Genomic DNA, 576,716 nt, shown 5'->3' on the forward strand with positions numbered 1-576,716 from the left:
TCTGTATTTCTCTTCAGGTCGCATTTCTAAACCGATTTCCATGAATTACTTTGGATAGGTTCGATATAAAGTTATGAAAATTCCTTTTCCGTGCGGGTTTTTTAAATTCTGATATACATAAAAAGTATCCATAAAAAATGAAGAGCAATTAAACATTATTTAGAGGTCGCTATAAATGAAACAATACTGCTATACAAAATAGTATGACAATAAATTGACCCATCAATAATTCTGCTTTGGAAATGTCTTTAAGGGCTCTTTATACGTTTTATTTATTATTTATAAGTAGGTATGCTAAAAAAATGCCGATCGTTTTTTTTTTTGTTTTAGGTAACTTTGCATTTTTTTATTTGTATGAGGATATTGCAAATCACAATATCATAGCGCAGACCACTTAATCATTCGCAAATGAGTTCAAATTTGGCACATAGATTACTATTCCATAAAGGGAGCCATGTGAAGATAAAATCTATTCCACTTTTTTCTGCATACAAAGTTGGACCATCCTATTCGATAATTATGTTTTTTTGTCAATTTAGTTTGTATAAATTCTTCTAAACAGCGGAGCCATACATTTATTCAGTTTTAAGGGCTCCTCTACACGATGGCTCAGCGTAGGCCAGTCTAAGGGACGCAGCTATGCGGTGAAATGAGATAGCAATATCACTTGCTCCCTCTAACGCAGTGGTTCCTAACCTTTTCAGTTCTGCCACCCCTATGACTATCTAGAGAACCCGATTTTACCCCTACTCCCAATAAATATCAATATTCTTTCTTACAGGTCTAATTTCTGTTATATTTAATTAAGCTTATTACCCCCGTAAATTACCAGATTTACCAGTACGGGGGTAATTACCCCCAAGTTAGGAATCGCTGCTCTAACGCATAAATGCGTCCCTAGGACTGGCCTACGCTGGGCCATCTTGTAGAGGAGCCATAAGCTATGCTCGCGAGGTCTACAGCTCACAGAGCTACTAGTTGAAGACCTATCCATAGATACCCCACACGTATATATGGGTTAATAAACGATTTCTGATTTCTGATATTTATGAGCTTAAATAATAGTTGGCGGACCTCACTCGGTATAGTCATTATTCATATTATTAGCAAACTCTTACCGATAAATTTGCTGAAATAGGCCTCGAATTCAATTTCGCTAAAAGTGAATTATTCTTTCCAGATGCGTATAGTCAAAGTCTTTGACTCAAAGAGATCAAAATCACCAAAAATTTATTACCTTTACCGACCGCTTGCGCCAAATTAATGCCCATATGGCTTACACTCTAATAAAATATTGTCTTTTTGTACCAGAATTTACGTATGCCCTTCGTTGCAGTCACCTTTGGTTGTATCCCGAACTTTTGGAAAAACTCGACAATGTTATAAAGACCACCCTTGCATCCATCATCGACAGAAATTTGGACAACAACCAGTGGTCCCAGGCCTCCCTTCCTATCAGGCACGGAGGTATTGGGATCCGCAAAAAATCGATCATATCTCTTCCGGCATTTCTTCCATCAATCCATAGCACTCAAAGTTTAGTTGCCAAAATCCTAAAAAACCCTAATGATCTCAAAATTTCTTTTGCTACAGATGCCATAGAGCTTTGGAGAGTAATCTGTCCCAGCTCTGACCTACCTACGACCGCCCGCTCGTAACGACAATGGGACAAGCCGCTCTGCGTGCTGGTACGGGACCACCTGTACGAAACGTTTACCAGCCCCGCGGAGCGTGTTCGCTTCCTTGCTTGTTCTGAGTGGGAGTCGGGGGCGTGGTTACATACCTGTACCCTCCAAAAATCTAGGCACTCTTCTTAGCAATGAAACATTTAGACTCTCGATGGCACTCCGACTCGGTGCGGTCTGTGTTGCCCCGCACAAATGTCACTGTGGTGCCAATGTTACTGGTAGGGGCCTCCATGGTCTGTCCTGCAGCAGGAGCGCAGACCGCATCCCACGCCATGCCAGTATCAACGACATCCTGCGCCGGGCCTTTACCATTGCCGGGGCACCAGCCGTCCTAGAGCCCACAGGCTTAAACAGGGACGATGGCAAGCGGCCCGACGGCATGACTCTGGTTCCTTGGAAGCTGGGACCTTAGTTTGGGACGCCATATGTGTGGATACCCTTGCGCCGTCCCACCTTCCAGGGATCTCGACCAAGGCCAGAACAGCCGCCGAAGCAGCCCAGCGCCTCAAATGGCGCAAATATGCATCCATTGATTCTGGTTGCATGTTTGGGGTGGAGATCCTCGGGCCCTGGGGACCCGGAGCCCATAGTATATTTAGGGAGCTAGCGATGCGCCTCATTGATGCTATAGGTGACCAGAGGGCTGGTTCTTTCCTTGCCCAGCGAATTGGCATCGCCATACAGCGCGGTAATGCTACCAGCCTTCTGGGCACCCTACCATCGGGAGACGAGCTGGACCCCATTTTTTATTTGTAAATATATGTATATAGATATGTTTCTTTACTTAAGTTATATTCTTTTATACCTTAACAATAGGTTTTTATGTTGATTACGACTTTTAAAGGAAACTAACATTAACACTCATCAATAAGTAGTCATGAATTGGAACAAGTGGAAAAGTAAAAAGCACTAGTTCGAGAAATCCAACTTTCCTTAATATTATTTAAAATAAACCCATTATAAACCGCGATCATTTTGAATGAATGACATAAATTGACAACAGACTTAAGCTTTTTTTTAAATCATAGACAATTAGTGATACAACATGGAAATATCTGTCAACAATATTTGGCTTGCCAGACTCTAATATTTCCCATTTCTATTGCCATAGACAAACTATCATTGTCCGATAATGCATGTATCCAGCTTATTCCAACATTGAACCATGAACATCCAACAATTGCCGATGTTAAAAATGCGCGTGAATGGTTGCTTTACCGACAGTGCTGCCACCATCGGCAAAACCAGGAAACAAAAAAATCGACGTCAAACATGTCAGACACATAATGGCGGAGGTTGTGTTGTTTTTTACAGCCAGTCAGCCCCGGTAATGATTTTTCGTCAAATTACGCTATCAAACTCAAAGTATGCGCGGTTAATGATAGAGTTTTATTCAAACGTTGTCTATTGACTTTATAGCGTCGAGGTATTTAATATACTATAATGAAATTAAGTTTGGTGCTGTCGCGTTGGTTTTATTGAATTAGAGTGGTGGGTTGTGTTTGGGACGGTGCGGCGGTGCCATGGGGGCCCAGCAAGCGAAGGAGCGCGGGACCTCGAGCGGGGCTTCGATGCGTTCCGCGAGATGCAAGCCCCGCGTGCCCAAGGACCCCCGCATTCTTGGCTCGAACATTTTCACTGAACACAGCGGTGAGTCACGAACATCCCTTAGAAAAAAAGACATTTTTTTTATATGCCTGAAAAGCTATAATAACTATTAATTATAATGTTAGTATATAATTATATATGGTATTTGAATCGAAAGATTGACACGACAAAATGTGTAAAAAAAAAACACGGCTTCGTGTGTCTATCGCAACTACCCTTTTATCTCGTATATCTAGAGATAAACTATGCAAAAGATAATCATTTCAGTATCAGTACTATTCATTTGTGTAAAATTAGCATAAAACTAAACTTAGACATGTATTTATTTCCTTGTACATACGAATTTGTTAATATTTATAGAACAGAACCTTTATCTTTGAAGCAAAATAAGCCCTTTTAACTATTTATAATGCACTCTCAAAAGTATTTTTCTTATATATTCACATGTTTATTCATAAACAATACAGGTGTTGTGTATGAAAGATCCCTTCAATCTAAATTATTTAAAAATTAATTAAAAGTTAAGATAATATAAAACAAAAAGATTACACTGAAGCTGAAGCAAGTAAATTTTTTTTTAAAATTAGTCTATAAAAAACATCAAAAACTTCATCTATGGTGTTACAATAACCTCTCAATAAAAATCTTTTTAATTCCCTATGAAACAGAGAATGATCCATAATGATTTTCAGTTCAAGTTATTAGAATAATTTGTTTGAAATGAAGTTATACATACTCAGGATTATATAGACAACATTGTTTCCGTCACATATAATTTATATGTCCTTCAGTAGTCAATAGATTTCTCTCTCTCTCTTTAGCCCTTCTCCACCATTCGGGTGTAGGCCTCCTTCATTTTATGCCATGGTTCTGTGCAACCTGGAGCCACTTCTTCCCCACAGTACTTTTGATGTTGTCATCCCAATGCATCTGGGATCTACTTCTCCCAATAGTTTTATCTGACAGCAACAAAAATCACCTGTTATAGGAATCTCAAGGAGCCCAAAATGTGACGCAGATTAAGTAATAGTACTACATACAGAACATTTACAGTACAACAAAACCCATGTTTAGGTACACCGAACATGCCTGAAGCCCATCACAGATGGGGTGATAATATACCAAAACATATCTTATAGCTAGGCATCATAAAATACCTTGCGAAATATTGCTCTGTTCGTTAGCTAGTGCAACCATTGTGCCTACACTGCGTGAAAAAATTGAGGTAGCGCTGCTGTAACACGAAGTCTAGCAAAGTTTTCAGGTTGCTAACTGCCTCTTTTAGTGTGTACTGAGTCCCTAGGTATTTGCTCCTGTATACTTCTACCTGTTTGCAGTCTAAGAGAATGTATTTTGTTGTTTCCTCTTCTTCCATGCACACTCTGCACATGGGGCTATCTGTTAAATATAGCTCTGTATATTATGAATATTATGATATATTTTTGGTATATTAGACAGACAGCGATATATATTTTGGCATTGTTGGTGTGTGGTCTTACTTATACAATAATGATAGTTTATTTTCCAAGTAGGCATATTACAATGCGCTTATAAACAAATAAAGCTATTAGATATCTGTTGGCATCATACAGTACATTAATATATGTATATTATCACTCTCTCTGTGATGGGCTTAAAATGTTGCAGATTGGACCTTATTATAAATACTTGTGTTGTCAGCATTATTGTCATTGTTTCTGCAATTAGGTGCTATGCAGTGTTGACTTGTTTTAGGCATATTTTTGCAACTTTTTGACACCAATTTTGGTGCAGTGATTTACCCCAGTCAAGGAAGTTTGAGTGTCATGAAGAGCTGCAATTGAACTATCAGAGAGCCACATATGGCTTGCGAAGTGCTTTTCCACAACCCCTTCTTTAACCTACCTGAAAAAATCCTAATTATTTATACCTATTTTGAACTTACAACTTCCAAAGCCAATTCTTCTTTTCCTTGCCATATCCTCATGGCCGAGGGACATGACAACTGTGGACACTCTTGACCAGAGCTCTCCAAGCCCTTATTGGGCCCAGTGCATGCTAGCCTGCAATGTGGCTTTTGTCTCTGACATTATTCTGTCTGCCCATCATGCATATAAGCCTATTATGGTTTATAAATCCTGTTAAACTTTGTACCAGCTGCAGTAGTGTGTCAGAGCCACTGTATCAAAATTGCCAAGATGGTAATTTTAGTTTATCAAAATGGGATGAGAGACCTTGTTTATTTTAATAGGCAGGACCGGGCTAAGCTAGCACAGATCATGGAAGTGTTATCATAAATATCAAACTTCTATGAAATGATGAGTTAGGATACTTAAAATTATGACACGGTGCGCTTGGCCAGACTATAAAATGTTTATTCTGGTACCTCTATGCTTTGTTACTAGCCAAGTTAGTGTTGAGCTAGCGCAGACTGATTGTGCATCGGCTAAAGATTGTGGCACTATAGCTTGAAACGACGCCGCCATACCTTTGGCCTTTGATGTATTAGATGGCGCCACTTTTTGATATTTAAAAAATTTAACACATGCCAGTGAAATAATAAGGATCTCAAAGGCAAATGTGTCGAAACTTGGCAGTAAATTTACTGTAGCTACAAAGTTTTCAGTGAGAATCCACCTCTATTTCAAATTATCTTTGCCTTCACTAAGACTCCACTGTCCATCTGTCTGTCTGTCAGTTGAATTGAAGTGAAGTGAATGACAGACAGTTGAAATTTTCACAGATGTATTTTTGTTGCCGCTATAACAATGAATTTTAAAATAAAAAATAAGTTATATTTGTACGGAGCCTTCTTTGGGTGAGGACCGACTCGCACTTGTCCGGTTTTTATTTACTGATCAAAACACAAAATTGTTCAAATGGTAGTATCACAGACATATAGAGCACCTGAGACGATCAAGGTCACCACACATAAACTACACAGAATAGCAGATTTGCGCTAAGGCCTGGTATACCCACACCTAGCGAGGCCAGATATTATAGGGGTTGCAGTCTATTCGTATATGTGTAATGTTGTTTCCAAGTAAAAAGTCGCACTTTGTCACTTACCATATGGAAGCTTTGATAACATATTCATATGTGACCACGGCCGGCGAAACGTCCCACTTTGTTGCCAAATCTCATCCTTATGGCAAGCGATAAAGTGGGTCGTTTTGCCGGCCGCGGTCACATATAAAGATACAAGCAAATCTCGTCTTAATGTGCAAGCAACAAAGGGGACCTTTGACTGGATTTCGAGACATGATGGGTGCTGAGAAAGGGTCAAGTATTTCCTAAAGGGCCCTGGGCCTAAGGCAGCCAAGACTGCAAATCGCTGACGGTATAACGGTATGGTAGCGGTATAAAATTAGGATACCGATACATTATACCGGTAGACCGCGCGGCTCCGATATAAAGTATCGCTACCGTTTTAAAATAACGGTACCGATATTTTTTCCGGTATATGCCTTAACCGTTATTATAGCCAAACTGATAGTATTCAATAAAATCAAAAGGGCTTATGGGCTTACACTTACATAGACAGCTTCATCCAGTAAGAACCAAATTGGCGCAAGGCGCGGGCGGGCCTTTATGAAAACGGTTAAGGTACCCTAAAAAATAACGGTAATAAAACGGTAAAAATAACTATTATTTTAGTTTATTTTTCGGTTATTTTTTTAGGTTATTTTTCGGTAGGGAAATAAATTTACTCTGCTATGTAAATGGTTAGGATTAAACCGGTATGACGTCATACCGTTATTAAAGGTAGCGTTATTTTTCAGTTATGCAGTGCCTATTTAATATGATATTTCTACAACCATATCATAGTCAATGATAATAACTTCTCAAGTAAGTGGTTAACTATTTAGTTAACAGTTATTTCAGCAATCTGTCAGTACTCTTTACTAACCAGTATTTCATCCTGTGCCTATCAGCCAGCCATAAACTATAGCTCAACGAAAACCAGCTCTACGAGGGTGCGGAGTGAGGGTCGACAACGCGCATGTAACTCCTCTGGAGTTGCAGGTTTACATAGCCTACGGAGACTGCTTATGCGGGTTTAAGTACCCACAACACAAGCCTTATTGAGCTTATTGTGGGACTTAGTCAATTTGTGAAACCATGTTCTATAATATTTATTATTATATATTATATATGTCGTTGTCTAAGTACCTATAACACCTGTGCTGTACCTAAGGACTTACTAGTTGTTTGTTGAAAATGTACAGTCAGCGATAAAAGTTTATATGAATTTTTTTTGTCAAAGAAACTTGTTCCTCCACTGGTTTATGATCCTAATTTATATTAGTACAGCTTCGTTACTATTATCTGCAGCCATGCGAATGAACAGCGAATGTCATATACTAATTGCAATGTACAGTCGAGTTCATAATTATGTATAATTTTTTTTTCCTTATTTCAATGGATTAAGGTTAAGAACTGTATACATATTTATGAACTCGACTGTAATATAGTTTGTGTATGTTTAAAGTTTAAGCTTGTCCGGCACTAACTTAAGAGGGACATATGTATACCACGTGACCGAACATACGAAGAGAGTAAACGTTTTTTCCACTTCCAAATATTTTTTAGTATGTTATTGACACAAAGAAAAACTAGGTTTAAAGGTTTTCCTTTTTTTTCAAAATTTTGCAAAACAAAAAAAATATATAAATTAATTTTTCCAAAAGAGCGAAACCTATAAACCTATAATATATTATGCTGAGATTATCGACATCAAAATCAAAGTGATTTGTTAAGATTTAGTTAGTGCAAATAGTTTTGTTACAAAGAAAAATGGAGTTACAAAGAAAAATTACCGTTATTTCGTTAGATCCATAAAGCTATTCTTCCCTCTTAATGTTTTTAACCCCCAATGCAAAAATAGGGTTGTTATACGTTAAAACAAGTCCTTTCGGTAGCTCTTAGCTAATAGCATGCGCGTAGGCAGGGACAGGCAGGAGGGGGCAGCTGCCCCCCCCTAGAGCTCAAAAGAGCCTCCCTAGTTCACAGGCTGGCTACGCCCTTGGCTAATGGCTATGTTTGATAGAATTCGATCCAGTGGTTTGAAGAGTATCTGCTCTTTTCCTAAATGATGCAAGGCATTTTAGCAGTAAAATGGATTTTATAGGCATATAGCGTAGGGTTTTATTTATGTTTTTAATTTAATATTTATACTCAGTTTACTATAAATAAACTCATAAATGAATATTGTACGATATCGCCTTTACTAGATTTTGGCTCATTCGCCGAAAAGGTAAAGCAAGACATAATTTTATTACACGTTTTTGTTTATGTATAAATAATGCAAGATAAAGTGTAGAGTACCTTACCTATATCTAGAGATACTTTTTTTAATCTCTCACGTAGTGCGTGAGTTCGGTAGGGATAAGGTGGTCGGCTTTTTATTATTTGTCGCCATGCCTGTCACGTTCTAACAAGTATGTAAGTGCGAAAGTGACGGGCATAGTGACAGGCGATAAAAATAGAACCATGCTGCCACTGCAGATCGCAGCTCGCTAAACAGTGAGCGGACAGCCGTGCGTGCCCGAGATCGGGTATATCATTGTTATTTTTTAGGAATTTTATACAAAATAAAAAACCGGCCAAGAGCATGTCGGGCCACGCTTAGTGTAGGGTTCCGTAGTTACTCTTCCGTCACAACAAGCTAAACTGGAGCTTAAAGTATAGTTAATTGTTAACCAAGGGATGAAACGGTACCTTTCACCCGAGTTAAACAAATAGGCAAATTTGCATAATCAATTAAAGTAAGTCTTTTTACTATGAAGGGAAAACCTTTTGCGATAACTCAAAAAAAGCTAAACTGATCATGTCCGCTATAGTTTTCATTTAATGTCTTTCTTAAGCTCTTCTTCCACGATTTTTTTCATATTTTTTGGACCTATGGTTCAAAAGTTAGAGGGGGGGGGGGACACATTTTTTTTTTCTTTCGGAGCGATTATCTCCTAATATATTCACTTTATCAAAAAATGTTTCTTGAAAACCCCTATTAGTTTTGAAAGACCTTTCCAACGATAACCCACACTCTAGGGTTGAAGCGAAAAAAAAATTTCACCCCCACTTTACGTGTAGGGGAGGTACCCTAAAAAAAATTAAATTTTTAGATTTTATTGTACGACTTTGTCGGCTTTATTGATCTATATATCCATGCCAAATTTCAGCTTTCTAGCACTAACGACCACGGAGCAAAGCCTCGGACAGACAGACAGACAGACAGACAGACGGACATGGCGAAACTATAAGGGTTCCTAGTTGACTACGGAACCCTAAAAAGGAATCGATCAGAAATAAAATAATACATTCTATTTTCATATTTTTAGCTTTTGTGCAAAAATTGGTTACAACCTTTTAATGGTGCGTTTTAGACCTATAATTTTAAAACACTGCTAGCAGAACACACACGGCACTTTATATAATTATGAAATGCAACAAAAAGTGTGGAGCAATCAAGGCAGAGCTCATAATACTAATGTTTGGCTGTGAGCCAAACTTAAGGGCGTCCGCTGGCTGGCGCGGGTACACGGAGCGGGGAGCGGGGAAAAATAGTATGAGCAACGCCAACCGGCGCGGATGCTTGCGACGGATTTTACCTACAATGGCACCCGCATGTGTGCGCCCGCGAAGTGCACCCGCCCACGCGCCGCTGATGCCTTACTAAGGCGCTGCGTACGTGCAAAAATACCTGAAGGTTTCCCCGTTTTATAAAAATTCGTGCTAGGAAGTAAATAAGCCGGTTTTCATGATTATTGTTGATTGTTAAGTAATGCAAAAGGATAGTAAAAAAAGCCAAAGGATATGGTTATCCGTTAATTTTGTTTTTCATAGTGACTGCTATTATTAGCGGATAAGCTGCAGGAAAGTCGCCTCCGATGGTATGGCCATATAAGCCGTAGACCAGTAGACTACGTCGTAAATAGATGCCTCATCCTCACCGTCCATGGCCCTAGATCACGCGGCCGCGGTAGGCCTAAGAAGCGCTGGCTGGACGTCGTGACAGCGGACATGGAAGAGAACAATCTCCCACCTGAGGATGCCGAGGACCGGGCAAAGTGGAGAAGATTAAGTAGGAAAGCAGACCCTGGCGCTAGGCCGGGAAAACGCAAGGTTGAAGAAGAAGAAGTGATTGCTATTTGTTGCCCGCTGCCCAGTGAAACGAAAGCCTTTGGCCATACTTGTGTTATCACGAAAAATATAATAATCTCATTTCTAAACTTAAGTATGGCATCGTTCTACAGTGAGCTGTTATATTTGTAATTTCGTCCACTATTAAGGGGATCCCTACGCCAATGACCTTCGATCTGAATCCCTTAGTTTTCTAATGTTTTTTGTAGCTTATCATATTAACGGCAACGGCTGTATGGAATATAGTATACCATATTTACTTCAAAGTTCACTGTCTTCGAGATATTTGGGATCAAAGTTGAACAATTTTAGGCCTTTAAAACTGGTTTACTGGCCATAACTTTTGGGTTAATTAGTTTAAAATGAAAATCTCTGACCAGTTTTTAGAGACGTCAAAAACGAACCCAAATAGATTTCTTACACGTAAAAAAAATCCTTCACGGCAATCAAGTAACGAAGAAAGTGTTTTTTTAGACAATGTTAAAAAAAAATATAAGTGTTCATTTCTTTCAAAATCCGGCTGACCAGAATGGAGATAAAATATTGAAGAACCGATAGCCGTTTGTCTTATAATTATATCTATAGTGCAAATGTAGGAGTAACGACTCAAAACTAGTCAAAAATCGTGAGATGATTTTGGCCAGTTCTGTCCCCCTCCCCCCTGTTTAATATTTTTTACGTGAGAACCTAAAGGAAACATTATTAATCATTTGATTTGTTATTTTTCCAAAATGATTAGTACTTACTGACAAAGGCAAAGCCCGACCAGAAATATAAGATCATTGTCAAGAGGGCGCTGTTATTCTCATGTGTAGGGTGACAGTTCAGTTTAGTATGGCAAATTTAGTTCCAATGAAATTCCGCAATATCGCGTGTGATCATATATTAGGGGGCGTCCATTAATCGCGTCATAGGTTTTTGGCTTGTTTTAGACCCCCCCCCTCCCCCATGGTGATCTTTGGTGATATTTTCAGGACCCCCCCCCCCCATCCAATATGACGTGTATTTTTTTCGATAACTAAAGAACAGTTTTCTAACAAATGAACCTAAGTACACGTGTTTTGACAGTTTGGTTAATTGAAGGGCGGAAAACTATTATTTTTATTTTATTGACTATAATACAGTATAGCACAGATGAAAAAAAAAATACACGTGATACGTGTCCATACCCCCCCGTCCCCTGTGGTGATCATTGGTGATTTTTTGCTGACCCCCTCCCCCCCCTATACAATATGACGCGATTAATGGACGCCCCCTTACTGGTCTGGCTTTACTCATTTTTATTTTTTATTAATATCAACTTTCGTTTTTTTTTTATCGGCACCCGCGTATTTTCGAAGCACATAATTTTTGTGATCTTGCGTAAGAACTAATAAGATTTCCTCCCCTCCCCTTGTAAGAAATAATAAAATATCATCTTACGTAATACATCAATCACACCTAACAATTCCTAAACCTTATTTCAATGAACATAATGTCCATCGATGACCAGAGGGCCTACCGCGAACCACGTTCGACGTGTTGGCTCTCTGTCGCACTTGTAAACTCGTACGTAAGTGTGACAGGGAGGCAACACGTCGAACATGGTTCGAGTTGTTAATAATTATTATTCCGAGGCTGGTATTATTATTGCGTGGATGAATCATTTCAGTGGCAGACGATTATTATTATAATTAGTACGTATCACTAACTACATCAGCATGTTTCCTCTGTTTCCTACCTATACGCGGCTCGATTTACGCATTGTACAGTCGCCGTCAGAACTATCCGAGCGGCCAGGCTGTTCGCAAATATCTGAACAAAGCCTCTATTATCGAGACTAGAGATGCAACGACTAGTGGCTTGGCCGAATACCGAATATCCGGCTAGAAGTTTTTTTTTTTTTTTTTTACCTAAAATGAAGTAAATTCGAACGTGTGCGCAGTAGCTGTAGGCAGTCTTTGATAGAAATTGCGCTTATTCTGCACGCAGTGCGTATTGAATTACGGACATTGCGGTGCGTTAGTTTTCGTCGCGTGGGTATTTTTTTTCTATTTTATATTATTTTTATCATGTCTTTGTGTACTATCTATGAATATAAAGGTAGTCTGAAAGATTACACTGATCTTAATAAGTGATTATATATAGTTAATTACTTTTATTACCCCTCCTTTACCGTTATTTACGTGTTAACGTACTATTCGGTATCCGGTCGAATACTGTGACACTATTCGGTATTCGGCCGAATAGTGAAATTGTGGCCGAATAGGTCAGATACCGAATAGTGGCTGAATATCCGATGCATCTTTAATCCAGACGCTAAAGTGCATGTTCTGATATTTATGAGCACTTTAGTATATTAGTCCGTGGACTAAACGCACGCCCAGTTCGCGACCTTATACATCTGAGGCCCTACCGTGAACGCTGGAGCTTGCAAACAGCAGTCATCTTTCTCTGTCACTCTAATGACGGCTTAATTGGAGTAAAAGAGAAAGATCCCCGCAATTTGCGAACTTCGTTGTTCGCGGTAGGCTCTCCGATGGCGACTGTACATGTACAGTTACCGCAATAAAGATTGTTGTTAGGGTGAAGCAACTTTTTTTGCCATTCGTTTCCACTCTTACAAGAGGGTCACTATCAAATTGACCTTATCGTTATACGACCATTTTAGCTAGATGACAAAATTTTAATATCTACAGTCAGCATATAGTCAATTCAGCTGCGACGACATGAAAGTAGAATACTCTGTCAGCAAAAAGACAGTTTAACTGGATGGTTAGAATGAATAAGTAGCCAAACGTCTGAAAATATAAATACTTCTTATGATTAGAATATCTTTTTTTTTATACTATGTCGGTGGCAAACAAGCATACGGTCCGCCTGATGGTAAGCAGTATCCGTAGCCTATGTACGCCTGCAACTTCAGAGGAGTTACATGCGCGTTGCCGACCCTAACCCCCTCCCGCCCCTCGTTGAGCTCTGGCAACCTTACTCACCGGCAGGAACACAACACTATGAGTAGGGTCTAGTGTTATTTGGCTGCGATTTTCTGTAAGGTGGAGGTATTTCCCCAGTTGGGCTCTGCTACTCTGCTCTAGATCTGGAATGTCATCCGCTGTGCTGTGCCCTACCACACAGAGCGAGATGACATTCACAATGCCCATACCTCTCTTGTGGACGCAGTTTAAGGACGTACCCGGATCTAATGAGCCGAAAGTGAAATTAGTTAATTGACATAAACACAGAACGAGTTAATAGCAAAACGTCATGAAATATAAATAGTCTATATATGAATTCCCAATTCGTCGAAAGTAAAATTATTTGATTGACATGAACACAGAACGAGTTAGTAGCAAAACGTCTGGAAATTTAATGTGTCATCATTTATAAATATGTAACAAAGCTAGGCTTATAAGTTATACTATTAATGACACTTTTCTTTGTTAGTAACGCATACCGCCTAAAAACATTGGTTTATCCCATCACACTCAAAAATAAATTTCAAGCAATTCCTTTACTGCTAACTTGTGTTAACCTGTATTTGGATTTTTTTTACTAATAGGGTTGTTTCCATCTACAAATCTTAGGGCAGAATTGTATCCCAATAAATTCTTTTGGATTATAAGAACATGTTAAACCTGTAATGACCATATTTTTGTAAATATTGAATTTAAAATATCATTTGGCACACGTCACGTGACTAAACTCGAAACGTCATTGAAGATTCTGATGACGTCACAACTCTCGGATTGACACTGTTGACAGTTAGGCGATTAAATAACAAATGACTAATGTCAGTTGACAGTTCGTATCTTCTACGTGCGTATGTAGTTATGTGTCAAACCGTAAACTGTGACGTCACACAATTTTCAAAGAGCGTTTTGGGCGCGAAAGCATCTGTCAAAATATATTTTGTTAATTTAACATATTTAACGCCGTTTTTAGAATAAAAGTTGAATTTTAGGGCAACTTTTAGTTAATATAGAACGTAATACAAGCGTTTTCAAAAAATTGGAAACAACCCTATTATTCCAAATTGTATAATATTGTTTTATACAGTCTATATAGTTTTAATTCTCAAGAACATTTGAAAACCAGACGTTTTGCTGATGGGTCGCTTGGCGTTTATTCCATTTAGCAATAAAAATATTACACAATGCAGACTTTTTACTTCTCGACTGTTTAGCGTTCATGTCTGTTTAGTAATTAACAGGGACCGGAAACCGGTATTTTTTGTATGGGAACGAAAACGGTATTTTTTCGTTCTTTGTTAATTACTTCATTTCTAATTAGGCAATCTAATAATACGAAGTAGTTATCTGAAAACACAACTGAGTCCTACATTTAGAGTATAAAATAAACCGAAATATATGGTTTTTTCTATGTTTTTGCAAAAAACCGGTTCGGATCCCTGGTAATTAAGACGTTCTAAGATACACATGTCTGTTAAGTAATTAAGACGTTCTAAGATACAAACGTGTTGCTACCGGACCATTTACGTTAGGGTCGGCAACGCGCATGTAACCGTCTGGCGGTCCGTATGCTTGTTTGCCACCGACGTAGTATAAAAAAAATAGTATTGAAGGGAGAACACGACATACAAAAAACGAAATAAAAAAATCGCCCCCCAGAGCCTAGGTTATTCGATAACGGTCCATTTGCGTATGTAAATACATTATAGATCGTGTCATTCACGAAGACGCATGCCTTGACTCGTATTGTCATGAAAAGGTTAGATTTGACGAATATGCGCGTCATCGTTAATGACAGGAACCAGGGAGCGGAACCGGTTTTTTGCAAAAACATCGAAATAACCATATATTTCGGTTTATTTTATACTCTAAATGTAGGACTCAGTTGTGTTTTCAGATAACGACTTCGTATTATTAGATTGCCTAATTAGAAATGAAGTAATTAACAAAGAACGAAAAAATACCGTTTTCGTTCCCATACAAAAAATACCGGTTTCCGATCCCTTACGACCACCATACAAACCTTACAGTAGTTAAAATAAGTCCATAAACATTACGTGCATTTATTAACTTGCTTAACAACTGTTTTCTAATAACATCATAATGACGTGAAAGTTACAAATTCGCAGCTTGGCCTAATTAAGGAATCTGCATATCCTTAATGAATTAATGATGCATAATGAAGGTGATATGAATATAGTGAAATAGCATAAAACCTGTTATACCTTAAGGTGTAGTAAGTTCATGTTCTTTTCTCACGGGGCGTAAGGGTACCTCCACCTTACAGAAAACAGCAGCCAAATAACACTAGACCCTACTCATAGTGTTGTGTTCCTGCCGGTAAGGTTGCCAGAGCTCAACGAGGGGGGGCGGGTTTAGGGTCGGCAACGCGCATGTAACTCCTCTGGAGTTGCAGGCGTACATAGGCTACGGAAACTGCTTACCATCAGGCGGGCCGTATGCTTGTTTGCCACCGACGTAGTATAAAAAAAAAAAGCGAGGTGTGCCGGATGTGCGAAGTGCGTGCTCGAGAGCTATAATTTTTTGTGTGTGTTTCAAAAATAGTATTATTATGCAATCGTGATATGATAGAGAGCTTTTCAGTCGTGTGCCGTGTTTAGGCAACGAAGCGTGCTGAGTTACCTAAGTGAGGTACGAGATTGGAAAGCCTGATTATATCACTATTGTATACAATACTTTTTCTACAAGTCATCTATAATAATACTTTTTTTACCATAAAACATAAAAATATATAATAAAATCCCAAATGAAATTAAAGAAATAAATAATTTTAGTAACTTTAAAAATTCATTAAAAACTTATCTAGTAAAAAAACGTACTACACATTAAATGATTTTTTTAACGATAATACGGACGAATAACGTCACCGGCACAAATAAGACATACAAATATATATAATATATCATACACCAGCCCTTTCTAATTGGCTTATGCCCATGATGCATGTTATTTCATAAGTTAGTTTTAAGAATATTGCTATACCCTTACAGGGTTCATGTGGAACTGTATTAAATAGTTTTAAAGAACTGTACACTAACATGAGTGCAATAAACAATTCTGATTCTGAAACCTATTAATTAATGAGAATTGCTAAATATCTCAGTAGACAAAAATCTGGACATAAACACGCTACTCCCGCCCCGCGCCCTTTTAGTCTTTTCTATGGGAGCGCGGCGGCACGTGATTGGTCAATTTTTTTACAGTTCACTACAGCGTATCGAAATGAATCTTATGGTTGAGTGGCAGCCCATACATGAAAAGTACGTGTGAAGTGTAAATTTATGGCAGCCGTATTGTGATAAACAACTCCTTTTTGTAAATCCGTTTTCTGAACCTACTGCACCTTAAGATACAGCCGCCGCCATGCAATACAGATTACGCTCTCATATTAGAGCGAGTAAAAGTTTTACAATACAAAACTTTTACTCGTTCAAACAATTCATGTAAAGCAAATAACACTAGTTCTGTGAGCTGGAAGACCTCGCGAAAATCTTAAATGAAATTTAAAATAATATTTTGGCAAAAATTTCACTTTTGGTACAAGCTTTTATCCCTGACTGTACTTTCCTTTAGGCAACTAATACTGATGAGTTCTAAAAACCCCAAACACAATTATGTTGCGTTGTTATATCACAGAGTTCTTATGGCCACCTCCTGTCTCCATCATCAGATCAGCTCGATGGTACCATAATATTGCATTGTCACCTTTACATATGTATGCAAATATTGCAAATTTTCTGACTCGACTAGAAAGGATCGAGACCGATTAAGAGCGCTTAAGATGAACTAGTTCCTTTCGGTCCGTGGTGGGATTTCATTCCTTTTAGTTCTTCGGTCCTGACCGACTCAAGCCTAAATTTTAAGCTTCATCGGAAACTGGGAATTGTGTCAAATTTAACTTGCAAGATTTGACCCGTACAATATAATACATAGTTGCATTGCAAGTTATATAAAAGCTTGTAAAATAAAAAATAATTACTTTGACTTGTTGTCACATCGAACTAAAAATATTCTTAAATGCCATAGACCCTACCGAAAATTAAATAAAAAAAGTGCCGGAAATTATCGTAAAGTCCTTTACGATAATTTGCGGCAATTAAAACATTTTCCTAAAAACGATACGACGGAAAAATTCTATCTAAAAATCGGTTAACAAATGCGACCTGAAGAGAGATGAGGACATACACGTACAAAAGCATTTTGCCCAAGTTGAAACCGATACCTTCGCTAAAGCTCGGTAAATTAGTTCTGAAAATTGACTTGATTGTGCGAGTAATAAACAGAATCTTTTGTAATACAAGTGTCCTGACGCGAGTTTTGTATTAAGAAAAAACTTTACACTGATGATTTGTTCACAACATGACAACCGTTCCACTGCTTTACAAAAAACGTGTAGAATTTAAAACTCAGAAGGAAGTGGTCCATTTACACACAATACTTGACGGCTCACAAAAGGGTTGTGTCAAAGACTCGCTGCACGCGAATATGTTGTGCTCTCTGTCACACCTAACCGCCGTAGGTAAGTGTAACAGAGAGAATACTACGTATTCGCGTGCAGCGATTGCTTGATTTTACTATAGTTACCATCAACTCGTTTCTGCTAATGTGCACCTAATTCGTTACGTCAAGGTTGAATTTGGCGTGTACTTTGTTTGGATTAAAGACCTTTTGGTGGATTTTGTGTTTGAATGACATGAGAATCCAACGGCTGGTAGTTTTAGCTTCTATGCTTTATATCACGTTGTGTGTGAGTACTAGACTCCGGGTGCTAAGTTTCACGCCAAATGCTACGTCAAGTGTGACTCCGTACAGTGTCATTGAAGTCGGTGCACGTGCAAACTTAGCATATATTTCTTACTTGCTTGTAGTACACAGCTAAACGGGTATTTTATAATTGCGTAATCTACAATTCTTTGTAATAGTTTTCTTAGTAACGTATTTTTTTTTCTTTTTCGGCAACTGGTTGCGAAACTACAAAGGTGAAAGATAACAGTTCTTAACAAGAACAGTCATTCGTCTTTGGCAACTGGTTGTCTAACAAGAACATTCAATACTTTTCGGCAACTGGTTACCAAACTCAGTTGCCATCGCGGCCGGAGGGGGAAACTTTAGGCCTATTTATAGTAAATTTTTGTAAGATATATATTTGTCTTTCTGATGTAATTTCTTATCTTTTAATTATTTATATAAGAATTCACAGAATCTTGGGGACCCTTTACACCTCTAAGGATAATTTAATGATCGTTTTTATAATTATATTTGATGTATGACACTTTGAGACTTTTACATCTCTAAAAAAAATTTGTACTTATTTGTTGTTTATATTTTTTTCATCATGGTTAATTTGTGTAATTCGACATTTGGAGACTGTGTACGGTCACGTCTGAGAATAACGATACGAAAAAAGTGCCAAAAATATGTATACACGACTTTATGGCCCATATATTAACATAGTGTATACATATTTTTGGCACAATTTCGTACCGATATTTTCAGACGTGACCGTACATATCGAATAAAGTGTCGATTTTTTTATTAATTCCATATTTATAACTAACGCAGTCTCCAGGGCTCCAACTGCATATGTACCATCTATGTTTTGAATAATAAAAATTTATTTATTTATAATTATATTTTGTAATGTTTGTTATTTTTATTTTTTATTGCTTGTAGAAATTTGACATGTAGATGTGGCCCATTTGCTGAATAAAATTTCGATGTTTCATGTAAAAGGCTGTTTGTTTTCTAAATAAATAAATAAAATCTGATCACGACTTATGAATCACCCTATACAAGTGTTAGTATGTGCGGGAGCGAGTACTGACCAAATTAGCAACAATGGACTTGTCATGCAAAACGTGCTCATACAGTCGCCGGGGGACGGCAATGTTTATTGCCGGCGGGGATTTGTTACAAGGACTGTTGAAGTGATATTCCAACAGAGGTGAAATAGTATGGAGATGAAATGGTGGAGCCGGGAGATGACAGAACGAGATGCTCTTATCGAAGTAGGAGTAGCAGAGAGAGCGTTATTATTGTTTGTCCTTGTTACAGTCTCACACCGCAGAGGGGCATACATTGTATGTAAAATTTGAGCGCCAGGGGAGGCAGCTGCCCCCCCTCACTCCTGTACCTGCCTACACAATTTCCTCGATAAATTATGCTATGTTCTTCCCTGGAACTTAAACTATCTCCATACTTCTTTTTCTTCCTCGCGTTACCCCGGCATTTTGCCACGGCCCATTGGAGCCTGGGGTCCGCTTGGCAACTAATCCTGAGAATCGGCGTAGGCACTAGTTTTTACCCTTCCAACCCAGAGGGGAAACTAGGCCTTATTAGGATTAGTCCGGTTTCCTCACGATGTTTTCCTTCACTGAAATGCGACTGGTAAATATCAAATGATATGTCGTACATAAGTTCCGAAAAACTCATTGGTACTGCTGGGGTTTGAACCCGCGACCTCCGGATTGCAAGTCGCATGCTCTTACCGCTAGGCCATCAGCGCTCTCTGAACTATCTCCATACGTTTTTTTTTCTAAATCGGTTATGCTAAGCGGTTTAAGACTCAAGAGGTGACAGAGAGACAGACAAGGTTACCTTTGCGATTATAATATTAGTAGGGATTTTAGTAGATACAAATATTGTATCACTACACCTTATAAAACAAAGTCCCTCGGCGCATCTGTCTGTATGTATGTTCGCGATAATCTCAAAAATGACTGAACGGATTTTCATGCGGTTTTCACCAATCAATAGAGTGATTCTTGAGGAAGGTTTAGGTGTATAAATTGTTTGCCTAACCCGTCCTTAGTTACATTTCAGGACAGAATAAGGATAAACAAAAACAGAATGAAATATAATTAATAATCAAACGAACTTACCTGTGAAGTTTGATTACAATTATGCGAGTATCCAAATCCAAGACAACAAATATAATTTACTAGCAGCAGTACACGTTATCGTGCAGTCCAAGTCACACATTTTAGAGATTATAGTATTTAAAAAACAAGTTCGCGCTGTCCCTCTCACTCGCTACGCTGCGTTCCTGCTTCGACATCGCTCCTCCAGTACTCATTACATGTTTCTGTGTTAGTCCGAGTCACACGTATTTTCGCCAAAATAGTGTTCCTCTAAATATACATAAATATAAATACTGAACGGATTTTCATGCGGTTTTCACCAATCAATAGAGTGATTCTTGAGGAAGGTTTAGGTGTATAAATTGTTTGCCTAACCCGTCCTTAGTTACATTTCAGGACAGAATAAGGATAAACAAAAACAGAATGAAATATAATTTGCCTAAAATATATTGACTTGGATATATATAGCCATTTTTCCGCTAGTGACGTCGCTTATCTATATAGAAATGACGAAATTCCTAATTAAGTAACAGTTCATTGAAAGAAGGTTGGCAAAACTATACATGCCCTAAGTTCGCCTATAGTACAAAACTTCGCCTTAAGCAAATAGTATCCGTATCAGTTTACAATTTGGAAAAAAAAATCGTAGTCTATTAATTAAAAGTTTTTGGTAAAAAATCATTTTTGGGTAAATGAAAGCTTCTTAGTTCGTCGGGCTGCGTAGTGTAACGTGACCAGTGGGGCGACACTCCTCCTTTCGGCTTTTCTCGGCTCAGCATTGCTCCGAGCATTTATTAGGGTTGGCACAACTTGACGTCCGTGCTGCACGACCGCACATAAGATAATGACTTGAATTTTGACAACCCTAAATATCCGAAAGGGATAGTGCCATACATTAGAAAGGGACAGCATAATTCGACCCTGAATCGCTGTCAAACTTCGGTTTTAACCTTTTTTTTTTCGGTTCGGTGGTAATTTTTTCGATTTTTTATTTTGGTGGTATTTTTTATACGTGTGATGAGCATGGATCTTTGTTCCTGAGTCATGGGTGTGTTCTATGTATTTAAGTATTTATTGATTTTATATATTATATATATCGTTGTCTAAGTACCCTCAACACAAGCCTTATTGAGCTTACTGTGGGACTTAGTCAATTTGTGTAATATATAATGTCCTATAATATATTTTTTTATATTATTTTGTTTTTCCATTGCAATTCTGTTTGTTTTTTACCTATGACGACGCCAAAAGGGTTATGTTTTTTTTAAAGTTATTGTTTTGACCACATACCGGAATTAATGTGGCATTTTTGAACTGTCATGGACCCAGTTCAAAAATGCCACAATAAATCCGTATACATTGTATGGATATCGGTATATCGGAAGTCGATAAATGAAAAGACCCCAATGATAATTAAAACTGCCACGAGAATTCCGGCCTCTGCTTTTGGCCAATGAATAATGATGTTATGACGAGTGCTTTGATGCCTAATTAATAAATTATGTACATTCAAGGTATTAAATATCGATACGGACAAAATGCCAAAAATATGTATACACGACCTTATTGCCTGTATAGGTATTAAGGTATAATGTGCGGTTTCACTTAACAAGCCGTTCGGGGCCGGCGACAAATCGAACGACTATGCCCAAATGATCAAATAAAGGCGCATTTAAAACACTATAAACGGGTGCGGCGACAAGCGTGTACCTCAGTAAGCCGATTCCCCCCTTTGTTGGCGGCTTAGCTCAGTGTTTGCTCAACTAAGAGCTAGTTGTAGACAGACTGGAACTTTTAACGTACAGTTAGCGGCCCATTTATTAAGTGGATGAAATCGATCCTTTCTTTCTTTATATTGGGCCATTACCTATGAAATTGGCGTTTTTGTTCATAAGTATTAGTCATGCCATAGTTTATTTATTTTAATAGTAACTTCGAAGTATTTTTTAATTTCATTAGTGCGCTACGTAACAACGATTTTACATACAATTATTTGCTACTTTTATTGTTTTATGTATTCAGAATACCGCCCTGAAAACAACTCTTTTCATGTGCTGCCGGCTCGAGTATTTAAATGACTTATATTTTATATATTTTGAAAATTTGTTTGGTTTGAAAATGCCATCACAAAATAATCCGCAAAATTCATTGTATGAAAAATCGAATTTCGTTGAAGTTCCTAATATATCATAATAAAATTGTGCTCGTCACTCTCATCAGGTCCTTCAGATGATGAATATGATGATTATACCTAAACTAGCAATTTAAAGTAAAATTCTATTGCTATGGTGCGCAGGGTAATTATATATCGTAGTGTACACTTGAAAATAAATGAAAATTAGACATGTATTCGTAACTTCTCGATTCGATTTTTAAATCGACCTAACTTTAACACCTGTCCACCAAGGTGTGCAAGGCTATCCACTAGACGCCTATAGGCGTACTCTCATTATTCTTTATATTGTGTCTGGCTTAGTGTTCAGCATAGTGTTAACCTTTATGGCTCCTCTACACGATGGGCCATCATACTGGCCCGTTAAAATGGGCCAGCGTGTAGAGATAAGTGGTGTCGGATGGCTTATAGCGCGGCGGGATGGCGATGGAATGGCCAGCGATGCGATCTACACGTGGCCCACTCCATAGTACGTGCTCTCAACCATCGCGTGGCCATCTCACTGGTCCAGCGCTAGGCTATCTCGCTGGGCCAGCGTTGGGCCATCGTGTAGAGGAGCCATTAAAGATTTTGGTTGAAGTTTTCTCATGGTATTTGTCCTTGTGGTTAATACTAAAATTCTGCGTTGCTCGTCTCTAGTTGTAAATGTAATTTTAATGAGTTTTTGTGATCTGTACCTACAACTACATGCTTACTTGAATGTGGGCTTTAGCTATACACAGTCTGGTTTTAATCGTGACAAGTTTACGACAAACTGTACAAGTAAGTCTGTTCTACCATTTATAAGGAGCTTCCACACGGTATTAACTGAACTAGGAGCTCATTGAACACTGTTCGACGTTTAAATGCAATGTAAGGCCCTCAGCACACGGAGCGTAAGCGTAAGAGACGCGTAAACGTATCTTAATATGCGCGTAGAACGAGAGCGCTACGAGCACGTACAACTTCAAACAAGTCCGCACTCGAAGCGTCGTCGTAGCGTAGCGTATGAGATTTCTGTCGTCATTAGGACAGGCATAATAAACGCGTAAAAACATAAAACTTCTGACATAATCAAACAATAAAAAATCTCTATCTGACGAGAATGTAAGATCGTCGATACATGCGGCGAAGACATCTGACGCCAGCCACTACATGATTTTAACTAATTAGATTTCATTTATAAAACGATTACGCGACGCCTATATACGCGACGCTTGGTGCCCAGAACTCTACGCGTCTCGTACTCGTAACGTTTTGACGATACGCTTATGCTTACGCTCCGTGTGTTGAGGGCCTAACATAACCTAATATTTTTTTGTTGTTTTTATTTTAATTCAGATATAAACCAGAGTCGGCTCCAGCTGCGACGTCGTTCGTTATTCGATATCCAGTAACGTGCGATTTTTTTCGAAAAAGGTGGTAACACGTTTAAAAATAGCGACGTCAGAAGCGCAGAACGATTTCGCTCCTATCCCGGTATGGCAGTACGCAGCGAAATTGATGCTCGTTCGCGGCGATATCGTTGCGTACTCGCGGCGAACACGTTGCGCACTCGCGGCGTACTCGCTCGCAAATCAGCGGTGTGCCCGCGCCCTTTGTGTAATCAACTTATAAATCCTATGTGCGTTGAATCTCTTCAGCTGTGGTTATTTCCAATCAGTTTAATAGCAGGTTGCAGTGAAGTGTATTTATTTTAATTACTTTCTTCCTACGCTTTCCGGTGAAATTAACTGGATTTCTACCCTTTACTGTTATTGTATTTTATAGTTCGTGTCATCCATGATATTACGAGTCCAGGCGCGCGTCTTCGTAAATGACACGTCCTATACTCGTATATTAGACGGTAATTGTGTAGTGATAAAATAAATATCTGCAAAATAAAACATCAGAGCATGTGTTTTAGTACATACTATTACATACATCATAAATGCGAAAATGAGTCTTAATGTCTCTCTGTTACCTTTCAGGATTAACCTCGTAAAGCCCAATGTGCATTACAATGTACCAGGGATCGGAACCGGTTTTTTGCAAAAACATCGAAATAACCGTATATTTCGGTTTATTTTATACTCTAAATGTAGGACTCAGTTGTGTTTTCAGATAACGACTTCGTATTATTAGATTGCCTAATTAGAAATGAAATAATTAACCTACCCTAGCATCTTTTGAGCGTCGGCGTCCAAACAGCGCTATGGAAAATGGCGTCACTGCGCCGTTGCGCCAACGTTGCGTCTAGCAGCAGCCATAGCGTTGACTTGACGCCGACACTCGGGAGATGCTCGTGTGGGGTGTAAACAAAATTATAATACAGAACCTCCTAATATGAAATTGAAGTCGGTTAAAAATTACATAATTGTACAGATCGTGTCATTCACGAAGACGCGTGACTCGTAATGTCATGTTATTAGAGGTTAGATTTGACAAATCTGCGCGTAATCGTGGATGGCACGAACTATATTTTTTCTTAATAATGTTGATGATACTGCGATGATGTCAAAGTCATTGTTAAAAGCAAAACAAAACAGTAATAATACACATATCAACGTGTCACCTTGATTGGTTCATATTCAATCAACACTTGTCTTTGTGTGTTTACGTATGCACAATATGCACATGAACCTATTTTGTTCTTTGTGTGCATTTAACACAGATATATATCTGAATAGATCACGTAAGCGCGTTGATATGCCAAAAATCATGCTGTGTAAACATCGTCGAAGACGCTAGGCAACAACAAAGCTCCACTTTTAGCCTTATATTTCGTGTATTTGAGTTGTGTATTCTTAATATTATCCTTCATCGTATCCTTATCCTTAACTTATTAATCCGTTTATAAGGCATAAGGCTGGCAGAAAAGATGCAAAATTGAACAATATCACTTTGAAATAAAGTTAAATATCAGGTGGAAAATATATTCTCTTTTATAAAGACTTAAACGTGGTCAACGTAAGCGCCGTATTTACCGAATAATAGGGTGGAAATCGATTGTCCGACCGAAGTTTCGGTCTCGGCATAAAAATCATGTTGAGGTACGTGAAACATCCAAACAAATATGTTGATTTTCGGCCATGCTAAAACTGGCTTTCCATCACAGACGGTTCGTTATGCTTCAAGTGCAATAAGGTCCTTATTATCTGAAATTCCAACAGATATTCTGATAGAAAGGTCCTTATTGCACATGATGCATAAGAACCCTTCTCTGATGGGAAGAGTACATTTTCGGTAGTGTCCGGCCTAAGTTTCAGTTTCGCCAGGGTTTGACATAAAAATCGTGTTTCGGCCGATGGCTCAGTTTCGGCCACTATTAAAGATCTGTCCAAACCATGTAACGCTTTACCCGTCGTGCGGCGTCAACAGGAGAAATGATAAGATAATTATACTTCTTGATAACTATCGCGATGATCGTTATATAATTATTGGGAAATAACATATTTATCTAACAGGCAGTTTTCTCCGGAAATTGAGTTTATTATCAAATCGATAAGTATCACTAAAATTATCAAAATACATAATTATTTATTATATTATCCTTTCAATCTTTGCCTGGATCAATTAATTTTAAGTTGTAAATATGTGACGCGCTCTTATTGCGGTACAAATAGGAACGTGTCAGATATTTTTGCGACTCTCTTTATCTTCGGAAGCGGGGTAATTTTGAAAATGGATAGTATCTACTAAACTAGAATCACTTTCCTTATACAGTAGCAACAATAATCAAAGAAGCCTTGGTAAGCGCTGCAGTAGCGTGTTTCCAAAGTATGAAGTGTTTCTGATTCAATAAATATTTGTCATTTTCTAAATTATCCTGCTATCGAAATTACCCCGACGTCCTACTAAATAAGCACCTATTAATCCTACGTGCCACAGATAGCCCCCTCTGCAGGGCATGGAGGCGGAAGTGACAGCCGCCCACATTATTCTCGAATGCTCAGGGTTGGCAGAGTGCCGGGCACTACACCTCGGTTCGTCGGGGTCTCTCCCAGAAGTCGATGGCGACCCAAGGGTCTGCTAGCCTTCTTGGGTTGGCAATAGTGCCGACAACTCACCGCGCAAATGGCGCAATTGTATGACGTCGAGTTGCGGAACTCAGCCCGCGAGTACCTATACCATACCCCAAGGCACCTTACTCAGAATTACGAGTTTTTTCGATTTTGATGAAACGCACACAGGATCACGCCTCATCGGCTTTGCAGAAATTGTCACTACCACTACCGACTATACTCGTATCTCTCGCGTCCAATGATAGTCTCTATGACAGTTAATTTTTGACCCTTGACGCAAACAGAGGGATGTTATGTTTGATGCCAATGTCTGTCTGTCTGTGGAAACCTAGCTCGTTCTCGATGCGGTTTTTTTTACGTGAAAGCGAGATTTTTTGCGGTGGTTCTTTACTATGTTTGATGGAAATCTATCCATCAGTTTGAAGAGTATCAGCTCTTTTCCAAAACAATGTAATGTATTATTATATGAAGTAGCTGTAATGTAAAGTGGCTGTGACACGTTTCTTGACCGTGTTTTGATGTTTAGCGCATTCATTTATTTAGAAATACATTTAATAATAAAAAACGGTAAAAACATATTTCTACAAATATTTAGGGATTGAAAACAAGTTGACATTTAAAAGTGGCTTTGTGGCTTATTTGTTGAATATAGGCTACAGTGACTGCTTACCATCAGCTTATGCTTGTTTGCCATCGTCGTGGTATAAATAAAAGGTATATAATTACATGTCCGGATAAAAGTGACGTTTAGTTATATGTCTGTGTTGCACCCATATTGACCTATTCGGTTGCATGTATGTCCATCATCGTATCAAAGTCAAGTGCAGCGTGCATCCTGCGACGTTCCCCCGTTTAATGGATGCCCTAGCCATTACATTGTGTTAGGTAAAATGTTGTAGGGGGAGTTCGGGACTCTTGCCCGGGTACTGGGGGGGCTGGTTAAGGTTTTATAGTTGACTTTACTTTTCTTTCCCCATGCAACTAATCATCCAGACGATTTTAAGAACTCCAATTATGTTGTCATAATATTGCATTGTTATCCCATTTAGATATGTATACAAAATTTCAGCTCAATCGGAAATCGGGAAGTGGGCGCTACTAATTAACTAAATAACAGGGCAAGTTAAATAAAAGCTTGTAAAAATATCAAAAAAGTGCTATAATGGCGGATTCCTTCATACGATACAACAAGAGATTCATCCTCAAAGACGTATTTATGTATTTAATAAGAAGATAAGATTATTTGGAGAAAGTTATTAATGGCTCCACTGATCATGTTCTATGAAGTGTGTATTTTTGAATTTACCGCACACATTGCCGTGGGTTATGGTGATTCAAAACGATTCTGAAAGATTTTTTTAAATCCCAGCTTAACTACCAGAGCGTAATTAATTAATAAAAAATATTTCGAGCGGCAAATTAATCGCATATCGTTATCAGTTGTGACGTCACGTCAGTAAATGCGACGTTTTGAGTTAAAACAAAGTAATATAATTATGATCACGTGCCATGTTGCGGGATTTCATTGGAACTAACTTTTTCATACTAAACTGAACTGTCACCATATACATGAGAAAAAAAGCGCCCTCTTGACAATGATCATACTCGTATATTTCTGGTCGGGCTTTAGTGATGCAATGCTTGTTGAATTCTTTTGCATAATAAAAGTAGTTTTTTTTTAACAAAATGTATAAAAGTGTGTTCATTAGGGCTTCAACTATGTAGCCTTAGATTATGCGGTCGTATCGAAAATATATGCTGTTATAGATCTGTAGCTACACGGCAATGCACCAAAGTTACTAACTATTATAAAAACATGGCGTCCGACGGCGCAACTTTTTCTGTTTCGCGCCTATCTAGCTTCCTACCTAGCTTCAACTTGACACACTTCCAACCCGCGACTTACAGTAACCATGTACAGTCAGAAGCAATGGTTTACATGTTGATATTGTTGCTGTTATTATATATAGATCCGTAGGTACACGACCAAAGTTACAAACTGTTATAAAAACATGGCGTCCGACGGCGCAACTTTTTCTGTTTCGCGCCTATCTAGCTTCCTACCTAGCTTCAACTTGACACACTTCCAACCCGCGACTTACAGTAACCATGTACAGTCAGAAGCAATGGTTTACATGTTGATATTGTTGCTGTTATTATATATAGATCCGTAGGTACACGACCAAAGTTACAAACTGTTATAAAAACATGGCATCCGACGGCGCAACTTTTTCTGTTTCTCACCTATCTAACTTCTTACCTAGTTCCAACTTGACACAGTTCCATGCCGCGGCTTACAGTAAATATGTACAGTCAGAAGCAATGGTTTACATGTTAATACTGTTGCTGTTATTATATATACATCCGTAGGTACACGACCAAAGTTACAAACTGTTATAAAAACATGGCGTCCGACGGCGCAACTTTTTCTGTTTCGCGGTTATCTAGCTTCCTATCTACCTCTAAGTTGACACAGTTTCATACCGCGGCTTGCAGTAACTTCGTACAGTCAGAGGCAAAGGTTTACATGTTAATATTGTTGCTGTTATTAAATATATATCGTAGCTATACGACCAAAGTTGCAAATTGTTATAAAAACAAAACACCCGACGGCGTAACTTTTTCTGTTTCGCGCCTATGTAGCTTCCTACCTAGCTTAAACTTGACACAGTTTCATACCGCAGCTTGCAGTAACTACGTTCAGCCAGTAGCAATATTTAACACGGAGAAGCGTGCAATAATAGCTGACATGCTGGCCGTACACAGAACTGGGTTAGTTTAGACGTAAGTCAAAGTATACAGTATAACAGTAAAGTAATTGTTTGATGAGAAAAATGCCAAACTTAGAAAAAATAATCAAAGCTATTACTATTACACAAAGAAAATAGACCGGGTATAAGTATTGTTTATAAAGTTTGGACTCACTATAATTTCAGTGTATTACAATTTCTATCATCGAAAACTAGTACTGGGCATATGTATACTTTACTTGAATGTTCATGTAAAATTTCATGTTTGGTTCAATTTCACCTTTAATAGTTATGGCGGCGGCTAGGTTCGTGTATCCCTTAACTGTGTGGACGATGATACACATTCAATTAGCCATTGTATACCTTATGTCTCAGTAATAAGGTTTACGATTGGTTATATAAATGTGTCCACACGTGAGACAAAAAACGATCTGTGGCGACGCGGGTGGTCCCGCCCCCATTCCTTTATAATTTGCTTTTTAACACACATTTTTGATAGAATACGGTAATAAAGTTAAATAACTTCGCTTTTTATGTATGTCCGATGTAATCCTTCTCATCGATTTGGGTGACGGCGCCTCCAGGAAATTATTGATTTTGCCTGTTGTGAGCTCTAATGTGGCTGGCCAGGCCGAACCTCTTAAATACCCTTTTGCAGGCGTTTGGTGTGTTTGATGTGATGCGTTGGTACGTTGACGCGTAGGAGGGCTTCGGTTCCTCTTTGCTTTGTTGGCGTTTGGCATCCAAGGCATTGAGGCGATTTCGCTCAAGATTTAACGTAGTTCGACGACCTGTCTGGGCTAGTGGGTATTGACCCTGCATATGAAGCCGATGGTCACGGGTTAAAAATCCTGGTAAGGGCATTTATTCGTGTGATGAGCATGGATATTTGTTCCTGAGTCATGGATGTTTTCTTTCTAATTAAACGCAGATGCTGACCGCCGTGCTTTTGCTTGCTTTCCACCAATTCAGAGTAGAGGTTTTGGGCAAGCGGCGGTCATCCATACGGAGGACATGCCCACCCAACCTTAGCTGTCGCTCGCTGCATTAGCAGAACCTCCATACCCTAGAGCCCGGAACGACGCAGGACCTCGGAATTTGGAACTCGGTCTTGCCATTTGATTCTGAGTATATATCTTAGACATCTAAGGTGTCCAGCTTTTTTTATATCGGATTTGTACAGGACAACATGTCCGATATTGAGATATGGAAGGGCATGCTTACTAAAGCGCCGAAAAAAATAGGGTAGGTATGGATAAGTTGAGTAGGTTTCGTGCCTTGTCACAGTGATAATAGAATAGTATGAGGTCTGTAGCGACTTAATATCATTTCCGATGCCACGCAGTACATTTAACAATAATTTTCTTTGCTATGCTTGCATCTAACCTCATTGAGCAAAAAAATAAATATAAACTTTACTTTTGCAAGCTTCAGCGTCCAGTTCCAACAACCTTTCTTTTTCCCATTTTCCCCGACAAGATTTTCCTTTGCCTTCAGAACTCCTTTATAAGATCCAGTCTCGTTATAACTGAAATTAAAACCACTATTCTTAGAGATTTATAGTGTTAACCGCTGCATCGCATTGCCCGTCTGCTTAAGAGGGAAGTATAGCAAGTAGATATGTAACGAATATTCGGCCACTATTCGACCGAATACTGAATAGTGGCATAGTATTCGGCCGAATACCGAATAGTACGTTAACACGTAGATAACGGTAAACGAGGGATAAAAAGAGGAACAAACTGCAAGTAGGCAATCAATTATTAAGATCAGTATAATCTTTCAGACTACCTTTAAATTCATAGAAAAGTACATAATAACCTACAAAAACATGAGAAAGATAATACAAAATATTTATTTACACACACGACGATAACTAACGCACCGCAATTCAGTACGCATTATGTGCAGAATAAGCTCAATTTCTATCAAAGACTGCCTACAGTGAGAAACAAGTTGCAACTTGCACAGCGCACGCACGCTCGTGTTCGAATTTACTCCATTTTAGGTAAAACTACTAGCCTAATATTCGGCTATTGGGCCCATGGCTCCGCCGAATATTCGGTATTCGTTATTCGGCCAAGCCACTATTAGTTGCATCTCTAATAGCAAGTGATCGTCCATAAAAAAAGACGTTATAAGTATCTTATTGATTTTTCAAAATTTGCAAAGTTAGTTTTTTTAAAGCGACACCTATAAACCTAGAATATATTGCGCTTGTCATATAATTAGCATGTGGAGGGTAAAATAAAAACCAGTCTCAAAGCAGCGCTCGTCTTTAACTTACGTTCCCTGTGCCCTTGCATACTGAACATGGCGCAGCCGGTTTTTAAAATTTACTAATTCATAGTCAATAGTGTTATTCGAAGTAGAAGTGATAAGATATAACTGTAATAAAAACGTAAAAGTGAAAGTGCTATGCAATATAAAAGCTAAAATAATTACCAAGTACAATGGAAGCCATTTTGCAACCACCGCCGCCGTTTATATTTGAAAATAATCTTGTAAATGTGACATCTGGTAATTTAAGTAAAGAGTGGGACAAATGGAAAAAGAGTTTTAAAATTTACTATGCAGCGTGTGAAATCGGCAAGAAAGATGTGATAGTGCAGATAAATATTTTGCTTCACGTCATTGGTGATCGGTGCAGAGACGTGTACGATCAATTTACGGATAAAACAAAATGTGATACGGTAGACAAAGTGTTGGAGAAATTTGATTGTTTTTTTTTTCCAAAGAAGAATTTAACGATCGAACGTCACAGATTTTTTACACGCGATCAGAGTGAATTCGAGTCCGTGGAACAGTACGTGTTCGAATTAAATAAAATGGCAGTGAAATGTGAATTCAAAGACCTGTGCCAAGACTTAGTGCGAGATAGATTGATATGTGGAATAAGAGATGGATCGCTACGGGAACGCTTGTTAAGGGAACCTGATTTGACTTTAACGAAGGCTGTAGAGATAGGTAATTTGGCAGAATTATCCCGAGCACAAGCTGTGACCTTGAAATCGGAGAGCACTGAGCATCACCACGTTCAAGAAATTTCGAATGAAAATCAGGGTACTAACTCACAAGTGAAGGAGATTGATGCCATACGAAAAGACCGCCGTTTTTCTCGAGGGCAGCGGTCAAGGTCATCGCGCGCGCGATCGGGCGGACAATGGTCGCGCCCATGTCCGTCGCGGCAGCAAGAGTATCATCAGGACTCGCGTGGTGCTAGAGGTAGCCTACCTACTTCACACTACCGTGAGGAGAGAAAGTGGCACAATACGCCGATGTATCGTGGTTGTCTACAATGTGGTGGAGTTCATCCGAAGTTTAAATGCCCGGCATATGGACAGCAATGTTTAAGTTGTAAGAAATTGAATCACTACTCGAGAATGTGTGGAATCTATGAGGTGCGCGAGGACTCTTCCGATCAGGTAAATAAACAAAAGGGTGTAAAGAATGATGATTTTCTAGAGAGTTTACAAATTTGTGGTACAAACATAACTTTCAAGCTAGACACCGGTGCTGACGTAAATGTACTTCCTGTAAGTAGGTTAAAAGAATTAAACATTCGTGAGTCTGATTTGACTAAAACGTCCCTAAAATTGGAAGCTTATTCAAGGGGTCAGTTAAAAGTGGTAGGTAAATGTTATCTAAAAGTCACGCATAAATCTAATGTATATATTTTACGATTTGTTGTCGTTGACACAGATTCGGTGCCGATACTAGGTAAGTATTCATGTCGGGAGCTTAAATTGGTTAAGAGAGTATACACGATAGAAAAGAAAAGTGAAATTTTAGATGAATATCCAGACGTCTTTGTTGGTGTGGGTTGTTTGCCAGGAAACTACAAAATTAGACTAAAAGATGACGTCAAACCAGTAGTCCATTCACCTAGGAAATTACCGGTAGCATTAAAAGATAAAATCAAAAATAAGTTGGAAGAAATGCAGGAACAGGGCATTATTGCCAAGGTTGAGCGCCCCACGGATTGGGTGAACAGCATGACGGTGGTAAAAAAGCCTAATGGCGACCTGCGGATATGTTTGGATCCCCAGGACCTTAACAAGGCTATTCGGCGTGAGCATTTTAAGTTGCCAACCTTAGAAGAAATAACTTCTAGTTTATCAGGAGCTAAGTACCTTAGTACCTTAGACGCAAAACACGGATTCTGGCAAGTGGCACTACATGAGTCGAGTACGGATTTATGTACATTTAATACGGCTTTCGGCAGGTTCAAGTTTCTCAGAATGCCGTATGGCATCTCGTCTGCATCAGAGGTATTTCATAGGAAACTATATGAGCATTTTGAGGACATCGAGGGGGTAATTCTTTTTGTCGATGATTTATTAGTATACGCAAACTCAAAAGAAGTTCATGATCAGAGACTTAGGGCAGTACTCGAGAGGTGCAGGGAAATAAATATTAAGTTAAATCGCCAGAAGTGTAAAATTGGATTAAACGAATTAAAATATCTAGGGCATAAAATCACCCATGCTGGGATAAAGCCAGATGATAGTCATATATTAGCTATAAAAAACCTCCCGAGGCCACAAAATACAAAAGACGTCGAACGATTTTTAGGACTAGTTACATATGTAGGTAGATTTGTTCCAAACCTATCAGAGAAAACATTCCTTTTACGAGATTTATTAAAAAAATCTGTAGAATGGCATTGGGATTATCAACACCAAGAATGTTTCGATAAAATAAAGGAATGTTTGACTAATCCACCGGTACTACAATATTACAGTCTAGATAAGCCGGTAGTTATCTCGGTAGATGCGAGTAAACACGGGTTAGGTTGCTGTTTACTTCAAAATGACCTACCAGTCTCGTATGCTTCAAAGTCCCTGTCAAAGGCCGAACAATCGTATGCTCAGATCGAGAAGGAGTTATATGCGTGTGTTTATGCGTGTGAAAGGTTTTATAGCTATATATACGGGCGAAGTGACGTTACGATAGAAACAGATCACAAACCGTTAATTAGCATCGTAAATAAACCGTTAGCAAACGCACCTGCGCGATTACAACGAATGTTATTGAGACTTCAACCATATACCTTTAAACTTGTTTACAAGCCGGGCAAGTACTTATTCATCGCTGACGCACTATCCCGTGCAGTTGCACCGGGCGCGAGCGAGAACTCCGTTCCACGCGACTATCTCGAGGCGCAGGCGCAGGTGTGTGCGCTTACCACGTCAAATCCACTCACAGATTCACATTTTTTAGAAATACAAAAATATACTAAGCAGGATGAAGAGTTACAGCAACTAATTAAAGTTATTAAGTCTGGATGGCCGACACATAAAAATAAAATAAATGCGTTATTAAATCCCTATTGGGATGTGCGGGATGAACTCACCCTTGCCTTTGGAATAGTTTGGAAAGGAAACCGCGTTGTGATTCCTAAATGTATGCGTACAGAGATGCTCCAAAAAGTCCATATAGGCCATTTAGGTATAGAAAAATGTCGATTAAGAGCTCGTGAAATTATGTACTGGCCCAATTTAAATTCCCAATTATTAGACTATTTGTCGCGTTGCCAGGCATGCCTCACTTATAGAAAGAAAAATAGTAAGGAGCCCCTCATACCACACGAAGTGCCCAAGCGGGCGTGGAGCAAAGTAGGTGTAGATGTCTTTCACTATGGCGGGAAATCGTTTTTATTACTAATAGATTATTACAGCAAATTTGCAGAGGTAGTAAAACTAAAATGCTTAAGAACCGAATATGTCATCAATAAAATAAAAACTATTTTTAAAAGGCACGGTATTCCCGAAATACTTATGAGTGATAATGGCCCAGAGTTTAACTCGAATAGCTTTAAACAGTTTTCCAAAGAGTGGTCATTTCAGCATGTGACGTCATCACCTGGGTTTTCTCAGTCGAACGGTCAAGTCGAGCGATTCGTACAGGTGTTCAAAAACATGATGCGTAAAACTACGTTTGATAACACAGATTTGAACCTAGCTTTACTGGAATACGCAAACACTCCCATTTCATCTAGTCTTCCATCCCCGGCGGAATTACTTTACAACAGGAAATTAAGAAGTATAGTTCCATGTTCACCTATTTTATTAAGGTCAAGAGTACAGAAAGATGTTGTCAAAAACTTGAAGGCCCGCCAATACAACCAGAAAATTTATTATGATAAGGGAGCTCGACAATTATCAGAGTTATACATAGGTCAAAAAGTGAAGGCTAGACATAATGATTCTTGGAAGGCTGGCACGATACTGAAAAAGCTGAGTTTTAGGTCTTACATTGTTAAATTACAGTCAGGGACAGAGGTAAGACGAAACAGAAAACACATAATTGTCGATTCACAGTTTAGGGTTGATAATGAATTGCCGCGCGCAAATTATGATGACATAATTATAGGTAATGATAACGCACAGCTGATCAGTGCGCCTACGTGTTCCCTTGCCCCCGCGCAGTCCCCGCCGCACTCGCTCAGCACCGGTTCTAACGTTCGCAATGTTCCCATAAACAATACTTACTGTACTACTCGTTCCGGCAGGGAAGTACGACCTCCTGATCGGTGGGGATTCCCAGCCACATCATGAAGGGTGAACTACATGCAGTGAATCTAATCCCGGCGCAATTTGTCAATGAACAATGAATTCAAGTTTAGATTGTTTTAACAGTCAAGTATAGGAAATCAATTGCATGTCTTTGTAATGTTTAACTTATGTATCTTAAATTGAATTTTTAATATAGTTAAGTACGTAAATTTTAACATATGTATATAATTTATTTTTACCAATGTCAGAATCTTACCTGGAAATGAATTGAAATGCATTTTTTATTGTAATTTTTTTTACCACTTTAATGATTCTACCTGCCAATGAATTGTAATGTATTTTTATTATTTACACCAATGATGTTTTATATATATATATATATATTTTTTAATAGTAAGGAGATTACAGATAAAACTTATTGCATGTTCAGAAACGAATGTATTAATAGTCAATAAGTAAATAATTTATGTCAACTTATATTTTATGTTACGCGTAAAATTTTACTCAGTCATAATTTATATTTAAGCGATTGTTACGTGTAATGGTCTGTATTTTTTTTTCTTCTCTTTTTCTGTTTTTGAAAAAGGGAATTGTCATATAATTAATAATCAAACGAACTTACCTGTGAAGTTTGATTACAATTATGCGAGTATCCAAATCCAAGACAACAAATATAATTTACTAGCAGCAGTACACGTTATCGTGCAGTCCAAGTCACACATTTTAGAGATTATAGTATTTAAAAAACAAGTTCGCGCTGTCCCTCTCACTCGCTACGCTGCGTTCCTGCTTCGACATCGCTCCTCCAGTACTCATTATTTCAGAGTTATTTTTGTGTTATTAACAGAGACTATTTTATTTTCATTTTTGGGGATGGGGGGCGGGTCTTTGTTGTCTTGGATTTGGATACTCGCATAATTGTAATCAAACTTCACAGGTAAGTTCGTTTGATTATTAATTATACTTCGTATCCAAATCCAAGACAACAAATATAATTTACTAGCAGATGTTCAGAGCTTTGTATTTAAATTCAAATCCTGAATGCGAAAATAAAATAAAATATCGATATCAAATCAGTATGTTACGAACATACTGATATTATTGATTTTGACTAAAGAGAACAACGTACCACCTAGAAGTTATTAATTTATATCCAATTTAAATAATTATTTATGTATCCACATAGTATAAATGTAAAATGTATGTATAGCATAATAAAATTAAGGAGTGAAATTGCTCTTGGTATTTCATTTCGTTAATATTAAAAAAGTATAAAACTTTCTTTGATTTCACTGTAGTATATTGATAAAGTTGTATATATCTTAATATTCACAAGGTACAACTATTTTTATGTCATTTACAAGCCAGGACGCCATTAAGTGTAAATGTGTTTTCAAGCTTTAGTTGGCTCTAAATAAGTTTTAGATGGGCATTTTCTGTCTGTAACCATATAAACAAACCATTTTGTATAATTTAGAATTTACCAACCATTCTCTGGATGTAATTACAACGGAGACAAACAAGCATACGGCCTGCCTGATGGTAAACAATCACCGTAGCCTATGAATGCCCGCTACTGCAGAGGTATATTACATGCGCGTTACTGACCCTAAAATATAATCTAATTTTATGTTACGACACTTTAAAGTTAATTTTGAATACAGCAATCAATACTTTCCTCGGTAAATAGCCTTTGAGTGAGATAGATAAAGGAGAATTTTTTTTTTTTTTCATTGTAAAGCTACCATAAATATCAAGGCTATATGTAAGTACTTTAAAACTAAGTCTGGACAATTACTAGTAGAGTATCCTGTAGGTATTAAGTATTTGAAACTTATCACTTTGAAAATATAGATGAACTAATTTTAGTTATTACCACAGATCAAGAAATAGTAATATGATATTATTTATAACTAAATAGCTAATCTCATCTGCTTATGCGTATCTGAACGATGATGGCTACTACGCTAACAAGTGGCAAGGAACTTAGGTAGATTATGTGTTGAGTTATGATATATTTGTGAACAAAATATCTGGCATGACTTGTAACTTGTACTTCATTTTAAGGAGTAACATTTTTTAACGTTACCTACAATAAAACTGTACAGTGTGCATTGCGACGAAAAATGAAAACTATTTAAGCTTTCTTTTACAGCAAGACAATATGACAACCCGAGCATTTACATTTCAGACAATAATAATGTTATTGTTAAAGGATTTCAACCCTTTATTGCGATTATTAATCTAGCTACTTAGCGCAAGCGACTGCAACACGTGGCAGCATAACTCTAGTTGCATGGTTGCACAATTTACAGCACTTATTTCGCGTCGCGGGATAGTGCATCAACGGCGGTTCACCTCTTGTTTGATGCGGCGATGTTCCCCTGAAGTTTGGAGCTGAGAATCCGTAAGTAAATTGTACCGGATTTATTACATTAGGCTCGTTGATATGGTATATTCTTGACAGCATATCAAAGCTGACGTTTGAAGTTATTAGGAGTATATAACAGCGTGATATGAGTACGAATCATAAATTTGGGTTAAAGGGTTTACAGATATATTTTTTCCTATATGTTGTTTACATACAGCATTTCTTTGTCTGTAAGGGCAATGACATTGCGTACATTTTGTTTAAGGTATTTTAGGCCGCATTAACACCTATTAAATTACCTCAGCGTAACAAGAACCTCCTATATATTTCATTATTTTTACAAGTCCTGTAAACTTTAGCTCAACCTTAAATATTTTTGCTCTTTAGTCCCTTATATTTACATGCGTAAAGTTACTTCCAATACTATTAAAGTCTTCAATCATTACATTGGCATCAACACTGTTATAGTAGAGCAACGTTATATATCTTTGACGATATCATTTTGAGATATGTATAATGACCGACTGTAGACCGAAGAGCGAAGTGACCGAAGAGCGTAGCGACCGAAGTGCGAAGCGACCGAAGAGCGAAGCGACCAAAAGGAGCAAAGCAACCGAAGAACCAAATGACCGAAGCATTATAACCTCGACACTTAAAATGAAGCACATATAGCCTCGACGCTGCGGAAATGGAGGCCTCGATACGATTATTGTGGAATTGTATAGTACATATAACTTAAAGTGCGGCATATATCTTCGTCACTGCGACAGCTGCGACAGCGGACCCCTTGACACAATTATTGTGGAGTAATGATAGCATCCTCACTATGACGTGGGGCAAACTTAGCCTCAACACTACGACAGCAGAGCCCTCGACACAATGATTGTGGAGTAATGATAGCCTCCTCACTATTAAAGTAGGGTACATATAGCCTCGACGCTGTGAAAGCGGAGCCCTCGACACAATATTGTGGAGTAATGATAGCCTCTTCACTATTAAAGTGGGGCAAATATGGCTTCAACGCTGTGAAAGCGGCGCCCTCGACACAATGACTGTGGAGTAATGATAGCCTCTTCACTATTAAAGTGGGGCAAATATAGCTTCGACGCTGTGAAAGCGGAGCACTCGACACAATGGTTGTGGAGTAATGATAGCCTCATCACTATTAAAGTGGGGCAAATATAGCTTCAACGCTGTTAAAGCGGAGCCCTCGACACAGTGATTGTGGAGTAATGATAGCCTCATCACTATTAAAGTGGGGCAAATATAGCTTCGACGCTGTTAAAGCGGAGCCCTCGACACAATGGTTGTGGAGTAATGATAGCCTCATCACTATTAAAGTGGGGCAAATATAGCTTCAACGCTGTTAAAGCGGAGCCCTCGACACAGTGATTGTGGAGTAATGATAGCCTCATCTCTATTAAAGTGGGGCAAATATAGCTTCAACGCTGTTAAAGCGGAGCCCTCGACACAGTGATTGTGGAGTAATGATAGCCTCATCACTATTAAAGTGGGGCAAATATAGCTTCGACGCTGTTAAAGCGGAGCCCTCGACACAATGGTTGTGGAGTAATGAAAGCCACATCACTATTAAAGTGGGGCAAATATAGCTTCAACGCTGTTAAAGCGGAGCCCTCGACACAATGATTGTGGAGAAATGATAGCCTCTTCACTATTAAAGTGGGGCAAATATAGCTTCGACGCTGTTAAAGCGGAGCCCTCGACACAATGATTGTGGAGTAATGATAGCCTCATCACTATTAAAGTGGGGCAAATATAGCTTCGACGCTGTTAAAGCGGAGCCCTCGACACAATGATTGTGGAGTAATGATAGCCTCATCACTATTAAAGTGGGGCAAATATAGCTTCAACGCTGTTAAAGCGGAGCCCTCGACACAATGATTGTGGAGTAATGATAGCCTCATCACTATTAAAGTGGGGCAAATATAGCTTCGACGCTGTGAAAGCGGAGCCCTCGACACAATGGTTGTGGAGTAATGATAGCCTCTTCACTATTAAAGTGGGGCAAATATAGTACCATGTCGACATCTCATTTATAAGAAAATATTTATTTAATATGCGTTTTAATTTTGAACTATTAATTAATGTGCATTATAAAATTACATTAAAACTTTAATCAACACAGTTAATACCGATTTTCTGTTTGATGAATATCTTGTTGCACAGTAAACCTAAGCTTCTAAGTACTCACGGAAAGGAGAATTATTATTAGACGGAGTCCACAATATTACACAAATCAAGTATATCTTTCCATAATATATTTCATTTTAAAATTATATTATATTATGTTAATCAAAGCTGTCTAATAATAACAAAGCGGGTAACTAACTGATGATCAAATTTAGGAGGCGACCACATCGATTGGACCCAAGACTCGACGATACCGCGATGTCCGATTAAAGCCTACTACCTAATCCGTCATGATCCATACGATAGATTCACTATGGCCCTCATATGGGGCATGGGGCGCACGGTATCGGAGCACGCATAGCACGTCCTGTTTGTATACGTCGATTAATGGCATTAAACACTTTAAACTGTCAGTCAGACTAAATAGTCTTCCAATGTCTTATAGATTGTGTATTGATTGACATTACTCCTGTATATTTATACCTATAGGTATCCTCATAAGACGCTCATTAAACTTGTTGGTACTGTGTATGTACATTTGCATAAAGACGCGTTTTGTTATCATTCATAGGCACTTATTACCAATCGGCAAGGATTACCATTGTTATCTGTTTTATTGTATGGTAGGGTAGATCGGACATGGTAAAAGCCGCTTTCGTGAAACAATTACCTAGTATATATTAACTTTATTCAGATATGGTTTGTATATTTAAATCTGTACGCGAAAGCATCTCGTAAAAAAAAAAAAAAATTGTGAGTGAACATTGCATTTTATGCGATCATAAAATGAAATCTAAATAATATTATATTAGTAAATAATACTATAATAGTACGTATTACAATTATTTAAAGTTCAAATTGTAATCTATTTGTAGCCCCATACTTATTTTTTCCGTAATTTATTTATTCAAAAAAGAAGGTAGTTGTAGTAAGTGATTTCGTATGAACGTAAAAATTACTTACTTGATTTCTTAGGTAATAAGTTTATTACGCTAAACGAATATACCTACAATTTCAAATTGAAAGTTTAACTGCCATGTAAGTATGGCAAACGAGACTAGACTTGCCGAGCTGAATAAACATCAATTTTTCGTTCGAGGGTACGGCGGTCGGCAGTTCAAATAATGTTTTGATTCTATACTTCTTATTCAGCGCACAATAAACATTAATCGAAACACAATTAGATACACATATTTAGAGGAACACTATTTTGGCGAAAATACGTGTGACTCGGACTAACACAAAAACATGTAATGAGTACTGGAGGAGCGATGTCGAAGCAGGAACGCAGCGTAGCGAGTGAGAGGGACAGCGCGAACTTGTTTTTTAAATACTATAATCTCTAAAATGTGTGACTTGGACTGCACGATAACGTGTACTGCTGCTAGTAAATTATATTTGTTGTCTTGGATTTGGATACGAAGTATAATTAGCATGTGGAGGGTAAAATAAAAACCAGTCTCAAAGCAGCGCTCGTCTTTAACTTACGTTCCCTGTGCCCTTGCATACTGAACAGCGCTGAAGCGATCGACATCAAAATTGAAGTGATTTGTTATGATTTAGTTAATGGAAAACGTTTTCTCCCGAAATGGAATTTCATAGAAAAAGTACCGTTATTTCGTTAGATTCAAAAAGCTATACTTCCCTCTTAGAGTCAACAATCTATGTTACACTCTTATAAGTAAAACGACATTCTGAAATAACATAAAACTTAATACATTTTGAACAAGCATAAATTTAAAAGTAGAAAAATTACTGCCTTGGATGAGACTTGAATACCGGCCTCTGGATCGATACTCCAGCGCTTTACCAACTGAGCCAGCCTTTTTTCGGGCTGTTGAATATTTCAATTTGTTATCTTTACAGAAAACATATTTCCCACCATCACCTTGAATGTTAAATTGGCGACGGTGGCAAGGACTCACTAGATTTTGCAGCTAAAAAGTTTACAGTACTCAGCTAAAGCCAGGATCTTAAGCCCTAAATTGTGTTCCAATGTTTACTCTTACTGTAACTATCTCTTGGTCGTAGTGTTGGTTAAGACTCGAGTCCTTTGAGTCCTCTGCTTTGAAACTCGACTGAGTTTTTCAGACTCACATTTAGTCTTAATTCGAGTTCTTTTCAACTTGTTAGAGATACTTTTGTAGAGACTTGAGTCCTTTTCAGAGAACACTCAATTTTTTTGTTTGCAAAATTTCGAACGCCTTTAACTTTTTGAACGCCAAGAGCCACTAAAGTGGTCGTGTGCTGTCGTGCCTACCACGCCAACGACCACTAAAGAGGTCATGGCAGACGCTGTCAAAGCAATTTTACTGTTGACGGATAAGGTTTAAATTCGTTTCTCAATAGTTGACATATTGGCGTGTATGCCACATTTTGATGCGAGGGAGAAAGCGTTGAAAAGGTTAAGTAATCTTCGTGGATTAGGCACACAATACAATAACGCATAATTTCTTTACTTTTATTTAGGTAAAACTTTTGAAACTTTTGGCGGAGTCTCTATTCGAGTCTTTTTGTTGAGAGGAGAGTTGCTCTTAAAAAAGACTCAATAAAGGACTCGCCTCGGGACTTAAAAGACTCAGAAATTACTTAAACGCCGAGTCTCGTAAAAACGAGTCGAGTTCTTTAAACCAGACTCGAAAGACTCGAGGTCCTACCAACACCAATGCTCAACACTCGTTTGGTTGGCAGGCCGTGTAATGTTTCAGGGCTCATTCAAAATTCGCTCAAGACCCACAATGGGTCGCGACTTAAAGTTGGGGTAATGCTGCATTAAATAAATAAATAAATATTATACGACATTATTACACAAATTGACGAAGTCCCACAGTAAGCTCAATAAGGCATGTGTTGTGGATACTTAGACGGATAGAACACCCATGACTCAGGAACAAATATCCATGCTCTATCACACAAATAAATTCCCTAGGCCTACTAGGCCAGACAGTAACATTATTTTCCATAATGTCAATATCCAAGGAGGAAAATGGGGGCTATACGTTTGTACGGAGAAACGGTCGTCCCCTTACATCTTACGCCTTTAAATAGTGGGTCATTATTGACACGGCGCGACCAAGGGCTTGCCGCTTAAATTATGAATTGATTACACTTCTTGACGTCATTCTCTGGTGGTACTGCAACGATCGATACTGGAAATGCAATGGGATATTGATAATAGTACAGAATACGTGACAAGACGAAAACGAACGAACTAGAATAACTGATACAGTGTGTATTTTTGATATAACAGCAAACTTAAACTAGACGTAGATACTATAGAAGTAGCAAAAGTAGAAAGGAACTCTGAGTTAAAGAACCAGCTGACTACGTGGTCAGTGTGAAACAGTGCCAATAACTACAGTGTGTTATGGAATGTGGACAGATTTGATTACTGTGCTGTAGACTATGAATCCAACTAGAGGCGGTATTAGCGACCTGGAAAGTGAACTGAATGAAGCTAATTTATTAGTAAGTGATCTCCGGAGTTAATTTGAGATGAAAGAAGATGTACATATCAAAATCTTTTTGAAGAAATGTCAGTTGATTCCTGCCATTATTATTTTGCAAGTAAAAAGAAATTGAGGAAATACATTAAATGAAATAAATTTATAAGGCGCACTCAGAAACAGAAACAAACAAAAGTGTGCAATTCAATATGAAAATTGTAAAGAATCAGTGTGTGGGCAAACTGGATCGGTGTCATGGAAAAATGCAGGACAATATTGATTAATATGAGACTGAACAATTTAGATTTAAGTCCGAAATAAAGATATTAAAATGGTCACTCGAAACCTTAAGCGACAACTATGATCATATATTAAAAGAAAACTGACAGCATGTCAACTCTGCAACACGACAGTCTCTTGACTTGAAACATGTAATTCATACACTTTGTTATTTTTTAATTCATTGAAACTTGGAGAGCCTTTACATCTCCAAACTTAATGTATTAACTGTGGAGACTGTACGTCTCTGTAATATTGTATAATATACTTGATTTTTTGGATACATACTAAATAGTTAGGTACAGGGATCGGAACCGGTTTTTTGCAAAAACATCGAAATAACCATATATTTCGGTTTATTTTATACTCTAAATGTAGGACTCAGTTGTGTTTTCAGATAACGACTTCGTATTATTAGATTGCCTAATTAGAAATGAAGTAATTAACAAAGAACGAAAAAATACCGTTTTCGTTCCCATACAAAAAATACCGGTGTCCGATCCCTGGTTAGGTATTCTATAGCATTAATTTATGAGACTGCTTAACAGTCTACACGCGATTTATTTAGTATGAATTTCATTTTGTCACTTGAAGATACATTACACCCCCAAATCTTATTAGTATTAGAACTCTGACATTGGGGACCTTCACATCACCAAATTTAATGTATTAAAAAAATGAGACTGACAAGGAATAGCGCTTTCTCTGCTACTTCTACTAAAAGATAGGTAATGCTATCCCGTTCGGTCATTTTCCCCCCACCGCTCTTGCCTGATCCAGTTATACGAGTACTAGATTCATGGAATTGAACGAATTTCAATGGAAAACCCAAAACGCATTGACAGGTACTGTCAGATGCATTCCGTTTTCAAAGTGCACGTTCCTATTTCGAAACTTTTTATGCGGCTCTTAACCTTTTTTATAGTACAATACGTTTTAGAATTTTTGATATTTCCCGTCCATGTTGTACGGAATTCTGTGTGCTGGTGCTAGCGAAATATGTAGTCATTCGTTCCTTTAACGTCTTCGCAGGAGCAAATAATAAAATAAATTTGTCGACCTAATTTTAGAAAAGATATGCCAACTACAGTAAAAATCACGAGTTTCCGGATCTCCAAGAGCCGCAAACGATGACGTTTGATGATTTGTCACATCTAACATTTAATAATACGAGTCAAAGCAGGCATTGTATAAACACTACTCAATCTGTAAACAGGCCTTAAGACAAATACACGCTCGTAAGGGCCTTATCATATAGTAATTAATTATTATGTCCGAAATGGAGTTAATTAGAATACCGGTGTCTTTGACAAAGTTACTAAATTGAAACTCAAAAATGCATCTTTGAATTTTTTTTGAAGTGAAAACTTCTTTAGCAGCGCTGTGATGGGGAAAAATGTTAAACTCGCGTCAGGTCACGTGACCGTCAGAATGAAAATTCGTAAGACGGACACGTGACATCATGGTGACGTGCAAAATGAATGTCATCGAAGCCTGGTTACTTTTGAAAAATAGTATCTCATTCAAGTATGACATTTTAGTTTCTTCATAATCAAAGTGCTGTCATAAATAACGGTTAAAGAGGTTTAATCTTTGTTAGTTGTGTTGTATGATACAATGTAAGATACGACTTGTATCTTTGTGTTGTTGGGTGTCCATGATTGTAGATACTCAAATTTTTCCTTACCAAAAAGTTAAATAACAGAAAAGAAGCGTGATTGTTTTACGATTACCGATTCATTAACATTTACTGATTGTGTAGGCTGTAGTCCTGCTCACGTCTCATGAATTACTCTGTATATGTTATATATTAACACTAAAATTTTAAAATATCTTCCACAATAAAATTTATTTACGTAGGTATGATAAAAAATATGTCCTTTTATAAAACTGCTACCCAATTTCTCCGAAATATCAAAAACCCGATTTTTTTTAATACTACGTAGGTGACAATCAAGCATATGGCCCGCCTGTTGCTAAGCAGTGGACGACTGCAACTCCAGAGGAGTTACATGCGCTTTGCCGACCCTAACACTCCTCACCCTCGTCGAGCTCTGTTATAATAGTCATCTTTACTTTTAAATTTAAATTCGATTTTTTTTTATAACAAGGTTAATTTCCGCTGGCCCAGTCTCCTTTCTCTCTCTTACGCAATAATGACATAACATCTGGAGAGGTGACATCGGAACATTCACTTTGTAGCGGAGAATCTCTCAAATTAACGTTTATTGGCTTTTTATTAGTTTTGACATGATTATTGGTTGTTAAAATTAATGAATATAAGTATAGCGACACTCTTAAGGTGCGGTAGATTTAGCAACAGTTATTGACCGAAGTGATAGCGAAGATCTCCGTTTTAATTCGGGCATTTGGGGGTCATCCATTAATTACATCACACGTTTAGGGGGAGGGAGGGGGTCAAGATAATGTGACATGTTGTGACAAGGGGGAGGGGGGAGTCACAAACTTTGTGACGTCACTTTAACGTCACCAGTAATCGATTTTTTTTTTAGATTTTTTTCTTCGTTGTAAAGTTATGTAACGAGTTTTTGGAACGATTATTCATTATATTCGTTTAATTTTCTTTCGTAATCTGTTTTGTGTTATAAAATTACTTATATTTCTTTTATCAAAAGTATTTTGATGAAATATAATACCTAATTCGAAAAATGTGACGTCACAAGTGGGCGCCAATTTTTCGTAAGGCGGAGGTGCCCTCCCACACAAAGCGAGATGACATTCACAATGCCCATACCTCTTTTGGGTTAATCGAAGTTATGTTCTCTGGGTAGAATTACTATTGAAACAATAAATAACTTGGGCAAAATGCTTTCGTATGTCCGGATGTTCTCCTCTACAGTACCCCTAGTGTAAATATTTTCGACAGCGAAACGTGACGTACGCGTTTGCGTTTAGTCTCATTTTGTATTGGATTTAGAAAGAGCGCGCCAAGCGGGACGTTTTGGAAACTCAAAATCCTATACAAAATGAGACTTAACGCAAACGCGTTCGTCACGTTATGATGTCGATCAAATTTACACTAGGGGTACAGGTCGCAATTCTCAACCGATTCGCGTGAAATTATTTGACCAGCGACTGTCACTATGCCTGTCACTTTCGCACTTACATACTTGTAAGAACGTGACAGGCATAGTGATAAAAATGCGACCTTGCTACGGCCGCAGATTTTTAATTAAATAGATTTTGTTTTTAGAAATTTTTCATTATTCGGAAATTGGCTTAAAGCACCAATATTATAATAATAAATAATAAATAAATATTATAGGACATTATTACACAAATTGACTAAGTCCCACAGTAAGCTCAATAAGGCTTGTGTTGAGGGTACTTAGACAACGATATATATAATATATAAATATTTATAAATACTTAAATACATAGAATACACCCATGACTCAGGAACAAATATCCATGCTCATCACACGAATAAATGCCCTTACCAGGATTTGAACCCGGGACCATCGGTTTCGTAGGCAGGGTCACTACCCACTAGGCCAAACTGGTCGTCAAAATACCGTAATTATACCTTAAAGGTCTAGGGCGCTTAAGACCATTGTGTGTCCACTGTGGTAACGACACAATGAACGAAATATTTTAACCTCGTCCTGTCCAACGTGCTAAATTAAGAACATTTGTGTCGTTTCCAAGCAAAAGGTCCCACTTTGTCGCTTGCCATATGACAGGGGTATTCGTTTAAACATACCAAATCTTGTCCTCATGGTAAGCGACAAAGTGGGACCTTTCACTAGACTTTAACACATTATTTTTGTACGATTCCCAGGCCCACGGTTTCCAAAAATTGAACAAAAGTGTTCTTAATTTAGAATTTGGTAGGTCTTTAAAATGCTTAGGTAGGGTGAGGTTGGATCGTTTTTTATATTTAGTCACATTTTTAAAGTTTAATAGTTAATTAAAGCTTTTTAAATAAATATAAATCCATCTTATGCCAAAAAAATATCTTACTTTGGAAAAGAGCTAATACTGTTCAAACTGCTGGATCGATTTTAAGCAAACATAGCATGGAACCACGCACCGCAAGGAAACTCGCTGTCACTTTTAAAAAACGCATCGAAATCGGTCCATCTGTTTGGGAGCTACGATGCCACAGACAGATAGACCACCTTTGCTGCGTCGGGGATTAAAAATTAGAACTACAAAAGACTGTTTTTACCAATTCTGTATACTTAACGGCCACCCCACACTAGCGTCTTTTGAGCGTCGGCGTCTAGTTAGCGCTATGGAAAATGGCGTCGCAGCGCAGTTGCGCCAACGTTGCGTCGAGCAGCAGCCAAAGAGTTGGCTACACGGTGACGCTCGGGAGACGCTAGTGTGGGGAAGTAAGGATGGGCAATATTAGATTGTATCCCAATTTACTAATTGGGATACAATTAGTTGACCAATTAGTCGACGATCTCGAAACCTGTCTAGAGCTACGTCAGCTCTCGAACGATCCTTCATCGGTCATCCTGTTGCATCCTAATTAACCTAGCCAGCACACAGAATCGACACTGAATATGCATTTTGGAAGGCTGTATCGTTGAGTACATACGATGAGCTGCGTAAAAATAGTATATAAAAGTAAAAAATATACATAATAGGGTATTTTCCTACAGTCAAAACGATTAGCCAGTATGGAATTTAGCTATGAAAATTGCAAAGTTACATCCCGGGCAAGTCACCTACTTTTTTTTATTTCATCCGATTTATTAAATATATTTTTTTCTAATAATTACTTATCTGGTGCTTTATTTCGTCCATGGTGAGAAAGAATTTATTTTAAACACAGGAAACAGCTTTATTAGAAAATTACCTATCTTCACCTCACGAACGCAACTTTGGCTTATCAATTTATTATTATGAAAATTCTATTAGTTGAATAAGCCTATGAATCCCATGATACAATTTATAGTGGTATTTTATGATTTAATTTTAGTTGCGAAGTTATGTTGTAAATGCAATTTAGGGTGAGTACGTATTTTTGCCAACCCTTATTTCCAATAAATGTTACACAAATTGCCTAAGTCCCACTGTCAAGAAGGCTTGTGTTGTGAATAGTCAGACAACGATATATATAATATACAAATACTGAAATACATAAAAAAACATCCATGACTCAGGAACAATTATCTGTGGTCATCACACAAATACATGCCCTTACCGGGATTCGAACCCAGGACCATTGGCTTCATAGGCAGAGTCTGCTACTAATAAATAAAAAATAAATAAATAAATATTATAGGACATTTATTACACAAATTGACTAAGTCCCGCAGTAGGCTCAATAAGGCTTGTGTTGAGGGTACTTAGACAACGATATATATAATATATAAATATTTATAAATACTTAAATACATAGAAAACACCCATGACTCAGGAACAAATATTCATGCTCATCACACGAATAAATGCCCTTACCAGGATTTGAACCCGGGACCATCAGCTTCGTAGGCAGGGTCACTACCCACTAGGCCAAGCCGGTCGTCAGACTAATGATACATTGATATCACGGCTTGGTTAGTTTCCAATGCGCTCTGTGACGCTCAAAGGCAGACTAACACGCCCCATGCGTATTGGTTTCAGTCCCTTTATTCCTTTTCCTGTTACTAATACTCGTTGAAATGGAAACGGGCTCGGTCACAGTCCGGGCACGCACACAGTACAACATAGCAGTGTTGGCTGAACGTTACGTGTCAAACGATCTTGATTTTCCTGAGGATCAAATGTCTATACAGGACTCAGGGCATTTAAGCAACACAAACGTCAGAAATGAGAGTTAAAGTCTGACGCTCGCAATCGACGATTGAAACGCCTCTAACAAAATGATATTATATAAGTCTGTCCTAAATGTATAGAAGATCAAGGAAAGTGCCATTTTAAATATAAATAAATAAATAAATAAATATTATAGGACATTATTACACAAATTGACTAAGTCCCACAGTAAGCTCAATAAGGCTTGTGTTGAGGGTTGAGGGTACTTAGACAACGATATAATATATAAATATTTATACATACTTAAATACATAGAAAACACCAATGACTCAAGAACAAATATCCATGCTCATCACACGAATAAATGCCCTTACCAGGATTTGAACCCGGGACCATCAGCTTCGTAGGCAGGGTCACTACCCACTTAGCCAAACCGGCCGTAAGAAGAATTTTGACCCTGAAATATTGCGTTTATGTGTATAGCTGTCGTACAATTAATTTTTCAATAAAATGTAAGGAATCGAATGGTACCATTTTCTTTTCTATTTTTGAGAGATAAAAAAAAATCATTTTTTAATTTTCACCTTTTTATAATGGATGGCTCATTTTCTATTCATTTAACTAAATTTTGTTATAATATTCAGCATGTGTGAAGTACCCAATTGAAAATATTGACAATTACCCAATAAAAATTGAACCGTAAACTGTAACCGTCCGTTACGAATAACGATTCAATTTGTAATGGGTAATTTTCAATTCTAGTTACCTTTCGGCCAACACTGCAAGATAGACTTGTGCGCCGATGGCAAAATCATCAACGGTGGCGTGACCAGTGTGACATAATTTTTGATACTGCTTTTGGGGACGTGATGGCACTCTATCTAAATTATAGCCTTCTGAATGTTTAATGGCATCCCAGATACCGCTAGAGTGACGGAAGTCCTAAAAGACCTGTTCGCCCTCGGAATACCCAACTGGCGCGAAGTGGCGCAGGATAGGGCAGAGTGGCCCTCTCTTGTGTCAGAGGCCAGGATCCTGTTTGGGTCACTGAGACAGTGAAGTAAGTAGTAAGTGAATATTTACTGGACGATTCAAAACATCACTGTCAATCCGTAGTGACTGTCAGCTGTTTGTGTGTTTCATTCATTTATCGTTCCATCACATTCCTTATCCTGTTTCCCCTAAGCGCTCCACTCTGCGGTCGTGATTCGTAGCCTGACCGGTTTATGACCGTACGGTCGCACGCGCTTGGCCATTGGCCAGTGTCCCGCGCCTTAGTGACAAACCAACGTCATCTGTTTGTGTTTCCAAAACAAGTGTGCATTCGAGATCAACAGGAGCATTCCACGGGCTGTTCCATACGGATGCATTTTATTTCCAGTGCTGCGACTTTTTTTTATCGGCCTTTAAAGCAGGCGATAATTTTTCTGTGCATATTTTTGACCATTAGTCACAGAAAAGGAAACTCTTGTACCTGCAAATCTTCAGGAAATTCGCGTTTGTGCGCCACCGGTAGACAATTTCATGGGATGCTAAAATACAGATGTAATTCAACCGTGAATTTCAAAAATTGTGGGTTACCCCGGGTGTGCTGTATAGAGCAGCTACAACTGTTCTCGATAAAATACATAATTAGCCAGGGGTCGGACAAAAAGTGCGGATGACGTCAAACCACTTATAGGATGATTTCAAATAGTATTTTTGATTTTCATAAACAATTATCACTTATCATTTATCAACCTCTTTATTAAACGATATCGCCACTTGAAATGAGTAAGTACGTTTTTGACTGACACATTGTCAATCAGATGAACAATAAATTGACTTCGTTATTGTTTAGCTATTGTATCTTCACGATTATATTTAGCTAAAATTTATATTTACTAATGTATAAGAAAACGCTCTAAAATGTCATCTTTACTCGAATATTGTGGCAATCCCACAGACTTGTTCGAACTAATTTCAAATAATTATACCTTATGGTAACAAGTTTCGTGAAATTTATTTTATTCACTACATCACCCTATATCTGTATTATTAATTCCATGGATTTATTTACGATTATTTTGTTACTTCATTAATACTACTTTGTTACTACATGTCACACGGAAGTTTAAATACAAACTCAAACATCATCCTGTGTGCAAGATTACGTCATTTTTACGTCATCCGCACTTTTTGTCCGACCCCTGATAATTACACATAATATATACAAGGTGGCCAAAAAATATGTGCATTTCCGTTACCAGGGAGGTTTTGGGCTTATACTGAGCAACTTTGACTATGGGACCAACTCCGAAATCGCGAAAAAAATTCTGGCTGTTTCATACATTTTAGCTGGTCCATTTCTTATGGGAGGGTAAAATTTTTTTTCGCGATTTCGGTTATCGTCCCATAGTAAAAGTTGCTCAGTATAATCGCAAAACCTCCCTGGAAACGGGAATGCATATATTTGTATAATAAAACACATGTCTAGGCGTTTCAATCGTCGAGTGCGAGCGTCAGACTTTAACTCTCATTTCTGACCTTTGTGTTGCTTAAATGCCATAAGTCCTATATAGACATTTGATCCTCAGGAAAATCAAGATCGTTTGACATTATTTACAAAAAATTGTCAAGTAGCCAATTCCCGTGGGGTCATTTGTGAGCCCTAGTCATACTTTTATAGTTATTCTAGTTCTTTGGATCGTTGGTGTCAAGTTGACCAGTATTTTAACTTAAATATGTCGATTTGATATTCAATATCCTTAGTTTTTATAAAATCCGAATCAGTTGAACAGCTAAAGCATCTTTTGTACTTACCTACTGCTAATTACCTTACTCAGTTTTCGGGCATTGACAAATAACTACGCATTGTCATACAAATATAGATCTAGTTCTCGACATGACACACTTTTACTTACTAAAACAAAAAGACAGTCTCCATATCACTCTTAAACTCACATACGTCATTTTACACTGAAATGTTCACGTGAACGTCTATATAAATTTGAGTCTTATTTAAACAGCAATAAGTTTGAAAATTCCTTACACAGACTAACGGTCGCCATCAGATATATAGGAGCGGCCAAGGTGCTCACAAATATCTGAACGCGCCTCTATTATCTAAGCGTTCGAGTGCGTGTTCCGATATTTTTGAGTAGCTCGGCAGCTCCGATATATCTGATGGCGACTGTACAAATGTGACAGCTAAAATGTGTACGACGAATATTAACCTTAGTATTATACGTATAGGTATCAAATTGATGTGAAGGGTGATGATGTGATCTAAATCGGGACATGGCGCTTTTTTCGTCCTCTCCCGCAGATGTTGGGTATAAAGATATGATTAATTGATTACTCACACGGTTCATATAAAAAAAAAACTAATTAGCAGGGTCCGTACATTTCATGCCACTGACGTAAAAATGACGTAATATCACATACAGGCAGATTTTATATAACACTACAAATTTTGATAGCTAACACAAACTGAAGGTTTGCCAAAGAGCCATGGAGCGCAACATGCTTGGGGTGAAAAGGATTGACCGGATCCAAAACACTACGTTGCGCACCAAAACAGGCATCGTCGACGTGGGGTCAAGGCCGCCAGCCTGAAGTGGGACTGGGCAGGCCATGTACGACGTATGCACCCACAGAGGATGGGCTCAACGTAAACGCCGGCATGGTCGGCCTAAGAGGAGATGGCAGGACGACCTGGACTCATTCCTCAGCAACTGGACGGATGCTGCAGTTCATAGGAAAGATTGGAAGTCTAGGGGGGAGGCCTTTGCCCAGCAGTGGGACACTTTATAGGCTCGTTAAAAAAAAGACATATTGACGCGACAAAAAACTTGTTACACTGTTAAAAATCAAAAATACGAGAATGTATCATTGAATAAACTAACAATCTATTATTTTGTTGCGTGACCGTAAGATGAAAGTTTGATGTTTCTGTACTGATTGTCAAGTATCTATATCAGTTAAGAGGTTGACAAATGATTAATTATTGCAAAAATACTAATTGGAATCATACTTTATGTATCGTGACGTCATTTTTCCGTCAGCGGCATGAAATGTACGGGCCCTGCTAATTAGTGTAATACTGACAACTTTCATACAGTACCTATAGGTTTCTCATTATATATTAATTGAACTAGAATCACTCGACGTTTAACAACTTGGCGTATTGAAAGTCAGCCCTTTGCAAAACGACTTCACTCAGTCAAAAATGAAAATAAACCGTCAACCGGGACATATTTCATGCTAAAAGGGGGGTTGCGTCAAGGGGAAAAGGGGGGGGAGGTAGCGTACGTAAAGCACCATACCCAACGATATATAACATATGTTTCAAGCTGGATATAATTTATTTGTCTTCAATCATTATGCTCATGAAGCATTCAGACCCTTCTCAGATAGAAAGTCCCTTAGGCCACGTTCACACGGCGACTATTCGATTCGATATTTTCTCGCATACGGTTTCATCGTATACGGGACGGCCATTCACACGGTGCGAGGTCCACTCGGTTTTTTCACGTATGCGGTCTCCCCGTATACGTGACAGCCGTTCACACGGCGTCTATTATCTGCCACCACATCATCAGTCGTTGAGTGCACGCCGACATGGATCCCCGTATTCCAATTCTTTTATATTGGTATTTGAGGAGGAGGTATCGATGCCCGAGAAAATATTGGGTTCATCCTTTATTAAAAACGGGATTGCACCGAGAAAGAAGATTTGCAGCTTTTTTTGCCGGCCTGAGCATCGCGTTCGATAAAATCGTTCCGACAATCTCGCGTTCCCGGTGCCAAGACCCTACGGTATACGGTAAAAAAAATTACTCGAATACGAGATTTTCTCGTATAGACGCCATGTGATCGATTTTCAGAGTTGCCATACAAATTTTGCTGCCACTACGATATTCGATAAAATCTCGTAGACGATAAACGGGAAAAATGACGCCGTATGAACGTAGCCTAGGCTAGGTTCACACGGCGTTAATTTTTCCCGTATACCGTATACGGGATTTTATCGAATACCGCAGTGACAGCAAAATTTGTATGGCTTCTTTCAAAATCGTTCACACGGCTAGACGGCTTTCCCGCATAGACGCCGTGTGAACGATTTTGAAAGAAGCCATACAAATTTTGCTGTCACTGCGGTATTCGATAAAATCCCGTATACGGTATACGGGAAAAATTAACGCCGTGTGAACCTAGCCTATAGTTTAGATATAGTCTATCCTATCGCATGATGGACACATCAGTAAACGCGACAATAGGTATTGATCGCGAATTACATACAATATGTACAGGTGCGGATTGAGTGGCGCACTAATTACATATTAATTTGATTGACTATGTGTTTACGAGCAATATCCACGTATATAGTAAACACCTCCATGACGGGAATGGCACCACGTAATTGCTTTACGTTCAGATATGCACTGTTACATATCTACAGGGGCCGGACAAAAAGTGCGGATGACGTAAAAATGACGTAATCTTGCACACAGGATGATGTTTGAGTTTGTATTTAAACTTCCTTGTGACATGTAGTAACAAAATAGTATTAATGAAGTAACAAAATAATCGTAAATAAATCCATGGAACTAATAATACAGGTGGTAGGGTGATGTAGTGAATAAAATAAATTTCACGAAACTTGTTACCATAAGGTATAATTATTTGAAATTAGTTAGAACAAGTCTGTGAGATTGCCACAATATTCGAGTAAAGATGACATTTTAGAGCGTTTTCTTATACATTAGTAAATATAAATTTTAGCTAAATATAATCGTGAAGATACAATAGCTAAACAATAACGAAGTCAATTTATTGTTCATCTGATTGACAATGTGTCAGTCAAAAACGTACTTACTCATTTCAAGTGGCGATATCGTTTAATAAAGAGGTTGATAAATGATAAGTGATAATTGTTTATGAAAATCAAAAATACTATTTGAAATCATCCTATAAGTGGTTTGACGTCATCCGCACTTTTTGTCCGACCCCTGCATATCTATATCTGGTACAGTCGAGGTATTAAATATCGACGCGGACTAAGTGCCAAAAATATGTACACACTACTTTAATGTACAGGCAATAAGGTCGTGTATACATATTTTTGGCACTTTACCCGTGTCGATATTTAATACCTTGACTGTACTAGTTTTCGGTGCTAAAACTTGTAACACAAAGAAATTATTGATGGTCTCATCGGAAGATCATCGCTGGAAGCCACCAGCAACATGCTGAGATGAGGCCATTTCGTGGCACTTTATACTTCCTTTGTTTTTGTTATATCATGTAATTTAATGTGTCTTGTTTGTGTTTACGAATAAAACTTATTCTATTCTATTCTAAAATCTTGTACCAAAAAAAAAAATGCCAAAACTTATTCAATTTCATGCCCCTAATATGTATGTGGACGATATCTCTATAAAAAAAACAGGTCTGTCATGGCACAAGAATCGAGATACAATAGATACATTGTTTTAGCTTATTATGTATTTGTTTTAAAGCCTGTTGTGTCATTAGTCGTAACAATTATAGTTTTTAGTCATTGTTGATTTGTTGATATTACTCACTGACTTCCATTTTTACGATAGAATCGTCTGTTATAATCATAAACAAATAATAGGGACAATACAAATCAAAATATCACAATAAGGCGGAAGAACACAGGGTGAGGTATTTTTAGAATATGAGGGCACTTGGGCAGTATTTTTAATGTAAAACTCATTTACACTACGTGGTTTCTATGAATTCGTGACATAATTAAAAAAGTTATAATTCCCTAGGGAGTCCTTCAGTACACCTGCTTGAAATAAGATCTTTTTCGAGCAAGTGTGATGAAAATATTATGAACGACTATTAAATTATGCAAATCAAATATTTTTAAACATAAATAGAATATTAATTATATTTAGTATTTTAAAAGAAAAATTCATTCATACCTACTTCTTTCGTTTGAATTATTGATATAATAAAAAAAGGCTATATTTTTTTTGTCACAATCCATAACTTCCTGTGGGAACAATATAGGCCTTTGTCCTTAAGTACACCTGCATGAAATAAAATCATTTTCGAACAAGTGTCAGTAATCCAAAAACAACCTCAATACCTACTATAATTATATTTAATGTTATGTGGCCCTAGTGAATAAGGGTACATAGTCTCGGGCAGCGCAGGTGTAAAAGGGTGTAAGCTCCACGTAACACTTATGGCCTTTTATAACTAAGCGGCGCGAGACTTGTACCCTTTTTCAATAGGGCCTATACACGAGATTATATAATTTAAACGGAATAACGGAAACACAATAGATTACCCGTTGAACGAAATCGTAGGATGTGCGCTTCGCGAGGCCGTTGGTTTTAAATGGCATTTAATATCATCAGTACCTGGGCGACCGAGCGTTGCTCGGTTATAACTATTTATTGTAATATGGTGGTGTATAGGTGATAATCTTAACTACATTTTTTTACTAAATTAAACTTCACACACAGTCACCGGGCAAGATTCGAACCCGTAACACTCGTTTCTAGCCGTCCGCGTCTTAACCCGCTGGGCCAGACGGACAGTGGCCGGCAACACAAAATTAGCGACCATATTCTGCGTCGAAAGAAAAACGCGTGAAAACTCGAAAACACGCGTTTTCCCAAACATAAGACTAATCTAGATCGATTGTATACCCCCAAAAACCCCCATATACCAAATTTCAGCGAAATCGTTAGAGCCGTTTCCGAGATCACAGAAATATATATACAAGAATTGCTCGTTTAAAGGTATAAGATTAGATGAGTAAATACAGCTCGCTCACAAATCAAATCAACGAAATCAGTGCCTTTAGCAACGAAACCTTTCTCCCGATTATTGTGCCTAATAGCGAAATTTGAGTCAATATTTTTTCTACAAGGTTTTATCGCTGAATGTAGTTTTCTTTCCGTCGTGACAATTCTAACAAATCAAAACAATTCGGTTGCGTTGGTGCTTTATTACAGTTCCTATGGTCACCTCAGGTGTCCATCTTATCAACTCCGTGGTATTATGCATGTAACACCTCTGGAGTTGCAGGCGTCCATAGGCTACGGTGACTGCTACCTTCAGGCGGGCCGTATACTTGCTTGCCACCATCGTGGTATAAAAAAAATATTGCATTGCCACCCGACTTACATATTTATGCGAGGTTTCAGCTCAATCGAATTATGGGAAGTTGGTCTAATTTAGCCCGCATACAACATACAAACATTGTAAGTTAAATATAAGCTTGTAATAAGTTTTTGGCAAAAATAAAACATTTTTGATACAAGCTTTTATCGCATCGGTACAATTCTAAAAACCCCAAACACAATCAGGTTGAGTTGTTCTATCACAGAGTTCCCATAGCCACCTCCTGTCCCTATCATCAGATCAGCTCGATGGTACCATAATATTGAATTGTCATCCGACTTACATATGTATGCAAAATTTCCGCTCAATCGGAAACCGGGAAGGTCAAATTTAGCTTCCAAGATCTAACCCACACTACATACCTATATACATACTAACAGGGCAAGTTAAATAAAAGCTTGTAAAAATATGGATACAGTCATATAATGGCTTAACTTTGTCAGGCCGGCGTCAGTGAAGTAGGTTTGTAGGATTTATTATTCTGATGTAAATCGCATTGCAGTGATAGAAAGAGGTCACTCGCAGATAAATTTAACCCGATACCGATCCAAGTGGGACGATCAATGCTTGTACCAAGTGAAGTAGAGAGTGCCTACATTTTGTTCTAAAGGTTTTAGTTTTGCTCTAGTTTCGGCCGAAACCGAAACTTTGGTCGGACATTACTGAAAATCCGAAAACACAGTTTCGGCCGAATGTTTCTGCAGTTTTTTGGCTAAACTGAACTTTCGGCTGAAATATAAAAATAGCTAGAATATGCAAATACGTCTTTCGGATACGTCTGGCAGGTGTCGCGGGTCGGACACAAATATTGTCTACTTTTAAGGTCCGACCAGCTCGAGAGGAATTGTACTGATGATGTTCAAAATTGTACAGAAAATTGTAGACCATTCGGATAGTGCTTATGAACTATTCTGAACCGATTTTCTCTGGTATTCCAGAAGCCCTGCTCCAGAGCCGGCCGCTGCCTCACATCCCGGACCTACCGGACGGCGAGACCGCACCTGCCACCCCGCAGCCCCTCGACACCGCCAACAGGTATGACTGAGACGGAGCGATGCTAATAGCGATTGCGAGAGAGTCCGCTGCAGCATATCTCCGACCGGGAAGAGGGACATTTCTATATACTCGTACCTATCTGACGCTATAGACGTCCTAAGCATCCGGTGCAGCGTCTATGTTTAACAATGCAAGTGCTCCTAGGACACGGCGTTTAAATCCCCTGGACGCTCGACGCCCCGCCGGATGCGCCGCTGGACGCTCACCACTGAGGCTGTAAACCCAATTAGGCTACAGGCTAGACGCAAGCGGCAAATCAAGGCCATTTCATACATTGCGCTCGACTGTCCGCGTCTAAAAGCGCCGCTTGCGTCCAGTCCGCGGCCTTATTTATTTATTCAGTTTATTCTAAACGTTGTAGAACTTGTATACCAAAAGTTGTTTAGTTTGAAGAGTATACCCGAGCTTTGCTTTATCCAGCAACCTTTCATGTCTTCGCTAACCTCAAAAATATTCCGACGAATTGAGAACCTCCTCCATTTTTGAAGTCTATTAAAAATTCCAAAATCCAGTATTTAAAGCAGTAGGAACATAAAAAGCACAGACCAGTGTGAGTAGACACCGCATATAGCGAGAGCTGGATTGTATTAAAGCGAAGAATTCGTTACGAGCTCCTATTATAATAAATTGAAAAATTGCTTGAAGTAAAGGCGCGCTGTAGTTGCATAATTCGCATAGCGTTCGCAAATTGAAAAATTGCATTAGGTAATACATGATGGAAGCTAGGTTTTAGAATATTAATATATTTATTTATTTAATCTTTATTGCACAATACATGCAGGTACAAATGGCGGACTTAATGCCTTAAGGCATTCTCTACCAGTCAACCAATAATATAATATCGAAGATTTTACTCTCGTAGCTATGACTAAGCAATGTTTATTTATTTAATCTTTATTGCACAAAAGAAAACCTTATAGTACAAAAGGCGGACTTAATACCATGAGGCATTCTCTACCAGTCATATTATGTATATTCTCTATTTTGACGAGTGTGGGTAAGTAGAATACAATATTTGTGATGTGCAAAATTCTGCAATCGCGAATTTTAAATTCATTTGCCACAATAAGGAGCCACATTGTCACATGTGACAGAGGAAAACAGGTGAGAATCGAGTTCAATGGGCGCTCGACACCATTAATCCTTACGTCAGCTCTTGTGCACATATTATGATAACCTTGCAACCAGTCTTAAGTTCCATATAGCTTAGGATTGCTGGAGCCGTGGTGTGAAACAAAATTATTCACACCACGGAGTTCTTTCCTCCACCACTTTTTGCTACCCCAAACAAAACCACATCACGTTGCAGATGCCCTTAACATTTTTTTTTTTTACCGAGTTTAATGTTTCAACGTGTCCTTTCAGATGGACATCCAAAGAGAATCTCCTCGCTCACCACGAGGAGGACGATCCGCAGCTGTTCGTCGCCCTCTACGACTTCCAAGCTGGCGGGGAGAACCAGCTCAGCCTGAAGAAAGGTAATTCTTGCTACTGGTCCACATTGACAGGGAAAGGGAACTTCTATAGGACCATTAGCCGTTGCCGTCTATCTTCCAGGGTTAAAAAATCAGCTCAGCCTGAAAGGTAACTGTGGTGAACCCCTGTCACATCTAATAATCTACATACAAAGAAGACCTATTGAAAGCTTTCACGGTGGGGAGAACCAGCGTATCCCGAAGAAAGGTAACCGTAACAAGTATAACTTTCCCTTAAAGATGGATCTCGAAGGAGAATATCCTGCCTTACCACGAGGAGGACGATCAGAAGCTGTTCGTCACTCTGTACGAATTCCAACTGCGGATCTTCTGCCCGCACTGACACGGAACGGGGAACTATAGGACCACTAGCCGCTCCCCTCTGGCGTCCAATGTAAAAAGGTCAGCCAAGTCAAGAAATCACATAAAAAGACAAGCTGTTCACTCCGTATAGGCGCAAGAATCACATCCCCAAGAGTAAGCTGCACGTCTCCTGCTCATAGATTCTCATCTAAGGAGGATCAGTACCAGTACATGACCAAGACTAACAGTTCACCCTCAACTTCCAAACTGAAGTGGAAAACCAACACAGCCTGAAATCAGGTACGACTGGTATTATCAGTTACTAATGGTATCGATCCTTGAAGCGATTTAAGCCATGACTGACAGCAGACAACCACCCCAGGTATATGTAACTTATAATTTGCATCTAACTACGTTGATTATGGTAATCGCATGATTGGCTGTGCGTTAATGTGGATGATCATATTGAGGATTTATCAACACTAGGTTATGTATTTCCACTGTTGGGTTCTTGTTCAAGAGGGATTTGATCCTATCCAAATGCAAATTTGGGATTTCATAAACTCCTATGATTTTATTATTATTCACTTCATGATGTTTTTTTTCGAAGATGATATTTCGTTCGTAAGCTGCGTGAAGCTGATAGGCAAGAGCCAATTCAGCACACTACTGTAGAGCTGATTAGACAAGACCATTAATGACGCATTAATTCTGGAATAGACTTCCTTTTCTCTGTTATACAGTCATTTTCCTTGTGTAACTAGTTGCCTATACGATAAAAAATTAAAAATGCTTGTGTGAAAATTGTTCCCAAACAAAAGGAATATAAACCTTTCAACTGCTTATTGCATATTTTAAAGGCAATCAGTACCCCTAGTGTAAATGTATTCGATACCGTGACGTGACGTACGCGTTTGCGTTAAGTGGGATTTAGAAACAGCGCGCCAAGTGGGACGTTTTGGTAACTCAAAATCCCATACAGAATGTGACTTGTAACGCAAACGCGTACGTCACGTTTCGCTATGGATTAAATTTACACTAGGGGTACAGAGCGAAATTTCTTTATGACACTTGGCAACTAATGGCATGGCAATAGTTTAAGTATTGGTGGCAATCTTGCGAAAATATGAACTTTTAAAGATTTTATTTGTGTATAATGTGTACATGTTCTTCAATAGGATGCATTAATTCGATAAAAAGAATACAATTTCCAAATTAAAATTTGCTATAAAAGTTTTGCATGGGGCAGACAATTTATTTAGATTTCTTAGTTGGTCTCATACTAAAAGTCGTTTTCAGTGTGACCGGCGTATTCTGTATAATCTAACAAATAGGGTTTTATTTCGAGTTTTTATTCAACTAATCTTATGTATGTACAAACAGCAACACTCGTAATTGTCCATCGGTAGATCTTATGCCTTTTGTAATAAGGTCCACCGATGGACAGTTAACAGTGTGCGCGATGGTATGATCAAGTAAACAGACTAAAACAACCTTGCCCTGTGGCCTATTGTTCTTCCTTAACGCCAAGCGAAAAGTAAAAATTGAATCAGAGTGCGAATCAAAATTAACGTGATAATTTCCTATCATTATTGGAATGAAGTTCCTTATCGGACGGTACGGACAACCCATACGATTGAGAAAGAGAATGAAGATGACAGACACGGACACAAACACGGACTCGAACACGAAGAACATAAACATGAGCATGAACATGACAATGGTTTCCTCATATGTGTCGTGAAAAGAAGTGTGTCATATGCTAGCAAAATTATTTTCACATTGGGCGTTAACACTCCGTCCGTTACGACCCTACCGAGTGTTCCATGACACCCTTTTAATTTTCGATTGGCGTTAACGATCACCGATTACACTCCCTGATTCGACAAACAAATTTAGTTACCCGTAAGGCCAATGATTGTTACAGAAAACGATCTATCTAGTGTGTGACAATGTACGGTCAAGGATTGTGATTTCTGTGTTACTTCTAGTAAGCATCTAATAGATAGTGGCAGCAAAATTGGTGAAACATATCGTAACTCACCTTTTTACCATAGAAAGGAGTTTTCAGAAAATAATGTACCCTATTAGCGTAGTTAGTAGTTTTGTGACGACAATTAAGCATGAAATCTTTATGGGAATCAAGTTTTTGCCTTTTTTTACATTGTAATATCGCTTATAGTGTACGAAATGAACATCAAAACCAAGTTTTTATTGAAATTTAATGATTAATTATCGTCTCAAAACTGACAGTGAAAGCTTTTCGAATTGGGTACACTATTTTCTCAAAACTCAAAGAAATAAGAATGTGTTCCGATGTATTTGGCGAATTTGGCAAGTCATTATTGATTGTGTGTGTGTGTAGCCACTGTGGCAGGGTACTAAGTTGCACAGAAATCAAATTACTTGACTGTATATTTATTTGTATGGTACAAATACTGTGTGATTAATTATTCTTTTTTCAATTAATGCATCCTAAAGACGGGGAGAAATCCCTTGGAAGGACGAGGCTGCTCGCCCTCAAAAAAGGTAAAAACTACCCCCCAAAATCCCACATTTAGATTTCACCCCTAAAATTAAATAGCACGAAATAATCAAAACATTATAAACTGAAATAGATGTACTTTACTAAATAAAAAGTGGACCGGGAAACAAATCAAAATATTTTGATTTGTTCCTAAGAGAAACCCCACTCTAGCGTGTCCCGAGCGTCGGCGTCTAGCCAAGTCTATGGCTGCTGCTCGACGCAACGTCGGCGCAACTGCGCAGCGACGCCATTTTCCATAGCGCTGATTAGACGCCGACTGTCAAAAGACGCGTCATAGGGTGGCCCGAAGTTGCTTTATATATTTTTTTATTAAATATGCCATCATCTACACTGTTATCTGAGAATTGTTAAACCTTATTGAAAAGAGAAGGTCCACAGATGGTGTTAAGAGCAGTTTTTATTTTGACTTTATACGTTTTAATGAAGGGCAATGCAATGAAAATAAGGAATAAGCGGTTTTGACTTATTTACAATATTAGTGGCGGTAATTGCTATAACTGCTTGCTTGTAATCTTTTGAAGACTCATTACCTTTCGCTGCCTTAACTTGCCTTTATTTATGATTGTATAATATATAATGTATGTATGTATATATGTATTTATTTTATTAGTATGTAGGTATGTATTATATTGTTTGCGTCTTCATTTTGTTGAATTATATGTATATCGGCACTACCCGTTCAATGTTGTAAGTTCATAGTTTCCTGCTACCCAAAGGTTGTCTGGAAGAGATCGCTTCTTAGCGATAAGACCGCCTGTTGTTACCTAACTTTTACGTGTTTTTTCATTTCCTGTCTATTTTTAAATGTATGGTGCACAATAAAGAATATTTACTTACTTACTTACTGCTCCAAATTTTAGCTGTCTCCAACAAAGGGTCTCTAAGAAAACTGCATTTAACCAATTTGAAAGACCGAAGTGATGCCATAAGTGTTCCGCGAACAAAGTTTTGTACGGAACACTAAAAACCATATGGAAACTAGACTATATTTCCGAGGGCAGACTCTAAGAAAAACCCTTAAAAGTTCAAAGTTGACTCATCAAGAAAACATGTATAATTTTCATTTATTTTCAATTGTATATTGACATTTGAAACAAATACGCGGCTGACTTGTGAAAAATTATACTTTACCAAAGGGTGTAAAAATCAGTGTCACATTAATAAAATAGGTACAATAGTTTATTTGTTTGAATTACTACTTTATTAGAACGTTATTTTATCACCTGCAATTAGTTTTCCGACAAGCCTGTACTTCAGCTAATACCCTTCAAACTTAGGGTATTTTTCAGTGATACGCAAATTTTTCACTGTCATCCTACGAGTACGTTTGGTAAAACACGTAATGTTGCAGGTTGGCAATACCAATACCCATGAATTATATATTTTAAGAAAGACACAAGATCCAGCTTTAATTTTATGTAAGATTCGACCATGTAAACAAGAAAAAGAAATAACTAGGGATCAAAATATCCTCGAACAGGTCGCGTATTTTTTTGCATGTTTTTTTATAACATTTTTCTGAATATTACATAGAATTGTGCAAAGCTGAGACAGCAAATTAAGTTTAATTATAATGTAAGTAATTCAACATTAAATAAGCTTTCAACCCATAATGAATAATAAGGGACGTGAACCTATAGCTTTTTTTATCAGTCAAAACCTTTTTGACAGAACTTATGACCCACATTATGAACTTATGATTAAGTAACAATACTACGATACACCAGCGGTACCTGGGGCGCCCGATCGGTCGACGGTCGGTTGGTCGCCCCAACTACGCCTCCTTGACTGCCCGATCCTCCCCCATTCCGAGTAGGTGACCGAGCCAGCGAAGTCTGTGGTTTAGTTACGCCGATGATATTGGGCTCAGCCACCTCTCGGCATTTTTCCGAATCCTCCAGGAGCCGTCGTCACTTCGGACAGGTCTCAGGATCTTCCTGAGCACTTTTCTTTCCGCTATCAGAAGCTGACTTTCTTCTTTTTGAGTTAGAGTTCAGGCCTCACAGCCGTACATAACAATAGGCTGACGGTTTTATAGATTCTTAATTTCGTACTCTTACTTGGTGTGATGTCGTGGTGGCGGACCTGCGTCGGCAGAATGCCAATTCATGGCAGGAAACCGCGCTGGATCGGGACAGGTGGCGTTCTCTCGTTTCGGAGGCCAAGATTCTTTTTTGGATCGCTGAGCCAAAGCAATTAGTTTTAGTAACGATACTTGTAGTGTGTAATCAGTTGGCCTTTTGTCAAGCTATAGAGTAACGTAATATTTTGATAACGTTTCAAAACATGGCCACCCAGTAGGTTGCGTTTGTTATTATTTATACTTTCAATAATAACATGATCTATAACAATCCAAGCGCTGAACTCAGGCAATTAATGAGCTCACCCAGCAGTTATTAAAAGAAAGCATTTATTAACAGAATAAGTATAATGTTCACGGTGTTTTTTTTTAAACTCTGTTTACTCCGGGTTATGGCTAAGTACATTTAAGGAAACTGAATGACATAGTTAATTAATAGCGTTTCTATAACACTGACATTGTATTTATATCGACCAAATAATTGAAACCTATGACATTACGAATATTGATCGTCCGAGATAGTACTTGCGTTTAGTAGCAAATGTATAAACTCGTACTAAACACTAATCAATATGCGAACAGACCTTAAGCCATGTGTACACGCCCATAGGGGCCTTATCAGGTAAAAATAAATCATCAATTATCTCCAAAATGGAGTTAATTAGAATACCGGCTTCTTTGAGAAAGTTACATCATTTAAGCTCAGGAATGCACCCTTGAAATTAACGGACTTTAAAAAAACAAAGTTAAAGATAGTTTATTATTCAAGTAGGCATATTACAATGCGCTTATGAACGTTAAACAAAGCTACACCGGCTCTAACCCCACACCTCTGACCTGAGAAGATTTAAATCCTCCCTCAATTGGAGGAGGGTATCCCAATATGGACAGGCACTGTGTATACGAGTATTTCATACAGAGTGGCCACTCTCCACCCCGGCTAGAATATAAAACTTTAAGCTGACTTTGCGCTGACTTAAATATAACAAAGTCAGGTAGTGTCAAGTTATTTCCTTCGAAATTTGATGTTAATGACATTGCCCCACTTCTCCTTTGTAAACTGCAAGCAGAGATAGCTTGGTCGGACTCAGGCATTACTGAAACGTTACTGAATCTTAGTTCGGTGGGCCACGATTCGTAATTCGAATTTGTAAATTTCAAGTATAAAAATAAAATGTTTGGTAATATATTAACATTCCTTTATTTTTACCTTAGTTTTACCAGAAATTGAAATAACGAATCATAGATAAATCTAAAACTCTGTCTAAATTTAAGTGGGACAGGGCTGGTCATGTCTGCCACATGACTTGTGGGCCAAGATAACCACAGAGTGGGTGCCCCGTGAGTCAAACCTCTTCGGCGATGGCGGGATAACTTTGATTCCTTTTTGAGAGGCTGGCAAGACTTACTTACTTAATTACTTACTCCGTTGGCTCAGCGACCAAAAATGAGACTTGGCCTCCGAGACAAGACAGCGCCACTTTTCTCGGTCCTGTGCGACCTCTCGCCAAGGCTGGCAAGATGTAGCTCAAAACCGGGACGAGTGGAAGAAGAGGGGGGAGGCCTAGTGGGACACAATAGGCTCGCGATAAAAATAATAATACCTCTGTCTGGCTGTCTGATAAGATTCAAAAATTCAAAGAATTTATTTGCATAGAACACAGTTATGAGAAGGTGTTACGAAATAAAAGAACTCCGTGCATTCTGCAAGAAATCTGCATGCAGGCAGGCAAATATTGTGAAAAACAGGCAATAATTACTTAAGCATAACATAATATGAAAAGGTTTTTTTTTTATACTACGTCGGTGGCAAACAAGCATACGGCCTGCCTGATCGTAAGCAGTCTCCGTAGCCTATGTACACCTGAAACTCCAGAGGAGTTACATGCGCGTTGCCGACCCTAACCCCACCCCCCTCGTTGAGCTCTGGCAACCTTACTCACCGGCAGGAACACAACACTATGAGTAGGGTCAAGTGTTATTTGGCTGCGGTTTTCTGTAAGGTGGAGGTACTTCCCCAGTTGGGCTCTGCTCTAGATCTGGAATGACATCTGCTGTGCTGTGCCCTAATACAAAATTTAATACAAAAGGTAATGTAATACAAAATTTGCAAAGTCATGTCAAAATATAAAAATCGAGGATCAATACAATACAATACAATACAAATATCCTTTATTGCTCACCAATATGAAAGAACAATGACATACAAATGAAAACATACGACTTAGACTATGGTAGACAACGGGCGGTCTTATCGCTAAAGAGCGATCTCTTCCAGACAACCTTAGGGTAGTGGAGACAAGGTAAAAAAAAACAAGTAATGTCAGTAGGCGATGCAGTGAATGATAGAAGTTGAGAAATAATAATACCAAATTATACACATATATAAATAGCAAATCAATATAAACTAAAAATGGATTAAACAATGTCAAGGATATATAAGATAAAAATTTAGAATTTAACAATAGGTACCCTTATTAATGTCAGTAAAAAATATAAATTGAAAATAAAAACAAAATGTTAGTTCCGATCCAGATATTTTTCTACGCCATAGAAACAGTCTTCTAGAAGCCAGTTAGTCAATTTTTTCTTAAAACTATTTCCGTTAAGTAATTAAACCGTTAAACCGATTTGAAAGAAATAGTACATGATTGTGTTGCCATGCTTCGACTTCTTTTTAATGTGATGACCTGATGACACTCCGACGATTACAGAACCAAAGTGACGCATACTTAAATTAATGTCCACATTAAAAAATGGATAGATATAATCCGTTATGTTTGGTACAAACAATATCCATTCGCAAAACGAATGGCGCCTTTGAAATTCATTGGAGCGTAGCTATCACAGATCAGGGGGCTTTGGACTGTTACCGATGGTAGGCGCGCGGGCGAGTCGTGGAGTCAGAACAAAATGTATTAATTGTATTAGCGCCGCTTGCACCATTCCACTAACCCGATGTTAACCGGTTAAACTGGGAGTTACCATGGTTACCTGTTGAATTTAACCCCGGGTTACTGGGATGGTGCAAGCGGTGGTTAGGGACATATTCTCTAAAGCAAGGTTAGACTAGCAAGAACTTGCTAGTCTAATACTATACTAATAATACTAATACTATAGGACATTATTACACAAATTGACTAAGTCCCACAGTAAGCTCAATAAGGCTTGTGTTGAGGGTACTTAGACAACGATATATATAATATATAAATATTTATAAATACTTAAATACATAGAAAACACCCATGACTCAGGAACAAATATTCATGCCCATCACACTTATTCGTGTGCCCTTACCAGGATTTGAACCCGAGACCATCGGCTTCATAGGCAGGGTCAGTACCCACTAGGCCATACGGGTCGTCAAGGGTAGTCTAAGCCTCGCTTAAGGAAATCGTGCCGCAGAGTTTCACAGTTTTATTAGATGCCCAATATGCCCATGGCGTATGAAGCCGATAGGAACAAATATCTGTGATCATCACACAAATAAATGCCCTTACCGGGATTCGAACCCGGGACCATCGGCTTCATAAGCAGGTCCACTACCTACTAGGCCACACCGGTAGACGTGAATCAATGAGTAAACGGACCCAATGTGAAGGCTATCCATACTTAACCGTATGCCACACTTACCGTATTGACCTTACCACACTGTAACCTCGTAATATCCCATGGTTATTTCTACATCTATCTTCTTCTTCTTCTTCTGCCTCGCCTTTTTCCCGTTACGCGGGGTCGGCTTTCCCAATCATGCGACGCCATTTGCTCCTTACTTGGGTGTCTTGTTCGTGGAGTCCCAACACCTTCATATCCTTTCGGACATTCGTCATCCAAGTTGTTTGGGGCCTTCCACTTCCCCTCTTTTTTGTAGCGATGGAAAGGCACTTTTTAAACACGTGATCGTCTGGTCTTCTCATTACGTGGCCGTACCATCTTAGTTTAGCCTCGGAAATTTTATGGGTTATTGGAGCCACTTTGAAACTCCCCCTTATATGCTCGTTGCGCACTTTGTCTCCAAGAGTAACCCCGCCCGACCACCGCAGCATACGCATCTCCGTTGTATGTACCTTCTGCTCGGTTATTTCTACATCTATGATTTTCGAATTTAAACTGCCGTGAGACATACTAACATTGAAGCAAGCAAGCAGAGCAGTGCGCGAAGCACGCTCGTCGTGAACGTTGCACGCACTGTTAGTGCTCGAGAAAGGAGACCTAGGCTCTCCGAAACATGTCGCGCGAATGACTAAAAACACGCGAGTGTAAACCGTAAAATTTTTGATCTTGATCTGAATCTGTACTTGTAGAATGTGAAGAGGTTTGAGATGGTGATCAGAACTTCAATACGTTGAGGTGATTGTTCTGTTCGCACATCATAATTGGAATTACATAGGGCATTCATAATTGTTGTATTTAAAGTGTGGGTTGGCGTATTATTGTACTAAACGCATGGGAAACAAAGCTATTGAATGCTCAGTCATCCATTTTGTGGTTCCGCCACTGGCGAAAACATCGAGATATGCATTGAATGAGCTTATGAAATTGGTTAAACATTAAATAAGATTATTTACCTACCAATGTACCTATTGTACCTTTTGTGAGGCTACTCTATATAAAATATTTGAATAATATAACTTTTGAGTTATAATATATGTGACGTGTAAACTGTATTGTATGTTTATAATAAAAATCTGCAATCTGAAATAACATTTTTTTTACTGTACATATGGTGGTAATACTTTTCTGCACTAGTGCGAAAATAATCCAAAAATTAAAGGGCAATATGTACTGTAAAACGTTGTACGATACATATGTGAATAGTTTTTTTTTTTCTAATTTTCTATTTATCGCATTTGTATCGTAATGTACTATTACAGTACATATGGTGCTAATAGGTAATAGGGTTGTTTCCATCTACAAATCTTAGGGCAGAATTATATCCCAATAAATTCTTTTGGATTATAACATGTTAAATTACTTTAAGGGGACCTATAATGACCATATTTTTGTAAATATTGAATTTAAAATATCTTTTGGCACACGTCACGTGACCAAACTCGAAACGTCATTGAAGATTGTGATGACGTCACAACTCTCGGATTGACACTGTTGACAGTTAGGCGATAAACAACAAATGACAAATGTCAGTTGACAGTTCGTATCTTTTACGTGTGTAATGTAGTTATGTGTCAAACCGTAAACTGTGACGTCACACAATTTTCAAAGAGCGTTTTGGGCGCGAAAGCATCTGTCAAAATATATTTTGTTAATTTAACATATTTAAAGCCGTTTTAGTATAAAAGTTGAATTTTACGGCAACTTTTAGTTAATTTAGAACGTAATACAAGCGTTTCAAAAGACACGTATCGATCTTCACTTGGCATTGCTTGGTTATTATGTTTGGTAATTTTGTGAAACTTTCCACCCTTGTATCACAAAATTCATCGATAACCATTTGTTCCGCAGGCGAACAAGTGCGCATAATGAGCTACAACGCCTCGGGCGAGTGGTGCGAGGCGCACACGCTGAGCGGCGCGCTGGGCTGGGTGCCGAGCAACTACGTGACGCCGGTGAACTCGCTCGAGAAGCACTCGTGGTACCACGGGCCCATCTCACGGAACGCCGCCGAGTATCTGCTCTCGTCGGGGATCAATGGCAGTTTCCTGGTGAGTGTTACATAATGAGCTACAATGCCTTCAGCGAGTGGTGCGAGGCGCACACGCTGTGCGGCGCGCTGGGTTGGGTGCCGAGCAACTACGTGACGCCGGTCAACTCGTTCGAGAAGCATTCGTGGTACCACGGCCCGATATCACGGAACGCCGCCGATTATCTGCTTTCGTCGGGGATCAATGGCAGTTTCCTGGTGAGTGTTAGTTACATAATGAGCTACAACGCGTCGGGCGAGTGGTGCGAGGCCTACACGCAGAGCGGCGCGCTGGGCTGGGTGCCGCGCAACTATCGTGACGCCGGTCAACTCGCTTGAGAAGTACTTGTGGTACCACGGGCCCATCACGCGGAACGCCGTCGAGTATCTGCTCTCGTCAGGGTTCAACGGCAGCTTCCTGGTGAGTGTTACACAATGAGCTACAACGCCTCGGGCGAGTGGTGCGAGGCCCACACGCTGAGCGGCGCGCTGGGCTGGGTGCCGAGCTACTACGTGACGCCGGTCAACTCGTTCGAGAAGCACTGGCCCATCTCACGGAACGCCGCCGAGTATCTGCTCTCATCGGGGATGAACGGGGGTTTTGTCTGAGAAGATTGGCTGCATATTACATACTCGTTGATCCAGCCATTTCAGCTTCCTCTGCTCGTACACATGTATTACTAACTCTGGCGCAGCAACCCAAAGTGTGTCTTGGCCTCCAACACCGCCACTCGCCACTGATCCCGTCCTGTGCAGTTTCTCGCCAGTCTTCAACCTGGAGCTCGCGCAGATCCGTGTCCACCGCATCCACCCATCGATATCAACGCCCATACCACGTTGAATACACCGGTTCTCGTCCGGTACATATTTATGCTTCGTGGATTATACTGATAAAATGCGTTGTTTTAGGTCCGCGAGTCGGAGTCTAGTCCGGGCCAGAGGAGCATATCGCTGCGGTACGAGGGCCGAGTGTATCACTACAGAATCAACGAGGATTCTGACGGAAAGGTACAGTATTTAACAGTTACATAGAAAAATCTTGATTCATTAGTAACGTCGAATAAAATTTGCTCGATTGCCAAAAAAATAATTAGAAATCTTGAGGAGTTTTTTAGGGATTTCAGCGATTCGAATCCTGATCTGATCAGATCTGATCCTTGTTGTTTTGTCCTGTCAGCCAAGAGACAAAAGTATCCAAAAGTCTGTTTGTTAGAAGACATTTTGAACCACATTCTACTAACATGCTTAGTAATAGATGGGGGCTAATGGAAGGTGCTTATTCCATTCTGTCATATATCTTTCCCTTATTTCCAGGTGTACGTGACATCGGAGTCCAAATTCGGCACACTAGCCGAACTAGTCCACCACCACTCCGTCCTCGGAGACGGACTTATCACCCAACTGCTCTACCCGGCACCCAAGCGGAACAAGCCCACCGTGTTTCCTCTCGCCCCGCCCGACCAGTGGGAGATCGACCGCACCGATATCGTGATGAAGCACAAACTAGGTAAAATCAACCTTATGTATTGGGAATAAAGTTCACAACTGTTATACCCGGCGGAACGAGCCTAGTGTCCCCCTCGCCTCGTTCGACTAGTGGGTGATCCGCAACGACGTGATGAAGCACAAGCTAGGTAATAAACAACCTTATGTACTAGCAATAAGGTCTGCTTCTATAGTATTTTATGCAACAGTTGTATAAGAAGGGTCAAAAAAGGCGAGTGGCGTGAGTTACAATGTGAGCTGGAGCCGAAGGCGTAGAATACGCCACGAGCATTTTTGACCTACTTATACAACGTCGCATACTATACTTTTCCTACAAATCAACAAAAATAAATCTTAATTTAGGTAAACAAAGCAAAAGTATATACCTAGCTAAGATACGCGAGCATACCTTATTACGCGCCCGGCCCGCCGCGGCCCGGCCGGTCCGCGACACATTCTCGTAACTCATGAGGCCCTGGTACTTGCTCTTTGCTAAATTCAAGTTTTGGACAGTTTTCTCTCGATTTTGGCCACAGTAGCCTATGGAGACTAACAAGCAACGCTAAGCGGTCTTCGTAGTCTATGGGTGTTGCTATATTACGGGTGTCACATGCGTGTTTCTGACTTATGAAGTAATTGTTTTTACTATGCAACCAAATGAATATTTTGTAAGTTAGCAGCAATGCACTTAGTTTATAGTATTTTATGCATCAGTTGTATAAGAAGGGTCAAAAAAGGCGAGTGGCGTGAGTTACAATGTGAGCCGGAGCCGAAGGCGTAGGCGAACATTGTAAAGGAATACGCCACGAGAATTTTTTGACCTACTTATACAACGTTGCATACAATATTTTTCCTACGAGTCAACAAAAATAAATCTTAATTTAGGTAAACAAATTACAGCAAAAGTATATAGCCAAGACGCGCGAGCATACCTTGTTACGCGCCCGGCCCGCCCCGGGCCGCGGCCGGCCGGTCGGCGACACCTCCTCGTAACTCATGAGGCCCTGGTACTTGCTACTTGCTAAATTAATTTTTTGGACAGTTTTTTCTCAATTTTGGCCACCGTAGCCTACGGAGATTAACAAGCAACGCTAAGCGTAGTCTATGGGTGTTGCTATATTACGGGTGTCACATGCGTGTTTCTGACTTATGAAGTAATTATTTTTACTATGCAACCAAATGAATATTTTGTAAGTTGGCATCAATGCACTTAGTTTAAAACTGTATTCGTTTTGGTTTTGTTAGGTTGGTAGCCATTAATCGCAGTAACATTATAGCTTATAAAAGCACAAGAGCTTTTATGAGGAATAGACAATATAGACTTTTCTTGAAACCTTTTATGTATGTTCTTATATTCGTGTTAATGAATGCATAAATGACAGATAACAGTAGAGGAGTAGGAAAAAACTGTATTAGTTTTGATTTTGTTAGGTTGGTAGCCATTAATCGCAGTAATGTTATAGCGATTTAAAGCACAAGTGCTATTATGAGGAATAGACAATATAGACTTTTCTTGAAACCTTTTATGTATGTTCTTATATTCGTGTTAATGAATGCATAAATGACAGATAACAGTAGAGGAGTAGGAAAAACCATTAACAAGCCCTTTTCCCTCGCCCCGCCCGACTATTAGGAGATCTGCATTAACATCGTAATGAAATACAAGCTATTTAATAACAAAAATGCGGTAAAATGCAGTTTCTTTGGACAATTTTATTTTTTTAGATCAATTTCTAAAGATTTTTTTTTGTTTATATTACAATTCTGGTTTTAGGAGGTGGGCAGTATGGCGACGTATACGAGGCTGGTTGGAAGAAGTTTAACATAACGGTGAGTGTCTCATCTCCTCTTCTTACATGCTTTTCCTCATAGTCCAATAATATGAAGTGTACCACTAATTTCTTAGTCACCTGTGACTTCCCTTTATAAACACATGCATGAACCACGTATAAACGTATTGTTAGTTGATATAGCTATTGAAACATCATTATTAATTGACAATCATTGATAAATACGCTTTGGACCCGGGTACGTCCTTAAACTGCGTCCAAAAGAGAGGTATGGGCATTGTGAATGTCATCTCGCTTTGTGTGGTAGGGCACAGCACAGCGGATGTCATTCCAGATCTAGAGCAGAGCCCAACTGGGGAAGTACCTCCAGCTTACAGAAAACCGCAGCCAAATAACACTAGACCCTACCCATAGTGTTGTGTTCCTGCCGGTGAGTAAGGTTGCCAGAGCTCAACGAGGGTGAGGAGTGTTAGGGCCGGCAACGCGCATGTAACTCCTTCGTAGTTGCAAGCGTACATAGGCTACGGAGCCTGCTTAGACGTAGTATAATAAAAAATCAGTTATAGAAGAACACTCCAAAAAGTGAGGGACTTTTTATATCCCATAACTTTGTGAACTGCCAACTGTGAACTTATCATTCTTTCCAGGTCGCCGTGAAAACTCTAAAAGACGACACGATGGCCCTTAAAGACTTCCTCGAAGAGGCTGCAATTATGAAAGAAATGCGACACCGGAACCTAGTCAAACTCCTCGGCGTGTGCACAAGAGAACCACCCTTCTACATCATCACCGAGTTCATGTCTCGGGGGAATCTGCTGGATTACTTGAGGAACGGCAACCGGCAGCAGATCGACGCGGTGGTGCTCATGTACATGGCCACGCAGATCGCCGAGGGCATGAGCTATTTGGAGAGCAGGAGCTTCATACACAGGTGAGTCATTGGTAGTACTCCACCATAACTGTGTTCAGGGAGTGCTAAATTACTTGAGGAATCGCAACCGGCAGCAGAACGACGCAGTGGTGCTCATGCATATGGCTAGTCAGATCGTCGAGGGTATGAGCTTTTTGGAGAGCAAGAGCTTCATACACAGGTGAGTCATTGGTAGTACTCCACCATAACTGTGTTCAGGGAGTGCTAAATTACTTGAGGAATCGCAACCGGCAGCAGAACGACGCAGTGGTGCTCATGCATATGGCTAGTCAGATCGTCGAGGGTATGAGCTTTTTGGAGAGCAAGAGCTTCATACACAGGTGAGTCATTGGTAGTACTCCACCATGAATGTGTTGCGGGAGTGCTAAATTACTTGAGGAACGGCAACCGGCAGCAGATCGACGCAGTGGTACTCATGCACATGGCTAGTCATTACGTCGAGGGTATGAGCTTTTTGGAGAGCAAGAGCTTCATACTCAGGTGAGTCATTGGTAGTACTCCACCATGAATGTGTTGCGGGAGTGCTAAATTACTTGAGGAACGGCAACCGGCAGCAGATCGACGCAGTGGTACTCATGCACATGGCTAGTCATTACGTCGAGGGTATGAGCTTTTTGGAGAGCAAGAGCTTCATACTCAGGTGAGTCATTGGTAGTACTCCACCATGAATGTGTTGCGGGAGTGCTAAATTACTTGAGGAACGGCAACCGGCAGCAGATCGACGCAGTGGTACTCATGCACATGGCTAGTCATTACGTCGAGGGTATGAGCTTTTTGGAGAGCAAGAGCTTCATACTCAGGTGAGTCATTGGTAGTACTCCACCATGAATGTGTTGCGGGAGTGCTAAATTACTTGAGGAATCGCAACCGGCAGTAGAAAGACGCGGTGGTGCTCATATATGCTGATCAGTTCGCCGAGGGCATGAGCTATTTGGAGAGCAGGATCTTCATACATAGGTGCGTTTAATTGTAAAATTTGGGCTCGTTCTTACTGACAATGTATCATTTTTATTTCCCAGCGCTTTCTTCAAAAAGTAAACTCAAGGAAGCGATGGGAAACGTTGTTGCAAAGGGAATCATTTAAAAAATCCCTGCAAATTTAAAGGGAAATAAGTTAACTAAAAAATTAAGATCGAAATTCTCTGATTGTAATATGTGCTAAAATTCCTGCCCCTAAGAAAATCGTACCTACAAGTTAAACTTGTTCACTGGATAGTAAAGCGATAGCTGTTTTGTGGTTTTCAAACTCACAGTTTTCGCCATCGATATTGGCAACCAACTAGCTGTAACATTCGAAGCATGAAATTGTCTCAGAATTTACACATTTATTATATAATATTTTTTTAGATGCATCGTGCATCATGTCCAAGGGTGAACATTTTAATTATATCAAAAGAAACCGACCCAAATTTGTTCAGTATTTCGGGAGGCAAGCTAACCATCTCCTTGTTCACAGGGACCTCGCAGCCCGCAACTGCCTAGTAGGCGAAAGCCACCTGGTCAAAGTGGCCGACTTCGGCCTCGCCCGTCTCATGCGAGACGACACTTACACCGCCCACGCCGGCGCCAAGTTCCCCATCAAATGGACGGCGCCAGAAGGCCTGGCTTATAATACGTTCAGCACCAAATCTGATGTCTGGGCCTTCGGGATTCTACTGTGGGAGATAGCCACTTATGGAATGTCGCCATACCCCGGAGTGGACTTGGCGGATGTCTATCATATGCTTGAGAAGGTAAGTTCCTATCACCCATGAAACGGGCCGCATTTTGATATTCAATATATATTTATATCAGTACCCCTAGTGTAAATTTAGTCGATAGCGAAACGTGACGTACGCGTTTGCGTTAAGTCTCATTTTGTATGGGTTTTTGAACAGCGCGCCAAGCGGGACGTTTTGGAAAGTCAAAAATCTCATACAAAATGACACTTAACGCAAACGCGTACGTCACGTTTCGCTGTCGAAAATATTTACACTAGGGGTACTGACCAAATTACAGTCCGTACTTGTTAGTTAAGGACAGTAAAAGCTACTTCTATGCTAATGCTTCTAAGCTAAAGTTAGTTTATCCTAATTCTATCTTAATAATAGCTTATTTAGAGCCTAAATGGTCGCGCACTGTGCGGTTTAAGAGGAATTTCCTCCCGCGGACGCTCCGGCTGTGGAATGAGCTCCCTGTCGAGGTTTTCCCGAGGGTATACAGTATGAGGTTCTTCAAAAAAGGAGTGTACAGGTTTTTAACGGGTCGACAACGCGCGTGTAACACATCTGGAGTTGCAGGCGTCCATAGGCTACGGTGACTGCTTACCATCAGGCGGGCACTATGCTTGATTGCCACCGACGTGGTATTAAAAAAAAATTAATATCGTGGTGCATTGGAGCATGCAACGACGCCCAATGTCGTTTAAAAGGGTTATCCAGTCTCTCCTATTGCCGCCAAGAAACTGTTGGCGCTGCCTCGCACCCGACACATCTTGGAAGCTACTCTAGTTTGCGCATTATTACATCAAAATCATCCATGAAGGCATCAGAAAACGACAGATCAGAATCGTTTGGTGTGACATCTAGTAAGCATCGTTAAAATTGGGCCGTATCTTGTTTTTTTTTACACCATAATTTGGTAGGTAGATGGACGTATTTCAGCGTTTTGTTAGTTTACTAGCCCTACTTCTGAAAAGTCTATCGCTATCGCTGTAAAGTACTATAAACGAAGTCACTCCGTAATGACATAATAAAACTCGTCTCGAACCTAAAAATGAATCGCGAACGTTCACTATGAAACAGGTCAATACCAGCACAACGAGCACGGAAAAACTCAGAATGTAGGTATCGTTATGGGGGTTTTCGTTGAGATTCAAGATGGTAAAGACGTCTTGAGAATATTTTTGTGTGTTTTGCTAATTAATGATTCAGATTCAGATTTATTTAATACAAAACATACGATTGCATTACAAATTACATTCTTAACAATTTATATAAATAAATAAATATTATAGGACATTATTACACAAATTGACTAAGTCCCACAGTAAGCTCAATAAGGCTTGTATTGAGGGTACTTAGACAACGATATATATAATATATATAAATATTTATAAATACTTAAATACATAGAAAACACCCATGACTCAGGAACAAATATCCATGCTCATCACACGAATAAATGCCCTTACCAGGATTTGAACCCAGGACCACCGGCTTCATAGGCAGGGTCACTACCCACTAGGCCAGACTGGTCGTCGATGTATATTAATGTCGTTTAAAGTAGTAATATTCATAGCTTATTATGCAGTGAATTATCGTGGAAGTGCAGTGTGTGCAGCTAATGAAAAACTTTTAACCATATTTTAATCAACAGCCGGCAATCCATCGTGGCTTTTCGTAAAGTCCAGCTATCTCTTTACTAAAAGCAACTACCGAACAACGCCATGCTCTACGAGCACACTTAAAACTTACAACGAAACTTGACATTGGCAAAATCATCATATAGTTGATGGAGGACATATTTTAAAAGAAGGTATAGTTATGCCGGCCGAATACTCGGCCGATGGTCAGGTCGAATATCCGGTATCCAGCCAAACATCTCTACTTCAAATACATAATATAATTGGAACACTTACTCAAAGTCGACTTCGTCGATTCATTCAATAAGGTATAAGCAAATGGTAAGGTATAGGTAGGGTATGGTAAGGTATAGGGTAGGTTTTAAGGTATTTATCTATGGGCCCATAGTTGCATGAAAATAAAGATTTCTCATTCATTCATTCATTCAATAAACTGGCTGTAGCTAGTGACAAAGTTTGTAAACGAAGCACTATTTCCGTCAAACGTGCTGCCATTAGGTTACCTAGATTAGTGAACAATGTCCTAGTTCTGGTGCTTATAATCTATTTTGATAAAAAAATACATAATTAGGGAGACCTTTCAGCTCGTGCCACTCATTTATTACGTAAGACGATTTATTTGGGGGTAGGTACATGTCGGATTTTTTCATACAAGTTGTGGGAGGGGTTTTCATAGTTCTTACGTAAGATCACATAGATGCGAAAATTTTCAAATTTCTATGAAATTATGACGTTTAAAATAATACTTCTTTTGGACCCGGGTACGTCCTTAAACTACGTCCAAAAGAGAGGTATGGACATTGTGAATGTCATCTCGCTTTGTGTGGTAGGGCACAGCACAGCGGATGTCATTCCAGATCTAGAGCAGAGCCCTACTGGGGAAGTACCTCCACCTTACAGAAAACCGCAGCCAAATAACACTAGACCCTACTCATAGTGTTGTTTTCCTGCCGGTGAGTAAGGTTGCCAGAGCTCAACGAGGGTGAGGAGTGCTAGGGTCGGCCACACGCATGTAACTTCTTCGGAGTTGCAAGCGCACATAGGCTACGGAGACTGCTTACCATCAGTCAGGCCGTATGCTTGTTTGCCACCGACGTAGTATACAAAAATACTTCCACACTATGCTATCAAACACGGTGCAGAGTTGGCTTAGACTGACTCCAGTACCTTTGTTTCATTGTTTTGAAAATGTAATTTTTTGAAAAATAAATACTAAAACAAACTACACTTTGTATTAATTTTTTCCTTTACAATTTTAGGGTCAGCCTATTCTTATTATTGAGGAGGGGGGGGGGGGGGTCAAAAACTGACAAAAATCGTTTTACGAGTACGTAATAAATGAACTGCACCTAACAAAGCGAAGGCGTAAAAAGAAAACGAAAGGTGTTATGCTCAGAGATAACTTTATTTCAGTTAAAGAGCAAATTTAGACACGACATAAATTTACAGTATATATACAATAAATTTGTTAGTACTATTTGGTTTAAAGGTTTTTGACTCTAAATTCCGGGCGACAGTGCTGTGACACACCACAACTCGAATGTAGGAAATTTTGACATGATAGTTACCTATTAATACAGTATCTATTTATATTAGAGATTAAAATATGTTAAGCGTATTTTTAATACTATTACCTCACATCGCCTGTCATGCCTCTCGTTCTGATTTAAATACCTAAATAATGTAATAAACATTACTCGCCCAGTCATTCTAAAGTCATAAAAAATGTGTTGCTCGAGTCGAATTCTTGCTGAATTATTATTGAAAATATTCGCAAGTATGTAGGTTACTTTGGGCACTCGTAACTATTCACAGCGTTGACCTTGGGGCTGTAAACGGACGACTCTGCTCCTAATTTTGATTCTAAGTGTTTTTATAAGTAAATTTAATTTTGCCTGTTGAGCTACGAATCACATTGATCAAATTTTGAATTTAGTAGTAATAAATAAATAAACGTGTATTCACGTTTCATCCCTTATAACTATTTACAATATACTTCTGCCAAACCACAGAGTGCCAAAGCACAGATATTATAGATTTACATGATATACTAACAAATAGAAGCACATTTATGTTTGTTACACAGCAAACACCGAGGCCTAGTGACCGAGATCCTCGAAAATACCTCCGAGGCCGAAAACTCTTGTCCTCGTTTTTGCACATTACACATGCAGAGCGCCAGACCGAATTCTTACTGAATTATTATACTTTTACATTATATCCTAACAAATAGAAGCACATAGATGCTTGTTACACAGCGAACACCGAGGCCTAGTAACCGTGATTCTAGAGAATATCTCCGAGGCCGAAAGCTCTTTGCCCAGTTTATTGCACATTGAGTGCGAGACCGAGTACTTGCTGAAGTCTTTCGCGGGGACGCATGTTCGGGCCCGGACTGGGCCGATTTCTGCGCCGGTTTCCACTGGAAAATACATATAAAATAAACTGTAACTCTTAAAATGCCTTCTTTATCTTCTTTTTTTATATCTCATATATTAAAAGACAGTTTATTTGAGCAATTATTTTGGTTTTTGTACTAAAATATAGTGTGTGACTGAACTTCCGTTCCGTGTCTTAGACATGAGTAGTTCACGAATGAAAGATTCAAACGAAGTACATACTTCAGAGGATGTCACTCTTTCATTCACTAGTTCAGTTCGGATGCATTTAGTTCTTTACTTCAGCAGTTCAGTTTAAAAATATTTTCATTTACTTACTCATTCGCTTACAAAGTGACAAGGACGCCATTTAAACCTTCGATTCATAAATTCCTTTGTTTGAGTGATTCATATTAAATGAATGCGAATGAGTGAAATGTAACCAGTACTGTTGATTTAGATGGATCTGTTGAGCTACTGAATTAGTGAACGTGAACTAAAAGAGTGAAGTACTTTACTACGTACGAAAGAAAGATGCATAATATCAATGCATAAACTGTAACCGCGCGCGTAACTTGTCTTCTTTGGCGGTCAAGGGTTTTAACATCTTGAATAATGGACGGCTACAATTTTAAAAATTAATGTTTTTTCATAGTTAACTTACCTAATTTAGCTGATTCTGCAGTGATGACCAGGCATAGAAACGCCATACCAGGTATGTAGCAATCGATGTTAGGTACCTGAAAACGATTAGTTGAAGCTATATAACAGACAACGAGTTTTACTTGGTGCGCGGGGTCCGAGGAACCCGCGGTGTGCGTAGTATTGTTGAAATGTCGTTGGTGTTGTTGTTTTTGTTGAGAAGAAGTATGTTTTCCAATGGGTCTCGAGGTGGAGTTTGACTTTTGGTAGCAAAAAATGGCCCGCGTGCGAGTACTGTACTCCCGTAGCTCGGCCTTCGGCCTCGCGTGCTTGGGCGATCCTATGAATGTCCTATAATATGACTTGATTCAGCCCTACAGTAAGCTCAAGAACGCTTGTGTTTTGGGCACTCAGAGAACGATATATATATGTACATTTAAATACATAGGAAACACCCATGCCTCAATAACAAATATCTGTGTTCATCACACAAATAAATGCCTTTACCGACATTTGAACCCGGGAATATCGGTTTCATAGGCAGGGTTCAGTCACTCGGCGAGACAGGTTGTTGAATAATCTGAAAAGAACGGCGATAGAGAAGGGAGGGGAAGGTGTTAGCGCGGGAAGGAGTTAGGGGGAGGGCGAGGGCGATACAGAGGGAAGGGAAGGTGTGAGAGAAAGGGAGGGGTAAGGATAAGGGAAGATGACGACGAAGAGGAGCAGGGGAGGGAGAGAGAGAGAGAGAGAGAGAGAGAGAGAGAGAGAGAGAGAGAGAGAGAGAGAGAGGGGGGGGGGAGAGGAGAGGAGAGAGAGAGGAGAGGAGAGAGAGGAGAGAGAGAGGAGAGGAGAGAGAGGAGAGAGAGGAGAGAGAGAGAGCGCAACTAACCGTAATGTTGGCATTATCAGGATGATCAGGGTCCCAGCAGCCTTTGTGGTCATATGACAGGCAGTTGTAGCATTGAAGCCCCTTTACTGTGGCCGGTATGAGCTTGGTGCCCTTCTTGGTTGCCAAAGGTTTCTTGTGGCGCTCCTTTTTAGCTGTAAATTAATAATGCGAGGTTTACATTCTAATACCACTTATGTTCTCAGTAAGATATGTTTAAGGAAATATCTTACCCCCTTATTCATAAACGTCTACTAAAGTTGTCATGCCGCTAATAATCGTTTGTCCCTTTCCGACGTATTGGTGTGATGGAAAGGGACAAACGACAATAAGAGTCAAGACACGCGACTTCTTGAATGATACTATCTATAAAGGTTTAAAGAAACAAGTGTTCAATACAATACGTCTAAGTCTCACATTAATAATACAATTATAAAATAGTACATTACGATACAAGTGCGAAAAATAGGAAATTCGAAACGAGTGGCGATAAATTAAAACACGACCGAAGGGAGTGTTTTAAATCGACACGAGTTGCGAATTACCTATTCGCACATGTATCGTACAACGTTTTACAGTACATATGGCCCTTTAAATGTTCGACACAGTAACGTAATATGCTACTTCTCGCACTAGTGCTATAAAGTAGCCCCATATGTACTGTAAATAATAATAAGATGCAGAACGCGGTAATTTTGGACACGGTGCGTATAGCGTCAGTTCCTCTGCAGCCCTGACCACCGGCAGTTTGGGCCCTGCCCCGGAGCTGGCGGCACCAAGTGTTTTTGTATTTTACTTTTATATTCATATTATATTTATATAATTATTCAGAAACCAAACAGTTATATAAACACATTAAAAAGGCAATACAAATGATTTACTGTAACAAAACAACAAAAATTCATAGTTATAAATAATGTTAACTGAAATTAGTACATATTTGTACAAGTATATCTAATGCATAGATCTTATGTATCAGATGGAAAATGAACTGCATACAACATAAATATATAAGTTTTAGACTATGACTACTATATTTCTCATAAATGCATTTCTGTTGTAAAATAAATCTTATACCTTTAAACGAGCAATTCTTGTATATATATATGTATATATATTTCTGTGATCTCGGAAACGGCTCTAACGATTTCGCTGAAATTTGGTATATGGGGGTTTTTGGGGGTATACAATCTATCTAGATTAGTCTTATGTTTGGGAAAACGCGTGTTTTCGAGTTTTCATGGGTTTTTTTCGACGCAGAATATGGTCGCTAATTTCGTGTTGCCGACTACTGTCCGTCTGGTCCAGCGGGTTAAGACGCGGACTGCTAAACGAGTGTTACGGGTTCGAATCTCGCCCGGTGATTAACTTTTGTTTTTTTTTACATGTTCAATCTTATATATAATTTTTTAATTTTTATTGTTTTAGACAAGTTTAATTTAGTAAAAAAATGTAGTTAAGATTATCACCTATCCTCGTGGCGCCCAAGGCTTTTTGGCTCTTCTTTAACTATGACCCGACCGTCCTTCTTATAGGACATAATAGTTATAGTCCTATCCGCCCAAGATTTCGAGTTGAAATTTTTATGTGTTAGAGTTACCGGTTTGAAGTGAAACTTTCGGGGTATAATTATGATTATATTAGCATGTGTTTTTCAATTCAATTATTTGTCTACCTTTTGTTCTTTACAAAGGCCACTGGGCCACAATTACTAGATTAGAAGGAATTATTAAGTGATGTAAAATTAATAATAATCTAATATCCCATTCATTAATAACTTTTTTAGGATTAATATGTTTATTTCAGTTATTTTTCAATTAAATAACAGTTATTTTTCAATTAAATGACCAGCTATTGTCTGCGTTGTCTCCATGATCTATTGTAAAATCTGCATCCGCTTCTCCGTCATCTTCAAACTCCGAATTGTCCAGGTTACCATCGCCCATAAAGGCTTGGATTTCTTCATCCCGCAAACCTGTGATTAAAACACCTTACGTATAGGTGATCAATGCAATCCTGAACCTCTGGCTAACAATACTGGGTTAGAAAAGTGCTAGATAAGTGTATCTAAACAGACTAGACACGAAAACTTAGTAGTGTAAAGAGTATTAAATTATTAGTGAAAAAGTAGCATTTTCATATTAGTAATATTTCATAAACCAGCATAACATTTACAAACTAAAAACATTAAGATATGTATTTTTAGTACTAGCTTCGACCCAACCGACTTCACAAAGTACATATTATTTCAAACCAAGATTTCGAAGAATTTAAGCTATAAAAATGCGAAATAATTATCTCCATTTAAGAATTACCCATTCATTAGCAACTTTTTGCATAAAAACATACTCGACAGTCACGGATTATCATAATAAAATGCGATTTACTTACCACGTGTTCGTGAGCCAGTCATACCGCCGTCCATTTATCAAAAAAATGACATCTGTCAATTGTGACAGCTAATGGTAGCATACCGGAAACTGTTCCCTAATATGTCGTTCAGAAATCGGAATAAATTATTTCTTTGACCCGCGAAATTTCAAAAATCTAGACAGAGTTTGTTAATATGACCTTCTGAAAGGCGCATGAGCGGTAATTGAAAGTTACTTGAAAAAAGTTCTGGGCTGGAGTCGCCATGTTTATTTTGGTTTATCAAAAGGCGCGTGGGCGCCACGAGGCTATAGTTATAAACAAGCAAAGCTCGGTCGCCCAGGTACTACTACTTAAAAGTAAGTAAGACTTTCTATATGACATTTGCATAAAATAGTATAAAAGGGTGTATCAACTTTATCTCATTATTATTCTATCCCTTTTAACGAACAATACGAGTGTATATTGCTACGATTTATTATGTATATAATATGTTATGATAAAAAAAAAATATATATTATAGGAAATTATTGCACAAATTGACTAAGTCCCACAGTAAGCTCAATAAGGCTTGTGTTGAGGGTACTTAGACTTAGATTGTTAACAAAGGGATGAAAGGCACTCATTTCAGAGCTGAGGTAGTTTAATAGTCCGAGGCTGAAATGCCTTTCACCCGAGTTAAACACTCTACTTTTCATTTCAAATACGAGGAAAGGAAAATACATGTTTATTTAAAATATGACTAAGTATATTTTTTATAGCATTTCTGAAGGGTTCTTTCAATTAAATTAATTTTTACTTTACTGGTTTAACGATACTTAGTAAATAAGTTTAGATATAAATAAATAAATAAATATTATAGGACATTATTACACAAATTGATTAAGTCCCACAGTAAGCTCAATAAGGCTTGTGTTGAGGGTACTTAGACAACGATACATAATATATAAATATTTATAAATACTTAAATACATAGAAAACACCCATGACTCAGGAACAAATATCCATGCTCATCACACGAATAAATGCCCTAACCAGGATTTGAACCCGGGACCATCAGCTTCGTAGGCAGGGTCACTACCCACTAGGCCAAACCGGTCGTCAAAATATAGTTATTGTAATTATCTGAATAAATAAAAATAAAATAAATAATAATATTTATGCAAAGGGTAGTTAAATATCAGAGTTTAAATTGTATAACAAATCCATTTAGCCACTCACATGCTTCATATTTTTCAGTGACTTCTATTATTATAATACAATAAGGGTGACAGGTGGTAGCTACAGCTACCAAAACAAAAGAATGTGAGTGGTAAAAGCCAAATTTCCATTGCTTATCGTAGAATAATGAAAAAAAATCGTACTTGGAAAACAAAATGCTGTGCAGAAACGTATCAAATCGTACGCTCAATTTTAGAACAACCTTATTGCTCTGAAGCATGAGATATGAATAAAATTGAATCAACTCACCGAAAACGGAGACAGTGAATAGCACGTATACCAGGCCCTTTGCGAGGAACATGACACGGCCGCGCTCCGCCTAACAATTATTGGACGCTCCGCGTGTGTTACTCGCGTTTATATGCACTCGGTCTGTTTTCCCTGGGCGTTACAGGGTGATCGTACAGTTTAGAGCAGACTATATTACATATATGGACTATTAATACTGGGACCAAACAAAAAAATAATCTCTGTCTTTTTAGATTTTTCCTTTATGGTGCAATAAAGTGTATTTACTTAAAATAAATAAAAAAGCTTTATTTAGTTCCACACATAACAATATACAGGCAGTAAAAAGAAAAATATACATTTAACATAAGTAGAAAATAAAAATTAAGTAGTTAAGAAAAAATATACGAACTAAAATGAAATCATAGGTGTGTGGACCCCTTTGGGTAAAAGCCTCCCCTAAAGTGTTCCATGTATCTCTGTCTGTGGCTGTATTGAGCCACCTTTGCCCTGCTGTCGCTACTATCTCGTCCGCCCACCTTTTCGAACGCCTGATTCTTTTACTGATATATATGTTAAATTTGTTAAATATCGAAAAGTCGCCACTTTTCGATATTACCGGGCACAACCTAAAGGTTAAGGCGCCATCGCTCGAAACGATGCTGCCATACCTCTGGCCTTTGATCTATTAGATGGTGCCACTTTTTTATATTTAACAAATTTAACACATTTCGGTAAAAGAATAAGGATCAAAGTCAAATGGCGTTATAAAAGTTTTAATCATGTGTCGAAAGACGGCAGTGAACTTACTGTGACTACAAAGTTTTCTTTGACAATCCACCTCTATTTCAAGTTCTCTTTTGTATGAAGTTACTATAAATATGAAGCATCCTGTACGCTGCAGTTTACAGTGCAAGTATTTTGTTGCAATATTACGGGATGCTGGAAATGTAAACATTACTTGTTTACTGTTAACATGAAAATAACTGTTACAGTATATTATAGCTTACTTACAATATACACCGTGGGCTGGTAAAACCCAACGTTTTAAAATTTAGTCTTGTTTTAGAGATACGTAATGAGTGACAATTGGGTACTGGACACATGTTGAATATTATAATAAAATTTAGCTAAATGGATAGAAAATGAGCCATCCATTATAAAAAAAGTAGAATTTAAAAAGACATTTTGAAATTATAAAAATGGCTTCAAAAGAAGGCTTCAAAGTCTCAAAAAATATCTATTTTTAAGTTTCATAAAGAAAAAAGAAAATGGTCCCATTCGATTCCTTGCATTTTATTGATAAATAAATTATACAAAAACTATATACATAAACGCAATATTTCAGGGTCTATATAGCATTTTTATTGATCTTCCATACATTTAGGACAGGCTAATGTAATGAGATGTCACATTACAATATCATTTTGTTAGAGGCGTTTCAATCGTTGAGTGCGAGCGTCAAACTTTAACTCTCATTTCTGACCTTTGTGTTGCTTAAATGCCACGAGTCCATATAGACATTTGATTCTGAGAAAAATCAAGATCAATACATTATTTACAAAAAAACTGTCAAATAACCAATTCTTGTGTTTTTTTTTTCTGTAATAACTTTGTGAAAAACGCCTTTTTGTTGAGACGCTGCCACTATATTACTTGGTTTAGACATACCTACTGACAGATATTAATGGTTTTAAGAAAACTCGCAATTTCAAATCTGCCAATCAATTAAAATAACTTTACTTATTCCATGAAAAACAATAGAACGTGTCAAGTGCAGAAAACGCAAAAAAAAAAACTTTTTCGGCTTGAAGATTAATTTTTTTGGTCTAATTTGAACAGAACGCATATAACATTTTTGCTCCTGATGACCTCAGGAATGCGTGGTTAAAATCTGTCGGTTTTACCAGCCCACGGTGTAGAATCTGAAATAAATATGGCTTTAGATGTTGCTCTTATTTGTATTTTAAAAAGTAATCTTCCACAAAAAAACTCATTATTATTTCACGTATCGGATATAGTTATAATATAAAAGAATATCCCTATAGGGGAAAATTAAATATATATCTAAATATACGAATATATGATATACGAATAAGGCCGTAGATACCATCACGCTCCGCGATTGTTGAGTTATTTAGGGTCCTAGCTAAATTGGTTGTTCATACTTACGCTATGTATCTCCAATTTAGCTTGAACCCTAAATGGCATAACAATCCCGCGGCATGACTGCACATTGTGAACATCGATCTTCTTTCTTTAATAACAATTGAAAAAAAGGTACAACTTCAGTTTAATGTTAGATTTTCACATACGGTACGGAGAAAAAACATATCCTTTTACAATCACATTGGTAATGTAAACTAGACATAGACGAAGGCAAAATATTGATAGGTCTTAAAACTGTTTCTCATACTTGTGTGAGCTTCGCACACCTGTTTCCTGAGAAAACTATAGTTGGAACACTATGGTACAGAAGTTTTTTTTTTCTGAGGTTGTGCAATAAAGAGGATTTGTATTGTATTCTACAGAAGATCTTAGCTAATGGTTTGGTTACTTTCGTTGGTAGATTGCTCCGTATTGTTAATGTAATTGATTGATGAAATAAAAACTAAAAACTTAAAGTTAAATAAAAAATACTTTAGGCAAATAGTTACTATACCTAGGATTATCGGCATTTTGTTAATAGTTTTGGGTGGTCTAGCCAAAAAATAGGTAAATACGGACACTATTTTAACATTTTAAAATACGTTTGTAGCTTACGACCTAATTTTAATTCGCAGTTATCGAAACCCCGGGGGTGTGACTATTACACAGGTGCAGTGTTGAAGAAATCATTGGATATGTATCCTATTTTTATGATTCTGGATTATAAGTTTAATTGTCGTCTTCCAGGGCTACCGTATGGAGTGTCCCCCCGGCTGCCCGCCGGCCGTGTACGAGCTCATGCGTCGCTGCTGGCAGTGGAACGCCCCCGACCGCCCCACCTTCCACAAGATCCACCACGACCTGGAGCACATGTTCCAGGACAACAGCATCACCGAGGGTGAGTGTCCCCCGCTGTCATTGTTACCGCATGAAGTGTCCCCCCAGCTGCCTGTCTACGAGCTCATGCGCCACTGCTGGCAGTGGAACGCCCCCGACCGCCCCACCTTCCACAATATGCACCACGACCTGGAGCACATGTTCCAGGACAACAGCATCACCGAGGGTGAGTGTCCCCCGGTGTCATTGTTACCGCATGAAGTGTCCCTCCAGCTGCCTGTCTACGAGCTCATGCGCCACTGCTGGCAGTGGAACGCCCCCGACCGCCCCACCTTCCACAAGATCCACCACGACCTGGAGCACATGTTCCAGGACAACAGCATCACCGAGGGTGAGTGTCCCCCGCTGTCATTGTTACCGCATGAAGTGTCCCCCCAATTGCCTGTGTACGAGCTCATGCGCGATTGCTGGCAGTGGAACGCCCACGAACGCCTAACCTTCCACAAGATCACACCTGGAGCACAAGTTCCAGGTCAACAGCATCACCGAGGGTAAGTGTTCTCCACTATCACCACTCGTCAGTGTCCCCACTGTCCCCATGTAGCATATGTCCCCTAGTTATCCCTTGAATATGATTTTTTGCAGTCATCTTCATTTTGTCAATTGTGAAATTTAATTTACCTAGAGCTGTGCTCATAGCAAATACATAGACTCGAAGTGTGATAAGAATTCGTGGCTTCATAATTATTTAAGTTAATATTTTTTGACCCTTTAAATCCGGTTTAGTTTTAAACGACGTTTCACCAGAAATAAGGGGCTATTTCAATAAGTAATCTGTAATATTTAAATAATATTAAAAACATATAAGAAACGATCCCGATAGGTTCAGAAAATATGTACTAGAATATAATTTCGGTGTTCCTCATATTTTTTTCAGATTTAGATTACTCGGAAAGTCCATCAGGAACCAGTCCGTCAAGGTCGGCAAAACATTATTGTTTGTATAATCGCAAGCCGACGAGTTATTTCCGGATTTCAGGCTCCTAGCTTTGTCTAAAGAACGTGGAATTAGACTCTGTTTACCTTCGTGTTTTATAAACGGCCACCGCTGGAAACCGAATAACATAACAATCAAAATCAAAAAAAGGTTTCATATCAAAATGTTTTGTAACAGTTTTGAATGATTCACGGTTAGTTTCACTAGACTTAAATCGACCGGGATATAAACCGTGATTACCTTTTATATTGTTTTGAGCTCCCGATATTTCGACGCAGTTACATGCATCTTGTTCACGGGTAACTGGAGATAGCGGGTGGGTGTCAAAGTGTAGACCGCGCTTGGTCTACCCTCTTTCGTGCGCGTCGGCTGCGTTCGCTTTCAAGGTTACTGGTCGCGATGGATATCGGAGCTCATTAAAAAAATACCCTTATATATAAAAGGTAATTATGGTTTATATCCCGGTCGATTAAAGTCTAGTGAAAATGTTTTGAACCGTGCTTTAGCTGAATGAAGGCCCCGTCCCGTGGGTTCAAGTTCGCTTCGCTAACTCAGTATACTACTACTGGCCTTAGCGTCTATTTCAGACGATCTATAGTGTAATGTCCGCAAAACATCTTTTTTGGTGACTGAAAAGACCGATGCGAGAGCGGCATACTCTGCCACAGAGCTGGCAAGGGAAGTTCGCGACGGACTGTGACGTTTCGCTACGGTGCCTTTTTTCCCTTTTGTCTGCTAGCGCCGCAAACCAGGCCTCGTCGCAGAACTTGCGACCATCTCCAACGCACTTGCGCCACTCCGCTCGCTTCTCCGCAAGCTTCTCCCAATTTCGGTGCTCGATCTTAAAAGCTGCCATATCCCTCTTGGCGCAGTCTTTAAAGCGAAGCAATGGCCTCCCAACATCTCTTTTTGCATTCGCTACCGCACCTAGAAGAACACGGCGTGGCAGTCGAGAAGGTTCCATCCTGTACACATGCCCCAGCCAACGCAGTCGCCTCTGTTTGAGAAGCGCGGTCAGGCTGGGCAGCTGTGCGATTTCTAGAACCTTTTGGTTTGTCACCCTGTCCTGCCATCATCATGGCAGGACAGGGTTACTCAGTATAGGCGTGAGCGATACGGCTGTGCGTGCCCGGGATCGATGATATCACGTTGTTGATAAGTTATTTTTAGCAATTCTGGTTACAAATTGGAAAAATAAATGTATACACTTAGATATTTTTGATTATTCCATTTTGTTTCCATTAGTGTGACATTATCTCGATTCTTATCGCGCAAGAAACGTATGATCGATGATAGCAAACTCAGCCGCCAAAAACATTTCCGCCGCCAAAAGCTCTGTCTTCTCACTGAGCCCCAGCGACGAGTAATTTTGTAGTGTTCCTATAGTGGACATTTATGATTCTTTTGTTTATTAATTTGAACCAGAGTCTTAAGACCTATTTATATTGTCTAACAAAATTAAGAGTATTATTATTTTTACGCACGTTTTGTGACTTAATTATGTATATATTAGGTTATAATTAAAAATCTATTTTTTCGATTCGCAGAGGTGGAAAAGCAACTGCAAGAGGGCGGAGCCTCCACGGGCACTCCACAGATGTCCCTAAAGAAGACCGGCGGTGATGCGGCACGCGTTCAGATGCGGCGGCCTACCAACCGGCGTGGCAAACAAGCACCAACTCCACCTAAGCGGACCAGGTAACTGTTAGGGAGCAAAGATAACAAAAAAAAACTCCAGGGGGGCGTCGCCCCATTGTGTCTCCACAGATATTTCATAAGACGGGTGGCGACGCGGTGCGCGTCCAGAAGCGGCGACCTACCAACCGGCGTGGCAAAGAAGCACCAACTCCACAGAGGACCAGGTAACTGTTAGGGAGCAAAGATAACAAAGAAGCAACTCCAAGGGGGCGTCGCCCCTTTGGGACTCTACAGATATTTCATAAGACTGGTGGCGACGCGGTGCGCGTCCAGAAGCGGCGACCTACCAACCGGCGTGGCAAACAAGCACCAACTCCACCTAAGAGGACCAGGTAACAGAGAGACCAATGATCTTTAACGACACAACACAGATCAGGGAGACCCGAAGGTTTGGTCGTGCGGGGCTTTAGTTATTGAGTTTATAGATAACAGATTTTATACTTACGACATGACGGTCGTGTTTTTCTACATCTCAGAGTGATAATGACCCTATCTCTTTCAATCATATGGTGTTAAAAAGTGACACTTATTTTATTACGTGGATAAAGCCATCCATGATAGGTACGCCTACAGGAACATCCGTACCAAGTTAAACATAAGATATTATGAAAATTTTAAAGAGATAGGTGTACAGGGGACATGCTTAAATTGTTTATTTATTATTTATTTTATTTTATTCGGAAAACCAACAGCTTAAGTTAACTAAAACTAGGTTAACATAAATATGTATCATGGAAGCCAATTACAGGTTCCGCATGACGCTTACCCGGTACAGTCACGTCTTAAAACATCGACACGATGAAGTGCCAAATATATGTATACACGACTTTATGGCCCATGTATTAGGGTAGTGTATGCATAGTTTTTGCTACTTTGTCCGTATCAATATTTTCAGACGTGACCGTACACGTCATACGGAACACTGTTTACTGCCGTACGTAAATCCAAGTATACCTTACGTTCATTAAGAAATCTAAGACAATGTCGTGCTTCGAATTGACAGGTAAACGGGATGGCGCTGTACAGCTCCATACATTTTGTGGTAAATTTTATTATCAAAAGATGACGTTTGACAATTCATTGACCGCAAACATAAGGCGTAGTACGAGTATACCGTTATCTGTTTTGGATGTCGAACTAAGGAAAGGAAAAAACGGAACCCTTATAGGATCACTTTGTTGTCCGTCTGTCTGTCTGTCAAGACCTTTTTAGTCAACCAACCAACAAAAAATCAACCAACAAAAAAAAAACCCTCACAATCAAAAGATACAGCCGTTGATGCCGCAAATTTCCGCAAATTTTCGACACTCGCAAGGGAATCAAAACCGGCAGGGTACTTCCCGTGAACTCAGAATCTTGAAATTTGGTACGAATCAACGTCTTAAGTATAGCAGAAATAAAGGAAAAATTGCGAAAACCGTAAATTTATGTACGGAACCCTCGGTGCGCGAGTCCGACTCGCACTTGGCCGGTTTTTTTTCTTGGACTTTACCTCTCTGTAAAACTAAGTTACATATTCGTATTTCCACTAAAATGCAGTGTCAGCTGTTATTACTAAATAATATGAAATACTCGTACTACGCCTTATGTTTACGGTCAATGAATTGTCAAAAGCGGTGGTGGCCGAGTGGATATGACGTTCGACTTTCAATCCGGAGGTCGCGGGTTCAAATCCTGGCTCGTACCAATGAGTTTTTCGGAACTTATGTACGAAATATCATTTGATATTTACCACCAGCTTGTAGGTGAAGGAAAACATCGTGAGGAAACCTGCATACATCTGCGAAAGAAATTCAAAGGTGTATGTGAAGTCCCCAATCCGCATTGGGCTAGCGTGGGGACTATAGCCCGAGCCTTCTCGCGCATGAGAGGAGGCCTGTGCCCAGCAGTGGGACGTATATAGGCTGAATTATTATATTTTTTATTTTTATTATATAATATGAAATAACTATATTTTTGCGTTTCCAGTTTACTTTCGTCGTGCAGCTCGTTTCGCGAGTCGCAATACAACACCGAGGAGCAGCAGGACGACGGGCTGGCGTCGCTCAACGGTACGTACAACGCGTACGCTGCGATAACGCGGCGTATACGCCACGAGCTGCACAGTCGGCGTATGGAAATGTTGAGCATATCGTGTTATTTCTGGTTGATTTAACAGGTATTATGTATATTTTTTTACAGTACTTATGGTGCTACTTTTCCCCACTAGTGCGTAAATTAGCACATTATGTAACTATGTTGAAAATTTAAAGGGTCATATGTACTGTAAAACGTTGTACGATACATGTGCGAATAGGTAATTCGCAACTCGTGTCGATTTGCCACTCGTTCCGGATTTCCTATTTTTCGCACTTGTATCGTAATGTACTATTTAAAGGTTGCTGACAATTAATATTTTTTTTTCTACTTTGTTACCAAATTTAAAGAAGTTAATATCATTATTATTTAAATAACTGTGATGACCGGTCTGGCCTAGTGGGTAGTGACCCTGCCTATGAAACCGATGGTCCTGGGTTCGAATCCCGGTAAGGGCGTTTATTTGTGTGATGAGCATAGATTGTTCCTGAATCATGGATGTTTTCAATGTATTTAAGTATTTTAATATTATATACACCGTGGGCCAATTAAACCCGACAGATTTCAAAGGTGTATTCTTGACCGCATTTAGAGACTAATGTCATACAATGTTTTCTGAAATCGGTCTTGTTTTAGAGATAATGACAATTTCTGTGAAAATTTGTTTCTTTCATAACTTAGTCAAAAACGCCTATTTAGCTGTGACGCTGCCACTATGTGACTTGGTTTAGACATACCTACTGACAGATATTAAAGTTTTAAAGTAAACTCGCAATTTTCGTCTGTAAATAAAAAAAAACTTTTCTTATTCGTTGTAATGATTTTTTTTCACCAAGGTGTAAAAATAAATAACGTGACGTGTGCAGAAAACGCAAAAGAAATATTTTTTTCGGCAAAAAAAAATTTTTTTTTTGGCGAATTTGGCCAAAACTCATATAAAATTTTTTGCTCTTTATGACCTCAGGAATGCGTGGTTAAAATCTGTCGGGTTTAATTGGCCCACGGTGTATATCGTTAACTGAGTACCCACAACACAAGCCTGGCTTAGCGTGGAACTTAGTCAATTTGTGTAAAAATTTCCCGTTATATTTATTCACTATGATGGAAATTACTATATTCTCTCTTTTCTCTTCTTCCTAGCGTTGTCCCGGCACATTGCCACGGCTCATGGGAACCTGGGGTCCGCTTGACAACTAATCCCAAGATTTGGCGTAGGCACTAATTTTTACGAAAGCGACTGCCATCTGACCTTCCAACCCAGAGGGTAAAACTAGGCCTTGTTGGGATTAGTCCGGTTTCCTCACGATGTTTTCCTTCACCGAAAAGCGACTGGTAAATATCAAATGATATTTCGTACATAAGTTCCGAAAAACTCATTGGTACGAGCCGGGGTTTGAACCCGCGACCTCCGGATTGAAAGTCGCAGGCTCTTACCGCTAGGCCACCAGCCCCATCGAAATTACTATATTCTATTTTTTTTTTAATAAAAATGGTAACATAATAGGAAAGTTAGGAATTTCTTGGATTGTCTGTAAATTTTACGAATATATTTGGAGCGCGTTCATATGAAATAATAAAAGCCCAACATTTTAGTACGCCGTAGTGCCAGTAGATCGCAGCACCGATGATCAAAAATTAAAACCACGTCAAAAAGTGCTGATGCAGCCAACGAGCTGGTGTCCCGGTATTATAGTAAGTGGTGGTCGAAATGGGCGTGCAAAATTAATGATGCTAGTATATATATAATATGCACTACGTAATTAATGTATATAATCGTGTATATATAGTTTCGTTTATATGTTTGGAACGATATTGCCTGTATTTTAATTTAATCTTGAAAATGTACAGATTGCAAACATTTCGGGAAGTAACCGATTTCAACCCAAATATAGGTAAAAAACTTAAGTAAGTCACCTGTTGTATGTAGTTGTGACGTATGTATTGTCTATTCGAACACGTCACAACTACATACAACAGGTGGCTTACTTAGTTTTTTTACCTATACAGCTACATTATAATACCATTATTTTTTAGCGAGCTATTAGAAATCATAATCATTATAGCAGCACATCCATTCCGATCACTCGTAATTTTATTTATAGTACATATGGCGCTACTTTACCGCACTAGTGCGAAAATTTGCATATTACGTTACTGTGTCGAACATTTAATGGGCCATATGTACTGTAAAACGTTGTACGATACATGTGCGAATAGGTAATTCGCAACTCGTGTCGATTTTAAACACTCCCTTCGGTCGTGTTTTAATATATCGCCACTCGTTTCGAATTTCCTATTTTTCACACTTGTATCGTAATGTACTATTATAGTACATATGGCGCTACTTTACCGCACATGTGCGAACAGGCAATTCGCTACTCGTGTCGATTTAAAACACTCTCTTTGGTCGTGTTTTAACTTATCTCCACTCGTTGCGAATTTCCTATTTTTCGCACTAGTATCGTAATGTACTATTGCAGTACATCTGGTGCTACTTTACTTCACTAGTGCCATAATTAGCACATTACGTCGAAAATTTTAAGGGACCATATGTACTGTAAAACGTTGCACCATACATGTGCGAATAGGTAATTACCTATTTTCGCACTTGTATCGTAAATGTACTATTACCATCAAGCACGTTTCAAATGATTACTATTCTTCGAAAATTAATTAACAAATTAGAATTACCATTTAGAAATATATCACTGAAATGTGCTTTCGAAGCATAGTTATATGCCACGCACAGTCCAAACTATGTTAAAACATCCTTTAGCTTTTGATGAAATCGTTTATTTTCAACTCTAAGGGCTCCTCTACACGATGGCCCAGCGTGGGCCAGTCCAAGGGACGCATTTATGCGTTAGAGGGAGCAAGTGATATTGCTATCTCATTTCACCGCATAGCTGCGTCCCTTGGACTGGCCTACGTTGGACCATCGTGTAGAGGCGTCATGATATTTGCCGGTGATTCAGAAGTACTTTCAAAACTAGAAGGATTTTAAACGGCTCGATTCGGACTGCACCTATAATTATTTTTACAGTACATATGGGGCTACTTTATAGCACTAGTGCGAGAAGTAGCATATTATGTTACTGTGTCGAACATTTAAAGGGCCATATGTACTGTAAAACGTTGTACGATACATGTGCGAATAGGTAATTCGCACTTTCCTATTTTTCGCACTTGTATCGTAATGTACTATTCGGCAAAGAATGCTTATATGTACATTCGAGAGCAATGCAAACGGGTCATTTTTATATAAACAACTCCAATACAAAGCCACTCGTTTTCATTTGTCTTTAAGTGTATTTTGGCTGCGTTCATTTCACGTTGTCTCTTTCTCTTTCAGTATGTAAAAGAAAAGAAAAAGACTCGTTGTCTCTTTCTCTTTCAGTATGTAAAAGAAAAGAAAAAGACTCGTTGTCTCTTTCTCTTTCAGTATGTAAAAGAAAAGAAAAAGACTCGTCTCTTTCTCTTTCAGTATGTAAAAGAAAAGAAAAAGACTCGTTGTCTCTTTCTCTTTCAGTATGTAAAAGAAAAGAAAAAGACTCGTTGTCTCTTTCTATTTCAGTATGTAAAAGAAAAGAAAAAGACTCGTTGTCTCTTTCTATTTCAGTATGTAAAAGAAAAGAAAAAGACTCGTTGTCTCTTTCTCTTTCAGTATGTAAAAGAAAAGAAAAAGACTCGTTGTCTCTTTCTCTTTCAGTATGTAAAAGAAAGAGACTTCCGTAAACGCGGCAATAGGGAGTGTTACTGCAATCTTCTGCCGCCAGAGTGCAGCACTAGCACAGACCGTAAACCATATAGTAACTTATACTATGCCGTACACAGTTTTGAACATGTTTTCACAGATCCGTTACTAATAAATGGGTGAATCAACTGTTTTTGTGGTGTTATCCTGTCCCATTGTCCAAAGGGACATTACCGGTACATCTTCTTCTTCCTCGCGTTATCCCGGCATTTTGCCACGGCTCATGGGAGCCTGGGGTCCGCTTGCGAGAAAGCGACTGCCATCTGCCCTTCCAACCCAGAGGGTAAACTAGGCCTTGTTGGGATTAGTCCGGTTTCCTCACGATGTTTTCCTTCACCGAAAAGCGACTGGTAAATATCAAATGATATTTCGTACATGAGTTCCGAAAAACTCATTGGTACGAGCCGGGGTTTGAACCCGCGACCTCCGGATTGCAAGTCGCACGCTCTTACGGCTAGGCCACCAGACATTACCGGTACATTTCGTTCGAAAAAAATGTTGTATGTCGATTTAATTATGACGAACTCACTGGCGTATATTTTTTTTAAATAATTTATTTGATAAAACGCGACGTGATAATCTCTTAATATACAAATTAAGTTCTTTACATGTTCGGCTGGAATTTCAGCATTCAAATATTGATCACAAAAATAAATAACAAAATATAAAAGAGGCAGTACAAAAAAATATTGGGGAAAAAAAAGTGGGTAGTGACCCTGCCTATGAAGCCGATGGTCCCAAATGATGGGTTCAAATCCTTGGGCATGAGCACGAATATTTTTAAATATTTATATTATATATGTATATATATATCGTTGTACCTTCAACACAAGTCTTATTGAGCTTACTGTGGGACTTAGTCAATTTGTATAATAATGTCCTATAATATTTATTTATTTAATTAAGCAGCGTCTAACGTAAGTTAAAAGCGCCAACGCAAACCAAAGCGGTGTACGCGTTTGCAACGAGATCGCTCACGTAGAACACTTCCATAGGTATCAAAGGATTGATTCACCCGCGGCCCTTCGCGTTCGCGATGTGTTCGATCACGTAAAAATCAGAATTTCAAGTATGGTTGTCCAAGGGAAAAAACTCCGTAACCATGGCAACGATTGACACTAAGAGAGACCCCACGCTGGCGTCTTTTGAGTATCGACGACTTGCGCTATGGAAAATGACGTCGCTGCGCAGTTGCGCCGACGCTGCGTCGAGCAGCAGCCATAGACTTGGCTAGACGCCGACGCTCGGCGCTCGAGAGACGCAAGTGTGTTGTGGCTCTGAAATGTTGATCCACCCAAATACGACATTAATGCATTTTGTTTACTGTTTGTGCTAGTGGCGCCCCCTACGCAGTTCTGCGTAATATTTCCTATTATACTACTTATGATTTAATTTTAATATGAACCGTTCGTTTCTTACTTCCATTTTGTTTTGTCAAAATTATTCTCCGCTTCCGCGATTGGCTTCTGTGTATATGTTACTTTAGATTTTTTGTTAACGCCTCCCATAAACATGTTTCGCAATACACGGTGTTTATTAACTTCGTTAATTTCGGGGTACATTTAAGGAAATTGAATGGGGTACAAAAAAAAAAATCTTTTTTTTTTTTTCGTAAAAAATAAGTAAATGCTGCATATAGCGTTGTTGTAACATTGTCATGCTATTTAATTTAACCAAACAGTTGAAATCTTTAACATATAAATATAATTTCGAACAACTGAATCGACATAAAAATCTATTTAATCATAGAATCTGCTCACAACATTTCACGAGTCGGTTAAGAATTGCGACCGGTAGAGGACATGCGGACATTCCGGACACGCGAAAGCAAAATTCCCGAGTTAAAACGAAGACGTCAATAAATGCGCAATAGTTTTCTTCATAAATGTTAAATTATACGATTTTTTTAATGAAATGGCTAGTTTATGGGATGGTTTGCATCGTATTCGGCTTGATAACGAATGCTACGATGCTTGTTTTTTATTTAATATTATTTAATATATTCTTTACGTGTCCATGTTTCAAATGTGACGGACAGACCGACATTGTGTTGTGCTAAAATGGATTTTCGGAAGGAAATGAAGTTTTTACAATTTACACTTCACATACGGACATGTTATTTATAATACAATAAATGTAAGTATTGATAATGATATATGCATCCATTATTACCCGAGTGCGAAAAGGTTTGTTTGATAAATTATTCACACAACTGGCTAATTTTTGCTAGTTAAAATGACGTCATTTAAAAAAAGGTCTCTTAAATTGGCTAATAGTAAACTTAGTAACTTAAATGTAAATTGCCGAGTTTCTACCTGGTCCCATATTGGGATACCCTCCTACAATTTAGGAGGGATTTAAATCTTCTCGGGTCAGAGATGTAGCGTTAAAGCCGGAGTAGGTTTATTTGAGGTTGACGAAAATGTCCCAGAATTTTTATCGCTTAAAGAAACGCTTAAGTAGCAAATGTGTAAACAGACCCAAATGTGAACCCATATTAACCTTATAAAAAAAAATTATAACTAAAAAATGTGTACGAAACGCCTTCTTTACGATCTTTGATCCACAGTCCCTGACCGCGCCTTGAATATTATCTCTGATATCTGACTTTCGCAATCGGGTGTATTTGTATGTATTACTTTTTAAATAGTATGTTTGTTTGTTTGCCCGCCCTCAGGTGTATAGCGATAGGGTCACATTTGTAAGTACATCGCGTAGAACATTATGTATCTATATGTAACTATATATACGAAGCCCTTTAATTAGAAATTAAAATTCATTTAAGTGGTATGCGGATTGAAACGAATTCATTTTGTATACTCGTTTGTTGCAAAAGTTGTTGTTGTGAGCTAAAAAGTTTTAAACAAAAAAAATATTTTTGGTACAAGCTTTTATAGCTGACTGTACTTTTCTTTCCACAGGCAACTAATACTCATCGAGGCACTCTAAAAACCCCAAACACAATTAGGTTGCGTTGTTTTATCACGGAGTTCCTATGGCCACCTCCTGTCTCCATCATCAGATCATCTCGATGGTACCATAATATTGCATTGTCACCCGACTTACATATGTATGCAAATTTTCAGCTTCATCGGAAACCGGGAAGTGGGTCAAATTTAACTTGCAAGATTTAATAAAAAAAAAGCTTGTAATAAAAGCTTGTAAAATGAAATGTTTCAAGGGATCTATTTCTGGCATTCATTCCATAATATCATATTTTTACAAGCTTTTGTTTAACTTGCCCTGTTAGTATGTTGGTTCGTTGGTGTGTGTTGGCCGATTGAGATGAAAATTTGCTCACATATGTAAATCGGGTGACAGTGCAATATTATGATACCATCGAGCTGACCTGATGAGGGAGACAGGGAGGAGAGGGAGTATTTGGGGTTTTTAGGAATGTCTCGATGAGTTTTTGTTGCCTGTGGTAAGAAAAGTACAGTCAGCGATAAAAACTTGTAATAAAAATGTTTTTTTTTTTTTTGCCAAAAACTTATATTGGGATGGAAAGAGGTTGAGATTTTGAGTAGAAATAACAAAAATTCCTACATTTGAGAAAAGTGAAGTATTTTTTGTATAGATTCTGAATTTTTCTCCGAGCAAAATATTCTTCTTACGAGTCAAATGAAATATCTCTACTACCTATGCTCCAGCTATTGTCATATAGTATTACTCGTATTCCAAAGGTTCTATGGGGTAGAATAGAATAAGATTTTTTTTACCAACATAGGTATATGGAAAACAGTTATAATGTTAGATAACACAAAATTAGTAGTATATTAACTTTTGCGACAATCGGGTATGCGTGTTTTTTTTTTTAAATCATAGTCTAATGTAGTGCGCTATGTCTCAGAAAGCTAAATTAACTTAAAAACGGTGTATAAATGTAAGCAAAATTAATACAAAAATTAGTTCATGCTCCACTTGTGCGAAATTACTAATATATTTTCTTGTATATTTACTAATTATCTATCGCTTTGTATATTTATTATTTTTAAAAAACATCGAAATATTAAAATTACTAAAAGGTAACAATTATAAAATACCGTACGGGTAAGGGCGGATTCGTACTACGTCCGATCCGAATCCGATCCGAACCCGTGAAAATATGGTCCGTAGTAACCGTAGAACTATTTATATGGTAAGTTACGCACTAGATCCGAAAGAAATCGGATGACGGAGATCGGATCTAGTGCGTAACTTACCATAGAAATAGTTCTAAGGCTAGTACGGACCATATTTTCCTAAATTATTGCAAACATTATTTAATAATTAAAATCCTACTCATAAATTAACTACCAATAGTTTTCTGACACACTGCCTTGTGAATGCTGTTTGTTTATGCATTAATCTTGTTGTTCTACTTATTAACCTTTTGAGAGCCGTATATTAATTTTGCCATGCGTCTGTACATTTAGGACCCGTTTCGCAATGTCCAAGTACAGTCCTGAATAAGCTACTTGCCACTTATCTGACGAATAAAGTCATCGTTGCCGTTTCACGATCTTCAAATAAGCTTAACTGGTAGATAGTGCTAAGTGTTGCATGAAGTTTTAATATGGCATTCAAAATGTTAAAACACTATCCGTTAGATTTAGAAACTTTATAAAGAATGTTTTTGTTCATTTCTATGACATTAAAGACTAAAAAAATAAAAAAAAGACCGAGTAAATAAAAAGGAACTCTAAAAGTTACCATTTGCTAGCAGTGTTGGCGGACTTTAATTAGAATTGACCGGTAACCATTACAAATTGAACCGTAAACTAACCGTCCGTTATGGTTTACGATTACGGCTCGGCCAACTCTGTACCCCTAGTGTAAATAAATTCGATTTCCAAACGTGACGTACGCGTTTGCGTTTAGTCTCATTTTGTATTGAATTTCGAAAGAGCGCGCCAAGCGGGACGTTTTGGAAACTCAAAATCCTATACATAATGACACTTAACGCAAACGCGTTCGTCACGTTATGATGTCGATCAAAGTTACACTAGGGGTACTGTTTGCTGTTTGTTACTGCTGTTTTTAGAGTATTTATTATATTTTTATTGAATGATGTTTGTTTTCTGAAGTGTCTTAAAAGTGATTATTGACTAACAAAGCAGGAAATACTAACAAGGAAAGGTACCCAACTGTCCGGTTCCGATTTTATATATGTTATATTTATATATGTTATAGAGTAGTCTAAAATAACGGACACCTATTTTTTTATACTGCCCAAACTCAATCTATTGGGAGAAATTGTCGTCCAAATTATTAAAAAAATACTAAATCTTCTAACTCCTGTAGAAAGTGATGCTCAAGCAACTTGCAAGTTAATGGCTTGTTTGAGTATATGTTTGAGAGCAGGAAAAAATAATGAGCACGTGTTTTGTTATATCTGCTTAAACTTAAGTTTTTCTAAAAAAAACACCCGTCCTTATGTGTAACTTTAGCGATAAGATATTATAAAACTTCGATTTTTTTAGGAAAAAATGAGTTTCAGCCGATATAACAAAACACATGCTCATTATTTTTTCTTGCTCTCAAACATATACTCAAACCAGCCATTAACTAGCAAGTTGCTTGAGCATCACTTTCTATAGGAGTTAGAAGATCTAGTTTTCTTTTTGTTCTTTGGAGGACAATATCTCCCAATAGGTGAAGTTTGGGCAGCTAAAAAAAAATACGTGTCTGTTATTTTAGACTACTCTATAACATATATAAATATAAATCAAATCGGAACCGGACAGTTAGGTACGAGTACCTTTCCTTGTAAGAAGCATAAAAGATGAATAAAAGTGATTCTTTCTAAAGTATCGGCGTATGTTCATTTAAATATATTATAAATTTTTAACTAAATATAAAACGAAGGTTAAACTTGCATTGTGTAGAGGTAATACAATATAGTTCATGTCATCCACGATGACGCGCAATCGTTGCGTTGCGACAATTTCACGATCTATAACGTTATTGTCGTCCTAATCATTATCCTTTCTTGGTCCGAGTATTAAAAATACGTTTGAATGTTGTCACCGGCCTTTGGCTTTGGCTTAAAGGTCTCGTCCAGGCCAATCAGGCCATCAAAAAAAAAAGAGAGCGACACACCGACAGAAGAAAAAATAGGCAAAGTGAGCATCTTCATAACAATACATGGTGAAGTGCCCTTTACAGCATACGACGCTATATATGGCCGATATGATATTAAACTCTATTGACAGCTATTAAAGTTCAAATTTGAACAAATATTTTTTATTACATGCAGTAAGTGATAAATAAATATCATTACATATGTAGTGAATAATCGTTTCCCATCGTATTTTCTCTGGATCGTTCGTATTTGTTATGCTACCTCAGTCAACCTCAGTACATTTTGTACTGAGACTGACTGAAAATAGCATAACACGTTCGTACGTTTCCGTAAAGAAACGATGGGAAAGGATTATTCACTACATTAGTAGTTTGTCTGCGGAGTGTTACCACGCCTAGGTATTTGTTTTTTTTTTCATTGGGATGAAATTCGGTATAAAACTTGGGCATAAATTAAATTTGTTTATTTTTGTTTTACCTAATTTTCCAGGCTATACTAACATAAAATACGATTAATTGAAGTTCAATAGAAACAAAAAAGTAAACAAAGCGATTTGCCTTTATTTCTCCCTAACTTTAAACATTTAAAGAACAAACATAGGACACCGAAGGCCCACTGTCCTACCTATAGGACTTATTAATATCGATGAAAATTAAATCATTTTCTATTGGAACAGAGTTGCATTTGGTTTGTTCCGTTAAATTTTCAAACAAAGCAAAATCAACTCTGTTTCCTACGCTGTAGATTTGAATTACACTGACAAATTTTGTATGGCTGCGCCTTGGGACGGTATGCTTGAACCATGCATTTTCTATAGACCTTCACTTTATATAATATTATTTTAAATAGACATAGAAATTAAACCTTGTTTTTATATTTCAGTCATATATTTTTCGAAGTTAGAACGTCCGTACATCCTGTCATCGTGGTACAGTCAGATATATCGGAGCGGCCGAGGTACTCAAAAATATCTCAACACGCACGCTAACGCCTTGACAATAGAGGCGTGTTCAGATATTTGTGAGCACGTCGGCAAGATGCAAGATGATTGGGTGGTATAATTGGCAAAACGAAATGTTTTCTTTCGGAAATATAAAAACAGCTTAATAATGTAACTGGGTGAATCAACTTTTTTTGTTTTGTTATCCTGTCCCGTTGTCCAAGGGACAACAGTGGCACAGTTTGTTTGAAGATACGTTGTATACCGTTCTATTAACATGCTTAGTAGGGGGCCCATTATGGACATTGGTTATAACGACGACAAAAACGCAAGTTTAATACATTTAAGTACCATAAAATCAGTATTTCAATGAACTTTTGTCCCCTGGACAACTAATCGTAACCATGGCAACGAGTGACGCTAAAAAGTTGATTCTCCCAACTAGTGATAATAAAATGCTTATTAATTTTGCTGTTTGGTCCCATTTTTCGGTTCTAGTTTTGACCGTGTGATGTGTTTTTACGTAGTTTAAGTTCCTTGGTTTAAACAGATTTCTGAATAGTGTTGTGAAAACAACATGTAACATGTATTGGGTGTTATTTTAAACCTTTCAAATACGGAAGGTGGAGGTAAGGAAATAAATCTCCATATACCAAAAAGTGTCATCAAAAAACCTTAAATAGGTGGCGCTACAATACCTAGAGTACTTGAACAAAAAAATCAAATCATAGACAGCGCACTTCACTCCGTCAATAACGCCTAGGATCTTAGCTACTCTAGCGCTACCCTGGAGATATTAGGAACTATTATTTATAGCTGACAGCTGGACACTTTTGCAACAGTTCTGTCATAAGAGATTTCTCTCCTCTTAAATCCACACTCCATACTTTCAAAGTCCTTTACATGTGACAAAAATGAATCAATTGATTCAGGGCTATGAAGGAGTTACAGTAGGTTTAGGACCTTTTAACTGTTCAATAATTCCCTAACAATTAAATGGCATATGTCGTAAATATATGTCGATTTTGAAAAGACGTATCACATTATATAAAGAAAGTCATAGATTAAAAGTTTGGCGGACTTACCTCAGTTTCTTGCGACAGTTTTTAGTCTGTGGCATTCTTTATTTTATTTTAGTAACTACGTAAACTAAATACTTAAAAATCGATTTATTTATTTAATCTTTATTGCACAATACATGAAGGTACAAATGGCGGACTTAATGCTTTAAGGCATTCTCCACCAGTCAACCAATGGGTTAAACCAGAAAGAAAATTAAAAAAAAATGTGCATTTTACTTACGTAGTTACTTCACTGCTTAAATGTAAAATGATTTGATACTCGATCTATATTTAACTTAGATTTAGAATATAGATTCCACTTCCCTTAAACTAATAAGCGTAACTTTTTCCTTAAAATATCCGTATGTGCTTCTTGTAGGACATAATTTCAGTATGTGATATATTGTGTTCAGGGGGGGCGCGGGCTCGGGAAGCGTCCTCCCGTAACTTTTTCCTTAAAAAATCCGTGTGTGCTTCTTGTAGAACATAATTTCAGTATGTGATATATTGTGTTCAGGGGGGGCGCGGGCTCGGGAAGCGTCCTCCCGTAACTTTTTCCTTAAAAAATCCGTGTGTGCTTCTTGTAGAACATAATTTCAGTATGTGATATATTGTGTTCAGGGGGGGCGCGGGCTCGGGAAGCGTCCTCCGAGGGGTCGCTCGCGGAAGCGACCCCCGACACTGACGAGAGCGGGGGCGCGGCGGCGGGGGGCGAGCACAGGCACCGCGCCAAGCGCCGGCACAACCAGCCCGAACAGAAGGTCAGTGTGCTGTGTGTAGGACATGGGGTCCCCATTTTCCTTTCTAGATATTGACATTATTCAAAATATTTTTATGTAATTTGATGTATATTAACCAAGTTTGTTACGTATGTCTGTGTTCTTGACTCTGTCAGCGGCCACGTAGCTAAGATATAGATACAGCGACGATAGGTGGACAAAGAGAGCAGTAGAGTGGACCGGTCATAGAGGCACTAGAACAAAGGCCCGACCACGCGCTAGGTGGGCCGACGAAATAGAGAAGGTAGCTGGAAAAGAATGTTGTTAAAATACCCCCACTCTGACGGGAATAAATAAATACTGGCAACATATTTTTGTATACGTGTGTGCGTTCCTGAGCGTAAGACACGAGCGTCCCACGCACACGTCGATCGTGTTTTGGCCATTGAGGTATAGTACTAGAGTCGGCATCTTCAACAAAATGATTCCACACCTCATTGAAGTGCCGGCACTTCATTTCGTTTAGTACGTCTCCGATTGACACATGTAACGAAAAAAAAAAATTGAAAATGCCTTTACGCGCTATGAAAATGTATTCTAATAATATCTAGAAACATAGTAAAAGCAATATAATAACAATCCACTGCGAAAAATGTTTTGTTTTAAGCTTATTTAGATTATTTTGAAACGTCACTTTAAACACTCGCAGTGGTACGCCATTTTCTTTGGCGCATAGATTATATTTCGCAGATGTAACATGGAGGTATTATACTAATGATAATCTACCTTATTGTTTGTAGAATATATGCACAAAAATGATAAATTAATTGTTATCTTGTAATTTTTTGAAGTGTTTTTATTACATTTAAAGAATATATTATGTTATAAGCGCGATTTGATCAAAATTGTTACGAGTACGAGAATTAAACACAAAAGGTTTTAAGACTATTTTTTATAAATTTTAATATCGGCAGTGTCTCAAAAGAAAAATCATTACACTTTAATGGAAATACATAAATTTTGGCTAGATTCTTTACAGTACGTATTTAGGTAGAAAATTAAAAGTTGTCATAACAGTTTCGCTTCTGACTTGCTATTATTCTTAAGCTTAGTGACATATGTCAAACGCCGAAAATGGCTGACACAAGTTGTTCTCGATAGCGTGTCTAGTACGTAGTACATTTATGTCACTGGTTTTGGCTTCACTTTTGTCAGATTAGCCGTATAGGGACTGTTGGTCTCTGTATATCATGTCTATGAACAAACCGATAAAAATCAAACATAGTGGCATAGCTATGGTTGATATGGAACAAATTGTGTCAAAACATTTTCAATAATGTTAATGACCGGAGTATGAAAAGGCGGTTTTGGCGTGCCTCTACTTTCGTCTTAAGTGAATAAATAGTTTTAAGTGTTCATACTAGACTGAGTAGGCATCGGCTCAATAAGTTCGCGCAAAATGTAATTGGGTCAATCAACTTTTTTTGTTTTGTTATCCTGTCCCGTTGTCCAAGGGACAACAGTGGCACAGTTTGTTTGAAGAGACGTTGTATGCCGTTCTATTAACATGCTTAGTAGGGGGCTCATTATGGACATTGGTTATAACGACCACAAAAACGCAAGTTTGATACATTTAAGTACCATAAAATCAGTATTTCAATGAACTTTTGTCCCCTGGACAACTAATCGTAACCATGGCAACGAATGACGCTAAAAAGTTGATTCTCCCAATTGATATTTGTAAAGGACGTGGCGATTTAATTGTTGCTCGGCATTGTTCATGATTAAAGCAAGTTTCCTTTTTTTCTAGTAGGTTTTTTTATACATATATAGATTTATGACAAGAGTTTTGTTGTGGAAGTTGGCAATGAATTGTTTAACTACTACTTAACACAAAATACAACAACATAATACATTGACGTTACAGCAAGGCGTCCAAGTAGCGGCCCTAGAGGTCCAGAACGTGAAGCGGGCCATCAACCGCTACGGGACCCTGCCCAAGGGCGCCCGCATCGGCGCCTACCTCGAGTCCCTACGACAGTCAGGAGGCGCCGCGTCCGTCACCCGAGAACCCGAGGAAGCCCGATCCTTGTCCCCTCGCACCCGAGCCCAACCACACATGATCCGCTCCAACTCCTCAGGAGGAGTCACCGCCCCTGCCCCTGCATCCCCACGCTCAAACAGAGCCCCATTACGATCTTTTAATAGCCCTGCGAAACCCCGCCCCCGTCTAGCAGAACTAGAATTCCCTCCACCCCCACCAGATCTTCCACCACCCCCAGAAGAAACACAACTCCCTCCACCCCCACCACCCGACGCCGAAGACGACCAAGAAGAAGAAAAAAGCCACAAGCAAACGATGAAGGAAATGCTTGAGCTCAAACTAGTAGCTGAAATCAAAGAAAGAGCTGATAAAAAGAAGCATAAACTCAAAGACTCACCACCTCCTAATGATTTAGTCATGCAGACTTCTTTCGGAGATCCAGTGACCAGACTAGTCTCAGAGCTTTCTGAAAGCTTAAACATGGAAGCGTTAAAGAAATCTGATAAAAAAGAGCAACCCAAAGATAAAGAGACGGTATCTCCTATAGACCTCAAAGCGGGCTTAAGGAAAACCTCATACAACAACGTTCAGAAGACTGATGAGAAGCCGACGGACTTCAAATCGCAACTCAAAAAGGTCGACAAGAAAGTCGCCGCCAAAGAGGAGGAAACGCGATCGATTATAGACTTTAAATCTCGCTTACGGAAGGTCGATAGTTCAACGCCAGCTACGAACGGAACGAAAAATTCCCCCGACCAGGATTCAAAAAAGAGTGATGAACGCAAATCGGACTCGGGCTCTTTAGAGACAGAGGAAGAGGATAAAAGAAGGAGCACAGGGAGCATTAGTAGCTTGAAGAAATTGTGGGAGAATAAGGAGTCTGATGAGAGATTGAGTCCAAAGTTGAAGCCGAGGGGAGATGACAGCGAGGAGACTTCTCCTGAAGAACGCACCAGCCATATAGGTAAGATACTTGTTCACATTATGCCTCTGAACTGAAACAAGTACCTAAATAAAACGTGTTAATCTTTAATAAAAGCCTCCTTCTCCTAGATATTGCCACTTTAGAATTACATCCGACATTTTGAGGTCGGCATTCTCGTCGTGGTCTCGATGAAAGACTCCGAGTCTACGAGTCGAGTCGGTCTTATACCGAGACTACGAGGCCAATTTTGCTAAATACACAATTTGCGTCTCCAGGCAGGAGCGGTAGCGTCTGCAAGAGGGACGAGAAACCTGCAGTCCCGAGCAAGCCGGCAGTAAAGTGCCGCCCCCTAAAGGGTGGTATCTACGCCACCCCCATCAGCAGCGAGGAGGCGGAGGAGGACGCGCTCGCCAGGCTCCGGTCGTCCTTGGAGAGCTGCACTAATGATGTGAGTACTGGGTACCGCCCACAGGTAGGTCCTATCAGTGAGAAGGTGCAGAAGGACGTTCAAGAGCCACACTCAGAGAGGAGATGGAGGACGCATTCGTCAGGCTGCGGTCCTAACTGGAGAGCCTCTCCTACCCCCTCCTCCTATTCAGTGAGAAGGTGGAGAACCCGCGAGAGCTGCGCCAACTGATAAGGGAGTACCATCCCAGGGACGAGGCGGAGGAGGACGCGCTCGTCAGGTTTTTTTTTTTTATACTACGTCGGTGGCAAACAAGCATACGGCCCGCTTGATGGTAAGCAGTATCCGTAGCCTATGTACGCCTATGTATGCAGGTTGCGAGAAATGCTGGAATTCCTATTTAACTTGTTTTTATATCGGAATAATTAAATATTTTCGGTGTGACGCACCGGTCTCAATAATGATTATGTACTTCATCTAGTACATTTGGCAGTTAGGTTCAAATTGTATTCGTTCTCTTGTTAAGGACCACTCTGTTACGCTTGTAATTCTGTTTTTTTTTTTATCAAATAAAAAAAGACGAGTGCTATTGCATGTCTTTTTAGCTGAAGATTACATTTACCATGAGAAAAATTAAAAACAACGTTCATCTCATACAAAAAGATTTCACTCCGTCACATTTATTGGGGACAAAAACAAAGACAACGAAAATAATTTTGACCCTTAATAACTGTCACGCGTGATCTCAACCCTAAAAAGATCCAAAAATTACGTGAACTTAAAATACCATAAAACCTCTCGACGACCGGTCTGGCCTAGTGGGTAGTGACCCTGCCTATGAAGCCGATGGTCCCGGGTTCAAATCCTGGTAAGGGCATTTATTCGTGTGATGAGCATGGATATTTGTTCCTGAGTCATGGATGTTTTCTATGTATTTAAGTATTTATAAATATGTATATATTATATATATCGTTGTCTAAGTACCCGCAACACAAGCCTTATTGAGCTTACCGTGGGACTTAGTCAATTTGTGTAAGAATGTCGTATAATATTTATCTATTTATAAAAACCGGGTTGTAAAAGTGACCCAGACCGTAACCATGACAACTAGCAAGTTTGTTCATCCATAAACGTGTCCGCAGGTCCGTCGCGGCTGCACGGGCGGCGGGCGCGGCTCCCTCTGGCGCCTAACGACGTCCGAGCGGCTCGCGAGCCTCGGGGCGGCCTGCACCGCGGCCGCGGTCGCAGCCCCGCCGCAGCTGCGGGTGCAGCTGCGCGCCGCCGCCGCCAGGTGAGACAGCAGTACAGTAGACGGAGACGGCACGGGCGGCTACCTCTGATTACGTCCGAGCTCGCGAGCCTCGGGGTCGCAGCTGCAGGTCAGACGACATGAATTCGGAGCATTCTTTACAAAAAAATAGTTATTTACGATACAAGTGCGAAAAATAGGAAATTCGTAACGAGTGGCGATAAATTAAAACACGACCGAAGGGAGTGTTTTAAATCGACACGAGTTGCGAATTACCTATTCGCACATGTATCGTACAACGTTTTGCAGTACATATGACCCTTTCAATTTTCGAGATGGTTACATAATGTGCTAATTTGCGCACTAGTGCGGAAAAGTAACACCATATGTACTGTAAATTCTCTTTTTGGACGTTCGAAAAAAATTATACTACCCAGTTTTTTACGATTAAACAGGTAAGTCAGTATCTTTTAGTTTACTTATGTAAAGGGCCTTATACAGTGGAGTTCGTAAACATGTATTTTTTTTACCTTGTTGCAATGGATTATGTGAATCAACTCGACTGTACAAGAAATATACAATAAATACTACGCTTTCAAACTTAATAAATAATAATAATAACTTAATAAGTACTACAAATAGGACCATGGGCTGTGGAAGGTTACATTACTTTTATATTATTGATTGCGGCCGATCGTAAATGTCCTGTGTAATGTTTTGACAGTAGTGACATCCAATAGATAGGTAGAGGTTCGTTAGGTTACTTCAGAAGGGCAAACTGTCCAGAAAAAGGTGCCCCTCGTAGCGGGGCTTCGTCGACTCGGGGAACGAGACATTTCACGATTCACGATATGCCTAGGAATTTCATGATCCGGCTGATTTTATGATCGGCCGCTAACATTATAAATATATATGTTTTCAGATTGGAGAGCGAGGCGCGAGCCCTAGCGTCGCCCGCGCCGCCCGCGCATCACCTCGCCGAGGGCGTTGAGAAAGCCCTACGGGAGCTGCACGATATCGTTACTAGGTAAACATACAATAATCTTCTACATTCATTTTTAAAGACATATATAAGCGTCCTGCTCCATACTTAAAACGTCTATTAAAATATTACTTTTTCTTAGTCGGAATACGATACGAATAATCGTTGAACTATTCACCGAGTACATAAGGGTGCTCTACGTCCTATGGGTAGAACAAATACAGCCTACCTGCTCCTAACAGTTTTAAAACGCCAATTAAATTTATTTTACTTTTTTTTTGTCTGAATACGATACCAAAAAATCATTGAAATAATTATCGTACATTCGGGAGCCCTACGTCCTATGGGTAGAACAAATGTAGGCACTAGGTTAAAAGATGTAAAATTTTAAGATAAAATTGTACTGCCCAGTTTTTCATCCGAAGAACGCACTCTACAGCTCCATAATGTTTTGTGGAACTGAAATAATTATGTACCTAACTTAAACTTTTGAGAGCAAAAATACCGCATAATGTATGGTATACATCACCATCTACATTAACTATTAAATTTAAGCTTGATTTTGTCTTAGCCTTTATACATCTCGTATAATCAATGATTTTTTTTGCTTTTTTGACTACCCATTCTTAACTTAAAGAACTATTGATTTGGTTTAGTTTTTTTTCTAGGAAAATTATCAATGCTATCTTAAAATAAAATTGGTCCTCTACTTATAATTTGTATTGATTATCCTATTTAGCGATGGTCCCCGTTTTTCTCAGCTGTCGTATGTCCGCACGTTCTTCTCTACAGGTCGCAATATTAAACCGATTTGAATGAAATTTTGTGAACAGATTCATTGATTTAATATAACTTTTTTGTCGATCCAATTTTTGGAATTTTTTTAAATGCCGAAATGGGCATAAAGAACTTAAGCGCCATAGAATATTGTAAGTTCACTGTGGTAACGACTAACGAAATATTTTTCATTTTAACATTTTTTAAGTTTAAGCGAGGTCTACAGCTCACACGGCGACTAGTTTTAAATTTAATAATGGGGGGGGGGGGAGCTATAATTTTTTTTTACTTTACTAATTTAATACGTTTTACGCTACAGGTAAACATCCTACGCTCCACTACGCCTTGGAATCTTCGAGCACTGAGATTTAACCCTTAGTGTAATTATACTCTTTCAGACTATACCGATATAGTTTAATACTATGTAAGAACTATTCCAGCTATTTATATACATCATCTTACACAAAATTTTACCTTATGAACGCCAGGTGGTCAAGTGTTTGAGACGCCATTAAAAACACACCAAGATTTCAAGATTGTGTTGGTATGAACTGGAGTCTTTAAATCTACTCAGTTTTCAGTTTTAGGGCGTCCGCTAGCTGGTGCGGTTGCACGTAGCGGGTGACCGGGTTCACGGAAAATGGTATGAGCGTTGCTAACTGGCGCGGACGCGGCGGATTTTTCTACAATGCCACCCGCGATGTGCATCCGCATACGCTAGCGGACGCCCTTAGCAAGAGTATTTTAGGCCGATTTTTTATTTATTTGCCTATTTTATTCGTTATTTTTCGATAGAATTACCTATTCTGTACAAAATGAGCGCAATTTCACCGACTGTTAAAAAGAACAAAACATTATTCTGAGTTACGAAAACGTACGATATTTCGTAACTCAACGAAAAATTACATATATTTTTTAAGGACTAGTTTTGTGTTCGCATTTATTCCGTCCGGAAGGAGGAACGAAGGATTCCGTTATCAGTAGGGCTAAGATGGTCTGTTTTTTGTCATTTGTCACCATGCCTGTCACGTTCTAACAAGTATGTAAGTGCAAAAGTGACACATGACATGACAAGTGATCAAAATGCGACCGTGGTACACCGCAAAGTGCAAACATAGAAATAATTTCTGATTATAAATCACACTCCAAAGCTTATGTTTCGTTTCTAATAAGATTAGATTAACTACCCATGGCTATACAAATGATAAATCCAAAATTCGCCACTGGAAATTGAACCTATAGTGCAGGGAATAGAGTTTGAAAATTGATCGAAACAAAACAATTGCAAACTCTGTTCCAATTTAAAATGACTTAAATTTCATCGAACCGAATAAGTACTATAGATAGGCCCTTAGGCCTCGAGAGTTTAATATTATCTTTCGGAATTTGTTCTTCATAAAGAACTCAGGGTATTCCTGAATTTGTGTCTTGGCCATTACCAACCAAAAGGGTACTTATTATCGGTTGTCGGTAAAGCTTCAATTTTAAATGGAACGGACAATGTGGTACCTTTTAGTTGAAAACGTCACCGTTGAGTCTAAAAAGTGGACTGTAAAGACTCGGTTCTACCAACACTACATATTTTATATAAGTGCTTTAACATTTGTGAAATGGTATCTAACATAATGGTGCGTATACATCAGCGTGAAAAAGGTTAAGGCATAGGAATGTTTTGCATTATACTTGTTTAGATTTCGGCCTGTATTTAAATTTGATCTCAAATATAAAAATAAAAGGAAGACATTACACTTAACGTCTCATTGCCCACTAATAGTCCTTTGAATTTGAAATCAATAGTGAAGGAAATATGATTGTTTTTTTTTGTTTTGATATCGAACGAAACAAAAGAAATTCAATGTTTTCGAAATTGAAATTGGTTCAAGTTGCATTGAAGTAATTAATTCTATAGGTAGGACAGTGGGCCTTACGAATTTAATATCATTTAATATCATGCATAAATAATAATTTAATTATTGTTATTTGTGACGCATTTTGTGTCATTGCGTATAATACAAGTATGATTGGAATTTGTGTTATTTTATATTTAAAAAAAAAACAGGTATTATATACTAGTATTCCTTCACTGAAAAAAGTATTCATATCATTGTTCATTATATTTATTTATATTATTGTGTGAAACAAAACATTTCTACAGACGCATTCCTACAGTTATCGAGCAAAGACTGAAACTGACATTTACATTCTGTCTAAGTTGTGACAATAGCAATAAGGCTGACTTTCCATTGAGGCGGGCCGGAATCAACCAATAGTGGTAATCCAGCGTGTCTCATCTCAGCCTCAGTGGAGAGTCATCCTAAGGTGCCAGGTATGTCGGTAAATGTGCTCGTAGAAAAAAGTTTAGAGCCCGTTTACACATTTTATTTCTAGTGCAAGATCATACATTTGCTAATAAACGCAATGCCAAAATCATGAACGCGCACTAAAACAATGTGTATACAGGTCATTTTTATTTTTATTTCGATTTTTTTCGTCAGTATTTGATAAAATTTGGAGTTCCTTATGCTGTACAATATAAGCGCTATTTCACCGTATGTTTAACTGTTTAAGTACGGTGATATTGCGTTTTCTAGGGAAAACTTTTTCTGAGTGACGATAAGGTATGGAATTTTCGTAACTCAACGACGACAATACATGGGCAAGCTATTTAAAGTTATACAGATTTTCTTTTGTGTTGGAATTGGGAATTTTCATGTTATTTCTACTCAGGAACACAAGCTTTTTCTATTTTTACTAAGAAAGTGTCCTCAATATGTTTTGGCGATCGAAAGAAAAAAAAATGCAGGATAAATTTTCATACATTAGTTAATCAATTATCACATTATCTTTCGTAAAATATTTTTTCATTTTCATTTTCAAAATACGATATTAATCCATGAAGTTGTACCTAAAGTGGAGGGCGCTCACACTTTTTTTGCCATACGAAATTGAACCTTATCCCCGAGCTAGAAAGGTGTTGGTACCAAACTAGAGAAAATGTACTAAAAGGTATACATTCGTGACATTCACACATTGAATCCTTCCGCCATTGCAGTGTCACAGCTGGTCGTCAGTTGCGCGGCCTCTGTCAAATTGTTCCTCTATGGCGGACACTTGTGTTTTCGTATTAGGGTCGAAAAAGCTTGGGATTCAGAGTGGAAATAATATAAAAATTCTAATATCTAAAATGCGTTACAAAATATAAAATACAACTTTATTATTACTTTTTTTTCGTGACAATTTGTAATTTCGTATTTATGCCGTCCAGTAGGGCTAAGATGGTCGGCTCTTTATCATTTGCCACTATGCCTGTCACGTTCTATTAAATATGTAAGTGCGAAAGTGACAAGCATAGTGACAAGTGATATAAGTGGAACCATGCCACCGCTGAGCTCTTCCAACCAGCCAAATTTTATCCAAATCTAACGAAAAAAAATCGATAGAAATAAGTAGTTTTCTTCCATATTCGTGCGAGAGTGACAGTTGCCAACATGCCAATCGTTCGCCACGGAGCGTAAACGATTGGCATGTTGGCTACACGGGCTGTTGTTATTGTCATGGCAGATGGCGTGTCTACGATTATTCTGTTTCGATGCACTTGCGAGATAGTACAAAATGTTACAAACAAGTTAGTGTCTATAGTGTTTACATTAAGACAATGCTGCGTAGATGCTCATCAAAATTAAGTCATTCACTGTATTTACATCTAACATGGGCAACGGAAAAGAGTGTAGTGTTATTTTTTATCGAAAAAACGGAAAATATTGAGTTAATTTAATAATTATAGCTTCACATCTAAGTGAAAGGCCTGGGTGGACGCTCGAGTTGGGCGTGCAGCGGGGCGTGCGGCGTGCATATTAAACAAATGCAAACGTATTGGAGCGGCCTTAGTGCACGCTGCTCACATCACTCGTGAGCCCGACGCCACGCTGCACGCCTCGCCGAACGCTCCGCTACGAGCGTCCACTCAGGCCTGACACTCATAGAAGGGTCATTCTCAAGCCGCAATAAAAAAAATTGTAACATACAGTAGGCGCTCGGTATTCCGGCAATTAGTGACTCAGGTGACAAGCTCTATAATCCGACAGTTTACACAGCCGAACGCCGGATTACAAAGGTTGCATTGAATAAGTAATTTATTTTCTATATATATATATTTTCTATATACAACTTTTATTTCCCATACAAATCCAATAATAAATAAAATAAATATTGTACATCCGGTATGTATCTTTACCAACCACGTTGACTTTTTTTTATTAAATTTTTTTAGTTGAATCAACTCAAAATTTTCCATGTTTATGAAAATAAGCAAACAATGCACGCTTTTCTGGATCGTTATGAAAGAAACATTAGATTAAGTTTAAGTCCGTTTTATATGAATTTGAAGTGTTTGGGTATATTTTTCCAAGTATACTGAAATACTATACAATAAAACTTAGAAAACTTGTTTAACTTACAACAATTATATTATCGTGACCAAAAAAACGAGAATATCAGCTTAATTTTAATATTTATTTACTAAAAAATTGACCAACTTTGATTATTATTTTTTATTTAAACAATGATATTATATAACTATAGATAGGTTGTACTCACACATAAGGAGCATATAAAATACTTCCATATTTATTTCATTCCGTCATTAAATGTACCGTACATTTTAAACTTATATTAGGTTCGCCTTACCTTAATCTAAATTATATAATGTGTCTTTCGGTGTACGCGAGCTCGTCAGCACGTGCACAATTCTTGCTTGCCCAGGCGTGACTAAAGGCAACTTGTACAAGGTAAGCGCTTCCATTTTGGAACGCCTGTAACCTATCTGGAGTTATAATGTCATTGTATTTAAATAAATTATTTAGGCTTTTCACAAAATAAAAATTGTTGGTGTCACTTGAAAAATACTTATAAAACGGGCTTATACGGGATCTGATACTGGTACTGAAAAGGTCTATTCATTTATAAATTAACGAATGGACAGTAATATTTTACCTCAAGTTTAAACAGGTGAAAAAAAAAATTAGGACGTCCGCTCGCTGGCGCGGGTTGCACGGAGCGGGTGAGCCGCGTTCGACGGATTTTACTTACAATGGCACCCGCGTGCGTGCGCCCGCGAAGTGCACCCGCACCAGCTAGCGGACGCCCTTAAAATGACGATAAGAAAATAAATATATCATGTAGTAACTATAAAATTGGTGCCTTATTAATAAGTGAATAGACCTCAGTATCATTCATAATATTAAATATCGTCTGCATATAAAATAATTGCAACAGTTCCCAGTTCATCAATAGAATTATGTAAAAATATAATATGATTTGATAAAAAGGGAAATAATTTACCGATGCAGATGATTTTTAATTAAATATATCGTTCATTTTTCAGAGTACAAGTATTATGACGATCATGTCGGCCATATATCGCTATCTCTTTCATGCATCGCGAAACGTAGTAGGTAAAATATGTTGATCCACAGTCTGTCAGGTTAGGTCAAGAATGGGGAAAAATGTTTTTTTTTTTTTTACGAGTATTTTTCACAAAAAGTTACCAAGTGAGAAATAAATTAAATTGAAACGAAATTATAATAATCATGATATGTAAAATACACCATAATTATTTTACGTGTATTTTTGCATAAAATATATCAGTCTATTATGACATGGTTTTTATAATATTTTATTTAGTATTATCAATTTCACATATAAGTTGCCCGATATATAATGTCAGGTTTTTTTTAAAGCGTATTGCGTAGTAATCATATTATTCATTTACGGACAGAGTGGATCGACTTAAATTCTAAGTTACCTTTTGTGAAATCCGACATAGCTTAGCTCCACCCTGTACATATCGATTTTGAAAACACCAACATTTATATCCCTACTGTTATTTGGAAAGACTATTACTAAAATATTGCTTATTTTGCATTAGGATTTAATTTTGTTTTTGACGCTTGACGCCACGTCTAACGTAGCTAAATATTTGTCGACGCTTCTAGCGTCAGTAATGTCACTATCGAGCGATTTCGCTTTTCCTTCAGGGCGTTCAAGTCATTGCGTTAGGGTTAAAGCGTACCTACGTATTTTTGAAACAAAAGTTTATTTTTAAATTGCATCACTATTTCGATTAAAATATCTCGCATAAAATACTATTTTAGGTAATCATCATTATCATTATATCAACACCGAAAAAATATGACATTGAATTACCACTTTTCTTGTAATGCGTAGGAACATTATAAAAGGATCCGTAATGATGTGTGAGATACGTTTTTCCGCTATGATGTAAATGTACACTCGCGATTTTAAGGCCAAATGTGCCCAGGACCTTCTTTAAAGCGAAATTTGTCACCGTCTATTTTCATTATTTTCACAAATTTTTAAATCAAACTGAAAATACCATTAACGGCCTGCGCGTATCTCGTCTTAATTAATCAGCGTTTACAAGCCCCTAAGGGCCACTTGCGCCATCCAGGGTTAGTTACTAACTCTGGAATAACCCGTTAAACCCGGAGTTATCAGTACAATTTAACCCTGTGTGTTAACGGTTAAATCCGAATTCGTGGCTAACCTGGGATGATGCAAGTAGCCCTAATACATATATACAGAAGTATGTATATGTACATTCGCCCATAGGCTGCTGTTTAATATATAATAAGGCGGCTATAATAAGGCTTGTTTGTCGTGGTATAAAAAAAAAAATCTACAATTTACCTTTCATAGGTAAGTGTGTGGTGGTCAAAAATCTTCCGGTCAAGCTTCGGTTGTGCTGTTAATACCTAGCATAAAAAACGTTCTCGAATAAAATTCAAAATGGTGACTAATAGTAAAAAAGAGGTTAAAATCAAAATACAACATGCAACTTCACGTGTTCCTAAAAAAAAGTTCAAAATAGTCTTTCTAAATGAGACCAGAAGTGTTCAGAATCGATATAAGTGTATGTAAGGGTTTTATAAGGTATTATTAAGACTGAACATGAATTCGCCAATGAAATACGATCGTTGGTTCGTGTAACTGGGATCAGGCGGGGTAAGGATGGCAAAAATATCTTAGCATTAACGCCTTCATAAATATCTTGAGGCCCGAATACAGTCAGTGTCGAGGTATTTTTGAGTGCAGTTACAAAGTATTTTAAAGAAATTTTTCCACCAACTACCAGTGACGTGCTATGATGATTACTATTTTGTAATATACGTTTGGTCTGGATATAGAAAGTTACACAAATCTGCGTTTTAAGTTGGTAAAGGTTTTTATTCAAAATGATACTATACTAATGTCATACAGTATACAGTTAATATGTACAAAAACTAATAAATATTTACTTTAGTACTATAAAGAACGTGTCAGAACCTAAAGGGCAGTACAGGAGACTCGTATTTAAAAGCGTGGTGCGTCAACATCAATGACTGACTGTACAGTCACGTCTGAAATTATCGATACGGACAAAGTACCAAAATTATGTGTACACCACCTTAGGATATGGGCAATAAGCTCGTGTATATATATTTTTGGCACGTTGTCCGTATCGATATTTTCAGACGTGACTGTAATATCTCAGGTGCTCATAGTATCATTTTAAGTTGAAAGTAGATACTTGTCATGGTTGCAGGCATCTTGGGATCTTTTCGCTTTAACTGAGAGTTACTGAGGCGAAGTGATTCAAATCAAAGTTAAATATGACAAGGTCCCAATTGTCCACGGTAATAGAAACCGGATTGTGAGATTGGCGGAAAGCCTAAATAAAATAGATCAAAAAATAAGAAATTAATATAAATAAGTGAAATTTTTATTATTAAGTTACTATTAAATTAATCCACATGATTTCCGACCGTATTGCGTAGTTTATAGAGTTTGTTTTTCAGTGCCAAATAGTATGTTTAAACAGATAATTTAGTGGAGCTGCTCATTTCAACTGGAGGTATTACTAGACAATTAAATATGAATATTCCTATGAAAATCCTGGCGTAGCTATTGATTTTGCCATGGTATCTGGTTGACGCTAATCGCAGCAAACGGCGTCAAATTGTAAGGGAAAACAAATAGCTATCTCGTTGTCGCCGTACGTAGCGTGCAGCGTTAGCCAGAGACTAAGGCATACGTCTAGGAATTCTGTTAAGTGATGGGAAAATTCCTAATTACGATCATTTCGGATTAGGCTATTAATCTAGGAATATTCTTACTAACACTAACGATATCTTCAGTTTTTCTTCACACGACTGTATCGCGAAAACGTCAAAGTATTTATTACATATTGTGTGTACTTTGCAGTTTGTAAGCGACAATTTAAATACTCGGCACTCGTCCTAATGGACACGTATAAATATATAGTTAGTTGTAGATATATTAGTTTTACATATATCGGAATTGAATCATGCCCGATTATTATTTAAATATAATGTATATAATGTTTGGTATAAAATGAATGGTATTTAATGCATGTTCCCGTTGGGCATGATTGTATGTACATTCGACCGTATATCCTATCCGTTGGTTGGTCTTCCTATTTACTTCCAACTTCTACTTAATTACTAAGTCACGGTATAGCCTTTGCTTTAAATCCTGGCACTACCACAATTGTGTACCGGACGGAGTAAGACCTCGGCCGCGAGAAACGCTTGAGCGTATACAAAAGTATGAGCGTCGAGCGTAATCGCTCAGAGCGTTTTCATTTCGTAGCCCTCGGGCTGAGGTTAGGCAAATTGCTGTTGCATCAAATCCAATTTTACGTGTATCATATGACAGTTGCAGTTGATGCAATATGCATTTGCGATTTGCAGTCGAAGATAAAAATGTATTCACTATCATCTTTCCAAAAGTATCGTGATAATGTATTTTGAAGTTGTATTTCCTATAACAACGTATTCCAATGTCGTTATTCCAAATTGTTTTTGGTGATTGTGAAAAATGTGTTCCTTTTACTTGTCTCTACAAAATTTCTAATATAACAAAAAAAGGTTTCCGCTTGTGCACGAAAGATTTAGATCAGTTTTTTTTCTGATCCGTGTAAAATGTATGGGTCAAAATAATTTTCGGGATCTTGATTGTGACCACTCTGTCACGCTTGTATATTTGTCTTATCAAATAAATAAAAATAGTCGAGTGCTATTGCATGTCCTTCTAGCTGTAGATTATATTTTACACGGGAAAATTAAAAACTAAATTTCATCCCATACAAAAAGCTCCACACCGTCATATTTGTTGGGGACATAAGACAACGAACAACAAGCTTTTATTTAACTTGCCCTGCTAGTATGTTAGTTAGTGTGGGTGGAAGCTAAATTTGACCCACTTCCCGATTTCCGATTGAGCTGAAAGTTTGCATACAGTCGGGTGACAATGCTATAATATAGTACCATCGAGCTGATCTGATGATGGAGACATGATGCCATAGGAAATCTGTGATGAAACAGGTCCACCTAATGGTGCTTGGGGTGTTTAGAATTGTCTCGATGAGTATGTGGTAAACAGGCCAGTCAGCGATAAAAGCTTGTACCAAAAGTACTTTTGCCAAAAACTTATTGTATTATTTCAAATTTTAGAAACAACATGAAATATTGTAGGTAACGTTTCGAAGTAAAGGGTACACGTTTTTTTCTGAAACCCGCCATATTCCCAATTATTTGGATCTCGCGTCAGCTCCTCAAAATTGTTTGATCACTAACACAACCTCCCGCCATTGAAAATCTAGCAACCGTTAAACTACACCCAAGAGCCATTGAAACGGATCACTATGTACAAACATTTCCTTACGCAGTGATCAGTGTTCATATTGAATTGTGAAATAACCTTACTCACTGTTTACAGAAAAACTAGTTTTGTACCAAACTGACGCTTGGCTTTTCTTTCACCTATGGGCTGACGTAAAAGTTAAATGTTATGTAAGCGCTTGGCCGTTTCAACTCTGATTTCTATCAAATAAACTATCTATTTCAATTGAGACAAAACTATTATTAATATGCTTAAAAGTCCTATTATTTAAATTCTAAATTCCCTCGAGAAGTTTCAGGGAGAGCCACCACACTGTACACAATGGTTACATACGAAATGGTTTTGCTGTCAGTTTGAATGTGCAGTCGCAATCACATATATCGGAGCGGCCAAGGTGCTCACAAAGATCCGAACACGCCTCTATTGTCAAGGCGTCAGACATTTTTGAGCACCTCTATCGCTCCGATGTATCTGATGGCGACTGCAAGTGCGTATTAATTCAGTATAGTAATTATAGTATTAAGACATTAACATATGTCGAGGCCACGAACCAGAGTTGAAGCGGAAGCGATATTTTGGACTGTTCAGCATTTAAGACTGTATCGGAATTTTAGTTGAGGCCTACGCTTTGGTCAGTCATGTCTGAAAACATCGACACGATCGAAGTGCCAAAATATATGTATACACGACCTTATGGCCCATATTATATTAGGGTAGTGTATACATATTTTTGGCACTTTGTCCGTATCGATATTTTCGGACGTGACCGTTGTATCTTTTAGTGAGTACTGTGATAAGGCAACTAACTCATTGGACTTGTGCTCAATATGATTTCATTATTTTCCACGTGTGTAATCTATATCTAGGCTAAAGAATACTATACGAACCACTTATGTATGAAAAATGTTATTTAAGTATAACTGATGTATGCTAGTCTTTAAAATAAATACCTAAATTTGGTTATAAGAATAAATATATACGTAAGTTCCCTTATTATAGAGTAATTTCGAAATATTTTAGTAACTTAAATTAGGTTTTGTATTTACCGGTAGAGGGCGGTCGTAGCCTATAAACGACTCGCTCGGTGTAGCGGCGCCACTGTGCTCACTCCCGCTCCCATGTGTTGCTATCTCTTTCGCCCCTACTATGAATTTGTAAGTGTGAAAGAGAAGTGTGTATGACTGACCGACTGACTACCATCAAAATAATTACTAGAAAAAAATTGCTCGATCATTAAACATTGTGCAACGATTTTTCGAGTAGATTTTAGTGTAATTTAATATATTTTGGAATTTTTATTTATTTATAGAAATAGAAATAAACCATTAAAAATTCGCAATAAAAAACAATTGCTTTAATGGATAAATTAAATCCTTTTTTTTTTGATTGCGTGCTCTTCTTTACTTAAGATTTTTTATTGAAAAAAAATAAAAAAATCTACTTATAAAAAAATAATTACATTTACTCTTATCTGCAATTTGAACATCTCCTACATTGACCTGCTTCTGCCTTGGCATCAGAGATGACCCTACTTGCTGCGTATAGCGTCACTTTGTACGTTAAGACAACGTATAGACCATGACGCATGTAGCGTCAAGCGTCAATAATAGACAAAGACGTTCCTGTAGAGCCAATTGGCGCAGTGGCGCCGCCCCGCGGCGCACTCTGAAAACAGCTCAGAAGGCGCGGGGTGCTCAAAAGAGAAACGAATTTAGATACAAACTACAGGGGAAAAGTTGGGGCGCTTTAGACAAACTAAATCTGTATGGAAAAAAACTGTGGGTATAAATTATAGAAAAATATTTAAGTGCAATGGTTTTTGCGGTGGGTTCTATTTACTCCAAACCCCTAAACAGTAATGTGTTTTTAATCTTTGTTTCATTATTATAATCTAGAAAAGTAAGTGACAAAATGGTTGTTTATTATTGTGACTATTACCTAAAACACGCTCTTAGCAAATACGCTGCACGATGACGCTGGCAACGTCTACTGCGACCCAATTGTAAAAAACAAATGTATGGCAATCCAATGACCGGCTTCCGCGTCGAGCGAATTCGTTACTGTTACGGCAAAACAGCGTATCTAGATAGGAAATATGTAACAAGATACAGATACTGAATAATCCCTTTATGTTTTTCCGGAAACGTTCGTATTTATCATGCTACTTCAGTCAACCTCAGTACTTTATTTAGTGAGACAAACTGAAATAGCATGACCCGTTCGTACGTTTTCGTGAAAATACGATGAGAAAGGATTATTCACTACATCTGTACGCTGTTTTACCGTAACAGGGCAGTAGAGCGTGTTAGAAAATATACTAATTTTGAATTTCGAACACCGATTTGTTTGTCTAAATCATCTTAGCTATAAATGAGCTCAAGTAAGGGTCGGACTGCGTTCAGAGTGGGCGGATAGTTCTGTATGTCTAGTTATCCGATACCTTCGTGGCTATATCTCCGAGGCGATGGGCTTGCATGGTCGCTGCTTCGACAAACCGCGGCCGTCTGTCGATTCCTAATGTAGGAACACACAGGCCGATATATATTTTGTCGTTTTTTAACGGATTTCCCTATTCTGTACAATGTAAGTGCAACTTTACAGCATGTCCTATAAAATGTTCCTCTTGAGTTACGAAAACTAATAACATTTTCGGTATCGTACCAAAACTTTAAAAAAATATAAACAAAAGTGACTCGGGCGTTCGTCCAATGACATAATTCCACAGATACGAAATGTTGGCAGAATGCGTGTTGATTTTTTTGTTTACATTGTTTTAAGATCCACATGGAATTATTATTAGTGTCGCTTACGAATGCTATTCTTGTAATACTCTTGAAAATAATTAATTATTATACGAAAAAATTGTGTAGCATTCGTAAGTGATTCTAAGATTCTCCTATAGACACTATTGTTAAAAAAATGTTAAATTTGGGCGCATTCCAATTTGTTCTACAAATTGTGTATGGGATAAATAAATAGGATTGAATTTGGGTGAAGTGTAATTTCTATAGAACTCGTAATTCGAATGCATACATGTACAAAAGGTACCGTGCCTTGAGAAATGTTCTTTATTTTTTGTAAATGCTTTTAGACGGTGCGGTGTACTTACGTAATTGACATACTTACGGACCAGAGAACTTACCGCGAACTTCCTTCGTCGATTGAGGTAGATAACGAAATTTCTACTTTCACGGTAAGCCCTCAGATTGCGGACTGGACGCAAATGACGCGCGGCGCGTCCAGCGGCAAATAAGGACACTCATACATTGCACTGGACCAAATATATGAACGGCCTGGAATTGCCGCTCGCCGCGCGCCGCTTGTGTCCAGTCCGCAGCCTCGGTTTTGCTTGGAAGAAACAATGTCCGTTTGAATTTTACGTAAATACGCCGCAAGGACGACGGACGGCGCGGTCGCTTTGCCAAGTGCCCTAATCGCTTAATTTCAACTATTTACTGTAAGTAGAAACCCAAAGAAACAGTACGTACAGATGTCAAAATGTAATGGAAATAAAATGTTTTCTTAATGAATGATGGATTTTATTTGCAATTTTTCGCAATCGAGATTCGCAATTAACACGGTATAGTTATTTACGATACAAGTGCGGAAAGCAGGAAATTCGCAACGAGTGGTGATAAATTTAAACAGGACCTAAAGATGTGTGTGTGTGTTTTACATCGACACGAGTTGCGAATTACCTATTCGCACGTGTATTGTACGTTTCTTTACGGTACATAAGGCCCTTTAAATTTTCGATATAGTGCGGGAAAGTAGCACCATATGTACTGTAAAAGATATTTTCTCAAATTTGCTATGAAATGATGACATGACTTACGTCAAATTAGGACTTACGCGCGTAAGGTGCCCGAGTAGGTCGCCACAAAACAAATTGGCTACAATTATTTTGTTTTAATTGCAAGTTTGAGAAAAGCACTATACAAATCTCGGCGAGAAACGGGGTTGCCGGCCGCGCATCTCTATCCGGCCTCTCTACGCTCAGCCGTCTATATCATTCATCCCACTTGGCCTGCAACCCTACGTTTCCCGGCCTCTATAGTAATGTTCTATTCCTTTCCAAGGCACCTCACTACAAAATTATTCTAATGGGGTCCACTGATTACCAATTCGCCGGAAGATATCGGTCTGTCAGTTATCAGATATCGTCCGGCGAACTGGTAATCAGTGAGCCCCTTTAAAACCTTCCTGACAGCTACAGACAGCGACATCTACACATGTAAGTATACATTACTTTTATTGTTCATGAACGTGATGAGACTTCAAGAAACCTGGATGCCCAGCCCAGAATGCAAACGTTGATAAAAACGCCAATCGGAAGATGAATAATGTATGGAAATAGTCATATAACTTTTTGTAGCATCTGTCATCCCGATATATCGTCGCTATTCTTACTGAAACTCGTATCTGATATACGTGTCTAATATATAGATACGAGGTTGAGTAAGTGACAATCCATATATAAAGGGACCTTATGGCGGTCGGCGCTTACGCCGCGTAGTACCGCATTAGTATTGGCGCGACGCTAATAATGGCGTAAGCGCCACCGCCATAAGGTCTCTCTCTTTCGCCGTTGAAGCAATCCGTCTCTGGAATTCCCTCCCTCTCTTTATTCGACAAGCCACAAGCAAACCCGTTTTCAAACGACTACTCCGCAAGCATCTTCTGTCAGAAGAACTTAAATAAGGTTCACCATCATGTATATGTACATAATTATATGTACTAGTCTATCTTTTATACATTATATAAGTAGTAGTATTTAACTATTTATATATTTTTAATATTATTTGACTTCACGTTTAATTTTTTCCTTATTATTTGTTATTATTTTTTCCTGCACCAACATACACAAATGTCTCTGTTTGACCCAATGTTTGACTGGTAGAGAATGCCTTTTGGCATTAAGTTCGCCATTTGTACATTTTTCTTTATGTGTGCAATAAAGTTTAAATAAATAAATAAATAAGGTCCCTTTTGATTTGGATTGTCACATATTTTTTTTCTTATTGTTTGGGGTTTGTCACGGCTATTCCCCCTGATGTTGGTAAGCTAAAAAGAGGCGCCATTACTCCCACCAGCTCCTATTTCCCCACTGTTCCTATCTAATGATGTTATACAACGTGTCTCTACCCTCTGGACACAGATGAAAAGGACATGTCGATTAGTGTATTTCTAATCTAACCTATGTAAAAAGCATAGATAAATAAGAATAGAGTGCTCACTCCATACATCAGTTTTGGTACCAAAATGCTGTTATATTCGCAGTCGACATCTAGCATCGAGTAGCGGAACTCTCAGTACTGCTACTCGATAAGAGATATCGCGGCAAACAATAAGTCCAATAGGAAACGTGCATGAACTGTAGGAGGCAGCACATGAGCCGTCAGATTTTTGGCGCGAGGCGTTTATGTTTATTGTTCCGATGTAGCCCACAAGATGGCAGAACCTACTATGCTCAAGAAAACACGTGACGTGTAAATGTACATGTATATAATTCCGATTCCGACCACAAGATGGCAGACCCTCCAACGCGCACGGTCCCTATAACCAGGGTAACCGGAACTCTTTTTTCAACTCCTACACATACTCTGGTTATAATATTAGCTGAAAATCGTTGAGCATTAGACTTTTTGCTGACGTGACGTGGAAAGTTCTTAAGGCTAGAAGCTAACGGGAGCTTACTTATTACTCAACCACAGAATAATAGAAGTTACAAGTGTCTACATGCGAAGGTTGAAGGCCGAGCTGGAAAAAAATTAAATCTAATTACTGAATCAAAATTTTACGAGAATTGGTTGAGAAATGCGACCTGCAGAGAATATCTGGATTCTGGAGTAACCCGCAAATACAAAGGCATTTTTCCCAAGTTGTAATGAAGATCTTCGCTAACGCTCGGTCATACAGCTCGGATATCTATTTTTACGAACGGCGGAACGGTAGAATAACTTGAACCACTTTAAATGCTTACGTTCAAAAGTGCTTGTGGAACGGATTAAATTACTCAAAGATAACAAGGGGTTCTTATTCCCAATACCTCGAGCAAGTGAGTCGAAAGTTTTTACGAACCAGAGGGCTATCGTATTAGGCGTAACGTAAGTTACAATGTGTCTACATGCGAAGGTTGAAGGCCGAGCTGGAACTTTTCCAAAAAACGAAACGAAAAAAATTTAATCTAATTACCGAATCAAAATTTTACGAGAATCGGTTGAGAAATGCGACCTGCAGAGAATATCTGGATTCTGGAGTAACCCGCAAATACAAAGGCATTTTTCCCAAGTTGAAATGAAGATCTTCGCTAACGCTCGGTCATACCGCTCGGATATCTATTTTTACGAACGGCGGAACGGTAGAATAACTTGAACCACTTTAAATGCTTACGTTCAAAAGTGCTTGTGGAACGGATTAAATTACTCAAAGATAACAAGGGGTTCTTATTCCCAATACGTCGAGTAAGTGAGTCGAAAGTTTTTACGAACCAGAGGGCTATCGTATTAGGCGTGACGCCTACTCGTGAAATAGCACTTTCAAAGTTAGAAGTAAGTTCGCATCCGTACTTCCGTAGAGTATTTTCATATAACATATGTTTATCAAATATCACGCGAGATGGCGCTGTAACGGGAGCGGGGATTTCTACATCGCGCTATTGAAATGTTTATACGGATTGTATATAAGGGTTTGGGATATTTTTTGCGATTACTTTCAGTTTATATAGTTGTTTCAGCGTCATAGTTATTATTTGCTAACAAAAAAATTGTAAACTTCTCTCCCATCTGTTATCTAAAACTTCTATCTCTCTTTCTTCTTACTTTCTTCCTACTTGGCAGTGTCGCGGCCCCTCGGGCCCCGTCAGTGACCCCACTCACACCACAAGCTGTTACTGGCCCCAGGCGCGGCCAAACAGTATAACCATGTAAAAAAAATTGCGATTATTTATTTATTTTCATATTAATTTCTCCACCGAATTTTTGACCGAATTAGGAGTGTATACAGTGTTGTTTACGTGTTCATGCGACCAGCATCCGGGTTTCGCGATACAAACGGCTGACATTTTTTTTTCACAATAACTAATCTGACAATTTTCTTTTTACGTGGTTATATAGGGACCGTGCGCGTTGGAGGGTCTGCCATCTTGTGGTCTGAATCGGAACCATAAACAGGCACATTCACACGTCAAGTGTTTTCTTATGCATAGTAGGTTCTGCCATCTTGTGGGCTACATCGGAACAATAAACATCACATTTACGCTTCGCGCCAAAAATCTGACAGCTCCTGTGCTGCCTCCTACAGTTCATGCACGCTCCCTATAGTTCCTCAACCACAACAGCGGCAAATGGCGTCCACAAGGGGTTAATTACACATCGCCCTTAACCACTTCAAGAGTTATAACGTTGGACTCGCTTGCTCGGTACTTTGCAATATCGCACCTTTATCACCGATGTACCGCGCTCCGGAGCCCTATCGACGAAGTTTGCGGTATCGACACCGCTATTACCGATACCGATATTATCGATGCCGGCTACGGTATTGCGGATTATTCATGGCTGGGCAATTAGGTTTAAACGGTCTTTTATAAGCAGTTTCAGTGTTATTTAAATTTAAAGTTATCAGCGCGTTAAAGCTGGAGGCTTCTTATCATTCGCGCGTGCATTTCGCTATCGTATCATTTGGATGTCAAAATGTAAGTTGGAATTGGCCTCCTCATTTAACACTTAACCCATTCAGCGCTTTACCTCTACGAAGCATTTTCGCTACATACCGGGAAATGTTATCGTACGACGTTGCGCTATGACCGTAGCTCAGCGGTGAATTTGTTAAATTAAGTTTTCTACCAGTGTGGATTACGAGGCGGGTGCGCATTCCAACTTAAACTTAAACAGAAGCTAACAATGAAAATAAATATTGTAAGGACATTATTACACCAATAGACTAAGCTCAATTGGGTCGAAATTCTTTTCGTTGCCTTATTTCTGATCACGCGTGTATCTATGTCTTCTATAAAATAAATAAAAAAAGTCGAGTGCTATTGTATGTCTTTCAAGCTGTAGATTTCTTTCAAGACGCACAAACGAACCGCTTAAGAGGCTGTCAATACCTAAAGCGCGCACACTGTCTATTTGTATCGGAGTAAATGAGATAGCACTGTCGCATGTTACTGGGCCTGGGCAAGGGAATAAGAAAAATATTTAAATAAAAAAAGTGCATTATTAGTGTAATATTTTACTCAACAGCGGTTTAGATATAAACGTTTTGTAATCGTGATTTTAATTGCAGACCCATAAGTCAAAACAATAAAGACATAGAACTGTTTAATTGTGATTTTAAGACCAATCTTTGCAATTATTTTCTATCGAGCCGATTTCGTTCAATCATGTATCGAGTACAACCACGGTTTTTGAAATATAATTAATATGAACATATATTTTTTTACTTGACTAAAACAAATAGTCTTTCTTAAAAAACTGTTTAAGTAACATCAATTTCAAGGACATTGGGTGTTGACAGCCTCTTAACCAGCCAACCGCTAGTGCGTAAGAGGCCTTACCGCTAGGGCACCAGCGCTCCATATAAGCTATATTTACGCACACATGTTTAGTGAATCACCTGTTGAAGTAAAACATTCCTACTTCATACTCATGATTTCTAGGTAAGTACTTTTGTATCGAACATTAAATATTTTAGTAGTAACAACTGGGAATAAAAATTCCCAGTTACCATTAAAGTCAGCTGGTGTTTTTTTCTCCCTTGTTACTGGGGACAGGCGGGAAAAAAATCGTAATTGTTACCACTGGTAACAACTTGGCGGTAACTAGTGGGAATAACCCCATTATTTGCGCGGCTAATTGTGCGCGCGCGATTCTGAATTGTAATGGGGCTGGGGATTTGGGGACGCGGCGCGAGCTATGAGCGGGTGGCGTTTTTTGCCCATTGTACCCACGTACCCACGAAGCTCTTAGCTCTTTCTTCGCTTCTAAATCTTGCGTTTATAATGCGTTCTTCAGTAACTTTCTGACTGTGTCTGAGTCCGTTTCATTACTTTTCGGCCAATCATAATGTCAATAGTTTCTATAGAATAGCAGATTTTTTTACAATTTTAGAATTAATCCCTTAGTAAAAATTGATCAGTAAAAAAACAAATAATTTTATTTTGCTTGAACAACTTGAACTTAAAGCTTATTTTTATTGTACAACAGATGGTCCGACAATATTATAAGTAACACATATTTAACCAGCATCCGACATATTATTATCTGGCATGCTAAAACTAAGTTTAAAGAATACTTGTCAGGCCTTTATTATAACATTAAATTACCTACAGATGACATGTACCTGACATGTCACATGACATACCTTTTGTGACATGGGTATGACATGAATATACGAGTAAGCACGGTAATACACCTATAACTCATGAATCTGGTTCCGTAGGAACTTGCGGATGTTCCAGGGAAGTTCGCTGTGCCTGGGATGAAATGTTTATTAGTTTTTTAGGGTGCCGTAGATCAAAAATAAAAAACTAAACCCTTATATAGTATCACTCGTGAGTCTGTCTGTCCATTTGTCACAGGATCACAGCTGACAAACTATTATATCTAAGATTTTCACCTGGCTGACGGGTCAGAATATGAACAAGAAATAGGTACATAGTTAATTTACCCTTATGATAGTTTAGACCCTGGCGGTGGCCTAGCGGCAACAGCGTGCAACTTGCAATCCGGAGGTCGCGGGTTCAAACCCCGGCTCGTACCAATGAGTTTTTGAAACTTATTGTACGAAATATCATTTAATATTCTCCAATCGCTTTTCGGCGAGGGAAAACATCGTGAGGAAACCGGACTAATCCCAATAACGCCTAGTTTACTGGGTTGGAAGGTCAGATGGCATTCGCTTTCGTAAAAGCTAGTGCTTACGGCAGTTCTTGGGATTCTAAGCGGTCTCATTCTCCCACGAGCCGTGGCAAAATTCCCGTACAACGCGAGGAAGATGGCCCTTATGATAGTTTTCCCTACCCGCTTTCCGCTCGTCCGTTGCACCGGTGTTATTTGCTCGTCTTATAAATCTGTTTGCAAGCCTTTTTGGCCTTTCGCCAATTATTGTAAGAAAAGATTTGTTTTAGCTCCTGAAATAAAAGCATAGTCAGCCTTATATAAAAGACATAAGATTCAAAATTGAGTAGTTCGTACAAGGTTGTACATAAAGTAAAAGCACAAATCATAATTAAAGTAGAGATGACATGTCTAAAGGTCTGATGAAGTGCAAATTTTTACCCGACCACGGCTAAGCAAGAGGAGGGTTATGGTTTTTGTTAATATGGAAATCAGCGTCGACCGGCAAATCCGTCTCTATCAACTCTTTACCTTATCGACCAGCATGTGTGTACTATTTATACATGTTCCGTATAACTTTTAAAGTACTCATTATAATTTAACATTGGGTTGCATATGCGGTACGGGGTTAAAAAGTACGGTACCTTTTTAGGTGCATAAAAATGTAAAAAATGAGCGCTGTCTCGCCAACAAACCGCATAAGCAGTTGGCCATTGAAAAAAAAAATGAAAAAAATTGATAGATTTGAGACCGGTGTAAAGTTAGCGGCCAAAAGTTGGCGGCCAAATGTTGGCGCCAATCGGCCGCCAACTTCACACCGGTAAATTTGAGGTGTCATTCGAATCTTCTGTTTGTCCGCTGGTTATAATAAAAAAATATAAACGGACGACCCACAAAAATACCCACAGTAAGCTCAAGAAGGCTTGTGTTGTGGGTACTCAGACAACATAATATACAAATACTTACATACATAGAAAATACCCGTGACTCAGGAACAAATATCAGTACTCATCACACAAATAAATCATCACATATCACACGAATGCTACAGATGTAAACAGAAAGATCTCGTAATTGCACACTATTTTACAACAAAAATGCATAAAGTAATGTCAGAGATGCATAAGAAATAGTTTTTTACGATATATGTGCAGAAAATAGGAAATTTGCAAAGGGTGGTGATACATTGAAACACGACCGAAGTGAGTGTTTTAAATCGACACGAGTTGCGAATTACCTTTTCGCACGCGTATTGTACAATGTTTTACAGTACATATATATGGCTCTTTAAAGTTTCGACATATGCATGGAAAGTGCTCATTCCCGCACAGGTGCGGGAAAGTAGCACCATATGTACTGTAATTTTTTTTTATTAATATTTTTTTAATATTTTTATTGAATACTTTAAAACATTACATAAATAAGAGGACGAAGGGCGTAGCGTTCCCATAAACTCATCTTCATCTTCCTCGCGTTGTCACGCATTTTGCCACGGCTCATGGTAGCCTGGGGCCCGCATGGCAAAAATTGGCTTAGATTAGACACTAGTTTTTAGGGTTCCGTACCCAAAGGGTAAAACGGGACCCTATTACTAAGACTCCGCTGTCCGTCCGTCCGTCTGTCACCAGGCTGTATCTCATGAACCGTGATAGCTAGAAAGTTGAAATTTTCACAGATGATGTATTTCTGTTGCTGCTATAACAACAAATACTAAAAAGTACGGAACCCTCGGTGGGCGAGTCCAACTCGCACTTGTCTGGTATTTTACGAAAGAGACTACCATCTGACCTTCCAGCCCGGAAGGTAAACTAGGCCTTATTAGGTTTAGTCCGGTTGCCTCACGAAGTTTTCCTTCACCGAACAGCGACTGGTATATATCAAATGAAATTTCGTACGAGTACATAAGTTCCGTAAAACCCGGACCCGTGGTGGTCGTGGTGGACCCGGGTACGTCCTTAAACTACGTCCAAAAGAGAGGTATGGGCATTGTGAATGTCATCTCGCTTTGTGTGGTAGGGCACAGCACAGCGGATATCATTCCAGATCTAGAGCGGACCCCAACTGAGGAAGTACCTCCACCTTACAGAAAACCGCAGCCAAATAACACTAGACCCTACTCATAGTGTTGTTTTCCTGCCGGTGAGTAAGGTTGCCAGAGCTCAACGAGGGGGGAATGCTAGAGTCGACAACGCGCATGTGACTCCTCTGTACATAGGCTACGGAGACTGCTTACGATCAGGCGAGCCGTATGCTTGTTTGCCACCGACGTAGTATAAAAAAAAAATACTCATCGGTACGAACCGAGGTTTGAACCCGCGACCTTCAGATTGCAAGTCGACGTCCAATAAACTATGTTTTGTAATTAGCCGTTGACATGCCTGACATTCTATATCAGTATACATGAATTACGTATAGGTATATAGTCCTCCTCATCGTTTTCGATGACGGCGACCCCAAATAAACACATTATGGACGTTGTCTAGCATGAGCCCTAATGTGGCTGGCCAGGCCGAACTTGCTCTTAAATACTCTATTGCACGCGTGACAACGCAACACAACGCGCGTGACGTATAGGTAAAAAACTTAAGTAAGTCACCTGTTGTATGTAGTTGTGACGTGTTCGAATAGACAATACATGTTTAAAAGACACACACAAACAAAACAAATGTCTATTCGAACATCACGTCACAACTACATACAACAGGTGACTTATTTTTACCTTTACCTATACCTACACACATTATTGCCTTATGTAGGAGTATGAGTAAGATTGTACAGTCACGTCTGAAAACATCGACACGATCGAAGTGCCAAAAATATGTATACACGACTTTATGGCCCTGGCCCATATATTAGGGTAGTGTGACCGTACCGAAAGTATAGCGACTAACGACACTATCTCGACCAAATTAAATCTTGTCAGGATTATAGACAGGCCGATTCGAACGTACACTGAGATCTGAATGACATTTGAATCGTGTTATTGTGCATTTCGCTCGCACTTCCGTACACGTATTGGCGCGGGCGGGACGCACGATAACTAAATGACATGATTTAAAGATGATTCTTATGTCAGTGTACGTTCGAATTGGCCTGTGAAATTCAGTTACGTCAATCGATCTGTCAATCACGTCTACTCCACAAATTTGACAGGTAACAGGTGACACTAGAAATGCCGCCGCGAAATGCTGAGTTGACAAGTATACAGCGTGAGGCTTGTAATGCGGACGAATTATTTAAAAAACAAATAAAGTTTCTACGATGCTTAATTTTTATATGCTTGGAAATTGAGGCAGTTATCTTTTTTATAGTTTTTTTTATTAATTTGTTGGATTTTATTCATATAGTTCCATTCAAACCAACTGAAAAGGTTTCCGACTGAACTACTTGATAAAGGATAACCGAAGATTATTCGAACTAGGTATTTTTATTTCTGTTAGTTTTAGTAGGTAGTTTTATTTTATGAGGAACCATATTTTTTTTATTTCTTATTAACACATAAGTTAACAGTGTAACACCGAAACACTTACATGATATATAAGTACTTATTAAAATTCAAAATTGGAAATACATATATCAATAAAAATAGCAGTAATAAATAAAACCAAGCTAATTCTGTTTACATTTGTTTTGCATTTAAACTTTGTTATTACTGCAATAAAGTTAATTTCCATTTCATTATATATGTTATGTTAAGAAAATATTTGTTATTCGTTTTTTCGTTTTTTGGCAATGTAGCCTAGAAGACGAATATTTTTTTCACTATCTTTTTCAACTTTTATACGCCAAATATCGCTAAATCGCTGCACTGATAATTTACATATAAATAAGAAAAAATACGTAAACAAAAATCACTTGACATATATTTTTAATAGCGTATAATGTACCTACTTTGCTCTCCATTGTTCTCCAAAAATGTCTATATATAAAAACTATATCATTGCTACTGATATATTATATTCTACTTTAAATTGGCATATATATCAACATACTTACCTCAATATAACTGTAAAATTTCTCCTTGTAAGTTATGAGTCTCTCCTGCACCAACATATATGTCTCTGTTTGACTCAATAGCGTAGAGAATGCCTTTTGGGATTAAGAGTGCCGTATGTATAATTTTCTTGGTTTGTGTAATATGGTTTAAATAAAATATTGATTTAAATGTAAATATTATGTTGAATTTTGTAGCGAAATAGGCATATTTTACGGTACCTGAATATTCTACAGTTTAAATTTTCTTCCATCACAGGCAACACATTGTATAATTATCTCCTAAGTAATCTCTTAACGGATCACTCTCAACTGCCTGTCGTGTTGGGATTGAAATGGAATGATCCTTTACTATTAAGAGTAAATTCCTTTACTTTCTATTAACGTTCAAATCGAATTTTAGGTACTTTTCATTTCGTATAAAACGCTTATCAGTTTTTTATGAAATTATTTTATAGGTAAGGTAAGGTGGGGTAAGACCGGGGCAAAAAAGAACATTTGTATGGAATCCTCATACGGTTAGTCTTGGCACGACCAAAATAAACTATGTTCACCTTACCCCACCGTAATTTTAGGAATCAAGGATAAGCTAATATCCTTAATTCCTAAAATTACAGTTTAACTCAGTGGTGGGCAAACTTTCTTTATGGTGGGGACGAAAGTTTAATAAACAGAGCAGGGTCAGAATTGCATCTAAAATGCATTTTTATTATTTCGCGGGCCATATGTAAGTCGGGTGACAATGCAATATTATAGTACCATGATACCATAGAGCTGATCTGATGATGGAGACAGGAGGTGGCCAACCTGAACTGTGTTTGGAGTTTTTCGAATTGTCTCCATCAGAATTGCCTGTGGAAAGAAAAGTACCTTTAGTGATAAAAGCTTGTACCAAAAATTAAATTTTTACCAAAAACTTATTCTTCAATAAATGACATCTATTTCAGTTTATAAGCTTGGTTTCTATCGACTTAAGTCTTGGAGGTTTTCTTACTTCCTAAGTGAAGTAGGAAATAGGAAAAAATCTTCGTCCGTATTTATTTCGGCGTAATACTGGAATTTGGAGCGATACCCGCGGCGCGTAAAATCGACTGAGTCTGGCAGTCGATTGATCGCATCGCAAAATGCGACGCAGTACTCGATAACGTAGCAGTATTGGCAAATGGTTTTATTTTATTATGGCAAAATACATTTGAGGAGTGTCTTTTCAAAAGTATATTTGCAATTTGCTTTTTTACTACACTACAGTTCTACTACACACACACACACACACACACACACACAGTACACTATACACACACTACACTACACACACACACACACACACACACACACACACACACACACACACACACACACACACACACACACACACACACACACACACACACACACACACACACACACACACACACTACAGATTTACTACAGTTCTGCTTATAACATAAAATTACGCATTTTCATTAGGATTAAAGTTCTAAAACGTCTCTTCTTGTTCTCTAAAAAAGGTTAATATTGAAATTAGGATCAAAAAGGCAAGGCTTATTCCTTTTACATAGACAGTGTTCCTTGGCCAATATTGTTATTTTACTTTGATTTAATTAATTTTGATACACTGAGTTAATTTTGATTTCTGAATAAAAAGTTATCCTATGGAAGGTGGAGGCAAGGAACATCTCCATATATCAAAAAGTGTGTTGGTTAAGACTAAAGTTCTTTGAGTCATCTGCTTTAAGACTCGACTTAGTTTTTCAGACTGTTATAATTAAGACGAAACTCGAGTTCTTTTCAACTTATTAGAGACCCGAGTCTTTTGACTTGAGACCCTTTCCGAGAACTTTTAATTTTAAAACAAATAATTTCGAAATGAGTTGTCTTTAGGTAAAATTCATGGATCAATAACACAAATCATACAATAACGCCTATTTTCTTAACTGTTGTTTAGGTTAAACCTATAAAATGTTGACCGAGTCTTTATTCGGAGACTCGAGTCCTTTTGAGTTGCACTAGAAAAAGACTCAATACAGAACTCGACTCGAAGGTTTTTTAAGCTTAGAGTTTCGTAAAAACAAGTCGATTTCTTCAATTTAGACTCAAAAGACTCGAGTTCCTACCAACACTAGTTTAAAACGTCAGGCCAAATAATAAAAGTGAGTACATACGATAAAGTACCGTTTCAGATTTGAGTGAGAATCGTGTTAGTTTAAATCAACATACAGTCATACTACCTTCACCATGACTTTTACGCGGCCTTAATCGCTAGCGACAGCATCAACTCTAATGCAGTTAGTGGGAAGAGACTGATCCTCTCGGGCGTTCTCGTGTCCGTTCGGCTCAGCGTTGCTTCGAGCAATTATTAGGGTTGACACAACTTGACGTTCCTTTGCGTGCACAACCACAGATAAGATAAATGCTTGATACTGACAACCCTAAATAGGCGAAAAGGATAGTGCCATACATTAGAAAGGGACATCATGATTCTTCCTTGAACTGCTATGGGTCGAAGTGGCCCCCGAAAATTAGAAGATTAGATTAGGTTAGATACTGTTCTAAAATGGCGGCTGCGGCAGCCTCGATTCGTCAATGTCGCTAGCTGATTAGCCATCGGCTGCAAATACAATTAAAGTACTAACCAAGCTGGCACGCTAAACAATCCAAACAGACCCGATTACTGCGCCGCTACTGATTACACGGTGTATATTTCACATGCCTTGTATTGTGTGCGTCTAGAGGGAACGTAAAGCCACCTGTCTAGCTTAGCGGGTAGTGAATCTGCCTATGAAGCCGATGGTCCCGGGTTCGTATCCCGGTAAGGGCATTTATTTGTATGATGAAAATATAAGTATGTACCTATTTTTTTTTACGTATGTATATCGTCGCCCATAATTATTAGGGGTATTTTAGGGCCTTTGAGTGCCACGTCGTGCAAGAATGATCTATTGTGACCAGAGATATGTCAAACGCTTCGCTTGACAGACAGATGAAATGTGCGAAAGGGAAGCCATCACGTATATGAACATGCCATGAGTGCGAAAGAGGCAGACTACATATGAGAAAACGTGACCATTTTTGAGTTAGAAGTCGGCCGGTTATATTATAATAACTGATTAAGTAAAAACAACATAATATTACATAATTTTAAACGTCAATCATATTATCGTCGACAACCCTAGTTCGCTGTCGTGTGTCATTTGACGTCATCGCACCAAGAATGCTAGAAAAAGTACGATCACTGAATTTATATCCCTATAAATCCTATAATTTTAAAATACAATTTAATTTCGGAATTTCGAAGAAACCTTTGGAGCAAATTGGTCACATTTCACGGTACCTAATAATGAAAATTAAATTTACAAACTAATTAGAAATGTAAGCATCAACCTTCGCAGAAGGTACAAATTTCAATAACGAAATTACACCCAAAAACAAGAAGATTAAACGTATTATACATAAAACAAAGCCTGACACGGCATGTTCGCTAATTACTTAAACAACCTCCAATCTTACTTCCACGGCTTATTGAAAAATAAACATTATTCTGTAAGAAACAAGGTTGCTTTTATAAAGACACGTTTAAGTAGGTAGGAGGTTGTAGGGTAAATTAGGCTAAGTTTTTCAATTTCCTCGGGAAATTGTCTTTTAAGTTGAAGCTAATGGCTTTTGTACTGGCTGCGTTGCTACCAGAGGTAGACTCGTTGGTGTAGTCTAGAATTTCTGAAAAGAGCAAAGCGGGCTTTTATTGCCGAAAAACGTTTTTAAAACCCATAGACGGGTGGTCGGATCAAAAACCAGATGTAACGAAAAGTGTTATGGCGCGGTGGCTTATATCTCTGTAACTATAATACCTATATATATGGTTTTGATTTCTAGAGGAAAGTAGCCATTACTCGGAATTGATTTGCAGTTGAAGTAGCGCGCTTATTTTGCGCTACCAACGACGGATTTGGAGCTAAAATGACCCCTATTTGCAGTTTCCAGTCCGCAGCCTCAAACTTTATACCTTGCTTTTTTACTTTATACCTTAATTTGTTACTCTATATCTTGCTTTTTATACTTTATAGCCTGCTTTTTTTACTTTATACCTTACTTTTTTACTTTATACCTTACTTTTTTTACTTTATACCTTACTTTTTTACCGTATACCTTACTTTTTTTACTTTGTACCTTACTTTTTTTACTTTATACCTTGCCTTTTTTTACTTTATACCTTACTTATTTTATTTTCCCTTGCCTTTTCTAATTGGCTCGGGATTAGCAATGTGCAAGTTGCAAAACATTCTCAAAATTTCTGGAAATTTTCATGAGAAAATGCTCATCCAAGTTTCCACTTATAAAATTCCCGTTCGTATAAGGGATTTATTCAATTACCTTAACTAAACTGAGGGCTTACCGCGATCCACGTTCGACGTGTTGCCTCCCGGTCATACTTACTTACGAATTTACAAGTGCGACAGAGAGGCAACACGTCGAACGTGGTTCGCGGTAGGACCTCTGTTGACCACTGTTTCATTTAACATTTACGTCACTATGGCGTCAATTTCAAGCGTCATAGATAATGTCTGACGACCGGTTTGGCCTAGTGGGTAGTGACCCTGCCTATGAAGCCGATGGTCCCGGGTTCAAATCCTGGTAATTCGTGTGATGAGCATGGATATTTGTTCCTGAGTAATGGGTGTTTTCTATGTATTTATGTATTTATAAATATTTATATATTATACTATCGTTGTCTAAGTACCCTCAACACAAGCCTTATTGAGGTTACTGTGGGACTTGGTCAATTTGTGTAATGTGTGTTTTTGTGTATAAAAAAAAATCGAAACTAACTGTAGGCAATAAGAATGCAGCAAAAAATATCAAGACACTATATATTGGCACATTGCTACTGAATAATAAATAACGGACTCAGCGAAGAATCTCGACCAACACCTTGAGAGACTCGCTCAGTGGTTGGATCAAGGGTCAGATGCAGAAGGCGGTGATCTTGGACACGGAGCGGATAGTCCGACGGTTCCTCTTTCTGCGGCCCTGACCAACGGTGTTTTTATATTTTACTTTTATATTCATATTGTAAAAAACCTAAACAAAGACCCAAAATAAATAAAGGAATATAAATAAAACGACAACAATGTGTTCAATATACAGGAAAGTGTTTATTCAAACAGTGTTACAATATAAAATATCAAACGGTCCGCCGGGCCCATCGCTAAATACGTAAGTACAGAATAAAATATATGTGCGGGGAGCCATGGGCCGAGCGGACACACAAACGCACTTGTGCACGTAAATGTACTTTGCTCCAGAATTTGTTCCAAAATTCGAAAATTGGTGATTTAAAGTCATCATCTACATTTAAAGGTTTCGGTGTAATTTGAAAGTATGAATAAATATAGCGGAATTACCCAGTGTGGAGCAAAGTAGGCATTTAATGGTAGCTATTGGTTAGTGGGGAACGGATTTTTGCAAACGGCACACTGGTAATCGAAAAAAGACAGTTAATGCTCGTTTTTTACGTTGATTAGCATTGAACTATTATTACTACGTAAAACCGGCAAAGATGACCAGTACCCCTAGTGTAACTTTGATCGACATCATAACGTGACGAACGCGTTTGCGTTAAGTCTCATTTTGTATAGGATTTTGAGGTTCCAAAACGTCCCGCTTGGCGCGCTCTTCCTAAATCCAATACAAAATGAGACTAAACGCAAACGCGTACGTCAAGTTTCAAAATCGAATTTAGTTACACTAGGGGTACAGTATTTTGATTTTGCGCCATGAGTTGTTGTTTTGACACAAACCATAGAAGCGGAGCGTGAATCTCACGACTTAAACGCTTAAGCGCCTTGAATTTTACGGCGCTTACGACATTTTGGTCGCGTGGTTCAGGTTTCGATTGCGATTTCATGGTTTGGTATGACTTCTCTAAAGTAATAATACCTCAATGTTGATTAGGTATTTAAATTTATTAATACGAAATACATTTCTGCAAATTAATTTTCTGTTCTACATAGAAACAAGAAAGTAAAGAATAAGTGAATTCTTCCACTTTTCCTTTATTTCTCTGTAAATAATTAAATATTACGATCCCCGTTAATTAAATGTAAACATTGGATCCGCTTCGCAGAATCAACGTCTATGTTAAGCCAAGTTGGACTTTAGGTCGACAGCGGAAGATTCAAATTTGAATGTAGTAAAATTAGACCGTACAGAGTGAACGAATAATAGTAGTTGAACCTGTAAGATTGAATAAAAAAAGTAGTGTGTTCGGCGAAAATTTTTAGAATTGATGTTGAATTTTAAGAGTTTTTAAATACAACAACATAAAATATGAAATATCGTAACACACACTACTTTTTTTGTAAATTAAAAATCATTGACAATGATAGATATTTTTCACAATGCGTTTGTGTCAAAAAATATTTAAAAACAAACACTTAATAACGCTACACGATAAAGTTTCAAAAATTGTTCAGTCATAATTTCTAAGAAATAGTTTTTCCACAGTATATTATATAATAATAATATATTTATTCTCATTAATATAAGTTTCACAGCTCAATTTCGAGTGGCTCTCGTACGTCGTGGCTGGTTATTGTCTTCAGACAAAATTTGATTAAAAAAAATAGTGGTTCCAGAATATATACTTACTGAGAAGTCTTTACTACTCACACACATTTATTATTATATTTATTATATTAAGGTTCGTTTCACAATGTCTCAGTAAAGTTCTGAATAAGCTACTTGCCACTTATCTGTCGAATAAAGTCATCGTTGACGTTTCACAATCTTCAAATAAGCTTAACTGGTAGATAAAGTGCTGTTTTCAGGAAGTTTTGCAGCAGACATGCTAAGCTAACTTTGCTGACTGTACATACCAATTAATAAATAATCGAAAATGTAATGAAAACGCCTGTTTATATATATTTAGTTCAACAGTCGGCTTTTCTCTGCAAGGATATAATCTGGAGTGATTTAAAACAATTGAATTTCCATATGTTGGCATTTAAATTATCTTCACAATTTATTTTGTTAAAAAAAATTGAATAATTGTAGTTATTAGATCTAAGTAAAAGAGTAATCCAACTCTTATTAACCGGAGTCACTTCAACGGGGTAACTTTGGATAATGAAAATATTGTGTTGCTGTTTCTCCGTACAAACGTAGTCCCCATTTGCCTCTGGATATTGACACTATGGAAAATATTTTTACATTATTTGATGCATATTAACTATAGCTATGCCCTTATTTGAGACTTTTTCGATTTTATGATTATTGTAAAAATTAGGAGCGAATAACAGATTTCATACTAATTTTTAAATACTGCTATCTCTTATAATAATTAAAAATTCGAAAAAGCTAACGTAGGGTCATAGCTGTAGTTGATATACAACAAATTGTCTCAAAATATTTTCAATAATGTTAATATACAGAGAGGAAAATGAGAACTATTTTTGTATGAAAAGGCGATTTGGCATGGAACCTCCACTTTCGTCTTAAGCGATCGCTCGCTTAACTTGTGTCGATTCAAGTGAACTTTCTTTGATACCTTTCTGTAGCTGAATTGCCACAATTTGTGTTAAATCTATTGTGTTATTTTATATTGTGTCGTAGTTAATCATAAATTGGCAAACAGTGCTTGGGAAGCATTAATTTGATCAGACGGCAGAAATAAGAGACTTATTTTAGTTACCTATAATATCTATATTATAGGGAACGCCGTCTATAAGGGAAGAACGTCTACAAGCTCTTTCGTCGCTTTTAACTCTCGCGCTCTCCTTACAGAAGGTCGGTAGAGAAAGAGTGAAGCTATTTCTTTCTTACAGTGTCAAATACTATAGTTCTTGCCATATGACGGTCTTTCCAGCAATTCATTTTATCCGATGTTCTCTAAATTGACCTTAATAAAATATATACAAAAAAATCCATAATTCAACTATGCAATTTTATGGCTTCTCTACACGATGGCTCAGCGCTTTAGCGTTTAGAGCACGCACTGGGTCACGTGTAGATGCGTACGCACCGTCGCTGGCCCACTACCTTTGATGGGCGGACGAAAAACACCGTGGCCATCCTATCTTCAACCCGCCGCGCCATAAGCCATCCGACACCACTACCCTCTCTACACGCTGGCCTATCTTAGTGGGCCAGTATGATGGGCCATCGTATTGAGGAGCCATTAGGTCAATTAATAGAACAAAGTAACTTATTGTTTATTTGCATTCCATTTGAGTACATAAAAATAACACATTAAAATCAAAATATCATCAAATGTTTACTGCCGTCCGTACCAAACATTTCGTACTTTATTACTATTCGAATGCAACCCAAGTACTTATTAAAGTTCATCAGCATTATTTGGAGTATTGCGATGCTAATACAATTTTGTAACTTTAGCTTCACTTATTTTCAAAAGAAGTACCTAGTGCAAAGAAGTAACTTTCATATTAAGTCAAATTTATCGACTTTGCGTATTTTCATGTGGTTTACATGTCATGGTCTTAGATGCAAATTTTAACTGTTACGTTCACTCAAATCGGCCAATTAACTCAAAATGGATTAAATCAGCTCACATTGGTGCATTAAAATCCTTTAAAGTCTAGTTGCCCCCATTTTAAAAGTCACCCCTTTGACAGTTTCTAGAAACTACTCTCGACGCCAATTTTACATGAACTATCACGAGTGCATTAATACGTTAAAAAAAAAAAAACAAATTTATTTTCATAAAACTTTGGCACAGATCAACACGAGTACGAGATAAAGATTAAAACTATGAAAATTATTCACTTACTAAATATATAAACACTAAAGTGAGGACATTGTTTCATAGTTTCAGTTATAGTTTTCCAAGTTTTAATTTTAGAGTAACGTATTAATCGTTTTTTAATCAATATAAGGTAAATGTGGTGAAAACCGTCTATAAGGGAACGTCGTCTACCAGTTCTTCCGTCGCTTTTAATTTTGCGTTTTTTCACATACACTACTTAAGTCAGAAGGAGTGAATCTTTCTTTCTGTCTGAGCAAAATACGTATCGGAAGACGAGAGTGTTTGGCATATGACGATCCTACCTGCAATCAATTTTATATGCCGGTCTTTTCCACATTAACCTTAGAAATAATATAAGTAAATATAAAATATATACTATAAAAACTTAATTAACCCATTCAGTGCTGCTGCTGATATCGCGTTTTCAGTATTGATTGACTTAAGATAGTATAATATGCGTCAAAACATGTTTTACAAAAAATACTAAACTTGATTATACTTAGCTAAGTGACAACTTATTTATAAAATAACTCTAAATAATAATAACATATTGATAGAGCAAATTTGACATAACATTGTTGAAATTCTAAATTTGCAGTTACCATGATCCAAGTATTTTTTATATATGTAGTTACAATAGCCACCAAAACAAACTTTTCGTAACTGAAGTCGAAAAGCCACTAAGTTCATTGAATATAACAGTAATTAATATGTCACATTTATGACCATTGTACAAAAACACTCAGCAATATAACACTACTGAATAGGTATATATGAAGGGAAGATTCGCCATTTAAGAAGACTACCAGAAACTATAGAAAATCATAACCAATTTAATACCAGCTTACTTTAACTTCAGCTTCCCAAAACCCTTTCAGATGTGGCGTTAGAGTAAGGATTTGATCCTGACAGCTACCTATTCGTATCTCACTGCCAAGGAATAAAACGATAATATCTTTACCACGAGTTTGACACTGACATATTCGCTAGCGACTGCGTAAATTAACTTACAATGCATCTCACTTTTACATTGGTGCAAGCGAGCACTGCGTATGAGTTGACGCAGTCGCTAGTGTTTAAGGCCGCCTAAAACTCATATTGCTATACTGACAAAATGGTTATAGGGTAGATGCGCTTTCAAGGGCTCGGAAATCGTTTAATTTTTCAAAACGTTTGCTTACGTGCATTCATCCGGGAATGAAAAGGATCTTGTTTCCGTTTGCGGAAACCTGAACCTTACCTTTAAATAATTGTTTTATTGAGATACTAGTTTATGCCTAATGCCAAATTGGTTAGTCTTTCGTTTTTGAGGAATGACATTAATCAGTTAAACTGAAAATAATGGAGACATAACGAAGTATCTCTTTCACGTATGAAGACGAGATTAACCGAGAATCTCCAAGAGCCGAGAGTTACCGGTATTATTATACGGTTTAAATGAACGAAGTAATATAACGGTTATCAAACGATATTATTAGGTTTTTCAATACCGGTTTCATGCCTTGGCGCTTTCCCTAGAATATAAGAAGACGGATACTATGCATTGCTACCGTATATCCATTGGTTAAAGTTTAATTTACACACGATTCCAACCTTTCTGTCGAAACTTGACAGCTTTAGACGCTATTATCCCAATTGACGCTATTACCCCATTGCACAAAAAAACATTAGTTTGGATTTTCTTCCTTACTCTAACGCTCGCTCGGGTGAGTAGCTAATTTAACTTCATTTTTAAATATCGTTTAAATTTTATTTGCTACCTACCCTTATATCGAACCTTTCGTTTCTTACCCACAGTTTTTATTTGAATGAAACATTGGTTGACCCGAATTTTAATTTAGTTTTTATTTTAATTTACTTTGGGACTGGCAATTTTGACAAATGAGACAGCGTTTTTGGTTTATCTGACAACTTTGGAAATTGTCAGTCAAAAAATTATGAGAATGGAAATAAAATGTAGGTAGTAAGGTTTCTGTAAAAATACTATCTTGCTAAGTGTGCGTAAATAACCACCAGGGTCCTATTTCTCGAATGATATTAGACTAATATTATTAGTCCAAGTCATATGGGTTACCATGGCAACACTAATACCGTTCGAGAAATGGGCCCCTGCTGAAATAAAAAATATTTCTGAATTAATTCATTTCAATTTTAATATTTACAATATCTAAGTTGCCAAGCCCCAATATATTTATTTTAAACTATCTACCATAGGTTCTTCCGTCATCAACAAAAAATGGAAGACCTTATTATATTTAACACAAGAAACTGAGCAAAGGTAATATATTAATATTACATATATATTTGGTGATATGTAGATACGAGGGGCCGTGATAGACACAGGCGCATAGATATCGAGGCAACTTTAACGCATTTTGAAACAAATTATATAAAAAAATACCTATAGTTATTGGCAATAGTAACATAGTAACAGTATATATTAATTGACCACTCCTAACAAATCAGAGAGAAAAATGCCAATATTAGTCTTATTGTTAAGAGCGGCCACTTACTATGTAGTGGCCAATATCTATAACAGTCACGCTAGTCTGTTTTTGTTTTTACTGTGTAGCCCATAGAAACATAGAAAGCTCATTTGTTTCTTGAAAATGTGTAATGTGTGTGTGTGTATGTGTAATGTGTTGTTTGTTGTAAATGTGTAAATGTGTGAACTTCATAGTTTAATAAATACAGACTATTTGTGACAATTCAAATCAAAAGGGACCTTATGGCGGTCGGCGCTTAAGCGTTAGCGTCGCGCCAATACTAATGCGACGTAAGCGCCGACCGCCATAAGGTCCCTTTTGATTTTGATTGTCACATTTTATTTATTTTTAATATTAAAGAATCTTTATGGTATACGTTCTGGACTCACATTCCAAAAGCAAAAACTGACATTCGTTCGTAATGATGGAGATTTGAACCTTGTTTTTCTCGTAAAATACTTATGTTCGGTATTTAGTTCTCTGTTTTAATTATTCTTATTTGTCCTGTTGTCTTGTTTATTTAAATCCTCGCATCTATACGCCCTTGGCCCTTACACAAAGGTGACATTGTCATGTGCTAGACGACAAGGGATAGAAGTTCCTTGCAAAAGTGATTAGGTAGTGATAAATTGTCCTGACAACTATTATTGTAGTCATGACAATTTTGACAACTGTCAAGTTTGTCAAAAGGCCGTGTCTTCTGGAAACAGTGCGCACGGAAGAGAACAACTATCATGCATCTACAACACTGATTACATATATCTAACGGTTATGTTATATACTGAATATTCTAGCCCGGTTAAATATAAAGAAAAAGCCACATTTGACCAACCCTTTGTCGGCCTCGTGACAATTATTGAGACATTTTAAATATTCTATTACAGTTTTATTTAAAAAAAGGTTTTATGAATTTTGTGAAAAAGAGGCAGTTTTTTCAACTTTTTTTTATGGTACTGTGAGATTAATATCCTTGAAAATAAATCTACGAATAAATAATATTCGGTTTTGTAATTATTTGTATTTTATAACTGTTTGTAAAGAGTAGTGTTCATGATCTAGGATTTCGTTTTTGTAATATGTTTTATAATTTTTCATCGGATATCAAAAAATCGAATCATGAAAGTAAAATGTAATCTATTTATTAAAAACGATTTAAAAATTTTACGAATATATATTCGTTACTTTCGCTTCAATTTAAAGTTTAACACAAAGCCTAGTAGACATTCCGCGACAATGACGCCACCTGGGGTATAAGACGTGTTAGATATTGACAGTTGACAGATGATAAATACTCAAAAAATTTGGATGTGGTTAAGCGAAAAGAAAGAATCCTCTGACATTTTCCATTTAAATGACTTTTCTTTTTCCAAAAGTTCCAATTCTATTGACAGAATGTCGAAAGGATCCTTTTCCCTAAATTTTATTTGGGCCCACGAAAATTCACACTCCACACCGAGTAATATAACTTTTAGTTCCCTCTAGGGCAAGCTGATTTTGTACAGTCGCCATCATATATATCGGAGCTGCCAACATGCTCTTAAAATCTGAACACGCACTCTTAACGCCTAGTGCCCGTGCCGATCGCCCTGATAGATCCGCTAGCTAGCGCGGTTGCACGGAGTCGGTGAACGGGTTAGCAAAAACTAGTATGAGCGTTGCGTACTGGCGCGGACGCGTGCTGTACCTACAATGGCATCCGCGTGCGTTCGCCCGCTCCATGCACCCGCGCCGGTTAGCGGACGCCCTACCAGTACCAGTGGCACATTTCTATTCTATCAATATCAGCCGATAATTCCGTCAAAACGGCCGTTTGAACGCAAACTGCCCGAAATGCTGGAAGTGAGGTTCTAAGGTAAACAATTCAAAATGGATAATTGTTAATTAACAGAGGGAATCAATTTCGCGCGGATTGCTTAATTGCTATCGCCATCGGGTTTGTTTACCCAGTTTTATAGAAGGACGTATGCGCCGTGGAAGCCACAGATGTTAAATACTACCCGTCAAATATCGCAGTGCGATCGAAACAGGAATTAGGTATGTCAAAAACTACACGACTGTTCAAATATCTCAAGGTGCAGTGAATTCAGGTCGTTTTCCGAACGCAGCTCGTTAAGTACTGAGGGCCTGCCGCGAACGACGTTTGACGTGTGACGCACTTGTAACTTCGCACTTAAATGTGACAGGGAGGCAACATGTCGAACGTGGTTCGCGGTAGGCCCTCTGAGCGGAGAGACGTGCGTGCCTGGGATCGTGGATATCATTGTTATTGTTATTTTTAAGAAGAAAAATAATTGATAAGTTTTAGCGATGTAACGGTATGTTATATACCTCTACTTTTTATCTTATTTATTTATTTACTTTTAATCTTTATTCTAATAAATGAGAAGTCACTATGACAATACAAAAATACAACGAAATTCCGGCCTCTGTCTACTATAATCAATTTTCTTCGAGGCTTTTTTTAAATATTTTATTTTACTCAATATCGTGCGCTATTCATTCATTCATTCAATACAGTTTTTGCGATTAGTTTGTGGTATTTATAGCTGTGTGTGTAATTCACCTCGACTATCCTGCCGATACATATATTAATAGTATATCCGTAAAGTCATAATAATCTTTCGCAATTGTTTGAAGCCGTTTGAATATTCGTTTGATATTCCAAATTTGAAATGCGGCAGATTGATATCGTGAATAATTAAGTACTGAAATTGAGGTGTAATTATAAATACTGGTATTAACTGTGGAACGATTAATTAATGGTTTGTATATGAAATTAGAAGCCAGCTAAATTAAATAGGTATTTAGTTAAAATAATGTGTACTAAGGGTAAGGGCGTCCGCTAGCTGGCGCGGTTGCACGGAACGGGTGAGCGTGTCTACCAAAATTGTATGAGCGTTGCTAACTGGCGCGGACGCGCGAGATTTTACCTACATTGGCACCCGCGTAGCAATTTAACGATAGATATTTAAAAAAAGGGGGCCGCTACGTACTGTATTTTGTATTTAAGTACGTTTTGAATACATCATAATAGTTTTTTAAGTTGCTGGATTCGTCAATCTAGGCGTCCAAAGTTAAAACGGCCGTTTTTATTTGTTTTGAGTTCATAGATCGACGAATCCAGCAACATAGAAACTAGTTTGATGTATTCAAAAGGAACTTAAATACAAAATACAGTACGTAGCGGCCCCTTTTATAAATATCTTTCGTTCAATTTAAAAAATAAAATTAATTTCCAGTGGCGCTAGTGAATACGTTGATGGGCTCTTAAACACTTTTCTTTAGGAATGACTGATTTCCGGTTCCTGAATCATCATTCAAACCTTTTCCTTGAACGATGCAAATTATTACATTGAGTGCTGGGAACCCACTCGGCAGGTTCACTTTCCTCTACAAAGCGGGAAAACGCTGGGATCGGATACGAGTGTAGCGCTACGAAAACGTTGGCAGTGAATGTGTTATGCGCAGCTCTAACGGCGCGATTCGAAGAATGTGATACGAGAACGATAAGTTGTGGTTTAGATAAGTTCTCATTTAGATATAGTTTGTTTAGTATATCGTATAATCGACAGAAGCAGCTCGATTCGGGCAACCAATGTCACTTTGACGTTAGAAATATCATAGCTAGATCTTATTGGGATCACAGCAGAATCGAAATAAATGTCAATTTTGACATGTCGATGTCGTCTAGTTATCGATTTAAAGATCTTAAACGTGTCTTAATCATTCTTCGAATTGGGCCGTAAGTTTGTTTTTGTTGAAAGCGAACTTTAAGTTCTCAATACCGGTAAACGGGGGCTATATAGACTTGCGGGAAACATTGAGCAGCGCTTGCTCGGCACGACAAATCATAGTGTGAACGGGTGAATTGTCATCCATGATGACGCGCGGAGATGTCAAATCTAACCTTTAACAACATGGTAATACGAGTCAAGGCACACGCCTTCGTGAATGAGACGATCTATATTTTACGATAACCTTTACACGGAATATCCCTGGCTAGGGATATATTTGAACTTTCGTGGGACATCTTCGTACTATTTGTCAGCTGTTTACTGTCAGGTAACCATGGGCGTAGGCGGGTACAGCTCAAATTTTACATACAATGCCCCTCTCTGGCGTCTTACCCCCCCTCCCTAGGGCCTTTGACGATGTCGACTTGCCCCCCCTGTGCCTCATAGCCACCAGGGTGGCACCAAAGCATGCCTAGCCAAGATGGCAATGGTTAATAGAAAATGCCATACGTATCTTAAATAAATGGAAATAGTCGCGAGACTTTTCGTGGTACCCCGCCGATACGTTTTTTCTTTAAGTTTGGAGTGTTCATGTACGATTTTCATCATGGCTAAGCCCCCAGTTCTTCTAGAGACAAACGGCCCGATTCGAAGAAGATACGATAACGATAAGTTCTGGTTTTGATAGTTCTCATTTAGATATCGTTTGTATGTCGTATAATTGACAGAAGCAGCACGATTCGGGCAATCAATGTCACTTTGAAGTTAGAAATATCGTAGATAGATCTTGTCGATTTTGACATATCGTTTAGTTATTGATCTTTTAAAGATCTTAAACGTGTCTTAATCATTCTTCGAATCGCAGCGAAAGATGTACTCGGCGTAAAAGTGGTTATTACAATCTGGCTATAACTATGTTTGGTCTATTGTTGGGTTTTAGAACTGTCAGCTGTGCGGGAGGCCTAGAGGCCTACAAATTTTCGGAATAAAATAAGTGAATAATCTTACTAACGGTGTTTTTTAGACACAATTTTTTGTAGTCTTAGAGTTTCTGTTTCTCGGGAGGCATGTAGACCTACGCTTACTTGGTGTAAAAGTGATCATACAAACTATCAGAAATTGTGATAAAGCTATTGTTGCAGTTCTTGGGTTGTTGAGAGGCCTAGAGGCCTACACAAATCCGGTGTAAAAATAATTAAATAATCTGAGAGAAATGTTTTTTTAGAGCTATTGTTGCATCTGAAGTTGTTTGCTTGGGAGGCCTAGAGGCCTACACGTACTCGGTGTAGAAGGCGTTGCTGGTGCAGTTGCCGTTGTCGTTGGGCGAGTCGGGGTGTTCCTCGGGTTCCGCGCCGTTTGTGCGGAGCTCGTCGCGGACCTGGTAACACAGTTCCGAGTTAAATAAATGTATTTGATAAAATAAATGAGTTTTCCATTAGAGCAGGGGTTTCCAAACTTTTTTACTCGAAGGCCATTTTGCACCGCAAACACTAACGTTTAGTTGCTGTTAAGAACGGTTCTACTCTCAATGAATGCCGAACCCCTGGAGTCTGGGATCCATTTGGCAACCTCCCGCGGGCCGTAACGTGGGCTGTCGTATAGGGTGTCCGCGGGCCGGATTGTAACGTCTCGCGGGCCGGGGTTTGAAGACCCCTGCATTAGAGAGTAAATATCAAATGATATTTCTTACATAAGTTCCGAAAAACTCATTAGTTCGAGCCGGGGTTTGAACCCGCGACCTCCGTGTTGCAAGTCCCACGCTCTTAAGGGGCCCACTAATTTTCTCCAGGAGCCAAGTGGTTTTAGGTTTGTCTTCACAAAGAGCGATTAGGACCAAATACGCTTACCTTCTCAACCTGGCGCATGACCCTCAGCATGTTAAGGCCGGCCAGGTTCTTCAGTTCCTGGACACTCCACTGCCCGCTGCGCAGCAGTTCCGCGAACAGCTCCGGGTACTTCGACACGTCTTCGAGGCCTCGGGGGACCCTGGGGACAAAGACCGGTTAAGCAAGTATGTAATATACCCCTAACTACTTTGACGACCGGTTTGGCCTAGTGGGTAGTGACCCTGCCTACGAAGCTGATGGCCCCGGGTTCAAATCCTGGTAAGGGCATGTATTCGTGTGATGAGCGTGGATATTTGTTCCCGAGTCATGGGTGTTTTCTATGTATTTAAGTATTTATATATTATATATATCGTTGTCTAAGTACCCTCAACACAAGCCTTATTGAGCTTACTGTGGAACTTAGTCAATTTGTGTAATAATGTCCTATAATATTTATTTATTATTATTTAACTAGGTTAAAAAGGGCGCACCGTACTAGTGAAGGATTGACTGTGAAATGAAACAACAAGTCACAAACAAAGCCAATATATTTTATTTTTCTTACAACATGAAACCAGAGTCGACCGGACACACCTATCCCTTATATACAATCCCAATAAAAAAAATCATTAGCGCGATGTAGAAATTGCCGCTCCCGATACAGCGCCATCTCACGTAATATTTGGTTAAAATCTTTGTATGAATGTTACTCTATGGAAGTACGGACGCGAACAGCAAGAACGGTGCCCAGCCTAAGCGTTTTCACATTGTCCGATGGCGGCCGATCGTAATATCTGCCCGATCGTAAAGCTCTGTGTAAAGTTTTGACGGTGGTCAAATTAAACCAATAGATAGGTACAATAGGTTTCAGATGCCCGAAGGACAAACTGTACAGAAATAGAAGCCCCGTCGACTCAGGGAACGAGACAATGATCTTCACGTTTCACGATATGCCTAGATTTCATGATCTGGCGGATATTACGATTGATCGTCGACATATATATGTTAAACATCATGCGTGGCATTACAACATTGTACAATCTGCGCACAGTACAGTTCAGTAGCTCACAATATGGCGACACGTGTAAACGTTTAAAAGAACACAGTTTCATGTTACTTATAGTTTGCTTATCCACTGGTTTGCTTAGCACATTCTCACAAACAAAAAAGATGCAAAACTCAATAACAATGAACGAGCCAGGTTTGATAACAAAAATAAGTCCAATAATCCAAAAATGCCATAATCAAATAACGGCAGCTTCCAAAGCCTTCGCGATCGCTTAGACGTAAAAAAAACTAGATAAATTGATCCTCACTGAGTAATTAAAAATGGAAGCACGCTCGGACGCCCATTCATGTCGTTGGACTAACAGCAACTATTAGGTGACCATAAGTGAATCCTATGTCCATGGAATAAGGCTTATGATTAGTTAGTTAAGCCTTTATAAGGCAGAACATATATTGTACTTTATTTCATGGTGATAGAGGTCAACTTTGTATAATTTCTGACATGTTGTTCCTATAAAGGGTTCGGAGTTGTCCGCTTGACTCCGATTGGTGTCTGGAGTTTCGGTGCGATTTTGAATTTGGAGTTCTATTTGCAAATTGGAAACGGCTTTAGGAGCTCAGCTTTGTTCGTTTACTTTTTTGCAGGGATGTAACTTTGTGTACGGGTGTAGTCAGACCAAATTAACTCTGCATTCTATTTTTTACTGCAGGTTTTTGCGATTTCAAAGAAGTTTGAGATATTAATTTCGTAATGCGTTTTAACTTACACTAGCTACTAAAACATGATAAGCACAGAATAGGCCTCAATATTTAGCCCTTGACTTTTTTATTTTTATTATTTATAGCCTGGAGTATGCAAAGATACAACTACATATGTTACCGCCCCTGCTCTTTTTCTTAGAATGTCCTCATTAATGTCAAATTTCTATGAAAATATGACGTTTATAATTAATTAATCACACTCCCTCACATTGTCACAATAGGTGCAAGGTTAACGGACTACAACACCGCAAATAACCTGTCACTGTGTGCGTGCGTGCGTGCGTGTGTGTGTGTGTGCGTGTGTGTGTGCGTGTGCGTGTACGCGTGTGTGTGTGTGTGTGTGTGCGCGTGCGTGTGTGTGTGTGTGTGTGTGTGTGCGTGCGTGCGTGTGTGTGTGCGTGCGTGCGTGTGTGTGTGTGGTCCTGGGTTCAAATTCTGGTAAGGGCATTTTTTTATGATGAGTATAGATATTTGTTCTTGAGTTATAGGTGTTCTCTATGTATTTAATTTATATAATAATATTATATATGTCGTTATCTAAGTACCCCCAACAGGATCTTTATTGAGCTTACTGCGGGACTTGAAGAATGTCCTACAATATACACGGTGTAACATGAGGAGACCGAAAGATTTTGACAGTGTATTACTGATCACATTTAGAGACTAAAATGTCATATAAACTTTTCTGGTTTTCACCTAGTTACAGAGTTAATAGCAATAAAAAAAAATCATCTTTTGATAGTAACTTAGTGCAAAACGACTTTTTGATGGCGATGATGGCATTATTGAGCGTAGTCTAAATATTCTTATTGATAGATGTCAAAAAGTTTTTGCAAAAACTAGGTTTTACAGAAAAAAATCGTAAAAATTCATTTTCAGTGGCAGTTTTACCATTAACTTTTTATGTACACGTAAAAATTTAATCAAATATTTAAAAAAACAAACATATGTTTTTGGCGAAATTTACTTAAACTCATATAACATTTTTTCGTGGTTAAAATCTTTCGGTTTCCTCATGTTACACCGTGTTTATATTTTTATTTTATTTTTTTATGACCGCCTTCCCTAAATTATATATCTCATCTTCTCCACATCGGTTACTGGTTACTGAACCCGAAAACCGGAATTTTATAAGCTTCCCAGTACAAATAAAACCTAAAAGTCCTCACACAATCGATAAACTCGGAAGCGAATACATTAAACTCGCTCAAAACCCACAACGGAAACCTAAAACAGTAAAAACCTAAAAAAAATACCGAAACCGCGAACTCCTAAAAGCGTTTTTCAACTTTTTAATCTGCGCTCGATAAGTCGGAGGAAAGCTCGTTTTGGTATTAAGGACCCTTGGGTTCTTCTCTCTCTCTCACTGAGCGTGAGAGCGAGATGGCTTGTGCGTGCCATCGCGGATATCATGTTTTCGAATTTTAAATTAAAAAGAGTTAACCAAAACTACTTAATTGATGTGTTCTATCAATAAAAAAGTTGTGTATTTTTAAAAGCAATTTTCATATGTTTAGCTTTTGTGCAAAAATTGTTACAAAATTAGGTCCGTTTAAACCTATGTTCGTGTTTTTTTTTCATCGAGGGATATCAAGAAATCAGAAATGTAAATATTTATTTTCCTTTTTTATTGTGGTACCACATTACAATCCATAAATTATAAAAAGATTTTACAAAAAAAAAGTAAACCGACTTCAAAAAGGATAAAATCCTTTTTAAGTATATGCGTTACCAACTGATATGTTTGAAGTCGGTGCCAAGCCAAATAGTAACGATACCGGTTAAATAAAAAAATTGCCACAACCGAATACATAACCTCCTCCTTCTATGAAATTTAAGCCGGTCAAAAATCAAACGATGATCATTGATCAACTCTGATCAACGTGGGACTCGAATACATCTTTGGATTGCCGGTCCGGGAGTTATCAGTTATCAGACATCTGTATGTACAATTCGAAAAATCAGGTTTTCAAATGGATGAAGTTACTAAAGATAGACCTCAAGATTGTTAATAAAATTGTTGGCAGCCGTATTGTGATTGCGATACGATTTTTCAAAAAACCGCTGGCTGTACCTACTGCACCTTAAGACTTACCGGCAAGCTCGGCTGAATTTCACCTTCCCATACAAACGGAGTTTAGTTCTCATTCTAAAACTACGTGTTGAACTGTTATGAAATTTTGCACATACAATGACATGAGGTATATCTAGGACTGAAATTAGTTTAACGCTCCACTTTATAAAACAAACGACATAGAGCAAAAGCAATTTTTGTATGAAAAATTATATATTTTTAAGTATGGGTTCTGAGGCTACATAAACTAATTTAATAAGTTTTCTTCTTCTTCCTCGCGTTGTCCCGGCATTTTGCCACGGCTCATGGGAGCCTGGGGTCCGCTTGACAACTAATCCCAAGATTTGGCGTAGGCACTAATTTTTACGAAAGCGACTGCCATCTGCCCTTCCAACCCAGAGGGTAAACTAGGCCTTGTTGGGATTAGTCCGGTTTCCTCACGATGTTTTCCTTCACCGAAAAGCGGCTGGTAAATATCAAATGATATTTCGTACATAAGTTCCGAAAAACTCATTGGTACGAGCCGGGGTTTGAACCCGCGACCTCCGGATTGCAAGTCGCACGCTCTTACCGCTAGGCCACCAGCGCTTCTTGTTTTATACTAATTTGTTATTTTACTTATTAAACTAATTTAATAAGTAAAATAACAATATACATAATGGATATACACAGATGATTACTATAACTAGCTTATATCTAAAATAGGCCCTTGAGGCATTGTACCAAGGATGCTGGTGGCATTTCCTCGTTGTATCGCAATACTGATACGTAGTGCGAGGAAGCCGCCAGCTCTTCGGTCACCAGGTACGTCAACCAGGCGATTCGCGTTTTCTCCAAAAAACTTGTGCGCGGGGACTCATGGACCTAAAGTTTCAACGCCAAATGGTACAAAATGGTACTCTCTACCGATGCTCTTATATTTACTACGTTTCAAAAGTAAAATAAATAATAAATATATATTTTAGGGTACATTCTTTCACAAATTGACTAAGTCCCACGGCAATAAGAACGCTTGTGTTGTGGGTACTCAGACGATATATATGATATACAGATACTTAAATACATAGAAAACATCCATGACTCAACCCTAGATATATACCGTATCCTATTGTAAGTACAAAGTTTCAGAGCAATCGAGCTAGTATATCTAAAACATGATCTTTGGCACGACTGATTTTACTCCACAATTGCAATTAGTGTAAATACCAACTCTTATTTTTTAGATTAGTAGAGATATCATCCACAGCGCAGGCTTCGTCAAAAGCATAGATACAAAACAGAATCCGCAACAAACTTCGTCCAATCTACATAAGTGAAAATCCGCCACAGGCTTCGTCATTAATGTAGGTACAACATAAAATCCGCAACAAGCTTTGTCCAAAAACCTAAAACTACCTACGATTCCCCGTTAATCCCCGAGACGACACGTACCCGGCGCAAAAGTTCCAAATATATCTAGCTAGTCGTTTTGAAATGAGAGCGGAACTACGTTTGTATGGAGAACAGAGTTCGCTGCGGGCCCTTAAACTATGCTGTATTTTCATGTTTGCAACCATTTTGCAACATGTTTTGCAAATACACATTCAGCTAGAAACTGTAACTGTATTTGGTTCGCTCAGTTCGCTCGCCGAAAGTTTTGCACCAATGCATGACAATTCCACCTTACATTGGGACATTTACGTGATTTCAGTCGTGTATTTCGCTCGTACATGTCCGTACATGTATTGGCGCGAGCGAAACGCACCAGTCGTGTATTTGGCTCGTACATGTCCGTACATGTATTGGCGCGAGCGAAACGCACTGGCGACTGACATGATTTAGATATTATTTTGGTTGTTTGTTCCTATTGTATGATCTGTGACGATTAGTGTAAGGTCTGAGTGGACGCTCGAGTTGAGCGTGCAGCGGGGCGTGCGGCATATTAAACAAATGCAAGCGTACCTATAGAAGCGGCCTTAGTGCACGCTGCTCACATCACTTGTGAGCCCGACGCCACGCTGCACGCCCCGCCGAACGCTCCGCTTCGAGCGTCCACTCAAAGCTTACACTTATTATGGCTATACGAATATTTCATATGTCTGGCTGTTCTCCCTTACAGCTCAAATTTTTCAACGCGTCTTATGAAATTTCGTATGCAAGTACGATAGTTAAATCTTTATTACTCGATATAGTTTTTTCACGGTTTTTGAAGTGTCAGGGCCACTAGTTTAGGCACAAAAGGCTTGTGTAAGCTTTCTATATTCTCTAACTATCTACTCTATGTCTAAGTGTCTCTCACAGGTCCCGAGAGCCCGACGGTCGCTCAAAGACTCGGCGTCATAGATTACACTTCAATAGACATCGCAGACAGAGCATTTTTCGATGCTTTCATCTTTAGCTAGGCTAAGAAAAGGCAAGGTACTGTAAAAGGATACGGTCTAACTGAGGTGGGGAATGTAAACACTCCAGGTAGATTTCTGATAATATTTATATACTTCTTCAAACTAATAACAGAAATATCGACTAACGTAGATGCTTGCCTCTTTCAGAATGAATCGCCTGCAGATCTTTATTCCTTCAGCAGGGCGATAGTTCTGAATTCAAATAATCGTTGCCAGTTATCTAACACGAGACTGTGAAGGTTTCCAACCTTCACAGTACTATTCCAATGTACAGTCACGATCAGATATATTGGAGCGGCCAAGGTGCTCACAAATATCTGAACACGCCTCTATAGTGAAGCCCCCTATAAGCCGCTGCAAAATATTACAACAATAATACCAAATTACATTCAGCCAAAAGAGAGGGAGGAAACGTTTTCAAAAATGACATTTCTTACTAATAATTATTATTATACAGTTGACGATTTTTTAAATGGGTTCGATGTTTTTACCAGTTTGAAAAAAAAAATGTTTTTTTTTTTAGGTATTTATATACATTTATTACATATATTTTTTAATGTCTAGGATAGGAGTGTGTTCATGTGTGTGTGTGTGTGTGTGTGTGTGTGTGTGTGTGTGTGTGTGTGTGTGTGTGTGTGTGTGTGTGTAAGCGTGCGTGCGCTTGGGAATACACTCTTTACAGTTGGAGTAGTCGCTCCGTCTCATGTACTCGTGTACATTTATGTACCTACTATGTTAATTAACTACATTATATATTTATTAATTTAATATTGAATAGCAATAGTCCTAGTTTTGTAATTGCCATACCCGTTCCGGCTACATGAGATACTATGTCATGTATAATATACATACGGTTCATATGAGGCCAATGCCGTCATGAGATGAAGTAGGTACACATAACCGATCTTGTTGAACAATTTATGTATTCACGCAAATTTTGTTTAAACTTAACCTAAGTTTATTATAGTCAGTACCTAAAATAAAGCACAAAGTACTTATAATAATAATTGAGAGCGCACTATTCTATGTATTTAAGTATTTATAAATATTTATATATTATATATATCGTTGTCTAAGTACCCTCAACACAAGCCTTATTGAGGTTACTGTGGGACTTCGTCAATTTGTGTAATAAAGTCCTTATAATATTTATTCGCCAATAAACTGTCTAGTTTGGCGAAGCTTGTGTACCTATGTATATAGTCATAAGTATTTTATGAAATAAATTAAAAAAAAATTGTTTTACCGTCTCGTAATTAACATGGTGCAATAAAGAATGACATTAAACGAAATGACGTTAGAGTGCGTGTTCAGATATTTTTGAGCTCTTCAGCCGCTCCGCTATATCTGATGACGATTGTACTTTAAGAGCCCCTTCTCAGATTTGAGATTTCTAAGAATCCGTGCGCTCCTAGAATTAGTGCGATAAGGACAACTGCGTAAAAATCTCAGAAATCGAGGTTTCGTTCTCGACATTTTCCTTCTCCAAAACTAAACCAATCATTACGAAATTTTGGGAACGGAATGAGAAAAAAAAAATCTGTGTCTCCTTTTTTATTTTTGCGTTTATTGTTGCCGATTGCGTCTGTTTACAGCGCATTTATTTGACAGTTTTAGCGCTGTTTGAAGTAACCTAGTTCTAATAAAAACAAAAATATTTAAAAAAGCAAAACGTACAGACACAGATACTGGTAATATTGAACTCATCTAATAAAAAAAATCTAGGGCCAAAATCCAGAGAGAAAAAAATTCGAGATTTTCAACGTTTTTATGGGGCAATAAGCCCCAATATATATTTAAGTCTATATTTTAAGTCTTGCGTAGCTAAATTATAACGCTCCATCTGGCGTGAGGTAATCTGACGGTGTGTTGATTAGATTGACGTCAATCAAAGGACGTTTCGTTGAGAGAAACGTTTTATACAGTAATGGAAGGATGGTCAAAGGGAAAACATCTTTATTTTTTACAGAAATGGAACTTTTGAAATTTTGATAGAAAGGTAAAATTCCAGGAAATCTAAAACAAGGAATGGCACGTAAGCACACAAAGGCCGGGCCTTACTGGCACCAAGAATGGTGCTGGTTCAGTGGTGTCATTCACGAATTCGAGCCAATCGTGCAGTCTAACGCAACTAGTTGCGATCAATCGCGCGCGTGATGCGAACTCATCAACCAATCCCGTCGTGGCGATAGACTGCACGATTGGCTCAGATTAGTGTGCGTGACACCGCTGTCCCCATTCTTATTGACCGTGCCCGTCCTTAGATATATGTCAATGTTGAGAGTAGTTTCGTGAGAGAACGGCCTTATCCGTTTTTTTTAACTTAATGCATGTTATTTATAAGATGTTAAGCTTTGAAAATATGTGTTCCGCCGAGTTTCTTGCCGATTCTATATTGGGATACCCTACAATTTAGGAGGGATTTAAATCTTCTCGAGTCAGAGGTGTAGGGTTAGAGCCGGCGTAGCTTTATTTTACGTTCATAAGCGCATTGTAATATGCCTAATTGAAAAATAGTCTTTATATTTATCTTTATGGCGACGACTACCAGAGAGCTAAGCATCGTAGCATTTTTATCGCCTGTCACCATGCCTGTCACGTTCTAACAAGTATGTAAGTGCGAAAGTGACAGGCATATTGACCGGTGATAAAAAATAAACCTTGCTGCCACCAACAGCGGTGGCATCATGGTTCCATTTTTATCACTTGTCACTATGCCCGTCACTTTCGCGCTTACATACTTGTTAGAACGTGACAGACATGGTGACAAATGATAAAGAGCCGACCATCTTAGCCCTACAGGACGAGGTTGCTGTGGCTTTTAGGAAAGATTGTAACAAAATGGCGGGCTATCCGTCATTTACGTGCCCAATTCACGTCCACCTTATATTTAACACCCCATCGATCATATAGCTCGGCCAACATCAGATTGGGGAATAAAGACGACTGTGATATAATACAGCCATCCATCAATTTATTCGACTGTGCTAAGATTCATTGTAAGCGTCGCTTGTACATTGTAGGTTGTCAAAGAAAACTTTGTAGCCACAGTAAAGTTACTGCCATCTTTCGACACATGATTAAAACTTTTAGAACGCCATTTGACTTTGATCCTTATTCTTTCACTGATATGTGTTAAATTTGTTAAGTATCAAAAAGTAGCGCTATGTTACTGGGCATAGGCCTAAGGTTATGGTGTAGTTTTATTTTTGTATGGTCTGTATTTAGATTAATTGTAATTTTAAGTTTTTAAAAATTATATTGAGATCCCATGTCACCCAACCCAAGCTGTTATAAAAAAAAAAATATTATATATTATATCGTTGTCTAAGTACCCTCAACACCAGCCTTATTGAGCTTACTGTAGGACTTAGTTTGTGTAATAATGTCCTATAATAATATTTATTTATTTAAATGTTTTCTATGACCACAGTGGGTCAGGTCGAAGCGGTGAACTCTAAACTCTAATACTTATACTTCATGTGAATAAAGAACGTTTCCATCAGATAATAATCATTATCATAATAATAATCATTAATCAGGATCATTAGGACTCTTCTCTAAAGAAAAGCCACAAATGTGCTCAACATGCTCCGCTCTACCCTGTGTATTTATACCCAACTCCGACGCACTAACAATAAACATCATCTACGTAAATCGTCGACAACCCGTCCGGATATAATTTAATTGGAAGCTCTCCTGAAACTAGCTCTATATAACTTTCCTTTGATCACAGATCGCTTTGCTATTATACTCTGTATCATTAGGTATTTAAATAAAAATAAACAAAATCTAACCTCAAATGGCTTCTTAAGCCAGATGAGGGTAGATGAAAACATTACATGATCAAATAATGTAGGTTAAAGTCAGGTCGTTCAGTGACAGATCTAGGCGGTTTTGCATTTGGTTGGTTAACCAATAAATGTTATAACTACCCGAAAATTTACAAATTTATTTAAATACCTAAAGATACATAGACCAAGAATTGAGAAAGAAGATTCCAAGGTCTTATTGGGATTAGTCTGGTTTTCTCTCGATGTTTTCCTTCACCGAAAAGCGACTGGTAAATATCAAATGATATGTCGTACATAAGGTCCGAAGAAATCATTGGTACGAGCCGGGGTTTGAAACCGCGACCTCCGACTTGCAAGTCGCACGCTCTTATCGCTAGGCCAAGCTACTTAAGCAAGAGAGAGGTAGTACAGAAATTTACTGAGTCCCACATTAATCTCAAGGCTTGTCCTTGGTGAGGCCGTTGTTGGTTCATGCCTCTATACATCTCGCTTCGAATGATGGTACAGTCAGCATCAAAAGTAGCGGATGTAACAACGCACCAAAAGTATCTGATATTCCGGATAACTTTTCCAAATATAGATACATTTCTAAAATTCGCGTTAAAAAGTATATCTTTTAAAGTCTTAGTTGTTTTATATTAAAGCCATCAATTTTTGTTAAGCTGTTACAGAATGGTAGATACTTATGAAGCGTTGTTTGATCCGCTACTTTTGATGCTGACTGTACCTATGATAGTTACTACAAGTCCCTTTTGGTTGGCCTTAATTATAAAAATAATTGAATAAATGTTTTTATTTTTATTTTACGTACATGCTAAACGTCATACACGTACACCCGCAAATCGACTGGACAGTTCCATTGCGCATTTGTGACCGCATCTTCAATACAAAGTTTGGTTTTGCGAGCCTCATTATACGTATAAAAATTGTTAATAGAGTCGCCATTGCTGGATACGGCAAGAAAGATTGAAATAAGGTTATGATATACAGGGTGACCTTAGCCATTGGACAAACCCTGAAATCCCACGTAGGGTTACTATCTCAGGAATGCTCTGACGTTAATATTTTTTTAATTAGAACAAACGATACAAAAAATATTGTTTTCGAACAAAAGTTATTTACAATAATCGACAACAAAAAGAAACACTGTGTTAATCTTGACAGTGTTTTTGTCAATTTTTTCGAAATATTTGATAATAATGTCATGTTTCTAAAGTCAGAAGCATATTAGTGTCATTAATAAAAAAGATAATCAAAAAGGTCGAAGAAGGTTCCATACTATTCTTTGAGGATATTACTTTAGGAGCTACTAACACAAACAGGCTGCTCCAAAGTAAATAATGGTAATTTGTTAATTTCTTCGAAACCGCTACACCGGTTGTTATGATGCTTTGTACACTGGTTATAAATACCCTAATGCATATGTACATTTCGGCTTTGTCCGATGGCTATTAGGGACACATTGTGGTTTTCATATAGGTATAATAACTGTGTGAGCATGTGGGGAGCCAAGTAGCCACATTTTATGGTACGGGTGTAAATTTCGAATTATTTTCACATCAGCTCTGGCTTACCTGTTAACGCCGTCATAATCTCCCCCGATGCCGACATAGTCCGCGCCGATGACGCGCTTTATGAAGTGGAAGTGCTCTGTGGACAAAATAATACAAGCGTCAAAAACTTTCGAGAAACTGGCGTCGTCTCTGTGAACACAAAGTTAACAACACATTTACCGTTGATCTACGCTCGCAGCGCTACGTCGTAGCCGATGACACGGATTTTCCGGTATGTAGCGGAAATGCTTTGTAGAGGAAAAACGAAAAGGTGTCGTGATTAGCGCTGAATGGGTTAAGAGGAAAGGGGACGACTAGTTCTCCACGAAACGTAGTCCCCATTTTTCTCTCTGATTTTTTTTACAAATCCCTTTCGTTTGATTGTTTTCATTATTATAATAGTTAGGAGCGAAAATCATTTTTTTTAAAGTGAATACTAAAAAAATCTAAATTAACAAACGAAAAGCGACATAACTGTGATGGATATACCAACCTCTTTTCGACGGCCTGGCCTGCATATGAAGCCGATGGTCCCAAGTTCGAATCCCGGTAAGGGTATTTATTTGTGTGATGAACACAGGTATGTTCTTGAGTCATGTATGTTTTCTTTGTATACAGGGTGATTCAGGAGACGTGAGCAGGATCAAGCTTGAGCATTCAGTAAGTTATAAGCAACTGTTTCGTACCAGTATTTGTGAGATTAACGTTCTTTTATTTTTTACTGTTCAAAAAAAATTATTTAATTTATTTACGCCATGTATGGTCACCCTCTTTGTTTTATCCATAACAAGTGACAAATTGAATGTCATCGGAGTCTGGTTACTTTTGAAAAATCGTATCTCTCAAGTGTGACATTTTGTTTTCTTCATAATCAAACTGCTGTCATAACGGTTAAAGAGGTTTCTTAATTAAGTGTTGTAGGGTGTCCATGATTGTAGATTATCAAATTTGTCCTTCCCAAAAAGTTAAATAACAGAAATAAAGCGAGATTGTTTTACTTAAATATGATGATGAACGGTTCATTATCATTTACTGATTGTGTATGCTTAGTCCTGCTCACGTCTCATGAATCACCCTGTATAAGTATTTATCTATATACATATGTATATCGTCGCTTAGTACCCATAGTACAAGCTTTGCTTAGTTTTTGACCAGGTTCTGTGTGAGATTGCCCCCAAATGTTTATCAATTTGTGTCAAAATCCAAAGAGTAAAATGGGGACTACGTTTGTATATGATGGCAGTTTCAGGGCGGTCGTCCCCTTTAATCTTAGAAATTAAAAAATCCCTACAGGCGACCAAGGGTCGGCCACAACCGCGGAACTGTCCTCGGCGAGGGCGCCCTTTGGCGTCGAAACTCTGGGACCGTGGGGGCCCAGCGCGAAATTCTTATTCCAACGAATTTCCAAGCGCCTTGTGACTCTGGTGACCAGAGGGCTGGCAGCTACTTCGGCCAGAAACTAAGTCTGGCCATCCAAAGAGGTAACGCTGCTAGTCTTCTGGGCACCATACCACATGATAGCGACCTGGGCATGTTTTATTTATAAGTTTAATAAATCAATATTATAGGACATTATTACACAAATTGACTAAGTTCTAAGCTCAATAAGGCTTGTGTTGAGGGTACTTAGACAACGATATATATAATTTATATATACTTAAATACATAAAAAGCACCCATGACTCAGGAACAAATATCCATGCTCATTACACGAATACATGCCCTTACCAGGATTTGAACCCGGGACCATCAGCTTCGTAGGCAGTAGGGTCACTACCCACTAGGCCAAACCGGTCGTCAAATTTAAGTTATAAAATACATGTAGTTTAGTTTTAATAATCCCTCGAAATATTAATTTCTACAAATTGCAACACTCATTCATTCATAAACTGTTGCTACAACAATCCGAACTAGAATCCGTTCCATTTCATTGCAGCGGAGTTTTGTAAACTATCATGCATATGCATTATGCATTTCAGCTGCATCGGACGAAGTTGATCTTCAGTGACTTATGTAACACCAAAACATAGTTTACAATTAGCTACAGTCAAGGCATTAAATACACGGACAAAGTGCTAAAAATATGTATACGCTGCCTTAGAGTATAGGCAATAAGGTCGTGTATACATATTTTTGGCAGTTTGTCCGTGTCGATATTTAACACCTTGACTGTACATGCATGAAGAATATTTTCCATTTCTGATGCCCTGAAACTGGGTCGTTGTTGTTCTAAGTGTGCAGAACATGTTACGTTTCTGCACTACAGCATTTTACTATCCCAGTAGGTGTTTTCTTTTATATTACTATAAGCAATTTAAATTTGATTGATTGTAATCTCAATTGTGTTATTTACAATAACAATATACATATATATAGAGGATATATACAGAGGATTACATTTCCTCGTTGTATCACAATACTGATACGTTGTGCGACGAAGACGCCAGCTGTTCGGTCTCCAGTCACGTTAAGATGCTTCGCGATTTCTGTAAAAAACTTGTGCGCGCTGGGACCCCATGGACCTAAAGTTTCAACGCAAAATGGTACAGAATGGTACTCTCCTCGGTAGAGAGTTCCTCTTATATTTATTACGTTTGAAAATTTCGGCGCAATACATATAAGGATGCCAGACTTGCAGTAAGTGGGCGCATTGTGGCTGTGCAGGAGTGGAAGGTATCATGTCCATATCTGGCCGATTTGTGAATATGACGACGTTTAAATATTATATACCCCATCTTAAGCAAGGGGTATCCTGTCTTGCCCTATACTATAGGTGGGCTAAGATGGGAAGATTGAGTTTTTTTTTTAAAGTTGATATTTCTATGACAAGAATTATATTTTTTTGTTTTGACTTATTATAATTAAAAGAAGAAAGGCTGATTATTTTCTGTATAAAAGTTCATACATTATGCAATTAAAAACGGAGGGTTTTATTTATGAAATGCCTTAAAGTCCCCATCTTACCCCACCATCCGCTACATTAGTCCGTTGGAGGTGGGACGGTGCCAGTGTATCAATTTTCGCGCTTTACCGGCTTGGGTTATACTAGGTATGTCCAGGTAAACTTAAGTTTACCTGGGAATTTGGCATACGGGCCCGAAAATGTTATGAAAAATTATGTGTTCGGCATCCGTACACACTTTGGTCTACCCAACCCTGGCTAGATAATTTCGCCTGTGCAAGTTAACAATATAATATTTATATATCTAGCCAATTTAAATAATTTAATCCTGCCTCTGTATAGTGTAAATTCTAAACTAAGTTTCACGTTATCTTCACCGCAAATCAGAACTAATATTAATACCAAGGTCTCCAATTTCAACTATTCCACGAACTCACCGATTCGGAATGCTCAAGCCCTTTCATGCAAAACTGTCCCTTTGTAAACGTATTTAAGGCTTATAATCCCCTTGGATTTGAAGGATGAATGTTTGAGGCACATTCCGTGGCATTTAACTGAGAATTTCCAAGGGATTCTCCTTTAACAAGGGTAGGGGTGCCACACGAACGTATTACGCAGGGACATGTCCCCGTATGAAGCATAGTGTCCCTGTGTCCCAGCCATTGACTTTTTTGACACCAATGACGGATATATCCGCATCATAGGTCCAATGCAGAAGACAGATTATTTCAGTTTTGCACTTCGGTGACATGGCGTCCGAGTGACAGCTTTTTTGTTCGACACGGCGTCGAAAAGGTTAAGAGGATTGTCCAGCCCTTCTGTAGGGCTAAGATGATCGACTCTTTATCATTTGTCACCATACCTGTCACGTTCTAACAAGTATGTAAGTGCGAAAGTGACAGCCATAGTGACAAGCGATAGAAATGGAACCATGTGGCCACTGCTGGTGTGAAAGTAATTCGCCAACTAAGAACCTTTTACTTTACGTCTTTGATTCATGACTGGTGTTTGAGAAGCCCTCACACGCGTGCAAACGTTATACCATCTACGAATGTTCATGCAAATGTCATTGTCTCGGTCACGAATAAGTACGCGGTTTTCTTTTTTTTTTAACTACTTTAATTTTCACATTCCTGAGCTTAAATTACTTCCTCAAATACACCAGTAGGGCTAAGATGGTCGGCTCTTTATCATTTGTCACCATGCCTTTCACGTTCTAACAAGTATATAAGCGCTGAAGTGACAGGCATAGTGACAAGTGATAAAAATGGAACCATGATGCCACCGCTGTAGGGTTAAGATGGTCGGCTCTTTATCATTTGTCATCATGCCTTTCACGTTCTAACAAGTATATAAGCGCGAAAGTGACGGGCATAGTGACAGGCGATAAAAATGAAACCATGATGCCACCGCTGTAGGGCTAAGATGGTCGGCTCTTTATCATTTGTCATCATGCCTGTCACGTTCTAACAAGTATGTAAGTGCGAAAGTGACGGGCATAGTGACAAGTGATAAAAATGAAACCATGATGCCACCGCTGTAGGGCTAAGATGGTCGGCTCTTTATCATTTGTCATCATGCCTGTCACGTTCTAACAAGTATGTAAGTGCGAAAGTGACGGGCATAGTGACAAGTGATAAAAATGAAACCATGCTGCCGCTGCTGCGTTCTAATTAACTTCATTTCGGAGATAATCAAAAATTTATTTTTATCTAATAAGGCCCCTATTAACGTGTACACTTGCCATAGGCATTCTTTACATCTTGATTTACCCCCTTATTCATAAAACTTTACGAACCTGATTTAGTTAAATTATGTTTTATCCCTTTCTTACAAATACACAAGTCAAAATGATAGATAAGGACAAACGATTCATAGCTAATTCAGGCCAGTATAGGTAAAAAACTTAAGTAAGTCACCTGTTGTATGTAGTTGTGACTTGTGACGTGTTCGAATAGACATTTGTTTTGTTTGTGTGTGTCTTTTAAACATGTATTGTCTAATCGAACACGTCACAACTACATACAACAGTACCCCTAGTGTAATTTTAGTCGATAGCGAAACGTGACGTACGCGTTTGCGTTAAGTCTCATTTTGTATGGGTTTTTGAACAGCGCGCCAAGCGGGACGTTTTGGAAAATCAAAAATCTCATACAAAATGACACTTAACGCAAACGCATACGTCACGTTTCGCTGTCGAAAATATTTACACTAGGGGTACAGGTCTTACTTAAGTTTTTTACCTATATCGCGTTTATGAATAAGGCCATTAGTGTTTAGTATGAATTAAGCATTTGCTAGTAAACGCAAGGACTATCTCGGACGATCGATGTTCGAAATGATATTGATATGTCAATGTTTTCAACTATTTGGTTGAGTCAATAGCATGCCCTTGTTACAACGCTATTATTCAGCACTTAATCACTTTTAACGAAAAATAAAATACTGATATATTTTCTTAATTAAATATGCAATTCAGTTTCTTTAAATATACTTAGCCATACCTCGACGTAAAAAAAAACCGTGCATGTAAAAACTCGAATAAACGAAACCAATCGAGTGTGAGTCGGTCTTAAGAAAAAAAAACAACTTGTTATTTTTCTGTTTTTTTTTGTTATCATTCATTTTTTTCTTCAAATGTCCCGGTCGACGTCCCCATTGTCATGGCAACCCTAAACTAGGGGCTTAAAGTTTTGAGATACTTGGGTGGACATTATTTTGTCGAAATTAAGATATTTAATTGGCAGTTAGTACGGTACCTCTAGTGTAAAATTATTCGATAGAGAAACGCGACGTACGCGTTTGCGTTGTCTCATTATGTATGGGATTTTGATTTTCCAAAACGTTCCGCTTGGCGCGCTGTTTTTAAATCCTATACTAAATGAGACTTAACGCAAACGCGTACATCACGCTACGCCATCGAATAAATGTACACTAGGAGTACAGATAAAGTAGAGAGTAGTAATATGTACGATATATCATTTGATATTTACCAGTCGCTTTTCGGTGAAGGAAAACATCGTGACGAAACCGGACTAATCCCAATAAGGTCTAGTTTCCCCTCTGGGTTGAAAGGTCAGATGGCAGTCGCTTTCGTAAAAGCTAGTGCCTACGCCAATTCTCGGGATTAGTTGTGAAGCGGACCCCAGGCTTCCATGAGCCGTGGCAAAATGCCGGGACAAACTCTAGGAGTAGGCTGTCGTTATAATCAGAATTGTTATTCGAAAGGAATAGGTACATTAACTGGTGCTTAGCAAACATGCCAATCGTTAACGCTCCGCAGCGGACGAAACGCAACTGTCTCTGTCGCACTAATATGGAAGAGTGGTAACGAGAGATGACTACGCTATGGAGCGTTAACGATTGGCATGTCGGCTACGCACCTTTAAGGCCTAGCCAAGATGACAATCGTTGATAGAAAACGCCGATCGAAACTTAAAGAATGTCTCGAAATAGTTTTTCGTAGCATATATCTGTCATGTTGATACATTTTTTACGTTTTGCATTTGCCGATGTACGCTCACAGCCTTTAATTGATCACGTTTCAAGCTATTTTGGGTGACAATACTAACGCTATGATATCTCCGATGTATAGTAAATCCTATAAGGCTCATCAATTTAAAGTCCGTGACTGTACGCGCCCAAGAAGGCTCAATAATTTAAAGTCCGTGACTGTACGGGCCCTACAAGGCTTAACAATTTAATGTCACTGACTGTACGGGCCCAACAAGGCTCAAAAATTTAAAGTCCGTGACTGTAAGGGCCCTACAAGGCAGAACAATTTAAAGTCAGTGACTGTACGGGCCCAACAGGGCTTAACAATTTAAAGTCCGTGGCTGTACGGGCCCTACAAGGCTCAACAATTTAAAGTCAGTGACTGTACGGGCCCTACAAGGCTCAATAATTTAAAGTCCGTGACTGTACGGGCCCTACAAGGCTCAACAATTTAAAGTACGTGACTGTACGGGCCCTACAAGGCTCAACAATTTAAAGTCCGTGACTGTACGGGCCATACAAGGCTCAACAATTTAAAGTCAGTGACTGTACGGGCCCTACAAGGCTCAATAATTTAGAGTCCGTGACTGTACAGGCCCTACAAAGCTCAACAATTTAAAGTACGTGACTGTACGGGCCCTACAAGGCTCAACAATTTAAAGTCCGTGACTGTAAGGGCATGGATTTTAATTGTTGAGTCATTTAGGGTTAACGTTCATTTGGTTGCTAATACTAAATTTAGTTTTTTCTTCGCAAGTGTGATGAAAAACATTGTGTGTAAATCCGGGGGTAAGAAATTAAGAATATTGCAAACTCGAGTCTTTAATATACTTCAGCCTGCGGCTGTCGTGCATGAACTCTTACAGTCACGAAATATGTGCCGAAAGTCGTGTATACATATTTTTTGCATTTTTTCGTATCGATATTTTCAGACGTGACCGTACAAAGTACTATGTAAGTTTATACTTAGTCATGTTTTTTTAACAAATGTACATATATTACTTTCCTCGTATTCGAAATGAAAAGAGTAATATTTAATTCGGGTGAAATGCACCATTTTATCCCTTGGTTAACAATCTATTTTGTGAACTCGATTATACTAAGAGCTTCATCTAAATATTCTGTGGCTAACTTTGGTAGATCAAATGGAATTTAATTAACAATCAGGGTGGGTGTGCAAGTTTGTTCGCCAACCAGAAGCCGTCGTATATGGCTGACATTTCACCGGATCTTGTTGAGCGAGCCCAAGGCAGGCAAGTTGAGTAAGTGTAAACTCTGAGTGGACGCTCGAAGCGGAGCGTTCGGCGGGGCGTGCAGCGTGGCGTCGGGCTCACAAGTGATGTGAGCAGCGTGCACTAAGGCCTCTCCTATACGTTTGCATTTGTTTAATATGCACGCCGCACGCCCAACTCGAGCGTCCACTCGGGCCTTACACTAAGCCAACGTGAGCTTTGATCCATAATAACTACTGTATAATGGGCCTACTTTGCACGCTTCGTATTTGGGTCAAAAAAAATCTTCGTTATCTTGTTTGTGACCGAGTGGTCATAAATTTTATTGATAACCAACATTGCCAGACCATATCCGCCAGAAGTAACTTTTACCAAACGTTTTAAAGCTGACAAAAAATATTGTAACTTTACTTATATTCTCACTCTTAATTTCTATATAAGTATGATACTCGGGGAAGTTACAATATTTATTTTGACAACTTTAAAGCGTCTGGTGAAGGTTACCGCCAGCGGAGATGGTCTGGCAAGGTTGATTATCAATTTTTAACAATATTTTCTAAAACATGCATCACAATCAGCCATGAGAATTTAAGAAACGTAATTATTGCTGAATAAATGTTTGATATTTGATATTATTTTTACCTACCTTTAGCACCTTGTACCGGACAAATGGCCGTCGTGCCAATATAGCAAATATGCAGACATTAAAAGTACCTAAGTAAGTAGAAAATAAGTAAGGTGTGGCGGCTCTGGTGGGATCTTGGACTATTATAAATTGAACTGTAAACCGTAAAGGACAGGTAATTGCATTAACGTTTCGGCTAACACTGATTGACAGCGTCGAACTTGACATCATTGGCCACAGCATCTTGACAGATGATTGAGTTGAGGAGCCATCCATTATATAAAAGTGGAATTTAAAAAGACATATTGAGATTTAAGATCAATACAATGGCTCCAAAGTCTCTAAAAAAAATGTTTTTACATCACAATATAATTTTGTTTCGATCGTCGAGTGCAAGCGTCAGACTTTAACTCTAATTTCTGACCTTTGTGTTGCATAAATACCATGATTATATATAGACATTTGATCCTCAGTAAAATCAAAATCGATTGAGAAAAACTATCAAGTAGCCAATTGGCAGGAAATGGCGCAGGATCGGGTAATGTGGCGTGCAAGGCTCGGAACCGGTTTTTAAAATACCGGTAATTACCGGTTTATTTCGGTTTTACTCCGCACTTTTATAAGAACGCGAACGTTTTAAGAACTTTATTCTAACCTAAAAAAACCGGTTTATTCGACGACCGACGCAACGGCCGGTCGACCTGGTGGTGTGCCACGTAAACATAGACACCGACATAGGAAGAAACCGGTTTTTATTATTCTAAACCGGTTAATTTGACAAGAACTGTTCTCATCAAAACCGGTTATAACGGTTTTTCGAGCGAAACCGAAATTAAAAGGTTTTGAAGTACATAATAACGGTTTGGAAATTTAACCGGTTTCCGAGCCTTGGTGGCGTGATTTCGATTTCCAGGCTAAGACCCTTTTTGGGTCGCTGAGTCATGTTAGTTACTTATCATTCCACGCAGACAAAGACGCGGATAGTAGCTAGTAGTTCTAAAGACGTTATGTCGTAAAACCCGCCAAATTTTATCGCTCCAGCTCATACCATCTTTAATATCTAGACAGTTTAAAATATCCTCTAACAAAGGGCTTTTATCTACGAGGAAACCATTGTAAAACGGTACTTTAAATTTCAACCTTGTATCATACAGTATACAGTTTATTTTCCTCTAAAAATAATTTTGAAATAAACTCATGTTAAGTTTTAGAGTATATTAGCCATCAGATATATCGGAGCGACCAAGGTGCTCACAAATATCTGAACACGCCTCTATTGTCACGGCGTTAGAGTGTGTGTACATATATTTTGAGTGACTCGGCCGCTCCGATATATCTGATGGCGACTGTACAATTTCCTTTGGCAATACACGATGCATTAAGTTGGTTGTTAAAGCAACCTTATGTGAATAGTCTTAGAGTCTATAATCGGATGGATGTAGTAGAGTTTGATATATTAGGGAACGCGTGATAGTGTCTGGACTGTCTGGTTCCGTTCACTAATAGGGCTTATGTATTTACTCTTGTATCATAGTTTAGTTAATACAGTGGAGCTATGGTCCGACTACACCTGCGCGGCGGTCAGAGACTTGCGTGTGCAGTACAACAACGCGTGGCGGGCGCTGTTCCGCCTGCCGCGCTGGTGCAGCGCGAGCGCCATGTTCGCGGAAGGGCGCGCGCCGGGCTGGGACGCGCTGCTGCGCGCGAGAGGCGCCACCTCCAGAAAGGCAATATACGGCTTCTCCAACACGCTACTGTCGGCGGTGAGAGAGTGGGACGCCAGCCCGCTGCACGAGCGCTGGAGGGGCTACCACAAGCCTATCGTGACGGGCTCAGGGTGACCCGGGACGCAGGCCCTTATTAGAATTTTAATGTAATATAATATATTGTTATGTAATGTAATTATGTGGAAAAGTATAATGTATATGGAAAATTTGTGTATTAAATTTCATTCATTCATTCATTCATTCATTCATAGTCAAATAGTTTATCCATGCCATTTTGTACCTAGTCACAGTGACAATTAATATGAAATTCGCTTGGGAGCTCACTGTCACTGTGACAAAGTGCGAGATGGTGCTGAAATAAAATTCTTTGACTGGACCTGTTAGAGCTTGTGCACAAATCACGCGAGGTATTTTCGGCTACTTTTTGACACCCCACATTGACCTAAATTTTTTGTAAATTTTAAGAATAATGACCATTTGAATGAATAATGACAGTTTTCCATCAACATCGCCCATTGTGCCAATTCACATTATTTTCACAAGTCAAATTCGCGTCCTATTTTTAACCGACTTCAAAAAAGGAGGTTCTCAATTCGACTATTTTTTTTTGTTATGTATGTTACTCGATATCTCCGAGAATCGTGAACCGATTTTCAAAATTTTTTTTATTTTATCGAACGCGTATAACCCCGAGATGGTCCCGTTGGCACCAAGTCGGGGTCTGATGATGGGATCTTGGAGAAATCGAGGGAACTCTTCAAATGTTATAGGTACATGTATGGCGCTTTTGGTAATATTTGAAGTCGGTTTAATTTTTTGTTAAAAAGTTTTATTATTATCACTATACTAAACGCAAACCATACCACCGTAGTTATATCACTATCACTCTCACTCTTGCCATGACCACGTAAGCGTGAATGAGAAGTTGTAAGCCCGAAGAAAATACGGAAGCATCCATGTGAAAAGAAAGAACCTAGCTTAGTGGTGGTTGCAGAAAACATAAATACGTCAAATACGGCGTTGTCTGAACAAAGGACTTCCTTTGGCAGAGTATATCTTTGTGTTGATAACTAATGGAGTTTAGGTTCTAAGTCAAGATTGGTGTCATTTTCAACTAAATCAAAGATGGAGTTAGACGTACATTTCATCTAAATCGATTCAGCAATTCAAATACATACTTCCACCTCCCTTTTCACTTGGAAGTAGGGTTTCCATCCGTCTGGGTTTCCCTGGATTTGTCCTAGTTTAGAGGGCATCCGGGGAGCGTCCGGGGGGGGGGGGGGGCTTCATTTGTAGTCCGGGTTTAAAATTGTTTAAGTCTTAGGGCGCCCGCGACACATGCACAACCTGTTTAAAAAACCAGTTGATATGTCCGGGTTCTGGACTCTAAAATCCGGGGTTTTCACGCGTCTTGTCCTGGTTTCCAAAATTTAGAGATGGCAACCCTACTTGTAAGACATAATTTTTATGATAAAAACCATCCTATGTTCTTTCTTGGCAATGAAACTATCTCTATACCAAATTTCATCTAAATAGGTTCAGCGGTTAATGATTCCCCATACAAACTTCCACCTACCTTTTCACACGCTTAAGGGATGGTTTTTGAGGTAAAAACTAGGTATCCTATCTTAGTTCCCGAGACTAAAACTATCTCTATACAAAATTTTAGGCAAATTGATTTAGAGAGTTAAGCGTAAAGAGGAATTGGAAAAAAATATGTTTTCATATTTTATATGTTTTTGCTTGAAGCGCTGGTGGCCTAGCGGGAAGCGCTGGTGGCCTAGCGGTAAGAGCGTGCGACTTGCAATCCGGAGGTCGCGGGTTCAAACCCCGGCTCGTACCAATGAGTTTTTCGGAACTTATGTACGAAATATCATTTGATATTTACCAGTCGCTTTTCGGTGAAGGAAAACATCGTGAGGAAACCGGACTAATCCCAACAAGGCCTAGTTTACCCTCTGGGTTGGAAGGGCAGATGGCAGTCGCTTTCGTAAAAACTAGTGCCTACGCCAAATCTTGGGATTAGTTGTCAAGCGGACCCTGAGCCGTGGCAAAATGCCGGGACAACGCGAGGAAGAAGAAGATATGTTTTTGCTTCAGAATCTTGGCAATATTCCTTATATGAATTCGACATAGGATATCTTAAATGAATTCGGCATTCCCGTTTTATAGAAAAACGATACCAAACTTGCCCTAGTAGTTCATTTTTTTTTTAATAGCTGTACAGCATAACAGATACTAAATCACTGCAAAACTACAAACAAATTGAAACAAAAATAGGTTAAGGTCTATGGCTCCACTTCTTAAATTCATCCTTGGGTTCTAAGGACCAATCCTGTCAAAGGAAATATTTTGTTCACGACACGCCGTATTTCATGAGCTGCACCGACGACTATTGAAAAGCATCAAAAGACAACGTTAAAAGGACTTCTTTGTAATGCTTCGTCAGGGATCCTTTTTGGGAACCTCACTTTTCAAACGGCTTTCTAAAACCTCAAATATGCTCTTTTCTTTGAGCATTTTCGTAACTAAAGCGGCTTAAATATTTTTAGTATTCAACTTAAATTAAGGGTACCTTTTACCGGGTAAAAAGGGAATATCTAGGTTTAAAAACGTGTGTGCAGTGTTGTAACACTGTTGGAACGGAGTATATTATTAGTGATAAACGTAGTATATTATTGATTAACAAATATAAAAAAGACAAACAAATGATTATCGAAACTGCTCACGATATTTTACAAATCATATTGTACATGCAGAAATGTACAAAAAAAAAATACAAAAAGTAATGTCTCTATAAACGCTCGGGATCGAGCCCGGATCGTCGCTGTCACCATCTGTACCCCTAGTGTAACTTTGATCGACATCATAACGTGACGAACGCGTTTGCGTTAAGTCTCATTTTGTATAGGATTTTGAGGTTCCAAAACGTCCCGCTTGGCGCGCTCTTCCTAAATCCAATACAAAATGAGACTAAACGCAAACGCGTACGTCAAGTTTCAAAATCGAATTTAGTTACACTAGGGGTACTGTTTATAAGCGGCTGATTACCAACTGCGCCACTATAGGCGTAAGTTGGTGAACTTAGGCTACTTATTCTCGAGAAAGAATTTAAACAAAAGAGGCCGTCGACGAAAAATCTTACACTTTTTTTCGCCTAGCCACCAGTCGCCAACCGTCCGTTCCTAAAAATAGTAAGTACATTATGATACAAGTGTGCTACGTTGATCATTACCCACCAGGCAATATTATAAGCAATACGAAAGCCGATGTGTGTTAATTACCAATGCACACGTGCTACATACGACGCTTTTCAATACACTTTTTTTAATATATATAATATTATTATAGGACATTATTACACAAATTGACTAAGTCCCACAGTAAGCTCAATAAGGCTTGTGTTGAGGGTACTTAGACAACGATATATATAATATATAAATACTTAAATAGATAGAAAACACCCATCACTCAGGAACAAATATCCATGCTCATCACACGAATAAATGCCCTTACCAGGATTTGAACCCGGGACCATCAGCTTCGTAGGCAGGGTCACTACCCACTAGGCCAAACAGGTCGTCGTTGCAAGGAATAAAACAAAATTTAATCATTAATCAAATTTTAATTGTTGAAACAGTAAAAGTATAATTCCAAAAAATGTGTCAATCGGATTATCATACATTACCGTAAGTTCGGTAATTTGAAATAGAGGTGTATTGTCAAAGAAAACTTTTTAGCGACTTAAATTTACTGCCATATTCGACACATAATTAAAACTTTAGAACGCCATTTGACTTTGATCCTTATTCTTTCACTGATATGTGTTTAATTTGTTAAATATCAAAAAGTGGCGCCATCTTACCGGGCACTACCTAAACGTTATGGCGCCATCGTTCGAATCGATGCTGCTATATCTTTGGCCTTTGATCTATTAGATGGCGCCACATCAAGAACTAAAGATCTGGTCACAAAATTTCACGAGAATCGGTTAAGAATTGGGACCTGTAGAGGAGAATATCCGGACATACAGCAAAATGCCCGAGTTAAAAAGGCAACCTTCGCAAACGCTTAAAAAAATTACAGACAAGACATCCTAAATCGGTTAAAACTTTCTTTGTCTGTATGAAAAAAAAAATTAGAACTCTGTTAAAAACCCAACATCTACTTACAGGCTAAATCGAAAGTAGGTACGCTGACATCAGAATCATGTTAAAGCCCGACCAGAAATATATGATCATTGTCAAGAGGGCGCTGTTATTCTCATGTATAGGGTGACAGTTCAGTTTAGTATAAAAAAAATAGTTCCATTGAAATTCCGCAATATGTCGAGTGATCATAATATATTACTGGTCAAGCTTTATTTAGTTATCGTCCATTTCGCTCATACAGTCGCCAAGCGGTGTTCTAAAGTATCTAAACACACTAACGGCTTGACAATAGAGGCGTGTTCAGATATTTGTAAGCACCTTGACTGCTCGGATATATCTAACAGCGATTGTACTCCGAGCGGGCACGATAACTAAATTACATAATTCAAATTTCATTCTGATATCAGTGTGTTAGAATTGACCTGGTAAACTAAAGTGGTGAAATTCTGATCATTATTTTAAAGGTTACAATTTAAAAACCCCGACATTGAGCCCGAACAAACCACAATAAAGTGATGAATTGCTTCCCATTACGCACGGACTACCACTCATGGAGTCTGTACGAAATAGTACATTACTATAGAGGCCGGGAAACGAAGGGTTGCAGGCCAAGTAGATATAGACGTATAAGTATATTACTATAGAGGCCGGCCACGCCGTTTCTCGCCGAGATTTGTATAGTGCATTTCTCAAACTTGCAATTAAAACAAATAATTATAGTCAATTTGTTTTGTGGCGACCTACTCGGCTCGCCACTCTAGCAGCGGTGCCTTACGCGCGTAAGTCACGCGCCTGCGCGATGCGCCACCGCCGTTGCTTAGCAACGAATATGCACAACAGATCACCGTACCAAGCTAACTGAAAAATATTATTTGTTGATGGTTGAATGCCAAGACGTTATGTCACAATTTGACGTTAAAAAACAAAAAAGGTTGCTTTACAGTCCTAGGTGTGTAAGGCAGTATGAAATTCCTTTACATATCATCTTCACTCATCGCACCGGATATGTAGTATTTCCGGACCTAATTTGACGCAGGTCATGTCATCATTTCATAGCAAGTTTGAGAAAAGTATGTTACCACAGGCATACGCGGCCGGCAACCCCGTTTCTCGCTAAGGTTGTATGAAATTCCTTTACATATCATCTTTAGTCATCGGAACGTATACGTCGTATTTCCGGACCTAATTAGAAGTAAGCCATGTCAACATTTCATTGCAAGTTTGAGAAAAAATATTACGTTTATGAATTACCGATATTTCCACAGTTGCATTGTTAAAACCTCGTTTTAATTGTATATATTTATAATGTAAATGACCATGAAGCCAATTAAATTATGTTGTTTTGTTGACATTCGTCCGTGCGTCTCGCTTGGCCCAATACATGTTAGTTCCTCGGTTCGCTGGTCTGGATCGCTATCAAATAACAAGAGTGATCGTTATGTATATCGTCTTGAACATGATCAGGGAGTAAGTAGTGAATATGTTGGTAGCAATTGAGTCTTTTGAGTCTAAATTGAAGAACTCGACTCGTTTTACGACACTCGGAGCTTAAAAAACTTCTGAGTCTTTTAAGTTTCTTTTAAGCGCAACTCAAAAGGACTCGAGTCTCCGGATAAAGACTCAGTCAACAATTTTATAGGTTTTATCTAAACAACAGTGAATTAAATAGGCGTTATTGTATGATTTATGTTATGTACATCCATGAATTTTACATAAAGACAACGCATTTCGAAGTTATTTGTAAAAATATACAAGTTCTCCGAAAAGGGGTCACGTCTCTACAAAAGACTCGAGTCTCGAATAAGTTGAAAAGAACTAAAGTTTCATCTGAATTATGAGTCCGAAAAACTGAGTCGAGTCTTAAAGCAGAGGACTTAAAGGACTCGAGTCTTAACCAACACTAATGAAACACCTTAAGTGTAGCAGATTCAACGTTATATTCTCTTAAAACCTGCCTATTATACACGTTAGGTGGCGCTGACACAAGCAATATGCATTTATGTCACAGTAAACCATAGTGTCACTGCTAAAACCCGAAAGTGACTAAAATTGCCACTATTTAGATATAATTTTGATGTCAAATAATCTGTCAAAATAATTTACGCAATCACTTATTATTTCTAAATGATTTTGGTCGCGTTTTTGATATTCGCCTGTCGAATATCAAAAACGCTGTCGAAAAATCTGTACATTGTAGATCTGTGCTATTCCCTAAGCGTTATTATAGATCGTGTCTTTCACAAAGACGCTCATCTTGACTCATATTGTCATGTTATTAAAAATTAGATTTCAAATCTGCGCGTCATCGTGGATGACACGAACTATATCGTCTTTGGTTGCTCCAGAAAATTCACTCGTAACCAAAATACTCCATCTACTAGTTAAGTGATCTATAACATTACGCTACGTGTATGAGAGCGGGAATGCATTTTCACTGTTTAATTTTTTAAGCTCGTTCGCTTGAAGCCCTTTCCCGCGCTAATATGAGGTACGTGCTTTATTTAAGGTAAGGACACGTTTTACGGTCAGCGGAGGACCGCCTATGCTTTAATTTACTTGTGATGTATAAATAAGGCAAACTGTGGTTGGTAACAGTTTTTCGCGTGTTAATAAGGAATATTAGTTTTTGCATGTTTATCCCAGTTTTTTCGTCCTTTCTTTGAATATTATTCTGGTGTCAGTGTACGTCCAAATTCGCCTGTAAGTTGTTGCTTTTGGGGAAAACAGTACGCACTTCTTTTCCCATTTTTATGTAGGTACATAAGTCATCTCGTTTGCGTCCTATTTATCGATGTTATTATACATAGGTCCAGTAGAAGAGTAATAACATGAAAAGTCCAGTTGGTGAAATATTCACACATGATTCACTCATACACAAAATACATTTTTAGGACGACTCCCAACTTTCATTTCGGGTTATTGTTCCTAAATGGATTTTTGCGTCATTACTTATAACCGCCGAAACAGCAATTTTAATGCCTTTTATTGAGTGGACCCGGGTATGTCCTTAAACTACGTCCAAAAGAGAGGTATGGGCAATGTGAATGTCATCTCGCTTTGTGTGGTAGGGCACAGCACAGCGGATGTCATTCCAGATCTAGAGCAGAGCCCAACTGGGGAAGTACCTCCACCTTACAGAAAACCGCAGCCAAATAACACTAGACCCTACTCATAGTGTTGTGTTCCTGCCGGTGAGTAAGGTTGCCAGAGCTCAACGAGGGGGGTGGGGTTAGGGTCGGCAACGCGCATGTAACTCCTTTGGAGTTGCAGGCGTACATAGGCTACGGAGACTGCTTACCATCAGGCAGGCCGCATGCTTGTTTGCCAGTTGTAGTATAAAAAAAAAGTAACAGTTACATAAAATCTTTTAGAAGTTTATGTGACTGTTACACAATAAACAGATTTAAAATACGCGTGTGAATAAAACGACTCACGAGTGTTTTAATGTCTAATCATGTACAGTTACATGCACTGTTTTATCTACACTCTTTTATAAGCTCTGTATAATGTGTCGAGGAACCGCATGTTACCGCCATTACGGCATTACATCACTCTGTTTGCGATTGATATTTCATTTCGTATAAGAATTTCGTCTCGTGGTAAGAATAAGGTTATCCGTTCGCTTATGAACGAGCACAGCCTGCACATCTATGACGGCACTTCGTTAAAACTTCAGAATTAACAGAATTAAGGAGACGAGACGTGCCGTGATTTCGGCCCCGGAGTTACTTGCATGCCAGCTACTGGCGCTAGCTGCTCTGCACTTTGTCAAATCCAGTTAGCCATGATTTAGCGTACAAAGCATTGTATACGACAGTGTTTTAAACAATTTCTTCGTTTCACCCTTCGAGGAATACCGGGAAGGGAGTCGGCATTCGCACTATTTCCCCTCTGCCACAGCACATGCCCAACTGGGCATAGCGCGGTGCGTGTTGTGACTCGTCCGTACACAAAAAGAGATTGAGGTGTGCAAGATTTGTCTTTGACGTGTGTCATTTTCTATGTATTTGTGTCGTCATTACGGATTTTATCAGAATTGAATTGAATCTGAATCCGCTTTCCTGGCAACTGTTTGTTTTCTTGGAGGTCGCAGTTCTAACCTAACCTAACCCAATTTTCTGGCAACAGTTCGTTTTTGTGGTGGTCGCAATTCTAACCTAACCTAACCCACTTTACTAAAAACAGTTTGTCTTTGTGAGGGTGGGTCACAGTTCTAACCTAACCTAGCCATATTTCTGGTAACTGTTCATGTTCGTGGAAACCGCAGCATAGAACAAAATGTTTAATGGCTCCTCTACACGATGGACCATCATAGTGGCCCACTAAGCTGGGCCATCGTGTAGAGAGGTGAGTGGCGTCGGATGGCTTATGGCGCGGCGGGATGGCGATGGGATGGCCGACAATTAGGTTGCGTTGTTTTATCACAGAGTTCCTATGGCCACCTTCTGTCTCCATCATTAGATCAGCTCGATGGTGCCATAATATTGCATTATCACCCGACTTACATATGTATGCAAATTTTCAGCTCAATCGGAAACCGGGAAGTGGGTCAAATTTAACTAGCAAGATTTGATTACAAACAGACAACGGTCAGGTGAAAGTAAATAAAAGCTTGTAAAAATGGTCATTATTCTTATTTGTAATATTTATGTCCTGAAAGACAAGACTAAAGGACCGTTTACAAATATTCTTGTCCTTGTAAAAATAAAATCACTAATGAAATAAATTAATGAGTATGAATATAAGTTGAATTTTATTGCTAATGTCGACTCCATAGCTGGCTATTAGTCTTACCGTGCGATAAAAACTCCGATGCCTGGTTATTACTTATTAGGGATTGCGAGGAAGACCCGTTTGAGTTGGCCTCGGGGATCGGCATTGGACGAGGACGGGTTAACAAGTCTGACGACGTCTGTTTACCGACTGCAAATATGGAGGTCATTGCTTTGAACCGAGGTTTGGGATTGTGATGCCAGCCCTAGATACAGTGTGAGCAATAATTATCCTTACAACATGTAGTGCGAGCGAATTCACCGTACGAGCTTAGCGTGGTCGCAATCAATATTTTTATTTTATTTACACACAAAGTTAAATATCCTATAAACCCTTGCCTTTGTGAGAGTTCAGTGTAACGTTAACCTCCCTCTGAGGGAAAATGTTCAGTCCCGCCAGGAGTAGGAATTTCGTACAGTGCCTGTTTGTACCTCCATCGCACGTGCTTAGTAATATTGTTGTCCCACTCGCACAGAGTCATTGACCGCCGGCATCACGAGCGGGACAGAAATTTAATTACGCGCCTGCGATACAAATACTATGCGTCTTTTCTATACTGTAAGCGGCCAATTCTAACTTTAAGATAAGTCCCGATTTACGATACGTGAAATATATGGTCTAGATACGATATGTCAGTGTCAAAATTGACGTTTTTGTTTGAAAAATAAAATTGGCGTATCCTAAAGTTCGAATCGGGCTATGTGAGATCAAAATGATTGATGATCATTTACAAATGATGAAAAGTGCACGCGAAATTCACGCTCGAATTTGCCTACTTTAAATCAGTATTTGTGACTTTCCACCTCACAAGCATGCTCCCATTACATGCACCATGTCCACAAGGACTCTTCTCTGATGGGAAACCACATTTATGTGTATTTTATACCGATGGATTCTTTGAGCAAAACTATCGTTTTAAGATGGTGTCTGGGTCGCCATGTCGAGGGCTCTTAGAAGACGTGCATACTAAGCTAGTGCATAAAAATGCAGGAATATTCGTGATCGGATTTGGCTTTTCGTGAAAGCTTTTGCATTATATTGTCAATAGTATATATGTAGGGAGTTATGTTTTAAAATGTCGTACGCCGGAAAGGTACATCATAGTTGCTACATGAAAAACACCCTATCACCTGTACTAAATGTATTTTATACCTATGATGACGAAGTAATAAATGATTGATTGATTGATTGATTGAATAGATACAAAAAATTTAATTTTTGTATGGAGAAAGTTTCAGAATGGTTCGAGCGTGCTAAGATTAAATATGCAGGCCTTTGTGGGGACTTATACATATATACAGGGTGATTCATGAGACGTGAGCTAGACTAAGACTACAAAATCAGTAAATGTTAATGAATCGTTCAACATCATATTTAAGTAAAACAATCACGGTTTTTATCTGTTATTTAACTTTTTCTTAAGGACAAATTTGATTATCTACAATCATGGACACCCTACAACAATTAATTAACAAAGATAAAACCTCTTTAACCGTTATGACAGCAGTTTGATTATGAAGAAAATAAAATGTCACACTTGAGTGAGATACGATTTTATAAAAGTAACCACACTCCGATGACATTCAATTTGTCACTTATTATGGATAAAACAAAGAGGGTGACCATAAATATCGTAAATAAAATAAAACTCTTTTTTTTGAGCAGTAAAAATTAAATTAACGTTAATCTCACAAATACTGGTACGAAACAGTTGCTGATAATTTACCGAATATGCAGGCTTGATCCTGCTCACGTCTCCTGAATCATCCTGTATATATATATACATAGTAATTGACTGTCAAAAAAATTAAATAATATTAAGCGCGCCGATAATACATTTAGAGTCTTAAAAACTGTGTTGATCGAAAAAAAGTATCCCAAGTAGAATCTTCAATTATACTCAAGGAGCAAAGATTCATTTGATACCAAACTCAACCGACGGCCCGATTCGAAGAATGAGATGAGATAACGATAAATTCTGGTTTAGATAAGTTCTCTTTAGATATCGTTTGTGTCGTATAATTGACAGAAGCAGCTCGATTCGGGCAACCAATGTCACTTTGACGTTAGAAATATCGTAGATAGATCTTATTGGGATCACAGCGGAATCGAAATAAACGTCAATTTTGACATGTCTTTTAGTTATCGAACCTTTAAATATCTTTCCAAGATCTTAAACGTGTCTTAATCATTCTTCGAATCGGGACGTAATACTTTGTTTAGGTCGACCAGTATATCAAGACCCCAGCGCTAATCCCTTTCAGACCTCCTATCTCCAGAATACACAATTGGTGTGTACGGAACCTGATACAACATACGGCTTTTGTCGGCTGCCTTCCTAACTTAATTACCTACATTGTGACATCAAAATCACTCGTGCATTTAGCTCGTACATGTCCGTACATGTTTTGAAGGCAGTAAGACGCAGGCCCGATTCGAAGAATGATTAAGACACGATCTTGGAAAGATGTTTAAACGATCGATAGCTAAACGACATATCAAAATTGACGTTTATTTCGATTCCGCTGTGATCCCAATAAGATCTATCTACGATATTTCTAACGTCAATGTGACATTGGTTGCCCGAATCGAGCTGCTTTTGTCAATTATACGATATACAAACGATATTTAAATGAGAACTTCTTCTCTTCTCTCATTCTTCGAATCGGCCCGTGACATCATTGAGACATCATTTTGATTGCAGAACGTAAGTTATTTGAGTTGGCATCCTGCATGAATATGATGGACGTTCTTATCTTCGTGACAGTTTGATGAAACGGTGTCAATCACTTTCAATTCCCGGGCATTAACACGTTCACGGACACAGCGCCATTCTCGAAATTGCCTGCTGAATGTTTTTCCGTCGCCGAGTTTAGAGGATTTAGAGGTCTGGAGGCCTCGGGCAATAAAGGAGTGGAGGCCCCCTGGCCCCAAAATTTTTTTCCAAATAAAATGGTAAATTTACCGAATTCTCTATTGTGGGGGGCCCCTCTTTTGTGGAGGCCCGGGGCAGTAGCCCCGGTTGCCCTCCCCTAAATCCGGCCCTGCGTCTATAGACGGACTTTCACATTGCATTATCTATAAAAGTTGTGCCACATATTGACAGCTCAGTATGTATACATCTACATACATTGAAGAGGCTCGTGATACGGCATCTCGTCTATAGCCGTAACGTCCTCAGTCGCGTTGTGCCGCAGCATGCGTCATGGCCTTATATTGGTGATGCATTAACGTCGGTAAGTCACTCTAAAGATTTTGCTGCAACACTAGGAACATGCTCCAAACCGTGATGAGTGGCGGAAGAAAGGGGAGGCCTCAGCAGTGGGACACAAAATAGGCTATTAAAAAAAATTAGAAAGCCTTTTGATGTGCCTAAACTGGCACCAGATACTTCTCTTTATCCAGTCAACCATTGGGTCAAACAGAGACATTTGTGTATGTTGGTGCAGGAAAAAATAATAACAAATAATAAGGAACAAATTAAACGTGAAGTCAAATAATATTAAAAATATATAAATAGTTAAATACTACTACTTATATAATGTATAAAAGATAGACTAATACATATAATTATGTACATATACATGTTCACCCTTATTTAAGTTCTTCTGACAGAAGATGCTTGCGAAGTAGTCGTTTGAAAACGGGTTTGCTTGGGCCTTGTCGAATAAAGACGGAGGGAATTCCAGAGACGGATTGCCTCAACGGCGAAAGAGTTTCTCATAGTCAGGAGTATAATACTCCTGACTATGAGAAAACTCGCCGTCTGTGGACGGGATAGCGGTTTTGTCAAAGTAAAAATCATCGGCTACAGACGAGACGTGTTGCTCTATCATGAGGTTCTCGATTTACGTCTGTCGACGGACAGTGTGTGAACGTGCTAAAGAGTGACGGTTATTTTATCATGCGGAGAAAACCATCCATAATACGCCCGCTGGTCGCCTTCTCATTGGCTAACGCAAAATTTTAATTTTAAAACTGATTTTTATATGTTTTAATCAGAAACAAAAGCTACCTATGAAAATATTCACTCGGAAAATAGAGTATATTTTCAAGGACAGACCAAAACCTAAATATGTTCAAGTTATCGCAATAGATAAAAATCACAATAACATCTTTAATTTTCATGTATTATCTGTTGCCGAGCACGAAAAGTGAAAACATAGATAGATAGAATACTCTTTATTGGCACACGTAAGTAGTAGTAAAAAGGTAGAAGAAAAGAAAATAAACAATTGATTAAATGTAGAGGCAGGCAACACAAGTTTTGTACTTCGATACAATTATATTATATCCATTTAACCTATTCCAAGTAGCAGGCTAATTGGTGCCACATCTCTAGCGTTCGCTGTCGGGGCACTTACAAAGGTCTTTGAGTATTGATTCCCTTGTAAACCGTTGTGACAGCATATAGCTCTAGATAGCTATATTACATTTTGATATGATAGTATACTACATTTAGGGCGTTCGCTAGCTGGCGCGGTTGCACGAAGCGGGGTTATTGGAAAATAGTATGAGCGACGCTAACTGGCGCTGACGCGTGCGACGGATTTTACCTACAATGGCACCCACGTGCGTGCGCCCGCGAAGTGCAACCGCACACACTAGCGGGCGCCCTTACGTTTCATCTGTTGGAGCATTAATTAAGCGTACTTATTTGAGTTTAAACTTGTCATATCAATCTTCTTCGGTAGACAACTTGTTTTAGAAAGCTTGAATCAGAAAAAATAAACTGTTACGATTTTCTTATAATTAAAGTTGATGTGTTGATGTATATTAGTCACCATCAGATATATCGGAGCAGCCATGGTGTACACAAATATCTGAACACGCACTCTAAGTCCTATAATCTAATAGAGGCGTGTTCTATCTATGAGCATCATTTCCTGGATTCAACGGGCATCAGTAATGAACTTTAAAGGGCTGTCACAATAGATCACTACCTGGTCGACGTGGCACTCAAAGGCCCGAAACCCCAATAATAATAATCTATGAGCACCTTGGCCGCTCAGATATATCTCATGGCGACTGTACTTAGCCGGAATGATGAAGATAGCCAGTTCTACCTAAAACGTTAAATGATGTTATCTATGAATGACAGTTCCTTCAAGTCCCTATGGTTAATTATTGAATCGATATGCTTTTACCGTGTTTTTATTACTTAAATCTTAAATTTATAAATCGCGCGTGCAATACATGTACGGACATGTACGAGCGCAATGCACGTGCGACTAATATCATATCATTTTGATGTCACAAACGGCCCGATTCGAAGAATAAGATAACGATAAGTTCTAGTTTAGATAAGTTCTCATTTATTTAGATATCGTTTGTATATCGTATAATTGACAGAAGCAGAGCTCAACGAGGGGGGCGGGTTTAGGGTTAGCAACGCGCATGTAACTCCTCTGGAGTTGCAAGCGTACATAGGCTACGGAGATTGCTTACCATCAGGCGGGCCGTATGCTTGTTTGCCGCCGACGTAGTATAAAAAAAAAAGCAGATTCGGGCAACCAATGACACTTTCACGTTAGAAATATCGTATATATATTGGGATCACAGCGGAATCGAAATAAACGTCAATTTTGACGTGTCGTTTAGTTATCGATCCTTTAAAGACCTATCCAAGATCTTAAACGTGTCTTAATCATGCTTCGAATCGGGTCGAAAGTTTAAATAGCCCTCTAAAGAGACAGGCATTCAATGTTAATACCCCATTCTATTGTTAGCCCATTATATATAATATGTATGTATGTATATTATGTAATATTAAAGGTGCAAGTCATTACGGCGGACAAAGTCCTAGGGCTTCAATTTGAGGGACAATATAAGCCCTTGTCCCTCATTTCAGACCCCCGGATTTCCATTTGCCTTCACCTGACATTTAAGGACCTTGGGGGAGGTATTCAGAATTTGATTCTGTTATAGTTTTGATATTGATATATTATGATGGTTGAAGGAAGAAGCATTCTTGCGGGTGAAAAAAAAAATTAAAATACTGTAACCTGCAAAAATGTGCTTGAAATAAGTTTGGATTTAAAAGGAGTGAAATTTCTTATGGTAGATGTGTTGCAAAAGTGTCCAGCTGTCAGCTATAAATAACAGTTCCAAATCTCTCCAGAGGAGCGCTAGAGTAGCTAAGAACCTAGGCGTTATTGACGGAGTGAAGTGCGCTATGATTCGATTTTTTTGTTAAAGTATTCTAGGTATTGTAGCGCCATCTATTTAAGGTTTTTTGATGGCACTTTGTGGTACATGGAGATTCCATTCCTTACCTTCACCTTCCATAGTCTGATAACAAAGAGTCTCCATGCCAGTGACAAATTAGTACCAAATGAAATCTCGTCAGTGTATACGTTAACCTATATGATCAGATAATGATATGTGCCCAAATGGCAGGAAATGAAGAGCCATCGGCGCGACAGACAAATGAGGCTGCGACGGCAATTAGCTTCATTAGGTACTAATGACCCCGATTACATCATTAATTATTAATTACACGACACAGCGTTGTTGGCGTCATATGTTAATATTTGGTCAATTTTCCTTAACTGATTTAAATGATTGATTTATTTTCATTTCTTATGCTCTGAACCAGGGTCATTTTTGTTCTAAAAAGTGTGCAGAAAGTGATAAGTTTTCAAATACGACATATATAGCATATGATACTGTCAAAAGTGATGTCCCTGTAACACTGATATATCCGATCCATATCGTATCTAAACCTAATATTAGACGTATCTTAAAGTTCGAATCGGGCTGCATTGCAAATAATTGGACGAGAACTGTAGGGCTAAGATGGTAGGGTCTTTATCATTTGTCACCATGCCTGTCACGTTCCAACAAGTATGTAAGCGCGAAAGTGACGGGTATAGTGACGAGTGATAAAAATGGAACCATGCTGTCACCGCTGAAGAGTTTTACCTCTATTTGGAAGAATATTAGAGGGTAGCAGATACATTTGAAGTGTTGTTTCATCCGTTACTCTTTGATACCAGAAAATGTAGTTATTTTATACATTTACGTAATAAATTAAGCTCGTTGTCACATATATTTCACGTATCATAATTAAATATCCTGACAGTCCAATTAAATGTAATTACGGCTAATTTATTTATTACAGACTAATTAATGAAGCTATTTACTTTGTAGGCAATTAAGTGGAATTGTGCGTATAGTGGGTGATTCTGAATATTGGTTGGTTTTTTTTGACGTGAAATGAGCGTTCTTTATAGAGGGACTCTCATCCAAAACCAGATGTAACGAAAAGTGTTATGGCGCGGTGGCGTATATCTCTGTAACTATAATACCTATATGTATTATTTTGATATGAATGAATGAATGAATGAAATTTATTCCAGAAAATTATTTCCATATACATTATACATTTACACATTACAAAAAGAATTAAATAAAATTAAAATAAAATTAAATCAAATTAAATAACATCCTAAAATTTTAATAACAATATATTATATATTACATTACATTAAAATTCAAATAAGGACCTGCGTCCCGGGTTACCCTGAGCCCGTCACGATAGGCTTGTGGTAGCCCCTCCAGCGCTCGTGCAGCGGGCTGGCGTCCCACTCTCTCACCGCCGACAGTAGCGTGTTGGAGGAGCCGTATATTGCCTTTCTGGCGGTGGCGCTTCTCGCGCGCAGCAGCGCGTCCCAGCCCGGCGCGCGCCCTTCCGCGAACATGGCACTCGCGCTGCACCAGCGCGGCAGGCGGAACAGCGCCCGCCACGCGTTGTTGTACTGCACACGCAAGTCTCTGACCGCCGCGCAGGTGTAGTCGGACCATAGCTCCACTGTATAGACGCTTGTGCAAAAACTGAGGAACAGCTGCCTTTTTACGGTGTCGCTACATTTGGCGAATCTTCTAGCCAACATATTCGCGCGTACCGCAGTGGCTCGATATCAGTGTATAGAGGAAAGTAGCCATTAATCGGAACTGTATGTGCCGCTGATATAGATGCCGCCGATTCTGCGCGCGCGGCGTTCGAAATTCAAGCGCGCGAAGCTCTTTACAGGCAACTTACTAATCGGTAGGAAACGAGCATGAAGACCATTCGGAGTAAGCGGTTACCTTAAGGCAGAGATAGACGGCAAGCTCATGCAAATTGTCGATTTTTCATAAAAATTTACACTTTTTTAACCCCATATTGTAGTTAAGTAGCTAAGTGGTGCACGCACGCATGCAGGGGCCATTGAATGTAAAATCCGTCGCACGCGTCCGCGCCAGTTAGCAACGCTGATACTATTTTTGGTTAAACCGCTCCGTGCAGCCGCACAGTGCGAATTTCAGTTATTATATTTAAAATTCTGACATACAATACCACTCGACTTAATTTATTTCTCTGGTAGAAGCCACCAACACAACCGTGGCCTCTGACGTTCGACGTGTTGCCTCTCTGTCCCACTTAGTTATAAATTTACGAGTGCGACAGAGAGGCAACACGTCGAACGCGGTTCGCGGTAGGCCCTCAGACCCAAGACAACGAATGGAATTTGAACCATTTAATTAAAAAATATGACCTATAGAGTTCCATAAACGGCTGAACATATAAACTGTACCCCTAATGTAAATATTTTCGACAGCGAAACGTGACGTACGCGTTTGCGTTAAGTGTCATTATGTATGAGATTTTTGACTTTCCAAAACGTCCCGCTTGGCGCGCTGTTCAAAAACCCATACAAAATGAGACTTAACGCAAACGCGTACGTCACGTTTCGCTATCGACTAAATTTACACTAGGGGTACTGAACGTATAGGTATTGTATATATAGCTACACGTGTGTAATAGAAATGTGAGAAAGTAATAAAACGGGAGATTATACCGGTGGGATCAGTAATAACTAGTGATGGGGTCGCGTGTTTCCCGTTACCCCGAAAGGGGTACAATCGTTTATTTGTGGAGAGTAGATAGAAAATTTATACGGTGCCAAAAGTATCTACCGCTCTGGAATTTACCTTTCGCGTTTAAAAGATTTTTCTCAAACTTGCATTGAAATGTTGACATTACTTACTTCAAATAAGAGACGGAAATACTACGTATCCGGTGCGATGAGTGAAGAAATTGTTAAACGGCCCGATTCGAAGAATGATTACGTTTAAGAACTTGGAAAGATCTTTAAAAGATCGATAACTAAACGACATGTCAAAATTGGCGTTTATTTCGATTCCGCTGTGATCCCAATAAGATCTATCTACGATATTCCTACCGTCAAAGTGACATTGGTTACCCGAGTCGAGCTGCTTTTGTCAATTATACGACATACAAACGATATCTAAATGAGAAATTCTTCGAATCGGGATGATAGATATCGTATCTCTAGCAACTTCTTGACATATCTGAAAGTTCCAAAATAGTTCCAAAGATATCCAGGCAATTAAATCGAAATTTAACGAAATAACATTATATTATTATTATTTAGAGCCTTTTGTGTCCCACTGCTGGGCAAAGGCCTCCCCCCCTCTTTTTTCACTCGCCCCGGGTTTGAGCTATTACTGGCCAGTTTCTCAAAAAGGAGACGGCGTAATGTTGTATGACGCCGCAACGTGAGACGCAGAGCGGCGCTAGGCGTGGGCGACGTGGGCCATCGCATACGGCCTCGCGATCCGAGGGGCCTCGCCAACTACGTATAACTGGGAAGCAACGTTATTCGTTATTTCTTGTGCCACCAGAGGGCCTCGCTAAATGTGTCTTGCCCACACCGGGTCTTGCCCTGCCACTGGTAAGACGACGTCGTATCGTGATGTGGGCCCTAATGGCGCCCCGTGGGTCATCCGGCAGACTTCGTCGATGTCGGGAAAGAAATATATTTCGATGAAAATGATTCGCCCATCCCTACTAAGGCCTTTATCCGAGACAATTATCATTTTTGCTCGGCTGAGCGTATTTCTATGTTATTATGAGTATATGCGTAATAAACATATACAATCAACTAAGTGGTACAGTCAGCATCAAAAGTAGCGGATGAAACAACGCGCCAAAAGTATCTGATATTCCGGATAACTTTTCCAAATATAGATAAATCTCTAAAATTCGCGCTCAAAAGTATATCTTTTACAGTATTAGTTGTTCTATATTAAAGACATGACTTTTTGTTAAGCCGTTACAGAATGGTAGATGCTTATGAAACGTTATTTGATCCGCTACTTTTGATGCTGACTGTACAAGTATGTATGTTTGTACAGTCAGTAAACTAAGTAGCTTAGCACCACTGCCAATATATTTTCATCACAGTTGCTCGAAAAAGACCTTATATCATGCAGGTGTACTAAAGAACAAAGGCTTATATTATTCCCACGGGAGTTAATATGGATTTTGAAAAAAAAGCTATAACTCCTTAATTCATACGAACCATGTCGGTTAACTTTTAAAATACTGACTTTTCTAATTTAATATTTTTGTTAAATGTAATAGATTTATTATAGTACATTGTGCAACGAGGGGGGTAAGTGGAATTTTGGATACGAGGGTGATTATTCCCAACAGCCGCAGGCTGGAGGGAATTAAAGACCCGAGTTTGCAATATTCTTACCTCCAGAGTTACACACAATGTTTTTCATCACACTTGCGACGAAAAAACTAAAATTTAAACGAAATAATTCTTCAATACGGTGACATATCAAACATTGAATCCATTTCTTTTGTATGCAGGGGATGTTTGACTTTTAAAGGATGATTTTGAATGATGAATATTTAATAAACTTCATATGGATTTGATTTTATTTAATATTTAAAAGTTAGAATTTTCTTTGCTGTTGGTGTGGTGAAAATTTTTGTGTTGTCACTAAGTTACAAAATTTGTTTAACCGCTCGTGCCAATATTGATACCCGAGAAAGCGAGAGATTCCAAAACTGAACCAAGAGCGTAGCGAGTGATTCGAAAAGTGGAATCTTGAGCGTTGCGAGGGTTTCAAGGCACGAGGTTTGCCCACAACAAATTTGCTCCTTTGTAAAATAAATAACTATTCATTTCGGTGAACCGTGTGTTGATGTTTTTATTGAACAGCTGGATTTTTCCACATGTATGCCTACCTGAACATCTTACAATAATAAAATTGTGTACCTATACCTGTCTGACGTCCGGTCTGGCCTGGTGGGTAGTGACCCTGCCTATGAAGCTGATGGTCCCGGGTTCAAATCCTGGTAAGGGCAGAGCATGGATATTTGTTCCTGAGTCATGGGTGTTTTCTATGTATTTAAGTATTTATAAATATTTACATATTATATATAACGTATCCTCAACACAAGCCTTATTGAGCTTACTGTGGGACTTAGTCAGTTTGTGTAATAATGTCCTATAATATTTATTTTTTATTTTTTTATACCTGGATATGTATATCTTAAACAGTATATTTGCTAAAAAGCTGTTTAACTAAATAGCTTGTGCTAAGAAAAAAAAATAGCGTAGTGGGCGCAAAAATTGCATACTTTGCTCTATAATTCGAAATTTAAGTGTCCCCACCAAGCTCGGTTCGCCATACAAACGTAGTTACGCTCTCATTTCAATACGACTAGCTAGATTGCTCTGAAACTTTGTACTTACAATAGGATAAGGTATGTCTAGGACTGTTATTAGTTTATGTAGCTTCAAATACTATACTCGTGGCTGAACCTAACATCATGGGAGAAAGTAAAGCCCACAGACTCCGTTGGTTAGGCCACCTTGAGAGAATGGACGAAGATCGGAACGTAAAAAGAGCGTACCTGGGTCGCCTAGAAGGAGGACGTCCTATCGGACGCCCTAGGTATCGCTGGAGCGACATGGTGGAGGCGGATCTTCGTGAGCTTCGAGTCGACAATTGGCGAGAGGTCGCACAGGACCGAGAAAAGTGGCGCTGTCTTGTGTCGGAGGCCAAGTCTCATTTTGGGTCGCTGAGCCAACGGAGTAAGTAAGTAAGTAGCTTCAAATACTATAGTTAAATAAATACATCGAATTAAAGTTTTTCGTACAAAAGTTGGTATTGCTCTATTGCATTTCTTTTATAAACTAGAGCTATATAATCTACTTACAAGACTAGAGGTAGTATGACTAGTATGTAATACAACAAGTAGTTTTGAAATGCCAAATAAAATCCGTTAAAATAGCTTTATTTCACGATAGCGATAGCACGAGCGAATAATGACAAAAATACATTTTGATATAACAATCTAATTTTGAATTACCCTCCCAGTAAGTTTCCGAAAATAGACACACACAGGAGCCGGAAATGGAACTCATAGCAGACGTTCCATTTCCGACCGGAAAAACTTACTGTCAATGTGTTAGTGTCGATTCGAAGAATGAGATACGACAACGATAAGTTCTGGTTTAGATAAGTTCTAATTTAGATATCGTTTCGCTCGTATAATTGACAGATGCAACTAGATTCGGCAACCAATGTCACTTTGACGTTAGAAATATCGTAGATAGGAATCTAAATAAATGTCAATTTTGACATGTTGTTTAGTTATCGATATTTTACAGATATTTCCAAAATCTTAAACGTGTCTTAATCATTCTTTGAATCGTTTGTGCGGCGTCCCCCACGTGGCGGGCGAAAACGACCACTCCCGAGCATTCCCGAACATACCATTCAGACGCCGCGGGCGGCGGGCCGCTGTCGGCCGCGGGCGGCGGGTGAAAACGACCCCGGCCTTTGGTAAAATAGCGAGATATGTGACGTTCCACGGGTATAGGTACCTTATGACGGTTGGCGCTTACGCTGTTATTAACGACGTTCCAATACGGAGCTACGCAACATAAGCGCCAACCGCCATAAGGTACCTACTTTTAACCATGGAATGTTTTTTTTTAATACTACGTCGGTGGCAAACAAGCATACGGCCCGCCTGATGGTAAGCAGTATCCGTAGCCTATGTACGCCTGCAACTCCAGAGGAGTTACATGCGCGTTGCCGACCCTAACCCCCTCCCGCCCCTCGTTGAGCTCTGGCAACCTTACTCACCGGCAGGAACACAAAACTATGAGTAGGGTCTAGTGTTATTTGGCTGCGATTTTCTGTAAGGTGTAAGGTGGTTTTCTGAATGTCACATAAGTTCAGGAGGCCTCGTAAAGAAAGGACGCTTTCCACGATATTTATATGTACAAAGTGTTGAGTTATGTCACCAATTAACGTTCTAAAGAGTAGAATATAGTCGTTTGGTCGGTAAGCACATAAATCCACTTATACATCGATCTACAACAATACTTAAGATATAAGTAAATGTGTACTTAGTTTAGGTATTGTTATCAAATTTCTACTAGCAACAGAAAATACACATCTTTTGGATATTAAAGTTTTTAATTTAACTTTATTATGGGGGGAAAGGCAAATGGAAGAAATAGATGTGTACAATAGGAAATGTAACATGCTACTAAAGAATATTGATTTTCCCAATGCCTTGACCGGATGTTGTGATGGTTTCTGTCAAAATTTGGAACATAGAGAGGTAATAAATAAATTATATTCAGAAATTATTAGTGCTCTTAGCATAGCTTCTGTGTCATCAAAGGACAAACAATGTAACAGGCATAGGGGTAGGCAAGTAATGGGATGGAATAAGCATGTTGCCGCTGCTCATAGGGAGTCCAGGAGTAAGTTTCAGATATGGCAGCTTTTGAATGAACCACGTGCGGGTCCTGTGTATGAAGAAATGCGTAGTAGCCGACGTAGGTTTAAGGCCCAGTTAAAATGGTGTAAATCAAATCAGGAACAAATAAAGCTTGACAAAATTGCTTCTTTTCATTATAATAAGGACTTTCGTACTTTTTGGAAACATACAAATAAGCTGAACAATAGACCTGGACTGCCTGTGAGTATTGACAACATCACTGAGCCGAAGGACATTGCTAACATGTTTAGGGAGCATTTTTCTGTAAAATCACCGCTGACCATGAGTGCGGGGGTGCTTGGTGCTGGGGCTGACATGGCGGGGACTTGTGTTACCAGATTCTCTGCTACAAAGGTGGCTCGGGTAATTAAGGATATGAAGAGAGGAAAGTCCCCGGGCCATGACGGCTTGAGCATTGAGCATCTCCAGCATGCAGGGCCTCATTTGCCAAGGTTACTTGCAATGCTTTTTTCATTTTGTTTAACTCACTCTTTTGTCCCTAGTGAAATGATAAGAACGGTTGTTGTACCTATTATTAAGAATAAAACTGGAGATGTGTCATCTTTGAATAATTATAGGCCAATTTCACTAGCTACTGTTCTGTCCAAAGTGTTTGACAGTTTGCTTAATGCTGAGCTGGATAACTACCTGCAATTGCACAGTGCTCAGTTTGGGTTTAGGCCTGGCCTGTCCACAGAGAGTGCAATAATTTGCATGAAGGAAACTGTTAGATACTATACTAGTAGAAAAACCCCTGTATTTGCTTGCTATCTTGACTTATCCAAAGCCTTTGATTTAGTAAATTATGAGATTCTATGGAAGAAGCTTTATGATGCAAATGTACCTAAAGATATAATACATGTTTTTAGATATTGGTACTCTAGTCAAATTAATGTTGTTAGGTGGGGTGATACAATGTCTGATGAATACAGCCTTGACTGTGGGGTAAGACAGGGTGGGTTAAGTTCCCCTAAATTGTTTAACATATATATAAATGCACTTATCGAGAGGCTCAGCAGCATGCATGTTGGCTGTCGCATACAAGACACTAGTTTCAATAACATTAGTTATGCAGACGATATGGTGCTGTTGAGCCCCTCGGTCGGAGGGCTTAGGAAATTGCTAAATGTATGTGAGCAATATGCTATTAGTCATGGCCTTAAATATAACTGTACTAAAAGTGAATATATGATTTTTAAGCATAGTAATAAATGTAAGGATGATTTTCCCCCAGTATTGCTCAATGGCGTCCCTTTAAAACAGGTATCTGTATTTAAGTACCTAGGACATGTAGTGTGTGATAATATGAAGGATGACGAGGATATAAAAAGGGAGCGTAGGGCGCTGGCGACTAGAGCAAATATGCTGGCACATAGATTTAGGCGTTGCACCGCGCCAGTAAAAATAACATTGTTTCGAGCTTTTTGCACTACCTTCTATACATGTGCACTATGGACCAGCTATACGCAAAGGTCGCTAAGCGACCTACGTATCCAATACAACAATGCCTTCAGGGCACTGTTGCGGTTGCCTCGCTGGTGCAGCGCGTCCGGGATGTTCGCGGATGCGCGCGTGGACGGGTTCCAGGCCATCATGCGCGCGCGCTGCGCGGCCGCGCTGCGGCGCCTGCGGGGCAGCCGCAACAGTCTCCTGGCAATTATAGCTGACAGGCTTGACAGTCAGCTTCTTGTGCACTGGACCAGGGTACACTCAGTGGTAGCTACATACACACAATTCGCATGAGTGTATGTAGATATTACTGGTGTATGTGCCTGGCTCCAGTTTTAAACCCTTAAATATCGTAAGTCTAATTTATTTCAATAATAATTTAATATAATTTTTTAGAGTAAGTCGTACTAACACTGTATGGACCAAGGTCTGAAATAAATGATTTTTATTTTTATTTTATTTATTTTATTTATTTTATTTATTTTAAGATGAATCTTAGGAATATACTAGTGTTTAAGTACTATCATCATCTTCTTCGCGTTGTCCCGGCATTTCGCCACAGCTCATGGCCTGGGGTCCGCTTGGCAACTAATCCTAAGAATTGGCGTATAAACTAGTTTTTAGAAAAGCGACTCCCATCTGACCTTCCAACCCAGGGGGTAAACTAGGCCTAGGGATTAGTCCGGTTTCCTCACTATGTTTTCCTTCACCGAAAAGCGACTTGTAAATATTAGAGGATATTTCGTACATAAGTTCCGAAAACTCATTGGTACGAGCCGGGGTTTGAACCCGCGACCTCCGGATTGCAAGTCGCACGCTCTTACCGCTTGGCTACCAGAGCCTCTTATTTGTGTTTGTATAATCACCACAGTAAAAAAAAGGCATAAGTTTTAAATTAATAATTATTATCTTATCTTATCTTATTCACATAATTATTGCTTTTTTTTCGGCCCGATTCGAAGAATGATTAAGATACGTTTAAGACCTTGGAAAGATGTTTAAAAGATCGATAACCAAAGTAAGTGCTTGGTCGTAGAAAAAGTATTGTATGCAACGTTGTTTAACTAAGTCAAAAAATACTCGTGGCGTCTTTATTAACAATTTTCGGCTTCGCCTCAAATTGTTACTCACGCCACTCGCCTTTTTTGACCTCTCTTAAACAACGGTTGCATAAAATACTATTAAAAGATCGATAACTAAGCGACATGTCAAAATTGACGTTTATTTCGATTCCGCTGTGATCCCAATAAGATCTATCTACGCTTTCTAACGTCAAAGTGACAATGGTTGCCCGAATCGAGCTGCTTCTGTCAATTATACGACATACAAACGATATCTAAATGAGAACTTATCGTTATCGTATCTCATTCTTCGAATCAGGCCGTTAGTCATTCAAGAATAAACTGTGTATAATTAACTTTCCCCAGTTCCACCCACTCGGAAAGTAAACTCCACCTTCAATACTCTTAACTGCAATGTTATGATAGTAACTTTCACGACTTTGTCAAGGGACTTCACCTTTAGACACAGCTTACAACAACATAGTCACTTCAAATAAAAACGCTCTCCAAATCAATGAGTCAAATATGCTGCAAAAGGGGGCCAACCTCTGCATGAGAGATAATAAGCTGGGAACGCGCATACACCTTCATTTTGGTGTGTTAAAGGGTCCCTTAAAAGTCAACAAAATCTCGTGTGCGCGTCGATAGTTATTCAAGGTTAAATGGCACAAAATTTGGTTTTTCGCGTATTTCAAGATTTCTGTTGCTGCAATCACGTTATAAATAGAATTAACTGTGCAAAATTCACTTTTCACCCACTCGAAAATTAATAAACTCCACCTTCAATACGCTTAACTGCAACGTTATGATAGTAACTTTCACGACTTTGTCAAGAGACTTCCTTTAGACACAGCTTAGAAAAAAATAGCCACTTGATGTATATCGCTCTCCATTTAAACCAGAGAAATAAATAAATAGTAAAAGTGAGAGTAGTTGAGCCATTTTATTTACGCTCTAGATTTCCTAATACTAGTTAAAATTACCTCCAATTAAATTATATCATTTTTTAATGGAACAGAGTTGTTTTTTTTAAAGACGTAATTTTCAAGTAGTTTATTTAAATAACAACTGAATCTTCGAATTAGAGAAAAAAAACTTTGTTCTTATACCAATAATTCTGACTGCATTTTTTCTGTGTGTTACGTCGTTAGAGAATAAACTTGTACACTAAACTCAGATTTAGGATTTTCTATATTATTTCTACTCTGAATCACAAAATGTTTCAATCCTAGTAGGAAAAAAAATCCCAAGTTTTTTTTATTTCATTCCGCTACCATTATTCATAGACTATGCATGGCGGAACCGTAATGCAAGGAATGAAAAATGTATGGAAAGTTTAGGACACTTTTTCTTTTATAAGGATCGAAAAAACTCGTCAGTATTCGAAACAGAAAAACCCAAATCTGAAAAGTACAGTGCTACCTTTCTTTAGTTGTTACGCACGATTTTTACAGACTTTGTACATCTCATATTGTATCTACGTTATGTTTTTTTTTTCTCACCAGTCAACAACATTTTGGCTTCTCTCAAAAATAAATGCAGTTAATTTATTGTTTTCTTTGGTATTCCATATTTTTTGCAAAACTAGCTCTAACAAATCTATACAGGATGAATTTACGGGCTGAATATATAGGTCATACTGAGCAACTTTTACTATGGGACGAACCATGAAATCGTGAAAAAGAAAATTTACTTCCCCACAGAAAAAGTCAAACTCAACAGCAAAAATGTATAAAAAATAAACAATTTTTTTTATTCGCGATTACGTGATTGGTCCCCAAGTAAAAAGTTGCTCAGTATAACCTGTATATTACCCGACCCAACCCGTAAATTATTGCAGCTGACTAAATAAGTAGCCTGTTTAATTATGGTATCCCTAGGCAAGCCCTAGAACGGACTCCGCAAGGCAAGAGAGAATCAGGCCGTCTCAAACAGTCCTGGCGGCGCTCAGTGGCATCCGAGTTGACAGCAATCGGGCTATCATAGCCTGAGGCGAAGCACGCAGCCCAAGACAGACGAGATGGCGGCGCACTGTGGACGCCCTCTGCCCCACCTAGGGGACGTAGGACTTTAAGTGAAGTCAAGTTAATTATGGCGTTTTTTACTAAAGTGACTGCTCTGAACTACGCTGCGACCAACTTTACGGCACGTTTGGCATCCCGAGAGCACATAACCCCGGCAAGTAAGTGGATTGCCGCTGCTCGAACTCCCCACTTTTATAGGTATTCACATTTTAACCTCTATGCGGAAGATGATAAAGCACACATTAATAACCCCCCATTTTATAGTAAATATTCTTTGATAATATGACAAACGTGTAAAAAAATCTTACCCCCGTTAATCTATTCAGCGCTTATCACGAAACGTTGTCAATGTGCTTCTACGAAGCATTTCCGTTATATACCGGAAAAACCATGTTATCGGCTACGACGTAGCAGTACCGAAGCTCAGCTGTTGGCCCGATTCGAAGAATGAGATAAGATAACGATAAGTTCTGGTTTAGATCAGTTCTCATTTAGATATCGTTTGTATGTCGTATAATTGACAGAAGTAGCTCGATTCGGGCAACCAATGTCACTTTGACGCTAGAAATATCGTAGATAGATCTTATTGGGATCACAGCGGAATCCAAATAAACGTCAATTTTGACATGTCGTTTCATTATCGATCTTTCCAATCTTAATCATTCTTCGAATCGGGCCGTACAAGGCATTTCCGCTACAGACCGGGAAAACCATGTTATTAGTTACGACGTAGCACTACCCTAGCTGAATGTTATTAATTTCAACTGTTCACAACAGTTATGACCTCGTAGCACGAAGTCATTATGATCAAGTTTTGCTACGCAGCGTAGCACTATTTCGTAGTACCTTGCTACAAACATGTCGCTCCATAAGCTCGTAATTCTAAGAAAACCGTTATAACGTTATGAAATAAGTTTTGGGCAAAAATTTGATTTTTGGTACAAGACTACAAGTACAATTTTTCTTTTCACAGGCAACTTTTTTCTTTTAATCATCGAGACAATTCTAATCTCCCAACCAAAGTAGTTAGTTTTAGTTTGTTCGTTTTATCACAAAGTTCCCATGGCTACATCCAGTCTCCATCATCAGATCAGCTCTATGTCATTTTAATATTGCATAGTCATCCGATTTACATACGTATGCAAGATTTCAGCTCAATCTGAGATCGGAAAGTTGGTCAAATTAAGCTTCCAAGATTTGACCCTCACTAACAGGGCAAGTTAAATAAAAGCTGGATATTATAACGTTATTTTTAATTTGTGTTTGAAGTTCCGTATACGTAGCTGTATAAAATAACGGTTGAAAAATATATGAATTATGTTTCAATAACGTTATATTGCAACGAGTTTCGTAAAAATAACCGTTTAAAAAATAACGGTATTTTAAAGTGTCTATAAATTTACCAGCGCCGTCGGATTGTACGTGGAGATAACGTTATAAAAATTAACGTTACAAGAATATAACGTTATTTTAAGATATCTGTAAACTTACCAGCGACGTCGGACAGAGTAGCGTTGGGTGCGCATTTCACGAAGTCCGGGAAGAAGTTCACCATTATTATACCGCCATTTTCTTTCTGCAATTAAATAAATAAATATATATGAACAATCTGACACAGATCGATCTAGCCCCAAACTAAACATAGCTTGTAATATGGGCCCTAGGCGCCGATATACATACGCTTATAGATAACTACATACTTATACGCGGTGTAACATGAAAAAACCAAAAGATTTTAACAGTGTATTCTAGATCACATTTAGAGACTAACATTTGTTTTCCTTCTTTTGACTCAGAGGTGCGTGGTTAAAACATTTCGTTTTCCTTGTGTTACACCGAGTATAAACACACACGACTCAGGAACAAATAACTGTGTCCATCACACAAATAAATGCTCTTATCGGGACACGAACCCGGGACTAAGTTTAACATTCAATCCGGAGGTCGCAGTTTTGTGAACACATCATAGAGGGTTTATGATATTGTGGGTATGTACAGACGGCAACAGATATATCGGAGCGGCCGAGATGCTCACAAATGTGTGAACACGCCTCTATTGTTAGTGCGTGTTTAGATATTTTTTAGCACCTCGGAAGCTCCGATATATCTGATTGCGACTGTACCTACATTCCCGGCCAAAAGTATGGAAACAAGCTTGTATTACAATAGAAAATGATGCATTTTTAAGCGATGGAATTTTTACTACTCATTTACAATTAATAAAAAATGGAAAAAAATAAGACATTTTAAAAGTTAATAACTCAAATTATGGCTACGATAGTTGCCAGTTAAACATTTTGTACTTATGGCAACTAGAACTAACTAGTACTTATGGAAACTAGTTTCGAAGGTCTTCTGCTCGCACGATTTAAAACTGGCCACCAAAATTTCAGTGTACATGGCGATCGTGCTGCCAAACCTTTTATACTCTTCCGAGACGTGGTGCGTGTACCGTCATCACATTCGTACCTTAGACTGGTTCCACCTCATATGCTTGCGTAAGATCATGAACATCAGATGGTTTGATCGAGTACGGAATACCGAAGTTCTGCGACGAGCCAAGGTCGGTGGAATAGAGGCTTACATAATGCGTCGACAGCTTCGGTGGTGCGGTCACGTATCGCGTATGCCGGAGGAGAGAGTGGCGAAGCGCATCTTTTATTCTGAACTAGAGGAGGGTAAGCGGAAAGTTGGCGGACAACTCCTCCGGTACAAGGATGTTCAGAAAAGACACATGAAAAGATGCAACATTGACGCCTCTCGGTGGGAAGGTTTGGCAGCACATCGTCCTGAGTGGCGCAGGCTGGTGCAGGGCAATGTGCGCGATTTCGAGGAGCAACGTAAAGCTGACCTCGACGCTAAACGCGACGAGCTGAAAACGCGCCAGCCTGCGTCCATTCACTACCACTACCTAGCTGGTGTCCTCACGTGCCCTCAATGTGCGCGGGGGTTCACCTCAAAGATCGGCTATGTCAGCCATCTTCGGGCGCATGAGCGCCGAGCTAACTAGGAGTCGAAGTGGTCGCCATGGTCGAAATCGGCCGGAAAGATCATCACTTATGGCAATTAAAATGGTATAATTATGTAACTTTAATTTATTTTTTTAATCTTGTTAACGATATTTAGGGTGTTTTGATATTAAGCGAGTATTTTCAATGTTTTGGGGTTGCCTGATGTAAGTTTTAGGTTATAAACAAAGAATAAAGAGGTATTAAAGATTAAACAAAGAATAAAGCGGTATTAAAGAGGTATTAAAGATTACAACCTTGTTTTCATAATTTTAGCCTTGGGTGTATAGATAACACAATCACACGAATAGCACGAATCTTTTTCTAATTCTTACCAGAGAGTGAATGATGTCGGTCGGCACATTCCTCTTATGCGCGCAGAGACTATACACAGAGGAATGACTGAAGATGACAGGGGCCTTTGACAGTTTGATCGCGGCCCGGGTCGTGTTTTCACCCACGTGTGACAGGTCCACCAGCATCCCGAGCCGGTTCATCTCTTTCACCACTTTCTGTTGACAATGGAAACATTTCTTGAGGGGATGGAACATCGAATAACTAAAATCAGGTCGTGTAAAAGTCCTTTTTTAGTTTTTCGCGAATTACTCGTAAACGGTGGTTTGTAGCAAAAAAATGTTCTTAAACAGAAATAATTTACATAAAATTTTCTACAAAAAAGGTTATATACGTTTTTTCGCTAGGATTAATATTTAATGAGATATGAAGGGAAACTCAAGGTCAACCCTCCATGGCACTTTAACAACTGACCGGCAGGATCATTAAAAAATCGGCCAAGTGCGAGTCAGACTCGCGCACGAAGGGTTCCGTACCATTATCTAAAAATCACTTTTAATTATTTATTTTATTCTGTTTTTAGTATTTGTTGTTATAGCGGCAACAGAAATACATAATCTGTTGCAATTTCAACTGGCTAACTATCACGGTCCATGAGATACAGCCTGGTGGTAGGGTCCCGTTTGACCCTTTGGGTACGGAACCCTAAAAAGGACCTTTACACACACTCCTAAAGTCATAATAGTTAAATATAAATATTTGAGTTGGGTTTCGGATTTTTATAATACTCGTAAATTTTATTAACGCTTTTTCTGCCAAAGACGTCAACGCTGCTACAGATTAACTAACTGGCGACTGAGATTATAATGCTATCTCCTTTATCCTTGTTACGACCAACCAAGAGCGAAAGAGATGGCATTATGAACTTAGGGGTCCATATTGGGTTGCATAAAAGTTTAAGTCATATCTTTGATACGCATAACAACTTGTGTCATAATCATCATTCATCATACAAATGAAAAGTCATATTATATTGTGTCATACATTATTAGCCACAATACTTGATGACATACATAGCAGTTTTCATATATTTTTTGTACATACCTAACGAACCTAACCTAAAATTTTATGCGAATTAAATTTATGACTATTAAAATCATGACATAACTCATTTATGACAAAAACCCAGTTATGCTCGGGAATAATGCTGACTAAGGATTTTTATGACTTAAAGTTATATCCTGGTATATATGGTATATATTAAGTATATATTAAGTCCTGGTTGCTGTCATTAGACTATGTACAAACTGAAAGCATCTTACCCTGATTTACTCACACACACACACACACACACACACACACACACACACACATCTACACAAAAAATATATATGTAAAATAAATTGCATTGTATTCTTATTAGAATGGCATTTGTTTTATAATATTAAAACAAGCCTTAATTATCTACTTTAAGTCTAAAATGAAAATGGTTAATGTCTTAATAGTTACTAATTATGTTTGGGAGAGGACACTGACTTCTGTAACACAGGTTTTTACCTAGCTCAGAAGTCAGGGACTTCAACACTAAAATGTACTTACCTTAATGCCAATATTTTTTTTTTATTATTATTTTTTTATTATTATTATATGCGTAACGTTTTATGACAATTAAAAATATGACAAAAGTTGTTAAGCGACCAGAGGGAGTCCCCCTGACTCGGCACTTAGTTTTGCGGCAAGTATAGTCGCACGGTCGTGGTTGTGAATCACTTGGATACAGTTAAGGAATCGTGCCGTCGCGGCGTTCATTTCCTTTTGAACGATGGGCCAAATATCAGGTACGTACGGTGTTTGGTCCGAGTACAAGTGTGAGCGTATTTACATTATCGGATGTAGGATCTACATCCACAATGTACGGCTGCGTATGCCGGTGTAGTTGCAAACTGCGCGCCGCGCCTGCTTCGGACTACTGCAAAAATTATTCCTCCACATCTAAGTAAATAAATAAATAAATATTATAGGACATTATTACACAAATTGACTAAGTCCCACAGTAAGCTCAATAAGGCTTGTGTTGAGGGTACTTAGACAACGATATATATAATATATAAATATTTATAAATACTTAAATACATAGAAAACACCCTTGACTCAGGAACAAATATCCATGCTCATCACACAAATACATGCCCTTACCAGGATTTGAACCCGGGACCACCATCATTTTTAGTCATTAGTTTTAATTTTTATTGACTTTTTTTATTAATTCTTTTATTTTTATTGTCTTTAGTAATTAATATAGCTTTTAAGTTCATACTAAAAACGTTATGGATCAAGGATCTGAATTAAACGGATTTTTTTTAATAGGATTAACATATCTAATAATCAAAATTCGTCAAGTCACCCGTGACTTGTACCACAAAGCAATTCATACAGCTTCACGCCTCCCTTAATATGGTGATGAGTTTCTTTACGAGTTTCAATTAAAATTAGTGCCCTCATGCGCCGACAGAGGGAGGGCTGGGGGTTGAATGTAGCGAAGTAAGCACTGATTTTACAAATGGTTCAACTACCTAAAAAACGTGGTACTTTTATGTGGTAAATGTTCTCTCATTTACAGAAATGATGGGTAACGGGATACTTAGTAGAATGCCCAAGTTGCAAAATGTGCAGGCCACGTAAAATGAGCAGAAAGCAAAATGTGCAAAATTCATAATGAGAAGATCGCTAAATGTGCAGATCTCATAATGAGCAGATCGCAAAATGTGCAGATCTCATAATGAGCAGGTCGCAAAATGTGCAGATCTCATAATGAGCAGGTCGCAAAATGTGTAGATTTTGAAATATATACTAAGAGCTTATATGCCATGATGACAATCGTTTGCTGAAAATGAATCGAAACGCTATCCGTCTCTTTATTGCACTAATATGGAAGAGTAATAGAGAGACGGAAAGCGTTTTCTGCAAACGATTGTCAACTTAGCTTAGCACCCAGGCACAAAATAAAAAATAAACAGAAGGTCCGCTCCCACCGTTCTTGAAAATACATACCTATACTTGCCCGACTCACTAGGGTTGCTTCTGTATTAATTTCGAATTTTAAAAAGGAGTGGGTAATATAAGTTTACAGACATACATACATCGATTCGTTTAGGTATACATACATCTTATCATGTTTACATTCCTTAGAGACTGCATTTTGAGTTTGACGTACATGACAGTAGGTACCTACGTAGCGGCGGGGACGTCAAGTGAGCAACGCGCACACAGCGCGACTAAGCTCTGCCCGAGAGTTCCCGAGAACGCCTGTAAATGTAACGTCTGTGTGCGTAAATGTCACGTCTGTGTGCGTGCGGCGAAGATGGCACTTTGTACTGAGCGGACTCTCTACTCCGGCGCGCGCCGCCGCTATTTACTTTGTGACCCAGGTAAGTTTTGCTCAGGCAATTTTTTGTGCAATGTTTAGTGGCTTGCTATTATTTTGAGACCATACTGTGCTTGTTTTATGAGCAAACTAGCGATCCATCCTGGCTTCGCATAGGTTACACAAAACCTTAACAAATTATACACCTAAACCTTCCTCAAGAATAGGTGAAAACCGCATAAAAATCCGTCCAGTATTTTGAATTTATCACGAACATACATATACACAGACAGATGCGACGCGGACTTTGTTTATGATTATGAGTTGTAGTGGTAAAGACATATATGAGGCAGTACTTTGAAATATGCTCGTCGGCCTTTTTCCGGTTAAAGTAGGGACGACACACAAAGCAAACGATAATACGATATGAACCTTTCACGACCGGCATTTTTTACGATTTGCACATTTCGCGAACTGCACTTTTTACAACTTGCACATTTCGCGACCTACTCGTTTTACAATTTGCACATTTCGCGACCTGCTGGTTTTACAATTTGCACATTTCGCGACCTACTCGTTTTACAATTTGCACATTTCGCGACCTACTCGTTTTACAATTTGCACATTTCGCGACCTGCTGGTTTTACAATTTGCACATTTCGCGACCTACTCGTTTTACAATTTGCACATTTCGCGACCTACTCGTTTTACAATTTGCACATTTCGCGACCTGCTGGTTTTACGATCTGCACGTTTTACACCTCGCACCTTCTGCGATTTGTACGAGTGCTCATTTTGCGGCTTGAACATTCTGCTATGTATCCAGAGGGCGCTGTTATTCTCATGTATAGGGTGACAGTTCAGTTTAGTATGAAAAATTTTGTTCCAATGAAATTCCGCAATATGGCGCGTAATAATATATTACTGGCAAATAAATGTTGAAAATTAAGCAGATATGTCTGCATTTTTATTAAACTCTATATTTATCTATCTTAGGCTAGGTTTTTTGTAGGTTACCTAGATGTAAAAGTAAAATACAAAAATAATACAAAATACATATAAACGTATTATAAAGGGCCTAAGCTGCCGGTGGTCAGGGTCACAGAAAGAGGAACCTAACATACTATTAATTTCTTTTTGTTTCAATTTGTTTGTAGTGCTATTTTTAGTAATGCTAGTTTAGTTTGTAGTGCTAGTTTTAGTCTACGATTATTTACCCGACATTTAGTAAACAACTGACATTTTGAAATTGTAATTTAATTATAGCTATACCGCACATTTAAGTCTATCTTAAATTAAGAATATGGTATTTTTATTTGACGTGTAAAAATCTGTATTTTTTTTACCAATAAAAAATCTGAATCTGAATCTGAATCTAATCCTATTTTTGTTTCAATTTGTTTGTAGTTTTGCAGTGACTTAGTATTATTAGATATTAAGGATTGTACGAAAGATCATTTGATAGAATATTATGTGTTTATGATTTTCGAACGATTCATTGACTTTCATTTTTTTTAATATTGTAAGTGTCAGATAGAGTTCCCGCGGTTTTAGAGGATTTTGACATTGACGTTTTGGGTTGGTTGTTGAAGTTTGTGAGAAAAAGACTGGTGCAGTGCATTAAGAGTTTTATGTTATTAAAATTATAAACATATCTGTAAAAGTGTAATAAACATTTAAAAAGTAACTCGGTGTTTTAGTGAAAAGCTATTATCAGAAGTGACAACTCGAACAATGAGCCGTAGTCGTAAGAGAACGAAAAAGCGGAGCCGGGATCGGTCTAGTTCCGAGACATCTACGACATCGGTTTCTTCGGAAGATAGACGACACGCTCACAAACGCAGAAATACACGGTACAAGACGCGAAAACACAGTAGACATCATCGCCGTCGGCACAGGTCATCGAGCCGTGTAATACGAGTGCAAAGGCCGTCAGTCCAAAGATCGTTGGTATCTGTAGATCAACTACCACCAGTATTGGGTTCTACATCAGCGGTGTCACAGTCGCAGACGTCGGATAGAACTTCACTGCAGCCAGCGCAGAACACGACGCCGACGCTTGGTGAAGTTAGTGGCGGTAATCGTATACCTGTTGTGGACCGAGGTAATAGTGATGACCGCCGCGATAATACGTCTACTGGAACACTTGACGTACAACCGGAATTACACACACAAGGTCAGACAAGCACTTTACCGTCGAACGTGTTGTTAAACTTGAAAGACGTTTCCCAGTTGATAGAAATGTTGGTCAAACCCGGTACACCATCAACTTTTAATAGCAATATGACTATAATACCAGAATTTAACCCAGCATTAAAGAACAATCGCATAGACCAGTGGTTGTTAAAAGTTGATGAGTGTGCAAAGATATATAAATGGGATGAAGCTCACATTATTCATTATGCACTTCCAAAGCTAGTTGGAAGTGCAAAGGATTGGTATCAAGGCCAGGCGTCCATCTTGCATACCTGGTCGGAATGGCAAACACTATTAAAAAAAGCCTTCCCCACAGAGATTAACTATGGAGTACTTTTAACAGAAATGTTACAAAGGCGGTTAAAACATGGTGAAAATTTAGACAGATATTTCATGGACAAAATGATGCTGCTTAATGCTTGTGACATTTCTGGTAAAAAGGCTGTAGACTGTGTAATCTTAGGAATAGACGATCGCACTATTCGAGCCGGTGCTTCATCTGCTCGATTTGATGAACCTGAAGACTTGCTAAAATACCTGAAGGATGTATGCACAGAGAATTCTGATATGTATAAGGCTAGGAGTGCGAATACATTTAATAAAACTAATGAACAGGGGAACAAATCAGTACAAGGTACAACAAAATCAGGAAACACCGTCATTTGTTTCAACTGTAATGATAAGGGGCACAGGGTTAGACAATGTCTCAAACCAATAGTCAAATGTAACATTTGCAAACGATTTGGCCACACGGATGAAAAGTGTGCTTTTAAAAACAATAATAACAATGAAAAACGCGTACTTTTTATTGACAGTACAGCTCCTGCTGCGAATGCCAAATATTATAAACCGGCATGCATAAATAAAATACATACAGTAGAATGTTTTGTCGACATGGGGAGTGATTGTTCCCTAATACAAAAAGACTTGGTTGAAAAGTTAAATCTACCCATATCATTTGACAATTTACCCGTAGTGCAAGGTTCAGGGTCATACATTCCGATATTAGGTACAACCTCTTTTACGGTACAAATTGATGCTGTAGAAGCCAAAATTGAGGCTCATGTTGTTGAAAATAAGTATGTACACCGATCATTATTAATTGGGCAAAATTATACGGAGTTGCCCCATGTAATCATTACTAAAACAGGTAACACATTAAAAATCATGTCTCGTTTAGAGGGCTCAGAATTGCCACAATATGATCCTGAACTGTTTGAGAACCAAAAATCTGAATTGTACGTGGCCTGTGATTCTGAAATAAGTGATATAGGTTTACTAGGATGCTATAGCAAAAACTTAATTGAAAGTGATATATATATAAAGGGAAGTTATCGTAACATTAATGGTATGGAATACTGTGTTCAGGAAGGAGTTTACAAATTCACAGATGGTAAATGTAATATAGTTATTTTCAACATGAGTGAGTCAAAGAGCCCTTTATATTTCATTAAGGACACTGTAGTAGCTCGGGCATATGCGGTATGTCTGGATGACATTCCAACTCAAAAGTCAACAGGTGAGGTTCAAAATGTGAGATTAATTCAATCTGATTCCTCTGTGCAACCATTAACCTTAGAAGAAATTCATATCAATCCTGAATTAGATAACGATCAGAACCAGTCTATCCTTAGTTTAATAAATAAATACCGAGATTGTTTCGCACAAAATCTTTCTGAGTTAGGGTGTACTAATTTAACAGAGTTAGACATTAAATTAACTGATGATATACCGGTGATGTACAGACCATATAGATTAAGTCACTCAGAAAAGGGGGTTGTTCGCGATATGGTCCAGGAACTTTTAGAAAACGACATCATAGAGGAATCAGATTCGCCGTATGCGAGCCCTATAATTCTAGTATCAAAGAAAACTGGGGGTTATCGTTTATGCGTGGATTATAGAGCACTTAATAGGAAAACTATAAAGGATTTGTATCCACTGCCACGCATAGATGATCAGATTGATCAATTGAGTGGAAACAAATACTTTATAAGTCTTGATATGGCGAGCGGCTATTATCAGATACCAGTGAAAGAAGAGTGCAAGCATCTAACTTCTTTTATAACACCTGACGGATTGTATCAATTCCGTAGAGCCCCATTCGGTTTGGCAAATTGTCCGGCAGTGTTTCAGCGCACAGTAAATAAAATGCTTAGTAAAACAAAAGAGAAGTGTGCTGTGGCATATATGGACGATTTGTTGATTTCGGGTAAAAATTTCAACGAATGTATTATCAAACTTGAACAAACATTTCTTCTCTTGAGACAAGCCGGTTTGAAGTTAAATATAAAGAAATGTAAATTTTTTGAGACAGTCATAGAATATCTAGGACTTGAAATATCTGAAAATGGAGTGCGGCCAGGCAAAGGGAAGATGGATGCAGTGGAATCGTTTCCGGTACCAAAAAACGTTCATCAGGTGCGACAGTTCATAGGTTTAGCCAGTTACTTTCGGAAGTTTATAGAAAAATTTTCTATTATAGCTAGGCCTTTGACTGACTTAACTAGAAAGAATGTACCATGGAATTGGAGTGAACCACAGCATACTGCGTTTGTCACGCTCAAGCATAAATTGGTAGACCGCCCTATTTTAACCATTTATAATTCAGATCATATAACGGAATTACATTGTGATGCTTCAAAATCTGGATTGGCTGGAATTTTATTCCAAAAAGAAACGGTTACATCGAATTTGAAACCAGTAGCTTATTTTAGTCGCAAAACTACAATTGACGAAGAGAAATTACATGCTTATGAACTAGAAACGCTTGCGGTGGTTGCATCATTGCATCGTTTCAGAGTATATTTATTAGGACGACATTTCAAAATTATTACTGACTGTAGCGCTCTCCGGTCAACATTTACAAAAAGAGATATTATTCCCCGGGTAGCAAGATGGTGGATAGCGTTGCAAGAGTATAATTGTGACATTGAATATAAACCAGGATCCACTATGCATCATGTTGATGCACTTAGCCGCAATCCGGTGCCTATGGGTGATGACAAGGATGTGAATGATCACATTACTCGTGTACTTCAGATATCACAGGAGGATTGGTTAGTTAGTTTACAAATGACTGATCCAAAAATAACTCATATTCGAGCTGCGCTAGAGGATCCCCAATATAAAGAGCTTGTTGATATAAAACAAAACTTTGCTATCAAAAACAATCGCGTGTATCGAAAGGTGGAGGACAGCCTTAAGTGGGTAGTGCCAAAAGCGGCTAGATGGCAAATATGCCAACGCAACCACGATGAAATAGGCCACTTTTCAGTAGAGAAAACATTAGAGAAAATTAAGAAAGATTTTTGGTTTCCTAAAATGAAGAAATTTATTACTAAATATGTTAAGTCGTGCCTACATTGTGCCTTTGCTAAAGAACCTGCCGGACCAAAAGAGGGCTATTTACACAGTATTCCTAAAGTAGATATCCCGTTTCACACTATACATGTGGACCATTTGGGTCCATTTGTGAAAAGCGCGTTTGGTAATCAGTACATCCTTCTGGTCGTCGATGGGTACACTAAGTTCTGTATTATAAAACCCGTACGGAATACAAAGTCAGGGCCAGCTATTAAAGCACTCAAGGATGTAATTTACAATTACGGGTATCCAATTCGAATTATATCGGATAGAGGAACGTGTTTCACGTCTGCAGAGTTTAGTAAATTCTGTCAAGAATTTGAAATATCCCATGTTCTCAATGCAGTTTCATCTCCGAGAGCAAACGGTCAGGTAGAGCGATACAATCGCACCGTTTTAGACAGTCTTAGAGCTTACACTGACCGCATGGGAGAGAATAAATGGGATTTGAGTATAGGTAAAATACAATGGGGACTTAATAACACACTTAATAAGGGTATTGGAAAAACTCCAGCCGAAGCACTCTTTTGCAGGAGGCCTTTAAGCAAAGGGGAGGGGCTCCTAGGTGAAACGACATTAGAAATACGACGAAATGACAAAGAGGTAGAATTAATTCGTAAAGAGGTTAGTGAAAAAAGGTCAATCAGAACAACGATTACGTTTTGACAAGACGCGCAAAAAGCCGACAATTTACGCGGTTGGTGATTTGGTAAAAATATTGAAAAACACACCTTCTAATGATGGCAAAAGTCGCAAGTTATTACCAAAATTTGCAGGACCTTATAAAGTTAGTCGGGTATTAGGCAATGATCGCTATGAAGTAACTAATATACCGGGTTCTAATATTACGAGAGGCAAATACAAAAATGTTTGGGCAGCTGATCGTATTCAGCCATGGATATCAGTAGCGCAAGAAGGTAGTGATACTACTGATGATGAGCTGGGTTCAGCAGATTGATTAATACATTGATTGATTTTTGTAATATGTTAAATTGACTTATTAAAAGAGTGGTAACAGATAGTGAGAATAGTTTGTAACTAAGATAAATTACCGCCTGAGTAATCGAAACAGTAGTGCCATATCTAATTTTCTTTTCTTTTAATTATTATATAAGGGTGAATTAATGATGATGTTACTGATTTATCTTAAAATGTTATTGTTAATGTCATTGGACCGTTAAGAAGCCTTGTTATTTGTTGAGAAATATAAAACATTAGAGACTAATGTGGTTTAGAATGAAATGTCACACCAGGTGAATATTGTTAATGTTGTAGACTGAGTGACCAAATTCACAGCTACACTAGAGACTACTGTGGTTTAGAATAAAATGTCACACCAAGTGAATATTGTTAATGTTGTAGACTGAGTGACCAGATTCACGGCTACGTTAGAGACTAATGGGATTTGGAATGAAATATCACACTAGGTGAATATTGTTAATGTTGCAGACTGAGTGACCGGGTTCACGGTTACACTGGAGACTAATGTGGTTTAGAGTGAAATGTCACGCCAGGTGAATATTGTTAATGTTGTATTGAGTGACCAGGTTCATGGCTACGTTAGATACTAATGTGGCTTAGAATGAAATGTCACATCAGGTAAATATTGTTGATGTTTTAGACTGAGTGACCAGGTTCACACGGCTACACTAGTGACTAGTGTGGTGCGGAGTGAAATGGAAATGTCACCTCAGATGAATATTGTTGATGTTTTAGATTGAGTGATCAGGTTCACACGGATGCACTAGTGACTAGTGTGGTACGGAGTGAAATGGGAATATCACCTCAGATGAATATTGTTGATATTTTAGACTGAGTGACCAGGTTCACACGGATGCTCTAGTGACTAGAGTGGTGCGGAGTGAAATGGAAATGTCACCTTAGATGAATATTGTTGATGTTTTAGACTGCGCGATCAGGCTCATACAGCTGCATTAGTGACCGGTGGGGTGTGAAGTGAAATGCCACCTCAGGTGGATATTGTTAAAGTTTTGGATTTACAAAGAGGATATACATGGCCGCATTAGAGACTAGTGTAGTAAAGGGTGTATATTATATAATGAAATTAAGACTAATGAAGCAAATACATGCTGACATATTAGAGATTAATGTATACTAAGTAAAATATTACAAAAGTTAATTTTGAAATGTAATGGCTCATGTAGTACTTACATGAGAAAATAAGGATGTGAAAACTTGAGGTTTTGATAGATTAAGTTTGAGGACAAACTTCTAGATGGTCAGGTTGGCCGAATATTAGATATTAAGGATTGTACGAAAGATCATTTGATAGAATATTATGTGTTTATGATTTTCGAACGATTCATTGACTTTCATTTTTTTTAATATTGTAAGTGTCAGATAGAGTTCCCGCGGTTTTAGAGGATTTTGACATTGACGTTTTGGGTTGGTTGTTGAAGTTTGTGAGAAAAAGACTGGTGCAGTGCATTAAGAGTTTTATGTTATTAAAATTATAAACATATCTGTAAAAGTGTAATAAACATTTAAAAAGTAACTCGGTGTTTTAGTGAAAAGCTATTAGTATATACGGTTATGCTGTACAACTATTTTGGAAATTTTCTAGTTTGCGGCGCTTGCAGTGGAGACAATGGGACCTTGGTCGGCGGACATGAAAACATTCATGGGGGCCCTGTCGGCACGGCTGATCGACGCCACTGGAGACCATAGGGCTGGCGCTTACCTCTCCCAGCGTATATCCCTGGCAATACAGAGAGGTAACGCGGCCAGCGTTATGGGATCTTTGCCGCAGGCAGAGGCTTTAGAAGGGGTATTCTTTTTAATTTATTATTATTTATTTAATATGCAGACATCTCTGCTTTATTATCAACTTTAAGTTGCCTTTGCACTATTCTCAAACCCTAAATTACACCCGTCTGTCCGGGGTATGCTTAATACTTATTAAGTATTTTGACCGCACCTCTGCACTGGTGCAGAGTAGCCACAGACAGACTAGAATGGAGAAGACTGGAGGAGGCCTTTGCCACTTGGCAACCAGATGAGCAACAGTGGAAGAAGAATGAAATTTACGAGTATTGGACGGCATCTGTCTAAAAGGCTTCTAAAAAAAAAGTATTTTGACCACCTACATTATTGAAACCCTATTAATAAGATTTACTTCAACCCGCCAAAAATTAACTTCAAAATAACACCTTTAATACTAAGTTTAAAAAAAGATACTTACCAAAAGTTTAATCAGGTAAAAAGTTTTTAGATTTCTCTTGGGGCCCCTTTTCTTTTTGTGTCTGAACTTGGTCCAAACTTTACTGTAGCGTTAATCTGGAGGCCTATTCAAATTTAAAATTTGACACCAATATTTTTTTTTAAATTATACTACGTCGGTGGCAAACAAGCATACGGCCCGCCTGAAGGTAAGGAGTCTCCGTAGCCTATGTACGCCTGCAACTCCAGAGGAGTTACATACGCGTTGCTGACCCTCCCCCCCACATTACTCACCGGCAGGAACACAACACTATGAGTAGGGTCTAGTGTTATTTGGCTGCGGTTTTCTGTAATGTGGAGGTACTTCGCCACTTGGGCTCTGCTCTAGATCTGGAATGACATCCGCTGGCTGTGTCCTACCACACTAAGCGAGATGATATTCACAATGCCCATACCTCTCTTTTGAACGTAGTTTAAGGACGTACCCGGATCCAAATGATATCAAAATTGTTTAAAATTCCCCACCAGATCCATGACATTTGACGTACACCTATCTACCTTCAATAAAAGTAGAATGTCCATGTATCCAGTGATTATTAGTTTTTACCATAGCATTAACTGTAATTAATTAGATGGTGAAGAAAATAGCGATGTTGACTGTATTTAAAACAAATTATTTCAAACCCAAACTACCAAAACATTAATAGAGAAACGTAGACAGCAGTTATTTTTAGACACAATTTCTATTTTATACATCGTATAGAACTTTCGAGCAACACCGGGAAGGGAGACGGCATTCGTACTATTTCCCCTCTGCCGAAGCATAGGTACAACTCTACCTATGGCGGTGCATGTTGTGACTCGTCCGTACACAAAACGAGATCGAGGTGTGCAAGGTCTTTTACGTATGCCATTTTCTATGTATTTGTGTCGTCATTACAGATTGGATTTTGTATGTAGTGAGTGAGAAGTGCGACTGTGTGCACGTTTCCCCCCGCAAAAAATGGCAGAATGATTTGTTCGGTAAGATATCGCTTAGGCTCCTCCCTTCCGACGTGTCGGAAGTCGGTGATGCTCGAAGTATAGAACTTAATATATACAGAGAACTTACATAAAGTTAACCGTGATGTCATTTGCTAGTATTTCATGTAAATTCCATAGTGGCTAGTCGTTTTGACAGTTCGGAAAAAAATACTTATTTGACTAGTATCAAATACCCTATTGCATGAGATCTCGCATATTGAAATAGGTTAATAATTAATATTTTTCAAATTCTGATCACCGATCAAATTTCACCGTATAGTAAACACCCCTATAATGGAACAGGCACCAGTAATGGAATGGTATAGACCACTCCTGTAAAACAAGTATTTACCATCAGTTTTTAATCGCTGGCAACATTTTACCATAAACAAGAGCCATAGAGCTGTTTAAGTTTAATTTTTCATTGCTATTTGCTATTTTGAAAATGAATGGCGCCATACATTCCATGACTGGAGCAAAAAACCACAGTTTTAATTGGTTAATAATATTGAAACCAATTGCAGTAGCTTTCATTAAATACATAGAAAACATAAAGGACGAATTGGACATTCAACTTTTAAAGCGTAAAGCGGTAGAAATTTTACAGATGTCGGTGAAATATCAAAAACACTCCAAATTTTCTCTTAAATGTTCCATGATTGGTGCCGTTAACATATATGTCGGCGGTCAATCTTGAAATCCGCCAGATCATGAAATTCCTAGCCATAAAGTGACATGTGAAAATCATTGTATCGTTCCCCGAGTCCGACGGAGCACCTATTTTCTGGACAGTTTGTCCTTCGAGCATATTAAGCAACCTACTGAACCTATCCTACATATCTTTTGGTTTTATGTGACTGCCATTTAAACATTACACAGGAACTTTACAATTAGCCTGATTTTACGATCGGCCGCCAAAATTTATATCAGTTATATCTATTCGATTTCGTATAATTAAAAGAACTTTCACGTCAACACATACCTTATTGTCCCTTAATATCTCGTCTATCATAAAAACCCACGCTACGACGTAAATATTTGTAATATCCTCCAGTATAGGCAAAGAAAACCTACTTAATTACTCTATCTTCATGGCATGTTGTCCGCACATTATCGGCAGGAAAAACAAAGATTTAAGGCCGCAACACACACAAAATCCAGCCCTAAACCTTTATACTTAAGGACCAGATTACAGAAATCCGAAACCCTACTTTGCTAGAAACACGAGTACAATTCGCTCGGGCTCGCTCGCTTTGCCAAAGTAAAAATGAAGCTTAGCGGTATGAGGATTAGGTTCAATCTTACCTCTCCGAATTCGGTGAGTCCGTTCACGGCTGGGGCTTCGTTGGAGGAGTCGGCCCTAGGAAAAACAAACATATAAATGACAAGCAATTCGCTATTGTTCGCTGTATGGACGATGGCCGAGCTTAAGTACCAACCTATCTTTGCATCTTACCAGACGAAAAACAATCTTATTGCAATATATTACAGATGTTACAAGTAGCAGAGATAAGTTAGTATGCCAGACAAGTGTCTTCACATTTCTTAGAAAGAAACAAATCCCACAGTTGGAAAAATTACGCGCTCATTTTCAGTCTTAAAAATATATCATGACTAAGTTTCCTTATAGTGTGGTAATTTATCTATAGGCTGCTGACTACTCCTGAGACCCAGAAGCAGTTGTTCTGTTTTTGAATTTGGAACTCTTTGTTATTCAAAAGTTCAAAATTGATTTTTTTTTTATACTACGTCGGTGGCAAACAAGCATACGGCCCACCTGATGGTAAGCAGTCTCCGTAGCCTATGTACGCCTGCAACTCCAGAGGAGTTACATGCGCGTTGCCGACCCTAAACCCGCCCCCCCTCGTTGAGCTCTGGCAACCTTACTCACCGGCAGGAACACAACACTATGAGTAGGGTCTAGTGTTATTTGGCGGCTGTATTCTGTAAGGTGGAGGTACTTCCCCAGTTGGGCTCTGCTCTAGATCTGGAATGACATCCACTGGCTGTGCCCTACCACACAAAGCGAGATGACATTCACAATGCCCATACCTCTCTTATGGACGTAGTTTAAGGACGTACCCGGGTCCAAAAGATTGTGGAATATGTACAAATAATGGTACCGGGGGTCTCAGGAGGATAGAGTGAAATAATATTAGAAAAATAGCCTTGCCACGACTTCAGTCAGTCAGTGTCACTTACTTTCTATACATCTCGCACGCACTATTATGCCAATATGAGCGAGATGCATGAAAAGCACCTAATTAAGTTATGCTCACGCTAGCGAATATGTGAGTATCATATATATACACAACAGTAAAAAAATGAGGCATATATATTATTAACAAGGTAAAACTATTAAACATTTATTAGTACAATAATATAACCTTATAAACAATTAATAATGTAAACTAAAATATGACTAAATTAAATCTAAAATAATACTAAAATAAATCTAAAAATGGCCCCTGCGGCATAGTACCGAAGACGCTGGCAGCATTTCCTCGCTGAATCGTTAGACTGATGCGTTGAGCGAGGAAGCTGCCAGCTCTTTGATCTCCTGTGGCGTCTCTGAGTCTCTTAGACAGATCGTTGAAGAGACTCAGAGCGCCAGGGCCCCACGGACCAAGGGTCTCGACACCGAATGGAATAAAATTGTACAAGGTAAAACTATGTTCTAAAATGTCAGTAGGTATACCTATTCTAGGCTGCCTATGGAGCCGATGGACGTGGGTTCGAATCCCAGTATGTAGGTATATATATATATATATATATATATATATATATATATATATATATATATATATACAGTGAAACCTGGATAACTGAGACTTCAAGGGACCTGCAAATTTGTCTCACTTAAAGAGGTATTCCACTTACGCAGGCTCTCAGTTAGCCAGGTATAAATAAATTTCGGTCTCATTTACAGAGGGTTCCATTAATAGAGGTGAGAATAGAGGTTATTTCAGTTATAGAGGTGGTTAGTAAGTTATTTTGTTAACATTATGTAGGTATGAGTTGTAATATTTAACCATAAAAATAAGATAAAATAATACTTGTCCTTCAGAACATTGAGTGAACTTTTAAAGTCTATTTAAATTTATTTTGAATGATTCTACAAAGGATAGATTTTGTCACATTAAAATTGATAAAGGCTTCTTTGCGTCTCACCATTATAATAAATGGAATTTTCTTTTTGGTTTTTCATGTTACTTACCAATATTTTAATTTTCGTTAGTTTCTATAGTTTTAACCACTTAATGAAACTTGAAGTCATTTAGACACAATTAACCAAATGCGGAATTTGTGGGTAGAGTAAAAATTTATAAAAAACGAGAATTGATCTGGAATAAAGTCCTAGAGGTCATAGATTGACGTTATTTCAGATACAGAGGTTAATTCCTATAACATTCTAAAAAAACAATTGAACTAAAGTATTCTTGTGAATATAGTCTCAGTAAAAGAGGTAAATACACTCTTTGTCTCAATTATAGAGGTAAAAGTGACTTTAAAATCCAAAATACTAATCTCAGTTATAGAGGTTTGTTTCGTCTCACTAACAGAGGTAGTTCAGTGCTAAAGTGTGGGGCCGCACCATGAGTCCCAGCTATGGAGGTTTCTCACTTATCCAGGTCCCACTTAACCAAGTTTCAGTGTATATATATATATATAAGAATGTATTTATCTATATACGTTTGTATATCGTCAGCTAGTACCCATAGTACAAGCTTTGCTTAAGTAGTTTGGAGCTAGGCTGATCGGAGTAAGATTGTCCTCATATATTTATTTATTTATTTAGTATCCGGAGGGAAAAAAAGGACTTTATATGTACGAAGAAGGGGTCACCCACTATTCTCTTAATATACAATACAATACAAATACACTTTATTGCACACCTCAATACAGAAACAGTACAAATAATACAACACATAAAGAAGAGGTAAATTTATTTATTTTCCTGCCCCCATTTGCATATAACCTGTATAAATGTAAGTATACCCCATCTCATATACCATGACGGGATTCCACTTGAAACCGCACAAAGAGAACCATAATGTTATTGTATTGTTTGAAAAGTGCTTTACGAGCTCTGCTCTTCAAAGTCAGCGTGTGGTGGCATCATGTCGGGTTTTTTTTTCTTCCTCACGTTGTCCCGGCATTTTGCCACGGCTCATGGGAGCCTGGGGTCCGCTTGACAAATAATCCCAAGATTTGGCGTATGCACTAGTTTTTACGAAAGCGACTGCCATCTGACCTTCCAACCCAGAGGGTCAACTAGGCCTTGTTGGGATTAGTCCGGTTTCCTCACGATGTTTTCCTTCACCGAAAAGCGACTGGTAAATATCGAATGATATTTCGTACATAAGTTCCGAAAAACTCATTGGTATGAGCCGGATGATGATGATGCCGGGGATGTCGGGTTAAGCGATATAATTTGATACTTGATACTCCTTGGGTATATAAATATTCATTAAAAAGGTTAAAAATTTCACTTTAATAAAACAAAAAATCTTATAGACAGTTGAAACAATTATTTAAATTAGTTTATTAATTTTATGCGTAAAAGCTTAAAATAGTTTATTTACGATACAAGTGAAGTAAATAGGAAATTTGCAACGAGTGGTGATAAATTAAAATACGACCGCAGGGAATGTTTTAAGTCGACACGAGTTGCGAATTACCTATTCGCACGTGTATCGTACAACGTTTTACAATACATATGGCTCTTTAAAGTTTCGACATGTGCACAGAAAGTACTCATTCCCGCACGCAGGCGGGAAAGTAGCACCATATGTACTGTAAACATTATTATTTATATAATATATAATCCTCTATAATCTCTATATCTTAATTATTAGATATGTAGGAATAGGATGTATTCCCTACAAGTCTAACAACAACTAGTTTTAAAACATTTTTATCAGACACATGACTGTCAAATAACTCAAAAGGATCAAGACTGGACAGTTACATGTAAGACACGACGCCACAAAAACAGTTTACAGTATATATGGTGCTACTTTCCGGCACACGTGCCGGAATGAGCATTTTCCGTGTATATGTAGACACTTTAAAGAGCCATATGTACTGTAAAACGTTTTTCGATAGCCGTGCGAATAGGTAATCGCGAATGTAGTGTTTTAATTTATCACCAATCGTTGGCAATATTCTATTTTCTGCACTTGTATCGTAAATAACGATTGCCTGGTATCTTCTGTTGTTTTTATTTACGCCTGACCATCTCAAGTAGAATCCCGCCATGGTATATGAAATGGGGTATACAAGCGAGGACAGTTCGTAACCCAATTGCATTGTACCAAGTTAGCAGTTGCAGTCTCTGCACCACAATGTACTAGTCACATGTTTAGTTGTTTAGCTTTCGAAACTTCACTGGGGGACTATTCTGAAACACAGACCTGTTATACTCGTAGGTTATTTTTTCTGTATTTTTTCTAATAATAATAGTTGACATCTATATTGTGCCTACGTGTAATTCTGGCCGGCAAGATCACTAGATATTTTCAACTGATTAAATTTGTCACACATTTCGTACCTGGTCACAGTGACAAACAACATGAAAGTCGCTAACGACCTCATTCTTTGTCAATGTGACAAAGGTACGAAATGGGTCACAAATTTAATCTTTTGACTGTACAGTCGCCATCATATATCTAACACGCACTCTAACGCTTTGACAATAGAGGCGTGTTCAGATATTTGTGAGCACGTCGGCCGTTCTGATATATCTGATGGCAACCGTACCATTTCACGAAACGATCGTTCGACATGTTCTACAGACAGTACCCCTAGTGTAAATATTTTCGACAGCGAAACGTGACGTACGCGTTTGCGTTAAGTGTCATTTTATATGAGATTTTTGACTTTCCAAAACGTCCCGCTTGGCGCGCTGTTCAAAAACCCATACAAAATGAGACTTAACGCAAACGCGTACGTCACGTTTCGCTATCGACTAAATTTACACTAGGGGTACTGGGTACTGTGGCGGTGATGTGCGTCTGGTATGTTCACTGAGAAAAGTAGATTTCAAATCCACGGAAATTAAAAAAAAAAACTCCTAAATTTCCTTACTTCGTATCAAATAACATTGATTGAGTAAGATGCGTAAAAGCTCAAACAATTTCGCGCTTCAAATTCGACGAGTAAACGAGATGGCGCTGTACAGCTCCATACATTTTGCGGTAACACTGATTGTCAAAAGTTGACGTTTGACAATTCAGTGACCGCAATGGCGCAGTACAGCGCCATCTGTTTTGGAGGTCAAAATAAGGGGCACGTTTTTTTCTCAGACCTCTCTATTACAATTAATTCTCTTTGTTTAAATAAACAAAACCCATACGGAAATAAAAATAAACTTACACAAATTTTAAAAAGTTTTCAATTTCGAAAATGGAACGCAGGCGTCCTTTGTTTTACCGTTACTTTAATTTTCAAGAGTACTTTTATTTTAAAAGTAATACACGGCTGCAATACGTTATTCGCTATCACAGATTACCTTGCCATAGATTTCGCATTATGAATTTATTAAGCATTTCACCGTGACCGTGGTGTATTTGACCGTGTCATTCACGAAGACGCGTGCCTTGTCATGTTAGTGAAGGTTAGAATTGACAAATCTGCGCGTCATCGTGGATGACACGAACGATAAGGCAAACATATGCCGATGATATATTTACTTGTAAAACACAATGCTAAAAATAGCTACACTTATTAATAGCATCCTCCACCGGTTTGGTTGACTATTGGAAATAGACAGCTGCTAGAGGGAGTGCCCCAACTCACGGGTCCTTCACTTTTGCACTAACACTTTCTTTTTAACAAAAAACGTTTATAAAATTAGTAAACAAAAAAAGATAGTTTGTACATTTTGCTTCTTTGTGTGTAATATTATGTCATGTTTATGTTTTGTTTTTACTGATACTGTACTGTAAAGGAAAAGTTTTAATGAGTCCATTTAAAATTGTTACAATAGTTAAAACTGGCAATGTAACCCATTATTGCGCCAACATGGTTCCTATTGGATGAAGCTGTCTATGTAAGTGTAAGCCCGTAAGCCCTTTTGATTGAAGCATAAAAATTATGATTAAATATGGTTATCATTATGATATCGAATAAGATGACATAAAAATGCTCTTTTTTTATCATAATACAAAATTTATTAAAAACACCATTAAAATCATATCAAGACAGATGTCAGATCCATGACGCAGGCTTCGTCAATATATACAAGCAAAAAAAAAACATCCACAACACACTTCGTCATCGTAATATGCACCTATCCTACAAAATATATATCCACAACACGTTTCATTTATTTACACGTATCATATACACGTTATATAACAAAAAGCAATAAACAAATAGAAACCTACCCCCCACTCTGATTTTCACCCGGACCAAAAGTGCCAAAAATACCGGCGGCATTGCCTCGCTGAATGGCCAGTGATATCTGCTGGACCAGGAAAGAACCAGAGCGAGGGTCGCAGCCCCTTTCTTTCAGCCGACGCCCTATGCTCTTGATAAAGGCTTTGGCCTCGGCACACCAAGGCCCCGCCGTCTCGACGGCAACCGGGACAAAATCATACACTTGCTCGAGGTTGGCGTATTTGCTATGTTTTAACTTGGCCGCACTTTCATGCTCATACATGTGGCTACAACATTCAATTTACGAGTATTTCTTAGTGATACCCATAAGCCTAAATGCTCTATCCAGCAGAAGTGATCCGTGTTTGAAATATAAAACTGAATAAACTGCGATTACGGATGCAGAGAACAGAAGACTTTTATGAAATCATGAATGCGACAGGTAGAAAATGTTTACATTGAAAATGGCGTTCATATTTTCAAAGGAAAATTTTCATGTTTCCTGAATAGTGATGTGATTATGGAGTGTGAATTAAAAGGAGTGCTATCTTTTATGGTAGAACTGTTACAAAAGTGTCCAGCTGTCAGCTATAAATAATAGTTCCAAATATCTCCAGAGTAGCGCTAGAGTAGCTATGATTAGATTTTTCTGTTCAAGTACTCTAGGTATTGTAGCGCCACCTATTTAAGGTTTTTTGATGACACTTTTTGGTATATGGAGATTTCTTTCCTTACCTCCACCTTCCATAGATGTGATGTTACCTTTTATTTTTTTCGAGCCGGTAGTAAAGGCCATACACGCCATATACACCGCATATTACGCCTCATCTTCCTCGCGTATTCCCGGCATTTTTGCCACGGCTCATGGGGGCCTGGTCCGCTTGGCAAATAATCCCCAGAATTGGCGTAGGCACCAATTTTTACGAAAGCGACTGCCATCTGATCTTTCAACCCAAAAGGTAAACTAGGCCTTATTGGGATTAGTCCGGTTTCCTCATGATGTTTTCCTTTACCGAAAAGCGACTGGTCAATATCAAATGATATTTCGTACATAAGTTCCGAAAAATTCATTGGTACGAGCCGGGGTTTGAACCCGCGACCTCAGGATTGCGAGTCGCACGCTCTTACCGCTAGGCCACCAGCGCAGCGTCATCTCGCTTTGTGTTGTAGGACACAGCACAGCGGATGTCATTCCGGATCTATAGCAGAACCCAACTGGGGAAGTACTTCCACCTTGCAGAAAACCGCAGCCAAATAACACTAGACTTTGTATGATCTGTGAAAACCTATGTTTACAAATAAAATAAAAAATAAAAAATGATTTATTCAGTAGCAGAAGTTATTTTACAAAAATCAGGTGGGTGCCTCTTTTTAAGTATAAAATTACCTGTGTCAAGAGACACCGCTCCTCCATTGTGATGTACAGGATCGTAATACTATGGTGTGTTTAACATAACTTTAATTACTAGAGTAAAGAACATTATTCACTAGGAGTAGACGCTATAACAACAATATTAATATGTACTAATTAATACGCTCTCGCCATTACATTAAAATTAAAAACTAGTGTATTTCTAAAAGATAAATTGCTTCAAATATGATTCGGTTAATATATGATTTATGATTTATAGACCCATAGTGTTGCGTTCCTGCCAGTAAGGTTGCCAGAGCTCAACTAGAGTATAGAGTGTTAGGGTCGGCAACGCGCATGTAACTACCCTGGAGTTAGAGGCCTGCATAGGCTACGGTGACTGCTTACCATCAGGCGGATCGGACTTGTTTGCTACTGACGTAGTATAAAAAAACCGGCCAAGTGCGAGTCCGACTCGCACAGGAAGGGTTCCGTACCATTATCTATAAAAACGGTCACCCATCCAAGTACTGACCCCGCCCGACGTTGCTTAAATTCGGTGTTTGGATCAGAACCTCGAGATTGGAAAGAAATATTTATTTTATTCTGTTTTTAGTACTTGTTGTTATAGCGGCAACAGAAATACATAATCTATAGGAATTTCAACTGGCTAACTATCACGGTTCATAAGATACCGCCTGGTGACAGACGGACGGACGGACGGACGGACAGCGGAGTCTCAGTAATAGGGTCCCGTTTGACCCTTAGGGTACGGAATCCTAAAAAAGGACCCGACCGAGTTAAGCATAATAAAATGTATATAACCCATTTCCCAATAATATTGGTTTTCGTTCCGTTATTTCATTTCAATTCAATTCAAACCCTAAATAAATAAACCTGCGCAGAATTCGTTGTGACAATATTTTAAGCTACCAGATATTACTCCTATAATTCCTGGAAAATTTCGTATTTTGCCAGGCATCGTACGACACAGATATTTTAACAATACAATTGTTTGTATTGGTTTGGTTACGGTGAAAAGAAGGAAAATTTGTTATTTTGGACATATATATTCAGAGATGACAAATATAATATACTAGAACAAATATTAAAAGGAAAAATTTATGGCAAGAGGGGAAGAAGGAGGTTCATTTGGCTTACAACATTAAGAAATGGACGAACGTGAATAACGCAGCCATACTGGCAAGAGTGGCCAAGAGCAGGAGAGAGATGGCAAATTAAGAAATGGACGAACGTGAATAACGCAGCCATACTGGCAAGAGTGGCCCAGAGCAGGAGAGAGATGGCAAATTAAGAAATGGACAAACGTGAATAACGCAGCCATACTGGCAAGAGTGGCCCAGAGCAGGAGAGAGATGGCAAATTAGGAAATGGACGAACGTGAATAACGCAGCCATACTGGCAAGAGTGGCCCAGAGCAGGAGAGTGATGGCAAATTAAGAAATGGACAAACGTGAATAACGCAGCCATACTGGCAAGAGTGGCCCAGAGCAGGAGAGAGATGGCAAATTAAGAAATGGACGAACGTGAATAACGCAGCCATACTGGCAAGAGTGGTCCAGAGCAGGAGAGATATGGCAAATTAAGAAATGGACAAACGTGAATAACGCAGCCATACTGGCAAGAGTGGCCCAGAGCAGGAGAGAGATGGCAAATTAAGAAATGGACGAACGTGAATAACGCAGCCATACTGGCAAGAGTGGTCCAGAGCAGGAGAGATATGGCAAAGTAAGAAATGGACGAACGTGAATAATGCAGCCATACTGGCTAGAGTGGCCCAGAGCAGGAGAGAGATGGCAAAGGTGGTCGCCGACGTCCGTTAGGGCATGGCAAATAAAAAAGAGAATTGTTTGTAATATTGCAGTGACTTTTTTATAAGCTTTTATTTAACTTACCCTGTTAGTATGTTAGTTAGTTAAATAATTAGTATGGGTCAAATCATGGAAGCTAAATTTGACTCACTTCCCGATTTCCGATTGACCTAAAATGTTGCATATATATGTAAATCGGATGACAATGCAGTATTATGATGATATGGAGATGTTCTGGTGATGCAGACAGGTAGCCATGGGAACTCTGTGATAAAACAACGCAAACTAATTGTTTTAGGGTTGTTAGAATTTACTCCATAAGTAATTAACAGGCATCGGAGTTTTTATCGCGCGGTAAGACTTAGCGAGCTATGGAGTCGACATTAGCAATAAAATTCAACTCATATTCATTCTCATACTCATTCATCTATTTAATAAGTGATTTTAAATTTTTATAATCAAGCGTTTTAGGGTTGTTCGAATTTACTCCATAAGTAATTAACAGGCATCGTTTTTTTTATTGCGCGGTAAGACTTAGCGAGCTATGGAGTCGACATTAGCAATAAAATTCAACTCATATTAATTCTCATACTCATTCATCTATTTAATAAGTGATTTTAAATTTTTATAATCAAGTACTGGAACTTAGACGAGTTATATTGTTATATACTATACATTAATTTTGTTTTTGAACATATGAATATTGCAAATAAGAATAATTACCATGGTTTGCATTGATTATATTACAAAATTTCACGAAAAAAACAATATGTATATCAAAAGAGGTAAAAATAATATGAATATAAATTAATCAATACAAAAAAGTGCTCATTACTCTTATTTGAAATATTTATGTCCTGAAAGACAAAATTAAAGGATCGTTTACAAACATCCTTGCTGTTGTAAAATTAAAATCAGTAATTATATAGATGAATGAGTATGAGTATGAATATGAGTAGAAATTTATTGCTAATGTCGACTCCATAGCTCGTGCGATAAAAACTCCGATGCCTGGACTAATTAAGTATTAGTTGTCTATGGTAAGAAAAGTACAGACAACGAGAAAAGCTTGTACCAAAAATGAAATATTTGCCAAAAACTTATTTATTCTACAAGTTGAAACGCCATATTGTATTTCAATTGAGAGTATTTTGTCGCATGAATAATGAAACTTTACTGGGAAAACGGTAATAAAAGAAATAAATGTGTCAATCTCAGGGCTCGGAAACCGGTTTTATATTTCAAACCGGTTTAATTTATTTACCGGCGAACGGAAAGTATTTTGTTTCCGTTTGCGGTTATAGATCGTGTCATTCATAAAGACGCGTGCCTTGACTAGTAATGTCATGTTATTAAAGGTTAAATTTGACAAATTTGCGCGTCATCGTGGATGACACGATATATATCGTTTAGAGAACTGAACACAAAGCGAGATGACATTCAAAGTGCCCATACCTCTCTTTTGAATGTAGTTTAAGGTAGGGATGAAAATTCCGGAAATTTTTTTTTTTTGGGAATTTAACAAAAAAAAAATAGGTTTTTTTCTGTTTTATTGAGATAAATTAAATACGTCATACACAATGCCACTAATAGTGATGACAGTGTCAAATATATCGTCAGATGGACAAGCAAAAGTCATTAATTACCACCACAAGTTCATAGCCATAATGAACCATATTCTATATCAAATAATAGTATTTTATGCAACAGTTGTATAAAAAAAAAAGGCGAGAAGGCGAGTGGCGTGAGTTACAATGTGAGCCGGAGCCGAGGGCGTAGGCGAACATTGTAAAGGAATACGCCACGAGAATTTTTTGACCCACTTATACAACGTTGCATGCAATACTTTTCCTACGAGTCAACAAAAATAAATATTAATTTAGGTAAACAAAGCAAAAGTATATAGCTAAGATACGCGAGCATACGAGTACCTTGTTTGTTACGCGCCCGGCCCGCCTCGTAACACCCGTCAGCGACACCTCGTAACTCATGAGGCCCTGGTACTTGCTCTTTGCTAAATTAATTTTTTGGACAGTTTTTTTCTCGATTTTGGCCACATTAGCCTATGGAGACTAACAACCAACGCTAAGCGGTCTTCGTAGTCTAAGGGTATTGTTATATTACGGGTGTCACATGCGTGTTTCTGACTTATGAAGCAATTGTTTCTACTATGCAACCTATGTAATTAATATTTTGTACGTTAGCAGCAATGCACTTAGTTTGAAACTGTATTAGTTTTGATTTTGTTAGGTTGGTAGCCATTAATCGCAGTAACGTTATAGCGATTTTAAAGCACAAGTGCTGTTATGAAGAATAGACAATATAGACTTTTCTTGACACCTTTTATGTATGTTCTTATATTCGTGTTAAAGAATGTATAAATGACAGATAACAGTAGTGGAGTAGGAAATAGTACATTACGATACAAGTGCGAAAAATAGGAAACGAGTGGTGATAAATTAAAACACGATAGAAGAGAGTGTTTTAAATAGACACGAGTTGCGAATTACCTATTCGCACATGTATCGTACAACGTTTTACAGTACATAAACGTTTTACCTTTAAATGTTCGACACAGTAACGTAATATGCACTAGTGCGGTAAAGTAGCACCATATGTACTGTAAAGACTATTAAGTACTCCATCAAGAAAACCATTGCATTCCTAAAAAGAACAATCAACAGTCAGTAAGATCCATTAGTCATTTGTCAATAAAATGGCTCCAGTAATGGAGTCGATAAAAATAATGTATTGGTTGTGTGCGAGACACAGGCGCCCGCCTGGCGGCTAAGCACATTAGCTGTTTGACAGTGGACAGAAGATTTGGGGCATTGACATATGTATTTAAGGACGAGCCTTACAGGTACTAGAATGGTGCTAGTTCAGCGGTGTCACACACGAATTCGAGCCAATCGTGCAGTCTAACGCAACTAGTTACGACAAATCGCGCGCGTTATGCGAACTCATCAACCAATCGCGTTGTGGCATTAGACTGCACGATTGGCTCGAATTCGTGTGCGTGACACCGCTGTACTGGCCCCATTCTTATTGCCCGTAAGGGCTTAGATGTATGTCTATGGGGTAAGATCAATACGGGTAAGTTTGGCTGGCCGTCACATCGCGGCAGCGGGGACGAGTGCTTAGACAACCAGAGAATTTGAAATAGAGGCGGATTGTCAAAGAAAACTTTGTAGCTACAGTAAATTTACTGCCATCTTTCGACACATGATTAAAACTTTTAGAACACCATTTGACTTTGATCCTTGTTCGTTTACTGATATGTGTTAAATTTGTCAAATATCAAGAAGTCACTCATTTAGGGCATCCGCTTGCTGGTGCGGTTGCACGGAGTGGGTGAGCGCGCTAATGAAAAATAGTACGAGCAACGCTAACTGGCGCAGACGCGTGCGACGGATTTTACCTACAATGGCACCCGCGTGCGAGTGCCCGCTTAGTACACCCGCACACGTTAATGGACGGCCTTAGACATTATTTTGTTGAATCTCGCATCGCTTCTTACTAAAGCATTCAATATCGGACAATTTTCAATATTATTGAAATCCGATTATGGCCCTCAATACCGGGATTCTGGAAATGGTACCGGTATCGATGATGACCATTTAGACTTTTTCTAATGTGAAATCAGTCAAATAATAATGAAAATGGTTCGTTATAAATATTTTGTTACACATTTACAATTTATTGACATAATCTATATATTGTATGTACAATCCCCATCAGATATAATAAAGAGGTCATGGCACTCACAAATATCTGAATACGTCTCTATTGTCAAGGCGTTAGAGTACGTTTTCATATATTTTTGAGCACCTTCGACGCGCAGATTTATCAGATAGCGACTGTCCCAACACCAGTCTTCTGTTTCGTACATTTTGCAGTTTTCATCAAATGAATTCCAACACCGAAATTCCAATCCAATATTGAACCTCTTCAATTTCGGTACTAAAATATCATAAAAATCTAATATTCCGGTATTTCGGGATTCCAGAATTCCGGTATACTTGTGCCAACCACCATACACAAATTTGAATTTGGTAATTTTTAATTGGGTTGAATTTAATTTATTTGAAAGATTTATGAGACAAAAGTAATGCTAGTCTAAAGTTCATATTCCTTTGAAACAGAGTACAATCACCAACAAAAGGTACTACTATACTCTGACACCGCGACCTTGTCAGTAGAAAAAGACAAATTAAAAAAAATAGACGCGAACATTTGACTTCACATAGAGAATTTGAATTACGCTCCTTTTTCAACTGACAAGTTGGATGTGTTTCAGTATACTTACCAAGGCGTGTTGCAGGTATGAGTCAGGGTCATGTAGCGAACACCGAGCTGGTAGTAGCTGCGGAGAACACCCAAGGAGTTGCCGATGGAATGACCGCCTTCGATGCCGATAAGCGAGGCGATCTTGCGGGGTCTAGCGCTGTGTGCTTGAAGAATGTCTGTGGAGAAAGTGTAATGTAAAGGGCAGGTCGCATTAAATAATAAATGTTAGGGCGTCCGCCAGCTGGCGCGGTTGCACGAGGCGGGTGAGCGGGGTAATGAAAAATAATAAACAGCGCTAGCTGCCGCGGACGCGTCAACGGCTTTTATTTACAATGGCAACCACGTGCGTGCGCCCGCTCCGTACACTCGCGCCAGCTAGCGGACGCCCTGATAGGACAATCCTACACAGATCGGACTGGTCCCAAAGTAAGCTCAATAAGGCTTGTGTTGTGGGTACTAGACTACGATATATGTAATAATATATAGTAATGTAGATACTATTCATAGAAAACGTCCTGACTCAGGAAAATATATTTGTGATAAACACACAAATAAAAGCCCTTACCAGGATTCGTACCCTGTGCCTCCTGCTTGGTAGGCAGCATCACTACCGTTTATACTGTAACCGTGTACCGGGTGCGGGCCGGGGAGTCAGTTTTCTATAGACAACACCAAGAAAACAAAGTGTCGGAAACCTCGGCGCGGACACCGACCATCCTAATGTGAGTCATGCTTAATATATATTACACTTTATTTCGAAATTTATTCACTAATAGGGTGAAATTTGATCTAACTGGATACCAATTTCATGTAGCAAAAATAAAAAAATACAGTGTATTTATACAAAAAGCTTAAAATAGACCCGGACACCTAACAAACGAATAGCGATAGAGGCTTGTTGTTGTTGATAGAGGGTTGTTGTTGGTTGTGGTTGACGAACGGTTACCGACGAAGCGTTGCTAGTATTTTAAAACGTGACCAATGGAACTAATGGTTTTTTACTATTAGGTAGATAGTGCCCAGGGCGATATTTATCTACCTATCGACTATTGTAGTATTTTCTTTCAGTTTAGTAGCCCTGCCACGAGTTTATACTGATATATTCGCTAGCGTGTGCATAACTTACTTTACTTACTTGGCGCGGTTACACGGAGCGGGTGACTGGGTTAACAAAAAATGATATGTGCGTTGCTGATGCGGACGCGTGCGATGCGACGGATTTTACCTACAATGACACCCGCTCCGTGTCACCCGCACACGCATTGCGGACGCCCTTAGGGTATTCATTTAACCTGAATCTTTTTATTATTAGTTTATGATATAATTCATATTTACTTTTGACGACTGGTCTGGCCTAGTGGGTAGTGACCCTGCCTATGAAGCCGATGGTCCTGGGTTCGAATCCTGGTAAGGGCATTTATTTGTGTATTGAGCACAGATATTTGTTCCTGAGTCATGGATTTTTTCTATATATTTAAATATTTTTTATATTGTACATATCGTTGTCTAAGTGCCCACAACACAAGCCTTCTTGGCTTACCGTGGGAATTAGTCAATTTGTGTAAGAATGTCCCTATAATATTATTAATATTATATTTATTTATACTTATATTGTTGAAGTAAATACTTACTTCAGTTCACTGCTTTTACAAAGGGTTTTCATAAAATATATAAGTTATTTTAGGAAACTTACTGCTAGAACCTATTTTACCACGGAGAAATGTTTATCGAGGCATATCTAAGAGGGTTCCAAGTTTGACAAGATATTTATAGAAAGAATATTCATTTAAATACAATGTTTTTCGTGTTTTGAGGGTTGAGGGTCCAGGAGACTATTATGTTGCTTATAAGCTTTTTTCACGTGCACAAGTTATTCTCAAACTGAGTTATGTTGTCTAAAAAAAATCTTTGGCGAATTTGGCCAAAATTCATATAACATAGTTTGCTCTTTATAACCTCACGAATGCGTGGTTAAAATCTGTCAGGTTTAATTGGCTCACGGTGTATGTACGTACAGTGACGTCTGAAATATCGATATGGACAAAGTGCCGAAAAATGTATACACTACCCTGATATATGGGCCATAAAGTTGTCTATACATATTTTTGGCACTTCGTCCGTGTCGATGTTTTCAGACGTGACTGTATGTATAATATAATAATGATATATTCGTCATGTTTCACACCCAACGTGAGCTTTCTGACTGGCCTTTAATTTCAATAAATGGAAGGCAGTTATTTGGGACCCAGCGGGTTTTATCGGGCGAGCGTGCAAAAATTGCTACCATCTATACCACCTGATCCAAACCTATAAGTATAACAAACTTAGACATTTGTATTTAGTCGGGTGGACCTTGTGGGTCCTGTTTAAAATTGGTGTTTGACACATAAACAAAATCTTAAAGAAAAATATCTAGAAAGAAATAAAAATATATCTATTTATGACGCACTATTCATGACACTACGATAAAAGAACTAAAATAATGAAACTCTAGGTCCTAGGGGTCCCAGGGCGCACAAGTTTTTTGCAGAAGTTGCGAAGCGTCTGGTTGACGTAACTGGTGACCGACGAGCTAGCGGCTTCCTCGAAAAGCGTATCAGCATTGCGATACAACGAGGAAATGGCGTCAGCATCCTTGGTACAATGCCTCAAGGGCTTTTTTTATATATTTAAGCTAGATATAGAAATCCTCTGTATCTATCCATTATGTATATTGTTATTGTAGATAAAATATGTTTTTGAATGATGAAAGAAAGACAAGTATTTATAGATTATTTAAGTTTGAGGTCAGTGTGGAGAAGACCGGCATATAGCGTTTTAGGTTGAAAAGAGTTTGAATACGTCCTTCGCTCAGACACAGTCGGAAAGGAAGAGCTTTGCTTCTCCTGCTTTATCAACCACTACCAGCCTTCTGTAATTGGTGTATTTGTACAAACAAGCGACAAAAGAGCTTGTGGACGGTATTAACTGATAGACGGTCTTCGCCACACTGACTTAATTGTTTACTTGTCTTATAAATATCTTTTCATATTCGTTACCTGTGATAGAAGTAATGAGATGAAAGTGTTGCGCATACTTGTCGACGAGGCGGTGGATGACGTCGATCTACTAGAGCATCAGCTGCATAGCGTCGCGGTTCTACGTGGTGCAGGGCACGAAGGCGAACCAGAACTGTAAAATATTACCAGTGACAGAAGTAGCGAGCTAGAAGTGCTGCGGAAACTTGTCGACGCAGCGACGGATGACGTCAATTTGCTCGAGGGTCAGCTGCATAGCGTCGCGGTTCTACGTGGCGCAGGGCACGAAGGCGGACCAGAACTGTAAAATATTACCAGTGACAGATGTAGACGAGGTGGGAGTACTGGGGGTACTTGTCGACGAGGCGAGGCGAGGTGTCGCGGTTCAAAGTAGCGTAAGGCACCACGGCGGACCAGAACTATAAAATATTACCAGTGACAGACGTAGCTAGCTGGAAGTACTGCGGGTACTTGTCGACGAGGCGACGGATGACGTCGATCTGTTCGAGGGTTAGCTGCACGGCGTCGCGGTTCTGGGTGGCGCAGGGCACGAAGGCGGACCAGAACTGTTGAAGAAACGTGTGGTTAGTAAAATTGCCAAATAAACTTAGCCACCGAGTGAAAGTTTTTTCACCTGACCAATGCGAGGAAAATACAAAATGTACAATATTACTAATCAAATCAGTTGAGAGCTATTAAGTATTTGTCATTGAAAATATAAATAAAAATCATCTCTTAAAAGTAAGTTACGATCCAACCTTTTTGTATTAGCGCTACGAGAAGAAGCTGATTCTGCTTTTAAATTAAATTCGAACATGTCTATAGATCGCATGTAAAAACTACAATAAATGTGGCAGTCCACATCGAAAGGTACCTTGTGGCGGCCGGCGCTTACGCCGCGTAGTACCGCATTAGTATTGAGGCGCCACTATTAATGGCGTAAGCGCCGACCGCCATAAGGTACCTTTCGATGTGGACTGTCACAAATATTGTTAATTTATTTTAAATCGTTTCCATTATATACAAAAGTTCAAAAAATAAGTTCACGCAAATAAGCGCGTGAACAAAGTTAAAGCTGTTGGCAGGTGCCAACAGTGGCGCGGCAAGACCAAAATTTTATGTGGGCAAGGTACATTTAGCGAGGCCTGGTGGCGCAAGAAATAACGAACATTTTTACGTTGTGTCCGAGATACAGGTGACGACTTATTTGAGGCGCGAGGCCCCTCGGACCGCGAGGCCGTAGGCGGTGGCCCACGTCGCCCACGCCTAACGCCGCCTCTGGGTGCCAACATGAGCATACAACGCAGGATTTCTATCAAATTACTATGCTATGCTATGAGTAAAATAGGTACAAATTTTTCCTCAGTTTTAGAAGAATAGAGAGAGGTGTGAGTATGTGGTGAAAAATATCTATAGTTTTGAGATCACTTTTACACTAACCTTGTAAACGCCTCGCGCATGTAACTCCTCTGGAGTTGCAGGCGTACATAGGCTACGGAGACTGCTTACCATCAGGCGGGCCGTAAGCTTGTTTGCCACCGACGTAGTATAAAAAAAAAAAAAAACCTTCATACAAACTTGTGTTAGGTGGGATAAGGGAAAGTGGGTGGGAAATGTTGTATTTCGTGGCTCCTCTACACGATTGCCCAGCGCTGGACCAGCGAAATGGGCATGCGATGGTTATAGCTCCTCTACACGATGGCCCAGCGCTGAACCAGCGAGATGGCCACGCGATGGTTGAGAGCACGCACTATGGAATGGGCCACGTGTAGATGCGTACGCACCATCGCTGGCTCACTACCTTTAATGTGCTCATGAAAAACCGACACCGTGGCCATACCATCGCCATCCCGCCGCGCCATAACATAAGCCATCATCATGGGCCAGTATGATGGTCCATCGTGTAGAGGAGCCATCAGTAGCTATTACGTCAACTATTATGGTTTTAGACAAGTTTCTTTTAAGACTTTCTACCTAAGACTAAGACTGTCAAGTGAGCGTTAAGAGAAGTTTTCTTGATAATATTTTAAAGTCATAAGCGCTTCGTCTTTTCTGTACCTATACAAGGTGCCCGTGAGCATTGCAAGACATTTTAACTAAGCATTCCTGGTAATATTTAGAAACTAAAATGTCATATAAAATTTTCTGGATTAGGCTTAGTTTCAGAGATAATTAAATGTTTTTCGAAATCATTCTTTCGCCATAAGTCGGTACAAAACACATTTTTGACTACGTTATTGCCACTTTGAGGTCTAGTCTGGACATACCTATTGATTGACATCGAACAATTTAAAAAATGTATTCGAGAGGCTACCACCAAATATAAAAAAAACTTTTTTGATAATTTTAGGTTATGTGTTTATCAATAAAAATTACGTTTTATGACCAGGAGTGTTAAAAAAAGGAAAAAAAAACAATAAAAAATTTTTTTTTGTCGAATTTCACAAAAAGTCATATAATATTTTTTGCTTCTGTTGCCATCAGGAATGCACCGTTAAAATCTCTCGCAATGCTCACGAGCACCTTGTATATTACAAAAGGTAAAGATTCGCATTCATTTTTCTATGGCTTTCATCATACAAATTATTTTATAAGGGTAAAGTAAGACATTAGGCTTTAAAGATCTTTTATTGTACAATATCCACATGAAAGTTACAAACCTTAACAGCCTTAACTTATATTAAATATAACAGCTCGTCCAATGCATACTGAAGTAAATATTGCATTAAAACACCCGAAGTATTTCAAACGGAAAACAAAACAAGGCAAACTTTGTTTCCCTAAACCGAGAATCCAAGAAAACTGCATTACGACTTCATCAAACTTTGCTCCGTTCCGAAATGTACATTTTAAGATCAATGTGGACCGATACCGCTTTTTCATATAAACGTAGTCCTTATTTTACTCTCTGAATATTAACATTATTGAAAATATGTTGCTATAATTTGATATACGGCTTGATTCGAAGAATGAGGTACTATAACGAAAAGTTCTGCGGTGGCATCATGGGTCCATTTTTATCGCTTATTACTATGCCCGTCACTTTTGCACTTACATACTTGTTAGAACGTGACATGCATGGTGACAAATGATAAAAAGCTCACCATATTAGCCCTAGTTTAGATAAGTTCTCATTTAGATATCGTTTGTATGTCGTATAATTGACAGAAGCAGCTTGATTCGGGCAACCAATGTCACTTTGACGTTAGAATATTGTAGATAGATCTTATTGGGATCACAGCGGAATCGAAATAAACGTCAATTTTGACATGTCGTTTAGTTATCATTCTTCAAATTGGGCCGATAGTGCAGTATATACACACAGCCATACACCACTCCACTTCGTTTGATTTTTTTTTCGAATTTTTACAAGCTTTTATTTAATTTGCCCTATTAGCATGTTTGTTAGTGTGACCTAAATCTGTGAAGCTAAATTTGACCTCATTCTCGATTTCCGATTGATCTGAAATTTTACAGATCAATGTCAATGCAATATTAGGATCACATGGAGCTGATCTGATGATGGAGACACGAGGTAGTCGTGGGAACTCTGTGATAAAACAGCGCAAAATAATTGTGTTTAGGGTTGTTAGGATTGTCTCGATAAATATTAGTTGCCTGTGGAAAGAAAAGTAGTTAGTAGTAGTAGTTGCGATAATAGCTTGTACCAAAGAAGAAATGTCTGCCAAAAACTCATATATTTATTATAAGAGTTAGGATCATTCCATTAGTATGGAATTGGTTTTTTGCTTTATTTATAATAATAAAAAAATCGAGAAAAGGCAAACATCATCATCAATACACCTTATGAAACAAAGTCCCCTGCGGCGTCTGTATGTATTTATGTTCGCGATAAAGTCAAAAACTACTGAACGGATTTTCATGCGATTTTCATCTAGCAACACTGAAAAGAATAGGATCCATCGAGCACACATTAAAGTGATTTTCATTAAGATTAACTGCTTTATACAATATCAACAAATGTTTGAAAAACACTAAAACAGTAACATATAAAACAGTAAAGTTAGCTGTTCCAAAAATTTTACGTATTGAAAAAACGATTTAAAGACACTCACACATTTTAGCTACTGAAACCAGGAAAATATACTGTCTTTTCGGAACAGTAAAATTTACTGTTTTGTTCGATAGGCTCATATGGAACTGTTTGAAGCGTGAGCGTTAATGCAATTTCAATTTAAGATTAGTCGAATCTTTTTAAGATTAGTAGTTAAGTTAGAAAAATGCATGTTTTTTTGGTATGAAATAAACAGATTTTTTTTATTTTTATTGTTTTATATGTTTTTTCTTTACAGTGAAAAGAGTGATTCTTGAGGAAGGTTTAGGTGTGTAATTTGTTAACCCGTGCGCATATTAAAACAAGAGAGGGAAATGAGGGCTACGTTTGTATAGAGAATCGGTACACATTCCTCTTAAGTCGCCAGTTTTTGTCGGCGAGTAATTATTTTTTTAAATCTCAAAGAGCCAAGCACAATGGTGTTATGTACACAAAGGCCCTGCCTGTGTTTTTGTTTTTGTTTAATTTCTAGCAATGGAAAAGCTAACAGTGTTTTAAGTTATTAGGGGATGTCAGCGCTTGTTAGTTTTTTGTTTTCTGCATATTTGAAAACTTAGTGTTGATGAATAGTTGGTTGGCAGACTTTGCAACGATAGTTACAGTTAAGAGGCTGTCAATACCTAAAGCGCGCACACTGTCTATTTGTATCGGAGTAAATGAGATAGCACTGTCGCATGTTACTGGGCCTGGGCAAGGGAATAATAAGAAAAATATTTAAATAAAAAAAAGTGGATTATTAGTGTAATAATTTACTCAACCACGGTTTAGATATAAATGTTTTGAAATTGTGATTTTAATTGCAGACCCATAAGTCAAAACAATAAAGACATAAAACCGTTTAATAATAATAACCACGGTCTTTGAAATATAATTAATATGAACATATATTTTTCTTACTTGACTAAAACAAATAGTCTTTCTTAAAAAACTGTTTAAGTAACATCAATTTCAAGGACATTGGGTGTTGACAGCCTCTTAATAAGAACGTTAATCTACTTATATTGGAAACCAGGTAAGTTGTATCTGGGGGCACGGCAGTACCATCCTTTTTTCGAAGCTGTTCAGACCATTTTCGTTCCCCTAATAACCATATCAATATTAAAAACCTTTTATATTTTAAATGAACATAATAGCTTGGCCATCGCATGAAAACACAATCTATCTCACAAGTAATACATATTAAATTAATTAGTGCGATTTCCAAGTCAATCTATTTATTTAAAACATAAATCATTTTTTAATCGAAATGGTCACTATAAGATGTTGTTAGGTTAGCTAATTACGTAATAACTTAAGACAGAAGGTATCTTAAGGATCCCGAATAAATTAACCGCCTTGGTATTACATGGATCTCACAACTTTTTCGGTAGAAGAACTGAGTTGCGAGACGTGTTTTTTTTTACAAATTATGTTTTTGATGGCATCTAGAAGTTTTAGTAGGACAAATTTAGCCAAGGTATATTTTTCAAGGCTCGCTAATTGTATTATCGTCGGAATAAGGCAAACAGTTATGGTACTTTTTATTCTGAAAATTATACTCTAAGAGGGTGATATTAGTATTGAAAGGAAGTGGGTACAGTTTAATTTCTACTTAGATTATGTCGCAGACTAGTACGAAATTTCATAGTTTATCGCTGTCAACGGGTAAGTCTCGATTGCTCAGTTGGTACGACGGCGGGCAGGTTTCCCGGAGTCGCAAGTTCGAGTCTTCCATTTTCTTCTTAAATTCATTTATTTAAACTTTATTGCACAAAAAATACAAATGGCGGACTTTAAGGCATACTCTACCAGTCAAACATAGGGCTAAACAGAAATGTAAAAATGGTGCAAGAAGAAAAGTGATTTTAATTTAAATCTATTGCAAACAACTGAAAAATATAATAAACTGCATATACAATACACAAATAATAATATCATAATATATCATTAAAAAACTACTACATATTTCTCTCATACATATATATTATTTATTTATTTTTATTTTATTTCTTGGGAAGACTTACAGCTAAAGTAACAAAATAGGTTTCGAAATAAAAACAGTAAGCCAATTACAAGTTTCCACAGGTAGAAACTGCGTTAAGTACATGTTGTGCGAAATTGCAGAATTAAGGGCCTACTAAAGCCGGCCGCGTATACCGGTTCGTAAGCCACGCCCGCTAGCTTCCTCCCTCCCCGCTAGCCAGGCGCGGATACAAGGGGGGGCCATAGGGGCAATGACCCCCCCCTAAAACCCTGGCTCTCACATTACTAAATTGAGTAAATTTTTTTTTACCTTATTTTCTGTGCAAAAATAATTGTTTTTTCAAAATGGCCCCCCCCTAAGCCAAATCTTGTATCCGCGCCTGCCGCTAGCACGCACACATGGAAGCGCTCCGCGGCGCGCGTGTAGGTAATAGCTCCATCTAGCGTTACAAAAGTTGACTATTATCCGCGGTCGGCCAGAAACTTAAATTCGGACAAAATAGAAAAAGATGGCGTATAAATAACGATTTCGTTTATATAACTATTTCTGAACAAGTAATAATAACATGTTACTTGATCTATCAATACTAGCCTATTAGATCTAGGTCTAAACCAGTAGGCTAAGATATGTCCGATCGTATCAAAGTGGTTTTAGATGTAGGGGGTCAATGGACCCGTGCTGGTTTCGCTGGGGAGTCTTTTCCAAGGGCAGAGTACCCTTCACTGGTCGGCCGGTAAGTAATTACACTATTAAAAATAGGATAAATTATACTTAATTATTTTTCTATAAAGTCAACCGTCAAAATTTCTCTTAAGAGGGAAGAGTTGATGATCCTAGCGAAATAACGGTATTTTTTCTATGAAATTCCATTTCGGGGGAAAACGTTTAACATGAACTAAATCATAACAAAACTTTGATTTTGATGTCGATCGCTTCAGCATAATAGATTCTAAGTTTATAGGTTTCGCTTTAATATTCTTTTTTTGTTTTTCAAATTTTGAAATAAAGGAATACCTATAAATCTTGCTTTTCATTGTGTCAATAATATACAAAAAAAATTATGGAAAATATTTAGAAGTGGAAAAACGTAGTCATGGCACTCATGGCTAGAGTGGCGCCGTTTTCGAGAACTCCGTTTTGTATGGAGAATGATCTCGCTCAAAAATATGTCCCATAGTAAACGGAGAATGTTCTCGAACAGAGCTACTTCAGTCATAGCTCAAATAATTGTGACATTATCTATGAAAAGGGACCTTATTGTCGATGGCACTTACGCCGCACTGCGTACCGTTGTTTATAATACGGGAGCATCGTTGATAATGGCGTAAGCATCTCCGACAATAAGGTCCCTTTTAATAGATAATGTCACAATTATTTGAGCTATGACTGAAGTAGCTCCGTTCTCGAGAACATTCTCAGTTTACTATGAGACATATTCTTGAGCGATATTATTCTCCATACAAAACGGAGTTCTCGAGAACGGCGCCACTCTAGCCATGAGTGCCATGACTACGTTTTTCCACTTCTAAATATTTTCCATTTACCATGTTTTATCAAGAATTAGATTAAGAAGAAAGGGGACGGTCGCTTTCCCATACAAACGTAGTCCCCATTTCCTTTCTGGATATTGACATTATGGAAATTAACTTTACATAATTTGAAGTATATTAACAATAGCTATGCTCTACGATTGACTTTTTTCGATTTTTATAACAATTTTTTAAACGATCCGACTGCTTTAATAATTAAAAATTCGAATAAAAACTAACGTAGGGTCATGGCTACGGTAACATTTTATCATCAAGTGGTTTGTAAATACGTTTGTATTTAATATTTACTTTCCCAAATATATTGTGTAATTGTGTAATTTATTGTGTATATGGTAATTCAGGTTATGCCTATTACGAAATGGTTCCATTGAACACTTAACTACCTTTTCTGGTGTATACACGCTTGCACGTTGTACTATATTAATAAAAACTGAACTGATTATAATATGTCAAAATAAATTAATATAAAATAAATTAATACAAAGAATACCATTAAATAATCAAAATTAATATTAACTATAATATTCCGTTCTCGAGAACATTCTCAGTTTACTATGGGACATATTCTTGAGCGAGATCATTCTCCATACAAAACGGAGTTCTCGAGAACGGTGCCACTCTAGCCATATTAAATATGTGATTTTAATATCCATATATTTCTTATAGTGCCACCTACAATATGCAAAATAATCCTTTTCTCAGAATGTCACATTCGCAAAATGCTTTCAAACTGCTTAGGCATTATGGTAAAAAGCTAACTGTTAAGAATACGAAATCATGAAATAGCAAATTTCCCGAGTCATCTTTTACCGTGAAATACATGGAAAGCCCAAGTGGAAATATAAGGAAGAAACCGGCCAAGTGAGAGTCGAACTCGCGCCCCAAGGGTGCCGTACACCAACATTTTTTTGTGTAAGCCCGACTCACGAGTTACGATTTTCGAGTTATCTATAGGAAAGGAACTATTTTTGTGTTTTTTTTTTCAAAATTGTAGTAATTTCGGAGAAAAAGGGCAGGAATATTCATTTTCTGGTGCACCTTGGCTACTTTAAAATTATAAAAAATAATATTGGCGTCATACGGAGCCCTTCCATTGGTCATACATATTTTTTTTTATTAATTTTGTACGCCGCAAAAGTGTCCTCTATGTTTATAATTCATTTATTTACGCTACAAATTTCAACTCAATTAGTCCAGTAGTTCGGAGCAAATAGACCGTGACAGACGGACAGACAGAGGAACATTCCTGTAAGACTTTTTGTTTTTTCCTTTTATGAAGATAGGTGCCCCCCCCCCCCCCCCCCCACCGCTATTTTATAATAACGTAGTCCTCATTTTCCTCTCTGGATACGAGTATAAACATTATTAAAAATATTTTGACCCAGTTTGTTGCATACACAGCTAGGCCCTAGTTTTTTTTTCGAATTTTTAGTTATTATAAAAATTAGCAGCATTTAAAAATTTGTATGCATTCTGTTTTTCGCACCTAATTTTTACACAAATAAAAAAAAAAACAAACAAAGGGGCATAGCTATGGTTTATTAATATACATTAAAATATTCAAAAGGGAAAAAGGGGACTACGTTTATATGGAGAAGCAGCCGTGGCCTATCCTCTTAAGGTACGGAACCCTAAAAACGGCCTGAAGTGTAAGAACATGCCTTACCCGGGCCGACAGATTGGACGCTATTGTCCGATACTTGTACCAATTCTCGCAATTCTCGACTGTAAATTGTATTTTTGGAGGCTGGTTCTGTTATATTATTACAATTATGATATGGTTTTCATTTTATTTATTTATATATATACAAACACACACACTCATCCAGAGGCGTATTTTAGTATTTGGCGCCCAGGGCCACCCCATATACCTGATAAGCACAAATGCATTTATTTTCGGCATCTTCTGTAATCGTGGAGCCTGCGCCGCCCTTCACAGTCTGCTCCCCGGGTCATGACTCCTTGGCCCTAGGGTTAATACTGACCTGCACTCATCCACACATTTAAATATTCATACTACAATGAACACTTCACTATTACACACTTTCACTATCTTGTACATTACGATACAAGTGCGAAAAATAGGAAATTCGCAATGAGTGGCAATAAAATCGACACGAGTTGCGAATGACCTATTCGCACATGTATTACAGTAAATATGTTCCTTTAAATTTTTAACATAGTCACGTAATTTGGTAATTATCGTACTGGTGCTTAGCTTATTGCATATTTTTTTGAAATAGCTCCTCGAGCCTCGTGAAAACTCAAGGTTGTATCAAACATGATCAAAACCTTTTAAAATTATTAGAACGGAATTGGGCTCTCGGAAGCTTTCCGCTTCTTGTAATAGATAGAGGGTTTGAAGTTGTCGATATTACCGCGGAAGTTCTGAGAAAAGATAGAAAATGCTCAATACAAGGGTATAATATAATATTGGCACAATACTAGCAACGTACAAAAGGTCTGGTGTCTGTATAACAGGGCAATTCGAACGTACCTACACTGACATCAGAATTATGTGGTTCAGTTATCTTGCATTGGGCGCGTACTTTGTCCGTGCGTGTATAGAAATCGTGAAAAAATTTAAATGTATTAAATGAAATCATTCAAATATCGTTCTGTTCTCAGTGTATGTTCGAATTGGCCTCTAAGCCGATGTTAGATAGCTAAATAGTTAGAGAGAGTTGTGATTTCAAAGAAAACAGCTGCTGTTATTAAGCCATAAACAATAATAAAGCCCTTTTTAAAAATTGATACTCAAGGCCTGATATGTATAAAAATAGGATTGGGCCAATGGCATTCCCTTGGGACACACCAAAAGTTTTGACAGATATTTTTCTATGGTGTGGATACGAGTATGGATTCCAATATTAGGTACTGTTTCTTTACGATTTTGGAAGTAATCTCTAGCGAGTTGTAAGGGAATCTCTAATAAATGGTAACAAAGGAATGAAAGCCGTCAAGTGAGTCGAAGCCTTTTCTTAAATTTGAAATTAGTCTATTGGTATTTATATTGCACACTACACCTTTTTAGGTGTAGGTATTTTTATGTCATTCCTCATTTCTCAGAATTATGAGCTCTTTCGATCCTAACACGAAAAAAAACTACCCCTAAATTTTCATACATTTTTCGGTCATTCCATTCCGTTGCAAAAACAAAACAAAGTATATAAAAAATTATAACGGAATATAAATAAAAATCTTGGGACACCTTTTAGATATAGATAGAGCTCGAGATTCCGAGTACAAATAACAAAAATATTTACAAATTTAAAAAAGTGTAGAGTACTAAGTAGTACTATACATTTACTAAGTAGTAACATAAAAAAATAAAATATGCCACTTTTATAGATGGAAATAAGAGGTATAACATTATTGTTTGTCCTAGATTTCGAAGGAGCGAACTGTTAGATGGTTTCCCTGATGTTTACTGCGGTCGTGAAGCTGTGCTCAAGAGAGGAATATCGCATTTATCCTGGCCAATGCAAAAAGGACTCATAAAGGTATTTCTTTAACCCTTTATGTCATAAACACAAACATCACTCAAACGCCAAGGCACAGAATAAATAAGTAGTACTATAGTAAAAGTACAAAAAGCAAACTTCCTACAAAACCGAAGTTTGACATCGATTTAGGACCGAATTGTGTTGTCTCTTTCTAATGTATGGAACTATCCCTTTCAGCTATTTAAGTTTGCCAAAATTCATGTAATGATCTGCATGGTTGTCCACGGTCTATCCTTAGCCTGGGGGGTAGGTTTAGTTTTCTTCAAATCATCAATCAAAAAATCTTCAAACTTGCATTATTACGACTAACATTATGTCCAGGATTGGGATGAACTGGAGAAGCTACTGCACCACACGTTCTACAAGGAGCTGCTGGTGGCTCCTGAAGAGACGAAGGTCATGTACGCACTGCACCCGCTCACACCAGGCAAGGACAAGTGAGTGGATATAGTTTTATTTTATTCACGAAACCCAACTGGGTAAAAACATAATAAATAAATAATATATTATAGGACATTATTACACAAATTGACTAAGTCCCACACTAAGCTCAATAAGGCTCGTGTTGTAGGTACCTAGACAACGATATATATAATTATAAATACTTAAATACATAGAAAAAACCCATGACTCAGAAACAAATATCCGTGTTCATCACACTAATATATGCTCTTACCAGGATTTGAACCCGGGACCATCAGCTTCATAGGCAACGTCACTACCCACTAGGCCAGACCGGTCGTCAAAATAAAACATTTTAATTAAAAACTTTTTAAAATAAATAAGATTTTTTTCTAAGTCGTCATCGCTTGGGTTGCCCAAAAAGCTGGCCGCAGTTCATAAACAAAGACTTGCAAGTAACCATGCTGCTTTCCAGGGAAAAGATGGCAGAGCTCCTATTCGAGACATTTATAGTGGACGCCATACACCTGGCCCAGACTCCGGCGCTGGTCACCCTGGCGAGCGGCAGAACCACTGGTCTGGTCTGGGAGAATGGTTACTCGTGCTGCTACACAGCTCCGGTTTTTGAAGGGTGCGTATTGGTCTTTGAAGAGGAAATTAGAAGTGTGCAAAAGATATGGCGCCCGCACGAAATTTGCGATGGAAGAAATAGCCATCACGCGGGTTATTACATTTTATACTAAAATTATACTGCTATGGTATGCAGGGTACAGATATAGTTCATAATCATTTACCATCGTATTTTCACGGAAACCTACGAACGTGTCATGTTATTTCAGTCAGTCTCAGTACATAAGTACTGAGGTTGACTGAAGTAGCATGACAAATACGAACGTTTCCGTGAAAATACGATGGTAAAGGATTATTTGTGACGATATTAGGTCAAGCAATAAGAAGTTATAGAGGGAAATGCTTGGACCTCAATTTTCACTCCCGAATTACACCAAAATGGCCTAGTAGCTTCACTAATGTATATATCAAGATAAAATTAAGAGCCCTAAAATAAACTTGAAAGAGCGTATATCTCGAAAACTATTCAAAATTTCAAAAACTTGACCTTACATTACTTGTAGAAAATTTAATCAGCTTTCGTTTTCTGTTAGTAGTAATGTCGCTAAGACGCAAAGTTTCTAAGATATAAGTGAAAAAGCCAAAACTTGGATCTACAAACCCCCCTCTCCCTTCCGGCTCCAGGACTACAGCCAGGGACTTATGTTCACCTCCTAATTAGTCCAAACAAAACAACGAAGTCAAAAATTGTATTCCAAGCATTTCCCTCTATAACTTTTTTTGAGCATTCGTTGCCTTAATAATAAATGAAAATTAGACATGTTTTAGTGATTTTTGTCAAAGTCTGCTTTAACATTTAGGTGTTTTTAAGATTAGTTGGAGTCTGCTCTTGACAATATAGTTTCGTTTCCTTGTGAATTTATTCATGGCATCTGCCTTTTATTAAAACGTGTGAAATTCAATACTAAGGGGCACTGATTAACAGTCCGCCGGACGTTATCGGCCTGTCAGTTATTCAAAACTTTTTGTTTTTGTTCTAACTGCCAGGCCGGTACTGTCTGGCAGACTATTAATCAGTAGGCCCCTGAATTAATAATTAGCCCTTTTGTATCTAGGTTTCCTCTAAAGCATTCGATAGTTACTTCTCAACTAACTGGCCAAGCAATGACCGAAATCTTGCTAAATTTAATGAAGAACATTGGTTACTCTTTCACCACACCCACTGAAATAGAGCTCGCGGAGAAGATAAAGGTAAGACTTTTTCTTTTTGCAATGTATGTTCATTGTTACCAAGCGTAATTGGAGTTGGGCGGGACATGTTGCCAGGCAGAGTGATAGCAGGTGGACCAAAATGTTGACGGATTCGTGGCCACTTTCGGATGAAAGAAGCGGCGTCCGTTGGCTCGTTGGTGGATGACATTCTGACACTTCCAGGATAAGTGGCGTATACGAACAGTAGGCGACTGAAGGCTAAAATGATGATGATGATGTAGGTTTGGGTTACATCTTGTTACAAACTAAATAAGACCTACTTCCCATTATTCGACTTAACATATATATGTAACTCAATATTATGGTCCCATCGAGCTGATCCGCGAATGAACACAAGAGGTGGTGATAGAAACATTAGAAACTCTGTGATAAAACATCATAACCTAATGTTGTGTTTCGGTTTTTTAGAATTGTCTCGATCAGTATTAAGTGCCTATGGAAAGAAAACTACAGTCAGTAGGTAATAAAGGTGTCGAAAAAGAAATTTTTGTCGAAACACTTTATTTTGTTAGTATAGAAAGATTTTGTTTAGTCGATTATCTTTATACTGTCAAGTCTTATTTTACCTACTGCTATTGGATTTGGAAGTAATATACCATATTATGATTGTATAAGCGCAATTTGTATGTTTATCACAGATATTTATTCCTAAGTTATGGATGTATTCTGTGTATTATAATCTATCTATGTCTATTATATATATATCGTCGCCTATTTGCCACAACACGAACCTAATTGAGCTTACTGTTAGGAATAGATCGATATGTATAAGATTGTTCCATAATATAAAATAAAAAAAACATGTATAACGGGGATTGCTCTGAGGAATCGTTCGGATTAATCCCTGCCGCTTCTTTCCACCATCGCTTTACCCGAGAACATTTTCGTCTTCACCACTTGAATGATAGACAATCTGTGCGTTTATCCAGACACTTCCTGATTCCCACAGCAAAATTTCGGAAGGAACTGTCGCCTGCAGTATTTACGTACAAACAAAAATCAAGTTTTTCCTTAATATTCCAGGCAAGCACATGCTACGTGGCTACAGACCTAGAATCAATCCAGGCCTCCAGAATGGCAGACGGCGACACCAAAGTTCGCTACCAGCTGCCGGACGGTCAACACATCATTCTGGACGAGGAGAGGTTCATATGTCCCGAAGTCCTCTTCCGACCTTCGTTGCAAGGCCTGGAGTGCCCCAGCATTGTTGATGATATATGCAAAACTATCAGCAGATGCGATATTGACTATCAGCCTATGTTTTATGATAATATCGTGCTTTCTGGTAAATATCAAATCTTTTTAACAAGATTTTATTTTACTTGCAATAAATGTATGTTTGGGTAAGGCCCTCAGCACTCGGATCGTAAGCGTAAGAGATACGTAAGCGTATCGTAATACGCGCGTAGAACGAGAGCGCTACGAGCACGAACAACTTCAAACAAGTCCGCACACGAAGCGTCGTCGTAGCGTAGCGTATGAGATTTATGTCATCATTACGACAGGTCTAGCGTACTTTATGCGTAAAAAAAACAAAACTTCTGACATAATCGAACAGTAAAAAATCTTCTTCATCTGACGCACACTCGCCGTAGATATCTGACGCCAGCGACGCCATGATTTCAACTGATGAGATTTCACTTATAAAACGCTTACGCGACGCTTGGTGCCCAGAAATCAACGCGTCTCGTACTCGTAACGTTTTTAGGGCCTTATACCCACTTCCCACTATTCAATTGAGCAGAAACTTCACGTACATTATGTACATGGGTAACAATGTAATATCCCATCAGGTGGATCGGATCTGTTGATGGACAGGAGGTGGCCATAGGAACTCTGTGATAAAACAACGCAACTTAATTGTGTTTGGGGGTTTTAGAATTGTCTCGATGAGTTGCCTGTGGAAAGATAAGTACATTCAGCGACAAGTTTTTATATCGTGTCATTCACGAAGACGTGTGCGTTGACTCGTCTTGTTCACCTATTATAAAACTATTTTTTATTTTGATTTTAATTTTATTTAAATTTCTAATCTCAATTTTGATTTATTATAACTGTAATTCTAATTTTATTTTATCTTTGTTTTGACATACAAATTGGCTTTGTTTTTAATTATGTTAATTCTGATATTGATTTTAATATATTTTAATTTTTGATCTCAATTGTTAATTTTTTATTTATTTTAATGTATTTATTTTAATCTTGAAATTAATTTCTGATATCATTTTAGTTTATTATACCTGTAATTCTATTTTTAATTTTAGACATATAAACTGGTTTTGTTTTTAATTTTAAGTTAGATTTCAACTTTAATTTAGTAGTAATTTTATTTTGACATGTAAATTGATTTTATGAATAATTGAGTACCTATGAGTTATGAAAGGTTAGATTAGACAAATCTGCCCGTCATCGCGGATGGCACAAGCTATACAGCCGTACATATGAAAGCATTTTGCCTGAGCTAAAAACAGAGATCGTTTCGTTCGGTTAATAACTTTTTATTTCAAAATGCTCTTTGAAAAGTTAAAGCAGCCACTTGCTCATATATAAAAGCTTTTCTTTGTAAGCTTACGTTTTTATTTGAGTCGTTTTGAAGCAATTAAGTTAAAGTATACTTCCCGTGGGAGTTTTAATATGTTACTAACGATCCGGTTTAACCTAAAGAGGCGTTTCATGTCGTTAAGGTTGACGCTCACGTGTTAACTTAACACACAGGCGTATTCTTATTTGAATGGGATTTTATTTTGTACATTTTTGCGAAGTCTGTGGTGGATTATGACTTAAGATGTAGATTTTTTTTTTTTTTTTTTAATTATAGGACATTATTACACAAATTGACTAAGTCCCACAGTAAGCTCAATAAGGCTTGTGTTGAGGGTACTTAGACAACGATATATATAATATATAGATATTTATAAATACTTAAATACATAGAAAACACCCATGACTCAGGAACAAATATCCATGCTCATCACACGAATAAATGCCCTTACCAGGATTCGAACCCGGGACCATCGGCTTCGTAGGCAGGGTCACTACCCACTAGGCCAGACCGGTCGTCAAGATTGGACGAAGTTTGTTGCGGATTCTGTTTAATACCTACATAGTACATAGATTATGGTTGTTTTTTTTTTTAATTACGATTTTGAAAACGAAATTTTATTTATATGATATGAATTTGGTCTTGATCTCTACAGGATGGCCCAGCGTAGGCCAGTCCTAGGGACGCATTTATGCGTTAGAGAGAGCAAGTGATATTGCTATCTCATTTCACCGCATAGCTGCGTCCCTTAGACTGGCCTACGTTGGGCCATCGTGTAGAGGAGCCCATAGATATGAATCGGATCTGTGAGTGTCAAAAGTGACGTATTTGATTGAAGAAGTGTCATTTTTGGCATTGATAGATCCGATCCATATACAGCCTCATTGGATGTTTATTTGTGGAAGTGTACGTTTTAATGAATTAATCTGTATAGGGACAGGGACCGTGCGCGTTGGAGGGTCTGTCATCTTGTGGCCTGAATCGGAACCATAAATATGCACATGTACACGTCACGTGTTTTCTTGTGCATAGTAGGTTCTGCCATCTTGTGGGCTACATCGGAACAATAAACATCACATTTACGCCTCGCGCAAAAAATCTGACGGGTCCGGTGCTGCCTCTTACAGTTCATGCACGCTCCCTATAAGCGGCCATACCGCTTACGTGGCGTATGTGACATCTTTTCCAAGATTTCATATGTTGGCCGTTAAGAGGCTGTCAACACCCAATGTCCTTGAAATTGATGTTACTTAAACAGTTTTTTAAGAAAGACTATTTGTTTTAGTCAAGTAAGAAAAATATATGTTCATATTAATTATATTTCAAAGACCGTGGTCGTGCTCGATACACGATTGAACGAAATCGGCTCGATAGAAAATAATTGCAAAGATTGGTCTTAAAATCACAATTAAACGGTTTTATGTCTTTATTGTTTTGACTTATGGGTCTGCAATTAAAATCACAATTTCAAAACATTTATATCTAAACCTTGGTCGAGTTAAATATTACACTAATAATCCACTTTTTTTTATTTAAATATTTTTCTTATTATTCCCTTGCCCAGGCCCAGTAACATGCGACAGTGCTATCTCATTTACTCCGATACAAATAGACAGTGTGCGCGCTTTAGGTATTGACAGCCTCTTAAGCGGGCCCTATAACTCCTTGTAATTATATCTCTCGTATCGAATGATGATCCCTATGACAGTTTATTGTTATATGAAGGAGCTGTCACGTCACGTGTCACGATGTCAGAGATGTAGCACGAATTAGCTACTAGCTAGCTAAATACTGCTAGGAATAGGTAATAGGGTATTTACAATATCATTCTAAGATGGAACTGCTTCAAGGAGCCTCTTGATTATTTGTGCAAAGTGTATATGTCAAGTTTAAATTTCCGATTTAGGCCACAAGATGGCAGAACCTACAACGCGCAAGGCAGCGTGCAGTTTAGGGGGCACCACCTGCTTTGGCATGGTGTGTCAATGTCAATAAGATTCCGATTTAGGTCACAAGATGGCACATTGTTCAATGTGCACGTTCCCTATAGTCAAAGATACATTGGTTGAGTAATATGCGTAAAATCTAAGGCAATTTCGTGCTTCCAATTCGACAGGGAAACAAGATGGCGCTGTACAGCTCCATATATTTTGACGTTTGACAATTCAGTGACTGGAAAACATATGTTTGGATGTTGAAGTAATGGGCACGTTGTTTTTCTTAACCTACCTCTCTATCACAATCAATTCTCTTTGTTATAGTGTAGTGTAACTTGCATAATATATAAATAATCTTAACTTAATTTAGTCGTTATCTTTTATCTATTTTTCAATTTGTTCACTCTATATTATTTTATGTATTTTTCCTTCTTGTCTGTTACCTTTCTCACTCGATGTTCTCATCGGAAGATCAGCGCTGGAAGCCACCAGCAACATGCTGAGATGAGGCCATTTCGTGGCACTTTATACTTTCTTTGTTTTTGTTATATCATGTAATTTAATGTCTTGTTTGTGTTTACGAATAAAATTATTCTATTTTATTCTATTCTATAATGTGTGCCTCATTCTTTACTTAGTAAGACCGTTGGTCTCGCCCCGTTGAGCCGCCTGAGTGCACTTCAGCTTTGTACGGTTTGGCTCTACACGCCATTTGACGAATAGACTTCCCGTTTCTGCTTGAGATGGGTCTGTAATTATAAATGTGTAGCCAAATTGCAAAATATTATGTACTTCGTTTTTGGCGTTCGAAGTTACTAAAATATCCTTTTACAGTACATATGGGGCTACTTTATAGCACTACTGCGAGAAGTAGCATATTACGTTACTGTGTCGAACATTTAAAGGGCCATATGTACTGTAAAACGTTGTACGATACATGTGCGAATAGGTAATTCGCAACTCGTGTCGATTTAAAACACTCCCTTCGGTCGTGTTTTAATTTATCGCCACTCGTTTCGAATTTCCTATTTTTCGCACTTGTATCGTAATGTACTATATTAACCCTTTACCAGGCTAAGGGATATACAGGGTGATTTCTGGGTCGTGATCCAGAACCACTTTTTCTAAATCTATTAATGATTTACATTATCATACGGTAGTATTTGATTGAAAGATAATTAGTTTGATTTTTATTATTTTTCAAGTAAAATTAATCTTATACGAAGTAATCATGGTCACCCTATGACTTTTGACATACGCTGTATGGAAAGCGACAAGACGTCACATTGAGTAGGGTGACCAAATTGTATACAAACATGTTTTTTTTTTATTTGTCATCTGTAAAATAATCATAATTATTGGTGATAATAAATAATGAGCAACATCATTAGACTCATCTTTGAATTTTGTGTGATGTCTTGTTCGCTTGCTCCACGACCCCGAAATCACCCTGTATACTTCCCACATGCGGCTCTTCAAACATGTGTTCTATTTTCGATGAGTAAGACTGACATTCGATTGTCATATTTTGACTGTCAGCCTGGTAAAGGGTTAAGAGGTGCATAACGATTTTTTTTTTCATATTTTTTGTTTACACATTTTAATCAAAGTATATATGCGAGCCCAGACTCCAATTTAAACCTTAAAATATTATAGTAACCAGATTAAAAATCACGATAACGTATTCCTATTGGTCACCACACGTGTTTAATTTTCATTTATTTTCAGTTATTGTTAAAGTATAATTTTAGTATCAATAGAGGTAGTCTAAGAAAAAAAATGTGCCTCCTTGTGTCCCTGTGTTCTTAGCTACTCTAGCGCTACTCTGGAGAGTTTTGGAACTATTATTTATAGCTGACAGCTGGACACTTTTGCAACAGTTCTGTCTAAGGAGATTCTGTTCCTTGCCTCTACTTTCCATAGTTTACAAGCCTATAGCGAAACGCGAAAATGGAAATTTTGTTATCTGCCTCTTTATCGCTCCAAATGCAATCTTCAGTGTGTGCTAGTGGCGCCCCCATAGTTTTGCGTGATATCTCCTATAGAGAATATTTCATACGGGGACCGATTTTTTTATTTGTTTATGTTTCGTTAGATTTGTATAATAAAATGCTGGTTTGAAGAGCTCTTCATTTTGGGTGGGATCAATACGAAATCTGAATTTGGGACAATTTTGGGCAAATTTTTGTACAATCGCCATCAGAGCAGCCGAGGTGCTCAAAAATATCCGAACACGCACGCTAGCGCCTTGACAATAGACGCGTGTTTAGATGTTTTTTTTTTATACCACGTCGGTTGCAAAGAAGCATACGGTCCGCCTGATGGTAAGCAGTCTCCGTAGCCTAAGTACGCCTGCAACTCCAGAGGAGTTACATGCGCGTTGCCGACCCTAAACGCCCACCCCCTCTCGTTGAGCTCTGGCAATCTTACTCACCGGCAGGAACACAACACTATGAGTAGGGTCTAGTGTTATTTGACTGCTGTTTTCTGTAAGGTGGAGGTACTTCCCCAGTTGGGCTCTGCTCTAGATCTGGAATGACATCCACTGGCTATGCCCTACCACACAAAGCGAGATGACATTCACAATGCCCATACCTCTTTTGTATGCGAATACAACATATTATTTTCTTATTTCTCAGGAGGCGGCAGCCAACTCGCCGGCTTAGAAAAGCGTTTACACAGGGAGCTTTTATTACGAGTCTTGGAACAGCCAAACTTCAGGTTTCTTATTTTTATGAACTTTTATTTAACTTGCAATGTTTGTATGTGTGTACTAAGGTGTCTTATCTTGCGATTTCAATATTTAACAATGTATACCCTCTAAATATAATGTAACTACCCTAAAATACACTAAAAAAACAGGACTTTCCTGTAACAAGAAACCGTGCCGGCTTGCTACAAAAATTTCCATACCATGGAAAAATTTGGTCTTGTTTGGTTTGCTATCCTGACGTTAGAATGGCGGGTGGACCTTTTTTGTTAACATTTTCGCTGCCATTGACTTGATATAAAGTCGGTACATTTCGTGCCCCACACGCCACGACTTCATATCAAGTCGTGGTCTTAACCAGGTTTGTATACGTGCAATTTTTGACGTGTGGCGTTGATGACACTGTTACTTCATTGACGTGGCGGCGAAAAGAATATCTCGTTTTAGGGAGAGGTACACTGGTTTCTAGTAAAGGTACACAGATGTATACAGAAGATACAAAAGAATAAAAGGGAAAGAAGGAAGGAGGAATGAAAGGAAGGAAGGTAGGTAGGTAGGTGGTGGTAGGCTTCATTGATGTGGCGTGGCGGCGAAAAGGTTGAATATCTCGTTTTAAGGAAAAGTACAAAAGTTCTAGTAAAGGGACACTGATGTACACAGAAGATACAAAAGAATAAAAAGAAAAGAAGGAAGGATGAATGAAAGGAAGGAAGGAAAGTAGGTAGGAAGGTACTTATCTACCTTCCTTCCTTTCATTCCTCCTTCCTTTTTTCCTTTTATTCTTTTGTGCCTTCTGTACGCCCCGGTAGCTACCTACCTAGGTAGGTGGTGGTAGGCTTCATTGACGTGGCAGCGAAAAAGCTAGTAAAGGTACACCGATGTACACTTAACGTACAATATAATAAAAGGATAAGAAGGAAGGAGGAATGAAAGGAATGAAGGAAAGTTGGTAGGTAGGTAGGTAAGTAGGAAAGTGTTAATGAATATTTCGTTGATATTCGCTGACGTTCACCATTATTTGTTGACAGGGTAACCGTAGACGCAATGGAGTCACGTCAGCACGCCACCTGGCGTGGCGGGTCGATGTTGGCGTGTATGGACGCCGTGAAGGGTTGTTATTTGACTAAGGAAGAATACGAGGACTCAGGCACTGCAAGGGTTAGGCAGAAGTTTTACTGAATAAACAATTGCATATTGTATTGTCTTGTCTTTTATTTGAGAGGATAGAGGACTACCGTTTCCATACAAACCTAGTCTCCATTTTCTTTTGGTACTGATATTATGGAAAATATTAATAATTCAGCCTATATACGTCCCACTGCTGGGCACAGGCCTCCTCTCATGTGCGAGAGGGCTCGGGCTATAGTCCCCACGCTAGCCCAATGCGGATTGGGGACTTCACATACACCTTTGAATTTCTTCGCAGATGTATGCAGGTTTCCTCACGATGTTTTCCTTCACCGAAAAGCTAGTGGTAAATATCAAATGATATTTCGTACATAAGTTCCGAAAAACTCATTGGTACGAGCCAGGAAAATATTGGAAAATATGGAAAATATTGTTACGATTTAATTGAATTTCTTAATTATTAAAAGGAGTTTTTAAAAATTTGTATGAAAAATGTTTTACACTCTTAACGCATATAATAGCAAAAAATTCGAAAAGAAAAAAAAGAAAATCAAACTAATGTTATATATGGCATAGCACAGGCATATTCTGATTTTAATAACAGGTTATGAAATTGATCTGGATTAGTTATCTGTCAATGTCAAAAGTGACATAATTTCAACTGATAAGTTCATTTAATAAAATCAGAATACGCCTGATAGTTGACAAATCTACATATATTATGTAGGCAAAGAGAATTTGAAATTTAAGTATATAGTCTTTATTGTGCACCATACAGTTAAATATACACAGAAAATGAAATACAGTTAAAAGCTAGTTAAGAAGTGATCTCTTCCAGAAAACCTTTGGGTAGCAAGAAACTATTGAACGTACAACCTTGAACGGGTAGGTACTAGTGGTACAAGATACATTGTTTGAGTATGATGTGTAAAATGTAAGACAATTTCGTGCTTCGAATTTAACAGCTAAACGAGATTGCGATGTTTAAAAAAAATCCTAGTATTTTTTTTAAACATCCAATAAGAAAAAAAGTTGTTTTTTTCGAACCATTCGATTTATATTTTCATACGTAGACGCAATATCGCAATTTCCTTGATTCCCAAAATAGCTTTACACTTTAACGTTACATCGTGACGTCACGATGTATTTGCCATTTTGTTAGGAGCGTTTCATCGAGCAGTTCATTTGTGATTTTTGTATTGCTTTAACGCAATGGGTCCCGTATAGACATATGATCAAAGAATTGATACCATTAATAAAAATATTGTCGATTAGCCTATTCTTTGTTTTAGTTCCTAATTAATACAACAAGCGATCTTGACGCAATGAACGCTACAAATTATGCTCTCAAGAATTCCTGGCGTTCAAAGGTTTTTTATTTTATCTGTCCGAACAAGGTATACTCTCAGTACAAAGGAATGCATAAACCATAAACCGACTGAAAGCTTTTCTTTTGTGCCCTTTAATTAAGAAGATCGGGCAAAGAAATGGTAATGTCAGCGTAAGGACTTTTTCTGTCTCCACAGCTGGAGACTAAGTTTGCATCTAAATCGTCGCGACAAGCTTTAAGGAGGAAAGAGACAAACTAATGTTTGTCTGTTTAATTAAAAATTTACTTACTTTAAGGACGAATTTTGCAACACACACACACTCTTTTAAAATTATGGCTTCAGTCCAGTGGGACTATTTCGCCAGTATCATGGTATTAGGAGCTTCAAAATACGTTTAAAGATTAATTCTCCATTCACAGCACATTACCGCATTGGTTTATCGTATAAGCTATCGATATTACACTTTAAACAATATATTAATGAGCAAAAAAAAAACAAAGGAATTAATCACGAGGTTAAAATAGCAAGATGGCGCTAGAACCAGAAGACTTGTGCCGCTAACATTGATTGTCATTTGTTGCTGATCGCCGAACTGTCAACAGTGTCAAACCGAGAGTTGTGACGTCATCAGAATGTTCATTGAATCTTCAATGGCGTTTCGACTTGCGTCACATTACGTGTGTGAAAAGCTGTTTTATATTAAATATTTACAAAAATATACTCGTTTGAGGTCTATGTAATTTAACATGTTCTTATAGTTCAAAAGGGATACAATACTGCTTTAAGTAAGATGTAGATGTATCTCCACCTTCCGTAATTTCTAAGGAAGTCGACAGGCCTTGATGTCAATACAGTTTTACAGTCAATGAAACCTCTTTTTAAATTTTCAATTTTGTAAAAGACAATCCAGGAGCTTTTTTCACAAAGTTAAACGTCAACATTTACATCAAAAAATCCGTCATTAAAATTGATGTAAAATTGTATCCGACATTTTGTAAGCGATTTTGCATTAAATATCGAAAATAGTGTGTATTTTTAGTTTGTAAATTCGTATTGTTGAGTGGTGTTGAGTATTACTTTAATCGAGAACTCTTCATAAAATGTAAATTATACATTTTAAGTAAGGTGTATTTTAAGTGCAACTAATAATGATTATGAAAATGCCAAATCTCTAATTTTGTATACCTCGGTTTTCTGGCATTAGAAAAAGGGGTACACAATACTGACGTGTTTTTTATTGAAAAACGCAATAAAAAAAAGTATATACCATATAGTACCACTTTATGCATACAACAACACAATTATTTACCTAGATTTCATTTCAGACTCAGTCCAGTGACAAAGAAATGGCTTTTGAGAAACCTCCAGTAAGTGAAAAAAAAAAACATGAATCTTCACCCTCGCTCCGCGTCGTTCCTGATGCAGAGGTTGTCCATCGCTGTTCAACGTGGCAACGAGGCAAACGTAATGGGTTCCTTTGCGTCTGGAGCGATGCGGCCGAGTTTATTTTTATGAGGCATACAAGCAGACGGATTACCTCGTGGTAAGCGATTACCGCTGCCCATGGACACAACACCAGAGGGGCCGTAAGTGAGTACGCTCTTTTCTTGAAAGCTTGAAGGTCGTATGGGTCCGGAAATACCGCAGGCGACAGTTCATTCCACGGTTCAGCTGCGCTAGACAGAAAGTTCCTGGAGAAACGCACAGTTGAGGACTGCCAACTAAGTGGTGAGGATGGAAATGTTGTTGTGTAGGGCGATGGCGAAAAGAAGCGGCAGGGATAGTATTTTGCGAATAGTATTTTGTGTGTTCGTTTAGGTAAGTTAAAATAGATTTAACTATTTTAACAGCTTTTATTTAACTTGCAATGTATGTATGTATGTTTGTTCGGGGTGGAATCTTGCAACTCAATTTTGAAGCAGATATCTTCAGCCGATTGAGCTGAAATTTTGTATACACGTTTAGTTTGGATGATAATGCATGATAAATTATGTGACGTCATTCTAAATCCAACATGGCGGACCATTCAAGATGGCGGAATAGTTATTTTTAATGCACTTCTACAATATGGGTATCAAATGAAAGGGATTGTTGACAGTAACTCGAAAAAGTATGTGACGTCATTCTAAATCCAATATGGCGGAACATCCAAAATGGCGGAATAGTTATTTTTAATGCACTTCTACAATAACTTAATAAGGGTATCAAATGAAAGGGATTGTTGAGAGTAACTCAAAATAACTAAAAAGTAAAAAATAAAATAAAAGTAAATTTTTTTTAGTAAAAGCTTATTATGAACATATAAATTGTGTATACTTAATGAGGTTATAAGTTGATGATTAAATTTTTAAAGGAAAATTTTATTTTCTTCTTTTTAGAGCATTTAAATAAAAGCTTTTACTAAAATTATATTTTACTTTTATTTTATTTATAGTTTAAATCACGTGTTTAGTCCGAATGTCATAATGTTTCGGCACAGTTGCATAGTAAGGGCTTCCTAACGTAATCAGTAATAACTCTACCTACAAAGCAGGAGCTTCCGGATTCGAATCCCTGCAAGGGCATTTATTCCTTTTCGTTCCGTTCCTGATATAGATGTTATCTTGAAATCTAAGTATGTATTTATCCATATAAGTGTATCGTCGCATACCCCAGACTAGGGTCTTTTGGTCTAGTCAGCGCTATGGAAAATGGCGTCGCTGCGCAGTTGCCCCAACGTTGCGTCGAGCAACAGCCATACAGTTGACTAGACGGCGACGCTCGGGAGACGCTAGTGTGGGGTAGCCCTTAGTTTAGGGCCATGTCGGTCTGTCTAAGAATTTCCTCAAAGACATCCTCGCACAGCTAAACTGTGGAATGAACTGTCGTCATTTAATTGAGTGCCTAACCTTTGGGCATACTCTCATATTAAAGGTATTAAAATCTTTGGTGTTGCGAGTGTCTACGGGAGACGGGAAGGGCATCCGCTAGCTGGCACGCTTGCACCGAGCTGGTGAGCGGGTTAACGAAAAATTTTATGAGCAACGATTATTGTATGATGTAGTGCATAATTATTTTCCATTGTATTTCATCGGAAACATTCGTATTTGTCATGCTACTTCAGTCAACGTCAGTTACTTTTGTACCGAGACTGACTGAAATAGCAAGGCACGTTCGTACGTTTCTGTGAAAATACGATGGAAAATAATTATGCACTACATCTGTAATACTGTTTACCTACAATGGTACACGCGTGCGTGCGCCCGCTCCGTCCACGCTAGCGGACGCTCTAATTGTTTACCATCAGGCATTTCGTCTGCTCGCTTGGCACTTTATCTTTAAAAAATATAGAACAAATAAATGAAAAAATAAAAAAATTGTCAGGTGATCATAGATACTGGAAGTTACACCATAAAAGCTGGCTTCGCATGCGACAACCATCCCGTGGCCATCTTTAGGACGGCCGTCGGTCGCCCGAGCTACCTCAACGGCAGTTACGGGAGGGAGCCTTATGATGTTTACGTTGGTGAGTTGCGCCTTTTAGGGTGTCCGCACGGAGCAGATGAAGGGGTTAACGAAAAATAGTATGAGCGACACTGACCGGCGCGGATGCGGGGTTTTACCTACAATGGCGCCCGCGTGTAATGCGCCCGCTCCGTGTACCCGCCCACGCTTGCGGACGCCCTTAGATATTTACGCTGCAGCGTACGCTATCAGTTTGGAACGAAGTCCTTATGTCAATTGGCGAATGGGGGCTAGGCGAAAGAAAGTTTAAAATTTCCGTCCGTTTTTTTTATTTATTTCGAGAATAAAGTAGCCTAATTTTCACTGACTTACGTATATGCTATAGTGGCGCAGTTGGCAAACAGCCGCTTGGAAATCGGTGGTAACAGCGACGATCCGGGTTCGATCCCCGGACGTGTATGCAGATATTACTTTTTGTATTTTTTTAAATACTTTAATTTCATATTTTTGATTGACTTAGCGAGTGGGACTGTGAGTTGAACATCGTATTTCATTGAAAGTCCTCGTCATCCACCATTGAAGGTCCTGATGTGCTATTTTTAGTATGATACGCCCACAATCCCGACTTATACTTCTTTCCAACCGAGTGATCCACGACACTCACGCGTTTTTTGTTTACAGTAACTTCTTTACATTATTTTAAGGTCCATATAAAATATTTCAAAAATGCCTAATTACAGGGGACGAGGCCATACAACAGGGTGAAGATCTGGAGATCAGCTACCCTGTAGTAAAAGGGAGGATAGTCCATTGGGACAATTTCGAGAGGATTCTCCACCACATCCTGTACAGGGAGCTGAAGGTAGCTCCAGAGGATAGAGCTATCATGCTAGCTCTTGCTGCCAGTACGCCGATGAGCGAAAAGTGAGTACACCAACGAACTAGAATATCTACACGGTGTAACACGAGGAATCCGAAAGATTTTAACCACGCACTTCTGAGGCCAAAACAAAGGAAAAAAAAATATACGAGTTTAAGTAAATTTCGTCAAAAAAAAACAGCATATTTTTTTCAATATTTTGAATCTATTTGTACATAAAAAGTTAATGTTATGGTAAAACTGGCACTGACAATAAATATTTACGATTTCTTTGTAAAACCTTTTTTTGCAAAGGTTACTTGTCACTTTTTGACATATATCAATAAGGATATTTAGACAACGCCCCATAATGGCATTATCGCCATCAAAAAGGCGTTTTCCACTAAGTTACAATAAGATGTTTTTTTTTCTTAAATTGGTGTTAACTCTGAAACTAGGCGAAATCCAGAAAAGTTTATATGACATTTTGGTCTCTAAATGTGATCAGTAATACATTGTTACAATCATTCGGTGTCCTCATGTTAGACCGTGTATAGAGATGGTGCGTATTGGAGGGTTTGCCATCTCGTTACCTGAGTCGAGAGAGAAAACAATTCACGCTTCTAAGTAGATGCTGCTTCTGTGGTTTTTTTTATACCACTAACGTAGCATACAAGCATATGGCTCGCCTGATGGTAAGCAGTCACCGTAGCCTATGGACGCCTGAAACTCCAGAGGTATTACATGCTCGTTGCCGACGTTAAAAATCTGTGCATTCCTTTTTTGATGAACCTCATACTGTAGACCCTCGGGGAAACCTCGGCAGGTAGCTTAAAAGCCTAAGCCGCGGGAGGAAGTTCCTCTTTAACCACACAGTGCTCGACCGTTCGTTCTAGGGTGTGAGGATGACCACCCTGCCGAAGGCGAGCGGTGCGGTTATAGAAAGTAGCCATGGGCATCATGTCAAACAATTCTTCAGAGCACAGCCCATTGTCCAAGCGGTGTTAAATTTAAAAAACCGGCCAAGAGCATGTCGGGCCACGCTCAGTGTAGGGTTCCGTAGTTACTCTTTCGTCACAATAAGCTAAAGTGGAGCTTTAAGTATAGTTAACTGTTAACCAAGGGATGAAACGGTACCTTTCACCCGAGTTAAACAAATAGGCAAATTTGCATAATCAGTACCTAATTAAAGTAAGTCTTTTTACTATGGAGGGAAAACTTTTTGCGATAACTCAAAAACAGCTAAACTGATCATGTACGCTATAGTTTTCATTTAATGTCTTTCTTAAGCTCTACTTCCACGATTTTTTTCATATTTTTTGGACCTATGGTTCAAAAGTTAGAGGGGGGGGGGGACACACATTTTTTTTTCTTTTGGAGCAATTATCTCCGAATATATTCACTTTATCAAAAAATGTTTCTTGAAAACCCCTATTAGTTTTGAAAGACCTTTCCGACGATACCGCACACTCTAGGGTTGAAGCGAAAAAAAAATTTCACCCCCACTTTACGTGTAGGGGAGGTACCCTAAAAAAAAAAAATTTTAGATTTTATTGTACGCCTTTGTCGACTTTATTGATTTGTATATCCATGCCAAATTTCAGCATTCTAGCACTAACCAACACGGAGCAAAGCCTCGGACAGACAGACAGACAGACAGACAGTCAGACAGACAGACAGACAGACAGACAGACAGACAGACAGACAGACGGACATGGCGAAACTATAAGGGTTCCTAGTTGACTACGGAACCCTAAAAATGGACACTTGACATAATGCTTCGCGCCAATGAATAGGGCGTCGTGCTGCCATCTACAGTTCGTGCACGCTACTTATAGAAGTCTGACTCAGAAATGATCCCACGTGTATTGTGCCGTTTGGCGTTTAAAATAGCAGTTGCACTGTGCGTTCTATCAAAATCGTTGCAGACTTGCCTTGGTCTGACTATATATCTTCTACTCTAAAATTTCGAATGCTAACTTTAAAAAAATACGGCCAATATTTGTCTCTCGTAACTAAGCTAAGCTTTCCAAGCTTGACATTAAATATTGGACTTTACTACAATGGCATTACAGTTTGTATTTGTTTACTTCCATTCTATACACCGAAATGAATGAAATTACTACCAAACTTGAACAGTAAATAAACATTTTATTACAAACGAAAGATTACATTTAACCTTCGTATTTATTGCAATCTAGACTTTAAGCATATGGCATTAAAGTTGAAAATTTAACGACCTGTTTTTTGACTGGGATCAGAAGTTTGGAAGAGGGTGTAGGTAAGATAATGGAGGGTGGGTCAGGGGTGGGAGGGGGAGGTAATTAAGTGAGTGGTCTGCGAGCCTCATAAACGGTTGGTGAGATTGTGAAACTAGATTAGGGCAAGGTTTTATTTGACGAGTTTTAATTGGAGTTGGTGACATGGCGATTGAACCAAAGCAAGTTTTAGACCGACACTTTTCACGTCTCTGGCGTTGCCGAAAATATGACGGGATTTACTAAGAAATTACATATTCAGGTTTACATTTCATATGTCTAACATAAAATGAAATAATGTCATATTATTTATAAGCGAAATTTTCGATTCAAGTTTAACAGGAAATATCAGTGGTCATTTTCAAAAAGCGCTGGTGGCCTAGCGGTAAGAGCGTGCGACTTGCAATCCGGAGGTCGCGGGTTCAAACCCCGGCTCGTACTCATGAGTTTTTCGGAACTTATGTACGAAATATCATTTGATATTTACCAGTCGCTTTTCGGTGAAGGAAAACATCGTGAGGAAACTGGATTAATCCCAACAAGGCCTAGTTTATCCTCTGGGTTGGAAGGTCAGATGGCAGTCGCTTTCGTAAAAACTAGTGCCTACGCCACACTAGGGTTGACAGAAAAATGACGTCACGCTACATAGAGCATGATTCCAATTAGTATTTTCGTAATAATTAATCATTTGTCAACCTCTTTAGGTAACTGATACATATACTTGACAATCAGTATAGAAACGAAACTGACATTTTATTGTCACAAAAATAAATAATAGACTATTAATTTATGAATAATACATATTTTTGGTTTTTAACAGCGTAACAAGCTTTTATTCACGTAACAAGTATTTATTATGATACCCATCAATAAGTAAGTTATCTAAATTTGTAGTATTGTAAAACAACTTCCTGTATGTTAAATTACGTCATTTTTGCGTCAACGGCATGAAAAGTACCTACGGGCCCTGCTCCTAAGTTTTGAAGGTTTAAGTCTATAAGGTTTCGAGCATTTAAGTCTTAAAAGCTTCTAACAAATTAGATCAAACTATGCCATATTTGATAGTAATACAGGGTGCCCGTGAGGGACCTGAGCGATTTTAACAGGGTATTCCTGAGGTCATTAGAATTAAAAAAATATTGTATTATTTTTTGTGAAATATGGAAAAAAAGAAAAAATATATTTGGACTTTATCGCATTTTTGTTAGTAAAATATCAATTAGAGTGAATAAACAATACCTCTAAACGTAAAGTTAAAGATTTTTTTCGACTGCAGATCAATTTTATTAGTGACATCAGTCTTTTTGCGATCTGTTAATCACTACATGACCACAAAGTGGTAACGTAGTTAGGTTCATTATATTCTTTAAAAAAAAACACAATAATACTTTCTGCCTAGAACGCTCATTGATTGAGCTCTTAACGCTCGACTCAAGCCTTCGAGGTTCGGGGGGCTTGAGCTTTCAATTGGGAGCGTGCACGACTGTCACGCAACCTAGTGTCCGCAAGTCTAGGGGAAAACGTCAATTCACTACATCTTATAAAACTACTCCAAAACTAAAAACTACTGAACGGATTTTCATACGACTTTCATCTATCAATAGAGTGATTCTTGAGGAAGGCTTAAGTATATAACTTGTTAAGGTTTTGTGTAAATTGTTTGAAATATAACGATGTTGTCGGAAAAAATCACGCCGGCTAGGAGCTTTAATCGAAAACGCTGCCTAATCCGTTTGAGCTATAACAACACAATGTATTGTGGGGTTGTTTCTCATTCATAGGTCTACAAAAAAGTCCGCGATGTTAAATGTCTATCTTTTAAGGATAACTTACTATATCCATTCTTAACTTCTAGAAAAAGATCACGTAATATGTGGCATTTGCAAAGCTATTTACATGGATACATTATTAACAATTATCAAAATAAAAACGTTAGTTATATTAAGCATTTCATATAGATTACAATGGTCGCTTACACCATTCAATTTAAATGAATATTTCAGGAGTAATCGTAAATCAAAGTTTCATTTCGAGCCATATAATTGTACGAAATGTTAAAGACGCTATCCGCAGTTAGTTCAAATTTTTACCACCTTATGCGCTGGGATCGCTTTACTTACCCCCACCATGCACTTCGCACGGTCCCATTAGACCCGAGTTTTTAAAGCTTGAGCTCTCTATGAAGCCCGAGTCTTAAAAACTTACTATTAAGAGCTCGTAAAAAGCTTGAGTCGTTAAGGTTCTGAACCGTTTTTGAGCTCAAACCTTCAACGCTTAAGTCTTCAAAGCTTGAACCTTCAAGGTTTGCGAGTCTTTAAGGTTTCAAAGTCTTCGAGACTAGTCTTTTAACATCACTAGTTAACGAATTCCCGCTCACCGAAAGAGAAAAAGACAAGCTTATGTTTATCAAGGAGTATGACAAAGATGAATGGAATGCGAAAATTAATCAAAAATAACAGATTCTTGACGTCCCTTTGCGCGCACAAACACAGATAAGATAATGACTTGAATGTGGACAACTCTAAATAGCCGAAAGGGATACTGCGATACATTAGAAAGTGATAGCATGATTTGTCCCTGAATCGTTGTTAAACTTCAGTTTTGTAGGATGTTTCTTTTCTGTACGGGAATACTATTACTTATTCTGTGATACCTATAACCTGTCTATACTTACACTCCCTTATTCATAAACGTCTACTAAAGTTGACAAGCCGCTAATAATCGTTTGTCCCTTTCCGACGTATTAGTATGATGGAAAGGGACAAACGATTATTAGCGGCTTGTCAACTTTAGTAGACGTTTATGAATAAGGGGGTAACAATATAATTGACTTCAAATAGGTGTCATGTAACTAAGAGTAACGGGTAGCTAAAATACGTGCTCATAAATGAAAAATAAACAGAGAAGAAAAAAAAATCATAGAACGGAATAAAATCCGTAAAAATATGTAAATAACGCACTCGTTAGGGGTGATTTAAAAACTCAATGGGATGAAATGGCCTCCAATTTGGAAGATTGCATTTTGTGACCCGCTTTTGGGATATTTACTTTTATTACTGTATACCGACTGTGGATGGGTGGTTTTGGTGTGGTTTAATGTGTTTTCACCACATCAGCTCATAAAGGCTCTCTTTATACATTAAAAACTGATGAGAAATTCGCATTTTATCCACAAGCGTGGCAAAGTAACAAGATGAAAATTTTGAGATGCTTGCTCATGTTGGCTGGTAAAATGATAAAATGAATAAATAAAATTGACATTTATGTGATGATTCTGAAAATCTCTAGCCACCGTGCAGGTTAGGATCATGAGGACTCGAATAAAAAGCTTCGATTCTTAGTGAACTGATATAATCTTCCACAAGGAGTACCTTGTGGAATTCCTTGTTAACCAGTAGGTTATCTGTATGGCAAGAATAGCCAAGGTTAAGTGCAGAAAGTGGTTGTTGATAGTATGGAGGATGATGAGAAGGTGTTTTGCAGTATTTGATCAGTACAAAAGGTGGTTTAAATTTAGGTGCCTCTTATTGGCTGTGGTGCAAAATATGTCGAATGCTCCTATTGGTGCTTTTGTAAAAACCTCTGAATACTAGCCGAGCTCGACGGCTGCGTTTAGCTATTGCATTAGGAATATATTGATTTTATACAAATAAAAAGATGCAGAATAACAGAAGGTGTCGCAGAAAGCAAATCGGGACTGGAACCTCAGGTGGCATGAGCTTTCTCTGCCAAAAATGTGGGAGGTCATGCCGCTCACGCATCGGCTTCCACAGTCACCAAACCCGTTGTCTAAACAGCAATGCTTAAATCGTCTGCAATAGACGTAAAGGCCTGTGATGCTGATGAAAAAGTTGCGTTCGCAACAATGATAAATATTTAATAACAATAATAACGTTCATTTGAATTTGATTTGCAATGTCTTACGTATTTTCCTCGCGTGGTTGTGTTTCACCCAAGAGCAAAGTTTGTTTAACCCTCGTTTCGTGCTCAACGCCCTCAAGCCCAACGCTCAAGATTCTTACTTTTAAAATCTCTGGTATCATTATTAGAACAATGGGCTAAACAAAAACAATAATTACTTGTTTTACAGGGGAGCAAAGTTGTTGTTTATCGCCTCGTGCTACACAATGCTACAAACTTCAGGTGTCTTATTTGCATAATATTAACAAAGTGAATTCAGTATAGTCAAATTTTGTAGTCATCTGAGTTTACTGCCATCTTTCGACCCATGTTCTTTCTCTTATATGTGTTTAATATTAAACGGTGTCGCCATCTATTCGAGCATAAATTTTTTGAGACACGTTTTCTTCTTTGAATTATTTATTTTATACGGTGCTATATATATATCTTTGATATTAATGCATCTTCAGCCCTTCATCTATTGCATAGTGAAGTCTTTGGATGAATAAGTTATTAGTTATAAAGCAAAACAATCTATTTTTTTTTTCAGATTTAAATGCTGCGAAATAATCTTCGAAACCCTAAACTCCATCGGGCTTTGCATTCAGTCACAGGGTGTTCTGACTATGTATGGAAGTGGATTCACGTCGGGCATCTGCGTTGATATGGGGTAGGTACCTTTATTGGTCGTGTTTTTAAGGGCGTCCACTAGCTGACGCGGGTGCACCTCCCGGGCGCACGCATGCGGGTGCCATTGTCGGTAAAATCCACTGCACGCGTTCGTGCCAGTTACCGTTGCTCATCATTGACGTATTAAAACCAATGCCAAAGAAATATGACTAAATATATGGAGCAAACTGACATTAGGAAATGCGTTCTAGTAGATGCTAATGTTTGGCAGGAAGCGGGGCAGGATCGGGAAAAGTGGCGTGCTCTTCGGAGGCCAAGACCCTCTTTGGGTCGCTGAGCCCCATTAGTTAGTTTAGTTAGCTTTATTTTGGTCCGACTATGCAATAATTCTTGTGTTTCAGATATGACAAGGTAGACATAGCCCCGGTGTACGAGGGAGGTCTTATTGCGTATGCGCAAACGACCACCGGGATCCCGAGCCTTGAATTACATGACTATATACGAAGGCTATTTGCAGGTGAACATTAACCAATAGGTCATCGCCATCATATATATCAGACCGCTCACGGTGTTCGCAAATATAAAAGTGCAGTTCAGATATTTCTGATCACCCTGCCCGCTCCGATATATTTGATGGCGACGGTATATCATCATAATCATACACCGCACTCCAATTTATTTGCAAACGTTTCTAACTGATGTGCCCTCAAAATGTCTCCTCGAGTGCGATGTATGCTCATAACTATTTTAGCTTTTGGGGTGAACCTTAATGTGTTCAGGTTCTTCTCCGAACGCAGTTCACTGAGCACTGAGACGGCCGTGCGCGCCGCGGATATCGATGACTTCTTATCAAAAATAACATTACGCTGTTTTGGAAGGAATTTTGGTAATAGATTTTGTGCAAAAATAGTGACAAAATTTTAATGATGTTTTTGAGACCTATGTTAGTGATTTTGTTCTATAAAGCTAAAGTCATTTAATCGATATTTACTAGAGAAAGGCCTCAAGATTGTTATTCATATTTTTTTGCAACCGTATTATGATGTAAAGAAAATTTCCTTATCATTGAGTTGAAAATAATATACGGGTGTATGAGTATATGAGTGAGAGGTGCGTAAAGATCAGGCAAATGCCCTGTTCGCGTGTTTTTTCTTGCGTTATTTGCCCACCGCTTGTGTATTCCACGCGTGATGCACATTGTAACGTGCTAGACGCGAATAGCGCTCTGCTGGTACATTCGCCCGGTATGGACGCACTTTTAAAGACATCCTGGTCAAATTCGAGGTCAAATTAGTTTATAGATCGTGTCATTCACGAAGACGCGTGCCTTGACTTTACCCATCAGTTCTCTATTTTAGGACCTTTCTTTCACCCAAAACTATCAAACTCGAATGATCTGTTTTTCTTGTAGCTTTTTAATTTTAACATTTAGTCCCGTTTTTACTGATAAAAAATATATTTGCAGAAAGAAATATCAACATAACCTCTCAACAAGTGCTGCGTAATTTAAAAAAGAAAGCTTACATTACAAAAAACGCCGCTTATAACAGAAAGACCGGTAAAAAAACCTTCACTTTGCCCGACGGCAAAGTTATAGACATCAGCAATGAAGCCTTCATGGCAGGTTAGTGGTATAACAAAATCACCAATTTCGAACATTTAAAGAATTTAATCTCCACCCTATTACGTAAGTTGTCACAGTGACAATCAAAATTAAAGTCACTAAGAACTTATGTCCCTAAATAAATAAGTGAACAGACTATTTGTTTACTCTATATTATTATATGTCTTTTTCCTTCTTTTCTGTTACCTTTCGTGATTTTTCTCACTTGATAGTCTCATCGGAAGATCAGCGCTGGAAGCCACCAGCAACATGCTGAGATGAGGCCATTTCATGGCACTTTATACTTCCTTTGTTTTTGTTATATCATGTAATTTAATGTATCTTGTTTGTGTCTACGAATAAAAATTATTCTATTCTATTCTGATAGGTACTGTCCATACCCAAGGCAGTACAGAAGGCAGCACATATGTTACTGAACTACGATCAAAACTGTTACACGTTGTTGTCCTGTGGAGGCATGTCCATTATACTTGGACTTTCTCCTAGTAGTATGATTACTATTGTCACCTAGTGACAAGGTACGACATGCTACTGAAATTAAATTCCTTGACCGTAACTGCTGCTATCAATCCAAAAGGCATATCAAAACAAGGTATATAGGTAAATAACAACAACCGTCTGAGAGGTCATCAGTATAACCTGGTGTCTCGCAGGTCCTACAACAATCCTCATATACACTTCTTTAGCAACAGAGTAGTCAAAGCTTGGAACAAACTCACAGAGGAGATAGTATCGCCTCAAAGTGTAAATGAGTTAAAGAATAAATTAGATAAGCACAAATCAAATTCTACTCAACACTGAAAACTTACTGATGACTCCGGATACATGCATTATCAGTTTTTTTAACTGCCCGCCTGCTTTACAGATAATAATATTAATAAATACTTATTAAGGTCAATGTAGGAAATATCATCTACAAGATTTTTCGTTGCTTTTAACTCTTGCATCTACATAGAAAACATCTGTAACTCAGGAACATCTGTGGTGAACTCACATATGAATACCCAGAATTTAAACCCGAGACCTGCTTTGTAGGCAGGATCACTACCGACTAGACGAGGAGGACGTCATCGGTCCCCGACCTATCCCATATACGAATGAAAGAATATCTACGCGCAATACGCGTAGCTTCTTCTCTATACCCTGCTTCCCTGCCATACGTATAGCTTCTTCTATATACCCTGCTATACTTAATTACTTAGCTTCTCATCTTATCTTCAGGAGAAATCCTCTTTCAACCGGAGCTAGCAGCTCCGGACTGGGACGTCCTGTCAATACCCAAAGCAGTACAAAAGGCAGCGGAGATGTGCGACCCTGAACTACGATCAGAACTGTTAGACGGTGTCGTGCCCTGTGGAGGGATGTCCATGATACCTGGACTTTGTCCTAGGTTAGTATCGTCAACTGACCTTGGACTTACATAATGCCGTCAGTATTTTGTGTAGTGTTACGGTCGTCATGCAAAGAAACGATCAGAGAGAACAGACTGGGACGTGCTGTCCATGCCCAAGGGCCATTTTATCTAAAGTTGTGCAGTCGCCATCAGATATATCGAAGTGGCTGAAGGAGCTCACAAATATCTAAAAAGGCCTCAATTGTCAAGGCGGTTAGAGTGCTTGTTCAAATGTTTTTGAGCACCTTGGTCGTTTCAATATATTACATTTATTTTTTAAATGTGGGAATAATTTTGTTGTTTCCACTCAGAGTCGCGAGCTCTTTCGATCTTGATAGGAGAAAAGTGTCCCGATATTTCCATACCTTTTTCGATCTTCCATTCCGTATACGTCATACAAAGTCCTATGAAAAATGGTAACGAAATGGAGTTAGAGTCTGTGTGGAAAAAGAAGAGTCGTGGAATGTATGGGACCCAATACATTCCAGGACTCTTCTCATTCCGAACGGACTCTAAAAAACTTTTTTTTATAAGGATCAAAAGAGCTCGTGATCCCGAGTCGAATATACTAAAAACTATAAATAAAAAGACCCAAGTATAGTAGTAGTAAGTAATTTGTCATACAAATTGTTGTATGTTCTAGGTTAAAACAAGATCTGGAAGTACTAACCAACGAGCTAGTGAACGTGTATTCATCGGACGAGGCATATGCTCTCTCGTGGCTTGGTGGCGCCACGTTTGCAGGTAATTTACTCATAGTAAAGTCAACGTGGGGTAGACTGAGCTAAAAAAAATTCTCAAACATGCTCGGGAATGTAAGCATTAGGTTCGTAAATCGAAAACACAAAGAGTGACTAATTTCTGTCCCAGCGACAACGCATAAACGGAATTCGTATGATTCATTTTACACTTAGGAGTAAAATGATCGATACAAATTCCATTTTTGTCCGCTGCGTGCCGAGCGCTGGCCACCCGGGCGGGGTCGGTGCAAAAAGGCATTTTCTGTCTCGGATCTTTTCCATTTTGGCATCTAGGAACCTCGTCAGAAAATGCCTTTCTGTCCATCCCTCGGCAGCAATGTACTAATTATCATTACTCAGACACTATCATAACATTCTGCACAACCGACCTACTGTATATGGAGTCTGATTAAAAACGCAAGCGTTCAAAGCAACAAAAGGACTTATAGACGGTATTAACTGATAGGCGGTTTTCCCACATCAGTGTAATACAGTACATAATGTATAGTTATCGTGCGTGTCGCCCGCGCCAATACGTGTACCGACTAGTACGAGTGAAATACATGATACGTGTACGTGAATTAGCCAGGTAGTCATTTTATTACCTATCGCCGTGAGGCCAATTTGAATGACTGAATGAATGAAATACTTTATTGCGATAAACATGGTATACATAAGATAGTAGATACATTATTGTTAAGTGGCAATACATGTCCAGCCACAAATGGCATGAAGGTACCATTGACAGAATAGCGGATGGAGTGGCGCAAACGCGTTTTGGAAGGTCGCAAGTTTTATGATGAAACCTGGTTCACTGCATTCGCTGACAAGACAATAACGATGACAAGGCATTTCATCTCAATACCGTTCTCCGCAAATTTCCCTTGTCAGGCCATGTCAGTCTCGCATGGGTCTATTCAGCCACCAAAAATGGTGTCTCTCCGGCGTTACCCCATAAATCGACTGCAATAGACTCAAATGCCCTTGATGATGATAATGACACTTGTCATAAATTTGCCAGTTCATTTCGCTCGGATTCGTCCTTACATGTGTTAGCGCGAGCCACTTCATTCAGATCTCATAAAATGATACTTTGATATTTGTGGCTTTCCATTGTATTGTATTGTATAGGTACGGGCGATATTCCGCAACTCGACGACTTGCGCCTATTTTGCGTGATATGTTGGGGGTGGGCTAGTCCTGCCAGCCCAGCTCCTCGAGGAATCCTATCAAACCTTTAATGTTGAGTAGGACCTCGGGGAGGTCTCTCGGAGATCCGTGATGTTTAGCCCTTGTGGCTTTCCATTAGAGAAGGGTTCTTGGCATGTGCAATAAGACCTTTCTATCAGAATTTCTGTTGGAATTTCAGATAAAAAGGACCTTATTGTACTTGAAGCATAAGGACCCTTATGTGACGGAATTTTGTCATAAAAATGTAAGCCAGACCTGGCGTACTTGTATATGCATTAACTAATAAATATGTACGATTTTAGGCATGCCGGACCCAAAAATCTGGGTTACTAAGAGACAATATGAAGATTTCGGAGAGAAAATTGTCAAAAACAAGTTTACTTAGCTGTTAATGTCTAGTTATAATAAAAACATTTATTACCTAGCTAGTAGATTAATCTGGTTTATGTGTGTAATTAAACCCAAAAACATACTTTAATAATAGTAAGCTTAGAATATAATGTAACTTAAAATTGAAACTACCTGCAAAACTAGAACTAATACCTAAAAAACAACATGGGTGACCTTGACCTAGCCCAATATGTTTATAATATTATATTATTATTATAGGACATTATTACACAAATTGACTAAGTCCCACAGTAAGCTCAATAAGGCTTGTGTCGAGGGTACTTAGACAACGATATATATAATATATAAATATTTATAAATACTTAAATACATAGAAAACACCCATGACTCAGGAACAAATATCCATGCTCATCACACGAATAAATGCTCTTACCAGGATTTGAACCCGGGACCATCGGCTTCGTAGGCAGGGTCACTACCCACTAGGCCAAACTGGTGGTCATGGCGGTTTATATTAGGCTAGATCACCCAGATCCGATCCCTGCGGAAGGGTTCCCATAAGGCTGGCCGCGTTCCCCTTTGGATCGCTATGCCGATCCGTTGAGCGAGGAACGAGCCAGCCCTACGGTCCCCGATGACATCAATAATTATTTTTTTAAAGTTGCCTAATTAATTTGTGAGCATTTCGGCACCAAGGTCCTATATTTTCAACTGCGAATGCCGCAAATATATGCCAGCAAGTGAGAGTATATATTTATGCACTCTAACGCATTGACAACAAAGGCGTGTTCAGATATTTGTGAGCACCTTGGCCGCTCCGATATATCTGATGGCGACTGTACCAGGTAAACAGCACAGTATTGTTGAATTGTTTCCACCGAGGAGATTTCTTAGTATTTTATTCAACGCTAGTCGAGCGGTGAGCGCTTGGTGACGCCAACTTTGTATTGGCAGTGAATGCATACTACAGAAGAACTAGAATATGTAGAAGTTAGGAGAGGGATTTTAATGACATTTGATCCTTGATTATTAACGTATATTAAATATAGAAACTCGAATTTTGCCTTAGCGGGGGCTAAAGTACCTAGGAACGCGTCGCTGAATGGTCAATTATTTATTCTGTTCGTGTTTTAGTTTTTGACATGTAATCAATAAGGATGTTTAGATTACGTCCTATAATGGTGTATCATCGCCATCAAAAATGCCTTTTCCACTAAGTTACAATAAGAAGTTTATTTTTAATTGGTATTAACTCTGATTCTAGGCGAAATCCAGAAAAGTTTATATGAAATTTTAGTCTCTAAATTTGATCAGGAATACACTGTAAAAATATTTCGTTTTCCTCGTGTTTCATTGTGTATAATAACGGATCGATTCGAAATTTAATCATACGCCAAAAATTTGCTCTAGATACGATATGGATATGTCAGTGTCAAAACTGACGTTTCTTCAAACAGAAATCCGATTCATATCGTATTTAGAGAATATTTTTGACGTATATTATAATTCGAATCGGCCCGTAAATATCTTACCTACCTTAGGGGTAGACCTCGGCGGACTTTCTCTGATCAAATCGGGGAAATCCTGAAGGCGAAAGAGGTATGTCAGGATCGTAGCAAGTGGAAATCCGTGGTCTCTGTCTACCCCTTCGGGAAATAGGCGTGATTATATGTATGTATTATTTAACTTGCAACTTGTACCTATGTATGTTTGTACAGGTGAAATCTTGCAAGTTAAATTTGACCCACTTCCCTGTTTCCGATGAAGCTGAAAATCTGCATTAATATACAAGTCGGATGACAATGCAATATTATGGTACCATGGAGCTGATCTGATGATGGAGACAGGACGTAGCCATAGGAACTCGGTGATAAAACAGTGCAAACTAATGGTGTTTAGGGTTTTTAGAATTGTCTCGATGACTGTTAGCTGCCTGTGGAAAGAAAAGTACGGTCACGTCTGAAAATATCGGTACGGAAAGTGTCAAAAACATGTATACACTACCCTAATATAAGGTCGTGTATACATATTTTTGGCACTTCGACCGTCTCGATATTTTCAGACTTGACTGTTACAGTCATCGATAAAAGCTTGTAATAATGAAATTTTGCCAAAAACTTTTTTCCTTATATTCTGTTTATTAGTTTAAATTATTGCAGTGTGTCCACTTGTCAAAACACAAATTAATATATTTTGATACAGACAGAGTAATTTAATTTAAATAAATAAATATTATAGGACATTATAGGGAGCGTGCATGAACTGTAGGAGGCAGCACAGGAGCCGTCAGATTTTTGGCGCGAGGCGTAAATGTGATGTTTATTGTTCCGATGTAGCCCACAAGATGGCAGAACCTACTATGCACAAGAAAACACGTGACGTGTACATGTGCATGTTTATAGTTCCGATTCAGGCCACAAGATGGCAGACCCTCCAACGCGCACGGTACCTATAGCAATACCAATATCTAAATTGTGGTCACAGAATATACCTATCCCCCGAATGGAATTACTGTGGAATTTGACTGACAGTCAATTGACATAATCTCGGTTCGGTTAGCAACGCGATGACGGAACGTTCAAAATGCCGATGTATTCAGCCAAGCTTGGCCGCGTTCCCACTAAGTCCTTTATATCGACAGATATGTGTGCGTTTTGGCCAGGGTTATAACCAGTACCCCTAGTGTAAATAAATTCGATTTCGAAACGTGACGTACGCGTTTGCGTTTAGTCTCATTTTGTATTAGATTTAGAAAGAGCGCGCCAAGCGGGACGTTTTGGAAACTCAAAATCCTATACAAAATGAGACTTAACGCAAACGCGTTCGTCACGTTATGATGTCGATCAAATTTACACTAGGGATACAGAGATCGGCGGGTGTGAGCTGTTTTCAGTTTTTGCATAACATGGACATACCTTGTCATTTAATGGTAATTGCCCCATGTGTAATTAATAATTATAAACTAATTAAAATATTTTATTTGGGCTGCCTTCACGTCACGTCGCAATCAAAATCTACGGAATGTGATTAATCTATTTTGCACAGCTTTCTGCCTAAGTGAGCAAGCTTCCTTAGATAATATAATTATTATTGTATATCCATTTCACTCCACTCACATCAGTGGATGTAGTAAGATCTTTTTCTATACAGGGTGATTCATGAGACGTGAGCAGGACTAAGCCTACACAATCAGTAAATGTTAATGAACCGTTCATCATCATATTTAAGTAAAACAATCTCGCTTTATTTCTGTTATTTAACTTTTTGGGAAGGACAAATTTGATAATCTACAATCATGGACACCCTACAACACTTAATTAAGAAAGATAAAACCTCTTTAACCGCTATGAAAGCAGTTTGATTATGAAGAAAACAAAATGTCACACTTGAGTGAGATACGATTTTTCAAAAGTAACCAGACCCCGATGACATTCAATTTGTCACTTGTTATGGATAAAACAAATAGGGTGACCATACATGGCGTAAATAAATTATAACATTTTTTTTTAACAGTAAAAAAATAAAAGAACGTTAATCTCACAAATACTGGTACGAAACAGTTGCTTATAACTTACTGAATGCTCAAGCTTGATCCTGCTCACGTCTCCTGAATCACCCTGTATACAAATAAAGCTCAAATAAAACTGAAGGAGAAACAAATTAAAAATGGAAAATATAGAAAAACTTATAGTTATTTATTACAGCACAGAAAATTAAATGTACAATAAATAAAAAAGCTTAGCACTCGTTTTGTAATGAATTTTAATTTTAGTTTAAGCATTTCAGTCTTGTCTGCCTTTAATATTTAGATATGGATACTCCATATCCATATTAACACCTACAAGACACAGCTACATGACATTAATGACGTAAAAACAGCTCACCCCCGCCGATCTCTGGTTATAACGACGAAAAGGTTATAACCACGAAAATCCAAGTTTTAAAATATCGAGCAACTGCCTTTTTCATTCTAACTTCGCCGTCATTATTAACTTCACTAGTGAGCGATTTAAATGTATTATATTCTCTTTGTATCTCACTCACTCTTCAACTCACTGAAGATTTAACTCGTTCAGTAACTCATTTATCTCAGTGTTACTTGCTCGCTCTTTCTCACTCATGATTCGAATAAGCCGGCCGAGCCAAACGAGTGAGACGATGCAAATATTCGAAACGATAAATTTCGGAGGGTGTCGGGAAAACATGGTGGGATCGTATTCGCGTGATTCACCATCTCTCTCTCTCTCTCTCTCTCTCTCTCTCTCTCTATTCGTGAATAATACCCTATAGTCTACAGATCCACTGAGTGAAATGAGTGATATATATCTCCGGGAGCGAAAGATATGAATCAATCTTCTCAACTCAGTGAAGCGTTATATGTATCTCTAGTTGGGACACTTTCCCTTACCTTTCACCTTTTTATATATTGCTCTAATACTGAGATAATTTTATTTATTTCAGATGTTAAAAATATTTTTTTTATTTTTTTATAATTCAATGAAAAACATCTATTTATATATGCTTAACCTTTTGAACGCCAAGAACACCTAAAGGCGTCGTGCCCACATCGCCAAGGACAACTATAGGTGTTATGGCGGACGCTGTCAAAGTAACCTTCACACTTACAAGTAAGGTTTACATTAGCTCGCTTGCGCCCGGAAGCTTGGCGTTTGAGTGATGTTTGTGTTTATGACATATTAAAGCGTTCAAAGGGTTAACAATATTGCATTAGGAAAAACTCAAGCAATTGTACGATTTGTACTATTTAAGCGCTTCATTTTAGAACGCCTATGACCTCTCTGTTGTAATATCATTGGTTTAAAATAAAATAAATAAGGTTTATAAATATTGCTCGTTTAATAGAATAGCACTGCCAGTACACCCAACACCTTTCATATTTTATTCGTTTTTAGGGTTCCGTACTTCAAAATGAAAGAAAAAACGGAACCCTTTACGATCACTTTGCTGTCCGTCTATCTACATAGACTCTTTATCTCGGGAACGTGTCTGTATCGAATTGAAATTAAAACCATAAATAAATGAATAAATAAATATTATAGGACATAATTACACAAATTGACTAAGTCTCACAGTAAGCTCAATAAGGCTTGTGTTGAGGGTACTTAGGCAACGATATATATAATATATAAATATTTATAAATACTTAAATACATAGAAAACACCCATGACTCAGGAACAAATATCCATACTCATCACACGAATAAATGCCCTTACCAGGATTTGAACCCGGGACCATCGGCTTCATAGACAGGGTCACTTCCCACTAGGCCAGACCGGTCGTCAAATATACCATATATGTAGGTACTTAGGTTTACAGTCTTTTGAAGCTGTGAAAAAAATCCAACTTCTTAGTTAACGTAAACAAAGATACGGCCGTTTATGCCGCAAAAAACATACAGTAGGGCTAAGATGGTCGGTTGTTTATCATCTGTCACCATGCCTGTCACGTTCTAACAAGTATGTAAGTGCGAAAGTGACAATTGACGTGACAAGTGATAAAAATGCGACCATGATAGCGCCGCAGGATGTTTATTTAGTCACCTGCAATAATTTAATTTTAATGTCTATAGGTCATACTGAGCAACTTTTACTGACTGTGCTGGAGAAAATAAACACAGACATAGATTTCTGTCATTTTTTTTTATCATTCAGCTAGATCACACACATCGACTACCATTAATGACTGCCACCTTCGGAATGCTCGTCTGCAGATCTTTATTCATCTAGCAGGGCGATAGTTCTGAATACAAATCTATATCTGTTGCCAGTTATCTTCAAAAATACTGTGAAGGTTTCCAATTTTTACAGGCCCAACCCCGAAAGAGCGACAAAAATTGCCTGTTTCATACATTTTGGCTGCCTGACCTTGACATTTTCTATGAGTCAATTTTTTTTCGCCATTGCGAGGTTGATGCCATAGTAAAAGTTGCTCAGTTTGACCAATATATTCAGCCCGGAAATCCTTGCAGGTGACTACTTAAATAAACTCCCTGTATTAAGAGGCTATCAACACCCAATGTCCTTGAAATTGATGTTACTTAAACAGTTTTTTAAGAAAGACTATTTGTTTTAGTCAAGTAAGAAAAATATATGTTCATATTAATTATATTTCAAAGACCCTGGTTGTACTCGATACATGATTGAACGAAATCGGCTCGATAGAAAATAATTGCAAAGATTGGTCTTAAAATCACAATTAAACTGTTTTATGTCTTTATTGTTTTGACTTATGGGTCTGCAATTAAAATCACAATTTCAAAACATTTATATCTAAACTGCTGTTGAGTAAAATATTACACTAATAATCCACTTTGTTTTTATTTAAATATTTTTCTTATTATTCCCTTGCCCAGGCCCAGTAACATGCGACAGTGCTATCTCATTTACTCCGATACAAATAGACAGTGTGCGCGCTTTAGGTATTGACAGCCTCTTAAGACACTCAAGGGAATCAAAATCTATAGGGGACTTCCATTTTACCTAAAATTATGAAAAACATGTAATATCGTCTAACACTACGAGTAAAGGAAACAATCTGTAAATAAAATATTTGTAAAAAAAGGTAAATTTGTACGGAACCCTCGGTGGGCGAGTCTGACTCGCACTTGTCCGGTTTTTTCCTCCCTGTCAATACATCAACAAGGCTATCAAACCAAAACCATAATAAATCAACTGACCAACTTATTCGTGCGGTTCACGTTGCAATATTTACATACGATTTCTTTGACTGGATTAAGTTTCGGACGGCAAATGTATTTGTGCAGAAAGGGATGGGCACATGTGTGGGGTTTGTTTATGTTTAGGCCCCGGTTTTTATGATTATTTTTTAATAGTATGTTTTATGTGAGATTCGCGTTTTAGCACTTGTGCTGTATATATACATTTAAGTAAATAAAAAAATTATTAACATTATACACGTGCCAGCGAGGAAACGGAAAGATTGTAACAGTATATTCCGAATCGTATTTAGAGACAAAAATGTCATAATAATACATTACGATACAAGTGCGAAATATAGGAAATTCGAAATGAGTGGCGATAAATTAAAACACGAAGGGAGCGTTTTAAATCGACACGAATTGCGAATTACCTATTCGCACATGTATCGTACAACGTTTTGCAGTACATATGGCCCTTTAAATGTTCGACACAGTAACGTAATATGCTAATTTTCGCACTAGTGCGGTAAAGTAGCACCATATCTACTGTAAGCACTTTTTTTTCACAGTTAAAACAAATAAATAAATTTAAAAAACGTTTTTATTGGGTTTCAGTGCATAACGCCTTTTTGATGGAGAGGTCGCCACTATGGGACGTAATCTAGACGTCCTTGTTTACATAATACAAAATGACAAGGACACTTTTAATAGACTAGTTTTTACGAAAATAAATGTACCAATTCATATTAATCCAAGAACATGTACTTATTATGTATAAAAACATACAAAAAAAAAACAATTTTTTTTCGCGGAACCGTCTTAAATTTGTATAAGCTTTTTTCCTTCTTATGACGTCAGGAATAAGTGGTTAATTTATTTCCATTTCCTCGCCGGGACCTTGTACAGTCAACCAATTTGAATCCTAGGCCACTATAGAACCTTGTCGCTTTAACTACTCTATACATGACATGCATCACTCAATAAGCACTGTCGTAGAAGTCATTATGACATGGTTCTATAGTCGCCTGGGAATCAAATTGGTTGACTGTACATTTGACGTAAATTTCAACGTCTTTGTACTTTACTTTTTTTTTTTATACTACGTCGGTGGCAAACAAGCATACGGCCTGCCTGATGGTAAGCAGTACACAAGAATAAGACATAGACACAAGAACAATTAAGAAAAAAAAAAGAAAAAAGAAAAAAAATCTTTAAATGGTAATTCCGTTATCTACTTCGTAGCTCGTAATAAAATTGTAAGCTTGTCTTGTATTGTTATTGTAATTGTACCTATTATTTGAAATTTCAGTCTAAATAAAAATTGTGCTTGTTATTTTCAAAATTCTAAAGTATGCTTGTTATAATTGTTAATCGTGCTCGTGTATTATCTTATTTACTAAATGTAACTGTTAAATTCAACTTTAAATTAAAAATACCCAAATATTGTACTTTTTTACGGAGCAAAGGAATTTTGTATTAGCTGTAAGTGGAAACTGTTTTGGCTGATGTTCTAACTTTATCTTGTACCTTATTGTATTATTATGTGCTGTATGTTTCCCAAATAAATAAATAAATAAATAAAAAATAAAATAAAAAAAAGATATAAATATAAGATATATATACATATAAGATATAAATATTAAGATTCATTTAGCTTTTTTGTTGTCAGGGCAAAGTGTACGTGGAAGTATCATTATATTCATTATAAAAGTATATTTTTTCATAGAAATTAGACATGTTTGATCATATTCTCGAAGTTGGTCATTGCTATTGCTGTGCAGAGCTCTGCACACATATTTATGCACTTATGTTTACGTCCTCCTGGGTCACCCTTTTATTTGTGGTTTTATGGCATTTGTATAAATCAAAAAGTTTTTGGCGAAAATTTCATTTTAGTTACAACATTTTATCGCTGACTGTACGCTGTACTTTACTTTCCACAGGCAACTAATACTCATCGAGACAATTCTCAAAACCCCAAATACAATTAAGTAGTTTGCTTTGTTTTATCACAGAGTTCCTGTGGCCTCTTCCTGTCTCCATTATCAGATCAGCTCCAAGTTATTTTAATTTTGCATTAGGTATCATTCGATTTACATAAATATGCAACATTTCATCTCAATCGGATATCAGGAAGGGGGTTAAATTTAGCTTCAAAAATTTTACCCACACTAAGTAACTACTAGTCATATAAGTACATAATTATGAACTAGCAGGGGAAGTTAAATAAAAGCTTGTAAAAATGCAAATTTGTGGTATTACGGCCCGATTCGAAGAATAATTAAGACATGTTTAAGATCTTGGAAAGATCGATAACTAAACGACAAGTCAAAATTGACGTTTATTTCGATTCCGCTGTGATCCCAATAAGATGTATCTACGATATTTCTAACGTCAAAGTGACATTGGTTGCCCGAATCGAGCTGCTTCTGTCATACAAACGATATCTAAATGAGAACTTATCTTAACCAGAACTTATCGTTATCTTATTTACGTTTATCGTATCTCATTCGAATCGGGCCGTTAGGTCCAGTCCGTAATGGGCCACCTTACTTATACCGTGACATAATACTTCTTGTCACAAACTGTAACTGTTTCACAGTTGTCTCCTGGCTGACCGAACAAAACACAATAGTATTTTATGCAACAGTTGTATAAGGGCCAAAAAAGGCGAGTGGCGTGAGTTATACGCCACGAGCATTTTTTGACCTACTTATACAACGTTGCATACAATACTTTTCCTACGAGTCAACAAAAATAAATCTTAATTTAGGTAAACAAAGCAAAAGTGTATAGCCAAGACGCGCGAGCATACCTTGTTACGCGCCCGGCCCGCCCCGGGCCGCGGCCGGCCGGTCAGCGACACCTTCTCGTAACTCATGAGGCCCTGGTACTTGCTTCTTGCTAAATTAAATTTTTGGACAGTTTTTTCTCGATTTTGGCCACCGTAGCCTACGGAGACTAACAAGCAACGCTAAGCGGTCTTCGTAGTCTATGGGTGTTGTTATATTACGGGTGTCAGTCACATGCGTGTTTCTGACTTATGAAGTAATTGTTTTTACTATGCAACCAAATGAATATTTTGTAAGTTGGCAGCAATGCACTTAGTTTAAAACTGTATTCGTTTTGATTTTGTTAGGTTGGTAGCCATTAATCGCAGTAACGTTATAGCGATTAAAAGCACCAGTGCTGTTATGAGGAATAGACAATATAGACTTTCCTTGAAACCTTTTATGTATGTTCTTATATTCGTGTTAATGAATGCATAAATGACAGATAACAGTAGAGGAGTACGAGTAGGAAAAATACATTATTGATCTAGATACCTGTATAAGAATTCGATCTATTCGTTTTTGTATGCCTTTCGCGCCGCGACATGTGAAAAGGGATTCAGAGCGTCAATCCATTTACAAATTTGGTGCCCCGATTTACAGATTGAATTAAATTTCTTGGAAAAAATACATAAACCATAAAAAAGTAAAACTTTCCTTAACACCATCACATAAGGTAGCTTTTAAAACGTCCGTTAACAGAAAAAGGTGGGCGCCTCGATTTGCTTCCAACTATCAGACAAAACATCTTCGACTATCGGATACTTAAATAAGAACTCTATTTCCTAGTCGTTAAGGTTGCTATTTGATCTTTACGAATTTGGAAGAGTTTAGGCTTAAAATCTGATAAGAAAATAGAATTCCGCCGTCCATTCTTACAGTTCTTAATTCTAAAATGGCGTAAGTTCTTTGTAGTTTGTATGACTTATAGACCTTTTTCTTTATTAAGCGGGAACCTTTTAAGGTATAAAGACAAAATGTCAACTGACATTTGTAGAAGTTGGATTTCGTTTTCAGCGAACCTTTAGGGATTGAATAAAGGACAGATGTTGCCAATAGATGCGTATAAATTGAAAATAAATAAATTGGATAGGTAGTATTCGCCACACGCAGCTCAACGAGGGGGTGGAGGGGGTTTGTGTCGGCAACGCGCATGTAACTCCTCTGGAGTTGCAGGCGTACATAGGCTACGAATACTGCTTACCATCAGGCGGGCCGTATGCTTGTTTGCCACCGGCGTAGTATAAAAAAAAAAGAAAATAAAAGAAAAAAAAGATCGGCATATAAAATTGATTGCAGGAAAGACCGTTATAGGGAAACAACTCTTGCATTTTCATACCATCCTGTTTTGATTTTCGAATCAAAATAGGATCGAATAATGGGCCCTGGAGAGAAAGTACCTTTTCTTCAATATGCTTGAAAATGTTCACATTATTGTTGCAAAAATAGTACGGGAAGTTCTTCATTATGGTCAAACTCAAATAAAAAAAAATCAAACCATTACTGTCGTGTTTTAGCGGACGGGAATTTATTATTGTATTTCCTTGGATTTCACGGGCCTATAAATCCCGGTCTTTTGATAGGCTTGCGTGGGGATATAGATCCAACACGTAGAGGTCCCTTGGAGAGCTTTAATGTCATGTAGAACGCCTGCTGGAACCCGTTCACAGGCCCAACAATAGACACCCATGACCCGGTCGCAGCAGGCATTGGGACTATTGTAGTAAAAGTGAACAGTATAACGGTCTATGGATTGAAGTTTGGGAGGACAATGAGACTGGGTTATTGCAAAGAGGTCCGGACACCTGCCATAACAATGTTTTCACTAGTTATTGTATTTATTTTTACTTTTTAAAAACACGTATCCACTAAGAAAAACCCACAGAGCCAATTATTTTAGCCGCGGGCCGCGTCTACACGACCCGGTCAGCATCATTTCAAGCTGTGTCATGTCTCGTTCATACAAGACCGTCGTGTATGATCGTGCGAATACTGCTTAATAAAATCAAAGACTATAACTTTTATATTTTTTTTAAGGATATCGTGCGTGCACTTACAGCTTATATTGCACAATTATATTGAATGAACGAATATTGAATGGTATCTAATGGCAGAATAAGTTGTGCCACTTTTGCCTTTAACTTTTTTTATTTTATTTTATTAAAAACTGGTCGGCGATTGGCTCTAGTCACACCTGATGGAAAGTGAAGACAGGGCCTAAGATGGAGCTCACCGCTTTTAAATAATTAAAGAGGGTAATTGTTTTTGACGTTTTTGATGTGAGTGTTGAGTGATGATTATTTTACCTTATTTCCTCGCATATTTGGAGAAAAGCCCTATATATGCCTCGGCAGGAACAGCAATTCGTGGATTTGTCTTTGTCGGACTCCGCTACGCGTCGCCCGAATCGAAACTCATCCACGAATTGTTCTTTCCCGGCTTCTGGAATAATGTACTATTAAAACCTTAAGTTAGCTCATTTTACTTAAAAGAAACATTTTTTTATTTAAAAAAATAATCATAACTGTATTGAAAGATTTTTTCAAATTGGCTTGTATAAAAATATTCTTGTGTACAAATTTTTTTTTATGGACAATTTGTAGCAAAGACGGGTGTAAGACGTAATGTCTCCTGGAGAAATTTTCACATTAATATTAACTGTATCGACTATAATAGTGGAATAAAATAGCGAATTATTATTTAAGTATAGGAATTTTCATTCTGTGAATTTCCGGGCAAGACAAGCGCCTTTTTTAATCCAGCTTTTTTTATGAGAGAATGTGTCGTTTAAGTAAAATGAGCCAACTTAAAGTTTTAAGGCAATTTCCCGTCAGGGCCCATAATTTTTATCCATACTGTATATTGTGCTATACACGGTGTAACGCGAGGAACGCGAAAGATTTTAACCACACACTTCTGTGGCCAAAAGAAGGAAGAAATGTTACATGAGTTATAGCAAATTTCGCAAAAAAATCATGTTTTAATATTTTTTTTTACATAAAAAGTTAATTTTATGCTAAAACTGGCATTAATTTTTACATTTTTTTTTGCAAAACCTAGTTTTTGCAAAGGTCACTTGTCACTTTTTGACATCTATCAATAACGATATTTAGACTCATCGCCAAAAAAAAGGCGTTTTGAACTTAATTATAATATTAAGTATTTTTTTATTGGTATTAACTCTGAAACTAGGCGAAATCCAGAAAAGTCTCTAAATGTGATCTAGAATACACTGTTAAAATCTTTCGGTTTCCTCATGCTACACCATGTATAGTTTTATTTTACACGCTGATGTAAACAAGAAATACATACATGTACTTTAAGAACTTGCCTTTGGAATTGCAACTCTTTGTTTTAACAACACGGTTCAAATTTAAATGCATTTGAACTTCAGCTGAAACGGACACACGATGATGTCCTGATGAATTATGCAAACGGCCAACAACGTAAGGCAAATTCGAAAAACGAAGATCGCCTCTTTCTGTCTCTGTTGCTCTTTTAGCGTTCGATAGAGATGCAGATAGATTTCAAAGTTCGATGTTCGCGGTAGCTGGCTAAGTAAGGGTTAACTTCGTATATAAGTATAGCTAGTAGTTGTGATTCTATCCCTTCTATTTTCATCACCATAATCTGATTTCACATTATGTTACAGTACATATGGCGCTACTTTACCGCACTAGTGCGATTATTAGCACATTACACTACACATTTAATGGGCCATATTACTGTAAAACGTACGATACACGTGCGAATAGATTATTCCTACTTTCCGCACTTGTATCGTAAATAACTATTTATGGGTATGTTTATTGGGCTATAACGCATTTAAGTACGTCTAGACGCGGAATATTTATTTAGGCCAATTTATTTATTTATATAATCTTTATTGCACAATACATGAAGGTACAAATTGCCTTAAGGCATTCTCTACCAGTTAACCAATAGCCTACCAGTCTATCAGTCAGCCAAACATTTTTTTTTTTTTCAAAGAATTTATATCCTGCAAGATTGAAATCATTTTAATAATGCGTGTAGTCCGTATTTGCGCGATCTTAGATATGCATAAATTTTTGCTCTTTATTCCGCTTTTTTCTTGTAGCTTGAAAACGGTACGTCCGAAAGAAAATGTCATTCAGTTCAATTTTAAAGAGGGTTAAATTCTGCGTCGAATAAGTATATTAAACTTCAAATTTGGTTCAGTGATACATCCATAATGAAAAGTAAGAAAACGGGAAAAATTCTCAAACATATATTTTATTAGGAAAATCGCCTTTTCACCAATGTCCGATTCACCAAACCTTGCTGTTAGTGACATACAGTAATTGATGATGGTTCTTTCTAGATCGAGTGGTTAGGCAAGCCAAGAAAAAATGTATCTCCCAACGGCCCGATTCGAAGAATGAAACACGATAACGATAAGTTCTCATTTAGATATCGTTTGTATGTCGTATAATTGACAGAAGCAGCACGATTCGGACAACAAATGTCACTTTGACGTTAGAAATATCGTAGATAGATCTTATTGGGATTACAGCGGAATCAAAATAACATCAATTTTGATATGTCGTTTAGTTATCGATCATTTAAAGATCTTAAACGTGTCTTAATCATTCTTCGAATTGGGCCGCAAGGCTCCCAAAATGTATATACGCCGCGCAAACTCGAATTACACGCATTTAGGACCAAAGGTATTAAAACCATTTCCAGGTAACTGGAAATTAATTCATCATATTTTTAAATCTCATTTGATTGGCTTATAAAAGATTAATAAAAGCTGCCAAGAGCACGTCGGGCTATGCTTAGTAGAGGGTTTCGTAGTTTAGTTACCTTTCTGTTAGAACAGGTGGATTTGAACGGGGGCTATTAGTAAATATCATGTACATTACATGCAAAAGAGAGTGATTTCGCATCATTTTTTACGCATATTTACTACCGTTTATTTGACGATCGGTTTGGCCTAGTGGGTAGTGACTCTGCCTACGAAGCTGATGGTCCCGGGTTCAAATCCTGGTAAGGGCATTTATTCGTGCGATGATCATAGATATTTGTTCCTGAGTCATGGTTGTTTTCTATTTATTTAAGTATTTATAAATATTTATATATTATATGTATCGTTGTCTAAGTACCCTCAAGACAAGCCTTATTGAGCTTATTGTGGGACTTGTGTAATAATGTCCTATAATATTTTTTTTTAATTTGTATTTTTTTACTTAAGTTAGACTTTGTACGACAACTGTAAACCGGCTTAACCAATTATCTTGGCTATAGTTTCCTTTGAAAGTGTTTATCAAGCTATAATTTTAAGATTTTTTTCATATTTTTTGGACTCATGAGTCTATGGTTCAAAATTTACTTCTTGACGCATTATTTTTTCGGAGCGATTATTTCCGAAAATAATTACTTTATCAAGAAATAGTTTTCAAATACCTATCCGTTTTGAAATACCTATCCAACGCGTCACCCCACACCATTAGGGTTAAAGCAAGAAAAAAATCATCCCCACTTTACATGTAGGGGAGGTACCCTTAAAAACTACAAGGATTCCTAGTTGAGTACGGAACCCTAAAAAGCAAAATTCGCGTAATAGATACAAATGGTACGTTCACAAAGCATGTACGACCCACCTGTTGAGGCCGTCCATCACCACGTTAACCCCGATACCCACATCAATTTGGGCTGGATTTGCCTCGATTTGTCCTGGACAATTCGAACGTATAAGTACACTTAACACACACTACACAGACATCGCATTACGAAGTGTTTACGAAGAACATGAGGTCAGCACTCATTAGGTCATAGAGTTACAATAATATATGTAATGGGGGAGGGGGAGATGACCGAACGAGATGCTCTTATGGAACTTTCAGTAGGAGTTACAGAGAAAGCGCTATTTTTGTTAATCGCTGACATAATCTCACTTGCCTTGTCTGCCTACTTCTAAAGTCCTTGCTTGTGTTCTGGATACTCAGACAACGATATATATAACATACAAATACTTAAATCCACAGAAAACTTCCATCACTTAGAAACTGTGCTCATCACACAAATAAAAGCCCTTACCGGGATTCGAACGCAGGATCATCGACTTCATAGGCAGGGTCACTATCCACTAGGCCAGACTGGTCGTCATTTTCTATCTATTTAACTAGATTTTAGTATAAAGTTCTACATCATATGTAATTTAACCTTCCTTTTGCGGTAGTCGGGAAAATAAAATGCACGATATTTTTTTACGGAACTTTATTTGCCCAGAAATTAATGCAATAAACAGAGCAAAGTAAAATAACAAAGGGTTCTGTTCACAGATGAAAGGTAAAAACGTTCCCCGAATAGGTAAGTAGGGTAAATTTGAATTTATGTTACCCATAAATTGATAGGAGGTATAGGTATTGATGGCAGGCTCGGACACAGACAACATAGACACCGCATAGGGCGTTCGCTAGAGTGGGCGGGTGCACGGAGCGGGCATACGCACGCAGGTGCCATTGTAGATAAAATCCTGCGCACGTGTCCGCGTCAGTTGGCGTTGCTGATAGTATTTTTCGTTAACCCGCACAGTGTTCCGTGCAACCGTGCAAGATAGCGGACGCCCTGAAGCGCTTACAAAAAGCCCAAGGAAACCACACATACGGCCCGATTCGACGAATGAGATACAAATGATAAGTTCTGGTTTAGATAAGTTCTCATTTAGATATCGTTTGTATGCGTATAATTGACAGAAGCAGCTCGATTCGGCAAGCAGCAGAACTTAGACTCTCAGCACACGGAGCGTAAGCGTAGGTGTCGCGTAAGCGTATCGTAAATATGTTACGAGTACGAGACGCGTCGAGTTCTGGGCACCAATCGTCGCGTAAACGTAATCGTGTTATAACTGAAATCCTAATAGTTGAAATCATGGCGTCACTGGCGTCAGATGTCTTCGGCAGATGTATCGACGATCTTACTTTCTCGTCAGATGAAGATTTTTTTACGTCTGTATTACGCTACGCCTGTCAATGACGAAAGAAATCTCATACGCTACGACGCTTCGTGTGCGGACTATTTGAACTTGTACGTGCTCGTAGGGCTTTCGTTCTACGCGCGTATTACGATACGCTTACGCGCCTCTTACGCTTACGCGCCGTGTGTTGAGGGCCTTAGTTATATTTTACACCATTTATATACTATAATAGCTTAATCACATCACCCCAGTGAAATTATTGTTGATATTTTTAATGCAAGTACTGGTCGTAACTGAGGGCGCATCTGAAATACGCGGTCGCGCTCCCATACATTTGTACGACGTACGACGACCTCTCTTGTCTTTTGCGTCACACTTGCTCATAAATGGTGTTATTACGCGTAGGCGATGCGGTCCATAAATCCTAAATTACGACCTAAGGCACAAAACGTACAAAATTACGTATCCGTACGTATTAATTTGTTCGTACAAAATTAGGCAGATGTTTTTTTTACGGGCGGTACAGGAACGAAGAACTCGTGTTTAACTAAACCCTCGCCTTCGGCTTCCGACTTCAATTCACACTCGTTCCTAAATTCTTGTGTAGCGCCCTTAATACACAATGTGCTCTAGTGAGGTGGTCTGTGCTCGGGCCCTATTTAAATACGGGCGCAGATTATAACGGATGGGAAAAACGTTTAAAGGCGATTATAAGCATTGGATCATTACAAGTTGATGTTAAATTTTGATAAATTATTATTATGATAATACCTAGATACGACTTACGTTATTCTAAGTAAAATGTAATTAGTGGATTACTGTCATTGGCCATCTGGTATGTAATCACTCATATGTAAAACTTTTATTTACGGCTGTTGTTGTCCTAAACATCAATAAAAAAAAAAAATTAGGATCGAATTGTGATTACCGAAGCGGTTGCTATAGTTTTGTTTTTGCCTGCAAGATAGTGCGATAGTAAATAAGGATTTTAGTATTAGTTTTTGGCAAAAATTTAGTTTCTGGTGTATGCGTTTATCGTTGACTGTTATTTTCTTTCCACAGGCAACTAATACTCATCGAGTCAATAGGGAATATTACGCGAAACTCTGCGTAGGGGGCGCCACTACCACAATCCATCACAATCTGAGGGTCTAATGCGAAACAAGAAAATCGAAATTTCGTTATTTAACCTCTCTAGTATATGCACAAACTAGGTTTATAGGATTTCCTTTTTTTCATATTTAAAAAAAAAGTTCAAAGCGAAACCTATAGTCCTAGAATATATTGAATGAATATACTGTAGCGATCGACATCAAAATCAAAGTGATTTGTTATGATTTAGTTAGTGGAAACCATTTTTTCCCGAATTAGAATTTCACAGAAAAAATACAATTTTTTCGCTAGGATCGCAAAGCTATTCTTCCCATCCCACTTAACCGTCTCTCAAAATTTCCGAACCAACACTTCACAGGAAAACCATAATCAACTAATTACATTTGGCAATTAATTAACAGACACCCTGTAGATGGGACCCTTCGTCCTTTGTCCATCTGTCGTCGTTTGCTTCTCGCCTGAGGTCAGACTTGTGCCTATTACCGAGGGTTGCCTAGCAACGGCGACTCGCATATTTAGGACCGACAAGAGGAAAGGGGACGGCCGCTTCTTCATACAAACGTGGTCCCCATTTTCCTTTCTCTATTTTGTCATTATGGAAAGCTGTGACACAGCTATGCCTTTGACTTTTTTGATTTTTTGATTATTGTAAAAATTTGGCGAATAAAAACAGATTTCATACAAATTTCATAGATACCTGAAAGGGATAAGTTCGCCTTTGTACAAATGATGTGTGTGTTCTTTCCTGTTTAATGTTTCTTTTTGTACAATAAAGTGTTTTACTTCTACTACTACTACTACAAAATTTTTAAATGCTCCTAACTTACAATCTTCGAGCAACACCGGGAAGGGAGACGGCATTCGTACTATTTCCCCCCTGCCTAAGCATAGGTACAACTGTACCTATGGCGGTGCATGTTGTGACTCGTCCGTATACAAAAAGAGATCGAGGTGTGCAAGGTCTTTGACGTGTGCCATTTTCTATGTATTTGTGTCGTTATTACAGATTGCATTTTGTATGTAGTGAGTGAGAAGTGCGACTGTGTATACGTTCCCCCCGCAAAATACGACAGAATTATTTGTACGGTAAGATATCGCTTGGACTCCTCCCTTCCGACGTGCCAGAAGCCGGTGTTGCTCGAAGCTTAAGTATAATGATTAGAAATTCGAAAAAAATCAAACGTGATATACAACATATTGTGTCATAATATTTTCAATAATGTTTATATGAAATTACGTTTGTACGAAAAGACGATTTTGCGCGGCCTCCACGTTCGTCAAAATATCTCGTTACAGCTTCCTGAATTTTGTAACTGACAAGTGGGACGCCGCAATACGTGCGACACGATAAGCGATATGTCCTATAGTTTCTCCGCATTTGAGTTCCAGGACGGTACACCAGCGGCCAAAGTTCTCAGAAATATCTGAAAACTATTGTCAAGGCGTTGGAGTGCGTGTTTAGATATTTTTGAGAACATCGGCCGCTCCGATGTATCTGATGGCGACTGTACTGGTTTGTTTGATCCTCGACTCGCTTATGTTCGGTAAGATTTGAAATCGTTTGCAATTTGTTACGAATTCACTTCGCCGTGCCCTAAAAGGACAGTGGGACGGTGTTTTATCAATATCTACTGTCTTGGGGCTGAGCTGGAGTTTCGATTATTTTTTTGTCCATAAAGAACTAATTATACACCGTGGGCTAATTAAGATATTAGATTTTGGTAGAATTGACTTTAAATGATGACTTTGAACGATATTTTTTTTTATAAAGTTCATTTTGATTTGATTTGTTTTTTTTTTGTAATATACAGTTAGTAGGTAATTTCCTCGCGTTGTGGTGAAAAATATTGTGTTTCACTCCATTGTGTGTTATTTTTGGTGGTAAAGTTTGTTTAACCCTCGCGACGCTTAAGATTCCACTTTAAGAACCACTCGTCGCTACGGGTATCAATATTATCAATAAGGTCAAACAAGAACCTTTTAAAACCAATAACTTTTTGATTTAGATTTTGGCTTGATTTGATTTAGTCTAGCTGGGACGCAAAATGTGTCGATGACACTCTTGCACCGAACTACACCGTAGCTTCTTTATCGTGCTTGTTTAGCTGGTATAACTTACTTAAGTCCCGACATTCCCCTCGCGTAGTCGTAGGGCGGACGTATCATGGTTAGAAAGAATCAGTCTTAAGCTACGGAATGATTACTTGGGGATTAAACAGCGTTTTTGCTACTTTTAAATAATGATTTATACAAGTCTAGCAGTGTTTACCTGAGTCCCGATCTTACCCACTGCACTCTCAGCAAGCCTAGCAAGTATTTTAACTTGGACCAGGGTTCCACGGTCGAGGTCGTTGTCCAGCTCAAACTCGTTAATTTTGTTCCATAGGAACTTGCCGACGTATCATGTTTAAACAGAATCTGTCTTAAGCTACGGCATTATTACCTGGGGAACTATATACAGCGTTTTGCTACTTTTAAATAACGATTTGTAAAAGTCTGGGAGTGTTTCGTATTTTTAAAACCTATAAATAGGTGGTATAACTTACCTGAGCCCCGACCATCCCCTCGCGCAGTCTTGGCAAGTCTGTGTGTGAGTATTTCGACTTGGACCAGGGTTCGACGCGGGTGAGATCGGTGTCCAGCTCGAACTCGTTAATTTGGTTCCGCAGGAACTTGCGGATATTCCAGGGGAGGTCGTTGTGCCTGGGGGAAAAGGTTTATTAGTGTTTTTAACATCGCAATGGTTACTGGTTTATAAAGTGAAATACGAGAATTTTTTGTACAAAATATCATATTTGATACAAGCTTTTATCTCTGAAAATACTTTTCTTGTAATCGGCAACTAATACTCATCGAGAATATTCCAACAAATCTGAACATGATCAGGTTCCATTGTTTTATCGCAGAGTTCCCATGTCCTTCTTCTGTGCCTTTCATCAAATCAGCTCGATGGTATCATAATATTGCATTGTCACCCAACTTACACACTTAAGTATGTAAAGTTTCAGCTCAGTCAAATACTTAATGGGAAAATGGTCTAATTTAACTTGCAAGATTTAACCCGAACATACCACATAACATTGCAAGTTATATAAAAGCTTAAAAAAAGGACCAAGACCTCAAGTATCCAGGATTGGATATGAACCAGTCTTCTGCATTTTGCCGTCGCCGGTATCAGTAATTATTTATGTTAAAATTACCAGTATGTGGCAAGGCAGAGTATCTTAGTTGGCAATTATATTTGTCACAGATGTGTATGCAGTTGCATTCTTTATTGCTTCTGAGTTTTATGACAGCTACTTACCCATCAGTAAGCGGTAGGTACTTCCTCAAGTATCTCGCGGTCATAACTAGCGGCGGCGACTATCGCCCTGATTGCGAGCATGCACGCTATTGAGCGACGTTCGCACGGGTTCACCATCCTCTCTTCAACAATCATTGATTTGTACGGTAAGCTACTTATCCATCAGTAAGCGGTACTTCCTCAAGTATCTGCTTGGCTATCTCCAGTCGCTCACGGTCATAGCTAGCGGCGGCGACTACCGCCGTGATCGCGAGGAGTTTCCACGCTATCGAGCGACGTTCGCACGGGTTCACCATCCTCTATTCAACAATCATTGATTTGTACGGTAAACTTACCCATCAGTAAGCGGTACTTCCTCAAGTATCTGCTTGGCTATCTCCAGTCGCTCACGGTCATAGCTAGCGGCGGCGACTACCGCCGTGATCGCGAGGAGTATGCACGCTATCGAGCGACGTTCGCACGGGTTCACCATCCTCACTGGAACAATAATTTGTGTTTTTGTATACGTGAAATTTAACTGGTTTCATTTGTAAAGGCCTGTGCACACCGGCTGCGTATAGACAAACACGACACACGACAACGCCACGCAAGCGGTGTGCCGTCTTTTATAATTAACAGTTTAGTTAAAACAATATTACGCACACAGGCCTTTAATATTTGCGCGTGGATAGAAATGAAGCCAGTTAATTATCCTTCAAGTATGGTTATAATGGCGGTTGCCATTCCCTTTGAGAATCACCTGGCATATAATTATATATTCTGTTTGAAATTGACTGCAGTTTTGGAGTGATTGGGCAAATTCCACGAAAGATAACTGGCCGAAATTAGATTTATCTCGGCTACGAGCAGATGTGGAGTAAAATTTTCGATTGTTTTATCAGTGAACTTAATAGGTATTGCACATAAAATATTCACGCCACTTTTTATGGCTTAAAATTATGTTATTTTACCCATGCAGCTACTAAATTAAAATGCTAGGTAATATAATTATGGGCGTGCAATAGAGAAAGTAACAATGGCCAATGTACGAAAATCTATGTGAAAAGCGTCTCTGCTTTATAAACATATTTATTATTTTTCCTACTCCTCTACTGTTATCTGTCATTTATGCATTCATTAACACGAACATAAGAACATACATAAAAGGTTTCAAGAAAAGTCTATATTGTCTATTCCTCATAACAGCACTTGTGCTTTTAATCGCTATAACGTTACTGCGAATAATGGCTACCAACCTAACAAAATCAAAACGAATACAGTTTTAAACTAAGTGCATTGCTGCCAACTTACAAAATATTCATTTGGTTGCATAGTAAACACAATTACATCATAAGTCAGAAACACGCATGTGACACCCGTAATATAGCAACACCCATAGACTACGAAGACCGCTTAGCGTTGCTTGTTAGTCTCCGTAGGCTACGGTGACCAAAATCGAGAAAAAAACTGTCCAAAAACTTAATTTAGCAAGTAGCAAGTACCAGGAGGGCCTCATGAGTTACGAGAAGGTGTCGCTGGGCGCTTAACAAGGTATGCTCGCGCGTCTTGGTTATATACTTTTGCTTTGTTTACCTAAATTAAGATTTATTTTTGTTGACTCGTAGGAAAAGTATTGTATGCAACGTTGTATAAGTAGGTCAAAAAATGCTTGTGGCGTATTCCTTTACAATGTTCGCCTACGCCTTCGGCTCCGCCTCACATTGTAACTCACGCCACTCGCCTTTTTTGACCCTTCTTATACAACTGTTGCATAAAATACTATAAAAGGGCTACAATAAAAAGAAACTCTGCTGGCTGAACTCACTGCACCTTAACTGACCATTGGTTGACCTGGGGGCCGATTTTTGAATTTCGATCGCTCGATTTCCTGTTCTCCCTTCCAGGGATCGGAACCGGTTTTTTGCAAAACCGTCGAAATAACCATATATTTCGGTTTATTTTATACTCAAAATGTAGGACTCAGTTGTGTTTTCAGATAACGACTTCGTATTATTAGATTGCCCGATTAGGAATGAAATAAATGGGTGAATCAACTTTTTTTGTTTTGTTATCCTGTCCCGTTGTCCAAGGGACAACAGTGGCACAGTTTGTTTGAAGAGACGTTGTATGCCGTTTTATTAACATGCTTAGTAGGGGGCCCATTATGGACATTGGTTATAACGTACACAAAAACGCAAGTTTAATACATTTAAGTACCATAAAATCAGTATTCCAATGAACTTTTGTCCCCTGGACAACTAATCGTAACCATGGCAACGAGTGACGCTAAAAAGTTGATTCTCCCAATTAACAAAGAACGAAAAAATACCGTTTTCGTTCCCATACAAAAAATACCGGTTTCCGATCCCTGCTCCCTGTAATAATATCTCCACTACTAGGCATTTACGAGTACTTTCTACTAATAGAATTGAAAACGAGTGGTAAATTCCACTTAATTCCCAATTTCTATCGCTCCTACTTCAAAAGTATCATTTCGCCGTTTTCAACAGATTTTCGAGTGACGAAATCGAGCGCTCGAAATTCAAAAAGCGGCCAAGTGCGAGTCGGACTCGCCCATGAACGGAACCCGTACCATTTATGACGTATAAAAAAAACTACTTACTAGATATAGATAGATAGATAGATACATTCTTTATTCATACCCACAAAATACATGGCATTAGCATCAAAACAAACAAAAAGAAAGGTAGATCTCGTTCAAACCAATTTTCGGTGGAAGTGTGCATGGCAATGTATATCATATATTTTTTTTAGATTTTTCAGTCCGTTATTTTAGAAGTTACGAGGGTGGGGGGGGGGGACACATTTTACCACTTTGGAAGTGTCTCTCGCGCAAACTATTCAGTTTAGAAAAAAATGATATTAGAAACATCAATATCACTTTTAAAGACCTATCCATAGATACCCCATACGTATGGGTTTGATGAAAAAATATTTTTTGAGTTTCAGTTCTAAGTATGGGGAACCCCCAAAATTTATTGTTTTTTTTTTCTATTTTTGTGTAAAAATCTTAATGCGGTTCATAGAATACATCTACTTACCAAGTTTGAACAGTAGCTCTTATAGTTTCGGAATAAAGTGGCTGTGACATAAACGGACAGACAGACGGACATGACGAATCTATAAGGGTTCCGTTTTTTGCCATATGGCTACGGAACCCTAAAAATCGCCCACCTGGCCGCGTAGCCAACGTTACAATCATTAACGCTCCGTAGCGTATCGTAGTCATCTCTCTCTGTCACTCATCCATATTAGTGCGACTGTGACAGTTGCGTTTCGTTCGCCACGGAGCGTGTACGATAGGCACGTTGGCTACGCGGGCTGTACCCTCACCATGAGTTTTACGCGGCCTTAAACGCTAGCGACTACGCCAACCGGAACGCAGTGTATCTCTAATGTCAGTACGAGGGAGATGCACTGTGAGTTAGTTTACGCAGTCGCTAGCGAATATGTTAGCGTCAAACTCGTGGTAAGGATCCTAATTTGTTTGGAATACGGTTTACGAAATTTTGATTAACAGTGTCATCGGTTTACACAATATTAATTAACTTAGGATTCATGTAATTACTTACTAACTAAACCCACCAACGGAGCGGCAGCTGACGTCCACGAGTGTTCATCATACATAGCCGTTAACCACTATACGAGTTATCGCCCGGGAGGCGATTGGTCATAAAAATCTCCTTAATTAATTATCAAGTAAAAAAATCTTATTTATCAACATTCATGGTTACTCTACTAGTCTTATGAAGTTTGTCATTGTCAATTTTTTTTTAAAGCGATGGGTCCGTGACAATTCTATGTAACAAGTAGGGTGACCATGAGACTCAAAAAAATATTGAGATTAATGGCTTTGATTTCATCATATGTCTAACTTATACTAAGAACAAAATATCTGAACACGCACTCTAGTTTTCCACAACAGACGGCCCGACTCGAAGAATGAAATACGATAACGATAAGTTCTCATTTAGATATCATTGACAAAAGCAGCTCGATTCGGACAACCAATGTCACTTTGACGTTAGGAATATCGTAGATAGATCTTATTGGGATCACAGCGGAATCGAAATAAACGTCAATTTTGACATGTCGTTTAGTTATCGATCTTTTAAAGATCTTTCCAAGATCAAACGTGTCTTAACCATTCTTCGAATCGGGCCGAGAGGCGTGTTCAGATATTTGTGAGCACCTTAGCCACTCCGATATATTTGATGGCGACTGTACATACATTGTTGTTGATGCAAGATTAATCCAACAACACAATATCAAGATGGCGCCGATTTTAGTGTCGGCGATAAAAGAGATTTACGGTAGCTACCATGCGAGTGACAGAGATAGACTACCTCCCGTAGATGCTGCGTAAGCTGCTTTATGAAGCGTTTGAAATAAACAGAACTAAAAATAATTTACTTGTAAGCACAAACACAAAAGAGAAAATTGTATAAAACAGAAAAATATGGAAAGGAGAATGTGTGATTGGTTGACTGGTAGAGAATGCCTTAAGGCATTAAGTCCGCTATTTGTACCTTCATGTATTGTGCAATAAAGAATAAATAAAAATATGTAAAGGAGAATGTGCCACGAAATGGTCTCATCTCAGCATGATGCTGGCTAATTGCACCGCTGATCTTCCGATGATGATCATTTAGGTTAGAAGTCTCATAAAAGATCCAAGATTTTTTGAAGTCTCTTTGCATTTTGAAAGCTTTTTAATTTTTTTGGTGATAATTATTTACGTGACAATTAGTGACATTTTCTCAAAAATCAGTTATTTATCTATTACATGAACAATACCCATTATATTTTTTCCCATGTACCAATACCGTGCGTTGTTATCAAATCCCCTGTCTAACACTTTAACATAATAGCCAACACTGTCCATCCATTATTAAAAAGTAGTAAAAACGCGTGTTCAATCAGTGAAATCCCTTTGCATTTGAAATGGTTCTTAGAATAGGCGCGCGGGCGTCACTCATACTTAGGCTTTTAAATATGTAAAATACTAAGTTATGCGTTTGTATACTTTGTCATTTGAATAAGAATCTCAATTTTTTTGATTTTTTGTTTTATTTGGAAACGTGAATACAACTGAAATGAGCGTTTCAAAATTAGTTTACAGGCCTAAGATACGTTAAGCTACTGATTTTGAAAATGATTTAAGTATTTCATAAATGTTGAGTACACATATGACAACAAGTTTGGGTCTTTCTAGTAGGTAAAAAATACCTGTGTCAGAAATATTGTATGCTAGTAAAAAATCGTTATGGGACAAACGCATTTAAAAAAAAAATCTCTTCTCTTAACAATTCATGTATATCGCCTGTAATGGTATAGGTAGCTTTAGATTATCTTAACTTTGCGATGTCTACCGAAAAGATGCGAACGAGTTAACAATATAATATATGTATGACCCTTGTTGCATATTGTACACGAGTTATATGCATCCCCTAGTAGTAAGTGATGCGAATGACGAAGGAGACATATATATATATATATATATATATATATATTATGGCGGAAAATAATAAAGTTATTAAAATCGTTTTGATATTTTATAAAGTCAACATTTCACGCATCATATCAGGCAACAGATCAAAAGTCAACACGGTTAGAGCCGGTATACCTTTATTTGACGTTCATAAGCGCATTGTAATATGCTTACTTGAATAATAAACTATCTTTATCTTATTTTTATCTTTATTTTATGAACATATAATGACATTAAATTGATAGTAAGTGGAACGCATTAGGAGCATATGCTCCCTCTAGTAGTGAGTGATCTGTGCACGGAACACAGAATAATATGGAAGTCGTAAAAACGATCCAAATTCCGATTGCAATCAATTCCTTGTGATCGCTCTCCACGCTAAGCAAATATGGATTCCTGTGAGTTATTAATGTTTTATAAAAGGAAAAGGAGGCATTTCGTACATTGATCCACCAACGCGTAGCCAACATGCAAATCGCTTACGCTTCGTAGCGATCGAAATGCAACTGTCACTGTCGCACTAATATGAAAGAGTGAGAAACGTAGGTGTCGCTCTTGAGAGCTTACCCTCTGTCGAAAACCTCGGCCAATGGTCATATGTATTATACAGTGAGTCCCTATCCATTGGACAAAGCCGAAATGTACATATAATAAATAAATATTTTAATAAATATTATAGGACATTATTACACAAATTGACTAAGTCCCACAGTAAGCTCAATAAGGCTTGTGTTGAGGGTACTTAGACAACGATATATATAATATATAAATATCTATAAATACTTAAATACATAGAAAACACCCATGACTCGGGAACAAATATCCATTGCTCATCACACAAATACATGCCCTTACCAGGATTTGAACCCGGGACCATCAGATTCGTAGGTAGGGTCACTACCCACTAGGCCAGACCGGTCGTCCACATATGCATTAGGGTATTTAGAACCAGTGTACAAAGTATCATAACAGCCGGTGTAGCGGTTTCGAAGAAATTAACAAATTACCATTTTTTACTTTGGAGCAGCCTGTATGTGTTAGTAGCTCCTAAGGTAAGGTAATATCCTTAAAGAATAGTATGGAGCATTCTTCAACCTTTTTCAATTGCTTCTTACTATAATATATTTTACAGTACATATGGCACTACTTTCCCGCACGCGTGCGGTAATGAGCGCTTTCCATGCATTTGTCAAAACTTTAAATACTGAGAATATACTGTAAAACGTTGTAGGATACACGTGCGAATAGATAATTCGCAACTCGTGTTAATTTAAAACACTCCCTTCGGTCGTGTTTTAATTCACCGTCACTCGTTCAGAATTTCCTATTTTCTGCATTTGTATCGTAAATAACTATTGTTAATAATATTGCCTCTAAGCTTCCTAAAAGTCAGTAAATTTTCATCTAAAGCTTATTTTTTTAACTGCCTAAGATCGAACGGCCGAGCGGAGCGAGGTCAGACAAACAATGCAACCGCTCATCCGGCGTTGGCTGTGTTACTGCCGGATAACAGAGCGGACCATCCATACGAAAACTGCCGGATACAAGGACGTGCCGGATTGACGAGCTTCGGATTACCGAGCGCCTAGTATTTGGAGAGAATCTTACAAAGATCGAATTAGTCCCAAACTAAGCAAATTATGCGTAATAGTTGGCGACAATATACATACGTATATAGATAAATAAATACTCGTATCATATAGGTACATAGAAAACACCCATGACTCAGAAATATCTGTGTTCAACACACAAATAAATGCCCTTACCGGGATTCGAAGCCGGGATCATCGGCTTCATAGGCAGGGTCACTACCCACTAGGCCAGACAGACTAGGTCGTCGAATTACATACAAGGTGTCTCCAGTTCTTAAAGAACCCATTAAAACAGACACTTTTATCTGTATCTGAAAGAATCCATCCATTCTCAACTCGATAAATCTTGTTCCTTATCTACTTCCAAAGAAAACGTTCAAAACATTTTATCTTTGTCTAATTACTTGAAAAATTCATCGATTCTCGCTTTATCTCTTTCTAAGAGTTGCATTCTGATTTAAAAATCAGTTTTTCGGATTCCGTAACAAGAATAGTACAAAAGGAACCCTTATGGTGCGACTCTGTCCATCTGTCCGTCTGTCACATTGTCCTATTATGTCCTATATTGGAAGTGTAATATTTTTATTTTATTTATATTAATTATGGAAAATGTCCAATATAAAGAGGAAGCAAAATTTCAAAGTCTAGTTACCAGGTCAAGTGAGGTTTGAAAGAGCTCAAATTGATCATTACAAAATAATTTTTTTTTTCATACTGAAAAAAATTTACTTGTCTCCCTTATCTCCGAAGTTTACCAATGAAAAAATATAATTTTTTTAAATATCAGACTTCTACCCTGATCACTTTTTTAAAATAACAATAAACTTTGCGGTTGTTTATTATCGTTGAGATTACACTAAATACACTTCCTTTCAAATAAAACAAAAAATATTGAAATCGGTTCTCATGATAAAGAAATTATCCCTGAAAAACCAACATACATAAAGATCGCGCAAATTAGTTAGCCAATTTGCGCTGTACATAATAATGCTAATAGTATACTTCTAGTCAAAAGTCTTTCGTGATTACAGTTACATCAGAAAATTTAAAGTTTGTACGGAACCCTCGTTGCGCGAGATAAACCAACTCGCACCTGACTGTTTTTTTTTTTTTTGTGGATAATCGTACACAGATCGATCTAGCCCCAAACTAAGCAAAACTTGTACTACGGGTACTACATAGATAAACACAAATAACTTATATACGTAGAAAACAGCCATGGATCAGGAATTCCGTGTACTTACTGGGATTAAAACCCGGGACCATCGGGTTCATTGGCAGGGTCACTACCCACTAGGCCAGAAAGGTTGTTTCGATATTAGAGATGAACCGGTTTAGTCCTTTGAACGCTTTATGTCATAAACACAAACATCACTCAAAGGCCAAGCTCCCGGGCGCAAGCGAGCTAATGTAAACCTTACTCAAAAGTGTGAAGGGTACTTTGATAGCGTTCGCCATAACACATATAGTTGTCCTTGGCGCGGTGGGCACGACTAGTAACGACGACTTTAGGTGTTCTTGGCGGTCACAAGGTTAATGGCGTCCGCTAGCTGGCGCGGTTGCATGGAGCGGGTGAGCGGGTTAACGAAGAATAGTATGAACAATTTCGTTTGAAATAATATGTCCAGCCATTTAAAAAAAATCTGTTAAAATCAGTGAACTTATGTTTTTAGTTAAATATTTCTAAGCACTCGCTCCTACTGGCATAAATATATGCGCGAGCGTAAAGTTACGTTCTATATAAATACGAGCCAGATGCATAGAAATTAAGTTACGCATACGCTAGCGAATATGTCCGTGTTACATCAGTGTCTCTCGTGTCCATAAGGATCCTTCTCTGATGAAAAGCCACAAATCATGTCAAATCAGTAAGATTTTTTAAGTGTGAATATCGCTTCGTTTTCTAAGAATAAAGGTGAAAGTTTTGCCCGCAGTATAACTTTAGAGAGGTGCGAAATGGCACAGAATAAATGGTGCGGAGAAGTGGTTTAAAAGATTAAGAAAAGACGACCGTATACATGTAAGCACTTAAGGTGACGCATCGTTAAACAATAAAATGTAAAAATGCGGCATTTACTTGTTTCTCGAAACCCGCGCTCATGACGATACTTCGCGCGTAATGAATTTGCTTTTGCGCTAACTTATTCTATAAGGTCGTATGCGGCCAAATGGGTTTTACCGTTTAAACTAAAAAAACAAGAATTGATCAAAAAATCACAACTACAGAATTGAAATGTGTGTTTAGACTAATCTACATGGAAAATTTAGAGGCCTTTGAACGCCAAGAACCCCTAAAGTCGTAGTTACTAGTCGTGCCCACAGCGCCAAGGACAACTATAGGTGTTATGGCGGACGCTGTCAAAGTAACAAGTAAGTTCACACTTTCGAGTAAGGTTTACATTAAGAGGCTGTCAACACCCAATGTCCTTGAAATTGATGTTACTTAAACAGTTTTTTAAGAAAGACTATTTGTTTTAGTCACGTAAGAAAAATATATGTTCATATTAATTATATTTCAAAGACCGTGGTCGTACTCGATACACGATTGAACGAAATCGGCTCGATAGAAAATAATTGCAAAGATTGGTCTTAAAATCACAATTAAACGGTTTTATGTCTTTATTGTTTTGACTTATGGGTCTGCAATTAAAATCACAAATTCAAAACATTTATATCTAAACCGTGGTCGAGTTAAATATTACACTAATAATCCACTTTTTTTTATTTAAATATTTTTCTTATTATTCCCTTGCCCAGGCCCAGTAACATGCGACAGTGCTATCTCATTTACTCCGATACAAATAGACAGTGTGCGCGCTTTAGGTATTGACAGCCTCTTAACTATCGTTTGCCTAAACTTTGCGAAAACTACTACGTCATAAGTAATTCTGATAAATATTGTGTTTTCGTTTGAACGTTGTTTTTAACATAAAAAATAAGTCATTTTCAACGCATGTTATTTGAGTTCACATCTCGTTGCCTCCGGCCTTTTTCACATTTGTATTGCATATATCGAAAACGTATCACTAATTGAAATATAATATTTACTGTAGATAAATACCACATAACTCATGCAAACAAAGCAAAACGTTTAAAAACCGTTAATCCGACTCTGTTTCGCAACAAAACCCTATTTTGCATTATTTTTCATATTTTCCTCTATATATAGATCGTGTCATTGACGACGATGCGTGACTTGATTCGTATTGTCAAATTATTAAAGATTAGATTTGACAAATCTACACGCCGTCGTGGATGACAGGAACTATAGTGGTTATTGTACCAAATTAAATACGGCGCTTCGTCTAGTGGCTGCGTGAACCAAAGTTGGACTTAACCTCCTAAGATCCTGAGTACAAAGTTTTGTACATATTCAAAAATCTATTTTGAGCTTTTATTATGTATATAGTCCTCCTCATCGTTTTCGATGACGGCGACTCCAAATAAACACATTATGGACGTTGTCTAGCATGAGCCCTAATGTGGCTGGCCAGGCCGAACTTGCTCTTAAATACTCTATTGCACGCGTGACAATAAATATAAAGCGTTATTATGTAACTAAGGGTTCCAAATTCAAAAACAAAACAATTGCTTCTGGGTCTCAGGAGGTAAATCGGAGCCACCATGATTTTTCTTGTAAATTGTTACGCGTGAGATCTCAACTTTATTTGATACTAGCGGCCCGCCCGGGCTTCGCACGGGTTACACAAACCTTAACAAATTATACAGCAGAGCTAAACCTTCCTCAAGTTCACGCACTCACTTACCAAAATAGTTCCCTTTCCCAGGTCTTGGCCAGGAAGAACTTTGTCTACTACATCATTAAGCGCGGTGCTAGTGTTACGGCCTTGTCTAATTAAGAGAAATTGGAACTACATAATATATATAGTTGATAGTACAGTTTTTATTCGTAAAATTTTAGATTCTAAACTTCAATTAGGTACCCATAAGTATTGCTAATATCTCGAACAGTACCCCTAGTGTAAATAAATTCGATTTCGAAACGTGACGTACGCGTTTGCGTTTAGTCTCATTTTGTATTGGATTTAGAAAGAGCGCGCCAAGCGGGACGTTTTGGAAGCTCAAAATCCTATACAAAATGAGACTTAACGCAAACGCGTTCGTCACGTTATGATGTCGATCAAATATACACTAGGGGTACAGGCTCAATTACCCGAAAATACCGTTGGATTAATTGTAACTCGAAAAGTTATTTTTTATTATATTTGAATAATGATGATATTAATATTACTTATGTTTATGTACAGTCGAGGAAATTGATTCTTTAGCATTTAACGTGTCACGTTACAATGGACAGCTCTTACCATAAGTATGTACAGCCAAATTTACTTGAACCGCAAGTTTCTAAAGAATCAATATCCGCGACCGTACAAAACCATATTGAAATTTTCAAATAGTAATACTTTATGATAACACGATTTGAATAAAAAATCACCAATATAATAGGTTAATTCTCCGCTTGAAATTATTTATTCAATTGTAATAAGCTGCCAAACATATTGAAAATGCTGTACAAGCAGAGAGAATGATGTAAATTATGCAAACAGTTGTATTAATTGTGTAAATTATTATTTATGAGACAATTATGAATTTATGAGTTCCCAATTTGTTCCATGGGTTAACAATACGACCGCGTTTACAACAATTTGCACAAATTGGTAAATTTTACCCATGCTGTAACCTAAATTATTGGATATAGGACATAGGACGGGCCTTACGGGCAATAAAAATGGGGCCAGTACAGTGGTGTCACGCACACGAATTCGAGCCAATCGTGCAGTCTAACGAAACCTTTGGCCTATACTCGAGTAGATGGCGACACCTTTTGATATTTAACACATATCAGTAAAAAAAGTGACGGTGACATAATCGGACAGACAGACGGACATGACGAATCTATAAGGGTTCCGTTTTTTGCCATTTGGCTACGGAACCCTAAAAAACATGGGTCTAATACCCATATGTTATTCTAAGAGTTTTAGCCCTGCGTCGAAAGATGGCAGTAAATTTAGTTAACTACAATATTTACTTCATCAACGCCTCTATACTTAGTTCTCTTTGATACAAAAAAAATATTCGATAAAAAGTGAATTTTATAGGTACTCATTCAATTTGTTATCAAAGTATGATTTCGTCACAATGAAAACATGTATTCTCTAGACAACCAAACAATATAGACATATTAAAATCAATTTTGATTTGATAAATTTCAAGTAGTCTCCAAGATCAGCATTTTTAAGTTAAGGGATATACATACCTATACTTTAATGCCCATTTTGAACGCTTTATGTCATAAACACAAACATCACTCAAATGCCAAGCTCCCAGCCGCAAGGGAGCCAATGTAAACCTTACACGAAAGTGTGAAGGTTACTTTGACAGCGTCCGCCATAACACCTATAGTTGTCCTTGGCGCTGCGGGCACGACAAGTAACTACGCCTTTAGGTGTTCTTGGCATTCAAAAGGTTAAAAGGCAAAAATTTCAAATGTTTTCATAAAACTTACTGAGAAAAAAATAAGTTCTTATATATAGATTTTAATACTCTGGTGAGTCCATTTCCGTTCGTTTTTGTAATTAAAAACAGCAATAATAGTTAATTTTAGTAACCGTTGAAACGCATCACTTTTTGTATCCTTTCCACATATTACTAAAATAAACCTGTATGATACCGTAGGACCATACTTAATTCCCGACAATGCGGCCATTGTCGACGATTGGACCTCCGGAATCCCCATGACGGATCGCCTGCCATCTATTGGAGCATTTTGACGTAACACACACAATAAGTATAATCAGGAATTATCCTTTGAACAAGGTACTATTATTTCCACACTTGAAAGCGTACTGAAGAAAGATTATAATTTTCGTTTACATCTGGTTTAACACCTAAGTCAATTATGCTGCCAAAACCGGCATACTTGGCAGGCAGGCCATACAAAGTCTTATATGAATAAGAATAAGAAACCATTTATTGCCATACAAAATACAATGTTTAACTTTAAAAAAAAAATAGGCATGCGCGGCAAAAGGAACGGACTCAGCATACGCTGCGTCAGCCATTTTATTACAAATTGACTGCGCAGCGCTGATTTTCAGTCCGTCCCCTTCACTGAACCACATTGATATGATATGCGGGTTAATGGATTTTTTGTTTTATTACCAGAGATAGCTTGTGTATACAATTATAGTACAAAAAAAAAAATTATTACAAGTGAATATTTAATATTTTAATTTGGTATTTACTTGATATTGACAACTGGTTACATTTATAACTCAAGTATTTTACTGAATATGTACAAACAATGCCATAGTCATAAGTTTCGTTCATTGAAACGTACAGCGATAAGTAATAGTACTTTTTGTATGAGATAATACTTATAAATAATAAAAAAAAAATACAAACTTATAAACAACAGGAATAGTAAGTGTCCAAAATATAGCATAACACCATTTTAAATAATTATAGTGCTAACAATCTCGCACGTGGCTTATTGGATTTATGACCAGAGCTATTCAATGTCAACCATCCGTACGAGTCGTAGAAGATTGCTTCTAGGAACAAACGTTTTAATTATCTCGCTATATAATTTCGTTTCATTGCCCGGCACGGTGAAGTCCCCATATCTTACATTGACCTCACGAGCGCGAACTTTGGAGTGGATCAAGCAATGCGCTGCAGTGAGGACCAAGGTTTCGGAGATGAGGTTGCCAGTGCACACTCTAAGGCGCCGTTCGCACTTACAACAATGACTCCTAAAATCATTTTTAACAGCATTTGGGAAATAAGATGTGTTAACAATGTTCTGTTTTTTATTTCAAAATAAAAGCAATATGCTTAGAAAATTCAACAACTAAACAGACACAGCGTTTGATGAAAATTATATCAATGTGCAAGTTGCAGAACATTCTTAAAATTTACTAAATTTCTGTAATCTTTCATGAGAAAATACTCATGCAAGTTTTCACTTAGAAAGTTCCCGTTCTGTACCCCTAGTGTAACTGTGATCGACATCATAACGTGACGAACGCGTTTGCGTTAAGTGTCATTTTGTATAGGATTTTGAGGTTCCAAAACGTCCCGCTTGGCGCGCTCTTTCGAAATCCAATACAAAATGAGACTAAACGCAAACGCGTACGTCACGTTTGGAAATCGAATTTATTTACACTAGGGGTACAGTACCCCTAGTGTAAAAAAATTCGATTTCGAAACGTGACGAACGCGTTTGCGTTAAGTCTCATTTTGTATAGGATTTTGAGTTTCCAAAACATCCCGCTTGGCACGCTCTTTCTAAATCCAATACAAAATGAGACTAAACGCAAACGCGTACGTCATGTTTCGAAATCGAATTTACTTACACTAGGGGTACTGATTAAGGATTATTACTCAATGTTTTTAACTGTTAACGACTGTTTCATTTAACGTTTACGTTACTCATTGGTGTCTATTTCAGGTGTCATAGAAATCGAAACTAACTGTAAGCAGGTTTGGCAATAAACTTGCAGAAAGCGTGCCACAGTGGATTTTGGGACCCGAAAAAGTGACATGGTTCAGTTTATCACAAAATCGAATAGGCCTACTTAAATGCACCCCGAAACAAGTTAATTTTTTTTCTGAAAACTTGTAGTTTTTTTTCTAGACGAATTTCACAAACGCTCAATACGACCCCGGAAAATTAGAAAAATTCTTTATATCGACAAAATGATAAAGCTTAGCCAAAATCTGATGGTATAGTATCTTAGATATAATAATCTTCTATATGTGAGCTTAAATTGGCACATCAAAATGTAGGTAATATTTTAGGAGAAAATTCAATTTCCTTATTTTTTTTTGTATTTTTTTTTTCAAGGATATCCTATAGTTTGGGGATTCATTACAAGCACAGATGTATAGCTCTTTTCATGTTCTGCTTGCCTAATTTTTTTCGTATCCCTGAAGAGCGGTCGTTCTGAAATAAAAGGTTTTCCATTTTTTTATTCGTTTTCCGCGCCTAGGGTTGTCACAAAAATTTAAAATAATAGGGAATATGCATGGTACTCCAATTTAAAGTAAAGTGCTATTAATCATCAGAAATACACTTGAAACTATCATATAACTACCAAAATGTTCACCGTGTTGCAATTCAATTATGTAAGACGTAAAAAAAAAAAAAAAAAGTAAAACCATAAAGTACTTACTATTTATTATTAATCTTCATAGTAAAATAAAATTTATTATTAATCTTCATAGTAAAAGAAACACACACACACACACACACACAATCAGTTCAGTTACACTGCTCAATCAGTTTCTTCTCCTGAATCATTATAATATGTAATGTAAATATTTGAATAAAAAGCTTTGACAAAATATATACGATGTTTAAATGTTTCTTCTTTCACAAAATCAACAAAAGTCACTTAGGGTTGTTTGTTTTTATTGAAATTTATATGAGATGGTATGAACTTTCGAATAAAAAAAGAATTATCAAAATCGGTTGATAAACGACGAAGTTATCCTCGGACAAACATAAAAAATAAAAAAGCGACAAACATATGGTCGATTTGAGAACCTCCTCCTTTTTTTGATTTTCGTCGGTTAAAAATACCAGCAAAATAACATAATTACAGTCCACACACAAATAAACATTTATGCAAAGTGCTTTGGTGTGCTTTGTTCTTAAAGAAATTTCAGGCGCCAACTTTACTAAGAAATGTGGCAACCCTAGCATTTTTTTTAAAAGTTGTGAATCTCGGAACGACCGCTCTTTGGGGTTACGAAAAAAATTAAGCAAGTAGAACATGCAAAGAGCTATACATCTGTGCTTGTAATGAATCCCCAAACTATGGGACATCCTTGAAAAAAAAAATTCCAAAAAAAATTAAGGAAATTTAATTTTCTCCTAAAGTATTACATTTTGATGTGCCAATTTAAGCTCACATATAGAAGATTATTATATCTAAGATACTATACCATCAGATTTTGGCTAAGCTGTATCATTTTGTCGATATAAAGAATTTTCCCAATTTTCCGGGGTCGTATTAAGCGTTTGTGAAATTCGTCTAGAAAAAAAACTACAAGTTATCGGAAAAAAATTTAACTTGTCTCGGGGTGCATGTAAGTAGGCCTATTCGATTTTGTGATTAACTGAACCATGTCACTTTTTCGGGTCCCAAAATCCACTGTGCGTGCGTGCGCGCGTGCGTGCTTTGTGTGGTAGGGCTCAGCACTGCAGATCTCATTCCAGATCTAGAGCAAAGCCCGACTGGGGAAGTACCTCCACCTTACAGAAAACCGCAGCTAAATAACACTTGACCCTACTCATAGTGTGTTCCTGCCGGTTAGTAAGGTTGCCAGAGCTCAACGAAGCTGCGGAGTGTTGGGGTCCGCAACGCGCATGTAACTCCCCTGGAGTACGGAGACTGCTTACCATCAGGCGGGCCGTAGGAAAAAAATACCGAGAACATTTATGGGAACTTAGCAAATTACGAAAATTCCCTTCGGCATATTGCTAGGCTGGAGCCCAGTACGTTAAAAAATAGCAATAGCAATACAAGTATACAATAGATCTCGACCGCAAACAGAACAAGCCTATCCGGGATTTTAACCGGACTTTTATTCGATTTTCCGGAAAATTCCGGTACGTAATTACTGTTCGTGAGAAGAGAAATAATTCCCTCTGAAAATACGGGCAATATTATTGCGGTGTAATTGGTAACTTTGTTTTACTTGCGTTCTGCTGGTTATTTTATTTGCATGCGAGGTTTCAATATTTGTGTTATAATTACACTCGAATCGTTTTGCGGTTTGTTTGTTATAACAGAACACTAGGTATTATACACTGTATGTACCATATCCATTTCAGATTTTAGCAGAAACATTATTAATTCAAATCACTACGAAATGCTCTCAATTTAAGTGAAAGGCAATTAAGAGGCTAATTAAAACTATCAAATTTAATATGTGTCATTTAAAACTGGCAGTTAAAGTGCCGCACGTCAGAGAGCGGAGATTTATCGTACCGCTTTTTTAGGGTTTCGTAGTCACCCAGAGACCCTTATAGTTTCGCCATGTCCGTCTGTCCGTCCGTCCGCGTTTTGCTACGTGATCGTACTAGCGCTAGAAAAGCTGTTATTTGTTATAGATTCATTAATTATGCATGGTGACAGAACGGTAATATAAAAACTACAAAAATATATTTTTCAACACACTTGCTCAAAACGACGTTTTTATTCCACCGATTTTTGGCTCATAATCCTAGATATTAAACACGCGTGCTTTTTCAATATATTATAACACTCGTCCTTTTTCATTATATTATCCGACTGCGTTAAGAAGGTAACTGATTGCTAATAATATGCATGGAAACGGATCCTTCTTAATTTGGTCGAGTAATACATTTTTTTTTAACCAACTATAAGGTTTCAAATGTTAGTTCAAAGAGGTTTTATCACACCAAACTTAATTTATAGATTAAATTATCTCGTAAATTACATTAATGCATAAACATAACATTTTATTGATTTGATCTCCATCCGTCGAATAGAAATACGAAAATATTAGCTTTTAAAAAAAATCATTGGCTGTTTGTCGATTTCGTTCGCGCCTTTGCCTTGCGCGTTTATTGGAATCGTGCGAAAAAAATAAATAACGCGCCAGCCATTTTCCGTATCTGTCATAAAATTGGAATAGTTTTGCATGTTTTTAGTTTATATATTGACGAAAATGTCATTTCTAAGCTTTGAAAATTGAAAGAATTGGCGGCATATGAAACTTTTATTCAATGTAAAATCAGCAACAACGTCCAGTCTTTCTTGGAAAACGTGTTGGTAGCTTACTTCAATGAATTGGCGAATAAGTGCCTACAAGCCCAGCACGCTTTGGTGCAATTATTCGATGTCAAAACTGTAGGTAAGCCACCATTTTGAAAATTGTACTTTTACTGTTTTGACAAAAAAAATCTAATTTATAAGTTTTGTTTTTTCCTAGCAAGTGTGTTGAAAAACGTCGTATGAAACGCGTGTGCTACCAACACATCAATATTGCCTCCTGTGTAATGACCAACTTAGCACACTTGTATCATAATGTACTATTACGGTATCTCCCAATACAAAGTGTTTTTTTTTTTGTACTTTTACCCAATAGTCAGGAGTATCGTTGGATAGGCCTTTCAAAACGAATACGGGTCTCCGAAAACTATTTTTTGATAAAGTTAATATTCTCGGAAATAATCGCTCCAAAAGAAAAATTACATGGGGAGCCCTCTAACTATTGAACCATGGGTCCAAAAAATATGAAAAAAATCGTGAAACAAGAGCTTAGTAAATAATTTCAATGAAAACTATAGCGAACATGATCGTCTAGCCGTTTTTGAGTTATTGCAAAAAATCTTCTCTTTTCAGTAAAAAGACGTAAAGCCTGACCAGTAATATATGCACGCGCCATATTGCGGAATTTCATTGGAACTAAATTTTTCATACTAAACTGAACTGTCACCCTACACATGAGAATAACAGCGCCCTCTTGACAATGATCATATGCGAATGTACTCCCTTATGCTTGTAATTTACCTACATGATACTTAAGGTCTGTTTTTTTATTCCGTAGACTAAAATGACGTTTCATATGTAAGACATGACATTTCTTAGTACCACATGAAATGTCATTTTAGTCTACGGAATAAAAAAACAGTAGGGCTAAGATGGTCGGCTCTTTATCATTTGTCACCATACCTGTCCCGTTCTAACAAGTATATAAGTGCGAAAGTGACGGGCATAGTGACAAGTGATAAAAATGGAACCATGATGCCGCCGCAGGATATAGTTATTAATAGCCTCCGTTTAGCCTTTTCTAATAGTGTGGTAACTACATTGAGTATGACCCATTAATCTTGGCCGATTTTTTAGAATAATTTAATGAAGTAGGTAGCAATCTTTTTTCTACTGGCTTTGTGAATTTCGGTTGTCACCTGACGCTTTTCTTGTACTGTCTAGCGGAGTGTTAGGCGGAGCGGACAGCTTGGCGTCAAGCGGCTAAGGGATCTGAGCTTCATGCAGTCAGGCTGCTCGCATACGTTTGCATTTATTTGTTATGAACGCCGCACGCCCTGCTGCACGTCCCGCTCGAGGTACATTTTGTAGACTAAGTGAGCCGTGGATAAATGCCGGGACAATGCTAGTAAATTGATGCATGTTTTATAATCTGATTCATTTGTATTAATTTACTTACCTCTGCTAACAAAGTTGAGTGACTTGACTTTTCTGGGTGTTATACCTGTAAAGAAAATAAACGGCCATTAAAAATAACCTTCAGTCATTAATTCTGTCCTTTGATAGTCTGAAACTAATTAAATAACAATTAAAAGAGACATCTGGACTTATAAATGTTTAATTGTATTCATTATAGTATTTTATACAATCGTAATATAATAGAGGTTTTCAGTCAAGCAACAAAGCTTGCTGAGTTGCCTAAGTAAGGTACGAGATTGAAAAGGTTGAATATATCACTATTGTATACAATACTTTTTACGAGTCATCTAAAGTAATACTTACATACATACATACAATCACGCCTATTTCCCGAAGGGGTAGGCAGAGACCACGGATTTCCACTTGCTACGATCCTGACATACCTCTTTCGCTTCCTTCACTTTCATGACATTCCTCACGCTCGCCGGTTTAGGGTGCTCTTGACCTGGCCTTTCTTCAGGATTTCCCCGATTTGATCAGTGAAAGCCCACCGAGGTCTACCCCTTCCAGCTCCCTCTTCTATTTCTCCCTTATACACTCTCTTTGTTAACCTTCTTTCACTCATTCTTTCCACGTGTCCAAACCATCTCAACATACCTTTCTAGTAATACTTATTTTACTGTAAATCCTAAATATACCTAAGTATCTCATTACACAAAAATGTAGTACAAAAGACATAAACACGTGACTATTTAGTCCCCGCGCCCGTTTATTTTTTTCTACGGTCATTTTTTTATAGTTGACTACAGCGTATCGTAATGAATAAATGAATTATATATGAGTTGGGAGCCCATACATGAAAAGTACGCAATTGTAGTTTAGTATACGAAATCTTAATTAAACCATTGCAGTTGACGAGAAAAAGTATTGTATACAATTGTATACAATAGTGCTATAATCAAGCTTTTCAATTTCGTACCTTACTTTGGCAACTCAGCAAGCTTCGTTGCCTAAACACGGTACTCAACTGAAAAGCTCTTTATTATATCACGTTATATAAAATACTATTTAAGATCGGTTAATAAGTGACGGAGTTCTGAGGTAACAACATTAAAAAAACACATCCAACCGAATAGGGAGTATTACTGCAATGTTCTGCCGCCAGAGTGCAGCACTAGGCCCTATAGTAAACCATAGAGTAACTTATACATACTGAATTATTATTTTACAGTACATATGGGGCTACTTTATAGCACTAGTGCGAGAAGTAGCATATTACGTTACTGTGTCGAACATTTAAAGGGCCATATGTACTGTAAAACGTTGTACGATACATGTGCGAATAGGTAATTCGCAACTCGTGTCGATTTAAAACACTCCCTTCGGTCGTGTTTTAATTTATCGCCACTCGTTTCGAATTTCCTATTTTTCGCACTTGTATCGTAATGTACTAATTTAAGATCGGTTAATAAGTGACGGAGTTCAGAGGTAACAAACATTAAAAAAACACATCCAACCGAATAGGGAGTATTACTGCAATGTTTTGCCGCCAGAGTGCAGCACTAGGCCCTATAGTAAACCATAGAGTAACTTATACATACTGAATTATTATTTTACAGTACATATGGGGCTACTTTATAGCACTAGTGCGAGAAGTAGCATATTACGTTACTGTGTCGAACATTTAAAGGGCCATATGTACTGTAAAACGTTGTACGATACATGTGCGAATAGGTAATTCGCAACTCGTGTCGATTTAAAACACTCCCTTCGGTCGTGTTTTAATTTATCGCCACTCGTTTCGAATTTCCTATTTTTCGCACTTGTATCGTAATGTACTAATTTAAGATCGGTTAATAAGTGACGGAGTTCAGAGGTAACAAACATTAAAAAAACACATCCAACCGAATAGGGAGTATTACTGCAATGTTTTGCCGCCAGAGTGCAGCACTAGGCCCTATAGTAAACCATAGAGTAACTTATACATACTGAATTATTATTTTGTACCTCTCGCCTTCGAGACAACGGGGTGTTGGGGGTCTGACGCCATAGCGTTTATAAGGGAAGTGGGACGTAGGATTAGGGAGAATTTGGCCATCGCTATCCAGCGCGGTAACTCGGCAAGTGTGATGGGCACCTTTGCACCTGGTGCAGCTCACGGAGGTCTTTTAGAATAAGATAGTTTATTTAGCATTGTACTCGTTTTTTTTTTTTTTTTTTTTTTTTAATTATTCTCGTAGTTTATTTATATATTATTGTTTTGTGTGTATTTGTTTCTAATTGTATGTCACTGTTTAATTTGTGTTCCGTGTTTTATCTTTGTATCTAATTTAAACGAAATAAAAATAAAATAATAAAATCACTTATACATACTGTGATTACTGTGCTTTAAACTGTATTTTGACAAGTTTTTACTCAAGTAATTAAATATGAAATTGATGCATCAAGGTGGTTTGTATACAAAGGGCCTACCGAGAAAATCGAAATTTAGTTATATGCCTCTTCATCGCGCGAATATGCAGGAGTGATAGAGAGGTTAGATAACGAAATTTCGATTTTCTTGTTTCGCGGTACACCCTCAGGTTGTGATAGATTTTGGTAGTGGCGCCCCCTACGCAGTTTCGCGTAATATTCTCTATTGAGAAAGGAGGACTTTTGGACTTTTGAAGTCGGTGAAATAACAGATACGGCATCGTAAATCTCATTCGAAATTTAGAAGTCGGCTAAAAAGCAAAATTACGACACAATTTCCCACCTCGACATTTACTTTTATTTTCACACCCATCTCTCGGAAGTGAGAAAATACGTTGCGTATTAAGAAAATACGTTTCCCGGTGCTCAGTTTGCTGTACCGATTACTACACACTAGACGGAGCATGTTTAAAAAATCATAGGTATTATCTACGTGATAAAATAGTTGTTTTTAAGACGAAATTGGACGACGGTCCCGGAACTGCATTTCCATACAAACTCAGTCTTTATTTTCATCTCTGAATACCTATTAAAATTATTGATAATAATTTTATGGAATTTGATGTATATACTAACCAAAGCTACTTTCGACTTCGTTTGATTTTTGTCGATTATTGAAGTATTGTAAATGTTTAAGACCGTTTAAAAATTCGTATGGAATTGGTTTTTCGCTTGTATGGAGGAGCGGTCGTCCCCTTTCCTCTTAACAGCAAGCAATTCAAAGACAGATGCTGTTACGTAGACAAATACGACCACCATATATCTTAAAAAATCTATGACGTTTAAGTAACATTTACACAGTCTATGCTAATGAAATCACTGCCAACTGAATGTGGTCTAACTATATTTTCATACATTATTTAAGTTATTTCTCATTTTGTTGTTTTTTCTCGGTACACTGTATCATGTAGGTACCTAGTCTGTATAAATTTCACAGTCAGTTCCCTGCGCTGTGTAAATGTTTTGAATCAATAAAATAAATAAAATAATAAAGTTTAACACAAGTGATAATTGCGCATGAATTTTCGTGAACGTGCCACAATGCGGCATCTGTATGAGGTGATCTGTTACTTGCTGGAAACTCATTTTAACTTTACTCACTCATTTTAGTTACTAAAATAATAGGCAAATACGACCACCATATATCTTAAAAAATCTATGACGTTTAAGTAACATTTACACAGTCTATGCTAATGAAATCACTGCCAACTGAATGTGGTCTAACTATATTTTCATACATTATTTAAGTTATTTCTCATTTTGTTGTTTTTTCTCGGTACACTGTATCATGTACCTAGTCTGTATAAATTTCACAGTCAGTTCACTGCGCTGTGTAAATGTTTTGAATCAATAAAATAAATAAAATAATAAAGTTTAACACAAGTGATATATGCGCATGAATTTTCGTGAACGTGCCACAATGCGGCATCTGTATGAGGTGATCTGTTACTTGCTGGAAACTCATTTTAACTTTACTCACTCATTTTAGTTACTAAAATAATATTTAACAAGCTACAAACTAACTAGGTACTTGATTATTTATTTATTTGAAACTTTATTGCACGTAAAAAACAGTACAACAAGCTGACTTAACGCCATTGTATTCTCTACAGAAAAGCGTCAACGAGCGTGGGTGCAGTGAGGTATAAATAAAATACCGTAACTTTTGTGTGGAGTAAAATTTGATTTGCTTCGTGATTAAATATACATCTTTCTTGATAAAAGCGAGAGGTCATGAAAAATATAATATGAATTAAATATGTAAGGTCAATGTGGGTAAGACCGTCTAAATGCTCTTTCGTCGCTTTTAACTCTTGTGTTTGTAGGTACTGTAAAAGTGACGCGTCTAAATAAATAATAAATACATGAATATTATAGGACATTTTAACACAAATTGACTAAGTCCCACAGTAAGCTCAATGAGGCTTGTGTTGAGGGTACTTAGACAACAATATACATAATATATAAATATTTATAAATACTTAAATACATAGAAAACACCCATAACTCAGGAACAAATATCCATGCTCATCACATGAAATAAATGCCCTTACCAGGATTGGAACCCGGGACCATCGGCTTCATAGACAGGGTCACTACCCACTAGGCCAGACCGGTCGTCGAATCTTTTCTTATTTAATATATTTTTATAACATTCTGGAATATTTTTATAAGATTCTGCTAAATTACAATTTCAACTACCCGTAATGACTTCCACCCCCCGAATGGCCGTCTGCAGATCTTTAATCTTCAAGTAGGGCGATAGTTCTGAATTCAAATATATAATCGTTGCCATCTGCCAAAAGACTGCGAAGGCTTCAAACCTTTACATATCTCGCCTTTTCGGGTGGAAGTAGCAATCATTATCACAAAACTACACCCTATCCTAACTACAGACTCCAACCTACTCCAGGCCCATACAGAGTACAAAATGTTTCTACTTCCTATTCGCTATGAGTCAGCCTTATTCAATTCGTGCTTATGGCTACGATTCTCAAAATGGTTGGATACGGCTTATGGTAAGGGAAAAACACGGTAAATAACTTTACCTCTGACTCTTCGGATAAGCTCTTTTTCAACACAAGGCGAATTTTCTTTCATAAACGCGACAATAATAAACATATTTATAGAAGCTGATTTTCTTCATCGGTGGTGGCGTGGAAGCGGGGGCTGAAAATGGACGCCTGTCTTCTCGTCGCACCACTTTCTTTACTAATACTGTTTAGTTAATAGTATTATTTCATAAATAACTACGACGAGCCGACGACGGCGACTCCTCCAACTATTTTGAATCGGAAACATGAAACGCTCTAATGTGACTTGCGAAGCCAAATTTGATTTTGAAAATGCGATCACATGGTACACAATGAAGCTGGGTGTTAGATATAGGTATACGAGGGCTTCGGTCGCGTCTTACGGAGATAGTGCTTAGCATCCAGGTCTTCCAAGCGCCGCTGCTCGTATTCCTCTACTCTTTTATGAACGTGAAGGACACACTTACCTCCAGCCACACTTACCAGTATTGACTATACTTTCGCGGCTGTGTGAGATGAAATAATTATGTTACAAAGTTTACTCTTATTGTTATAGCTGCATTAATATTTTTTACCAAACCTAATCTGTTTATAAATACCTAAATTACTCGCGGCTTAACTCGATCACAAAACGAGAAAAACAACAAAATATAAGTCCAAAAGAAATAATCTCTCGCAACAAACTCCGAATGAGAAGAAAAAGTGATTACAAAAACGATTAAACACAAAAGAGGAAATTAAACAAGTATTAAAAGTTCACAAGCAAAATATACCTGAGTTCCGTGAATATTTTGCGTGTGTACGCGCGAGTATAAATACTTGGAGGTACTTGAGCGTAAATACTTAGTATAAATACGAGTATGGAATGTATGCTAAATTACGCGTACAATTTAATAATTCAGTAACTTTGTTGACTTTTGTAATATGGTTCGTTTGCGTCAAACCCAGTAGTTTTTGCAGACTTATTTATTATGTTGGCTCAATAAATAATCCAAGTTTTTGACCTCGAGTGCCGAACGCAACTTTGTCATAAAACGAAAATTCCGCGAAAATTTCGTTAAATTTTTTAGATTTGGGTGATTATAACTAATTATTGATATTAAATATTCAAAAAAAGCGTTTTTAAAGAAGACTCAATTTACTACAGTACGAGACTAGAATTGTCTCTGTCGACCTAATAGTTTCCGAGATAAAGCCTTTCAAAGTTTATAATATTTTCGAACTTGAATTAGTAGGGTAAGCACGTCGATCATGTTTGTGTATTTTAATAATAAAGGAATTAATCACTGAGTTCCATTAAGCATAACATTGATCGCTTTTAAAATAATTTTATAATTAATAGTTTAAGAGCAAACATTTTTTTATAGCGCATTTGAGACCTATAAATAATCGTGATTTTTATTATATAGAGCTTAAGTCAAAAACTCACAATTCGAATCACGGAAGTCCATAGAGAAAATATTCAAGATTGCTAATAAAATTTTGGCAAATATATTATGATCTAAAAAAGCGTTACGACTTTTTTAAAAGTCCGTTCTCTGAGCCTTCTGTACCTCCAAGTCGAAATAGCCCCGAGTTATTTTTGTGTACTCAATTAAGACCCAACGTAAGTTTAAGAGCAAACTTGAGCGTGTTTCTAGCAAACTTAAGTCCCCTTGAAATATGGCGCAATAAAGTTTACTGCACTAGGAAATAAACTGGAACTTTGCATGAAATTTCCTTCATCATAACAAATAATGTCTAGAAAACTTTGGCCCGACCATGGGGCAAATTCGAACGTACTATGACATCAGTAGTCTTACCATCAGTTTGATCATAGAGAAATAAGAAGTAAGCGTAGAGTGCTTACTCCATACATCATTTTGGTATCAAAATAAATATTATTTTCGGTGTCAAGTATCGAGTTGCGGAATTATCAGAACCGCTACTTGACACTAGATGTCTCAGGTATCGCGACTCACGAAAATTGTATTTCTCAACAATCTACAACTAATATTACAAGCGGAAGAAGTTGAAAATAGACTTCCGGTTATAATATTAGCTGAAAATTGTTGAGCCGTAAACTTTAGTTCTTCGCAACATCTATTGTGAAGTAGCAGGACTGATAATTCTGCTGCTCGATGCTAGATGTCGACTACGAAAATAATAAGCGCTTTGGTACCAAAACTAATGTATGGAGTGAGAACTCTATGCTTACTTTTTTATTTCTCTATGGTTTGATACTGACATATTAGCTAGCGTTTGCGTAAGGTCAACCGAGTTAAATGCGTCACTTGAGGTAAGTTCGTCTTTTAAAGATTTGTTCTTAACGGATTTTTTTTTTGATAATTGCAATCCTCGAAGTGTAGTCACTGAACTTAGAATGCAGACGGCTATAATAGTTAATAATATATTGTGTTTCGAAGATATCTTCAAAATATGAATTACCGACGCGTTTATCCCGAGATTAACTATCAAGATGCCGTTCGAACCGGAAGCCCGATACGATACTGAGGGCCTACCGCGAACCACGTTCGACGTGTTGCCTCCCTGTCACACTTACGTACGAATTCACAAGTGCGACAAAGAGGCAACACGTCGAACGTGGTTCGCGGTAGGCCCTCTGATCTGTCAATGTCGAGCGACATTGGAAAATGATACTTTTGACACTAACAGATCAGTATCCCAACGCTGTTCGAGCGTTGTTTTTTTGTTCACCAATTTGGTTACAAGTGTAATATCGATATATGATATACATATACGATTCATATCGTAACTTGACCTAATATTTGACGTATTATAAAGTTCGAGCGCCATCTTTATAGTCACGCCTCGCGATTAATGACTTTGTTTTTTGCTCATTAATATTGTTTAAAGTGTAATATCGATAGCTTATTATACAGTAATGTGGTAGTGTGCAGTGAATGGAGAATCTTGAAACGCGTTTAGCCACCATTTTGGAGTCAACGGTCGGTAGTCCACGTGCTCCTTGTAAAGTCCAGCTATCGCTTTACGAGTACAAGGGCTGATAAAATCACCGTAAACTGTGTTGTAGTAACCGTACAATTCTAGTCGTATTTAAAGCTTCTAATACTTCATACTGGCTAAATAGTCCCACTACACTGAAGCCATAATAAAAAAAAATGTATGAATGACATAAGCATCGGGCCGTTAATTGTTTGTGTGATCGCAAATAATAATAAATAAATAATATTATAGGACATTATTACACAAATTGACTAAGTCCCACGGTAAGCTCAATAAGGCTTGTGTTGCGGGTACTTAGACAACGATATATAAAATATATACAAATTTATAAATACTTAAATACATAGAAAACATCCATGACTCGGGAACAAATAACCATGCTCAACACACGAATAAATGCCCTTACCAGGATTTGAACCCGGGACCATCGGCTTCGTAGGCAGGGTCACTACCCATTAGGCCAGACAGGTCGTCAAAAGAATAAAATACTTTCTTTCTTTCTTTTTCTTCTTAAATAACTTTAGAAAAAGCGTGACTTGCGAATCTTGTGATACAGGGGGCGGCATGTCGCGGACGCGGATGCGAAAAACTCTAATGTAATTTGAAAGAATAATTTATTCCATCTAGGGAGGGTGGGGGTTAAAATACAAGAGTTGGGCGGGAAATATATTTACAGTACACATGCTGCTACTTTCCCGCACGCGTGCGGGAATGAGCACTTTTCGTGAATATGTCGAAACTTTAAAGAGCCATATGTACTGTCATAGTATATTAAGTTTTACAGTATATATGACCCTTTAAATTTTCGACATACTTACATAATGTGCTAATTTACGCACTAGTGCGGAAAAGTAGCACCATATGTACTGTAAATAACTATTTCATCATACTTGCTCGTAAAAACTGATGACACGTAGACGATGCGGTCTGTAAATCCTAAATTTCGACTTAGGGCTGTAAGCAGATGTTTTATTTATTTTCCATTTCCTCACAAGTGTGACGAAACATTGTGTGTGCCACGGGTGGTACAGCAAATTACGAATAGTGACCCTGCCTACGAAGCTAATGGTCCCGGGTTCAAATCCTGGTAAGGGCATGTATTTGTGCGATGAGCATGGATATTTGTTCCTGAGTCATGGGTGTTTTCTATGTATTTATAAATATTTATATATTATATATATCGTTGTCTAAGTACCCTCAACACAAGCCTTATTGAGCTTACTGTGGGACTTAGTCCATTTGTGTAATAATGTCCTATAATATTTATTATTTATATATTTATTTAAGTAAAATTCACACTCGTTCGTAAATTCTTGTTTACCCCCCTGAAGACATATATTATTTCAGATTATGTAATTAAGAGGAATATAGCCATACAAATAATAGAGAGGGAAAGAAAATGTAGTGCAGAAGAAAATTAAAGTGGCAAAAATCCTAGAGTTCTTAATAAAAATATTCCTTGCTACGCATCGTCGACTAGTTAGTTAGTTAGTGCTTCTGGGCATTTTCCGAAAATCAAGAACCATTGTGCCTATTTTGCGTGAAACGAGGTAGCGCTACTCTAACCACCCCAGCTCCTCCACGAAGCCTAGCAAAGTTTTCAGGTTGCTAACTGCCTCTCCTGGTGTGCACGGAGTCCCCAGGTATTTGTTCCTGTATACTTCTACCTGTTTGCAGTCTAGGAGAATTTGTTTTGTTGTTTCTTCTTCTTCCATGCACGCTCTGCACATGGGGCTGTCTGTTTTCGGGTCGGGTCGCCACTTTCCCGAATGAAGGTTGAGGGAGGCGATGGCTGAGATACACGTCATACTCGTGAACGGGTGCTGTTTGTGGAGACCGGTCTGTTTAAGCTTACACGGGGTACAGGTTATGTTAAAGTATGTAACTTTACTTTTGAGTGACATTAACGTGAGACACTTCATTCGGTTCTTGTCTGTTTTAATTTTTTTGTCTTTTAATTATTTATATAAGAATTCAAGCCTTGGCGACCCTCTACATCTCTAAGGATAATTTAATATATATTTTTATATTTTATCTCTGACACTTAGAGACTTATACATCTCTAAAGAATTTTAGTATTTTATGGTTTTATTTTTTTATCATAGTTTTTTTTTGTGTAATTTGACATTTAGAGACAGTATACATCTCTAATAAAGTATTTATTATTTCATAGATTCGATGTTTGTAATTGTTTTTTTTTTTTTTTAATTTATTGTTTGTAAAAATGGACATGTAAAAGTGCCCCTGTGGCCTATTTGCTGAATAAATGTTTGATATTTGATATTTGATATTTTACCCATATTGTGTAGGTGTTTGTTAAGTGTGTTATGTCCTGTAATTAATCCTACTATTTTACGTAGTTAATACTACTAGTAGCATCATCGACTATCTCTGGTAGTAACGCAGCTTTACGCAGCGATTGAAATTAAGCTGCTCTCAGTGCGAGCTCAATGACTCTTACATGACAGTTCGGTTAATGGTCTCAATCAACCTGACAACTTCACGCGTCTGCGCTCAACTCATTGTCTGCTGGAGCCAGGGGTAGATCAACCCGTTAAGGGGCCTGCAGATTACTCGGGGCCCATTTCTCTAACAGTATTACTAATATTTGGTGCCGTTTATTTTCATCACACTTGCTCGAAAACGATCTTATTTCAAGCAGGTGTACTGAAGGACAAAGGCCTATATTGTTCCCGCGAGAGTTGTGAATTGTGAAAAAATAGCTTTAACTCCCTTAGGGAGTTATAAGTGTTATAACTTTTTTTAAAATTATGTCACGAATTCATAGAAACCACGTAGTGTACATGAGTTTTACTTTAAAAATACTGCCGTTAATAATTTAATATGTTTGTTTACGTTTAAAAATATTTAATTTGATTAATTTAATAGCAGTTTAAGATATTTTTTCATAATTTTCAATCGTGGCTGAATGCCGGATAGGTCTGTGTCTGTACATGACAGTAGGTACCTACGTAGCGGCGGGGACGTCAAGTGAGCAACGCGCGCACAGCCCGACTAAGCTCTGCCCGAGAGTGCCCGAGAACGCCTGTAAATGTAACGTCTGTGTGCGTAAATGTCACGTCAAATGTGCGTGCGGCGAAAATGGCACTTTGTGCTGAGCGGACTTTCTGCTCCGGCGCGCGCCGCCGCTATTTACTTTGTGACCTAGATCCCGAGTAGAGTTCCTTCTCAGGAATGTTCTAATGTGGTAAATTATTTGATTAGATATATTTTTTTAAGTTAAATTAATTGAAATAAATCATCAATAAATAGGAGTATACTGTATTAATCGTTCACAATGACGATATGATTAAAGTGAGACTAGTGACATGACATACTCTTTAATTACGGTGTATGTACGGTCAACCAATTTGATTCCTAGGCCACTATAGAACCATGTCATAATGACTTCTACGACAGTGCTTATTGAGTGATGCATGTCATGTATAGAGTAGTTAAAGCGACAAGGTTCTATAGTGGCATAGGATTCAAATTGGTTGACTGTTTATACTGGCTGTTCCGAACTATTAAATCGTAAATCATTCATTTCTTCGTTAATACTGTGTCGTTTGGAAAGAGACTGTACATAGGTTAGAAATACCCTAATCGACACGTCCTATGCATCTATGTCCAGAGGGTAGGGACACGCATAAAAAGCAAGGATTGGAGTCTAAAAACTTGCTCCGAGTCTCAGATGTGGGACCTCGAAAATCGAGTCTACTTCTGTCTGGTCTGGCCTCGTGGGTTCCTCCCGGGTTCAAATCCTGGTAAAGACATTTATTCGTGTGATAAGCATGGATATTTGTTCCTGAATCATGGGTGTTTTCTATGTGTTTAAGTATATCGTATTATATATATCGTTGTTCGTGGGACTTAGTCAATTTGTGTAATAATGTCCTATAATATTTATTTATTTTATTTATTTATTTATGTCCAGAGAGTAGAGACACGTTGTATAACTAAAACATTTTTCGTTAACCCGCTCATACGCTCCATGCGGGCCAGTTACGCCTTAGACCACATCCGACGAGCGGTGCGCTTATAAATCTCCTCTGAAGCCTCTTCGCCGTTTGTTTCATATTTTACAGCCTTCCCTTCATTCGTATCGGCATTCTGCTGTCGACCGATTACATTCATTTTTTAAGAGAAATATTTGTTTAATTTTCTTTCTCAATGCTGTTTTTGCAAGGTTTTTTTTTTTCAAGTTTTTATTTAAATTGCAATGGAACTATTTATAGATCGTGTCATTCACGACGACGCTTGCCTTGACTCGTATGGCCATATTATTAAGGGTTAGCTTTGACAAATCCGCGCGTCATCGTGGGTGACTTGAACTGTATGTTCGAATGAGTGAAATCTGGCAAGTTAAATTTGATCCACTTCCCGGTCTGTGATGAAACTGAAAATTTGCATATATAATTATGTAAGTCGGGTGACAATATTATGGTACCATCGAGCTGATCTGATCATGGAGACAGGAGGTGGGCATAGGAATTCTGTGATAAAACAACGCAACATAATTGTGTTTGGGGTTTTTAGAATTGTATCGATCAGGGATCGGAAACCGGTATTTTTTGTATGGGAACGAAAACGGTATTTTTTCGTTCTTTGTTAATTACTTGATTTCTAATTAGGCAATCTAATAATACGAAGTCGTTATCTGAAAATACAACTGAGTCCCACATTTAGAGTATAAAATAAACCGAAATATATGGTTATTTCGATGTTTTTGCAAAAAACCGGTTCCGATCCCTGGTATCGATGAGTATTAGTTGCCTGTGGAAAGAGAAGTACAGTCGGCGATAAAAGCTTGCACTAAAAATGAAATTGTTACTGCTTTTAGAGCACATTGGATGTTTTACAGAAAAATAATATTTATATTTTTTTCATTTCGCGCTGTCTAATGATAGGATTAACTAATATAATTTTCCTTTAATTTAGATCAATATCTGTCAGTTATTCGCAAAATCTGACAATCGCGAATAACGCGGTCGCGTTTTGACGACCAGTTTGGCCTAGTGGGTAGTGACCCCGCCTACGAAGCCGATGGTCCCGGGTTCAAATCCTGGTAAGGGCATTTATTCGTGTGATGAGCATGGATATTTGTTCCTGAGTCATGGGTGTTTTCTATATATTTAAGTATTTATAAATATTTATATATTCTATATATCGTTGTCTAAGTACCCTCAACACAAGCCTTATTGAGCTTACTGTGGGACTTAGTCAATTTGTGTAATAATGTCGTATAATATTTATTTATTTATTTATTATTTTAGAGCACATTGGATATTTTACAGAAAAATAATATTTATATTTTTTCATTTCGCGCTGTCTAATGATAGGATTAACTAATATAATTTTCCTTTAATTTAGATCAATATCTGTCAGTTATTCGCAAAACCTGACAATCGCGAATAACTGACAGGTCGATATCGTCCAGCGAACTGGTAATCAGTGGGCTCCTTTATAATTCGCCTTCTTTGTATGTCTTACTTCATCTTCATTAAGTGATATCCCTTTAAGTCTATTTGTTTCAATTCATTTTTTTTTATACGACGTCGGTAGCAAACTAGCATACGGCCCGCCTGATGGTAAGCAGCCTCCGTAGCCTATGTACGCCTGCGACTCCAGAGGAGTTACATGCGCGTTGCCGACCCTAAACCCGCCCCCCCTCGTTGAGCTCTGGTAATCTTACTCACCGGCAGAAACACAACACTATGAGTAGGGTCTAGTGTTATTTGGCTGCTGTTTTCTGTAAGGTGGAGGTATTTCCCCAGTTGGGCTCTGCTCTAGATCTGAAATGACATCCGCTGTGCTGTGCCCTACCACACAGATCGAGATGACATTCACAATGCCCATACCTCTCTTGTGGACGTAGTTTAAGGACGTACCCGGGTCCGTCTAGCTTAAATCTAAAATAGCTCCTTGAGGCATTGTACCAAGGATGCTGGCGGCATTTCATAGTTGTGTCGCAATGCTGATACGTAGTGCGAGGAAGCCGCCAGCTCTTCGGTCACCAGTTACGTCAACCAGACGCTTCGCGATTTCTGCAAATATCTTGTGCGCGCTGGGACCCCATGGACCTAGAGTTTCAAAGCCAAATGTTTGTTATAGGTAAAAAACTCAAGTAAGTCACCTGTTGTATGTAGTTGTGACGTGTTCGAATAGACAATACATGTTTAAAAGACACACACAAACAAAACAAATGTCTATTCGAACACGTCACAACTACATACAACAGGTGACCTATATACACCGTGTTTTTATTGAATTTCGTTAACTTCGAGGTATCGGTAAGTACGTTTAAGGAAACTAAGTGGCATAGTTAGTTTAAAAACAAATATTTTTGTTTTTTTTTTTTGCTATTTTTATTTTTATAAAAAGTAACTAAATGTTGCATATAGCGTTGTTGTAACACGGGCATTACATTTAACTCAACCAAACAATTGACAACTGTGACATATCAATGTCATTTCGAACGTCGATCGTCCGAGATAGTACTTACGTTTAGTAGCAAATGTATGAACTCGCACTAAACACTAATCAATAAGTAAACAGGCCCTAAGGCAAGTGTACACGCTCGTAAGGGCCTTATAAGATAAAAATTAATGATTGATTATCTCCGAAATGGAGTTAATTAGAATCCCGGTGTCTTTGAGAAACTTACTTAATTTAAGCTCAGGAATGCACCCTCGAAATTAACGCAAATCAAAAAAAAAACACGGTGTATTTATTATGTTTCAACGGTGCTTTACGCCCTCCGACTGCTTTTACATTTGGAAAACTTAACAAAAATAAGAAATAATAAACTTTGCTTTATATGATATCCATTTAGTATGACGTGTTGATCACTTCCCTTTGACGTCATTATCAGTGATCGGAACTATGGGAGTAAATCTTTAACAAAACTTATCACGCGGACGTAAAAAGAGTGCTTATAGCCTTAAACATATTCGAATATCTATGAATGTAAATATTTTTATGGCTGTAAGTACTATACTATTCCTATCCCTATGGACATGAATATTTTTAGGGCTGTATGCACTATTTTATGTCCGCTTAACAAGTTTTGTTAAAGTTTTACTCCCATAGTTCCGATCACTGGCTCATTATATGCGGATTCTACTGTACCAAATGTGCCTACTTTGCCCCACTGGGTAAATATGCTCCAACGATTTTTATGTATAAAACTACATCTGAACCTCATTTAAATATCACAACATGATAGTCTGTAGGGCTAAGATGGTCGGTTCTTTATCATTTGTCACCATGTCTGTCACGTTCTGACAAGTTTGTAAGTGCGAAAGTGACGGGCATAGTGACAAGTGATAAAAATGGAACCATGCTGCCACTGCTGCTTTAAATTGGCATATACACGGTGCTCACGAGGAACCCGAAAGATTTTGACAGTGTATTACTGATCACATTTAGAGACTAAAATGTCATATAAACTTTTCTGGATTTCGCCTAGTTTCAGAGTTAATACCAAAGTAAAAAAAAAAACATCTTATCGTAACTTAATGCAAAACGCCTTTTTGATCACGATGATGCCATTATGGGGCGTAGACTAAATATCCTTGCAAGAACCAATTTTTACAAAAAAAATCGTATAAAAATATTTTCAGTGCCAGTTTTACCATAACATTAACTTTTTATGTAGAAATACGTTAAAATTTGAAAAAAAAACAAAAAAAAATTTTTTTGGCGTTTTTTACTATTTACTACATATAACATTTTTTCCTTATTTTGACCTCAGAAGTACGTGGATCGTAATCTTTTGGGGTTCCTCGGGAACACCGTGTATATCAACATACCTAGCATAATATAATAATTTTAAAATTTATTATTTTAATTCCGTATTTTGTAGCCAAGCGCCAAGTATGCACATTTGTCGGTACGCCATTATTTTTCTTACTAAGCATTAATTCAACTACCGTTTACTAGTTTAACTTCAGTTTCCACCTATTCCCTTACTCGTAAATCCACACATAGTAATTAAATGCAACAAAACAACTAAGAATATCGCAACACATATCTGTCTCTCTCACACTCATAGAGATGTGTAATGTGAGAGAGAGATGTTCTTTAAAACGTTGTAAATTACAGTCACGACTTACATTGAACGAACCTGAATAGTACAAACGAACTTACCTTAATTCCTTTCTCTTCATTACCGGAGGGATGGGAAAGGTTAGATATCGACAAAATTTTGTAAAAGTTGCAAACAGCTGAATAATGAAACACTACTATAAAGGTCGGGAAATAGGATTTGTCATACGAGAGTAATATAAAGCATCGAGCGAAGAAAGCGTGGTTTAAAAAAAGGGGAAAATACAATCTTAAAACCTGATATCGCTTAACACTTTATAGAACAATAAGAAGTAAATGATCAATGATGAATAAGAAAGAAATGATCAACTTATAGGCGCCATCTTTTCGTATTATTTTCCTTAAACAGAATTCTAAGGACCATAATGCGACAATTGAGGATTTTTTACAATATGTAGGGCTAAGATGGTCGGTCTTTGATTATCTGTCATTATACCTGTCACGTTCTAACAAGTAAGTACAGAAGTGACGCATGGCATGACAACTGATACAAATGCGTCCATGATACCGCTCCTGGTCCGTTAAACGTTTAAGCGCGTGCTACATGATACTTTGCAATATGAATATTGGCAATACCAATGTAATGATATCATTTCCATGCATGTTTAAAAAAATACATTAACTTTTAAGGCGATTTGTCACCTTAATGTAGTTTAGCATACACGGAACTCTCCTTGTTGTGCTGCTTAAGGAGTAGCATTTTACAAGTAAAATTGCACCAATGTATCGTAACTACACCCTCTTTGAACGCTTTATAATAGCTAGAAAAAACTGGAGTATTCTCAAAATACCGCAATTTGTAAAAACTTTTATAGATTCTCATGCAAGTTTCCACATTTACGTCACTCATTGGCGTCTATTTCAAAATAATTCATAATTATTTATTTAACACAGTACAATTTGGTCTTAAAATGATAAAAAGGAATCCTTCTATTCAGCATGCAAGCAAGCAGCATGTCATAATAATCGATATTAACTGAATGAAGTGGGCAATAAACGTGAAGAAAAAAATACCGAGAATATTATGGGAACTTTGCATTCTTTGAAAATTTTCTATGACACATTGCTAATGCTGCTGTGGCAATAGCTGTATGTATAGCTTGTGAAACAGCCTTATTTAAATATTGCTATTTCATAGTAAATAAATACACATCAAGGGCAATATTATTTTAGCTACAACATAGCTGGCAATGACTACATTCCCTGCCTCTAATGATGAACCATGAATTATTATTTTTGAATATCGATATCCTCACCCCTCTAGAGAGCGTAATCCATTTGTGCTCCCCTTACATTTGCTCCGGACACGGCGAGCAAAAACAAAAGAATAATCGGGTTTTCGAATGCGAATTGAGAGTCGGAACATTTCTGTCTGCATTAAGCAGTAGAAAGTTTAAATTTAACATGTCGATAAGTACAGTAAGAAAATTAAGCTTTAAGTTTTTTTATGACGTCCACAGGATAGGCTGAATCGTAACCCATACTTTCTATTAAAATACTTTGTTTTATTTATGCCTAATTGTACAATAATACCTGACGATCAGTTAACTCAAATTTATTATGAATAAAACCGGACAAGTGCGAGTCGGACTCGCCCACCGAGGGTTCCGCACTTTTTAGTATTTGTTGTTATAGCGGCAACAGAAATACATCATCATCATGAGATACAGCCTGGTGACAGACGGACGGACGGACAGCGGAGTCTTAGTAATAGGGTCCCGTTTTACCCTTTGCGTACGGAACCCTAAAAATCAAGACTGCTAATGGTGCCAGTTTAGCCAGTTACCTACTTATTTAAATAAGTAACTGTTTTATCAAATATAGTATCACGTTTATTTTAGAATTATCGGTTGACATTTGACGATACTAAATTCTTCGATATCGATAATTGAAGACGTGAAAATAAAAAGAATATTACCGGGTTATCGATACATCCCACTCCACTAGAAGGCGCAATACATTAATCGCTTTTGTTCCGGACACGGTGTGTAGAAAACAAAAGAATAATCGGGTTTCCGATTCGGAATCTATTGTCGGAACATGCTTGCCTGAATTGCTAATGGCTATTAGGGGACCCTCTTTAGGCTCTTAGTTAGACAGCCTCTTTAGAATTAAGTATATAAAAATTATTATTGGACCCGGGTATGTCCTTAAACTACGTCCAAAAGAGACGTATGGGCAATGTGAATGTCATCTCGCCTTGTGTGGTAGGGCACAGCACAGCGGATGTCATTCCAGATCTAGAGCAGAGCCCAACTGGGGAAGTACCTCCACCTTACAGAAAACCGCAGCCAAATAACACTTGACCCTACTCATAGTGTTGTGTTCCTGCCGGTGAGTAAGGTTGCCAGAGCTCAACGAGGGGGGTGGGGTTAGGGTCGGCAACGCGCATGTAACTCCTCTGGAGTCCTCCTCCTCGTTGCAGGTGTACATAGGCTACGGAGACTGCTTACCATCAGGCAGGCCGTATGCTTGTTTGCCACCGACGTAGTATAAAAAAATAAAAAAAGGGAAGAGCGACTTGCAATCCGGAGGTCACGGGTTCGAACCCCGGCTCGTACCAATGAATTTATCTAAACTTATTACGGAATAGTATTTTATATTTACCAGTTGCTTTTCGGTGAAGGAACGGTGAGGAAACCGGACTAATCCCAACAAGGCCTATAGTTACCCTCTGGGTTGGAAGGTCAGACGGCAGTTGCTTTCGTAAAAACTATTGCCTACGCCAATTCTAGGGATTAATTAATTTTGACGACCGGTTTGCCCTATTATGTAGTGACCCTGCCTACGAAGCCGATGGTCCCGGGTTCAAATCCTGGTAAGGGCATTTATTAGTCTGATGAGCATGGATATTTGTTTCTGGGCCATGGGTGTTTTCTATGTATTATATATATTTATATATTATATATATCGTTGTCTAAGTACCCTCAACACAAGCCTTATTGAGCTTACTGTGGGACTTAGTCAATTTGTGTAATAATGTCCTATAATATTTATGAATTATATTCATTTATTAATCGCTAAGCGGATCCAATGCTGAGCCGTGGCAAAAATTCAGGGACAATGCGAGGAAGAGGATGAAGCTTTACAAAACGAAAGTTTAAGGGCGTCCGCTAGCTGGCGCGGGTGCACTTCGCGGGTGCACGCATGCGGGTGCCATTGTAGGTACGACACGCGTGTCCCCGCCAATGACAGCTCATTTTTAACGCCCGACACAAAATGAGGGGTGTTAAATGTTAGACACCAATATCTGTCGGTCTGCCTGTGGCATTGTAGCTCTCAAATGGATGGACCGATTTCGATGCAGTTTTATCTACGGGAAAGTATCAAAGATGGCTAAGAGTTTCCTTGCGTTGGTTCTTAGCTATGTTTGATTAAAATCGATCCAGAAATTTGATGAGTAATGCTCGTCCAAGATGATGTAAGGCAGTTATGGCATAATATGGATTTTTTTTTTGGCATAATGCGTACGAGGATAATATTTTTTTATTTAATAGTTAATATCTGGGAGGCAGCGTTGCTTGGAAAACATAGAATAACTCATAGACGCGTTTTTTCAGAGATAAAACCTAGTTAAATCGATTTTTCGCCCCTATAAACCTCTTATAGCTAATTTAATCTAAATCGTTGTATGGAGTAGCTGTCAAACGGACAGACAGACGGACATGACGAATCTATAAGGGTTCCGTTTTTTGCCATTTGGCTACGGAACCCTAATTAGCACATTTATTTATTTAGGAATGTAATATTTAAGTACTTAATAAAAATACGGTAAAACATTTTCCTGTAATTGTTTTTTTATTTACGCCCAACCATAACAGATTGATGAAACTGTACCTATGTCCATTATTTATTTATTTATTAAACATTATTTCGCAAACAAAGAAAATAGTACAAATGACGGACTTAATACCAAAAGGCATTCTTTACCTTTCAACCATTGGATAAAACAGACATGTGTGTTGGTGCATGAGAGATTCATAAATTATTTAACCGAGAAGTCAAATATTATATATAAATAAACATAATAAAATAAACCTACAAAACTTTGATTAAATACTATTACTCATATGAAATAAAAAAGATAAACTAACACATCACCATTGGACGTTAGAGTTTATGGATGGCGGCCGGCGGATAGTAAGAAAACAACCATTTTCAAATAAATGTGTTTAATTAAATAAATAATAATAAATAAATAAATATTATAGGACAATATTACACAAATTGACTAAGTCCCACAGTAAGCTCAACAAGGCTTGTGTTGAGGGTACTTAGACAACGATATATATAATATATAAATATTTATAAATACTTAAATACATAGAAAACACCCATGACTAAGGAACAAATATCCATGCTCATCACACGAATAAATGCCCTTACCAGGATTTGAACCCGGGACCATCGGCTTCATAGGCAGGGTCACTACCCACGAGGCCAGACCGGTAGTTGAAATTACTGACCAATAATGGATTACATAAGTTTTTATACAAGGTGTAACACGGGGAATTTTGGATTTCGCCTAGTTTCAGAGTTAATAGCAACTTAAAAAAAACATCTTTTTACTGTAACTTAGTGCAAAACGACTTTTTGATGGCGATGATGGCATTATGGAGCATAGTCTTAATATCCTTATTGATAGATGTCAAAAAGTGACAACAACCTTTGCAAAAACTAGGTTTTACAAAAAAAAACGTAAAAATTAATTTTCAGTGCCTGTTTTCCCATTCACTTTTTATATAAATGTACAAACACATTCATAAATCTGAAAAAAAAAAATTTTTTTTTGCGAAATTTACTTAAACTCATAAATCATTTTTTCCTTCTTTTGGCCTCAGATGTGCGTGGTTAAAATCTTTCGGTTTCCTCATGTTACACCGTGTATACTACATACACGACACAATACAAGAGGTATAAAGAACGAATTTCGCCTGCATCACTAATGTCGGATTGTCCATTAGGAAACCCTCTTCACGAGCGTCTATCACGTAGACAGCCTCTTTAGTTAGGGCGCTGCTTAGAAAAAAGTAATGGGGAAAGCTGATTGCCCGGTATTGTCTTTGGGATTATCTACTTATTCTTTAAGAGTATGGAAGGTAAAGGCAAAATCTCCATATGCCAAAACGTGTCCGACAAAAAACCATAAATAGGTGGCGCTACACTACCTAGAATACTTGCACTTCACTCCGTCAATAACACCTAGGTTCTTAGCTACTCTGGAGAGATTTGGAACTATTATTTATAGCTGACATCTGGACACTTTTGCAACAATTCTGCCTAAGTAGTATCTATTCCTTGCCTTTACCTTCCATATTTAACAGGTAGCCTTTGCGATTCGAAATAACGGTACGTTTTCTATGAAATTCCATTTCGAATGAAAACGGTTTCCACTTACTAATTCTTAACAAATCACTTTGATTTTGATGTCGACCGATTCAGCATAATATATTCTAGGCTTATAAGTTTCGCTTTAAAAGAAATATTATTTTGTATTGCAAATTATAGAAACGTATCAACCTAGTGTTTCATTGTGTCAAACATACAAAAAAACCATGAAGAATGAAAAAAAATTAGAAGTAGAATAGTACATTACGATACAAGTGAGAAAAATAGGAATTTGGAAACGAGTGGCGATAAATTAAAACACGACCGAAGGGAGTGTTTTAAATCGACACGAGTTGCGAATTACTTATTCGCACATGTATCGTACAACGTTTTACAGTACATATGACCCTTTAAATGTTCGACACAGTAACGTAATATGCTAGTTTTCGCACTAGTGCTATAAAGTAGCACCATATGTACTGTAAAAACATTTTTACTTTTTGTATTGAAAAGTACATGGTATATTTCCCTCTTAAGAGCGTCATCTAAAATAGTTAAGGAGAAACATTACTAGCAAAAATCTAAACGGTGAAACACAGATAATTTCTTTCTCTTTCCGTTCCCAAAATTTTGTTATGATCAGTTAAGTTTTGAAGGAGGAAAATGTCGAGAACGAAACCTGGATTTCTGAAATTTTTACGAAGGGTTTTTCGCCTAAGCTGCAGTTGTCCTTATCGCACTAATTTTAGGAGCGAGACAGATATTTATCTAAAATTCTCAAATTTGAATAGGGGCTCAGCTGGTATTTCCTCTTAAGAGGAGAAGAGTTAGGAGCTTTTAAACAATTGTACGAATATTGTTTTTCATTCCTGTCTCTTATATCTATACAGAAAATTTAATAAAGTCAAACGGATGGACATCTATGTGTTAATATATTTTCTGCAATGTTACTATTCAGAGAGGAAAATGAGGACTTCGTTAAATATGAAGAAGCGGTTGTCCAGTTTCCTCTTAAATAGCAGACTTAACAAGTCAGACTGTCAAAAAACAAAAGCACGATTTTTCATAGACTTAACACTTCTTCAATCAATAACACGGTTACAGTAAAATGCATGTAACAATATTTCAAACACATTTCCCAAGTCACATCTGATTTATCCACGTCGACACAGACTAATCTTAAACCTTACGTCAACGTGATAAGGTATATATTGGTCTCGTAATGACAATATCGGATCGAGACGTATCGGCGTTTCAAAGGCATGATGCAATTTAGACATGCGTCTGACATGAGACGATCACATATTATAACAGTTAGGCCACTAGAGAAAAAACTGCTCTTTCTTATATTTTCAGTAAAAAATGTACCGTATACTTCTTTCAAAAAACCGTTTCTACTCAAAATCATGAAGACTATCGTTTTACTTAGGATTACTTAGGATGGTTAAGATTAAAATCAAAATATTTCTCTTAAGCAAAATCAAATGGTTACCATCATAAGCAATAAGATGTACTTCACAAGTAACTAGCCATTTAGCTAAGTCTACAATTATAATTACATGAATCTTAGCAATAAATTAAAAGTAGACCCCGATATAGTTCCCGTGTGTCGCACGAGAAAATGAATTTTTCCAAATTAAATTTATTTCTAAGCTTTATTTTATACGATCGTTTGCAGACGTGTTTGCTTAGTACGCAATTCATTTAAATTATATGAAATAAGTGTTTCACATCTGGAAATAATCATCAAGAAAAAAAGATAATGTGCGTGGTTGTCGACCGCAACAAACAAAATTCAATTGAAGATATAAATGGTTGCCAAGATCTGCAGAGACTGCAGATAATCAAGCAGATAGGTAAGTTTCGCTGATATTAATAACACAAAATATACATTATTAATACGGATAAGTGTGATAAATGTGGACATATTTATATGGGGTAAGTATTTGTCGTGCGGAGCAATGTGCAAGTTGCAGGCAATTCACAAAATTTCCAAAAAAAATTGGAAAGTTTTCTTGAGAAAATGCAAGTTTCAATTCATGCAAGTTTCCATTTAGAAAGCTCCCGTATTATCACTCTACGTTCTTAACTGTTGATGGCTGTTTATTTTAACATTTACGTCACTCATTTGCGTCTATTTTGGTTGGTTAAAAGGCTTGTTGTCAATAAACGTAAAAAAAAGACCCAGAACATTTCATGGGAACTTTGCAATTTTGAAATTTCTCTTTGGCACTTTGCTATTCGTGCGTTCTATTGTCAGGTCAAAACGAGACGTCAATCTATTCGTTTTTATGACTTTTATAAAAAAACGGAAAAAGCCGTAGTGGTCAGTCTGTTATTCTCTATGCCAGTGCAACGCACTTGAGAGTCTCGAGAAAGATATATTGCTGGCTTATAAGTCCTGTTTCATACGATTCAGGAAAGTAAATATACATTTGAAAAGTGATAACATTGACAACTGATTTATGCATTGATAGATTTGGTGTTAAGGGTTCCGTATAGTCAACTAGGAACCCTTATGATTCGCCGTGTCCGTCTTTCCGTCCGTGGCTTTGCTCCGTGATCGTAAGTGCTAGAAAGCTGCAATTTGGCTTGCAACAACATATAAAATTACATATAAAATTTAGGGTACCTCTCCTACAATTTGCTTGACAAATCGTTTTCGCGATGCGATGAACGTTTGTTCGAAAAAACGTCCTTCATGTCATTTTCCCCCTACAGTCACGGACTTTAATTGTTGAGCCATTTTAGTTTACATTGGCAGTTTCACTTTACATTGGTAGTTTCACTTTATATTGGTAGTTTCACGTTACATTGGTAGTTTCACTTTACATTGGTAGTTTCACTTTACATTGGTAGTTTCACTTTACATTGGTAGTTTCACTTTACATTGGTAGTTTCACTTTATATTGGTAGTTTCACTTTACATTGGTAGTTTCACTTTACATTGGTAGTTTTACTTTATATTGGTAGTTTCACTTTATATTGGCAGTTTCACTTTACATTGGTAGTTTCACTTTACATTGGTAGTTTCAGTGAAGGGGCCCACTGATTAACAGTCCGCCGGACGATATCGGCCTGTCAGTTAGAACAAAATGTTGACACACACACACACAGACATACACACACGCACGCATGCTGTTTTTTTGTTTCTGATGTTCTAGATTATTTTCTAATATTATTATAGATTATTAGTAATATTTCCTAATCTTTACATAGATTGTGTATAACTTTCTTTACAGTATGATTATAAATAACACCCGTCTAGATATAATACATGTATAAAGTATATAGACAAATGGAAGGTAACTGGTACTTATAGTATAGGTTCATACCTATTTTAAGTATCAGCGAAAAACTCTTGGACAATGAATCCTATGTAATTTATTATAAGAAATTATGTATTAGGTGTAAACTTTTGAGCTTAATAAACATAAACAAACATAAACAGTTCCGAACAACTGACAGCCCGATACCGTCCAGCGGAATGTTAATCAGTGGACCCCTTAATATTGACACCGAAAAGCGACTGGTAAATATCAAATGATATTTCGTACATAAGTTCCGAATAACTCATTGGTACGAGCCGGGGTTCGAACCCGCGACCTCTGGATTGCAAGTAGCACGCTCTTACCACTAGACCACCAGCGCTTCCATAGCGCTATCATAGTAAGAAGATTATATGTATGTATCCTTGTCTATGTACCCACAACACAAGCCTTATTGAGCTTACTGCGGGACTTAGTCTAATTGTAATAATGTTCTATAATATTTATTTAGTTTAACTAAACTTGGACACTAAACTTAAATATTAGTATAAACTGAAATTGTAAAAGCAACTCGTATGAATATAGCAAAGAAACCATTTATTTTACACTTGTAATAGGGTGAATCAACTTTTTTTGTTTTGTTATCCTGTCCCGTTGTCCAAGGGACAACAGTGGCACAGTTTGTTTAAAGAGACGTTGTATGTCGTTCTATTAACATGCTTAGTAGGGGGCCCATTATGGACATTGGTTATAACAACCACAAAAACGCAAGTTTGATACATATAAGTACCATAAAATCAGTATTTCAATGAACTTTTGTCCCCTGGACAACTAATCGTAACCATGGCAACGAGTGACGCTAAAAAGTTGATTCTCCCAATAACAATAATTGCGTCACAACATTCAATTGTCCATTTGAATCCCTCCCACAAACAGTTTCTCCCAAAATGATTAATATTATATTATATTTCCTACCCTTCTCATGTTGACTGACGGAAGCCGAGAGACCGATTCAAATTTAATAATTTGTTACTGTTTTAATCTTATTTTGATACTTGACGATCACGATAAAAATCTATAAAATTATCGAACCTCCTTTCAAAATTTCATGAGAATCGGTTGAGAAATGTGACCTGTAGTCGACAACATAAGCTCATAGGAAAGCATTTTTGTCCAAGCTAAAACGTAGACCATCGCTCCGCTCGGTCAAATATGATATTAACTATCTTTTACAATTTATTACTTTTAGGCCCTGTTTCACAATGTCCAAGCAAAATCCTGAATAAGCTACTTGCCACTTATGTAACGAATAAAGTCATCGTTGGCGTTTCACAATCTTTGATTAAGCTTAACTGATAGATAAAGTGCTAAGTTTTGTAGGAAGTTTTATCTGGCAGTTAATTTATTTGTTAATTAGCTATCCACTTGGACATGTTGAAGCAGGCCATTAAACCCTTGATCACACAACCAAAGACTGTGCTAATTCCAAGGGTAAAATTGCCTCCTAGTTTGGACGGTAATTCCCATCCACATTAAATACACTGCTAAAACCATATCTCTTTGTCTTTCCCGTACCGGGTTAAAATAGTGCTTGAAGCTCCCGTATATATCATAGTTTAAATCAGGATAGCGGTAAATAAGAGTAATTTCCCTGGAAATATTTTGCCGGAAACATCCCGTTACGTACGCTGCTTGCCTTGTTTTACCTGTGACCTAAAATTACTCCTGTGGCGATTAATATATTTAAAATTTGAATTTGGAAATTGAATTCAGTATTCAGTCATTTATTGCCTTCATAGGTACATATTAAGGTGATACATAAGAATTCTGATCAGCTATGAACCCTGTAAGGCCACTGCAAAACGTAACTTACGTACTAGTAATAAGTAGCTATCAATCACTATTAAAGGTTACATTATTCGTTGTGTGAGCTTGGCGAGATGCTCGTATATAGCGATGTCCCTTTCGCACACCGGAGCGGAACAAGAATGGGCTCAGTGCAGATCCTTGATGAAGCCCACTTTGATCTCAAACGCATTACAGCTTGCTAAGGTTTTGACTTTTGTACTGGCGTCGTTGTTGTATGTACATAACATGTCTTGAATTAGATTTATATACTATAGTACTTTCTGCACCCTTAGAGCCTGCCATGTCAGTTTACGGGGCACCCTATCAAAGGCCTACTTGAGGACAATGAATGCAAGATGTAGGCCTTTTTTAGGGTTCCGTAGCCAAATGGCATAAAACGGAACCCTTATACTTTCGCCATGTCCGTCTGTCTGTCTGTCTGTCCGAGGCTTTGCTCCGTGGTCGTTAGTGCTAGAAAGCTGAAATTTGGCATGGATATATAAATCAATAAAGCCGACAAAGTCGTACAATAAAATCTAAAAATTTAATTTTTTTTGGGGTACCTCCCCTACACGTAAAGTGGGGGTGAAATTTTTTTTTTGTATCGTTGGAAAGGTCTTTCAAAACTAATAGGGGTTTTCAAGAAACATTTTTTGTGTACAGTGAATATATTGGGAGATAATCGCTCCGAAAGAAAAAAAAAATGTGTCCCCCCCCCTCTAAGTTTTGAACCATAGGTCCATAAAAATATGAAAAAAATCGTGGAAGTAGAACTTAAGAAAGACATTCAATGAAAACTATAGCGGACATGATCAGTTTAGCTGTTTTTGAGTTATCGCAAAAAGTTTTCCCTTCATAGTAAAAAGCCTTATTTTAATTAGGTACTGATTATGCAAATTTGCCTATTTGTTTAACTCAGGTGAAAGGTACCGTTTCATCCCTTGGTTAACAATTTACTATACTTTAAGCTCCAGTTTAGCTTATTGTGACGGAAGAGTAACTACGGAACCCTACACTGAGCGTGGCCCGACATGCTCTTGGCCGGTTATTGTTTATTCTGTTTTTCCATCAAGATTTTCACCGCCTGTGTTGCATCCGTAATTGAATTAGATGGCATGAATCGTCATGAATCTAAACTGATTTGTGGAGATATCCGTCTGAAATTAGAGACGACTATTTAAGATGCAATTCCATATCTTAAATATGTTCTCTGCTCATCAACACAGATCTTTCCTTTTTTATATTTTCCCTTGTTTTCTTCTTCCTGCAAATTTTAAATTGAGTTTTCTTGTTAAATAGCTAAAGCCACTTTTATTTTATCATTCTACCATCTGGGATCTCTGCGGAACATAGACGTCTTTAGAAACTTCTTAAGCCTCTGCAGCTGTTTTTTTGCTATCCTCTTCAAATTTTGTCCAAGTGCTCACGATTATGTCCAACTCTTTAACACAGCTAGTAGCAGTTTAACTTTAAGGCCTGCAAGGGTTACACAAATAGTAATTCGTCAAATGAATTGAATTAAATGGTGCCTTACAGCGCCTTCTTAAGTGGTCAAATTCAGGATTCAGTAATTATACTCTGGCAAACCCATTTTGTCAGTAGAAAGAGGCGCGAAATTCTTTTTATTATCGCAGGCTGACCCTTGCGTCTACATTTTTGCTTTAGAAATGGCTTGCTTCTGGCAATATTGAGGTATTTTAAACCTACGTGGCTATCACCAGTTCGGAACTGACATAAACGCTATCTAGAACGTAACATACTTTCTATACATCTCGCTCGTACTCGCATATATGTAAGTCCGAGCGAGATGTATAGAAAGTAAATGACGTTCTCGATAGCGTATATATCAGTTTTGACAGTCAGAGGCTGATGGTACGGGTACTTGTGCTGCCTCTCGTGACTTGCACCGCGGCCAGCACTCATTTTTCAAGTATAATAATTAAATTCTCTCCGCCTCCGTACCGCATTTATCATGCTTCAAATTTATGATCCTTGCTAATTACATAAAAACCAAGTCCATATCGGACACGAGCGCGGAGGGTTCCTGACCACAAAAAGTAATAAATACTATAGGACAATATCGTCCTTAAACTACGTCCAAAAGAGAGGTATGGACATTGTGAATGTCATCTCGCTTTGTGTGGTGGGGCATAGCACAGCGAATGTCATTCCAGATCTAGAGCAGAGCCCAACTGGGGAAGTACCTCCACCTTACGGTAAACCGCAACCAAATAACACTAGACCCTACTCATAGTGTTGTGTTCCTGCCGGTGAGTAAAGTTGCCAGAGCTCAACGAGGGTGCGGAGTGTTAGGGTCGGCAACGCGCATTTAACTCTTCTGGAGTTGCAGGCGCACATAGGCTACGGAGACTGCTTACCATCAGGCGGGCCGTCTGCTTGTTTGCCACTGACATAATATAAAAAAAAATAACGATGACCGACTATGGCTATCGTGGGACTCGAACCCTTTGGGTTGCCGGTTCAATTACCAATTTTGCCAGCTAATCATCCGTCACTTACCACCAAGGCTCGAAACCGATTTATTTTTCACACAAAAAAAACAGTATTATTACGTTCTTTTTGGTTCTTTAGCTTATTATTTCATTTTTAATTCGGTACGCAGACGAAGTTGTTACCAAAATACTTGATTCAGTCCGACGTTACGTCTGACCACGTCATCACACACATCGCATTATTAGATTATCCCATTCCGACTGTACGGAACCTTACAAAGTGTAATATTTCAACGCCATATTTATTTAGTATAATTATGAAGTTGACCACATTCGTGTCAAGTTAGGTTACGGCTCGTTAATAAAATGTCCCCCGGGTTTCGCTAAAATCGTGTTTGTGATTATTTGTGAAGTTTTCATAATTCTAAGGCCTGAGTGGACGCTCGAGTTGGGCGTGCAGCGGGGCGGGGCGTGCGGCGTGTATGTTAAACAAATGCAAACGTATAGGAGCGGCCTTAGTGCGCGCTGCTCACATCACTTGTGAGCCCGACGCCACGCTGCACGCTCCGCCGAACGCTCCGCTTCGAGCGTCCACTCACGCCTTACACTTAGGGCACAGTGGTTGTAGCCAGAGAATTTTTAGAAATCGGCTTTCAGGGTTGTAGTTAACTGGGAACGCTTATAGTTTCGCCATGTCTGTCTATATATGTCGTTTGTTGCTTTACTCTGTGAGCGTTAAAAGGCCCACTGATTACCAGTTTGCCGGACGATATCGGCCAGTCAGTTATTGGGGATTGTCAGTTTTTGCGAATAACTGACAGGCAGACATATATTTAAGTTAATTATGCCGACAAAGTGGTAACATAAAGTCTAGAAAAGAATAGGATACCTCCCCTGCAAGTAAACGGGGCTGAGGTTTTTTGCTTCACGCTCATAAGCTTAACCATAGTATGGGGGGTAGTTGGAGAAGTCTTTCGGCCCGATTCGAAGAATGATTAAAACACGTTTAAGATCTTGGAAAGATCGATAACTAAACGACCTGTCAAAATTCACGTTTATTTCGATTCCGCTGTGATCCAAATAAGACCTATCTACGATATTTCTAACGTAAAGTGACATTGGTTGCCCGAATCGAGCTGCTTCTACTGTCAATTATACAACATACAAACGATATCTAAATGAGAACTTACCTAAACCAGAACTTATCGTTATCGTATCTCATTCTTCGAATCAGGCCGTTTCAAAACAAATTGGAGCTTTAACGATAAATTACAATAAATCGAGTGCTGTTATCAGTTTAATAATTTGTTAATTTTTGGTGAGCTCCAATTAAACTTCATCATTAATCCTTTATAGATAAAGAAAAGTTCTTAATTTCTCATACATATAGGTGAATACATACTTACATCTTTCCTTTTACGGGTACTTTAAGAGTCAGTTTTAAATGTTATCACGCAAATGGTATAACAAGACACGTTAAATAAAACGCGATGCGTTGGACGCACAACCATTTTACATCAGATAATCCAATGACCATAGATAGGTACATTGTTTGACGCGGTAAACGCAGCGGTAAGCGTATTTTAATTTTTCCTACATTCCGTTGATCGCATGCGTTCAACGCTACATCGCATAAAACATCAGTACCCCTAGTGTACATTTTATCGACATCATAACGTGACGAACGCGTTTGCGTTAAGTCTCATTTTGTATAGGATTTTGAGTTTCCAAAACGTCCCGCTTGGCGCGCTCTTTCTAAATCCAATACAAAATGAGACTAAACGCAAAAGCGTACGTCACGTTTCAAAATCGAATTTATTGACACTAGGGGTACAGTACCCCTAGTGTAAATTTAGTCGATAGCGAAACGTGACGTACGCGTTTGCGTTAAGTCTCATTTTGTATGGGTTTTTGAACAGCGCGCCAAGCGGGACGTTTTGGAAAGTCAAAAATCTCATACAAAATGACACTTAACGCAAACGCGTACGTCACGTTTCGCTGTCGAAAATATTTACATTATACAGGTACAGCACGCTTTATCAACCAACGTTTTTTAACATTGATTTCAGAGAAAAACAAAAAGATGGTACAAATGAGAGATCGTTCACGTTCCACGGAAAAGTTACACAGTAATTCCCTTTTGATATTTGTACAAACCGTACAAGGTCTATAAAATTAATTAGAAAACTTCGGTTCGAATATTAAACGGACGGTTCCAGAAGCTTTAATGGAATAATTGTCTTTCATCTTTTGTTCTTTCTGATGCTTGAACAGGTCGCTAATAGGAACTCGTAATGTCTGTACATTTTGCAGTTTCAATAGCTGTTTGACGTATTTGGGGTAAAATATACTCCAGGCCAAAGGTATGGAAATAAACTTAAATAAGGTAGAAGTACTAGTGCTCAACGCTGCACAAGTACTCGACATTTCCATGAAATAAAGTGCCCATGTCGGTGGACTAGTGCAGCGTCGAGCACTAGTACTTCTATCTTATATGACAATAAAAAACTAAATTTTCAAGCGATAGCTATTTATAATACTCATTGGCAAATAGAAAAAAAGTAAAAATCATATTAGAACATTATAAAAGTAAATAATGGTCCCGATAATTGCCTGTTCAACAATTTGTAAGGCAAATAAAAGAAACTTATTCCAAATTTATATTTTTTATCTTTAAATATATAATTATAGTAAACACCCCTATAATGGAACAGGCACTAGTAATGGTATGGTATAGACAAATTCTGTAAAACAAGTGCTTACTATCAGTTTTTAATGGCTGACAACATTTTACCATAAAAGAGACCCAAAAAGTTGCTTAAGTTGACGCCACACATCCCATGACTGGAGCAAAAAAACCATAGTTTTAATTGGTTAATAATATTGAAACTAATTGCAGTAACTCTAACTAAATACATAGAAAACATAAAGGACGAATTGGACATTCAACTTTTAAAGCAAAAAGCGGTAGAAATTTTACATATGTCGGACACTTTTTGGTATATGGAGATTGTGTTCCTTGCCTCTACCTTTCATAGGGTAATCCACAAATATATTTCAGACGTTCCAAAACTACATCAAGCCCTGAATAATTATTTAGGTCCAAGCACAGCGTTAAGAGGAAATGGGACGACAACTTCTCCATACAAACGTAGACCCCGTTTTCCTTTCCTCCTTGACAAATTAATAAAACTATTATTTCTAGTTTAATTGAGTTAGGTCTAAGTTGAGATCAAGAATTACATTTTCATATCTTTATGCTTACTATTTCTAATTAATTATTTTAATTAGGATACTTAGACATATTATTAAATAAATAAATATAATGGGGCATTCTTAAACTAATTGACTAAGGCCCAAGGTAAGCCAAGAAGGCTTGTGTTGTGGGAACTCAGACAACGATATATAATATACAAATACTTAGATACATAGAAAACATCCATGACTCAGGATCAAAAATATCTGTGCTCATCACACAAATAAAAGCCCTTACCGGGATTCGAAGCCAGGACCATCGGCTTCATAGGCAGGATCATTCAGTAACATTATTTTATATTACTTTACTATTTGCTTATCCGTTTTATTTTCTATTATTGATGATATAGAAATTAGAAGCGAAAAACGAATTCCAAACAAAGTTTGAAAAGCCCCAAACCTCCTACATTAAAAAAAAATATCGCAAAAATACGAACTAATGGGCTTAGCCGTGATTAGAAGATATCAAATTGCGTAAAAGCATTTTCTGTTATATTAATATCCTGAGGGAAAATTGGGACTACGTTTGTATGGGTAAGCGGTCACGTGACGTCGTCCCCTTTCCTTTCCGAGTCTTCCAGCAGTTTAATGGACCAACGTTGTATGTTGTAACTGGTACTGTCACCTGTCACTTTGGTGTGTCACCCACCGTGCGACAGGGGTTGGAGTACCTGTTCCTGGAGCGATTTTAAGCTATTTAGAGACTATACCTTACCAAACGAATTTTGTTTTAATACTGTATTCGTATATTTTGACTCGACAGCAGATCGGCCATGTCAGTTTAAGATATATTTTTGTTTAAATAAATAAATAAATATATTATAGGACATTGTTACACAAATTGACTAAGTCCCACAGTAAGCTCAATAAGGCTTGTATTGTAGGTACCTAGACAACGATATATATAATATATATAAATACTTAAATACACAGAAAACACCCATGACTCAGAAACAAATATCCGTGTTCATCACACAAATATATGCTCCTACCAGGATTCGAACCCGGGACCATCAGCGTCATAGACAGGGTCACTACCCACTAGGCCAGACCGGTCGTGTTTATTTGGGGCGTTATTTGTTATTTTTACTAAAGGAAATTAGAAATAGAGGTGGGTTGCCAAAGGTTATGGCGCCGTCGCTCTAAACGACGCCGCCATACTTTTGGCTTATGATTTATATTTGGTGGCATTTTTTGATGATTTAACAAGTTTATGAAAGGATAAATAGGTAAGCGGACCCTGGCGCTAGGCCGGGAACGCTAGGTTGAAGAGGGAAAGTGAAAGGATAAAGATTAAAGTCAAATGGTGTTCTAAAAGTTTTAATCAGTACCCCTAGTGTAAATTTGATCGACATCATAACGTGACGAACGCGTTTGCGTTAAGTCCCATTTTGTATAGGATTTTGAGTTTCCAAAACGTCCCGCTTGGCGCGCTCTTTCTAAATCCAATACAAAATGAGACTAAACGCAAACGCGTACGTCACGTTTCGAAATCGAATTTATTTACACTAGGGGTACAGATGTCGAAAGATGGCAGTAAATTAACTGAGGCTACTAAGTATTCTTTACTATAAGAAGTATTAGAACAAATAAAATTATTTTAGAAAATATTTTAATTTGTTTTTATTTCAAGTAGAAACACTACTATATAAATTATAAACTGACATAAATGTCATGTACTAAGAAAAAGTGACCAAGGCCTCCAGTGCCCCAGGCTGAAATCGAACCAGCGTCCTCTACTATCGCGGCAGGTGCCTGAGCCACTCGGCCACCGGGGTTTATTTCAGTTTATAAGTATTCTTTGACAATCCACCTCTATTTTAAATTCCCTTTGTTTCTACTCAAAAACACGCACGTTTGAACTTAATGAGAGAAAAAATTGTATCCAGAAATTTACATAGATTTTCCTTTTGTTTCCATTACGTTACGTTACGTTTTGACGTTCATAAGCGCATTGTAATATGCCTACTTGAATAATAAACTATCTCTATCTCTATGTCTATCTCTATCTCTATCTTTAACTTTCGTTACCGTCATACAAAGTCTGAAAGATGGCAATGGAAGGAAATAAAAATTGGGATTTTTTTTTCTCCTATCATGATCGAAGGAGCTCGTGATTCTGAGTCTGGGAGGACTTAACAACCGGAGACGTCTTGTCTGTAATTTTCTGTACAAAGTAGTCTGCCGATTTTTGCGGGGGAGGGGCGCGTCAAATGTATGGCTTAAATAGCCATAACGTACTACGTAACGTAATTACAAAAAGAAGTGGGTATTTATTTGTTTGATGAACACAGATATTTGTTCCTGAGTCATGGGTATTTTCTAAGTATATGAGTATGTATTTGTCTATATAAGTATGTATGTATATTGTCGCAGCACAAGCTTTGCTTAGTTTAGGGCTAGACCGATCTGTGTAAGATTATCCCCAAATATTTATTTATGTAAATGCCCATTTTATCGTCAACCTATATCGGCCCACGTTTATGCCCTTGTTGTGTAATTTACTTTACAGTACATATGGTGCTACTTTACCGCACTAGTGCGAAAATTAGCATATTACGTTACTGTGTCGAACATTTAAAGGGCCATATGTACTGTAAAACGTTTAAACGTTTACAAAATTGCGCCCATCACAGATAAGATCACCGAAAGCCGACTTAGATGGTATGGCCACATAATGAGACGTTCCGAAGATCACGTGGTCAAGAAGACGTTGACAATACCATGCACCAGAAAAGGCAGTGGAAGACCCAAAACCACGTGGCTGGCTACTATAACCCGCGACCTGGAGCGAGCCCAACTTACAGATACGACAACCCAGGACAGACCGTCCTGGCGCCTTAGAACGAGGAGAGCCGACCCCAAATAATGGGAAGTGGCAAGGAAGAAGAAGAAGAATGTACTGTAAAACGTTGTAAGATACATGTGCGAATAGGTAATTCGCAACTCGTGTCGATTTAAAACACTCCCTTCGGTCGTGTTTTAATTTATCGCCACTTGTTTCGAATTTCCTATTTTTCGCACTAGTATCGTAATGTACTAATATAATACTTTACCAAGTTTCACCGTGAAATAACATATTTCATAAATTACAATTTCGATAATTTAAGCCCTATTGGGAACAAAAGCCGATCATTGAATAGTATTGCAGAGTATCGGGGGATTACGTAGAAATTTATGGATGCAGTAACACACGGTATGAAAGATGGTGCACTATTTCAATGGGGTTGGCCGGTCGAAGTATTAAACAGATGGCGCCATCATAGCTTGCCCTGTCAATCCCTAGAATTGTGTCAAATTCTTGTTTTTTTTTTTGGAATTTTGTGACCTGGATTCCAGTACTTTAAGCCAAATCTCATAGAACAAAACTAGAGACAGGGGCAAGCTATGATGGCGCCATCTATGCAAACCTTTGACAGTTGCCAACCCCATTGAATGCATGTTAATTCAAATTAATTTAAGGTTTTTTTTAAATCCTAAGTTGTAACGTGACGTGTGTTGTTTTGACGACCGGTTTGGCCTAGTGGGTAGTGACCCTGCCTACGAAGCTGATGGTCCCGGGTTCAAATCCTGGTAAGGGCATTTATTCGTGTGATGAGCATGGGTATTTGTTCCTGAGTCATGGGTGTTTTCTATGTATTTAAGTATTTATAAATATTTATATATTATATATATCGTTGTTTAAGTACCCTCAACACAAGCCTTATTGAGCTTACTGTGGGACTTAGTCAATTTGTGTAATAATGTCCTATAATATTTATTCATTTACCAGTCGCTTTTCGGTGAAGGAAAACATCGTGAGGAAACCGGACTAATCCTAACAAGGCCTAGTTTACCCTCTGGGTTGGAAGGTCAGATGGCAGTCGCTTTCGTAAAAACTAGTGCCTACGCCAAATCTTGGGATTAGTTGTCAAGCGGACCCCAGGCTCCCATGAGCCGTGGCAAAATGCCGGGACAACGCGAGGAGGAAGAATATTTGTTTTTTTTTTTCAAGTGTTGAAAAGATGTACATGCCGATTTCCTTGCCGGTCTCATATTGGGATATCCCCCTAGTGACAATATAGGAAGGGTTTTAAGGGTCAGAGCAAGTGTAGTTTTGACGTTAGGCTCATTGTTATAATTATGCCTACTTGAAAAATAAACTACGAGTACCTATCTAATGAAATGCTATTTTTTTAAGTTAGTATTAGTGATGTCTTTTTTTTTTACTACGTCGTTGGCAAACAAGCATACGGCCCGCCCGATGGTAAGCAGTATCCGTAGCCTATGTACGCCTGCAACTCCAGAGGAGTCACATGCGCGTTGCCGACCCTGACCCCTCCCACCCCTCGTTGAGCTCTGGCAACCTTACTCACCGGCAGGAACACAACACAACACAAGTAGGGTTATTTGGCTGCGATTTTCTGTAAGGTGGAGGTACTTCCCCAGTTGGGCTCTGCTCTAGATCTGGAATGACATCCGCTGTGTTGTGCCCTACCACACAGAGCGAGATGACATTCACAATGCCCATACCTCTCTTATGGACGTAGTTTAAGGACGTACCCGGGTCTAATATAAAGTTGGATACTACACTTATTTTTTTAATTGGAATTATATTTTGTTAAATCTACTCAGAATGACGAGTTCTTTCGGTCCTGATAGGAGAAAAAAAGTGTCCCAAGATTTTTATTTCCATTCAGTTACCATAATTCATAGTCTTCTCGCTTAAGACGGAAAAATATCTTAACCAAATAACGGTACTTTTCTATGAAATTCCATTTCGGTAGAAAACAGTTTCCGCTAACTAAATCTTAACTTAACTTAACTTAATTTACTACGTACTTAACTTAATTTACTACGTACTTAACTTTTATTTTTATGTAGATCGCTTCAGCATAATATATGCTAGGTTTTAAGGCTTCGCTTTTTTGGAAAAAGAAAAAAATTTTTTTTAAAATTTTGAAAAAAAAGGAAGTATAAACCTAGTTTCTTAATTGTGCTAATAACATACAAAAAAAATCATGAAGAATGGAAAATATTTGGAAGTGGAAAACGTTTTCTTTTCTTGCATGGACTACTGACTGCACCCTCTGTCTGCTCCCCTGTCTACTCTAACGATAAAATAATCCCCATCCCCCCTGTATTCAATATTCTCACTTGCATGTATATGAAACATGGCATCAGGGGCTTATATGTATTTGACGTATCTAAACGATATCACAAATGTATTTGGTAAGCGCTCGAGCGAGCGAAATCCGGATCGATCAGTACCCCTAGTGTAAATTTATTCGATTGCGAAACATGACGTACGCGTTTGCGTTAAGTCTCATTTTGTATGGGATTTTGAGTTTCCAAAACGTCCCGCTTGGCGCGCTGTTTCTAAATGTCATACAAAATGAGACACGCGTACGTCACGTCACGCTATCGAATAAATTTACACTAGTGGTTCTGGACTTGTTTTCATTGGTCTATGCGTCCCGCTCACTCCATTACATGTACAGACAAGTGCGAGCGAAATACACATGCGAATGATAACTAAATTATATAATTAAGAATCTAAATTTAGGTTCCAATTAGAAGAAGGTATGTCAATACATATTAGTTGTCGGTGCAGCTCATGAAATACTGCGTGTCGTGAACAAAAGATTTCCTTTGGCATGATTGGTCCTGAGGATGGATTTAAGCAGTGAAGCCACCACAATTTTTGATGTACAGTTTGATCCCTCCCCCCTCGGCTTTGTGTTAAAATTTTGGTACAAGTATTAGTTTTTATCATCAATGCGACAAAATATCAAAATCACGTACATAGGAAACATCCATAACTCAAGAATATAAATATATAGTAGAGTTATTGAGGTTTTATTTTTTAACGTTTTATTTCACCTAATCGAGATACAACTTATAGAGGTTTCACTGTAATTCTAATGTTCTAACCAAGGCTCGGAAACCGGTTAAATTTCCAAACCGTTATTATGTACTTGCCGCAAAACTTCTTACCCCCTTATTCATAAACGTGTACTAAAGTTACGATGCCGCTAATCATCGTTGGTCCCTTTCCGACGTATTGGTATGATGGAAATGGACAAACGATGATTAGCGGCATCGTAACTTTAGTACACGTTTATAAATAAGGGGGTTAATTTCTGTTTTATTTGTAATACCGTCATTTAAACCGGTTTTTTAGGAGAACATTGTCAGATTAACCGGTTTAGAACACTAAAACCGGTGTCTTGATATATGGGTATATTAACATGGTACACCACCAAGCCAGACGGTCATCTCGTCGCTCGTCGAATAAACCGGTTTGTTTACATTACGTTAGCGTTTTACGAAAGTTCTGTGTAAAAGCGAAATAAACCGGTATTGACCGCTAGTTCTAAAACCGATTCCGATGACCCTTGGTTCTAATTTTACCCGCGATATAGCTAATAAGCTATCAAATAAACCAATGAACAATTGTGAGCCGAAATTGGCTTTGTATCTGAAATCAAGCACTAATTAAATGTACAGCCGCTAATTTGAATGTAACCGGATGGAAAATTAACTGATTTAGTTTCCAATATTTGGTACTTTGGGGCTCATTCTGCATTGATCAATTATTAAATATATGATCATGTTATTATGAATTTTATTTAAAGTATTATTTAGTTATTATCAATTTCAATAGAAAAGTTTTTAATTTAACAACTAAATTAAATCTAATAAAATAATTAACATAAATAGGAAATTTCCCAGGATTCAGTTACTATTTTTCTTTTCTTATACTCATTTTCTTTGTATTTTAAAGATCTACAATTTAATTTAAGTTTACAATTCTTGTACAGCACAAGTCACAAGTCTACCCACAGATGATATTTTATTTTGTGTAAATTCCAGGGAGTTATGTAATTGGCTTTGCTTATAAGTACTCATGTTTTTTGTATATTATTCATTGTAAACGCTGTAGAACTTCTCAATAAATAAATTAAATAAAATAAAAATATTAAAAAGCAGTCCTATGAAAAGTCCCCCAGGTCTGTCCCCTGCAGAAGGGTCCCCATAAGGCTGGCTACGTTTCCTCGTTGAATGGAGATGCCTTTTTCTTGGCCTAGGAATAAGTTGTAATTATAGGTTTTATGTTTTATGATATTTCTACTTAAAATCATGAGCTTTTTCGATCCTAATATGAAAAAAAAAACAGTTTCCCAAAATTTCCATAATTTTTTCATACATTTTACACATATGGTTCAAAAGTTAGAGGGTGGGGACACAATTTTTCTCTTTCCGAGCGATTAAAAAATGGTTCTTGAAGACCCATATTCGTTTAAAAGACCTATCCAACGATACCCCACAATACTGGGTTAAAGCGAAAAGACAAAAAGACGGACACTGCGACCTAAAAGGGTTCCTAGTTGACTACGGAACTCCAGCCTATTCATAGCTTAACCAATATTCAATGCTAATAGGAAACTAAACGGATAATCAAAGCTCGATTTCCGCCAAAGGCGCTCAATACAGAGTGATCAGTCTCAATGGGGTAATCAGAAACTATGAGAATAGTAGACCAATAGAAACATAACAGTTTTGAATGATTCACGGTTAGTTTCACTAGACTAAAATCGACCGGGATAGTTACCCGTGAACAAAATGCATGTAACTGCATCGAAATATCGGGAGCTTTAAAACAATATAAAAATGTAATCACGGTTTAGGTATATATCGGTCGATTTAAGTCTAGTGAAACATACATTGATACAGCCAATGAAGGACCCGGGTATGTCCTTAAACTACGTCCAAAAGAGAGGTATGGACATTGTGAATGTCATCTCGCTTTGTGTGGTAGGGCACAGCGCAGCGGATGTCATTCCAGATCTAGAGCAGAGCCCAAGTGGGGAAGTACCTCCACCTCACAGAAAACCGCAGCCATATAACACTAGACCCCACACCGACACTAGACCCTAGACACTAGACCGGTGAGTAAGGTTGCCAGAGCTCAACGAGCGGTGCGGGGTGTTAGGGTCGGCAACGCGCATGTAACACCTTTAAAGGCGTCCATAGGCTACGGTAACTTCTTACCATCAGGCGGGCCGTATGCTTGTTTGCCACTGACGTAGTATTAAAAAATATTGTGACATCAAAATTATATTTAAAAGATGGAGTCCATTGGATTGGATGGAGAGTGGAAGAGAATCAGCCATGCGTCTCGCTCGCTCTAATACATATACAGGCGAAATGCGCACGCGTCTGACATCATTTAAATATAATCATTTTGATTTCACAATATAAGTTTAAATTTGCCTCCTAGCTAAAATGTGCTTAGGAACTTCGAGAAACATTTTGAAAAAATGCATTATTTTTACTTACATACCTTCTGTTACAGTACATTATTATTATTTTTTTATACGACGTCGGTGGCAAACAAGCATACGGCCCGCCTGATGGTAAGCAGTCTCCGTTGCCTATGTACGCCTGCAACTCCAGAGGAGCTACATGCGCGTTGCCGACCCTATACCCCCCCCCCCCCCCCCCCCTCGTTGATCTCTGGCAACCTTACTCACCGGCAGGAACACAACACAACACTATGAGTAGGGTCTAGTGTTATTTGGCTGCTGTTGCTGTTGACATTTTCCGAAAGAGCGGTTGTCAAGAGAATATAATCATATTTTTTTTATATTTAGGGGAAAAAATTAAAAATCCCTGCTATCGGCAAGATTTGAACTTGCGACTTTTCGCGGAACACCGGTTCAAAGGCTAACCATCGGTGTTCCCAAAAGGTTGCAAGTTCGAGTCTTGCCGGTAGTGAATGTTTCCATTTTTCCTTTAATATTTAAAAATTGTAAAAAATATTAAATAATCACTGCTTGTTAAAAAATATTCAATAATCACTTAATTATACGTTCTGCAGAGTAAAATATTAATAAATCGGCATCTTCCTATTTACCCATAAGTAAATAAATTAGTAAATATTTGTGGACAATCTGACACTGATTAACCTAGCTCAAAACTAAGCATATAAATACGTTAGATAAATACATACATATACATAGAAAACACCCATGACTCAGGAGTAAAAGTATGTACCTATATTGATTGAGTAAGATGTGTAAAATCTAAGAAAATTTCGGGCTTCGAATTTGACAGGTAAACGAGATGGCGCTGTACAGCTCCATACACTTTGCGGTTACTATAATTGTCAAAAATTGACGTTTGACAATTCAGTGACCGCAAAACATATGGCGCAGTACAGCGCCATCTGTATTATATGTCAAACTAAGGGGAACGGTTTTTTCTTAGAGTTTCGCGCTCTATTACAATCAATTATCTTTGTTCAGGAACAAATTTCTGTAGGTATATTTGCATCTGTATAAATGCCCTGATCGGGATACGAACCTGGGACCGTTGTCTTATTAGGGAGGGTCACTACCCACTAGGCCAGACCGTTCGTCAGTAATTTTGTGCTTCAATAATTATAATTATCTCCTTTACAATCTTAATTGACCTTTTCGGCAATTAAGCATCCTTTTTAACGAATTTGAGCCTTTAAAATTATTCATAAAATCTTTGAATCAGCTTTAATGAAATTGGCTGCGTATACAGGGTGTACTAGTGAAAGTGAAAGTTTTCTTCATTTTAAACATACCTACTACTTATACAATGCACTTATAAACATCAGAAACTACCATCGATTCTAACCTTACGCGACAACCCCGAGAAGATACCAAGAAACTCGGCAGGATTCGTTTTTTAAATAATTTTATTTCAGCTAATTTCATTTAGGTCGTAAGTGGAGATTGAAGTGAAATACTCGGTGCTTGCCTTTGAGTGTTTTCTCATCGTTTGATACGGATATCTGAGAGAAAAACACCTGCTAGAAATTGTTCAATGGCATTTAGTCTTTTTCTAAATTTACATCTATAAAAACGTAGTGTACAGCTTTAAATAAAATGGACCACGTGCCCGGAAGCTAATTGCACCCTGTATGTTGGACAGTAATCACGTTTGCTGTCGAAAGTGGATTGCAGTTCACGGTAATCTGCGAAGCTTGTCTGACAGGCGCCGACTGTTGCACGTTCAGCCGACAGAACGAACCTTGAGGCCAAAAGTATGTTCCACATCAAAATTATATCTAAACTAGCCCAAGTGGGGAAGTACCTCTCCATCTCACAGAAAACTGCAGGCAAATAACACTAGACCCTACATATAGTGTTGTGTTTCTGCCGGTGAATAAGGTTGCCAGAGCTCAAGATGGAGTCCATTGGATTGGATGGAGAGTGGAAGGGAATCAGCCATGCGTTTCGCTCGCTCTAATACATGTACAGGCGAAATGCACACGCGTCATCATTTAAATATATCATTTTGATTTCACAATATAAGTTTGAATTGGCCTCCTAGCTAAAATGTGCTTAGGAACTTCGAGAAACATTTTGAAAAAATGCATTATTTGCACTTACAGAAGGTACATTATTCGTACATTTTCTGAAAAAGCGGTTTCCAAGAGAATATAATCATACATATTTTTTCTATATTTAGGGAAAAAAAATAAGAATCCCTGCTATCGGCAAGATTTGAACTTGCGACTTTTCGCGGAACACCGGTTCAAAGGCTAACCATCGGTGTTCCCAAAAGGTTGCAAGTTCGAGTCTTGCCGGTAGTGAATGTTTCCATTTTTCCTTTAATATTTAAAAATTGAAAAAATTATTCAATAGTCACTGCTTGTTAAAAAATATTCAATAATCACTTAATTATACGTTCTGCGGAGTAATATATTAATAAATTCGGCACCTTCCTATTTACCCATAAGTAAATAAATTAGTAAATATTTGTGGACAATCTGACACTGATTAACCTAGTCCAAAACTAAGCATATACATACGTTAGATACATACTTATATACATAGAAAACACCCATGACTCAGGAGTAAAAATATGTATATTGATTGAGTAAGATGTGTAAAATCTAAGAAAATTTCGGGCTTCGAATTTGACAGGTAAACGAGATGGCGCTGTACAGCTCCATACATTTTGCGGTTACTATAATTGTCAAAAATTGACGTTTGACAATTCAGTGACCGCAAAACATATGGCGCAGTACAGCGCCATTTGTATTATATGTCAAACTAAGGGGAACGGTTTTTTCTTAGAGTTTCGCGCTCTATTACAATCAATTATCCTTGTTCAGGAACAAATTTCTGTAGGTATATTTGCATCTGTATAAATGCCCTGATCGGGATACGAACCTGGGACCGTTGTCTTATTAGGGAGGGTCACTACCCACTAGGCCAGACCGTTCGTCAGTAATTTTGTGCTTCAATAATTATAATTATCTCCTTTACAATCTTAATTGACCTTTTCGGCAATTAAGCATCCTTTTTAACGAATTTGAGCCTTTAAAATTATTCATAAAATCTTTGAATCAGCTTTAATGAAATTGGCTGCGTATACAGGGTGTACTAGTGAAAGTGAAAGTTTTCTTCATTTTAAACATACCTACTACTTATACAATGCACTTATGAACATCAGAAACTACCATCGATTCTAACCTTACGCGACAACCCCGAGAAGATACCAAGAAACTCGGCAGGATTCGTTTTTTAAATAATTTTATTTCAGCTATTTTCATTTAGGTCGTAAGTGGAGATTGAAGTGAAATACTCGGTGCTTGCCTTAGAGTGTTTTCACATCGTCCGATACGGATATCTGAGAGAAAAACACCTGCTAGATATTGTTCAATGGCATTTAGTCTTTTTCTAAATTCACATCTACAAAAAACGTAGTGTATAGCTTTAAATAAAATGGACCACGTGCCCGGAAGCTAATTGCACCCTGTATGTTGGACAGTAATCAGGTTTGCAGTCGACAGTGGATTGCAGTTCACGGTAATCTGGGCCAAAATAACCACGGTATGGGTGCCGCAAGACGGTCGAGGATCGGGTAGGCCCAGACGGAGATGGCGGGACGACTGGATGCATATCTCAATGATTGGCCGAAGATTGCTCAAAACCGAGACGAGTGGAAATCGAGGGGTCCTTTGCCTAGGGGTCCATATTAGGCTGCATACAAGTTTAAGTTATATATTTGATACACATAATTATCAACTTGTGTCATAATCATCATTGCGCATGCCAATGTAAAGTCATATTATATTGTGTCATACATTTTTAGCCATAATATTTGATGACATACAATAGCAGTTGTCATATTTTTTTGACAAATAAAAATATGACAAAAGTTGTTATGCGACCAGAGGGAATCCCTGGGCACATTATGTCTGCAGTGCATTCCTGGGTCGATTAATATTGTTAGATAAATAACAGAAAGTTAATTTTTGATTTTAATTAATTGAAACCAGAATGTTCAGTCCAAATGACTTCATTAATAATTGCGGTTAAAGGTTATTTTAATGCATTGCTCTTATTAAGGCTCTCACCCTGTATAGCTAACATATATTTTTCTCTAGACCAATAAAAAACGCGTTAAAAAACGTTTTCAAAATCTACAAAAATCGTGGTTTTCTCATTTCTCGATTTATTTCGTGTTGTTCAACGTGTTTATAAAACAAACATTATAAAATATATTTCGTGCATACCTACAGTCCATCGTAATATCAAAATACCGCTCCAGATAAACTCCATTAAAAACGAAACAATTTTAAATTTACAGAATACCCATCCTCGCATCGTGAGGCTATTCAAAATTCAAACGTACACTTTGACATTAAAATAATATCATTTAGTTTTCGCCCGTGCACCCTGACGGCCTATCGCGAACCACATGCGACGTATTGCCTCCCTATCACACTTACGTACGAATTTACAAGAGCGACAGAGACGCAACACGTCGAACGTGGTTCGCGGTAGGTCCTCTGTTCGCGCCAACACAACAAGCGAAATTCGCGCGTGAATCATAAAAACTAAATTACATCATTTATATATGAAAACGTTCGTTCGAATTGGCCTCATTATTTTCCTGGAAATCCTGTATCATGATGTTTTTTGTGCCATAAAAACCTGGTAACGATGGAAAATGTTTCATTATTTTATGATTTTTTTTCCTGCTGTAAAGCCCAGAAAGGTCGTGTTTTCTTACTAACTGAGTGTAAGTGTGAGTGATGATGTGCGTGCCCGAGAGCGAGGATTTCCTGTTTTTTATTTGTACGTTTAAAAAAAGTAATCGATAAGTTCCCTCGAACATGATACTGCCGAATTTTAGAAGCGATTATCATATTTTTAGCTTTTGTGCAAAATTTATTACAAATATTTATAATGCATTTTAGACCTATGTTCGTGATTTTTTTTATATCGAATACATGATTTTAATCGATACGAAAATCAAAAACTCGGGATTCGATTTGATTTAACCCCTCGAGAAAGGCCTCAAGAATGCTAATTAAATTTATGGCAGCTGGATTGCGATCCTAAAAAGCGTTACGACTTTTTAAGAACTCCGTTTTCAGAACCTGCACCTTAAACTCGGACGATCCTAATTAGTCGACTTAAAGAACTTAAAAATAAAAGCAAAAATATCATTTTAAGACAATTTTTATATTAAAGGATAAAATGGAAAAAGGAAAAACCTCACAATGGAAATATTTCCGAGGTGGTAGGCTTCCGTACTTCTCAATTGGTTAAGAGGAAACGCACGGATTGCGGAGGTTGCGGGTTCAAGTCCTGCCGGAAGCGTAACTTTTTCCATATTTTCCTTTAATATAAAATTTGGAGTATCGGTCGCAGCCGTATCTGCATGTTAAAAAATTATAATTTTAAGACGATAATAACATTCACAGTGTTTCTATTAAACGTGTATTAAGAGGCTGTCAACACCCAATGTCCTTGAAATTGATGTTACTTAAACAGTTTTTTAAGAAAGACTATTTGTTTTAGTCGAGTAAGAAAAAAATATGTTCATATTAATTATATTTCAAAGACCGTGGTTGTACTCGATACATGATTGAACGAAATCGGCTCGATATAAAATAATTGCAAAGATTGGTCTTAAAATCACAATTAAACGGTTATATGACTTTATTGTTTTGACTTATGGGTCTGCAGACAGACAATTAAAATCACAATTTCAAAACATTTATATCTAAACCGCTGTTGAGTAAAATATTACACTAATAATCCACTTTTTTTATTTAAATATTTTTTTTATTATTCCCTTGCCCAGGCCCAGTAACATGCGACAGTGCTATCTCATTTACTCCGATACAAATAGACAGTGTGCGCGCTTTAGGTATTGACAGCCTCTTAACACGTCCCGGTACACAGGGTCACTTTAAATCGCGGGGAAACATTGTTCATCGACATTTAAACTATGTTAACGGCAGTCATGGGATATTTAAATGGAAATTTGAAGTATTTTGATATTTTCTCGGCACCTGTAGAATGTCCACCAATTTATATGTTAAAAATTGAATGTCCTATTCGTTTTTTATGTTTTCAATGTATTTAATGAAAGCTACTGCAAATGGTTTCAATATTATTACCAAATAAAAATTTGCTCCAGTCATGGGATGTATGGCGCCATTAAATTTAAAATAAAGAAAAGCCAATGAAACGTCGAACTTAAGCAGCTCTATGGCTCTTGTTTATGGTAAAATGTAGACTGTGTTTTAAAACTGATGATACATATTTTACAGGACTTGTCTATACCATCCCATTACTGGTGCATGTTCCATTATAGGGGTGTTTACTAAGGTATTGCTTTCTGAACGCTTTCATCGTGTATTTCAACGCTATAACCGCAAAAATGGCTGTTCGTCAATTGCGGGCATTTTTCTCCGTCACTCTAATTACGTCTTAGTGAGTTTAGGTCGCAATTTGCGAATTTCGGTTTTTGCGATAGGCCCCCCGTTAAAGTTGCCAACCATATCATAAAATTTTTAAGCTTGCGTTCATAAATCAGCTCCTATTTTCAATAATAAATCAGTATTTCTCTTTGTCAACAGTTAAGATCCCGGTAACGATTTTAGAGTAAAAATGTAAAATTTATAGATTTAGTAGTTGAAATTGTATACTTATTGTTACGTTATATCTAAATAACAACTGTAGGTTTCTGTCAGCAGTCTTCTCATCTTGCCTTTTAATAATAAGGTCGCAAGCGTGCGTCCCCGGTTCTTATACATTCAAAATGATGTATAAGAACAGTTTCAGCAAATGTTGTAGATTGTTTAAGTATCAAATTACGTTGAAATGAAGTCGATTTTCAAAGAAATCGACACTTGTTTTGAAGTAAAAGGTTGTTGTTCTGGAAAAAAATTGATTTCGTCTTTCATTTACACTACTTCAAATTCATAATAATAAAAAATGTAGTTTATTAAAGTTGAAGTACAGGATATGTGTAATACAAAATTACCATTTTTAGCAGTCCAAACTTTACGAAAATTACAAATAAGTTCGACAAAATCACTGCTTTACGCGCTTTTACCTAAACGTCCATCAGAAAAAAAACATTACTAATTAAATGAGTCTGTTTTCAAAAAATGTATTTATTAAAATGAAAGATAACAAGACGTGCTAATAGAAACCAGTACTTGTTATTTCTAATAGTTATCAAAAGGTGTACAATTTTATCGACTAAATCTATTAATTTGACATTTTTGCGACCAACATCGATAAAGGCCTCTTAAGAACATGGAACGGGTACTTTCTAAGTGGAAATTCGCATGACAATGTCATGAAACTCCACAAATTTTTGTAGTCATGATAATGTTCAGCAACTGGCACATTGTTAAACGAGCATCGTCGCGGGCGTTAGCTATATGTAATATATGCGGTAAGATAAGCTACCTTTGCCATAAATCAAATGTCCAAATGATTTACACCCCAATAGGGCTTTACTTTTGTGGATTGTCAGGAAATATCACGTTGTAAGTTATTAACAAACCCACTGTTTCAAATGTACGATAAAGTTTTTTTCAACACACTTGCTCAAAACGGCGTTTATATTACACCGATTTTTGGTTCATTATCCTATATATTAAACACGCGTGCTTATTCAGTATATTATAATACTCGTGTTTTTTCATTATATTATCCGGCTGAGTTAAGAAGGTAACTGATTGCTAATAATATGTATGGAAACGGAGCCTTTTTAATTTGGTCGAGTAATACATTTTTTGAAACCAACTATTAGGTTTCAAATGTTAGTTCAAAGAGGTTTTATCAAACCAAACATCATTTATAGATTTAATTATCTCGTAAATTACATTATACATATTACATAATATTTTATCGGTTTGATCTCCATCCGTCGAATAGAAATACGAAAATATTTGCATATTTACATTTTTTTAAATTGCATATTTACATTCAAGCGAATGATGATGAATGATTTACATTTTTTAAATTGGCTGTTTGTCGATATCGTTCGCGCCTTTGCCTTACGCGCGGGCATTGGAATCGTGCGTAAAAAAATAACGCGCCAGCTATTTTCCGTATTTGTCATAAAACTCATAAAATTTGAATAGTCTTTCATGTTATTAGTGCACAATACGGTCGAGGCACGGCTACAGTGGCCGTATTGCGCGCGAGGAAAATGCCTCGCGCGTGTATGCTTGTTCAGAGTGGACCCGGCTATTCGAGATATTTTAGAACGTTTGTCATAGACCAAATTTATTAAGACTTAATATTTTAGGAAACACGACATTTATGTAACGTATTTTACTTTGACATGCATAAACTGTGTCAATAAAAAAAAATTCACATGCCCTAGGGCCGAGCATATCAAGGTTCAACAATGTTAATGATATCTAATGTACCATATGTTCTTGTGAATAAACTTTCATTCATTCATTCATTTAAGTATAATTGGCGGGATCTTGCTCAGCACAGGAAGGATCGAAAAGTGAAAGGAACTAATAAAAAAAGACAAACCAAAAAAAAAGGATATTAAAATGTTTTAATTAAGGTGTCATTACGGCCCAAACATTTGCTATAGATACGGTTTAGGTATAGATATTATTAGGTATAGGTATTTGGTATAGATAGGGCAGTGTTAAAAGTGACGTTAAGTGACGTTTCTTCTAACAAAAAACGTCACTTGTGACACTGACATATCAAGTCCATATCGTATTTTTAGGAATATTTTTGACGTATCGTAAAGTTGGAATCGGGCTGATAAAAAAACCTTATTACACTCGCAAGTGCATTTTTATATTTACCGTTAGCTGCTCTGTAGGGCTAATATGGTCGGCTCTTTATCACTTGTCACTATGTCTGTCACGTTCTAACAAGTATATAAGTGCGAAAGTGACGCATGGCATGACAGGTGATAAAAATGCGACCATGATACCGCTGCTGCAAGAGGCTTACCTGTAAAAAAAATAAGTTTGGTAAGTTTTTTGCCAAAAAGTACACTTTTGGTACAAGCTATAGCTTTAGCAAAAAAAAAACACTTTTGGTATGGGCATTTTCGGACCCGGGTACGTTCTTAAACTACGTCCAAAAGAGAGATTGCGCATTGTGAATGACAGCTCGCTTTGTGTGGTAGGGCACAGCACAGCTGATGTCATTCCAGATCTAGAGCAGAGCCCAACTGGAGAAGTACCTCCACCTTACAGAAAAACGCAGCCAAATAACACTAGACCCTACTCATAGTGTTGTGTTCCTGCCAGTGAGTAAGATTGGCAGAGCTCAATGAGGGTGCGGAGTGTTAGGGTCGGCAACGCGCATATAACTCCTCTTTAGTTTCAGGCGTATATAGGATACGGAGACTGCTTACCATCAGGCGAGCCGTACGCTTGATTGACGTATTATAAAAAAAAGCTTTAATTGCTAGCTGTAATTTTTTTTCCACGGGCGACTAATTCTCGTCGAGGCAATTCTAAAAACCCCAAACACCATTTGGTTGTGTTGTTTTATCACAGTGTTCCCATGGCTACCTCCTATCTCCATCATCAGAGCAGCTCGACGGTACCATAATATTGCATTGTCACCCGACTTATAATTTCAGCTCAATCGGATACCGGGAAGTGGGTCAAATTTAGATTCCATATACATTCCATACGCATATATATACATACTAACAGGGCAAGTTAAATAAAAGCTTGTAAAAATAGTCAAGGATTTCTCGAGAAATCGGATTTGTGATTCGCGGAAAAAAATTAAGCAAGAAATTTAATAATATTTCTTAATTTTTTTATTATTTGTATATGATTTTTAGTAAAAACATGTTTATATTACAGTTTTTAATTTTTCATACTTTCAATGTCAATACGATTACAAGTTTCATATTCTCAAAATAATTAGAAATAAATTATAAGCCAAGTGTTTAAATCAAAATCCAAGTGTATAAAATCAAATCAAAACAAAAAAATGTTGTTCATAAATTATACACGTACCAACTCGTTTACCTAAATCGAGCAAAAGACATATCAGAAAATAAAGTTTAACTATAGATATATTTTGTCGCAATATCAATTCTTTGTTTACTTTAAATTTTATGTCCCCTGCATCCGGAAAAAAGTTCCGGAATCCGAAAACCCGTACAAAAACTCGCTTTGATGTTTTCGTCCACTCTACAAATCACAGATTCAAATATTCCGTTTTGAGACCGTCAGAATTTAAGGCAAATAAATCCGGTTTCAAAAATTCTCCGAAAAGGTGTGCATACTTTTTCTCTCGAATTGAATTCAATTTCAATCGAAAATGCCGTTTTGTCTCCCTGTGCGTGGGAATTCTGAAAATTCTAAACTAGTTCTCGATTCATGGCGCACAACAAGAGACAGCATTTACCAGTGGCATTCGCATCTGAAAAATTTTGAGATACGAAAAGCGTTTAATTAAATTTCACAATTTGTTCCGTTTTTACGCTTTCGATCTTGACGCCTCCATAGAGAAATAATTAAGCCTAGAGTGCTTATTCCAATAATGAATTTCTTTAGGTACTTAATAATAATAAGTAGTGTAAGCTTCAGGAGTGGAAGTGAAACATGCATAAGACGCGAGTTGGCACAATGTCTGTTATCAGTCACTGGGTAGAAAGCGGCGTACACCTCTCGAAACTCCAAAGCCGCTAACACCGGTGTTGCTCCTGGTCGTCTTCACGACGGCAGTTTCTGGGGCCCATCTGGTGGGCGGGTGACTCGATAACTAATGAAAACATTGTTGTGGCAGGTGCCCGGACATCTTTGCATACCCAGTCTCATTGTCCACCCAAACTTCAATTCAATCCATAGATCATTATACTGTTCACTTTTTAGGGTTCCGTAGCCAAATGGCAAAAAACGGAACCCTTATATATTCGTCCTGTCCGTATGTCTGTCCGATTCTGTCACAGCCACTTTTTTCCGAAACTATAAGAGCTGTACTGTTCAAACTTAGTAAGTGGATGTATTCTATGAACCGCATTAAGATTTTCACACAAAAATAGAAAAAAAAAACAATAAATTTTGGGGGTTCCCCATACTTAGAACTGAAACTCAAAAAATCTTTTTTCATCAAACCCATACGTGTGGGGTATCTATGGATAGGTCTTCAAAAATGATATTTAGGTTCCTAATGTCATTTTTTTCTAAACTGAATAGTTTGCGCGAGAGACACTTCCAAAGTGGTAAAATGTGTGTCCAAAGTGGTAAAATGTTGAACAAGATCTAGTAAGTAGATTTTTTTTAATACGTCTTAAATTGTAAGGAACCCTTCATGCGCGAGTCCGACTCGCACTTGGCCGCTTTTTAATTCTACAATAGCATTGTCTATTGTTGCGCCTGTGAACGGGTTCCAGGCGGGCGTTCTATATGACATTAAAGCTCTCCAACTAGACGGATCTATATCGCCACGCGAGCTATTAAAAGACTGGGATGTAGAGGCCTGTGAAATCCAAAGAGGTACAAATAATAAGATATATTGGGAGGTATGGTTCTCAATTTGTAACACAATGATTGTGACCAATAAACGATTTTTCATTTTTCATGGTTAAACTTATGATTAATAATATTATTATTTATTATTATTTTAAACTTTATTGCACATCAAAAAGAGTACAACAGGCGGACTTAATGCCAATAGGCATTCTCTACCAGTCAACCATAAGGCAAAACAGAGAAACTTCAAGGTGGGTGCAGTGAGAATGAAACAAAAAAAAAACCGTAACTTTTAAGCGAAATAAAATTTCTTAATAAATACTATAGTATGTTTCATTATACCTTATGACTATGAGTACACAAATATATACATATATATGGATAAACAAGGATAGATACATATACATACAATTGCACGTGCGTTATGGGTTACTTACCGACTAATTCCCACTACGCCTGCCTTAGCAGGTGGTTATAAAGCAAACGTTTAAAAGTTAACTTGCTTGGAGCCTGTCTGAACGTCAGAGGGAGCGAATTCCAGAGACGGATTGCTTGTACGGTGAAGGAAGAAGAGAGAAAACCACTATGGTGAGGGATTACCGAGAGTTTAAGAGAGCGGGAGGAACGTAGTTCACAACCCGGGCGAGGGGTTACAAAGCTAATAGCTTATAAATATTGAATGTTGCTTAAAACTAAGCTTGAATTTTTTACGTTTTATACGTTTTCGCTAAGCTTATATAAAACTTATAATAACTGGGTTTTTTTATCTATAGATGTACTAGTTAGCCAGCTGTCCAGGGTGGAGACGCGAGAGCTTTCGAGGGAAGATGTGGAAACGCAAGTTGCTATTTGGCTATGTTTAAGTCACACATCCCTGTGAAACCCGCAAGCCTCATACCGGTGTTGCTTTTGAGCCAACCTAGATGTCGCTTTTTGCCCATCAGGGTGGGCGAGTCACCATCTGCCAGAAATAACATTGCATGCCGATTTTTAATGACCGGCATCCAGTTTTTATCCCACAGTATTTAGTGCATCGCGTTCACCCACCCAAAAACCTCGTTCATTTTAGATTCCGTCAATTCTCAATAGCTGGGTCCACACTGAGAGAGCACACGCGCAAGGCAATTTCCTCACGCACAAACCGGCCAATGTAGACGTGCCTCGGCCGAGGCGGCTCATGTGGACCCGGCTAATAGTCCTTACACCCTGGGTCTGGGTGCTGCCTCGGCATGACACGGGTAAGGGCAGCATCCGCTCAGTGTACCCTTTAAATCTCATGATTCGATTCCAGCGGTTTCCCGCTTCGTAAAGGAAAGCGACTACGAACAGAGAACCTGCTGAGTGTGTTCCCGGCACTAAATGTGTTAAAGTGTTAAAAGGGTCTCTTAGTGTTGGCTTCGGCTCCGCGCACGCCTCCCAAATGTCTGGAACATCATTATTCCGTCACGTATATATAAAGCGCTGGTGGCCTAGCGGTAAGAGCATGCGACTTGCAATCTGGAGGTCGCGGGTTCAAAACCCGGCTCGTACCAATGAGTTTTTCGGAACTTATGTACGAAATATCATTTGATATTTACCAGTCGCTTTTCGGTGAAGGAAAACATCGTGAAGAAACCGGATTAATCCCAACAAGGGTTTACCCTCTGGATTGGAAGGTCAGATGGCAGCCGCTTTCGTAAAACCTAGTGCCTACGCCAAATCTTGGGATTACTTGACAAGCGGACCCCAGGCTCCCATAAGCCATGGCAAAATGCCGGGATAACGCGAGGAAGAAGGAAGGAAAAGAAAAGTCATCTGTGTCAGACACATTCAATAACTTTTCATTGGTACATAATACGTTCATACGAACAGTCTCAATTAAGCAATAAACAAGTAAAATAGGACTTCAAAACAACTTACAAATAATCTCAACATTATTGCGAAGACCTATCATAAACAAACAATTTGCCTTAGGGTCTCCCCAAACCAGTCGACGCGGAGTCGGCTTTCGCCGAGTGTTTAACACCACACTATTCGCATTTAGCCGATCGACCGTCTCCGCGGTTGGACACCTGCGTTTAGCAGTCTCATCCTCCTTGCGGCCGTAGAGACGCCCGATCGCCTGCGACTTGCTATCGCAACAGTCGTAAAGCGACGGTCGGCTCTCCCGTGCTCCGTCCTGCCGTCGAGACGTCAGACAGCACACGTACAGCCGTTGAGTCCGACGAACAGATGTAGGACAGCGGGTGATCGGCAATCGTAAATCTCATTTTTGGAGACTGGTTGTTAGTAATAACCTGAGTTTGAAATTGAACAGACCTGTAAGATTATTTTCCTTGGTAATTGTTACATATTATATAATAACCTGTGATGATGGATATTTACGTAGACGACGGGCATGGAAAAAAAGGCTTACCAGCATTTTTATCGTAGCCTACTTGTTGGAAGAGCTAGAACAGCAGCAAAAGCGGAGGCGACCGTGGGTTGATTCTTTGTGGCAATATAGATTAAGTGAAGGTGAATTTAATTTACGATATCCTCGGTTGAGACTCGATCCAAAAATGTTTTACGATTATTATGGCCGTCATCGGCTCTGTTCGGCCGTCGTCAGCTATGTTCGGCCGTCGAAGACGCTGATCGGCTTCCGCCAGCTCTGACCGGTCCTTATCGTAGGTACTCGGCCGTGATCGGAGCCGTTCAACTCTTTCCGGCACCGTACGGCGGTATAAGGAGATTTATGAATGCGAACGTGTGCGGTAGGCTGCAAACAGCGTCGTACGAATGCGAACAGCTTTACGGCAAAACGCCGTTTTCCCGTCGAAAGACGTCGTTTCGCGTGGGCCGAGCCGATTTACGACTTATTCGCTCTTATTGCGTTGACATAAAGCTTTTTCCGTACGCGATTTGCCGAAACGGCGTCGACTAGTTTGGGGAGACCCTTACTTTGATCGCAGAAATATGTTGGAAAATAAATTTTCTCCGACAAATTGCCTTTGAGCGTACAGCGTAATGAAATGAACGGTTTATTTGTCAAATACACGTGTACATTCTAATAAATTAAATTGCTGGAAAGTTTATCCTTTGGTATCGAGCACGGACTATTTAGATCTTGGTTTTATTTTACATTATTATTGTTTACTTTATTTTGTAAAGCTTAGATGTTTTCTATACATTTATTTAGATTCTCGTGCATTGATCCACCTGTTGCTATCTCTATTGCACGCGCATAGTAATTTTTTACTATCCCGCTCATGATGCCAGTTGTCAATGTCACTGTGCGAACTAGACAGCAATATAATTGTGCGCGTGCAATAGAGATAGAAAAATCACGTCTCTGCTTTAGTGAGTGAAGTGCAAATGTAAAATTTGTATTTGTCGGCCTACTAGCTTAGTCCGTAGTGGCCCTACCTATGAAGCACATTTATATTTATTAGTATTTATTGCATGTTCATATGTCGCAGTCAATTGTAAGAATCCACCTTTTACAAACGGCGTCGTCATTAACAGCGCCGTTTGTAATTTGCCTCGACATTTTGGTCGAATTAGTTCTTGGCGGGGCACGGGGGAGTCTTTTGGATCTGGGCGGCTATGGCGCTGCGGAAGAGCAGTAATCCACCCTCGCGTGATGAAGCACGATCACTATATTTGGCTCCGTAGCTTCGTCTTCGACCAGCCTCAGCAGCTCGCCTCGCTCGTTCCCGTTCCGTTACAGCGGGCGAGGGCTGCTCTCTCTCCATGCCGCCGATTTCGCAATTGCTCTCTAGGGATAGGACAGACAAGACCACCTGCATAATGGGATACTCTGATTCGGTTGTGGGTGACCTAAAGATTTTGGTAGCCTTGACATTTTGGTAACTATGTATAAAAGTTAATATTAATTGATAAAACATTAAACCTTAGACATTAGACAACCATCACATTTGACGTTGACACTATTGAGCGCATTAACAATTTGTCTTCGGCAATTTGCATGTCACGTTTGGAAAATGACGACGCCGTTTATAAAAGATGGATTCTTACAATTTGACTGCGACATACATTTAGTACTAAACGTAAGTAGGAAGTAGCAAATGTATGAACTGACAATATTCAAACACTAATCAATATATAAACAGGCCAGAAGACCAGCCACACATATCCGTATGCCGCACTTATCCATATTCCGCACTTACCCATATTCCACACTTACCTATATTGACCTTACTTATTTGTATTAGTACGATGTAAGGGAGTTAGCTTCGCCTTGTGTCATGGATGTAGCTCCTGAGTTATGGATGTTTTCCATGTATTTAAGTATTTATATATGTCGGGAATTGTGGGAGTATCATATTGGCGAGGACACATCGGAACCTTCAATCGCGGGTGACAAGGCCTTCAGTGAAATTTGACATTCAACTCACAGGACTTTCAATTCAATTCAATTCAATTTTATTTATCGTCATCACAGGTAACAGTTAGGTGACAGTAAATTAATATGAATTATGTACATCAGCCATGATGAGCCGTTTAGGCCTACGAAATTTAAATTGCAATTATATATACAAAGCAGATACTTAATATAATTATTACCTTAACCTTAACAATGTGTAATTACAAACTTAGCATTTATATATCCCATATAATATTAACATCCAATAATTTAATATTTACATCCACGCCAGTACCATCCACTGTTAGTCAAAAAAAAAATAAGAAAGTATATGATTAAAAAGTATATAATAATTCAATAATTATTTCAATTCAATTTTATTACTTCGACTTTAGGGCAAGATTGATTATAAATCGTAGCACTTGTTACATTCTTTATTTTAAGCAAACAATCTTCCGTTCTCGTCTGAAGATTGATTGACAGCATAACTTCAACTGTTCTAGATTTAAGTACCTGGGCGACCGAGCTTTGCTCGGTTATAACTATTTATTGTAATATGGTGGTGTATAGGTGATAATCTTAACTACATTTTTTTACTAAATTAAACTTGTCTAAACAATAAAAATTAAAAATTATATACCGGGTGTTTCCTGTAACAGGAGCAATAAATTAAACTGCAGGCTGTACTCCTGAAACTGACCAACATTTGTTCAACAACTTTGAAAAATAACTTATATTTTGATTTTAATTACACATTGAAGTTAATTCTAAGACGCAATGTATTGCGAATTTTGTTATTTTTAAAGCGTGACAAGCAACGTCAAACACACTGATGTCAGCGTACATTGAAAATAATATTACATTTGTATGAAAAAGTTGAAATCTAAAGATTTCATAATTTTTAAAAGTTGTTAATCAAAAGTTATATCGTTTTAGGAGTACAATATATGGTTTAATTATTTGCTCGTGTTACAGGAAACACCCGGTATAAACTTGAACATTAAAAAAAAAACAAAAGTTAGTCACCGGGCGAGATTTGAACCCGTAACACTCGTTTCTAGCCGTCCGCGTTTTAACCCGCTGGACCAGACGGACAGTGGCCGGCAACACGAAATTAGCGACCATATTCTGCGTCGAAAGAAAAACGCATTAAAACTCGAAAACACGCGTTTTCCCAAACATAAGACTAATCTAGATCGATTGTATACCCCCAAAAACCCCCATATACCAAATTTCAGCGAAATCGTTAGAGCCGTTTCCGAGATCACAGAAAAAAAAAAAATATATATATATACAAGAATTGCTCGTTTAAAGGTATAAAATTTGTTTTGACAGCGCACTCTATAATGCCTTGCCGCCACTCAGGTGTACGTAACGCCCTAGTTTGCTCTATTTGTCATAGATGGCGTGATTATACGCTTGTCAAAAGCGACACAATTCAGCCAATCTTCGACATATATTAACTATGTATATATCGACGTCTAGTATCCAGAAGAGCCCTACGTACAACCCACGCAAATTACAAACAATTACCTAGCGTTTTTTTTCCCTTTCAAGTCCTTATTCCGTGTCTTAAAGTTGCAAAAAAGACTGCGTTCATTCAGTCATAAAACGTAACGATTCTCAACCTAACACCATTGAAATAAAGTCTAACATGGTAAAAGTTAGATGTCATGATCATGATTCCGCGAAAGCTTAAATAAAGCGATCGTGACTTCTCTCATATCGGGCGGATTCCAAAGCGGCTGTCGGCCATCTCGTTTATCATAGAGTTCAAATATAAACGACCGGATAATTTGACGACCGGTTTGGCCTAGTGGGTAGTGACCCTGCCTACGAAGCTGATGGTCCCGGGTTCAAATCCTGGTAAGGGCATGTATTCGTGTGATGAGCATGGATATTTGTTCCTGAGTCATGGGTGTTTTCTATGTATTTAAGTATTTATAGATATTTATATATTATATATATCGTTGTCTAAGTACCCTCAACACAAGCCTTATTGAGCTTACTGTGGGACTTAGTCAATTTGTGTAATAATGTCCTATAATATTTATTTATTTATTTTATTTATTTTATAAATGATTCTGATAATTTTTTGTCACAATAGATACATACTAGATATCCTCCTGAGACCCAGCAGCAATTGGCTACTTGACTATTTTTTGTAAATAATGTCAAACGATCTTGATTTTCATGAGGATCAAATGTCTATATAGGACTCATGGCATTTAAGCAACACAAAGGTCAGAAATGAGAGTCAAAGTTTGACGCTCGCAGTCGACGATTGAAACGCCTCTAACAAAATGATAAGGTCATGTGACGTCACATCATATAAGTCTGTCCTAAGAAATGTATGGAAGATGAAGGATATTGCCATTTTGACCCTGAAATATTGCGTGTATGTGTATAGTTGTCATATAATTTATTTTTCAATAAAATGTAAGGAATCTATTAGTATCATTTTCTTTTCTATTTTTGAAAGACAAAAAAAAAAATTTTTTTAGACTTCGGAGCCTTGTATTTTTTTATAATCTCAATATAATTTTTTAAATTGCACGTTTTAATAATGAATGGCTCATTTTCTATCCATTTACTCGTAACTTAATTTTGTTATAATATTCAACATGTGTCAAAGACCCAATTGTTTTGTTTTTGAATTTGGAATCCTTAGTTACACAATAAAAGTTCAAAATAGATTTTGGAATAAGTACAAAAATTTGTACTCAGGGTCTTAGGAGGTTAAATCGACCGGGATATGGACCGTGATTAGGATTACCAGATTGTTTTCGAGACAGCTCGAAGTAAACCTTGAAGGTTTTATCAACTGAAGACGCCTCATCTGTAATTTTCTGTACAAAACAGTCTACCGATTTTTGCTGGGATGGCTATTTGTACGTTACGTACATGTCTGATAAACGTCAGTCAATACAATAGGGTTGTTTCCAATTTTTTGAAACGCTTGTATTACGTCGTTCTATATTCACTAAAAGTTGCCCTAAAATTCAACTTTTATACTAAAACGGCTTTAAATATGTTAAATTAACAAAATATATTTTGACATATGCTTTCGCGCCCAAAACGCCCTTTGAAAATTGTGTGACGTCACAGTTTACGGTTTGACACATAACTACATACACACGTAGAAGATACGAACTGTCATCTGACATTTGTCATTTGTTGTTTATCGCCTAACTGTCAACAGTGTCAATCCGAGAGTTGTGACGTCATCAGAATCTTCAAAGACGTTTCGAGTTTGGTCACGTGACGTGTGCCAAAAGATATTTTAAATTCAATATTTACAAAAATATGGTCATTACAGGTCCCCTAAAAGTAGTTTAACATGTTCTTATAATCCAAAATAATTTATTGGGATACAATTCTGTCCTAAGATTTGTAGATGGAAACAACCCTATTGGTACATACATATGACCATTGGCCGAGGTTTTCGACAGAAGGGTAAGCTCTTTGTTAAATCCGCCAAGTTCAAAACTGTTACATATGTACATACTATTAGAGAGTTGGCCTAAACTCTGCAAAGATTTTGAAGTGCCCCTCCGAATATTGTTTTTTGTACTGTTACAAGTTTGACACATACATATTCGTAGCGCACACGTAGGTAACTTACTTTCTACACATATCGCATATAAGTGCAAGCGTATAGAATAGTACATTGTGCAACGAGGGGGGTAAGTGAAAATTTGGATACGAGGGTGATTATTCCCGACAGCCGCACGCTGGAGGGAATTAAAGACCCGAGTTTGCAATATTCTTACCCCCGGAGTTACACACAATGTTTTTCATCACACTTGCGGAGAAAAAACTTAAATTTAAACGAAATAATTCTTAAATACGGTGACATATCAAACATTCGTCCGCCATTTTGTAATTTCTTGACAGGTTAGCATCGAGGGCACAGACCTACCCGGCATTCAGCCACGATTAATAATTATGTAAAAATATTTTAAGCGGCTGTTAAATTAATCGAATTATTTAATTTTAAACATAAACAAAAATAATAAATTATAAACGTCAGTATTTTAATAGTAAAACTCATTTATGCTACTTGTATGAAAAAGTGACATCATTTAAAAAAAAAAGCTATAGCTCCCTAGGGAGTTGTTATAGCTTTTTTTTCACAATCCATAACTCCCACGGGAACAAAATAGGCCTTTGTCCTTCAGTACACCTGCATGAAATAAGAACTTTTTCGAGCAAGTGTGATGAAACATTTAGGGCAGTCGTAGTAATGTACGAGATCCACCGACCGGCTGGATTCGGGCCGCACCGGAGCGCAATTTGAATGTGCCTAGACGTATGGCAGAAGCGATGGCGTCCGTCCGGAGCCGATCGCATCCGCAAGGAGCCGACCGGCTTACGTCCGCCAGGAGCCGACCGGCTGTCGGCTGTACAAATGTGAAATGCGCGCCGACTCCGCCCGTTCAGTGGGAATCGTGTGATTATTTTCACCAACTATAAATTTCAATCAACCGCATGACAGTGCCATGTATCCCAATAAGCTTGTGGATCCCGAGGGAAATAGGGGTATGAACTCGTAACTGATACCACCGAGACATACGAACACATATGTCCAAGAATATATCCTGCAGGATTCGCTTAGGTAAGGCAGTCTTACAGAACATGAATAATGAAAACATACAATATGATCTTTAGCAAACTAGTTCTATTAAAATGTCCCCTGATTTTGGCAGGCAATCCCCTGATGGCAGTATGTTAAAAAAACTTATCCCATTTTCACGAAGTACATAATTGAGTCGTAAGAGCTTATAAATACAGTTGATATTCGTAAGTCGCTTATGTACATGGGCTGTTGTTAGCTTCAGAAACCTGTTGCATGTGGAAATAGCATGTGAAGTTAATTGGTACTGAATGTTTCATGTCATAACTTTATACGCTGTTTGGATTCGGTAATGACGAAGTGCAAATTAAAACAAAGTGTAAAATATGTTAACCACTGTGTTAACGTTATAGAACACAGTAAAAAGACAATTACGGTAAGCTAAGTAATCTTTTATTCATAATCAAATACAAAACAAATCCGCCATATGCATAGTCAAAACACAAATGTAATCCGCATCGTAACCACATCGTAATAAACTTATTCTACATGAATACCCAAGAGTATTTAAAATAGAGGTGGATTGTCAAAGAAATTTTTCTAGCCACAGTAAATTTATTGCCATATTTCGACATGAAGCCACAGAAAGCATGAAATAAATTTTTGTAGCCACAGTAAATTGACTGCCATATTTCGACACATGATTAACACTTTTAAAACGCCATTTGACTTCGATTCTTATTATTTTACAGATATGTGTTAAATTTGTTAAATATTAAAAAGTAGCGCCATCTAATAGATCAAAGGCCAGAGATGGCAGCATCGTTTCAAGCGATGGTGCCATATCTTTTAGGTTGTGCCCGGTAAGATGGCGCTACTTTTTGATATTAACAAATTCAACACATATCAGTGAAACAAATAAGAATAGATAATCATTAAAACAAAATTAAAATTTTTGAAAAAACCCACGACGTTAAAACGTAGTTGAAAAAGGATGCACAAATAAATGTTTACTGCAGCGCCCTCTGGTGAGTTGTCACCGTAACACCTATCTAAGAACATGCACCAATTAAACCCGAACCCCTCACTGAAAACCGCATAAAAATCGGACTAGTAGTTTTTAAGAAAAATGGCAACATTGATTTGCACAAACATTCTCTCACCCCAAACGCATATATCGTCTCCGTTCCGTCGTGGGTAAAAACAAATGGCAGTCTAAAAGTTTTAATCATGTGTCGCAAAATGGCAGTGAATTTACGTGGCTACACAGTTTTATTTGACAATACACCTCTATTTCAAATTCTCTATGTTGTTACTAAAACAACCCATGTTTTTTGCCACAAACTTTCCGTCAATAACATCTATAAACTAATGTCCATCCCCACCCTGCAACACGCCCGGCGCGAAAGTTCCCATATGGCAGCATGTCGTATGGCGATGCCCGTCATAAAGACAATGGACGACAATAAACTTTACCTGAACTAACTTTTTTTTCGATACCCACTTTTTTAAGTGCCTACTGGCCATCACTTTTGTGTTATCACCTCGCCTGCAAGACGTATAAAAGATTTTCGCCCTTAAGGTGGTTCACCGCAAATGTCCCCGATTGTATTTACGTTACAAGTTACACATAGTATACTTATTTTCGATCACCGTTGCCATTCGTCACAAAGTCGCGTGCAGAAGCAAGTAACAAAATAAAATCAAATTGAAATATATAAACTTCAATAGTGGAAACTAATTACTAACTGGAGCAAAGTAATTAAAAGTACGGTAACCGGGAAAAACTAACATTTCGCCCCGAGGACTTGATAGATACTGAAACATGATTACGCTCTGAAAATATTAATTTTATTTCCACTGAAAATCACGAGCTGGAAGCCGGTTCAGATCGAGGAACTTTTTACGGGTTTAAACTGGTTTTGATATGTCTTTAAGTATCACTAACGCTGGTTGGTGCATGAATAATTTAATGAAAGTTTTTTTTATACTACGTCGGTGGCAAACAGGTATGTTTCTGATGGTAAGCGGTCACAGTACAAAGCGGTAAGATTTTTCAAAAACTCCGCTCTCTGTACGGCACCTTAAGAGGAATTCCTAGTTGCGATTTTTCCATACAAACGCTCTGGACTGTTTCCTCCCTGGATTTTTAACCTAGAGCAATGGGTTTTTCAAATAAGATCAATATCATCAATATCTGTGCCGTTGTGTTTTGCTTTTTTGGATTATTTTTGAAGAAACTTACAGCGCCTCGAAAAACGCAAAAACGGCTTAATTGAAATGGCTGCAAAAAGGGCGCAGTATACAAATATGACAACTATTGCGAATGCAACTTATTTTTATATAAAAATATTCCCAATGCAGTAGCTAAACGCAGCCGTCGGCCTCGGCTAGTATTCGGAGGATTTTCAAAAGCACCAATAGGAGCGCTCCATATATTCTATATCGCGGCCAATTAGAAGCATCTAAATGTAAACCACCTTTTGTACCGATCAAATATTGCAAAATCGCTCTTTCATCATCCTCCAGACTATCAACACCCACTTTCTACATTTAACCGTTTTGGCAAGAACCCTTGTAAACCAGTACCTTTTGGAAGATTATACCTAACACTTCATTATAAATTGAAGTTTTATTTGAGTCGTCGAGCGAAAAGCGACCTGCACGGCGGCTACATATGGTCCTTCGAACCGGATCGGAAACAGTCGAGAACGAAACCTCGATTTTCGAGTTTTTAGCGTGGGAATTTTAGTTCTTGCTGCAGTTGTCCTTATCGCACGCACACACTCCCACCCACCGCTGCGCGACAGACACATAGCTTCAAAAATTCGAGATTTGAAAAGTTGCTCAGCTAGGAATTGCTTTTAAAGGAAACATTAAAACATTAAACGAACCGAAGCGGTGACTGGCGGATCGTCCTTGGTGATAGAACCGCATTTACGCAAGACAGAGCTCAATGCGGGGTGTTAGAGACGGCTACGTGCATATAACGCTTCTGGAGCTGCGGGCGTCCATAGGCTACAGATGTAGTGCATAATAGTTTTCTATTTAATTAGCAATCTTGAGGATTTTTTCTAGTGACTTCCATAATTCGAATCCTACTTTAAAAACCGGCCAAGTGCGAGTCGGACTCGCGTACTAAGGGTTCCGTACCATTACGCAAAAACGGCAAAAAAATACGTTTGTTGTATGGGAGTCCCCATAATTATTAATTATTTGTTGTTATAGCGGCAACAGAAATATATCATCTGTGAAAATTTCAACTGTCGAACTATCACGGTTTATGAGATACAGCCTGGTAACAGACGGACGGACGGACGGACAGCGGAGTCTTAGTAATAGGGTTCCGTTTTACCCTTTGGGTACAGAACCCTAAAGATCACGAACCTACCTAGATCTAAAAGGTACTTCTAAAATAAAAATTTGTAACAATTTATGCACAAAAGCTGAAATTGAAATTTGTGCAATTTTATTTGTGAGAGAACTCATCCGTTACTTTTTTCGTAACCTTACAACAAATTTAAATTCAAATACATGATATCCAGGGTCTCGAGGACGCACGTCCGTCTCGCTCACACATACGCCCAGTGAGAGAGAGAAGAATACGAACCTATAGGGCCGTAACTTAAAAACTAACGTGCCCATATACATAGGATGATATGATGCTAAAATCATACCTAACCCTTAGCTAAGGTGATCTTCACATTGAATTAGAAACACGCCGCTCCGGTGTGCGAGCGAGACATCGCTATACACGCGTAGAGCTGTCCCGCTCACACACCGTGATAACCGCGTAAAAACTTCGTGAAACATTATCCATTATGACATCGGTGATATTTAAAATATCAATGTTCCCGGCTCGGTAACAACCGATAATGTTATTATACTCATTATGGTCGTCAGTTTTGCGAAATCACCGACGTTAATGACACTGTCACAGACTACTTAATTGTAGAGAAGACACGCCACTCTGAAACTACTTTTTTTTATTCATAATTTTGACGTCTTTAAAAACCCGTAATCGAAGGGGTCGGATCAAAAACTAGATGTAACGAAGCACGATATAGCTTAATATTTATCTATAATACCTATGTGCATAGCATAGCCATTACTTGGAATAGAATGTTCATATGATAATATAACTGTCGCTGATTTTGCGCCCCTTGATTTTTAAAAGTTATATTAGACTTAATTAATTTAATTAGACTTATCATTATGGGACAACAAACGTGATCAGCAATCATCTTCAGAATGCTGTATGTGCTATCCCTGGTTCTACACAGTAAGGAGGCCGTTTGCTTGCATATAATTGCTGCGAAGCCGTCGGTTCGAGCCTCCGCAAACATGGCGGAGGCGCTGCAGAACCTAGGCAGCCCAACCAGCTCCCTGAAGGCGTTGTTGTACACCACTCGAGCATTATACGATTTTTGGGTATAGCTGACCCAAAGGCTACCTGTGTAAAAAGATGAACAAAACGCCTTAAACAAAGTTATTTTTACGCCTTTTGATTATATACATAAAGCTCATAAAAAAGTTAACGAATTCTTTATCCGAAGGCTCGAGTCTTTTTAAGTTGCGCTTAAAAGACTCAATAAAGGAATCCGACTCGGGATTTTAAATACTCGCAAGTTTTTAAGCACTAAGTCGCGTAAAATGACTCAAGTCCTCCAAATTGAGACTCAACAGACTCGAGTTCGAACTGTTGCGAATGCAACTTATTGGTATATAAAAATATTCCCAATGCAGTAGCTACACGCAGCCGTCGGCCTCGGCTAGTATTCGGAGGCTTTTCAAAAGCACCAATAGGAGCCCTCCACATATTCTGTATCGCGGCCAATTAGAAGCACCTAAATTTGAACCACCTTTTTTACTGATCAAATATTTATCACAGAGTACTAATACTATAAGATTTGAAGGTGTTAAGTCTCTCCAAGTGTCAAAATGAAATTCACTAAATAAATAAATCTCGTCTAGACTGTTAACTTACTAATCACATAAACTATTGCTGCAGAATACATAACTAGATTTCTTAGAGTGTAATTAAATTAATCGTTTTGACATTTTTATGCGCATGATTTTTATATGTTAATATTTGATTCGTAAGCATGTATATTTATTATTTATTTATTATTGTTGATAAAAAAATTTTTAGCATGTAAGTGAATTAGTTTGAAACTCTAAGCTTGCATTGTGTTCAATAAATAAAATAAAGAAGTGTTAAACTAGTATGTATCCAATAATTCAAGTATATCATACAATTTACTCGAGTTTATACCAACGCTATTGATACCTACCTAACTTTTATTACAAAGGTTTCGAAAGAATAAGTATTAACTAAAAGCCAACTTTTGGTCCTACAGTCTTATGAGACGGCTTGTACTTTTATCACTCTCACAATAGCCTTAAGACCTTAGCATTTCCAAGTAATACTTCACAAATTCGGAGCATTCTCGACTCGCTAAACTCAGTCTTCACCGTGCAGCTTTTGTTTCCGCCATTGTGCCCAGCAGCTGGGGGGTTAAATGCCTCTTCAAGCGCGTTGGACGGGATGAGCGATGAAGGCACAATCAAAAATGTACCTTTCATTTTGTGCTTGACGAATTTAATTTAGCTTGAATTAGACGTTGAATTTAACGATCGCGTTTTGACGGAAACATGTGAATTTATAATTAAAGTGTCAAAAGCATTTACTTTTCTTGACAACATTTGGATTGTCAAAAGTAGATATAGATGCATAAGGTAAATGTTAAGAACGCCGTCTGTAAGGGAAGATCGTCTACAAGCTTTTTCATCGCTTTTAACTCTTGTGTTTGTAAAGTGAAGCTCTTCGTTCCCAACCTGTGTCTGAGCGATGTAGAGTTCTTGCCGTGATGACCTCGTCTTAATTTTATATTATTCACATTATTCATCGTTGGCGGAGCATCCATAGAACTCGAATTCTCGCTGGTTAGCCTAAATTTCATCCAGAAAGAATACAGCTTGCCGAAAAAGAAAGACAGCCTTTGACGCTTATTCTATGTAAGTATTTTTAACAGGTTTTATTTAACTTGCAGTGTATCTATAAATGTACGGCTCAAATCTTGCAAGTCAAATTTAATCCACTGTTGTAAATCTCTAGACCTTATAAAACAAAGTACCCCACCGTGTCTGTCTGTATGTATGTTTGTGAGAAACTCAAAAACTACTGAATGGATTTTCATGCGGTTTTCTGTAGAGTGATTTTTGGGGAAGGTTTAAGTGTAAAATGTTAAGGTTTTGTGTAACCGGTGCCAAGCCAGGACGGGTTGCTAGTTATATACGGAATTATGTAAATTGGATGACCATGCAATAATATTATGACATGGAGATGATCTGATGATGAAGTCAGAAGATGGTCAACGGAACTCTTCAACCTATCTAGTTTTGGCTCGTTTTGACTAGTAAGAGCTAGACTGTACTAAATTAACAGGGGAACGACCATGTAATAATGACGCATTCAATGAAATGAATGAACAGACTCAGAAACTTTAGTCCAGCTAATAAAGAATTCAAACTAAATCAAAATATTTTTAAAACAAGATTTATTTAAATTGTCGAAAACTATAGCATATGAAAATTCCAAATCGATATAGACAACCATGTTGCCAATACCGGCCCATTACATTCAATCGATTCAACACGGTCTGAGCATGACTCCGTAATTGTTTCATATGGAGGTGCGACCGGGCTAACGTGCACGCTTAACGGGGGCTAATCGATACAGACCCGCTAGGCTCGACTACACCGGGGCGGTGCGTAAAGCCAGCGGTATGCGCGTGAATTCGTAATGACCTGTTGAGTGAAAATGAAAGGATTTTTTATTTTCATAGGGAAAACTATTTAAGTACACTTTAATAGTACATTACGATACACGTCAGAAAGATGGATAAATAAATCGACACTAGTTGCAAATTATCTTCTAGTATTGTACAAAATTAGTATATATTGCCCTTTCAATTTTTGACATACGCACGTATAGTGAGAGTTACTGCACTAGGGTGGTAAATTGGCACCATATGTAATGTAAATGTATATGTACTGTATGCAAGCTGTTATTCAACTTGCCTTGTTAGTATGTATGTATGTTAGTAAGTGTGGGTCAAACCTTGAAACCTAATTTGACCGACTTCACGATTTCCGATTGAGCTGAGATTTTTCATACATAATTATGTAAATAAGATGACAGTGCAATATTATGATGTCATAGAAGTTTTTTAATGATGGTGATAGGAGGTGGCCATGGAAACTCTGTGATAAAACAACGCAAACTAATTGTGTTTCGGGTTGATAGAATTGTCATTGTTGATAGTGTTGCCTGTGGAAAGAAAAGTAAAGTTAACGATGAAAGCTTATACCAATTTTTTTTCCAATAACTTATTAGTATCCTAAACTTCAAGCTAACATGATCATTTATATTGTGGGACCTATTTTACTACACAGTGCAGTTCTTCAAAAAAATGTTGTACAGGTTTTGAAAGGGTCGGCAACGCGCATGTGATATCTCTGGAGTCGATTGGCTGCGGGAATCCAGCATATAAAACAGAAATAGAGCAAAAACAAGTTTTGTATGAAATAGTTAAATTCGCTGTATTTTTTTAACTACGGTATTTGAAGCTACATAAACGAATTACCTACATAGATATACCTTATCCTACTGTAAGTACAAAGTTTCAACGCAATCTAGCTAGTCGTTTTAAAATAAGAGCGTGACTATTTGTAGAACCGAGCTTGTTGCGGACTGTTAGGCGTAAAAGAGAGAACTTTATTTGCATTTATAATATTAGTAGTGATACAAAACTTATTCAAATATTGATGCTTGAAATTGGCATTTTACCAATATCCCAAATAACATTTGTTTCATATCAAAAAACGCTACACCGCTCCCGAATAGCTGCCAAATCCAATATCACTAAATATATTACGTATGTTCCATTCAACTACAGAAGGCCGATTATACTTTAACAATTTGGTATGGTTTTCATATATATAGTCCTCCACATCGATTTCGATGACGGTTTCATATAACAACGTAGTAACAGAACATTTTCAAAACTAACGAAATTTCTGGAAACTTTCATGAGATGATTCTCATGCAAGTTTCTCAAGGTCTTATCTCTGGCAAAACGCGCATTTTTGAGTTTGAGCAGAAAATAACACCAATAAAACATTATTAGCACGTTTCTTTCAAAAAAATATGTTAGTACCACATAGACCCGTAAAAAACAGACGCAACTGAACTTACATCGTCGCGTGCGCAGCTAAGGCGCTTGCGGTAACATCGGGAAACGACGCACGTGCGGTAGCGGCGTTGTTTCATTTTCAACTGATCACATGCGCCGGTGTTCGCTTGCTTTATTTAAGAAACTAATAAAGATACAGAAAAAAGGATTTTTGTTTTAGATAGTATACAACATTTGAGTAACTTTCGCGAGATAAAATCGATTTTGGTATAAAGTCACATGTGGCTTTATTGCACCAAGGGTACGATATTTTCCGAGCAAAGCTCGGTTTCGCAGATATTATTTATAATAAATATTAATATTCAAGGTAAATTCTCCGTTCATTCATTGGGGATTACAGCCCACACCCATCCTTTTTATTGATGTTGTGATTTATGTCCTCATTTTTCTACATCAGCTTATAAAAGTACTTCTGATATCGTAAAGTTGGATGTTTCGATATTTCACGATTTCGGAATTCCGTTATTCATGCCAATGGATCCAGGTATGCCTTTAACTACGTCCAAAAGAGAGGTATGGGCACTGTGAATGTCATCTCTCTTGTGTCGCGGATATCATTCCAGATCTAGAGCAGAGCCCAGCTGGGGAAGTACCTCCAGCTAACAGAGAAAGCCAAGTAACACTAGAGCATACTCATAGTTTTGTGTTCCTTCCGGTGAGTAAGGTTGCCAGAGCTCAACGAGGGAGCGGAGTGTTAGGGTCGGCAACGCGCTAGGCTACGGAGACTACTTATCATCAGGCGGGCCGTATGCTTGTTTGCCACCGACGTAGTATATAAAAAAATGCCCTAGTCAAGGTCTTATCAAAATAAGATGAAATATATGTATATCCAATTGTTAATACTGAATCGGCCAAGTACTTTATTGAAACGCCAACAATTTTCAATCGAAATAGTTTTGTTTATGTCGTACCGTTTTGTTCGCTTCGTGTTGGCCCTTTTGCAATGCTAATAGTTCTCCCACACTGGCTGGTTTATAACGTGATATACGTTTGACCGATCTGGCCTGGTTGGTAGTGACCCTGACTATGAAGCCGATAGTCCTGACTTCTGAGTTCGAATTCCGGTAAGGGCATTTATTTGTGAGATGATCACAGGTATTTGTTCCTAAGTCATGGGTGTATTCTCGTATTTATATATTATATATATCGTTGTCTGAGTACCCACATCACAAACCTGGCCTCTTGAGCTTACTGTGGGGCTTAGTCTGGGGGCACGGTAGTGCCCTGGCCAAGACGTCAAAGCGAAGCCTAAGGGCACCATCTAGCTTTTCTCGAAGCGCTTCGTCGTTCTTTTGAACCCTCATAACTCGGGATTGAATTATACCAAATACCTAAACAAAATTCTTGGAGTATAATGTCAATAGTAGACTTATTAAGCATAAAAAATTTCAATTGCATATCTCTTATACTTTAGATTTATACACATCTAAAAAGCCCCGATTTCGTCGCCGACTCACTCACTCACTGATAATCATCAAAACCCTTAGGGTACTTCCTGAAGTCCTAGGAAGCTGAAATTTGGTATGTAGGATAGTATTAGGACACAAACAATAAAAACAATCAAAAACTTGAAATTTTTCGACTCTACGGGGGTGAAAATGGGGGTTAAATTTTGTATGGGGAATCAATAACCTCTGATTCGATTTAGTCGAAATTAGATATGTAGATAATTTTTGTTATGTGGAAGGATATAGAATGGTTTTTAGCCCCCAATCACCCCGTAAGGGTGAAAAGAGGAGGAAAGGGCGTTAAGGGAAAAAGGGGTTGAAGTTTGTATGTCAGTAATCAGCAAAAACGCAGATTGTATATACGTATTTCAGGATTTTTAGTAGTCAATCACAGTCATAGAACTATTTTAAAATAAAATCGGACAAAATTGCGATTGTTGTGGCAAGTCATCAATTAAATTTCTACACATTCACGTCTTTCTCATATTTTTCTAGTTAGTACAGTCAGCATCAAAAGTAGCGGATGAAACAACGCTCCAAAAGTATCTGATATTCCGGATAATTTTACCAATTATAGATAAATTTCTAAAATTCGGATCCAAAGGTATATACTTTTACAGTCTTAGTTGTTCTGTATTAAAGACATCACTTTTTGTTAAGCTGTTACGGAATGGTAGATACTTATGAAGCGTTATTTGATCCGCTACTTTTGATGCTGACTGTACAAGGTACAAGTTTCTGTAACCAAACACAATACCAAATCAAAATCTCCGCCTCTTTGCATGGCAAATTATTTCAGTCTATAAAAAGTTCCAACTTAACGCCGCTAAGCGATTACCATATTCCAACCTGCGAACTAAACTTTTTAGATTAGTATGAAATTCAATATCGGGAACCCTTAAGAGTTTTACGTATAAGACCATTGCGAAAACCTGCTCCTAACTTTTCTCGATACATTAAACAATTTGAATAAATATTTGTTTTTCGTTGAACCCAAAAAGTTATGAGGGTAACACTGATGGGCCGTTTTTATTGTTTTTTTTGTTGTTGTTAGATTTGGATAAGATTTGGCTGATTTGAAAAGCTCGTAATTCTGTGCAAAATAAATACGAAATCACAACTTGTCCCAAAAAAAAAAGTAATTTTGCGTTGAATTACGAAAATACCACGAATCTATGCTTTTTATATAGGACGTACGGTGAATTTGCGATTAAATTGTACAGAATTGATCGTGAGCTCATCTTGAAGTATGGAAAACAAGAAATATGCGATTTTGTCGGTAAAAATCGCGTTTATGATTATAGGTGCCCTACAATCTTTTTCTGTACCCCTAGTGTAAATAAATTCGATTTCCAAACGTGACGTACGCGTTTGCGTTTAGTCTCATTTTGTATTGGATTTCGAAAGAGCGCGCCAAGCGGGACGTTTTGGAAACTCAAAATCCTATACAAAATGAGACTTAACGCAAACGCGTTCGTCACGTTATGATGTCGATCAAAGTTACACTAGGGGTACTGGATATAATTCGAATGGTACCCTTACTTTATTCCTTTTAAGTTAAAAAAACCTGAACTTTTGAAAGTTTCAGGTCCTGTATTTTTTTATCATTACCACATATTATTTTAATATACATATTATTGCGATAAATTGCTCGTTTGCTATCGATTTTACAAGCTTTTTATTAACTTGCAATGTACCTATGTATATACACATTTTGACCCACTTGCCGTTTCCGATGAAGCTGAAAATTTGCATACATATGTAGATATGTACAGTCAAGTGCAAAAATATGTATCGAAAGAATCGTCTCATAAATATGGTACTACGCTCTTATTACACTGGAATAAGATGCTATGGGACATATTTTGGAGTAAGATGTGTACACCCATATTTTTACACTTCGAGCTGATCTGATGATAGGGAGAGGAGGTGGCCTTAGGAACTCTGTGATAAAACAACGCAACCTAATTCGGATTAAAGAATATTTTTATTTTCTCAAAAAGAAATTTACATTTCACTTATATGAGAAACATTTTTCTATCAAATTTGATTATAATTGTGTTTGGGATTTTTAGAATTGTATCGATGAGTTTTAGTTCCCGCGTGGAAACAAAAGTACAATCAGCGATATGTTAACGGCACCAATCATGGGACATTTAAGAAAAAAATTGGATTATTTTTTTATATTACACAGACATCTGTAAAATTTCTACCGCTTTTAGCTTTAAAAGTTGAATGTCCAATTCGTCCTTTATGTTTTCTATGTATTTAATGAAAGCTACTGCAATTTGTTTCAATATTATTAACCAATTAAAATAATGTTTAGTTGCTCCAGTCATGGGATATATGGCGCCATTCATTTTCAAAATACAAATATCATTGAAAAAATTAATTTTGGCTCTTGTTTATGGTATAATGTTGCCGCCGATTAAAAACTGATGGTAAATACTTGTTTTGCAGGATTTGTCTATACTATCCCATCACTGGTGCCTGTTCCATTATAGGGGTGTTAACTTTTAGCTTGTACCAAAAATTTTTGTTTCCCCAAACACTTATTATTAAATTTTGTTATAAAGTTTAACATGTGTCATCAATATCACGTAATAAAGTTTCCTGATTAGATGTCTTTCAGTACCCCTAGTGTAAATTTAATCGACATCATAACGTAACGAACGCGTTTGCGTTAAGTCTCATTTTGTATAGGATTTTGAGTTTCCAAAACGTCCCGCTTGGCGCGCTCTTTCTAAATCACATACAAAAAGAGACTAAACGCAAACGCGTACGTCACGTTTCGAAATCGAATTTATTTACACTAGGGGTACTGAACCATATCGACTCACGAAGTAAATAGCGCACCTTCAGGCATTGTTATAAAGCTTAAAATTAACTGGCACATTCTCTCAAAGCGAAGTGAAATAAAATTTAATTTGCTTTTTGTTTAGTTCGAGAAAGTTTGACCGGGAAATTCCATTAGTCAGGTATTTTATAAAGTTATGATTGTAATTTAAAACAGGTATGTTATGATTTATGAGGTTAAACCTTCCTTTATTGACCGAGCGTTAGCGAAGGTCTTCGTTTCAGCTTGGGCAAAAAATGCTTCGGTATTTTTTTGTTTATGCTTTTTTTTTTGGTATATATGTTTTTTTTGGTATGTTTGGATGTTATACTCTCCAAATCGCATTTCTTAAGAGGCTGTCAATACCTAAAGCGCGCACACTGTCTATTTGTATCGGAGTAAATGAGATAGCACTGTCGCATGTTACTGGGGTGATGTTTTGAATAAAATAAGCACTTACTCACTGGGCGTTTCTCATAGCGTTGCAACCGCTGACAGTGCCCTGCCCACATTTATGATGAAGTTCTGGAAGGTCGGTGGGTCAGTTTTTTTAATTTTAAATAAGAGAGGTACTAGTTTACCGTAACCAAAAATGGTATACCAATCTTGGGAACTTCGTTCATTTGATTGACAATGTCAGTCAAAGACGTATCTACTCATATCGATATCGTTTGATAAATGATAAGTGGTAATTGTTTACGGGTATTTCAACCGCGTGCAGTCCCCTGTTCGCATTGTATGTCGAAGTTCCCTAAGATTTGTATGCCATTTATGGTTACGGTAAACTAGTACCTTTCTTGTGCAAAATAACCAAAACTTATCTTACTGACAGCGGTTGAAATGCTCTGAGAAACACCTATGAAAAATAAAAATACTATTTGAACACATCCTATCAATGGCTTGACGTCATCGGCATGATTTGTTCGAGCCCAGAGGACCTACCGCGACCCACGTTCGACGTGTTGCCTCCCTGTCACACTTACGTACGAATTTACGAGAGCGTCAGAGAGGCAACACGTCGAACGTGGTTCGCGGTAAGCCCTCTGGTTACGAGCATCGCTTGGACGACGGAAAATTATCATTTTACTGCATTGACGCGAACGAACTCTTATAGTGCGTATAATTCACAAGTTTTGGAAATCTCCCGCACCCCGCATACGGGTCCTATCGACCAATGAAAACAGTTCCCCCAATGCGGACCCTATGGCATGCTTTATGGATATCTCCCGCACCCCGGCCCTATCTACTGAATGAAACTGAGTCATAAATTCGAGTATTCAAAAATTTTTGTCCCCAAATCAAACGGTAAAAATCATTTATACAGTTTCCTCTTAACTATTGTGGCATGTTGGGACTCTTTTAGTACAGCACCCAATATTACCGTAATATAACTTAGTTATCAGCCTATTCCCGGTCCTCGCACGATCCCACTCGTTTATTACGAAAACATAAGGCCATCTAAACAAGCCCTTGCGGCGCTTACATCAAAAACCACCCTATTCCTATAACCTTAAAGTTCATTTACAGCTTAAGCGACTCTGATGTTACCTCCTTTTGTTTCAACACAATTTCTAAAACAGCTTAAGTCACGCTTCAGCAACTGTAGTTTAAGATTTATTGCTAAAGTAATAGAGTTCTTATTCCATCGTTATCTTAATCTTACTTGATATCTTTTGAAGCAGCTTTATTAGTTGCACGTACCCGGACGATATATTGCTCTTTGGTAAGTTCTAGACTGTTTTCTTTAAAAAAGGCCGTAAGTGACAAAGAGCTTCATAGATTTAAATCCTTTTTTAAGTTTCGATGTAGCGAAGTAACAATAGTATGGGGTTATATATCATTGTATGCATGTTACGAAGTTTGTAAACATCTTTGGTCCGTATAGGTGTATTTAGGTACCCGTGAATGGCGAGCAGGTGGGGTAGACATAAATAAGGGTCTACGGGTTGTATTCTGAGGCCTATAAATTAACCAAATTGTTATGGTGAACTCGGGGTTACTTTGAATCACGGGGAAACATTCAGCGATTTTTAAATTATAAGGAATTGTTTTCTGAGCGCTTTCATTAGGTATTAGGTGTCACGTAACTCGTATCGTTTATACGGTGTAATATGAAGAAACCGAAAGATGTGAACTGTGTATTCCTGATCACATTTAGAGACTAAAATTTCATATAAACTTTTCTGGATTTCGCCTAGTATCAGAGTTAATACCCATAAAAAACATCTTATTGTAACTTAGTGCAAAACGACTTTTTGGAGACGATGATGCCATTATGGGGCGTAGTCTAAATATCCTTATTGATAGATGTCAAAAAGTGTACCAGTGGGTGAATCAACTTTTTTTGTTTTGTTATCCTATCCCGCTGTCCAAGGGACAACAGTGGCACAGTTTGTTTGAAGAGACGTTGTATGCCGTTCTATTAACTTGCTTAGTAGGGGGCCCATTATGGACATTGGTTATAACGAACACAAAAACGCAAGTTTGATACATTTAAGTACCATAAAATCAGTATTTCAATGAACTTTTGTCCCCTGGACAACTAATCGTAACCATGGCAACGAGTGACGCTAAAAAGTTGATTGTCCCACTTGTCACTTTTACAAAAACTAGGTTTTACAAAAAAAAAAAACATTATCAGTACCAGATTTACCATATTCAATTAACTTGTACAAATACATTCAAAATATAGAAAAGAAAAAAAAATGCGAAATTTACTTAACCTCATAACATTTTTTCCTTCTTTTGCCATCAGAATTGCGTAGTTAAAATCTTTCGCGTTCCTCGTATTACACCTTGTATATGTCAGCATACATATGTATATGTAATCTCCAATAATGTTTCGGTAATGATCGATTGATTATTTACATGAAAAAATCTGATTAATTATTATTGAATAACAAAATAATCAGAATAATTTCACCGTTTCACCCCACACTCTATATTGCGCGGCATCAGCTCGGTGAATGATGATCCTAACGTCACTCTTTATCCAGTAATTTGTCTTATAATTACTCACTACATCCACAATAACAGTGACATGAAAAGCTTAGGAGGCTGACACACTGACAACGCTCGCACAGCGAGCAACAGTTTAGCTTTAGCGGCTTTAGCTGAACCCACTGCATCGTATGACACACATTTTATAGCCTCGTTCGCGTCTTTTCTGTAGACGTCGCAAATTAAAGGGAATCTAAAGCTATTTTTTACACGGTACCTTTACAGGCGGGATACTTTTTTTTCAGTACTCGAGACTCAAAATAAGAAATACCAGTACCAGAGTACCACGTAATCCATACAAAAAAGGAACCGTTTTTTCACTTTTAAATATTTTCTATTCTCCATGTTTTTTTTTTTGTATGTTATTGACACATTGAAAAATTTGGTTTAAAGTTTTTACTTTTTTTTTCAAAATTTTCTATACAAAATTTTTTTTTAAATGAAACGAAACTTATAAACTTAGAATATGTTACATTGAAGCGATCGACATCTAAATCAAAATTTTAATATTAAAATTTAATACCGTCAGCAGTAATCCAAACGATACCTCTAGGGGGTTTGTGATTGCAATACAGATTGGTGCTAAATTACTCTCCGATCTAACGTCTCACCGCAAAATGGTTAATTACTGAGCTTGATCTAGGTTTCACTGAATGATCTAACCGTTTCGCTAGACAGTGCTCTGTTCAACAGAAATAGGTCTCCTGTTTACCGGATTTATTATGGTGAGATGCCGACTGGTTGATGACTTGGCTGCATAAAGCTGATTTGTATTCATGATCATCATTTTAGCCTCCAATTGCCACTGTACTCCGTGTACGCCACTTATCCTGGTCCTGGGCTAGTCTCATCCACAAGTGTCCCGCGATTTTTCGAATGTCCTCCACCCAACTAGGCAACGGACGCCAGGCGCATCTTTCATCCGAAAGCGGCCACCAATCCGTCAACATTTTGGTCCACCTGCCATCACTCTGCCTGACAACATATCACGCCCAATTCCATTTCAGCCTGGTAATTACGTCACCCACGTCTCGCACCTTGGTGCGGTTTCAGATGTCGACATTCTTAACTCGGTCTTGAAGTGTAACGCCGAGCATGGAGCGCTCCGTGGCACTCTGTTCTACTCGTATTTTATGCACATCCTGCTTAGTGAGCGTCCATGTCTCGGCACTTTATTTGTATTACAAAGTCAAAGTCAAAGTCAAAATATTCTTTATTCAAATAGGCCTAGCAACAAGCACTTTTAAATCGTCAAATTTTACAAATATTATCTTAATCTAAATATCAGAGCAATTTATTGATGCAGTTATTATTGTTCTAAAAAAAACATTGAACTATTATAGATATGGTAAACTTAATAATAAGAATTTCACAAAAGGATCGTCAAACATCAAAATTGTTTAAAATTACTAGTCTAGAACCTTTCTAGAATAAAATCTAAATGTCAAAAAATACGGTATATATATACATTGAATTATCAATTTCATCATTAATAACATAAGAATAAATAATTCATTCTTTACAATCACACTTAATCCCACGGTGTTTCATCATTCATGTAGTCTTGTGTGCTATAATAGGCTTTAGAGATAAGCTTACGTTTTACATAATTTTTAAATTTACTAACAGACAATTCAGTTATAATATTAGGAAGTTTATTGTAAAATCTTACACAATTACCCATGAATGATTTCTTAATTTTATGGAGCCTAGTGAAGGGCACTGCGAGCTTATGCTTATTTCTAGTATTAATATTATGTATTTCACAGTTTTTCTTAAAACTGGCAATGTTTTTATGTACATACAGAATATTCTCGTAAATATATTGACAGTGCACTGTCATTATGTTAATGTCCTTAAACTTATCTCTAAGTGTGTCTCTATGGTACATTTTATATGTTGCACGAATAGCCCTCTTCTGCAGAACAAAAATGGTATTTATCTCTGAAGCACTGCCCCATAGTAAAATACCATATGACATAATGCTATGAAAGTAACTAAAGTAAACTAATCGAGCTGTTTTCACGTCTGTTAACTGACGGATCTTGCTCACTGCAAAAGCTGCAGAACTCAGTCTATTCGAGAGATTAGCAATATGGGGACCCCATTGTAGTTTAGAATCTAAAGTTATACCAAGAAAAACTGTACTATCTACTAGTTCCAATTCCTCATCCTTGACAATGACACTTGTTTGCTCATTCCTTATGTGACTTGTAACAAACTTAATGCACTTAGTCTTTTTCTCATTTAACAATAAATTATTAACATTAAACCAATTTACTACTTTAGAAATAGCATTGTTTACATCACTGCAAGCTTGTTGCTGTCGTTTGACTTTGAAAATAAGTGAGGTATCGTCTGCAAACAATACTATGTCATGGTGGGTCTTTACAAGGTAAGGCAGGTCATTAATGTAGATAAGGAACAGGAACGGCCCCAATATTGATCCCTGCGGTACACCCATAGAGACCAATGACCCCGGTGATCGCTGTCCACTCACATCAACCCTTTGTATTCTACCGTGTAAGTAAGACTTTATTAAATTCAGTGCCGAGCCTCTTACTCCATAATAGTGCAGTTTCCTGATCAATGTTTCATGACAGACGCAATCGAAGGCCTTAGATAAGTCACAGAAGATACCTAAAGCATCCTGTGACTCCTCCCAGGCATCGAAGATCTGTTTAATTAACTCAACACCAGCGTCGGTTGTTGAGCGACCCCGTGTAAAACCAAATTGTTTGTTGTGCATTAGATTATTAATGTTAAAATGTTTCAAGAACTGACTCAAAACTTTTTTTTCAAAAATTTTGCTGAATGTTGGTAACACTGATATTGGTCTAAAGTTAGTGGGGTCGGATGTGCTACCTGATTTAAATAAAGGAGTGACTTTACTATGTTTCATTAGATCAGGAAACTCACCGCAGTCAACACTGTTATTAAATATAACTACCAGGTCAGGCGCTACAACTTCTATTAAGGATTTGACGGTATGAACGGAGACTCCCCAAAGGTCACTAGTTTTTTTTACATTAATTGATTTAAACGCCTTTAATATATCTGAGGCACTCACATGTTCAAAATTAAGGTTTCTATTACATTCTGGGACATTCTCTTTATTACGTTAAGTAAAGCATGTAATATACAGGGTGATTCATGAGACGTGAGCAGGACTAAGCCTACACAATCAGTAAATGTTAATGAACCGTTCATCATCATATTTAAGTAAAACAATCTCGTTTTATTTCTGTCATTTAACTTTTTGGGAAGGACAAATTTGATAATCTACAATCATGGACACCCTACAACACTTAATTAAGAAAGATACAACCTCTTTAACCGTTATGACAGCAGTTTGATTATGAAGAAAACAAAATGTCACACTTGAGTGAGATACGATTTTTCAAAAGTAACCAGACTCCGATGACATTCAATTTGTCACTTGTTATGGATAAAACAAAGAGGGTGACCAGACATGGCGTAAATAAATTAAAACATTTTTTTTGAACAGTAAAAAATAAAAGAACGTTAATCTCACAAATACTGGTACGAAACAGTTGCTTATAACTTACTGAATGCTCAAGCTTGATCCTGCTCACGTCTCCTGAATCACCCTGTATATGTCGGCTTAGGTGTTAAATTTTTCTGAATGCTTGTTCTCATTGATGAAATATAGTATATGCCAGAAACATCGGTCAATTTTTAGATGTTGCACAAGATCAACAAAGATTTTCTCAAATAACCAACGACTACATCGGAGGGTAGAAAATAGTTTAACCCTTTACCAGGCTGACAGTTCAAAAATGACAATCGAATGTCAGTCTTACTCATCGATTTTTTTTTATATTATATTATAGGACATTATTACACAAATTGACTAAGTCCCACAGTAAGCTCAATAAGGCTTGTGTTGAGGGTACTTAGACAACGATATATATAATATATAAATATTTATAAATACTTAAATACATAGAAAACACCCATGACTCAGGAACAAATATCCATGCTCATCACATGAATAAATGCCCTTACCAGGATTTGAACTTGGGACCATCGACTTCGTAGGCAGGGTCACTACCCACTAGGCCAAACCGGTCGTCAGACCAAACCGGTCGTCAAAGATGTTGCACAAGATCAACAAAGATTTTTTCAAATAACCAACGACTACATCGGAGGGTAGAAAATGGTTTAAGCGGCTACCATCAAAGCGGAGAGTAGTGTGATACTGAACCTTCTACTCGTAACTATAAATAAATTTTAAAATTAGAGGAAATCTTGGAGTTTGGTTACTCGATAAATGTTATAATTAAGATTATTCAGTTTTTCCACCCGTTTCCAAAGGAAAAGTGCTTTTATCGTGTTTCAGACGAATATTCAGTTTTTTTTTTATATCAATTCAATAGTTAATTTTCACGCAAAGTATGGGGTCCTCTACCTTTTCAATTTGTGCAACTTTAAAACGTTATACTATTCTTTTGAAATTTGAAATAGATAGTTTTTAGAGTGGTGAGTGAAGCCAGGAAAAATATCACTACCTTTCTTCTAAATACAAAAGTGAAACACCCTAATATTGGCGGCCGATCGGAAGATCAGGTAGATCGTAATGTTCCTGTGTAATGTTTTGACTTAGTCGGGTATAGAAAAGTTTCACTGATTTCTTTTCCGGACCACTCCATACCTACCTTAATAACAATATTATAATTTTAAATTTTAATTAAATTTCGAATTTCGGGGTAAATTTTGCAGCAAACTATGTACATTTTACGGTAAGTTAAAGGTAAGGAATATTAGGTTAAGTATAATCTATAGAATTAGAAAAACACTTTAGAGTTTTGATCACTTTGTGGATATATTTTGCACTTCAACGGCTAATTAGTAATTCGACTCTAAAACAGTGTTTTTTTTTTTATAACTTGCTTCTGCTGATTATATATTTTTGATCACTTTTTCCGTGCAAATATGTTGATTTCCGGCAACCATTTCGTTCGACCTCTCATTTGTGCGTCGCCTAACATCCGTATAGTGTTTAACGCCTGCTGTGTCGTTGGCTGATGTTTTCATAGCCGCAATTCAGCAGCTGAAGCGGAAGTTTTTCTTTATTTTTGCTACACAGAGACGATCTATAAAGGCCACTTGCGGGTTCCAGGGTCCCACTCGAAATTAACCGTTTATACAGAGACTGTAGCACGGTCACATATTTATCACTTGTCACTATGCCTGTTACTTTCGCACTTACATACATGTTAGAACGTGTCAGACATAGTGACAAGTGATAAAAATGCGACTGTGCAAAAGCCGCAGTTTGACCCTGTATAAACGGTTAACTCGAAGTTAGTTGCCTAACCCTGGAATGCGAAAGTGGCCATAAGCCGATTCTACAGCGTTTTTTTAGTTGTACACTACCCTTTTTTTAAATTATTTGTTATTTCTTCACAGAATCACGAGCTTTTTGATCCTAATAGGAAAGACTACTCATTTGTGCGCCACCTAACACCCGTATCGCGTTTTACGCCTTCTGTGTTACGCCTCAATTGAGCAGCTGATGCGTTTCTTGTTTTTAGCTTTTATTTAGCTTCACCACGTATATTTGTATAAATTTATATATGTCATGGCCCAGCGGCTCTATCATGGTCGCATTTTATCACTTGTCATGTCACGTGTCACTTTCGCAACTTTTTTTTTAAATCTGTCAAAATATACGTTCGAATTGGTCTCCCGATCGTGGCGATGTAATGAGCAGCTTCTATTCTATTTGAGAGAAACTCGAGTATCCTTGGAGGATTTAACAACTGTCTGTAATATTCTGTACAAAACAATCTGCCGATTTTTGCGGGAAAGGGGCTCGTCAAATGAATGGTTATTTGTACGTAACGTACAAATAGCCATGTCAGATAAACGTCTATCCATACAATGAATATGACCATTGATTGGGCGAGGTTTTCGACAGAGGATACTGAAAAAAATAGATAGCCAAACTGGTTTTGTAACTTTACTAAATAACTAAACTACGGTTATAAGAAAATAAACTTTGCATAAATTTACAAACTTATTTTGTAGTGTATACCCAGTACCTGAACACAGCCAAACACGGTTTTGTAACATATAACACATAGTTCGCAAGTCCCAATTTTTGTGTAAACAGTAACCAAAATTTTGTTACAGTTATGCAAACATTTCTTTCAGTGGAGTAAGCTCTTAAAGACGACTACAGTTTTTAAATCCACCAGGCGAGTCGCTTATGACTTGGACTCCAAGATGGCGGTTAGAGCAGCATTCCCGCGCTCAGCTAACGCGTGCAATTATCACGGCTGTCATCATTGTTTGTTACCTACCGTGTTTGGAACGTTTGTTCAGAAAATGACAATCAATACCCCTAGTGTAAATAATTTCGACAGCGAAACGTTACGTACGCGTTTGCGTTAAGTCTCATTTTGTATGAGATTTTTGACTTTCCAAAACGTCCCGCTTGGCGCGCTGTTCAAAAACCTATACAAAATGAGACTTAACGCAAACGCGTACGTCACGTTTCGCTATCGACTAAATTTACACTAGGGGCACAGGCTTCATTATTGATGGCTAAAAGTTTGAAATTGCTGGTTTTTTAATGATATATGAGCAAACGCACAGATGAACCGCTTTATGGTAAACAAAACCAGACCCTCTAGCATTACTAGCGTTCTCTCGTACATTTAGCACGACTTCAAGTATAAAGACGCGCGCGAGAATGTAAGTTCTAGAGGGCCTGAGGGGTTGTCAGTGCCTTGCCGGCGTCTGAGCTAGGAGTAGGTAAGCTCTTTTTTTGAAGATTTGAAAGTCATATCGGTCCGGAAATATCGCAGGCGATAGTTCATTTTACAGTTTAGCTGTGCGATGTAGGCCAATTCGAACGAACACTGACACCGGAGATATTACAACCATTTTATGTAGTTATCGTGCGTTTCGCCCAAGCTACACGTTCGGACAAGTACACTGATGTCAGAATAATATCAGTTTGATGTTCGTTCAAATTGGTCAGACTAATCTGAAAAGATTTCTGATTCGGAAACTGATTAAACAACTTTCTCTCGATAGAACAAAATGCGAAAGTAGGTGTAAAATGCACAATTAAAAAATTTACACTATTTTTGCAAAAGCAAACAAAGTGAAAATTGATCAAATTTATCGATTATTTTTGCTAAAAATAATAATTCAATAACAATGATATCCGCGATCCCAGCACGCACGGCCTTCCGCTCAGTGCTCAGCGAGGTGCGTTCGAGGCCCTGAACACACTGCATCTTAAATCTAAATTTAAAAATCATATCTTTATTTATTACGACCGGTTTGGCCTAGTGGTTAGTGACCCTGCCTACGAAGCTGATGGTCCCGGGTTCAAATCCTGGTAAGGGCATTTATTCGTGTGATGAGCATGGATATTTGTTCCTGAGTCATGGGTGTTTTCTATGTATTTAAGTATTTATAAATATTTATATATTATATGTATCGTTGTCTAAGTACCCTCAACACAAGCCTTATTGAGCTTACTTACGGGACTTAGTCAATTTGTGTAATAATGTCCTATAATATTTATTTATTTATTTATTTATTTATTATGTAGGTAAATATGTATCCTTGTATATTATTGACATACGCGATCTCCTAGACTAGTCGGTAAAACCCTGTACAGTAACCCTAAGGGCGTCCGCTAGCTGGCGCGGCTGCACGAAGCGGGTGCCATTGTAGGTAAAATCCGTCGCACGTGTCCGCGCCAGTTAGCAAAGCTCATACAATTTTTCATCAACCCCCTCACTCGCTCCATGCACCAGCAGGACGCCCTAAAACCTAATAAAAAGGTTTTACACGACGAGCTACCAATCCGATAGCCGGCGCTCGGCCTACGTTTGCATAGTCTTGTTTACCATCGGCCTTTGACTGCCAGTTAAATGTTCCGTTATCAAAGGAAACGTGGTTTCTGTTCATTTTATTTGCTCAAAAATTCGCAAGTTTAATTTATTTTTTTTACACTTACAAATATACAGTGTGTAAATCCGATGCGGGCGTTAAATTAAACCAGATATAGAAATTATCCGTGTTTTAAGCGGACCCCAGGACCATGAGCCGTGGCAAAATGCCGGGAGAAGGCGAGGAAAAGAAGAAGATATTCATGGGTCCTATGCTGACCACCATTTAAATATTCGCCCGTATTTAATTTGTACACTGTATTGTGGCAGGTATGTTGATATTTTTCAGATTTAAAGTCTCCCATTTAGCTACTATTATGTGAAATTCCATCACACCGCACGCGCACGGTCCCGCACTGTGCGGTTCAAGAGGAATTTCCTCCCGCGGACGCTCCGGCTGTGGAATGAGCTCCCTTCCAAGGTTTTCCCTAGTGTCTACAGTATGGGGTTCTTCAAAACAGGAGTGTACAGGTTTTTAAAGACTCGGCAACGCGCATGTGACAACTCTGGAGTTGCAGGCGTCCATAGGCTGCGGTGATTGCTTACCATCAGGCCGGCCGTATGCTTGTTTGCCATCGTCGTGGTATAAAAAACCCCTCCCCCATATAGGAAGTTTACCAAAGATAAAATATGATTTTTTTACATAATATTATCATAAATATTACAGGGAAAATATAACCTCACCTCTAACATGATCAAGTAATTTAATAACTAAAAACAATTCTGAATTTATTTTGCATTTTAACATACAGTATACTTTAACATATGAATGTAGTAATGTATTTTTTATTTTATTTTATTTATTTAACACAGTGCAAACTTACAGTAGAAAAAATAGATGTCAGGAAAATACAAACATACAAACAGATAACATGTCAAGAAAAATAAAATTTACATAGTCAGTCAATTAATTACAATATTTAAACTGGAAACTGGAATTCAAGACCAAAAAATCTACGACAGATATGTCACTGTCAAATTTGTCAATGTCACTTCTGTCACTGTCAAATAAACTTTTCAGGTTTCGCAAACCTTTTTTAATATGATTCTTTGTATACTGACTACATACGATTCAATAGAATTTCAACCTTACTCAAATTTAAGGTTTAAATGTGATCGCATTTTCGGGAAATGAGACTCTGCTTTAAATGGATCACCAAAACGCAACAATTTGGAATATATTCGATTTTTTTGGGAAAACCTTACAGTTACTTACGGCCTGGAAAAGGGTTAAATAAGTATTTTGTAAAAAAAAATTACAAACTTATTTTCAAGTCTCAACTAACATTGAGACAATTTTATTCTAAGGAACATAAACAGGATAAGGTTGCGTTGTTCTACCACAGTGCAGTGCTGAATATTTATTGTATTCTGTTTTTTAGTATTTCTTGTTATGGCTGCAACAGAATACATCATTTGTGAAAATTTCAACTGCCATGGTTTATGAGATACAGCCTAAAGACAGACAGATGGACAACTGAGTCTTGCCCTAAGCCAAAGCCCTGTTACATTTTACTTTTTTCAGCATGCTAACTAGCATCCTAATTATGATTCTAACTTTTCTCTCTAATAAATAAACTTCCTAAGTGCGGTTACATTTGACTAAATTCAGTTTCCAACTCATTTAGGAAGCTAGTTAGGACAAATGTAACAGAGCCTTTAGTAATAGATTTTACCTATTGGGTACGGAACCCTAAAAACACCGCTCTAATTAGTCTAGCACTTACATACATACTTTACAATACGAGACAAATGCTAGCAAGTGCAAGACATACGAGGCCTCATATTAAATCACAGGAAAGGAATTTGAAAAGGTTAAGTAAATGAAATATTTTTTCAACAATTTTTCTTTATTCCAACATTTCCAACTCCTCATCTCCATCACTAATGTCTGAATTACTATCAATGTCTGAATCTGATTCCGTTTCATGAATAACAAATTTATCCACAACTCCAGTAATTAATCCGTCCAGTTTGCACATCTCATCTTCTACTTTTACGACATGGTCTATACAAGACTGCCACCTTTGCGGTGTCACTTCCCGGAGGCCTTCATTAAACAACTCTCTGACCTCTGCCATTTTAAAAGTCTTATTATTTCTGGCTACATGCCCCTTCACCTGAGCCCATACCAGCTCTATGGGATTCAGTTCGCAATGGTAAGGGGGCAATCTTAATATTGTTATATTGTGTGCAGCTGCCAATTCCTCCACTGCATATTTTACATGAGCAGGCTTTACCTTGGCAACAATTCCCATCAATTTTTCTTTCGTCAATTTCTCTTCATGAACAATGTTTTTTTTCTTCAGCCAATCTATAATTTCAGCTTTCTTCCATTTATTGATAGGCCCTGATTCTATTTTCCGGGAGTGATAAGGGGCATTGTCTATGACTAACACTGCATTTGTTTTTAATTTAGGCAGTATACCCCTAAGCCATTCTTCAAAGTGTTCAGAGTTCATTTCTTGGTGATAATCTTCTGTATTTTTTTTTTTACTCAAACAGTAGGAGTCCTCCTTCCAAGAAGCCGTCCTCACTGCCAATATGACTTATTATTAGTCTTCTACCCTTCCCGCTTGGTGCCCGTAGCCCTGTTGAAAGACCCTCCATGAATGCTTGTCGCGATGACTGAATCTGAGTATCTTGCCAAACCTTTGATTGCGTATGCCCTGAAATGACAACAATTAAGACTTTTAAAACATTATAATAAAAATTAATAAGCAAGTAGATTTTTTTCAAATAACATCTATTTAAGTATGAGACTGCTATATTTTTACGCATTATCTGCTGTATCTTGTCAAAAACCCTAATTACCTACTACTTTCTGTGGACATACATATGTATTTATTTGTAGTAGTATATACTATGTAAAATTTTTTTTGTTCTTTTCACTAAACAACATTTTACAACTAATTTACAAAGAAAAATATCCACAATTCTAAAACTAATGTAATGAAAATATTTGAACTTAGTAGGCAGCATTGCAACCACCAGTCAGGTCATTAAAAATACAAAAACCAGCCAAGTGCCAGTCGGACTCGAGCATGAAGGGTTCCGTAACATTATAAAAACAAGCAAAAAAATCACATTTGTTGTATGGGACCCCATTAAATATTTATGTTTTTCTGATTTTAGTATTTCTAGTTAAAGCGGCAACAGAAATACTTCATTTGAGAAAATTTCGACTGTCTAACTCCCACAGTTTATGAGACAGCCTGGTGACCGATGGACAGACAGCGGAGTATTGGTAATAGGGTCCGTTTTACCCTTTAGGTATGGAACCCTAAAAAATAAATATAATAACTCACCTTCGTTAACCCAGGTATCATCTTGATAATATATGGGTCTTCCTTCCAGCCGATACTGCTTTATCTTCTGCAAGTATCGTTTTCTCCAATTTCTTATGTCATCCCGATCAATTAAGCAGCTGCGACGTTTACGACTTGCATACTTGAAATTTAAATGTTTGAGAATCAAACGCAAGCTGGTTGCTGACAGGTTTGGCAAGTCAGGACTGTCATTGATAACTTGAAGAATCTGAAAACAATATATCAAATTATTAACTATTATGATTTACTTCTATACAACAGAACCAAACAAATTACTGTTATGAGCTATAGAATCTCATATGTATTGATGACCTCACCTTTTGAATTGTTGGTGCCTCATTGCGATGGAAAAATTGATGAACCATACGTCGTATGGCAGCGAAGTCGAACTCATCCATCTTGTCCAAAACTGTAATTTTTGGCCCTGTTTTCTTGGGAGAAGTAAACTGTTTCTTCTGTTTATATTCCCTCACAATTCTTCTCACTGTCCCCTGTCGAAGAATCACCAGCCTAATAATCAGTATGTTATGTAATAGGGAATTTGTCGTCCATCTAGGAGATAAGCAGAGTCGTCCTAGAAAACTACACAACGGCCTACCACAGGGATCCACACTGGCGCCACTGCTGTTTAATCTGTACACCCATGACCTCCCAGAAACAGCGTCCAGAAAATTTGTCTATGCTGATGACATTGCTTTAACCCACCAGCACAGCACTTTTGAATCGTCCGAAACGCAACTCACCACAGATTTGCAATTGCTTAACTTGTACTTTAAAAGGTGGAGATTGGTACCAAATGCTAGCAAGACAGAGATTTCCACATTCCACCTAAATAACAGACTGGCCTCATACACCCCCTCAGTAAACTTTGACGGTAAAACCCTTGTGTACAATCCACAGCCAAAATATCTCGGCGTAACCTTAGACCGCTCTCTTACATACTGTTCCCATCTCTGTAAGTTGAGCAAAAAACTAGGAACCCGTAATAATATTCTGCACAAGCTGACTGGAACTACTTGGGGAGCCAGCGCTGACGTGCTTCGTACGACGGGACTCAGCCTAGTTTATTCCGCTGGTGAATATTGCGCACCCGTATGGCTCAATAGTGCACATGTGGAGAAGGTCGATGTCCAGCTCCGAAAAACCATGCGGTGCATAACCGGTACCATACAGTCCACTCCGACACAATGGCTGCCGGCTCTGAGCCACATTGCCCCGCCTCATCTCAGGAGACAACAAGCGCTGCTAAAGGAAGCAAACAAAATTGCCTCAAATCCAAAGCTACCCGTCTTTTCTGATTTTTTCTGTCCGCCTAGGCTACGCTTAAAATCCCGACGTCCACCGGCCAATACGGCACAGGAACTTAAAGAAAGCACTTTTAACATCAAGGATAAATGGAGGGAGGACTGGATTGCTAACTTGCCCAGGGCATCCCATGCCAGCTACGATCCTACCAGCAAACCGCAGGGCTTTTCGGCTCCGAGACGGCAATGGTGCCAACTAAACAGACTTCGCACTGAAAGCGGGCGATCCGGAGAATTTATGTTTAAGTGTGGGTGGCGAGATACACCGAAGTGCGACTGTGGAGCACCCGTACAGTCCATTTACCACATTGTCCATGAGTGTCCAAAAAGAAAGTACAAGGGAGATCCTCTGGAGTTACTTAAGCTAAGCGAAAACGCAGCCCATTGGGTGAAGACCTTAGATATTAATTTGTAAATTTGTAAAGCGACCAAGAATTGAAATATGCCATACGACTAAATAAATAAACTGTTGTCGTTTCAGATACTCCCAATATCTCCGCAACTTTGCACAATCCGCCAATGTCCGGTATTGGTCTTTAGGCCAATTATTGTACACATATTTGTAACAGTTCATAACCATTGTTTTTTCATTAACAGTCATAGCGGTTTTACAGCGTTTCTTTCTCGGAGAAAGAATTTCCTTCTCACGAGAAGGTCCTGCTTGAGGTTCCATATTACGTGCGCACACGCAAAGCCCACGTAGAAGATACAAACTTAACAAGCTAACAAATAACAAAAACTCAACAGAAAACCAAAACTTAACAAAAAACAAAAACTCAACAAGGATGAAATCACCACGGAGCAAAAAGAACATTCGAACACTCGGATCAGACGTCAGATGTCGAATGAGAATGACAAACCATGGCATGGTGTCATGGCCGCTGCCGAATAAATATGACCACCATAACAACCATAAAGGGCGCTATACACTATAACTCTGCAATTTTGTTGATTAGCTAAATGTATGTAAAAAATTTAATCAAATATTAGTTCGATTTTGTCTTAATTGTAAATTATTGCACCAAATGTTACGAATACCTGAAGAAATACAAGCACAATACCAGTTTTTCAACCAAAAGTTACGAAATGTTTAAGTTTTTATTCAGGCGTCTAATATTTATGTAAAAGTAAGTAAACAAAATTACTTCTTTATATTATAGGATCGAAATTACTAATAAAAAATATATTTTATCGTGTGTTTAAAAAAAAAAGGAATGTACTATTGTACACACATTTTATTTCAGTGGCAACATTGTCGTAGTTTTCTTGGTCTTGAATTCCAGTTTTTAGTTTAGCATATATAAAATGTCAAGGAAGATCAAATTTACAAATTCAGCCAATTAATTACAATAATTCAAATTCAGGTATGTGTGTAGTATATGTGATATACTTTAATTTTTTATGAGATTTGTACTAAAGAAATCTTTTTTCAAAGAAAATAATAATGTCGAATTCGGCTCACATGAAAAAGAAATTATCCCTGAAAAATCAAGTAAAAAACGGACAGTCAGACGGACATGACGAATCTATAAGGGTTCCGTTTTTTGCCATTGGGCTACGGAACCCTAATAAAAAAGGAAATAATGTAAGCAAATATGACGGATTTTGATAGCATTTGACGTATACCCTAAAAGTTTTACTGTGGTTGTTTTCATGTAAATATTCATAATTAAAATATATCTTAACTACTAAGGCAGTGTCTTACCTGAGCGAATAACTCGCGAACGCGAAGCGGCGCGGCGCGGGTGAATTCAATCCTTTGATACCTATGGAAGTTTCCTACGTGGGCGATCTCTGAATGCCGTTGGGCCGCCGCGCCGCGTCGCATTCGCGATATAAATTAAACTAGTTGATAAAATCATGGTTGTCCACAAAAAAAAGCGAAATGACGATGAAACTAAGATAAATTGGTTTACTTTAATGGTGTTCTCCATTGAACTTTACTTCAAATTTGGTCACTCATATTAGCTAATCCGATTAGCGGATAGATGGCGCTGTATATAAAAATACTTTTCACGTCAGCAGCTCGAACAAGGGTAATTTGCTGCTTAAAAACAGTGAGCAAAATCGCATTTTGCTCACCGAGTGAGACAAAATAACATTCAAGTGACCTTTAGATTCGAATGTCATTTCAACGTGCGGGGCTTAATACAAGTTCGAAATATTTGGATTCTATTGTCTTTATCCCTTTCACGTCATTATCAAAAAGAAAGAGACAAAAAAGTGCATACGTAATTCAACGGTATATTGACGGTTTATAATAGACCCCCGAAATAAGTCAGACCGCATCGTTCCAAAACACCCTACGAGTCTTCATTCGTAATAATTAATTAATGAAATAAAAGTTTAAAATTTAATAAAAACACCATATTTTACGTATTTTATTATACAATCAAAACAATGAACTTATACAAATTTACGCAATTGTTACGCAGTTAATAATTCTACTTAACTACTTTTAGCAATCTCTACTATAGTTGACAAATAGTAGTATCCGCAATTCGGACCGGATATTACAAAGTTTTTTTTTTTACAAAAAAAATTGTCGATTGAACTGTCAATTAATGTTCGTTAATTCATTATTTTCGTATTATTTTATTGAAATTTCTTTCGTTTTGTTTTATTGCGGTAATTAAAGTTAATTGTTAGAATACCTTCAGAAAACATGAGTGAAATAGTGATCCGTCCGTCTGGATTTCATTTTTTCAGGTTGTATTTTTTGATGGCTGACTGACGTGAAAAATTTTGTGTACTACACGAGATCAAAGTTATTTCAAAGTTATATCAAACTTTGCTCTCTTGTTGTACAAATAACTATAGTATACTTCTGATCAAAAATCTTGCGTGATTATTGTTGCATTAGATAATTGAAAGTTTGCGCGGAACCCGAATTAAACGAACTCGCACATGAGCGTTTTTTTTAAACATCGAACGCCTGGACAACCCCCATGTAAATAAGTCTCGTAATGAACCATCCTGCTGCATAATGAGCGCTCATTAGGAACCGATGGGAGTCTCTATCCGAATAATTTGCATCCCTAAACGAGATTTTGAATGGTAACATTAAGTCGACGACTCGCGATCTTTTCTTTGAAAGTATTTCTGTTTCCCAACTTATACTAGGCCTATAATAGGATTTTTTTTATACTACGTCGGTGGCAAACAAGCATACGGCCCGCCTGATGGCAAGCAGCCTCCGCAGCCTATGTACGCCTGCAACTCCAGAGGAGTTACATGCGCGTTGTCGACCCTAAACCCACCCCCCCTCGTCGAGCTCTGGCAACCTTACTTACCGGCAAGAACACAACACTATGAGTAGGGTCTAGTGTTTGACTAATAGTCATATCTGTTTCTTTTTTCGAACTGTCAAAACGATTTGCCGCTATGAAATTTATATGAAATACTAGCAAATGACGTCACGGTCGATTTACCTTCTATTTATAGTTCTATACGATTTATAAAATAGAAATTGTGTCTAAAAATAACTTTCTATTAATGTTCTGGTGCTTTATTTCATACATAGTGTAAAATATCAGGCAATATCTCTACAGTAGCAAAAAATAGATGCAGGTTGTACTCCTCAAATTCAAAAATAAATCGTGTTTTGATTTTTAGTACACTTTAAAGTTAAGATGCAATTTATTGCAAATTTTATTATGTTTAAAGCGTGACAAGCAACGTCAATTACTATGATGATGGCGTACATTGCAGATTATTGATTTTGTATGAAAAATAAGAAATCTAAAGACTACATAATTTGTAAAAGTTATTGAACTAACGTGTCATCGTTTGAGTACAATTTACGTTTTATTTATTAGGTCGTGTTACCAGCCCCACCCTGTATAATATATATTTATACCTCGTCGCTCATACTATTTTCCGTTAACCCGCTCAACCGCTCTGTGCAACCGCACCAGCTAGCGGATGCTCTTAAGGGGACACCCAATGTCCTTGAAATTTATGTTACTTAAACAGTTTTTTAAGAAATATTGTTTGTTTTAGTAAAGTAAGAATAATATATGTTAATATTCATTATATTTCAATGACCGCGGTCGTACTCGATACATGATTGAACGAAATCGGCTCGATAGAAAATAATAGCTAAGATTGGTCTTAAGATCACAATTAAACGGTTCTATGTCTTTATTGTTTTGACTTATGGGTCTGCAATTAAAATCACAATTTCAAAACATTTATATCTAAACCGCTAACGAGTAAAATATTACACTAATAATCCACTTTTTTTTATTTAAATAAATTTCTTATCATTCCCTTGCCCAGGCCCAGTAACATGCGACAGTGCTATTTCATTTACTCCGATACAAATAGACAGTGTGCGCGCTTTAGGTATTGACAGCCTCTTAATCGTCATTTTAGCAGACGCTGAAAAGCTGTTTACTTACATATAAAATATCACAACAAAGCTCAGACCGATTCCATCTGTCTTTTATATAGACTTACTCGTACGAACACTGAATACAAAGAGGTTTTAAAATAACCTTCTGTGTTTTCATCCACACAACTTAAAACTTTATCCCTTGGACAGAAGACTTAAAATAAGAATTTGTTAGTTATGAACCTTAAATGAAGTCTGTCACTTAAATATAAACCTTAAAGGTTAGACGCAAGGTTTAAAATATAGTCGCTGCAATGGAAGATTCAATAGCCCCGTTTCAACGGTTATTGTCAGTTATAATTTAATGTAAAATGAGAAATGGACAAGTATTAATGGTTTTAGTCACGTATTCCTGCCGACTTTAATAGTAAGTTAATTAAATTACACAGTGAATTTGCAAAGGATTTATCTTTGCTAATTTTGAATTTAAATAAGCGTTCTTAATGTAAAATTGGAAATTGGAATAGAACAGATTTGAAACCGCGAAGCATCTAGTTAACATAACTGATGGCCGAAGAGCTGGCGGCTTCCTCGCACAGCAAATCAATCAACATTGCGATACAACGAGGAAATGCCGCCGGCATCCTCAGTACAATGCCTCAAGGGATAGGATTTAAGCAAGTTTTTAATAGTAATTTCTCTGTATATATCCATATTGTAAGCTAAATCAGTATATATTTAAAATTGGAACTAAACAACATGCACCGCCATAGGTACAATTGTACCTATGCTTCGGCAGAAGGGAAATAGTACGAAAGCCGTCTCCCTTCCCGGCGTTGCTCGAAGTTCACACAATAATTTCGTCATATTAAACGGTTTCCTCTGTACTGAAGAGCGAAAATGACGAAAATCATCGCGATAACTATTAGTGGGAACATTAGTTAACGACGAGCAACCCCGGCTTTCCTCTCGGGAAATAAGTATTAATATGTATATATTTACAGAGTACAGGCGGACCAGTGTCTTGACTTACAAGCTAATTGGAGTTTTAGTTACCTTCTTCTTTTACAATATGGCGTCCATCAAATCTATGATGATTTTGCCAATGTCAAGTTTCGTTGTAAGTTTTAAGTGTGCTCGTAGAGCATGACGTTGTTCGGTAGTTGCTTTTAGTAAAGAGATAGCTGGACTTTACTAGAAGCCACGATGGATTGCCGGGTGTTGATTAAAATATGGTTAAACGCGTTTCAAGATTAGTTTTTCATTAGCTGCACACTTCCACGATAGTTCACTGCATAATAAGCTATCGATATTACACTTTAAACAAGATTAATGAGCAAAACACAAAATATTCTCGAGACGTCATCGCCATCTTGAATCTCAACGAAAACCATTTTAGTTACCTATTCCATCTGTTTCCAATACTGTACCTCTACTTAGTGTAAATAAATTCGATTTCGACACGTAACGTACGCGTTTGCGTTTAGTCTCATTTTGTATTGGATTTAGAAAGGGCGCGCCAAGCGGGACGTTTTGGAAACTCATAATCCTATACAAAATGAGACTTAACGCAAACGCGTTCATCACGTTATGATGTCGATCAAATTTACACTAGGGGTACTGATCTGTCAGTGTTAAAAGTGACGTTTTGGTTGAAGGCTGACCGAGGCCCTCCCTCTCTTAATACAAAATTTAATACTCAAGCCGTGGGCAAGCTCTATATGTGTGTGTATAAATGTGTATGTATAAGTTTTTAGAGATGTGGACTTATTGATTTATATATCGATGATCTCTACATAGCGGAACGGAATAGGGATTCATTGAAGCTTCGACATCTTCACAAAAATTAACATCATAGAAATGCTAATGGATAATGAATACTTTATGATAATATTATAAAATAATTCAATTATTGCGGATAACATATTTTAGTTGGTTGTGGCCATGGATTTCCGCCGTTGATTATTGTAATAGCAAACTGACAAAAACATACTGGTTGATAAGAATATATAAAGTTGAGTGATGAAATAATGGTTAAAGTTGTAATATTTGACAATAGTTTATCGATATGATTTTATCGAACTGGCCACATCATTTGGTTACTCATTGTTAACTGTTAATCGTACATAAAAATGTGGCTGTGTGTGTGAGGCTACGGTGTCAGCTGGCTTAGCCTCCATCTTTAGGAATATTATATCCATGAAGCTGACATAATGCACCGTTTAGCAGATTGTCTTGTCAGATATCTGTTACAGATAGATTAGCTGATATCCAAGTCATAGCTAACGTCAAAGTTTGTTCCTTCTGCATAGCAATAGTTCACCATTCCTGTTATGCCATACTTGTTTGAGTATTATTATGTTAGTATTCGTCTTCCTCTGATGCTGTTTTGATAATATGAAAATCTTGTAAATTGATCTAATGGACGCTCGATATTGGTCTGGTCTGCCATTGCCTTTTAGTTCGTGTAGCTACCGTTGGCGCTTGTTGCGTATGCAGCTGTAATGTTCAGCCAAGGTATGGTTGGACCGGACCGATACAGTGTTATACAGTGGTATGTTTACGATGCTTGATACATAAATAATCTTTACTTAATTTAGTCGTTATCTTTTATCTATTTTTCAATTTGTTCACTCTATATTATTTCATGTCTTTTTCCTTCTTGTCTGTTACCTTTCGTGATTTTTCTCACTTAATGGTCTCATCGGAAGATCAGAGCTGGAAGCCACCAGCAACATGCTGAGATGAGGCCATTTCGTGGCACTTTATACTTTCTTTGTTTTTGTTATATAATGTGTCTTTGTGTGTTTACGAATAAAAATTACTCTATTCTATTCTTCTATTCTAAAGTGACATTAATTGCCCGAATCGCAGGGAGGGGAGAGGTAAGGAGAACAATCTCTAATGCGAGAACTGTTGCTTAAGTATACAGTGTGCATAGAAAAGGCAAATAATGTAATCAAATGTGACAGATTGTGTTAGCATTTGACGTATAACCTAAAAGTTTTACGATTGTTGTTTTCATTGAAATATTAATAATTAACATATTATATTAACTAGTAATTGATTTAAATATAATATTTTGATATAATATAAACTGTTAATAAAATCATGGTTGTCCACAGAAAGTCCGAGATTACGAAGAAATGTAGGTATATATATATATACCCATACTAAATAACAGGGCAAGTTAAATTAAAGCTTGTAATATGTCAACGGCACCAGTCATCGGAAATTTTACAGAAAATTTGAAGTATTTTGATATTTTCTGGGCACCTGTAAAATTTCTACCGCTTATGCTTTAAAAATTTAATGTCCTATTCGTCATTTTATGTATTCAATTTAATCAATGAAAAATATATAATACTATATAACAATGTTTTTTTGCTCCAGTCATGAGATGTATGGCGCCATTAACAATCTATGAGACATCAAATTTAAGCAACTCTAAGGCTCTTGTTTATAGTAAAACTTTTTGCCAGTGTTTAAAAACTGATAATAAATACTTATTTTACCGGATTTGTCTGTACCATCCCATTACTGGTGTCTGTTCCATTATAGGGGTGTTTACTATATAATTTTACAGATGGGCAATGTTACACCCAAGGCTAAAGTTTCCTTGAATTACAGTACTGTCCGTGCACGTACCACATTGTATCCGCGGTTTTATTACGCGTCCGACCGTACATAGTTATTATGATGCCCCTAGAGATGTAAACTTGTGTCCTTCATGAATATGTACGAGACTATACGCCTGGTAGCACATATGTGGCTTTTCATCAGAGAAGGTACCTTATGATGAATTGAATCAGGTGTTACTTTGCGGAAATCCATATTAATTAAAACAAAAAATATTACTTTGCTTATCCGCGAAAAGATAACGTGCTAGTCAATCAGTGCTTATCCGTTTACTTACTTGCGTGGTTTTGCGTTTGTTGCATATTTATTTTTGCGTTGGGAGCGTGGAAACATTACTTGCATGTAAAAAAACGCAAAGTATAACGGGTCAGCACTGATTGACTAGTTCGCGGATAAGCAAAATAATATTTTTTACAGTACATATGGTGCTACTTTATAGCACTAGTACGAAAATTGGCATATTACGTTACTGTGTCGAACATTTTAAAGGGCCATATGTACTGTAAAACGTTGTACGATACATGTGCTAACAGATAATTCGCAACTTGTATCGATTTAAAACACTCCCTTCGGTCGTGTTTTAATGTATCGCCACTCGTTTCGAATTTCCTATTTTTCGCACTTGTATCGTAATTTACTAATACAGTACATATGGTGCTACTTTCCCGCACGCGAGCGGGAATAAGCAATTTCCGTGCATAAGTCGAAACTTTTAAGAGCCACATGTACTGTATAACGTTGTATGATACACGTGCGAATAGGTAATTCGTAACTCGTGTCGATTTAATTTATCTCATTACAAATTTCCTATTTCTGCACTTGTATCGTATATAACTTTGTTCAAGGCGTACTGTCAGGCGTTCTACACTAGCCAGCTGTGGTACCATTTCACGAAACTATCGTTCAATAGACTTCGAGTACTGTACCCCTAGTGTAAATAAATTCGATTTCCAAACGTGACGTACGCGTTTGCGTTTAGTCTCATTTTGTATTGGATTTCGAAAGAGCGCGCCAAGCGGGACGTTTTGGAACCTCAAAATCCTATACAAAATGAGACTTAACGCAAACGCGTTCGTCACGTTATGATGTCGATCAAAGTTACACTAGGGTTACTGTACAACAACGCGTTTCGTGCAATGTTACGGCTACCGTGGCGGTGTAGTGCGTCTGGTATGTTCGCCGAGAACAGAGTAGATGACTTTTACGCTATAATGCGTAAAAGGCTGGTCGTTTGTCGGGAGAGTGAGCGAATCGGCGAACAGTATTGTTAAAGCAGTGTATACAACCTGCTACTGTATGAGCAAGGTATCCCCGCTGCACCTATATAATTAGCCTTAATCTTAATTTTAATTGTATATTATAATTGTATATTTTATTTTATTGTATTGTTGTGTTATTGTAATTTAATGGGTTGATACCTGAATAAATAACATTTTTATTATTATTTATTATTATTATAACTATTGTTTTAAAGGTCCTTATGCGCCTTGAGCATATGGGTACTTTGGGCATGGAATGCCGCATATGTTTTCTGTATAAAGCGCGCTAAAAAGTCCTGTTTGTACAGGTTACTTCAACTGGTTAACACCAAGTTGTTACCAGCAGTGGTAGTAACTAAGAAAAACCAGTTTTTGGACCCGGGTATGTCCTTAAACTACGTCCACAAGAGAGGTATGGGCATTGTGAATGTCATCTCGCTCTGTGTGGTAGGGCACAGCACAGCGGATGTCATTCCAGATCTAGAGCAGAGCCCAACTGGGGAAGTACCTCCACCTTACAGAAAATCGCAGCCAAATAACACTAGACCCTACTCATAGTGTTGTGTTCCTGCCGGTGAGTAAGGTTGCCAGAGCTCAACGAGGGTGGGAGGGGGTTAGGGTCGGCAACATACATACGGTACATAGGCTACGGATACTGCTTACCATCAGGCAGGCCGTGTGCTTGTTTGCCACCGACATAGTATAAAAACCAGTTCATTTATTTCCCACAAAGCTAAAGCTAAAAATATGTATATTGTATAAGTCAAGAAATGCGAGCTTAACGCATTCACTGCCACCGACGCATATATGCGTTCACCGACATACAAGTTTGTTCCTAGGCCACGCCCCCTGACAGTGAATGCGTTAAACACACCGCCGGATTGCGGAAAGTATTGCGTCCCGGCCCAGTCATTCGCCGCTTAGTTTAGTTTTGTGGGAAACATCAAAAATCCACGTATAAGTTCCGAGAAACAGAGACGAAGTACAAACTGGAATGGATGTAGCCCTTCGCGAGGGCTTTGTCACTTTTTATTTAATATAGATTACGAGTATTATCTGTGGGATAACGCGTATTTTTTAGTTTTCCGAGCAAAGCTTGGTCTCTCATATATTAAATATAAAGCAAATTAGCAAGTTTTAATTATTCTTTTATTATGATATTAAAATAAGCAAGTTTTTTTTTATTCAATATTAGCAACAAATCTCTATACTATTAAAACGAGACATCAATAATTTTAATTCAAGATACGCTTAAATTGTTATCATTAAAAATCAATTATAAAAATGTATATAATACCCGTATATAACCATTAATATTTATAACGGTAATATCGTGTTTATACTTCCATTGGACAATCAAATTTCAACAGGGGATTGGCCGTTCGAATTATTTTACAAATGGCGCCAGCATAGATGTCAAATATTTGTTTTTTTTTTTTATATTATTTGTCGGGTGCCTGGCCTTTAAGCTAAATTCCATAGAACAAAACTAGATACAGGTAATACCTACCTGGCGCCCTTAAAACCTTAGACTGTCGCCAATTAATAATATCACATAACTATAGATAGGTTATACTCATACATTAGGAGTACAAACATTACTTCCATATTTATTTCTATACCTACGACGAAATCTCGTTTTTTTTTTAGTTTTCGCATTCTATTCATTTGACGACCTGCGTGGCCTAGTGGGTTGTGATTCTGCCTATGAAGCCAATGGTCTTAGGTTCGAATGCCTGTATGGGGATTTATATGTGTGATGAGCACAAATAATTGTTCCTGAGTCATGTGTTTTCTATGTATTTAAGTATTTACTAATTATATATTTACTTATTATTGTTGACGACCGGTTTAGCCTAGTGGGTAGTGACCCTGCCTACGAAGCTGATGGTCCCGGGTTCAAATCCTGGTAAGGGCATTTATTCGTGTGATGAGCATGGATATTTGTTCCTGAGTCATGGGTGTTTTCTATGTATTTAAGTATTTATAAATATTTATATATTATAATATATCGTTGTCTAAGTACCCTCAACACAAGCCTTATTGAGCTTACTGTGGGATTTAGTCAATTTGTGTAATAATGTCCTATAATATTTATTTATTTATATATTAATTAAAACAAAAAATATTACTTTGTTTATCCGCGAGAAAATTACGTGTTAGTCAATCAGTGCTAACCCGTTATACTTACTTGCGTATTTTTACATGCAATTAATGTTCCCACCCTCCCACCGCAAAAATAAATACGCAAATAAATATAACAACCCACCACCAAAAGTACAAAACTCGACACGTGTTTCGCCTCTCTACGAGGCATCCTCAGGAGATGCTGGAGATGTTGACGGTCTGACACCCGACAACTGACTGAGCTGTCTGACCGAGTATTTCTTTCACACCCCATTTGTTGTGAGGGTGAGTGGCCTTTCCATCCCTGTGGGGGATTTTTGGCGGTTGGTTTTCGCCTCCCGTTACAACGGGAGGGTCCTTCTGCGCTCATCTAGAGCTGTGGCTTCAATTGGCCGTGATTGGCCATGATTGGCCGTGATGGCCACTCATGAGTGCCGATCATGGCTTTGCTTTGAGGTGGCCTGTCAGCGGCTTTACGGGTTTGCGGGCTCCGTCTGGCTGCTGCGGTCTTCCTCGTCTCCTGCGGCTACTGGCACCAGTGTCCTGGGGAGCTGGCGCTGTCGGCGGTTGTCCGGGGGGCGTGCGTGGAGTGGCGCGATGCCCTGCAGATGGAGGTGTCGCGAGTGGTCGGCGCGCTCGAACATTTTGCTCGATAGTTGGCTGATGAAGGTGTCCAGGCTCTGCCATTTCAGCCCGCGCTGGATGTCAATGTTGCGCACGAAGCGGGGGGCGTTGACTATAGTGCGAAGGGCCGCATTCTCCTGCGCACGCAGTCTCTTTTTATGTGTCTCAGCCGTCATGGCGTACCAGGCGGGAGCTGCGTACGTCAGGCGGGACCGAATGTAGGTCTTGTATATCCCCAGCTTCGTGCGGCGGGGGAGGTTGCTGCAGAGCACTGGACGGAGCAGGGTGCGTGCTGTTTTCACGCGCCGGACCACTTCGTCGACGTGCGGCTTCATTGTTAGCCGCCGGTCAAGTGTCACTCCAAGGTACTTGACCTGCGGCATCCATGGCACGGCTTCTCCGAGTAGGCGAAGAGGCGGGGGGGGCTTATTGGTAAAGCCGGTTAGCAGCGCCTGCGTCTTGCCGACGTTCACCGACATCCTCCACCTGGAGAGCCAGTCGGGGAGGGCGTCAAGGGACCTCTGGAGTTTCTTCGCGGCGTGCGTAGGGTTCATGGACGCGGCGAAGAGGGCCGCGTCGTCCGCGTAGAGGCCCAGCTTGACGTCTCCCACGACCGGGAAGTCGTCGGTGTACAGCGCGTAGCAGGCAGGAGATAGGACGCTGCCCTGAGGTACGCCCGCGTGGATCGGGCGCTCCCTGGAGACTGCGTCCTCGACTGCGACTGTAAAGCGGCGCTCGGTCAGGAATGAAGCCACGACCTGAACGATGCGTCGGGGTGCTTGGGTCTTCGACAGTTTGTACACAAGCCCCTCGTGCCACACCCTGTCAAAGGCCTTTTCCATGTCTAAACAGACGGCTGCGGTGTGCTCCTTCTTGTTTAGTGCCGCCGCCATAAAGTGGAGCACTCTGGTGAGCTGCAGAGACGTGGAGTGCCCGTCGCGGAAACCGAACTGTTCCGGCCTAGGCTCGATGTAGGGCTGGAGCCGTCCCAACAGAAGCCGCTCGAACACCTTGGAGAGGGTGCTGAGCAAGGTGATCGGCCTGTAGCTCTCCGGTCTTCCTCTGTCCTTGCCTGGTTTGGGCAGCATGATCACCCGACCAAGTTTCCAGGCTGTCGGGTAGTGTCCCGAGCGCATGACCCCGTTGAACAGGCGAGTCACCGCCACTATGGAGCGTAGTGGCAGGTGACTTAGCGCCGCGTTCGGGATCGAGTCAGGGCCCGGGGCTTTCCTTGGTTTGCAGCGCCTGAGGACTCGCTGCACTTGGCCGGGTGAGAAGAAGACCGGATCTTCATCTGACTCCAGCGGTTGCTCTAGGTACCTCTCCAGGTGTTGTTCGACTTCTTGTTGATGTTCATGGTCTTGAATGGGGTTGGGCCGGAACTGGGTGCCCAAGCACTCGGCAAAGATCTCCGCCCTGTCCTCTGCCTTGTACTTGGGTTGTCCGGTCGCGTCTTTGAGCGGGCGAGTCGACTCTCGCGTCGTGCCGAGTTGTCGGCATAGACGGTGGATGGAGGGGACATCACCGCCTATGGACGCGATGTGACTCTCCCAGCTCTCCGCTGCATGGTCTCGAAGCTCCTTCTGCACTTTCCTGACGAGCGTGTTGAGTTCTGCTCGCAGTGTGGGGCATCTAGTGGTCTGCCATCTTCTCCTCAGGACGTGCTTCCGCTTTATCATGTCCAAGATCCTTTGTGGCAAGAGGGGGCGCCTCCCGTCACTCTGGATGGTGTGCGTGGCTGTGTTGAGCGCGTCCTGGATGTTGGAGGAGATGGTGTTGGCTGCTATCCCCACTTCTTCTGCTGTGGAGACCGCCATGGTCTGGGGTTTCCCCTCCATGGCTTCGGCGTATGTCTCCCAGCAGACTCGGCGTCTTGTTCTGGCGGTGAAAGCCCGGATTGGCATGTCTTCCAGGACCAGCAGTACCGGGCGGTGGTCCGACGGGAGGTCTGGGAGGACCTCCTGGTGCATGGTGGCGGCAATGCTCTTGTGGACCACAAAGTCAATAATGTCGGCGGTGCCGTGCGCGACGTCGTGACGTGTCGGCTCTTCGGGACCGGACACATCGAAGTTGTGGTCCACGGCGGCTTGGTAGATGGTGCGGCCAGCTGTGTCCTGCCTTGCAGCGTGCCACGCCGGGTGCTTGGCATTCCAGTCCCCAGCCATGATGGTCGGCATGTTGGGACTGAGAAGCTTTCGCAGGTCTGCTGTGAGGGTGCCGATGGCACTCGCTGGTCTATATATGGCGTATAGTCGGAGATCGTGGCCCGAGACTCGGATGTCGACTCCTAAGGCGTAAAAGGAGTCGAGGGGCTGGTATTCGACCGGCTGGTGGACGATGGACCTCCGGACTATGACTGCGAGTCCCCGGTATGGCGTGCCGTTCTGCTGTACCTCGTCTTTGCGGTAGACCAGGTACCCGGGGATCTTCAGGGCAGCGTCTTCTCGCAGATGTGTTTCGGACACCAGCATCACGTCCACATCTTGCGATTTCAGGAACTCGCGGAGCAGCCCGATCTTGTAGCGTAGGCTCTGCGCGTTCCAGTATACTACACGCAGCTTAGCTAGCTCTTTGCTGCGTGGAGTGTAGGGCGGCAGTGAGCGCCTGGGCTACCGCGGCGAGCTGCGCCACTAGAGCGGCGAGGTCTGGCGTAGCGGTTGGCGCGATGCTGGTGGCTGGTGTTGGTGCTGGTGCTGGGTGTAGGGCCGTTGGTTGATGGGCTGGCGCTGGTTGAGTGTTGGTGGCGGCTTTCTTCTTCTTATTCTTCTTTTTGGCTTTCTTTGTGGAAAGGCTCGTTCCGGTATCCCCCCTTTGAGTGGGGGGGTTGGCCGGCGCCATCAGAGACGCTGGCGCCGACTCCTCCACTGTGGGCTTGGGGACTGATGCCTTGGTGATGGGGCCTGGGCGGCTCGGGACTGGGGCCGAGAGGGCAGATCTCCCAGCTTTCCAGTTTCGGGCCTCCCTCTTGTAGACCGGGCAATTTCGGCTGTTTGCCGGGTGCTCTCCTCTGCAGTTTTTGCATGTGGCCTTCTGGTCTCTAGGCCTGGTGCACTGGTAGGATTGGTGTGGCTCGGCGCATTTGACGCAGGCAGTTTGGCGGTGACATCCGTGCGAGGAGTGGCGGAACCCCTGGCAGTTGTGGCATTGTGCGGGCCCCTTCTTCCCGCGCCATGCCTCCACCTTGATTCCCCGCATGTGTAGAAGCTCTTTCACCTCGTAGACTCCCGCGTGATCTCGGGCGGGCCCCGCAAGCTGCACGAAGTATATGCAGCCCGGGCGGCCCGACCTCGCGTTTATTTGCTTGACGTATTCTGCGGGGTGTCCAAGCTTCTCTAGGGCGTTCTTCACTTCTTCCGTCGGTGTCTTGGAGGGGAGGCCCCTGACGGCCACCTTAAGCCGCTTCTCATCGTCCAGCCCGTATATGTGATATATCGGCTTAACGATGTCCGTGGTCTCCCCTTTTTCTTTGGCTGCAGCGATTGCGGCGATTGTCGCATCCTCCAACTTGGCCAGGTGCCTAATAATAAGGCGATATTCGGCCTCCGTTTGGGGCTCGAACTCCACTCCTTCTCCCCTCGGCTTGGAATGGGGTGACTCGCCGAGCTCCTCCGCGATGGCCTCCAGGGCCCTCGGCCAGTTGGGTAGTAATTCGGCGACGATGGCAGGGTATTTGGATTTTTTATTTTTTTTTCTACCCTCATCGTCGCCGCAAGGCTGCATGGCGTTATTGCTCTTTTTAACGCTACTGTTTTCATTTTTTTGGGTGCTGTCTTTTTTTTTTGATGTAACAGTATTATTATTTTTTTGTTGCAGCCTTGCTGCCGAGGTTGCGGTGCTGGCGTCTCCAGAGCCCGAGGGGAGGGCTGCGGCGTTCGCGTAGCTGTGGTCGGGTGCTGCGGGTGTTGCTGCGGGCTGCTGAGTTGCTGTCGTTGCTGACCCGGGTAAGTGGCCATCTCCTTTTTCATTGTGTTTGGGTTTGGGGCCCTTAAAAGGGCCTTTTTCTGGCTGCGGCGCGGCTTCGCGGCGGGCGCGGAGTCGCGGGTCGGTCGGCGGCGAGATGTTGTGGCACGCGCGTTTTTCTGGCTGCTTTTCTTGTGGGCTGCTTTCCGGCTTCCTCTTCATAGCCGAGGGGCGGAGGGCTGCCGGGTGATCCTCCAGGAACTGGAGGAAGTGGGCATCTTCAGGTAGCAGCTCCACTGCCTCTCCCAGGGCATGTCCCTGGAGCCTGATGTAAGCCACCATCCATGCCTCCATACCCGGAGACATGTAACCGACTTGCCCAAGACGAGCAACCAGGATACGATCACGATCCAGTTGCTCGTGGGGGGAAAGTCGGTATTGGGCTTCCCGCGGGATTGGCGAGAAGGTGCGTCCTGGGGCCGCGTCGGGCGTTTTCCATTTCGTCGGGGAAACGGTGTCTGGCTCGGCGTCGGTTGTGAGGGCATCCGTAAACTCGGCGAGTTCTTCCTCTACGGAGTCGTGGTCGTCGTGTTTGGCTCGTTCGGTGTCCGTTGTGGTGATTGCTGGTGTCGGTAGTGGTTGAAACCCGCTTTCCAGGCTACCCACCTGCCCCGCGGGGGCGGGGGGGTCGGTGACTGTCGGCGGAGTTCGTGCGGGTATCTCTGGAAACCGTTGTTTCGAAGTACCCACCCGTCCCGCGGGGGTGGGGGGGGTGCTTATCCCCTTCGTTCATCTTCGTTTTCTGCGGGCGGAGTCTCGCGGCGCATAGCGGTCGGTCGTGGGCCTAGCCTACGGTTCCTTTCCTAGGTGAACCGTTTGAGCGGAACCTAGGATTGGTCCCGCAACTAGGGCGACCGATGGCTGGCTTCGTTGACGCAGGCGATCCCCTCCGGCGAGAGCCGGGCGCGATCCGGCAGTTATATTTTTCTTCAGAAAAATACGGCTGTGGAAGTGCTGGTGCTAGTCGGTGCGTCCGTGCGAGTGTCCGAGGCTCTCCCTGAGCTGTCTAGAACGGTCGGCCATATTTATACCTTGACCAGTCTCCCTACTATGCAAGTGTGAATGAGATGGAAAAATTCGTAATAACGGCGATGACGCAACATTCAACTGTTCGTTAAGAATTATCCCCCTATTGTTGTACCTAATTATTTCCAACTGTTCCAGAACACTCAAACGCAATCCTTTCTCGCCATATTCTTTTGATATTTTACATGTTTGCGAGAAAGGATTGCGTTTGAGTGTTCTGGAACAGTTGGAAATAATTAGGTACAACAATAGGGGGATGATTCTTAACGAACAGTTGAATGTTGCGTCATCGCCGTTATTACGAATTTTTCCATCTCATTCACACTTGCATAGTAGGGAGACTGGTCAAGGTATAAATATGGCCGACCGTTCTAGACAGCTCAGTCAGTTGTCGGGTGTCAGACCGTCAACATCTCCAGCATCTCCTGAGGATGCCTCGTAGAGAGGCGAAACACGTGTCGAGTTTTGTACTTTTGGTGGTGGGTTGTTATATTTATTTGCGTATTTATTTTTGCGGTGGGAGGGTGGGAACATTAATTGCATGTAAAAATACGCAAGTAAGTATAACGGGTTAGCACACGGTTGACAAAGCCACGGTCGTATTCTGGCAATGTCGTAGAATGGTGGGTAGAACCTGGGGGCTAACCCCCAAGATCACTCTATGGCTTTACCAGGCAGTCATACGACCAATAATAAGCTACGGTGCAATAGTTTGGTGGCCACGCACCAAACTATCCACAGTTGAAGCTAAACTACAACGACTCCAGAGGTTGGCCTGTTTGGCGACTACGGGCTGCATGAGGACAACACCAACCGCGGCCCTGGAAGCTTTACTGGGCCTGCCGCCGCTGCACCTCTTTATACAACAGGAAGCGCTAGCTTCGGCGGTACGTCTCAAAAAATCGAATCTCTGGAGACCACCCAGGGTACCACACACCGAGATCCTCTACGAGGCGATAGGTAAGGAACCGCTAATAGAAGCGGTGACTGACAGGATACCCAGGCAATACATCTTCGACAAGAAATACAAGATACAGTTACACGAAGAACCTCGTGAAGGACTTAACCCGAGAGAGCTGAGAATCTTCACGGATGGATCAAAGACAAGGTCAGGCACTGGCGCGGGAGTATTCTCAGAGGACCTAAACATACATATCTCAACACCACTAGGCGCCCACAACACAGTCTTCCAGGCGGAATGTATGGGCATTATAATGGCAGCACACGCAATCGTCTCAAGGAAAGTAGAGGACTACCCCATCCGCATACTCTCTGACAGTCGGTCAGTACTGCAAGCTCTGCAAAGTTATACTTTGACCTCAGGGCTAATCTACGAATGCCACAAGGCTCTGTCAGAGGTAAGCACCACCACCAGCGTAACTCTGCAGTGGATTAAGGGACACAGCAACTCGCGAGGGAACGATGCAGCCGACATATTGGCGAGAGGTGGCTCGGAACTGAGGGTGGCAGGACCGGAGCCAATCATACCTCTGCCTTATGCCTGGCTCCGGAACATGCTGAGACGCAACACCAAGGTAAAACACCAACAGTACTGGTCTAACCTAGGCACGTGCAGGCAGGCGAAGGAGGCCCTCCCGACAATCGACCCCGGTTTGTCGAGGAGGCTGAGACAGCTGAAGAGGCCACAGCTCCGGCTTTTGACTGGGGCCATAACCGGCCACGCCCCACTAAACAAACACCTATTAACCCTACGTGTTACAGATAGCCCCCTCTGCAGAGCGTGCATGGAGGAGGAGGAGACAGCCGCCCACGTCATTCTTGAATGCCCAGGGGTGGCAGAATACCGGGCACAATACCTCGGTTCCCCGGGGTCTCTCCCAGAAGTCGTCGGCAACATCAAGGGTCTGCTAGGCTTCCTGGTAGAGTTGGGTTGGCAGGAGTAGTGCCGTCAACCCACCATCACGCAAAATAGGCGCGAATTGCGACGTCGAGTTGCGGAAACCCAGCCCGCGAATACGAATAACGAATAACGAACGGGTTAGCACTGATTGACTAACACGTAATTTTCTCGCGGATAAGCAAAGTAATATTTTTTGTTTTAATTAGCATGGATTTCCGCAAAGTAACGCCTGATTCTATTAATTATTTATATATTGTTGTCTGAGTACCCACAGCACAAGCCTTGTTGAGCTTGTTTTGGGACTTAGTCTGTGTAAGAATGTCGTATAATATTTATTTATTCGTCTTTTTCACACTCGTTGTTAATGAATATAAGCTTGTCTCTTTCGGTGTGTGGTAGCTCGTTAGTGCGTGCACATTTATCGTTTGCCTAGACACAACTAAATGCAATGGTCGGATACAATCAGCCGAAAGTCAGAAGGGAGCTAGCACTAATTACATATATCTTCAAACTACTCAGGGGAAAGATATACAATGCAGATATATTGGGGTCGATGGGTATTTGTGTTCCGCGCTCTTGTGTGGCGCGCCGTCAGCCCGGGCTGCTGGCCGTGCCGCGCGGGCGCACCAAGTTGCTGCACGAGGCGCCGATGACGCGCGTTTGCGTACCCTGAACATCATAGCCACGCATATAGACCTATTTTTATGTACGATGAGTGAATTCACAAAAGTAGCAGTATTAACTCTTTGTTATATGAATAAATATAAATAAATAAATAATAAATAAATAAATATTATAGGCCATTATTACACAAATTGACTAAGTCCCACAGTAAGCTCAATAAGGCTTGTGTTGAGGGTACCTAGACAACGATATATATAATATATAAATATTTATAAATACATAGAAAACACCCATGACTCAGGAACAAATATCCATGCTCATCACACGAATAAATGCCCTTACCAGGATTTGAACCCGGGACCATCAGCTTCGTAGGCAGGGTCACTACCCACTAGGCCAAACCGGTCGTCAATATGAATAGGTAGTATGTAGGTAAAAAATTTGGTTGTTAGATATAAGTACTTGTTTTTTGTCTGTTTGTATATTTAATATGTTGCTACATTATCGCATTGGGTTCAGCCTGTAATGTTGTATGATTGGAAATAAAATAAAAACTTTTACAATTTGTACAAGGTAAGCGCTTAAATTTCGGAACGCCTACAACCTATCTTGAGTTATAATATCATTGTTGCCAACACCATTGAAAATTAACCAAAAATTACTTGTATACTGCCTTTTACAGTTTGTGACACTTTTGATTAACAGATTGATGCCGGTGACTATGCGAGTTTGAACAGTAATTTCAACTTTTCGAAGCTTATAATAAATTACTCGTACACCGATCAATGGAGTATAAAATAAATAAGTAACAGATACTATACAAGTCCGAAAAATAGGAATTTCGCAATTAATGGTTTTATATTAAAACAATCCGAAGAAAGTGTTTTAAATCGACAGGAGTTGCGAAATACCTATTCGCACATGTATAGTACAACGTTTTTCAGTACATCTGGCTCTTTAAATTTTCGACATAGTTACATAATGTGCCAATTTACGCACTAGTGCGGAAAAGTAGCACAATATGTACTGTAAATAAATATTATGGGCCATCTTATTACACAAATCTGCCTAGCCCCATGATAAGCTTAATTGAATGTGTTGTGGGTACAACGATATATATAATAGTTAGATATAGATAAATACATGAATACATAGAAAACATTCATAACTCAGGAATAAATATCTGTGATGAACTGAATTAAATGCCCTTGCCAAGATTTGACCCCAAGACCTGCTTCGTAGGCAGCGTCATTACCGACTACGCTAGGAGGCATTTTATGCCAAATCCTAGTATATTTTGAATACAGAATGGGCTACATGTATGATATAGTACATTACGATACAAGTGCGAAAAATAGGAAATTCGAAACGAGTGGCGATAAATTAAAACACGACCGAAGGGAGTGTTTTAAATCGACACGAGTTGCGAATTACCTATTCGCACATGTATCGTACAACGTTTTACAGTACATATAGCCCTTTAAATGTTCGACACAGTAACGTAATATGCTACTTCTCGCACTAGTGCTATAAAGTAGCCCCATATGTACTGTAAAATATTTTATGTTCGTGCAACGTCGTTAAAAAACAAGAAATGAATGCAAAAATATGAAATACGCAATTTTATGTAACAAATTTGTAAAAATGTCGAATTTACAGACGATAAATTTTAACATACTTTTTTAATTATCCAAATTTTATTAAATTGTGTAAAAAATATAAATCTTTTTCAACTACATATATACTAAAAACGCATTTTTGCGGCGTTTTTTGTATAATATGTCGGTGGCAAACAAGCATACGGCCGGTCTGATGGTTGAAGTCTCCGTAGCCTATGTACGCCTGCAACTCCAGAGGAAATTATGAAGAACTCATTTTTCTGTAGACTTCTCATACATTTTTGCACAGCTGATCTGGCTTGTGACGTCACAGATAGGCAGGCAAAATCCGGCCCATCTATTTACTTATTTAATTTAAAAAAAGAACACTAAGTTTTTCTGACCACTCAGTCAAAAAATATCACCTAATGATAATGTTTAAATTTTTTATGATAAATTTATATCAGGTCTATTTACCTGACAAACTAAAATGTTCTCCAAGACGTATATTGCATTTTTAGGATTACTAGCGCCATTAGTTTCTTATCCATCTACAAATGATTAACGATACTACATATAAATAAATTAATTAGACACTTCATGGGTGACAATAATTCTGGCGCAGGACAGGGCTCGGTGCATTATTGAATATGTACTTACAGGATTCAACTACTTTTTCTTTTTTTTTTGTAAAAATGAATCATATATATATATATAGATCTGGTCTTATGCTGTAGGAACTTGTATGTGTAAATTAAGATGGGAAAAAACTTTTTATAATTTATTGTATTTCTATAAGTGAGAACCTGTAATTGGCTCTGTAATTCTATTGGAAGTTCTAGATGTATATAGCGCTGTTTTCCATATACTAAAATAAAATAAAATAAATAAAATAAAATTTAATAAGTAAAATAAAATAAAATAAAATAACATAAAATAAATAAAATAAAAAATGTAATCAGCGACGTTGTTGACTGGGCTTCAAGTTTATGTTAAATCGAAGTTTAGAAACAATCCACGAACGGTTGATTAGAGGAGGGGTGGGGGGGATTCGAATAGGTTTGATTCCTCCCTCTTATTAATTTTGTTAAAGGAAATTGATTTTCGCGTTGCCTTTTAGCAGAATAATACAATATTTACTTCAAAGGAGTGGTGACTTTTAGCTTGGCGAAAACATGGAAGCCAATTATTTTTAACGAAAAGTATGGTTGTGTTTTATTTATTTAATAAAACACCATAATACACAACCACAACACCGTAACTTTACTATAGAACACCTACCTAATCTTTTTGCGATTTCGATGTTACTCTCGTATCTTGAGACTACTTACCATCAGGCGGGCCGTATGCTTGTTTGCCACTACGTAGTATAAAAAAAATGGTTGTAAAGTCAGTGTCTTCTTCTTCCTCGCGTTGTCCCGGCATTTTGCCACGGCTCATGGGAGCCTGGGGTCCGCTTGACAACTAATCCCAAGATTTGGCGTAGGCACTAATTTTTACGGAAGCGACTGTCATCTGCCCTTCCAACCCAGAGGGTAAACTAGGCCTTGTTGGGATTAGTCCGGTTTCCTCACGACGATCACCGAAAAGCGACTGGTAAATACCAAATGATATTTCGTACATAAGTTCCGAAAAACTCATTGGTACGAGCCGGGGTTTGAACCCGCGACCTCCGGATTGCAAGTCACACGCTCTTACCAATGCGATGCGATGATGCAATGAGAATTTTCTCATGAACGTCTCCAGAAAATCTGGAAAATTTTAAGAATATTATGCAACTTGCACATTGTTCGTTATATATAGTTAGTTACGCTGGGCCTCTTCTCCCTCGCGTTGTCCCGGCATTTTGCCACGGCTCATGGGAGCCTGGGGTCCGCTTGACAACTAAGTTAGTTATGCTGGGGATTGTCCGAAAATCGACAACCATTGTGCCTATTTTGCGTGAGACGAGGGAGCGCTACTCTAACCACCCCAGGTCCTCCACGAAGCCTAGTGTGTGTGTCTTCAGGTTGCCGACTCCTTTAGTTTGCACGGAGTCCCTAGGTTTTTCTACCTGTTTACAGTCTAGGAGAATGTGTTTTGTTGTTTCATCTTCTTCCATGCACGCTCTGCACATGGGGCTGTCAGTTTTACACATAATGTAGGTGTTTGTTTAGTGTGTTGCTAGCTATCCATTACAATCATCTGCTGTGCTTGTATTTGGCATTGGACTTTAAAACCGAGCTAACAGCGGTAAGCCACAGAGCTCTTAAGTCCCTCCCTACCCTTTAAGGGGTGGGGGACATAAATAACGAGCACTCAGCGTTAACCTTCAGGTAATGGAAACTGCAACTGTTAAAGTAATTAGTTTTCTCATTTCTAACTAGTATTAGTCATTATCTTAGCATTCCTATTTATATCTTATATCGGAGTTTTCTTTGCTGTACTTGGTTTAATTAGAAAGAGCAAAACATCGTAGAAAATAAAATAAGTTTTAAAACGAATGTCCTTTCGAGAAAAACAGCTGCTAGAAAAAGGACTTTCTATTTTTGCATTAACGCTTTTGAGCAACAAACAATAATGAAATGTATATAAAAAATACACTTTTTGGGGTTCCGTAGTCAACTAGGAATCCTTATAGTTTCGCCATGTTCGTCTGTCCGTCCGCGGCTTTGCTCCGTGATGGTTAGTGCTAGAAAGCTGCAATTTGGCGTGCATACATACAAATCAATCATGGCAACAGAATGGTCAAACAAAAAAATAAAAATAAAATATTTTTTTGGTACTTACTATATTTTTGCGCTTTATTCCAAATATGATGTGGGTTGTCTTTGGATATGCAATGTTTTCATAATGAATTATTTTAATAAAAAAAGTGGATTATTAGTGTAATATTTTACTCAATAGCGGTTTAGATATAAATGTTTTGAAATTGTGATATTAATTGCAGACCCATAAGTCAAAACAATAAAGACATAGAACCGTTTAATTGTGATTTTAAGACCAATCTTTGCAATTATTTTCTATCGAGCCGATTTCGTTCAATCATGTATCGAGTACAACCACGGTCTTTGAAATATAATTAATATGAACATATATTTTTCTTACTTGACTAAAACAAATAGTCTTTCTTAAAAAACTGTTTAAGTAACATCAATTTCAAGGACGTTGGGTGTTGACAGCCTCTTAAGTGGTGTATTATATGACGACCGTTCTGGCCTAGTGGGTATTGACCCTGCCTATGAAGTCGATTGGTCCCGGGTTCAAATCCTGGTAAGGGCATTTATTTGTGTGATCAGCACGGACATTTTTTCCTGAGTCTTGGGTGTTTCCTATATATTTAAGTATTTTTATAGTATATATGTATATATACTACTCAGACGAGGATTAGTCTGAGTAACCACAACACAAGCCTTCTTGAGCTTACTGTGGGGCTTAGTCAATTTGTGTAATAATGTCCTATAATAATATATATTAACACCTCCTCTTATTACACTGCCATAATTATTACATACTATAAAACATATTTGTTATAACTACTGACATTATATAATTATATGTAAGTCTCATTTCAAAGTGGGTTAGGTTAAAACTGCGACATCGTATAAAATAATGCTTTTTATTCTATAAAGTATTACGTTACATTAAAATAACAAAAACAACGTATAATGATGATTACATTATGTGTTTATATGTGTTTTGTATTGTTTTATTATATTTTACTTTTATATCCATATTGTAAAAAACCTTATCCTAAGAACAAATAGAAATAAAGAAAATTACGTTATAACAAGTATTAATAGATGAAATGGCATTATGGCAAGTGTCTGATAGTGTTTTCATAATTATATTAAATATTACTCACCCTGGAATCTTCTATGCGCTTTTAGTCTTTGAAATAATCCATGCTTTCAACAATTCACTGACGTACTTAACTATTCTAGTAAATCCGTTCCATCCCTTCTGCTTCCTTCCAAGCGGTAACTTTAAGTTTTCTCTTCATTCTGAGGCGTACCCAAGTTATTATGGTTCCAGAGTTTATAATTTATTAGTGTGCTGTTCAGTTTCAGATAGTATATCCAAAAACGCAGCGTGTTTTGAACGAGTTTTTTTCAATAAGTAGCTAGTAAGTGCTTTTAGTAAAGAGATGGCTGGACTTTACTAAAAGCCACGATGGATTGCCGGGTGTTGATTAAACAAATATCAATGATTTATTCAGCAAATAGGCCACAGGGGCACTTTTACATGTCCATTTTTACAAACAATAAAATTAAAAAAAAAAAAACAACTACAAATATGGAATCGATGAAATAATAAATACTTTATTAGAGATGTATACTGTCTCTAAATGTCAAATTACACAAAAAAACTATGATAAAAAAAAACATAAAATACTAAAATTTTTTAGAGATGTATAAAGTCTCTAAGTGTCAGAGATAAAATATAAAAAAAGATATTAAATTATCCTTAGAGAGGTAGAGGGTGGCCAAGGCTTTAATTCTTATATAAATAATTAAAACATTGTTAAACGCGTTTGAAGATTAGTTTTTCATTAGCTGCACACTTCCACGAGAGTTTACTGCATAATAAGCTAATAATATTACACTTTAAACAACGTTAATGAGCAAAACACAAAAAATAATTCTCGAAACGTCTTCATCTTGAATCTCAACGGCAACCCCGTGTAAAGATATGTACCTCTTGCTTCGAATGATGGTTTCTATGACAGTTCGTACAAGTTTCTTTTGGTAGGGCTTTATTGAAAAAAGAATTGAACAAATATTTTTAACCTTATTTTATGATTAAATATTACATTTCTACAAATATATTCAACGTAGTATTTTACGTGACCACTACTCCATATAAAATTCTAATGATTACTATAATATTTAAAAGAAATTGTACCTAAACAATGTCAGACATAATATGAGTAAACCAGTTAGCCTTATGTATTTTTTTTTATACTACATCGATGGCAAACAAGCATACGGCCCGCCTGATGGCAAGCAGTATCCGCAGCCTATGTACGCCTGCAACTCCAGAGGAGTTACATGCGCGTTGCCGACCCTAACCCCCTCCCCCCCTCGTTGAGCTACCTATACCTATAGGTAGCTCAACGATAGTTGTATACCTATAGAGCGTGCATGGAAGAAAATGTAACACCAAAACATACAAGTATTCTCCTAGACCGCAAACAGGCAGGTATACAGGAGAAAATACCTAGGGACTCCGTGCACATTAAAGGAGGCAGTTAGCAACCTTAAGAGATTACTAGGTTTCGCGGAGGAGCTGGGGTGGTTAGAGTAGCGCTACCTCGTTTCATGCAAAATGGGCTCAAAGGTTGTCGATTAGCGGAAAATTCCCAGAAACACTAACGACTTAATCAGATGGCTGTTTTAAAAACGCTCCGTTTGTAACTCAGTGCGTTCCCTAAGCCAACGGACTCAATATCAGGAACGTGACGCAGCGATCCTATCGCATCGCACTGAAACCTCTATTCGACACGATCCAAAGTAATTACTTCGAATCATATTGACTAGGTACTTTATTAGTGAGGGAAGAATAGCTTTTCAAATCCAACGAAATAACGATAAATTTTTCTAAGAAATCCCATTTCGGGAGAAAACGTTTTCCCCTAACTAAATCTTAACAAATCACTTTGATTTTGATGTCGATTGCTTCAGCAATATATATTCTGGGTTTATAGGTTAAGCTTTTTTGAGACATGTTTTTTTATTATTTTACAAATTAAAATAAAGGAAAATCTAAAAACTTAGTTTATATATATATTAGGGACGGTCACATGCTATACTTCTCTCTTAACTTAACGTATTGTTCATTTTGTAATATTTTTATCTTTATTTGACAGTTTAACAACAATTTCAAATTAATACTTAAGGTTTACATTCAATTGTTTGACATATTTTTGTAATATTTTAGCTTTAAATTAATACTTAAGGTTTATATTCAATTGTTTGACAAATTTTTGTAATATCTTTATTTGACATTTTCATGACAATTCCAAATTAATATTAAGTTGGTTTATATTCAATTGTTTGACATATTTTTGTAATATTTTAGCTTTAAATTAATACTTAAGGTTTATATTCAATTGTTTGACATATTTTTGTAATATTTTAGCTTTAAATTAATACTTAAGGTTTATATTCAATTGTTTGACATATTTTTGTAATATCTTTATTTGACATTTTCATGACAATTCCAAATTAATATTAAGTTGGTTTATATTCAATTGTTTGACATATTTTTCGTTGCACATGACGATCCTTATTGGGAGACAATTAATTTTAATTTTATTATTTTTAATTTATGATGTAATAGCAATAAAATAGCAAATTTATAGTGTAATCTCCATCATGAAATAAATAAATCTCATCTAATCAAATCTAATCTATGTCAAATCTAACAAACGCTTGAAAATCGTTTGCCCCTATGCGTCATATTCAGATTTCTTCTTAGGGCCACTGGCGCCATCCATGGGCAATTTTGTCACTTCCTAGCGAACACAAATGTCAATATGACAGACAAGGACACACTATTATCAAGGGCTCGTTAGAATAGACAGACGTTTATGAAGGCCATTAGGGCTTGCACGTTCCATTCCACGGGTTCCACGGGTTAGCCATATAAGTCGGAGTTACCCGTTTATACGAGGTTAAACTGTACTGTAAAAATGAACAACACACTCCAAGTTTGGTGGCTAACCCTGCAAGTGGCCATTAGAATCTAACATAAGTATAAGTAGTACGGATTATGTCAAATGATTTTTTCCTTTAAACCCTGAGCTGTTAACCAAAAAGCATTGTTTCTTTTGTGCACCGCGGTGATTACCGAATACCGAATTAGTGAGAAGGATCCTGAAAAAATGCCTTTTAAATGGGCGTCATCTTACACAGTGGCTTCAAAAGGCTACATTTAATTGGAATAACAATCATGCCAAAAGTTAGTCTATTGGTAGCCTTTATATTTTGTAAAAAATTCTAAGTCCTCTATAGATACATATACATATTGTTGAGTATTGAACCATCACAAAAAAATGAGCCACTGTTCCCGTCTTCAACTTACTTCATACACAAGGTGCCCGTGAGCATTGCGAGAGATTTTAACGGTGCATTCCTGATGGCAACAGAAGCAAAAATGTTATATGACTTTTTGTGAAATTCGACATAAGATATATTTTTTGTTTTTTTTGTTCCTTTTTTTGAACACTCCTGTACATAAAACGTAATTTTTATTGATAAACAGTTTATTTTATTTTATTTGGGTGTGGCCTCTGGAATACTTTTTTTTTAATTTTTCAATGTCAATCAATAGGTATGTTAAGACTAGACCTCAAAGTGGCAATACCGCAGTCAAAAATGTGTTTTGTACCGACTTATGGCGAAAGAATGATTTCGAAAAACATTTAATTATCTCTGAAACTAGGCCTAATCCAGAAAATTTTATATGACATTTTAGTTTCTAAATATTACCAGGAATGCTTAGTTAAAATGTCTCGCAATGCTCACGGGCACCTTCTATCCTCGTAAGGCCCAAGGTCCTACCTATAGGACTTATTCAGTTTGATGAAATTTAAATCATATTCAATTAGGACAGAGTTGCATTTGTTTTGGTTCGTGCAATTTTCAAACAAAATAAAATCTACTGTATTCCGTGCACTATAGGTTCAAATTTCAGTGGCAAATTTTGGATTTTTCATTTCTATGGCTGGGCCTTAAGAGGCTATAAAAATAAACTGTCATAGGGACCATTATTTGAAGCGAGGGGTAACTAGGCTAGGCCTGACTTCGAAAAAACGTTCCATTCGAAGCCCAGTGCGTTCTCCAAGCCAAAGAACTGAATATATAATATCACTTCGTCTTTATTCGACACGATCCAAAGTAATATGACTACTTTATTACTGACTTAGCTTCTGAAAGCGATCATGTAAAATATCGTAGCGGTTAAAACTCCCAAGTTTAGAGCTTTTGCAATATAATTTTGTTCCGTACACTGCCATATACTTTAGCCGTTGTTGCGGCTACAATTTTTAGAACTATCCTTACGTGTTTTTACTCTTAAATGTCTGTTTGTATATGAATATGACACAAGAGACGCCAAATAGTTCACGACAAGTTACAATGTTTCCCACATCAAATGGAAATCAACCCGGGATATCGCTTATAATAATAATAATAATAATAGTCGTTTCAGCGAACGGTCTCATAGCGAAGAGTCTCGACCAACACCTTGAGAGACTCTCGCTAGGTGGTTGGATCAAGGGTCAGATGCAGAAGGCGGTGATCTTGGACACGGCGCGGATAGTCCGCCGGTTCCTCTCTCTGCAGCCCGCACCGGCAGCTTGGGCCCTGCCCCGCTGCTGGCGGCACACTAGGTTAAGTTTTTTACAATGTGTTTATATGTGTTTTGTATAGTATTTTTTAATGTATTTTTATATTTTACTTTTATATCCATATTGTAAAAAACATAACCCTAAGAAGAAAGAGAAATATAGGAATAATAATAATAAAATAATAATAAAAATGTTTATTTAGCAAGTCGAATACCCGTCCAGGTGTAACGGCGTTTAAAAAAACTTTTTTGTGTCCAAAATAATCTTTTAATGTATTCAACCAGCAGAGTTTTTGAAAAAATCGTAGCGCTATTTAGATATACGGTTACGGTACGGTTTGGATAGATAGGTAATACGGTTTCCAAGAAATATGAAGAGCGAACTTGGCCTTTCGATAATGACATTGTGAGAAACGTATTTTGGCCGCAACGCTGCCACTATGTGACTTGGTTTAGATCACTTTAGACATACCTATTGACAATAAAGTTTTACAGGAATCTCGCTACTTTTTATTTGAAAATAATACAAAAACTTTATTTATTCGTTGTAATGTATTTTTTTCGTTACGATGTAAAAAGAAATAACGTGTCGTGTGCAGAAAACCAAAAAAAACGATATTTTTTTTTGCCAATTTAACCAAAAACTCATACGTATGTATAACATTTTAAGCCTCTTGTGACCTCAGGAATGCGTGGTTAAAACCTGACGGGTTTTACCACCGGTATATGAGCAGTAGTCTAAGTTTACCCGCCAAAGGAAACTTTACCCATCCTTGCCGCTGCTAAATATATAAGATGACGCATTGTTAAACAATAAAATCTAAAAATGCGACGTTTGCTTGCTTTATAATTGTACAATAAAGAATTATCTTATCTTATCTTATCTTATCTTATCTTATCTTATCTTATCTTATCTTATCTTATCTTATCTTATCTTATCTTATCTTATCTTATCTTATCTTATCTTATCTTATCTTATCTTATCTTATCTTATCTTATCTTATCTTATCTTATCTTATCTTATCTTATCTTATCTTATCTTATCTTATCTTCCCGAAACCCACGCTCATCCCGATACTTCGCGCGTAGTGAATTTGCTTTTGCGCTAGATTCCATAAGGTCGTATGCGGTAAAACGGGTTTTACCGTTTAATGTAAAAAAAAAAACAAGAAGTGATCGAAAAATCACCACTACTCAATTGAAGTGTGTTTAGACTAATCTACATGGAATATTTACAAGCTTGAATCGGTCCAATTTCAATTAACCTAAAATGAAAATGTTTGTTTAAAGAGAGGTATTTTTGATAGGAATTTCCCTGTTATAAAAGTTAACCAATTGTGTAACGGCAACTACAGAAATAAAGTCGATGCCAGAAACCAGTTCACCAAACAATACTTTCATGAGTTTTGTAATAGGGTTGTTTCCAATTTTTTGAAACGCTTGTATTACGTTCTGTTTTAACTAAAAGTTGCCCTAAAATTCAACTTTTATACTAAAAACGGCTTTAAATATGTTAAATTAACAAAATATATTTTGACAGATGCTTTCGCGCCCAAAACGCTCTTTGAAAATTGTGTGACGTCACAGTTTACAGTTTGACACATAACTACATGCACACGTAGAAGATACGAACTGTCAACTGACATTTGTCATTTGTTGTTTATCGCCTAACTGTCAACAGTGTCAATCCGAGAGTTGTGACGTCATCAGAATCTTCAAGGATGTTTCGAATTTGGTCACGTGACGTGTGCCAAAAGATATTTTAAATTCAATATTTACAAAAATATGGTCATTACAGGTCCCCTAAAAGTAGTTTAACGTGTTCTTATAATCCAAAAGAATTTATTGGGATACAATTCTGCCCTAAGATTTGTAGATGGAAACAACCCTATTGCTGAGATAAATCGGGATACCTGAAGACAAAATTTACAATGCTTCGCCATAATAAATATGTCCGAGTCTCACGGAAGTGTAGTTCACAGGTATTATTGGTAAACCCTCTTAGCGCCACTTGCACAATCCCACTAACCCGGGGTTAACCGGTTAAACCGTTAACCCAGTGTCAAATTGTACTGGTAATCATGGCAACTCCAGGTTGAACCGGTTAACCACGGGTTTATGAAATGTTGCAAGTGGCCCTTAGTGTATCACAGCCACAGATCACCTCGACTACTAGACGGAGCATAATTCACATTTGAGGTCACCACACATGAGCGCTCCCATACTAATTTAGTTACGCTCCCATAACAATTACGACCAGAACTCATATATAATTTTATTGTTTTTTTACACATAATGAAGCTTTAGGGACAACACTAATGCTTCATTATTGTAAAATAAAAACAGAATATTCAGGTATATATAGACTAGGTATATACAAACATACAACTCTAATAATAGTCTGTTTCATAATGTCCAATTAAAGTATCGGATAGCTAATTAACAAATAAATTGACTGCCAGATAACTTAATAGCACTTTATCCAACAGTTAAGCTTATTTGAAGATTGTGAAATGCCAAAGATGACTTTATTCGCCAGATATGTGGCAAGTAGCTGATTCAGGACTTTACTTGGACATTGTGAAATAGGCCCTTAGAATCTTACAATTAAAATTGCACCTGTGACCTCGTGCTCTAAGCAAACTCTTCATAATGCGGTGTCTATGTAGTGATCCCTGCAATACAGTACGAATTTCCTTAAACTCCTTTGTTCAATTCCCGTTAATATTCCTTCAGAACCCCTGACAAATGTTCGTTAAGTTATAAAGTTCTTTCCACTCAATTCAAACCTTTCACGGATTTCCCGATTTTCCGCACAAGGAGAAAAAGGGCCTCGTCGTATTCATTGGTAGATTTTTACCTTGACTTTTTATTTTAATATCTTCTGGTAGATTATTTTGGATTCATTGTTCATGAGAAGGCAGGTAAAATGGACGAAGGGGAGAAGATTTTCACCTTGACCTCTGAATTGTAATATCTGCTATTATTACTTTAGTCATTAGACCGTTTAAAAGATTATTCCCCCCTTTTGTAACAGCAACATTTAGAACATGTCTGCAATATAAGTAAACATCCTAGCAATATAAGTAAACATCCTAGCAATATAAGTAAACATCCTAGCAATATAAGTAAACATCCTAGCAATATAAGTAAACATCCTAGCAATATAAGTAAACATCCTAGCAATATAAGTAACACACGCATGCAATCTACAAAATAAAAACTACAAACAATTTTTTTTATAGTACCTCGCATAAAAAATGTTTTTTTTTATCGTTCTATCCAATGATGTCGTTGGATAGGTCTTTGAAAAGGAATAAGGGTGTCCAAAAAACATTTGTTGATAAACCGAATACTTTCGGAATAATCGCACCGAAAGAAAAAAAATTGTGACCCCCCCCCCCCCCCCCCCCTCTAATTTCTGAACCATAGGTCCAAAAAATATATAAATAGTAATGCAGTTGCAGGTACAATCTGAACGTCATGTTAATTATCATTTATTGCATGAGGGCTGCCAAGCTGTCCTAAATGAAATGCCACCTTTACCCACCATGATATCCTGTACGATGCCGTATTGCAGACACTTACCTGTAAACAAGAAAAACTAGTTAAAAATTAAATTTATTCATAGTTTCGCAACGTTTTAGATACAAAGAGCTTTTCTCTTTTATGAAGATGTAACTTTCATGTACCTAGTTGTCGGTACTGCAATATAAATTGTGCTAAAGTGGTATCTACAGGTACTTTATAAACTATACTACTTATGTGACTGTCACATAATGAACGGCGTTAAAATGTGAGTGTGCGTTTATGAAACGAGCTGAAGGGGAGTTTCATAAAAACAACACAAGTGTTTAATGCCTAATTATGTACACTAACATAATAACTAATAATAATAACTCAGCTTATATACGTCCCACTGCTGGGCACAGGCCTTCTGTCATGCGTGAGAGGGTTTTTGGGCTATTATCGCCAGGCTGGCCCAATGCGGGTTGGAGACTTAACATCACCTATGAATTTCTTCGCGGGTGTATGCAGGTTTCTTCGCGATGTTTTCCTTCGTCGAAAAGCAAGCGGTAAACATCACATGATATTCCGTACATAAATTCCGAAAAACGAATTGGTACGAGCCAGGATTTGAGCCCGCGACCTCCGGATTGAAAGTCGGACGTCAGATCCACTCGGCCACCACCATACATTGACATACACTGCTTTATCTACAAATGCTTATGCTGGAACTTAATCTATTTGCATTTTACGAGCGGCATTGCGGCATTTTTTTTTATACTACATCGGTGGCAAACAAGCATACGGCCCGCCTGATGGTAAGCAGTCTCCGTAGCCTATGTACGCCTGACACTCCAGAGGAGCTACATGCGCGTTGCCGACCCTAACCTCCCCACCCCCACGTTGAGCTCTGGCAACTTACTCACCGGCAGGAACACAACACTATGAGTAGGGTCTAGTTTTATTTGGCTGCGGTTTTCTGTAAGGTGGAGGTACTGCCCCAGTATTTGATCATACACTAAAAAAAATAGCCATAACCGAATACAGAACCTCTTCCTTCTAGGAAATTAAAGTCGGTTAATAAAACGTCATCTCGTGTGTAACCAGTAATATATTGCTAAAGGTGCAGTGAGTTCAGGTCCTTTTCCTATTTTACAATCATTAGAATTGAAATCGAAACACCATTGTTATTAAAAAAAATATTCGAGAACATCAATCAAAAATAAAATAACGTGTTATTTTCATGTTGATAGATTATGCGGCAAAATAGTAACAAATTTTTAAACGTGCATTTTTGACCTATGTTTGTGATTTTATTTTATCTAGCGAAAGGTGTTTAATCAGGTTTTAAATCGATGAAGTTACTATAGAAATGCCTCAAGGTTCCTATTCATGTTTTTTGACAACCGTATAGGTATTATCTACTTATATTGAACGGGATATGGACCGTGATTACATTTTATATTGTTTTCGAGCTCCCGATATTTCGACGCAGTTACATGCATCTCGTTCAAGGGTAACTGGAGATAGCGGGTGGGTATCAGTTGTGTAGACCGCGCTCGGTCTACCCTCATTCGTGCGCGTCGGCTGCGTTCGCTTTCAACGTTACCATTGGTCGATATAAGTCTATTAAAACTAACCGTGAATCATTCAAAACTGTAACCGTATTATTATCTTAAAAAACCGGACGAGTGCGAGTCCGACTCGCCCACCGAGGGTTCCGTACTTTTTTAGTATTTGTTTTTATAGCGGCAGCAATACATCATCTATCACGGTTCATGAGATACAGCCTGGTGACAGACGGTCAGACAGACAGACAGACAGACAGACGGACAGCGGTCTTAGTAATTGGGTCCCTTTAGGTAGGGAACCCTAAAAAGGGCTATAATTTTTTTTAAAGTCTTCTGGCTGGTCCCACTGCTCCTTAAAACTTATTTTAGTACTTCAGAGTTTGACGTTGTCTAGGTGACTAGCCAAGATGACGATCGTTTTCGCTACGACTACGAAACGCTTTGTGTTTCTCTAAATTAGAGTTTAATAGAAATTGCAAATAATTTAAATAAATATGACAGATTTTGTTAGCATTTGACATATAACCTAAAATTCTCACGAAGGTTGTTTTATTGATAATCAAAATATCTTTTAAGTAAAAAAATATATTACTCGTAATAAAATATTTATATACACAGAATGTAAAAAAATAGTGGAGATCCGTGTAATATTCAGTATCGTCTGATAAGGAAAAGTAGAAGAAAAAATGTTTTTGCATCAATAATATTAACTTTACTATTTTTGTACATGCCACTTTTCTTGCCACTTCCATCAATCACTAACCCGTTAACCGGTTAAACTTGAAGTTACCATGGTTACCTGTACAATTTGCACTGGGTTACCGGTTTAACCGGTTAAGCTCGGGTCAGTGGGATGGGGCAAGTGGTTCTAAAAAGTGCGATATTACGATATAATGAAGTTAATTGGTTTGTTGTTAGGTTCCGAAGTATTTCTGTAAGTAATAAAATTGGTTTGTTTACTTCTTCTTCTGGCCTTATCCCATTTTTATTTGGGGTCGGCTCTCCTAATCAATTTTCTCCAGTTACACCTGTTCCGGGTCGTCGTTGGGTCTATATTCTTATTCTCTAGGTCTTTCTTAACTACATACATCCATGTAAGTCGGAGTCCTCCAATCTTTTTCGGTTCTTTCATACATTCTGGCACCTTTCAAGTCATGTGGACCTCCGGTCTTCTCATGACAAGACCAAACCATCAGAGTCGTGTTTCCGTTAGCTTGTTCTGTTTGGGTCTTATTTGAACGAGCCTCTGATATGACAGTTCGGTGCTTTGTCCATGAGTGTCACTCCTGCAGACCACCTAAGCATTCGTATTCTAGCGACGTGAAGTTGGTCAGATTGTTGCTTCTTGAGGGGCCAACATTCTGCACCATGTAACATTTCTGGTCTGACAGCAGTTTTGTACACTTTGCCCTTTATGCGGATGGGCATCCTCGGGTCACATAGTACTCCTGTAAACTCCCTCCATTTTTGCCTGCCCAGTAGAATGGTTTGTTTACATTATTGGCAATTTCTATTATGACGCCTCCATTAGTGCGACAGTGACAGTTGCGTTTCGTTCGCTACGTAGCGTAAACGATTGACATGTTGGCTAGGCACCCTGAGCTATTAAACTTTATCCTTAGGTGCTGTTGTTTCTAAGAAAGTTCTATTGGCGACGATAAACGATAAGCGAGTTTTATTTCTATACATTTACTAGCTTTTGCCCGGGACTTTATCGGCATATTATGATTAACTCCGCGATAAATAATGTCTTATATCCTTCCCCGAATTCAAAATATTTCCATATCAAATTTTATCATAATCAGCTCTGTGATGACGTGAAGAGATAACAGGTAGGTAGAAAGACAGAGTTAGTTTCGCATAATTTTTTTAAAAAGCTGTTGTGGCCGAATGGATCTGAAGTCCAACTTTCAATCCGGAGATCACGGGTCCAAATGAGTGTGTCGGAACTTACATATGATATATTATTTGATATTTCTAGACAATGGCATCTTAACGCTAGCACAATGCGGATTGGGGAAATCACATACACCTTTGAATTACTTCACAGATGTTTTCCTTTACCGAAAAGCTAGTGGTGAATATCAAATGATATTTCGTACATAAGTTCCGAAAAATTTATTGGTACGAGTTAGGATTTGAACCCGCGACCTCGTTGGATGTCATATCCACTCGGCTACCGCCGCTTTTTAGAATTAATATTAACTCAATATCCTATTTTAAATTCCGAATGACCCGGGAAATAAAATAAAAACTTGCACGGAAATAGCGGAAACTCCATTGTCGAGGTAAACCCATTGAGCGGGTAAAAACGGCAGTTTGTTTTATACGTCTAAACTTCTGCCATCGATTTCCAATATTTTTAGCGTTTGTGTGTTTGTTAACTTGTGCTCTGAATGCATCATTACTATCATGTTGTAACACTTAAATAAGGTTATTAGTTCTCATTTAGAAAAACTTTTAAAGCAAAATTACTTAATGGGGGGTAGGTAATGGCGCAGCGACCCAAAATGAGTCTTGTTCTCCGACACGAGTACACGCCAGTTGTCTCGATCCTGTGCCATCTCCCACCAGTTATTGGCTTGGAGATCGCGCAAGAACGCTTCAACAGCCGCCCCAGCGATACCTGGGAGTCCCAGGTGTGCCCTTTTAACTCTTCCATTTTCAAAATTCAACCAATTCATGCATTCTTCATTCTCATTCTCTCTTTGTGTTTTGAGGTACATTTTACAGTACATAATTGTTCTCCGTCTAACAGCACTAATAGAATAGAAAGAGAAAAATTATCCAACAACACAAACACCTTTATTTACGCACTATCCTTAATTCGTACCAATTTGTCCAAAAACCCGTTGAGCAACCCAACAGACAATCGAGGCGTCATCAATTTCACGATACCCAGTAAATCGAAGACACGTGTTGGGCTTCTACGTTACACGAGTCGTATTTTGTCGCTTGTCCCTCTCTTACTCATCGAAAACGAAAAAGACGCAGATAGCAATATGAGCAGGCAGGAATAGCTTATCCACAACGACAGAGTGAATTTATACGTGGATGACAGAAGGACGTAAGTAGAATTGGTTTTGCGAGCGATTCTAGAGCTAATTACTAAAAACTTATGTCTTAGAATTGCCTAAGTGGGTTGAGGATTCGTGATGGCCATTTACATATATCCTGGTCAAGGCACCAATTGTAAAATTCATGGGAGAGTAAATTAATGCGTTTAAATTGTAATAATTATTTTTAGATGAGGATTATCTTTTGTAACGCATATACTGCATGGAATGCGGATCAATTTACAGATTTGTAAATATAATACAAACCCACAAAAAATGTTTCAAAAATTATATACAGTAATTGCCCCAACTTAAGTACCCTATCCACCATACTAACTGTATTTAAAAGTGGATACTTAACGTGCTGACTGTATACCTTATTTATAAAAGAGACTACATTTGAAACGTGGTATTCCTTTAAAGGGTAAAAACAAAAGAAAAAAGTCTGTTCTATCCTGAAGTGACATACTCCTATTAAAAGAACTTCATATTTAATTTGTCTTAAGATAAATAGCATTACCCACGGGCACTTAGCGCTGAAATTCTAAACCGCTACCAAAATTTTAAAAATTGTTTTCTCTTCTGACGCTTTCCTGCTATTGTGAACCGTAAAACGAAGATAGTAAGAGTTAAATTTTGAGTGATAAAGCAGGAGGAAATGCCATTTTAAAATAGCGGTAGCCTGCGGCGACATACGTCTTCTGAAAAGGTTTTGTTCGGAATAAAAGGCAATGGAAAATGGCGAGCGATTGTGTTATACAATAAATATATGTCTCGGGCGATATGAAAGGGTCGTTTTTACGTGTCGTTTGAAGACATTTCTGAGGTATGATGGCGGGAGTTAATATTGGTTTTTGTTACTGTATTGTGTCAGTCATTCTCTGAGAAAAACATATGGAACTATTTTTAGGTAACCAAAAGATGTCACCAGCCTTCTCCATACCACTATCCATCAGCCGACCTTTTAAAAATTCAGTGGTTTCCTCCAGTAAAGTTTTGGAAAAATCGTAGCGCTTTTAGAAGGTAATAATACGGTTGCCAAACATATAAATAGCAATCGTGAGGCATTTTTCTAGTAACTTCATTGATCGAAACCTGATCAAAGAGTTCGAAACCTGATGAATGTCGCGCTGCAATACTGCGGTAGTAAGTACAGCTGCGGTCGGAATCCGGACGTCACCTTAAAGAGCATACAATCGTTCCCTTGTTCAGGGTTTGCACTAATTACTCCAAACCCTGGCTCCTTGCCCGACTACCAATCGATTTTTTGGCATCCGTGTTCATGAAGTTGGATCAAATTGAACTTTATTTTTATAGGTTTAAAAAGCAATTTCGTATAGTTTCGGTTATCTGCTAATGTGCTTTTTGCGTATTGTGGTAATTAATATTTCGGTTCCGACTAGCCAACTTTCGAAGGAATGAAATATTTTGTAAATTGGATTATTTCATTACCAGATTTTATCAAAATCTGCGGAATAACGGAACTTTACGTGTCTATCAAATTTTATTGAATTCTGACAAATAAAAGCCCGCAAGCACTTAAATAATACAAAATAAAATTTCATGTAAATTATCACGAAACATTTAAATTAAATTTTTCCTCCAGAGTGATGCTGTTTTTTTTTTTCTTTTCTTTTAAGGAAACGAAATTCCAGGGAAACGAAATAATTATACTACCTAAAACGAAGACATCTCATTAGAGATGCTTAATTATAGTACTTTGAAAGCACCCTGTGACGAAAAACATTTTCATCAGATGAAGTAAATTTAAGTGCATTTACCTTTTAAGCAGATAAAGTTTCCATACAATGTCATGTTTCTTATTGTAGTCTGGCAAACACAACTTTTCAGTCAGTAAGAACCAGGAAAATTATACTCATTCCTGTTTTTTGCGTGCTAGAACTAGCGTTAGACAAAGACAGTATGATTCTCTCTTTCTATGTTTGAAAAGAGAATCCTGAGCCAAATTATATGTATACCGTTTAAGCCGAACTGCATACAAAATATTGTCTTTTTAGGGTTTCGTAGTCACCTAGAATCCTTATAGTTTCGCCATGTCCGATTGTCCGTCCGTCCTCGGCTTTGCTCTGTGATCATTAGTGCTAGAAAGCTGCAATTTGGCATAGATACAAAAATCATGCATTGCGACAGGCAAAAACTGTGATATACAAGCATTTCAATCTCATACCTTACTTAGGCAACACAGCAAGCTTCGTTACCAAACACGGTACTTGACTGAAGAGCTCTCTATTATATGTTTGTATAAAACACTATTAACACATTTCAAAAGTATTTAGAGTCAAGCTAAGCTAATTCTGCACCCTATTTAATAGCACAGAGTATGCAAGGTGTAATTTTTAGGAAATTAAAAGCATGGCTTATACAAAAAAAATGATCTTCTTTTCCATCGAGGAATATATATCACTTCTGACTGAGGTAGGTGATATAATATTATAATAAAGGCCTTGAATATGATTGTTTGAACTTAGTTTTAGTAGGTAGAAACATGCTACCGTTTTCAAGTTTTTTTGCGTGCCAGATACTGGTGTAATGTATGTTATGTATAATATTGTCTGACCATCTTCATGTATAATAAAGTTATTTATGTATATGATTTCATATCTGTAGTTTGTCGTTTACGAAAACACTTCCACACTCTGTGCTATGAAACACGGCGCAGCGTTAGTTTAGCCTAAAACTACTTCGATTTTTGAAGCTTTTCATGAACAGTACCCCTAGTGTAAATTTATTCGACAGCGAAACGTAACGTCCGCGTTTGCGTTAACTCTCATTTTGTATGGGATTTTGAGTATCTAAAACGTCCCGCTTGGCGCGCTGTTTCTAAATCCTATACAAAATGAGACTTAACGCAAACGCGTACGTCACGTTTCGCTATCGAATAAATTTACACTAGGGGTACAGATTTAAATTTAAAATTTTAACCTTTAAAAGGGATACCGATTTCACATCACTATCCCATACATTTTGTATGCTTCTGAACGGATTACGTTGTGGTTGTGCACCGTGTATTAGGGAGAATCGAATTGCGGAAATGGTCGTGCGATCCGATTGGTCGGTCGGATTTTGAGATAAGCTTAATTGTGTTGTTTTTAACTACATTGCTGTCGGAAATGTCATAAATCTCGGCAGCAAAATTTTGACATCTAATTTGACAGTCCAATACTACTGCAGTCGAGTGCATTACAAGAAATAAGAAAGATATATTTAAATTAAATTTGCGGTCATTCTACTTTTTACTGTAGGTTTTTACAGTCTCAAAACATCTCCAAATTTTAATATTCGTAATGCGTTTTAACTTCCAGTTACTTAAAAATGATAAGCACAGAATAGGCCTCAATATTTTACCATTGACTTTTATTTTTATACACTGAAAGAAATGTTTGCATAACTGTAACAAAATTTTGGTTACTGTTTACACAAAAATTGGGACTTGCGAACTATGTGTTATATGTTACAAAACCGTGTTTGGCTATCAGTGTTCAGGTACTGGGTATACACTACAAAATAAGTTTGTAAATTTATGCAAAGTTTATTTTCTTATAACCGTAGTTTAGTTATTTAGTAAAGTTACAAAACCAGTTCGGCTATCTATTTTTTTCAGTGTAATTTATAGCCATGAGCATGCTAATATACAACACTATGTAATAATAATAACCAAAAATAACAATTCAATGACAATGCTATCCTCGATCCCGGGCACTCACTCACTCACTCAGCTCATATTCACAAGACCATTTTTTCCGTACCATAATATGTACCTACTTCACTCCAAAATTTACTGAAATAATCGAACTTTATTTTTTGTTTTCCATGAACTGTGGTAGATAATATATGTTGACATATATGCCGATTTAAAATAGACCATCCCTACTGTCATGTTGTCACATTTAAATGAGGTTTTAATGTTTTTTCATTTATTTATATTTTTGTACCATTTGGCGTTGAAACTCTAGGTCCATGGGGTCCCAGCGCGCACAAGTTTTTGGAGAAATCGCGAAACGTCTGGTTGACGTAACTGGTGACCGAAGAGCTGGCGGCTTCCTCGTACAACGTATCAGTATTGCGATACAACGAGGAAATGCCGCCAGCATCCTTGGTACAATGCCTCAAGGGCCTATTTTAGATATAAGCTAGTTATAGTAATCATCTGTATTGTATATATCCATTATGTATATTGTTATTGTAAATAAATACTTCAAAATAGTACATTACGATACAAGTGCGAAAAATAGGAAATTCGAAACGAGTGGCGATAAATTAAAACACGACCGAAGGGAGTGTTTTAAATCGACACGAGTTGCGAATTACCTATTCGCACATGTATCGTACAACGTTTTACAGTACATATGGCCCTTTAAATGTTCGACACAGTAACGTAATTATGCTACTTCTCGCACTAGTGCTATAAAGTAGCCCCATATGTACTGTAAAAAATGTATAACAATTACAGAGTTACACATTACAACAAATGCGCCAAGCCGTAGTAACCAGTTTGTTGGCGTGTCGCGCTCCGGACGAGCAATTCTTGTATATATATATATACAAGAATTGTTCGTTTAAAGGTATAAGATAAAGTGAGATTTGAGCGCGACACGCCAACAAACTGGTTACTACGGCTTGGCGCATTTGTTGTAATGTGTAACTCTGTAATTGTTATACATTTTTTTTGAAGTATTTATTTACAATAACAATATACATAATGGATATATATATATATATATATATATATATATATATTTCCGGGATCTCGGAAACGGCTCTAACGATTTTGCTGAAATTTGGTATATGGGGGTTTTGGGGGGTAAACAATCGATCTAGATTAGTCTTATGTTTGGGAAAACGCGTGTTTTCGAGTTTTCATGCGTTTTTCTTTCGACGCAGAATATGGTCGCTAATTTCGTCTTGCCAGCCACTGTCCGTCTGGTTCAGCGTGTTAAGACGCTGACTGCTAAACGAGTGTTACGGGTTCGAATCTCGCCCGGTGACTAACTTTTTTTTTGTTTATATATTCAAGTTTATATATAATTTTTTTAATTTTTATTGTTGTAGACAAGTTAAATTTAGTAAAAAAATGTAGTTAAGATTATCACCTATACACCACCATATTACAATAAATAGTTATAACCGAGCAAAGCTCGGTCGCCCAGGTACTACCTATTAAAAATATCTCGGAAACCGAGCTTTGCTCGGAAAACATATAAAAACTCAGAAATGCGCGTTTTCCCTGAGATAAGACCTAGCTAGATCGATTTTTCGCCCCCGAAAACCTCCACATAGAAAATTTCATCGAAACCGTTAGAGCTGTTTCCGAGATCCCCGAAATATACATATAAATATACAAGAATTGCTTGTTTAAAGGTATAAGATAAATGTTTACATTATGACTTGTCTAAGTATTCTATTATTAGTAAAAACATAACAAAAGGAAAGCATGCATTTATGTTAGAATGATTTAAGTATGTATCTATTTATACGAGTAATAATCTATTTTATTCGAACTTATCGTTAACTAGCCTTTTTTTGGTAAGTATATATGTTTCCAACATCTCAATTTTTAATTTTCTTTTATAAGCTACTGTTGTAATATTTTTATTTACAGACCGAAATTGTACGTTATTATATTATAAATTCGGAGAATTATATAGTGAAGTATTAAAGAACCCCATAGTAATTACAGCATTGTGGTTCGAGATATTGTGGTCGCCTGTCAGCTCTCTATGACCTATTGTTTAGCCGTCTATGTATTTTATGGTATGGTTTTTGCAGTTTTCATACATAAAAAATTTTGAAGTACAATTACCCACTGGGGCAAAGTATGCAAAATTTACGCTGAATACAATTAAAAGTACCTAATCATGTTCATGGAATAAGTATTTACTTTCTATATATCCTCAAAACATCAGTACCAGGAAAACTGGGACAATCTCTCGTATTTTTTGGGACAGTGTCCCATAAATTTACGTCCCCCAATCCCCTTTCTGATTTAATTAATCCAAGCGTGTCTTGTTTCTTTTAACCCCCCTTTTTACACACATAATCCCTACTGTTTTCCGGAGGGTTAGACAGGAATCACGGTTGTGTTCTTTTCTATGTTTTTTTTCTTTTTTGTTTTTTAATGCACCGTTTACAATCTTTTCTGCTTTGCCCTAAGGTTGACTGGCAAAGAATGCCTCGTAGCATAAGGTTCGCTTTTTAGATTTTTTTTAATTAATTTTATTTTTGAGATTTAAGTCTAAATTTTAAAATAATTTCGTAATAAAGTACACTACTACTATTTAGGTATTTAGGGACTAATGGGGAAGTCAACTTAAATTTCGACTTCAATATTTATTCAGCTAATAGACCACAAGGGCACTTTTTCACGTCAACGTGGAATTTACATACAAACAAAAAAAAACACATCAACAATTATAAAATATTTAGAAATGTATAAAGTCTCTAAATGCCGATTACAAAAAAAAAACATACATAAAAATAATCAAAAATTATCTATAGGTGTAATTGTTTCTAATTGTCAGAACTAAAAGATTATAATAGTTTATCAAATTACAAAAGTCTTTTCAGGAACACAAATAAACTTAATATTAATAAAATTAAATTGAAATAAAGTAGAAATTTACCGTAAGAATTGCCTTATTATCACTCCGTTGAGACACCTAAAAATTCTGCACTGTCTAAAATCACAACTTTCTAGTCGTCCTATAAGGCCTGAACTTTAGTTACTGAATGCGAACAGTTTCACACAGAGCATTGTTATGAAACCAGACTTAAACAGCTTCAAATGAACATTGTTATCGTTGCCATTGGAAATTCGACTCTATTATCAAACGTGTAAGATTCAACATGACATTCGATACATGTAATCAGGACATTTGACACGTGAATGTTTGCTTTTAAAACATATCGTTGGTATCAGATTCACGGACGTATATGATCTGCCCCATAACAACCGTAAGCGAGTGGTTTGAATTGAACTAGGATACGAGTATATATATTGTCAAAAAAAGCGGCCAAGTGCGAGTCGGACTCGCCCATGAAGGGTTCCGTACCATTTATGACGTATTAAAAAAACTACTTACTAGATCTGGTTCAAACTAATTTTCGTTGGAAATTTGCATGGTAATGTATATCATATATTTTTTTTAGATTTTTCATTCCGTTATTTTAGAAGTTACAGGGGGGGGGGGGGGCACACTTTTTTTCACTTTGGAAGTGTCTCTCGCGCAAACTATTCAGTTTAGAAAAAAATGATATTAGAAACCTAAATATCATTTTTGAAGACCTATCCTCAGATACCCCACACGTATGGGTTTGATGAAAAAAAATTTTTTTTTTAATTTTTATGACGTATTAAAAAAAACTACTTACTAGATCTCGTTCGAACCAATTTTCGGTGGAAGTTTGCATGGCAATGTATATCATATATTTTTTTTAGATTTTTCATTCTGTTATTTTAGAAGTTACGGGGGGGGGGGGACACACTTTTTACCACTTTGGAAGTGTCTCTCGCGCAAACTATTCAGTTTATAAAAAAATGATATTAAAAACCTAAATATCATTTTTGAAGACCTATCCATAGATACCCCACACGTATGGGTCTGATGAAAAAATTTTTTTTTTTTAAATTTAATGACGTATTAAAAAAAACTACTTACTAGATCTCGCTCAAACCAATTTTCGGTGGAAGTTTGCATGGCAATGTATATCATATATTTTTTTTAGATTTTTCATTCTGTTATTTTAGAAGTTACGGGGGGGGGGGACACACATTTTTCCACTTTGGAAGTGTCTCTCGCGCAAACTATTCAGCTTAGAAAAAAATGATATTAGAAACCTCAATATCATTTTTAAAGACCTATCCATAGATATCCCACACGTATGGGTTTGATGAAAAAAGATTTTTTGAGTTTCAGTTCTAAGTATGGGGAACCCCCAAAATTTATTGTTTTTTTTCTATTTTTGTGTAAACATCATAATGCGGTTCATAGAATACATCTACTTACCAAGTTTGAACAGTATAGCTTTTATAGTTTCGGAAAAAAGTGGCTGTGACAGAATCGGACAGACAGACGGACATGACGAATCTATAAGGGTTCCGTTTTTTGCCATTTGGCTACGGAACCCTAAAAAGTATACTAAGTGTCAATTTCTTGACACTCTACTCGGTAGTGACCTCACCTACGAAGCAGGAGGGTTCGAATCCGTGTAATTTATTACAAATATTTTGTTCCTGATTTAAAATGGGTGTGCGACAGACGCCATGTCTGAGCCCCCGTCAGCTGTCGGACCGATATTATTTGTTTGAGTGCGTATGTGTACGAAAAGCTTGGTGGAATTCCATTTGGAAGAATCGCATGTTGGACCAACAGCTAGTGCGTGACGGCTAAAGATGGCGCCCCACAGGCGTACTTAGTTCATAAATTCAGTCACAAAGATTTGGACTGACAAAATGTAATACAAACCTCTTAATAAAAATAGTTTGCCATGATTTGGAAGCTTGTTTTGTACTGATCAAAACGTAATAAAAAGTTTAAAGTTTAGATCGTGTTTTGATCTACTACTTGTTTACTTTGGGATTATAGTTAGACTCAAATACGCGTCTGAATTGTGAAAAATTATACTTTACAAAAGGGAGTAAAAAACAAGTGTCGCATTAATAAAATAGATATAACTGTTTATTTGTATAAACCTACTTTATTGGAACGTTATTTTATCACCAGAATTTAGTTCTCCGACGAGTCTGTATTTCAACTAATACCCTTCAAACTTAGGGTACTTTTCAGTGACACGCTAATTTTTGACTGCCATTCAATCAACTACTAGGTTTAGTAAATCACGTACAGTTGCAATTTTGGCAATCGAATACACATGAATTATATATTTTAAGAAAGATAAAAGATCCAACTCTTGTTTGATGTATAATTCAACCGCATAAAAACGAATAATAAAATAAATATGGACGAAAAACAAATCGCGTATTTTTAGCATGATTTTTTATTAGAAAAATCCGAATATTTCATGAACAGCGATTGATAATAAACATAGATGACGAACTAGCTCTGCAAAATGACCCCACACATATTGTGCCGAAGCGGGCGGGGCGTCAACTTTGTGCCGCGGAGCTATTTAGTTCGCAAATAGCGGCCCATTGTCACAGTCGTAGTAAGAAGTATTAAAATTATATCTTTAATAAAAGAAATATGCCTTATTGTGCGGATAAATGATGTGCTAGTCGTTCCAACAAACACTGGAAACAATATGGGATTACTTTTCACGTATAGTTTAGCTAGGATTTTGATTTCTCTTGATCAAAACAGGTTTCATATGGGGATGATGTTTGTTTGAGATATTGACGCTGATATTTTGTTTGAGATTAGTCTTCTATGTTTTTTTCGTTCGCTGATCATGAAAAACTGAGACAGCAAATTACGTTAAATTATATAGTAAGTAATTCAGCATTAAATAAGCTTTCAACCCATATATATAATAAGGGATCTGTACTGATAGAACTTATGGCCTGAATAAGAGGGATCCTACATCCGATATCGAATCAGACAATATGAAAACGTTCAAACAAGTTGTCAGATCCGAATTGGGCTCTCGGTGTGAATATAACCATGTAAGTTTTATGATCATGTTTTCTTCGCCAAAATGCCAGCTCAGCTGTAACATTAAGTTAAAGAAAAATAAGCAAAAAGTGCTTTTGTCCACAATGTCGTAAATCGGGTATGACCTTGTTTCTGTCCTTCTTATTTAATATTTGCAGACTTTGCAGTCAACAATCTTGGAATTATTCCTTTTTCCTGGGTATATTTCTTTTATTAAATGCTCTTAGATCTCTTTAGTATTTGGTATGATTTTTTACATTGGACTATTTTAGACTTGTATAATACATATATCGTTGTCTGAGTACCCACCACACAAGCCGTCTTGAGCTTACCGTGGGACTTAGTCAATCTGTGTATGTGTGTCCTATAATATTTATCAGTTATTTGGACAGTTAACATATGTTATCAAATTATAATTATTTCCGCAATTTTTTTACGCCTACCACCATCATTGCTTCACCTTTTTTACACAGTTTCCCATTTAGCTTTAGACATAGACATACATACCGCCTCATCTAATATCAAACCCGTGAAATATTAGAATTGGTTCAGTCAGAATGCGGCAAACATTAAATGAGTTTTCCTGTGACAACCGATTTTAACTTTGCTTTTGTTACGAAAATACCATACATTTTCGTAACTCAGTGGGAGATTTTAAGGACATACGGTGAAATATTCTTTGTACCTATGGCACCATTAATTTACTATTACGTAACACGATTTTTGACAGATATGACCCCCTCCCCCCTATGTAAGAAAAAATAAGAAAAGACGCCCTCCCCCTGTTCAATATTTATTACCTAAGTAAGAGAGCTCAATGAGGGGGGGCGGGTTTAGGGTCGGCAACGCGCATGTAACTCCTCTGGAGTTGCAGGCGTACATAGGCTACGGATACTGCTTACCATCAGGCGGGCCGTATGCTTGTTTGCCACCGACGTAGTATATAAAAAATAAAAAAACAATAAAAAATAAAAAAAATTAAAAAAAAAATCTAAAAGGAAAATGAATACACACAGGTTATCAGCACACCAGGGGCTCATTTCTCGAACGTTATTAGTCTAATATTATTAGTGTTGCCATGGTAACCCATACGATTTGACAGTTCGTGGACTAATAATATAAGTCTAATACCGGTCGGGAAATGGACCCAGCTCCAAAATATCCAACGCAAGTGTTATTAGTTTCCCTATCCCCCTATAAAACAACAGAATCACAGTTTTGGTATCTATATACCCTATAAAACTTGGATGTATTTTTACGAGAACCTTCGGGAACATATTTAAAGTAGAAGTGTTTATACGGGGCGACTTGTAAAAGATTTTTCCGAGAAAACAACTTCTTTTTATAGTGTGAGCGACTGCGTACTGAGATGTGATACGGAACCTTTATGTTATTTTGAATGTTCAATGGGGTATTTATAGAATAGGTAGGAATTAGAGAAGAAAATAAATGAAATAAATATTAGGTGACATCTTATACACGTACACCCAAAGCGCCAAAAGTATGGAAACAAGCTTATATTTTAATAGAGAAGTGTGATTTTTAAGCTAGGTAATATATACTACTCATTAGAAACAAAATGGTAAATATAACAGTAGAACATTTTAAAAGTAAATTACTCAAATCACTCATGTTCTGGCTATGATATTTGCCAGTTCAACATTTTTCAAAGCAATTAAATGGGTATAATTATGGCACCTTTTCCTTATTTTATTTTTTTTGACAATATTTTAGGATGTTTTGATATTTAGCGAGCAGTTTTAATCTTTTGTCGTTGCTTAATGTAAATTTTAGGTTACAATTATAAAACATAGACACAAACATGAGATATTATAGAAACCTTGTTTCCAGACTTTTGGCCTCGGGTGTATGAACCTAGCCCCAAACGAAGCAAAGCATGTACTATGGGTACTAGGCGACGATTTACATACTTACTTATATACATATAAAACACCCATGACACTGGAATAAATATGTGTTCATCACACACATTAAATGCCCTTACCGGGATTCAATTCAATTCAATCAACGAGGCAAGTTGTGCAACCCTGGAGTCCTGGCAGAGGTGCGTTTGAACGTACCAGATCGGTATGTGTGGCGACGGCGGCGGCCGAGCCTGCTGGCCGAGCCGTGCGCTCGAACGCAACTCCTTCGCCAGGCCCCCTTTACGCGCGCAATTCGGACACTTAATCGAGTAGCGATCGAGTTAGATTTGTTTCTTTGTTCTTTGAGCGAATTCACAAGGGCCACGCTGTATGTATTGTGTTACTGTAGTTTGTAATACTTAATCTATTTACTGCATACCTATGTAATTATTTTATTTTGTGTGTCAAATTCCATACTGTCGAATTAGGATATCCTGTAACGATGGTTGTGTATGTAATAAAAAAAAAAATTTTTTTTCACCAAGGCGTTCCGGAAACTAAGTCTCGAAGCGATTCGGAAAACTAGTTTTAACTAGGGAAAACGCGTTTTCACTAGAAATGGGTTTTTAAGGTAACATATACATTACATTATTTAAAACATGTTATAATGTTTTTTTTTTAAATGGCCAAATTTTAGGTCAGGTACACTAAAATATCCAACTGAAATATTGCTGTTTTAACCGCATACATTTTAAATACTACACTCCATGAAGCTTAAGAATTTATGTACAATATTTATTGTTATAAAGTTTGTAAATATCCGTAAGCACCCTTTAAAAGCCTTTTTGATACCCCACGCGATAGGTTATTAGGTTTTTTAACATTACATTTTTTTAATGCAAATATTGTGGTAACCGGTTAGATATTTTACATACTAGATATATACAGAGGATTACTATAACTAGCTTAAATCTAAAAAAGGCCGTTGAGGCATTGTATCAAGGATGCTGGCGTCATTTTCTCGTTGTATCGCAATACTGATACGTTGTGCGAGGAAGCTGCCAGCTCTTCGGTCACCAGTTACGTCAACCAGACATTGATGAATATAATGTCCTCCCAGACGTATCCGTCGACGGCGACATCCTGACAAATAAAAGGGTCTTAACTATTACGTGCATGGGCGCGGACGTGGCTTGCGAATCCAAATTTTGTTTTAAAAGTCCGGCAACACGAATCACAGTAGAGCTGCCCAGATGCGTTGTATGTGTAATGGTAGGAGGGCTTGGGCTGAGTTTCTCGGAGCTGGCGTTTGGCGTCAAGATCTTCAAGTCGGGTGTGCTCGAAGTTACTAAGACCTGTGTTGACAGCAGTTCGCCAGTCCGATCTCCGAGATGCAAGCTCCTCCCACGACTCGCATGATACGCCGGTGGCCGAAAGGTGGCGTTTTAAGACATCCTTGTAGCGTAAGTACTGCCCACCAGCCTTGCGTTTACCTGCAGCTAGCTCAGAGTAAAACACTACTTTAGGCAGTCTAGATGGTGCCATACGTACAAGGTGCCCACACCAACGCAGTTGGCCCTTTATGAGCAGACATTCCATTGTGTGGCATTTCCTTAGATAAATCCGACGACGTTTCAACGGGTACATATATTTAGAAAAACGCTCGAGATCATAATCCTTTTTCGGTAAGAATAGTATATTTATCCTTAAGCCCCCACACTTCAATTGCTATCTTTATCAAAATAAAGATTCAAAATAGAATGGAATGGTAAACTTTTTATGTCTCTAGCGTCGCATGATGGTCTTTAATAACTATTCTTTTTTTATACGAAGTACCGTATTATGTACCTATTTTTCTCCAAATTAGCTGAAAAAATCATAATTTAATAACATTTTTATAATTATTATTTATATTGTTCCGTACCTCGAAAGGAAAAAACGGAACCTTTATAGGATCACTTTGTTGTCCGTCCGTCCGTCTGTCTGTCTGTCAAGACCCTTTTTCTCAGAAACGCGTGGAGGTATCAAGCTGGAATTTATATCAAATACTCAGGTCTACTGTCCCTTGGAGCTGTGAAAAAATCAAACTTCTAAGCCAACGCAATCAAAAGATACAGCCGTTTATGCCGCAAATTTTCGACACTCGCAAGTGAATCAAAATCAGGGTACTTCCCGTGAATTCAGAATCTTCAAATTTGGAACGATGCAACGTCTTATAGCAATAAAGGAAAAATTGCGAAAACCGTAAATTTTTAGTTACATCCAATAATAATATACCTACAAGTTTGTACGGAACTCTCGGTGCGCGAGCCTGACTTGCACTGTTTTTTTTAATTAATCCTAACCAAAAAGAGACTTGAAGGAACTGTCATAGTAACCATTACTTGAAACGAGCGCTAAGTTTAATAGGCATCTGGGGGCCAAGCCAATATGACAAGCTGTGATAGAAAATGCCAATAATGTATGGAAATAGGCAAGTGACTTTTCGTAGTCTCTCATCCCTTTACATTTTTACTTTTTGGTTAACGTTTGTCAATATACGATTGTCAAATTGGCTACGCCCCTGGGCAGGTAGAGGTATTAAATATTATATTTTTTTGTGTCGCAGTACACAGTGTTTTCATATATTTCACGCTGACCTATTGTTTCACACTCCAGAAATCAAAGCAGGGTGCGCAGTCACACGTAACGCTTTAGTACCGGGTCCTTAGTGCGAAATAGTTTGTTACGAGTAAACAATTATACTTCTGCGTAGGAAAAACCGGTTTATTCAGAGCTACCGGTTAATAGAGAGTAATTTCGGAATCTGGTTTCGAAGGGATAGCATGAATCAAACACCTTGTTTGATTATAGACAGAAGTATGTCTAATCTGGCTGAAAAATAAATTGTTTTATGTATTCCACGATAAACAAACGTTTGCTAGTTGTAGAAATTGAGTAAACATATCTAATTAGGCGTTTTATACAGAGAGAATTGCATTTTTACTTGATTTCTGCAAAAAACTTGTGCGAGCAGTGCAGATGGCATAACTCTGCCAAGTTATTTCTTTACATGCCTGTCCTACTTGATCCATACTTTATATATATATAAAAAATCTCAAACGATACTTATCCATAAAGATACAAATAGTTTATTTGGCAGCCCGCGTACTGCTGAGTTGCTACGAAATACTAAATCAGGAGATAGACGTTTTGGCAAGCAGCCGCAGACTTCTGCCAAATATACGACGTTTGTCGGGTCATATCGGGTCGCGAGCACGTCAAAATTACGGTTTTAAAGCGTTATTGTTTGTAAATTTCTTTACATTACAGCCACAGATGAAATGCTAGTACAATAGGAGATATAACTCTGCGTAGGGATCGCCAATAGCCCATACTGAGGGCCTTGAAATGCGTTTACGCATGCCACATAGTCCGGGGGAAACCAGGGGCGATGACGGACTAACCAGTAGAGAACTACCGTCTAAAACCACCAACGAACGCCGGCTCCGCCTTAGATGGGGTGCCGTAGGGTCGCTATCAGCATTCGACCGCGTGCGCCCCGGCGGGCGGCCTGTAGGCCGCAGACATTTTCGGTGCCAGTTGGTCAGGCACCCCAGTCATGTGTGCTTTTATCCGCAAAGACTCCCCCGGAACCCTGCGCAGCCCACTACAGCCGGCCTACCGCGTAACACAAAAAACTAAATTTCGTTATATGCCTCTACATCACTTTTGCATATTTGAGCGATAAAGAAATTTCAATGTTTGTGTTTCGCGGTAGGCTTCTGTAAACAAACCGCCTTGATGAATCATTGTCATTGTGACAATTAGAAAACTGTTAAAGGCATAGTACGCGACAAACTTCGTCGACTTCGCACACGGCTAGCTAACTCAAAAAATGTCTGCACACAATCGACCCAATTAACAACCGAGTCTCTGAAGACATAAAAACTGCAAATAGCAATAATAGGGTTGTTTCCAATTTTTTGAAACGCTTGTATTACGTTCTTTATTAACTAAAAGTTGCCTTAAAATTCAACTTATATGCTAAAAACGGCTTTAAATATTTTAAATTAATAAAATATATTTTGAAAGATGCTTTCGCGCCCAAAACACTCTTTGAAAATTGTGTGACGTCCCAGTGTACGGTTTGATACATAACTACATACACACGTAGAAGATACGAACTGTCAACTGACATTTGTAATTTGTTCTTTACCGCCTAACTGTCAACAGTGTCAATCCGAGAGTTGTGACGTCATCAGAATCTTCAATGACGTTTCGTGTTTGGTCACGTGACGTGTGCCAAAAGATATTTTAAATTCAATATTTACGAAAATATGGGTAGTCGGCGACGTACTAAACGCAATGAAGTGCCTGCGGAAACATTTTGTTACAGATGCTGCCTCTAGTACTAGCACCTCAATGGGGTGCCTTGGTGAAACATACAAACATCCAAAGCAACATTCGTTCGGTTCCGAGTTACCTCAATATCTACGGACGTTTAGGCCAGTGACTATCTTTTACTTACATACGACTTACGTAATGACCTAATGACGGATCTTAGTTTTATTTACTTAAGAACCTAGTTGTCATTTACCGCTCTAGTTAGCCGGCTACAATGTTAGATCGGGGAATACCTTTAAACGTGTTATTATAACGTATAAGGAAAGTCATTAGTGTTTGCATTAGTATGTTAAAAATATCACTACGCAGTTTACTGCGAAAACCTGCTTGGTTAGTTAGATTAGATCTTAGGTAGAACATATATTTCGTAGACTATGTGCGTATTACCTACAGATAATAATAATAATGAATAATTCGTAGATCACTGCGTACGTGCTAACTGCGATCACATGCAATAAATAAATAAATAAATATTATAGGGAATTACTTAAATATATATAAAACGCCCGTGCCTCAGGAAAAAATATCTTTGTTCATCACACAAATAAATGACCTTACCGGGATTCGAGCCCAGGACCATCGGCTTCATAAGCTGGGTCACCACAGCATATAGGCTACTGGTCTACTAGTCAAAGTTTCTTTTTTCCAACTGTCAAAAAGATTAGCCACTATGGAATTTATAAGAAAAACAGAACATGTGACGTCATGGTCACGTCGTGGTGACGTCATGGTGTTTGATTTATTGAACAGAAATTGTGTCTTAAAATAACTGCTGTGTAGTTTCTAGGGTTCCGTACCCAAAGGGTTACTGAGACTCCGCTGTCTATCCGTCCGTCCGTCGGTCACCAGGCTGTATCTCATGAACTGTGATAGCCAGTTGAAATTTCTACAGATTATGGATTTCTGTTGCAGCTATAACAACAAATACTAATAACAGAATAAAATAAATATTTCATTCCAATCTCGAGGTACCTACTCATCCAATCACCGAAGTTAAGCAACGTCGGGCGGGGTCAGTACTTGGATGGGTGACCGTTTTTATAGATAATGGTATTATAACCCTTCCTGTGCGAGTCCGACTCGCACTTGGCCGGTTTTTTTTACGTTTTATAAATAAGTATTGATGTGCTACAACCGGTACTGAGGGAGGTACCGGTAGGGAGGTACTTAGGTACACCGTTTTGAGGCTTGGAGGATTTACCTAACAGCTGGAGAAGCCCTCTGCCGATTTTTGCGGGGAAGGGGCAGATCAAATGTATGGCTATTGGTACGTAACGTACAAATAGCCATGTCAGATTAAACGTCAGGCCATACAATACATATGACCATTCACCGAGCTTATCGACAGAGAAGTAAGCTCTTAAAGGCGTCTCAAGTTGTTAAATCCTGCAAGTTTTGAGGTATTTAGAAATTTTGTATCCACGTATACATAATATTTCTAATATTTAAAAGCGATTTTATTGTAAGAGTTAAGTCTCCTCGAAGCTACAATCGTATAGCTCATAATGCAATTTTTAAATGTTTGAGTAGATTAGTAGTGAGTAGATTTTATTTATTGTTTATTTTTAATCTAAAATCATTTTAATATTTATCGGTTATTCACATTTGTTTCGGTTTGAACCGAAATCAAAAATCAGCACTGTTTGTTTTAAGCGGGTCCCATTATTTCTACGTTTGACATTTGAGATTGTCATTTATAATCTACGGGATAAAAAAACAGACTTTTTTAGTGAAGGATAATGTATGTACACATGTACGTCGCCATCAGACATATCGGAGCGGCCGAGGTGCTCAAAAATATCTGAACACGAACTCTAGCGCCTTGACAATAGAGGCGTGTTCAGATATTTGTGAGCACCTTGGCCGCTCCGATATATCTGATGGCGCATGGACATGAAACTGTTACTCATTATTCTTTTTTTTTTTGCCTGTAGGTACAGTCGGGTTCATAAATATGTATACAAAATACATTTTTAAGAAATACACAAACATAAACATATACTTATATATACATACATATATATGAAATCAGATATAATTAAATAAATAAATATTATAGGACATAGGTATGCTTATATATGAATAAATCAGTATTTGTCTCGAACTTGTGTTTGACTTACGTGTCCCAATGTAAAACATGGCGCAGTCGGTAGGATACGAAACTACTCTCCCAAAGGGAATCTGGTTTCGAATATCATTCATTTTTTCAATAGATTAATGTGAAGAAATGTATTATTTATGAATTCGACTGTACGATAGGTTTCCATTTCGTATCTTGTCACACAGACAATAGTAAGAGGTCCCTAGAGACTTCATTTTAATGGGGTTGGCCGGTCGAAGTATTAAACAGATGGCGCCATCATAGCTTGCCCTGTCAATCCCTAGAATTGTATCAAATTCTTGTTTTTTTGTTGGAATTTTGTAACCTGGATTCCAGTACTTTAAGCCAAATCTCATAGAACAAAACTAGAGACAGGGGCAAGCTATGATGGCGCCATCTATGCAAACCTTTGACAGTTGCCAATCCCATTGTCTCTGTAACAAGGTACCAAATGATACTGAAATTAAATTATTCGAAGGTACGCGAATTACGCGTTGTAATTATATTACGAATAATAAAATTTAATGTAATCAAATGTTTGAAAGACTCGAGACTTCTTTAATAAATTATTTTAGCGTCTGCAAACGATGCTATTAAGCTTAGAATAAATTTAAAAGTGGTAAAATTACTGCCTTGAACTACTGTACTGTACTGTCCTGAATTGAGACTTGAACTTGGTGGAAAATTTGCTGCCTACGGATGAGGTCTTGGTTGCTCAGATGGCAGAGCGCTGGAGTATCAATCCAGAGGCCGTGAGTTCAAGTCTCACCCAAGACAGTAATTTTTCCACTTTTAAATTTATTCTTTAATAAATTTAATTTGTGAATAAGTTGATATTGTAAGATAAATTGCATGATTGTATTAAAATCAATGCCGAGAGTTGAATCTTTATTTACTACCTGAGACATATTAAACTAAATTAAATTAACGTTTATTTCAAGCTCGTGTGGCTCATAAAATGTTAGTTATGTACAATATCCTCCCAAACTCACAAGCGGTATTGAACCTTTAAGTCTAAGGAGAGACTTTGCCTCCTTGTGTGTGTTCTACCGCTTGTACAATGGGCTGTGCTCTGAAGAATTGTTTGACATGATGCCAACGGCCGCTTTCTATCACCGCACCGCTCGCCATCGTCAGGGTGTTCATCCTCACACCCTAGAACCTAAATGGTCGCGTACTGTGCGGTTTAAGAGGAATTTCCTCCCGCGAACGCTTCGGCTGTGGAATGAGCTTCCTGCCGAGGTTTTCCCGAGGGGCTACAGTATGGGGTTCTTCAAAAAAGGAGTGTACAGGTTTTTAAAGGGTCGGCAACGCGCATGTGATGCCTCTGGTGTTGCAGGCGTCCATAGGCTACGGCGACTGCTTACCATCAGGCGGGCCGTATGCTTGTTTGCCACCGTCGTGGTATTAAAAAAAAAAACTTAAAAACTATGTTAGTAACAATAATATCTTAACTAAAATCATAATAATTCACCGGTACCGGGCTTATGAAGCCCGCGACAGTGCATAATGTACGGACAGTCGATCCTATCCGCAATCATAGTTAGGATGCTGTTGGGGCTGCCGTACCAGCGCGCTACCCAGCTATATAAGAACATTTACAGGTGCTCAGCAAGCTCGGTTCTCCAAATATACGTAGTTACGCTCTCATTTCAAAACGACTAGCTAGATTGCTCTGAAACTTTGTACTTGCAATAGGATATAGACCAGGCAGGTCGGGCCAGGAGCATATTTCGTCAGTCATCGCCTCCTGGCTGATACTCTGTCAGACGATAGTTTAGCTGCCGTTTCAAACAAAAAAAAACCGTCAGCCGGTTCTATCGCGGTGGAATGACCGTCAACTGTAAAATGAACATGTAAAAGATATGCGCCTACCACTTTATGTGCGGCAAAGTATGCGTAATGTGTAAATTGCGTAATCCGTTGATGGCTTTTGAGGCATGTACGCCTGATGAAATGCTACATGCAAAGTTTCATGATTTGTTATTGCGACCAGCTGATGTTCTTACCACCGCGATATAACCGGCTGACGATTTTTTTAGTTAACAACATCATCTGAATTATCATTTGACAAAGTATCAAACGGGAGGCGATGACATTTTTTTTATTTTACGTGTTTCGGTGACTGTCATTCCTCAACCCACCAACGGAGCGGCAGCTGACGTCCACGAGGGTTCATCATATCTAGCCGTTAACCACTACACGAGTTTTCAGCCGGGAGGCGATTGGTCATGGAAATTGTTCCTGGCTCGCGGTCTGTAAGGTATATATATGCCTGTAGTTTATGTAGCTTCAATTACCATCTTAGGTTAAAAAACAGCGAATTTAAGTTATTCATATATAACTTGATTTTGCTCTTTTTCGTTTAATTTAGAAATTGGAGATACTTAAACTAATTACAGGTCTAGATATACCTCATGTCATTATTTATGTGCAAAGTTTCATTACAATCTTACACATAGTTTTAAAATGAGAACGAAAATCCATTTTAATGGGGAGGTGAGATTCTGGCCATGGACTAATAAGGAGGTCACACGTGACAAAGATACTATAATATTTCATGTAAAGTAAATATTAACACCCACATTTAGCCTAAAACAGATACGTAAAATATTTTTAAGAATAAGTAATAAATAATCTTATTTCTAAAGCTTATTATACCACACAAGACTACATGAATGATAAAACAACGTGGGATTAATTGTGATTCGAAATGATTAATTATTTATTATATTTGAATAATGATGATGAAATGGATATTCCAATGCATGTATTTCCTTTGTTGTTTTTATTATATTTGTTTGACATTTAGAATTTATTCTAGAAACAATCTAGACTAGTATTTTTTATACATTTTTTTTTTTTTTTTGCATGACTATATTTTGTGAAAGTTTTAGTATTAAATTTGATCTATGAATTATATTCATTAGTATTATATATGGAATAATATTTACAACATCAATAAATTGCTCTGATAATTAGATTAAGATAATTATATGTAATACTGTCTTACTATTCATAAGTGCTTGTTGCTAGGCCTACATGAATAAAGTATATTTGAATTGAATTGAATTGAATTAATCAAATGTATCTTTTATACAATTTATCATTTCTTTATAAAACTATAATATTAATCTCAAAACTTCTCTTAGTGTAAATATCTAAAACTGCAATCTGGAAGAGCGAGGTCTCCGGACACAGGTACTTCATACCTAATAGGAGGACTCGACCACCGTGTATTTATCAACTAAGATTGAAAATAAATAAATAATTATCTTAATTGTCTTATCTTATCTTAAGATGCCTATGCAAAGATGTCATCTTAAGATACGAAATATATTTTAATATGCTATCGTAAGATACAAAATATATCGTAAGATCCTTACAGATTTTGGTGTGCTGTTATGCATTTTAATGTACAATGCATAATGGAATTAATCTTAAGAAATCGAGTGGATCGATATCGTAACTTAACAATGTGTGATACCTTAAGATACTATATTTTTTATGCAAACATATTAACATAAAACATTACAGTATCATCTCCATGTACGCACTTCGCAATTAAGATTTTTGTGAAAGTTGCAAAAAACAAGCACGTGTCGGACGCTCTGGGCTTTCGGCCGCAGGCCTGGAGCTTGACTTTCGGCCTTCGAATTAAGACACTTGTACTAATTCGGGCGTAGGCCTGTAGCTGGACTCTCGGCCTTTGCATCAACACACTTACTAATGTTCCATGTTTGATCACCAAAGATGCTCTTTTACTCGCTTCCGGCATTTGGCCCTACGGAACCTTGGGCCTTCGGCCTTTGCATAAGAGACTATGTATGAAGAATATTTTTTGCTAACTTAAGGAAAACATTTAAAACTTGAATTATCTAGTTAGGCAAAATCACTTTAACATTATTTCAACAAAGTAATCCTCAAAAGTTTAAGGAGCTTCAAATCATTTTATTAATAGTTATATAAACTTTGAACTGAGAAATACGAAAGAGATATTTTTCGTACATGATATTTTATTCAATTTGTAAATAATATTTTTAAGGTGTTTTATATTTATATTTTTAAGATGTAAATAATAAGTTGAAAATGCACCTCCTTTCAATTTACATAAATTTGTATTTTCACTTCTACTCTCTTTTTTAAATCCAAAACCAATATTAAGGTACAATATTATTTAATTAGCCAATTGCAAAACCAAATATTTTAAAATATTAGTTCGTTTTTAAAATACAGTTCGAATTGAAATATATTAAGGTTTGAAGATCGATTTTTTTTTTATATTAGTTACAAAGTAAACGAGGAGAAATTTAAATATGAGGTCCCACTTTGTCGCTTGCCATAAGGACGCCTTCTCAGGTTATTACAAGCAAATCTCGTCCTTATGGCAAGCTACAAAGTGGGACATTTTGCCGGCCGCGTCACATATAAATTGACACCATACCTAAAAGGAAATAATTTTAACAATATATTTACAAAATAAAGGTAATGCGTGATGCGTTTCATTTGTTAACTACATTTCATTTCGAGATAAAAAGAAAACATCATGATTACTAGTTAGTTGCATGATTGATTAGTTCTTAATACATAATTAGCATTTATTTTTGGTTAATGGCAATTACCACGTGCTTTAAAGAATGACCATCACTTCTTCATCTCACTAACACACGAATAAAAAACATATATATACTTTTAAATAATATATACCGGATGCTTTAACGCAACCGGGCAAAAACACATTAAAACCAAATTTAAACTTGTTATAAACATTATCCTAAGTAATTTTTTTAAAGACCACATACAACTTACAGTCTAAATTTATCTCGCAATAAGCTTAATAAGCCACAAAAACGTGCAAAACCCCTTAAAAATACGCCCAACACTCTATTTATAATCGCCTAAGAAACGAACGCAACCCCGCCAAAACATCACTAATGAACGCCACAAAAACATAACCATAACAACCGCTTTTATCCCATTATATGCTAAAAAATACACATAAAAAAATTGCTAAAATACAAAAAAAAAAAATTGGCACAAATATTTTTGCCAGTATTTCTTTTTTAATACAAGTTTGACGTACCTTGGTTGGCGGCGGGCGGCATTGGAGCGTGCTCGGAAATCGCGGGTAAACTGACTGTCAAGTGCTCAGTTTCGGCGGGACTCAGGCGGCCAGTGCTGCGCCGCGGTGAGACGTCAGTGAGATTTTATCGATAATAGTACATCACGATACAAGTGCGAAAAATAGGAAATTCGAAACGAGTGGCGATAAATTAAAACACGACAGAAGGGAGTGTTTTAAATCGACACGAGTTGCGAATTACCTATTCGCACATGTATCGTACAACGTTTTACAGTACATATGGCCCTTTAAATGTTCGACACAGTAACGTAATATGCTAATTTTCGCACTAGTGCGGTAAAGTAGCACCATATGTACTGTAAATAAATATTATAGGACATTATTACACAAATTGACTAAATCCCACAGTAAGCTCAATAAGGCTTGTGTTGTAGGTACCTAGACAACGATATATACGAGGTGCCCGTGAGCATTGCGAGAGATTTTAAAGGTGCATTCCTGATGGCAACAGAAGTAAAAAATGTTATATGACTTTTTGTGAAATTTGACAAAAAAAAAATCTTTTTAGTTTTTTTTTTAACACTCCTGTACATAAAACGGATTTTTTATTGATAAACACATATCCTAAAATTAACTAAAAAGTATTTTTTTTATTTGGGGCTAGCCTCTCGAATACATTTTTTAAAATTTTCGATGTCAATCAATAGGCATGTCTAGACTAGACCTCAAAGTGGATTGCCACTCAAAAATGTGTTTTCTACCGACTTATGGCGAAAGAATGATTTTGAAAAACATTTAATTATCTCTGAAACTAGGCCTAATCCAGAAAATTTTATATGACATTTTAGTTTCTGAATATTACCAGGAATGCTTAGTTAAAATGTCTCGCAATGCTCACGGGCACCTTGTATAATATGTAATTATAAATACTTAAATACATAGAAAACACCCATAACTCAGAAACAAATATTGTGTTCATCACACAAATAAATGCTCTTACCAGGATTTGAACCCGGGACCATCGGCTTCTTAGGCAGGGTCACTACCCACGAGACCAGACTGGTCGTCAAATCGACAGTATTGTGACTTGTACAGTCGACATCAGATATATCGGAGCACCTTGCTCACAAATATCTGAACATGCCTCTATTTTCAAGGTGCTAGAATGCGTGTTTAGATATTTTTGTGCACCTCGGCCGCTCTGATATTTAATGGCGACTGTAGTCAGTATCAAAAGTAGTGGAGACTATGCCTCAAAAGTATCTACTCTCATATAGTTAGCGTAAAAAAAAAACAATTAGACCGTAAATAAGTTTTTGGCAAAATTTAATTTTTGCTACAAGCTTTTATCGCTGACTGTACCTTTCTTTCCACGGGCAACTAATACTTATCGAGACAATTCTAAAAATCCCAAACACAATCAGGTTGCGTTGTTTTATCAGCGTTCCTGTGGCTACCTCCTGTCTCCATCAACAGATCAGCTCGATGGTAGCATAATTTTGCATTGTCACCCGACTTGCATATGTATGCAAATTTTCAGCTTCATTGGAAACCGGGAAGTGGGTCAAATTTAACTTGCAAGATTTGATTACAGACAACGGGACAGGTGAAACTAAATAAAAGCTTGTAAAATACTTTTAAACGCGAATTGTACAGATTTATTTCCATTTTGAAAGGTATTTTTTCTACTCGACTATAATGGTTGAATTAAGATTTCATATATTAAACTATAATTCCGTACTTTTCATGTATGAGCCTCCAACTTAACTATAATATTTATTTCGATACGCTGTGGTCAACTATAAAATACTATAGGGGTGGAAAATACTTTTAGCGCGTTATATCATCCGTTGCTATTGATGCTAAGTGGGACGAGTGTTTTTTTAAGAACTTCTTCTTCTTCCTCGCGTTATCCCGGCATTTTTGCCACGGCTCATTGGAGCCTGGGGTCCGCTTGACAACTAATCCCAATTTGGCGCAGGCACTAGTTTTTACGAAAGCGACTGCCATCTGACCTTCCAACCCAGAGGGTAAACTAGGCCTTGTTGGGATTAGTCCGGTTTCCTCACGATGTTTTCCTTCACCGAAAAGCGACTGGTCAATATCAAATGATATATCGTTCCGAAAAACTCATTGGTACGCGCCGGGGTTTGAACCCGCGACCTCCGGGTTGCAAGTCGCACGCTCTTACCGCTAGGCCACCAGCGCAGTGTTTTTTTGAAGAACATATTTTGTAAATACATAATGCGGTTATTTACTTACTTAGGAGGATTTATCGGAATAGAGGAATACCTTTGAACTCAAATAATACCTTAACTATTTATAGGGCACACTTACATAACGGGGTTTTCTGTATAGTAGACTTAGAAACAAAACTATCTACAAAAACAAAAAAGCGGCCAAGTGCGAGTCGGACTCGCGCATGAAGGGTTCCGTACCATTTAAGACGTATTAAAAAAAAATCTACTTGCTAGATCTTGTTCAACATTTTACCACTTTGGACACACATTTTACCACTTTGGGACTGTCTCTCGCGCAAACTATTCAGTTTAGAAAAAAATGATGTTAGAAACCTAAATATCATTTTTGAAGACCTATCCATAGATACCCCACACGTATGGGTTTGATGAAAAAATTTTTTTTTTAATTTATTGACGTATTAAAAAAAAACTATTCACTAGATCTCGTTCAAACCAATTTTCGGTGGAAGTTTGCATGGTAATGTATATCATATATTTTTTTTAGATTTTTCATTCTGTTATTTTAGAAGTTACAGGGGGGGGGGGACACACATTTTTTCACTTTGGAAGTGTCTCTCGCGCAAACTATTCAGTTTAGAAAAAAATGATATTAGAAACCTAAATATCATTTTTGAAGACCTATCCATAGATACCCCACACGTATGGGTTTGATGAAAATTTTTTTTTTTTTAATTTTTATGACGTATTAAAAAAAACTACTTACTAGATCTCGTTCGAACCAATTTTCGGTGGAAGTTTGCATGGCAATGTATATCATATATTTTTTTTAGATTTTTCATTCTGTTATTTTAGAAGTTACAGGGGGGGGGACACACATTTTTTCACTTTGGAAGTGTCTCTCGCGCAAACTATTCAGTTTAGAAAAAAATGATATTAGAAACCTAAATATCATTTTTGAAGACCTATCCATAGATACTCCACACGTATGGGTTTGATGAAAAAAATTTTTTTTTTAAATTTTTATGACGTATTAAAAAAAAACTACTTACTAGATCTCGTTCGAACCAATTTTCGGTGAAAGTTTGCATGGCAATGTATATCATATATTTTTTTTAGATTTTTCATTCTGTTATTTTAGAAGTTACGGGGGGGGGGACACACTTTTTACCACTTTGGAAGTGTCTCTCGCGCAAACTTTTCAGTTTAGAAAAAAATGATATTAGAAACCTCAATATCATTTTTAAAGACCTGTCCATAGATACCCCACACGTATGAGTTTGATGAAAAAAGATTTTTTGAGTTTCAGTTCTAAGTATGGGGAACCCCCAAAATTTATTGTTTTTTTTCTATTTTTGTGTGAACATCATAATGCGGTTCATAGAATACATCTACTTACCAAGTTTGAACAGTATAGCTTTTATAGTTTCGGAAAAAAGTGGCTGTGACAGAATCGGACAGACAGACGGACATGACGAATCTATAAGGGTTCCGTTTTTTGCCATTTGGCTACGGAACCCTAAAAATGCTGTTAATAAAGTTGCTGTTACAACTTTTGAGATTCTTGAATTTCAAATGTTTTATTTTTCAACTGGGTTGAGAGTGCTCACGTCATACATCAGTTTTGGTACCAAAACGATTATTATCTTCGTAGTCGACATCTAGCATCGAGTAGCGGAATTATCAGTACTGCTACTTGACAATAGATGTTGCGACGAACGAAAAGTCTAATGTTCGACAATTTTCAGCTAATATTATAACCGGATTCTATTTTCAACTCCTTCTGCTTGTAATATTAGTTGTAAATTGTTGAGGAATACAATTTCCACCAGTCACAACATTTGAGACATCTAGTGTCAAATAGCAGTACTAATAATTCAGCTACTCGATGCTAGATGTCGACTACGAAGATAATAATCGTTTTGCCACCAAAACTGATGTATGAAGTGAGCACTCTATGTTACTTATTTCTCTATGGTTATAACAAATAGCACTTTTCTAACCTTTTGAGGTTAAAAGTATTACAACTAGTACAAATTATCGAATTATATTTAAATCATTATATCAGCTAGACATAGTCTCCCTCCGTTGGAGAAAAGAAGAGCATATCTAGATGTTTTATTTTTATTTAAAATTATTATAAATCACATAGATTCTAACCTTTTATTAGATAGCGTTTCCTTCAAAATTTCTCGGTTCCACTCACGTTCTAAACCCACATTTTCTATTTCCTCCTGTGGCACACAGTATGCTAAAAAATCTTTCTTTAGGCGCACTTGTTATTTGTATAATGAATCTCTTAACGATATAGATATTTTTGTTCATAGTTTGTCCGTGTTCAGGAACAAAGTAAAACAAGTTCGGCAAATTTTGTTTTCCAGTAATTGATCAATTTGGTTTCAGTCATATTTTTCATAGTTTCGTATGTTTTCTTACCTTACTTGCATATAGTACACAACTAAACCGGTAATTTATAATTGCGTAATTTACATTTCTATGTAACAGTTTTCTTAGTAACGTAGGAAACTTTAGGCCTATTTTTAGTTCATTTACTTCAGATATATTTGTAAAAGGCTGTTTGTTTTCTAAAAAAATAAAAATATTAAATGTAACAGAGTCGCTTTGTTTTGTTTTGTTCGATATTAAATCAAAATCAATTCTATACTCTAACACCGTTTATTCAAATGCCCCTGTATCTGACTGCCCTGCTCTTGAATAGTGGGTCGCTAAATATTAAAATGATTAAATATATACGTAATTAAAAACGAATAAAATGATCATCAGATTTTTTTATTGTTTACCTACTCGTTCTTATATTATAATTCTATTATTGACATACCAAAACAAAAAAGTGTTTTTTTTTTATACTACGTCGGTGGCAAACAAGCATACGGCCTGCCTGATGGTAAGCAGTCTCCGTAGCCTATGTACACCTGCAACTCCAGAGGAGTTACATGCGCGTTGCCGACCCTAACCCCACCCCCCCCCCCCCTCGTTGAGCTATTTAATAGTACAAGTGCAAGTGCGTGCTAGTTATTTAATACATGATATAAAAAACAGTCATTGATTATTCTATCAAAACCATTCTCACAGCCAACTTTATCGACTCCATCTCTCCCCCATAAATGACCTTCAAAATTGCATCGACATCCCCCATCCCTACTCCCACGCAAGCGCAATACCACAGCAGCCCGTCTCTTCGCTCTGTTGATTGATTCACAACTTGCTCAACCTTCACGTACTCACCACCAGCTCACCTTGACCCCTTCCACCCCCTACCGACCCCTTTAACCCCCTAACTTAAGAGCGAAGCTCTCCAAACGGGGGGTCAAAGGGAACTGGCAACCTTTATCTGGGCTCGATTTGTTTTAACAATACCAAGTTTGGAACTACAGTTGTCGCGTCTGAAAAGTCGCGCGATAGTCGTACGTGCGATTGCAGATAAGTTTGGGTGTTAAGTTTTTTGATTGAAGGAAGTTTTGTTCGTTTTTAAAAGGTGTTTTCGCAATTTTAATGTTATTTTAACATGTATTTATAGATCGTGTCATTCACGAAGACGTGTGCCTTCACTCGTATTGACATGTTGTTAAAGGTTAGATTTGATAAAACTGCGCGTCATCGTGGATGACACGATTTATATTTCAATTAAACGTTGTTTCGTTTAAGAGGGAAGAATAGCTCTGAGATCCTAACTTAATAACGGTACTTTTTCTATGAAATTATTATTTGCGAGAAAACGGTTTCCATTGACTAAATCTTAATAAATCGCTTTGATTTTTAAGTCGATCGCTTCAGCATAATATATTCTAAGTATTAGGTCTCGTTTTTAAAATAAAACCGGCCAAGTGCGAGCCGGACTCGCACAGGAAGGGTTCCGTAGCATTATCCATAAAAACGGTCACCCATCCAAGTACCGAGCCCGCCCGACGTTGCTTAACTTCGGTGATTGGATGAGGACCTCGAGATTGGAAAGAAATATTTATTTTATTCTGTGTTTAGTACTTATTTGTTGTTATAGCGCCAACAGAAATACATAATCTGTAGAAATTTCAACTGGCTAACTATCAAGGTTCATGAAATACAGCCTGGTGACAGATGGACGGACGGACAGCAGAGTCCCGAAGTAATTAAGTTCCGTACCCAAAGGGTCAAAAGGGACCCTTTTGACCCTTTGGGTACGGAACCCTAAAATATTGCAAAAAAAGATAACCTATAATCGAAGTTTTTCGTTGTATCAATAACATATTAAAAATCATGAAGAATGGGAGATATTTAGAATTGGAAAAAAGATTTCTCTTTTAGTATGGACCTGGTATACTTCCCTCTTAACAGGCCAATTTTAATGTGCACTGATAAATGACCTCATCTATTTATCGTGCATTACGCTCTCACTTGGCCGTACGCATAACTATATTACACCGTTTAGATATCATTTTGGTGTCAGTTTACGTTCGAATTGGCCTCCTAGTCTAAAAACAAAAGAGGTAAGATAAATTAGGATCTAAATATGAGTAGCAACTCATTTAGTTAAACCCCGTTTTTGGGTCTCAAACCATAAAAACATTTACAACACTGAAAATGCTTCACTGCTTCACACTGAATCCTCATGCAAATTTTCTTCCTACCCTCATTTCAACCTCAATTCATTCCAAGCGCACGTCAAGTCGAATGATTAAACTAGCATATGTAAAATCTTCGAACACGCTTCTGTTAATACAGGTAAACAAATTGTTAACATCACCTATTCAGGAAAGAAAGAAAAAAGAATGAATAGTACATTACTATAGAGGACGGAAAACGAAGGGTTGCAGGCCAAGTAGATATAGACGGCCGAGCGTAGCGAGGCCGATAGGGATACGCGGCCGGCAACCCTGTTTCTCGCCGAGATTTGTATAGCGCTTTTCTCAAACTTGCAATGAAATAAAAAAATAGAATGATTATAATGATGATGATGATTGTTTCATGTCCTAATGTGATAGGTTATTCAGTGCGTGGGGTACTGAAGGGGAACAAAAATGTAATTATTTTTTCGCTACGACGCACGGTTTAGGAGTTACAGCCCCATTTCATTGTTCCAAGTTTGAGAAAAATACATTAAAGGGCTTTTTCTTGCCTGCTAGGAGGGATCAAAGTGGCACTTTTCTGTTTTAGGATACATTTTTTTCTGCCTTCTATTTTTTTTAGCTTAAATAATATATTGAAATATAAAGCAGTATGTGTCACATTTACATTTTTTTACATATAAGTAAGTAGGAACTTCCGAAAAGATTTACTCTATTTTTTTGCTCTCTCTCTCAATCTCAATCTCTCTCCTCTCTTATAATAATTAAAGTATGGAGAAACTGTATTTTATTTTCCACTTTGAGGTCAGTACCCCTAGTGTAAATAAATTCGATTTCGAAACGTGACGTACGCGTTTGCGTTTAGTCTCATTTTGTATTGGATTTAGAAAGAGCGCGCCAAGCGGGACGTTTTGGAAACTCAAAATCCTATACAAAATGAGACTTAACGCAAACGCGTTCGTCACGTTATGATGTCGATCAAATTTACACTAGGGGTACAGAATTAACTGGGGGGACCGAGACTCGGACTCGCCTGCACCCAAAGCTACAGGGAAACATGAGCCTTTATTGAACAACAGGAGAAATGTACAAAGAAACATTTTAACACATCAGAGGAATAATTTAGATGCTTGTTAGATGCTACGTTTGAAGAATGAAGATTGTTTTAATTTCAAGGTAGTGTACATAGATGTAGATTTTTTTTTTATACCACGACGGTGGCAAGCAAGCATACGGCCCGCCTGATGGTAAGCAGTCACCGTAGCCTATGGACGCCTGCAACTCCAGAGGTGTTACATGCGCGTTGCCGACCCTTTAAAAATCTGTACACTCCTTTTTTGAAGAACCTCATACTGTAGACCCTCGGGAAAACCTCGGCAGGTAGCTCATTCCACAACCGGAGCGTGCGCGGGAGGAAGTTCCTCTTAAACCGCACAGTGCGTGACCATTTAGGTTCTAGGGTGTGAGGATGAACACCCTGCCGACGGCGGGCGGTGCGGTGATAGAAAGTAGCCGTGGGCATCATGTCAAACAATTCTTCAGAGCAGAGCCCATTGTACAAGCGGTAGAACACACATAAGGAGGCAAAGTCTCTCCTTAGACTTAAAGGTTCAATACCGCTTGTGAGTTTGGGATCGTCGACGATTCGTAGATGCAGGGATGCCTGGAAACAGGCGGGTTGCCGATCGCTTGTTACGTTCATTCAACCCAAACGTTTTCGTATCGTCAGCAGCGGGGCAGGGCCCAAGCTGCCGGTGGTCAGGGCCGCAGAGAGAGGAACCGCCGGACTCCACGATCACCGCCTTCTGCATCTGATCCTCGATCCAACCACCTAGCGAGAGTCTCTCAATGTCTTAGTCGAGATTCATCGCTATCCGACCGTTCGCTGAAACGACTATCGGGACAATGATCGAATCGACATCCCACATTGCGGTTATCTCGTGAGCCAAGGTCCACTAGTATCTAACTGCAAGTACCTAGACTGGCTTGGCAGTAAGTACTGGACTCCTTCTCGGCTTTCACGAGATTCTCGTCATGGGGGATAATGATGTCGACGAGGACGGCCCGGCGTTGCGATCGATCTCTTATCACAATGTCAGGCTTATTGGCTACAATAGTCTTGTCAGTGATGATAGATCGATCCCAATAGAGCGTGGCACTACCATTAGCTATTATTATTATTTATTGACGTTATTGTATATTCGTACCTAACCAAATACTTTCATAAGGCAACCTGACAAGACTAAAAATATACCCTGAGTATTAAAGCATCCTATATCCTATCCTATATCCTACGACCTTTTGCTACCCTCCAAATTGTGAAGCTCTCGTAACCAAAATTTGAATTATTTACTTTTCAAATGTTCTATTATCGTTTTTACCATTTTGTTTTCTATTGATCAATGAGAAGTATAAAAATCCATCACAGTTTTTTATTATTTAGCATTTGCGTCAAATTCGGTAGTTTTGATTATTTGCAGACTTTCTTATGATATTCGCCCAATGAATAATCCAAGTGACCTCGAGCGCCAAACGCAACGTTGTCAAAAATCGAAAGCCTCCACCTTCCACCCCAAAAACACGAAAACATAAAACAGCAATTTGGAATTGCAAAATGCACAAAGACATTACGAGAATGCCTATTAGCGACATCTTCAAGCATCAGAAAGAATATAATAAAAGATGAAAGACAATTATTCCATTAAAGCTTCTGGAACCGTCCGTTAAATATTCGAAGCGAAGTTTTCTAATTAATTTTATTACCTTGTACAGTTTGTACAAATATAGAACGGGAATTACTAGGTAACTTTCTCATGGAGATTTATATTATCTTTTTGATTTTCTCGAAAATTTCAATGCTTAAGAGGAATTCCTAGTTGCGATTTTTCCATAAAAACGCTCTCGACTGTTTCCTCCCTGGATTTTTAACCTAGAGCAATGATTTTTTTCAAATAAGATAAATATCATCAATATCTGTGCCGGTATGTTTAGCTTTTTTGTATTATTTTATTTTGAAGAAACATACAGTGCCTCGAAAATCGCAAAAACGGCTCAATTGAATTGGCTGCATAAAAAGGCGCAGTATACAAATACGACAACAAATATCCAAAAAATCAAAACATAGCGGCATAGTTTATTTCTTCCTCTTGCAGTTTCCAAAGTTTCATAACGATTGGTGGCTTTTTCGAGGAGGAAATAGTCGAGAGCGACAGAAACATAACTTAAAAAATTCGAGATTTGAAAAGTTGCTCAGCTAGGAATTGCTCTTAAATACGTTGGTTGATTTTGGATTTTGCCGTTCTGAAACGTATCTTCTTTTGCCATTTGTATGACCATTTTTAAAACAGTCAATTAAAAGGCAACACCGTAAGTATGTACTCGTATTTATTTATAAATATGAATACTGAGAATATTAATTGGAAATCGCAAAAAATCAACGAATATTTTACGGTTACCTGATGATTATACATTTTCTTAGGTGTCGTTTTATCCATTTTTATCTTCTTTGTATAAAAAATATATAAACCGTGGGCTGGTGAAACCCGAGAGATTTGAACCACGCACTGCCGAGGTCATAAGGAGCAAAAAATGTTAGGTATATGAGTTTTGGTCAAATTCGGCATTTTTTTTTCTTTTTCTGCACACGAATCACACGATACGTTATTTCTTTGTTTATCTTGCCAGTCTTTCCTTGAGAGCACGAGAACAACGTCGTCTGCGAAACATCTGAGGTAATTTTCAAGCCAAGCCAAGCTATTTCAGTGAACGACAAACAAAATTTTGAACAGAATCTTCATTCCGAGTTATTGATATAAGTAAAACGTTAAAACTTCATCACCAAATCGCAAAAATCGCGCGGCGTGCCATATGTTCTATACCTTTCTAATTGCATAATTTTACGCCCTTTTAACCGTATCCTTTTTGGCACTCTCATAAAAGGTAGTCCAAGCTACATGGGATAGTACGAGAGCCAACGTAAACAAGATGAGGTTGTTGGCGTCTCAATAATTACATCTTAACGATGCCTCGCCCGCCACGTTAACTAACGACGGTTACCTTTCTTTTACACTATCAAAAAGGCTTATAACACTCTAAACCTTACATTTACTTACACCCTTCTTAAACTGCAGACAGGTAACAATTAAAATACCGCTAATGTTATAAAGACGTATATTGCTGTAGTGTTTGTACATGGTAAAACGTTTTGTAGATAAGGTTTTCTTGACAAATATCGAAGTTAATAATTCAAGGGTCGCGAGGACGCGTTACAGTCAGATAATGTTAAGGAATGGGTTAAGGTTGTATATTAGGGGGCGCTATAATCTTTTCAAGGGGGGGGGGGGCTGTAATAAAGTATATTTCCATAGTTTCGCTGTATATCGCTATATACTCGCCAAAATAAATGCAAAATAAAACAAACATATGTGCCATTCTGTACACAAGGCATTAATATCGATATGAACAAAGTGCTATAAATATGTTAACATTAAAGTAGATACGGTTTTTTAAAGACTTCACTCGCGTTAAGTTAAAAAAATATGTAGGTATATAAATTTTGTGTTGTGTTAAGTGAACTTGCATGTATTTTTCATTACATTGCGGTATTTAGCAATCTGTAATCAAAAACGTACGGCTGTCCTATATCAAAATCCAGTAAGTGCTTCAGACCAAACTTTACAGGAGAATGTATAAACAAAATGTCAGCCTCAAAAAAAATATATTTAATTAAGTATCAGAATGGGTTGTTTACAATTCCAACTATTTACACCAGAGATGGTAGTAACTACTGGGAATTATTTCGATAATGTGTCACCATTATTTTATAAAATTATAGCATTATAACGGTCAGAAGCCCTTACTGGGTTTTTATATAGAGTAGGCACAATGCTACGCGCAGTGTTGGCCCACCTCAAACGTTAATGCAATTGTTCAATAACCATTATAAATTGAACCGCTGACTGTAACCGTCCGTTACGGTTTACGGTTCAATTTTTAATGGTAATCGTGCAATTGCAATTAACGTTCGGCTAACACTGGCCCTAAACCTAGTTTCTCAGGGCTCCTCTACCCGATGGCCCAGCGTAGGCCAGTCTAAAGGACACAGCTATGCGGGAATGAGATATCAATATCACTTGCTCCCTCTCATAAATGCATCCCTTGTACTGGCCTACGATGGGCCATCGTGTAGAGGAGCCACTTACTAAATTTTGATATGGGTTGATATGGGATTTGTGACTTGCTGAGTTATATACAATGGTAAACCGTCATTAGACATGCTATTTACTAGGTTTGGAGGTGTCGAAATATTTGTTATTTATGCCGATATTGCAGCAGTTTTCTTTGTAAGCGGATGAGGACTTACTAGGTGGGTAAAAATAACACAAAAAACGAATTACCAGAAATTTGTCCCATACTAGGATTTGCAGACATGGGACAGCCGTGTATCGAATATTGCATGCAAGGTTTTGATTATTAATTATTAATTAATTTAAAAAAAATTAAAAAAAATTATTTCGGACTCTGGTTCCATAATTTGTTAGTATAATACACACAATACACTTACAACTACAACACTGTACAATTTACTTTTACTTAACTTGGACGAATATTTTTTTGGACATACAGTAAAACAACGCTTATATTGTACAGAATGACCCTGACCGCCAAACTTTATCGAAATCTTACCAAAAAAAAACGACAACAACTTGAAAATTGGCTCATTCAACTGATTCCACTGTACGCGTTATCTTTCGCTCCATCTATACCTACTTATACACCTACTTAACCTCTCCCCTAGCAAACAGAGCCCGGACACGCCGAGGTACAAATTAGTAGGTATGATGGATGATACCCGGATCGCAGAATGGATTAAAAATAGGCCCTTTGACCCGGTTTACAAGGCCCGGGTCGCACAAATCGGAATATCCGAAAAACAACTGTTTTTGGAGGGAGCGTTAACCCAGCAATGAGCAGGTTAATATTAAATTACTTATAAAATATGCCTCCTTATATAGATATATTTATTTAAAATTTGTATTTATGAAAACTGTATCACAATCTTATTTAAGTGTTACAAAATATACTCTGGTTACCCACTTCGCGCCTAATTTTGTTAAATTCACCGCCTTTTTCTACTGACGGAAATGGCTTGCCAAACTATAATAGTGATGGTCTTTAATTCTGCATATGTATTAACATAGTAGGTATGTCCCGTATATACGGGACTATCACCGTATTTATGTAAGTATCGCGTCCCGGTTTTGTTCCGTATATCTATAATATCGCTGGAGTAGACCCGCATATGTAGAATACGTATAGAAATGGTCAGAATCATCTCAGTTTAGCCGTTCCCGTCTCAGTCTGGCCGTTGCATCACTACATCAGTCATCGTCCGATAGCAGGATCAGTGTAATAATTAAATACATAAAATGCCATGCAGTGTCAGCTTGATTCAAATCTAGTCTGTTTAATTACTTCGATCAATTAACCAAGCATTCCAAATGGTTTTTGCTCAGGCTGTTTCGCGGTGGTCTTTTTAGGCAAATGTATCTGCTCGAGAGCCGGGCAAATTTGGCACTCAATCAAACTGGGCAACACGCATTTGCACGGGCAATCATTGACGCCAGGCTCGTTGATTTCTTCACCAGGAATGCAGCCAGTGGCTTCTTCTGAAACATTAATATATAATAGACAAAAAATACAGTCAGCATCAAAAATAACGGATTAGACTGCACGTCAAAAGTATCTACCAATCTCTCATAACCATAAGAGATATACAGGATGGAAAAATGGGCCCTGGAGGGAAAGTATCTTAAAATCTTAACACGTTTACTGTCCGTGCCCCGTATATGGGTTACAGAAAACCTCTATTACAAAGCCGTAAGGTTCACAGTTCAGTTTGGGAGAGTGAACGTGTTAAGTTATTATTTTATTTTTTTAAATAAACAAATAGCATTAAAGTTTTTTTTTTGCTTGTTTAAGATTATCCTTATGAACTACATTTTTGATTTTAAGGATTTTTGTACGACAGGCGAGTGTAAAACCTAATGTTTCTCTAAGAATAAATTAAATTACTTTCTATGAATATAAGTAATTTGTTTTAAAGGGGCAAAGTTGTTGTTTAACATCGCGGACTAAAATTGATATCCGAGTAAGCGAAAAGCTCTAAAATTTAAATTCGAGAGTTTAACAAATTTTCACTCCACACTCCAAGGCAAGGAAAATTCTAACTGTAAAATATCTAACAAAATCAAACCAAACCAATTCAAAATGAACGTTATTAAATATTCATCATCCAAAATCATTATTTAAAACTCAATTCCACTAGCCAACATAAGAACATATATATATAATATATATATATATATTATTAAAAACTGATCGGCGATTGGCTCTAGTCACACCTGATGGAAAGTGAAGACAGGGCCTAAGATGGAGCTCACCGGTTCAGTAGTAGCCTATTCACTCTTGCTTTAAAGAGACCGAGGTCATATTTATCAGGGAATACAGATGGCGGGAGCGCATTCCATTCTTTAGCCGTCCGTAACAAAAAAGAGAAGGCAAACCGTTTAGTTCGAACAAATGGAATGTTTACCACGAACGGGTGCATTCGCTCCCCACGCCTGGATGTCCGATGATGGAAAGGGGAAGGTGGGATCAGATCGTGCAGTTCCTGTGCACACTCCCCGAAATGTATCCGATAGAACACCGATAGGCTAGCGACTCGATGGCGATGCTCAAGGCTCTGTAATTTTGACTTGGTAGATGGGTCATCGCCAAAAAGTCTATTAAAAATTTGAATTGGATTACTTTGCCACACATGTGGATAAAATGCTAATTTCTCATCATTTTTGTACAATCAAGAGAGTCCTTACCAGCTGGTGTGGTAAAAATCATTTATATTTGCTAAATCTTTTCTTTTCAACATCGGTGACATCTATAACTTTTGTCAAAGAGTCTCTTTGCCAGTGAATAAAATAAACTAATATTTGGGGCAATCATACACATATCGACCTAGCCCCAAACTAAGCAAAGCTTGTACTATGGGTACTAGGCGACGATACACATACGTATATAGATAAATACATACTTATATACATAGAAAACACACACAGGAACGAATATCTTAGTTAAAATATCACACAAATAAATGCCCTTAGCGGGTTTCCAACCCGAAACCATCGGTCTCATAGGCAGGGCACCCACTAGGCCAGAACGGTCGTCTCTTAAATTAGTACCACTGAAAATCCGCAACATGGGAAAGGCCATTTTTTTTCTTTGTACATAAGTATGTATTTATCTATATACGTATGTATACCGTCGCCTTGCAACCATAGTACTAGCTTTGCTGTTTGGGGCTAGACCGATTTGTGTAAGATTACCTCCAAAATTATTTATTTATTTAAGGTATAAAATCTTGGTAAAAAAAGAAGCGCTGGTGGCCTAGCGGTAAGAGCGTGCGACTTGCAATACAAGATCGCGGGTTCAAACCCCGGCTCATACCAATGAGTTTTTCGGAACTTATGTACGAAATATAATTTGATTTTTACCATGAAGGAAAATATCGTGAGGAAACCGGACTATTCCCAATAAGGCCTAGTTTACCCTCTGAGTTGGAAGGTCAGATGGCAGTCGCGTTCGTAAAAACTAGTGGCTAGATTAGTTGTCAAGCGGACAGGGATCGGAAACCGGTATTTTTTGTATGGGAACGAAAACGGTATTTTTTCGTTCTTTGTTAATTATTTCATTTCTAATTGGGCAATCTCATAATACGAAGTCGTAACTAAAAACACAACCGAGTCCTATATTTGGAGTATAAAATAAACCGAAATATATGTTTATTTCAAAGTTTTTCCATAAAACCGGTTCCGATCCCTGCAAGCGGACCCTAGGATCCCATAAGCCGTGGCAAAATGCCGGGACAACGATGATAATGAAGGTATAAAATCTTACCGCGTAATTTATCATACATTTTTTTCGTCATTCCATTTAAACTGTTTAAGTCGATGTGGTCATTTAATTTCTTAATGTCACAAGCAAGTGAGGTACACCTCCACCTGCCACCGACGCATTGGCATATGTTACATGCGATTTTCTTATATTCGTTTCCTTCGCATTCACGATTCTCTGAAAAAAAAAATTGCATTACAAAAATGAAAACAAATTGGGCCTGAAGTTTCCTACATTACTAAATAAACTATAGATAGTTGTAAATTATGCAATTATAAATTACCCATTTAGTTGTGTACCATGGCTCGGAACCGGTTTTTAAAATACCGGTTTTTTTCGGTTTGCCCTCAAACTTTTATAAGAATGCGAAAGTTTTAAGAACTTTATTAAAACCTAAAAAAACGATTTATTGCACGAGCGACGCAATGGCTTGTCGGCCTGATGGCGTGCTACGTAAATATAGATCCGACATATTAAGAAACCGGTTTTTATTTTACTAAACAGGTTAATTTGACAATAACTGTTCTCATAAATTTAAAATAACGGTTTTTCGAGTGAAACCAAAATTAAAAGCTTTTGCGCCAAGTACACGATAACGGTTTGGAAATTTAATCGGTTTCCGAGCCTTGTTGTGTACTATAGCACTGCATAGGTTACTAACTGTTTAAATTTTATTAATATAAAAAAAAATTCTCCCAAATGTGTTGAAAAACGTCGTATGGAACACGTGTGCATTGGTCATTACACACAACGGCTTTCTTATTGCGCGCTCACTTCTAGCTCACGCACACAATATCGCCTCGTGTGTAATATAATGACCAACGTAGCACACTTGTATCACATGTGTACTATTTTTGTAAAAATCGTTTACTCTGAGATGTTCTTTTGACTATAGAGTGTGTATTTTAACACGACCATATATTCTAAGGGTAGTAGTATAGGCCCTAATAAATTCATTTTATTGTATTGTATTATATACATGTACAGTGCAGTGATGTTAAATAATTATTTCTTAGGAATAGTATAATCACCATCAGATATATCGGAGCAGCCAAGGCGCTCAGAAATATCTGAACACGCCTTTATTGTCAAGCGTTAGAGTGTGTGATCAGATATTGTTGAGCACCTCGGGCGCTCCGATATATCTGATGGCGAATTTACATGCTACCATGTGAGGGCATTACAATGTTTTATTTCTAACCTTATACCTATGTTATGTTTTGTCAATTTTATGTTAATAGTACTAATATTTTATGTTTAAAGATATTATACAATTTAATAATATGTTATTTAAATTTAAATTTATTTTAGTATATCTAATTGTATTTTGTGACATCTAATTGAATATTTCATTCGCTATATTTACACGTATTTTTTACGAAAATTTTACAACTTTTATTTATAGATATTTAGCACTAAAACCTAAACCTCGTTTCAATTTGTGGTTGTATTAAAAATACATACTCTATGTTATACATGTTTTTGAGATTCTTACTTTCATTGTGGTCCTCGCTTTTGCTGAATGCTGTCTTCAATTTTTTCACTTTCCCGGCTGCTTTGACATGTTTTGCTTTCATATTATTGCACCCTTTGTGATGCTCGTTTTGGCTTTTTCGTCCGAATACTTCTTTCCAGCCTACTTCAGCAAAATTGGGTGATATGATAATCACAGGTATCCGTTCAGCAAATTGTTCAGTTGCTTCATTATTGAGAACATACTGATGATTAAGTTCTAAATATTTATTTCCTTTGTTTTTAGGACTAACGTTTGCTATTTCTTTCATCAGTTTAAATTTACCAATCAAATCATCATTTCTCTCTTCAGAACTGGATTGAATCAGTTTTCTTTCTCGCTTTAATCCATGATATTTGTTTTCATGGTCTCTATTTAATTTAACTTTCTGATCTGACGCTAACTTTAGTATTATACCTAACATTGCCATTACGTCTTTTGATTGGTCTTTCCTATTGTTTATTAAAGAACCAAAGTCTGTTAAGTCTTTTTCAGTTTTACGTTTATCCATCAAATCATCTTTTCCCTCCTTAGAACTGGATTGGAACATTTCTCTTTCTAGCTTTAATACATGATTTTTGTATTCTTGGCCTATTTTTAGTTTATCTTTGTGATCTAACCCAAAGATTACTATTATACCTAATATTGCCTGTTTCAATCTTAGTTTGTTGCTTAGACCTATTTGGTCTTTTGATTGATCTATCCCATTGTGTACTAAAGTACCTAAGTCTGGCAAATCTTTTATCACTTTACGTTTATCCATTAAATCGTCTTTCTTCTCCTTAGAACTGGATTGGAACATTTCTCGTGTTAGCTTGCATTCATGATGTTCGCTTTTGAAGTATCTTTTCAGTTTATCTTTCTCAACTGACCCTAACTTTAGTATTAAATCTGAGAATGCCTGTTTCAATATTAATAACTTCCTAAGATCTAGATTCTCTTTTGATTCTCTTTGGTCTTCCCCACTGTGTAATAAATCACCGAAGACTTTTATCGCTTTAAGTATATCCTTAAAATTATCGTTTTCCTTTTTAGGACTCGAGTGGATAATGTGTCTTTCTGGCTTTAATTCATGACTTTTGCTTCCGCATTCTCTTTTCAGTGCATTAATGTAATCTGGCAGGACTAACTTGAGTCCGAATGCATTGCTAAGATCTACTTGCGTTTCTGAATCATCATTTGGAAGGCTCCGTTTCAACCATTTTTCTTTTTCAACACCAGTACAACCCGAAACCTGACACTCGTTAATGAATAATGTCATCTGGAATTCAATATAAAGCAGATTCATGGGTATTTTTTGAAAAGTCTAGACAGACAGTAACAAATAAATAAATAGATAAATATTATAGTGACCTTCTTAGACATTTTTTTTTATTTGGAGATCCAACAGCTTTGACATTAACATAGAAAAGTATAGTAGATACAGGGAGCCAATTATTGGGACTCACAGGTAGTAGACAAATTGACTAAGTCCCACGGTAAGCCAAGATACTTGTGTTGTGGGTACTCAGACAACTATATATATAATATACAAATATTTAAATACATAGAAACATCACGAACAAATCCCTGTGCTCATCACATAAATAAATGCCCTTACCGGGACTCGAACCCAGGACCATCGGGGTCAACAAACAACTACATTGTAATCTATTTTTTGAGTAAAAACTCAATATTTCTTACAAGTTTAGAAATATTTAATTTTTACTCACAATCAAGTGGGTTAATGATTAAAAACATGAAAAAAGTAAGCCAGATGACCACACAAAAATTTTAATTTTACCATACAAACCGTATGCGATAATTGTTATAAAACCTGACATACTTTATCTACGGCATAAAAACGGCAAAAAAAATATGTTTGTTGTATGGGAGCCCCCCTTAAATATTTATTTTGTTCTGTTTTTAGTATTTGTTGTTATAGCGGCAACAGAAATACATCATCTGTGAAAATTTCAACCGTCTAACCATTACGGTTCATGGGATACAGCCTGGTGACAGACGGACCGACGGACGGACAGCGGAGTCTTAGTAATAGAGTCCCGTTTTACCCTTTGGGTACGGAACCCTAAAAAATGTTTAGCGAATCAAATAATTTACCATATTAGAACATTCCTGAGAAGGAACTCTGCTTGGGATCTCGCTCAATGTCCAGAGAGTAGAGACACGTTGTATACCAAGCTATGGAGTGAATCTACGCAAAAGCATGTAAAATATAGAAAGCTGCAGCTAAATAACACTATACCCTACTAATAAGGTTGCCAGAGTTCAACGAAACTGCGAAGTGTTAGGGTCGGCAACACGCATGCAACACTGGAGGCGCGCCGTATGCTTGTTTGCCATCGACATATTAATAAAAAAATTGCTTTTGGTTACTTACCAAAATCGATAACAGGAATTTCATTTCACCCATCTTGACTATTCCACACTGTTCGCTATATTGCATCAATCTAAAGCATTGATTCATACCGAATAATCACTTAATTGATTTGGGCGTGAAATATGATCATTAATTTGAAATTATAAAAGATAACGGAATCGGTTTAAGTAAAATTATACATGGTATAGCTCGTGTCATCCACGATGACGCGCAGATTTGCCAAATCTAACCCATAATAATATGACAATACGAGACAAGTCACGCGTCTTCGTGAATGACACGATCTATAACTGTTTGATGATTATTAATTTCATACCTAAGTTTATAGACATTTTTAAGAAGAGGCCAGAAAACTAGAAGAGAGCAATATATGTGACAGTCCATATCAAAAGAGACCTATTTCCTCGCACAACGTATCAGTATTGCGATACAACGAGAAAATGCCGCCAGCATCCTTGGTACAATGCCTCAAGAGCCTATTTTAGATATAAGCTAGTTATAGTAATCATCTGTATAATATCCATTATGTATATTGATATTGTAAATAAATATATCAAAAGAGACCTTATGGTGGTTTGCGCTTACGTCGTGTAGTGCATTAATATTGGCGCGCCGCTATCAACAGCGTAAGCGACCTCGCCATAAGGTACCTTTTGATGTGCACTGTCATATATTATGTCGCGCCATGCGACGTATGCGGCGGAAGATTTGATGATCGCATGCGTTTAATATTTTACCTTAATAACTGTGAAATTATAATTCTGTTTAAAATTTAGCTTATCAAATCCCTCGGCTACGCTAGCTACTATTTTATACTAAAATTTTATTGCTGTGGGTTTCATGGGTTAATACACATTTACGAGGAGATATTGTTTGTTTGCGTGATTAAATGCATAAATATCTGGGATCGGAACCGGCTTTTTGCTAAACCTTCGCAATAACCATGTATTTCGGTTTATTTTAGACTCCAAATGTAGGACTCAGTTGTGTTATTAGTGTATTATTCGATTTCCCAATTAGAAATGAAATAATTAACAAAAAATTTAAAAAATACCGTTTTAGTTCCCATACAAAAAAGTCCGATTTCCGATCCTTCACAAACAGTTTTGCACACTTGGACTTGGCTCTCAGATATGTTTTCACTAATAGCGCTTCTAAATTCTCTCGGCATTTTTAAAATTCAGTTAATAGAAATATTTGATATGGCAAACTTCCAGTCCAGCCTAGCTTTCAGCACAATGGGTCCGGTCGGGTCCCGTATCGGCCGATATTGGGCGGCCGACGTCTGGCGCTAGGGCGGGGAGCTGAACGGACACGTTGGCAAAGATTTTTTACGAATATATTTTTTACAAGTCTTTTACAAGACTCGGAATGACTTGATTCAAATTTAAGTTATGAGATTTGAAGAACATATAGGTACATAATTATTTAATTATATACATACAACACAGACAAGTGTAAAAATATGGGTGCTCAAAAATATGTCCCATAGCTCGTATGTCGGCGAATTAAAAGCTATAGGACATATTTTTGAGTAAATTGGTTGGAACTATATTTTTACACTTGATTGTACATTTGTTAAGATATTCTTTTGTACTAAGTGTAAAACTATAATAAATATTGCTTTTTCTCATAGTTCTTGATTTGTTTTATCCCGAAATGATTACAGACTGATTTATCATTAATTTTAAATATAATATATTTAGCAAAAAAATCATTTTTGGTACAGGCTTTTATCGCTGACTGTACTTTTTTCCACAGGCAACTAATACTCATCGAGCCAATTCTAAAAACGCACGCGAATTCCCAGGAGATGTAGCATTAGCATCTTATTTTTGGTAACTGTGTAACCAGTGACAAGTTTTATCTACTACCATAACTGCTAAGCGTAATCTCCTTGGAATTTGCGAATAGGTATAGCCAGGGGAATGAGATTGCTGTAGAATGACCCTACATACAAATACTAGCGACCCGTCCCGGCTTCGCAAGGGTAGGAAAGCGTAACATTTTATATGCCTAATTTTATTAATTAGCATAAAGACAATAAAATACTGAATTCGTAACTTAATTTCTAGTTACGAGCATTCGCTTTGAAAGTATATTATTGTCTTTCACTTTATTATGATTAGTGAAACGTGCGGTTCACGCTATGTAGGATTTTTGGGCGTGAAAGGAAGTGAATGCCTAGCATCAGTCGTGTCTATTGACTGGTGAAAACCGTAAGAAAATTCAGTATTAGTTTCGGAGTTTATCGCGAACTTATAGTCGAAGGCGAGGGACTTTTTAAATAATATGTACTTAGTGATACGCGGTGAAGCTAAAAATAGTGTAAAAAATAACCGAACAGTGTCTCAGCGGGTATCCAATCACTTCGGCAGATTGGTATCCGAGTCGGAACTTCTGGGAATAGACTTTTTTGGTGAAGACACTGAACTAAGCATACAGAGTCAGTGTAACTGGTGGGAAAAGATTAAACGGTGGCATTCTTAAATCAGGAAACTACCGGGCATGAAATACCAATAAATTTGTATCAGTAATAAAAGTCTGTAAAAATAATCAACCGAGAAGTGTCCCAACACTGCTACCAGCGGGCATCCAATCTCAGCGGCAGATTGGTATCCGAGTTGAGGTCTTCTGGGAATAGACTTTTTTGGTGAAGACACTGAACTAAGCATACAGATATCAGTGTAACTGGTAAGGACAAATTACACGGTGGTATAATTTATTAAATCAGGAAACTACCAGGCATGAAATACGCATTAATTTCTATTAGGAATAAAAGTGTCCCAACACTGCTACCAGCAGCGGGTATCCAATCACAGCGGCAGATTGGTATCCGAGTCGGGGTCATTCCGGGAATAGACTTTTTTGGTGTAGCCTCTGAACTAAGCATACAGATGTCAGTGTAACTGGTGGGAACAGATTAAACGGTGGACTTAGCTTCGGAAACTATTGGGCATAAAATAAAGCGGGTTTTATATACATCACACGAGTATTTCAATGGGTTTTATTAAGTAGCAGTCACTTAAATTACAATTTCATAACACTTGCTCGAAAAAGATCTTACCTATTCATGCAGGTATATTAAAGGATTAGGCCTTAATTGTATTGTGATGAGTATTAGTTGCCTGTGGAAAAAAAGTACAGTCAGCGATAAAAGCTTGTACCAAAAATGAAATATTCTGCCAAAAACTTATTATTACATGAATGAGCTATGCTCTATGATCCTTTTTATCGCGTCCGTAGATAAGCATATGTTGCATGAGTATATGTATCCATGTGGGTCAAAATTATTATCGATGTCTTGTTTCTGTCCACTCTATGTGTTCTATCAAATGATAAAAAAATTCTAGTACTATTGCATGGTTTTCTGTAGATTATAATTAACATGAGAAGAATTAAAAAATAAATTTTATCTCATACAAGAAGCTTCACTCCGTCACATTTTTTGGGGAGAATTTTGCCCCTCGTAAATATGTCAAAATTACTAAGTCAATCAATTTTGATGATGTAGACGACATTTTTCCTCGACTTGAAAAGAGAACATGGGTTTTGTACAGTCAGCGTCAAATACTTTGTAGCAGTCAAAGTGGCCAAATAGTTCGGTACACCATACTAAATATATGGTGTACCGAACTTTTTGGCTACTTTGGTTGCTACAAAGTATTTGACGCTGACTGTACATAGTATTTCATGCGTTTTACGTCATATCGAAGTAATCAAAAAATATAACAGGCTTTAAATGCAAGTTATGAAACAAAATGTAGAATTACGTTTAATAACAAAATTTCTTAAACCGGTGAATTTAATAACGCAAGTACGCACCAAGTAAAGAAATTATAAACTCAAATAATATCCTGAACGCCTTTATATCTTACAAGAGTTCGGTATAATACCTAGATTTCATTTCTTAGAGTACGCATTCAAAAATGTGTACGTTAACGGCACCAATCCTTCACCTCGCGTTGTCCCGGCATTTTGCCACGGCTCATAGGAGCCTGGGGTCCGCTTGACAACTAATCCCAAGATTAGGCGTAGGCACTAGTTTTTACGAAAGCGACTGCCATCTGACCTTCCAACCCAGAGGGTAAACTAGGCTTTGTTGGGATTAGTCCGGTTTCCTCACGATAACGGCACCAATCATGGGACATTTAAGAGAAAATTTAGAGTATTTTTGATATTTCACCGACATCTGTAAAATTTCTACCGCATAAAGCTTTAAAAGATGACTGTCCCATTCGTCCTTTACGTTTTCTATGTATTTAATGAAAGCAACTATGATTGGTTTCAATATAATTAACCATTTGAAACTATGGTTTTCTACTCCAGGAATGGGATGTATGGCGCCTTTATATTTCCAACTTACAAATATCAACGAAAAAATAATCTTTAGCAGCTCTTTGGCTCTTGTTTATGGTAAAATGTTGCCAGCGATTAACAACTGATGGTAAATATTTGTTTTACAGTATTTATCTATATCATCCCATTACTGGTGCCTGTTCCATTATAGGGGTGTTTACTATAGGAAGACACAAAGGTGTACAATAATAAGAGGCCTTTTCATGACTTTTCCTACTCCTCTACTGTTATCTGTCATTTATGCATTCATTAACACGAATATAAGAACATATATAAAAGATTTCAAGAAAAGTCTATATTGTCTATTCATCATAAAAGCTCTTGTGCTTTTATAAGCTATAATGTTACTGCGATTAATGGCTACCAACCTAACAAAACCAAAACGAATACAGTTTTAAACTAAGTGCATTGATGGCAACTTACAAAATATTCATTTGGTTGCATAGTAAAAATAATTACTTCATAAGTCAGAAATACGCATGTGACACCCATAATATAGCAACACCCATAGACTACGAAGACCGCTTAGCGTTGCTTGTTAGTCTCCGTAGGCTACGGTGGCCAAAATTGAGAAAAAACTGTCCAAAAAATTAATTTAGCAAGTAGCAAGTACCAGGGCCTCATGAGTTACGAGGAGGTGTCGCCGACCGGCCGGCCGCGGCCCGGGGCGGGCCGGGCGCGTAACAAGGTATGCTCGCGCGTCTTGGCTATATACTTTTGCTGTAATTTGTTTACCTAAATTAAGATTTATTTTTGTTGACTCGTAGGAAAAATATTGTATGCAACGTTGTATAAGTAGGTCAAAAAATTCTCGTGGCGTATTCCTTTACAATGTTCGCCTACGCCTTCGGCTCCGGCTCACATTGTAACTCACGCCACTCGCCTTTTTTGACCGTTCTTATACAACTGTTGCATAAAATACTATTATAGCCCGATGCGAGACAGGATCACACATGCGGCAGGTGTATAGTGGCGCCTCTTGCGCATGCGTTTCTCTATTAAAGGTGTAAAAGTTTAACAAAGATAGTGGGGATCCGTTTAAGGTATCGTAATTGGTATCGTGGGTGAGTTCAAGTCTCACCCAAGGCAGTAATTATTGCACTTTTAAATTTATTCTAAGCCGCTATTGAGCTCGTTCGCAGACTTTTCTGCTTATTATTTTTTTTTACAGATATTTTCGATTATTTGACATACAAAATAGACGCCAATGAGCGACTTAAATATTAATTGAAACAGTTATGAACATTCAGTGATAATCTCTTATCTGAATGGGAACTTTCTAAGTGGAACCTTGCATGAGAATTTTCGCATGAAAGTTTTCAGAAATATTTTGCAACTTGCACGTTGCTCCGTTCGCTCCGTCTAGTGTACATGTTATCTGTGGTATTATGGCTCTTAACAATTACTTTCTGCCAGATTTATACGCAGAGTTTGGGGTTCATGAATATACAATAACTAAATAATAAAGCCTATATTTCAACCCTTACCGGAAAATGAAAAGTTTTGGGTTTAATTTAGCCTTTTTAATACAATGAGGTTTCGTTAAGCACAAGGCAGCTATTCTTCCTCCGAAAATATAAATGTAACTGTTTTGAATAATTTACGGTTAGTTTCACTAGACTTAAATTGACCGGGATACAAAAACAATATAAAAGGTAATCACGGTTTATATCCCGGTCGATTTAAGTCTAATATAAAAATATTAAAAATAAAAATAAATATTATTATAGGACATTATTACACAAATTGACTAAGTCCCACAGTAAGCTCAATAAGGCTTGTGTTGAGGGTACTTAGACAACAATATATATAATATATAAATATTTATAAATACTTAAATACATAGAAAACACCCATGACTCAGGAACAAATATTCATGCTCATCACACAAATACATGCCCTTACCAGGATTTGAACCCGGGACCATCAGCTTCGTAGGCAGGGTCACTACCCACTAGGCCAAACCGGTCGTCTTGTAATCTTTATAAAAAAACATATAGATCAATGATCCACAGGATGTTAGTAACAATTTTGACTTATTAACTAAATTAGTAGGTACAGAAAATATACAAGAAAAAGAAACACGGTCAATTAGCCCGCGATTGGTCGCGTCCTCATCCTATTTGTGTCAATGTTTAGTTAATACTCGGCCCGAATCGAAGAATGAGATACGATAACGATAAGTTATGGTTTAGATAAGTTCTCATTTAGATATCGTTTGTATGTCGTATAATTGATAGAAGCAGCGCGATTCGGGCAAACAATGTCACTTTGACGTTAGAAATATCGTAGATAGATCTTATTGGGATCACAGCGGAATCGAATTAAACGTCAATTTTGACATGTCGTTTAGTTATCGATATTTTAAAGATCTTTCCAAGATCTTAAACGTGTCTTATTCATTCTTCGAATCGGGCCGACTATCTATAATAGAATCCCGGAGGTACTAATATTATAAATATGAAAGTGTGTCTGTTTGTTACCTCTTCACCCAAATTTGGTATAAAGATAGTTTGGGTCACGGGGAAGGAGAAAGGATGGTTTTTATCCCAGAAATGATCCCTTAAGGTGGTAAATTGATATAGGCTGTATCAGGGACACAGCTGCTGGGTTTACATGAAACGTGGCGTGGAAAGTTATTGCAAAGGCAGCTTATAGGGTACTCATAAGGTACTGCAGGTGCCCTGTGTGTAAGAAATAAGAACGCGCTTCGCGCGACCTTCACAGTGTGCAGTGCGCCGCAGGCGCCCTGTGCATTCTGTGCAATACTTACAGTATAAAGCTATATGCCCGAACGCGCTTCGCGCGCTTGGATGTCGGGCTTTACAACATGAAAGGCGCTGCAGGCGCCCTGTATATAAAAGCCTGTAAAGCTTATAGTCTCAGGCATCCTGTACTCCAGAGCGCGCGTACTTACAGTATAAACGGCTTCTTGTATGTTCTTCCCTCCTTTTTCTGCCCTCCGGGCGGAAAGCGTCAACTTTGCTCCCGCTGCGCTAAACGAAGTTGCCGCTTTCCGCCTCCGTCGAGCAGAAAAATAGTATGCGCACCACGGGGGGAAACGTAGGACATTCCATCCCGCGTGTTTACCACCGTCGCCTTCGGCTCGGGTAACAATTTCACACGCGGCACGCAATTTCCTACTTTTCCTCCCTTGGGACACAAATAACTATACCCCCCCCCCCCTAACTATTTTTAATTATGATAAGAGTTAAGAAAATTTAAATGATTTTTTTTTTGAAAACTGTTTAGCTATTGTTCAAAATATTCGCCTTAATATCAATTTCCAGAGAGAAAATGGGGGCTACGTTTGTATGGAGGAGCAGCCGTTCCCTTTCCTCTTAAAAAAATCTCCTCAAAAAATCCTCCGCTACGCTTCCACTTTCAACTTGTACCTATTTTCCCGTTCATCTCGACTTTAATGAGGCAAATGCATCTCCTGAAAACAAACTCGGCCGGATAACAGGTCTATTCATACTTACATTTCTATGTATATTTGTATCAATGTGTATTCAAAACGTGCATTTCATTAATTTCAGTGATTGTACACTTTTGCTTGTGTTTGTCATTCATTCACCGTTACTTCTGTTTTACTCATTTCCTCAAAGGTTAACTGGAAGAGATCCCATACAGGGATAAGTTCGCCTTTGTTGTAATTAATTTACTCTGTAACTGTGTTTTTCGTGTTTTTATTTCTATGTACAATAAAGTATATACATACATACATACATACATACATACATTTCGATATCAAAATTTTGAAACAATAAAGAATATAAGAAATATAAGAGTCTCGGTAGAGTACCGTTCTGTACCATTTGGCGTTGAAACTCTAGGTCCATGGGGTCCCAGCGCGCACAAGTTTTTGCAGAAATCGCGAAGCGTCTGGTTAACGTAACTGATGACCGAAGAGCTGGCGGCTTCCTCGCACAACATATGAGTATTGCGATACAACGAGAAAATGCCGCCAGCATCAATTCAAATGGTACAATTCCTCAAGGACCTATACTTCTGTTTACATCTAAACGATACCTGAATGATGTAAGTAGCCCGCGCGAGGGAGCGAATTTTGACGACCGGTCTAGCCTAGTGATATAGACCCTGGCTATGAAGTGGATGGTCCTGGGTTCGAATCATTTATTTGTGTCAGTGATTTAGTATAGTTCCTGAGTTATTGGTGTTTTCTATGTATTTAAGTATTTATATACTACATATATCGTTGTCTGAGTATCCACAACATATAGTCGAGCTTTCTAGAGCTTACTGTGGGGCTTAGTCAATTGTTGTGAGAATATCCATTATTTATTTATAAATGCACACGCTAATGGTTATTAAATGACATCATTTTATTTTGATGTCAAAGCGTACGAGCAAACAGGGTTTGTGCATCTAACTTTGCCTTGCACAATGAAAACTTTGCGGAATAGAAGTTTTTCAAAGTCTTTTTCTCGGTTTTTTCTTTCGCTTTTTTTGGCAGTATAAAAAGGCCAGTGTCTCGCAAAAATAGGTACGACATTTAAAAATAGTTGAAAACAAATTCCACATATTTTTTTAAAAGGTCCTCTTATAATAATTAAAAAGAATAAATATATCAATCGAAATTTCGTACAAATTATTTCTATTATGTCAATATCCTGAGACGAAAATGGGGGCTACAAATTAAAATTAATTATTACATCAATTTTTCAGTTCAAAAAGGGGATATAGGGGGGCGGTTCTGTATATATGTAGACATCAAAACAGTGAAGTTGTATTTTTACCGTTTTGTAAACATTGATGCCAATAGGGTGTATTATTGCAGTGTTCTGCCACCAGAGAACAGCACTAGCACATATTGTAAACCATAGTGTAACTCATACATATTATGCCTTAGTTTTTTGGGAAGTTTTCACTATGTCATTGATGCATCAAGGCGGTTTGTTTATTTTGCCTACCGCGAAACACAAATTGATTTGTTTTTTTCATTAATCCATAAATAAATATATTTCAACTAAACCAAATAACATAAATATTGTATCAAAACTTATAAACAAAAAAAAACAAAAAAATGATTTGTTAAGATTTAGTTACCTAGTGGAAAACGTTTTCTTCCGCAATGGGATTTCATAGAAAAAATACCGTTCTTTCGCTAGGATCGCAAAGCTATTCTTCCCTCTTAAGTGTGGCAGCCATTGTTGTACCCAGATTTTACTACTTAATTTGAAAGTACAGTCAAGGACTGAAGCTTGTACCAAAGATGAATTTATTGCCAAAAACTTATTGCTTATTAATTTCCACGTTCCATTCATCTTTATTACAATCATTGTTGATCATATGCTTCTCTTTTTTCTTCCGGTGTGCACAGCTAAAGAGAAAACTATACAATTTGTACGATTTCTGAATGACATTTGTGCGCGCTTGGACCCCATGGACCTAGAGTTTCAACGCTAAATGGTACATAATGCTACTCTCTACCGAGGCTCTTATATTTATTACGTTTCAAAATTTCGGTGCTTTCCACCGCTGCGCCCGCTTTAACATTAGTCCGTTGGAGGTGGGACGGTGCCAGTGTGTCTACGCAGGTAGCATCCCACACTCACATCCGTCCGAGGCTCCAGGGAACCGAGGACACCCGATCAGGCCATATGCCAGTCGGCTCAAGGAAAGCATCCAGCGCATTGATCTTTGAACTTATGTAATTTGCAAATCAAATGATAGTACGGTGTCAACTATGAGTAATTCAACATTAGCAATGCGACGTTTTACAGTGAAGGCCGACGAGTAATTTTTGTCGTAATAAGTTTATTGTTCTCGGCTGGCCCCCTTTCTACCCTCACCCTTGCTTGCTTTTGGCGTTGAGCTATCCCAACTCCAATTGAAAATCCAATTTTAATATCACCATCTTGCAGTAAGAAGATTAATTAAAGTGCACCAGCAATGGCTTTATTCGTGGTTGTTTTATTACTCGAGAGACTGTAGGCGTCAAGTTCCGATCGCGGTGAAAAGTAATAAATAAGAAAAGTAACACAGGAGTCGGTAAACGACATTTTAAAGCAGGGACCGGTCCTGTAACCCCTTCGAGGGTTTTTGAAGAGGTATTTCAACAGGCTTTGCTTATCAAAGCCATTGCTCAATAAAACTAAGGAAAGTACATATGGCCTTTTAAGCGTTTCATAATTGGGAGCGTGCACGACTGTCACGCAACCTAGTGTCCGCAAGTCTAGGGGAAAACGTCAATTCACTACATCTTATAAAACTACTCCAAAACTAAAAACTACTGAACGGATTTTCATATGACTTTCAGCTATCAATAGAGTGATTCTTGAGGAAGGCTTACGTATATAACTTGTTAAGGTTTTGTGTAAATTGTTTTAAATATAACGATGTTGTCGGAAAAAATAACGCTGGCTAGGAGCTTTAATCGAAAACGCTGCCTAATCCGTTTGAGCTATAACAACACAATGTATGGTGGGGTTGTTTCTCATTCATAGGTCTACAAAAAAGTCCGCGATATTAAATGTCTATCTTTTAAGGATAACTTACTATATCCATTCTTAACTTCTAGAAAAAGATCACGTAATATGTGGCATTTGCAAAGCTATTTACATGGATACATTATTACCAATTATCAAAATAAATACATTAGTATTCATACAGATTACAATGGTCCCTTACACCATTCAATTTAAATGAGTATTTCAGGAGTAATCGTAAATCAAAGTTTCATTTCGAGCCATATAATTGTACGAAATGTTGAAGACGCTATCCGCAGTTAGTTCAAATTTTTACCACCTTATGCGCTGGGATCGCTTTACTTACCCCCACCATGCACTTCGCACAGTCCCAATACGGGTAACCAGTTCTCTCTTCGAATCTCTGATACCCATTCCTAAGCGCTTAGTCCTTGAAGGGGTATCAATTATAACCTTATGCCATTTTCAACTTTCTGGTCATAAAAATAGGATCATTTCACGGATCTTGGAAATTGATGTTTAAAGTGAACAACTGCGTGTTGTTCACTTTAAACACGTCACGCTGTCAAACAAAGCACGTTGACAGCAATTTTTTGAATTAGGAATCTGAAAGGAAAACCCCTTTCTAGAGCTACGCAAATTAAAGGGGTTAGCAATTCAAAAGGAAACCAAATCGTTGGAGCTATTCGATAAACGGCCTGGCTTTTTTCTGACAAAGGGTGGACGGGTCCCTGTCAAAAAGTGGTTTACGCATTTCGACTAAGGCCAATGTGGGAAAGTAAGACGGTCTATCAGGTAAGACCGCCTTTAAACTCTTTCGTCGCTTCTAACTTGTGCGTTTGTACAAGCACTCCACTTACAGAAGGTCGGTGCCGTGGGTGGAGGAGCGAAGCTTTTCCTGTCTGATTGTGTCTGACTGACATACATAGACAAATACTTCTTAGTTCCTGCCCTATATCGGTCTTCCCAACCAAAATGTATATAAGTAAAATTAAAAATGGAAAAATTTCTACCTTAGATGAGACTTGAACCCTTAGGAAATATAACGCTCTTACGGTTGATGTCGTTAGACCCATATGGTGGACAGATTCGCTGGCTATCGAAGAGGTCTTGGCGGCTCAGTTGGCAGAACGCTGGAGTAACGATCCAGAGGCCGTGAGTTCATATCACCCAAGGCGTTTTTGCAATTTTTATTCTAAGCTTAATAGCACCGCTCGCAGACGTTTTTGCTTGTTAACAATTAATTTATTTAACTTAGAACTTTTATGCAAGACCAATGTACAAGTTCTAAACCATTCTCAAACTTACCAAATATTCTGGAATTTTTATGAGGTAATTCTCATGCAAATTTCCACTTAGAAAGTTCCCGTTCAGATTATTATGACTGTATGTTCTCATCTGTTGACGATTGTTTCATTTAACATACGGAAGGTGGAGGTGATGAAATAAATCTCCATGTACCAAAAAGTGTCATCAAAAAACCTTAAATAGGTGGCGCTACAATACCTAGAATACTTGAACAAAAAAATCAAATCATAGACAGCGCACTTCACTCCGTCAATAGCGCCTAGGTTCTTAGCTACTCTAGCGCTACTCTGGAGAGATTTGGAAGTATTATTTATAGCTGACACTTTTGCAACAGTTCTCCCATAAGAGATGTCACTCCTCTTAATTCCACACTCCATAATTTAACATTTACGTTTGGGGGTTGTCGTTGAGATTCAAGATGGCGAAGACGTCTCGAGAATATTTTTTTGTGTTTTGCTCATTTATGTTGTTCAAAGTGTAGTATTGATAGCTTATTATGCAGTGAACTATCGTGGAAGTGTGAACTTAATGAAAAAATAATCTTGAAACGCGTTTAACCATGTTTTAATCAACATCCGGCAATCCATCGTGGCTTTTAGTAAAGTCCAGCTATCTCTTTACTAAAAGCAACTACCGAACAACGTCATGCTCCACGAGCACACTTAAAACTTACAACGAAACTTGACATTGGCAAAATCATCATAGATTTGATGGAAGCCATATTTTAAAAGAAGAAGAAGAACATGTACGTTACTCATTGACATATTTCAAATGTCATATAAAATGAAACTAACTGTAAGTTTAGCAATAATAATGCAGAAAAAAATACCCAGAACATGCGAACTTTGCATTTGAAAATTTTCTTTGGCATTATTCTTTAAGTAAATCGTGTCATTCAAGATGACGCGTGCCTTGATTCGTATTGTCATGGCATTAAAGGTTAGATTCGACAAATCTGCGCGTCATCGTGAATGACACGAACTATATCAAGCACTACTTGTTGCCCAGAAAACCGCGGTCCCCAAATATTATTTTTAACCGTGTCACGTACTTGGTTCTGCGGCAGACATACCAAACCCATTAAAGCCGGCAGATGTCCGTGATCAATACAACCTCGATATAGATGATTCATTAAAAAGTGGATAAGGTATCGCTTATTTACCTAACGCTACTTAAATATGTCTAACTAACATCTTCCTCATCTGTCAAGTTCTTTAGCCTGGTCAAGTAAATCTCTCCAGTCCGATCTATTCGTGGCTTTCCTTCTCCAACTTGTCGCTCCTAAGGCCCTGATATCCTGGTAGACACCGTCTAACCATCTGAGCTTGGGCCTGCCTATACCTCCGGTCGGCCATCTAGAAGGCGTCTGGGTACTCTGGCCTCGTACATCCGGAACACGTGCCCTGTCCATCGCGGGTGTCCGATCTTTATGGTCTTAATGACGTTAGGTTAATTGTACATTTGGTTTTAACTTGGTTTTAACGCGTTCGCCATCTTTCATCCTCCATCTCAGCTCAGAAATTACGTCTTTGTATTTTACGCTCCAATTTTTTGAGCGTAAAAAAAATCGTAACTAATCTTCATGAAAAATAACTCCACTTAAGAGAGACAGTACATATAAGCTAGGGAATTTTAAGGGAAAAAAGATATGGCGTGAAGAGATAACTTCCAATGTAAAACAACGGTTTAGAATCATTAGTTCTTACTCACGAGCGCGTGGAGTTAATAAGCTAAAGAACAACTTAAATTTGAATCCGGTCCAACCGCCTGCGAGAAATAGAAAAACGTACTTACATACATAAAAAAGTAAAAAACCGGGTGCGGGTTAAATTTTTTGTTATGACAAGGGGCAGTAATGTAGTGCTTTAAGGTTCAAATCTACGTGCATGTAACATGTTTTGGCAACGTACGCTTATATTATTGCATAGATTTGAACCTTAAAACTATCAAGATACAGTTGTTTTTAAAGGACATTGTTGCTTTGCCACGTGGCTAATACGGGAGCAGACCGATATGGCTCCTCTACATGATGGCCCAGCGTAGGCCAGTCCCAGGGACGCATTTATGCGTTAGAGGGAGCAAGTGATATTGCTATCTCATTTCACCTCATAGCTGCGTCCCTTCAAATATCAAATATCAAACATTTATTCAGCAAATAGGCCACAGGGGCACTTTTACATGTCCATTTTGACAAACCATAAATTAAAAAAAAAACAATTACAAATATCGAATCTATGAAATAATAAATACTTTATTAGAGATGTATACTGTCTCTAAATGTCAAATTACACAAAAAAAACTATGATAAAAAAATAAAACCATAAAATACTAAAATTCTTTAGAGATGTATAAGTCTCTAAGTGTCAGAGATAAAATATAAAAAAAATTTCCTTGGAGATGTAGAGGGTCGCCAAGGCTTGAATTCTTATATAAATAATTAAAAGACAAAAAAATTAAAACAGACAAGAACCGAATGAAGTGTCTCACGTTAATGTCACTCAAAAGTAAAGTTACATACTTTAACATAACCTGTACCCCGTGTAAGCTTAAACAGACCGGTCTCCACAAACAGCACCCGTTCACGAGTATGACGTGTATCTCAGCCATCGCCTCCCTCAACCTTCATTCGGGAAAGTGGCCTTGGACTGGCCTACGCTGGGCCATCGTGTAGAGGAGCCCATAAAGAAACACCGATCGCACAAAAGAAACAATAGCTTTTGTTTAACAGATTAGGATCAGGCGAAATATAATTTGAGAAAATTCATACAACAACCTTCATAAGTTTTTTAAATGATGAAAATATCGCATCCACTTTTTGTAAGTCATTGGTTAGAACGGAGATCTCGAGATCAACGATGAAGGGGAAAAATATTTTTCCGATTTCCACTGCCCACGTGGCTGAACTCCCACACATTTTACCGACTTTTTAAAAGGTTGTATTTAGCTGGCCCCGTGCCCCGTATAAACTATCTTTGTATTCATATTTATTTATTTTTTATACCACGACGGTGGCAAACAAGCATACGGCCCGCCTGATGGTAAGCAGTCACCGCAGCCTATGGACGCCTGCAACTCCAGAGGTGTTACATGCGCATTGCCGACCCTTTAAAAACCTGTACACTCCTTTTTTGAAGAACCTCATACTGTAGACCCTCGGGAAAACCTCGCCAGGGAGCTCATTCCACAGCCGGAGCGTCCGCGGGAGGAAATTCCTCTTGAACCGCACAGTACGCGACCATTTAGGTTCTAAGGTGTGAGGATGAACACCCTGCCGACGGCGATGTGTGCTTCTAATCTTACGTATTACATACATTTCGTATTTACATACAGGTTCGAATTCATATCTAATATATTTTGAATATTTATTTATGTTATATTTATATAAATATGTATGCATTATTTTATGGCTATATTTCTATTTATGTATATTTGTATCAATGTGTATACAAAACTTTCATTTCATTAATTTCGGTGATTGTACACTTTTGTTTGTGTTTGTCATTCATGCATCGGTACTTCTGTTCTACTCATTTCCTCAAAGGTTAACAGGAAGAGATCCCATACGGGGATAAGTTCGCCTTACTTGTATTTAATTTACGCTGTAACTGTGTTTTTCGTGTTTTTATTTCTATGTACAATAAAGTCTTTACATACATACATCCTAATAACGTGGCCAATTAGTTCGGTACACCATACTAAATATATGCTAGCTTTTATTGCTGACTGTACTTTTCTCCACAGGCAGCTAATACTCATCGAGACAATTCTAAAATCTCCAAACACCATCAGGTTGCGTTGTTTTATCATTGAGTTCCTATGGCCACCCCCTGTCTCCATCATCAGATCAGCTCGATAGTACCATAATATTGCATTGTCACCCAACTTACATATGTGTGCAAATTTTCAGCTTCATTAGAAGTCCGGAAGTGGGTCAAATTTAACTTGCTAGATTTGACCCGTACAGTCAGAATCAATAGTAGTGGATGAAACAACGCGCCTAAGTATCTGACATCACAGATAATTTTTCTAAATATGGATACATTTCTAAACTTCACATTCAAAAATATATCTTTTACAGTCTTAGTCTTAGTTGTTAACATCACTTTTTGTTAAGCTGTTACAGAATGGTAGATATTTATGAAGCATTATTTGATCCGTTACTTTTGATGCTGACTGTACATACATAGGTATATTGCAAGTTAATATAAAGCTTGTAAAAACGGCTGAGTGCGAGTCGGACTCGCGCACGAAGGGTTCCGTACCAACGGCAAAATAATCATGTTTCTTGTATGAGAGCCACCTTAAATGTTTATTTTTTTTCTGTTTTTTAGTTTTTGTTGTTATAGCTGCAGCAGAAATACATCATCTGTGAAAATTTCAACTGTCTAACTATCACGGTTCACGAGATACAGCCTGGTGAGACACGGACGGACGGACAGCGGAGTCTTAAGAGGCAGTCAACACCCAATGTCCTTGAAATTGATGTTACTTAAACATTTTTTTAAGAAAGACTATTTGTTTTAGTCGAGTAAGAAAAATATATGTTCATATTAATTATATTTCAAAGACCGTGGTTGTACTCGATACATGATTGAACGAAATCGGCTCGATAGAAAATAATTGCAAAAATTGTTCTTAAAATCACAATTAAACGGTTTTATGTCTTTATTGTTTTGACTTATGGGTCTGCAATAAAAATCACAATTTCAAAACATTTATATCTAAACCGCTATTGAGTAAAATATTACACTAATAATCCACTTTTTTTTATTTAAATATTTTTCTTATTATTCCCTTGCCCAGGCCCAGTAACATGCGACAGTGCTATCTCATTTACTCCGATACAAATAGACAGCGTGCGCGCTTTAGGTATTGACAGCCTCTTAATAAGAGCTCGATTTCATATATTTTGACTACGAAGTATAGATATTATCTTTAAAACATCCACTATTTTGCGATTTAAAATAGCAGATAATTGATAAATGTTAAAAAGACCGTTCTGTAGGGCTAAGATGGTCGGCTCTTTATCATTTGTCGCCATGCCTGTCACGTTATAACAAGTATGTAAGCGCGAAAGTGACGGGCATAGTGACAAGTGATAAAAATGGAACCATGATGCCACCGCTGTATTAGAACGAATGCCAGTATTACCCGTATGGCAACTGTCTTTGTCTAACATAAACGGTTTAGCCAACAGTACTCAATCCACACATAACTCCTCGTCCCCAGCTCCCAACAGTCCCGTAAGACGACGTTTACGGCTCAAGGCATGAAGGGCACCATATTACACCGTGCCGATATGGAGATTCCTTAAATATTTTGACGACCGGTCTGGCCTAGTGGGCAGTGACCCTGCCTACGAAGCCGATGGTCCCGGGTTCAAATCCTGGTAAGGGCATTTATTCGTGTGATGAGCATGGATATTTGTTCCTGAGTCATGGGTGTTTTCTATGTATTTAAGTATTTATAAATATTTATATATTATATATATCGTTGTCTAAGTACCCTCAACACAAGCCTTATTGAGCTTACTGTGGGACTTAGTCAATTTGTGTAATAATGTCCTATAATATTTATTATTTATTTATTAAACAACCCACGAACTAGAATGTATAGAAAGGAAGGGAGTCATAGAAAAGGTAAAAGAATTGGAAGCACAGAGGGAATGGGAAGAAGAGACTAGCTGCAGACAGTCTAAGATGATGGTCAAGGGCATTGATCACAAAAGAACCAGGTATCTTCTGAAACTAGGTAAGAGCAGTCTGAGAATATTGACAGGTATCATTACTGGTCACAATACTCTCAACAGACATCTCAAGGTAATGAAAATAAATAGAGACTCCTCCTGTCCACACTGTGGTAAGGAGGAAACTAGCTTCCACCTACTAGCAGAATGTATCATGTACTCGGCACTGCGATATAATACATTCGGTAGAGACTCACTAATAGAAAACGAACTAAAGGACGTCGAACTTAAAGATGTCCTTCTGTTCTGCAGGAAAACAAGAAGATTTGAGGAGATTGGTATGGGAATGCCGCCGGGACAGTAACCTGCAGCTCCAACTTCAGGGAATTGGGCTGAATGAACGCAACACGCGATCGACAGCCCGCCTGCTTCCGGCCGGGCGTCCCTACACTACATCTACATCTACATGTATAGAAAACAATAAGCAATTTTACCATCATATTTATATAGTTTAAATACAGTACAATCTTACTAATACGACACTAATGCTGACAATCCTGGAAATATGACCAGAGATGTACAAGATACCCTATAAAAAGTATCTAAAATACAAAATACAAGATACTAGGTGGTCAAGTATCTAAGATATCAGATACAAGATTACCTTGGGAAAAGGTATTTGAAATACTAGATACAAGATACGTATCTTTTAAATACTTTCTTAAGATAAAATACTTTTTGAAACAAAACTCAGTTTTATTTGTTTTAATGTTTATTTACCTTAATACCTACAATGCAAAACCTTTTTCTTATTTATAGCACAATCGGAATAGAACAAACCTCGAAATTTCTTGGACAGTCCTGAAATTTGGTATGTATGTAAATTAAAAGCCCCTTATTCATGTCCATGCCACTTGACATTTGGGGACGTCGAGGAATCGCACGCAATTGGAAAATGTGTATCGTCCTGGAGAAATTCGCGTTTTACTCAAAATATACGTTATCTAGGCAAATATGTTGAGAGACAACATTATAGCTAATTAAATTTTTCACAAAAATGTCCATCCAAAAAATTTTGCGAAAAAAAACATCTAAATTAAAGAAAATACTTGCTGAATCTCGATTTAGCGCTTATACACTTCTAGGGAGCATTATTTTAACAGAAAACTCGGAGGGATATGAATTCCACTTTTGTGTGTACATTTGTACATGATCTACCCCAATATCAACATGTGACTTAATAGTCACATCTCTGAATATGACATTGAAGTACTTTGCGCCAAAATTAATGGATTTATTTATCTTCTTAGACAACTTGTAAAACTTGTGAACAGAAAGACTGCAATTAGTGCTTACTACGGCCCTGTCCAATCCCTAATCACGTACAGCATTGTTTTTTGGGGTAACTCAACAAATTGGCACCAAATATTTGGTATGCAAAAAAGGTGCATACCATTGTCGGAATACGGACTTGGGAAAGCTGCGAACGTTTTTTTAAAGACCTTGGCATATTGACTGTCCCTTCTTTATACATACTGGAGTGCCTAATGTTCGTAAAAAATATGACAGTCGTTTTTCAAAAAAACAGCCCAACCCGGCACGTACCTTCCGGCAAAGAGATCGTGGCTTTTAGTAAAGTCCAGCTATCTCTTTACTAAAAGCAACAACCGAACTTGGAAAAATCATCATAGATTTGATGGAAGCCATATTTTAAAAGAAGAAGAATTATAGAGACATTTAGCTTAAGCACGATACGGTGTGAGATCCATCCTGTCCCGCGGGAGATACCGAAAAATTCACTCGTTCGACAAAACCCTTGGTCACAATTTATTGTGCGATGCCGTCCGCCGAGAATTGGAGTAATGGGCCAAGCTGGTCCAAGGGTGTGACGGTAAAATATCACTTGCGGAGAAAGTTCCTTATATATTTAACAGATAGATAAAGATAATTGGTTGCTTTGTTACTTTAGCCATATTTAAAAAAAAAGTGATCGTGATCGGAAAAGTGGATGGCGAAAGACCTAAGGCGCAGAACCCACGTGGCGCCGCTCCGGAAAATCGGAGCTCGTCAATTGCGAGCAATTTTCTCTGTCACTCTAATTATGTCTTAGAGTAAAGGAGAAAGATTCCCGCAATTTGCGAATTTCGGTTTTCGCGGTATCGCCCCCTTGTATGACGGTGTAGGTAAACCGCCTAGTCTGCGCCCACGATGCCGCTGCGTGGCTTCTGCGCTTAAGGCTACTAACTGGATGATCTGACCAAGTTAAGAAGGCCATTAGGCAAACTCCATCAAGCGGTGAAGGCTACGGGACACAGATAGCGATGGAGACAATCACATGAATTGCAAAACCAAGAGTGGCGTGTTCGCACACACTCGCTTACCAACAGTATAAGGCAGTGTCTTACCTGAGCGAATAACTCGCGAACGCGAAGCGGCGCGGCGCGGGTGAATTCAATCCTTTGATACCTATGGAAGTGTCCTACGTGGGCGATCTCCGAATGCCGTTGGGCCGCCGCGCCGCGCCGCGTCGCGTCGCATTCGCGAGTCATGGCCCACGTAAGCCGCGCTGTTAGAGCATCCTTGTACAGTTAGCATCAAATAATAATGTAAATGCTTGGAGCATTCGAAATTTAATTTTCATCACACTTGCTCGTAAACGATGTTATTGTATGCCAGCAGGTGTAATTGTTTTTTTTAATTAGGTATAAATGTGTTTTTCTTTTAAGACACTGACGTTTATAAATTAAAATGTTTGTGTAACTTTCTTTAATTTAATAGCTGAATGACGGATAGGTCTGTTTTCGATGCCGAAATGTGATTGAAAACATTAATTCTGTGTGCCACGAGCGGTACAAGACTTACGAACTCGTGTTAATTAAGCTCTCACCTTTAGCTTCGGGCTTAAAATAAACAGTATATTATAACACTCGTGATTTTTCACTATATTATCCGACTGAGTTAAGAAGGTAACTAATTGCTAATAATATGCATGGAAACGGAGCCTTCTTAATTTTGTCGAGTAATACATTTTTTTTAACCAACTATTAGGTTTCAAATGTTAGTTCAATTCAAAGAGGTTTTATCACACCAAACATAATTTATAGATAAAATTAATTTAAGATTAGATTAATTAATGAATAAACATAACAAGCAATACTAAAATTTATATAGTGTTTAGAATAAGGTAAGATTTAAGCATGCAATTTATTGTTAAAATTACCAACACAAAACAAAATTTGTACACCTAATGCTGGTAAGACATAGTGATACTAATAAATACTAAATTGTCACATCTATGTACCTATGTCTAACAAATAAAGTATTGATTGATTGATTGATAACAATTTATCGATTTGATCTCCATCCGTCGAATAGAAATACGAAAATATTAGTATTTAAAAAATTTTAATTGCCTGTTTGTCGATTTCGTGCGCGCCTTGCGCGCGCATTGCAATCGTGCGTAAAAAAATAACGCGCCAGCCATCTTCCATATTTATCATAAAATTGGAATATTTTGGCATGTTTTTAGATCATATATTGTCGAAAATTTCATTTTCAAGCATTGAAAATGAAGAACACATAAAATTGACGCTGCCAGTAATACTAATAGAGGTAAGAGCCGAGAACAGCCTTTTACCATCAAAATCGGGTGAAAAATAATTGGCGGCATATGAAACATTTATTCAATGGAAAATCAGCAAAAACGCCCAGTCTTTCTTGGAAAACGTGTTGATACCTTATTCCAATGAACTGGCGAATAAGTGCCGACAAGCCCAGCACGCTTTGGTGCAATTATTCGATGTTAAAACTGTAAGCCACCATTTTGAAAATTGTACTTGTACTGTTTTGACAAAAAAAAATCTAATTTATAAGTTTTGTTTTTCCTCGCAAGTGTATGAAACGTGTGTGCATTGGCCATTCATTACCCACATCGGCTTTCTTATTGCGCGCTGGCTTACAGCTCGCGCGCACAATATCGCCTAGTGTGTAATGACCAACCTAGCACAATTACACAGTGGGGGGGAAAGTAGACACATTTTACGGTAATACACCTTTCTTGTCATAGAAATAAGGATGTGTTCCCATATGTTTGGTGACTTTGCCCGTCACTAACTATTTGGTGCGGCACATATGAACTACGCACGTGATGGGAATTCGTACGTGCTACTGTCGTATGTACATAATTGCAGACTTGCAGTAGATACTACATATAGAAGACTGACATCTACACCGCTATTGTTGTATGTGGCAGGACAGGGTAGATGACGAGTTAATTTTTACCACACCAACTGTGTATGACGACCGGTTTGGCCTAGTGGGTAGTGACCCTGCCTACGAAGCGATGGTCCCGGGTTCAAATCCTGGTAAGGGCATGCATTTGTGTGATGAGCATGGATATTTGTTCCTGAGTCATGGGTGTTTTCTATGTATTTAAGTATTTATAGATATTTATATATTATATATATCGTTGTCTAAGTACCCTCAACACAAGCCTTATTGAGCTTACTGTGGGACTCAATTTGTGTAATAATGTCCTATAATATTTATTATTATTTATTTATTATAACTGGTGGACATCTTGATTATTTAAAAACGAATGAGAAAGTTGCATTTTATCCACATGAGGAGCAAAGTAATCTGATGCAAATTTTGAGTTGTTTCCTTATGTTAGCTGGTGGAATTGACTTTTAAATGATGGTACATTCTTTATTACATTCATTTGCATTCGATTTGGTTTGATTTTTTTGGTACTTTAAAGTATTTTCGTAAAGTAAAGTATGATAGTGAGGTGAAAATTTTTGTGTTTCACTCGGAGGCAAAGTTAGTTCGACGACTTCTCGAAACACTACGCTCGTGTTTCAATTTTGGAATTTTGCTTGCTCGGGTATCAATATTAGCACGAGCGGTTAAACAACAATTTTGCCCCATTGTAAAACAAATAACTATTACTAATCTTTTAAGGGTCGGCAACGCGCATGTAACTCCTCGGGAGTTGCAGGCGTACATAGGTGCGGAGACTGCTTACCATCAGGCGGGCCGTATGCTTGTTTGCCACCGACGTAGTATTAAAAAAAAAGTTAACTACTCTGGTACATGTCGCTTTTCTTATTTTGGACGCCTGTAAGGAACCAGAGTAAAAATTAGCTTTTAAATTCTCTTAACATTGATAGCAATGAAAGTCTACAGAAAAGACGCGAACGGGTTAAGCATACTGTAAAATATTTATGTCCCAAAAGCAGAATAAAATGCATTTAAGTCATATATTTCATTTAATAAAGCTATCGAAACCCTATCCTATAAAAAAAAATTATAACATGATACCTATAGAAATAAAAATAAAATTATGTCTAAAAACCACTACTAGAAATCCTGCTTTCAAATAAAAATAATGGCCCGCATGAGTGCATATGGCTTAATATTTAAAAACACCCTAATATACCGTTCTCGTATCATTTTGTCTTCAACAAACACATTTACTTGCCCACGGCTTCCTAAAAATACTCATTATCCTTTTTACCTTCCAATCCATAGAAATCCCTTTCCCAACTAAATTTATTCTATTGAACTTAACTGGGCCGAATTTGTGGAATGAATTCAAATGCCAGCCCTTTCTGAAGGCCTTTTACCATAGTTCGTAACAACAACACAACTAACCGATATTACACCTTAGGTTCGTGTACTCTCACTCTCACTATCTCTCACTGAGCATAAGAGTGAGCGAGATGGATGTGCGTATTCGGGACCGCGGATATTATGCTTTTGAATTTTAATTCGTTGTAAGTTTTACAAAAGAAAAAGTAATCGCTGAGATCCATCGAAACAGAGAAATAAGAAGTAATAGAGTGCTCACTCCATACATCAGTTTTGGTACCAAAATGCTTAATATATAATAATATACGCAGTCGACATCTAGCATCGAGTAGCGGAACTCTAAGTACTGCTACTCGACAATAGATATCGCGGCAAACAAAAAGTCTAATGCTTAACGAGTTTCCGCTAATATAACAGAGTAACCGGAACTCTATTTTGAACTCCTACATTTACTCTGGATATAATATTAGCTGAAAATCGTGCAAGTTAGTAACTGAAAAAGTGGTAAAATCTCTGTATCTACAGTAGGGAGCATGCATGAACTGTGTTAATGTCGAGTTTAAGCTTCCAGTATAGCCCAGAAAAAGACAGAACTTACATACAATGCACAAGAAAATGTATGTGAATTGTAGAGGGCTGCACTGGCTTTGCACAACTTTTTGATATTTAACTAATTTATCGCATCAGTGAAAGATTAAGGATCAAAGTCAAATGGCGTTGTTTTAATCATGTGTCGAAAGATGGCAGTAAATTTCCTGAGGCTATAAAGTTTTCTTCAATCCACCTTTATTTCAAATTCTCTTTGCTCTAGCGGTTTATGTTTCCGATTCAAGACACAAGATGGCAGATCTTTCAACGCGCACGGCTCTTTGCATGGAAATATACCTATAATTTTTGCTGATGATACCGACGGTTAGTGCCACTGTGCCAGCGCGACAGCAATATATTTATGCACGTGCAATAAAGATAGGGACAGGCGGGTCAATGTACGAAATTCTTCGAGCTTAGCGTCCTTACATAATAAAACAACATATGTCCACATATAAGAAAACTTTATTAATATAAAATGCAATAATATGCTACAGCCCAACGCTGAGGGCCAGAACAAAAATACATCACTTTATTACTCTGTAGGTACATCTGATACAATAACTATAGGTATATACACAGTCCCGGCTGCTGAATGCCGTAGGGCGTCCGCTAGCAGACGCGGCTGCACGCGCGCGGATGTCATTGTAGGTGAAATCACCGCGCGTCCGCGTCGGGTAGCGTTGCTAATATTATATAACGCTAACCCGCGCCGTGCACCCGCGTCAGCGGACGCCCATATTGTGGACGCACATGGAAATCGGCGGTCTAACTGGCCATACACGGTAGAATCGACAAAAAATTCATTTGTCTAACATCCTTGAAAACGCTTCTTTCTGTTATTCGAAAGCGAATGTCGCCCTACATTTAAGCCGATTATGAATAATTCTGAACGTTGACCTGTACAGACGTCTCTGTCACTCACATGCAATGTAACATTACGGGAGAGAGATAAAACGTCGAGCAATAGGGATGTACAGAGGTCAATGCACGAGAATATCACCAGACGGTAGCCATCTTCTTTTTTGTCAGTTGACCGCCGATTTCCTAAAATGTGGTATTAAATACGCCTAAATACGCGCATAACTTAATAAAAAATCATCCACATTTAATATAAAAGCGTGGCAACATAGAATACTGAAGAAAAATGGCGAATGCGTGAGAAAACGACTTTCAATTTCAATGTCAAAGATATGTATACATTTTGCAAAGGTTTAAAGGACAAAATTGTATACATATATTTGAAACAGCCGCCGGCAAACAGTACTCTGTGCCATTGGCATGAATATCACCGGTTGGAGGTAGATTGACCAGTTTTAAAATGCGCGCGTCTCAAGGCACGCTCACATCTCAAGGCGCAACCAAAAATAACAAAAGGCTTATGCCGTCTTTGTGTGCGTTGCGTATATAAAATTACTTGAAATGTAGAGTAAGGACGCTAAACACGAAGAACATCGTACATTGACGCGCTTGTTCCCATCTATGTTGCACGTAATTGTACGAAATTCTCCGTGAATAGCGTCCTTACTCTAGGCGCGAGAGGGGATGCACTTTAGAAATGGTTTATCTCTAGGAATTACCTCCCAAATAGGGGATATTACACAAAACTGCGTAGGGGGCGCCACTGGCACACACTGAGGGCCTACCGCGAAGCACGCTTTCGAGCGATAGAGGCAGATACCGAAATATCCATTTTCACGGTAGGCATAATCAAACCGCCTTGATATATAAATGTCATAGTGAATTCTCACAAACTTTAAGGCATAGTATGTATAAGTTACTGTTTTTTACAATATGTGCTAGTGCTGCACTCTGGCGGCAGAAAATTACAGTAATACCCCCTATTAGAATAGAATGGTCGTTATCGTATGCTGACGCGAACGAAAAGAGACAAGGTGTCAAATGAAACAGCATTCTAAAATGTATTTTAGAATAATAACTTGTTTACAGTTAAGCTATTCTTGTAAAACTAATCTGTGATTATTTGTAAAGCCGCCATCAGATATATCGGAGCGGCCGAGGCGCTCAAAAATGTCTGGACACGCACTCCAGCGTCTTACCAATAGAGGCGTGTTTAGATATCTGTGAGCACCTCGGCCGTTCCGACATATCTGATGGCGACTGTAAAAGACCAATGATCAAATTTTTATGATATAGACAAACGCTGCGATTGCCTTGTTTATTTATTACTTATAGTCTATTCCTTATGAACAGGGGTCGGACAAAAAGTGCGAATGACGTAAAAATGACGTAATCTTGCACACAGGATGATGTTTGAGTTTGTATTTAAACTTCCGTGTGACATGTAGTAACAAAGTAGTATTAATGAAGTAACAAAATAATCGTAAATAAATCCATGGAATTAATGATACAGATGGTAGGGCGATGTAGTGAATAAAATAAATTTCACGAAATTTGTTACCATAAGGTGTTATTTGAAATTAGTTAGAACAAGTCTGTGGGATCCTCAGATAAATAGGTTTAATAGTCAAAAGTGGGAACAGTAGGTAAGATTAATAAAAAAAAAAACAGATAATTTGATGTTATTAAATATACTTATTATTTAATGAAATTATGCATAGATGACTATTTTTCTAACAAGTCTATTTAGCAAGAGCAGTATACGTGTTTGTCACGTACCTCCAAAAACGGAAAATTGCCACAATATTCGAGTAAAGATGACATTTTAGAGCGTTTTCTTATACATTAGTAAATATAAATTTTAGCTAAATATAATCGTGAAGATACAATAGCTAAACAATAACGAAGTCAATTTATTGTTCATCTGATTGACAATGTGTCAGTCAAAAACGTACTTACTCATTTCAAGTGGCGATATCGTTAAATAAAGAGGTTGATAAATGATAAGTGATAATTGTTTATGAAAATCAAAAATACTATTTGAAATCATCCTATAAGTGGTTTGACGTCATCCGCACTTTTTGTACGACCCCTGCTTATGAATCTTAAACGGATGTAATAAAAAACCCATACAAAATTGTACAGGTACAGTTCACAAAAATATTTAAAAGACAACGCTCCAAAAATATATTTACACGCCTGACTAACTGACAATAAGTTGGTGTAAACATATTTCTGGAACTTTGACTTGTACACATTTTTGTGAACTCGACCGTACGAAATGTTGTACAGCCGCCATCAGATACATCGGAGCGGCTAATGTGCTCACAAATATCTGAACACGCCTCTATTGTCAAGGCGTTAGAGTGCGTGTACAGATATTTTTGAGCACCTCGGCCGCTCCGATATATCTGATCGCGACTGTACATTTTAATTTCCGTACCATTTCGTAACTTGTCACAGTGACAATTTTTAAAGATTCATATAGAAATACACTATAGGTGTTTTTTTTTTTAATATTGTTAATAAGTTTAAAACTTGATCGCTCGAAACCGACACGTTGTCTCTAAAATAATGTCAACAAATTCTCAACAGCCATAAAAAGTTTTCAACCAAAACGGTAGTTTTCTGTCCGTTGCGATGCATTAATATATACACATTATTTTTTTTCAATTTCAATATCGACCCCTAACTTTACCATGAGTTTTACGCCTTAAACGCAACTCAAACGACAATGCCAGTACGAGAGATGTGCGAGTTAGTTTACGCAGTCGCTAGCGAATATGTCAAACTCGTGGTAGGACTGATACCGAGTGTCCCGTTCAGTCATCAGAAATATCGGAGCGGACCTTGATGTTATAGCTTTTTTCAGATATTTGTTAACACCTTGACCGCTCCGATCTGATGGCGACTTTACCAGACTTTTTAGCGACAGAGTAAGAAAACGCCACTATTAACGATAAATTCCTATGAAAATGGACGATTATTGTTGCCATTCCACATTTTAAGTAAAATAAAAACTATAGTTTATTGATTCAAAGGAAAATTCCCCTTAATTTACCATTTGTTCGATATTTGTATGGTCTTTAACCTTTTGACCGCTACAGACTGCTGTGGGCGTCATCGGAGTCTTGCCAAGGACGCCAACGACGGCCACAGCCGGCAGCTTTGCCAATGCAATAGGGACTTAAGCGGGGCTCCGGAAAGTTCAATTTCGCTTAATCGCGATCGCGTGGCGACCGGGGCAGGGCATATTCCTTTGCCGTCTGGCGTTCAAAGCATTAGGAAATGCAAATATGTGTGTATCACAATGATTTACACTATGAAAATCACCTAGTCTACTTGTTCTTGAAATCACAAAAGGTTCCCAAGTATACATATTATTGCACCGCTCGGACGAACTAACGCTTAACAAATAAGCTAAGATGCGTTAAGTCTAATGGCTATTAAATTACAACCGATTTAAGAAAGCACTGGAATGTACTGACAGACAGACAATACTGACAAATTATATTAGACAATCCGTTTTGTTATTGCAAGATCACAAAGGCGGTTCTGACAGATATTGTATAGTGAAAAAAAAACCTATTATCCTTGGAAAAAATTGCACAATAAAGTACGATTCTCATCGAATGGGCGGAGACGGCGCGCAAGTATTGCCGGTGGGAATCGCACATTAAAATACCTACATAAACAAAAAAACATTCCCAGTCGTTTTGACATAACCTAAAATAAATTCTAGAAAAAAATAAAACATACATCACTGTCAGAACTCGGTATAAATGCGAGTACAATTTTACAAATATACAAAGAACATACGGTCAATACACGGTAGTCTGACCAAGCTAACTCTGCAGTTGCAATGACAAAGTGTGATGTCATTAATGTCAAATAAATACATGACATTTATAACAATAACCTCACTTGGTACTGTTCTAATTAGTGCAGAGTTGGCTTAGACTGACATATAAAAATGGCTTAAACAGATAACCATCTTCAGCAGTAGCCTCACCACGATTGCCTTAGGGCCACCCCAGACTAGCGTCTTTTGAGCGTCGGCGTCTAGTCAGCGCTATGGAAAATAGCGTCGCTGCGCCGTTGTGTCAACGTCGCGTCGAGCAGCGCCATAGAGTTGACTAGACGCTGACGCTCGGAAGACGTTAGTGTGGGGTGGCCCAGTGTCACACTGACATAATTATTCGCTGTCTGCGTAACTTACTTTCTACACATCTCACTCGCACAAATATGCGAGTACGAGCGAGATGCATTGAAAGTAAGCTACGTACACGCTAGCGTATATGTCAGTGTTAAACTGGTGGCACTCGTGCTGGTCAACGAGAGAGGAAAAAGATGAAAGTGTGAAATATTAATAAAGCAGATAGCTCATGCTAATCATGCTTTTTCTAAAGCATAGTCTTCTGCAGTGTACCGTGAAGAATAATTTTCAAATTCAAACACCCTGCATAACATATCATCGAGATAATCTCTATGCATGGAGATCAGATCATAGAAAATGAGACAACTGATGCAAAATATTGTTTGACAGCTGAACTAAATGACGTTATTCGTCCTTAAGCTCTAGTTTCCCAGGATAGCGGTGCCGTCATATAGCGGCCGTAATACAGCGCTTAAATGGCGTCACTATAACTTTGTGTATGTAAACAAAATGGCGCGGTTTTCTAGAGGGCGGTGATTCAAGGAACATTCTTTTTGCGTCCGTAATATTACGGCCGCTATATGACGGCACTGCTATTCTAGGAAACCAGAGCTTTGACGAGTTTGACACCGACTTTATTCGCTAGCGACTGCGTAAACTGACAATGCATCTCCCTCGTGCTGACATTGGCGAAAGCGAGATGCTCTGTTTGAGTTGACGCAGTCTCAGCTTTATAAGCCGCGTAAAATTTATCGTGAAGGTAGTTTTTCTTTAAATGTGCAGAGCCATTTAATTTCAAAGTCAACATTATAAACATTATAAACTGAAATAGATGATTAATAATGAAAAGTATTAAAGAAAAACTGACTAATTTCTTTAGTGTCCGGTTCGAACCGGCGTCTTTAATTTACCCCTGTACCTCTAGACTACCCTGTCACCAGTGGCAGGGCAAGACCCAAATTTGGTGTCAGCAAGGTACATTGAGCGATGCCCTCTAGTGGCGCAAGAAATAACTAATACATGTTTACGGTATGTCTAAGTTATACGTATTTCAGGCGGGAGGCCGTAGGCCTCTGCCCGTCACTTTACGGCTCTGCCATTTTTTCTTCAGTATATGACAAATATTTCAGTTTATAATTTGTATATAATAGTGTTACTACTTAAAAAAGACAAATCGAAGTCTTTAATACAATAATTTGTTTTGTTCAAACATTTGCAATACAACATTTTGCACCAATATTCACGTGTAATACCTGTACCAATGTACATACAGTATCAAATATGCAGTGATTCACAAAGTGGCCCAATATATATACACATCTTTGTTATCGTAGGAATGGGTTATTCTCCAGATTTTTGCCTGCGTCTATACTCCGGCAAACCATACTAAATGTATAAAAAGTTTGAAGCAGTTGAGTCTGACCGCAGTCATATAATTTGAGAATGACTCAAATAAGGATGTGTTTATATTTGGCAACATTGGCCGTCACTTCTTCGTTTTTTTGCATTAGAAAAAAGGTAAACAACCTTGACGTGTCTTTTTATTAAAATCTCTTAAAAAAAATAGTTTAAATTACTTATGAAAGCAAAATAATGTAAATAATCGTTTATGATTTATAATTATCACATATTTGCTGCGACTTATTTTTCAAAAAACTTTTTTAATAAAAAACACGTCATGATCACTTAACTTCTTTCTGCTGCAAAAAATGAACTAACTGTACTGCGTTATATTGTGTATATATAACATCGGTTGTATGTAAAATACATTATCTGTTGACTTATAATGGTAATAAAAATGACAGGAACATAGATCCATAATATTTTAGTCCTATTAGGAAGATTTTTGTGAATATATGTATTTGACAGATGGTTAGTGATGTAAGCCATTGAAACACCAGAACATAGATATTGCTAGCTCCCGGCCGGACAAAGAAAACTTAAAAATAGTGATGTATATATTTGTGACACATATAAAATGGTAGTACAAGAAATATATAAGTTACAACTAACATTAATATAAAATATTGATATGTTAATGAAAATATTGCGCGAGCATGCCTCATTATAAATAGTTGTGATGCCAGACGTAAGTAAATATAATTATAAAAAAAGGTGTGAATCGCTTAAAAACTAGAAAAGGCATAAATATAAGTAAATGTTCGTGCATTCTTAAAACGGTTGGCGCCAAAAATATAAATTCAGGTTGATTCTAAACACGAACGATGAATTTATTTATTTGTATATTTTAATCATACCTATTTATATATATTTATACCAGTTAAACGGTTACTTACATATATATATCATATATATTTAACTACGCTATCGAATATGCAGTTACCAGCCGTAGTGCATATATATAATGTGTATGTATATAAGTAATACATAATATATCTAAACACCCGCCTTTAAGCACAATAATACACACACATCCATACGTTTCCTAGTTAACATATGTTATACAACTATACGTATATTACTATATATTTGACTTATGAATCACATTTTTTTTCTGTAGCTTAAGTTTATTTTTTTACATTTCCACTAAAATAATGTTAAAAGCTGTGAACGTAAACAAAAACATATATTTTAACACATATTTGTTAAATAGACTATAAAAGTGTTAAACGTTTGGTGTTATTTTTGGTCTTGGCAGACCGAACCTGTCTCAATAATAATAATATATGCATAAAATACACTATTAATCTTAATTATTCTAGGATCTCGTAGTTCACATGACTTTAATTTTAAAAATGTTTCACTCACAGTTGGTAAAACGGTTATAGATTAATTATTTTATAATATTATAATATATATTATACCAGAAACGTGGCTATACTCGACTTATAGGATCGTCGCCGTTACTCGTCCATTCACCTAGCGCGCAGAGGGATATTTTGTCACCTGTCTCCCTTTCGCAATACGGAATGCTAAAGAGAGACCGAGACAGATAACACATCCAATGCGTACGCGACGAAAGGATTTTAATTCACTAAACCAATTTACAAAAAACTGTAAATGCTATCAAAAGTTGTGCTTAGGATTTCAATAAACTATTTATATACCAATACAATCATAATATAATAGTATAAAAAATAATTTCGGAAAGAAAAAGTGTTATAAGAAATAAAGTTTTTTTAATGATAATCTGTAAAGTAGGGACGCTAAGGGCTTGTGCACAAATCGTTTTTTCAGCTACTTTTTGGTCCTTCCCCTCCCCCTTGGTGATATTTGGTCAGGTTCTTGGCTACCCCTCTCTCCCCCACATATCCACACGAGTAGTTTTTTTGAAATATTTTCAGTCGACTTTATTTTAAGATAAATAATATTGTATATAGTAAATCTTATTTATTTTTCTATTTTCGTTATGAACGTGATGATATTTTTGTAAAATAGACTCACTATTTTGAAGTGCGAAATGAAGATTTATGTATTATCGAAACCGAGAAAAAGTATCTACTCGTGAGTCTCCTTGTACCCCCTTCCCCCCTTCCCCGACGTGATCTTTCGTGACCCCTCCCCCCCTATCGAACCTCGCGTGATTTGTGCACAAGCCCTAATCATGAAGTATTTCACATTGACTCGCCTGTTTCTATCTATTGCACCATATTGCCTCCCAAGATGTCGGAGGTCAATGCCACTGTGCGAGCGGGACAACAATATATTTATGCGCGTGCGATAGAGATAGAAACAAGCTGGTCAATGTACGAAATTCTTCATGCTTAGCGTCCTTACTTTAACGCAATATATCTTGTTATTTTCATACTAAAAAAATGCGTGATAATAAATAAATATAAATATGATATCTGTTAAATCAATTAAACCTCTTTACCTATTTTAACATTATTTTTTCTGCAACACGACACATATTAAAAGACCTTAAAACCTTTCCTAAACTAGCCTAAACCAGTTTTGAGTAAAACTGTACCTATTTGAGCTGGTTAAAACCGGAATTACGAAAATTCTTAGGTATACCCAGCCTTTTAATATAAAGTGGGTAGTTCACTGCAGTCATTTCCCGGTGGCAAACAAGCATACGGCCGTGGTAAGCCGTCACCGTAGCCTATATCATATTGACTGAACAATAAGCTACCCACACACTTAAAGCAATCCACGAATCGCACGAGGCGAGAACTCAAAATGTGTAAGATTAAAATAATATTTAATTTTTAAAGCACATTTCCATAAAAATGGAAGAATAGAACATTAGCAAAAAAAAATGGAAGTCAATTGATAGAGGCAGCAATGTGTAGTGGACAGGTCAGTGACCGAAATTGTCACAACACCGTGGCCACACTTTATTGCTATAGTGAAATAAAAAAGTAAGTCAATAAGTTTTGGAATTTACTCCCTAAGAATTAAAGGAATCAAAGCCCCTTTGTCTTTTAGAGCATACACCAGAGAATTTGAGACAGGTACCGCCGTGGCCGGGTGGTCTAGTGGTCAGGATGTTACCCGCATAAGACGAACACGCGGGTTCGATTCCCGCCTTGGGCGCGGGTGGACTTAGACTCTTATTCTTTTAGTGTATGATATCTATTTCAGTTTATAAAAGAGTAAAATCAAACTTTACGCAATGTTTTGTGCGCAACTTATCTTGCACATCACACATGATGTCTAAAAACAACGTCAATTGCCGAGTTTTCATCTTAAAATTTATAATGTATTTTAATCGTTCGTAAGGAGTAAATTCCAATCGTGCGTCGGAGCACACACACACACTTTTTAATTCTCACACACAGCTCTCGCCACGAATCTTAGTGGTTAATATTAAATTCGGGAAGACTACAAAATTGGCCCGCGGGAGGTATTTTTTACAACCAAATTCTGAACCTTATTTTAAAGCGGGTAGGGTATAGAACCTGTGGTTTATACTAATAAGATGGCAGTATTTGCAGTCGTTGTACTTACAATTATTGGTAAAATTTTCTTATAATTTCTAGAGACTGTAATGATATTTTAAGTGTATCCAGTTTTTTTCTGCTGGCGTTTTTAGGATATAATTTGCCAGTAATAGAAAGTATCTAGGAACTAGAGTGACCTTAGTGTATGATCGTGACACGCGTTTTAGGAATAAAATACGTTTAGAGGTAAATAGGGTTGGTAATAAATATGTTTCAGATATTTTAGCTCCTTTTGCTGCTGACTGTACCCTAGTCAATCAAGTACCAGGGTCATAAAGTAAGGGTCCTAAGCACATAAATTAATATTTTTTATAAATTTATATTATAGGACATATTACACAAATTGACTAACCCCACAGTAAGCACAACGTTAGACAACGATATATATTATACACCCACTTTCACATCAGTCTCTAGAAAATATAGACGCATTTTGGGGTGAAGTAATAAGTGGTTTAAAGCTTATGTTGTGCAATGAGAAATGTAAGACTGGAAGTTGTGTTTTTAACAATTTTGAGCGCGTATCTCGTGTTGTGCAATGAGAAATGTAAGACTGGAAGTTGTGTTTTTAACAATTTTGAGCGCGTATCTCTTGTTGTGCAATGAGAAATGTAAGACTGGAAGTTGTGTTTTTAACAATTTTGAGCGCGTATCTCTTGTTGTGCAATGAGAAATGTAAGACTGGAAGTTGTGTTTTTAAGAATTTTGAGCGTGTATCTCGTGTTGTGCAATGAGAGTTGTAAGACTGGAAGTAGTGTTTTTAAGAAAATTGAGCGCAAATCTCGTGTTGTGCAATGAAAAATGTAAGACTGGAAGTTGTGTTTTTAACAATTTTGAGCGCGTATCTCATATTGTTAGATAATAATTTCCACCATTTCTAGTAGGAGATACGTTATAAGAAACATATACACTCATCTGTTACTTATTTGTGATAAGAAATAAATGATGGATAATAATCACATTGACACATTGAAAATAGGTTGCCTAGTTAAATTGCGTACGGACAGTGTTTTTTTACCTTTTATTTTGTTATTTATTTGTATATTATATCAAAAGAAACCATGGACTAGACCAACGTTTTAATAAGATAACCTATTTGAGTTAGTTTAGAAAATAAACGATTAAATAACAACAATTTAAAAAAAGGTTTTCTGTTTGTATGCAATTTCACTAGGCAACCTATTCGCAATGTGTCAATGTGAATATTAATATTTATCACTTATCACAAACAAATAACAGATGAGGTTAAATATTTCTTATAACGTATCTTAGACTATTCGTTTTTGTATGGAAGGTAATATTAGTAATGAAATTGTCAGTACTGTTAATTGTGTATTATTAAAAGAGGTGTGTGTACAGTTATAATAATTATTGTTTTAAAGTCAATTTCAACTCAAAAATGACTTACTTTTCTCATTCCACCATGGCCTATGACACGAATGAGACTTTATGATGATTTATAAAAATTAGTAGTTTGTCATCTGTAAGTTCTAGTGTCTAAATGTGACAAATTTGACAATTGTCACTGACAAGTGTTCAGTAACTGTCAATTGTCACGTCATATTTTAACACTAGAACTTACGTCTGAGCATAGTTTATTAATAATTTACTACCTTTATTTGAGCGTGGGCTTAAAACCCTGTATGTATGTATAGTCTAATATCGACATCTGACATTTGCCGAGATTTGGCAACACACGTTTTCCATCCAACGAAGACTCGTGACAAAGTGGATGAGGATTTTAAAACTATATCTAGATAAACTTACTCCCTAGTTTTAAAAGTCGATCACAATCTTCGTTGAGTGGGATATCTTTAATGACTACGATTTGCATACATACAATTTCGAAACAAAATGTTATAAATTAAGGACAATAAGCAAGAAGAATTTCGTACGTTGAACCGCCTGTTTCTATTTTTATCGCTCGCGCCAAAGAGAATTAATAAGACCAAGAGTGCTCACTCCATACAGCGGTTTTGTTACCAAAAATACTATTATCCTCGTTGACTTTTTGTTTGCCGCGACATCTATTGTTGAGTAGCAGTACTGAGAGCTCCCCTACTTGACGCTAGATGTAGATTACGAAAAAAATAGTATTTTTGGTAACAAAACCGTTGTATAGAGTGAGCACTCTTGGTCTTCTTAATTCTCTTTTCTCGCGCGTAGTTACATTGCTGTGCGGCCCATCTGCCAGCGGTCAATGACATTGTGCGAGCGGGAAAGCATTATAACTATGCGCGTGCAAATAGAGATAGGAAATTGCGAGTCAACGTACTAAATTCTTCTTGCGTCCTAACTTTATTTGTGACAATATTAAGAGCGCTAGCAGCAAAAATGGAACGTTACTTAGGATTGCTCAATAAGGTAAAATAGGGAATTCCAAACTACGGTTCCCATTTGTCCCCGTCGGACACAGATGGGTACAGGTGCTTCATATAAGTGTTCCATTTTGTCCCCGTCGGACAGATGGGAACAGGCGCTTTATATAAGAGTTCCTATTTTTCCCCGTCGTGCACAGATAGGAATAAACGCTTCATATAAAGCAGGCCCACTTGTCCCGCCTCATGTATGACGGCGGTCATTGGGGCGGGGACAAATAGGAAATCACCGACCGCTAACATGAATCATCATAGACGTGGCCTTCACGTCGAAAGTTTGGGAACCCCAGATAAACTCGTAAAACAACTTTTGAATGCCGATTGAATCTAGTCTAGTCGTTTAAATCAAATTGAAAACGGAACTATTTGCCCATGGTGGAAACGAAATAACAAATGGTGTTTTCATTAATATGGCTGATGGTATACAGGATGTAACAAAAATAATGGGGATCCCTTTAAGGACGTATTCGGTATCGTGTTCTAATTAGAAAAAAGACGAAAAAAATTTTTTTTGCCCGTCCAAGACAGCGAAACTTTTCGCGTCAGACATTTTTTTCCACTTCTTCCTAATAGGCCAAGCAAATAATGTATTTTCGGTGAATTAATTCCCAGCAAGCTGGAAATCGTATTAATATCTCCATTTGGTCCTCAATGCGTGTAATCCAAGGTTTGCTCCATCCCAGGAGATAAGCATAATTTTTGGCTCTTCTTTAGTTTTTGCTAGTAGATCGAAAACAGCCGATGGTAAATTTATCCTAATCGTGATAAAAAATAATATCTAGGGATCCGAAAGGTACTTTAATATGAATTTGTAGTCAAAGTTTCGAATTCGAATTTTTTTTTGTTTAATCATGTTAAAAATTGTATTTGATGGCCGAATCCTTCTACATCGACTGGTTTGGCAATTCAAAGAAATAACTATCTCCTAAGGCTCCCAAAATTTATGCACACCTCCTGGAAAGGGGAAAACTCGGATTACACGCGTTTAGGACAAAATGAAAGTATTAAAACGATTTACAGCTTGCTATCAATTATTCCTTTACACGCTATTTACGGATCTAATTTGACTGGTGTATCCTCGTAAGGCCCAAGGTCCTACCTATAGGACTTATTCAGTTCGATGAAATTTAAATCATATTCAATTAGGACAGAGTTGCATTTGTTTTGTTTCGTGCAATTTTCAAACAAAATAAAATCTACTGTATTCCGTGCACTATAGGTTCAAATTCCAATGGCAATATTTGGATTTTTCATTTCTATGGCTGGGCCTTAAGAGGGTATAATGAGACCACGAACCCGAATATTACTTTAAACATATCCCTACTATTTTTGTTACACTGTGTAATGTATTAATAACTGTATGTATTTAGACTCGTGCTTGGAGTGTATGTCTTAAAGCCGTCACCAAAAATAATTTCATCCATTGAACTTTTACGCCGCTCGCGTGCGACAACACAATCGCGCGCGAGTGAGAGACATAATAAAGGTCAATGTACTAAATTATTCGACGAATTAGTGCGTCTACTGATGGGTATTTTGAAAAAAACAGAATTTGGTATTAAATGAAGGTACAATTTCTAACGGTAACAGATATTAATTGTAGAGCCTTTTAAGGTGCAAGTTAATTTGGTTTCATGGAAATGGCAAATGTAAAGTGAACCTCATATGTGACAATATCTATGAAAAGGGACCTTATTGTCGATGGCGCTTACGCCGCACTCCGTAGCGCGCCGTTGTTTATAATATGGGAGCATCGTTGATAATGCCGTAAGCGCCACCGACAATAAGGTCCCTTTTCATAGATAATGTCACATATAGCTCAACAACCTTAGCAGTCATACGAACGCGTTAAATAAGTATTAAACATAAAACTATCGGTCATAACAATCAACATCAAAGCGGAAAACGAGATATAAAGCTTTAAAACATGAAGAAGCTAATAAATTTAATTTATAATAAAAAACATACAAAATACCTATCTATAACGGGGTCCGAGGGACCCTAAAGCCGGTTAGAATCAACCTGAGGGAAATAATCCAACCCGTATTACTTGCCCCCCTGTTATGGACCTTTAATAATCTGCCGTTAAAAAACTCCATCTGAACTCTCAAATGCTATAAAAAGGTCACTAAAGATACTTAGTTACCTGTTTTAATTGCTTTTAAGTATTTTTGAACCTTTTCGACGCCGACGGATATATCCGCAGCGTAGGCCCAACGGCAATGACGGATTAATCAGTCAGAGACCACAGAGCAATATAGACCTAAGTACATATGCATAAAGTTCAAGTTCAGTTTTGAGACGGTGACGTGGCGTGCGAGTGTCAGCTTTTGTGTTTGACACGGCGTCGAAAAGTACAACATTTTTGAACCTTTTCGACGCCGACGGATATATCCGCAGAGTAGGCCCAACGGCAATGACGGATTAATCAGTTAGAGACCACAGAGCAATATAGACCTAAGTAAATATGCATAAAGTTCAAGTTCAGTTTTGAGACGGTGACGTGGCGTGCGAGTGTCAGCTTTTGTGTTTGACACGGCGTCGAAAAGTACAACATTTTTGAACCTTTTCGACGCCGACGGATATATCCGCAGCGTAGGCCCAACGGCAATGACGGATTAATCAGTTAGAGACCACAGAGCAATATAGACCTAAGTAAATATGCATAAAGTTCAATTTCAGTTTTGAGACGGTGACGTGGGAGTGACAGCTTTTTTGTTTGACACGGCGTCGAAAAGTAGAACATAAAAACGAGTATTGATAGAAATTAAAATAATTCTCAATAGTATGCCTTTTAATACGACAGATATGGCCCACACAGCGGGACAGAGCGGAATGAAAGAGTAGAATATGAAACAGCTTAACGTAAACAATTATTCATATCTTATTAATAAACGTAATAAAAAATAAACATTGCTTCGAATGCAGTCACTCGTCGAAATCAGTTTCAAACTATATAAGTACGTGTCATCCACGAAGACGCGCAGATTTGTCTAATCTAATCCTTAATAACATTACAATAAGAGTCAAGGTCGCGTCTTCGTGAATGACACGACTTATACCCATGTTACTTTTTTCGTAAATGCAGTAACATTATAAAAGTAAGACACTAATCTTTTAGTAGGTTTTTGCAATTTGAAACTTGAAGTATAAAAAATTAACATAAGTGTATCACCACATTATATCTACATAAAAGTCTCAAGCAAACATCAACCATAAGGACGGTAAAATATAAATCATTTTACCATACGCATTATCTATAAAAAATCTCCCTCAACATTAAAAATATCTTAAACCTACACAATTTCGTACAACATACATGGATCTAGACAGTCGATTTGCGACTTTTAGTATGAAGCATAAGGATCATTTTCGAACGAGTGACTGTACCGATTAAATACATCAGGTAACGAGACGTATAACTGGGGCGAATCTACATATTTTGCATTAATGGAAATCTCTTTTACATGCCGAAGGCCGCTAAATTTTTTTTTTTAATTTTTCCTTTTTGTTTTTACACGTATCAATCCTTTTACATTGCACCATGAAGGCTTTTGAATGAAACCTCATGTTTACAAAAATCATTTCAAGATTATTTGGAACATTAGCTTACTCTTTTCAATTCACTACAGTACCTTCGGCGCAACACCTGCCAGACATCTATCTCTGTCTGCAATGACAGCTCTCTCTCTGACATGCAGATTCGCCCCCTAAGCCTAACTAAAGTGATGGGCCTCGGTGGGTACTTACCCAATCTAACTCCCAGCCAAAATGTCTCATACATTCATACATACATACATTTTGGCTTGCGAAGGTAGCTTTACCAATAAATAATATGTCACGTAGTGTAAACATACGGGCGGGCATTTTGTGCGGTTGCTTTTTTTTTGTAAATTGTTCATAGACAATTGGTCATCATATATAGTGTTTTAAAATAAAGATGTTAGTATCAATAATATGATCTAAAGCGTTTTATATGGAAGAAAGCGTTTTGCGTTTATTTTTTATTTTTCATGAAATTCAAAAGGCATAAACAATTTATGATCAGTCTCAAAGAAGTCAGGCATTATTTCGTACTAACATCTCTATTAAAACTACCATATTTTTATGTCAAATATCGCCATATACGTCATTATTTTTGGCTCGTTGAACTTATATGCAATTTAACCTGATTTTCTTTTATTTTTTGTTACATTTACATGTTACTTAATTGAAAGATGCATCTAAGGCTTGCCTCACACTGTGCAAACCAAACCAGACCAAAAAAGTCAAGTTGCCGAATGGTTATCGAAAACTAATTTTCAAGTTGTGTCGCACGTGACAACTAGTCATCATTTGGTTGCCCGTGTAAAGTAGGCTTTAGGACGTCCGTTAGCCGGCGCGGATACACGCACGCGGATGCCATTGTAGGTAAAATCCACCGCACGCGTCCGCGACAGTTAGCGTTGCTGATATTATTTTACGTTAACCCGACGAAGGGTCTTATACAACCTTTAATTTGGTAGTAGACAAAAGAAAGCCTCGCACCCCCGCCCGACGATGGCACTCGCCGCTTTGCGGCATAAGCTAAACGGCAACCAAGCCGAAAGAGATTACAAAAACGAAAAAAATTTAAAGCATAATCTGAGTGACTAACAGCGTAGCAATCTTTGGTTCGGCCCGCGATCAATTCCTCAATCACAAGCGCTCGGCTCGGCTTGCCCGCTCGGCCAATCAGAGAGGAGCTACCTAGGTTCTGATTGGCTGGTTGTTGACGGGCTACGCGTGTCGCTTGGCGTGCAGCGCGAGGTGGTCGGAGCGGCTGAAGCAGCGCTCGCAGTGGCGGCAGCGGAAGGGTTTGGCGCCCGTGTGTTTGCGATAGTGCCGAGTGAGCTCGTCGGAGCGCGCGAAGCGCCATTCGCAGCCGTCCCATGAACACTTGTAGGGTTTTTCACCTGAAATTATTATGATTCTTGGATAAATATTGATTTATAAGAAGTAATGTTCATTAAAATAATATCTTATAAACTGAAGTAGATGTCATATACTCCAGAAAAAGTGACTAAGCCAGCCCTCCAGTGGCTGAGGCAGATTCAAATCGGTGTCTTCGGCAAAAAATTTAAATAATTATGTTCTAGATCCTAAAATTAAGTCCTAAAGAAAATTTTGATTTTATGATCATGGTGTCCATAATTGGACCGCTGTGTACCTGTATGTGTCCGTTAGTGAACCTTCAAATGCGTGCTCTTGGTGTACACTTTATCGCAGGCGGAGAATGGATTGGCTACTATAACCCAGTGTCCATAATTGAGATACTGTACCTGCGTCTGTCCATTTGGTCTTGGTATACGCCTTGTCGCAGGCAGGGAACGGATCGGCTACTGTAACCCAGTGTCCATAATTGGGCTACTGTACCTGTGTGTGTCCGTTTGTGGGCCTTCAGATGCGAGTTCTTAGTATACAACTTGTCACAGACAGTAAACGCGTCAGCTACTGTAACCCAGTGTCCATAATTGGGCTACTGTACTTGTGTGTCCGTTTGTGGGCCTTCAGATGCGAGTTCTTAGTATACAACTTGTCACAGACAGTAAACGCGTCAGCTACTGTAACCCAGTGTCCATAATTGGGCTACTGTACTTGTGTGTCCGTTTGTGGGCCTTCAGATGCGAGTAATTAGTATACGCCTTGTCGCAGTCAGTGAACGGATCAGCTACTGTAACCCAGTGTCCATAATTGGGCTACTGTACCTGTGTGTGTCCGTTTGTGGGCCTTCAGATGCGAGTTCTTAGTATACAACTTGTCACAGACAGTAAACGCGTCAGCTACTGTAACCCAGTGTCCATAATTGGGCTACTGTACTTGTGTGTCCGTTTGTGGGCCTTCAGATGCGAGTACTTAGTATACGCCTTGTCGCAGTCAGTGAACGGATCAGCTACTGTAAGCCAGTGTCCATAATTGGGATGCTGTATCAGTGTGTGTCCGTTTGTGGGCCTTTAGATGCGAGCTCTTAGTGTACACCTAGTCGCAGGCGGGGAATGGATTGGCTACTGTAATCCAGTGTCCATAATTGGGCTACTGCGCTTGTGTGTGTCCGTATGTGGGCCATCAGATGCGATGGAGTACATCTTATCGCAGGCGGGGAACGTATCGGCTACTGTAAGCCAGTGTCCATAATTGGGTTACTGTACCTGTGTGTGTCCGTTTGTGGGCCTTCAGATGCGAGCTCTTGGTGTACACCTTGTCACAGGCAGGGAACTCGCAGCGGTGGACGCGGCGGCGCGGGTCGGCGTGGGAGTGATGGCGGGGGGCGTGTCGGCGGGGCGGGCTAGGCTCTGGAATATGGAAGTTTTATATGAATTATGGTAAGGGACCAGGTAAAAAATATTAAATTATAACACAAATTGACTTAGCCCCACACTAAGCCATACTTGATAACTTAATTTAAATTTAATTTCTGTGACAATGATTATTATTTAAAATGTTACAATTGACATTTGATTTGATTTATTTTTTATTCGTTTTAATTCTTTTAAATACACTCAAAGCATTAGTGCCTAGTTATCTAACAAATGAAATGTGCGCTCTGTATTAGATATTTATTCCGGTTTAACAATGAATCTTATGTACTTAGTTTAACTACCGGACGGTTTTGACGACCGGTTTGGCCTAGTGGGTAGTGACCCTGCGTATGAAGCTGATGGTCCCGGGTTCAAATCCTGGTAAGGGCATTTATTCGTGTGATGAGCATGGATATTTGTTCCTGAGTCATGGGTGTTTTCTATGTATTTAAGTATTTTTAAATATTTATATATTATATATATCGTTGTCTAAGCACCCTCAACACAAGCCTTATTGCGCTTACTGTGGGACTTAGTCAATTTGCGTAATAATGTCCTATAATATTTATTTATTTATTTAACTAAATTTGTAAGTCATTTTTTTGAGCGATTAATGTATGTTAGACTTTAAGTAATTAGCACGTAAAGCTGTTAGTACTGATTTAATGGCAAATAAATAAATAACTGACATAAGCTCAATAAGGCTTGTGTTATGGGTACTAGACTCTGATATAATACGACTAGATAAATACTTAAACACATAGAAAACATCCATAATTCAGGACGAAATATTTGTAATGCACATAAAATGAGCTTACCAGGATTTAAACCTGGGACCTACTGCTTTGTAGGCAAGTTCACTACCGACTAGACTAGGAGACGGTTAAGAGGACAATAAATCGCTTCTAAGTACAAAAAAACGCAGGCATTTTCCTCAATGGATATTCACGTTATGGATAATAGTTTTACAATACATATTGTGCCTATGTTGACAACTGGAGTCGCATAGTCTGTAATTTTCTGTACAAAACAGTCTGCCGATTTTTGCGGGGGAGGGGCGCGACATATATATATATAACCCATACCATATAAGCCATATATATATATATATATGGCTTGGAATGTATGTCAGATAAACGTCAGTCCATACAATTCATTCCCATTGGCTGAGGTTTTCGATAGAGTAAGCTCTTAAAGGCGACTCCAGTTGTTAAATCCTCCAAGATGTTAACCATAGCAACGGAGGGTTTTTTTTTCCATTATCATGATATTATTAGCTGTGGTTAAAATATGTCAAATTGCGAAAAAATATTCCCTATAATTTATTTATTCTTTGTTCTAAGAATAAAGAATAAAAAAAAAATTGCGACAAAATATTCCCTATAATTTTAATATCCAGAGAGGAAAATGGGGACTAGGTTTACAGTTATACGACATTTATGCATGCTACCAAAAATATATATACATTACATACTAATCTTTGTCCGGGAAAGTCGCCATGCGTACTAAAGTAAAGTAATGCTAAGCACGAAGTATTTCGTACATTGAACCGCCTGTTTCTGTCTCTATCGCACGCGCATAATTATATTGCTGTCCCGCTCGCACAGTGGCATTGACCGCCCGGACAGCAATATAATTAGAACTATATAGTATAATTAAGGTATAAGTATAGTTTTTGAAGGGTCGGCAACACGCATATATCTCTTGTATTGCAGGCGCCCATAGGCTACAGTGACTGCTTACCATCAGGCGGGCCGCATGCATGTTTGCCAATGAACTAGTATAAAAAAAAATATCGCCGTAAATATTATTACCTCCACGGCTACCACGAGTTGGCAATTGACATTTACGTTACTGCGTGAACTCAATGGCATTCCGTCTTTATCACACCAATACAGTGTCAAGTTATTGCAGTTCAAATTTCAGTGCATAATTAATACTCGATAAACTAATATATATTAAATTACGCCTGACTATCTCAATATTACATATTATCACACTGATCGCTTATAACCTGAGGGCGAATTCGACTCGTGAAATGGGAGTTCGTGAAATGACTGCCGTATTTTAACCAGTTATCGACACTGAAATATCGATGGTTTTCCCATAGATATATTTAATATATTTTACTGTACATATGGTACTAGCATATTACGTTACTGTGTCGAACATTTAAAGGGCCATATGTACTGTAAAACGTTGTACGATACATGTGCGAATAGCAACTCATGTCGATTTATTAATTTATCGCCACTCGTTTCGAATTTCCTATTTTTCGCACTTTATCGTAATGTACTATTTATTTATTATGTTTTAATTGTAAGTGCGTAAGTATTGTACCTACTAGTATTATTTCGGAGACGACAATATATAATAAAGTATATTTTAAAAGGCCGCTTAATTGAGTAAGTTACGAATATTCTTTCAAAATAAAGAAAAACTTTTAGACAATAATTACATTTTTGGTACAAGATGTTATCGCTGACTGTACTTTTCATTCCACATGCAACTAATAGTCATTGAAATAGTTTGTTCACAAGGTTCCCCTGCGCTCCCTCCTGTCTCCATCATCAGATCAGCTCCATGTCATTTACATATGTATGCAAAGTTAGATCCGACGTCATTCAGCCGCTTTAATGTCGAGCAGTCTTTCTGGACCTCGTCGATTCAGGAGCGAAAACAGATTTCATATATTTTTTTAATTGCTCCTAGTTAGGGTTCCGTAGGTAACCATGTCCGTCTGTCTGTCTGTCTGTCCGAGGCTTTGCTCCGTGGTCGTTAGTGCTAGAAAGCTGATATTTGGCATGGATATATAAATCAACAAAGCCGACAAAGTCGTAGAATAAAATCTATTTTTTTTTATTCAGGGTTTCTAGGACGTAAATTAGGAATGTTTTTTTTTTTGCTTCAACCCGACAGTGTGGGATATCGTTTGAAAGGTCTTTCAAAACTAATAGGGGTCTTCAATAAACATTTTTTGATAAAGTGAATATATTAGGAGGTAATCGCTCCGAATGAAATAAAAATGTGTACCTCTAACTTTTGAACCATAGGTCAAAAAAATCGTGGAAGTACAGCTTAAGAAAGACATTAAATGAAAGCAAACATGATCAGTTTAGCTGTTTTTGAATTATCGCAAAAAGTTTCGCCTTCATTTTGAATTAGAATATTGCAAATCGGAATTTCGGCTTCGTAGAGTGTTATCTCTTTCTCTATCATTGTCTCTAACTGTCACTGTCGCACTAATATGGAAGAGTAATAAAGAGAGATGACTACTCTACGCTAAGGAGCGTTAACGATTGGCACTTTCTAAGTACCCTGGTGAAAGCATTTGAAACTGATTTAAGAAGTCGGTTCTTTGATGTTCAAGTTAATAAAAGTGAAACCTACAAAATTCAAGTCACAAACAACATGTACGACTTATAAAAAATGGACTTCGCACATTGAACCGCCATTTCTTTGAAAAGTTTGAAAAGTTCATTGCACGTGGTGAAACTTGCTAAAATAAGGACGCCAAGCTCGAACAATTTCGCACATTGACTCGCCTATAACATTGAGGCAAACGAGGGCGCGGTAGAAGAATGTCATGGACGAGAAATGAAAACCGGACAAGTGCGAGTCAGACTCGCCCACCGACGGTTCCTTACTTTTTAGTATTTGTTGTTTCAGCAGCATCAGAAATACATCTGTGAAAATTTTAACAAACTGTCACGGTTCATGAGATAGAGCCTGGTGACAGACGGACAGACAGACAGACAGAGGGACAGCGGAGCCTTAGTAATAGGGTCCCGTTTTACCCTTTGGGTACGGAACGAAACTGTGTGGAAGCTAGCAGCACGGAAAACGAATCCGCATGACTCCAGATAGTGACATACAGAAATAAGGTCACCGACCTGCGGGATGGAGATGGCACATGAAGAAGAAGACCAGCCTGTTTCTATCTCAATCGCACGAGCGTAAGTATATTAGAATTTTTGTACCGAGATTTTTCTAAATAAATTCAGATGTCCCTAGCCCTAGGTAGATTTGCAATACTACGAGCTGTGAGATGACAGAGTCGAATCGCGCCATTAATTTGGTTCAATAGGCGCACACATAGGTGATTATGTAATAATTATACTACCCGATAGCGACGCAAATTACAGGTTAACTAAAACAATAACTAATATGACGTGTAATTATCTGCTGACTAAATCGAATGACGAATCCAGCAACGTACAAACTATTATGATGTATTCAAAAGGTACTTAAATACAAAATACATTACGTAGCGGCCCCCTTTTTTAAATATCTATCGTTAAATTTGAATAATCACAATTATTTAGCAATGGCGCTAGTGAGCACGTTGATGGGCTCTCAAAGACACACTTCCCAACTCCTAAAACATTAACTTAAGAGGCTGTCAATACCTAAAGCGCGCACACTGTCTATTTCTATCGGAGTAAATGAGATAGCATTGTCGCATGTTACTGGGCCTGGGCAAGGGAATAATAAGAAAAATATTGAAATAAAAAAAAGTGGATAGTGTAATATTTTACTCAACCACGGTTTAGATATAAATGTTTTGAAATTGTGATTTTAATTGCAGACCCATAAGTCAAAACAATACATAGAACCGTTTAATTGTGATTTTAAGGCCAATCTTTGAAATTATTTTCTATCGAGCCGATTTCGTTCAATCATGTATCGAGTACAACCACGGTCTTTGAAATATAATTAATATGGACATATATTTTTCTTACTTGACTAAACCAAATAGTCTTTCTTAAAAAACTGTTTAAGTAACATCAATTTCAAGGACATTGGGTGTTGACAGCCTCTTAACAAAACCACTAATCAGTTTACTACCACTGGTAATATCATTTCACACGAATATCATTCGTGTTCCATTCGTAAACTCATTATTGTCACATACGTTAATCATAATAATTCGATAGACGAAAACAAATTGGAGCTCTTTGACTGACTATCGGAAATTGAAATACGCAACGTTCGAAAACGGCCTAACAACGGTAAAACGTGGACTCTATAACGAAGGCATAGGGTATATTTTAAGAGGGTAGTTTGTGGCTAACGTTGACATGTAGGTTTATAGAGCGACATTTGATGCCCAGTTTTGGTAAAATCGACGTGGATTGTGCGGCTACATCAACGTTTTGCTTGATTGAAAATTTCAGTACCCCTAGTGTAAATTTATTCGATAGCGAGACGTGACGTACGCGTTTGCGTTAAGTCTCATTTTGTATGGGATTTTTCAGTTTTCAAAACGTCCCGCTTGGCGCGCTGTTTTTAAATCCCAAAATCCCAAAAAAAAACAGCCGTCGAATAAATTTACACTAGGGGGTTCGGTTCGTAGAAACTGTCATGGTGTTGGAAGATTGGAAAACAAATTCGTTATTGCGGTATTTTTACAGACTGTCAGCCCAATAGGGTTTTTTCCAATTTTTTGAAACGCTTGTACTACGTTCTATATAACTAAAAGTTGCCCTAAAGTTCAACTTTTATACTAAAAACGGCTTTAAATATGTTAAATTAACAAAATATATTTTGACAGGTGCTTTCGCGGCCAAAACGCTCTTTGAAAATCTTGTGACATCACAGTTTACGGTTTGACACATAACTACATACACACGTAGAAGATACGAACTGTCAACTGACATTTGTCATTTGTTTTTTATTGCCTAACTGTCAACAGTGTCAATCCGAGAGTTGTGACGTCATCAGAATCTTCAATAACGTTTCGAGTTTGGTCACGTGACATGTGCCAAAAGATATTTTAAATTCAATATTTACAAAAATATGGTCATTACAGGTCCCCTAAAAGTAGTTTAACATGTTCTTATAATCCCAAAGAATTTATTGGGATACAATTCTGCCCTAAGATTTGTACATGGAAACAACCCTATTGGAACGTGCACTGACATTAAACTGATATCGGTTTGATTCGGTCCGCGTCGGTTATAATATTATAATGATATTGAAATCATATTAACTAAATTAGGGGTGTGTCAGACTACACAGACACCGCATTATGAAGCGTTTAAAAACCATACACAACGGTCACCACACACATGTGCAATAATTCGAGCAGCACAACTACAAATCTAGAGAAACCAATAGGAAAATTATATCAAAAACAGCAAATTTAATTATACAACAAGAATAATTACTTGCCTTTCAAATATTTCACAAAACATTAATCTAAACGTTAAATGCCAATTGAACATAAATTAAAACTGTTGAAGCAAAAAAATCAAATACAATAAACAAATAAAATAAATAGACAACAAACATCATAGCATATATAAAATATCAAAAAAAGAGAGTGATAGACGTATTTATCGACGTAATAGGTATAAGCATAAAACAACGGTATCTCCATTCTCATGGAGACAAGTTTCAAGTTCTCACTTGAAATGGAAAGAGACGGATGATTTTTATCCTTGCGTGTTATCACGTCAATAAGTCTGTTACACGCCCGCAAGATTAGTTCAATTTCCAGACAAGGCAAGGTTCCCCATGCTGATTAAAGACGTTAAGCATGAATATCGTACATTGGCGGGTCAATGTATGAAATTATTTACAGACCAACTATTCCCAACGAGGTAACTTTAAACAAATGCCAGGATTGCACAAATCAGAAGCTTAAAGCAGAAACAAATTTATGAAAAACAATAGACGGTAAAGTTAAAAAAGCTCTCATAGCCATTAAAAAAACAGACAACATCAAATAACACATGAAAGATCCATTGCTTATCAAATCAGAAGACAAGGTTGCTCTAGACGTACGGATACGAACCAACTAGGGCTAACGCGGTCGGCACATTGAATCCGGCACGCCGCTCCAGTGCGCGAGCAGGACATCGCTACACCCATACATAGCGTTGTCTCGCTCACACATCTAGCCTCTAACTGACCTCTAGCTTCATCCGAGTCGCTGATTGGCTCGTCCTTCGCAGCGGGCGCCGTGAACAGAGCGGGCCGAGTCGGCGACGGCGATATCTTCCAGTCTGCCCATCCGGATTTCCGGATCGAACCTGTCGCCGAACATCGGACCCTTATCGTACGGTGATATACGAGGCCGAGAAACTTGAGAGGCCGAGAATCAAAGCGTACAATAAATTTAATAGAGGTGTTTCCACATTTTTAGTGAATTAAGAGTCTTACTGTTTAATCCCCAAGAAGGCCTACGAGAATCTCTACTTGTGGCCTATCATAACTGCTCGGAAAAAGGGTATTGCCTGTCTGGATCCTGGGTTAGTAAGTAGGCATTTGTTGCATCTGAGATTTGAACGTAGAACGTAACATAAAAAAATAACGGGATCATATAGGTTACTGCTATTGTCCGTAATTAGGCCTAAACCATCCCAAACCATATAACCTAAATGAACGAGGCCTGCGACTAGGTCCTACAGATATTAACCAGACCTACGGCTATGTCAGCGTACCTTTGGCCACGTCTGAACAGCGCAGGCCGAGGAGGCGACGCGGATAGCACGACGTCACCAAAACGAACTACAAAAGACGACTGTGATCTATAACCTATACGGGACAGCGAGGCCTAAGGTTGATTAGCGTACCTTTGGCCTCGTCCGAGTCACTGGGCTCCTCCTTGACGCTCGCAGCGAACAGCGCGGGCCGCGGCGGCGACGCAGATAACGTCCAGTCTTTTTTGCCCCAACTGCTTTTCCGTGATATCGAACCTGCGGGTGTACGGTGGATGTGATAAAATACCTAACCATCATTTTACCGCATGATTTAAGATAGGCACTGTCGCAGTCACGTAGATAAGAGAAAGGTTTTCGGTTATCATTCGGTAAGGGTAAACGAGCTATACTAGATATAATCTATAAGATATAGGCAAAGCGATGGGCAATATCCATTCCATTTTAATAAGATAATCAGTATTCAATGGGTTTCATTTAAATAAATTGATAAAAGGTTTTCGTATGCCTTCCTCATATAATTTCGAGTGAACTGACTGTAATACATTCTTTAAAATGTATGTTTTTAAAATTACATTCAAGCATACAATTTTCTGTACGATAACAATACTGTTAGGACTGTACCAAAATTTGTGCGACTTGGCCTTACTGTCTATACAGACATGGATACTTTAACTTTCATCAAAGAGAATTTTAAATAGAGGTGTATTTACAAAGATAACTTTGAAGCCACGTAAATTTACTGTCATCTTTCGACACATGATTAAAACTGTTAGAACGCCGATATATCTTAAATTGGTTAAATATCACAAAGTGCCGCCATCTTACCGGGCACAACCTAAAGGTTATGGCGCCATCGCTCGAAACGATGCCGCTATACCTTGGGCCTTTGGCCTTGGGCATATAAATATAAGATAAAGATAAAAAATATGTTTATTGCACAAGAAGTTGAGAATGCAAGTGAGCATGCACCACAGCTGAGCGAGGAGCGTTGTGCAAGCAAAAATCTACAAATAGAAACACGAAAAATTGGTGAAAACTAATGGCAACACATCCTCGCACTTGCTATGGCGGATGCTCTCGTCTAAGAGAGGCCTAAAACTCTACAAAATCAACTCGTAGCATTCAATTCGCTCGGCGGCATTACGGCGTAAATGAAGCATACTATCCTATACCTATAGAAGCTCTACGATCTCTATCCTTTACAAAACATTTTTTCTTTCAATTATTTTTCTAACATTTATTACTAATTTACTTATTAGTTATTACTAATTTATCAAATTATTGTAGCTTTAAAAACTCAAACAGCCGATAAATATGCTTTTGTACAGAGGAGACAGCGAAATCCTCTTAAAATTCGCTCTGCGATTAAAACTAGGTACTTGTGGCTTCTGTGGCGAGCGACTAGCGGTAAGGTCAGCGGGGCGTGCAGCGTTGCGTCAAGCGTCCAAAAGATTTGAGCAGCGTACACTGAAGCAGCTTGCATACGTTTGCATTTCTTTTACATGAACGCCGCTGGTTGCGCGTTCAGTCAGTTTGCACTTTACGAGACCGAAAAACTCTCGAGGCCTAAGTCCGACGCTTACCTCTAGGCTCGTCCGAATCGCTGGGAGGTTCGTCCTTGACGGCAGTGACGGTGAACAGCGCTGGTGGTGTCGGCGACGGTGATGCCACCGACCAATCAGGTTGTATTGTGCCTGTAAAGAAGGTATCAATTTAGGACAAGTGCAGACGTTTCACTAATTGTGAGAAGTTATCTCAGTGTCATGTACGTGTCATAGGTGAGCAATAAGAATACCATTAATTGTAGATCGGATAAAAACGTAAACTAAATAATCATAAAGAAATACCGATAGCATTACGGCATCTACGCATTAGCAGTACTATAAAAACGCAAATAAAATAAGTCTATGAAATGTCTCAAGCACGTAACCTTCCTAACGATCTCCATTATTATGTAATAAATAAAAAGAAGATAAGTAGAAAAATATGGAGACGAATATATATATCACTCGCTCAGTACAATTATATTATTCTACGTTGAAAATTTTAAAAATACTGTACAACCTCGCTAATCCATCCGGTCTTGACGCCGGGCACATTATTCGAAGCTGAATTTTATTAGCTGCACTTTTCTATGTACAGTCACGTCTGAAAATATCGATACGAAAGTATGCCAAAAATATGTATACACTACCTTAATATATGGGCAATAAAGTCGTGTATACATATTTTTGGCACTTTTTTCGTATCGATAATTTCAGACGTGACCGTACAAGATGTACAAGCATCCTATTTTAAGCCTACCAGCCTATTTTCAAGTTCAAGTCAGTAGAAAAAGGCGCGATATTCAATTTTTCTATAGAATGTCAACTCTCCTCGCTTATTATTTTTTTAATTTGCCGCCTTTTCTACTGACAAGGTCGCTGTGCCAGAGCATATTTACTAAGTGGTTATGCTAACGTGGCTAACGAGTCATATACATCGTGGCGGTCGGCTTAGCAAGTAGTTGATTCTATAGGGTTTGCATCTGTCAAAAGTTCGCATAGATGGTGCCAGCACAGGTTTCACCTGCCTCTAGTTTTGTCACATCTAGGCCGTATAGTTCCAAAAAATAATTTGACACAATTCTTTTTTTGGAATTTCACGGTCGCCTTGGTAACTTTGGTTGTCTTCGAAGTATTAACAATAATACATTCGTGAGTCAGTGCCAAGCTCAACGTTACTGCCAGTGCTTAACGAGTCATATACATCCCGTATTAGAAGCGCCCGATTTGCGTTACGGCTAACAAATTTGCGTGCCATGTCCTGACTTTAAAGGTCCCTACCGAGAATATTATCGATTTGAAATAAAAAATATTCTGATCAATAGACTACCTTTGTGTATATTATAAAAGGCTAAAGAGACCGCGAATCAGTGTAGAATCACAAAATAAATTTTCCAACACCATTTATTTTACGAGAATACACTTCCCTTCCCAGGATATAAATAAAACTAGTGAAGGGACAATAAAGAATCGATAATAACTTATTTGTTATGCACGTAAACATAAATACTAATCAACCAGATAAAATCATATAATACAGACTAGGCCAGATTTTTAGACTCCTGTGAATTTTCAATATAAATCTTGGACTTAATTTTTCGTATCATAGAAATGTCGTATCGACGCTGATAGGTGTGAACTCTTTCGGTCCGGGAACGACCAAATAGTACCCGTAAATCGTTACCTTTCAGTGGCATTACGCAAAAATAATTAGTGGTAAAGTTTAAGATGCTGGTATGTAAAATGCTGACAGTTATTTAGCTGATCAACATAATAGATCCCTATTACGAGTAACAAACAATTTCGCACGTATTTACCAATCCCTCAAGCCAATTTATTCTCAGGCCAAATTTGGTGGACATCCCAGCATCTGTATACAGTCAAGGTCAAAATATAATCACGTGCAACGAAAATGGGCCACTTTGTGTGGAGAATTCTATACAAACTGAACTGGTTGCATTGCCTTTGTGAGAACGTGAGCCGACAGAATATTTGTGTTATTGCTAATTGAATGAAGTAAATTTTCGCAAATATTTTTATAGTTTCCTTTTTATTTATTATATATTATCAAGAACAAGTAGCAAGTCTTACGCTTCTTAAACATTGATTGTAGTGTTGTATGATTGATTGATTGGTAATGAATAATGATTTATTACCTACATATTTAGCAGAAATAAAATACGGATAATACTTGTTACTTTACAGAAAACATGTATTTTATTTTGTTTCTATAACAACTCCTACTAATATTTGACCATGACCGTATTGACGAGGCCTAAAACAGATGAAGGGTTACCTTTCGAGTCCTCTGTGTCACTTAGTGGCTCGCATTTCTCGGGAAGTGGGAAGAGAAGTGGTGGCAGCGGGGAGGCCAGGGTCCAACCTCGGATCTCCTCGAGGGGTGGCGGACCTAAAGCCGGATTGACATTTAGTTACCTAGTATAGGCCCTTATTAATACTATCGAGGCTTCCCTTCCTTTAGCCACTTCTTTTCAGCGGTAGCAACCCTAAAACCTATGTATCTTTAATTCTAAGCTACTTTACGTTATTTTACTTATTTCCTCTCAAATTTATAGCATAAACTATAATAATTGACGTGGTCTATAAAGATGACATGGCCTACCTATATACTCGGGTTTTGATAATCGCGTTATGAATGCCTGTATTTTTCTTGAGATTCACCCCAGTGTTAAAAAGGAGGCCTTCAAGAGCTCAGTACGTGTCGTGGCTTTACTTAATTAATTTATCGAGGCCTAAAACTACGCAAATAATGCAAGGAAAGACCGACAAGATGGCATAAAAGCTAAACTTGGCGAACCTACATAAACGACCAACTACTGACGAGTATTAATACCAAACCCTACGACAGGCAAAACCGAATGGCGTAAGCTGTGTTTTTACATCTCAGATACTAAAATGATAGACACCGATTTTGTACTAAAAGTACGGATTGGGCATGTGCGGTCAATCGAACAATCATTTTAGTATGTATCTGTAAATAAAAAAAAAACAAATGCACTAATGAAACTAATAAAGCGCCTACATTTGGCGATCCTAGACAATATGACTACTAAAGATAACTGGACTTGTAAAAAGCGGTTTGAATGAATAAAATCTATCTCTATTTTTTATGTGCTTCGTCGTCCAGTACCCACAACACAAGTCTTATTGAGCTTTCATGGGGCTAGGTCGATATGTGTAAGATTATCCCTTATTCTTCTTGTTACACCCTTTCCCACCACATGTACGCTAACGTAAATATACAAACATTTCAATATACTGAGACGGTAGTAAACAAGCGTGCGGTCCACTTGATTTGAAGCGATCACCACAATCTACTAGTATGGGCGCTTATTACTTTAGTGAAGTTACACGCGCGTTGCCAACCTTTTAAGCATACAAAGACTCGTGGTTACTTGATAGGTTAAGACGAAAGGGGACGAAGTGACGAAACTCCATACATAATCCTCATTCTCCTGTCTGGATATCAAGAGTTTTGGAAAAAAAATATGCTGTTTGATGTAACCTAACCACAGCAATGACCCTTCGTTTGATTTTTAGTTGTATATTGTTATAACATAATTATAAGACTTGGAGCTTTTAAAAATTGAGTCAAATTTCTGTTTTTGGCTCCTAACTCTTATAATAAAAAAATCTAAGTCAAACGAAGAAGCATATCTAGGGTTAATATACATCAAAATGTATAAGAATATTTTCCATAATGTCAATCCAGGGAGGAAAATGGGGACTACGTTTGTATGGAGAAGCGGTCGTCCACTGTCCTCTTAAGTACTGGAACAAACGACAGCTCACATACAGTCTAGAGGTTTTGTTTAGATATTTGTGTAGGTACATTGCCAACACTGTGCTTCTTTGAGAGTAAAATTGCGAGGCCTAAAACCACGAGGCCTACGTACCTTTCTCCTCTGTGTCGCTAGGCGGCTCGCTCTTCACCGCGGCCACGAACAGCGGAGGTGGCGAAGGGGGGGAGATAGGGGACCTCGCCCACTCCTCTTCGGAGCGGCGTTTGCTGCGGGGCTCCTCCCGGAGATACCTCTCCATTTCGTAGCATGTCTGAAACGCGGTATGGTTTGTTTAGGATTTTTATAAATGAATTAACTTCTCGAGTCCCACAGGCAACGTAAAAACCTCTAATCTGTACTCTCACCAGGAAATTATACGCGGCTTTAAGCGCAAGCGACTGCGTCAACTCAGACGCAGTGTATCTCGCTTGCACCAATGTCAGTACGAGGGAGATGCATTGTGAATTAGTTTACGCAGTCGATGTCGAATATGTCAGTGTCAAAGTTATGGTAAGAAAGAATAGCCCTCGGGGCTACGAAAGGCAAACTTGACATTGATGCCGACTGCCATTTTGTCCATTTGTTTCATATCAATCGAGGGTAACAGCTATGAAAAATTCACATGAAAACTAGATTATATTTTCAAAGATCACTCCGACCAAAACCTGAAAAAGTTAAAGTCAGCTCGATAGAAAAAAAAAAACAAAAACAAGTATAATTTTCATTTATTATCATTTGTATAAGTATTTACCCTGCATATAATTTTAGTATAAAATAACTCTATCAAGAAAAAATATAAACAAAAGTATTTCAGACAATCACTTATCATGGCCGATACAACGTGAAAATATCCGTTTTTTCGGACGCTCTCCTTCTGCATTCTGTTTTGTTGTAGGTGCAGTAACAGTGACAGACTCTGTGAGAAAGAAGACAAGAAGATGATAGAAATTCAAGCGGGCCGAGGGAATAACAAGTAATTTTACCTAACTGACAAGGTTTTTTAGACCCCTGCTTATTTTTCGAGACAATTTTCCTTCTTTCTTTCTATTACTCACATAACATTTGGTTTAATTGGCGTGATCACCAATTTTCTCTCACAAGTATACGCGCTGCGCTATATCCTTTGTCTCTTTCTAATTTCCTGGCTTTCTTAATCGCCCTTCTGGCAATATGTCTCTGTCCATCCCTCTTCACCGAACCGGGTTCATGTCAAATTCGTTCACCGTGCAGGTCTTTGGAATGGACTTCCTTTTAACATCAAACATGCGCCAAATAACGCAGCGGCTTACGTGAGCGATGACTCGCGAATGCGACGCGACGCGGCGCGGCGGCCAAACGGCATTCAGAGATCGCCCACGTAGGACACTTCCATTGGTATCAAAGGATTTAATTCAGCCGCGCCGCTTCGCGTTCGCGAGTTATTCGCTCACGTAAGACACTGCCTAAGTTCGCTTCCAAAAAAATCATTACGTGCTTTCTTTGCTAGCAGAATGAAATATTCTTAATGTATTTATTTATTAGCTTCATATGTATCGTCTTTTTACTTTTTTATATATAGTAAATGTGTGTATATCATATTTGTATGTATATGTTATTATATGTATTTTTATTTCCTTTGCGTTTGCTGTTGTAATAATAGCACCGCTCACAATCTCTCTGCTTAGCCTTAAGGTTGACTGGTAGAGCAGCCTCGTGGCATTAAGTGCGCCTTTTGTACTGTAAAATTCTTTTCTTATGTGCAATAAAGATTAAATAAATAAATGTATAGCGGTGGGCATTAGCGTCGAACATGTACAGTCAAGTGCAAAAATATGTATCGAAAGAATCGTCTCATAAATATGGTACTACGCTCTTATTACACTGGAATAAGATGCTATGGGACATATTTTTTAGTAAGATGTGTACACCCATATTTTACACTTGACTGTACGTACAGTCCGACTTTAGGTAATTATTGACCCATCTATGGTTCAACCTAATTTGGCTGTCAATAGTAGTAAATGTAAAGTACCACAACACTTAAAAGATAGGTAACAACAGGCGGTCTTATCGCTAAGAAGCGATCTCTTCCAGACAACCTTTGGGTAGAAGGAAACTATGAATTTACAACATTGAACGGGTAATGAAGATGCAAACAATATAATACATACCTACATACTAATATAATAAATAGATATACATCATCATTCGCTTGCCCTTATCCCATTCATTTGGGGTCGGCGCAGCATGTCTTTTCCTTCTATATCTTTCTGTCACCCGTCATCTCATCGTTCACTCGCGTTCGTTTCATGTCATCTCTCACACAATCCATCCACCGTTTCCTAGGTTTTCCTCTGCCGTTCCATCCCTCCACATTCATTCGTAATACCTTTCTCGTCACATGACTTTCATCCCTCATAGATATACATACATACATATATTATATAATTAATAACGAGTTTTCATATAATAATAAGTGCAAGTTAATTAAAAGCTTGTAAAAAGAAAATATTCGGATTCTAAAGTTATTTACGATCGTAGGACATCTTTGAACAATTACAATTAGTCTAGGACGTAAAATACTGGTCGTGGAACAGTTCCATTCTGGTCTTCATCAGCAGTTCCATTCCACGAAATAGCAGAGCTGGTGTGTCGTTCGGCCGAAGCATTAATACAATTTAAAGACGTCGAAAGCTACTGAAGAAGCTCTAGAAAAAGTTAAAGTTTTTGTAGCCAATTGAAGCCTAAATTGGGTGCATTTTGCGGACATTAAACGACTTGAAGGAAAAAAAATACTGTACAAGCAAATACTTGATTTTAGATAAAAATAAAAAGTATACTTAGATTTGAGGAGTTCCCCCAATTCCTCGTGGAACCCGTCATCAGAACTCGACCTTGGTATTTCTTTTTTTTTTTTTTCGGTGGCAAACAAGCATACGGCCTGCCTGATGTTAAGCAGTATCCGTAGCCTATGTACGCCTGCAACTCCAGAGGAGTTACATGCGCGTTGCCGACCCTAACCCCCTCCCACCCTCGTTGAGCTCTGGCAACCTTACTCACCGGCAGGAACACAACACTATGATTAGGGTCTAGTATTATTTGGCTGCGGTTTTCTGTAAGGTGGAGGTACTTCCCCAGTTGGGCTCTGCTCTAGATCTGGAATGACATCCGCTGTGCTGTGCCCTACCACACAAAGCGAGATGACATTCACAATGCCCATACCTCTCTTGTGGACGTAGTTTAAGGACGTACCCGGGTCCAAGAAAACTGTTGCTATTCATTTTAACTTGCTGATCAAACTTAAGAAGTAAGCGGAGGACCTGCTCGAAATCAATTCATACAAGTAGTCCTCATTTTCCTCTTCGGATATTAACATTTTTCAAAATATTTTGACACAATTTTTTGTATGTTAACCACAGCTATGCCCCTGGGAGAATCAACTTTTTAGCGTCACTCGTTGCCATGGTTACGATTAGTTGTCCAGGGGACAAAAGGTCATTGAAATACTGATTTTATGGTACTTAAATGTATCAAACTTGTGTTTTTGTGGTCGTTATAACCAATGTCCATAATGGGCCCCCTACTAAGCATGTTAATAGAACGGCATACAACGTCTCTTCAAACAAACTGTGCCACTGTTGTCCCTTGGACAACGGGACAGGATAACAAAACAAAAAAAGTTGATTAACCCCCCTACGTTTGATTTTTATCGATTTTTTAATTATTATTAGGAGCATTTAAACATTTGTACGTAATCTGATTTTCGCTGTGAATTTTTACAATTATTAAACAATCGATAAAAATCATAGTTACGGTTAATATACATTAAATTATGTAAAAAAAATCCCAAAATATCAAAATGGGGACTACATTATTTGTATGCAGAAACGGCCGTCCCCTTTCCTCTTAGCAAATTCACCGCTGAGCTACGGTCGTAGCGCTACGTCGTAGCCGATAAGATGGGTTTCCTGGTATGTAGCGAAAATGCTTCGTAGAGGCAAAACGACAACATGTCGTGATTAGTGCTAAATGGGTTAATAAATTTGCAAACTTGATGTCGAATAGAATAACAATAACAAATGTGTTTTTGTTGTCAAGTGTATTTTTCGTCAGAGATAAGAAATAATACTCAAAAACATTACTCCCTTTTTCGCAGTTAATTAAACACTGCATTTCCTCTCAAATTCTAAAACAAAAACAACTTTCTATCCCTCTTTACCCGAACTCACCCACCAGAACTTAACAAAACAATGGTTTTTGATGGTTCAACGTACGCCTTCAAGGTCCATAGTACCTACAGGGCATACACCTAACGGTACACGCAATCCAATGCAATAACGACCTTACGGTGTTAAAATAAGGTTCTGTTCCCGTTGACGCAACTATAGTAACTTTGTGTATGTCATATAAAAATATTTGTTTAAATCTGAACTCTAATAGTTGACAATAGAGTTGAACATTATTCGTATGAACTAGAGACTTAAGCAATGTTATTAGTGCGGTCGGAGGGGGCTTTATACAATTGGGTTAAGGTCGAGAGTAGTGAAGCAATTGGAATTTGGTGAGTCATGCCATACGGTGCGGTGTCCTGGGGCCGGGATTAAGTTTTAATCAGTGGTAGCAAAGACAATGTTGGTTAAACAGTTTGAAAATAGTACATTACGATACAAGTGCGAAAAATAGGAAATTTGAAACGAGTGGCGATAAATTAAAACACGACCGAAGGGAGTGTTTTAAATCGACACGAGTTGCGGATTACCTATTCGCACATGTATCGTACAACGTTTTACAGTACATATGGCCCTTTAAATGTTCGACACAGTAACGTAATATGCAAATTTTCGCACTAGTGCGGTAAAGTAACACCATAATATGTACTGTAAAAATTGTAATAAAATCAACGAATACATGGTCACAAGTCTGACAATCTAACAAGGCGTTGATATTTGTCCCTATTCGTCAATTCTGAACAGATATTTATTTTTTGTCGAAAATGTCGACACAATTTGGACACAATTTGGCAAATTCTGGGCGGGATAAAATCACAACTTGTACCAAAAAAAAAATCATGAATAGCGAACTCAATGCGGTTATAATGGATTTGCACGTCGCTCCGATTGAGCGAGACAACGCTATGCGCGTATATACCGACGTCCCGCTCGCACATCGCAGCGACGTGCGAATCGCGTCTTATTGTGACTAACGCACTCACATACAATCCAACATAGCATCAGACCATCTAGCATAACTTGCTCGTCCATACCTGAAGTCGCGCGAGATGTATAGAGTCGCGCGCGATAACGCAACTCATGCTAGCAGAACTGGTGCGACTGTAACTATCTAGTTTGTTAAGTAGAAAAGCTAAAGATATATTGTACAATTCGTCGGCACTTATTTATTCTGATGGGTAAAGGTCTCTTTTAGAGCGTTTTCATATGGTACGATTCGATATCGGCTGTCGGATGATCGTCGGAGAAAAGCATTTGCTAGAGAATGCCCTTGGCATCAAGTCCTTGTTTGGTTTAAGTTTAAGAGGCTGTCAATACCTAAAGCGCGCACACTGTCTATTTGTATCGGAGTAAATGAGATAGCACTGTCGCATGTTACTGGGCGTGGGCAAGGGAATAATAAGAAAAATATTTAAATTAAAAAAGTGGATTATTATTGTAATATTTAACTCGACCACGGTTTAGATATAAATGTTTTGAAATTGTGATTTTAATTGCAGACCCATAAGTCAAAACAATAAAGACATAAAACCGTTTAATTGTGATTTTAAGACCAATCTTTGCAATTATTTTCTATCGAGCCGATTTCGTTCAATCGTGTATCGAGTACAACCACGGTCTTTGAAATATAATTAATATGAACATAATTATATTTTTCTTACGTGATTAAAACAAATAGTCTTTCTTAAAAAACTGTTTAAGTAACATCAATTTCAAGGACATTGGGTGTTGACAGCCTCTTAACATTAAGTAAATGAAACAAATTTTTGGTACAAGCTTTTATCGCTGACTGTACTTTTTTCCCATAGGCGACTAATACTCATCGACACAATTCTAAAAACCCCAAACACAATTAGGTTGCGTTGTTTTATCATAGTTCCTATGGCCACCTCCTGTCTCCATCATCAGATCAACTCGATGGCGCCATAATATTGCATTGTTACCCGACTTACATATGTGTGCAAAAAGTAGGTCAAATTTGTCTCCTAAGATTTGACCCGTACATACATACATACATTTAAATATTGATGAATTTGATGTTCGTTTAGGTTAGGTTAGTATTTTATTATAAATTTACCCCCTTATTCATAAACGTCTACTAAAGTTGACAAGCCGCTAGTAATCGTTTGTCCCTTTCCGACGTATTGGTATGATGGAAAGGAACAAACGATTATTAGGGGGCTCGATGGCGCCATAATATTGCATTGTTACCCGACTTACATATGTGTGCAAAAAGTGGGTCAAATTTATCTCCCAAGATTTGACCCGTACATACATACATACATTTAAATATTGATGAATTTGATGTTCGTTTAGGTTAGGTTAGTATTTTATTGTAAATTTACCCCCTTATTCATAAACGTCTACTAAAGTTGACAAGCCGCTAGTAATCGTTTGTCCCTTTCCGACGTATTGGTATGATGGAAAGGGACAAAAGATTATTAGGGGGCTCGATGGCGCCATAATATTGCATTGTTACCCGACTTACATATGTGTGCAAAAAGTGGGTCAAATTTATCTCCCAAGATTTGACCCGTACATACATACATACATTTAAATATTGATGAATTTGATGTTCGTTTAGGTTAGGTTAGTATTTTATTGTAAATTTACCCCCTTATTCATAAACGTCTACTAAAGTTGACAAGCCGCTAGTAATCGTTTGTCCCTTTCCGACGTATTGGTATGATGGAAAGGGACAAACGATTATTAGGGGGCTCGATGGCGCCATAATATTGCATTGTTACCCGACTTACATATGTGTGCAAAAAGTGGGTCAAATTTATCTCCCAAGATTTGACCCGTACATACATACATACATACATTTAAATATTGATGAATTTCATGTTCGTTTAGGTTAGGTTAGTATTTTATTGTAAATTTACCCCCTTATTCATAAACGTCTACTAAATCGTTTGTCCTTTTCCGACGTATTGGTATGATGGAAAGGGACAAACGATTATTAGGGGCTTGTAAACTTTAGTAGACGTTTATGAATAAGGGGGTTAGTTATTATTTATTTTATCCTATGTTATTTCATTTCTTTAAATTTTTTAGGTTACATTGGCAGAGTGAACCAGTCGTTTTCAAAAAGCTGACTTTCAATACGCCAAATTAAGCATTGAGTGATTTTCTATCAGCCTAGGCAATTAGTTAGCTGGCTAATTTAACCAAATGGCTGCGACATAGAGTCAGACCAAGATAAGTTGGGAGCTATATTGACAGGCCAGTCTGTGCAAGTGTTAAGTAAACGTGATAATTTCATACAAGTTTGACGTTGAATATAACCAGCCAGCCAGCCCCAACACAATCCTGCGCTCGATTGCCGAGAGGTTTGACTGCCCATATTTGAGGCATTGTGATGATATGCATGTTTCTAGAAGTACCTATTATGTGTAACCACTAAGTAGGTGCTTCTAGAAACATAGCTGTCTTAGTAATTATTTAGTGATAAGTTTGTACATATTAACATAGCTGTAAGTGCCTACTAACATATTTATGAGTCTAAAGTTACTTGAAATAAATGATTAAATAAAAATAAAAAAAAATAACGCACTGTCGGGGCTGTTAAAATCGCTGCCAACTTATCTTGGTCTGGCTTTATATTTATTTATTTATATATTCGTATATATACAAGAAGCGCTGGTGGCCTAGCGGTAAGAGCGTGCGATTTGCAATCCGGAGGTCGCGGGTTCAAAACCCCGGCTCGTACCAATGAGTTTTTCGGAACTTATGTACGAAATATCACTTGATATTTACCAGTCGCTTTTCGGTGAAGGAAAACATCGTGAGGAAACCGGACTAATCCCAACAAGGCCTAGTTTATCCTCTGGGTTGGAAGGTCTGATGGCAGTCGCTTTCGTAAAAACTAGTGCCTACGCCAAATCGTGGGATTAGTTGTCAAGCGGACCCCAGGCTCCCATGAGCCGTGGCAAAATGCCGGGACAACGTGAGGAAGAAGAGAGATATATTCGTATATATGGCAACTGTCTAGATTCGAAGCTGACCAACCTCATCATATATTGGTTCGAAAGCCTTCCAGCCGGCGATGGGCGAGGATTTAGACCTTCAAAAATACAATGCGCTGGTTCAGATGCTGCTAATAGTTTTGTCCGCGCCTCGGACATTCAACACCCGTTTCTTGGTGATAAAAGATGGAAACTAAAAATAAAATGGATAAAATAAAGGCCCTACGCAAGCCCCCGTGGCGCTTATGCCGCTTTCAATATTGAGTCCGTCTTCTAAATATTAATATATAAAATTCACCGCAAAATCGTTCTTGTCAATTAAATTTTCGTGTTCACAAATCAACGGCAGAATCAAGTCTCTCTGACATTTTCTTCTTTTCGTTTTATTTCCAATTTCAAAATCTTGTCTCAAAAGCCCGGTTGTTTTGACGACCAGTCTGGCCTAGTGGGTAGTGACCCTGCCTATGACATCGGCTTCATATGATGATGATCTCTGCAGATCTATGATGTCGATCGCTGCAGCATAATATATGGTATATAGTTTTCGCTTTTTGAAAAAAAGCCTAGTGGGTAGTGACCCTGCCTACGAAGCTGATGGTCCTGGGTTCAAATCCTGGTAAGGGCATTTATTCGTGTGATGAGCATGGATATTTGTTCCTGAGTCATGGGTGTTTTCTATGTATTTAAGTATTTATAAATATTTATATATATTATATATATCGTTGTCTAAGTACCCTCAATACAAGCCTTATTGAGCTTACTGTGGGACTTAGTCAATTTGTGTAATAATGTCCTATAATATATTATTTATTTATTTATTTATAAAAGCGCATGCCCCAAACTTTCCCCGAATGAGATATATATATGATAAAAATGGTGTGAATGAAAAGGATGACAAATGTGTCGAACGAAACAATTTTGAGGATGCGTTCCGAAATATGATATTAAAAACTGAACATATATATTGAAAAATGAACTATCATCTCGCATAGCTAAAGCAGAGCAATTTCGCAAGGCGGGCATATGCATTTTTACATACGCAAAAGCATTACATAAATAAAAAATAAAAAAATTCAGAACCTTCAGAATTCCTTTAAACATTGTTAGTACTATCGTTATAGCTAGGAATTAGTAAGTACGAGTATATTAAAATCAAATCCAAACATACTAAATATAAATAATCAATAATACTGACATAATATTTTCAACAATGAGATCATGATTCATAGTAAAAATAATAATATAATTATATAATATAAATAATATACAAATGTAAGTAGGTTATAACAAGATTTTTGTCAAATTTTTCATTTTTGATACAAGCTTGTATCGCTGACTGTACTTCTCTTTCCACGGGCAACCAATACTCATCAAGAAAATCTAAGGACCCCAAGCACAATTCGTCTGCGTTGTTTTATCACAGATCTTCCACGGCGAATTCCTGCCTCCATCATCAGATCAGCGCCATGTCATCATAATACAAGGTGCCCGTGAGCATTGCGAAACATTTTAACTAAGCATTCCTGGTAATATTTAGAAACTAAAATGTCATATAAAATCTTCTGGATTAGGCCTAGTATCAGAGATAATTCAATGTTTTTCGAAATCATTCTTTCGCTATAAGTCGGTACAAAACACATTTTTGACTGTCGTATTGCCACTTTGAGGTCTAGTCTGGACATACCTATTGATTGACATCGAAAAATAAAAAAAATGTATTCTAGTAGTGTAAAGGCTACCCCGAAACAAAATAAAAACTTTTTAGTTAATTTTAGGTTATGTGGTTTATCAATAAAAATTACGTTTCATGTACAGAGTGTTCAAAAAAAGGAAAAAGAAAAACAAAAAAAAAAAATATTTTTGTCGAATTTCACAAAAAGTCATATAACATTTTTTGCTTCTGTTGCCATCAGGAATGCACCTTTAAAATCTCTCGCAACGCTCACGGGCACCTTGTATTGCATTGTCATCCGGTTTACATATGTATGCAAAATTTTAGCTCAATCGGAATTCGGGAAGTGGGTCAAATTTGGCTTCCAAGATTTGTCCCACACTAACATAGATAGGTACTGACAGGGCAAGTTACATAAAAGTCTTTTTATTCAACAGGCATGAGTTAAATATAATATATAAATAAATATATAAATATTATAGGACATTATTACACAAATTGACTAAGTCCCACAGTAAGCTCAATAAGGCTTTTGTTGAGGTTACTTAGACAACGGTATAATTATATAATATATACATATTTATAAATACTTAAATACATAGAAAACACCCATGACTCAGGAACAAATATCCATGCTCATCACACGAATAAATGCCTTTACCAGGATTTGAACCCGGGACCATCGGCTTCATAGGCAGGGTCACTACCAACTAGGCCAGAGCGGTCGTCAAAGTTGCCTGTACAAAAACACGCCGATTCAATTCTGACAACCCCAACACAATTAGGTTGCGTTGTTTTATCACAGTTCCTATGGCCACCTCCTGCCTCCATCATCAGATCAGCTCGATGGTACCATAATATTGCATTGTCATCCAACTTACATTAGGCATGTGAAGATTCAGCTGAAATGAATAATGGGATGTGGGTCTAATTTTAGAGATAAAATTTGACCGTAACAAATATACGACAAAATAACATTGAAAATTAAATAAAAGCTTGTAAAAATGCTAGTTTTTAGACTCTTTAGAGAACGGACTAAAATTAACGAGATGGTGTTGTGTACCTTAATTATCTTTTTTTTTTTTAATTTGTTCAGGCAACAAACAGTCTTATACAAAAAATAATGTAAAAAAAGGTAATGTGTTAATAGACCTTGAGTGCCCTACCTTAATAATAATATGTTTTAATTTAATCTTACATATGTGCACAATAGTATTTTTTACAATCGTGATATAATAAAGAGCTTTATAGTCGAGTACCGTGTTTAGGCCGTGAAGTTTGCTAAGTCGCCCAAGTAAGGTACAAGATTGAAAAGCTTGATAATATCACTAATATATAAGATGTTTCCTGTAACAGGAGCAATAAATTAAGCTGTAGGCTATACTCCTCAAACTCACCAACATTTGTCCAGTAACTTTTAAAAATAACTTATGTCTTATTTTTTATTACACAAAAATAATTCTAAGACGCAATGTATTACGAATTTTGTTACGTTTAAAGCGTCCCAAGCAACGTCAAACACACTGATGTCAGCTTACATTGAAAATAATGATCAATTTGTATGAAAAAATATTAAATCTAATGACTTCATAATTTTTAAAAATTAATCAAAAGTTATATCGTTTTAGGAGTACATGGTTTAATTATTTGCTCGTGTTATAGGAATCACCCGGTATACAATACTTTTTCTAAGTTTCATCTAAAATAATACCTTATCCAGTATAAATCCAAATTAATTGAAGAAAATTTGGTAAGTATCTCAGCAGTAAAAAAGACATCAACGTGTGCATAATACACGAATATAACTCATGAAATAGCGCGTTGGTGTCTTTTGCACCGGACCGCGGCGACACGAGATTGGTCAATTTCACTAAAGGTGACTTATGAATATTATAACTATAGTTAAGTTGAGAGCTCATACAGGAAAAGTACGCAATTACAGTGTGGTGTCCGAAATCTTCATTCAACTATTATAGTCAACAAGTAGAAAAATACAGTTTCAGCTTACTCCAACACACCTATAATAACTAGGGTCTCTATTGTTTCCCATAAAGTTTTAAGTCATAATGTATTGTTTGTCCGCATTTTCGTTAGTCATAATTTGGTTTTTCTCAGAAACGCGTAACTTTTCAGGATTGCCATAAAACAAACCTAACCTAACCTAACCAATCTATAGGATAATCTAAGGAAATTCCTGAAAAGTTAACGGTTTCAGAGTTATGACTAATGATAATATGACTATCATTACATTATGACTTTCAATAATTATGTCAAACAAAGGGATCCCATAATAACTATACTTTAGTAACACAAAGGCATCAATTAAAATATGTCATATTAAATTTCTATATTTCCACACTTGAGTAATATGACATTAGTAATAAAATCACGTAGGTGTCCACATATTTATGAGCAAGTAAACAATATGAGTGGAAAACCCGTGGGAGGGAAAGCGCATGCGCCGAGAAAAGTGGTTTAGAAAACGAACCTAACGTAGAATTGTACTATGGCCGTAGTTTTTGCTCTAATGGATATGGATAAAAAATATCTTTTACAGTACATATGGTGCTACTTTACCGCACTCGTGCGAAAATTAGCATATTACGTTACTGTGTCGAACATTTAAAGGGCCATATGTACTGTAAAACGTTGTACGATACGTGTGCAAATAGGTAATTCGCAACTCGTGTCGATTTAAAACACTCCCTTCGGTCGTGTTTTAATTTATCGCCACTCGTTTCGAATTTCCTATTTTTCGCACTTGTATCGTAATGTACTATTATGTATATGAAGCTTCTTTCCCGCACGTGTGCGGGAATGAGCACTTTCCGTGCATATTTCGAAACTATAAAGAGCCATATGTACGTGCGAATAGGTAATTAGCAATAGGGTCCAGTGTTATTTGGCTGCGGTTTTCTGTAAGGTGGAGGTACTTCCCCCAGTTGGGCTCTGCTCTAGATCTGGAATGACATCCTCTGGCTGTGCCCTACCACACAAAGCGAGATGACATTCACAATGCCCATACCTCTGTATAAGACGAAAGGGGACGACCGCCCCGAAACGTAGTCCCCATTTTCCTTTTTAACATTAATAACATTGTTAAAAATATTTTTACACACTTTGAAGTGTTTTAAACGTATTTATCAATATTATAAGAGCTAGGAGAATTTAAAAATTTGTATGAAATCTGTATTTCGCTCCTAACTTTTGATAATAACTCAAAAAAAGGTCGGGCTATGAATAAAATAGATAAAAAAGAAGTGTACAGGTTTTTAAAGGGTCGGCAACGCGCATGTTATACCTCTAGTGTTGCAGGCGTCCATAGGCTACGGTGCCTGCTTACCATCAGGCGGGCCGTATGCTTCTTCGCCACCGTCGTGGTATAAAAAAACAATGATTTAAAAAATTAAGTATGCTATTTAGTTTCCTCAAATTCAGCCATACCCCGAAATGAAAGGAATTCAGTAAAAACACCGTGTTCAACGGTAGTTTAAAACAAACTATGATCCTGCAGCCGTGACATCGATTTGCGGACCGGTACTCGGCATAGTTCGTCTATTGTCCGCCGTTTCCGTTTTTTTGTACACGACACGCTCTCATTTTGTTTAATTACTAGTTCACTTTTCAAATATCAGTACCCCCTAGTGTACATTTAATCGATTTCTAAACGTGACGTACGCGTTTGCGTTAAGTCTCATTTAGAATGGGATTTAGACACACCGCGCCAAGCTGGACGTTTTGGAAACTCAAAATCCCATACAAAATGAGAGTTAACGCTAACGCGTACGTCACATTTCGCTATCGAATAAATTTACACTAGCGATAGCGAAACGTGACGTACGCGTTTGCGTTACGTCTCATTTTGTATGGGACTTTGAGTTTCCAAAACGTCCCGCTTGGCACGCTGTTTCCAAATCCCATACAAAACGGGACTTAACGCAAACGCGTTCGTCACGTCACGCTATTGAATAAATTTACACTAGGGGTACAGGGCGCGTAGCCAACGTGATTATCGTTTACGCTCCGTGGCGAACGAAACGCAACTATCACAGTCGCACTAATATGGAAGAGTGACAGAGAGAGATGACTATGATACGCTACGGAGCGTTAAAGATTGTAACGTTGGCTAAGCGGCCAGTACGGCTACCATGCGTTGACATTTGACGTTTATGCGCAATTCCCACCGAGCGGCTGAGGGCCTACTGCGAAATTCGCAAATTGCGGGGATCTTTCTCTTTTACTCCAATCAAGGCGTACTCGTATTAAGAGTAACAAAGAAGAAATGTCTTTCTTACTGTAGATTATAATTTTCATGAGAAAAATTAAAATTTTCATCTCATACCAAAAGCTACACTCCCTCACATTTTTTTTGAGACAAATCAAGAAAACGAAAATAATTTTGAACCCTACATTTGTAACATCATGTACAGTCACGTCTGAAAACATCGACACAGCCGAAGTGCCAAAAATATGTATAGGTACACGACCTTATGGCTCACATATTGAGGTAGTGTATACATATTTTTGGCACTTTGTCCGTATCGATATTTTCACACGTGACCGTACTGAAAACTACGAATAAATAGTACACGAATAAAGAAGCGCCGTGTGTAGTAACACTCTACCTACTAATAAATAGGGTTACCACTAATAGTTAAAAATGTAGAAAGCGTAATTCATGTATTTCTTAAAATAATAACCGGCCAAGAGCATGTCGGGCCACGCTCAGTGTAGGGTTCCGTAGTTATTCTTCCGTCACTATAAGCTAAACTGGAGCTTAAAGTATAGTAAATTGTTAACCAAGGGATGAAACGGTACCTTTCACCCGAGTTAAACAAATAGGCAAATTTGCATAATCAGTACCTAATTAAAATAAGGCTTTTTACTATGAAGGGAAAACTTTTTGCGATAACTCAAAAACAGCTAAACTGATCATGTCCGCTATAGTTTTCATTTAATGTCTTTCTTAAGCTCTACTTCCACGATTTTTTTCATATTTTTTGGACCTATGGTTCAAAAGTTAGAGGGGGGGGGACACATTTTTTTTTTCTTTCGGAGCGATTATCTCCGAATATATTCACTTTATCAAGAAATGTTTTTTGAAAACCCTTATTAGTTTTGAAAGACCTTTCCAACGATACCCCACACTCTAGGGTTGAAGCGAAAAAAAAAATTCACCCCCACTTTACGTGTAGGGGAGGTACCCTAAAAAAAATTTAATTTTTAGATTTTATTGTACGACTTTGTCGGCTTTATTGATTTATATATCCATGCCAAATTTCAGCTTTCTAGCACTAACGACCAGGGAGCAAAGCCTCGGACAGACAGACAGACAGACAGACAGACAGACAGACAGACGGACATGGCGAAACTATAAGGGTTCCGTTTTATGCCATTTGGCTACGGAACCCTAAAAAACCGGACAAGTTTAGTGCGGGTCAGGCTTCTTTTTAGTATTTTTCGTTATAGCGGCAACAGAAATACATTATCCGTGAAAATTTCAACTGTCTAGCTATCACGGTTCATGAGATACAACCTGGTGACAGACGGACAGACAGCGGAGTCTTCGTAACAGGGTCCCGTTTTACCCTTTGGGTACGGAACCCCAAAAACTAGAAACTAAACGTTCGAAACGCCGTACAAAAAATAACTACTTAAATAAGGTTACAGTTCTATTCTAAGAGAAAGTACTTTTTTTAAATATTAACTCGAATCTATGTACTAATCTTAAGCGCCGTCCTAAACCCTCTAAAGACATAGGAAAATTCGCGTAAAATTCATGGTTTTTCTAAAAAAATATACACCAGATTGCAAATTTAGATAGTCGGGTATAATTAAATCTACTCTACTTATTCCCAAGCCAATTATTTAGAAACAAGCTATTTTTTCAATACTGGAAAATCTACACATATAAAGAAATTAAAATTCCGGAAAAAACTAAATCTCTAGTCTATCTTTTATACATTATATAAGTAGTAGTATTTAACTATTTATATATTTTTAATATTATTTGACTTCACGTTTAATTTTTTCCTTTTTATTTGTTATAATTTTTTTCCTGCACCAACATACACAAATGTCTCTGTTTGACCCAATGGTTGACAGGTAGAGAATGCCTTTCGGCATTAAGTTCGCCATTTGTACATTTTCTTTATGTGTGCAATAAAGTTTAGATAAATAAATAAATATACAATGTAAATAAAACATCTTGGCTTTATCCTGAATGGTAGACTAGAGAGGTAATGATTTCCGGATATTTCTTATGAACTAATTACTACAGCAAAAATATCTTAGTCACCGGGAAATGCCGAGCCGTTATAACGATGTTTCCCGAGAAAATTAGCTGGAGAAATGTACATTTAATAAATTTTATTGAAATCTTTAGCGCCACTAGAGTACACGAGCACTCGGTTGATACAAATTTATAAGACTTTTTGGCGTTACTCGTGAAAGCATATGACATTTGTATTTTATAAAGAAAGACAATTATACAGAGCTACGGCTGTCATTTCTAACTACCTACGGCAGAAAATGTACCAAAACTAATTAAAAAATGTCTTCTTCCTCGCGTTGTCCCGGCATTTTGCCACGTCTCATAGGAGCCTGGGGTCCTAATAACTAATCCCAAGAATTTGCGTAGGCAGTAGTTTTTACGAAATCGATTGCCATCAGACCTTCCAACCTAGAGGGTAAACTAGGCCTTATTAGTCCGGTTTCCTCACGATGTTTTCTTCACCGAAAAGCGACTGGTAAATATAAAATGATATTTCGCACATAAGTTCCGAAAAACTCATTAAAATGTCTATTACATGACTGCGTAAATACTTTATTAATGAAGTAAGTAAATAAGTGTTTCTTAAAAATGATTAAAAATTTAGATATCAGGAAGATATATGCAATAGAAAAAGTGCTAAAAAACGTCTATTAAATGAAATATCTGCGTAAATGTTTTATTCATCAAATTTTCCTGAATAAAAAAAAACTGATCAGAAAGAAACCAAAATTCAGGTACTTAAGAGGAATTCCTAGTTACGATTTTTCCATACAAACGATCTCGACTGTTTCCTACCTGGATTTTTAACCTAGAGCAATGATTTTTTCAAATAAGATTAATATCATCCATATCTGAGCCGCTATGTTTTGCTTTTTTGGATTATTTTAGTTTGAAGAAACTTACAGTGCCTCGAAAATCGCAAAAACGGCTCAATTTTAATTGGCTGGAAAAAAAGGCGCAGTATACAAATATGACAACAAATATCCAAAAAATCAAAACATAGCGGCATATTTCTTCCTCTTGTGGTTGCTAAACTTTCATAATAATTGGTTGCGTTTTGGAGGAGGAAACAGTCGAGAGCGAAACCTCGATTTTTGATTTTTTGCGTGGGAATTTTAGTCCGAGCTGCAGGTGTCCTTATCGCACGCACGCACTTCCGCCCACCGCAGCGCGACAGAAACATAGCTTCAAAAATTCGAGATCTGAAAAGTTGCTCAGCTAGGAATTGCTCTTAAGTGGTAACCCTACGAAAACACTTCGTTTTATACAAACCCAACACTAACACTAATTAAATCCTTCCAATTTTAGAATCCACGGGAAAACTATCTATCTCTATCACTCCCAAACAAAAAACTGAGGTCAGAAAGAGATCGCGAGCATGACGTCATAATGTTTAACGCGTGGAACGGGATGTAAGTGCTATCAAGTGAATTTCGATCGTAATTTAATGGGATTACGGTCGTTTTCAGATTAACGTGTACCATGAATAGACCGTTGTAAACAATTTAGTACACTTTATTTGAACGCTTTGCGTTTTACGAGAAAATAAAATGGCGGATGGAGTGTCGGAAGTTTGTGAGATCGTTACAGCGGTTTTTAATATCGGAGCGGCCAAGAAGCTCAAAAATATCTGAGCACACACCCTAACACCTTAATAACAGAATTACTTAAGCGAGCGAGTACAGTAGAACCTTGGTAATCCGGATCCTCGTTTATCCGGTCCCTGTAATCCGGACAGATTCGACGCGGGCGCACTGCCTATGTTGTCAGGAACTTTTGAGATTTCTTCTAAACTGCACGCTGTTTACGCTGCACTACAGGCGAAATATATTTTTTCAGTATTTTTTAAAAATACTACGTCGATGGCAAACAAGCGTACGGCCCGCCTGATGGTAAGCAGTCTCCGTAGCCTATGGACACCTGCAATTCCGGAGGACTTGAGACTCAATTGAGGTAAACGGGATATATTATATATCTGTGTACACAGAGTCGGTAACTTACGTACTGTTTTGTCCACCTTTCTTCGAAGTATTTTGAGCGGACTGTGTTTTTTTTCCAGCAGTAATCTACTCATGAAGACTACTCTAACACTAAACTCAATGATTTTACGTGGATTTATAAAACTGTTTACAATTAATTGAAACAAGAAGAAACAGTTAAAAAAGTACCCAAGCGATATAAATGATTTAAAAAATTCTCAGCATAGCAACTTAAATCACTCTAAATTCAACATGGCGCCAATTCGAACTCACACATATATATCACTTTGTTATCATCCATGCATCTCACTTTTACTTATTGGTGCGCGCGAGATGCGCGAGAATAGCACATCAATAACAGCTTTGTATAGATTTATATACCTATGGCACATAATAAATAATAGTACTGCCGTACAGAAATGACACTTCTTAGAAAACCGAAGTTTGACAGCGATTCAGGGACGAATTATGCTGTCTCTTTCAAGTGTATGGCACTATAGCTTTCGGCTATTTAGGGTTGTCAACATTCAAGTCATTATCTTATCTGTGGTCGTGCACGCATATGGAAGTCAAGTTGTGCCAACCCTAATAATTGCTCGGAGCAATGCTGAGCCGAACGGAGCCGAGGATGCCCGAAAGGAAGAGTCGCCCCACTGTCTATGGCGAAACTATTCATACACACATTACACATACAGTCCGGCCAATTGGAGCAGTACTGACATCGAAATGATATTTGAACCATGTTATTTAGTTATCGTACGTCTCGCCCGCGTCAATACATGTACGGATAAGTACGAGTCAAAGATAATTTCAAATAGAGGTGGATTGTCAAAGTAAATTTTGTAGCTACAGTAAATTTACTGCCATCTTTCGACACATTATTAAAACTTTTAGAACGCCATTTGACTTTGATCCTTATTCTTTCACTGGTATGTGTTGAATTTGTTTAATATCATAAAGTGGCGCCATCTACTAGAGGCCAAAGGGCCAACACACATACTCACGATACCACGTCGTATCGTGGGTATGTGTGTTGGCCCAATAGAGTTGCACGACGCCGCATTGTGAGACGACGTCGCCTCGTCTTACGATACGACGTCGTATCGTGGGTATGTGTGTTGGCCCTATAGAGTTGCACGACGCCGCATCGTGAGACGACGTCGCCTCGTCTTACGATACGACGTCGTATCGTGGGTATGTGTGTTGGCCCTATAGAGTTGCACGACGCCGCAACGTGAGACGACGTCGCCTCGTCTTACGATAAGACGTCGTATCGCGGGTATGTGTTGGCCCAAAGGTATGGCGGCATCGTTTCAAGCCGTCGTTTCGAATGAAATGCACGATGTAATTTTATTAGTTAGATATCATTGTGATATCAATGTACGTTCGAATCTCAGTGTTTCAACTCGCCATTGCAATCGAAATCTATAAATACCGATAAATAGGGCAAGTCTTGAGTTTTGAACGCTCACTTGACATGGATATGCTCCGATTTTAGTCCAAACGCAATCATTTACTGCGGAATTTTAATTTATTAAGCATAACTTAAAGACTACTTTTTGACAAAAGTTTCATTTTTGGTACAAGCTTTTATCGCTGACTGTACTTTCCTTTTTATTCTAACAACCACACAATTAGTTTGCCATGTTTTATCACAGAGTTCCTATGGCCGCCTTCTGTCTCCATCATCAGATCAGCTCCATGTCATCATAATATTGCATTTACATACAGGTTGTAACAAAAGTAGTGGGAGGCAAATTGTGTATCGTGTGATTAGGAAAAAGTTGAAAAAAAAAAGTTTTGTGACTAATAATTTAAAGGTAAACTCTTTGCGTAGAAATTTAGTAAATGGTATGTATAAAAAACCATTATGCCCATAGGCATAATTAAATTTAAAAAAAATCTAATACGCCCGTGGGCATAAATATAGCTCATTCCATCTCAGTATGCTGGCGTACAATAACACCGTTTACGAGCAAGTGTGATGAAAATACATTTCCTTAACTCAGGTGGAATTTTTTTTATGTAAAAAAACTAAATCCGCCTAATGTTATCGAAAAATTACGGGAAAATGAACCAAAAAAAAAACATTAAGTTTTATAGCTATATTATTGGACCGATATCATATTAAATTATAAATACACACAAGAGGAAAACGGGTCAGTTCACATAAAATATTTATAGTAATAAATGTGTACTTTATGATCTATATAAAATATTTTACATAAAACCTACAGCTATGGTAACTTCAACAAAAATATATATACTCATATATTTTTGTTGAAGTTACCATACACCTTCACCTCGGAAAACGTTCTAGTACAAAACTATTTTACAAAACTATGTAGGCTATGTAAAATTTGCTATGTAATAAATGTTGACTTGTGAAAAAGCCCTTGAGGCCTACTTTCCGATTTTTTTAAAAACTTTTAATTAAAAAACATCCCTTCGTATACTTATGTATGTTTCTGTTTTATCGGGATGTGCCGTTTAGGAAGGCCGCAGTTTTTATTGCGGTAAATAAAACGTTCAAATCTATCATATAAGTCCCTTGGTGAAATTCACCCTGCATACTTATGTATGTATGTATGTCACTTTATTGCACATAAACAGGTTAACATAAAACAGACAAAACAAAACAAAAAAAATGTTATGTATGTACATATGTTTGTATGTTATCGGGATGTGCCGTTTAGGAAGGCCGCTGTTTTCATAGCGTTAAATCGTTCAAATGTATCAAATAAGTCCCTTAGTGCAATTCACCCTGTATACAAATGTGTGCATGTATGTTTGTGTGTTATCGGGATGTGCCGTTTAGCGTTAAATAAAACGTTAGAATCTATCAAATTTATTCAATTTTAAGATTAGGTATTATAATGTCGTGTTAACCCAGGTATTGGCTAATAAAACGTTCAAATGTATCAAATAAGTCCCTTAGTACAATTCACCCTGTATACTTATGTGTGCATGTATGTTTGTGTGTTATCGGGATGTGCCGTTTAGGAAGGCCGCAGTTTTTATAGCGATAAATAAAACGTTGCATCACGGCGGCTATTCCTGGCTGTGAGTCAACGCTCCGCTGACGCTAGGGCTGTCACTCGCGAGGATATTTATTTAAATAATAGATGGGTAATAAAAACCGAGTTAGAGCGGTTTCGCACTACGTCCGATCCGAACCCGTGAAAATATGGTCCGTAGTAGCCGTAGAACTATTTCTATGGTAAGTTACGCACTAGATCTGAAAGGAACCGGATGACGGAGATCGGATCTAGTGCGAACCTTATTTTCGTAAGTTCGGATCGGATTCGGATCGGACGTAGTGCGAGTAGACCTCGCGAGCATAGCTTAAAACTGAATAAATGTATGGCTCTGCCATTAAAAAAAACTGAATAGACAAAAAGTTATATTTAATCATCGATCAGGTAATTTGTCAAGAGCTCAACAAGGGTGCGGAGTGTTAGGTACGGAGACTGCTTACTATCAGGCGGGCCGTATGCTTGTTTGCCATTGACGTAGTATTAAAAAATCGAATTACATACTGTAATTTGAAGCGGCAAGTATGATTTTATTAATCTATTAAAATAAACATATACATTTTTATTTAGGCTAATTCCCACGCAAAATGCGAAATTACCCCAAAGAAAGCTCCGTTCCTAATCTTGCCTACTTTAAACATTTCATACTTTTATATTCGTTCTAAATGTGCGTCCATTGGCTAGTACCATAGACAAACCCGCAAGTATACACTAAATAAAAAATATAAATAACGATGGGTCGACTTAGGCGCAGATACAGTCAAAAAAATTAATTTCAATACCATTTCGTACCTTGTCACACTGACAATCAACATGAAAGTCGCTAGGGACCTCATACTATTGTCACTGTGACAAGGTACAAACGGTACTGATATTAAATACCTTGTCCACACCTCAGTTTGAAATATTTTGTTTCCAACGTGCGCCAGCCCTAATTGCTGTAGGTCACAGTCATTGGACGCGCCTAATACGAGTGATTCACAAACAAAACTTTATTCCCTTCTTGGACTTGAAAGATCTCGATAAATGTTAATAAAAAATTATCCTATTTTTTGGCAAAATCGCAAACTCACCCAACTTAGAGCTAACATACCCACGATACGACGTCTCACGTTGCGGCGTGTAACGTTACGGCGTCGTATGGCGGGGCCAACACACATACCCACGATACGACGTCTCACGTTGCGGCGTGTAACGTTACGGCGTCGTATGGCGGGGCCAACACACATACCCACGATACGACGTCTCACGTTACGGCGTCGTATGGCGGGGCCAACACACATACCCACGATACGACGTCTCACGTTGCGGCGTGTAACGTTACGGCGTCGTATGGCGGGGCCAACACACATACCCACGATACGACGTCTCACGTTGCGGCGTGTAACGTTACGGCGTCGTATGGCGGGGCCAACACACATACCCACGATACGACGACGTATCCACTATCGTGGGTATGTGTTGGCAAATAAGACAGTTTCATAGTTACAACTTCATCGAGTACGATAGTTAAGTTGTTGATAAGTCAATAATCAGTTCAATCGAATAATGGGAAGTCTAATTTAACTTGCAAGTATTGACCCGAACAGAACAAAACATTGCAAATGACTCACGCTAGAACGATCCGTGTCCGGGCCTAGGCGTCCGACACTTCAAGTTTTTATAGAAACGGAACGGAAGCGCGGCCCGTACCCAGACTGTTCTAGCCTGAGTCATCTTCAAGTTCATCATGACACGCAAAATAGACGCCAGTCATCGAGTTGCGGAGAATAGCCCGAATACAATACAATACATCCTCAATTTAAAGCCTTATGCGAGTGCCACCCCTAGATGCAGTGTAGGTCACAGTTACAGAATGAAAATACGCGGCATTCATACAATACACGGCACTTACTCGCGGTTTGCGTCCACTAGACTTGTACTCGTACGAGTATATTTCTGACCGGATGCGTAAGGCCGTGGACTGGACGCAAGCGGCGCGCGGCGAGCGGCAAATCAAGCCCATTCATAGGCGCTCGAACAAATGTATTGGCTCCTCTACACGATGGCCTAGCGCTGGACCAGCGAGATAGCCATGCGATGGTTGAGAGCACGCACTATGGAATGGGCCACTTGTAAATGCATACGCGCCCACTACCTTTGATGTGCGGGCGAAATGGCTCCTCTACATGATGGCCCAGCGTAGGCCAGTCCTAGGGACGCATTTATGCGTTAGAGGGAGCAAGTGATATTGCTATCTCATTTCACCGCATAGCTGCGTCCCTTGGACTGGCCTACGCTGGGCCATCGTTTAGAGGAGCCCAAAAACCAAGCCCGTGGCCATCCCATCGCCATCCCGCCGCGCCATAAGCCATCAACCACTACCCTCTCTACACGCTAGCCCATCTTAGTGAGCCAGTATGATGGTCCATCGTGTATAGAAGCCATATGAAGGGCCTTGGTTTGCCGTTTACCGCGCCGCCGGTCGCGTGTGTCCAGTTCGCCGTATAAGCGAGTGACATCCTTACCAGCAATGACACAGTTATGATACGAAATACGCCATTCACATACATGATACAATACACGGCACTTATTCACGGTTTGCGTCCCACGAGTTATGTACATCTCTGGCCGGATGAGTAACTTTGCTCGGCGATTAACACGTTCACTGCCGCTGGCTAAGAGAATTAGAAATAAAGGTGTATTGTCATAGAAAACTTTGCAGCGACGTAAATTTACTGTCATCTTTGGACACATTTAAAACTTTTAGAATGCCATTTGACTTTGATCCTTATTCTTTCACTCATATGCGTTCAATTTGTTAAACATCTAAAATTGGCGCCATTTAATAGATCAAAGGCCAAAGGTATACCAGTATCGTTTCGAGCGATGGTGCCATAATCTTTAGTTAGTGTCCGGAAAGATGGCGCCACTTTTTGATATTTAACTAATTGAAAACATATCAAGAATAAGGATCAAAGTCAAATGACGTACCAAAAATTTTAATTATGTGTCTAAAGATGGCAGTAAATTTACGTCGCAACAAAGTTTTCTTGGACAATACACCTCTATTTTAATTTGTCTTTGCTGCCAGCGACCCGCTTGGCGGGTTCTCTGTTCGTAGCCGCTTTCCGCTACATACGGTTATCCCGTGTTATCGACTCGTAGCGCATAGCTGGCATTGGATGTTTTGTTTGACACATTCATTGGCCATTGCCAAACACGAGCTAGATGTGTGTATAGGAAATGGTCTATTCAGAGCGATATCTGAGGTTCTTGCATTAGTACAAAAATAATTATTTAGATTAAAATTCACTTATTTTATGAATAATACTAATTGACTTTAATTTTATATGGCAATAATCTACAAGAAAAAAAATCTATAAAACAAAGTTCCCGTCGCGTCTGTCTGTCTGTATGTTTGCGGTAAACTCGAAAAATAATGAACGGATTTTGCGATGTCCATCTATCAATAGTGATTCTTGAGGAAGGTTTCGGTGTATGATTTGATGACTTATTCCACTTACGTCAGATACCACTTAGGTCAGATTTTATTTTTTCATATAACAAAATTTGAGAAATTCCGTATAGATCAGAAAATCAAAACTGCTGACGTAAGTGGAATGTTTTAATCCCAATTTCGTCAGGTCCAGTTAGGACAGAAGTTTTTTATTCCAGTTACATCTAATTACAGCTAGATCTGATCACAATTGCGTATCCCCCAATTAGCAAGTCAGCCATGAAAGTGGTCTACCACTTTCGGGTGACTATTACTTGACAATCTTGACATATAGAGTCTTAAGTAGTCGACCACATTTTGTGGCTGACTGTACATAAAGTCGTCAGTTTATAGGTAAAATTTATTATTTATTATTTGCTGCCTTGCAGTGATACCTAATGATAAGGCAGGCCACATACATTATACACGTATTCCACTGCGAAATTTGGTGATATATAGTAGGTCATTGGAATCCAATTAGGTCAGAGATGACCTAAATGGAACAAAAAATTTTCTGTCCTAAGTGGAAGCTGACGTAAGTGGAATAAGAAAAAGATTAGGCATATTAGTACATTGTGATACAAGAGTGCTAAGTTGGTTATGACACTAGGGCGTCCTCCCGGGAAATACCGGTTCTCGATTTCCCGGGAAATCCCGGGATTTATTTGGAATCCAAAGAACCGGTACTGAGCACCGAATCCCGGTTCTCCCGGTTCCCGCCATAACATCAAATATTTCCGTAATATTGATTACTTTTTACTCAGAGTTTAATAAATGTATAAATGTGTAATGTATATTCGTATTGGCAAAGCAGCGACCATGTTCGGGAGGCTACGTTCAAGGGTGTGGTGTAACAAACACCTCACTGTTAGAACCAAGATGATAGTATACCAGACTTGCGTTCTAAGTATACTCTTGTACGGAGCAGAAACCTGGACGAAGTATGCAAAACAGGAGCGACGGCTCAACACTTTTCACATGCGCTGTCTACGCAACATTTTAGGCATAACTTGGCAGGACAAAGTGACAAATCAGAGGGTTCTTGAAAAAGCGCAGCTGCCCAGTCTTGCCGCTTTTCTCAAACAGAGACGCTTGCGGTGGCTGGGGCATGTGCACCGGATGGAATCCTCTAGAATACCTCGACGTGTCTTGCTTGGTGCAGTTGCGTATGCTAAAAGGAACGTTGGAAGACCGATGCTGCGCTTTAAAGACTGTGTTAAGCGAGACATCTCGGCATTTGAAATCGACCACCATGCCTGGGAAACTTTAGCTGAAGACCGTGATGGATGGCGCAAGCGGGTTGTGGAGGGGAGAAAGCTATGCGACCAAGCCTGGTTTACTACGTTAGATAGCAGAAGGTGTCGCAGAAAGCAAATCGGGACTGGAACCTCAGGTGGCATGAGCTTTCTCTGCCAAAAATGTGGGAGGTCGTGCCGCTCACGCATCGGCCTCCACAGTCACCAAACCCGTTGTCTAAACAGCAATGCTTAAATCGTCTGCAATAGACGCAAAGGCCTGTGATGGTGATGAATAAATGTTATATACACAAGACTTAAACTACAATGTTTATGTATAAAACTATAAATCACATTCTTGTGTCTAATTGTTATTGATCTCCAGTTCCATCCGTTCTTAAGCCAATAATTAGATTAGGTATTTGATAAGTTCTTTATGTTAAATTATTTATTTGTGACGTGATTATACTGATTATATTTTTGTTAAAAAAAAGAACTGTATTTGTTTTAAGTGTGTTGATTATTATATTACTGCAATGTTACAATTATCTTAAGTTAATCACATTTGAAATATAAAAAATATTGAACTATTATAATTAGACTGATTTATATTATTTAAGTTCACATTTAAAATTAAAATAATGATTAGCGTTACGTCAAGTAAATTCGACGACATCTTACATAAATAGTCAGGTTGGGATATTAAAATTTGTATAACTTTGCACAATTTGTTTTTTTTTTAATTACAATATTATGATAATTATGATATTGTGAACATGATAAGAATGTTTAAAATATTATGGTGTTTGTAAGTATTACTTACTACACATGATTCATAACATTACGATTATGATCAATGACACTGTTAACTGATTAATCAATTAAGACTGATTAAAGTAACTATAAAGACTGATTAAAGTAACTATAAAGTAGGGCTCGCGGTCGTGTCCGTGATTCGTGAACCCGTAGCCGTGCGCCCGGTTTCGTGATTCACGGCAACGGTTTTCTGGTCCGTTCCGCACGTGACATTCGGCTACGTGAAATTAGGGTACGTGAATCCGTGTAGATCCGTGTAGGCGTGATCACGACTTCACGTATCTTAAGAACACGCCGGTTCGGTCCGCCCGCGACGTTGAGTGAAGATACGATGCGGTCTCTAAGAGCTACGAATAAATATTTATCATGAATTTTTTATTCATAGCTCTAATTCCGTTTCACTACTTTTCAATTAAAATTTATTTCCAATAGTAAGGCCTTTTAAATATTAATGAGTAATAAATGAAAAGAACCAAACATTAATTACAATGAATAGCTACTTTAATAAACGATAAGTTGATAAATTTAATAAGTCGCTCGCAAATCTTATTATCTTTGTCTGCACGTGCAACTGCACTTCTTATCTACAAAAAAAAAACCGGTATGTTGGCTTAGCTTGTTAGTCATACAACAAAACGCTCTAACAATAATATGTCATTATTACCTTCAATCTAGAAATAAACAGTACTCTTTAATGTGCCGAAAGTCCGAAACTGATAAGAACTGCAGCTGCGTACTTTTTTTTCCGTGGCCCCGCACATGTGTTTTTGTTGAATTTGTTTACCTGTATTACCTTTATCATACCTACCGAAGATTTGCAGAAATTTACCCTTTTGTTTCTTTGGATTAGGATTGCCTTGTTTATATTTAGGCTACGTTATATTCTTTGATAGTAGCAAGCTTTTACAAGTATGTTTCATTCATTTCATTAATACTTAACAGAAAAAAATGTCTTCTCTTAATTTAATAATGACAACCAGTAGCACAGCGTTGCTTAAGTTCATAATTATAATGATACTTACTAGGGAGTTTTACACCTTATATTTATATAAGTGCTATGCAACGAGCAGGTCGCTAGTTTTGACTATTAATCATTAGCTGGTTATACAAAAAACAGGATAACCCCATAAATTATTTAGATATAACCATTATATTCAAATCGATGCAAAAAATACAATTTAAGTTTAATTCACACGTAAATGTTTGTCCGACGAACGTCCCGTATTCAATATACTAAGTGGTAACTCAATTCAATAATACCTAGTTCTTATTTATTTTTCTCCCGGGCGTGTCGAACCTACGAGACGTGCGATAAGTACCTATCCAACGGAACCGAGCCCGAAGCTCCGCACACGAACGAAGGTACGGGCTAAGTATCATGGCGTGTCACGGCGTGTCACGTGAATCCGGTCGCGAACGCAGGTACGAGGTACGTACCTTGCCGTGTTCGTGAAATTCGTGATCTTAGTACCGCCGGGCTTAAGAACCCGTAGCTACGGATCGGCGTGTATCACGGATATCAGGAGCCCTACTATAAAGACTGATTTAAGTGTATTATTCCTAAAACTGTTTTTATTCTATAAAAAATTCTTAATTATTCCTACGATTCCTTTTCATTATTATTAAAGTTAGTTGCAAGATTCACAGTTAAATGATGTCAAACAAAATATATAAAAATAATTCAGCTCAGCATAAAGAACCGGGAGAACCGGGAATCCCGGTACCGGCTCCGACCCGGTACTGGGAAATGAAAAACTAGGAACCGGTCCCGGGACTGCACGCCCTATATGACACACGAGGCGATATTGTGCGCAATAAGAAAGCCGATGTGTGTAATTACCATATCACACGCGTTTCATACGACGTTTTTCAACACACTTGCGAGGAAAAAAAGAAACGTTCATATTAATCAAATTTTAATTGTTAAATCGGATGGTAAAAGTCTTGCATCTGTCATACTGCCTGACGCCCCTCGCTCCGCCGCCGGCTCCCGCCAGTCCACGTTGTGAAATCTACTCGACCAATTTAAGAAGGCTCCGTTTCCATACATATTATTTGCAATCAGTTACCTTCTTAACTCAGTCGGATAATATGAAAAAGCACGAGTATAATTTACTGAAAAAGCACGCGTGTTTAATATCTAGGATTATGAGCAAACAATTGGTGGAATAAAAACGTTTTGAGCAAGTGTGTTGAAATAGTACATTACGTTACAAGTGCGAAAAATAGGAAATGCGAAACGAGTGGCGATAAATTAAAACGCGACCGAAGGGAGTTTTTTAAACCGACACGAGTTGCGATTTTACAGTAGGTACATATGTCCCTTTAAATGATCGACACAGTAACGTAATATGTTAATTTACGCACTAGTGCGGAAAAGTAGCACCATATATATACTGTAATAGTACATTACGATACAAGTGCGAAAAATAAGAAATTCGAAACGAGTGGCGATAAATTAAAACACGACCGAAGGGAGTGTTTTAAATCGACACGAGTTGCGAATTACCTATTCGCACATGTATCGTACAACGTTTTACAGTACATATGGCCCTTTAAATGTTCGACACAGTAACGTAATATGCTACTTCTCGCACTAGTGCTATAAAGTAGCCCCATATGTACTGTAAAAAATATTACGATTCACTACATGGAGACGGGGCGGGGCGCTATTAGTCGCATGTGTAAAATAAAATTGAATTAAACCCAGTTTGTTTTACCAAATGTACGTATCCCTGTCAAACCCAACTTACAAAAAACCGCATTGATATCATGTCAAACGCAGAGAAAAAAACTTTACAGTCAAATCTAAACCCAATCCCATAAGAAATAAAGTCTATATTTCCACGTTCGTAGCGTGACCTGGTTGAAAATTGGGGATGTGTTGATTTTTTTATTCCTATACCGTTCTCGAGAGGATTCTCGAATGAAAATTCGTTATATCGGTAATTGGTTCAGTTTTCGTAGCGCCTGTCCTGTTTCCGTTACAACAAAAGTATATGTGCAAGAACGTGACAGAGTGATATAAGTATGTATATAGTTTAAATCGGAAAATATGTTTTTGCAATGCAACAATGTAATGAATAAACACTCATCTTCCATAATTATGTTTGTAAATATTCTTATGAGAAAAATAAATTTCTTTAAACCGAAAATAAACATGTCTAAGAAAGGCGGAATGATTTCAAGTGAATGATATATCTTTAAGTACACACATATATATATATATATATATATATATATATATACATATATATATATATATATACAGGGTTGATTTCTGGTTCGTGATCCAAAACCACTTTTTATGACTCTGTAAATTATCCATTATCTAGTAGTATTCGATTAAAAGATAATTAGTTTAATTTTATTTATTTTTAAAGTTAAATTAATGTTACACTAAGTAATCATGGTCACCCTATGACTTTTGACATACGCTGTATGGAATGTGACAAGATGTCACATCGAGTAGGGTGACCAAATTGTATTCAAAAATGTTTTTTTCTACTTGTCATCTGAAAAATAAGCATAATTATTGGTGATAATAATATTATTAGACCCCGAAATCACCTTTATATCTTTTCCAGGTCTTCCAAGCGCCGCTGCTCGTATTGCTCTACCTTTTTATGCACAGTTTCGCGCCATTCCGTTCTACGCATCGCCAGTTTCTCCCAGGAATCACTCGGTATACCGCAAGTGGTCAGGTGACGCTTGAGGACGTCTTTATGGCGCAAGTACTGACCCCCCTGTTTCCTCTCCATCCGCCATCATCATCTGTTAGCGCCATCTCCGTAAGACGCGACCGAGGCCCTCGTATACCTATACCTACAACCCAGCTGGCCAGCTTCATATACTAAATTTGGCTTTGCATATGGATATTAGAGCGTTCCATGTTTCCGAATAAAGGCAGTTGAAGGAGTCGCCGTCGTGGGATACGGCGAGGAGGACTATATATATACATATCTTTTAATGTGTTACTTCTAAACTAGTGGCTCTAAGAGCTTTAGACATCGCGATAAGATTTATAAGCTTAAAAATGTAAAAACGAAAAATACTTCGTTAATATCTTGACGACCGGTCTGGCCTAGTGGGTAGTGACCCTGCCTATGAAGCCGATGGTCCCGGGTTCAAATCCTGGTAAGGGCATTTATTCGTGTGATGAGCATGGATATTTGTTCCTGAGTCATGGGTGTTTTCTATGTATTTAAGTATTTATAAATATTTATATATTATATGTATCGTTGTCTAAGTACCCTCAACACAAGCCTTATTGAGCTTACTGTGGGACTTAGTCAATTTGTGTAATAATGTCCTATAATATTTATTTATATTTATATTTATTTATTTAATATCGCAGCGTACTCACAATGGTCTTAGGTGCCATATACATTAATGACACTTAAATTTTGGCAGCACTGATCGAATTTTTCAAGTACTTATATGCATTTCTTACTGAAGGCTTATGGCGCCCCCTAGCCACCCCTAAGGTAGAACAGTATGGTTCATACCTTCTAACTGGATCAACTCAGGTGATACCGAGCTAGCGAGAGAGATGGCGCTGCCAATCAATACTATTAGAAGTATTAGAACAAATTAAATTATTTTCATAAAATATTTTAATTTGTTTACATTTGAAGTAGAAACACTACTATATAAATTATAAACTGAAATAGTGACCCAGGCCTCCAAAATATACTTCTGTAGAGATATACTTATATTAGGAAAAGAATTCAAGAAATGCAGATATTTTTGGAGCCTTGTTTCATCCGCCATTGATGATGACTGCACCATTACGAAAAAAAAACAACAGTCCAAATCCTGATTCTGACCTATATCAACACTGACAAGAAGATTGCATAGTGCTGGAGGCTTATTCGAACTTACATTGTGACATCAAAATGATATATGAATGATGTCAGTCTTGTTAGCAGTTCCCTGATAGGTGCACGGAGCGGACGCACGCACGCGGGTGTCATTCGGACGATAACGATAATTTCTGGTTTAGATAAGTTCTCATTGAGATATCGTTTGTATGTCGTATAATTGACAGCAGTAGCTCGATTCGGGCAACCAATGTCACTTTGACTTTAGAATATCGTAGATAGATCTTATTGGGATCACAGCGGAATAGAAATTAACGTCAATTTTGACATGTCGTTTAGTTATCGATCTTTTAGTTTTTTTCAAGATCTTAAACGTGTCTTAGTCATTCTTCGAACGGGCCGGTAGTTTGTAAAATCCGTCGTACGCCCGCGCCAGTGAGCGTTGCTCATAGGAGTCATAGAGCCGTGCGCGAAGGAGGATCTGCCATCTTGTGGCCTGAATCGGAAACATAAACAGTACATTTGACACGTCACGCCAAAGCAAAGCCTGTCATCTATAGTTCACGAATGTTTTCTTATGCATTGCAGGTTCAGCCATTTTGTGGGCTACATTGGAACCTTAAACTTGACATTTACACTTCGCGCCAATAAACCGGGAGCTCTTGTGCTGCCCCCTACAGTTCATGCTTGTTCCCTATAGGTACTAGTTTTCGTTAACCCGCTCACCCGCTCAATGCAACCGCGCGAGCTAGCGGACGCCCTTGGATATAATTTTGATGTCACGATTGAAGTTGGAATTCGCCTCCTGGAGGATTAAGCCTGGAAACTGATTCGCCCGAATCAATTTCGTACTATTTTTGGATGCAAACAGAAGAAACAGGGCAAGTGGATCGTCGATTCGTTTAGGGATAGCTTTTTTAGAACATAATGTGGCTTTCCGTCAGAGAAGGGTCCTCATGCTTCATGTGCTTAAGGACCTTTCTCTAATGGAAAGCCATAAGGGTATCGTAAAATGCGCCTACTTTTTTCCCCGCTGTATAGGTAATAGGGATATTTCCTGTATTTAAAATTAGTAATAGAGCTTTTCAGTCGAGTACCGGTTTAGGCAACGAAGCTTGCTGAGTTGCCTTAGTAACGTTCGAGATTGAAAAGCTTAATTATATCACTATTGTATATAATACTGATGTCAGTGTACGTTCGAATTGACCTGTCGGCCGGGTCCAGATAGGTGTAACGTGTAATGTAACGTGTGATATAGCGTCAACGTATGGATAGCAGCTGTGAGCGCCTTTGTGCTCGCACTAAAAACCGACAGCCGATGGATCACGACAACCGCCGGCACGAGCGTTACATGTAATGCTCGAAGTGTCGTTCACACACAGAATCCCTGTTACATTATGGCTCCTCTACAGGATGGGCCATCATACTGGCCCAAGAACATGGGCCAGCGTGTAGAGGGTAGTCGTGTCGGATAGCTAATGGCGCGATGGGATGGCCACGATGTCAGTTTTTCGTCCGCACATCAAAGGTGGTGGCAAAGGTGGTGCAACCATCGCATCCGCCATCACGCAGACCATCGTGTAGAGGAGCCATAACCATCGCATGGCCATCTCGCTGGAACAGCGCTGAGCCATCGTGTAAAGGAGCCGTTATGGCTCCTCTACACTATGGCCCAGCGTAGGCTAGTCTAAGGGACGCAGCTATGCGGTAGAATGAGATAGCAATATCACGCTCCCTCTAACGCACAAATGCGTCCCTTGGACTGGCCTACGCTGGGCCATCGTGTAGAGGAGCCATTATATATACGTTACACCCGTCTGGACTGTACCCCTAGTGTAAATAAAATCGATTTCGAAACGTGACGTACGCGTTTGCGTTTAGTCTCATTTTGTATTGGATTTAGAAAGAGCGCGCCAAGCGGGACGTTTTGGAAACTCAAAATCCTATACAAAATGAGACTTAACGCAAACGCGTTCGTCACGTTATGATGTCGATAAAATTTACACTAGGGGTACTGGTCTGTACCTAAAAGTAAACTTGTTGTTTGCGAACGCCGTTCAGTTTCTCGTGAAATGCGCGTGTAAAATTGGAATTTCCTTTCCCATTGTGTTTGTTTCTAAATCGGACTGCGCCCAATTTAATATTTGACGGAAACAAGTTGATGGGAACTTTTAACTAAAGCATTTTAACTGGTATCGAATTAAAAAAACCGGACTCGCCCACCGAGGTCTCCGTACAAAATCAACTTAGTTTTCAGATTTTTCCCTGTATTTGTAGTAAAAGACGATATTACTTGCAAAATTTCATATAGTTTCAAAGTGTGTCGAAATGGACGTTTTTTGGGGCATAAACGGACGTACCTTTTTTACGTTAACTTAGAAGGTTTTTTTTTACAGCTTCATGGGACTGTAGACTTGAGTATTTGGTTTTAATTTCAACTCCATACCTCCACGCGTTCCCGAGATAAAGGGTCTTGACAGACAGACGGACGGACGGACAACAAAGTGATCCTATAAGGGTTCCGTTATATTCCTTTTGAGGTACGGAACCATATATAAGTGTCTTTCCGTCGCTAAAGCGCCCGCAACATGACATTTTGCTGGCTAAATATTACAATTAATGTTACCTATATGTGTCGTTCCTTGGGTAAAGGTACCTTATGGTTATAACAGTTAGCGCTTCCGCTGTTATTAACGACGCTTCAATACTAATGCTACGCGATGTAACCGCCACCCGCCGTAAGGTACCTTTACCCGTGAAACGCCACCTATAGCCTAGTACAGTCGCCATCAGATATATCGAAGCGGCCGAGATGCTCAAAAATATCTAAACACGGACTAACGCATTGACAATCGACGCGTGTTCAGATATTTGTGAGCACCGCGGCCGCTCCGATATATCTGATGGCGACTGTATATAACCAACAAAAATGCAAGATCCATTCTGGTAAAACAATTGAATTTATTTGCTTATTCGTGGAAATCCGACCAAATAAAATATTTAAACGAAGTTAAACATCGCAACCGCACGTAATTGAAAATTCAGGTTTTGTTTGCGTCGGATTAATGTTAATAGGTAATTTATCCGGCCCATATTTAATGTGAGAAGTTGAAGGCATAAGATTTTGCAACTAATTTCGTAGGTGATAAGTTTGAAAATGCTTTACGTTGTTTGAGGTAAATGTTTTGAAATTTTTTGAGGATTTACTTCGTAAACAAATCGGGTATTCTACACAAAAACATCTGACAGATGAAGGGCGGGCTCAAACGGGTAATGTAGGTACCTACTTATGGAAATTAATTTTCATGAATGGTTTGTCTGATGGGAGCGAAACATGAATCAATAGGCCCGGTTCGAACAATCGACACGTTAAAAATCTTGTAAAGATATTTAAAAAATCGATAACTAAACGACATGTCAAAATTTACATTTATTTCGATTCCGCTGTGATCCCAATAAGATCTATCTATGATATTTCTAACGTCAAAGTGACATTGGTTGCCCGAATCAAGCTGCTTCTGTCAATTAAACGACATACAAACGATATCTAAATGAGAACTTATCTAAAGCAGGAGGGCTAAGATGGTCGGCTCTTTATCATTTGTCACCATGCCTGTCACGTTCTAACAAGTATATATGCGGGAAAGTGACGGGCAAAGCGACAAGTGATAAAAATGGGACCATGCTGCCATCGCAGATCTTATCGTTATCGTATCTCATTCTTCAAATCGGGCCGAGTGTGCCTATCTATAGGGAGTATCTGCAATGTGCCGCCAGAGACCAGCACTCGTAAACCATAGAATAACTTATACATACCTACTGTGACTTACATAGTTTTTTGAGAAGTTTTCACAAATAATAAAATGTGGAGTTCCAATGTCTCAAGCCATGAAACGTCACAAATACGACATTGATGCAACAAAGCGGAAAACGCGAAATACGAAATTTCGGGAATCGTGGGCGTATCATACTAGCGACACAGCACATTAGAACCTTCAATAGTGGATGACGAGGGCTTTCAATGAAATACGATGATCAACTATTGATGTCTTTACTAGACAAGACTGATTACAAATCATAGCACACGTTACATTTCTTATCTTAAGAGCAATTCCTAGGTGAGCAACTTTTCAGATCTCGAATTTTAGAAGCTATGTTTCTGTCGCGCTGCAGTGGGCGGGAGGGCGTGCGTCCGATAAGGACAACTGCAGCTCGGACTAAAATTCCCACGCAAAAAGCTCAAAAATCGAGGTTTCGCTCTCGACTGTTTCCTCCTCCAAAACGCAACTAATTATTATGAAAGTTTGGCAACAGTAAGAGGAAAAAATGATCTATGTCGGTATGTTTTGATTTTATGGATATTTGTTGTTATATTTGTATACTGCGCCTTTTTTTGCAGGCAATTCAATTGAGCCGTTTTTGCGATTTTCGAGACGCTGTAAGTTTCTTCAAAATAAAATAATCCAAAAAAGCAAAACATAGCGGCACAGATATTGATGATATTAATCTCATTTGAAAAAATCGTTGCTCTAGGTAAAAAAATCCAGACAGGAAACAGTCGAGAGCGTTTGTATGGAAAAATCGCAACTAGGAATTCCTCTTAAGCGCCCGGTAACGATTTTAGAGCAAAAATGAAAACTTGATAGATTTAGTCGTTGAAATTGTACACCTTCTGTTACATAATATCTAAATAACAAGTACTGGTTTCTATTAGCACGTCTTCTCATCTTGCCTTTTAATAATGAGGCCGCAAGCATGCGTCCCCGGTAATATGTGACGAGAAGGGACAGTTTTTAAAAATTCATCAAAAAATTATGGTGGTAAATGATACAAAATGATGTATAAAAACAGTTTCAGCAAATGTTGTACATTGTTTAAGAATCAAAATTACGTTGAAACTAAATCGATTTTCAGAAAAAATGTCACTTGTTTTGTAGTAATTTCTGGAGAAAATTGATTACGTCTAACTTTCATT

The 576,716-nt window shown here is 38.0% G+C and overlaps 9 protein-coding genes across 14 annotated transcripts; 4 read left to right on the plus strand and 5 right to left on the minus strand.

The window, feature by feature from the left end:
• Nucleotides 1-2,837: 2,837 nt before the first annotated feature.
• On the plus strand, nt 2,838-126,091 carry LOC133526698 (tyrosine-protein kinase Abl). The gene is made up of 19 exons (XM_061863411.1): nt 2,838-3,338; nt 58,744-58,840; nt 60,227-60,339; nt 70,731-70,930; nt 71,818-71,916; nt 72,223-72,415; nt 74,168-74,223; nt 74,831-75,114; nt 76,571-76,847; nt 89,078-89,228; nt 91,712-91,862; nt 93,831-93,917; nt 95,636-95,652; nt 106,379-106,518; nt 108,404-109,484; nt 109,721-109,893; nt 110,994-111,142; nt 112,023-112,127; nt 113,179-126,091. Exons 1-19 carry the CDS (start codon nt 3,212-3,214, stop codon nt 113,180-113,182), a joined length of 3,504 nt encoding a protein of 1,167 aa, XP_061719395.1. The 5' UTR covers nt 2,838-3,211; the 3' UTR covers nt 113,183-126,091.
• On the plus strand, nt 31,379-36,272 carry LOC133516014 (uncharacterized). The gene is made up of 2 exons (XM_061848727.1): nt 31,379-32,581; nt 35,671-36,272. Exons 1-2 carry the CDS (start codon nt 31,610-31,612, stop codon nt 35,686-35,688), a joined length of 990 nt encoding a protein of 329 aa, XP_061704711.1. The 5' UTR covers nt 31,379-31,609; the 3' UTR covers nt 35,689-36,272.
• Nucleotides 79,844-86,383, minus strand: LOC133516087 (uncharacterized). The gene is made up of 4 exons (XM_061848840.1): nt 86,204-86,383; nt 82,367-82,518; nt 81,500-81,575; nt 79,844-80,879 (listed from the first exon to the last, which is right to left on the minus strand). Exons 1-4 carry the CDS (start codon nt 86,253-86,255, stop codon nt 80,680-80,682), a joined length of 480 nt encoding a protein of 159 aa, XP_061704824.1. The 5' UTR covers nt 86,256-86,383; the 3' UTR covers nt 79,844-80,679.
• Nucleotides 126,092-151,326: 25,235 nt separating the features above from the next.
• Nucleotides 151,327-465,711, minus strand: LOC133526623 (dipeptidase 1-like). 2 transcript variants are annotated; one of them, XM_061863317.1, is made up of 12 exons: nt 465,253-465,711; nt 315,680-315,724; nt 296,704-296,845; nt 295,611-295,767; nt 236,558-236,690; nt 233,127-233,283; nt 219,557-219,611; nt 205,164-205,340; nt 203,312-203,396; nt 164,794-164,869; nt 153,222-153,360; nt 151,327-152,752 (listed from the first exon to the last, which is right to left on the minus strand). In XM_061863317.1, the coding sequence occupies exons 1-12, from the start codon at nt 465,272-465,274 to the stop codon at nt 152,645-152,647; spliced, it is 1,296 nt and encodes a 431-aa protein (XP_061719301.1). In that variant the 5' UTR covers nt 465,275-465,711; the 3' UTR covers nt 151,327-152,644. The 2 variants fall into 2 exon arrangements, with proteins under 2 accessions (XP_061719301.1, XP_061719304.1); XM_061863320.1 differs by lacking the exon at nt 465,253-465,711 and adding an exon at nt 448,830-449,153.
• Nucleotides 242,759-257,848, plus strand: LOC133516149 (uncharacterized). Of its 2 annotated transcripts, XM_061848963.1 has the most exons (8): nt 242,767-242,895; nt 247,101-247,215; nt 247,540-247,655; nt 248,096-248,251; nt 249,306-249,441; nt 250,486-250,747; nt 256,581-256,662; nt 257,680-257,848. In XM_061848963.1, the coding sequence occupies exons 1-8, from the start codon at nt 242,789-242,791 to the stop codon at nt 257,828-257,830; spliced, it is 1,125 nt and encodes a 374-aa protein (XP_061704947.1). In that variant the 5' UTR covers nt 242,767-242,788; the 3' UTR covers nt 257,831-257,848. The 2 variants fall into 2 exon arrangements, with proteins under 2 accessions (XP_061705022.1, XP_061704947.1); XM_061849038.1 differs by lacking the exon at nt 248,096-248,251 and having other exon boundaries at nt 242,759-242,895.
• Nucleotides 260,068-275,573, plus strand: LOC133516278 (uncharacterized). 2 transcript variants are annotated; one of them, XM_061849246.1, is made up of 10 exons: nt 260,068-260,230; nt 260,436-260,477; nt 262,474-262,615; nt 263,295-263,478; nt 270,122-270,241; nt 270,603-270,718; nt 271,667-271,825; nt 273,047-273,215; nt 273,862-273,962; nt 275,452-275,573. In XM_061849246.1, the coding sequence occupies exons 2-10, from the start codon at nt 260,457-260,459 to the stop codon at nt 275,532-275,534; spliced, it is 1,095 nt and encodes a 364-aa protein (XP_061705230.1). In that variant the 5' UTR covers nt 260,068-260,230; nt 260,436-260,456; the 3' UTR covers nt 275,535-275,573. The 2 variants fall into 2 exon arrangements, with proteins under 2 accessions (XP_061705230.1, XP_061705142.1); XM_061849158.1 differs by having other exon boundaries at nt 260,068-260,212.
• LOC133516402 (uncharacterized) lies at nt 402,519-403,847 on the minus strand. The gene is made up of 3 exons (XM_061849357.1): nt 403,683-403,847; nt 403,345-403,573; nt 402,519-402,705 (listed from the first exon to the last, which is right to left on the minus strand). Exons 1-3 carry the CDS (start codon nt 403,761-403,763, stop codon nt 402,530-402,532), a joined length of 486 nt encoding a protein of 161 aa, XP_061705341.1. The 5' UTR covers nt 403,764-403,847; the 3' UTR covers nt 402,519-402,529.
• A 12,300-nt stretch (nt 465,712-478,011) lies between the features above and the next one.
• On the minus strand, nt 478,012-484,946 carry LOC133516472 (uncharacterized). Its single transcript, XM_061849474.1, has 4 exons — nt 484,855-484,946; nt 482,457-483,735; nt 480,965-481,138; nt 478,012-478,680 (listed from the first exon to the last, which is right to left on the minus strand). The coding sequence occupies exons 1-4, from the start codon at nt 484,939-484,941 to the stop codon at nt 478,496-478,498; spliced, it is 1,725 nt and encodes a 574-aa protein (XP_061705458.1). The 5' UTR covers nt 484,942-484,946; the 3' UTR covers nt 478,012-478,495.
• A 24,340-nt stretch (nt 484,947-509,286) lies between these two features.
• Nucleotides 509,287-540,677, minus strand: LOC133516548 (Krueppel-like factor 7). Of its 3 annotated transcripts, XM_061849576.1 has the most exons (7): nt 540,368-540,677; nt 538,747-538,860; nt 536,490-536,600; nt 535,039-535,161; nt 534,376-534,495; nt 527,309-527,452; nt 509,287-526,075 (listed from the first exon to the last, which is right to left on the minus strand). In XM_061849576.1, exons 1-7 carry the CDS (start codon nt 540,510-540,512, stop codon nt 525,900-525,902), a joined length of 933 nt encoding a protein of 310 aa, XP_061705560.1. In that variant the 5' UTR covers nt 540,513-540,677; the 3' UTR covers nt 509,287-525,899. The 3 variants fall into 3 exon arrangements, with proteins under 3 accessions (XP_061705560.1, XP_061705630.1, XP_061705677.1); XM_061849646.1 differs by lacking the exon at nt 538,747-538,860; XM_061849693.1 differs by lacking the exon at nt 534,376-534,495.
• Between the last annotated feature and the right edge of the window lie 36,039 nt (nt 540,678-576,716).

The sequence above is a fragment of the Cydia pomonella genome, chromosome 1 (genome assembly GCF_033807575.1).
Source record: "Cydia pomonella isolate Wapato2018A chromosome 1, ilCydPomo1, whole genome shotgun sequence".
Taxonomy (NCBI): Eukaryota; Metazoa; Arthropoda; class Insecta; order Lepidoptera; family Tortricidae; genus Cydia; species Cydia pomonella.

What these genes read in the sequence shown, in the direction of transcription:
- LOC133516149 (XM_061848963.1), top strand. Translation starts at nt 242,789, where the DNA reads ATGTCCGATCGTATCAAAGTGGTTTTAGATGTAGGGGGTCAATGGACC. An exon ending in TGATAATATCGTGCTTTCTG is followed by an intron (nt 250,748 to 256,580) that starts GTAAATATCAAA and finishes CTTATTTCTCAG; the next exon opens with GAGGCGGCAGCCAACTCGCC. An exon ending in TTGGAACAGCCAAACTTCAG is followed by an intron (nt 256,663 to 257,679) that starts GTTTCTTATTTT and finishes ATTTGTTGACAG; the next exon opens with GGTAACCGTAGACGCAATGG.
- LOC133516278 (XM_061849246.1), top strand. Translation starts at nt 260,457, where the DNA reads ATGGCTTTTGAGAAACCTCCA. An exon ending in TATACGAAGGCTATTTGCAG is followed by an intron (nt 270,719 to 271,666) that starts GTGAACATTAAC and finishes ATATATTTGCAG; the next exon opens with AAAGAAATATCAACATAACC. An exon ending in ATACCTGGACTTTGTCCTAG is followed by an intron (nt 273,216 to 273,861) that starts GTTAGTATCGTC and finishes TGTATGTTCTAG; the next exon opens with GTTAAAACAAGATCTGGAAG.
- LOC133516402 (XM_061849357.1), bottom strand. Translation starts at nt 403,763, where the DNA reads ATGGATGAGTTCGACTTCGCTGCCATACGACGTATGGTTCATCAATTT. An exon ending in AGGCACCAACAATTCAAAAG is followed by an intron (nt 403,574 to 403,682) that starts GTGAGGTCATCA and finishes TATTGTTTTCAG; the next exon opens with ATTCTTCAAGTTATCAATGA. An exon ending in TGATACCTGGGTTAACGAAG is followed by an intron (nt 402,706 to 403,344) that starts GTGAGTTATTAT and finishes TTGTCATTTCAG; the next exon opens with GGCATACGCAATCAAAGGTT.
- LOC133516087 (XM_061848840.1), bottom strand. Translation starts at nt 86,255, where the DNA reads ATGTTCCTCGCAAAGGGCCTGGTATACGTGCTATTCACTGTCTCCGTT. An exon ending in ATTCACTGTCTCCGTTTTCG is followed by an intron (nt 82,519 to 86,203) that starts GTGAGTTGATTC and finishes ATTAATTTACAG; the next exon opens with CTAAAAAGGAGCGCCACAAG. An exon ending in CTGATAATGCCAACATTACG is followed by an intron (nt 81,576 to 82,366) that starts GTTAGTTGCGCT and finishes AATCGTTTTCAG; the next exon opens with GTACCTAACATCGATTGCTA.
- LOC133516472 (XM_061849474.1), bottom strand. Translation starts at nt 484,941, where the DNA reads ATGAATCAATGCTTTAGATTGATGCAATATAGCGAACAGTGTGGAATA. An exon ending in AAGCGAGGACCACAATGAAA is followed by an intron (nt 481,139 to 482,456) that starts GTAAGAATCTCA and finishes TTTTTTTTTCAG; the next exon opens with AGAATCGTGAATGCGAAGGA. An exon ending in AATGTATGATAAATTACGCG is followed by an intron (nt 478,681 to 480,964) that starts GTAAGATTTTAT and finishes TTAATGTTTCAG; the next exon opens with AAGAAGCCACTGGCTGCATT.
- LOC133516548 (XM_061849576.1), bottom strand. Translation starts at nt 540,512, where the DNA reads ATGGAGAGGTATCTCCGGGAGGAGCCCCGCAGCAAACGCCGCTCCGAA. An exon ending in CGATTCGGACGAGCCTAGAG is followed by an intron (nt 535,162 to 536,489) that starts GTAAGCGTCGGA and finishes GTACACCCGCAG; the next exon opens with GTTCGATATCACGGAAAAGC. An exon ending in TGACTCGGACGAGGCCAAAG is followed by an intron (nt 534,496 to 535,038) that starts GTACGCTAATCA and finishes GTTCGGCGACAG; the next exon opens with GTTCGATCCGGAAATCCGGA.
- LOC133526698 (XM_061863411.1), top strand. Translation starts at nt 3,212, where the DNA reads ATGGGGGCCCAGCAAGCGAAGGAGCGCGGGACCTCGAGCGGGGCTTCG. An exon ending in AGAACGCACCAGCCATATAG is followed by an intron (nt 109,485 to 109,720) that starts GTAAGATACTTG and finishes TTGCGTCTCCAG; the next exon opens with GCAGGAGCGGTAGCGTCTGC. An exon ending in TGGAGAGCTGCACTAATGAT is followed by an intron (nt 109,894 to 110,993) that starts GTGAGTACTGGG and finishes ACGTGTCCGCAG; the next exon opens with GTCCGTCGCGGCTGCACGGG.
- LOC133526623 (XM_061863317.1), bottom strand. Translation starts at nt 465,274, where the DNA reads ATGCCGCCCGCCGCCAACCAAG. An exon ending in GATTATGACGGCGTTAACAG is followed by an intron (nt 153,361 to 164,793) that starts GTAAGCCAGAGC and finishes CTTTGTCCCCAG; the next exon opens with GGTCCCCCGAGGCCTCGAAG. An exon ending in TCATGCGCCAGGTTGAGAAG is followed by an intron (nt 152,753 to 153,221) that starts GTAAGCGTATTT and finishes CTGTGTTACCAG; the next exon opens with GTCCGCGACGAGCTCCGCAC.
- LOC133516014 (XM_061848727.1), top strand. Translation starts at nt 31,610, where the DNA reads ATGGAAGCCATTTTGCAACCACCGCCGCCGTTTATATTTGAAAATAAT.